At 49.5% G+C, this 569707-nt stretch overlaps 10 protein-coding genes and 2 pseudogenes across 27 annotated transcripts in view; 4 read left to right on the top strand and 8 right to left on the bottom strand.

Moving 5' to 3' along the window:
- The window catches only part of PCGF6 (polycomb group ring finger 6), a 31906-nt gene extending 3187 nt beyond the window's left edge, over positions 1 to 28719 (bottom strand). Inside the window, exons 1-9 of one of the 2 annotated variants that reach the window (XM_087862743.1) lie at positions 28129 to 28719; positions 27288 to 27387; positions 27101 to 27197; positions 26272 to 26327; positions 26112 to 26171; positions 25118 to 25226; positions 20169 to 20196; positions 12339 to 12437; positions 5819 to 5905 (exon numbers count right to left, since the gene is read on the bottom strand). In XM_087862743.1, coding sequence (XP_087718869.1) covers positions 5819 to 5905; positions 12339 to 12437; positions 20169 to 20196; positions 25118 to 25226; positions 26112 to 26171; positions 26272 to 26327; positions 27101 to 27197; positions 27288 to 27387; positions 28129 to 28485 — 993 coding nt within the window. In that variant the 5' untranslated portion in view covers positions 28486 to 28719. The remainder of the gene's footprint in view (positions 1 to 5818; positions 5906 to 12338; positions 12438 to 20168; positions 20197 to 25117; positions 25227 to 26111; positions 26172 to 26271; positions 26328 to 27100; positions 27198 to 27287; positions 27388 to 28128) is intronic. The other variant, XM_045803029.2, reaches the window with a different exon arrangement.
- On the bottom strand, positions 20228 to 24044 carry LOC123795924 (small ribosomal subunit protein eS12 pseudogene; annotated as a pseudogene).
- A 15197-nt stretch (positions 28720 to 43916) lies between the features above and the next one.
- TAF5 (TATA-box binding protein associated factor 5) lies at positions 43917 to 57635 on the top strand. The gene is made up of 11 exons (XM_045803028.2): positions 43917 to 44493; positions 46476 to 46713; positions 50032 to 50347; positions 51077 to 51240; positions 51346 to 51481; positions 52106 to 52226; positions 52969 to 53098; positions 54900 to 55064; positions 55724 to 55901; positions 56087 to 56264; positions 56566 to 57635. Exons 1-11 carry the CDS (start codon positions 43932 to 43934, stop codon positions 56781 to 56783), a joined length of 2406 nt encoding a protein of 801 aa, XP_045658984.1. The 5' UTR covers positions 43917 to 43931; the 3' UTR covers positions 56784 to 57635.
- On the bottom strand, positions 57620 to 63564 carry ATP5MK (ATP synthase membrane subunit k). Its single transcript, XM_045803030.2, has 4 exons — positions 63525 to 63564; positions 59447 to 59542; positions 59266 to 59358; positions 57620 to 57715 (listed from the first exon to the last, which is right to left on the bottom strand). The coding sequence occupies exons 2-3, from the start codon at positions 59531 to 59533 to the stop codon at positions 59269 to 59271; spliced, it is 177 nt and encodes a 58-aa protein (XP_045658986.1). The 5' UTR covers positions 59534 to 59542; positions 63525 to 63564; the 3' UTR covers positions 57620 to 57715; positions 59266 to 59268.
- Positions 63565 to 63736: 172 nt separating this feature from the next.
- Positions 63737 to 104589, top strand: PDCD11 (programmed cell death 11). 4 transcript variants are annotated; one of them, XM_087862742.1, is made up of 37 exons: positions 63763 to 63864; positions 64541 to 64602; positions 65458 to 65570; positions 66624 to 66755; positions 67740 to 67907; positions 69476 to 69637; positions 70972 to 71095; positions 71805 to 71986; positions 74636 to 74743; positions 76294 to 76500; positions 77144 to 77268; positions 77452 to 77512; positions 78166 to 78312; positions 79593 to 79844; positions 80422 to 80556; positions 81089 to 81283; positions 82386 to 82556; positions 83540 to 83759; positions 84729 to 84878; positions 85302 to 85417; positions 86817 to 87358; positions 88236 to 88298; positions 92454 to 92562; positions 93923 to 94012; positions 94213 to 94315; positions 94753 to 94930; positions 97511 to 97567; positions 98088 to 98210; positions 98811 to 98933; positions 99342 to 99654; positions 99860 to 99976; positions 100689 to 100838; positions 101058 to 101305; positions 102023 to 102191; positions 102736 to 102889; positions 103355 to 103520; positions 104243 to 104589. In XM_087862742.1, exons 3-37 carry the CDS (start codon positions 65478 to 65480, stop codon positions 104412 to 104414), a joined length of 5625 nt encoding a protein of 1874 aa, XP_087718868.1. In that variant the 5' UTR covers positions 63763 to 63864; positions 64541 to 64602; positions 65458 to 65477; the 3' UTR covers positions 104415 to 104589. The 4 variants fall into 4 exon arrangements, with proteins under 4 accessions (XP_045658991.2, XP_045658989.2, XP_087718868.1 ...); XM_045803035.2 differs by lacking the exon at positions 64541 to 64602 and having other exon boundaries at positions 63737 to 63864; positions 101061 to 101305; XM_045803033.2 differs by lacking the exon at positions 64541 to 64602 and having other exon boundaries at positions 63737 to 63864.
- A 1620-nt stretch (positions 104590 to 106209) lies between these two features.
- Positions 106210 to 111043, bottom strand: CALHM2 (calcium homeostasis modulator family member 2). The gene is made up of 3 exons (XM_045803036.2): positions 110606 to 111043; positions 107952 to 108650; positions 106210 to 107156 (listed from the first exon to the last, which is right to left on the bottom strand). The coding sequence occupies exons 2-3, from the start codon at positions 108504 to 108506 to the stop codon at positions 106740 to 106742; spliced, it is 972 nt and encodes a 323-aa protein (XP_045658992.2). The 5' UTR covers positions 108507 to 108650; positions 110606 to 111043; the 3' UTR covers positions 106210 to 106739.
- A 2685-nt stretch (positions 111044 to 113728) lies between these two features.
- On the bottom strand, positions 113729 to 116811 carry CALHM1 (calcium homeostasis modulator 1). Its single transcript, XM_045802833.2, has 2 exons — positions 116260 to 116811; positions 113729 to 114211 (listed from the first exon to the last, which is right to left on the bottom strand). Exons 1-2 carry the CDS (start codon positions 116809 to 116811, stop codon positions 113729 to 113731), a joined length of 1035 nt encoding a protein of 344 aa, XP_045658789.1.
- Positions 116812 to 127324: 10513 nt separating this feature from the next.
- Positions 127325 to 133216, bottom strand: CALHM3 (calcium homeostasis modulator 3). The gene is made up of 3 exons (XM_045802851.2): positions 132930 to 133216; positions 130547 to 130802; positions 127325 to 127810 (listed from the first exon to the last, which is right to left on the bottom strand). The coding sequence occupies exons 1-3, from the start codon at positions 133214 to 133216 to the stop codon at positions 127325 to 127327; spliced, it is 1029 nt and encodes a 342-aa protein (XP_045658807.1).
- Positions 133217 to 149365: 16149 nt separating this feature from the next.
- On the top strand, positions 149366 to 226353 carry NEURL1 (neuralized E3 ubiquitin protein ligase 1). 8 transcript variants are annotated; one of them, XM_087862737.1, is made up of 8 exons: positions 193116 to 193423; positions 199059 to 199112; positions 200589 to 200681; positions 206307 to 206548; positions 206972 to 207293; positions 219150 to 219839; positions 223287 to 223433; positions 223886 to 226353. In XM_087862737.1, the coding sequence occupies exons 1-8, from the start codon at positions 193390 to 193392 to the stop codon at positions 224122 to 224124; spliced, it is 1821 nt and encodes a 606-aa protein (XP_087718863.1). In that variant the 5' UTR covers positions 193116 to 193389; the 3' UTR covers positions 224125 to 226353. The 8 variants fall into 8 exon arrangements, with proteins under 8 accessions (XP_045658993.1, XP_087718863.1, XP_087718864.1 ...); XM_087862738.1 differs by lacking the exon at positions 200589 to 200681; XM_087862741.1 differs by lacking the exons at positions 199059 to 199112; positions 200589 to 200681 and adding an exon at positions 195388 to 195458 and having other exon boundaries at positions 193118 to 193423.
- Positions 226354 to 231145: 4792 nt separating this feature from the next.
- Positions 231146 to 457718, bottom strand: SH3PXD2A (SH3 and PX domains 2A). 3 transcript variants are annotated; one of them, XM_087862734.1, is made up of 16 exons: positions 457582 to 457718; positions 408077 to 408157; positions 373384 to 373459; positions 344260 to 344336; positions 335721 to 335812; positions 310109 to 310137; positions 293509 to 293544; positions 290916 to 290960; positions 284624 to 284755; positions 255876 to 255989; positions 251960 to 252043; positions 246917 to 247034; positions 242695 to 243032; positions 241543 to 241592; positions 238820 to 238939; positions 231146 to 236897 (listed from the first exon to the last, which is right to left on the bottom strand). In XM_087862734.1, exons 1-16 carry the CDS (start codon positions 457651 to 457653, stop codon positions 234930 to 234932), a joined length of 3432 nt encoding a protein of 1143 aa, XP_087718860.1. In that variant the 5' UTR covers positions 457654 to 457718; the 3' UTR covers positions 231146 to 234929. The 3 variants fall into 3 exon arrangements, with proteins under 3 accessions (XP_087718860.1, XP_045658994.2, XP_045658995.2); XM_045803038.2 differs by lacking the exon at positions 293509 to 293544; XM_045803039.2 differs by lacking the exons at positions 290916 to 290960; positions 293509 to 293544.
- A 31438-nt stretch (positions 457719 to 489156) lies between these two features.
- On the bottom strand, positions 489157 to 533507 carry STN1 (STN1 subunit of CST complex). 5 transcript variants are annotated; one of them, XM_045803042.2, is made up of 11 exons: positions 533490 to 533507; positions 533097 to 533251; positions 532599 to 532793; positions 525529 to 525624; positions 519221 to 519289; positions 513428 to 513595; positions 512359 to 512473; positions 508723 to 508897; positions 503656 to 503778; positions 500570 to 500642; positions 489157 to 489930 (listed from the first exon to the last, which is right to left on the bottom strand). In XM_045803042.2, exons 2-11 carry the CDS (start codon positions 533113 to 533115, stop codon positions 489770 to 489772), a joined length of 1194 nt encoding a protein of 397 aa, XP_045658998.2. In that variant the 5' UTR covers positions 533116 to 533251; positions 533490 to 533507; the 3' UTR covers positions 489157 to 489769. The 5 variants fall into 5 exon arrangements, with proteins under 5 accessions (XP_045658998.2, XP_045658999.2, XP_045659000.2 ...); XM_045803043.2 differs by lacking the exon at positions 533490 to 533507 and having other exon boundaries at positions 489157 to 489927; positions 533097 to 533475; XM_045803044.2 differs by lacking the exon at positions 533490 to 533507 and having other exon boundaries at positions 508723 to 508894; positions 533097 to 533474.
- Positions 522857 to 523940, top strand: LOC148109769 (glyceraldehyde-3-phosphate dehydrogenase pseudogene; annotated as a pseudogene).
- Positions 533508 to 569707: the final 36200 nt, after the last annotated feature.

The raw sequence follows: 569707 nt of genomic DNA, 5'->3' as shown, positions 1-569707 counted from the left end.
CTATCATTCTCTCCCTCAAGTCTTGAATCCTAGCTTTCCCACTGAAGGCTAAGATGTCCCGAGACTCCATGAAACTTACACTGCTGTCAATGAGGACGTTAACTGTATCACAGGTTATTTAAGTTCAGGGACTTGCTCATCTCTGAATTTCCCTATGTGTCTAGAATAGTGGTTTGTAAATGTTTTTTGAAGTAATATTTTCTACCCACTCCACTGACTTTGGGATTTTACTCCTAGTTTCTTATATTTTTATTCAAGGAAGCTTAATTTTTAAAAAGACAATCATTTTTATTTCCAAAAAACATGTTAACAATAAATAAAATAATCACCTGAAATGTTAAGAGCCTGACTTTTTTTTTCTAAAGATTTTATTTATTAGAGAGAGAGAAAGAGAGAGAGCATACAAGCAGGGGGGAGGGGGAGAGGGAGAAGCAAGCTCCCAGCTGAGGAAAGAGCCCCATGTGGGGTTCAATCCTAGGACCCTGAGATCATGACCTGAGCTGAAGGTGGATGCTTAACCAACTGAGCCACTCTGGTGTCCTAAGAGCCCGAACTTTAAGTTCAATTTTTTCAAGAGTTGAATCTTGAATCTACCACCAACTAGCCAAGTGACCCTGGACAAGATACTTAACCTCCATATGCCAGTTTTCTAAACTAAGATCCACCACTGGATGTTAGAATAGAGAGCAACGTTTGAGGAGAAACAAACAGGCTATCTGCGCAGTTTCGAAGTATCCCCCCCCAAGATATTACTATTTATAAAGAGAAAGACCTATCAGTATTAAATACCTCCTGATGATACTCTGAGAAGGGCACATCACATGTATGGCATTCTTGCCAAAAATGCATAGTCTCAATCCAGTCATGAGAAAACATCTGACAAGCCCAAACAAAGGACAGTTTATAAATAACTGGCCAATACTCTTCAAAAGTATCAGTCACGAAAACAGGGAAGGACTGGAAAACTGGAAGAAGACAAGGAAACATGACAACTAAATACAATGTGGATCCTAGGACAGAGAAAGGACAATAGCGGGAAAACTAGCAAAACCCAATGTCTGCAGTTTCATTATTAGTATTGTAACAATGTCAGTTTCTTAGTTTTGATGATTGTACCATGGTCATGAAAGATGTTAATACTAAAGGATGCTGGGTGATATCTACATAGGGACTTTCAGTACTATTTTTGCAACTTTCCTCTAAGTCTTAAATTATCTCAAAATAGTATTTTAAAACAGAAAAAAGGAGAGGTGCCTCGGTGGCTCAGCCAGTTGAGTATCTGGTTCTTGGTTTCTGCTTGGTTCATTATCTTGGGGTCATGGGATCAAGCCCTGTGTGAGGCTCCATGCTCAGTAGAGGGTTTGCTTCTCTCCTTCTCCCTCTGCCCCCTGCCTCCCACTTGCATATGCTCAAGCTCTCTCACTCTCTAAAATAAATAAGTAAATCTTAAAAAAATAAATAAAAAGGAAAAAGGAAATAATAATTGTTATCTCTTAAGGTTGTTGTGAGGTTTACACAAGATGGTACGTGTTTTGGGGTGCCTGGCTGGCTCAGCTGGTGGAGACTTGATCTTGGGGTGGTAAGTTTGAGCCCCACATTGGGTATAGAGATTACTTACACAAAATCTTAAAAAAAAAAAAAGATAACACATGTTCTTCTGCACCTAGAATATAGTAGCATTCAGTAAGGGTTCAAGAAATGTTAATTATTAGTAGTACTGTCTTTTTCTGAGATTCCACATCATAAACGTGTTGTTCCTCAATCAGCCTGGCAGGCTGATCAATGGATTTCCCTTTTTCTTTTTGCTTTCGAACCCAAATAACTTCAAGACTTTTTTACACTAAGTCCTAACACCATTTCATTCTATCACCAAGCTGGCTGTACTGCGAAAATAATTACATTTCATACATCGTCATGTTCTTTCCGGAAATAAGAGAACTGTTGCTCAAGGAAAAGCCAGTTACTTTTTCAAAGAAACAGAAAAGTGACTAAGTCCTCTTTCTTCTTTGTAAATCACACATAAAATTCAAGTTAATAATGACAGCCATTTAAAAAACTAATGGTCCCGGGGCGCCTGGGTGGCACAGCGGTTACGCGTCTGCCTTCGGCTCAGGGTGTGATCACGTCGTTATGGGATCGAGCCCCACATCAGGCTCCTCCGCTATGAGCCTGCTTCTTCCTCTCCCAGTCCCCCTGTTTGTGTTCCCTCTCTCGCGGGCTGTCTCTATCTCTGTCGAATAAATAAATAACAAATCTTAAAAAAAAACAAAAAACAAAAACTAGTGGTCCCTAATCATTGTATTGCTAATTACTTTTGCTACTCTGACAAACTGTTACCACAACTACAGTGTACCCATATAACTGAAGTATAATTACAACCCGTAATATCACAGCGATGAACAATCAGCCTTGCAGCATCTTTCCAATACTCAATCACATAAAAGTTTCATTAGCAAAATTACAAAACTTGTGATTTCTTTAAAAAATCCAAATACCATTAAAAAGGTTATGAAAAACTGTGAATGGCTATGAAATGGCTATTAGTATTAATTTGGGGGTTACAATAAAACGTTAATAAGTAAGCAAATCTACAAATACGGAATCCATGAATAATGATTATCAACTGTATTTTCTTTTGCTCACTATTATGTCTGTGTGATTCCATGTTGCTGCATATGGTAGTTGTATTTAATTGTATGTATATGCCAGAACTTTTTACTCATTCTTTGTTGGACATTTGGGTTGCTTCTAGCTTGTGGCGATCATGTATAAAGCTATTATAAACTACCTTGTACATGTCTTGTGGTGGACATAATGTTCATTTCTATTAGGTCTATACTCAGGAATGGAATCGCTGGGGGAGTGGGGTGTACATACATGACTTTAGTAGATACTACCAGCAGAATTCCAGAGTGATCAAATCAGTTCACACTCCCACTACCAATGTATATAAATTTTAGTCATTCCACATCCACACCAACACTTAACTCCGAGTCTTTTTCATTTTAGCCGGTTCTTTTGCATTCTGGTAGGTCAACTTAGCGGAACTGGAACTATATTTCCCAGAATTCCCTTCCCTTTTGAGTTAGCCAATAGAGATTTGTACAAGACTGCACATTGGAAGGAGGCAGAAGCCATTATGCTCAGGTCATTACAGGGCGCCGGATGCCCGACCTGCCTCTATACACATCGCTGCTGGAACGCTGGCTCGCGTTGTAGGTATAGGGCAGCTGCCAGGCCTGCAACTAACTCCTCTTGCTCCCCCAACAGCTCCACCTTCAGCCTCTCTGCATTTTGGCCAAAGACCACCAGCTTTGTCTATAGATCACCCATGTCACTGAAGACGGAAATGATGAGACACACATCCCCGTTTCTCCTTACAGGTTCCAGTTTATTCTCACTATTACCCACTTTATGTCTATCTTTTCTACCAATTGGTGCCCTGTTGATTTACAATGACTACTGGTCCACAGGCAATATCTTTCCACACACTTTATCACCAGCCCCTACAAATGTTTTAAGATATAATCCCTTATTCCCTAACATTCATATTGGTTCTGTTTCCCAAATGGAATCCTAACTGTTAAAACTGGTTAATCCAGGTAAAGCATAGATGGGTGTTCATCGTACTACTCCTATGACTTTTCTGAAGGTTTAAAAAATTTTCAAAGTACAAAGATTAATATAACACCTTTGTAACCAGTACTCAGTTTTATTGAGTATTAACACTTTGCCTTGTTTGTTTCAAATCTCTGTTTAAAATGATAAAAAATTTTGGGATGTCTGGGTGGCTCAGTTGGTTAAGAGTCTGCCCCTTGATTTCAGCTCAGGTTGTGATTTCAGGGTTGTGAGATCGAGCCCTGCATGGGGCTCTGTGCCAGCACACAGTCTGCTTGAGATGTCCCCCTCCCTCCCCCCTTGAACGCACGCTCTCTCTAAATAAGTAAATAAATAAAATAGGGGCACTTGAGTGGCTCAGGTCGTGATCCTGGGGTCCTAGGATCGAGCCCTGTGTCAGGCTCCCCAGGGGAGACTGCTTCTCCCACTGCCACTCCCCCTGCTTGTGCACGTGCTTGCTCTCTCTCTGTCAAATAAATAAATAAAATGTTAAAAAAAACATAAAATAAATAAAATAAAATGATGAAAATTTTACATCTTTCTATCTGAAAGAGTGAAGTGTTAACACTCATTAAGTCCGAGTGGTGGGTTCAAGGAAATCTGTAGCAAATTAGTTAAAAAAAAAAAAAAAAAAAAAAAAAAAAAACCAAGCAAAAAAATTAAATAAAATTCTCCACAATAGACTAATCGTTAAGGCTGCAGAAATTTCAGCAATAGTTCTTTATAGGTTAGTGGTAAAGCACAGTCACAAAAATCATCAAAATATACCAAGTCTGGGGTGCCTGGGTGGCTGAGTCGGTTAAGCAACTGCCTTTGGCTCAGGTCATGATCCTGGAGTCCCAGGAGCAAGTCCAGTGTCGGGCTCTCTGCTCAAAAGGGTGTCTGCTTCTCCCTCTGACCCTCCCCCTTATCATGCTCTGTCTCTCTCTCTCTTTCTCGCTCTCTCAAATAAATAAAATCTTTAAAAAAAATACCGATTCTTTGTTTCCTATCAAACAAAACATACACCTTTCCTATGATCTGGCAATTCCACTCCTACTTATTTATCCAAAATAAGTGAAAGCATAGGTTCTTAAAAAAACTAGTTAAAACAGAAGACAAGGAAGAGGAAGAAAAGAAAAAAATATACTTGTATAAGACTGTTTATAGCTACTTTACTTGTATTAGCCAAAAACTGGAAATAGCTCAGGTGTCCATGAATAGGAAAATGATAAAATATGGCACGTCATACGATGAAATACTATGCAGCAAAAAGGAACAAATTATTGCTACATGCAACCACATGGATAAGTTTCAAAATGTATGCTGAATGAAAGGTACCAGAAAGGTACCAGACACAGAAGAGTACATGATCTATGATTCCACTTATATGACATTCTAGAATAAACAAAATTAATCTACAGTAAACAGATGATCTTATGATCTTATGATCTTGGATTAGGCAATGGTTTCTTAGATATGACACCAAACACAGAGGAACAAAAGGAAAAATAGATTAAAATGGACTTCATTCTAATCAAAAACCTCTGTGTTTCAAGGGTCACCACAAAGGAAATGAAAAGACAACCCACTGAATGAGAAAATTTTTACAAATCATATATCTGATAGTGATGGACTAGTATTTAGGATATATGAAGAACTCTTACGACTCAACATAAAAAGACAAAACCCCCAATTTTTAAAAATGAGCAAAGGATCTAAATAGAAATTTCTTCAAAGAAGGTACACAAATGGCCAATAAACACATGAAAAGATCTTCAACATGATTATTCAACAGGGAAATGAAATCAAAACCACAACGAGACACCACTGCATACCCAAAAGGATGGCTGTAATCAAAAGAATAGACAGTGAGTGTTGGCAAGCATATACATTGCTAGTGGGATTATAAAATGGTGATGTTGCTTTGGAAGCGGTCTGAACAGTTCCTCGAAAGGTTAAACACAGAGTTCCCATATGAGCCAGTGATTGCACCTGTCGGTGTACACTAAAGAGAGATAAAAACCTGTTCACACAAAAAGACAGAAATATGAGGAATAAAAGAGCTAAACCATAGAAACCGTTCAGAAAAGTGCCTGACACACAGTAAGCGTTCGATAAATATGAGCTTTACTAGTTATAGTCCAAGTAATGCTGGTAACATTTCTTTCACGACGTAACTTCCCTGCTGGGCAGAAGCATGACAAAGCCTAAGACCCACCTGCATGGCCGCGTCACCGATCGCCCGGCGAACCTCCCTTAGAGTTTGATACCGCTCCAACAAGTGATCGCCGCAGATGATCTCCACCTACGGGCGAGTAAGAGCATCAGACCGCCTTCCTGCTTCAAACACCATGTGAAAGTATTAAGAAACCCAACGTGATTATTCCCAGACCAGACTTTGCCATTTTATTTTAGACTGATAGAACACTCTCAAGACAGATTTTAGAAACTTGCTACAAAAATAAAGTAAAATGGAAGGAGCATTAGAAGACACTGCAGGACAACAGCACAGTAGAGCAGATACTCAAAATGATTTCCTTCAATCTTTGAGAACAAGCAAAATCACATTCGATATATTCAGCATAAAGGTGGCACAGGAAGGTACATTTTTTTACGTTCCCTGATAAAATGATTAAAAGGGTATATAATACTTAATTAAAAACGCACTCTCTAGTTATTTGAATAATTATCTTATAAGGAATATCTCTCATTTTCCAACAAAGGAGAGTCTAACGCTGACATAAAGTACACACTAAAGGAACTATTTTATGGATGCAACATCTTAAGATCGCTTCAGTTCTTTAGTAATATCAAAGCTCTAAGATAAATCTACTTGTACACTGAATATCTAGAAATAACGATGTTGTATAGTTACATACTATACGGTAGTTAAGATTCTGGTATACTTACTTCCTAAGACAAAAATGCAAATCTTTAATCTTTCTTTGTCTTGCAATGCGTTCTCCTTTCCCACTGCCTTAAAATGGGGTCAGGTCCTTGATGTCTTATTAATACAGATCCCTTCATTGGCTACATCTCCTAATGTCCCTGTTTAGTTTACGGCATGACATTTCTCCTTGTCCTCTAAACCAGAATAGAGTATCACCTCTGACTCTTATTTCTCCATTCCATTTCTTCTCACATGCAGTCAGTTACCAAGTCCTATGGCTTCTTTTGCCACAATACCTCTTAGAGTTCATACCATCCTTTCAGCTGCTGTCCCAAGGCTTAACGCGGAAACCACACCACCTCCTAAGCAGATTTCCTACTTTCAAATTCTGTTTACTCTAAAAATCCCACACATTGCCAACCTGTTAATTTTCCTAAAACCTTAAGCAAGGATGGGGAAGGACAGTGAAAGCAGTTGCATTTCTGAGAAGCTACTATGTACACCATATGTTATACTACATACTTGACGTATGCGATGTTATCTAATCTTCATTCTTGTGAGCTACCTATTGTAATTCCCATTTTACAGAAAGGAATACTAAGAGGTAAAGACATTTAACTTTCCTAAGGCCACAAAGCTAGTAACTAGCAAAGTCCAGATCTAAATCCAGGTCTGTCCCCAGGTCTATCTTTCTCCAAAGCCTAAGTGCGTGTCAGGGGTTGGCAAACTTTTTGTATAAAAGGCTAGATAATAGATATTTTGGCTCTGCAGGCCATAGGATCTCTGTCATATCTACTCGATCTACCAGTAGAGCATGAAAACAGCCTTAGTATGGCTATGGTCAATGAAATTTTATTTATAAAAACAGATGGCAGGCTAGATTTGACCCATGGGTCATAGTTTGTCAATACCCATGCTATATCATAAACTCTGATTAGTACCAACTTTTGTGTTTCACACTTACTAGTTTCAAAATTGGCAGACCAAGACTTGTTTGCAAAATGACTTAAACACAATGACCGCGAATCTTGAGCACAGAACATAAGCCCATGAAAGATTAAAGAATCTGGGAACTAGCACTGCGCTTTGACTTGGTACTCAGCACCCCACGAACATCACTCTTTGTGTCACATGGCACACATTTAGGGTTTGGTTACCAAACTTTCTTTTCTAATTTAATCTTAACACCCAGAAGTTGGCCAGTTACTAACATTTTGATGTGTATGGTCCTAGATGCTATGTGTCCATGCAGGTTTCTTGTTTTGTTTTTTAAAAATGGGATTATACCACATAAACTGTTTTTTAAAAATGGGATTATACCACATAAACTGTTCTACGACTTATTTAAAAAACAAAAAACCTTAATATACCACGGACATCTCTGAAGTACACAGTTCTCTTTAATAGCTACATAGTGGGGGGCACCTGGGTGGCTCAGTCAGTTAAGTGTCTGCCTTCGGCTCAGGTCATGATCCATCCTGGGATCGAGTCCTGCATCAGAATCCCTGCTCAGTGGGGAGTCTGTTTCTCCCTCTGCCTCTCCTCCTGGCTTGTGCTCTCTCTCTCAAATAAATAAAATCTTAAAAAACAAAAACAAAAACAAACAAAACTACAAGGGCGCCTGGGTGGCTCAGTTGGTTAAGTGATTGCCTTCGGCTCAGGTCACAATCCTGGAGTCCCAGGACTGAGTCCCGTATGGGGCTCCCTGCTCAGCGGGGAGTCTGCTTCTCCCTCTGACCCTACCCCTTCTCAGGTACTCTCTCTCTCAAGTAATAAATAAATAAAATCTTTTAAAAAATAGCTACATAGGGCTACATTATATGAATATATCATACTTTATGTACCCATTCCTTTGATAAACATTTAAATTGCTTCCAATTTTACATATTGATTTTTATTTTTTTATTTTTTTATTTTTAAAGATTTTATTTATTTATTTGACAGAGATAGAGACAGCCAGCGAGAGAGGGTATACAAGCAGGGGGAGTGGGAGAGGAAGAAGCAGGCTCATAGCAGAAGAGCCTGATGTGGGGCTCGATCCTATAACGCCAGGATCACGCCCTGAGCCGAAGGCAGACGCTTAACCGCTGTGCCACCCAGGCGCCCCTACATATTGATTTTTAAAAGTCACCTGACTGCAAATATTTCATAAATTACCACACGCAAACAGAGTCAGATCTCTGAAGTTCCCACAAACATGACCCACATTTTGGTAATTTGCCAGATGGACTCACGAAAGACAGCAAAAATACATGGTCAGATCAGTAAGGGAAAAAGATCTAGGTGGAGTCTTGACAAATTCATGCACAGGCTTCCTATGCACACCCTCCCCCACCTCAGTTTAGGAAAAGACACACCCACAGCACTCCTTCTCCTAGCACTGGAAACTCCACCAACTTGTACAATGTTCCTACCCAGGGAAGCCAATTTGAAGCTTGGAGTATAGATTTTTACTGAGGGCTGTTCATGTTGGCATTCTCCGCCTAGCAACTAGTAAATTCCAGACTCCCAGAAAGAAAGCTGGTATTCATTATAGACCCACGGTAGAGTCTAGGCACAATGTAACACTCTTATCAGGGGACTTTCCCTATTATTGTAGGAAACTTTTTGCAGGTCAATTTCCTAGATGCTAGGCAAGGCTAACCTTGTAAGCAGGCCCTTCTAAAGATAGTAGCCTTAAGTCGGCTTTATTAACTCTTTTTCTGTACAACCTTTCTACCCTCTGGAGTATCAAGTGTCAGATAGAAAGGATAAGTGTATTTCTGAATCTCAGAGCAGAAATCAGAATGTGAGGGTAGTCTTAAGGCAAGAAAAACCTGTATCTTTTTATTTATTTATAAAACCTGTATTTTTTTTTTTTTTTACGGGCAAGATCACACTACAGATTCTAAGATAGGATTTTTCAATGAATGAGCTAGTGTCACACTTGTTCTTTTCTTTGACAGAAAGTTCTTTTTTCTTTGGTAAATTCCTATCCACTCTTCAAGTCCATTCTTTGACTCCTCCAGAGTTAAATCACTCACTCTTGTGCTCTTGTTGCACTCACCATATGCTACTGTCATTCAGTTGTTTTATTGTGTATCTTTCCCACACAACCTAGTCCCTGCGTGGCATGAATTTTCTGTCTCATCTTTGTATTCTTATGGCCAAGTATATAGATGCTCAATTTAATTTTCAATAGGTAATAAGTAAATGGTAGGGATACACCATATGATACATTAGAGTCTGTTCAAAAAATGATTTGGAAGCAACTTAATAGTAAGGTTAAAGTCATATACTAAATAAATAATAATAAAAGTAGCCTATCTTTTAAGATAGAATTATGGCAGGATTAACCACAAAATCTAGTATCACTTCTTTTATATAAAGAATTTTTAGTGATCAATGTGATGTGTAATTTCTAAGTCTCATTTCATAAAAGCAAAGTAAGATCTAAGACCAAACAACATACAAAGGAACACAACACAAGAATAACTAAAAACAAAATAAAACTAAGACATACATGAATTCAAAACACCACTGACTCAACCGTGGTAATCCAGAGGCACTGAGGTCTCTAGGTGATGTAATCTATTCAGACAATTATTGATTTATAATTTTGAATTTTAACTTAAATCTCTTAAGAATACATGATTTGTATTTTATTATCTTTCAGAATTGTCTTCCTTTTTTATTTTGATCTGCCACAAATAACTTTAAAGGTAGTTAGCATTTAACAGTCCTGTAGTCATCATCCATTCCTGCTAGTAAATAACCATAAATGAAGGTCACATATCTGTAAACAAAGCACACATTTCCTACTCAGGAATAACTGGTTTAAAGAAGGTGAGCATTGCAGGCTCAAGTGACTGGGTCGGCCAAGCATTTTATTTTGATTAATGGTTAACTAGTTCAATGTTCCACTCATATTAGAAGTAACTCTTGCTTATTATCTCCTGAATTTAGAAAGTCTAAACAATTTTAGTCACAATATCTGCACATTTGATAATTCTGTTCCATTATTTCAACATTTTGGTGAAATAGTAATTTATGAGTGTTACCAGCTATATATTACCTGAATATGAAAGAAATATCTATCTAGAGAGCCAAGAGATGACAGAGAAAATTAAATGTTGAAACAGATTTTATATGATTTTATTTCAAAATGCTAAAAGCCTTGAATTCTATGATATGAAAAAAAACCCCACATTTTTACACAGTAGTGTCAATTTGGCAACCACATTTCTTTTTCTTTTTTTTTAGAGAGGGGTGGAGGGGAGGAGCAGGAGGAGAGAGAATCTTTTTCTTTTTTAAAGATTTTTATTTATTTGATGGAGAGAGAGAGCACAAGCAGGGGGAGTGGCAGGCAGAAGGAAATGGAGAGGGAGAAGCATGCTCCCCACTTAGCAGAGAGCCTGATGTAGGGCTCAATCCCAGGACCCTGGGATCATGACCTGAGCTGAAGACAGATGCTTAACCAACTGAGCCACCCAGGCACCCTAAGGGAGAGAGAATCTTAAGCAGGCTCCACGCCCAGCACAGAGCCCAATGAGGGACTCCATCTCATAACCTTGAGATCGTGACCTGAGCCGAAATCAAGAGTCAGACACTCAACTGACTGAGCCACCCAGGTGCCCTGCAACCACATTTCTTAAAACACCAATGTAAAACTTATAAACGCTAATTGTGTTCTGATTAGTTTCTAGACACAGAAGAAATAATCTACATCCTAAGAAAGCCCTCTTGGGTGGCACTTCTTAAGTCATTCTATATAATCAGGTGCAAGTCTTCTGTTTTTAGAAATAATAGACTGTTGGGGTGCCTGAGTGGCTCAGTTGGTTAAACGTCTACCTTTGGCTCAGGTCATGATTCCAGGGTCCTGGGATTGAGCCCCACATTGGGCTCTCTGCTCAGCAGGGAGCCTGTTTCTCCCTCTCCCTCTGCCTGCACTCTGCCTACTTGTGCTCTCTCTCTCTCTGTCAAATGAATAAATGAAATCTTAAAAAAAAAAAAAAAAAAGAAATAGACTGTTAAGGGGATCACTCACAAGTCTTTGTTCAGGGGTCTCTAAACAGCTACCTATTTCTAACCAAAAGACAAGGAATAACCTCAAGTAAGCTACAGCTACAAAGTTTCAGATAAGTCATTCCAGTTTCTAGTTGCCATGAGATACAGCCAGCATTATGTCAAACTCAGTAAGAGAAGTCACATTTCTCTGGATTAGACATTTATTTAGTACCTATAAATACCAGTACTAAAAACACTACTAAACTTTCAGCCAGCTTTTAAATACCATTTTACACATGATGGAGAATAACAAAAACCCCTTTAAAATTTAAGTAATAAAAAAGGAAAACTATATAGATGTGAATTGTTATTGGCCCACATTCTATATTATGTTCAACAATATGAGGTTCGAGTTTCCACCTTACAACAAGAACAAATTACATAGCTAGTAGGGAAATCTTTTCTAATGCTCAAAAACCAAATAGGGCTCATATTAGATAGCTATTTCACTTTTCTAGGTATCTTGGAGCCAGCCTGTTATAAATGTAAAGATGTCCTCTGAAGAGAAGTGCATGGATAAGAGATAATCTGTTACACTACTACCAAAGAGGGGAACTGAGGTTCATATCCTCAGCTCTTCTCTGACACTTACAGGTGGTCATCAGTAGCAGGGAGAAGCAGAAACATAAATGTGATTCAAGTGGTGCTGGAATCACTGTGTACCAATATTTAATGAACATTTACAATATCTATGTATCATAAAACAAAAGCCACAGCATGAAATCCTAGAGACAGTTTTTTCTTCAATATGCTAAAGGTGATCTCACAACTTCATCTGTCCTTTTACACACATGTACTCTACCTGACAAGCTGGATCAAGACCCATTTTTCTTCTGAGGAATTTTTCTACATGCCCAATAGTTGCTTCTCCTGAAACTCGGACAAACTTCTTCTCCAACGGCTACATAAATAAACATAAATATTTTCAGAATAAATATACATAAAATGTATAAATCATAAAGCAAATTTTAAAAGCAAAGATGTTCAACAGATTTATGAGAAAAGCTACTATGAAATTTAAGCTAATTTACCTAGCAAAGAAAAAAAAAGAATTTTTGCTTAGCCTCCCCTCTCTGAAAAACATAGCAATAATTTTTTTAATAGAAAGACTTACAGGTTTATTTTAATACCTCATCAAAAATAAAACTCAGAGCAAAATTTATTGACAGAGAAAGAATACCTAAGACTAAATTAATGTCTACAACAATCTAGTTTCTTCAGCAAAAAAACTGTAAGAAGAAAAAAAAAAGAACAAGATGCAGGATGAACTTCTAGACTAAAACAGATGTAAGGAATATAAATAAGAGATATGCCAACCAATTACAATGTATGGATCTTATTTGGGTCCTGATTTAAACAAACCTATAGAATAATTTTCATGAGCTAACCTAGGAAATTCAAATAGCATGTGCATATTTGATTAAGGAATTGCTGTTTGTTTTTAAAACTGTAGTATCGTTATTATGTTTGTAAAAAGTCCTTATTTTTTAGAAATAAATCTAATTATTTACTGATAAAAATGATATATAATCTGGGATTTGTTTTGATATTATAAGTGGTGAAGATATAGAGGAAGTGAGATTGGCCATCAGTTTATAATTACTGAAGCTGAGTTGTATACATGGGCATTCATTTTACAATTCTGTCTACTTTTGTATGAGTGCAAAATTTTCCATAATACAGGATTTTCTTTTTTAAGGGGAAAATAAAAAGATTAACATCTAGACATGTGGCTGGAATCGGATCCAATGGTCTAAGGTGACAGGTGGAGAGGCCTCAGGGTTTTAAAGCAGAAACTAACGCTTAACCAGCTACTCTGTCTCTGAGGCAATTTTAAGGATGCTACTATCTAATACAAATGAAAAGCTGAGGTAATGAGAACTAAAAGGGTACCTTTCAGGAAAACATGAGCAGTGTTTTCAACACTGAAAGACAGGGAGCCCAAAATGGCTACCAGAGGACTTAGGTCAGGCAACACTTGTTTCATATGTAACAGTGTCCAGCTTTCCTTCCTGTAATGTGGTTTCTTAAGATCCTTCCTTACCATAAAGCTATCTCTTATTACCACAGTGTAGCAGGTAGCCTAAGTGTTTAGTGCAGGTATTCCAGAAACAGCCCACTTGGCTACAGAGCTTGGGGTTCTGCCATTTCCTAGCTCTAAGTCTTTAGGCAAGTTGCTGAACCTTTCTGTTCCCATTTGTAAAAGAGATAATAGCACCTACTACACCTCATAAATTTATCAAGAGGAAAGTGATTTGATGTATGTAGATACCTATTAATTCCTGGCACATAGTTACTACTGGCATATTGTGACCATTTTACTCTTAATGTAAAAGAATTAGACTCTTATAGAGGGCCTAATAGTCACCATGGGATACTGATATAACCTAGACAAAAATGGCAAAGCTTCATGTTCTTTTAATGGAGGTACAGGAATCATCTCACGACGCTAAGGCAGCCGCCCTGAGGAGGAGGTACGGCCATCCCACAGGTGCGGTACCCAAGAAAATACCTCACTGTAGGTGGCAATGCCTGATGAGCATGAGAATCCCATCAACGACCTTAAGAAGCTGCTATTGTGAATTATCTAGCTATGCCTGTCTGGCAACCAGTGCATTTCTGAAGGTTAATTTCCTGGGCTTACCTCAGGTATACCAGCAGAGGACAGTCCAATTTCCCTTATTTCTTAAATTCTTGGTGAGCACCTTATCCCAGGTGTTTGTTAAAATTAATCCAACTTAGCTCAAGTTATAAATACTGTACTGTTTAGATTATCCAGAACACAATTATGACATGTGCCAATACCTGAAAGAAAACAACTAGTCTTGGCTTTCAAAGCTAGGGTGGCTAACCTTAGTCCTCATGCCCCAGGTTCACAAGTTAACTGGATATTTCCCTCCATATAATTCACATCCAGTTTTTAAGAAAACAATTTGGTTTTGGGTTGTTTTTGTTTTTTTCATTTAAAGCTCTAAAACCAGCTCTTACCTAGTGAACTCATTTTTTTTCTGCTACACCTAATAGCCTCCTACCATCTGCAAATAAATTGGAAAGAAGAAATCCACAGAATTACACTTCTTTGAAATTAAACACAGCAATCTTCCCTGCCGTCTCTAACACAAAAGGTCAATTCAATAAGAAAGTTGAATAAGCTAGTTTAAGATCTCTAGGAAGATTTAAGAGACATTTGGTTATTTTCTTGCTTTAGACAATGCATACCACTAAAAAGAACTTTTAAAAAGATGGTATCAACTCATAATTATATTTTACCTTGGAAAAATTCCTATCTCTGTCAACTGAAGAGGCCTAGAAACAGTTATGAACCCAGTAGCTATATGAACCCTTGGTAGCCAGATTCCGATTTTTAAAAACCACCAAAAGGAACTAGGACACCTTGGAGAAAGGACTAATTCCATGTCTGGGGGACAACAGATGTACAAGTAACATCTTATCATATCAGATAGCAAGAAAATATCACAGACTATGATATCTATGAAGGACAATTTGAACATCGGTAAATAAAATAACTGAAATGGGCTCATTTATTTTAGAAATAAATTTTTTTAAAAGATTTTTTTAATTTATTTGACAGAGAGAGAGCCAGAGATAGTGACAGAGAGCACAAGCCAGGAGGAGAGGGAGAAGCAGACTCCCCGCTGAGCAGGGTGCCTGATGGTGGGCTCGATGAAATGGGTTTAAATCACAAATATGTTTAAATTCATGAGTTCAGATTAAAGTAAAAACAAAAACAACAGAACCTATTTGGTCATAACTGGAGTATGCTAATGAACCAACTCATTACTCTGAACTCAGCAAGTAAAGGGAAAGAATCAAGCATTTATCCTGCTTTTTCTGTATAAACTATACCACTGGCTAACCAAACAAAGGGAAGTTTCTCTTTATAGAAGTGTTTCAAATAATAAAAGAAAGAATGATAGGGGCACCTGGCTGGCTCCGTTTGGTGGAGCATGTGACTCTTGATATTGGGATTGTAAGTTCAAGCACCACATTGGGTTAGAGGTTACTTAAAAATAAAATCTCAAAAAAAAAAAAAAAAAAAAGGAAGGAATGATAGCATCATTTTCCAAACCCTATTAAGTTAATGGGCTTAGCCACTGAGCACCAATGGCTGCTAACATTATAAAGAGGCCCAGACAACAGACATTATGTACCTCTAGATGGAAAGAACCACCACCACCTATGAAGTAGTGTTGCTCCCCTCAAATCAAACCTGTGTGATCAACACTCAGACTTAACTAACAGTTTTTGGGAAATACAGAGGACAGAAATACATGCTAAATTATACCATGGCAATGCAACATCAAAACCCAATCTGTAGAAAACTATAGGACAAATGACTCAGTTTCATCAACAATGAATTGGAAGAAAAAAGAAATGGAAAACCTACAGATTTGAAGACATATCAACCAATCACAATGTGTGAACTTTATCTGGATCTTGTTTTAAAGTGTTAAAGAAAAAAGAGAGAGAGAGAGAAAACACCCACTATGATTGAGACAATTAAAAATCTGAACACTGAGTAGATATTTGACAGTAAGAAATCGTTAATTTCTTTTTCATTCACCATCCCCAACCTTTTGAAAAATGACTAACTTACAAAGTTGTAAGATAGTACCAGGAAGACCCAGATAGCTTTCACCTAGTTTACGAACTGTTAATATATTGCTATATTCACTTTATCTCTTCTAATTTATATGTATATGTGTATATGTGCATGTCAATGTTCTGCTGGACCACATGAGAATTATTTGCAGACAGATATTTTACCCCTAAACATATTAGCAGTTATCTTCTCAGAATAAAGGGATTCTCCTATATAACCACAATATAATTAACAGAAACTATATATTCAGGCAATTGAACATTAAAACACCACAATTATCTAAATAGTCCAAATTCTTTTATAAACTGTCTTACTAATATCCTTTAAAAACTGTTCTTATGTCATGAAGGCTCAAACACTGCATTTTGTTGTCATGTTTCTATAATCTCCTTTAACCTAGAATAGCTCTGCCACTTTATTATCTTTCATGACACTGACACTTTTTAACTTTTTTTTTTTTTTTTTTTTGGTATGATACATGGTCATTAAAAAAAGAGACTCATCTTTTAAGAATACTGAAATATGCTGGGGATTTGTTTCAGAATAATACTAGAAGGGAAGTGGACAGAGGTACAGAAGAAATTAAATTGGCCATTAGTTAATTGGTAAAGCTGGGTGATGGACACAGGGAGGTCCTACTTTTCACTATGTTTAAAAATTTTCATAATTAATGGGGCGCCTGAGTGGCTCAGTTGGTTTAAGCATCCAACTCTTGATTTTGGCTCAGATCATGATCTCAGGGTCATGACATCTAGCTCATGTGGGGCTTGCTTAGGATTCTCTCTCCCTCTATCCTTCCCCCCTTGCCCACATGTGCTCTTTCTCTCTCTCAAAAAAAAAAATTTGGTTTTTTTTGTAATTAAAAGTTAAAAAAAAATGACGAGAAAAATTATCTGGACTTTATTACTGCCTAGTGAAACACTATGAAATTGAATGTGGCAAACAGGATTTATGACTTTCATGCTACAGGTCTACATGGTAAAAAGTTTAACAACTAGGCAACACCTAGACAGACATACTTAAACTCAAAGATAAGATATAAAAACAGCTTTTTAAGTAGTAGAGAATACTAAGCTATAATATCAAAAGCTATAACTAGAACTCTGTTAAAATGACAGAATAAAAAGAAAAACAGTAAGATTGCTAATCTATTAACTAAGAAAGTATAAGACTGTTTTGGAAAGTACAAATCGTCACAAAATGCAGAATTAATAAGATCATTTGTTTCTGAAAGAGGTTCATCATCTCTCACAGGTATAAGGCCTTCAAATTACGTCTGTATCATCAATTAAAACTGAAAACTTAATGTCTTAAAACTATGGGAGAACAGTGTAATCAAACTTCTATATGCCTATCACCTAGCTTTATCAACTCAAGGCCAATCTTGTTTTAATATACCACACCCATTTCCCACTGTAACTACTTCTTGGCCCCCATTCCCCAGATTTGTTTTGGAGCAAACCCCAGACATATTTCATTTGTAAACACCTCAGTATGTATCCCTAAAAGATAAGAGATCTTTTTAAAAACATGATACCATTACCATACTTTAAAATTCCTTGATATCAGAAAATATCTAGTAAATGTTCAAATTTCACCAATTGTCTCAAATTTCTTACCCAGCAGGAAATGATTTTATTGCTTTTAGGGCTGTCATTAAAGAAAGAATAAAAATAAAACAAAGATTTTGTGAAAAAATATAATAACCAAATATGAACTCAAACTATGAATTCTAATTTTTGCATGTAATATTTTTACCAGATATATTTTTGTACTTTCAAAATGTATACACTAAATATATTACAAACAATACTTTCATTCTAAGTTCCCACTGGATCTTGCTTAGCTACTTTTTAAAAATTTAACAGCTTTATTGGGATATAATTCATGTATCATTAAATTCACCATTTTAAAGTATACAATTCAATGGTTTTTAGTTTATTTAAACAGGGTTGTGCAACTCATCACCACTATCTAATTTCAGAATATCTTCATCACCCAAAAAGAAACCCCAAACCAATTAGCAGTCACTCCCAATTTCCCGCTCTCCCCCGAGACTCTGGCAACCACCAATCTATAGAATTTTCTGCTTCTATGAATTTCTCTGTTCGACATTTCACATAAATGGAATCATGCATTATGTGGTCTTTTTGTGCCTGATTTCTTTCATTTAACATAATATTTTCAAAATTCATCCATGTTGTAGCATTTATCAGTACTCCACTCCTTTTAATTGCCAAATAATACTCCACTGTGTGGACATATCATATTGTGTTTATCCATTTACCAGTGGATGGATTTTTGGGTTGTTTCCAATTTGGGGTTATTCTCTCATAAGTACTTAAGTTTATTTTTCAAATCAAATCCAAATAAACTCCATACATTGTAATTAGTTATATCTCTTAAGTCTCTTTTAATTAATATGTTCTTTTTTAAAAAGATTTTATTTATTTATTTGACAGAGAGAGACAGCCAGCGAGAGAGGGAACACAAGCAGGGGGAGTGGGAGAGGAAGAAGCAGGCTTCCCAGTGGAGGAGCCCAATGCGGGGCTCGATCCCAGGACCCCGGGGTCATGCCCTGAGCCAAAGGCAGATGCTTAACGACTGAGCCACCCAGGCGCCCCATAATATGTTCTATCTATATGTTTCCTCTTCACCTCTCTCTTTTATTCTGAAGAAACTAAATGTGCTGTAGCTTTCCACTGTCTAGATGTGGCTTATTATATTCCTACAGTGTCATTTAACATGTTCCTTTGTCCCCTGAATTTCTTGTAAATTAGTAATTAAATCTAGGAGTGTGATTAGCTTCACATTTGTTTTGGCATGAATACTTCACAGGTGGTATTGCCATCATATTTTTCTAATGTGTGACGATTGGAACTACATTAATATGCTAGGTCCACATGTGCTTCTGTGGAAGAAACAGGCTAATATTTCAACTTAATGTCTAGTTTTTTCTTCATGAAGTTTTTATACTCTGTTGGTTTGTGTGGCTACTACAAGTCATTGGACAAACATCTTCGGCAAACTCTAGGAGCATATGACACTGTACTTGTCCCATACAGAAACTTATATGCCACTTTCCCACCCACTATACTACTAGGAAAGAACTTCCTAATCATCATAAATCTGATATTTTACAACTTAGAATAAATTCAAAGTTACCAAACTTAACACTGTATTCCTTCCATCACACTGATCTCTGGGAAACATCTATAATATACTTCATCCACAGAAGTACCCATCTATTCCTATGCTTTAATTCATGTCTCTAAGCCAATACCATATTCACAAAACAGTATACCCGACCAGGTATAATTCACCCAAGTATTAGTACAGACTTTGAAAAAGTCACTAAAAATCTAAACAGATCAAAGTCAGCTATTTCCTATATATTTACAAGGAACTATAAGGCCTGATTTAGACCTTTTTAAAAAGTTACCTTTAAAAAATAAAAAAAAAGGAGAAGTTACCTCTTCCTGAATGACTTATACTATAGGACTATAGGAGCAACACCGTATACAATGGGACCTGTGACAATAGAGCCTTTAAGACAACTCTGAACTTAGGTACATTAACAAAGGACTTCATTCTTACCTCTACAATTTCAGTAAATGATTGAAACAAGTCAGGGCAGGTTTACCTTGAGCCCAAAATGTTACATGCAAATAAAAATTTAAGCTCATATTTAACTCTGAATGCCAACTATGCAAAAAATACTTTGAAATATTTTTAAAAGTCACCAAGTTATCACAGTATTTGGTTTTAGAGTTTTAAAAATTTCTCACTTGTTTTCTTAGACCACTGTCCTGAATTAAAAACAAATCCCTACTTAATAACTCTTCTCATAAACTTATTATGAGAGCATTACTGAATGTACTTCATATTTCTACAACTTTTATTTATAAAACACTCCTGTAATGGAAAACAATCTCCACATGACTGCTAATCTGACTCTTTAATTGTGTACTATAGGGTCCTCCTGTGAAGTAAATAAAAATGAAATACCTTAAAATGTCCCGTGCCTTCATTAGCACTGAAAAAACGAAAGCAAAATTAATCAACATTTTAAATTATACGTTAAATCATACAACACAGAAAAATAACATCAATATAAATATTTGAAGAATATCAATTTAATTTTAAAACACCATCACCTAACCCTTTACAAAATAAATAAATGTAGTTGTCATTTCTGCCACCTAGTGGTAAGGCAAAGGCAATGTTAGCCACTATTTTACACCACTTTGTGCCCTTCCAGGAGTTAAAAGTATATCCTTAATATTTAGATTTCCCCGCATGTAGCATTCTAACATTTTCCAGTTTAAAGTAAAAACTTCTTTCTATCATAATTAATGTGTTTTTTTCCTTATAGTAACCCTTACAAGATACATTTCTTACAAGAAGGCTGCTAGATTTCCTGTTGTTTTACTTATAGCAATAATGGGCATGATTTACTCAGTTTGCTCTTCACCCTGAAGTACAAAGAGATTTCTTGATTAAATCGATTATGGCATGAGGAGACAAGGGGCACTAATTTTTTTGGGCATCTATTATGTACCAGGCATTATATTAGGTCTTCATATAGGATGCATGTTTTTCATTTGGTCCTCATAATAGCCCTGCATATCAGGTATTAGCATTCCCCTTCTATAGATGAGAAAAATTAACCTCAGAGAGGTTTAAAAACTTGTGTAAGGTCACAGAGCTATTAAATGATAAAGCTTCAAACTCAGGTGTACCTAGCATCAAAATCCACATTTTCTCTTCCCTATCATGTTGTGAAGAGTAGGCCAGATCACAACTGCATCATCTATGGAATATTCTTAAAATACAAATAGAGAAATATATTAAAATACAACATATAAGCTATATTATAAATAATATTACAATATAAATATTATATATATGGATATAATAGAAACCTAAGATATATAATATAAGCTTAGAGTTGTAAAATAAAATACCCTATTTGTTACAAGACTTAATTTCTATAGAATCCATGATGTATGGTCATCTGGCTTCTGCTTAGGAACCTAAAGAGATAAGAGAGCTTCTTATCTGACAAGTCAGTTCATTCCATTTGTGGGCAACTTCATTAGAAATTGCTTGCTTGCACTGAAGCAGTAAGTTTTTCCCTGTAACTTACACCCACTAGTCCTAGTTTTGCCTTTTGGTAGTCTTGTGAACTAGACCCGATCTTCCCTTTATATGATAATCCTCTAAAGATCTGAAATGAACTTAAGGGGCTTATGATTGTTTTTTATTTTCAGATTATTTTTGTTCCTTCCCTTACCTCATATGACATGGTTTTCAAACCTTTTACTATTCTGGTTACACCTTGGCTTACCAACATCTCTCTTAAAATGTACTGCTCAGAGTTGAACATAGTACTCTAGTTGGAGTAATACAGCGTACAGTTGGATATCATCTCCCTGGTTCACTACATGCTACTGAGTTTAAGATTGCATGAAATTTTTACTGTATCACACTTATGTCATGTGAGTCCATTTTCTTTACTAGGCACATGTACAAATTACAGCACCACAGATTACTTTAACTTTTACTTTTGAATACCCTGCATTACTTCAATATTCATATATTGGTAATAGTTAGACATGGCAGGAATACCATAAGTTGATACTTAGGACAATCCTGTTAGTTGCTATTATAATCCCCAATTCAGAAATACAGAAACTGATGATGAGAGAAGTTCAGCTACATCCCAAGGGTTCTACACCTTGAGTTACTGAGACTCTTCAAAGGGTATGCTTTCTATACACACCACACTGCCTGTCTGAAGTTATTTCTTTTTATCATCTTCTACTTTACACACGGAAACTGAAGAACAAAAAAGGAGAAGTAGAAGACTATCTAAAGATCACGAAACACGCGTACCTAATTTAGGGGGGAAATCTAACTTCATATTCCAGTGGTTGAAAAATCACTGTTCACAGGCTGAACCTACCTCAGTGTTTTTTCTCCTCCAACTTAAGTGGGGTCAAAAGCTGGACCAAATTTGCTTTTGTACTTGCATCAGGTTAAAACTCCTCTGCCACTTGTCCTGCCATGAAAGAGCTGCCTATGGGCTACCCTCAGGAGCCTGACTTTTGTGGTAACATAAAAGCTCTCCCATGTAGTGAACTCTGGGGACTGGTGACTTCAAACGGATTCTTTGCCTCTGGAAGCTTTCTTTCAAAAGGACTCCTTGCCACACGGGAAGCTTTCTTCCCCTCAACCAGTTGAAAATAGATAAAGAGCTATATTATGAGTTAGACTACTCATCATAATCATCAACATAAAAGGCTCAATTCTTTCTTTTTACAGATAGGGAAGCTGAAGCTCGGAGAAGTTAAAACTAAAAGTTCCATGAAGGCAAAGGCCATGGCTAACTTATTCAAACTGTATTCTCAACAACTAGCAGAATGCTGTGCTGGTACGTATAGCAGGACCTTAATAAACATCTTGTGAATAAACGAAAAGCAATTTGTTAATGTTTACAAAGCTAGATAATACAAAAGCTAGGATTTAAATCTAGATCCCTTATTCCAAGTGAGGGCTTTTTTTTTTTTTTTTTCTGTTTTTGGAACAAGAACCAAGTTTTTTATTTGTTCATTTCTTGCATTTGAAGTATTCCCCAATGTCATCCTTGGCCTGAGACTCTTTGCCATAGTTCTTAACCACCACACAATTGCAACCAACCACTTATGGGGTTTTCCCTCTCTGATAATTTTATAGAGGCTCACCCATTCTCCTAGTTTCTTGTTGTCATCAACCTTAATTAGGTTGATTTGGTGTTCAGCATAAAGGGCCTCCATCAACTTGACATACATAGGCTTATCACAGTTAGATGCAAGCACACAAAGATAGGCTTGGTGCTTGTCAAAGGTTTCGGCGGCTTCGCAAATTCCACAAGCTAGGCCAGCATGGATGAGCGCGGTCTTCACCGCCTCTTGTAAAGCAGCATTAATGTCCATTACACCTCCACCAGCAATGCCTTCCTCGGCCATAGTGGTGGGTTTTGCGTGGAACCGAACTGAGTCCACCTGAGCCTCAGCCTCCTGGCGACTGGCAGCAGGGAAAGAGCATGAAGGCTCTTTTTTCTATAGCAGGGAATGTATTAATAATATAATAAGTTTGGTAAGTGGTAATGACTGCCTTGAGTACTGTGGTCAAGTTTTACCCATTAGGAAAGCCTGCCATGATTAATTATTGATTTCTGCAGTGGGCAAAGGAAGAGGTAATGGTGGCATACTCGTCACATATTTGCTATCTTTGCAACCCTGCCACTTTTAAAAAAATGTATAAAAAAAGCTGATCAGTTCTTACCGTGCATTGTAGGAAATGTTACCTTTCCCCAAAATATTTTTTAGAAATATAAATTCCTTTCGGTTTTTAAATTTTAATTAAATAGACTTATTAAAAATCAAGTTACATGGTAAAAATTCAAATACAATGAAAAGTAAGACTTTCCCTTCGTTGCCCTTTTCCAGAGGTAACTAGCTGCCATTTTCTTATATGTCCTTTCAGGAATGGTCTGTGCATGTAAAATATATGTCTATGTACATATTTTCCACCACTGTCTTTAAAATAAATAAATAGGAACACACTATGTATTCTCTTATTTTGGAGATTGTTCCATATTAGCACATACGCTGTCACATTAACACATAGTCATGTGCTATATACCATTATTTAACCAGGTCCCTTTTGGACATTTAGATTGGAACACATTCCTTATTACCAGAAATTGCTGGTTTAAAGTTTGGTATTACAGTTTCTGTTCATTCCTCCAAAGGGATTTTTATTTCATTATCAACCACTACTACATGGGATTTGTGCAGGCATGAGAAACGTTTCTGGCCTTAAGAGGTCCTTAATATCAGCTGAGAACATAGGGTGACTACATAAAGAGATAAATACAACATAGCACAAACTAGATACAAGTAAGTGATACAGGCAACCTAAAATTAAAAGGAGGAAATAACTAAAAAGTAAAGTAGTCATCAGTGACATAAAATGGAAAGTTTTTTTTTCCAAAAAAGGCATTTTAGTTTATTCTGCAAACTATTTAAGTATTTTGAAAACTGCAGTTTGATACATGCCAACTCTGTGATTATGATAGTGTTTAACAATGTTGCAATATAATGGAGTACACCATATGCTACATAAAATGTTTGAAAGAAGCTATTTATATGAATTAGAAAGATACACAACTACTTTAGAAAACAAATTGGCAAAACCAAGTAAAGTTAAAAACAAACATATGCTAAGATGCGGCAAATCTACACTCTTACAGAGAGCTATCTTGTATATGTATGTATACACACACACACACAAGGACATATGTATGTACACAAATATTTAAAGCAACATTATTTATAATAGTAAAAAAAATGGAAACAAGCTAAATGTTCAATAGTACAAGAAAAGAAATTATGGTATGTTGATTTTGAGGGACTACCAGGCAACGATGAAAATGAACGAACTAGAGCTACACATTTCCACATGGATGAATCACAGAATGCCAAGTGAAAAAAGCAAGTTGTAAAACACAGTGATACCATATAAAGTTTTTAATGGACAAAAGCAATTCTACATATTACTTATGGATTAATACATGATATAAACATTTTTTAAAAATCATGGGAATGGAGATCATTACTTTTAGGAGAGTGGTTATTAACCTCTAAGAAAAGGGAGGAGTGACAGGAAGAGGTAGCCAAAGGCTTCTGCCATACTAGCATGGGTTATTTCTTAAGCCAGATGATGGTGATACAAGTGGTTGTAGTACTATTCTTTAGATCTTTTTCTAAGTCTTAAACATTTCATGATTAATTTTTTAAGAGGATATCAGAAAAACTTGATTTTACCTGACTTCAGGATCATTTTGTAACTGTTGGCACTTACCAAATTCTTTATTTTGAGGTTAAGAGGTAGAGGTTTAGGGTACTCACCCAATGAACTCTAGTAATAAAGACATATCAAGTTCAGGTGGAATACGAAACACTGATTCTAGGACTTTCTTAGATCTTCCTTTGCTCGAAGGGACTGGCTGTGGAACAGCTATTTAACAGCCAAAGAAAAAAGTTGAGTTAGAATAAAAATTTCATGAATTGAGATCTTTGAAAAATAATCACATATTATAAGTATGTTGACTATTTAAAAGATCATAAAGCACTCAATCTCCCTTTCTTTAATAACATTAACTAATCTGTCAAAGCCAGTGAAATTGCACCTGGAGACCACTCCACAATGGAAGACAGACATATGTGGCTGACTTTTCAGGGCCACAGAGAGAGATAATCATAACACAACAGATATGTTTAATCTTTAACAAGCACTACTGTGTGCCAGGGCTCAAGGCTCGTACTCAGCACTGTACATGCACATTCTTGTTTAATCCTTATTATAATTTCATAAGTATATAGCTACTCTTTTTTTTTAACAGTTAAAACTGTAAAGAAACTGAGATTACTGTTAAAGTGAGATTAGGCAATATGTAGTAAATAGAAGAACCAGGATTTAAACAGAAATTTATCTAACTTTTATACTGTGACATTACCAACATCACAAAAACTATTTGAACAGTTACTATGTTCCAGGCACTGTTTTAAGTGCTTTGTATTACTCAATGTATCCTTACAACGATTTTATGAAATGTTACCATTTTCCCTACTTTCTAGATGAGGAAACTGAAACATTGAAGTAATGTGCCAAAATCACACAGAAAGTGTCAGAGCTAGGATCAAACTCAGTCTAGCTCCAGAGCCTATACTCTTTAATTTTTATAATAATTAAATTGGATTATACTATATCTTTACCTTCATAATCTTTCTCTTTGATCATAAAATAACTGGCTATCACCAAAAAGAACCTCAAAGGGAGTAAATTTTATTAAGTTAGTATTCTTTAATCTATAAATACGTTATGATATACACCCAAACTTACCAGGTTTAGGTACTTCTAGACCTCTTTCTTTATAGAAATCATGCATTTGCTTTTTTTCTCCTAAAAAATGATAAAACACAGACTAAATTACACTTAAAATGTAACTAGTAGAGTCAGCAGAGATTCTGGGATTCACAACTATGTAATAAAACAAACTTACTTTCCTCTAGATTGATCACTAATTTGTACACTATGTCTTGTAATTGTCGGTCCAACCTAATAAAAGGAAAGGATGGAGAATACCTCAGAATTCAGCAAAATGCATTTTGGTACAGAGTGAGAGTGAATGATGCTCTTTGCAACTGTTTTCTCTTGGGAGTGGATATCTCTTTTTTCAGAAGTGAATTACTTTTAGGTAGCACTGGCTCTCACCTGAGATAACCTCAAGTAAATGAATCACATGTAATCATAAGTAATCACAGACTCTTGCATGGTTTGCTCAATTGTTCCATGTGTACTGGTCTTATTCCCTTGCAGAGACTGTATTTTCAACTTCTGTGTGTCATCTACAAAGCAATCTTCTATAAAGGAGTAAAAATGTAATAGTATTTGCTGAACAAATGAAAGCAATCCACTTTTAGTATTTTTCTTCCCTTAGGAAATGGAGTATGAACTGAAAATTTGGAAAAAAAACAAACAAACCACAATGACCTATGACACACAGGTTTTTCTAAAGAGGCCAGTTGTTTCAGGCATTACTTTTAAAAAGCAGAATTCTAAATATCCCCAAAATGATAAGCCCTAAATTAGTCTCATTAACTCGAGTGATGGAATTAAAATCCTCAAAAAGAGAGGCCTGTGCTTTTTAATTTTTTTGTCCCCAGCAGATATCACAGTGCCTGGTACACAGTAAGTGTTCCTATATGTATTTTAGAGAATATGTACTTCCCTTTTTGAAACAGGTCAAGAGTTTATTCCCAACTGCACAACTAGAAGCTTCCAGAAAAAGTGTATTTAAAATACAAATTTTACTTATATATTTCACTCACCTTATGTTATAAAGAGGTTGTGTCTGATGTACCACTATGTTGCATTTTGGACATCTGTTGCTATAGTAAAAATGTCTTACAATGCAGCTTTTACAAACTATTGAAAAAGAAAATGTTTAAATTAGAATGCTTTAGAGACACTTCAAAAATTGAATGTATTAGTTCAAAATGTGAACTATATGCTTACACGTATGAAGACATTCTGTAATGGTAGTTGCATCTATTAAGTAACCTTTGCATATGGAACACAAGATGTATGGTGTCAGCTCAGAGAGATTAATGAGGCGCTGGAAATGCAATGGAAATAGTTTTAAATTAGAAGTCCTTGCCTTCTCATATTCTTAAACAATAATCCCCACATTTCATTACGAACAATGTGAACTTACTTTGCAACACGGAAACATGCTACAGTACCTCCAACCCTTCAAAATCCTGCTCAAAGTTACTATAACACAATATAAACCAATGTTTCAAAAAGCTCTCATTCTTTTGGATATATTGTATATTGCCAGACGAGGGGCATCTTACTTTATGAATTACTTACAAAATGGGCAAACTTTCCAGATACTAGTGTTTACGTTTAATATATCAATTCTGACTGTTTGGTGTTACCAACTTGATAATGTATGCGCTACCGCATTAAGAAACCGAACAAAAAACCTTCCCAATTAGAGACTGATGAGATAGGGAAGGGTTTACCATCCTCTGAACACCCTGTAGAAATGGACTGTTTCCCTGCCCGACTGTAAGCTCTTAGAAGGCAGGAGCACTGTACCCTTGGCGCCTACCCGCCTGGCATAATTTAATAATTATTTACAAAATAATCGCAGAAAGAGTCGGCAGGGAATCGGGCGCGTACCAGTCCGCGCCACATGCCTAGGCAGGTTGAGAGGGAGGGGTGGAGGTGGACGCGAGTGCCAAAGGCTGCAGCGACGAGCTGGGGACGCGGCCCGGCCCTTACTGGGGAGGGTTGGCTTCGTCCCTCAGGCCCCTCGGGCCCGGCGTGGTCGGGCACGGGCTATAAATACCTCCTCCTCGTCCTCTGAGTCCGGCCGACCCCCCTCCAGCCTCAGCGAGAAGTGGCTCATCTCTTCCTCCTCCTCCTCCTCTTCCTCCTCCAGCTCCTCATCCTCTTCCAACTCGTCGTCCTCGTCCTCGAAACGGCCCCTCATGCGGCCCAGGCTGCGCTCGGGCTCCAACTCAGGGGGCCGGGAGCCGGAGCAGCCTGGAGCCCCCGCCTCGGGCAAAGGCGGCGGGCCCTCCTCACCCGTTGCGGGTGCCGGGGTGAGAGCGGGGGGGGAGACCGCAGGCGGGGGCGGCATGGCTGCAGCTCCCTCGGCCTTGGCGGCGCCCGCACTCCCCGCGACCACCGAGACCCTCTCCATGCCGGGGGTAGAGACCGGGGGAGACGAAGCCCGGCGGCTGGATAGCGCGGGAGTTCTGCCTACCTGCCTACGCTGCCAGTGCGCAGGCGCGGCAGACCTGCAGGGCCCGCTGGGAAATGTGGTTCATTGCCCCTCACCTAAACCTGGGCGGGCGTGCACGGAGCCGCTGTGGATATGGGGCAGGGCTTGCGGGTCGTGTTTAGAAGAAGCTCACCCAATTTTCCCTTTGGAAGGCTGACGCTCTCTTGACTCCCTTTTGTTTTACTTTTTTTTTTTTTTTTTTAAGATTTTATATTTTAAAGTAATCTCTGTATCGAACGTGGGGCTCGATCGTACAAACCTGAGATAAAGAGTCGCAGGCTCTACCCACTGAGCCAACCCGGCATCCCTCTTCACTCCCTTTTAAAAATGACAAAATTGGTACCGTTCCAGACAGCAGTATTCTGTCTGCATCAGTTGATGCGCAGAGCACTGAAATAGGTGTTAAAATGATGTTGTATTATGAACAATAATGATTTAAATTTGAGTAGTGATTGTGCGTTTCTTTCATTGAAGATTATTTCCATTAGGAAATATGACGTCTCTATTTTGAAATATGTAAGTTTATTTATTTGGAAGAATTAAATCTTGTATTGCCACAGGATGGAAATTTAAACTCCATTCGAAGACCATCCATGAGTCCCCATCACATAGAGGAAAGTCCATTATATTTAATTCAACAAACATTTACTGGAGGGCTACTGTAGCAGTAACTGAGACCTATTCACACACTTCGTCTCCCTCCCCCAGTTTTTTTTAGGAAAGATATTTGCAGTTGGCGTACTTTATTCTTGCTGACTAACATAGTGCCAGCTAATGTCATGATGCTTGCAAGCTGGATTCAGAAAGGAGTCAAAAGCTCCCTAATGAAATAATGCTGGGGGAAAAAATCATATCTGAGAGAGACTGCGTTGTCACTGAGTAAAATTAATGCTAATTTGGGAGTGGTGTACATATTTCTTAGGGAATGGTGAGGAAATCAAGTCACTATGCTTGTTTGGGGAAAACTGAACCAGACTTAATGTGCCCCCGTTGCTTCTGGACTAGACTCTACCTTTCCCCCTGCAGTCCCCAAAGTCTGGTGAAGCCTAAGATACTGAAGTTTGCAAGATCCGAAAAGTGGAAGGAAGGAAATGTTTCCTCCTACATGGAGGAGTATAGAGCCTCGAGGGAGGGGAATGGGAACTAGACCAGGATATTGAAAGAGGACATTGAAGAGAGAGAGATTGAAAGAGACAGACATACACAGACACCTGAGATACTCTCCCTATTGGGCTCTAAAACTGTAAGAGCTTCCACATGATTACATTAGATAAAAGCATAGCTTCTAACCTTTCAGCATTGTATGAGCTACCTGACAAAAAAGAATTACTTGTACCATGAGCTTTAATTATAAAATTTTGATGTAGTATGATATGAAAATATTATTAATACTAATAAAGTTTTACTTTATATATAGTGTGACAATGTGAAATATTGAGAATCCCCAAATTTTAAAAAATACAATCAAGAATTGCATATTTTCAAAGCTGGCAAGCTGAATGAATTATGAATTTGTATTATTGCCACTGGGTAGTGTCAGGTTAGTTGGTAAACACAAATATCTGCAGGCTTTGTCAGTCCTACGGTGTGAAAGGTCGTTTTATGTTTCATTTTGGCTAAGCTACGATGCCCAGTGATTCAAACACTTACTTACTTAGGTATTGCTGTGAAGGTATTTGTAGATGTGATTAACATCTGCTGTCAGTTGATTTTAAGTAAAAAATAATATCCTATATAATCTGAACAGACCTCATCCAATCAGTTGAAGGGCCTTAGAAGTAAAACTGAGATTCCCCTGGAAGAGAAATTCTTCCTGAGGACTGCAGCATTAATCCTTCCCAGGAGTTTAAAGCATGTTGGCCTGCCCTACAGATTTCAGACCTGCTTAAGAAGCCCCCACAATTGTGTAAAGCAATTCCTTGTAATAAATCTCTTAATAAATATATATATGTCTTACTGGTCATGTTTCTATGGTAGACCAACTAATCCATATGGTTAAATGGCCTAATTGTGATATTTATGATATGCAAGGACTTCCAGAATATATTTATTTCACAAAATGAGAATTTCTTGTATCTCCATTGTGATCCAAGTGTGTTTCCACATCGAAGTTATATTTTGGCACTTATCAGGGACCTTTACATTTTGAAAAGGATCAGAATTGAATCATGTTCTAGATTGAGCTAGAACTTCCCTCTTACCCTGGATGCTAACTTGTTAAAATGGTGTAAATGTAAAATAGCAAAAGTGGATCTAACACAAACAGTAACTGTACTCCCGGTATGATGATTAGACTAAGAGAGATGCTATAGAGTTGTGTTTTTTTGGGGGGGGAAGAGGTGTTGCTTTGACATTTCAAACAGAAAATCATATCTAGGGGGTGCCTTGCTGGTTCAGTTGGTGGAGTATGTGACTCTTATTCTCAGAGTTGTAAATTTGAGCCCCATGTTGGGTGTGGTCCCTACTTAGGAAAAAAAAGAAAATCATATCTCAAAACTATTATGAAAGTTTCACACATTAATTCACCAGGAGATGGCAGAGGTTGGTTGATTGTGAAGGATAGTATGCCTCCAGGTACGAAATTTTTAAAGCAGATCCATGACCAATATTGTGGGACTGGGGAATCAAGAAATCCATAAGTGTTCCTTGGGACTTGGAGTGATTTCCTGGTACTCTTTCTTCGTAAGTAAATAATTCACCAAATACTTTAATTTTTAAAAGCAGATTAAAAACCAAAGGGCTGAGGCACCTGGCTGGCTCATTCAAAAAAGCATGTGACTCTTGATCTCAGCGTTATGAGTTCAAGCCCCATGTTGGGTGAAGAGATTACTTAAATAAAAAAACTAACAACAACAACAACAACAACAACAAACAAAGGACTTTATGGTATCAATATTCATTTCAAAAAGTATTATTAAAACATTACAAATCACCAAATGCATGTGTTATATAAATAATTACTGATATAATTCTGACCCAAAATACAGACTCCAGTCAAGGTCAGGACTTGAGTTGAAGATATTATTTACACCTATTTCTTGTGCTGATTTGCTAACATAATGAGCGTTTCTAAAACTCACAGCTTTGTCTTGATTTCAAGGATCACATGGCTAATGATCTAAAATTCTGTTCTGTTGCTCAAGTCCTACAAATCATGCGTTCTGATGTTATACAACAAATTGTATTTGTGAAAGTAAATCAAACCTTAGATTTCTCTGAAACAAGTCAGATTCCAGAGGTTTTAAGCATCATGGTACCTTTCCCAAATTAAAACGTGTTTTCCCAAATACCCCATCCCCAAACAGCCTCCTTAGAATTCCATTATAGAGTTTTGTAAGAATAATATTAAATCTGATTAAAGGCAATGGATGAATATACTCATTTTTTGTTGTTGTTGCTACAAAAAATTGACCAAGGTTAGCCAAAACCATCTTGAAAGAGAACAAAGTTGGAGGACCCACACATCCCAATTTTGGAACTTACTACAAAGCTACGGTAATCAAAACACTGTGGTACTAGCATAATGATAGACATACAGATCAAACAGAATAGAACTGAGAGTGCAGACATGAAAAAATGTTCAAAATCATTAGCCATCAGGGAAATTCAAATCAAAACCACACTGAGATACCACCTTACGCCAGTTAGAAAGGCAAAAATAGACAAGGCAAGAAACAACAATTGTTGGAGAGGATGTGGAGAAAGGGGATCCCTCCTACATTGTTGGTGGGAATGCAAGTTGGTACAGCCACTCTGGAAAACAGTGTGGAGGTCCCTTAAAAAGTTAAAAATTGAGCTACCCTATGATCCAGCCATTGCACTACTGGGTATTTACCCCAAAGATACAGACGTAGTGAAGAGAAGGGCCATATGCACCCCAATGTTCATAGCAGCAATGTCCACAATAGCTAAATCGTGGAAGGAGCCGAGATGCCCTTCAACAGATGACTGGATTAAGAAGTTGTGGTCCATATATACAATGGAATATTACTCAGCTATCAGAAAGAACGAGTTCTCAACATTTGCTGCAACATGGACGGCACTGGAGGAGATAATGCTAAGTGAAATAAGTCAAGCAGAGAAAGACAACTATCATATGATTTCTCTCATCTATGGAACATAAGAACTAGGATGATCGGTAGGGGAAGAAAGGGATAAAGAAAGGGGGGGTAATCAGAAGGGGGAATGAAACATGAGAGACTATGGACTATGAGAAACAAACTGAGGACTTCAGAGGGGAGGGGGGTGGGGGAATGGGATAGACCGGTGATGGGTAGTAAGGAGGGCACGTATTGCATGGTGCACTGGGTGTTATACACAACTAATGAATCATCGAGCCTTACATCAGAAACCAGGGATGTACTGTATGGTGACTAACATAATATAATAAAAAATCATTAAAAAAAAAAAAAAAGAACTGAGAGTGCAGAAATAAACCCTCACATTTGTAATCAATTGGTTTCTCGCAAAGTTCCCCAAACATCTAAGAGAGCAAGAATTTCAACACATCGTGCTGGCATAACTGGATATCCACATGCAGAAGAATGAAGTTGGACTCTACCTCTGACCATCTACAAAAATTAGCTTAAATGAATCACAGACTTAAATGTAATAGCTTAAAAAAGTGAGTACACTAGCAAACATGACAATAGTACATTATGGTTAGGGAAAATGATTCCATTATTTTTTCTTTTCAAAATTATGTTCAAAGACTTGGAAGTTAAAAAAAGAGGTCATAAAAATTGTGTAATAGAAATAATTCCTGAATAATAATAATAATAATAAGCCTTAATGTAAAATGACACTGGACCCAAGAAAGAGAGACTAAAGATTAAGCACAGTTTTTCTGATATGCTTTCATGGACACACAGATACGTGTCTGGTGCACATCATCATCATGTGTAAGGAATGTTAGATAGCCCCTTCCTGTCCTTAAAAAATAAAAAAAAAAATAAAGAGTTTATGTGTGTGTGCTGACATGTCTCCATTGATAGTTCTGAGATTCAAATCTTTTTTTTTTAAGATTTTATTTATTCATCTGAGACAGACAGATACAGAGAAAGAGCATAAACAGGGGGAGAGGCAGAGGGAGAGGGAGAAGTAGACTCCCTGCCAGGGAGCCCCATGTGGGGCTCGATCCCAGGACTCAGAAATCATGACCCAAGCTGAAGGCAGATGCTTAACCATCTGACCCACCCAGGTGCCCCGAAATCTTTTGTTTTTTTATTTTTTTTAATGATTTTATTTATTTATTTGACAGAGATAGAGACAGCCAGCGAGAGAAGGAACACAAGCAGGGGGAGTGGGAGAGGGAGAAGCAGGCTCATAGCGGAGGAGCCTGATGTGGGGCTCGATCCCAGAACGCCGGGATCACGCCCTGAGCCGAAGGCAGACGCTTAACCGCTGTGCCACCCAGGCGCCCCTCTTTTGTTTTTTTAAAGAGGGAGTAGGGGGACAGAGGGGGAGGGAGAGGGAGAGAAAGAATATTAAGCAGGCTCCCCAGGGCTTGATCTCATAACCTTGAGATCATGACCTGAGCCAAAACTGAGGGTCTGGTGCTTAACTGACTTGAGCCACCCAGGCACTCTGAAATCTTTTAAAGTATATAAAGCAAAATTTTGTCACTGGGGGTGGGGGTATGGATAGCTCAGTAGGCCCTAAATGTTGGTTTAGCTTAATTAAGACCAGATATTCTGCACAATGAGGCAACCCCTGTCTTCTCGGTTGAGACCCCTATCAGGAGTGCCCACAGAGGAAAGAAAAGGAACCAACCCGTGGCAAACCGCTGGAAGATATTGAAACGGACCAACAATCTCCTTAAGATCAGTTTGGGTCCACAGAGGTAGAGAACCATTTAGCCAATAGTTGAAAGATGAAAACTTTTGCATATCCTGTATCAGCCCTTCAAGCAACAATTTCTCAGGTCTGAGAGTTTGCTGTTTTTGTTTCACTTTTCCCCTGTGAGAAATATGATGCTCTTCCACTTGAAGTACTGTAATTCTGAGGCAAACTCTCTAGCTGGCGGGAGTCAGAAAAGGTCAAAGCCATGTCTGAAAGGAGGCTATGAGCTTTTCAACTCAAGTCCTACAAATGCTCACACGTGGCAGAAGGGCTTTGCAGTGTGGAGTATAGTGGTCATGTCCTACAGGCTATTCACACGGGAGGGAATAAAGCATCAGCCAACCACACACCCCAGGAAGCAGAGGCTCCCACAGAAGAGATGGGTCAGGGGTCCAGTGTTGTAAAAATGGATCATACTCATCTTGCTCCATGAAGAACAGCATATTTGGACAGGGAGAGAGGGGGAGGGCAGAGAAGAGAAAGAGAGAGAGAGAGGCTGATGTAAGTATCCAGTCTGCAATCATCACTGGGCATAGGCACCTGCTGAGTATCATGAACAAGAAGATTCATGTTCATGGGTCAAGGCCTGTCACTGACCCAGACACAGGAGCTGGAGGAGCGGGGAAATAAATATTCATAAAATAAAAATGTGATAGTCATTTAAATTCCCTCAAAATGGGTGAGATTACCCCTTCTCTTCATAAGGATGGGCTCATTTGGCATGACTGAAGACCAGTGGCTGCCTGATGTCTGCTGCCTGTTCCACGAGTCACACCATGTCCTATTACACTTAATAGACCAAACAACCACAGGTTATTGAAAATTTAAAGAATTTACTAGAGGAGGCAGCAACAGCACCTGGAAGAAAGTTGGCTATCTGGAGAAAAGAGGAAACCAAATAGTGGATCTGAGAGCACTCAACAGGAAACCAATAGCCTAGAACTGAGATCGGCAAATTTTTTTCTGGAAAGTTCCATATAGTAAATATGTTTGGCTTTGTGGGCCATTTACCCTCTGCTGCAGCCACTCAACTCTGCTGCTATAGCACAGAAACAGCCATAGATAATATATAGACAAATAACTCTGACTTTGTGCTAATCAAAGTTCATTTATAAAGAAGGGCAGTGGGCCAAGTTTGGCCCACTGACTATAGTTTGCTGATCCCAGCCATAGAACAACTAATATGCTAGCATTAAAGGTGAACTACCACACCAGTTGGTAGTCAAACTTGTGGAGAGAGAAGGTATAATGGAAATTAACCGTAAGAAGATGGAGGTGGAGGGGAACAGCTGCCTAGGCAAAGTGTGAACAGATGAATGGGAGCTGAGGTAGAAGAGATAGGCTTCCAGTTAGGGAGCAGATTTGAACCAAGGGAAAGAATTTACATATTATGATAACTCAGGGGGGAAGGCACTGAGAGGTTATAGGCATGTAAAATTTTAAAGATTTTATTTTTTAATTTCTTTAATGTAATCTCCACCCCCAATGTAGGGCTTGAACTCAGGACCCCAAGATCAAGAGTCGCATGTTCTACAGACTGATCCAGCCAGGTGCCCCAGGCATGTAAAATTTTAAATAAATTTATATTTCAAAAGGTCACTGTGGCTACTAGGGTGAAAAAAGGGAATGTGGTAGGCTGAAAAAGGCACCCCCAAAGGATAGCCACATCAAATCTGCATTCTGTGAATGCTCTTATTTAGAAAAAGGACTTTTGCAGATGCAACTAAAATAAGGATTTTTTTTTTTTTTTAGTTAATTAATTGAGAGAGTGAAAGAGAGAGAAAGAGAGAGCACAAGCCAGGGGAGGGGCAGAGAAGCAGATTCCCTGCTGAGCAGGGGGCCCAATGTGGAACTTGATCCCTGGACTCTGGGATCATGACCTGAGCCAAAGGCAGATACTTAACCTACTAAGCCACCCAGGCATCCTTAAAATAAGGATCTTGAGGGGCGCCTGGGTGGCGCAGTCGTTAAGCATCTGCCTTCGGCTCAGGGCGTGATCCCAGCGTTCTGGGATTGAGCCCCACATCAGGCTCCCCCACTGGGAGCCTGCTTCTTCCTCTCCCACTCCCCCTGCTTGTGTTCCCTCTCTCTCTGGCTGTCTCTCTGTCAAGTAAATAAATAAAATCTTAAAAAAAAAAAAAAAGAAAAGAAGTAAGGAGACCTCTTAGGAGCCTGCTACAATAATCCAGATGATTGAATGCTCATAGTTTGGTCCAGGATGATGGCAGTGAAGAGGGAGACAGGTTGTCAGAATAAAGGGCTATTTCAAAGTAGGACTTGGAGCAGACTGAATATGAGCTAATGAGGCCTGGGTTTCTGGCTTAAGAAACCGGGATGATGGCCTTGCTAATTACTGAAACAGGGAAGGAACCAATGTGGAGTTCACTTTTGGATGTATTGTGTTTAAGATGCTGGAGAATCATCAAGAGGAAATGTAGAGATGAGAGCCGGGGTGGCTCAGTCAGTTGAGTGTCCGACTCTTGAATTTGGCTCAGGTCATGATCTCAGGGTCTTGGGATGGAGCCCCACATCAGGCTCCACACTCAGCATGGAGTCTGCTTGAGATTCTCTCTCTCCCTCTCCCTCTACCCCTCCCTCCCCCTGTGCATCCTCTCTCTCTCTCTTTCCCTCTCTCAAATAAATAAATAAATCTTAAAAAAAAAAAGATGTCTGGTATCACACTGCCATATTCTATAGTGGACATCCTTACACACACACACACCAGATGATTCTTTCCATAATTCTAGCAGTGGAGTTGGTGGGTCAGAAGGTATAAGCATTTCTTTTTTTTTTTTTTTAAAAGATTTTATTTATTTATTTGACAGAGATAGAGACAGCCAGCGAGAGAGGGAACACAAGCAGGAGGAGTGGGAGAGGAAGAAGCAGGCTCATAGCAGAGGAGCCTGATGTGGGGCTCGATCCCATAATGCCAGGATCACGCCCTGAGCCGAAGGCAGACGCTTAACCGCTGTGCCACCCAGGCGCCCCAGGTATAAGCATTTCTATTTTGGTCACGCTTGTGGTAATTATTTTATTTTAAGCCATGGTAAACAATGAAACATAAGGATGCTGTGAAAACAGGTCCTCTTACTCCTGGTGACAGTTTAATTAGTACAACTTTAAACAAAGCAACTTATTAAGACATATCAAGAGATTGAAAAATGTTTACACCTTTTACCTTTTAGCAATCCTACTCGGGGAGTCTCTACTTAAGGAAATAAATAGATGAAAAAGTAGTATTTAGCATTATTTATGGCATGATTGGGACATAAGTTAAATATTCTTCATTAAATAAGTCATGAAAAAAATTAGTCTCCATTAGAATACTATACAGTTATTAAAATGATGGTTATGAAGATCGTATTAACATGATAGAAATATACATTTCTATATATAATTACAATTGTATAGAAAGAAACAGAAACACAATGATATCCATGTTATGTTAGAGTATTGGGATTAAAGTAGCTTTTGTTTGTCATCCTTTCTGTAATGTGGTCTATTTTTGTAGAAAAAATGATATTTGTTAAAGGTTGGAATACAGACATTATCAAAGGAAGAAAAGTCGGGTAGAAACAAGCTTTCATGGAGATAGACATGTTGATGCTAAACTTCATATGGAAAAATAAACATGCAGGAATAGTCAGGAAAAAACTAGAAAAGCTACAAGGATGGACAAGTTCTACAGTATCAAGCACAATATAAACCCTTTCTAATGAAAACATTGCATTACTAACTACTACATGAATAAATAAACCAGAAATGGAAAAGAAAACCCAGAAATAGATGCAAGTCCATGTAGAACCTCAGTATATGATAAAAAGGGCATCTCAAATCACTGCGGCAAAGTTAGATTTTTTCATGAAGGTGCTTAGGAAAATTGGTTAGTCATTTTGTGAGGAAAGAGTTAAAATAGCAGGTCTGGGTGCTTACTGTCTCCTGTCTTCATGGAAACCTAGAACCATGATTGGCCCTTGGTCAACCTCTGGGAATATGGCCTTCAGAGTATTCTTGTGTACGTGTGTGTGTGTCAGTGATTGATGATTTTGCTGTGTACACCTGAAGCAATGGACCACGCTGTCCCAGCTTGTCAGATTGCTTTACACAAACATCAAGACTGATGATTTGCATGCATCTGATTTCACTGTTGGGGTCCTGAACGTGGGTTGCCAGGGCTGGCTCTGTAACAGGATAGGCCTCTCATATGATTAGCCCTCCCACAACTGACTCAGATCCCAAAACTCAAACATGATTCCTTGGGCAGAAGCATATCACATTTGTCTCCGATGGTAGAAAGAAAGCATATCTGTATGGGCTTGGATGGGAAAGATGCAAAAGCCTTGTTTGGCCTCTCTGGACTCTGCCAATATACAACTTCCCACTGCCTTGGCTCTGCATCCTTTTTTTTTTTTTTTTTAAGAATATTTATTTATTTATTTGACAGAGATGGAGACAGCCAGCGAGAGAGGGAACAGAAGCAGGGGGAGTGGGAGAGGAAAAGGCAGGCTCCCAGCGGAGGAGCCCGATGCAGGGCTCGATCCCAGGACTCTGGGATCATGCCCTGAGCTGAAGGCAGACTTAACGACTTAGTGACTTAGCTTAACGACTGAGCCACCCAGGCGCCCCTTGGCTCTGCATCCTTTGCTGCAATAAACTTTAGCCTTGAGTATAACCTGCAATTGAGTTATGTGAATGGTTTTCGTGAATTGCCAAACTTGAGAAGGTGAGATCAAGAGTCACATGCTTTACCAACTGAGCCAGCGACGAGGCACTCTAGTTGTTTGTTCACTTGTTCGTTCCTTCCCTCCTTCCTCCCTCCCTCTCTCTCTCTTTCTTTTTAAAGATTTTATTTATTTATTTGTCAGGCAGAGAAAGAGAGAGAGCACAAGCAGGGGGAGTGGCAGGCAGAGGGAGAGGGAGAAGCTGGTTCCCTGCTAAGCAGGGAGCCCGATGCAGGACTAGATCCAGGCACCCTGGGATCATGACCTGAGCCCAAGGCAGATGCTCGACTGATTGAGCCACCCAGGTGTCCCCCCCCCCTTTTTTTCCCCTTAAAGATTTTATTTATTTAGTTGTGGGATTTCTGAAACACTTATGAAAAAAATAGATTCATACCTCACCTCATATACAAGATGCAGTTCCAAATCAATTGGAGAGCTCATTGCAAACTATACAGGCTCTAGAGGAAAACATGGGTGAATTTCTCTTTAGGTGAAAGGAAAATCTTTCTATGGTTCCAAATCCAGATGCAATAAAATAAAAGTTGGTAACTTTGACTTCATAAAAAACACTTCTGGGGGCACCTGGGTGGCACAGTTGGTTAAGCGTCCAATTCTTGGTTTTAGCTCTTGGTTGTGATCTCAGGGTCATGAGATGGAGCCCCATGTTGGGCTCTGTGCTGAGCATGGAATCTGCTTCAGATTCTCTCTTCCTCTCCCTCTGCCCCTCCTGCTCATGCTTTCTCTCTCATTCAAATATATAAATAAATCTTAAAAAAAAAAAACCACTTTGGAACACATATCTCAGATAAAGAACTAATATGCTAAACAGATTTAAAAAAACTTAAAAAATTAGAGGAAAAAGATAAAACTTAATCTCCCACAGTAACATCAAAACAGCTCCAAGATATGAAAAGATGTACAAACTCTCTAATGTAAGACAAAATATAAACTAAAATACATATAGACTAAGGTGGCTGAAATTATTGGGTTCTGGTCAAGATAATTAGTGCTTCACTCTGTATTTCCCACTCAATACAGGTAAAAACTCTGGACAGAATGCATGGAACAGCTATCTATAGACTCTAGAATGCAAATGGTAAGAAGCATGTTGGGGAAGGCAAACGGAACTCAAACTACAACTGACCCATCACTGCATTTCCCATTTTATTTTCCTCTGGTATCTCCTGGCCTGGACTCAAACACAAGCGTGTACCAGGTGTGGTCAGAGAGAACTCCAAGAAAAATCCTCTATCACGGTTTGAGGTGCAGGAAAGGGGGCCTCTGTAAGTCATAAACTGTGATGGAAGTCCAAAGTTTGTTTTTATTTTTCCATTCTCTCCCACACCAGTCCATAGGCACATGCATAGTGGCAAAGGAGGGGGGATGGCAGTGGAGGCCAGGTAGGCACCTAAAACTCTGAGGGGAGAACACTGATCCCAAGAGCAAGGGGGGAATCCCCACTACAGTTTTCACTGTATATCCTCTTGCTTGTTGGTTCCACAGCAGTTGCATTTTCAGGGAGTACACAACAGAGTGAGAAAACTAAAGCCCACTCCTTTTCTATCTAGAGGACCAAAAAGGGAAGTGTTGGGGAGATTAAGGAGATCAATAAAATGGTCCCATACAGTTGGGTTTATCCTCAAGCTGAATATGCATGATCTGAGCCTAATCAATGTTACACAGGTTTTAAGAACTGAGATACAAGGTATGCCACTGCCCAGAAATCTCCTTAATTTGATAAAGGGCATATATAAAAATCCCAAGCCTCTCCCCTGGGTATACATATTAGCCAAGGAGCTGATACCTTCAGTGAAATAGAAATTCATAGAGAAAAGTAACGAGATATAGGAGGGATAACAGATTAAAAGCATCAGATGAAAAGATAATTTAAATAAATACACATCCCCAAAAAGAAAAGAGTTCATATTGATTATATCATGGGTTCTTGATTTGGGCACTGTTGACATTTTGGGCCAGATAGTTCTTGTGGTGGAATGGGGCTGTCCTGTGCATTGTGGGAAGTTTAGTAGCATTCCTGGCTTCTACCAGTTAGATGTCAGAAGCACCACCCTGAGATGTAACAACCAAAAGTGTCTCCAGATATTGCCAGATGTCCCCAGAGGGGGACAAAATCTCCCAACTGGGTTAAAGCGGGATAATCAATCATGAAGAACCAATTCAAAATACTATGGAAAATATAATGGTTGAAGTAAATGACTTAATAACGGGTTATGTAGCAATATGGATCCAGGCTGAGAATGAATGATTTCACTGAAAAATCAGGTAGAGGAACCCTTCTAGAAGGTTTTAGGATGGGGTAAACATGAAAATATGAAAGCAGACCTAGAACACAGAAGTGTAAGTATCAATATCTGTGTTATAAGAATACAAAAAGAGGGGTGCCTGGGTGGCTCAGTCTGTTAAGCATCTGCCTTCAGCTCAGGTCATGATCCCAGGGTCCTGGGATTGAGTCCCGCATTGGACTCCCTGCTCGGCGGAGAGTCTGCTTCTCCCTCTCCCTCTCTCCATCCCCGTGCTTGTGCGTGCTCTCTCTCTCTCAATGAATAAATAAAAATCTTAAAAAAAAAAACCCAAGAATATAAGAAGGGGAAAAATAGAAGGGAGAAAATATTTGTAGATATAATGCTTCTAAATTCCCAGAATTAAAAAAAAAAACAACAACTCAGATTGAATGGGTGCATAAAGGGCCAATCAGGATAGACATGAAAAATCTAATCCTAGATACATTAAAGTAAAATGAAAGGACATTGAAAAGAAAGAGAAACATCCAGAGAGAAAGAGCAGCTCTCCTGTAAAGGAAAATGATACAGATTGATACTAGACTCCTTGGAACATCCTAAGAAGAGAGCAGAAAGAAAATGGGAGTAGGGATTAGAAAAGAAGGGGACAAGAGAAACAACAATTAAAAGCGGGCCTTGCAGTTATTCAGTATACTCATCTCTACTGTGGTATAACAGGAAAACAATTGCACTTGGAATAAGTAACCTTGTCTGACGTACCAACCCAGACTTTTTGTAACTTAAGAAACAAAGGAAGGTGAAAGAGGGAAAGGGCGTGGCTGTTCTTTTGTGAGTCCCAGTATCTGGGCTTCAGGTGTAGAGGCGGATCCAGTTCCCAGGATCTGATTCTTAAGAATAATATGTGCATCAGAATGTTAATTTGCTATTTGTAAGGGCATAAAACAACTTTCCAGGGAATAAGAAACATGCCTAAGCTTGTTATTCCTGGCATCTCTCATCTAAGTGCTCAATATTTACCAATTATCAATTTATTTAGTAAATACTGAATCAGAAAAATTAGTTCAATGATCCTAAGGAAAAGGACAAATTCTCCCCACCTCATAAGCGTGCACATGAGATTCAGGTTCTCTATTGATCAGTGTTGGGTAAATGCTAAAAATGCTAAGCAAGTCTTCTTCAAACAAACAAACAAACAAACAAACAAACAAACAAAGGCACCTGGATGGCTTAGTTGATGGAGCGTGCAACTCTTGATCTTGGGGTTGTGAGTTCAAGCCCCACACTGGGTGTAGAGATTACTTAAAAAAATAAAATCTTAAAAAAAAAATGCTAACCAATTCTTAGTCACCTTCCACTCCCCCCCACTTCCACTATGTTCCATTATCTTATTTTAGATATCCAGTTAGATTAGCTTCATATTCCAGTCTTGAGATCACCGTGAACATTGTAACTGGATTTTATCAAACATTTACAGAACAGCTTTTATGGCAAAGGAAAAATAACCAACAGCTATTTATTATGTGTTAGGTATCATATATACATTATCTCATTTAATCCTTACACAACTCTGTGAGGTAGGTACTATTATCATCTCTATTTTAGAAATTGGGCAACTTGAGTTAAGTAAAGTGATCCAGGTCATTCAGCTACTACACAGGGTTGAAAGAAACTAGAAGGACTTAAAAACCATCCACAGGAATAACTATGCTAGATCTTCCCAACTCCCCAGACTCACTTTTCTTGTTTGCACCTATCCCCAGAATTTTGAGATTCAAATGAAATAAAATATGCAGCAGAGTTTTATAACCAATGAAACGTATTCCAAAATGGCACATACTATTTTTAAAAATATACAATTAATACGCAGTTTATCTGTAATAAAGGATAACATAGCACGAATACAGAATGTACGCATTTCACAATGGCAAAATTTAGGTACTTAAAAACTTTTTATTGAATTATACATGCTGTAAAATTCACAAAACTTAAGCGCGTAGCTTGATTTTTATGAAGGTAAAAACTGCAAAAAAAAAAAAAAAGTCACCACCACCCAGATCAAAATATAAAACATTACCAGTATCTCAGAAGCCTCCTTCTGGCTATGGGATATGCTTTTGAGTTAGAGACCTGGATTCGAATTTTTCACTTTCACTTTCTTCTTGCGTGATTTTGGCAAGTTGTTTAACCTCTTTAGGTCTCGGTTGAGCCACCTGTAAAGACAGGATAATACTGTTTTATAAGATTGTTGAATTAAAGGAGGTCATAAAATGTAGAATGTCCCTCACAGTGCCCCAAAATAGCGAGTCTTCAATAAACGGTAATTATTACAGTCAAATGTTACAGGCGGTCGCCACCTCCCACTTCCTGCCTTTCCGTCACTCACTTTTGAAAGTTGCTCTTGCTCCTATTCTTTTTCTCCTTCTCTCTCGCCCCTCCTACTGCCGTATATTGCCTTCCCAAGCTGTCGTAAAAGGCTCCTCCCCGCCCTCCATGTGGCGAAAACGCAATCACGCTTGACGGCGCGAGGTGGCTCAGCCGCAAGATGGCGGCGCTGGCGGAGGAGCAGACGGAGGTGGCGGTCAAGTTAGAGCCGGAGGTACCGCCGACGCTGCTACCTCCGCAGGCGGGGGACGGCGCTGGAGAGGGTGGCGGCGGCACTACCAACAACGGCCCCAACGGCGGCGGCGGGAACGTTGCGGCGGCGGCGTCGTCGGCCGGCGGGGATGGTGGGACCCCCAAACCCTCGGTGGCTGTCTCCGCCGTTGCTCCGGCGGGGGCGGCCCCGGTGCCCGCCGCTGCTGCGGAGGCCGGCGCTCCCCACGACCGACAGACTCTGCTGGCCGTGCTGCAGTTCCTGCGGCAGAGCAACCTCCGCGAGGCCGAAGAGGCGCTGCGCCGTGAGGCCCGGCTGTTGGAGGAGGCAGTGGCGGGCACCGGAGCCCCGGGAGAGGCGGACGGCGCCGGTACAGAGGCGGCTAGCGCGCTTCTCAGCCGGGTCACAGCCTCGGCCCCCGGCCCCGCGGCCCCTGACCCTCCGGGCACCGGCGCTTCGGGGGCCGCCGCCGTCTCGGGCTTAGCGACAGGTCCTGCGGCTCCGGGGAAAGGTGAGCCGCGGAGTCCCGGGGAGGCAGGGCACGAAAGGGAGCAAGCCGGGAAGGCAGAGGCTGGCAGGCCTGCACCTCTGCGGGCTTGTTTTGAATTTCCTGGGCCCGCCTCTAGGGCCACATGCCCGCCCCTTTCTCTAGTGCGCCGGCTGCGCAGTCAAACCCTCTTCCAAGCTGTCAGTTCCAGTGAGAGGCTGAGGAGAGCTGTTGAGCAGAGGGATGTCTGGAGAGGGTGGGCTCGGAGAGGCGGGGACCTTCAGCCTTTTGGTCCCTTTCTTCTTTTTTGGGTTCTTGAGCCTTGGCAGGTCTGCATTAACACTAACAATATTTATACAGTTCTGTTAAAAATACATTTCCTAATTCTCACAATTCCACTGTGAGCTAGACATTACCTCTATTTTAGAGATGAGAAAACGGACTCGGAAAGGTCAAGGGACTTGCTTCGGACCAAACAGCCAGAGAGTGATGGAACATAGTGTAGCCAGTATTTCGCAAAATATAGGTTACCTATCGGTAGTGTTAAACCTTTTGGGGAATGCAGATTTCTGGGCGTCACTTTAGACTTAGAGAATCAGATCATGTAGAGGTGGAGTCTAGGAATCTCCATTTTTGAATATAGGCTTCCAAGGGGTATTGATGTATGGCAAAGGTTGAGAATCATTTCATTTAGGAGTAGGCTTTGGACAGACCTGGGTTCAGACTCTGCGTCTGTTGCTTTTACTTTTGTGATGCTGATTCTTTCTGAGGTTAAGGGTCCCCCCCCCTTAAATAGGTTATTGTGAGGCTCATATATCATATATATAAAATGGCAGGTACTGATAAGTTTATGCCTAGCATCTAACACTTAACACTTGAGACCTCCCTCCCCAGCCTTTTCCTAGCAACTGTAGTTGCAAAATCCATGCAGTAAAATTCATAAACAATATGAGGTCTCAAAGGTGTTCCTGAGCTGATAATAAACGTTTATTGAATTAAGTTATCTAGTGCAGAGCCTCTAGCCAAATTAATCTGTATTTATGAGACCTAATCTTTGCAGCATTGCCAGAAGTGAAGTATCAGTATGTAGCATTATATCCCATAAATAAAAATGTGCAAAAATGTAATTGAGAGGAATCTTTTCTGAATGCTCAACTTTGTGAATGAACTATAAGATGGATGAATTATGTTGGTTATTTTTCTGTAATCTCTCATCTCTTCAGAAACTTGACCTATTGTAATTCAGAAACCAGTAAGAAGGAAAAGAGGCCATCAGAGTAACCAAAAGAACTTGAAACATTTGTGCAGTGAAGAGCATAGCAGTTATAATTGCGACTTAAAATTTTCCAACAATCAAACTCTGATTAGACAGACAGGTGTATCATTGTTTCGTATTGCTGTATTACAAATAAATGCTCATGTTTTCTGCCTTGGAATGATATTTATGAAAATTATTTTAAGCATATAAATTGAGTTATCTTTTGGAAACAAATAAGGATTGTCCTTCCCACCCTTGAAATGCTTGCATTTTATAAGGAGTGATAGATGTACACATATCCTACAGGATAGGATGTGTTACAGGAAAGTTACAAAATACTTAGGTAGCTCAGAGAGCTGGGAATGTTACTTCAGGGCATGTCCTGGTGGTGGTGGGTGCCATTTACACTGAGCCTTGAGAGAAGATTGATGTAGTTGTTTGATTTGCACATATCGTGTTTTATGAAATTTGTCTTTGAGGTAGCTGCAGGAAAAATAGTGAACCTTTTTGTTACTGACCTGAAAATTTTATTTTAAGGTACGGGCAAGCTGAAGGAGTTTTGGATAGGTGACTGAAACAAAGTGAAAATCCCATTGAATGATTGTATGACTGTTTTGGGGAAGAGACTTTGAGAGGAGAGGGACAAACATCAGAGAAACAGTTTACCTCTGGACCTTAGCAAAACAACCTGAGTCGCTTGGTATGTATCAGGTCATTTTTTGAAAGTTGTTCTTCATTTTTTAAACAGTTGGAAGTGTAGCTGTAGAAGACCAGCCGGATGTCAGTGCTGTGCTGTCAGCCTACAACCAACAAGGAGACCCCACAATGTATGAAGAATACTATAGTGGACTGAAACACTTCATTGAATGTTCCTTGGACTGCCATCGGGCAGAGTTATCCCAACTCTTTTATCCTCTGTTTGTACACATGTACTTGGAACTAGTCTACAATCAACATGAGAATGAAGCAAAATCATTTTTTGAGAAGTATGTGAATTTTATATATATTATATATATATAGCACATATATATAATGTATATACCCATCTGTAACCACATAAATGTAAGATTGTAACTCAGAAAGTATTTCATGAAGGAGAGGTACCTGATGCTAGGAGAACCTAAAAAGAGGGAGTTTGATCTAGTTGGAGAAGTCAGGGAAGGTTCCCGGAGGAAGTGATGCTTGAGGTAAGATCTGAAGATTGGGTAGGAGGTAATCAAATGAAGAGAAGAGGAAAAAGCATGTGTGACGCCTCTGGTGGGAGGGATTGTGCTAGGTACAGAGATGAAAGAAGGCCAGTGTGGCTGGAGCAGAGTGTGGGGTCAAAGCTGGGCTGGAGCTGGCAGGTTCTTGGGCCATGTTGAGGGTCTTTGTTTATCCTGAGAGCAGTAGTGTGTTGTATTGGGTAGTATTAGATTTGGCTGAGATTCACTGAAAACTCCAACAATAATGGCATAAATAAAAGTTTAATTTTTGTTTTTATCCTAAGAGCAATAGGGAGTTGTGTTAGGATTAGATTAGACTGAGAGTGACTGAAAACCCAAACAGTAGAGGCTTAAATATGATAAAAGTTTATTTCTCTCTCATAAAGGTTAGGCAGTCCAGGACTAGTATGGAGTCTGATTACCAGGGACCTAGACTCTCTCCATCTTGATGCTCTTCCATCCTTGTCATGCAGCTTCCTCTGGTGGCACAAGATGACTCTTTGGCTCTGAGCAATCACATCAGTGTTAGAGTCAGCTGGGAGGGCACACATCCTTCCTCGAAGTTGCACACACCTCTTCCTTTTTTTTATGTTGTTAGGCAACGGCTACAATTACCTACAGGGGAGGTAGGAAGTGTGGCCTTTGCCTAGGTGTTTATGTGCTCAGTTAATATTCAGGTATTCTGTTGTGGAAGAAGAAAGAAAAAAATGGATGTTTGGGGACAGTGGGGTGTCTGCTACAGAAGTCATTGAAGAATTATGTCATTATTAGATTTGCATTTATTTTATTTTATTTTTTTAAAATCTCTTCACCCAGCGTGGGGCTGGAACTCACAACCCTAAGATCAAGAGTTGTATGCTCTACCATCTGAGGAGCCAGGCACCCCAATTTGCATTTTGAAAGGACCTTTATGCAGTCGGGAAAATAGATGGTGTCGGGGAGAAGCAGAGTGACTTTAGAGTGACTGGTTTGGGAGGTTATGGTAGTGGTTCCTCAGCTGGGGATAATATTATTCCTGCTTCCTCTGGGCCATTTGAAAATGTGTAGAGGTGTTTTGGTTGTCATAATGACTAGGGTGGGGAAGAGGAGGTGGCTTAGGGATGCCAAATGTTCTAATATGTGCTGGTAGTCTCACTTAGCAAAGAATTGTTCTGCCCCAAAGTGTTCTGTTGAGGAACACTGGACTAGGGTGCAGTAGTGTTCGTGAAGGTAAGTAGACATATTGGTGAGGCAGTTGGTGATGGATTGGATGTGGAGGTGAAGGAGATGAAGGTATTATTGGTAACCCCTAGGTTTCTGGCTCCCCCATCTGGATGGGGGAGTGCCCTTCACTAAGATAGAAAACCCTGGAAGAGGACCTGGTTTGTCAGGTTGTGGAGTAATCCTGACTTCAGATTTGAATATGCCTTTGACTCATTTAAGAGATACCAAGTTGATAGGTGAATGATGTATAAGGCTCTGGAGGTCCAAAGAGATGTAGGGACTGGAGCCGTAAATTGGAGTTGTGTGTAGTATTGATGGATATGGATGAGATTGTCTGGGGTGGGGGTGGGGGTTATGAAATAAGTCAATGAGAGGGCTAGACCTGGGTCTTGAGGAACTCCAATATTTGGAGTAGAAGAGATAGAAAAAGAGTAGAAGAGATGGCCAAGTAGAAGAGGTATGCAAGGAGAGGTCAGAGAAGTAGGAAGAAAACCAGGAAGGTATTGAGTTATAGAAGCCAAAGAAAGGAGTGGTTAAAAAGAAAGCAGTACTTAACAGTTTGAATGAGAACCTTTTAGTACAAGCAATAGACCCCAAAGCCAGCATTTGTCAGATAACACACTAGTGGTAATACAGGAATAATAGAACTTGGGACACTTAGCTTCTATGCCATTATGTCCATTCATTATTGTATGATGCCTAATAGAAGGTTTATAAAGCAAATGTTCTGTAGCTCAGCATTTTTGAAAAAATTAGCAAAGGCTGATGACAGAGCTTCTACTCTAACCTAATTTTTCTTCCAGTATTGTCATCAAAAAAACCCCTTTCTCTCCCAGTCTCATGAGATAGCCATCTCCTCACATAGGAAGCTAGAATATCCTGGGGGACTCTGTTATGGACAATCTTGTTATGGACAATCTCAGCCCTTGCCCAGACACCATGCTCAGATGAGGTTATGGGCAGTGACTGATCTGAACACCAAGAGGCTGAGATTTCTAATTTTATTGAAATCTTGGACAGAAACCCTTAGTTCATGTCTTGATGAATCATAAAAGGGTAACATGGGTAAAAGTTTAGGCATCTATTGGCTGTGTATCAGAGCTAGAGCCCTAATATCTTATGTTTAGTCATTGTTTTCTAAATGTTTTTGCATTGTTTGCTGCTCTTAGTGAGTGCCAAATATGTGATCTTTAATTTTACTTTATCAGGAAAATTAAGATTTATAGAAACAAAAGTACATGTAAATTTACAAATTGTCACCAAGGCTGAAAGCTTTACTTAATTACCTTTGGTAATGGTGAGTAAATGGAAGTGTTCATTCTTTGGTATAAATATTTGTTTGTCCTTTAGTCATATTATCATACTGATGTTTAATAAATGTCTGGTATTAAGAGTATAAGAAGTCATTGAAAATGGGGGGTTTTATGAGAATGCCATGTATTGATTATTGTTAAGAGGCTGGGTGATAGGGTCATTGAGTTAATTATACTAGTTTCTACTTTTGTATATGTTTGAAACTTTCCATAATAAAAAGTTTTTAAAAGTGGGTTTTGAGAGAACATAAAATTCAGTAAAGCAGAAATTCTAATTCAAATGTCTACCAGTGGTGGATATCTTTCATTCACTTATGGTATTTACTTCAAATTCTCTTAAATGTTAATGATACATTTCATTAGGGAATTAAATTTTTAAATTTCAGGATGAATTCAGAAACTGAATTGTAATCATTTTGAAATGATTTACTTCTGAAATGAGTTACTTCTGATCCTGTAGCTTAGTCTAGGATTATTCAGACTGCTACGTTGAAAATATTCTGGGATGTTTATAAATATATGGGGGAGAGCAGATCCCTTAATGATTACATTGAAAAATGACTTTTTAAAATCACTGAAACAGGTTCCATGGAGATCAGGAATGTTATTACCAGGATGACCTACGAGTATTATCTAGTCTTACCAAAAAGGAACACATGAAAGGGAATGAGACCATGTTGGATTTTCGAACAAGTAAATTTGTTCTGCGTATTTCCCGTGACTCGTACCAACTCTTGAAGAGGCATCTTCAGGAGAAACAGAACAATCAGATATGGAACATAGTTCAGGAGCACCTCTACATTGACATCTTTGATGGGATGCCGCGTAGTAAGCAACAGATAGATGCGATGGTGGGAAGTTTGGCAGGAGAGGCTAAACGAGAGGCAAACAAATCAAAGGTATGGGAATAAACCTAAGAACTATATAATGCAGATTATGAAAAACTGTAGCATTTCCATCTACATAATTTACACATTTTTCTTATAGCTAGTTTGGGAATAACTGTATCCTGTATACTAAGTTTCATGTTCTAAGGATGATGTGTAAATTAGTGAGAATTTGGGAATGATTGCATTTAACAGAACCCTGACTACAGTGGCTGAAACAAATAAGGGATTTTGCATACATATGATGAATTGCAGAGGAAAGCCCTCTTGCTCTGGCATAAGAGCTCCACAATGCCATCAAGGAGCCTGGCTCCTTCTAGTTTCTCCTCCATCATCTACAGAATGTGGCTTTCTTCCTTGTGCTCACAGGCAGAAGGGGGAGGACAAAAGGCATATGCCTGCTAAATCTCTCTATCAGGAAAACAGTATTTTTTCCCTAAAACCCTACCCAGTATATTTGTGGGTACATCTGCTGGCCAGAATGGCATTATATGGCTATTCCTAGCTGCAAGGGAGTCTGGGAACAGAAGTGATTTAACTGAGCGTATTGCTGCTCCAACAAAATCAGGGTTCTGTTAGTAAGGAAGAAGGGGAGATTGGCTATCGGGTAGACAAGTACAGAATCTGCTTCCCGCTATAAGTTACTGTATTGTAATTGTGATTCATCCTATCAAGATATGAAAATGATGTATCGATGAATGAAATATTAATTTTGAAAATGTTGGCTCTTTTGACTTGTAGGTATTTTTTGGTTTATTAAAAGAGCCAGAAATTGAGGTGCCTTTGGATGATGAAGATGAAGAAGGAGAAAATGAAGAAGGAAAACCTAAAAAGAAGAAGCCTAAAAAAGATAGCATTGGCTCCAAAAGCAAAAAGCAAGATCCCAATGCTCCACCTCAAAACAGGTGAGGAAAAAATAGAGGAACATGTGTGGAGGTTTAAGATGAACTGTTATTATAGAGAATTCAGTTTTTTAATAGAGTGATTTTCAGTCTGTTTTTCTTTCACAGAATCCCTCTTCCAGAGTTGAAAGATTCAGATAAGTTGGATAAGATAATGAATATGAAAGAAACCACCAAACGAGTACGCCTTGGGCCAGACTGTTTACCCTCCATTTGTTTCTATACATTCCTCAATGCTTACCAGGTTGGTAAGATAATTGTGCAATTTCTGCCTGGAGAGTCTCGTAAAATGGTGACTTACCACTAAAAGAAATTTAGATGTGTTAACTGAGATGGAGTTCTCTTTTTTTAAACTCTTGATGTAAATATAGCTTAAAGACAGAAGTTAGGAAAGGATAATTGGACACTGCTTGGAATAGATAGAAGGCAATGTTGAAAAGACCTTTAGCAACTTGCAGGTGCCTGAATGTTGCTTATGTGTGTCCTTTGTTTTACTGATCAGAATTCTGCTAGCCTTTGAGGAGGAGGAAACTGTAGTTTATCTCTATTGAACTTGGCTTAAGTATTTATATAAACTTAATACTTTTTATTAAGGATTCTGTATGTCTTTATGGATTGTAATAAGCTGCTGAGGATATATTTACTAAAGTACAAAAATGATTAACATTTTCTTCATATCATGTACTTTAAATTTGGAGGGCAAAAGGGGTGAATGGTGACATGTTCTCAAATACTTTCCAACAGTGGGTTTCATAGGAGAATGAAACCTTTCCTATGAGAAAAAGTTATCCTTATGTAGTTTCTAAGATGTAATTTTTTTCCCCAAGACCATATTGTACAGTACAAAGTTTTTATTTTTTATTGGCAGGGCCTTACTGCAGTGGATGTCACTGATGATTCTAGTTTGATTGCTGGAGGTTTTGCAGATTCAACTGTTAGAGTGTGGTCTGTGACACCCAAGAAGCTTCGTAGTGTTAAACAAGCAGCAGGTAACTGAAATGACCTGTGAGGGTGTGAGCTTGCCCTTAGTTTACACCAATCTGGGTTCCATGGAGTATACATAAGAGTTTGTGATCTCAGCAGAATTTCACTTGATTTTACTTAACTCAAAATGATGACATTCCCAAGTGAAAAGTGCATTGGAATAGCAATCAGGAGCCTGGGGTGCTAGACTGGTTTAACTTTTCTGGGCCTAAGTTTTCTCATCCGTAGAATGAGGAGATTGGGCTAGAAAACTCCATAAGGTTAAACATGTAATTTTATGACCGTTTGCCTGTGAATTTAAAAAATGCCTTTAAAGTAAATAGTGGGAGAATACTTTGTTTTAGCTCTAAAAATAGCTTAAAAAGAGCTAGTTTTAGGATTTCACTTCAAAGAAAGTTTCTTGCTAAATGTATTTATTAAACAAGGTAATATATTTTCAAAAAAAATTTAAATATTTCCATAGTTTTCATTTGTGTCAAACATTATGATATAGTGGGTTACTTTGAGCTTTAATTGTAGTTCCGACACTGAGCAGCTGTGTGCACTCTGGCAAATTGTTAACTATCCTGAACCTCAGTTTCCTATTCCATACACAGCATCAACACTGTGGGTGGTATGTGGGAGGACTGTTCAAATGTTAGTTGTTCTCTTGAACCATGATGTGATTGCCTTGAAATATTCTAATGAATGTACTTTTTAAAAAAATGAATGTATTTTTAAAAAATCAATATTTTTGGACCATTTTAGATCTTAGCCTCATAGACAAAGAATCAGATGATGTCTTAGAAAGAATAATGGATGAGAAAACAGCAAGCGAGTTGAAGATTTTGTATGGTCACAGCGGGCCTGTCTATGGAGCTAGCTTCAGTCCGGATAGGTAACATACAATGAAAAATTAAATACTTCTGCATTATATTGAGATTATATATAAGTTAACTGCTGGAAACATGTTGGGAAAAATTCTGTTAGAAAAATCTCATGGATGCCTCTTATGCACTATCTTTTAGAATCTTGCCATTTGCTAAATTCATCTTGGGGTACAGGTGTACAAGATAGCAACTTAATATATACCCACATTTATAGAATCAAGATGCACAGCTTCAGGGTTTGTTGGTTTTAAAAATTAGCTTTAGTTTTTGTGTAACCCTGATAGGGGCTGAATTGGTTCTTTGGGTTCCTGCCTTGGGTTTGTGGCTACTGCTATATTCCATCATCTCCAAATTCCGAACAGATTCCTGATATTAAAAGCATGTTAGCTGTCAGTTGAAGATTTTGTATAATCAAAAGAACTAAGAGGATACTGAAAAGGGAATTTGAAACCCACAAATAGGTATTTGCTTATTTTTCATGATCTCTTACATTCTGTAGAAATGGGAGGGAATTTTATATTCATAATAACCATTTGTATCTTATTTGGGTAATAGCTTTCAGTCCATCAACATTTTCATCTTTATGAAGTCTTGAGAGTGAAACTTTGATAGGGTTTAGCCAGATGGTACATATTTACTTGAGGGAACCCTCAAATTTCAGTGAAAACCATGGTAGTTTAAGCGATTCAGCTTTTGTGTTTATCTGTGAAGAAGGTGAAGTATTACTTACATATCTTTAGTGTTTTTTTGTTTTTGTTTTTTTTTGGTCAAAAAGACATTTCCTTTTAAATGCTTATGCAAGTGAGAGAGGAAAAGAACATTTCCATTTTAAAGTAAAAAACTGTTGAGTTTTGAGTGACATATCAGATTTCTTAGCTTTCCTCAATTGACCTTTTTGGCCAACTTTTTGTTGGTACCCTTTGGTATAATTTTTTATAAGAAGTATGATTTTTCCAATGTACTTTATTTTATTTTATTTTTTTTTTTATTTTTATTTTATTTTTTTTAAAGATTTATTTATTTATTTATTCAACAGAGATGGAGACAGCCAGCGAGAGAGGGAACACAAGCAGGGGGAGTGGGAGAGGAAGAAGCAGGCTCATAGCAGAGGAGCCTGATGTGGGGCTTGATCTCGTAACGCCGGGATCACGCCCTGAGCCGAAGGCAGACGCCCAACCGCTGTGCCACCCAGGCGCCCCTATTTTATTTTTTTAAAAAGATTTTATTTATTGATTTGACAGAAAGAGACAGCCAATGAGAGAGGGAACATAAGCAGGGGGAGTGGGAGAGGAAGAAGCAGGCTCCTAGCGGAGGAGCCTGACGTGGGGCTCCATCCCAGAACGCCGGAATCACACCCTGAGCCGAAGGCAGACGCTTAATAACTGCGCCACCCAGGCGCCCCTTTCCAATGTACTTTAAAAAATAATCTGACCTCAGGGCACCTGGATGGCTTAGTCGGTTCAGATCATGATCATAGGGTCCTGGGATCGATCCCATATTGGACTCCTTGCTCACTGGGGAGCCTGCCTCTCCCCCTGCTTGTGTGCTTCCTCTGTCAAGTAAATAGATAAAATCTTAAAAAAAAAAAGAATCTAACCTCAGTAGGTGCTCAGTAGATGTAGAGTGTTAGAGCTAACATTAGTTTGGTTAGTACTTTTCAACTTTTGTTATCTACTGTGAGTTTCATGTATAAAGTAAAAGCTGTAGCATCTCAAGTTAGCTATATTTAACATACTCAAATGTACAGAGAAATTGGACAAGTAACTAAGTTATTCTGGGAATGAAATATATTACCTTCTCTTCTCTCAGGAACTACTTGCTTTCCTCTTCAGAAGATGGAACTGTTAGATTGTGGAGTCTTCAAACTTTTACTTGCTTGGTGGGATATAAAGGACACAACTACCCAGTATGGGACACACAGTTTTCTCCATATGGATATTATTTTGTGTCAGGGGGCCATGATCGAGTAGCTCGGTAAGAACATTGTGATCTTATGACTGGCAGAATGGTTTCTTTTTGGGGAATTACAAGCTCCAAACTCATTTTCACTTCTATTATTTGGGATCAACTTTTTGAGAATGTCGGCATTTATAGCTCCTTGTTTGAAAATGCATTTGGGGAGTATTACTATGTCTGCAATTATGTCCATATCAAGAGTCCTTTTTTTCTCCTCAAGTTATTTAACATGCTCCCAGCCCCTCCCACCAGTTAGAGTTTCACTAACACTATGAGCACTGCTAGTGTGTTCTTGTGATCTCCTTCAAAGTTCAGGATGAGGTAACTAAGGTTAGAAACTAATTTTGGGGTGGCCAAAACTAGCGAAAAATACTTTTCTATGGGTTAGACTAGGAATTGGGGTAGAAAAGGGGGGTGCATACAGAGAACTAGAGAATTAAAATTTTTTTGTACTAGATCAACTTAGTTTTCCTTAAGAATGTTATTTCATCTCAATCATTCCGTTTTCCTTAAGAATGTTATTTCATCTCAATCATTCCATTTTCTTTCCCTCAGGTAGCCGGTGAAGGGGGTACCTATTTGGAGCTAACGTTTCACGTGGGTGTTTCTGTATTTATTTTAGAATTTTGGCAGTTAACTATTACCATTTTTTCCCCTTTCAATGCATTTTTTAAAAGGCTATGGGCTACAGACCACTATCAGCCTTTAAGAATATTTGCCGGGCATCTTGCTGATGTGAATTGTACCAGATTCCATCCAAATTCTAATTATGTTGCTACGGGCTCTGCAGACAGAACTGTGCGGCTCTGGGATGTCCTGAATGGGAACTGTGTAAGAATATTCACTGGACACAAGGTATTTTGTACCTTCATTATCATGGCACACAAGCTTGTTTTTGAGATAAAAATATTATAAAAATTAACCAGGAACACATTTTAAAGAAACTATTCATCCCACTAAGCTTTAAAATCCTAGCTTTCTTTTACTTTCTTAGGTATTTTTAACCCACTTTTGATTCTTTCCCTGGACTTCTTTTCTAGGGACCAATTCATTCCTTGACATTTTCTCCCAATGGGAGATTCCTGGCTACAGGAGCAACGGATGGCAGAGTACTCCTTTGGGATATTGGACATGGTTTGATGGTTGGAGAATTAAAAGGCCACACTGATACAGTCTGTTCACTTAGGTTCAGTAGAGATGGTGAAATTTTGGCATCAGGTAAATGACTAGAAATGGCTTTGTGATAAAGGGTAAATGGTGTTAAAATGAAACACTCAGTGTTGACTGTTGTTAGGTTTTGCTTCTCTTAGCCATGATTCCAGGGTATCCCCTGACATATATGTTGACTTCTCAGGTGAAACTGCTTGAAATGGTCCTTTAGAAGGAAGAGCTTATTCATCAAGTTTCGATTTTTTTTTTCACCAGAAACATACAGTAAATATATGAAGTATACCTGACAAAATGTCAAAATCTAAATATGGTAGATGCTGCTAAATGGTTTCCTTTGACTTCCCCTTAGGTTCAATGGATAATACAGTCCGGTTGTGGGATGCTGTCAAAGCATTTGAGGATTTAGAGACCGATGACTTTACTACAGCCACTGGGCATATAAATTTACCTGAGAATTCACAGGAGTTATTGTTGGGAACATATATGACCAAATCAACGCCAGTTGTGCACCTCCATTTTACTCGAAGAAACTTGGTTCTAGCTGCAGGAGCTTATAGTCCGCAATAAATCATCGGTATTAAAGACCTTTTGGAAGCTACTGTTTGAAAAAGGGAGACTAAAAGCAAATACCTCAGTGATTAATATTTAAGCTACAAAGAATGTTTTGTCTATATGGATCTGGAAGGATGCTGCTTGGAAAATCTGAACAGGACAGTTCCACGTTTCTATAGCAACCACATTTAACTAATTTCCGTTAGTTGAATAAGAGGTATTATGTTCGTGGAGGGGACATTTATGGTGCTTTGGATTGTGTGGAAACTATGCATTTTCTGTTCAAATGCTATTTTAATTTATTATGTTTAGAAAAGAAATCAATTGACTTCAATAATTCATCCTGCTTCAAGATTCAAATTGAGTAATATAATACCATCTTGAATTTTAGCTGAAGAATTCTATGAGCATGTATGTTTCTGCTGTAAAAATGTAGTTACTGTATGGCACTCAAGTACCATGTTAAATGATCCACTAACATTTTTGCTTGGCCCATGATTAGTGGAATGTATATTACTGGGTAGGGTGAACTACAATTTCTTTCTAAGAACTAGATGAAGTACAACCATCCATTGACATCTGATTTTGTACCTGTTGGATTCTGAGTGCACCCAAACACTCTATAAACCAGGTGAAGAAATTTAGCTTCCATGTTCTACTTCAGCTAAAATAGCTATATACAACCTAGTACACTTGAAGTCAGACAGACATTTCAGTTGCTTACCTCCAGTACTGAGCCTTGCTTTGGGAAACTAAAAAAGATTTAGACCAAGTCACTGCCAGTTTTTTGCCTTCGTTGCATTTTGTACAGTTTTTATATTTTTGATATCTTGTAAATAAAGACAACCAGCTTTTCCAGGTTCATAATTTATTGTACAAATTAAGTATCACAACTCATCAGCTTCTCCAGGCATGGGAACTTAACAGATGAGGTACAGGTTAAAATCCTATAAACAAAGCAAAAACAGTTTAGACACAATTGTGTTCAACTCTACTTTTAAGACATTCACTAATTACTAGTATAGGACTATCCACGAACCCCCTGAAATTGAAAGCAAATTCATCAGATTCTCAGAGTCAGTAACGACCCCCAAATGAAGGTGTTTCTCAGATTAATAGAGTTTAACCTAACACTTCACCTTTAACAAAAGAGCTGCCAACAATTCAGTATAATCCTGAATGTATGCTACTGGAAAAGTCTAGTATACAAAGTAACATTTTTTTTTTAAAGATTTTATTTATTTATTTGACAGAGATAGAGACAGCCAGCGAGAGAGGGAACACAAGCAGGTGGAGTGGGAGAGGAAGAAGCAGGCTCATATCAGAGGAGCCTGATGTGGGGCTCGATCCCATAATGCCAGGATCACGCCCTGAGCCGAAGGCAGACGCTTAACCGCTGTGCCACCCAGGCACCCCCAAAGTAACATTTTAAACAGTAAACATAGCAGAGATAAAATTTCTCCATTTTTATAATGGGGATACTACCACTCTCCCCAAAGCTGGGAGGTACCTAATACAGGAAACTGGGCAAAAACTACCTGTTTGTCAGGAATAAGTCATGGACCACTGCATTCTGGGGTATGTAGGCTTAATTAATAGTTTTGAGATTGGAAAAGCTTTTAAGAGCAGAGGAAAAATTTTCTGTGGAGAGCTACAGTAGATAAAGATCTGGGTTTTGGATTTTCTGCACATCATCTACTACCAAAACAAATATTTATTCACTTAAGCATGGGCAAATGGAGACTGTGGTGTGCCATGAGAAGAAAATGAAATCTATGTGAATTTAAGGAAAATATAAAATTGCATATATAAGAATTTGAAACTAGCAAAAAATAAGCTATATTTGCAATGTTTTTAAAAGTTTGGTTAATAATTATTACATAAAGGGCTTATGTAAGAGAAATAAGGTGTTCACAAAGAGAAAGACTCAGTTGTTAAGAGAAAAACATAAAGGGAATGTTAAGAAAAATACAAACGGTAAGCAAATGGGAAAAAATGCATAACTTCATCAAAAAGACATTTTCACTCATCAAATGAGCAAAGATCAGAAACTGATTATTCAACATTGGCTAGGGCAAAAGAGACACCTTCTTAAAACTGGGTGCCCCATAACCCTTGGGGAAAGCACTTAAGCCTAAAACAATCATATAGACAACACATCATGCTCAAAGTGTTCAATGCAATGTTATTTATGTTTAAAAAATCCTAATAGGAAACATAAAAATCATATATCCATAAATACTCATACATTCAAATAATAGAGAAAATATTTGTTATAAGACAGTATTACAGACATGACTCATAGCCACTGGAAACCAAATAAAAAATATAAAAAAAGAGCCATAACAAAATGTTAACAAAAATTGTCAGGGTAACGGGATATGAACAATATTTTCCTCTCATATGTAACTTTGCACAATGACAACTTACTTCTATAGTGAGGGAAAAAGCCCTAACAACAAAATGGCTGTTATAAACTTAAATGTCAATTCCTTACCGTTTATGTTGCTTTCACAGCTGGTGTTTTTTTAGACCTTAACTTGAAGTATAAGATCATCAAAGCAATGCCTCCATATGTGGCCAGTACACACTGAAAAAGAAAGGAGAAAGTAAACAAGAGCTTTTGCCACTTACATTATTCTAAAACGTAACTGCTTAAAGGTATCATTAATACTTACATTCCTTCTACCTGTGAGAGTGTAAGAGTTGAAATATTTTTTTATACCCGTGAACTGGAATTGGGCATCAGTTTCTGGACCTGCCATGATTTCAATCTTTAAAAAAAAAAAAGAAAGCAACAATAAATTGGTTTGGATGCAATTTAAAAGAAAATTAAGTTTTGTTTTGTTTTTGTTTCAAAGATTTTATTTTTTTAAGTAATCTCTACACCCAACATGGGGCTTGAACTCATAACCTGGAGATCAAGAGTCACATGCTCCACCAACTGAGCCAGCCAGACACCCCTTGTTTTGTGTTTTGTTTTTTTCCCCTGAGTTTAAAAACCTGAAAAATCATTGCACGTAAGTATTATGTGTGTATGTGTGTGTTTTTTTTTTTTAACATCTTGCCCAAGAAAGAAGTAGCAGAGATGGTGGAAAAAGCCTTGTTGATAAGAGAAACTTTCAGAAGGAAGACTTTACCTTGGTCACTACTGTATAACATTCCAACATATACATCAAATCACTTAGCACAGTAAGAGAATACAGTAGTCTCTAAGCCCCCCTTTAATCCAATATTGCTTGATATTTTCGATCCTGGCTCTCGCTATTGCATGTTACACTGTGCATGGACTCTATCAGTTTTAAGAGCAGTTGAAAGTTGGTGCTGGTGATATATTTCAAACTTTCTAAGAAGGGTAACCACCAACTAAATAGCTCAACTTGCAACCCCTTTCACAATTTTTCTTATAAAATAACTTAGGACCTCCATGGAAGGAAGAGAAGATATCATTTACTAAATGGAGTTGATACATACTACCATTTAAAAATAATTAGCATTATTTTAACTAAAGGGATGCACATCAGAGTATAAGAACTGGAAGATTATTTCCACAATTTAAAGAATTACTAAGAGCATGCTGGTTCAAGTTCTTAAAGATGGAGAGCCTACCAAAAGCCACTATCAAAGTCTGTCAAGTAGTTACAGAGACAGGATATCCACTGTCTGGGCTGCAGTGTGCTCAGAACCTAACCCCCACCCACAGGATACATACTAGCTATTGGCGGTAGTGAGAAAGCTGGAATCCTCACAGCAAAATAGATAAAAGTTCTAAATATAAATAGTAAAACCAAGAATCCTGGAAGAAAACATGGACCAAAATGTTAATTACCTTAGGAAAGGGAAAATATAAAGGACAAAAACTAAAAGGGAAAACAAAAGTGACCAAAGGAATGTAAAATGAGACCCAAATAGTCAGACTATCAGACTGGGAAAAATAAACACTAAGAATGTGGGGAAATAAGCATTTCCTCTGTTGCCTGAGTATAAACTGGTACAACTTTTCCTAAAGTGCAATTTTGCAATACCTATCAAATTATAAAATTACTATACCCTTTTATGTAGCTGGTTCATTTGTTCCCCAGGAATTTACCCTTATAGAGCTATCACAAACTGCAAACATGTTATATAGCTCAGGAATAGTGACTGAAATACTATTTATGAAATAAACTGGAAAAACTAAAAGTCCATCTACATACAGGAGACTGATAAAATGATGGTTTCCATTTGAGGAAATACAACGTGCATAGATCCTTATGCAATGAGATGGAAAAATGTCCCTATGTGGTGATAAACAGAAAAAAAAATTCTATTTCTGGACCTTATATTACAGAGCACATAAATGGTTCTCAAAGTCTGGTTCCTTTTTTTTTTTTTAAAGATCTTATTTATTTATTTGACAGAGAAAGACAGCCAGCAAGAGAGGGAACACAAGCAGGGGGAGTGGGAGAGGAAGAGGCAGGCTCCCAGCGGAGGAGCCTGATGTGGGGCTCGATCCCAGAACGCCAGGATCACGCTCTGAGCCGAAGGCAGATGCTTTAATGACTGAGCCACCCAGGCACCCCTCAAAGTCTGGTTCCTAGACCAGCAGCAACAGCATCACTGGAAACTTGTTGAAAATGCAAATTCTCAGGCCCAACCTCAGGCCTATTCAATCAAAAGCTCTGGGGCCCAGTAATCTGTTTTAATATGGCCTCTAGGCATTTCTGATGTAAGCTAAAGTTTGAAAGACACTGCAGTAAAAGAAAACCAAATTTTGTTAGTAATTATATAGAAAAGAACTCTGGGAAAATATGCAGCAAGCTTTCTGGAGTTATAAGTACCTATATTTTACACAGGCATAGATTTGTTAAACTAAAAAATAACAAAGGCACATTGAAAGGTCACCATAACAACACTTGAAAATTCGTATGTATGACCGCCTATCTACCACGACCGACGCCACGCCGAGTCGATTGGCAACATAGACGAGCCGGTCGAGGTCCGGTCGAGATTGGTAGGCAGTGGCAGTGACTCAGCTGGCTCTTGATGAAATGGAAGAGGGAGAGATCTGTGAGGAAGTCGTTGCTATGGAAACTGGCACTCCCCTATTTACCATTCAAAGGCATTCACGTGCACAAAATTGGCAATGAAAATTTGGACAAATGACCTTAATTCTGAACAGTTTCAAGGTTCTTGGAACAATGAAGGAAATCCAAACTTCCTTGGGCCTCCTCGGGGCCGTGGCCTTTCCAGCCCAAGTAGGAAAATTTGCATTATCTTTATAATGTAGCTTTTATGTTAACAGTTTCATTTTACTAGACTTACTAAAGGCATACTTTCCCTACCATTCATCTTTATGATACACTTTTGGATTCTTACGGTATTAAGTGGGTTTCTAGGAGAAACCTTACATAAAACAGGAGCTTAACATAGTCAAATTATTAACTGATAACCCCACTACCTTGTATGTAACAAAAATTTTTAGGAGGATGTGGTGTCCATATGAAATAATATTAAAGTGCTTTAAATTTCTCTCTACACAATATGGGAGGAAGGCTGTGATATTCCACAGAGGGCTAATTCTGACTGCAGGGAAAGGCATGGTATAGGAACTGAAATTTAGTCTGGGTCTCCAAGACTCTTGTGAAGGTGAGATGGAGGCAGGAATGGGGAGTAAAATGTTGCTGGTTAAATAAACAATGGGAGAAAAGCCTACAAGTACTGGGGTCTGCACCCTTCAGCAAACTGCAGGTTACTTTTGGACAAAGATCAGAAACCCCTGTGCTAGAGCACCCTCCGTGGAATAACTCAAACTGAAATCTTATTCCCTTTTGAATCATAAAAAACTTAGAAAGCCATAACAAGGAAAAAATTACCTAACACTAGTAATTGCACTAATGGTTAAATGGTAGCCCGTGGGGAAGTCTAAGCACCGGGTCTTGCTCTTGTTTCTAATTAACCGGCCCACTCCTATTAAACATTAATGAAGCCTTCCACGTCTTTCTTCACCTATGAAATGGGCATTTCAGAAAAGGCCCAAAGTGACCAATTGTCCTCGCTACTTTCTCAGTTTCTTGAAACTGCTCTTTTCTGTCTGACTAGACATCTACCTGGAATGGTGAGATCGCGAGGTAAAAGGAGACAAAGTCGAGCGCTACGCGGGTACCAGAAGCAGCTTCTTGCACTTCAAGAAGTATACAGCTCTCTGTTCCGGCTATCTCTTAGGAAAGGCCTTCCCGCTGATCCGACACAGACTGAAAGCTAACCCGCTTACCGCGGGCCTGGCGAACTGCAGGGGCTGGGCCACCCACACTCTCGCTTCGACACAGGCTGCGGCGCAGCTAAAGGAGGCCTTGCTGGCCAGCTCCCTAAGCACAGCGCAGTGGAAATAAACTGCTGTGGGCATACAGAGGAAAAGAGGTTAATTTGGCGAGAAGCCCGAGTTCCATTCAATATTCTGTCGCTAGGTGACCTTGGGAGACTCCCTTCGCGGCGGGCCTCTTTTTTTCTCTATTGTAAAATACGATCTTAGGGCCTTTGGGAACTATGGGAGCCTCTGGGACCTCCTATCCGCCTCGCCCCGAGGCTTCCCAGCCCAGTCCAACCCCTCGCGCCCTGGCTCTCGTTATCTCTAATTCCTTTTCCATTCTCCACTGTCCTCGCACCCCAAAGCGAAGACCTAGCGGTGTTCCTGGACCAGGAACGGTGGGATTTTACTGCCAGCCCTGCAAAGCGGAGGCGCGAGGCCTGAACCCAGGTTCCCGTCCACACACCCACCTTGCAAAACGCACCAATTCCGCTGGTTGTGTCCTTCAACTTACGCAGCTAGCCCGCAGCCGGCCGGAAGAAGCCACCTCCCCCGCACGCGCTCAACGGGCCAGAGCCATTCAGCCTTCAGCGTCGATTGGCTACGGCTCGAAGCCCCGCCCTTCCGCTTCCTGTTTCTAAATCTCTCCCCCCCCCGACCAGTAGGACCCAGCATGGTAACGGAAATAGGGTGTTGGGCCCGCCCACGCTTCCGGAATAGCATCGTTGGTCTCCGGGTGTGCTGGTCTCCTCGTGTGTGACTCTAGTGGTACGGGCTCTGAAGTAGAGAGGTGCTGGCGTCGCGGGCCTGGTGAGTGAGGACAAGGGCGAGAAGGGAAGAAACCTCGTGGCTTCCAGGTCTGTCCCAGGGCTAGGTCCTCTGGGTCCCTGCCATGCATCTGCAGTGCTGGGTGAGTGGCTCGGCCACCCCAGACCAGAACAGAAGCTGGCCCCTGTAACATCAGACTCTGTCCCTGGAAAGTTGCTTATGTCCCTTCTTTGCTTCTGGATCGCCTCTTTGAAGCTTCAGTTTCCCCTTGTCTGAAATGACATTAAGGGTCAAATTTCCTGCAAACTAGACTTCTCTGTTCTTTCCTATTTCTAGGAAGCATGCACCCACTTATTCCTGATTCCAGATCCAAGGCTTCCACTGGTTTTCACCTCTCGTACAGTCTCAGCCCTTTGTAGATCCTTATTCCAAGTGGCTCTCAGAACCAGTCTCTACTATCTACTTCTCATTGGCATGGTTTCTCTGCTGTACTGAATTTGACTTCTCTGTTTACTTTCCTTCAGTTCTATCTGTCCGGTTTATAGCCTGCAGTATATTTTTCTTGATTGCTATTCTATTTTTTCCCCTACTTAAGGCTCTGACTTGTCAAAGTAAACATTAAACTACTCATATCTAGTTCAAAATCTTTCGCAAAAAAGCCCCCCTGTCTTCTGCAATTTAACTCTGATAATTATGTTTTATTCTCCTTGTGTTCTAGTTAAACAGTTCTTCAAAGAGAGGAAACAGCAACTTCTTGGACAGTATTTTGAAAAATTGCTGGTGATTATTGAAATATTTTGCTTTAACTGTTTCTATGCCTTTCCTCACATTCCTTTTGCTTTTCCTTTTCCACCTGTCAAAATCTTTTTCATCTTTTAACAGCTCAAAGACATCTTCTTTAGGAAGCTCGTCTTCTTTACTGAAGGCTCATCACTCCTTATTTCTTTGTTTATAGTTTGGTTTGTATTTTATTTACTTTTTTAAAGTTTATTTTTTTTTAGTAATCTCTACACCCAACATGGGGCTCGAACTTAATGACCCTGAGATCAAGAGCTGCATGCTCTTCCGACTTAGCCAGCTACATGTCCTAATGTGTATTTTAAATTATTTGCATAATTGTTTTATTTTCTTAAAATTGTGCATGTTCTTTTTCTTTTTCTTTTTGTAACTAAAAACATTTTTTTTAAGTATGCTCAATGCCCAGCGTGGAACCCAACATGGGGCTTGAACTCATGACCCTGAGGTCAAGACCTGAGCCAGGAGCAGGAATCAGATGCTTAACTGACTGAACCACCCAGGCGCTTCAAAATTGTGCATGTTCTTTGAAGATAGGGACTTATATATTCATTTATGTATCTTGACTTAACTGTAGTTACTCTATCATATTTACTAAATTGGATCTATAACTTCTTTTCCTGGAGGAAAATGTGTGGACTTGTGGTTTTGAAGCAGAGATCTTTGGAAAGATGAATTATGGGTTATCTGGGGCCTAACATCAAACCATCTATTTCTTAGTCCTGAATGTCGTCTAGCACATTGGTGATAGAAGGCTCTATCTCTTGCCCATCGATTACAGCCTTTAGGAAATCTGATACCAAAACTACAGCTTACTGATACTCTTTGCATTTTTTTTAGGAGACTCAAACACAACAACCATGGAAGAAAGCTTCCCCCGAGGGGGTACGAGAAAGACCCACAAATCAAAGAAAGCTTTGCAGCAGTCAGTTGAACAAGACAACTTATTTGATGTAAGTGGTGTGCTTGTTTGATAAGACTCACAGAACATTTTCTAGTATTCTTGTGAAGAATGAATCTTGTTTGAGAATGTGGTATTTTCCATATTTGTTTCTTTTTAAAGTCTACTTTTGTAAGTTGAACTTGTTAGAGAGTCCATACTACCATGAGGCTATATTTTTCGAAGCATGGCATTTAGTACTTGAGTTTGCAGTGCTGTTATTCCTTATTCTTAGGAACTTTGTGCCATATTGGTTAAGGCTGGAGAGAAAAGTTATGGAATAAGTCATGAAAGGTACAACATGGGAAATACAGGCAGTGGTATCATAATGGTATTGTATGGTGACAGGTAGTAGCTACACCTGTGGTGAGCATAGCATAATGTGTGGAGTTGTCAAATCACTATGTTGTACACCTGAAACTAATGTAACATTGTGTGTTAACCGTACTTCAATTAATTACAAATAAAGGATGGAGAGAAAGCAGTTGGTGATTGATTTTTAAATGGGATCCTTGCCATGTATAATGGTCAGAATTTGCATTGAAATTCACCATCTTCACCTAGAGTAAGCTCCAAATGCTAGAGGGTAGGGAACTAACATTTGATTGTATGACCTTATGTGTATTTCCAACTGCAGTAGAGTAGAGAACGTCATTCCATGATGAGGAACTGAGACTGAGAGAGGTTGCATGTTTTAATTGAAACCACACAGCTTGTTATGGTGGAGTTGGGAGTTTAACTCGGGTCTCCGTGTCTCTACCTTCCATTTTTATACACTGTTCTAAATTGCTTCTCATAGTGGGGACCCCAGAGTCCATCCCAGTTAAGGGAGGAAGAACATAGGAGTAAAGGGGCTTTTGAGAATATGAAGAGGGCTCCCACCTTGGGCAAAGGGAGCATTGGTGACAGAATGGGAAAGATGGGATTGGAGCAGGAATTATAGGAACACTGGGAGTGGGGTGCAGTGGAGAAGTAACAAAGCAAGGTGACAGGTGACCTGAAGTTGAAGGGAAAGCCCAGGATTGTTTCTCTTCAATTTTTTGGATCTTTTATCCCCTCTCTGTAGATTTCTACTGAAGAGGAATCCACCAAAAGGAAAAAGAGCCAGAAAGGGCCAGCAAAAACAAAAAAGTTGAAAATGGAGAAGAGAGACAGCAGCAAGTCTACAAGAGAGAAGTTTGAAATCCTTAGTATTGAGGTTTGTTACAGTTTGATTTTGTTCTAAACAAACTACCTCGGTTGCTTAAGTTTGTATATGTTCTTCTCTCTTTCTTTTTTCCTTCATTCCTTGTGTGTGTGTGTGTGTGTGTGTGTGTGTGTATTTATATTTATATGTGTGTGTGTGTCCCCGTCCTTGTAGAGATTATTGCAGTTTGTGCTCAGATTTGAGCATTCTCACCTTCAATTATTAACCAATGCCTGGGACCATGTGTTGTTTTTCTTTTTAGCTGCTGAGTCCCTCATTGTCTTGTGTCTTCGTGAAACTTGTGTTTTAGTAGATTAATAGGTTAGAACTGGCAATAACTTTAAACCTTTCTGCTTCTATTCTTTCATTTCATAGTTATGGAAATTCTCTTGGAGAAGTGAAGTGGTTTTTTAATGTTCTTTATTTTTTTAGATTATAACTTGGATATTTATTGTAAAGAAGAAAAAGAAAAAAGCCAAAACATTTCATAAGGAAATGATTCAGATTCAGCATGCAGAAGTATTTTGTCTTACATGATACTTAGAAAAATAATTATTTAATTTGGTGCCAACATTAGAAAAAAATTTCACATAAATATGTGATTTCTGGCTTCTTGTAAAAATGACAGTGCTGACAGCACAAACGCATTCCCTGCTGTTCGTAGTCACATGGAGCTGAGTGGTGGTTTTGCCCTTTAGGCCTGGCATGGACACCCCAGACTGCCATTGTCTCCACTGGCCGGCTTCCTTCACTTTGTTGCCTGTTAGGCATTTGAGTTTGGGTTGTGTGGAGTAAAGCGGAAGACTGAAGTGTCCTTCAGTATCGTAGTGCTGTTTTACAGTGCTCGGTTAGCTATTTGATACGTATACGGACATAACACACATGCGTATCTCCTGTAGCTTTTATATGTCAGAGTTGGGACTAGAAGCCAGACCCCCTACCATCCTCGGTCATTGTTCTTTTCCCTATTGTGCACATTTCACTTTTCTCTTCTAGTCCCTGTGTGAGGGGATGCGGATTTTGGGTTGTGTGAAGGAGGTCAATGAACTGGAACTGGTGATTAGTCTCCCCAATGGACTCCGGGGCTTCGTGCAAGTGACTGAAATCTGTGATGCGTATACCAAAAAGCTGAATGAGCAGGTGGCTCAAGAAGAGCCTCTGAAGGTAAGGGAAACCTGAACGTGCTCTGTAACTGGAACTGAGGGGTGTGCAAGTAGATGTAAAATTACAGCTTTGCGAAATGCTAAAAGTCAAGGCACAAGGTGTCATGAGAGTTTATAATTGGGGATTTTTTTTTTTCTTTTTTAAATAAGAGGCTTTTGACTTAGTCAAAGGAGCCTTCAAGACTTCCCTGAGGAAGGGATGCTTGAGCTGAGATTTGAAAGAGGAGTGTGTACCGGGTAAAGAAGGAAGGGAGTTTAGGCAGAAGGAGCACAACATGGAACAGAGAGAAGGCTAGTGTGGCTAGAGCAGAGAGAGCAAGGGAGAGTGGTGTGGGGGGGCAGGAGAGCTGGGTGGAGGCTAGACCATGTTAAAGATTGGTTTTTAATTCTAGAACCAATGGGAAGCCCTTGAAGTGTTCTTATTGGGGTGAGTGACATGTAGACAGCAAAGAGAATAGATGGAAGAGGTGTGTAGTTGCCTAGAGACCAGTTAGGGGGTTACTGTAGTAACCCAGCTCTGAGATTGATGACAGACCGTGTTTAGGGTTTACCTACTGAGGCGGTAAAGTCAATGCCCACTGATGGATTTGGTAGGGGGGATGAGTCCTAACCTTCTGTTGTGTGTGACTTGATGGTCAGCCTTGCCATCCTGAGACAGAAACCCTGAGAGAGGACCTGGATTGGAAGAGATGATCATGATTTTATTTTTTGCTGTGTTGAATTTGAGGAATGGTTGAGACATCCAGTAGACAGGTGATTCCAGAGCTCAGAGTAGTCTGGGCTAGAAATGTACATGTGTGAGAACTGCTTTGCATAGGTGGTAATTGAAGCTAAGAAGAGGGGAAGCTAAGAATGTACCTAGAAGGGGCGAAAAGAGAATAGACTGAAAAATGGACCCTCGAGTATTTTTTTTTAAGATTTTATTTATTTATGTATTTATTTATTTAAGAGAGAGAGCCTGTGTGCGTGCGCATATGTGTGCAGGGTCGGGGGGGGGGAGCAGAGGGAGAGGGAGGGAATCTCAAGCAGACTCCCCGCTGAGCACAGAGCCCATGCAGGGCTCAATCCCACAACCCTGAGATCACGACCAGCACTGAAATCAAGAGTCAGATGCTCAGCCGAGTGAGCCATGCAGGTGCCCCGACCAGTGTTAAATGCTTTCTAGAGGTCACATATAAGAAGGCTGCGAAGCAGATTATTGGATTTAGTGATATGAAGATCACTGGTGATTTTATTGGGAGAGAAGGTGGTGGGCGAAGGGTGGACCACAGTTATAGTGAGATGAAGGGCGAGCAGGAGGTGAATAAATGGAGACAGTGAATACAGACGACTCTTGACAAGTCATTTCCATCTACCTATTCTGTGGAGATATCGGAGGCCTTGTGCTGGAATCAAAGACTGACTTGGCCACAGATCCCTCTTCCTTTGGCAAGGGGTTACTCGCTTCGTCCACTGTTTGGGTTCTTTGGGGTCTGAAGATGAGAAACCACTGAGCGAGGAGGGTTGGGCAGTGGTATGTTGGTTCAGGAGAGGAGTATGTATCAGATCTTTCTTGTCTGTGTTATGCAGGACCTGGTCGGCTTGCCTGAACTCTTCTCACCTGGGATGCTGGTGAGATGTGTGGTGAGCAGTGTGGGCATCACAGAGAGGGGCAAAAAGAGTGTCAAGTTATCTCTGAACCCCAAAAATGTCAATGAAGTGCTAAGTGCTGAGGCCCTGAAGCCTGGCATGGTACGTATGGGGTTAGGGAAGAGGAGCAGGCAATGTGCCTTTTTCCTGCCCTGCCTTCTAGGGAGTATCTAGACCACCTTTTACTTTTAGCCTAACTATTGTACACAGGGGTGGGTCTTTTCCTGGGGGGAAGGTCTCCAGGGTGCTTGGGTACTTAATGGAAATTGAAGGTTTGAGCCTAATCACATTACCTCGGAGGGGTGAAAGGGAAGGTGCACTGGTGGCCAATAAGAAAAAAAAATGCCTCCAAGTAGGCTTAGCCGGGGTGAAGAGTTCCTCAAAGTGCCTTACTTACCAAGACTTGTTCTTTACAGATTAAGTCATTTTCAGAGGCTATCTGGCATCTGTGGGGAATGAGTGAAGGCTGCTCTCTGAGAGCAAGAGACAGGCCGGATAGGGCAATTAGTCTGTCAGCTGTACTGTTGGAGAGGTCACTACTGAGTCTCTCAGTCCTGTGGAGATTCAGGAGAAATTAGTGCTAGTTCCGAGTCTCAACATCCAGTAGGTATAGAACACGCTCATATACGCTACACTCATCTCAGTGCTCTTGTATTTAAGAGGAAGGAGATCAGTATGATCTTTTAACTTTTAGTTAGAAGCAGTCAGTATGGGACAGGCCCTGAAAGCAGGCTAGAAAGGGGAATAAAAGTAAGCCGAGGTGCAGGAAATTGATGTGTCGAGAGCCTGCTGTTGGCAGATGCTGTTTTAGACATTTCATCTGAAGAAATTCTCACAGCAACCCTGGGAGGCAGAAAAGAGATATTGCTCTTATACATTTGGGAAAGTGGACTCAGAAAGCTTTATGACTTGCCAAAGACCAAATGGTAAGAGCCAGATTTGAATTTCACACTGCTTCTAATGAAATGTAAAGGAGGTTGGCAAGATTTTTTTTTTTCCCCTTTTTTTGAAGTCTTTGAGGTGCTCAGAAAAGCCGTGATGACAGCTAGAAGAGTAGTTCTGGATTAGTCATGGCTCTGGGAGTGACCTTGCAGGGCAATCTGGTTTACTCCTCTTTGTGTAACAATAGTCTTTCCCATCTTTTGAAAATTCTCCAGGGGAGAAACCCCTCTTTGTCATTCCATTCAACTATGCATAACACTTCTCACTGACTGGAAACCATAAGATCCCTCAAGCCCTGGGAGAATTAAAGTTGATGTCTTTCCCTTTTTTATCCTCGTGTGGGACTGAAGTTGTTGGGGGAGGGTTTGGGGGAGGATTGTGGGATGATGTGTCAAGATTGATGGTGGGAACATTCATGTTTGGGAGTGGATTTTTGTTGCATATCCCATTACCTTTGACTTTTGAACTCTGGGGAATGCTTTCTCTCCCTTCAGCTGCTCACAGGCACTGTGTCCAGTCTGGAAGACCATGGCTACCTAGTGGACATTGGAGTTAGTGGGGCTAGAGCCTTTCTGCCACTGCAGAAAGCCCAGGAGTATATCCGACAGAAGAACAAAGGTAAGGGGAAGAAGAGGGGCTGGTGTGTGGTGGTGAGGCGGTACATGTGGGGATTATGTGCAATACCACTTAGTGAGTAAAATGATAGTATGGTGACCCCAGAGGCCGTTTGGCTTTGCTAAAATCAGCATTAATCCTAGCTGATAGAAAAGGGAATATGTGTGAAGGGCCAGCAAGTGACAGGGTCTAAGATCCAATGGACCAGTTTCACTTTATCTCAGCTAGAAGATTCCACGGAAATTTGGGCCCCCAGGGCCTCCACAGCTCTCTTCCTGCCTTGTTGGGATCTTCATTTTTTTTTTTTTTTAAGATTTTATTTATTTATTTGACAGAGATAGAGACAGCCAGTGAGAGAGGGAACACAAGCAGGGGGAGCGGGAGAGGAAGAAGCAGGCTCATAGCTGAAGAGCCTGATGTGGGCCTCGATCCCATAACGCCGGGATCACGCCCTGAGCTGAAGGCAGGCGCTTAACCGCTGTGCCGCCCAGGCGCCCCAAGATCTTCATATTTTTAAGCAGTGTTGATTCCAGATCAGTCAGGGTCACTTTATTCCCCTCTTGTAGTTGGTCACTGAAAGATTGAGAACATGGGTATTACATGGTAACTGGGCAGGTGGACCATGGATCTTTTCAGGTTTGTTTGAATCCAAGTTAAGAGCCCTTCTCATGAAGGTATTTTTCCTTTTGGGGGCTGGGGCTGGGGCTTGCAGGTGCTAAACTAAAGGTGGGTCAGTACCTGAACTGCGTCATTGAAGAGGTGAAAGGCAATGGAGGAGTTGTTGGTCTGTCTATTGTTCATTCTGAAGTTTCTACTGCCATTGCTACTGAGGAGCAAAACTGGACCCTTAATAACTTGCTGCCAGGACTGGTGGTCAAAGCCCAGGTACAGAAGGTAAGCCATTCATTGTCATTACTATTTTCTAAAATAGAGATAATTTTTGTTGTTTGTGCATGTGCATAGTTTAAATTGTGCTGCCCAATAGGATAGACATTGGTCGCTTGTGGCTTATTACACACTTGAAATGTAGCCAGTGCCATATGTTGAAATGATAATATTTTGGATGTATTGGGTTAAACTGTTATTAAAATAAATTTCATCTGTTTCTTTATAGTTTTTAAAATGTGACTGCTAGAGAACTTAATTACATAGTTACAAATGGATTATGTTTCTTTTGGATGGTGCTGATTGAAAAGGTCAAATAGTTTTTTCCTTTTTAAAAGATTTTATTTATTTTAGAGAGTAGGGAGGGACAGAGGGAGAAGAGAATCTCAAGCAGACTCCACGCTGAGCGCAGAGCCCGACGCAGGGCTGGATCCTGGCGCTCTGAGATCACAACCTGAGCTGATCAAGAGTTGGATGCGTAACTGACTGTGCCAGCCAGGCGCTCTGAAAAAGTCAAATCGTATTCAAAGACTTTTATAACAAAGAACTATCTCATCTCTTCTAACTCCATCTTTAAGTCTTTCATCTTTGGAAATTTACCTTTGTATTTATAAGTAATAAGGTTCTGCTGCTATTTCTTGGTTTATCGATTTTAGGCATTGAGTTTTAACTTCTTATCATGGTAGGTGAATATTTGGCTCTCTTAACTTTCCCTTTCCTTCCTCCACCCTCTTAACAGAAGTATATTAAATTTTTGGTTAAATTGTTATTCAGAGCTTAAATTATTACGGTTATGTAAATATTATTTACTACTGAGCTAGGTAACATACTATGATTGTTTCTCAAATGGCTTTTTTCCCTGGAGTTGATAATCAGCTTTTCTTTTTTTTAAAGATTTTATTTATTTATTTGAGAGAGAGAGAGACAGAGAGCATTGGCAGGGGGGAGGGAGAGGGACAAGCAGACTCCCCGAGGAGGAGCAGGGAGCCTGATGCCGGTCTCCATCCAGGACCCCAACATCATGACCTGAGCCAAAGGCAGATGCTTAACCGACTGGGCCACCCAGACACCCTTGTTTTTGTCATTTGCCAGATTCTCTTCCTGCGTGTAACTATTTCTTAATGTATCTTTTTTTTTTTTTTTAAGATTTTTATTTATTTGACAGAGAGAGTGCGCACAAGCAGGGGGAGTGGCAGGCAGAGGGAGAGGGAGAAGCAGACTCCCTTCTGAGCAGGGAGCCCAATGTGGGACTTGATCCCAGGGCCCTGGGATTACGACCCGAGCTGAAGGCAGGTGCTTAACTGACTGAACCACCCAGGCACCCCTCTTAGTACATCTTGTAGTTATTCTGCTCATACTGTAATTTTCTATAAAGGTGTTTAAACCTTTAGATGACCTCTTAGTTCCTTTTTTTTTTTAACCACCTAAAGCCCTTTTTCCTGTAAGCCCTCTCCAGTCTAGGCCAGTTGCTCTGGTAGGACTCCTGCAGAGCTGATATCCTAGGACTTCTTTCTCTGTCATCCTGGATCCTTCCCCTCTTTCTCCTGTATTAGAGTCATCTTTGATTCCACATATTCCTCTTTTTTGGTTTACTCGCTCATTTTAGTGTGGCGCATTCTCCAGAAGCATTCTTGGTAAGGTATACAGGAGGTTAATTTCCTGACCTGATGTGTTGGGGATCCCCAAGACCACTCCCAGGTTCGCTGGTGCACTAGAAGCTCTCAGAGGACTCCATGTATAGTGACACTCGTGACTATGGTTTATTACAGTGGAAGGAAGCAAAGCAGAATCAGCAAAGGGGAAAGGCACTTGGAGCACAAACTTCCAGGAGTCTTCTCCCAGCAGAGTCACAAAGAGTATAACTGTCTCTTTGGGAGGCTCATGAGAGACTCAGTGCCCAAGGGTTTTTACTGGGGCCAGTATAAGTCTTCTCTAGAAAGGATCTATTAATCTCTCCTCAGGACGGTATAATCCTGGCTGCCTGAGAGCTAGGTGGGAGAGGGCCTGGATGTCTCCATATCTATATTTATATGATGTTTAGAATTTTTCTTAATGTACATTTTCAGGGTTTGCATTCTGTCTTTTGAGTCTTATACAGGTTTCCTAGAGAATAACTCTCATTTTCTCTGGAGGCAGGAGAGGCATAGACCCAGTAGTTTGAGGAGAGGACCTGGGGATTTAACTGTTTCCCTGAGTTCAGTCATCTGCCTCATTGCTCTCTTTCGAGGTGCTTGTCACCTCTAATTCCTTAGCTTTTGGGGGGCTCTGTAGGGCGAGTCAGCATGGTCAGTATCTCCCTTTTGCCAGCACTGGGCTGTTGCCTTCTTAGTCTGGGCAGACCACCCAGTTAGCAACGGTTTGTCCAGGCTGTTGGGCTGGCAGTCCCCCAAGGATCCTTGTGCAAGGGACCCTCCATCCCATCGGAAAATCTCAAGGGTGTGAGGATTGATGCCTCTCAAGCCAGCAGGGAGGTGAGCTTACTGAATAAAGGAACAGGCAGTGCCAGGAGTTGTCCTGCCACTTAATTTTATAGGAAGAAAGATTGGTAAGGGTTAGCTGGGGGAGGAGAGATACACAGTTGTGGAAAATGTGGCGGTGAGGGTTTTGTATGAACAGTGTCTCACATTCTTAGTTCCTTCTTGTTCCGTTTATTTCTAGGTGACTCCAGTTGGCCTTACACTAAACTTCCTCTCCTTCTTCACTGGCCTGGTTGACTTTATGCACCTGGATCCCAAGAAAGCTGGAACATATTTTTCAAATCAAGCAGTAAGAAATGTTTTCTTGATTCCAGTTGTGTCCCAAACAGCTGTCCACAATTGTGGCTAGCTATGAGCAGATCCTAGGGCTGCATGTGTACAGGTGTTAGAGGCGGGGAGGGGAATGAAATGTGTTTTGGAAGGACCATAGGAAGCCACCGTGGTTATTTCTGTGGACTGAGATTAGAGAAGGAGTCTGTGAAAAAGAAGGCAACTTGTAGTTTGTATTTCTTATTCTTTTATATAGTTTGGTTTTGGGGGGGGGTGGGTAGTGAATCTTTTGCTGTTATGATTTAAGGTGTTTAAGAAGGATATGTAATGTAAAAGAACAAAATATACATTTAATTAGAAAAATGTGGTTTAAAAGTGTTATGCGTAGAGTAGTTCCAACTTTGAAAAAATTTTATTTATCTGTTTTTTAAAAAGATTTTATTTATTTTAGAGAGAGAGAGAGGGAATGTGCATGTGTGAGCATGATCTGGGGGAGGGGCAGAGGCAGAGGGAGAGAGAGAGAATCTCAAGGAGGCTCTGCACTGAGTGTGGAGCTTGATGAAGGGCTCGATCTCACGACCCTGAAATCATGACCTGAGCTGAAATGAAGAGTCGGACATTCAACCAACTGAGCCACCTAGGTGCTCTGAAAAAATTTTTATTTAAAAACAATTTTTTTAAAAGATTTTTTGTATTCATTAGGGAGAGAGAGAGCATGTGTGTGTGCATAAGCCGGGGAGGGGCAGAGGGAGAGGGAGAAGCAGACTCCCTGCTGACCAGGAACCGCATGCAGGGCTCAATCCCAGGACCCTGAGATCATGACCTGAGCCGAAGGCAGATGCTTAACTGATTGAGCCATGAAGGTGCCCCTGAAAAAAAAATTTTAATGGTATACACCTGGTTAAAATATTGGAAGATTATATACAGTCAGGTGTTAATAATGATTAACTTTGGCTGATTTTTCTACACTTATCTAAATATCCAAATTTTCTGCAGTGATCGTGAATATTTGGGAAGAAAGTCCCAATATATGTTATTCGGAGCTTTAAAAAGAGTCCTAAAATGATTTTTTTCTTTTCTTTTTTTGTTTTTAACAGTAATATATGCTATTGAATTCTATAGAGATGTTTTTTAGCTAAACAAGTTTTCCCAGCACTTAGTGATAATATTAACTTTTCGGTGAACTTTTTCTAGTAACTTTTTCTCCTCACAGTTGTATTTGTGTACAAAGTGCAGACGTTTTACGTGCTGTAACCTTGTGATCAGGGCAGGCCATTTCCGGTGTGTTTCAGACATGGCTTCTGTCGCATATGCATTATTAGCCTCCTGGTGTTGAGGGGACCCTGCTATGTTGTTCTGGCCTTGAGTAAGCATTGATTTAGTTGGACACAGTTCCTGTGGGGCATTTTGTTTGGATTTTCCACATGCTGCTCGATTGCACAAGCTGATATTACTACTTACATCCATACCTGGGCTGCACATGTGGAGTCTTAACCCCCGAAAGTCTGCTCTGGGGGCCTTACCTTCTGTGTGCCTCGTCCTGCTCATGATTCTCTTTCCCTTGTCTAGGTAAGGGCCTGTGTTCTCTGTGTCCATCCTCGGACCCGGGCTGTACGGCTGAGCCTGCGTCCCGTCTTCCTGCAGCCCGGGCGCTCACTCACCCGGCTGTCTTGCCAGCACCTGGGAGCTGTGCTGGATGAGGTTCCTGTCCAGAACTTCTTCAGCAAGGCCGGGGCCACCTTCAGGCTGAAGGATGGGGCGCTGGCCTATGCCCGGGTGAGGAGGCTCTTTGTTTCATTGGGATCTTATCACTAGAAGGACTTTGGGGACACATGGGTCCTTTTCTGTTTTTTTCCATCCCTTGTATTAGTTTCCTATTTCTGAATATCCCCAAATGTGGCAGACTCTGCAGAGGGATTAGAAAAATGTCTGTCTGTTCTATTCGAATTCTTTAGGATTAATTTGGCTAACTTTGATACCTGGTCAGTGGTAGGTACAAGAATGAGTTAAGATCTACACCAGAGCTTGGCAAAGTTATTTAAAGGGCCAGATAGTAGATATTTCAGGTTTGTGGGCCATATGATCTCTGTCCTAACTACTCAGCTCTGTTGCTGTAGCCAGAAAACAGCCATAGGCAGTACGTAAATGAAGGAGCATGGCTGTGTTCCAGTAAAACTTATTTGCAAAAATAGGCACTGACTCGTGAGCTATAGTTTGTGGACCCATGATCCAGACTGTTCTCTGACCTTATATTCTGTGACAGTAAAGAGCAGTGTTTTAGAGGAATTATTTTGACAGGCGATCAATAGTGTTTTCATGGTAGGTGATAAATGTGTTGAGTCATGTCAGTGTGCTTTCAAATCTGATTGCCTCCAATCTACTATGGCTGGGTTGTCCTTAATCACTTGGTACTTTGTAGCTCAGCCATCTCTCCGACTCTAAGACTGTCTTCAATGCTGAGGCCTTCAAGCCAGGGAACACTCACAAGTGTAGAGTCATCGATTACAGCCAAATGGATGAACTGGCCTTGCTCTCTCTGAGGACGTAAGTCTGTCATCAACAAGGGTGGGGCTGTAGAAGTGTGTTCCTCTATGGATGCATGGTCACAGTTTCTCCTGGCCTGACTTGGTGAAGGTTTCCTTTCTTGCCAGCATAATTTTGAGAGCCCTGAATTTTAGGTAGCCTCTGCCCTGGCTTATTTAATCTTGTATTTTCATTTCGTTCTAGGTCTATTATTGAAGCTCAGTACCTTAGATACCATGACATCAAGCCTGGGGCATTGGTAGAGGTAAGACACAAGCATATAATTTGAGACTCTTCCACCTTTAGACATTCTTTTGTTTGTGGGTTAACTGGCAGCTCATTAGTTCTCACATGAACACATTTAAAGTCATGTTCCTTACCTCTGCCTGTTAACTGGAATTTCTTTTTCTTCCCTTGGGTAATATGTAATTAATTTCAAGATAAGATCTTAATAGCATCACCCAAATACACAGAGGCAGTAGGTCGTAAATCCTGGGATTTGATGGTGTTTATTAGATTCAGGCAAAAGTTAGTTCTATGATGATTGAACTACTGAGATGTTAGGAAGAGGTCACTTGTAGCTGCCTCTCATGTCCAACCATTTAGCCCCAGCTGAGCAGATCTCCTTTATATGTAGAGTTTGTTCCTTAGCAGACAGAGTCCCCTCCTTCAGAGAATGCTCGTGAAGTGGACAGAAAGAACATACTCCCACGAAAAGATGTGAAGGTTCCTGTAAACAAACCAGACTGCGTTCAAATCAGTGTGGGTGTGTGCTTTACCCTTTGACATCTGGAACAACAGGCACTTAGCCTGGGAAGCTGGGCTTCAAAAGAGAGATATGACCTGCTTTGTTGTAAGAGGTGGAGGAAAAAAAGCCGTTCTTGAGGTCTAATGGCGTCTTTTCTTTGAACTCCCTAGGGCACAGTGCTGACCGTAAAGTCATATGGGATGCTGGTGAAGGTGGGTGAGCAAATCAGGGGCCTGATACCTCCCATGCACCTGGCTGACATCCTGATGAAGAATCCAGAGAAGAAGTACCGCATTGGGGATGAGGTCAAGTGCCGGGTGAGCCTTCTGAAGGGTCTCGTTGGGGTTTAGGCCAGATGGGAAGAGAACAGTGCTTCTCAGCTGAACTTTCTGCCCTTTTCCACAGAATGACTATGTAGCATCTGTGGTGCTGTGTCTGGCATTGAGAAGAGAAAACTGGCTCTGTGCCCTTGAGAGTTGTGTAATGTCATTGAGAGTTAAAATATTTGTCCTTGAAGAGAGCAAGCCACTGTGTGACCTTTTGTCACATGGTTTGGTGCAGGCTCTGTGCTATGGTCGCATCTGAAAGGGGAGGTGAGGGGGCCAGGCCGGCAAGAATTGTTGGTGGTATCAACAGCAAACACCATGTAACAGGTATTTTGTGCCGGTTGCAATCCTAGGCCCGTGACATGCATTCTGTCATTTAATCCTTAAAATGACCCCATAAAGTAAGTACTCTTATCCTCATTTTGCAGGTGGGGAAATTACAGGTTAGGAAAGTGAAGTCACACAGCTTGCCCAAAGTCACACAGCTAATAAATTGCAGAACCAGTTTTCACATTCAGGACTATATGACAATAATGCCTTCTAGATTTCTGGCAGGTGGTACTTGAACTGGAAAGGATTTGAAGAGGAGCACGGGGTGTGTCAGGCACAGAAATATCCAAACTAAGCTGCCAAAACTTGAGTGGTTTGTAACAAAGTCTTGAACCCCAAGTGAAGATTAAATGTGATATACAGTGTTTAACGCAGGGCCTGGTGTGCAGGCACTCACGATGTTAGACTTTCTTCTTTTCATTTTATTTCATCAAGTCAAGAAAGATACTGATCACCCGTTGGTGCAAAATTTTATAGTAGTGGAGTCGGGAAGTTAGGAATAAAGGAATTTCTCTGCCCTCAAGGAGATGACCTGCAGGATGAGAGATGGTTGGATCTCTCAGTCTTAGTTTATAGCTAATATGCAGGTGGTAAATTACCGAGGTGGTAAATCGGCCCAGTTGTTCATTGTGTTACACGAGGCACACATGGCCTGGGAGGGGCTGAGGCAGCGGTGCAGTAGCTGTGACACAGGGCTGTGTGGAGGCGCAGTGGGACGATGAGTGTCGATGCAGGCCCGGGAGGGAGCGTACGGGGAAGTACATTTGAATTAGGGGAGTACTCCCCAGATTGTCATCCAGCAGGAAGCAGGGAGGATCTACGGCTGAGATGACTCTCACTGGGGAAGAGATAGCAGGTTCTTCGGGATGGACCCTGGCCTTTGGGTCCTGTGGCTCTCTTGATAACGGGTAACTTGATGACAACCAGTACCCTTCCCCTAGGTTTTGCTTTGTGATCCTGAAGCCAAGAAGCTAATGATGACCCTGAAGAAAACTCTAATTGAGTCTAAACTGCCTGCCATTACCTGCTATGCCGATGCCAGGCCTGGTCTGCAGACACACGGCTTCATCCTCAGGGTTAAGGACTGCGGCTGCATTGTGAAGTTCTACAACGATGTGCAGGGACTGGTGCCCAAGCATGAGCTCAGTGCCGAGTATGTCCCTGACCCAGAGAGGGTCTTTTACGCTGGCCAGGTAACCCTTTCCTTGGACAGGCTCATGTCCTTGGTGACCCCATGAACACAGATTTGACGGAGTAGTGGGAGGACTACCTTTTAAGGGATAAGGAAGGCGCATAGAGGGCAGTAGGTTGGAGCCAGCTAGCTGGAGGAGATGTGAAACAGAACCAGGAGAAACCCTCAGGGGTTCAGCAGAAGCTGGCAAACTGAGGGGACCTCAGCCCCACAACCCGGAAGAAATAAATTAGTCTTTACCTACAGCAAACATACTAGTGTCCCTCACGTCAGAAGTTGTACTCAGGTCACTGTCACCACAAGGTGGCAGTGCCACAAAACTAGCGAGTGGGTCTCTCTAGGAAAAATAAGTTTTGACAGCTTGGGATTATACCAAAAACTTACTCATGTTTTCCTTTCACACAAAAGACTGACTTGGGGGGATTCTGTGTCTCTGTCAGTACATTGCTTTCCACTGTCTTCTGATCTGATCCGAGGTCTGGGTGTACCTCCTTCTGCAGTGCTCGTGGGGGGCAGCTCTCTCCAGGGCCTGGCTGGCCTGCGGGGAAGAGTTAGCCAGGAATTGTGTTTCTCACTAGGTGGTGAAGGTTGTGGTGCTGAACTGCGAGCCATCCAAAGAGAGGATGCTTTTGTCCTTCAAGCTGTTGGGTGATCCAAAGAAAGAGCATCCAGGCCAGAATCAGAAGAAAAGAAGAACTGTTAGTCTCGGACAGGTACCTGGACCAGACAAGCTATTTTAGTTGACAGTGGCAGAAAGTGGGGTGCCACTGACACGTGGGGCACTGGGACCCATGGAGGGAAAGATCAAGGTAGTTAGATAAGGTTCTGGGGCTAAAGAGAATTGAGGGTCTTGAAAGAGGGCTCTTTCTGTGTGTCAGAGCAAATGGAAGTTGTCCCAGAAAGGAAAGCACCATTTTCGTATGGCTGTTCAGCAGTGTACGGCTGTCCTCTTTCCTCTCTGGTCTCTAGGACCAGCCCGCAAGACTGTCTTTCCCCTGTGACTCCGTGGAGGGACTTGGGAGAGGAGTGCTGTGAGCACACAAATGGGTCCTGGTGTGTGCGTGCGTGCCTGCCGAGTCTTTGGGGGCCATGGTGTGGGGTGTGGAAGAAAGCTCCTTCTCTGATCTCGGCCTCTCAATGATCCCAGATGCTGGGACTTGATGGTTCTGATCTCCGCCTGGGCCAGATGTGGTTGCTGTCTGCTCAAGACAAGTACAGTTTTTTGTCTTTTCTCTCCCTGAGTAGTTGGTGGATGTGAAGGTTTTAGAGAAGACCAAAGATGGGCTGGAGGTGGCCGTCCTGCCCCACAACATCCCTGCTTTCCTCCCCACTCCTCATCTGTCGGACCATGTCGCCAATGGCCCTCTATTGTATCACTGGCTCCAGGCTGGTGACACCCTTCACAGGGTACTTTGTCTGAGCCAGAGTGAGGGACGTGTGGTATCCTTTACTGGTATCTGGTGAGCCGTGGGCCCTTGGGGGAAGTCTCTGGGTCAGGCTCTGTTCTTAATTGGGAACTCCATGGGAAAAAGTCATTTGACTTCAGAAACACCTCCAGAAAACCAAACCAGTGACCAGACTGTACTTTTCCCTGTCTTCCCCTGGTGGAAAGTAAGAGCATTGAAGTCCTACCAGCAGATGCTGGTCAGGGCAGAGTGGGAATCCAGGGTGTTGGAGAGGAGGCAGTGTGGCCTGCCAGGTCCAGCGGGATATTTCTTGCCTTCTCAGACAGTGCTTGCCCCTTGAGCTGGAACAATTAATAAGGCAGCTGCCGTCCTCCTTCCCAACCGTCCCCCTACCCCCATTGGGCTCCGAGTATTCCCTTTGGTCTTGATGTGCGCACCTCGAAGGAGAACGCTGCCTCTTTCTCATAGAATGTAAAGTAAAATCTCCGTAGAGTGAAGATAGAGGAGGTGGGATAGAGTTGCTTAGCATGAAGATTGTGGAGGATCCTGTCCTGGTTGTCCAGCTGCCAAACCACAGGGATGAGCCAGTCCCTTTTTAGTCCCCTCAGTAATCTGGGGATGAATTAATAAGGATAAGAAGAACACTGGTTCTTTTTTTTTTTTTTTTTTTTTAAAGATTTTATTTATTTATTCGACAGAGATAGAGACAGCCAGCAAGAGAGGGAACACAAGCAGGGGGAGTGGGAGAGGAAGAAGCAGGCTCATAGCGGAAGAGCCTGATGTGGGGCTCGATCCCATAACGCCAGAATCAGGCCCTGAGCCGAAGGCAGGCGCTTAACCGCTGTGCCACCCAGGCGCCCCAGAAGAACACTGGTTCTTAAACTTGAGTGTGTGTCAGAATCACCTGGAGGCCTTGTTCACACAGCTTGCTGGGCCCCACCCCGGAGCTGGTAATTCGGTGGGTCTGGGACAGTGCTTAGGAGTGTGCATTTCTGACAAATTCCGGGTGATGCTGATGCTGCTGGTCTGCATGCTTGGAGAGTGTAGCAGCAGAGCGCGTAGAGTGCAAGAAGGAGGTGGAGAGAGGACTCTTTGATCTGCCCTTCCTGGAATGTTCCTTGATGAAGTGCCATTAGCTCCTTTGTAGGAAGCCAGCTTTGGTCTCCACTGTGGAGGGTGGCCAGGATCCTAAGAGCTTCGCAGAAATCCATCCTGGAATGCTGCTCATCGGTTTTGTGAAGAGCATCAAGGACTACGGGGTGTTCGTTCAGTTCCCGTCCGGTCTTAGCGGACTGGCCCCCAAAGCTGTAAGTTCAGCTCCATGCACAAGAGAGGAGAGGAGGAGAGAGATTCGGGTCAGTCATGGAACCTGAGGGCGGGAAGGAGCAGGATACCTTAATCCCTTGCAGGATTTTCCAGGGCCAGGCAGAAAGGCCCCCGGCTGAGGGGAATGGGGCTGAGATGGTTGCACGGCCTGTGTCCTGGCGCAGGGCTGTCCTGGAAGAAGGGGCGTCTTTACTTCGCAGTATAGCGTTGGGTAGGTGCACAGAGGCTGTGAAGACTTGAGTCTGCAGTGTGGGGCTAGTGGAGTTAGGCTCTCAGCATGCATAGACGTGGAAGTTCATTTTCCGGAGCCGCTGAATACGGGTTTTGCAGCCTCCGGAGGTTTTTGAGGCATCACGGTACCAGAATACCCTTGGAAGGATCCCCTTCACCACAGCAGCACTGAAGTCATAAACTTTTCAGACTGCAAAAAATCGTAGTGACTCCATAGTTTGAACCCTTCATGCCTGCTGACTAAACTGAGACCCAGAGTCGGGAGGAGTCTTAGTGAAGTCAGTGTAAAATGGTGGGAGAGCAAGTGGCCTATAGTTTATTCATAAATACTACTTCTCTTCCATTGGTTTGTCCCCCTGACGTTTTCCCTGGCTGGCTCTCATTTGTACCCCCTGCCAGCGCAATTTTTAAAATGGGAGAAGAGGGGAAGCCGCAGAAACACGCATAGTGCGGGGCGCAGAGCGTTACCATCGGGTGTTAGAGACATGGACAGCTTGGTGTCCCTCTGGCTTGCCAGTGATGTGCCTCCTTGGTTGGGTGCCCTCTCGAAGGCTGGGTTGAACAGCCAGGGCCTCGTATGGTTTTCTGGAAGAGGAGTAGAGCAGTGTTCAAGGGAGGGCTGGGGGGTCTTCCTGGCTTCCCTCTCTTCTTCCTCCACACATCCTTTTCTGGGGGCATGAAGTGCGTTGTCTTGATAGAGACTTCCTGTCTTTACTTTCTGCCCACTGTTTAGATCATGAGCGACAAGTTTGTGACTTCCACAAGTGACCACTTTGTCGAGGGGCAGACGGTGGTTGCAAAGGTGACCAACGTGGATGAGGAGAAGCAGCGCATGCTGCTGTCGCTGCGGCTGTCGGACTGTGGTCTGGGAGACCTGGCTACCACCAGCCTCCTCCTCCTGAGCCAGTGCCTGGAAGAGCGGCAGGGTGTGCGCAGCCTCATGAGCAACCGAGGTGGGGGCCACAGCGGGGGGGGGGGGAGAATGTCTGTCGTAAGTTGTGCCTGTTTGTTCCGATGGATTGTTGGGCTCAAACAATTTTGATAAATTTTCTTTTTTTTTTAAGATTGATTGATTTATTTGAGAGAGAGCGAGAGAATGCACACACGAGTGGGAGGGGCAGAAGGAGAGCGAATCTCAAGCAGGCTGTGTGCTCAGCTCCATCCCACAACCCTGAGATCACAACCTGCGTGGAAATTGAGAGTCAAATGCTTAACTTATCGAGCCACCCAGGCACCCCCACCCCCCTTTTTTTTTAATAGGAGTACAACCTGTGTAAACTGCGTTAATCATTTAAGGTACAATTCAGTAAATGTTTATAAAATGAACATCCTTGTTTAGCTACTGCCCAGATTCAGATAAAGATCATTACCAGCATCCCAGAGGTCCCCCTTGTGTTCCCTCCTGGACCGAAATAAAAATTTCCCTTAGTTCTATGTCCTCAGGTTTGCATTTGTTGTGAATCCATTCACCTCCTCACTTGTTCTCTTGTTCAACAAATATCCTGTGAATGATAGAATGGAGCAGGGACCTGCTGGAAGGCTGAGGGGTTATTATGTTGATCTTCCAAAGTTTTGAACCATCAGGTAGGATTTTGGAACCCTGAGGGGATTTGGGAATAAGTTTGAGAGGGTAGATTCCAAACAGAAACAATGACAATTCAGAAAGTGAAGGAAAGTGTGTGTTTGTGGTATTTGTTGGCTACTTTCCTGAACTATGGCCAGGGAGGATGAGCAAGAGGTGCCGGTCTCTCTCACCGCGATAGGAGTGTTCACGGGTGTCGCGTATTTCTACCAAAAGTGATCTTACCTTCACAGCGCTCCAGTGCTCTGCTGTCCTCCGTGGGGCAGCATGTTGCCAGAGGAAAAGAACGGTGAGTATTGTTTCTGCTTGTTAATCCCCGTTTCCTTCGGGTTTCTGGCAGACTCTGTGTTGATCCAGACGTTGGCTGAGATGACCCCCGGGATGGTCCTTGACCTAGAAGTGCAGGACGTGTTGGAGGATGGCTCTGTGGCGTTCAGTGAGGGCCCCGTGCCCGGCCTGGTCCTGAGGGCCAGCAGATATCATCGGGCAGGTGAGCACTTCTGTCTCGCGCCTCATGGTTCACAGGGGAGATTCTTGGCCCATTCTTCCTTCTCTTGGATACAGAATTCCCTAATACATAGTGTAGAGGAGCTGATTCAGTAGAAAATTTTGGCATCCCTGTCTTGTATCTATGTAAATCGAGACAACTGACAGCGTGCTAAAGAAGGTTTAAGTGTGAATCCTTCTATTGTTATAATCGGGTAAATCTAGATTTTTATATATCAGGTGCATAAATTAAGGCACACCTGAACTTGAACTATGGGAGCTAGATTTTTGGTTTTCCTCGCCCATATCAACCTAGGACGGATGTCCCCTTTTCTTTTTTGTGCCCAAGGGCTTGCAGGCCCTTGGAGAGATGCTTCCATCCCTGCTCCGTGAGGGCGATCATGCTGTGTTTGGTTCTGCACCGCAGGGCAAGAGGTGGAACCTGGGCAGAAAAAGAAGGTTGTCATCTTAAATGTTGATATGTTGAAGTTGGAGGTTCATGTTTCCCTTTGCCACGATTTGGTGAATAGAAAAGCTAAAAAGGTAAGCTGGTAATGACTTCCATTCCCATGGCTTCAAGGGCATTACCCACCTCTTCAGCCCCACCCACTTTGCTCAGGGTTCTAATGCAAATGCCTGTGGAGGAGGTGATCGTCTGCCTGGACTGGTGTGGGTGGTTCCTGCACCTCTGGTCTTGGTGTGGTTGTTAATAGCACTGACTGGCACTCTGGTGCCAGTGATCAATTACGTGGTCACCTTGCCTTCAGGGCCAGGTCGATAATGTAAATGAGGGAAGCGGGCATGGCCAGCTCACAAAGGGCCAGAGACGATCCAGTTCCATCTCCTTGTTGCCAGCTGGGAACATCAGCGTCTGGTGTTGCTGAATCTGATTTTTAAGCAAAGCGGAATGTGAATTTTATTTGAAATAAATGTGGGAGATGTTGGAAACTGTGTTAAGACCTATAGCCCAAAGAAAACATATCTGTGCATACTTTTGACCTCCAGGCTGCTCATCCACACCCCCTCCTATACACTTTTGTGTGAGAGAGGAATGGGTGCGAGGGGAGTCTCAACACTTGTAGTATTTTTCTCTGGGTGATGTATATATTTGGTCTGCATTTCAAGTACTTATTAAGGGGGCACCTGGGTGGCTCATTCACTTAAGCATCCCAACTCTTGATCCCAGCTCAGGTCTCCATCTCAGGGTCATGAGTTCAAGCCCCACACTAGGCCCCACTTAAAAATAAATAAATAAGCGAATGAATTAATAAAGTACTTATTAAGCATATTGTATAGGGTGTTGGTGGAGAGAATGACCTAGGTATAATTCCTCAGGTCTGATTGCCTATAATTTTAAGACTTGGGGGAACAAAGAGAAATAGAAACAGTGTTAATCCCCCACTGAGTTTTCTAGCAGGTCCCTGTTCCATATATCCAAGTGAAGCTGGTGTGTATAAGGGTGTGAGCACAGGTTGGATTTGAGGAAAGGTGAGCTAAATGCCTCGCACACACACAACGAGCTCTCAGTAATGACTCTGGTGAGCAGTTGAACGGGTGAAGAAATCAGGCGGGGCGCTGCAGAACTACAGGAGTCAGGGACACAGTGTCTTTGACCGTTAGGGGACACCCAGCTACGCTCAGAATCACCTCAGTAACTTTAAAATTCTGATTTCACTAGTTCTAGGATAGGACCTAGGAACCTGAATTCATAACAAAAATGAAGTCCCAGGGCTTCTGATATGGTGCCTTGAGTTTAGTCAGTTCACCTCAGTAACAGGAGGGGAAGCTGGGTGGAGGGAGTTGAAGGCGAGTTTGTTACCACTCATACTAGCCTTGGGTCCCCTGGCCTCATGGGGCTTTCCCAGCCCGTCCTGCCCGGTGGGCGATAACCGAGCACTTGCGCCCTGTAAGAAGTGGGAATGATGGGTTTTCTGTTTTCCAGCTGAGGAAAGGCAGCGAGTACCAGGCGATTGTGCAGCACTTGGAGGAGTCCTTTGCTGTCGCCTCCTTGGTGGAGACTGGCCACCTGGCAGCTTTCTCCCTGACCTCTCACCTCAATGACACCTTCCGCTTTGACTCAGAGAAGTTGCAGGTGGGACAGGGTGTCTCCCTAACCCTCAAGACCACAGAACCAGGAGTGACTGGTTTTCTTTTGGCTGTTGAGGGACCAGCCGCTAAGAGGACTGTGAGACAGACCCGGAAGGACTCTGAGACAGTCGATGAGGACGAGGAAGCAGACCCAGCTCTGGTTGTGGGGGCCGTAAAGAAGCACACCCTGTCCATTGGGGACATGGTCAGAGGCACTGTCAAGTCCATTAAGCCCACCCATGTGGTTGTGACCCTGGAAGACGGCATCATCGGCTGTATTCACGCCTCCCACATTCTAGATGATGTTCCAGTGGGCACATCTCCTACTGCCAAGCTGAAAGTTGGGAAGACAGTCACTGCCCGAGTGATTGGTGGACGAGACATGAAGACGTTCAAGTATGGAGGCTTCGGGAGATGGGCTGGTTTTGAGGGGAGATTGTTGTAATTGTGGGAGAAGGTATATGCACTGAGGCAGGCTTGAAAAAGTTGTGCACGAATCAGATTTTTTTCTAGTTAACAGAGATGTTCGCCAAAAGAATCCTTTTGTCTTTTTCCCTTTAAAAAAAAAATGGCGTATGGTATAGTGGTTAAGGGCATTAAGTTTAAAGTGAGAGAGACCTGGGTTTGCAGTCCAGATTTGCCACTTAAAATTGTGTGACCATGACTTAAATAGTTACTTATCTCTGAGTTTTATTTTCCTATTTTGTAAAATGGAAGTACGGTGGTTAGTACCTTTTTTGCAGAGCTTGAGAGAACATCCGGTACCCAATGTGCCTAGAAGGTTGCCTGACACAGTTATTGCTCTGTGTACATCGGAGGTTATTATAATTAATTTTCCACTACATGCCATAGTCATCCTCCTTTTCTTTAATCTACTTGGGATATTATTATTGTAGCAGAAATCTTTGCTGTAATAAGAAAAGCAAAATAATTCATAGTCTATAATTGCACATTAATTTCAGTAACTGCTCTCTCTAGACCTCAGTTTCCTTTCTTTTGGAGTAAAAGAGTTGGAGAATGTAATCTGTTAGGAAAATTCTGCTCAGGGTTTAATAAGACAATACTAAAAGATCAGATGAGTCAGCTCCTCAACATTTACTGCAGAGAAGGAGAGAGGAAGCCCTCAGGCCTGGCACATCACCAGTGGGCCGGATGGCAGTGGAGCAGGTGGCTTTTAAGCTTGGTTTTCCTGGGAGTAGAGAGAAAGTCTGATGTCCAGATAATGGTGGTACACAGAATAAGAGAAATGATTTGACCTTATTTCTTTCTCCAGGTTTCTCCCAATAAGTCATCCCAGATTTATTCGAACCATTCCAGAGCTGAGTATCCGGCCAAGGTGAGGGGAACCCCAGCAGCATGGTCTCACGGAGAGAGTGTGGGGCTTTGGAGTCAGGAACCTGAGTTCCTGCCTAGATTCTGCCAGTGTTGTGACTTACTTTGCCTCTGTCTGTCCAGGTTATCTTATTTCTCTAGTAAGGACATTTGGCTCTGATAAGGCTAGTTAGAGGGATTATAGGAAACTTAATGTTAAAGATGTATTTAGGGTCTAAAAGGCTGGTTGCTGTTCTGTTTGTCAGCATTTAACAAAAAGGCACATTTTTGCATTCAACCCAATTTTCTAGAACTCAGTAATTCCAAAAATAAACAACAGGTAGCCAAGAATACCCATTCTTTGGGTGTAGATTACTGCTTGGTGACTAGAATTTTAGGTCATGTTCTAGTGGATTTTATTGAGGGGTGTTCTGTGAGGGATTCCGTGTGGAGGAAAACTAGTTCCATTTGTGTTGGATCCAGTTTGTCTGGGATCATTTTTCTCAGAGGATCTTAAGCATTTTGATCCATGGGCCTGTTTCTGCTTCCTCCTTTAAAAACCCGGCCTCTTAAAGTTAATAGGTCATCAATGAATGAAGCTGGATACACATGACTGAGAGAATGGCTCTTCAGAGTCAGCCGTGGGATCCATCCAGGGTCTAAGTCTTAAGTGCCAAGGGATATAATGAAAGGGCCTCTTAAGTAACTTTAAGGGGGTAAGATTTTTGTTTGTTTGTTTTTAATTATAGTTGACACAATGTTACATTAATTTCAGGTGTACAGCATAGTGATTGGACAAATCTATACTTTACGCTGTGCTCACCACAGTTTGGCGACCATCTGTCACGTAAATGCTCTTGTCATACCACTGACTATATCCCCTGTGCTGTACCTCTCATCCCTGTGACTTACTAATTCCTGACCTGGAAGGTTGTATCTTCCAGTCCCCTTCACCCATTTTGCCCATCTTGCCTCCAACTTTCTCTCTGGCAACCATCAGTTCTCTGCATTTATGGGTCTGTTTCTGCATTTTTGTTTGTTCATTTGTTTTGTTTTTTAGATTCCACATATAAGTGAAATCATGTGGTATTCATCTTTCTCTTATTTAGTGTAATACTCTCTAGGTCTTTCCATGTCGTCACAAATGGCAAGATCTCATTCCTTTTTACAGCTGAGTAGTATTCCATCAGGGGGTAAGGTTTGGTCAGTGTCCTGAAGGTGCCAGAATAGAAGAGGAATATTTCTGGGAAGGCTTGAGTCTGAGATAGGCAATATTCCTGGAACATTGAGTTGGAGATGCTAACAACATTCTTGGAACTTCCGAGTAAGCCCTTTAGTTCCGGAATAGTGAGATTTGGTGGATGTTTACTGTGTGGTTTCCTTAGTTTTGTAGATTTTGGTCATGTCCCCCCCCCCCCCCAGTCCAGTCTTTATTATGAAAACAGCGAGAGCACCGTATTAGTCACTCGAGTCCTCCAGATCATCACCGAGGTGTGAGGCCTTGTTTAATTAAGAGTTGGAGTCAAGTAGTTTATTCAAGCTAAGAGTAATTAATGTTCAATTAATGAACATTCCTTCTGAGTCCTCCCTTCTTGGCTTGCAGATCGCTGTCTTCTCTGGTTGTCCTCATGTGGTGTTCTCTTTGTGTATATCTGTGTTCTAATCTCTTCCCCTTTTTTGCTTTTTTGTTTTATTGTGGTAAAAGCACAAACATAAATTTACCCTCTTAACACTTTTTAAGTGTGCATCACAATGTTGTTAATGGTGCACATTATCGTAGAGCAGATCCTCAGAACTTCTTCATCGTGCATGGCTGAAACTCTTTACCCACAGAACAACTCTCCATTTCTTCCTGCCCCCCACCTCTGGCAACCACCCTTCTACTTTCTGTGTCTTTGAGTTTGATTACTTTAGATAACTCGTGTAATTGGAGCCATGGACAGTCGTTCTGGCTGGCTAGCTTCACTCAGCACAGCATTCTGAAGCTTCATGCGCATAGTAGCATGTAGTAGGGTTTGCCTTCTTTCAAAAGGCTGAGTCATATTCCACGTATGTATGCACCACATTGTCTTCATCCATCCGTGAACAGATACTTAGATTGCTTCCAGATCTTGGCTATTGCGAATAACACTGCAGTCAACATGGGTGTGCAAATATCTTTGAGATCCTGTTTTCAGTTCTTTTGGATATATACCCAGAGATGGGAATGTTGAATGATAACGGTGGTTTTTAATTTTTGGAGGAACTTCTTAACTATTTTCCGTAGTGGCTGTGCCATCCTGTAGTTCTGCCAGCAGTGTGCAAGGAAGGGTCTCCTTTTTCCCACATCCCCGCCAGCGCTTGTATTCTGTGTGTTCGATAATGGCCATCCTTACAGATGTGAGGTGAGATCTCTCACTGTGGTGTTGATGCGTATTTTCCTGACGGTTAGTGATGTGAAGCACCTTTTCCTATGCCTGTTGGTCATTTTTTTTAAAGAGGGAGAAGGGGGAGGGGTAGAGGGAGAGGGGGAGAGAAAATCTTAAGCAGCCTCTATGCTCAGCGCCGGAGCCCGACTTGGGGCTCGATCTCACAACCTTGAGATCATGACCTGAGCCGAAATCAAGAGTCGGACACTTAACCGGCTGAGCCACGCAGGCTCTCTGCTTGTTGGTCATTTTTCTGTGTTCTTTGGAGAAATGTCTGTTCAAGTCCTGGTTTTTAAGTGGGTTTTGTTGTGTCATAGGCTATAATAATCCATAACTGGATTATGACCCACCCTGACATTCTCATTTTAAGTTAATTACCCGTTTAAATTTCCAATCTCCAAATGCAGTCACATTCTGAGATACTGAGGGTTAGCGTGTCCCCATATAAATTTGGAGGTAGAGGCGACACACTTTAGCCTATAGCAGAGGCATTCCAGTGTCAGTTATTGAGTGAATAAGCTTTTTCATCCTACTGTATAAGCATTATAGTTACTGTATATAAGTTATCTATTTCAGTGCCAGACACGTAGACGTTCTGTGTATGTTTTAAGAAATAACGTTTTACAGATGTTCCCTTCCCTAGGCTTCTCTCTCCACCCTCCGAGGATGAATTACCCATTATTCATTTGATACATATCCAACTTTTTCATATTTCACTTGTATGTACATATATATATATATATATATTTATATACACACACTTGTATGTCTACAAAATTATCTTGTGTGGTTTTCAAACTTTACTTAAATGGCACGCTGTACTTAATATTTTGCAACTTGTTTTTTTCACTCAAAATTTTGTTTTTGAGATCTGCTTTTGTGCCTGTAGTTAAAATAGTAATCCATCTTATGAATGTGCCCAACTATATATATTCTCCAACTGATGGAGGACGTTTAAGCTTGTTTCCAGTTTTTCTTTTATAAGTAACGCCACGGTGAACATCTTTGAACTTGCTCCACTGTGCATCTGTGCAAGGGTTTCTGTAGGGTGGAATTACCAGGTTGTAAGCTATATGCATTTTTAACTTTACTCGTACATGAAGGGTTCTAGTTTCTATATTCACCAGTGCTTGCTATTATATGTGACAGTTTACCAGCATTCCTTGTACCATTTTATTGTTGAGTTTGGTTTTGTTTTAGAAATTACTCTAATTGGTAAGCTGGGCTGGGAGTTCTGTGATTTCTTTGGAGTGCTTTGTGGACTGATAACCACATCCCCTTGTTGCTTTTCTGAGCAGAAAAAGAAAGTGATAATGGCAAAGTAGCATAGGGGACAGAGCCCTGGATTTTTGAGTCAGAGCCCCGACTTCGACGCTGGTTCATAAAATGAGTTTATTAATATCTACCCTGCCTCATTCACACAGAAAGATTGTTGTCGCATTCATTGAGAGACTATTTGGGAAAGTTCTGCAAACTGTAAAGCAATAGCTAAAGTATTACGAAAGAAGTAAAACAGTTTTGTTTCCTAAATTTGTAAAGATTGTAGGCTACCTACTTTATAGCTTGTTCATACCCAGGTGAATGAAATGGAAGAGATTAGCTCTCGTGCAGGTATTATGAACATTCCCCTTGGAGTAGGGAAATGGGCATATGGGAGGTGTGCATGAACGAGGGGGGTACAGTCAATCCATGGCCACATGGGGGAGATGATTTCAAGCTAGAAGCCTTATCCAGGGGTTGGCATACTCTTTCCATTGCTTTTCTGCAAACAGTGAGCTGGAGAAGGATGGCTGCACTGCTCTCAACACTCACTCTGTTAGGCCCTTGGAGAAGATTAAACAGTACCAGGCTGGGCAGACTTTGATTTGCTTCTTGAAGAAGGTGAGTAGTGCACACCCTGCAGTGTGATGCCATCCTTCTTTTAGAACAAAAGGGGGGAGGCTGGAGACAAAGGCCATTAGCACCAGGCATTTGAGTCTGTTTGCTACCCTGCTGGTCTGTGGGAGACCAGAAGCCTAATTGAGGAGCTAAAATTATGGCTCACAAAACAATTAGCAAGCAACTCACAGTTGAACATGTTTATAGATTAATTATATGAAAGGGAAAGAAAAAATATAGAGCAAGATTTAAAGTAAATGTGCTGTTGGAGTCTAGATTCTTGTCTTTCATAACATTCAGGTGCAATGCAGAGTAATACGTACCTGGGTGCCAGATTATGTGTTCTTGCCCCAAGTGGAACAGGCATTCAAGAAAGGGAAGAGATTAGTGAAAATCCTACTGGTTGGAATATATCAGAGAGGAAGGTGGATTGGGCTTGACCTTGAGGGGTAGCTCCTCTTCTTTGCTGCCAGATTGTTCTTCCATAAGCATCTGGCTGAGCATGTCACTGATGCCCTTTAGTTACCTGTTGTCTCTTGGTGGGGTTCATAAACCCCTGTGCCTTAGAGTGGTATTTAAGGCTCTTCATAATCTGACCTCATACACCATGTGAGCCTGAAAACCTCTGTTTCCCTTCTTGTCTTTATTTCTGTAGTCAGAGTACCATCTATTCTTACAACCCTTTAAGGCCCAGCACAGATATCCTTCCCCACCCCCCAGCCCCGCCCCATATTCCTGGTTCTCCTATATATTCCCGTAGCATATTGCATTTCCACTGCTCTGGTTATTTGCGTACTTGTGTGACTTTCTCTTTGTAGACTAATTTTGAAGGTAGGGTTTGGCTTTAATTTATCACTATGATGCCACGTACATAGTGGCTGCTTGATAAATGTTTTGTTGAATTCACTTTGAAAACTGGGGCTGTGTATTTAGGGCAGGACACTGTAAACAGTGAAGGAACAAAATCTAAATTGATTTAGAAATCATGTTGAGCCCTGGAGATGATTAACCATCATCGGGCAGAGCTGAGCTTGGAGGAGTCTGCAGACGTCAGTGGGATTGTTCCTGCTCCTTGAGGACACCTCTGAAGTCATTTTTGCCTCCTGATCAGCTGAGGCACCAGGAGGGATGCATGGTCGGCTAGCCTAGCAAAGGCTCTAGGCTCGACTCTGAGTGAGCTCTGTGAGAAGTAGAGATCCGGCAGGGGCAGTGCGTGTAGGGGGTGGATTCCTATCCCTTGGAACAATGTAGGATCAAGGCCCCTTCAACCCTGTGATTTTTAGGAGAGTCTTCGGTTTTAATGAGGAGAAAAGGAGATGCTTATATCCATCCCATTCCCTTTCTCCTCCATTTTTTTCTCCAGTACAACGTGGTCAAGAAATGGCTTGAGGTGGAGATTGCTCCAGACATCCGGGGCAGGATTCCTTTGTTGCTCACGTCTCTCAGCTTCAAGGTCAGTGTGTGTGAGATCCTGGAGAGGAAACCCAGGCTCCCTAAGCTGGACTTAGCATCTGGTGTGTTTACAAGTGGGTACAAGAAACCATGTACTTATCCAGGGGTTGGTTTGGGCCATACTTGGTATAGAGACTTAAATGCTTGTTTTGGGTAAATGACCTTTCTTCAAGCGTTAAAAGAATTTTCTTGTCCTTCCAGGTTCTGAAACATCCAGATAAGAAGTTCCGGATTGGTCAGGCCCTGAAGGCTACTGTGGTTGGCCCAGATTCTTCCAAGGCCTTCTTGTGTCTCTCACTTATAGGTGAAGAAATGCTGCTTGGTCAGGGAAGGGAGGGGCGTAGAAGGGAGTGGGAAAGAGTCATCAGGTAGTGGCCAGGTTCAAGGATGCCTCAGGTATTGGAGTCCTCAGAAAGCCTAGTGTGGCTTGTGCCTTCTGGGAACACATTTTCTTTTGGGGCTTTGTTCTCTGGCCTGTGTCACTCTGCTACTGTCTGAGTCACCTTTTCTGACACAGTTGGTTTTCTCAAGTCTCTCAGAAGGGGTTGTCTACCACATGGCCCTGAGATTTCGTGACTACATGGCATGGTAACGTGGGCGTTCTTGATCATTCTAGTCCGCTCAGCCTAGACATCCCCCAATCTGGGAAGCTTCCGACTTCTCCGCCCGTGCTTGGCCAGCATTCCAGCTTTTTTCTTCATTTGCCCTTCCCTGAATCAGGTTCATTCTCCTACTTGCCAGGTCCTCACAAGCTTGAGAAAGGGGAAGTGGCCATGGGCCGAGTGGTGAAGGTGACCCCTAAGGAGGGGCTGACTGTCTCCTTCCCCTTTGGGAAGATCGGAAGAGTCAGTATATTTCACGTGAGTGACTCCTACTCAGAGACGCCCCTGGAAGACTTCGTCCCCCAGAAGGTTGTCAGGTAGGTCTAGTTGGTTTGTTTTTTTTTCCTCTTCAGCTCTGTGTGGGACTGTAGATTTCTTTTTTAAAAAAATAGAGATGTGATTTGTGATTTTTGTACCAGAAAGAAAATCGTGTGAAAGTTCTGTTGCTCCTCTCTTTGTCTACCACTTTTCACTATTATATGCCTTGGTTTCTATCTTTCAAGACTTTCACACACATGGAGGTACAATTTTTTTAATGTAATAATAGAATTTAATTTTATATATTTTGCAGCTTGCTTTTTTTTTTTTTTGAAGATTTTATCTATTTATTTATTTATTTGATGGTAGGGGAGAGAGGGAGGGAGAGAGCACAAGCAGGGGGGCAGCAGGCAGGAGAGGGAGAAGCAGGCTCCCAGATGAGCAGGGAGCCCGATATGGGGCTCGATGCAGGACCCTGGGATCATGACCTGAGCCAAAGGCAGATGCTTAGCCGACTGAGCCACCCAGGCGCCCCTGCAGCTTGCTTTTTTCCTCATAGCAGTTTATCATGGACTTTTTCTTTTCCTGTGCTAGTATATCTAAATCTACCTTGTTCTTTTACCTTATTTTTAACTTTTTTTTTGGTGTTCCCATTATTAATTTTTTTGTCATTATCTGAAACCTCTGTTGAGGGACAATAATAATGAAGTGAATATCTTTGTGCATGTATTTGGCCACGAGTGCAATGTATCCATGAAATATATTCCCAGAACTAAAATTGATGGGCCAAACAACATTACACATATTGCCAAAGTGCCCTCCAAAAAGACTGTGCCCCTATATGTTCTGTCATAAATACGACTGTTTCTCACACCCCTGCCAACAGTGGTTATTCTTAATTTTTAACCTAAGCTATTAAATAGGCAAAAATTGATCTCTCATTTTAATTTGCATTTCTCTTACTGGTCATTTTCCCTCTTTATTGGCTATTTACATTTGTCCTGTGCTTTGCTTGTCTTGTTCTTTGTTTTTGCTTGCTCATTTTTCTACTGAACCATTTATCTTTTTATTTTAAGAAAATTGATCTATAGGTGATTTCTGCAAAAAGAGACCTTTTGCAGTTGGCCGGGTGCTTATTAACTATTCTGTATGCACTAAAATGAGCCTGGTTCAGAGTTTTGTTTTTGTTTTTGATTCTGTAAGATTATTTATTTTAGAGAGAGAGCACGAGTGGGGGGAGGGGCAGAGGGAGAAGGAGAGAAGCAGACTCCACGCAGAGTGCGGAGCCTGACATCACGACCTGAGCCGAAAACCAAGAGTCAGATGCTCAACCGACTGAACCACCCAGGTGCCCCCGGTTCAGAGTTTTAAAGGCAGTTTCTAAGGTGAATAAATTAGCATTGAAGAGGCAGGCTTCAGCCTGATACCGTACAGACTTCCGAGAATCCAGGTTGGCTAACAGTAGAGTGGGAAGCCTTGACGAGAGGGGCAGGAAAGTTGTAATGCTCTTTCCCACCTCAGGGTGTCCCAGCCACCAGCCCCGGCCTAATAAATTCACAACCACTTATCAGAGCTAAACCACACAGAGCTAACCGGGGCCTGGGAGAAGAAAAGGAACACGTCTGAGAAATCCAAGATTATCTCTAGTTTGTCTCTTGAGGCTTAAAAATGTGGTTGTGGCTTTTAGCAAAATTTTTATTTATTTTACTTTTTAAAGATTTTATTTCACAGAGTGAGAGAGAGCACGCACACGTGCACAAGCAGGGGGAGTGACAGGCAGAGGGAGAAACAGGCTCCCCACTGAGCAGGGAGCCTGATGTGAGGTTCAATCCCAGGATGCTGGGATCACGACCTGAGCTGAAGGCAGATACTTAACCAGCTGAGCCACCCAGGCATCCCAGAATATTTAAATATATTTTATTGTAGCCAAATCTGTGAGTTGTATTCAATTGTGCTGTCTAATGTGGATAATAAATTAATTGCCTAAAGGTAGGTAATCCCTAAGGTCCTTCCTGCTTTAGGGGTTTGGAGGCAGGTGCCTGTCGGAAAAATCTGGACTATTGCTGAGTTCCTTTTCACTGCTAAGATGCTATACTTTGAAATTGTGAGTTTGGGTTGCTTAAGTGCTGTTTTCAATGAAAAAAGTTTGGAAACCTAACCAAAGAGTAAACCTTGCTTTCCCTCCTGGAAGCCTCCCCTGCTCCGTCCTCACTGATTTGTTTCCTATGATCTGTTGCCGTGAGCCTGCCCGAGGACCTAGGTCACCCCCTGGTCATCCCCTGGTGGTTTGTGGCTGAGATTGTACACTGCTGGGATCCGACATCAGGCTGGTGTCCCCTCCTCTGAGTACTCACGTGGCTCTGCGTGTCTTCCTGAGGGATCCATGCTTCCTTTCATTTTCTTCTCCCAGCACCTTTCTTGGGTAAGAAGAATAGGTAGTGACAGGCTAGTAAACTGAGGCCCAGAGAGGTGACTTGCCCAGAGTCCCTCAGCACATTCTCAACAGAGTGAAGAACAGAGCCCAGGTGTCCTGTCCCCTCGCTCTTGCCTGTGGGTCAGCCTTGTGGAGAGGAAGCTTGGACCCTCTGCTGCCTCCTGGGTTGTTGAAAAGTCAACATCTTTTCTTGCTCTCGTTCCAGGTGTTACGTCCTGTCTGCTACAGGCCACGTATTGACTCTGTCTCTGCGATCGTCCAGGTGAGTGTCTGTGGTGGGGACAAGAAGGGCAGGAGGAGAGGCTGCGTGGACCTGATGCAGAACTTTGGGCTTCCCACCTTTCTTCTCCACTTGTGCACTTTCTACCCTGCCCCGTCTTTATCCAGAAAAGCTGTGGGCATTCACAGTGCTAGAAGAACCTGTCTGCTCAGACTCTTGTTGCCCACGGCAAGGTTTGGACATCTGAATGTGGTGTTCAGGGTGGCCATGCAGTGACCCCGGTGAGGGGAGATGGTCCAGCCCCCAGGCTCCTGTAGTTCGTGGCATGTGTCGTGAAGTGATTGCCCTGAAGTCAGCCTATTCCGTGGTTGGAAATGGTTGTTTTTGAGGCCAAGTCCTGACAGCTTCAGGAGAGAGTAGGGCTGGGCTCTGAAGGTTGTATCCTACGGACGGGTCCAGAGTTGTATTCCTAAACATAGAGTTTGATGATCACAAATGAGTCGGGGGTGAGAGTGGGAAAGGAGGGTCGGGGTACATGTACACAAGCCTTTTATTCCTTTAGGACAAACCCGGAGACGAAGAGCAAAATAACCGATCCTGAGATTAACTCCATCCAGGACGTTCAGGAAGGGCAGCTCCTGCGGGGCTATGTGAAGTGTGTCCAGCCGCATGGTGTGCGCTTTGGGTGAGCGAGGTGGCGCTTGTGGGCCAGCTCGAGTGGGCCTCCCCCCCCGCCCGGCACCGGGCCTGTGCCGGTCCACAGTCTGTGGCATTCCTCAGTCGCCTTCTCTGAAGAGGATATGAAGGAAAGGGAGTCTGAGTTCCCACCAGTTTTTTTAAAATTCTGAGATGTTTTATACTTTAAAAAAAGTTTTGAATTATTTGTGTTTTGGACAAAGAGCATGGCATATCCGATTTCAGTTTTAAATACGTTTGGGTTTTCTTTGATTTCGTGTTTGATCGTGATTCATAAATGTTCTGTGGAATCACGTAGCAGTCACAGCCAGCAGGGAGCCTTCTCTGCCACAGCTTCATCGTTTTCATCTTCTCCGGCCGTTTGTGATTCAAGCGTTGCGGTGCTCTGTGTGGGGTGGGAGATGCCTCAGTCCGATCTTCATTATGCCTCATCGTTTCTGGCTCTCTTTATCCTTTTGAGTGCCGGGAACTTCTGTCTGTCCTAAATCCTTGTCACAACTTGGGTCCCTGGGAAAGTGGAGGCGCTAGGCTAGGCTGGGACTCTGTTGTTGTACTTATGACCACAGGACCCTTGTCTTTCTCCTGTCAGCCTTGGCCCCTCTGTTGTGGGTTTGGCCCGATATCCGCATGTCTCCCAGTACAGTCCATCCAAGAAAGCCCTTTTTAACAGATACCTCCCGGAAGGGAAGCTGCTCACAGCCAAGGTCCTGAGGTAGGTGTCTCCCCTGCCACTTCCCGCCCCCCTGTACTCCCTGTTTTCCCTGGGGGCACTGGGAGGAGATTCAGAGGTAAACTAGACATAACAGCTTGGGTGGTGTTGGTGCAGGGTTCAGATGAACAAAGCCCCTTTGTTTGGAGTCTTCTGCCTCAGCCCCAGCCTCAGCTCCTAAAAGCTGATGTGGAGACTTTTCCGTGCATAGGCACTTGTTGGGGACAGAGTAGGGGGACATTGCAGCTGGCCCCTATATTTTACTATTCAACATGGTCATTCTGAAGAATACTGAATGGATTCCGAGGCAGGTGGTGCCGGGCCCAGAAAACTGGGCTGATCAGGAAAGGAAGGCCCGGGCTGTCTGCTGCGCTTGTCCTCACTGCCTCCCTCCCGTCCTGCCTGTTGTAGGCTGAACCGCCAGAAGAACCTGGTAGAGCTGTCGTTCCTCCCCAGTGACACTGGGAAGCCGGACGTGTTTCCTGCCTCCCTAGGACTGCCACTTCTAAAGCAAGAGGAGAGGGAAATGGAGGCAGAAGAGAAAGAGCACAAAGAGGAAGAGCAGAAAGAAGAGAAGGAGAAGAAGAATCAGAAAAGGAAAGGGAAGAGGAAGCAGCAGGGGCAGGAGGAGGTGCAGCTGCCCGGCAAGGAGAAAACTGAGCCCCAGAAACCACAAGCAGAGAAGCAGGGCAAGCGGCGGCGCCCGGAGTCTGCGAGCGAACAGGTACGCCCCTCGGGGAGGATGGCCTCCCTCGCGTGAAAAGGAGCGTGCTTCAAAGCCAGCCAGCCACCCAACTAGCCTTCTCCTGGACCGAGAGTGGTGTGAGGTTGGAGCCGGGAGGGGCAGAGGGAGGGCATTGCCCTGGGCGGCCAGTGGGTTCTCCGGGGCAGGAAGGGCGGCTTGCCATCTTTCCCCCTTGTCACCTCAGGACAGAGTGAACAAGAAGCAGAAGGAGGCTGCTCCGTCAGAGGAGGACGACAGTGGTGTTGAAGTGTATTATCGGGAAGGAGAAGAGGAGGGAGAAGAGATGAGTGTGCTGCCCAAGGTGAGGGACAGCCTTCACGGGGGGAGGAGAGGCTGCTCTGGGGCCGCAAGTCCTTGGTCTCCTGCCTGAGACTGGGCAGCCTTCGGCTCCATCCTCCTCTCTCTTTGCCTAAGGCGGGGCTGCTGGGTCCTCACTTGGTCATCAGCATCCCGAGGACAGACCCTGCTTTACCCGAGGAGTGGGCTGTATAAAATAAACTCTCATGCATGTTTATTGAGTGGAGCTGAATTAAATCACGGGATAGGCAAGTAAAGGCTTAACCTTTTTGGGCCTGCATCTCCCTCTGAAAGATGAGGACGGTACCATTCGGACTGAGGACTGACTGGGGAGGGGCTGCCCAGACATTAGGTACTCACATCCCTACAGCCTCAGAACGCCTGTCATGTCTCTGTCCCAGCTCCGCTATTACATTATACGCATGCGGTACTTTATACGTGAACGGACATATGAATACACATACTTACGGGATTTTTGTTTGTTTTTGCATACGTATGTTTTAAAAGCTTGTTGCCTAAATGGATTTATTTACAAGGAAAGCTTTTGTGTCACTACTATGTAGTTTCTCCAGCAGAGTGGGCCTAGCCTGGCCCTGGTGGAAAGGAAGGGTCTCTGGGCATGGTGGGGGCCCCGGCTCCTCAGGGGGGATTGGGGCTGGGGAACAGGGTGCAGCCTGAGCTGAGTGCTTTCCTCACACACCTCTGTGATCTTTCAGGAGAAGCCGACCAGGCCAGCAGAAGTGCCTCGGCTACAGCTGTCCTCCGGTTTCGTCTGGGACGTGGGGCTAGACTCTCTGACCCCGGCCTTACCACCTCGAGGAGAGAGCTCAGACAGCGAGGACGAGGACAAGCCACAGCACTCCACGGTGTCGTATTTTGCAGGGCTTTGTCCTTTTGCAGGGACCCCTTGGTGCCAGTCTCCTTTGCTCTGTCCTGGCCTGTGTCCCTTCTGACAGGTGGGACAGCCTCAGGCCCGCGAGTATTCCTAGGGCTCATGGACTGCCCTGCCAGCTCTTGGCTTCCACCGCAGACCTCCGTAGTGGTCTGAGGAGCAGATTACTCACTAATTTTTGTGCCTTCCGTAGCAGAAGAAAAGCAAGAAGGAAAGGATGTTGGAGAAGCAGAAGGCAGAGAAAGAGCTGTCCCGCATTGAGGAGGCGCTGATGGATCCTGGGCGACAGCCAGAGTCGGCAGATGATTTTGACCGACTCCTGCTGAGCTCCCCCAACAGCTCCATCCTGTGGCTGCAGTACATGGCCTTCCACCTACAGGCCACGGAAATCGAGAAGGCCCGGGCTGTGGCCGAGAGGGCTCTCAAGACCATTTCCTTCAGGTCTTGGCTTTGCCCCCTGCTTTGGTTGGGGGTAGCTCTCGACAGAGGGGTGTCTCCCTGGGCTGCACGGCTTGTCAACTGTGGGTCATTTCCTCCTCAGGAGGCCGACGGCAGTTTGGGTGGCTACCACCAGTACCCGTGGGTTTTCAGGCTTTGGCTCCTAGCTGTGCCATCTGCGAAACAGATCTGCTCATTTATATTTTATAGTCCCCTTCACCGAAGTAGCTAAGGGTGACATTTACCAGAGTCCCTGTGCTTAAATAAGGTGCCAAACCTGGAACAGAAGTAGAACAGGGACAACGACTGCATGTAGCTGGGTGCAAACACTCTCGCGGCCACTTGCCAGGCACAGGGTGGAGTGAGTTTCCTGACCGCTAAGAGGAGGGATGGCGGTCCTTTGCTTCATTCTCTTAGTTTGGAGACAGCATCAGACCGGAGATTCTGCTCCTTTCTGCCCAAACCTTGGGCTAGGTTAGGATTTTGTGGGCTTCCTTTTGCGGAATGGAGGCAGACACCAGGGGAAGCCCAGCAGTCGGGCATCCCCGCAGGTGTGAGCTGCAGTGGGGCCAGGCCGCTGTGTGGCTCGCTTGAGGGTGGGAATAGAGGATGTGGATAGAGCCTGGGAAGGAAGAGGTGATTCCAGCCAGCATCCCTGGGTGGTAGCGGGGGCTTCCTTGGGCCGAGGTGATGGAGCTCACGTGCCGACTCTCCCTCCAGAGAGGAGCAAGAGAAGCTGAACGTGTGGGTGGCCCTGCTGAATCTGGAGAACATGTACGGCTCTCAGGAGTCCCTGACCAAGGTCTTTGAGCGGGCCGTGCAGTACAATGAGCCTCTCAAGGTCTTTCTCCATCTGGCTGACATCTACACCAAGTCAGAGAAATTCCAGGTAGGAGTCTGGGCCAGGTGGCCTGCTGCCAGAGGGTCCTCAGCAGCTCGGAAACTAATTCCTGGGAAGCCCAGGAAAGAATCCCCCTCTTCTGGATCTGGTCCTGCTGCAGGCTTGCCCTAATTTGTTCATCTTCGGAGTGGGAGGAGTCCCCCTCTGCTTTAGGAATGCGGGGTGAAGATGAGGGAAGTAAAGGGACAGTGGACCCCTGGTGTGTATCTCTTGCGTACAGCCACAAGGCAGCAGCTCAGCCGAATGTCCCTTTTCTGTCTCTCTGTTCCCCCTTGTCATTCTCATGTTCTTCTACTCTTAGGACCTCCATACAGCACAGGATTAGTATGGAGACTCCCCACGGTGTTAGGCCCCCTCGTGCGCTCTCCCCATCTCTGGGAACCTGCCCGCTTTCCTTAGGCATCTAGAATTGCGCCTACGTAGTGACTGGAGTCTGAGGCCACGTCTAGCTTCTCATGAGCATAGCTGTCTGTCTCTGTTGTTGCCCCCTCTGTCATAGCACACTCCATAGCTTACCTTGTCTTTCCCACAGGAAGCTGGTGAACTCTACAACCGGATGCTGAAGAGATTCAGGCAGGAGAAAGCTGTCTGGATCAAATATGGCACCTTTCTTCTGCGGAGGGGCCAGGCTGGGGCCAGTCACCGTGTGATGCAGCGAGCTCTCGAGTGTCTGCCCAATAAAGAGCGTGAGTGCTCATCCCCACCCTCCGTCCCAATTCCTGATCACATTAAGCTCTCTGATATCTGGGCGCAGGGATTGGAGGTTTTCTTAGCTGAGGGTGGTGTGGTGTTAGGAAAGCCTAGTGGAGAGCAGGGAACTCCCTCTCTGTTGATTATATGCTCAAGAACATAACATGTGTTGCATTCCAGATGCTAAACTTCAAAGACGGAGAAACAAAAAAATTAGCACTGATTTTGTTGCCCCAGCCCACTCTCCTTTCTGAGCTCAGAGAGTGAGGGGTCTGCAGTGGGAATCATAGATCAGTGCCCGTCTGTGTATTTGGCCCCGAACCCTCCTAGTGTTCACTTGTCATCACCCCGGTCTTGGAACCTATGAGTAGGGAGTCAGGAGTCAGACTGTCCGAGCAGCACGTTATGCTGTGATGAGGGGTCTGTCTGCTTTGTGCATCTGAGCTGTCCTCTCCCTGCAGATGTGGATGTGATTGCCAAGTTTGCCCAGCTGGAGTTCCAGCTGGGGGATGCGGAACGGGCCAAAGCCATTTTTGAGAACACACTGAGCACCTACCCAAAGCGCACTGATGTCTGGTCGGTTTACATCGACATGACCATTAAGCACGGCAGCCAGAAGGAAGTCCGGTGAGTGGGCAAGACAGGCCAGGGCTGAACTAACTGTGGGAGGTTGGGGATGTTGGCCAAGTGGACGAGTTTTAGCCCCACAGCATCTTCCAGCATCCCCAGTTCTCTTACTCTAGCCGGAAGAACAGCTTTGACATGACATACCAGGTCCTGTGGTATTCACTTTCAGACTTGTTTTGCTGCCTCGGGCCAGCCTCTGGTCGTGTCTGGAGTCTTGGGTGGGTGGGTAGGCTGGCCCTGGCATGGGGGTCAGGAGACTTGCGTTTCCCACAGAATTCATTGAGCTTGGCTCTTGCGGTAGAGAATGGTCACAGGCTTGCCATTGTCGCCTACATCCCCACCAGGCAGGGAGGATTAGACATGGGTGGACTAGGTCCAGAAAGAACTAGCGCCTTGCCCAAGCCCACAGGACTTTTCTTACAGATCCCTAGTTCATGTGAGTCCCCATCCCAGTAACTTTGTCCTGACTCACTGTGTGACTTCAGGCCAGTAAGTCCTTTTAACACCTGTGGGTGTCTGTCTGCTCTGGAAAGTGAGGGTGGCAGTCTCTCTCCCCATGGACCCCTTAGGAGTTTAAAATGATAATAAACGTAAAGGTAGAAGCGAGAATGCTGGAGAAGAGAGGGCCTGGCTGCAGAGCCAGAGGGCAAGTAGATGAAGGCGAGTCAGCAGTTGAGTGGCCAGGGGCCAAGAGGTAAATGCTGCCTTGCTCTTCCTCACAGGGACATCTTTGAACGGGTCATTCATCTCAGCCTGGCCCCCAAGCGAATGAAGTTCTTCTTCAAGCGCTACCTGGACTATGAGAAACAACATGGCACTGAGAAGGACGTGCAGGCAGTGAAGGCGAAGGCCCTGGAATACGTGGAAGCTAAGAGCTCCCTGTTGGAGGACTAGTGGCCAGCTGGCCTCCGATGACCACTGTCAGCAGCGGGCCAGCCCAGCTGAATCTCAGGCGCCTGGGCAGCTGGAAAACTGTGTTGCCTGAGGACTCTTATTTAAGTGTTGCTTTTTCTTCAGCACCTTTATGGTAATCCTGTCAGGATGAAAAAGATTTTGAGTTTTCCTATAATTCCTTTTTGCGTGTTTTATTTTAGTACTACTTTATTTCACCCCCCCTTTTCTTAGAACGAGAGAGAGAAAGCACGCGTGAGGGGGGACGGGCAGAGGGAGAGAGAGAATCTCAAGCAGACTCACCACTGAGCTTGGAACCCGACACAGGGCTCGATATCACAGCCCTGAGATCATGACCTGAGCCAACATCAAGAGTCAGACGCTTAACTGAGCCACCCAGGTTCCCATTTCCTCTTTTTCTGAGGCTGCTGTAGATAGCAGGCTGTAGACAGCAGGCTCTTGGGCCCCTAGAAAAGCAAAGACTCTTTCCCTCTTGGGAGTTTCCTGGGGAGCAGGAATGGAGGGGCTGACTCCTGACGATCTTGTGGTCAGGATCCCACTTTGGCCCTGGCAGGCTCTTGGTCCAGCCAAAGGGAGTCAGCAGGGCCCAGGGAGCAGGCCTCCTCCCCTGGGTCTCAGAGGCTCTGGGCATTCCCTCAACCTGAGCTCAGCTGGTACTTGTGCTCTTTTGTGGAGTACGTGAGGCTGGGACAGGAGGACAAAGGCAGACCCCTTTGCCTGGGGGAAAGGACAGTTGGGGAACCCAGGCATCTGAGAGGAAAGCCGCAGGTATTGGCATAAACCACCTGGTGGTGTTTCCTCCCAGGCCTACCAGGCCCAGATTATCCAAGCTCTCCAAGCTGGGTGTCTCATTTGTGAAATGGGGTTGTTGAACAGTTGTTTTGTGGATGAAATGAACGTGTGTATGTTGTGTGCTGCCACCGGGCCTGGCGGCTAGGAGGCTCAGGGAGGACGTGGGCTGCCGTGCTGTGTGAGCTGGGGAGAGCTGCGCAGTTTCTCCTTGTAGCTCCTCTGGGGAGAGGTTGCTGGGTGGAGGGCACTGATCGGCTTGATGGTTTTCTTTGGGGAAGGGGACATGATGGGTCCACCATACCCACACCTCTCTGTGATCCTTGTAAACTTCCCAGAAAGATGGTCTCCACCTCCTCTGATAAGTAATAAGCCCAGTCCCGTTTGTTGCAGAATTCTTGGACACCAGCGCAGAGCCCGCTAGTTGAAGCCAGTTCTTGTTTGGCTTGGTCTTAAGGGGATTAAATGTTTTCTTTGGCAGAGAGCTTTCAATGGCCTGAAAGCTGGAGAGCTTTTCCATGGGAAGTGACTGGGAGGAATGCTGGGAAGCAGGACAGGGACAGGGAGAGCGTCAAAGGTTTTAGAGGTGGCAGAGGTGATCAGGCAAGGGCAGGCACGTGCAGGTCAGCGGAGAGGCATAGCTGGGGCTGCCCTGGTTTTGGGGCATTAGGACTAGGTTATAGGAGCTAGTCTGCCCTATTGAGTGCGGGGTCATGAAATTTAAGCCAGTCTTCCCTCTGAGAAAGGCCAGGCTTCACCTGTTCCCCAGATCAAATCAGATACCTGAATCTAATTGTCAAGACATCATCAGCTGTAGGGCCTTCCCAACACCTGGCTTTCCCTGTACTCCTGCCCTCCCTCCCATCCATTTTAATCTTGCCCAGGGTCTCTCTGTCCCCCCCCCCCTCAGGGGATGGGATTTGGGCTCTCTCCGTGACCACCAGCCTACTCTGGCATGGCCCACCCAATCATGCAGACACCAAGCTAGCCCTTTATACTAAGAAAAACTTTATCAAAAATTTGAGTATTTAAAATAAAGCCAGAGGCATATGTTGGAGGCATCTTCCCGGCTGAGCGCTGCTGAGCCAGGTACCATATGCAATCACGCATACGTTAACTGCACGATATCCTGTACCAGGCGTGTGCTGGTGGGTTTCACTGTCACCTGGCTCTGTGGCCAGGGCTGCCCAGCCTTGGAGTCCCACCAGGAAAAGGTCGTCCACATCATAGGTAATGAGGGACCAGTTCTGCGCAAGGGTCTTTTCTCCAAAGCTGTTGACCGAGTGGTCGGTGGCAGCGGGAGAGGGCATTTCTTCGGGTCTGAGAGCCTTCCCGTCGGAGTGGACCCCATTGTCTGCTAGCTCTCTCCACACCCCAGGCTACTTTGTGCTTCTGGCTCCTGGCCCGTTTCCCCAAAAAGTGAAAAAATCATCCCCTCCTGAAGCCGCTGTGAGCAGGCAGTGGAGTTCAGTTCGAGGCCAGGTACCGCCCCTTGCGGAGAGTGTGGGAGCAGGAGCCCTAGGAGGCGAGCGGGGCCATCTCCATGGTTTCTGGTGCCATCCCGTTGCCCGCCAGACCCTGGGCCCACTTGTGCAGGCGGCTGTAGAGCGGGAGGCCCTGGTTCTCGCGGTACAAATAGACGCCGGTGATGGCGTTCCACTGCGGCCGAGGCTGTGTGCCCTCGATCGGGAACCTGGCGACCAGCTCCTCGTCGTCCTTGTTGAGCGCCACGAAGCCGAAGAAGCGGCGCACGTTGCTGGCGGCCAGCACGCGCGAGTGCACCTCGGCCGTGCGCCGGAACAGCTGCTCCTCGTTGGTGCGGTACTGCGCCCAGTAGGCCTCCTGGCGGTAGCCGAGCGGCGAGCAGTAGTGCTTGAGGTACTTGGTCAGGAACACCAGGACGGCCACCACGCCGATGAGCAGCCACCCGAAGAGCTGGCCAGAGAAGGGGCAGGTTTGAGGAGGGGCGAGGAGCGGCCCGGACCCTCGGCCGCCCAGGAGCACGTCGGCCGGGCTGGTCGGGGCCTTGGGCTGGGCTGGAGCTGGGCCACCCCCCGGAGAGCGGGTTCTCCTGCGCTGAGGGGAGCCGGCCCTTCCGGCTGTGATTCCCCTTCGTGCTCGCTCCCCGGAACTCACGTGCTCTGCTTTTTGTTTTTGTGTTCTAGAAAACCTTGTGCTCCTTCCCGTCTCCCGCTTGCCCGGCTGCCCTAAGTGAACGCTCCCAGCTGCGTGTTCTGCCCAGGCCTCCGCCCTTGCCGTCCGTCCCCGACTGACCTCTGCTCCCTCAGAAGTGAGCCCCAGCGGCCGCTAGGATCAGGGCAGCAGAGCAGCCGCCGCTTCCTAACTGCACACCCCTTCCTCGCTCGGGGGCTCCCTGGTGGCAGCAGCACCTGGGGCTGACTCGGAGCTGGGCTGGGGTCCTTCTGGGGATGGGAACACGTCTACTAGCTGACGGGCAGATGTTTCATGAGCTTACAGGGGCTCGTGCTCCATCTGGGAGACGTAGGGGCTTAATCCGTGGGGGGATCAAGGCTCAGTCTGAGCCAGAAGAACATTCCTTCCCTTAATGTTTAAAACTTGCCTCACCAAGTCCTAACCCACAGGTTACCCAGCTCAGATGCCTGATGCTGATGATCTAGTGCTTTCCTGGAGACACCCCCCGCCCCCCGCCCCCGCCACGCGCCATTGCCTGGGGAAGAGGAAGAGGAGCTTCCCTTTGCACAGCCTTACCTGGGACTCGTACTTGAGCCTGCGGGTGACTTCCTCCCGGAAGCCCGACAGGTCGGCAGGGCCCTCCCCGCAGGGGAACCTGGCCAGGATTTCTGCCGCATGGGCTGGTGGGAAGCCCTTCTCCCCGGCTGTGAGGGAGGAGGGGTCCACGAACTCGCTGAGGGCGCAGACGTAGGCCTCGCCGCGCAGCAGGGAGATGACAGACCAGGTGACTGGGGCCACCGCCGCACGGCCCAGGATGGAGCTGAGGAGGAGGAAGTTGGGGGCAGCCGAGCAGTTCTTGGTCCTCCGGTACTGGCACTCGGCCACTAGGTTCCAGGTATGGTTGTTGAGGATGACCCCGATGAGGAAGAGTGCCAGGGCGGGCACACCGATGGCTGTCAGCCCGTACAGGTAGTTCCGGGCAGGCGAGCAAGGGCAGTGGAAAGCCACCACGGAGAACAGCTCCTGACTGCCCACTGTGCCCAGGGCCACCAGCCCGTTAAAAATCATCACGTCCTTGCTCTTGAAGAAGAGCGATAGGAAGCGGAAGTTCTCCGCAATCAGGGCTGCCATGGTGACAGGTCAGAGAGGAGGGGACCCACGGCAAGGGTGGGGGCGGGGGAGACGGGGGTCAGCAGTTCCTGACGGGACTAGGAGGGAGTGCAGGCTGGTGGGCATCCGAAGGCAGGGCAGGGTCTTGCCATTTTATGGTGCTTCCTGTGGAATAAATAGTAGACGCCTGATAAATGTTGGCCTTTGAAAACTGAAAGGAGTCGAAGGGATCCTGTATGGCCAGGCTAGTGAGAAAGGAGGAGACCTGGGGAGCCCTGGGGCCTAGGGGACGTGGTGGCCACTGCTCACTGAGCTCCCACTAGGTGTCAGGGGCATTCCATCCCTCATTGCCCATCGTCATGAGCCCACGTGGGGCTGTCATATCCCCAGTGTGTGTAGACGAGGTGGAGGCCTCCTGGAGCTGAGGGGCTTGCCAGGGTCACATATAAGCGGCGGCGCTGAGACTCAGGCTCAGGTCTGTCTGCCTCAGGCACTTGGGTTCTCATGACTCCCACAAGGTTCCCTTGAAGTCAGAATTAAGGATGGCCCTGTGGCACGGGAATTGGGGTTCTGGGTTGTGCTAGTGTGCTGAGGGACCTAGGACTATTTGGGGGGGTGTTGTCCTCCAGGCTTCTAGCCCATGGGCATCACAGCTGGAGTGGGTGTCCCGGGAGATAAGGGTCTTGGGTTTGACTCAGTGATGTGGGGTGGGGGGGGGGGAAGGAGCCTCTGGTCAGTGCTGAGCGAGGCACAGTGTCCCTGGAGTTCATGGGAACTTTTCATTTTGGAGACCTCAGAGTCTAGACTGGTTTAGGAGATCCTCGCTCTCAACATACTTCATGACTTTTCTCTGGGTCTGTGTCCTTATCTGTGAAGAGAGGATAAATAGTTCGGGCCCTTGGTCTCTCCGTAGGGATGCTAGAGGGGAAAGAAAGGGAATAAATGCCTGAGATCCTCCATCTCACCCTGTCAAGGCTTTAGGGTGGCTCCCAGAGGTGAGGCAGTGGGGGCGATTCTCCTTCCTGCCAACATCAGGAAACTAAGGCCCGAAGAGGAGAAAGTGCCTCGCCTGAGGCCATGTTAGTACGGAGGTGTCTGGGCAGGACTTTTGAGCCTGACCTAAGGAGGCTTGGGAAGTGGACGAGGGTGGGTCGAACCAAGTGAGTCCTCTGTTTTCTTGGTCTCCTGCCCTTGCTCTGTGCTCATCCATGAGAGCCCCGGCCAACTTTCCCTTCCCCACCCATTACCCTTTCCCTATCTAGCAGCCTCCCAGGGGGCTGCCCAGCCTGCCAGTGACAGGGAATGGAGGCTAAGGCTCGACCATCCCCACCAGCCCATCCACAGCATGCTCGGCCATGCTCTGGGCTGCAGCCGTGCCAGGAAGTGGCCGCGGCCTTGGGCTCCCTTTCTAGGCCCCACCCACACCAGCAGAGAGACAGGCCAGGGTGTGGCCCGCGTCCTCCCCATCTGGGGGATGAAAACAAAAGTCTACAGCCAGAAGAAGCCAGGAATGGAGGGATAGGGTAGGCAGCAAACAGAGGTGGGGAGACCTGCCATATTTCCTTCTGTCTCTGCCAGTGCTGCCAGATGGGCTGGGCAGAGCTTGGTGACCACGTGGGGAGCCAGGGGGAGGAGGGATCTGACTCTTCCTCTCACTCCCAGGTCAGGGGCTCCATCCCATTCCCTAGGAAAGAGTTAGTCATGTTGCCAAGGCTTAGTGGGTTAAAGGCAGGCTTCTCTCTTCCTCTTCCCCTCTTGGCTTCAGGGCTTCTCATGAGATTTCGTGGGGCCCTGGGTTCATAAACTGCCCAAAGTGGGGTACAAGATATCTGAGCACAGAGGGTGGTGAGCTGAGGAAGAACCAGGCCGTCATCCGAGACTACTGGGCCTGTCCCGTAGGCCAGGGAGGGGTCGCAACTGGGCTTGGGTGGGACCTCCAGCAACAGCAGTCAGGAGAGAAGACAGGACAGGCTGGGAGAGGGGGGCACCACTGTCCTTGCCCAGAGTGAGGAGCCTCAGTGAGGGGCCTTTCTCCCCAGGACAATGCCTCTGTGCAGCCTTGAGCAGTCCTGCCATGCTCCCCATCGCCTGGCGTGGCCCAGGGAGGGGCCCTTCCTTACCTGGGACCAGCTGCGGCGCCAACCAGCGGCTCCAGCCTTGGCGGGGCGGCCCCCCAAGTGCTGCCGGTGGTGCGCTCCTCGGACTCCCTTGTGCTTTCTTCTGTACCGGAGCAGGGAGCCTGAGACCAGCGGGGCCTGGGGCTGGTGATGTTTTCAACCCCGGTGCTTTTCTTCTGCACTGGAGCAGGGAGCCTGAGACCAGCAGAGCCTGGGGTCGGTGGTGTTTTCAAAGTTTTAAACTCCAGAGAAGAGGAGGAAACAAGCAGGATGGAACTCATGCAGCGGCAGTGGAAAAACAGCCTCCCTCCGGCGCCAGGCAGGGGAGGGCGGGCAGAGAGGGCGGTGCAAGAGGAGAGGAAGTTGGGCTGCCTGTTCGGCGGCAGCAGCGCTGGCCCGTGCCTGGCCTTGCCTGCCCTCCCGAGCCAGCTGCGCACCAGTGGGACCAGTTCAGGGGCCAGGCAGGGGGGCCTTCTAGGACATCCTGCCTGGGCCTGCCCTCCCTGCCAGTTTCAGGAGCACTCCCCATGCTTGACTCCTGCTGGACCCCAGCAGGGTTGGAGGGGAGGGTCATGCCGTCAGACTGATGCTGAGCCCTAGCAGGATCCACAGGACAGGGCCTCCCTGCCTTGTTCTGGCTCTTCTCCCTCAGAGCCATCCTGCCCCTGCCAGTCCTCCTCTCCACCGCTGACTCTTCTGTCCATGCTCCAGCTGACTCCCCAGGTACTGCTTCAAATCTCAGGAGGGCTGGCAAGTGATTCTCTGAGGCCCTGTGGGCAGAGCTCTGGGTGGTGGGTGGAAATGACAAGGAGGCAGGTTGCTGAAAGAACCCCTTTGTTACCATCAGAGCTGCCCAGCCTGTCCCAGAAAGTGGTCATGAGCTCCCCATCTGTGGGAGTGTGCAAGCTGAGGCTGAAAAGTCATGGGTCAAGAATGCTAAAGGGGAGAGCCCTGTCCAAGGACAGGTTAGATGACCCTATGATTAAGGGAGAGACCCCCCCCCCCCAGCCTCTGTCAGCTTTGTAATGCTTGTGGTTCTAGGACCATGGAACTGCTGAGTGCCATGCTGGCCTCCCTGAGCTGTGCTTGTCCATGGGCAGGAATGAAGGGAAAGGACCCGTGTTTATTATTCAGATCCTACCATGTGCCAAACACCACTCCACATTCTTCCTCCAAAGTTACCCTCCTTTATTCTCACCACAATTCTGAAATGTAGGTCTTTTTAAGATCTATTTTACAGCTGGACACACTGAGGTTTGGAGGGATTTGGTGAGGTCTTATAGCTCTAGTTCTTGAACCCCAATCTGCCTGACTCAAAGCTTTGCTCTTTGCTTGACATTGGACCTCCCGATATCGTGGGCTGGCTTGTCCCACTGGAAGCCCCTCCCCACCCACCAACACAGACCTGGTCTCTCCTCCTTTGAACTCTCTGCATTCAAGGCCTAGATGAAGTCCCACCCCCAGAGGAGCCCCCCAGCATCCTCCAGCCTCCTCGGCCTGCAGGGCTCATCCTCCTCCCCAGTAATGGAAGGAATGCAGACCAGGTCTCAGGAGTGGGATTCAGGGAAGAAGAGATGGGACGAAGGGAAATCATTAAAGCAACGTTGCAGGGATCAAGATCAGAATCAGTTAGGTGAGTGGGGCTTACATCTTCCTGGCCCTCAAGTCCCTCCTTGACAAGGTGGCTTCAGGTCCTCATGTCGCCCTCCCCTCATGTGTAGGGAAGGAGGATAAGCCCTCGGGTTCAGGAATCTACAAACACATTAGCCACCGTGTACCTGGTGCCTGTTCTGGCCACGAGCTTTACACACTTCACCTGTTTCCTGATTTCAACAACCGCATCAGGTAGGTGCCCTCATTCCTGACGTAGATAAGGAAACTGAGGCACAGAAAAGGAAACAATTGGCCTGAGGGACACTGTAAGTGGTAGAGCCAGCATTTGACCCGGTTCTCTCTCACTCTGGAGTCTGAGCTGTTTCTACTCTAGGCAGCTCCCCCACCCCCAACTCCTCCACACTCATCCCCACCTTAGGCTGAAGCCTCTTAGCACTCTGGAGCTCCCTCCCCAGGGCCAGGGGTTTTGAGAAAATGGGAGGATATCAGCTTCTCTTCTAAATGCCTGAGCTTTGGGGAGGTCTGATCTCCCCCTGAGACTTGGATGTGAAGGAGGTGTTCAGGTTGTCTCCAAGGAGCCCTCCAAGGGAGGGTTATGGTCTGAATGTGTCCCCCGAGATTCATGTGCTGAATCTTAACTCCCCAGGGGGATGGGATGAGGGGGTGGGGCCTTTGGGAGGAGCTTAAGTCAGGAGGGCAGAGCTTCATGAATGGGATCAGTGCCTGGAAAAGAGGCTCCAGAGAGTTCCCCTGTCCCTTCTACCTGTAAGGACACAGCGAGAAGGCCCCGGCTTTGAACAAGGGAGAGGGCCTCCATCAGACCGTGACCATGCCAGCGCCATGATCTTGGACCTCCAGCCTCCAGAACTATGAGAAGTAAAGTTCTGTTGTTGCTAACGGACTCAGTCTGTGGTATTTCGCTGTAGCAGCTCACATGGCTAAGACAGGAAGACTTCCGTGTTCCGGACTAAGTAAGTGCACGGTCCACTTGACAAGTGTTTGAGTGGCCTCCATGGTGACCAGGCATTCGGGCTTCTCTCTGCTCCTCACATTCCATCATGTGAGGCTGTGGGCCGTGTCTTCATGGCCCACTAGCAGCCTCATCTGGGAGATGGACCAAACACAGAGGATTCCTGCTTTGTGAGACAGCCTGACGCCCTCCCACTCCCTGAGTCTCGAGCATAAGGGAACGGAGATCGTAAAAATTCACAGGAAGGGTGGCTGTAGGACCTGAGAAGAGATAGTGAAGCAGGGATGAAGGGGCTGGGGAGGGGCTGGGCAGGTGGGATCTTGTCCAGCCCAACTCCCACCTTCCAGTAATGAACCCTTCTGACTAATACTGCTATGTCACAGCTGGCGGATTGATGTCCCCTTCCGGCTCCAAATTTCCTGCCTCAATGGGCAGGTGAATGCCTGGGCATGTGGGTCTGTCCCTTCCTTCCACCCAGCACCGGCAGGATTCATTTTTCTGTCTGGTTTGGGGGGTCTGAGGCCTCTTCACTTGCCCACAGCTCATACTCTGCTGATGTAGGTGGCCACCTCCTTGCGTGGAGGCCGGGGCCCTCCCCCCGCCCAGCCATTGCCCATCAGGGGCTCCTCCTGGCCCAGCCGCAAGGGCGGCTTGCACATGTGCCAGCTCGCCAGCAGCCTGTTCATGGTGCCTTGATCTGTGATGCCGCGCAGCTTCTCCCTCTCCTCTTCAGCCCCATCCGCGGTCCCTGGGGCAGCCGAGCCAGCAGGGGCCGTGGCCAGCGCCCCGTGGGCATGACCCAACTCCAGGTCATGGTTCATGGCCTCGAAGAACTGCTGGATGCAGACCTTGGCGAAGGCCTTGGCGTGCTCCGTGCATGTCTCATCGAAGAGCTTGCGCTCGATGTCGATATAGTGGGACCAGTACTTGCTTTTGAGGAAGGCGGCCTGTGTGAAGCAGGGCCGCACGGAGCGCACGACGAATGCCAGCAGTGTGGTCAGCAGCACGAAGGACCAGCCCAGGGCCTGCAGGGGAGAGGGGAGGGAGTTGGCTGGCATGGCTCTCCAGCCTCCCAAGCCTGTCTACAACCCCCCCGCAAAGCGCTCTCTCTCACAGCCTTTAGGGAAAAGAGCGCTGACTGCACAAATGACTTCCCTCTTGGCCTCCATTTCTTTTTCTGTCCAATGGGCATAGATACACCATCTCACAGAAATGAGATCCTGTGTGGAAAATGCCCCACGTGTAGGCCTGGCACTAATACACAGGAGTTAACTGGGCAGACCTTGGAATTAGGCTGCCTGGCTTTGGACCCTGTCTCCAGTCCTTCCTAGTTGACCAGGAGCAAGGTATCCGACTTCTCTGTGCCTCAGTTTCCCCACCTAGAAAATGGGGTTGTTGATAGTATGTATCTCATACGGTTTTTGTGAGGACTAAGTGTAATCACAACCAGCACAGTGCCTGGTACATACTTAGTGCTCAGTAACTGTCAACTGCTGTTATTACGTCAATAGGCCCTCACTAACCATGCCTCTTCCTTGACCTCCCAGGACCATAGTGACCCTCCTCTGGCCTCCTCTGTGTGGGCTCTGAGCTGGGCCCTCAAGGGTCACAGAGACAAACCAGACACTTGTGCAAACTCCGTGCTGAAGAGCACTAGACGCTTGGGTGCTAGACCCGTTCTGTAATAATTCACTGTCAGGCATGGGGCAGGAGGCTCTCCTAACCGGGGCTTCCGGATCAGCCCCCAGCTGCACAGAGAAGCCTTTGGCCACATCAGGATGAGAGAGGTAGGTAAATGCCTATAATCGGGGTCCGGGGTTTGTGGCCGAGCAGACATGGGCTGGGAGGCCACAGGGCATGTGCTTGGTCTGGGGGAGAGTAGGCATCCCCTGTGCTGGTCGGAGAGGAAACGTGGACCCCGTGGGGCTGTCCTCATGTTTCAGGTAAAGCCGGAAATCTGAGTTTTGTGTGAAAATGTCTGGTTTTCCAAAATTGCTACATTGAATTTTAAATTCACTCAGAAGACAAAATATGTCTATAGGCCAGGCAGCCTGTCCTCTGGGGGCCCTTCAGTTCATGATGTGGTGGTTTAAAGGTCAGGCGGAGGGACAGCTGTCCTAGGCCCTGAGGCCTGGCACGATGGCACAAGTGCTCACTGGGAGGAAGTGGTTTGGGAGGGAAGCAGAGCTTGTACATTCAGCGTGACATTCACGTGGGGCGTCTGGTGGTGACATGGGCCCCACAGGAGGGCTGGAGCCAGGGAGCCAGGGGTCTGCACTTGCCAGAGCAGAGTGTTCCTCTAGCATTGCAGGCCTGGCCCCTGCCCCTCCCCTGACAGCCCCTGGTTCATCTGCTGCAAGGACCGTACTGCTGCTTCCTCCCCCTGCTGGCTGCTGTGACTGCAAGGGAGGCCTGGGGGCTTAGATGGGGGAGGGTCCAGAGGGGCAGAAAACAAGGGAGCGGGGCTGGGGAGGACCAAGCTCTGGATTTCCCTGTCAGTGGGCCCTCCAGCCCTGTCTTTAGGGCACATCCCAACAATGCATCCCCCCCACCCAAGCCCTCCCTTCCAGGGGCACCAGGACCCTCGGGTCCCACTCCCTGAACAGGGAGGCACCTGCTGGGGGCATTTGCCAGGGAAATGTACCCAAATGGCCCAGCCACCCACCTGCCTCACCACTGCCCCAGCCTGGAAGAAGAAAAGGATGCAAATACACCAGGCTTCGCTCAGGATGGAGAATGTGGGGCTGGCTGAGTTGTTGGGTCCACTCTAGGGACCTCGAAACAAGACACAGGCCTCTGGACTGAGGTCGCCACAGCACTTTTTTCAGGTGGCACAGAGCCAGGGAAGACACACCGCTCTGCCTTCAGAAGCGCTGGCCTCAGTTAGGAAAACATGCCCCTGCCCCAAAGAGCTCCGTCTGAGGGGGAGCCCCAGCCTGGTCTGGGGAGCTCCCATCTATGGGGAAACTCGGCTGTGCCCCGAGGCAGCCTCATTTCAAGAGGTGGGGGATGGGACCTTGCCGGAGGGGCCGGTCTGGGAGGGGAGACCGGCGAGGCCGCGCCGCCCCCTCACCTGGGAGATGCAACGCAGGTAGCGCACAGCCACGTCGCGGGCCAGCAGCCAGTCGCCGTCATAGATGTCAGGGCAGGGCACCCGGGCCAGCAGGCGGGCGAGCTCGGGTGGAGACAGGCCAGGTGCCAGGCTGCCATTGCCCAGCACGCTCACGGGCACAGCCGTGCAGAAGGCACAGAGGAAGCACTTGCCGTCCAGCAGGGTGACGGCCACCCAGACGACGGGCGCGATGAGGGCGCGCTGGGCCATGGAGCAGAACATGTAGCGTAGCACGGCGGGGTCCTTGGCCCGGCGGCCCGGGGGCCGCTTCCACTCTTCGGCCAGCATGGACACGTTGTTGTTCAGGACCAGGCCGAGCAGGAAGAGCACGAGGGGCGGCGCCAGCAGGATGCCGGCGCTGTAGGCCGCGTTGTAGCCCGGCAGGCAGGGGCAGTTGAAATCGAAGGCAGAGTACATCTGGGCGCTGGCCAGGGCCATGATGCCGCAGATGCCGTTCATGAAGGACTCCTGGTTGGACTGCAGGAACTGGAAGATCATCCGGAACTTGTCCATGGTGCCCCTGCGGGGCCCGGTGGCCTCCTCCCACCTCGCCCCTGCTTCAGGATGGCCCCCGGGGCCCGCTCTGCCCACGGGGTGCCCGCCGCATGGCTGAGATGGGCCGAGCTCAGGGCAGCGGCTGAGGTCACTGTCTCTTTGAGAAACCTTCTAGTCAGCGGCTGGCTGTGCGGACACAAGTCAGCCAATCCTGTGGGTGCAGCCAGGGTTCTGCCCCTCCCCGCCCCTCCCCTCCTGGGCTTCTCTCTCCACGGCTGCCTCTGGCACCGGGAAACCACGAGGGCCCCACCTGATGGAGACCCGTTCTCTGTGGGTGCAGTAGGACGGAGGGGAAGGAGGCTCAGACGCAGGCTGGGAGACACTGTCTCCAGCAGGGTTGGCGTTTGGGAGCATGCAGGACTGTGGCAGGGCCTGCGCTTCTTGACCTTTTCCCCTGCATTCCTAGAAAGCAGGGGAGCCCTCCTCCTCCTGCCCTTCCCAATGGGTCTTTCCTCCATGCTGTATGAGGGCTCTTCCATCAGTTCAGTGATGGTATGATAAAGCAGCCATGACGCTGATGGTGGCGGCTGTAACGGGGGCAGTAACGGTGGTGGGGATGGTGAAAGTGATCGTGGTCCTGACGGCAGGGGTGGAGGTGAAGGTGCTGTTGATGCTGCTCCTGGTGGTGGTGGTGCTGGTGCTGGTGGTGGGGATGGCAATAGCGGTTATGTGGTAGTGTTGGTGGTGGTGGTGATGGTGGTGATGGTGGTGGGGATGGCAATGATGGTGGTGGTGATGGTGGTGGTGGTGGTGATGGGATAGTGTTGGTGATGGTGGTGGTGGAGATGGCAGTTAGGGTGGTGGTGATGGTGGTGGTGGTGGTTATGGGATAGTGTTGGTGATGGTGGTGATGGTGGTTATGGGATAATGTTGGTGAAGGTGGTGGTGGAGATGGCAGTTAGGGTGGTGGTGATGGTGGTGATGGTGGTCATGGGGTAGTGTTGGTCATGGTGGTGGGGATGGTGGTGGTGGTAGGGATGGTGGTGGTTATGGGATAATGTTGGTATTGGTGGTGGTGGGAATGGCAGTTAGGGTGGTGGTGGTGATGATGGTGGGGGCATGGCAATGCTGGTGGTGATGCCAGTCACAGTAGGGAGGGCAGTGGTAGTGGTGGTGGTAGTGGAGATAGTGCTAATGCAGGCTGGCATGGTATGAAAAGCCCTGAATTTGGAGTCAGAGGATTGGGATCTGCAAGATTGCCAGATCCCCTCCTGGCTGGCCAGGGAGCTATGCCTGTGAGCATAGTGCAGGTGCTTTTCTCTCCTGTCTGCTGTGTCTCTGTGGGTGTGTCTGTGTTTATGGACTGTGGATGACAAATCCTTTCCTGGCTGCACCTCCTACTTCTACTCCCCCAGATCCAAAATTAAAGGGGTGGTGCTGTGGGGTTCATGCCTGGAGCTGTGGCCTCCAGAGTGTCTGGGGAACCAGGCCAGGACCCCTCCCTCAGCATATCAAAGTGGGGTAGAGCTTAAAGGGCTCCCTTTGATGTTGTCAGCCCTCCCAGAAAAACAGGTCAGATCCAGCTCCAACCAAATGGGGCCAAAGTAAAGCAAGAGCCTGGATGGGGAGGCTCCATGGGGCCCCCAGATCTGTGTGTCCCTGTGTGTGTCCACGTGTGAGCTTCCAGTGACTTTGGGCCTTTCTCTATCTGCGTGTGGGCGAGTGGCCATAGGAGTAAGGCCTTTATGCTTGTGTGCCTCTGTATGACCGACAAGAATGAGCACTGCCTGGGGCTTCCCCTGGATTGGGCCCGATGCCAGCCCTCCACATGCATCATCACCTTGTGTAATGCTCATACAATCCTATGGGGTAGGTGTTATTGTCCCCATTTTACAGAACTGGGGACTGAGGCTCAAGTTAAGTTACTAGCTAAAGGTTACATGGCTTGTAGGTGGAGGAGTGGGATTTGAATTCAGACTAGGTGGGAGTTAGGGGATGAAAGGGGGGGCAGGGAAGTGTGTTTTCGGCTTTTCTCTTCCAACTGAATCAGGTTCTCCTACTAGTTTGGATGGAAATGCTAGTGTTTCACAAGTAGGATTTGGTGGGTAAGGATATTGCTCTCCTCAGTCCTCAAGCTTGAGCACCTAGGCTGGTGGCCCCGGAGGAGCCTTTCTGGGCGCTCTTCAGAGTATGCACCCACAGGTGGAGAGCAGGACGAGGGAGATCCAGCCAAGGAGGGGTCTGCCCCTAGACATCTACTGCAGCATCAATGTACGTGGTAGACAAGGGCTCTGAGCTGCTGGCAGAGCCTAGTGCATGGCCCCAGGTGTGGAGTGGTGGGGTGGGGTGTGCACGAGCCCAGGGGCTTGGGAGGAGTGTGGCTCCAGGGACTGCCTGGAATCTCTGTTTTCTGTAGTGGACGTGGCACCCGAGCTGGCTACCAGCTTAAACCTCTTTTTACTCTATTCCGTGCTGCATATAGTCTCTGCCAATTCTAAATTCAACATTATTTTAAAATACTTGATATAAAACAGTTTGATTGGGGAGCACCTGGATGGCTCAGCTGGTTAAGTGTCTGTCTTTAGCTTAGGTCATGATCTCAGGGTCCTGGGATCAAGCCCTGTGTTGGGCTCCCTGCTCAGCAAGGTGTCTGCTTCTCCCTCTACCCCCCCCCGCTCTCTCTCACATGCTCTCTCTCATAAATAGATAAAAATCTTTAAACCCCCCCCCACCCTCCAAGAAACCCAGTTTGATTGGATTCTAAACCTACTATTCTCAACATCACAAGAATTTTATTTACAGTTATTGCAAGTAAATGAGTGTTAGATTCTTTACACACCATTCGAACTCTCGTAAATTTTTGAAAAGATCATCATTAAAGAGCTTTGAGGTAGGAGTTGGGATAAATGGGTGAAGGAGGTCAAAACAAACTTCCAGTTATAAAATAAGTCATGGGGATGTGATGTACAGCATGGCGACTATAGTTAACAATACTGTATCATATATTTGAAAGTTGCTAGGAAAGTAGATCTTAAAAGTTCTCCGCACAAGAAAAAAAATGTTGTAACTATGTATGGTGATGGATGTTAACCAGACTTACCATGGTGACCATTTCGCAAAATATACAGGAATCTAATCATTATGTTGTGCACCTGACACCAACATAACGTTATATATCACTTATATCTCAATTTAAAAAAAGAGCCTTGAATGGGAACTGCCTGTGGTCATTTCAAGCAAAAAATATGATGTTAAAAAGTTGTGCTCACCGAAGCCAGCTCAAATTTCTCATTTTAAGAGGTCTGGGAGATTTCATTAGGATGTTTTACACTCATTCAGTATTTAATAGCTTCCCTAGTACTTTGTACCACAGCTTTCTTACCATAATTATAGAAGATAAGGAAGGTGTAATTTTTTTCCCCCACCAGGCTCTATATAGATGCCTCCAAATCCCCTCAGTTTGCCCCAGTGTCTTGTACGAATATTATCAGTGCGTTGACCCACTGGGATGGGAAGAAGGTTAGTAACTTCTGCCTCCAAAGGGGGTGGGGCAGGGGCAGGGGCAGGGGCAGGTGCTCTACGGGGGAGAAAGTGGAGGTGTTCTCTTGAGTACCAGCCAAGGCCAGAACTGTGTCAGCAACCACAGGAGGGACACAAGGATGCTTGGGGCTAACTCCTTAGCCATCACCCCTTAACTTGTGTGGTCTCCCTCTGGGGTACCAGCTGCCCTCACTCTGCCCACCCAAATCCATCTCAAGGCTCCGCCCGTTTTCTCTTTGTTTCTTTCACTGAACAGTCAAGAAACCATGTCACAGAGTGGTTAAGAGCAACCTAGCCGATGACTTGGGTTCAAGTCTCAGCCCCACCACATAGCAACCACGGACCTTGGGCAGGTAATTTCACCTCTGGGTGCCAAAGTCTTCTCATCTGTGGAATGGGGAGAATTAAAGAGCTTACCTCTCAGGCTGTTGTGAGGATTCCAGGGGATGCTGCGGGTCGGAGTTGAACACAGCGCCAGGCCCCCTGTGAGCTCTCAGGAAATGACCCTTATAATCTTGGAATGGGAATAATTATCATCTGTGCACTCGAGCTTCAGTAGTGTATTAAAAAAATCTATGTTAGTTTCCCATTAGTATAGAAAATCACCCCAAGTTTATTGGCTTAAAACCACACAAGTATATTCTCTCATAGTTAGGGGAGGGGGGAGTCAGGAGTCTGAAAGGGTCACAATGGGTTAAGAATCAAGAGGTTGGCAGACTGTGTTCCAGGGGAGAATCCATTTCCCCGCCTTCTCTGGTTTGGAGAAGAAATACCCACATTACCCATCGCTGTTGTCACGTCTCTGCCTCTGACCCTCCCGCCACCCTCTTATTATTATTATTATTTTTTAGATTTTATTTATTTGACAGAGACCGCGAACACAAGCAAAGGGAGCAGCAGGCAGAGGGAGGGGGAGAAGCGGGCTCCCCATGGAGCAGGGAGGCCGATGCAGGGCTCGATCCCAGGACCCCGGGATCATGACCTGAGCTGAAGGCAGACGGTTAACTGACTGAGCCACCCAAGTGCCCCTGGCCACCCTCTTCTAAGGACACTGATCACATGGGTAGTCCTGGCTAATCCAGGAGAGTCTCCCCATCGCAAGATATTTACCACAATCACACCTGCAGAGTCCCTTTTGCAGGTAACACACTCACAGGTTCCAGAGACCAGGAGGTGGACTTGGGGGCCCATTACTCTTATCTATAGCGGCAGGGGTCTTCGGTAGAGCAGCTCCGTGTCTTCTGCATCTCTGCCCTGTAGCTCCCAGAGCGTGATGGGGCTGGGGCATAGACAGAAAACAGGACGTCACGACCCTGCTCAAACATTTGGGTGCTTTGGGCGGCAAACTCACCCACAGCTACCACTGTGGGATGAGCACCAGTCCCTTCCCCTCCTGCCTCCGGGAGCTGTCCCCGCACCCATGCCAGTGCTGGTGAGCCCCTCTGGCTTGGAGGAGTTAAGAGTGTCATGAAAAGTAGCACGCAAAGGGGGCCTCTGGAGAGTGGGTGCTGTACCCCTAGGAAAATGCCCGATTTGCGTAGGAGAGCGCGTGTGCGGTGCTGCCGTGGGTAGTGCCCTCGACCCGCAGCTGGGGAAACATCTAGAGAACAGGGCCGTGGAGGAGGCAGGGGCCATCAGTGAGATGTGCTTGTGAAGCAACTCAAGGGCGGTCAGGCTGTGTTATCGGAGGTATGAAGTCTTTACCCAGGAAGGATAAGTGCCACTAGCTTCTGCACCAGCCAAACTGTATTGGAGGTTGTATATTGTGGCAAAAACAAATAGTGCTCATCAAATATTCTATGTGCTACCCTACAATTCCCAGCCCATGTTCGAGGGAGCTTGGGGCCATGTGGGAGAGTTCTGGCATGGCACCCCCAAACTCTTACCACCGTTCCTGCTCTTTTCCTTTCTGTCTCTTGGACCCTGGACACCAAGGTAACAGGTGACTTTGGGCCCCACCCATCCTCGCCCCACCCACCTCTATGTTCCAATGGCTGCTCACAGCACACCCGAGACATTTGGCCCCAGGCAAGCTGGAGGTACCTCAGTTAGTGTCCCAGCGAATGACAGTCGGAAATCGGTAATAAACACTCCGCTTTCCTCCCTCCTGGGTTAGGATGACTCCTGCACATGACTCCCAGAGCTGCTCACAGCTGCGGCTGCCTGGCTCCCCACCTTTTGCTGGCTTTCTTCCCTTTCCTACATTAGCCGCCCTCTTCCTTTTTGATGTTTCCTGGGAGAACTTCCGCATAAACTACTTGCACTCACTTCCTTGTCTCAGGATCTGGGGAATAAGATGTGTCTTGACGGTGACATCCCAGGATGGAGGGAGTCTCCATCACTTGGGTCCCCAGGTGACCAGAGGAGCCTCCGTCTCTCTCCCTTCCCTGGTTACCTCCTCAGGCTTGGCCTGGGTGAGAAGTACATCTTTGTTGTGTTAGGGCACTGACATTTTGGTTTGAGGTTGACTGCATTTTATTTTTACATCCTGGTCTAACATTGCATTTTAAGCAGGACACTGACAAACAAGAATACCCAGAATTCTAGATACTTCTAATCTGCTATTTCTGCCCATCTCCACCCTAATCCAGGTTCCACCAGCTCTTGCCTCCTCCTGCAGTGCACACTGGCCCCTATCAAGCTGCTCCCAGGCTGCAGACGGTAGGATCCTTTAATAGAGTACATCTGGTTATATGACCACGTTCTTAATTCTCTTCAGTGGTTGAAGTAAAAAAAATCCTTAACAGGCTCTGTATGCACATGTGAGAGCCGGCTCCTGGGGCCACTCTGCTCCCACTGTCTACTCTCCTGCTCAGTTGCCCAAACAGGATAAACCCCTCCCCATCTCAGAACCTTTGCATGTGCTGTGAGCCTTCCTGTATCCTTAAGACCTCAGCATAATGGTCCGTCTGTAGAGAAGTTCCTGAACCCTTAGCTTGGACTGTTCTGCTGACACAGGCTTCCATAGCCCCCTGGATGTACTTCCCCTTCCCAGCACTGATGACAATTTGAATTCCTTGTTTTGGAGGGGTGTTTACTATCTCGGGCTCCCATTGGGCCATGAATGTCGAAGGCCCACAACTCTTTGGTTCACTGCCGTGTTCCCAAGGCTAGGCCCGGTGTGGCTGGTTTAGTGGGCGCTCCGTTAATAAGTGCGGAGTGAAGAAACACGTGAGTAAGTGAATAAGGGGAAAAGTGAGCCTTGGATCAAGATAACTTTGAAAGGAGGCAGGAATTCAGACGCAAAGAGGAGATAGTCCCGCCACGCTGGCTCTGGGCTTGCCGACAGGGTTTGAGTCCGTGAGCGGAGTGGGGAGGGCCGAAGAGCACGTTCCTTCTTTATGTGAAGGGCACCTGGGTGGGAGAGGTGGGCAGGTGGGGCTGGTGCCCATTCAAAGCTCATTACCATGGTAACAACCAAGGTCACCTCTGCTCTGCTACCCAGACCATCTCCCATTGCTCTTCTCTAGACCTCCAGGGATACTCTCCCCATCCTACAGGCCTCTCTGCCCTTCCTCTGCAGAGCAGATCAAGCAGAGACAAGGGGAGATCATTTCATTTGGCCTCAAAGAGCTGGGCAGAGCCGGGCTCTCAGCAGAGAACTCCTCTACATTCTATGAGGCCCTGGAAGTGGAAGTGTGTTAGTGTGGACATGATTCCTCTATTCTCATCGTACTTTTTGGGTCCTGGTGCCTTTCTCTAAACAGGGGTGCTGAAGGTCCCTCCCATATCAGTATCCTAAAACAGGGCAGGCTCCAAACCTCCCACCTGTGTTTTATAACCCTGGGTGTGTGTGTGGTGGGGGGATTTATAGGAATCCTACCGAAACCCACCCATCTGCTTCACCAGAACACCTCTCTGGGTGAGCAGTCCCCTGCCCGGGACAGTTACCAAAAACCAATGATTTCCCCTCAGTCTTCCCACTCCTGGGTCTCCCTGAACTCTGGATTTATTACTCATCCTTCCCCCATCTTGAAATTCACTCGTCCTGGCATTTTTCTGGACTCTTCCTCTGTGATTTTTCCTCTTTCTCTCATATACCTCCCTCTCTTGCTTCTCCAAAGCTCTAAAGGTCTTGGTCCTTCCTCTTCTCACTCAAGCCTCTCTCTCTCTTTCTGGCCCTGCCCGTTTCTGCAGCTTCAAACATCACCGCCATGTCCTTCCTCCTGACCTTGCTCACATGTGCTTGCCTTTCATGTCTAGTTGCCTGCAGGATCAAGCCAAAGTCCTGACCTAAACCCCCAAGACTCCCGCCATCTTCCCCTTCTTGTGCAGAGCGGCCGCTGTCCAGGCAGCTTCTAGTACATTTCTGCCTTGCCCTGTGTCTCCCAGAAGAGAGGCCCTATGTACAGGGCGTGGTCAGGAGGGCTATCACCAAGAGTTGGCTGGGGCTGGGCCATGAGCTTGGGCACCCATCATGGCTGCTCTCCTGGGAGGCGGGGGTCTTTGGGAGCAGGTGGAAGCCTTCCAGCCATGTCCCTCACTCCCTGGTGGGGTGGCAGGCACTGCTCCAGGACTCTCCCTCTCATGGGACGTGAACAAATGGTGGATGGACAATGGCAAAGAGGGTTGGGTTTGAATCCACATCATTTGGAGACTGAAGAGGATAGGGACACATTTGAGGGCTGTCAAGGGCTGAGGATCCAGAAGATGTGTCACTGGATGCAGGGCTCAGGGAGCAACTCTTGGTGGGGCTCACTGGGAGTGGCCTCCTCAGCCCCCAGCCAAGGCCCTTGGCTTTTGCCAGGCTGAACGGCACACCCTTCCATCTGGTTGTGTGCTCACTAGCTCATGTCATATCTCCCAGACTAGACGTGCCATTAAGATAGAACTCTTGTCTGTCTGTCCTACTCTCTGGCACTCTAGGCATTCCATCAATATCTGCTGAATGAATAAATGACACATACGCTGCCCCTTTCCCAAGTCTCTGCCTTTGTTCTTGCTGTTTCCTCCCTGTAGGTGCCCTGCAGCCCCACCCCCATCTCTCTGTCCACTAGTCAAAACCCTCCCCTTCTTTCCAGACCCATTCAAAGGAAGCCTTCCCTGATCCCCCAGCTTGCAGCCATTCTTCTCTATGCTAAATCTCCGTGGCACATGGCTTGCCTCTATCACCTCGCTTATACCTTTTTCTTTGAATTATAATGGTTTCTGTACCCGTCTCTGTCCCTGTATCAGACAGTGAGCTCCGTGAGGGCGGGCATATCATCTGTGTATTCTCTCTTCCCTGTTTCCTGGCACGATGCTTTCTGTGCACTAAGTGCTTTATAAGTGCTCAGTGCAAGAAGGCAGGGGTATTGACTGCAGTTGGTGGCTTTTTCCTGGGCCAAATGCTGCTTCCTTGCAGCCCAAAGTGGGGTCCCTGAGCCCCCTTCCCCTGAGCTGAGAGCTCCCCTGTGCTGACTGGGCCATCCCTAGGATCTCTCTCCTTCCTCCCTACCCAATCTCTGCTAACACTTTGGTTAAATCCTGCTCCATTCCAAACATTTGCATGGCCTGACCACAGCACGGTAGGTGGGGGGAGGCTAAGTGGCAAGGATTGTCTGGTCATCTGAGTCTCTTGGCAAGAGCCCAGGAGAGCAGAGATTGTCTGATAGGGAGGGGCTGGGCTCCAGGGGAGCATCCAGGGGCCCCTGCACTGCCCCCCAGGCCTTCAGGACCAGAAAAGCCTGGGGTGAACTCAGGTTTGCCTGTTTGTGGTCACCCTCTGTGCTGATGGAGGCAACGGCAGGATGTGTATGGATGTGTGAGTGAGTGAGTGTGCGTGTGTATGGTGAATGAGTCACCGGGGAGGGGCGGAAGCCCACAGCAGCTCCGAGGCTAGATCTTCCCAACCTTTCCTGTTTGGCTTTGCCAGAGTGGCACTTCTTCCAGCAAGACTTAACCCTGGTGTTTCAAGGGGTTCCCTTCCTAGCCAGACTCCACACTCACACTCGGCAGAGAGGTTCTTAAACACTGGAACTTAGCAGAGGCGCCTGGGTGGTGCAGTCAGTTAAGCGTTGGTCTCTTGGTTTCAGCTCAGGTTGTGATCTCAGGGTCTGGGATGGAGCCCTGTGTCGGGCTCTGTGCTTAGCACAGAGTCTGCTCGAAGATTCTCTATCTCCCTCTGCCCCTCCCCCTGCTCTCTCCCTCTCTCTCTCTGAAACAAATAAATCAATCTTAAAAAAAAAAAAAGCAACAAAAAAACTATTGGAACTTATCGAATCACCTGGGGTGCTAGTTCAGTGTGGGGGTTGCCTGCCTCGATTTTCAGATCTGGTCCACGCACCACACACCTGGAGCTTGTTAGCGCTTACTCAGAGAAACTTCGTGGAAGCTGCAGGAAATCCAACCAAAGCCCTGAAAACAAATACGCAAACTCTCTAGAGGGCCTACGAGTATAGGAGCTTAGACTTACGTAGCAGCCAGACCTCCTGGGATCAAATTCCAGCTGCTACATGGGTGACCTCGGGCGACTTAACCTCTTTTGGCCTCAGTTGTCTCCTCTAAAATGGGGCTAATAATCATCCTATTTCGTTATATTATCATGAGGATTAAGTGAGTTATATATGTAGAGACCTTAGAGCAATGCCTGGCAGTAGTAAGCACCATTTAAGCATGTTAGGTGTTATTATATTATTATTATTTTAAATTTACAATCTGTACATGTAGGATCCAGAATCCACGGCAGATCTGCTTAGACTCCTGCTGGTTCACAAGTTTGATATCACCTAGGAACCTGACAGAAATGCCATCCTGGACCCAATCCTAGATGCACGGAATCAGAATCCGCATTGAACAAGAGCTCGGGTGAACAGCAAGCACCCTAAAGTTTGCAAAGCACTGCTTTAGAGCACGCCGGAGGCCACACCCTGAAAGTGGGCCAGAGACTGGGCTATTTTGAGGAAGAAGGCCAGCAAGAGTGAGGTTGCCCTGCCTCGGGATCCCCACAGCCTGGAAAGCCCCTAGGCCGTTGTCAGCGCGGACATTTCATGTGGGGACACCGCTGGGGTCCCTACACGTCAGTGTGCTGGGACAGCCTGGCGCCTGGGGCCACCGTGGGAGCGCGGTGGTTGAGACCACCCTCCCGGAGCCCCGGCGAGGCCACGAGGTCGAGTGGTGGTTTGCTGGAGTACCATGTGCTCAGGAGCCGGTCCACCTGCTCCCGGCTGGAAACGGCCCGCAGGTGGGCCTTCCTGCTTCCGTCCCCGTCCAGGCCGTCGGGCCCCTCGAGTGGCTCGGGGCTCCCGCCCGCGGTGTCCCGGCGCAGCCCCCGCGCCCGCATCTCGCTCTGCATGCTGGCGAAGAAGTGCAGCACGCAGCGGTGCGCGAAGTCCCGCGCATGCTCACAGCACGTCTCGTCGAAGAGCTTCTGCTCCAGGTCCACGTAGTTGCTCCAGTATCTGCGCTGCAGGAAGACTGTTTGGTCGAAGCAAGGCCTCAGGCAGCGGGCCAGGAAGGCCACGACGATCAGTAGCAGGGCGATGCTCCAGCCGATGGCCTGGAGGGGGGCACCAGGTTGGGTGTGGGTAAGGTCAGCGGCTACACAGGATGGCAAGGGTGTCCCAAAGTCTCTCCCTTTACTTATCCCTCCCCCCTCTCCCCAAATCCATGTTCCCATTTAGTCATCCATCCTACCAACCACCTCCACCCATCCTCGCTTGCATTCAGTCTCATCCTTGCACCCATCCATCTGTCCAACTATTTCTCCACCCATCCATCCAGCCATCTGTCCTCTCACCTGACTACGTATCTATCAGCATCCCATCCAGCCATCCTCGTGGCGGACCTGCCGACCGTCCACCATACATCCTCCTACCCGTCCATTCCTGTTCCCATACTCTCATCCTTTCTTCCATTTATCTGTCCACCCACCCGCCCACTGTTCATCCTCCCAACCTTCCTCTTGAAGGAAACCAGAGTATGTCACCCTGAAATAGGCCTCTTTGACATCAAAATCACCTTGAATGGAAGACAAGAAGCAGCAATCATAGGAATAGCTCTCTTTACCCTCCCCCTTTGTGCCTAAAGGCAGGAAATACATTCTCCTTTTACTGGGAGACAACTCTTATGAGCCCAGAGATAGCACCAGAGGAATCTGCTAAAAAACCTGACTCCATAAGTGTCCGGTCATTTATTGACCTCCCACAGTTCCCGCCCTTGGAGACTAACACTGCTCTCCTTTGTCCTGCCATTGCTCTACGAAGGTATTGTTCTTTTTGAAGTTGGCAGATAAGCTGCAGTTCTAAGTCGCCACTTTGAATTACTCTTTCTTTGTTTTAGGTTTCTCCCACACAGTGTGTACTATGCACAGTAAGAAGCTGTTTTTCTCCTGTTAATCTTTTTGTTTGAGTCTCAGCTGAAAACCTAACATGGGTGGAGGCAAAGTTTTGCCTCACTTACACTCCACCCACCCATCATCCATCCATCCATCCATCCATCCATCCACCCATCCACCCATCATTCAACCACCTACCCACCCATCATCCATCCGTCCATCCATCCACCCATCCACCCATCATTCAACCACCTACCCACCCATCATCCATCCGTCCATCCATCCACCCATCCATCATGCATCATCCTGTCACTTTTTCTATCTTCACATGTGCTCATGCATCCCATCTATGAAGCCACCCACCTATATTTTGGGAGAGGCACTGGGGACTCATAGAAGTCACACTTCAGTGGAGGAAACAATGAAATTGGTGATAGACTGGCTGAATGCCATGTTGGAGGATATATACGGGATCATGGGAATACAGAGGAGGACACCCAACCTGAATTTGAGGGCTCAGGGAACAGTGAGGTGGATGCCGAGCCCTGAAGGATGGGTAATAGTTATATAGGATATAAACAGGGAACAGTGTTCCAGGCCAAGCGTAGGGAAAGACTTGAAGAGTTCCCTGAGTCTGGAGCCCACACCTGCCCGCACCTCTCCCTCCTCTCTGCCCACCCAAAGCTTTAGTCTCTCCAAGGCCGTGCTTGAGACCAGAGCAACTGTGTGCTCCTAGGGCAAAGAAATCACTCCTCTAAGCCCCAAAGACATATTCAAACCTTATCATTTGTAGATGTGGTTTACAAAGCTCTCTCATTTGGCCTCTCTCAGGATCCCCCCTTCCCCCTACCAATTGAAAATCGTTGTGTGAGTGTTTTACACATGTGATTGATAACCTCCATCTGAGTCAGGACTCAAACCGTGGTGTGACTGAAGATTCTACACTCCTTCCAGTGACTGAGCGAGAGCCCAGAGAGTTTAAGCCTGCAGGGCCCATCCACATGGAGGAGACCAAACCTCCCTTGATTTTGTAGGAGAGGCCGAGACCCAGAGGGGGAGTAACGTAGTCAAGGCAGAGTCTGACCCAGAATCAAACTTGTCCTGAACACTGGTCCTCTCTCCATCATGCACGGGCCTGCATTTGCCACGAGTTTGTCTTGGCTCCCACAAAAGGCTGAATTGCGTTTTTATTCCCTGTCGTCCCAGCAATGCTCTTCATGTGGTAGGTTGGTATAAATACTTTTGGGGGGACTCAACCCCAACTGGGGCTCTGGGAGGAATCTGGAGTCTGGCCTGGGGGTGGGGCTGCAGTGTGCCCCCAGGGTGATGGAGGGGTGCCGGTGTGGGGAGGGAGCCAGGGACCTGGGGAGGACCTGCATTGCAGGGAGATGGTTCAGAGGGCTTGGAGTGATGACACTTCAGATCCCTGCCCTGCCTCTTAGGAGCTGTGCAACTTGGGCCTGTGAACTAAACTCTCAGAACCTCAGTTTCCTTATCTGCAAAATGGGATGATAATGATTGCACCCACCTCATAGGGTTGTTCTGAGAATAAATGAAGTAATGCATATGAAATACTTAACACAGTGCCTGACACATAAGTGCTCAATAAATGGTAATGAGTATTATTTCTGAGAGGTGGGGGGGGCAGGGCAGAGCCGTATATCTCCAGTGCTTTTGTCATCTAGCTTCTGGGGATGGAACTAGCTGAGTGCTGGAGGATATGGGCACCTGGTCTCTGCCCTGGGGTGAGTTAGTGTTGAAGGCAAAGTGTCCACTTCTCAAGGCCCACCAGTGTCCCGTATGTGGAGCATGCGCCGAGCCTTCCAGGGACCACCTGCTCCTTGCTTGTGTTTCCAGCAGTGGGGAGGGGCCCCAGGAAACCATTTGTACCTCCTTCCCCACGCCCCTCAGAACCAGTGCAGGAGATTTTCCAGGGCTGAGAGAGAACCACCGAATTACCTGTGACAGGCACCGTAGGTAGCGGGACACTGCCTTTCTAGCGGGGCTGTCCCTCACCAGCTCATCCTCCTTGCAGGGCACCTTGGCCAGGAAGAGCTGCACCTGGCTGGGGGTCATGTTGGCAAAGTCCAGAAACTTTTCGGGGTCCACGGAGCTGCTGAAGGCACACACGAAGCACTTGCCGTCAAGGAGGGCCAGGAGGATCCAGACGAGGGGGGCGGCCAGTGCTCTCTGCAGCACAGAGGAGCACATATACCTAGGGACAGAGGAAGGGCGGGGTCACGAAGGGCAGCTGGGACTCAGCTGCAGCAGGAAGGCTACAGGAGAGATGCCAGGACGGACTTCCCAGGAAGGCTAGGAGATATGCGGTGCAGCTCCCTCTGCAGAGGTCCCAGCGGCAGAGGGCAGGGAGGCCGGAGGGCTTGGGCCCCAGGAGGTCAGGAAAGTCCTGACTGGCATCCCAGGACCGGAACACTGGGGGGGCGGGTATGCCTCCCACTCGAGGCCTTGGCGCAGATTCTGCTGGTGTCCTGCCCGTGCCACAGGCCCTCAGATCTTGGGTGACTGGTTCCATTCATGCGGCGCACTGAGGGCCTCTGACCTCAACAGCCTGCGTGGCTCTGCCTGAGGGCTTTGGAGGAGTCTCTGCTCCCGGAGGGCGACACTAGAAACCAGGAGAGCTAACGACCCCGATCAGCCTTCCACCCACAGGGACCCCAGCTTCCTAGACTCTCAGTGGGACAATTCTGAGGTGTGTTCTACCCAGAGCCGCTTAGGGGAAGCCTGAACTAAGATAGCCCTGCCCCGTAACCTTTCCAGACGCGGTGCCTCAAACACCTCCCTCCAGGTCCGGAAGCCCAGCCTCTCACCGTCCCCAGGGGCCTCTCCTGCCCTCTGGCCTTCTGGAGGTTGGGTGCTGGTCACAGGACAGGAGCCCCGTGGAGCTGTACTCACTGGGCCCCAGAGGAAAAGGCCAAGGGTCCAGCCAGTGCGTGTGACCCTCGCTGCGAGGCCGAATCACAGGGAGCACGGCAGGAAGTGGAGGCGGCCGAGCACCGCACACAGATGGTGTTTCTGACTTGGACTGCGTGCGAAACGTAACGTGGTGTGCGCCGGGGTGTGTGTATGGGGTCATGGCCCACCCAGCCGTGAGTTACAAACACGTCGTGGATTGGGGTGGCTCGGTGTTCTCTAGGGGCGTTGTGGTTAGAAGGTGGGACCGAGGACTTGCTGTGAGCTTACATTACGTGCCCTTGAGAACACCGTGATTGTCCACACCGAGGAACAGGGGAGAGGGGGGATCGTAAGCAGGCTGAAATCCAGCAAGCCCCTGCTGCCACTGCCCACAGATCTGGGACACTTAGACCTTTCGTCTAAACACGAAGGGCAGGGGCGCCTGGGTGGCACAGCGGTTAAACGTCTGCCTTCGGCTCAGGGCATGATCCCGGCGTTACGGGATCGAGCCCCACATCAGGCTCTTCCACTATGGGCCTGCTTCTTACTCTCCCACTCCCCCTGCTTGTGTTCCCTCTCTCGCTGGCTGTCTCTCTCTGTCGAATAAATAAATAAAATCTTTAAAAAAATAAAAAAAATAAACACGAAGGGCAGCGGTGCCCGCTCGGACTGGAAGTCCACCTGTGCTTGAATCTGAGCCATGCCTCTTCCTCGCTGTGGGAGCTCAGTCGGGTTGCTTACGCTCTCTGCCTCAGGTGCCTCGACCTTAAAAATGGGTCCACTGCTGGAGCAGACCCAGGCCGAGGTAAGAATTGAGAGGCCGTGCACACAGAGCACTCGGTACAGAGCTTGGCTCCGAGCTGGTGCTCGGCGTTGGCCAGGGAGCATCACGAATGCTAAACTCCGTACGCTGATTCTGCTACAGCGCACCAGGCGGTGAGAGGCTCTGAGGACCCATCGGTACAGCAGGTGAGGTCCCTGGCCCCCGGGGAGCGTACGGGACAGGGAACGCAGCCTGGAGGCCCGTTGTGCCTCCTACTGCCTGTGCGAGCCACCTGTGCTTGTCGTGGGATCACTCTGCACGTACGTGCTGAGTTCTAATTCCTGGCCAGCCATCAGACGTGACCTGGGCAAAACTTGGGAATCCTATATTATCCACGGGTCTCCAGCACTGGCCACCAAAGGGTGACAGATGACAGGAACAGAAATGTCTGTTTCCAGAGTGGAAAGTGGCCAAGGAGTTTGTGAGCTGATGTTGCCCCAGTTGGGGAAAGGAAGGGGCACATGTGATAGTGCCCAAGGGGGTTGGGGGGGAATCCCTGCCGATACCCATGAGGATCACCGGGCTTGGGGAGTCACCTGGCAGTGTCTGCGGGGGGGGGGGGGGCCTGACCGTGCCCACTGGTAGCTGGGTGGTGTGGGACCGCACCTGATGACGCCAGGGTCCTTCCTCCGCTGCCCCGCGGGCCGGCGCCACTCCTCCACCATGACCACGGACTGCCGGTTGGCAAGGAGGCCACAGAGGAAGAGGGCGAGTGGGGGCGTGAGCAGCAGGCCCAGGCCGTAGAGGGCATTGTAGCGCGCCAGGCAGGGGCAATTGAAGTCGAAGGAGGAGTACAGCTTGACCGTGACTGCGGCCAGGAGCAAGCAGATGCCGTTCATCACCGACTCCGAGCTGGACTGGAAGTGCTGGAAGAGCGTGCGGAACTTTTCCATGGCCCCGGCCTGGCGGGGGTGGGCAGCCGTGTGTCCGGGGGAGCACAGAGGCTTTGGCCACCTTCCCGGCCAAATCCAGATCACTCGGGGGCAAGCCTGGGGTGCACGGGAGGGTCTTGTCTTCCAAGGGCCTGAGGGGACAAGGGAGGGGCGATGGTCAGCCCCCAGCCCAGCCTTCTGGGGCCCAGCCAAGGACGTAGAGCAGAGGCAGACTCCTTTGCAAAGGCTCCCCTGCTCAGCCTTGACTGTCCGCCAGTGCCACTCACCTCCTTTCTGGAAGAAAGAGTCACTGCTCTGTGACCCGCCAGCCCATAGCAGCTCTAGGCAAATGTCCCCTGCCCTGTCACTCCACCCTCCCCAGCCCATTCCTTCCTCTCTTCAGGGGTTGGATACTGAGGCCTGACAGCTGCTGGCACTTCTTGTGGGGGATAGGCAAATTTTGGGTGTGGTAAGGCAATGATGCTGATGGGGCCAATGGTATTTTCTGGTCTTGGTCAAAAACACGATTTGACCGAGCTGAGCTCAGGGAGATTTCGTGTCAACTTTCATGCTGGGAGGACCCAGGGGGCACCTCCCCCTGCCTGAAGGCTGCCTGGAAGAGAAGACCCTTGAGAAGAGTCTAAATGATGTTTCGGTGTTTGCTGGGTGAGGGGTTGTGGAAGGGGAAGGCCTTCCCTGCAGAGGGCACTGCAGGGGCAAAGGCAAGGAGGTGAGAAGCAGCCTGGGGTGGGCCAGGAGTTCTGGGTTGCTGGAATGTAGTATCAGACAGGGAGTGTCGTGAGAGGGGGCTGGAGGGGTCAGTGGGTGCCTGCAACCTTCCTCTCCGTTTTATTCCCCTGTCCCCAGGTCTGGCCACTGACTAGGCCAGGTCTCTCTAAAGTACGGCTTCCCTCACGTCACTTGTCTGCCTGGGCGTGACCAGGGGTCCCTCAGCTTCCTTAGCTTGGCACTCAAGGCCCTCCTAAATGTACCCAGACACGCCCTGCTACCTCCACACCTTGGCTGACACCACCCTCCCCCCCGGACAGCCTTGCCCCTTCCTCCCTCCTGCACTGCACTTCACGAGGCAGCTCAAATGCAGGCCTGTCACCAAGGCCCCCTGGTGACCTCAGCTCCGGTGGAGCCTCTACCTCCCCCTTTGGCCCCTGAAAGGCTGCGTCAGCCTGTTATTCATCCTCCTCGGGGCGGGGGGTGGATCTTCCAATGAGGGCAGGGATCTGGCCTGCGACTCTGCTCTCTGTAGCGCCTAGCATGGCGCTGAGTGCACAGCAAGTGACAACAAACGTTTGTTCTCTGGGATGTTGAAGCCCAGACCCCTTTATTTCGTCTCTAGCTCGGTCCTCTCTGCAGACCACTTGGCCTGCACCTGCCTCCCTGTTTGCTTCTAGAAAGCCAATGAGTGGAATATAGGTCTTGCCCTAATTTCTATCTGTCTCTCTCCCTTTCTCTCTCTGTCTCTCATTCTGTCTCTGTCTCTCCGACTACGTGTGTGTGTGTGTGTGTGTGTGTGTGTGTGTGTGATTGTATCCCTCTGTGTGTGTTCCTGGGTCTTTCTGGGGGTCTTTCTGTCTCCACCCCTGTCTCTTTATTTGCTGTTGTGTTGCTGTCTCTTTATTTCTATCTTTCCCCTCTCCTCGCCTGCTGTCCACCCTTAGCACCCCTGTCTTACGGGCCCCCACTTCTGACATTGGCTGCCTGGCTTGGGGAGAGGAGTGAGGCTGCCACAGAAGCCCAGGGGTCTGTCCCTGGGAATCATGGGTCAGTGGGTCTTGGGCCTGGAGCTTGGGCTGGGGGTGGGTGAGGTGGCCAGACCCCAGCTACTCACCATCTCTCTGGCTCCCTCGCTCGGCCCAGGATAGGTAAAACCTCAGGGACTGCGACGGCCCTGATCCCACTGACCCCTGCTCTGTCCAGCCTGGAGCAGTGGTCACTCTGGGCTCCGAGTGATGGCCTCAGTCAAGTTCGTGCATCAGCCCTGGTGTCCTTTCCTCAGACCCGGGGTCCTCGCGGCCATGAATGCCACTTCACACCGACCCTGTAGGGCGCACGAGGTGAGCATTCTCCCGTATCCTCCCCATCCTCAGAGATCCAGTCCAACTCTCCCATGCCCATGGAGCGCGCCCGGACTCCTGCGGCTGCACTGACCGGCCTCGTTTCTCTATTCCCAAGTAACTTTGAGAAAAATCTCCAGTTTTTCTGACTAATCACAGCAGTATGAAACCTTTAAAAATAGAGAACACGAAGGTGTCCCCATCACTGCAACCCCAGGGGGTCTCCCTGCCCCTGCCTCGGTGGGCGTCCCTCCAGACCCTCGCGGACCCAAGCCCGCCCGCCGGCCTGCCCGGTACTCCCTGGGAGAACCGTCACCCACGGTGAATTCGCCACTGGGGGCGCTAGTCACACGGCCGCTGCGGGCTGGCCCGGAGGGGCCGCTCAGGACGCAGCTGTGAGGCGTGTCTGTTGCTTCTCTTGACATTTGTCACCGGGGTCTGCCGTTTGTCTTGGTTTCAGCTTTCTGAAGGACAACAGCCCAGCTGTTTGAGGGACCCCTGGGCCTGCAGAATTAATTCTGTGTGGGTCACTTAGCCTGTATTTTAAGTCACACCATCCCAACGATGTCCTGCAAATTTCAAAACTATTTGTGCCGTCTACACCTATAATGAGGTAGGCAGGCAGACAGACAGACAGACAGACAGAAACCGGGGTCTTATTTATTATTTGTATTTTACATGCATGTAAAATACGGGAGGGCCGTCCCGGGCATGCAAGTGTGACCCTGAGTGAGAAACTCTTCTAGCCTGATTCAGTCTCCTAATGTCGCTGAGAACCACCACCACCACCACGTTCTTCAGATGGGTGTGGGTCTCAGAGAGGGTGGACGTCTGTCGGAGGTCGCACAGCCTGGTGAGCCAGGAAGACGGGAATCTTCCTTCTGTGCCAGGAAGACGGGAATCTTCCTTCTGTGCCTTCCAGGCCCTACTCACCTGCTGGGTGGCTGACCCTAAGAGCTCCTAGTCCCTGATAACCTAGAACAATCTATCTGGGAGAATACTGCGGGAAACTGGGACAAGTTCTCTCCCAGGTTATCGTGTTCACAGCCCCAACCTGAGAGGTGAGACCAAGCTCCCCGGTCAGCCCACCACAACTTGTGGGTGTAGCTTTACGTTTAAAAAATCCTGTATTTTCTTTTTTTTTTAATCTTTTTTTTTTTTTAAGATTTTATTTATTCGTCAGAGAGAGAGAGCACAAGCAGGGGGAGTGGCTGGCAGAGGGAGAAGTGGGCTCCCCACTGAGCAGGGAGCCCCATTCGGGACTCCATCCCAGCACTGTGGGATCATGACCTGAGCCGCAGGCAGACACTTAGCCGACTGAGCCACCCAGGCTTCCCCCCAAATTCTGTATTTTCTAAATATCGACTTTTATACTAATGATTTTAGAAATTTCCCAATAAAATCATCAACTATTTCTATTGGAAAAACTCTCAGGGGTTATGGAACAAGGTAAAAGGGGAGGAGGATGACATTTTGTTGCCAGGAGCCCGGGCCTGCTGAACCAGGAGGGGCAGCAACAGAGCACAGAATCGGAGAGGGATTGACTTTACTCCCGTGCGTGGGAGGGTATTAAACAGCACACCTGCTGCATGATAATACCTTAATGCAGCCTTTCTTAATTAAACCCCTACCCCACTCCAGGGGTCTGTGGCCATGTTCTTCTGGGTCTTTTCATTCCGGGGAAGTTTTTTTTCAATTCCCATTTTCGTTTTAAATGGTGACTTAAATCTTTTTAGCGGTTTGTAACATGGGTTAACGGTTAACCTGTAATCCGAAGATCTGTATAGAACAAATCTTTGGCTTCCCTTTTTTTCTCCCCCTTAGGGTCTTGCAGATATATCTTGTGTGTCTTCCAGATTTTTTTTTCCTTTAACAGGAATCTGGGTATTATTTGAGAAAGCTTGGCTTTACCACTCTTGGAGTTCCTGTGATTGAGGGGTTCTTTAGGTCCTGGTGCTCCTACTGGAGAAACTCAGCGTATCTGGGGTGTTGAGTGTGAGTGTGTGTGAGCGTGTGCGTGCCCGTGTGTCAGGCTGTATATGTACTTGCAGGTGCATGTGTGTATACACAACGTGTGTGTGGTATGGATGTGCAGAGTGTGTGTATAAGTGTGTGTGTGTGTCTTCAGAAATACAAGCATGGCTCTGCTTCTTCTTTGTGCAGTGAGTACACTCTCCCCTGAGGTTTCTCTTTCTCTTTCTCCTTCAAAAGGAAGACATTGGAAGCGTGTCCCCTTGTCGCTCAGGACAGGAAGACTATTGTTCCGTCGTGTCTAGCAGAGCAGTGGTGCCCTTTCCGGGGCACTTTCTGAGAGTTCACCTGCTCTTCCGTTCTGATGACAGAGAGCCCTGCTCTCATCACCAATCCTGGTGATGACCTTCTGGTTGGTCTCTGGCACACCTGGGGGAAGTCAACGTGGTACTTACGTGGGCTCTGCTCCGGTGACTCCATGGAGCCACATGGCCCTTCAAGGACTGGAAAGAGGATGAAAATGAAGGGGAGGGGGTGAGTCTGACAAATGGCACAGGAACAACTAGCTAACCATCTGAGAAAATCTTCAACCGGATTCCTATCTCATTCTTCGTTCCCAAAAATCCATTCCAAATGGCTCCAAGACTTCAACGTAGAAACTATAATCCCAACAATTGTACAAGAAAAGATAGTGGGTGTATTCATGATCAGGGGCTAGGCAAGGCCTTGGTGAACACAGCACAGACGGCAGCCGCTCTGAAGGAGAAGACAGTTAACGGAGGCTCCAGCTCCTGTGGGCAAAATACCGATAAACAGAGTAAAAATATCAAACTGAGAAAAGGCATTTGACACACAAAAGCCTATGTTCCTTAATTTGCAGAGGGATCCCATAAATCAATAAAAGAGGTGAACAATCCTATGGGAAAATTGGCAAAGGACATTGATGGGCTATTCACAGAAAAACAAGGGGCCAAAAACCCTGCAAAGATTCTAATTCTTACCTATAATTAAATACACTCTAAACAACCAGGTGCCTCTTTAAACTTACCACATTGTTGGAAACTAAAGGGTTGTTAATATCCGATGTCGATGAGGACTTCGGGAAACAGCTGCTTTCATAAACTGATGGTTATAATACAAATTTGTAGGGATTTTCTAGGACAATTTGGCAATATAGCTAAAGCAAAAATTTAAATACACATGCCCTTTGACGTGACAAGGACACAGGTCTGAATTTGCCCTGTGCATAGATTTGCCTGGAAGCAGCCAAGATAAAGGAACATGATACTCCTCATAGCTTTGTTTGAATGGTGATAAAACTGAAAACAACCAAAATTTCATTAAATAAATTATGTCACAGCTATAAAATGAGATTTACAGAACTATTAAAAGAACAAAGCAAATCTATGTGTGCTCCTATGAAAAGATCTTTAATAGATCTTTGGGTAGGTTAAAAAAAAGCGCAGGTTAGTGTATTGTGCATAGTATCATCCCTTCTAAGTAAAAATGATATAAATATGTAAAAATTTTGGTATTGTGTACACTTTTTGCTGGGAGGATACACAAGAGATATGGACAGTTATTGGGTGGTTGGGGAGAGGGGACTTTTATTTTCTTTCCATTTTATACCTTTCTGTGTTGTTGACTTTTTTTTTTTTTTTAGAGGTGGGAGGACAGAGGGAGAGGGATAGAATCTTAAGCAGGCTCCACGCCCAGCACAGAGCCCGACACACGGCATTATCTCAGGACCCCAAGATCATGACCTGAGCCAAAATCAAGAGTCATACGCTTAAACGACTGAGCCACCCAGGGGCCTCTATTGTTGACTTTTCAAACAGTGTGTACATAAGAATTTTATTTTTAAAAGATCAATAAGAGCCTGTTTTGTGTCCACAGGGTGGGCTTACCTCTCATATTTATAATCTTAATTTATATAGCGCCTGCCATGGAAACAAATGCCTCCTGTATTGCTATGCAAATATGCACTTGTGGGGTTATAAATAAGTTGTTCTGCGTATAAAAGAACAAGCCTGTTTTTGGTCTTCCAAAAAAAAAAAAAAAAGGCTATCTGGGCAGTGGATTTATGGAATTAAAAAACATGTTTCCGGGGCGCCTGGGTGGCTCAGTCGTTAAGCGTCTGCCTTCGGCTCAGGGCGTGATCCTGGCGTTCTGGGATCGAGCCCACCATCAGGCTTCTCCGCTGGGAGCCTGCTTCTTCCTCTCCCGCTCCCCCTGCTGTGTTCCCTCTCTCGCTGGCTGTCTTCTCCCTCTGTCGAATGAATAAATAAAATCTTTAAAAAAAATACGTTTCCATATACAAATTGAGAAATGCTATTAAAAATAGGATTAAAATATATGACATTCACAAAATAACAGATCCCAATTCAAACGTTACTATCCTTCTACACTTAAATTTTTGACCTTCACCCCATAGGTTATGGAATGTGGAGTAATTTCCTTGGTTCACAATACATTTTTCACTCCTTTTCTCAGAATAAGAAAGAGGTAAGTCTGGTTTTGTGATATTATTTTCACCTCTCTTTTTTTTTTTCACATGACTAACAGGATGTGATCATGGATTTTCTAACCAAACTGACATGAAGCTGTTTCTAGCGCCTGCTGAGGAGGGCTGGTTTTCTGGCGTGGAGATCTTGCCGGGGTGGCATCCGACCCTAGACGGATGGGCCAAAATGCAGAGACTTGGGGACAAACACAGGTGGGTTGATCTGGGGGGAGGGGAACCCATCCAGCTGGATTTTCTGGATTCCACTTCTACTCAATAAATACCAACACCAGAGTGGCTCTGGTGCCCCCCCCCCCCCCCCCCGTCACCTGCCCATATCAACTCCCGAGACTTCTGAGATCGCCCCTGTGGTTGAGTTGATGTAGAGGCGCTTGTGGGAAGACAGCTGGGCTGGGAGCGGCAAGTCCCGGCTCTGAGCTTGACCATCAGATGCTCAGAGGGCTGGGCTAGGCTAGGAAGAGCCCCCATTATTGGCCACACACCCTCAAGGTCTAGCCACACGGCAACAGCTGTTCACTGGGCATCGGCCCAGCGCCAGGTGCTGCGCTGGTGCTGGGCACGCACAGGTGCCCACGTCAGGCACCGCAGTGTGAACTGGAGCTCTCTGGAGAGGACCTCCATTCCGCTTAAGTGTGGGGACATTCTCCCTCAGTCCTGGAAGACAGGCTTTGTTGGTAGGTTTGACCTTTGCGGCAGCCACCAGGGTGGGGAGGACTCCTCGGGAGGTCCAGTCTCAGAATGAAGGATGAGAAAGTGGCCTTAGTGGAGTAAACAGTACCTAGAGGGCGATCTTTCAGGGGCTCAAGAGTAGGGCTGATTTTCTCGCTGACGCTTGTTCTTCACAATGGAGTAGCTAACGGAAGTTGTAGGATATGTATTCCCCCACCCGCACCCCCAAAAAAAGCTCTCTTTGTTTTGAGAGAGAAAAAGGGCAACCCGTAAACATTTTAAAGGTGTTTTGATTGACTTGAGGGCTCCCCCCAAATGTTTGCCAGCGACTAAGGGGATTCTAATGGAGTTCTAGCACTCCCTAGTGGTGACCGCAGGGAGCTTGAGAGGCAGGGAAGGGGTGAGGGGAGCCGGGGACGTAGGGTCAGTGCTCACTCTTGTGAAGAGAAAGCTTCCCACCCGCTACCCTCGGTGGGCGGAGACGCTCCCCTGAGGGGTCTCTGGGTGAAGGCTGGAACAAGCGGGCGCCTCTGGCACCTTTGTTGGAAAAGGTGGGTAGGAGGGAGATGTCACACCGCTGGCCAGGGTGGAGAGATGCCTGCTGCCGTTCCTGGTCTAGGCGGAAGGGCATTTGAAGTGACTCAAGGCTATTGGCTTAGGGGGCACGTGCCTCCTGATTCCTGTTTGTCTTTCAACTTTTGCCAGGAAGGAATTTTAAATTTTTATGTCGTCACATTTATCATATTCTTCCTTTATGATTCTCTAGTCTTTGTAACATTCTTAGAAAGGCTTTTCTGCCAAGTAAAGGTCATATATATATATATATAAAGTAGGCTCCGCACTGGCAGTGCAGAGCACAGTGAGGGGTTTGAACTCATGACTCTGAGATCAAGACCTGAGCTGAGCTCCAGAGTCAGATGCTTAACCGACCAAGCCACCCAGACCTCATAGATGTTTTAAGTGATCTTTTTTTTTTTTTTAAGATTTTATTTATTTATCTGACAGAGATAGAGACAGCCAGCGAGAGAGGGAACACAAGCAGGGGGAGTGGGAGAGGAAGAAGCAGGCTCATAGCAGAGAAGCCTGATGTGGGGCTCGATCCCATAACGCCGGGATCACGCCCTGAGCCGAAGGCAGACTCTTTCGATCCCATAACGCCGGGATCACGCCCTGAGCCGAAGGCAGACTCTTAACCGCTGTGCCACCCAGGCGCCCCTTAAGTGATCTTTACTTGTTTTTTTTTCCCCGAGAGAGAGAGAGAGAGAGAGAGAGAGAGAGAGCGCGCACAGAAGGGGAGGGAGAAGCAGACTCCCCGCTGAGCAGAGAGCCCTATGCAGAGCTTGATCCCAGGACCCTGAAATGATGACCTGAGCCAAAGGCAGAAGCTTAACCGACTGAGCCACCCAGGCGCCCCTCCACTGTCCTTTTAGGATGCAACCTTGGGCGTGCTTGGCCTCAGCCCTGGATTTTATCCATGGGCATGCTAGGCTCAGCACTTAGGCCTATGGGCTTTCTAAGGGTCTGCTTAAGACTGGGGGAAAAAATGACTGGCTCCAAATTATGATGGAAAAATTTCAAAATCAAAATTAATATTTACTTACTTGCCTACAAAATGTAGTGTGGTGTCAACTTCATTAATCGTTACATGAGTACTCGTATAGATTTCATTTTGTTTAAAGACAATTGTAGGTTTTTCTCACTTGGCAAGAAATCCAACATATGCACAATGGCTTAGAAATAAAACCAATTGTAACTGTAAATTCAGTGAGTTCCTGGTAGTCCAATGATTCCTAAAGCCAAATTTATAAAAATCCTTTCAAAATGTTTAAGGCAGGAAAATTATGTTTAATGTGGGATGTAGTATATTTTAGTGTGTTTGACCTGATACAGTTGCGCTCCAAGGATGAGAGTTTGGGGGTTTATGAAAATCCTACAATTGGTCATGGACCTAGGGGCTACCTCCCAGGGGACAAGTCTGTCTGTGGAGCAGAGGAAGGGGTGGGGTTCCCCCTCCTTTCAGAGCCACCTCCTGCCCCGTCTTCTAATGTGACAAGCCTCACTTGGGTGGCAGTCCGCGTGCTTGGGTAGCCAGCTTTCCCTGGGAAAGCCAGCAGGCATTCTTGAAACATCATTCTCTCAACTAGAACACATATCTGTATGGAACAGTTTCCCGAAGTGGGGTCACTTAATGATCTGCATCAGATTTTACTAAGCCATAATCTCTTGGGGTGAGGTCTGGGAATCTGCATTTTATCAACCATGTCCCCCTTCTCCACCCCCACCCCCTGTCTGTATACGATTCTGACGTATGCTAAATTTGAGAATCATTAGTCTAGTGTGTGGGAGCCACAGGAGGAGGGGGAGATGATCCTTTTAAAAAACAGACTTTATTTTTTAGAGCGGTGTTAGGCTCATAGCAAAATTGAGTGCAAAATACAAAGATTTCCCATCTACCCACACACATGCATAGCCTCTCTCATTATCAATATCCCCCACCCATGTGGTACACTTGTTATAATCAACGAACCTACATGGACATAATATCACCCAGAGCCCATAGCTTACATTAAGGTTCACTAAGGTGAACCATTCTACGGGGTTGGGACAAACGTGCAATGGCATGTGTCCACCATTATGTTATCATCCAGAGTATTTCATCGCTCCAAGAATCTTTCCCTCCCGACAATCTTTGGCAACCACTGATATTTTGACGGTCTTCATAGTTTTGCCTTTTCCAGAATTTCACATAGTTAGAATCATAAAGTAGGTAGCCTTTCATATATTTTTTCATTTAGTAAAATATATTTAAGTTTCCTCCATGTCTTTTCATGGCTTGATAGCTCATTTATTTTTAGCACCAAGTAATATTCCAGTGTCTGAATGTATCACCGTTTAGCCATTCACCTGCCCCAGGACATCTTGGGTGCTTCCAAGTTTGGGCATGATGAATAAAGCTGCTATAAACATCCTTGTGCAGGTTTTGTGTGGACATAAATTTTCCACTCCTTTGGGTGAATATCAAGGAGAGCAATTGCTGGATTGTATGGTAAGAGAATGTGTTCTCATAAAAATCACCAAATTGTCTTACAAAGTGTCCGTACCATTTTGTACCCCCACCAGCAATGAATGAGCATTCCTATTGCTCCATAGCCTCAGTGTTCTGGATTTTGACCATTCTAACAAGTGTGTGCGGTGGCTCTTTGTTGTTTATATTTGCGTTTCCTTGATGACTAAGACGTGGGGCATCTTTTCACGTATTTATCTGCCATCTGTAGATCTTCTTTGGTGAGGGGTCTGTTAAGGTCTTTGGCTCATTTTTAAAACCACATTGTTTTCTTATTGTTCAGATTTAAGAGTTCTTTACATATTTCAGGTAATAGTCTTTTTTTTTTTTTTAAAGATTTTATTTATTTATGTGACAGAGAGAGAGCCAGCAAGAGAGGGAACACAGCAGGGGAGTGGGAGAGGAAGAAGCAGGCTCCCAGCGGAGGAGCCCGATGTGGGACTCGATCCCAGAACGCCAGGATCACACCCTGAGCCGAAGGCAGACGCTTTAACGACTGCACTACCCAGGTGCCCCACGGGTAATAGTCTTTTGTCAGATACATCTGTTGCAAATATTTTCTCCCAGTGTCTTTGGTTTGTCTTTTATTCTCTTGACAGTGTCTTTTGCAGAACAGAACAATCCAATTTTAATGAAGTCTAGCTTCTGAATTCTCCCTTTCATGGCTCATGCCCTTGACATTGTATCTGACAAATCATCACCAAACCCAAGGCCATCTCGATCTTCTCCTATATTATCTTCTAGGAGTTTTGTAGTTTTGCATTTTCCATTTAGGTCTGTGATCCATTTTGAGTTAATTTTTGTGAAGGGGGTCAAGTCTGGATTCTTTTTTTTTTTCCTGCTTGTGGCTGTCCAGTTGTTCATGTGCCATTTGTTGAGAAGACTATCTCTGCTCCGTCATATTGCCTTTGCTCCTTGTCAAAGGCCAACTGACTGTATCTATGTGAGTTTATTTCTGGGCTCTCTATTCCGTTGCATTGCTCCGTTTGTTTCTTCTTTCACCACCACCACACTGTCGTGATGACTGTAGCTTTAGAGTAAATCTTGAACTTGGTGGCATCAGTCCTTCAACTCTGTTCTTCTTCAATGTTGTGGTGGTTACTCCAGGTCTTTTGCCTCTCCATACGCACTTTAGAATCAGTTTGTTGACACCCACAAAATAACTTGCTGGAATTTTTGGGGGGATGCGTTGAATCTGTAGATCAAGAAGTGGTATCTTGATGAGATTGAGACCTACTGTGTGTTCGGCCCCTGGGAGGTAGGAAATGGGAATACACAAAAGCCCAGGAGAGGCTCCCCCATGGGGCTGGCAAGGAAACTGCACCTCACACAGTGCCAGGCACACAGGTGGTGCTTAATAAATGGTCACTGGGGCAATAAGAGATGCTGAATTCCAAAGTGCTTGGGTCCTATGGTGCCCATTCTATGCTAAGATGGGTAGCACAGACTCCCATTCCTCCGAGAGAAGGCCTGGCCTCAGGGAAAACTTTGTGAGAAAGGTACTATTGAGAAGGGAACAGGCCAGGTGGTCCGAGCAGGTCTCTCTGGCTGACAGGGCGGCTGTACTGATAGGCGAATTCACTGATTTATTTATTCATTGATGTATTGAACAACTATTTGTTGGGTATCTATTATGTCTCAGGCACTCAGAGATCTCCCCCTCTAACACGCTGGCCAACCCTGCATAGATTTTCCGATGTCCTGATAACTATGGACTGGGCCTGGGGGGGTCGCGGGGGGGTCCTGTCTCCCAGCCTCGGGATAGTTGTGGCTTTTTCCTATTTTAAGGTTAGTTTCTTGACAGCGAGGAAGGTATCATCGACTAGGGTGGTCTCAAGTTTCAGGGAGCCCAGCTTGGCCTAGATGAACCCCACTCTTGCCTGCTTGGTGGGGCCCCTCCCTGGGGCTGGTTCTGGGCTCAGCATCCAGGTGCTCAGGGAAGGAATTCGTTATTCTCAGTCAAATATTTTTGTTATTTATCAATGTGGAGACTCTTCTAGACTTGAACTGATCTGGGAGCTATGGAGAGTGAGCAAGAAGTGGAAGAGGGAGGGGAACCAGCAGGAGGAGACAGGCAAGGAACAAAAAGAGAAAAGAAACCGCCAGGAGAGGAAGTGACAAGAAGCAGAGAAGGGCAGGGAGAAGGAGACAAAGACAAAGGGAGGGAGGGAAAGGGGAAGAGACAGAGACCAAGGGACAAAGGAGTCAGCCTTAAGGAAGCGATACAAGACAGAGGGAAGGGGAAAGTGGGGCTAGAGCTGCTGTTGAAGGACCCCAGGTCTGCGGGACATCCCTGCTTGGGCTCCTCCCTCTCTTGCATGCTGGTGTGAGCACTCACAGCACCCACATGTGCACACACAAACACACACGCGTGCATACATGCGGACACGGATGCGCCAACACCCATCCCCTTGGGCACCGCCTTCAGAATCTACACCACTGGGGAGGCGGGGTTGCCACGGTGACAGGTACTGGAACCCCACCTCACGGGTATTAATAGCTTCCGCTGAAGTCACCAAAACAGTGATTTCATCCAGCCTTGTCTCCCTGGCAGCTTCCTTCTCCCTCCTTCCTTTCAGGATGGGGCTAGACAGGACCCTCGGGGCCACACAGGCCATTTCTTGCCTCCTGGCAGCTGCCTTGGTAAAGAATGGCCTGGAAGCCTCGGGGATTCTGCCCCAATGTCCAGTGGGAAGGGGACTGCTGGAGTTCTTTGATTCTTTGAGCTGAGTCTAACCATCGCCCCTGCCAGAAAAGGGTTTCTGAGACATGGGACCCCTCTGAGGGCTCACTCTCAGCTTCTCTGGGTCCCATGCGGTCACGCCTGCTCTCTCTAGGTCCCTGCCTGGCCGGACACTTGCACCCAGTTGACACTTGACAGTGGCGTCCCTTCCCACAGTGCAGAGTTCCCTGGAAGGGCTAGGGCCAGGCCAAGGAGCTGGCTTGGGGTGCAGTATTTCAGAGGCGCTCACTCATGACCCCGAGAGCCAGCACCTCCTCCTGTTTTACACCAGGGATGCCTTGCTTGCCTCATCCTCTCCTGGCTCTGCTGATGCTCCCATTACCTCCTCAACCCTCTTGGGGCAGGGGAGGTTTCGTTCCTGCCCTCAGTCCCCTCCCTTGGTCCCCAATTCCTCTCACCTTCCTCTCACCCCTGGATCGGGCTGCAGAGCCTGTTGGCTGCCTCTGGACTCCTCTGACAGGCCCTAGTCTCTGGCCCTCACCTCTTCTTCCCTTTGACTTTCTCTATCTCTCCCCTGCTTTGCCCACAGTCCCAGCTTTAGACTATGTGGGGCCTGTGACATTCCTGCTGTCCTCTCCCTTTGGGGCCTCCCCCTCCCCCACCCCCATCCCCTGGCCCATGCACCAGCTCCTCCTCCCCCCAGGGAAGGGAGGGGTGGGCCTCCCCCCAGCCACCCTCTGCAAATCCTACCAAGAGTCCTGCACTTCACTCACACTCCAGGGGAATTAGTCTGGTCTACACAGAGCCTTCGGATTTAGTCTGAGGCTAGCAGCAGCTCGCAGTGACCTCACTGCGGTAGACTTCAGGGGAATATGTGTGAGAGTGTGTGTACGCTTGTGTGGAAATGAGTGCGCGAGAGAGTGCAGAGGTGTGTGTGCAAACGTGTGAACGTGCTGCCATTCAGGGCCCATGGATTTCCGACGCATGAGTCATTGGTTGGGAGCGAGCCTCGAGAAGATATGCCCATAAATAAGACAGCACCCCTGACCTCCATGTCCATTCCGCAGCTGGCTGGGCACGTGATCGTGGGCATCTAGGAGGCGGGAGGCGTGGGCGGGGGCTGTCTTTCCCTCCGGACCCCACAGAGCAGCTGTCATGGATATTTCTAGCTTGCCTGGAGTCCCAGACATTTATGGGTGTGATGCCTGCAATGGGTGGGGGGCAGGGGAGAGACGTAAGAGCTTCTCCCCCAGGGATCTTAGTGGAGTTCTGCGGGCAGGCGGGCAGATTGATCCATTCCACAAGTAGTTTCTGATAGCCTGTCATGTGCCAGACACTCTCCTAGGGGCTGGGGACCTCACAGTGGTAAATAGAGCTGACCTGCCCTCTCACCTCACAGAGCTTATGTTCTAGTGGGGGAGGCAGAACGTAAACAAGGGGGAAAGACTACTTTCACCCTAATCCTCCCTTCCCCCCCAAACCCAATAATGGTATGGAAAGTGGCCGAGGTGGTGGGGGTTCTTTGGTTGGGGTGGACAGGGAAGGTCAGGAGGTGACACGTGAACTGTGCCTGAATAATGAGGAGCCATCACATGGAGACCTGAGGGAAGAACCTTCCGGAAGAAGATGGATGAGATGCTTGTTGTCAGCTCACTCCCTCACTGCATTCTGGATCAAATTTGTTGAAGCCAGTCAGAGAGCTAGAGGTGACCTAGAAGGGCAGGAAGGCAGATTCTCTGTCTGGAGGAACCATGGCTCATCTTCTACCCCAAGAGACAGGGAGAAGGAGATACCCTATGTCCAGGTAGAAGGAGAATGGCTCCCCTACCCCTTCCTGCAGGCTTCCTGGTAGCAGTACTGAGCTGGAGGATAAAACAGTCATGTGAACCGGCAACTTGCTAAAGCCCCTTCCTCTAGGAAGCCTTCTTTGATTGCTAAGGGTCACAGAGGCTCTGCTCCCCCTACCACTTAACAGCTGACAGAACCACTCGGTTCAGAGTTGGTGGTTCTCTCATGGTTTGTCCCTGAGATCTGATCCCCCACCTTGGCCAGCAACCCAATCTCCTAGGTCCACTCTGGATTCATTCAAAGGCCCCCAATGCTATGTGTGCGGTAACCCGATAGCCGGGGCTTCTAGTCCTGAGCCCTTGCCCCAGCGCACCTTCAGATGTAACTGAGGGCCAAGGGTCAAGCGCAGGGGTTTCTAAACTCACCTCACTCATTGAATCAACCATTCACTCATCAAAAAATTTTTTCTCGAGCTTTTACTGTGTGCCAGGCCCTGTACCTGGCGCTCGGGAGCCTGTAAAGCAAAGCTGACTCGCCCTGCGCCCCGCACCCGCACCCGCACCCGGGGAGCTCAACGTTCTTGCTCTACCGTTTGTTTTCAACACCAAGTTCCACCATCCGTGAGAGGAATGAGCCCAGCTCCCGGACCCCAGGATCTGCCTGGCCTCTTACCCCGACCTGGGCCGGGCCCCCAGCGCCGCGGAGAACTTGTGGCAGCGGGAACGCGGCGCGCCCCGGGGCCACATCTGGCTGAGCGGGCGCGCGCGTGTCACTAAGACGCTCATTCACCGGCGCAGCTGTCACCATAACAACCGGAGCGAGGGAATCCTGGCGACGGCGGCGGGCGGGGGGCGGAGGCGGCGGTCGCTGGAGGAAGCCGGCGGGGGCGGGAGCGCCCAGCACGCCCCGCGCTCCACAGAGCCCCGCTCCATGAGGACCCGCCGGCGGGAGGGCGCCACGCACGTCGCCGCAGCGGCCGTCCCCGCGGGCGGGGACCGAGCCTGCCGCCGAGCCGCCGAGCGCTCGCGCCGGGAGCCCTGACTCTATGGCCCGGGGGGAGCGCGCCGGAGCCTCTGCGCCGCCCGCCGCCAGCTGGAACCCGAGCGCCGGCCTGAGGACAAGGGGAGCCCCGGGCGCCGCCGGCCCCGGCTCAGGGGCCAGCCCGCGCCCCCCGCCCCCGCCGCGGGGAATGGCAGGCAGGTAGCCGGCTCGCGCGAAGACCCCCGCGGCGGGCAGGACCGGCCGAGGACGGCGCGGCCCCGAGAGAGGGAGGAGAGCGGCGGCCCGCCCGCCCCCGGCCGCAGCCCCGGCAGGGCCCTCCCCCGGCGGCGCGCGGCCGCGCGCGCACACATTCGCACACAGTACCTCGGCTCCTGCCCGGCCTCTCCTGCCCCCCGCGAGTGCCGAACCCCCTAGGGCCGGATGCCATGGGTAACAACTTCTCCAGTATCCCCTCTCTGCCCCGAGGAAACCCGAGCCGGGCGCCGCGGGGCCACCCCCAAACCCTCAAAGGTAAGGAAGGCTCTGCCGGGCCGGGCGCAGCCGGAGGACTGGGGCGCAGGTGGAGGGGCAGGGAGATGTGGAGAGGTGTAGTTGGGGAGCACGGGCAGGTGCCACCTGTTGTGCGTATTTGGAGACTCGAGGTGCGCATCAGCCCCTGGAGGTGGGCTAGGGGAGGGGGGCTGCTGGTGGTGATGTTGAAAACCGGGAGGATGGCGTTCCGTGGGGTCTGCGCAGTTTTCCCTGCCAGCACTGGGAACGTCACTGGAGTTAACTCAGGCCATGATGCTAGGCTAGCGTGCAGGGGTTGGGAAGGGTATTTGCCCAGTGGGTAGGGGAGCGTGGCAGGATGGTCAAGCCGGCCAGCTGTGCTTCTCAAGGGAGGCATCTCAGTCTCCTTTTTCATCTGTCCAGGGCTGGAGAGGTCACGCTGGAAGCACTAGTTGCATTTCCAATTGGAGGGTCTTAAAGATCCAGGACTGACTTACAGCAGCCTGGAAGAAGGGGCCAAAGCTGATGGCCTCTGGAGTCCTCTGCAGCTGTCGACTTTTTGCATTCACTGACTCAGCTTGGTTTCTGGTTCCTCCAAAGGCCAGATGTCCAGTTGGAACCAGTCGGAAAGGTTGGGAGCCTTGAAAGAGAGGAACATCTACCAGGAGTGCCTTTGCTGTCTAAATCCCCAGGCCCACCCAGCACCCCCAGGGAGGCCCTAGGCCCAGACTTCAGCCCTATGTCTTTCAGTGCTGTCTCTGACCTTCGTAAGACACAACTGGGTCCTCCCAGGCCCTCAGACCCCACTGATTCCCTTCAGGAAACTGCTCTTCTGTCACACTTAGAACCAGTTAGCACAAGTCCTGGGTATTCTGATGAGTAAGAGCCAGGAAGGGAAGACCTTGGTCTTCCACAAAGAACCACCCATTTCTTCAGCCCCTTGGGTCCTGAGAAGGATAATAGTCATACCCATTGACAAAGAGTTAAAGTTTACAAAGAACTTTCACAAACACCTGTTCATATGAGCAAGGAAATTGCTCTGGGTTGTCAGCAAAACTAATCATACCCATTTTACAGTTGAGAACCAATGCTCATTTTAGGTTCCCAAAGCCAGCGAGAGGCAGAGCTAGGCTGCAGAGCTCTATCTTCTAACTTGAAATTCTGTCCTCTCTTTTGCTGGACGGTTAACTTCCCAGACTAGGAGAGAGGAGGAGAGATAGGACCACCGTTCTGCGTTCTAACTCCAAACCTTTCTGAACTTCTGTTTGGGGAAATCAGTGGGTTTGTTGTGTCTCTGGAAATTAATATGGTGGTACATGTCAGTCTTTTTGAAATAACACACTCATTGGCCTTGTGATTCTCCCCAGAGGAACTGATCCTAGCAAAATGGAGATCCAGGCAAATACTTATGCATCAGGTGAAGATGTTCACAGCAGTGTTATTTATACTAAGAAAACAACCTAAATGCCCTGTAATCATGGTATATCCTCTTGGTGGAGTATTATGCAATCTTTAAAATTGTATTTTTGAAGAATATTTGATGACTTGGGAAAATGCTCAGTGCAGCATAATGACAGTTGAAAAAAGCAGGACACAAAGTCGTATAGGCTGTGAGATCCCAATTTTGTTAAAAAAATATGAATAAAAAAAAAAATCCACGTTGGAAAGAGAGTTTCCAAAAGAGTAATAGTGGTTTTCCTCTGGGTAATGGGATCATGTAAGATTTTTTCTTCTCTTTTTTATACTTCACTCTTTTTAAAAATTTCTACAATAAGGAAGTATTATTTTTTTATCATCAGAAATAAGCTGTAAGTATTAACATGTATAAAGGCTATTTCTGAGTATTGGAAACAGATTCGTAATGATGGAGGAACCTGTGGACATCCTCTCGTTCAGTGTCCTCCCTCACAAGTGAGAAGAATGGAGGAAAGGGAGAGTGATTTCCCCACTTACTCAGTGCATCAGATAGCAAAGTCAGGCTGAACCCTTCAAGGATAGGGTAGCTGGGACAGTGAGTTGACTTGGGGTTTAATTGCTCACACACTGCCCCAAGAAGGCCAGCCTGCTCCATCCTTGACCCTAGGGAAGCCCAGACAAGGCTTTGGTAGTTGCACCCCTTTTTACCAAAAGTGTGGGATTGTGGGGATGTGAGGTCTCCGTGGCTGGGGTCTTCAGCAAGGGAGGGAAGGGGCGAAGGGGTGGGAGAGGGTCTGGGATACTCCCACCTCCCTGCCCCTACCCAACTTCCTTCTCTGCCTGTTTCCCCACCTGTGTGGCCTGGGAAACCCCCTCTTATGCTGCCTGCCTGGTTTACAGGGATCAATTTCTTCTTCTAGGGGACTAAATGGTGGTGAAATATTCCCCCTAGCTGTCTCCCTCCCTCTACCCTTCAGGCTTGATTTACCAGAATCTACTTTCTTCTCCCTTCCCGCATACCTATGGGAGGTGGCCATGAGAATTTTGATTCTGTTCCTTCCAAGCCTAAGATGGAGGATTAGAGTGTACCCTTGACAGCCACCTATGGGTGCCCTCTGTCCTTTGCCCAGGTTCCACTGATCCTGACTTCTCTCCACCCTAATAAAGCCATTACCTTCATTCTGTGATTGTTGTAGTGTCCATTCCAAATTCCCTTCGACTGTATCAGCATTGACTTAGTAGTCTTCTCTGATATATCAGTGGTCATCCAGAATTCCATTCCAATTGTATTGGTGTTGACCTCAATACTGGCTATGATTCTAAGCCTGTCCACTCAGACTTCTGCTCAGATTGCTTCTGTACTCACCCTGAATCCAGCTCTAATTCATATCAGTGTCTGTCTTAGAAATTTGCTAGGGATGGGGAACTCTTGATTTTTTCTCTCCTTCCATAATTGCAATCTCTATTGATTTCTCACCATTTTAATTAAAACAACTGGAAGGGGTCTGGCATAATTGGGACCCTGGGACACACTGGAGATCTGAGATTGGTCTGGCTGCCAGGCCGAGATGAAACGAGGCTCGTTTATCACCTGTCAGATGGTAGACTTTGGTATTCTCCTTGGAAACACACTGACTTCCCTGCTGGTGATTCCCACTGGGGTCTGAACAATGTTGGTCTGGGAGTGTCCAGGGGAGAGATCCAAGGCATAGCTCTAGGCTTAGGACCAACAGACAGTTACGAGGAGTTGCTATGGGCCTGGCCTAGAGGTGAGGGCTTCTGACATCCCTGTACATTCACAGGTGAAGATCTATTTGAAACGGCAAGGTGGATTTGAGCTGGACATGGAGGGAACTGCAGAAATTGTATAGATGACCAAGGGTACGGCCCGCATGCTGGGTATGGAGAGGAGGGTTGGGAAATGGACATACAGCAGAGGCTTGGAGGTGGTAATCAGTAACCGTGTGTATATATTGTCAGTGAGGGGCACAGGGTAACTGGGGCAAGAGGCTCGTGCTTCATGGAGACAAGTAGAGAGAATAAAGAACTTCTCCTTTCCCAGCTCTTTCTGAGTGCCTGCCTGCTTGGTGCTAAGTGTTGGGGGAAAGGTAACCAGGAAAACCTTGCAGAGGGCTATCCAGCCCCAGTGGTCACCCATAGATGAGGATTGGATGGGCTACCTCCCATATTTTTTGAAATTGTAGTGAGATTTACAAGAAATCCACCATTTTAACATTTTACTTATTTATTTTTTATTTTATTTATTTGAGAGAGAGAGAGCGTGGGGGAAGAGGCAGAGGGGGAGAATCTTCAAGCAGACTCCCTGCTGAGCATGGAGCCCAGGGCAGGGCTCAGTCCCACGACCCAGGAAATCATGACCTGAGCCAAAACCAAGAATCAGACAGTTAACCAACGAAGCCACCTAGGAGCCCTCGTTTGTAAGGTGTACAGTCCAGTGACGTTTAGTACATTCAGAGTGTTGTGCAACCACCACCTCTATCTAGTTCCAGAACTTTTTCATCACCTCAAAAGGAAAGCCTGTACCCATAAACAGTCACTCTCCATTACCCCCTCCCCTGAATCCTTGGCTAAGAATGCCCAGAAACACTGACCTAGGAAGTGGTGGAACTGGGATTTCTACCCAGAACACAAAAGCCCATGGGGGAGAAAATTGGTCTTGGGGGAATTTTGGCATATTGGGGCTTTCTTTTTCCTGACCCTCTGGGATGGCATGTGCTCATTCCCAAGATATGCACATTGAGGATCAGGCATTGGCTCTAAATCACAAAGGCCAAGATGGAGGCTGAATAGGCAAGAGCAAGAGGGAGGAAGAGGAGGGAGGAAGAGGGGGGAGGAAGGAGGGCAGGAGCTGGGCACTGCCCAGGGGATGCCAGGGATGCCTCTATCCTGGTGTGCCAGATGCCTGGGCCTATTTCTTGTTGGTCTGTGACTCTCCCAAGGGCTAGAGGTTTAGGGGCTGCTTCTCACTGAACTGGTTGCTTTGGCAACACTGGGCAGGATGCAAGTGGTCTCCTTGGTAACGCCTGGGAAACCTGCCTATGGGGATGGAGGGAGGTGGACTGGCCAGCGGTCAGGCAGGGTGGCACAGGCAGAGCTGGGCTAGGCTGCTGAGATCAAAGGCCTTTGGGGAGGGTCAAGCTTATGGAATAGCCTGGGCTGCCTGTTGGCCATTCCCCAGCAAGACAGAGTCCAGAGGCCCAGGGAAACTGGGTGCCTGCCTGGAGACACCAAAAACACCAATGGGTTAGCCCAGGAAGTGGGAGGAGTTGGGGGTGAGAGTGGGAAGGGGGGAAGAATATAGCTTCTGGATGACAGATTCAGCTGCAGGGTTTATTAAAAGATGCTTATCAGAGGTCATTACCCAGGTCCTGCTGTTCTGGAAAATGAGCAGGTGCTGACGCCTGTGGGGGACCGGGTGGAGAGAAAAGAAGGTCTAGGAGAGGAGGAGAAGGAAATAGAGTCACTGGCAGGCAGGTGGGAAGCCTTGGCTTTCTCTCTGTGCTAGCTGCAATTGGGGGGTGGGCTGGGCTCTGCACTGGGCTCTGGAACTGAGGTTCTTGTAGGGTGAGAGTTGGGGTTCCAGGGATGCTCTGATAGGAAGGGCTCATTCTGTTGTTCAACAAATGCATGCTAAGCATCGACAATGGGCCGGACACTCTCGTAGGCATGAGAATACAGTGGTGTACAGAATAGATGAGGGTTTGCTGCCATGGCTGCCGTGAGGCTTCCCCTCCAGTGGAGAGGCGAATGGGAAGAAAAATGACAAATGAATAAAAATGAATTGGAATATGATAATAAATACTAACATGCTATGTGCTGGAGCCTGTGCTAAGCTCTTTAAACCTATTATCTCATTTATTTTTTTAAGATTTTATTTATTATTTTAAAGAGAGAGACAGAGTGTGCACACGTGATTTGGGGGAGGGGCAGAGGCAGAGGGAGAGAGAGAATCCCAAGTAGACTCTGCGCCGAGCACAGAGCTGGAAACAGGGCCCGATTCTACGACCCTGAGATCATGACCTGAGCTGAAATCAAGAGTTGGAAGCTCAACCGACTGAGCCACCCTGGGGCCCCTTATCTCATGTAATTTTTAAAACAATCTTGTGAAGTAGGTATGATTATTAACCCCATTTATGGATGGGTAAACTGAAGCTTCAAGGTCAAATGGCTGATACGAGGTGGAGCTGGGATTCTGGTTTCTTAAAATAAGACAATAGTGAAGTTTGCTGTGTCAATTGACTCTTCCTTTCGCGAATGATTTCTCTGTAACATGTGGTGCATTTGATAGCATTTTACCCACAGAACATTTTTCAAAATTGGAGTCAATCCTCTTGAACCCTGCTGCTTTTTTATCCACTAAGTTTTGTAATATTCTAAATCCTTTGTTGTCCTTTCAACAATCTCCACAGCATCTCAAGAAACCACTTTGTTCATCTGTCAGAAGGAGCTCCTCATCCGTTAAAGTTTTATCACAAGATCGCAGCAATTCAGTCCCATCTTCAGGCTCCACTTCTAATTCTAGTTTTCTTGCTATTTCCACCCCATCTGCAGTTACGTCCTCCACTGAAGTCTTGAACTTCTCAGAGGCATCCATGATGGTTGGCATCAGCTTGTTCCAAACTCCTGTTAATGCCGACGTTTTGACCTCTTTCCATGAATCACAAATGTTCTTAATGGCATCTAGAATGGTGAATCCTTTCCAGAAGGTTTTCTGTGGACTTTGCCCAGATCCATCAGAGGAATCACCATCCATGGCAGCTCTAGCCTTATGAAATGCATTTCTTTTCTTTTTTTTTTTTTTTAAGATTTTTAAAATTTATTTGAGAGAGAGAGAGAGAGCCAGTGAGAGAGGGAACACAGGCAGGGGGAGTGGGAGAGGAAGAAGCAGGCTCCCAGTGGAGGGGCCCAATGTGGGGCTCCATCCCAGGACTCTGGGATCACGCCCTGAGCCGAAGGCAGATGCTTAACGACTAAGCCACCCAGGCGCCCCATGAAATGCATTTCTTAAATAATAAGACTTGAAAGTCAAAATGACTCTGATGCATGGGCTGCAGAATGGAGGTTGTGTTGGCAGGCATGAAAGCAACATTAATATCATGGTCCATCTCCATCAGAGCGCTACAGTGACCAGGTGCATTGTCAACAAACAGTAATATTTTGAAAGGAATCTTTTTTTCTGAGCAGTAATTCTCAGCAATGGACTTAAACTATTCAGTAAACCGTGTGGTAAACAGATGTGCTGTCATCCAGGCTTTGTTGTTCCGTTTCTAGCGCACGGGCAGAATAGATTGAGCGTAATTGTTAAGGGCCCTAGGATTTTCAGAATGGTCAGTGAGCATTGGCTTCAGCTTAAAGCTTCTAGTTGCTTTAGTCCCTAACAAGAGAGTCAGCCTGTCCTTTGGAGCTTTGAAACCAGGCACTGACTTCTCTCCAGCTATGAAAGTCCTAGATGGCATCTTCTCTAATAGAAGGCTGTTTGGTCTACATGGAAAATCTGCTGTTGAGTGTAGCCCCCTTCGAGAACGATCTTAGCTGGATCTTCTGGATGCCTTCCTGCGGCATCTCCAGCAGCACCTGCTCCTTCACCGTGCACGTTTATGTTGTGGCGAGGCCTTCTCTCCTCAAGCCTCATGAGCCCACCTCTGCTGGCTTCAAGCTCTTCTTCTCCAGCTTCCTCACCTCTCTCGGCCTTCACAGAATTGAAGAGAGTCAGGGCCTTGCTCTGCATGAGGCTTTGGTTTAAGGGAATGTTGTGGCTGGTTTGATCATCTATCCAGACCAGCCAAACTGTCTCCATATCAGCAATAAGACTGTTCCGCTTTCTTATCATTTGTGTGTTCACTGGGGTGGCACTTGTCATTTCCTTCAAGACCTTTTCTGTGCACTCACAGCTTGGCTAACTTGCTTTCCCTATCTCCTGTCTTCCTCACTAAGCTTAATCATTGCTAGCTTTAGAATTAAAGTGAGAGATGCAAGACTCTTCCTTGCACTTGACCACTTAGAGGCTAAGGCAGGGTTGTCAATTGGCCTAATTTCCATATTGCTGTTGGAGCAGTCAGAACACACACACCATTTACTGGTTAAGTTTGCTGTCTTATAGAGGCATGGTTTGTAGCTCCCCAAAACAATCACTCATCACAGATCACCATAATAAATATAATAATCGTGCAAAAGTTTGAAATATTGCAAGAATTACCAAAATATGGCACAGAGACACGAAGTGAGAAAATACTGTTGGAAAATGACACCAGTGCACTTGCTGGATGCAGGGTGGCCACACATCTTTAATTTGTAAAAAAAACTCAGTATCTGCAAAGTGCAATGAAGTGAAGCACCATCAAACGAGGTATGCCTGTAACCTCTTTATTTAGAACAGTTTTAGATTTACAGGATTATTACAAAAGTGTATGGAGTTTCCAGATACCCCATATCCAGTTTCCCCATTATTAACATTATAGTATGGAAAATCTGTGACAAATAATGAACCTATCTCCATACACTGTTATTAACTAATGTCTATATTTTATTCAGATTTCCTTCATTTTCCCAATGTTCTTTTTCTGTACTGGGATCCCATCCAGGATATCACATTATATTTTTAGGTATCATCTTATATATTTAGTTGTCATGTTTTCTTAGGTTCCTTTTGGTTTTGACAATTTCTCATACTTTCTTTGTTTTTGGTGACCTTGACAGTTTTGAGGGTTACTGGTTAAGTACCTTGTAGACTGCGCCTCTCTTGGGATTTCTCTGATGTTCTTTTCGTGATTAGATTGCTGTGTGGGTTTTGGAGAGCTAGACCGTAGAGGTGAAGTGCCGTTTTCGTCACATATCAGCAATGCATGCAATCAACGTGATTTGTCCCTGGTGATGTTGACCTTGATCACCTGGCAGAGGTGGTGCTTGTCTGATTTCTTCATTGTAAAGTTAAAGTTATACTTTTCTCCCCTTTCCATATTCACTCTTTGGAAGAAAGTCCCCATGCACAGCCCTCACTTAAGGGGTGGGAGTTACGCTCCACTTCCCTGAGGCCTGAGCACTATTTTCCTTTATTTTAATTTTTTAAAAAGATTTTATTTATTTATTTGAAAGAGAGAGAATGAGAGCGAGCGAGCGCATGAGCAGGGGAGAGAGAGAAGCAGACTCCCCTGCTGAGCAGGGAGCCTGACGGGGGCTCGATCCCAGGACCCTGGGATCTAGTTACCCGGTCGGCTAGATCAGTTACATAAGGGCTGTGAAGGAGACTGTGGAGCTGCTGGGGGAACTTGACCTGGTGCTGGGGTCTGGGAAGGTTTCTCTAGGGAAGTGATCTGAGGATGTGTAGGGCTTGGCTTTATGTTCCTAGAGGGGTGCTCCTGACCTATTGGGTTTAGAACTATTCATTTAGCACCCCGACCCCTGCCTGTTCAATGCCACTGGCCACCTTAAATGTCATTGTGACATTACAAAAAAAAAAAAAAGAAAGGAGGCTCTCCCAAGGTTTTCTTTTTTTTCTTTTAATTCCAGTATAGTTAACATACAGTGTTACATTAGTTTCAGGTGTACAATATAACAATTCAACAATTCTGTAATTACTCAGTGCTCACCACAATAAGCGTCCTCTTAATCCCCTTCACCTCTTCCACCCACCTCTCCACCCACCTCCCCTCTGGTAACCATCTGTTTGTTCTCTCAAGTTAAGATCTCCCATATTTTTAAAAGCACCCCAAAGGGGGCAGTGCCACCCTTAATTGAGAGCATTGAGCTGGGTGTGGAGAGCAGCAGTGACGGCTGTTCCTGGCAGGGGGCCTAGCATAAGCTCCTGTGCTTAAGGACAGAGTTTAGAGTTGGCTTCAGCTAACTTGCAGGGCGGGGGGTGGGGGGGCGATGATCCCAGGCCAATGTCATCCTGACCCTCGGGGCTAAGAAACTTTCAGCAGGAAATCATGAAGAGACCACTGCCTTGTCTCTCTTCCGTGATCACAGAGGCTGTCTGAGCAGGGCTGGGGCAGGAGGAGAGAGGATCTTTCCTGGGATGAAGGAGAGGGCGAGAGAAGTATGTCTGCTGGCTTCTCTGTGCAGCCTTCTTTGCCTCCATTGCCCCGGAATGCCAGCCTGGCTGCTCCAGGGGCTGAGGAGGGGACAACGATAAGGGAGAACTTTGCCCGGAGGAGGCGTTGTCTTATGATAGGGATGGGGACAGTTCCACATGCTCCTGGCTTTCACCTTCGTCTTCCCCCCCGTGGCTCGCCCTGGCTTCTACCCAGCATCCACTGAAAGGTGGGTCTGCTGCTGTGGATGGGTCAGTCTAGAGTGTGTGTCTGTCCCAGTGAGGCTGTCCATCCAGGTGCCTCTGAGAGTGAGGGGAGGAGGCACTGGCCTTGACCAGAGTAAGTAAAACTGCAGGGATGCTCCAGCTGATTTACTTCGTGTGATGGTGCCCTCTTGGTACCCAACATGGCGCTGGGTATGGAGAACTGGGATGTGAATTGGGTCTGCCCTTCAGGTGCTCACAGCCCAGCCTTATTTAATTCAGACATCCGTCCATATAGACAGAAGGGTCCCGGAGCCCTTTTTCTGCTCTATGTCTGCTTGCTTTTCCTTTCCTTTTCTTTCCCTCATCTTCCTGGCAAATACTCCTTTGAACGCATTCTCCTTGAGAAGACTGGCAGGTGGTCAGGTGGAAGGGCCGGTGGCCCCTGAGTTTGAACATCAGAACCCAAATATACCATAGAGACTGTTTTGTTCCTGCCTCCTTTCTCAGCCCTGGTCTGGGGTTCTCAGTCCCAGAGGGGAGAGTGACTTGCCCAAGGTCATACAGCTGAATTGGACCAGGCGGTATTGTGGTCTCAAGGCTCGGACCTTGCAGGATGCTAATGCTTTCCAGAGTTGGCAGAAGAAAACTCCGGAGGGACAGCCTGAACGCTTGCCCCAGCTGTGCTGTGTGCTGTCCATAGGGGAGCTATTGAAGGGCTTTAAATGGAGCAGTGACAAAATCACTTCGATGTCTTAGAAAGTTCTGGGGCAAGGGAGCAGCAGGGCAGGGCCAGGCTAGAGGCTCCTGCAGACCACCGGGGGGTGGTGGGGAGACAGGTGTGGCTTCTGCCAGGGCAGGGCAGTGAGCAGTGAGGCAAGTGGATTGATTTCACCTTGAAGTTTTGGAGGCGGTGCGGGAGAGAGAGAGGAGCTGCCTGTGTGGACACATCTCTGGGGATTCTGACTTCTGAGGCAGTGGTCCGGGAAGCACCCAGGTGGCCTGGCTTGGAAGAGCTTGGATGCACAGGGAGGGAGGCCCTCTTGGGAGGTCAGAGATGTGTGTGCAGTGTGTGGGTGTTCCCTTGAGTGCTGTGTCCCACCCAAGCTTTGAGGTCTTAGAGCCGGGAGCAGAGACAGGTGAGCAAGGCATGGCTGGCCCTGGGCCCTTAACTCCAGCTCCACCACCTGGGAAACCATCAATAATTAATATTCGCTCTGCCTGTCACAGGTGGCTCCCACAGGGTGGGCAGAGGCAGGGCGCTGGCACCTGTGCGGTGATGATGTGCACCTGGCTTCTGCCGGCGCCTGAGCCAGGGGCCTTCGGTCCTGATCTAGCCAGTCTTTCTCAGGTGGCTCCTTGCTCCCAGCACACACACACACCCCCCATGAAAGGTGGCCATAAATCAGCCGGGACAGGCCAAGGCTGCTCTGGTTTTCCCAGAGTGAGATCAAAGCCCCGGACCCTCACCCTGGGGCTCAGTACTTATTAAATTATTAAACTGTCAAGGGAGGGGAAAGAGGGAGAGACTGGGTGGATGGCCATATAGTAAAATAGAATGCGGAAGAATGGGCTGAGAAATGAAGCAGCAGGTGGTGCAGATCTCTCTTCAAGACAGAGATTTCATTTCCTTTGGATATATCCCCAGGAGCAGGAATCATTTGGTAGTTCTACTTTTAATTTTTTGAGGCACCAACATACTGTTTTCCAAAATTGCTGTACCAATTTACATTCTCACCAGCAGTGTATAAGAGTTCCCTTTTCTTCCTGTCCTCATCAATAGTCGTTACCTGTCTTTTTGATAAGAAACATCCTAGCAGGTGTGAGGTGATAGCTCACTGTGGTTTCGATTTGCATTTCCCTGATGATTAGTGATGTTGAGCACCTTTTCGTGTACCTGTTGGCCATCTGTATGCCTTCTTTGGAAAAACGACTCTTCAGATCGTGTGTCCATTTTTAAATTGAGTTACTATTATTATTTTCTTGCTTTTGAGTTGTAACAGTTCATTGTATATTTTGGAGGTTAACCCCTTATCAGACATATGGTTTGCAGATATTTCCTTCCATTCCTTAGGTTGCCTTTTTATTTTGTTGATTGTTTCCTTTGCTGTGCAGAAACTCTTTTGTTTGATATGGTCTTACTTGTTTATTTTTTTTTCTTTTATTGCCCGTGCTTTTGGGACTGTATCCAAAAAATCATTGTCAAGACCAATGTCAAGCTTTTTCCCATGTTTTCTTCCAGGAGTTTATAGTTTCAGATCTATGTTTAAGTCTTTAACCATTTTAGGTTGATTTTTGTATATGATGTGAGATAAAGGTCCAGTTTAATTCTTTTGTTTGTGGATACCCAAATAAACACCATTTATCCGTTCCCCATTGTGTATTCGTGGCGTCTTTGTTGAAAATTAGTTAACCATATATGTGTAGGTTTGTTTCTGCATTATTTTATTCTATTGATCTATGTATCTTCCAATTAGTATTTATGTCAATATTGTATTGACTACTATAGCTTGTAATATAGTTGGAAATCAGAAAATGCTATGCTTCCAGCTTTGCTCTTCTCGCTCACGATTTAGCTGTTCAGTGTTTTTTGTGGTTCTATACAAATTTTGAAATTGTACTTTCCATTTTTATGAAAAAATGCCATTGGAATTTTGATATGGATTGCCTTGAATCTATAGAGTTCTTTGTGTAGTATGGACATTTTAATGATATTAATTATTTCAATCCATGAATATGGGATATCTTTGTACTTATTTGTATCTTCTTCAATTTCTTTCATCAGTGTTTTTATTTTTCAGGATATAGTTCTTTCACCTCCTTGGTTGAATTTATCCCTAAGTATTTTATTCTTTTTGATGTTATTGTGAAATGTTTGTTTTCTTCCTTTTTGGGTAGTTTGTTCTTAGTGTATAGAAACACGATGGACTTTTGTATGCTGATTTTGTATCCTGCAACTTTACTGAATTTATCAACCTAACAGTTTTTTGGTGGAGTCTTGAGATTCTTCAATATATAAGATTGTATCATCTGCAAATAGAGAGAATTCTACTTCTTCCTTACTGATTTGGATGCCTTTTATTTCTTTTTCTTGCCTAAGTGCCCTGGCTAGGACTTATGGCATTGTTTAACTTTTTTCTTTTTTTTTTTTTTAAGTACAAGCCCAGCATGTAGCCCAAGGTGGGGTTTGAACTCATGATCCTGAAATCAAGACCTGAGCTGAGGTCAAGAGTCAGGCACTCAACTGACTGAGCCACCCAGCTGCCCCTCTGGCACTGTTTAAATACAAGTGGCAGGAGTGAGCACGCTTGCCTTGTTCTTGACCTTAAAGGAAAAGCTTTCTCAGCTTTTCACCATTGAGTATGAGGTTAGCTGTGAACTTGTCGTGTGTGGCCTTTATTATGCTGAGGTACATTGCATATATTCTTAATTTGTTGAGTATTTATGATGAAAAGATGTCGATTTTGTCAAATGCTTTTTTATGCATCTGTTGAGATGATCCTATGATTTTTTTATCTTTTATTTTGTTAATATGGTATATGATATTTATTGATTTACATATATTGTACCATTCTTGCATCCCAGGGGTAAATCCCACTTGATCATGTTGTAAGATCCCTTCAGTGTGCTGTTGAATTCAGTTTGCTAATATTTTGTTGAGGATTTTTACATCTATGTTCATCAGAGATATGGGCCTGCAGTTCTCTTTTCTTGTAGTGTTCTTCTTTTTTTTTTTAATGCTTTTTTTTTTTAAGATTTTATTTATTTGTTTGACAGAGATAGAGACAGCCAGTGAGAGAGGGAACACAAGCAGGGGGAGTGGGAGAGAAAGAAACAGGCTCATAGTGGAAGAGCCTGATGTGGGGCTCGATCCCATAATGCCGGGATCACGCCTTGAGCCAAAGGCAGATGCTTAACCGCTGTGCCACCTAGGCGCCCCTTCTTGTAGTGTTCTTAACTGGTCTTGGTATTAGGGTAATGCTGGCCTCATAAAATGACTTTGGAACGGTTCCTTCCTCTTCATTTTTTTTTTGGAGAGAGTTTGAGAAAGATTGGTACTAATTCTTGTGTAAATGTTCAGCAGAATTCACCAGTGAAGCATTCTGGTCCTGGACTTTTCTTTGTTGGGAGATTTAAGAATACTTTACCCAGCAAAGCTATCCTTCAGAATTGAATGAGAGATACAGACATTCCCAGACAAAAAAAAGCAGAAGTAGTTAACAGTCACTAAACCTGCCTTACAAGAAATGCTAAAGGAGTTCTTCAAGCTGAAAAGAAAGGACAGTAACTAGTAACATAAAAACATACGAAAGTATAAAATTCCCTGGTAAATGTAAATGTATGGTCAGATTCAGGATACTCCAATATTCTAATGGTGGTGTATAATTCACTTATAACTCTAGTATAGAGGTTAAAAGACAAAATAATTTTCAAAAGCTATAATTACAACAAATGGTTAGTGGATAGACAATATAAAAAGATGTAAATTGTGACATCAAAAATATAAAATGATTGGGAAGCAGTGAAAGTGTTGAGCTTTTGTATGTGAACAACGTTGAGTTGCTATCAGCTTAACATAGACCGTGATAAGATGTTGGCTTTTTGTTTTGTTTTGAGAGAGAGAGTGTGTGTGCGTGCATTAAGAGTGGGGAGGGGCAGATGGAGAGGGAGAGAGAGATTCCCAAATAGGCTCCATGCTGAGGCTCCACTCGGGGCTTGATCTCACGACCCTGAGATCATGATCTGAGCCGAAATCAAGAGTCAGACTGAGCCACCCATGTGTCCCTAGACTATGATAAGATGTTTTATGTGAACCTCATGGTAGCTTCAGTGCAAAAACCAATGGTAGGTTCAAAAAAAGGTAAAGAGAAAAGAATGAAAACATACCACCATAGAAAATCATCTAAACACAAAGAAAGATAGTGAGAGAGGCAGAAAGGAACAAAGGATCTATAAAATACCCAGAAAACAATGAACCAAGTGGCAATAGTAAATTCTTCTCTATCGGTAATTATTTAAGTATAAATAGTCTAAATTCTCCAATCAAAAGACACAGAGTGGTTGAATAGATAGAAAGACAAGACCCAATGAACTACCCAACCATGAGAGACTCACTTTAGCTTCAAGGATACCCCTAAGCTGAAAATGAAGGGATGGAAAAAGATATTCCAGGCAAATGGAAACTGAAGAAAGCAGGGGTAGTTCTACTTACAGAAGACAAAATAGACTTTAAGTAAAAGACTGTAGTAAGAGACAAGGTCATTATATAATGAAAAAGGGATTGACTCATCAAGAGGAAATAACTATAGTAAATATATATGCACCTCACATCAGAGCACATAAGTATATAAAGCAAATATTAACAGATCTGAAGGGAGAAATAGACAGCAATACCATACTAATAGGGGACTTCAGTTCTCCCCTTTCAACCATAGATAGATCATCCGGACAGAAAATCAATAAGAAAACATTGGACTTCAACTACACTTTAGACCAAATGGACCTAACAGACATATACAGAACATTCCATCAAACAGCAGCAAAATGCACATTCTTCTCAAGTGCACACAGAACACTCTTCAGGACAGATCATATGTTATCCACAAAACGAGTCTTAACATACTGAAGAAGATTTAAATATCATGTATCTTTTCCAACCACAATGGTATGAAACTAGAAATCAATTTTATGAGGAAAACTGGAAAGTTTACAAATACATGTAGATTGAACAACATAGTCCTGAATAACAAATTGGTTAAGGAAGAAATCCAAAGGGAAATAAAAAAAATCTTGAGACAAACAAAAATGGAAACACAACATACCAACATTTACAGGATGCAACAAAAGCAGTTCTAAGAGGGACGTTTATAATGATAAATGCTTATATTAAGAAAAAAGAAAGATGTCAAATAAAAAGCCTAATTTACACCTCAAGGACCTAGAAAAGGAACAAACTAAAGCCAAAGTTAGTAGAAGGAAGGAAATAACAAAGATCAGAGTAGAAATAAATGACATGAAGACTAGAATGATAATAGAAAAGACCAACAAAAAAGTTGGTTTTTTGAAAGGATACATAAAATTAACAAACTTTTAGCTAGACCAAGAAAAAGAGAGAAGACTCAAATACCACAGAAATACAAAGGATCACAAGAGACTACTGTGAACAATGATATGCCAACAAGTTGGGCAACCTAGAAGAAATGGATGAATTCATAGAAACGTACAACCTACCAAGACTGAATCATGAAGAAATAGAAAATCTGAACACCCCGATGTTTATAGCAGCAATGTCCACAATAGCCAAACTATGGAAAGGGCCCAGATGTCCATCGACAGATGAATGGATAAAGATGTGATATATATATACAATGGAATATTACTCAGCCATCAAAAAATAAATAAAATCTTGCTATTTGCAACAACGTGGATGGAGCTAGAGGGTATTATGCTAAGTGAAATAAGTCAGTCGGAGAAAGACGATTATATGTTCTCACTCATATGTGGAGTTTAAGAAACAAAACAGAGGATCATAGGGGAAGGGAGGAAAAAAATAAAACAAGACGAAATCAGAGATGGAGACAAACCATGAGAAACTCTTAATCATAGGAAACAAACTAAGGGTTGCAGGAGGGGAGAGGGGTGGGAGGATGGGGTAACTGGCTGAGGGACATTAAGGAGGGCACGTGATGTAATGAGCACTGGGTATTACATAAGACTGATGAATCACTGACCTCTACCTCTGAAACCAATAATACATTATATGTTAAATAATTGAATTTAAATTAAAAAAATAAAGAAAAATTAAAAAAAAAAGAAAATCTGAAAAGACCAATAATGAGTGAGGAAATCTCTTTTCAGGGCAGAGAGAACCTTGCTAGGCCTGAGAGGTGCAGAGGAGGGTTTCTATCTCCTGGGCCAGGCTGGCAGATCCTTTGGGGTTGAGGAAACCAGCCAGGTACCTAGACCCTGGTGTGGAGCCAAGACCATGGAGGAAGCAGTGGGATGAGGTTGCGAGTGATGAGAATGCCACTCACGTGGAAGTTTCTATATCAGAGTGCAGCCCTCCTAGAAACGGGGGCTCTGATTGCATGAAATTCTTCTGGTTCCTTCACTGTAAAATGTGAAGGAAACTGTTTTAAAGAGTTTGGGTTTCCTTGTCTGGTCCCCAAGTTGAGGGTGTGTTAAAGAAACAAAATATAAGAAGAGCCTAGATCAGTTGTTGAGAAGAAAGTTTCCCAAGATTCAGGGCTTGTTCTGAAAGTGAGCGTTTACTGTCTAGTTCTAAGTTTCAGATCCTAGGGCACAAGGTTCTATTTGGGGGTGAAGGTGCCATTTCTGTAGGCAAGATTCTTTCTTGGTATTGAGGTGCCTGTTTTGGGGGGTCTGATTTCCATGCTGGGATGAGAGTTCCAGTCCTGGAGGGGAGTTTTCACTTCAGGGTCCTGGATTCGTATTTGCAGTTGAGCTTTGAGTCTTGGGGCCAAGAATCCCCTTTGGCGCTCCATATTCTAGAGTCGGGTTAAGGTTCCCTTCTTGGGCTTGGGTTTTGATTTTCAGGCTGGAGGTCTTGTGCCCTGGGAGGAAGGGAAGAACTAGAACCCCTTTCCCCCTTCTGGAGAAGACTTTCTGGGGCCAGCAGCAGGGGAATGGGCCAGTAGACTCTTGAGCTGATGGTCAGGAGGCCTGGGTTCCAGCCCCTTGCCCGGATGTGAGACTGAAGACAAATCACTTGCAAGCTTTAGGTCTCCGCTGGAAGCGTGGCCAGGCAGTGGTGTTGACTCACAAAGCGCCATCCAAGTTCGCTTGATCCTCCCAAAATGACACTAATGGTGGCTCCATAGGCAGCGATGGCCATGGCTCGGTGAGTCAAATCCATGATGACAGCGCTCAAACCGCCTTGGGCACTGTCAGCTTGGTCCAGTTAGTGCCAGTCGGATCTTAACTTGTGCTGAGGGGCCCTGGGGAGAGGGAGCACACACTGAGTGGGAAGTGTTAAGTCCGGGGCCCTGGGGCTCGGTGTGTGGCTCTGGCGGGCGGGAGCTGGGCTGGGTTGGGCCCACAGCTTCCCTCCTAGTGGGCCAGTTCTCACATAGCCCGGGCGGTGTGTACAGACATACCATAAACTGTGATCTGAGGGGGCCTGCTTTTCTCCCTGGTGCTCTGTGGAGGAGAGCGACGGGGATGCAGGGGGCATGGCTGTGTCCTCTGTCCCCAGCCTGGCTAGCGCCCAGCTGAGAAACATCTGCTTCTGTATAGGGCCACCGCCTTAAGTCCCCTCTCTCATTTCTTTTTCCTCTTACTCCAATGCGGATCCTCTCAGAGAGCTTGATATTGCTGGGAAGAAAAGCCCATTATGTTTGTCTGGGACTTTCAGCTTCATGAAGCCCTCCTGTCTCTTCCCTCCTGGATTATGCTCCAGATCTCCTAGAGATTGCTGAGACAGGTGGTCTTGGCCCTACTTCCTGGAGGAACAAACAGAGGTCCGGTTGGGTGGCCATTTCCAGGGTACCCTCAATGATGCCTGTACCCACTTGCCCAGGGTCCCAGAGCAGGTCAGTGGGCCTTGAATGGGGGTGCCTTCCTTGTGGCCTCCTCGCCCCCAGACAGACACCCCTCTGGCCTGTGGGCCTTCCTGTCTCAGAGGTCCTCCTCTGTTCTACCCGAATGGGAGACCGCAGTGAGGAATGCAGAGCTGTCAGGGAGAGGCCATGCAGGGAGTTTCCAGCTCAGGGGCAATTTCTCTAACTGCCAGAAGAACTTTTCCTTTAGGACAGAGCCCTTCCCTATGGCGCAGGAAACTCAGGCACCTGAGAAGATGGGGGAGTTTTCTCCACCACCAGGTCTGTCCCAGGGATGTAGGGCGTTCTCTGTCTGGGTCTGCAGGGACCCTCCAAACCCCACTGTCTGGGCCTGGCCAGGGTGCATGGAAGGTTGAGAAGCCTGGGGATCCCACTGGGCTAGACTCTGATGTGGTCCTGCCGGCCTCTGGAGGTCCCCTGAGGGCATGGAAGGGAAGCCAGTGGGTGAGGAGGGAGCAGGAAAGGCAGGCAGGGTAGAGGCCCTGTGGTTGAGGAACCGACTCTGGAGTCAGATTTTGTCTTTGCTGCCTGTGCCACCTGGAGCCAGAGGCTTAACTTCTCCAAACCCTCATTCCTTATCGGAGATAATGCTTGACGAGTCGTGAATGCATAATAAGTACTAGTTATTGTCATCATAAGACTCAACCTGCAGGTCCCCGCTTAGACATCACTTCCACCGGGAAGCCTTCCCTGACCCCCCACCCTGCCCCGGCTGGGTTAGATGGCTTCTGTGTCCTCCTCACGGCAGCCCTGTGCTCCCCTCGCAGCCTGGATCAAAGCAGGCTTGAGGGCCTGTTTGGCTGTCAGTGTCCCACGCGGGCTGTGGGCTCACCGCTGTGTTGCCACCTCCAGGGCCCGGCATACACCGTAGGCGCTCAACAAATATTTTGAAATGAATGCAAGAGTGGGCTGATGCTGGAGAAGTCAAACTTTCCTTTCCCGGCCCCTCAGCGCTGCAACAGCCCACTTTCTTCTCTCGGTTGAACTGACATTTCCTGAATACCAGGCTCTGGGGCCAAGACAAGAGAAGGGAAGAGTGATGTAGGACTGTTGGTTCATTCATTCATTCTCTGATGGCACAGATGTTTTCGGGGTGCCGGGCCTTGTGCCAGCCTCCGGGGACGGACGTGCCCCTGTCCTTACAGCACTCGTGGTACTGATCCCTGGGGCCGAGAAAGGTCAGAGGAGAGGACGGTGATCAGCTAGGCTGAGTAGAGTCGGGGAAGGCTTCCAGGAGGAGAGGTTTGTTTTGCAGAATGATGGGGAAGTTTGGGTAGATAATGGGTGGGCCTTCTCTTGGGGGTGGGCAGAGAACAGAGAGAGAAGATGGAGCTGCGTGCGTATGGCAATAAGGCAAAGCTGGCCAATGACGTTGTGGCCCGAGGGTGTGGGCCTTGACTGTCTTGCTAAAGATGGGTTCACCAGCTGTGGGTACCACTGATCCTCGCTCTGCCGTCCACAGACGAGTGACCCTGGGCAGGTCATGGCATGCCCGTCCTCTAGGATGGGAGCTGTGATGCCTGCCACTCAGGGTGGTCAGACCACTGTGGCCAACCACCTGGTGAAAGGAGATGGCCCGGGGAATAGAGGGATGGAGGGGCAGGCCCCGCAGGGGGCAGGCTAGGAGGCAGGTATGGGGGTGGGGGCTACGTGGGAAAACAGGAAGGCAGTCCTGCTTCAGGCTTCTGTTTTGTAAATAATTAAATTCTTATCTCGGGTTTGTGGTGCCCACGCTGCAGGAGGCAGGTGGGGCAGCTGGGAACAAGGTGCTGTATTGTCTAGGAAGTCGTGGAGTCCCTTCCCTCCCCTTTTCCCTTCCTCTCAGCCCCATGGTCATGGCAGGTGGGTGAGGTACTAGTAGGGAGTCTCCTAGGGTCTTCTGGCCTTGTCACTCCTTCCGTGCATTTCGCTTTCTCTCTCCCTGTCTCCACCTTGTCATTTTCTGGTTCCCTTCACATTCTCACCTCTGCAGACACAAAGCATCACTTGCCCCCTCCACCCCCAGGCCCCAGGCCCCTTGACGCCATTACCCCATACCTACCCCACACTGCTTTCTACTGAAACCCTTCTCCCTCCCCAGTGGCCCTTCCCAAACACCCCCACCTCCTTGAGTCCAGCACTACCCACAGGTCTGCTCAGGGGGCCTCAGGGGAGCACTGACCTCTCCCTCGCCTCGTGCTCCAGAGACAAACAGTCGTTTTTTCATTTTTAGTGCTTAATACTGAGAATGTGAAGGTCTGTTTAGTCTTGTCCAGCTAACATAAACCAGCCAGAACTGGGCCATGGCAGGGACTTTGCTGTAAGTTCCCTTATTTGGAAAGAAATTCATTGTTTTTCACTGGGAAGCAGTGGGGGCTTTGGGGAGGCCCCTCTGGGCCCCCTCCTCAGGATGTGGCCTGCAGGGCCCCTCCAAAGGTCACCAAGGTGTCTGTGACATAGTGCCTTGCCCTAGGACACCAGTTACCCCCAGTACCTTAGGGATGGAGAGGGCCTAGGGTCATGTTGTCTAGCACTGACCTTTTCCAAGGGAGAAACTGAGGCTCAGAGAGGAGAAGAGACCTGCCCGAGTCCCAGAGCAAGCTGGAGCAGACGAAGGTCTAGAAGGCTCCTGATTCTCTGGCTCTCAGATCTCTGTGCTGTGCCAGGATGCCTCTGGCCTAGGAGCTGTGCAGGGTGGGGCTGTGGGGTGGGGGGTGGGGGTGCTGATGAATCTGGCTGAAAGTGGCCGTTCAGTTTGGGGATCTTCCAGGGCTTCTGGCCTAGCGGCTAAACACAGAGGCCTGGGGCAGTGAGCTGGGGGCCTGGAAAGGGCAAGAGAAAGAAGGGCAAGGAAGGCGGAGGGTGGTGCGAGGGAAGGGAGAGGTGGCTGAGGGTCCAGGAGAACTGGTTCTGGTCCTGACCCTGCTGCTGTTGCTGTGACTTCGGGCTCTCAGACGCCTTCTTTGACCTTGGTCTTCCCTACTTGTCCTAGAAGCTCAGCCTTTTTTGTGTCTCCCCCAGGGTGTGCCTTGGATGAACCCAGGCCAGGGAGTGACGGGCTGTGTGAACCCGCTCACCCGGCCTGTTACCCCTCTCTGGGTCCAGGTTTCCCTTCCTTGCAAAGACAGGTGTGGACCCTTCATGAGTCCTCTGCAAGAGCATGAGATTTAGGGGCAGAACTTGGGTTTTGGTCTTGACTCTGATACTTTCTTAGCTGGGCTGCTCATGAAAGACACAGGCTTCAAAACAACTCACATACCCCAAGTGTCTACCCCTGTGCCCAATAAATAGAGTGGGGAGTGGGGCAGGAGGCAGGCCAGGATGGTGGCCGCTTACCCCGGCCCGCCTTGGGGCTCCCTGTGGCCTCGCTTCCTTTGCTGTATCCTGAGCCCCTACTGGAAAAACAGCAAGCACATGTCTAGATATTCTTTCTAGAGGGAGTTCCCCATTTAACATCCTTTAAAAAGAACTTCTCATTTATTCACTGAGTCTTTTCACAGAGATCACACAGCTGGGACGTAGGAAGCTGTAACTGACCAGTGTAGGAATCCCTGGGTCTGAAAAAGGAAAGAAGGATGTTAGAAAGCGCAGGCCTGAGAAATCGTAACTAGAAGGCCCTGGTGCTGGAGAAATCAGGGCAGGAGACACCGCGTTGTTTACTATGAACATTCCATTCACTGCTCTTTTAGCAGTAACGCTAGTACTAGTATCCAAGGCTGTGTGTAAAGGTACGTTAAACGTCTGCCTCTAGATGGTTGGTGAGGCGCTCATTTACAAAAGATCATCTCACTGCCAAGAGCAAACCACACCCTAGCCAAACATTAAACTCAGCCTTGAAGTGAATGGAGACGATGTAAAGACCGATATCCACACTGGCCCTGGGCATCTCTGGGCGGTGGGAAGCCATTGAAGGTTTTAGATTTGGTTTTTAGGTAGATCAGTCTAGCTGCCTTGTGGAGGATGGATTTAAGAGGGACAAGATGGGGGCAGGGAGAGTAGTTATGATGGGAGCATAGCTGTCTCGGGGAAAGATGTCTAGGCCTGAACTGCAGTTTTGGTGAAGGAGAGGATTTTTAGACACGTTGAGCAGGGGTGCTTGGCAGCACTAATAAACAGATGGTGGGGGTCGTAAAGGAGAGGGAAGAATCCAAGATGGTGCCCAGGTTTTCAGGAGGCTGGGAGGTTGGTAATTCCAGCGAGACCCTAGACAGGAGGGGAGGATCGGAGGGGAACCTGGTGGGTTGAGTTTTGGGATGCCAGAGGAGCGCTGAGGCATTCTGGGGGAGACTCTTGGGTCAGCAGCTCCATGTGTGAGCTCAGAGCTCATGGGGGAGCCTGTTGTCAGCAGGGGGTGCCACTTAAGCCTTGAAGGTGAATGAAGGATCCCGGGATGGACAGAACAAAACTGTGAAGGAGTCGGGCCAGGAGTTAGGGGAAACCAAGAAAAGGCAGCAGGCCAGAGAAGCTGATGGAGGGCGTGGGAGTTGAGTTTAGAGACTGTGATATGGCTATGAAGCGGTCCTTCATGATCCTATGGATTGCTTGTAGATTATAAACGTGCAGGTTCCTGGAGCCTACCTCTAGATGATCTGGGTTAGTCAGTCTGGGGCTGGGCTTCTGGGATCTGCTTTTTAGAACAAGAATCTCAGGTGATACCGATGCCAGAGATCTATGGACCCCCCATTGTGAAACACTTCCCTGGGCGTTGGTCAGATCCAGGCTCAAATCTTGGCTCATAGGTCTTGACCTTGGGCAAGTCCCTTGATCTTCCAAACCTTCGGTTTCTTTATTGGTAAGCAGGCATACTAGTTCCCACTTCAGAAGGTCATTGTGGGTGGGGTGGCTTAGGACCTGGTCCGTAGTAAAATGTCAGTAAACAGGAGGCACTTCTTAACCAGAAAGTTTGAAGACAGTGAGCGATGGGACAGGGTTCAGCCTCATGGGAGTCCTCCCCTGCTTAGCGTCTGGCCCTCAGCTGAGCTGGCCCCAGATTCCAATCCAAGGTGTCTTATCTGAGTTGATAGGATTGAGGGGCTCCTGGCTCATCTAATCAAGCCCACAAAAACTCATGAATCAAATCAGAAGTCAACTTACCACTTGGCAGTGAGAAATTTACTGTCAGATGGACCAGACAGTGTGTCAGCTGCTTGCCATTTTCTCCCCCTGCAGGAAGCTCCTTGAGTGCTGGGTGAACCTGGCATCTGGCCAAGGATTTGAGGCCACGATCTGAGGATTTAATGCCCGTGGGCCCTGAACTCCACCCAGACCACTTCACCAACAGGGAGATGCCTGCCGGGTGGACCCAACACCTGGGCCAGCCTAAGGCATCAGCTCCCTGGCCGTGCTCCCATGCGCCCCACTACAGTTTGCTTCAGGGACACCCCCTTTCCCCTGCTTCCTTGGCATCCAACAAACACCTCTTTTCTTTAGGTTTGTTCATACCTCCAGTTCAGGTCTCTTTTACTGGGGCTGATTCGTCTCTTGAGGGTAATTTTGCACGCTCTGATTCATGACCAGTCGATTTCATAGACTGAAAATCAGGCAAAGCTTATTGTCAAGGGCCTTGGGGAGGTACCTCATTGCGGCCCTCTGCCCACTTACTGTCCTTACAGGCTTTCAAGAAGGAGGGAGTGTGGTAAGTCCACGATGGCACCTCTATACACAGGATGACTTTGCAACTTTTAGTATTCGGAGGTCCTGTGTTTAAAAATGTCCGCCACATTGTTCAGAGCAAAAAGCAAATTGCATGGTATGCCTAGTGTGCTTTGTATGACCCTATTTGTGTTTAGAGTATTATACTTTTCCTTTCTCTCCCCTGCTTTCCCACCCTCCTCCTATCCTTTCCTTCCTTCCTTCCAACTAATATTTATTTAGTGCCTACTATGTGCCAGTCCCTGTTCGAGGCTTTTAGATATAGGATAGAGCAGTGAACAAATTTGCTGTCTCATGGAGTTACATTCTCATGAGCATGAGGAGACACACACACACACACACACACACACACACACACACACGCACACACACACACAAAGAAAGAAAGAAAAAAAAAGATGACATATGGGATGTCAGATGGTGATAAGTGCTCTGGAGAGAAATAAATCATGGGGTGTGGCAGGGACAGGGATTACGGGTGGGGAGTCTGGCGGCGTTTACACTTTAAATAAATTGGCCTGAGAAAGCCTGATGGCATTTGAAAATGACCAGAAGGAGGTGATGGAGTGAGCAATGCAGATATCTAGAGGAACAGCTCTCTGTTCTGCGGTTTGATGTCTTGCTCGCCAACCATATTTTCTTTGTACAAACACAGACCAAGGCTGAATGGATGCCCACCCACTGTTACCAGTGGCTACCTCTGGAGAATAGGCTGGGGGTGGAGTGGTATGGGAGAATGGGATGCTTTTATTTTTACTCCACACTAATTGGTACGGTTTTATTTGTTTTTAAATAATAAGCATGTAAGTGCTTTTATACTTAAAACTTTTTTTAAAATGAACTTTTATATCCCTGCCCCATCCCCAACGAGAGGGTGGTCAACAGAGTCAACTCCCTGCTTTGTCAAGCTGTATTGAGGAATGAATGAGATTCTTGATATATAATGGCCAGTGGTTGTGCCTGGTGCTTAATAAAGGTTAAATTTCTTTTCCTTCTCTTAATTTTTCCCCTCAGTGCCCAGGACAAGGATGGGTGTCCGAAAGTGCATAATGACAATGGGTGGGATTCGAACAAATCCTGAACTCACTGCCCTTACCGGGACCCCTCTGGGAGTCCGTGCCACGGCTCTAACTCTCATGCCTCTGGAGGCTGGGTAGGTCTGGTTCCCTCCGTAGAGATCAGAGAACCCTGTAAGGGCTCATCTAGAGGACCTTAAACCCTCCTTGAGTATGCCTGCGGTTTTGGACCCCCTCTCTGAGACGTCACACTGCATCCTTCTCATTCTTCTGGTCACCGTTTTATTTTTTATTTATTTGGGGCTCGACGCGGGGTTCAAACTCATGACCCTGAGATCACGATCTGAGCTGAGATCAAGAGTCAGACACTTAACCGACTGAGTCACCCAGGTGCCCCTTGGTCACCATTTTAAATTTTACTACCACTACCAGCAACAGATGCTTTAAAAATAGTTTATTGCTTAAATTATTGTGAGTAATATACCCTTTGACTGACATCTCTTCATTTCCCCCACTCCCCAGCCCCTAACAACTACCATTCTGCTCTCTGCTTTTATGAATTTGACTTTTTTAGATTTTCTATGTAAGATCATGCAGGACTTATCTTTCTCTGACTTATTTTACGTGGCATAATGTCCTCTAGGGTCATCGATGTTGTCCCAAATGGCAGAGTTTCCTTCCTTCTTAAGGCCGAGTAATATTTCATTTTGTATATGTACCACATTTTCTTTATTCATTCATCTGTAGATGGGCACTCAGGTTCTTTCCATATCGTGGCTATTGTGAATAGCGCTACAATGAATATGGGAGTGCAGATATCTCTTCGAGATAGTGATTTTATTTCCCTTGGATATATACTCAGAAGTGGGGCTGATGGATCATGTGGTAGTTCTATTTTTAATTTTTTGAGGAACTTCCATACTTTTTTTTTTTTTTTTAATAATAGAGGTACGGTCCCTCCAGTATTGTTCAATGGTTCCTTTTTTTGCCATGTTCTTGCTGGCACTTGTTATCTCTTGCCTTTTTGATAATAGCCATCGAGCAGGTGTGAGGTGATATCTCATTTTGGTTTTGACTTGCATTTCCCTGATGATTAGCGACGTTGAGCACCTTTTCATATTCTTGTTGGCCATTTGCATGTCTTCTTTGGAAAAATGATAATTCAGGTCCTTTGCTCATTTTTTAAAAATCCAGTTATTTGGGTTTTTTCATTTGTTTGCTTTGTTTTTTTGCTATGAGTTGTTTGAGTCTCTTGTATATTTTGGATGTTAACCCCTTATCAGATGTATGGTTTGCTAATATTTTCTCCCATTCTGTAGGTTCTCTCTTCACTCTGTTGATTGCTTCCTTTCCTGGGCAGAAGTTTTTTAGTTTGATGCAGTCCCACTTGTCTATTTTTGTTTTTGTTGCCTGTGCTTTTGGAATCCTATCCAAAAAATCATCGTCAAGACCAATGTCAAGCTTTCTTCCTATGTTTTCTTGCAGCACTTCTACAGTTCCAGGTTTACGTTTAAGTCTTTAATTTTTGTATCCGGTGTGGTATAGTGGTCCAACTTCATAATTCTGCATGTAGGCATCGAGTTTTCTCAGTACCGTTTACTGAAGAAGCTCTTCTTTCCCCATTGTGTGTTCTTGGCACCCTGACAAAGATCGGGTGATCATAAATGCTTGGATTCATTTGTGGGCTCTATTTTCTATTCCATTGGTCTATTTGTCTGTTTTTTTTTTTAAAGATTTTATTTATTTATTCGACAGAGATAGAGACAGCCAGTGAGAGAGGGAACACAAGCAGGGGGAGTGGGAGAGGAAGAAGCAGGCTCCTAGCAGAAGAGCCTGATGTGGGGCTCGATCCCATAACGTCGGGATCACGCCCTGAGCCGAAGGCAGACGCCTAACGACTGTGCCACCCAGGCGCCCCTGTTTGTCTGTTTTTATGCCAGTACTAGAGCATTTTGATTACTATAGCTTTATTGTAATTTGAAATCAGTAAGGGTGACGCCTCCAGCTTTGTTCTTCTTGCTCAAGATTGCTTTGATTTTTCGGGGTCTCTTATGGTTCCATATGAATTTGAGGATTGTTTCTCTATTTCTGTGAAAAGTAACATTGGAAATTTGATAGGAATTGCCTTGAATCTGTAGACTGCTTTGGGTAGTATGAACATTATGACAATATTAATTCTTCCAATCCATGAACATGAGATATCTTTTCATTTATTTGTGTCGTCTTTAATTTCTTTCACCAGTGTGTTACAGTTTTCAGTGTATCGATCTTTCACCTACTTGGTTAAATTTATCCTGAAGTATTTTGTTCTTTTTGATGCCACTGTAAATGGGATTTTTTTCTTTTTCTTTCTTTCTTTTTTTTTTTTTTTTGTATAGTATTTTGCACTTGTCTTTTCTGCATATAATGTGACAGCATTTTGGGGGGGGACTAGCTTCTAGTGCATGCTTTCAAAGCATTCAGCCTTGTTTTTGTTTTGTTAACATTTCTAGATGTACAGGATGCTGGCATTACTTTCACATTGTTTTGCGGCCATTACCACCGTCCATCTCCAGAACTTTTTTCATTTTCCCAAAGTGAAACTCTATACCCATTAAACAATAACTCTTCATCCCCCACCCCCCGCCTCCAGCCCCTGGCAACCACCATTTTATTTCCTGTCTCTATGCATTGGACTACTCTAGGTACCTCGTATAAGTGGAATTATATGCTATTTATCCCTTCATGACTGGCTTATTTCACTCGGCATTATTGTCCTCAAGGTTCATCCATGTTGTAGCATGAAACAGAACTTCCTTATTTAAGGCTGAATAATACTCCGTTATGTGTGTATCTGTCTATCTATCTATCACATTTTGTCTATCCATTCACCTGTCAGTGGACACTTAACGTTGTTTCTATCTTTTGGCTGTTGTAGATAATGCAGCTGTGAACACAGGCGCACAAATATCTGTTTCGAGACTTTGCTTTCACTTCTTTCGGGTGTGTACCCAGAAGTGGGGTTGTTGGCTCATATGGTAATTCTGTTCTTAATTTTTTGAGGAATTGATTCAACTTAGTTTTTACCAAAAAACCTATACTTTTCTTTCCTCATCCCCTCCTCTCACGGCCATATTTAATGGATTTTTTGAAAATAGCTTTATTGAAATAAAACTGACATGTAATACACTGCGCATATTTATAATGTATCATTTGATGTGTTTTGACCGACATGTGTATCTGAGACCATCAGCACCATCCCATTAATGAACGTTTCCATCACCCTCAAAACTTCCCTTGTGCCTTTTGTAACCTGCTGTCTTACTCCTCCCTGTCCCCTACCCATACTGAGGTAACCGCTGATTTGCTCTCTGTCACTGTAGATTAAGTGGCCTTTTTATTTTTATTTTATCTATTTTTTTTAAAGATTTATTTATTTATTTGACAGAGAGACAGCCAGCGAGAGAGGGAACACAAGCAGGGGGAGTGGGAGAGGAAGAAGCAGGCTCATAGTGGAGGAGCCTGATGTGGGGCTCGATCCCAGAACGCCAGGATCACGCCCTGAGCCGAAGGCAGACGCTTAACGACTGCGCTACCCAGGCGCCCCTAAGTGGCCTTTTTAAAGAGTTCTGTATAAATGGAATCATAGAGCATGTACCTCTTGTCCTCTGGCTTCTTCCACTCACTTATTTTAAGATTCGTTCATATCGTGCAGTGTATTAATAATTCATTGTTTAATTACTGCTTAGTGGTATTCCATGTGTGTATGTACAATTTGTTTATCTCTTCACCTGTGGATGGACATTTGGGTTGTTTTCAATTTTATGCTATTACAGATAAAGTCGCTAAGAACTTTTTTGTAAAGTTTGTGTATGGACATGCATTTCCTCTTCTTTTGGGTGAATACCTAGAAATGGAATGGCCGGATCATATGGTGGGCGTGTGTTTATAGCATAAAAGAAACTGACAAAAATAGTAGTTGTACCATTTATATTCTCACCAGAAGAGTATGAGCGTTCTAATTTCTCCACCTTCTCACCGCCACTTGCTATGGTCAGTCATTTTAAATGTGGCCATTCTAATAGATGCGTATGTAGTAGCATCTCACCGGGGCTTTAATTGGCGTTTGCCTAAAGATGAATGATTTTGAACATTTTTTTCATGTGCTTATTTGCCACCTGTATATCTACTTTGGTGAAGAGCCTGCTGAATTTTCCCCCCGTTTTATTGCGATATAATTGACGCATAACATTGTGTAAGTTTAAGGTATACACTGTGTTGATTTGATACATTTTTATATTATAAAATGTTGCCACCCTAGCATTAGCGACCACCACCATCCCATCACATAGTTACCATTTCTTTTTTGTGGACATTTAATATTTACTCTCTTAGCAACATTCAGGTACATAATACAGTATTATTAGCTATAAATAGCACCATGCTGCACATTAGAGCCCCAAACTTGTTAATCTTATAAAAGGAAGCTTGTATTCTTTGACCAATAGCTCCTCATTTCCCCACCCCTGGTAATCACCACTCTACTCCAGTTTCTTTTGAGTTTGACTATTTTAGATTCTACAAATAAGTAATACACAGTACTGTGAGGTTTTTTTTCCCCTTCGGTCTGATTTATTTCACTTAGCATAATGCTCTCAAGGTTCATCCAGCTTATCACAAAAAGCAGGGGTTCCTTCTTTCTCATTGGCCCATTACTTCTTATTGGGTTGATTGTTTCCTTACTTTTGAGTTTGGAGACTTCTCTGTGTATTTTGGAGTCGCTATTAAATATGTACTTTGCAGTCATTTTCTCCCAGTCTGTGACTTGTCTTTTCATTCTCTTTAAAGAGACTCTTGAGACTTTTTATGTAGTATTTAAGAACATTACATAGTTTCCTGGCATACCAACCTGTCCCAAAGTTCAGGGACAACACAGCTGCTTATATTGAGCATATGTTCAGCTGGGGGGGGGGTGCAGAAGGATGTGCAGGGACACCAGGAAAGACCCCCACCTGTGTTGAAGAGTCTGTGTGGTGTGGGCATCACTCATAATGTTTTTCCAGAGGGAATGGAGCTCAGCATAATGGCTGAGGACCCTGTTTTAATTTGAGGTGGTGATGTGTCCAATGAAAAGACTACATCTCCCAGCTTCCCTTGCAGCATGGGGTAACCATGTGACTACATTCTGGTCAATGAGTGTTAAATTTGAATTGTTGGGCAGGCTTCCAATAAGGTTCCTTGAAAGAGGGGCAGATAGCTAGCTGGTGTAGGTCTTTTGATTTTGATTTTCCATGCTCTTTCTCCTTCCTGCTTGGAATGTGGACAAGGTGGCTGGAGCTTCAGCAGCTATCCTGGATCATGAAGCAAACTTGAAGTGTCATGTGGAATGGTGAGGTAGAAGGATAAAAGAAGCCTAGGTCCCTGATGACTACAGAACTGACACACTAGCCTCGGACTATGTCCTTACAGACTTCTTCTGTGTGAGAGAAAATATCTTCAGTGTTTAAAAATCCATGTTATTTCTGGGTTTTGTAACTAACAACAAAATGCAATTTCTAAAAGAATTTGGTTAATATGGCAGTGGGTCAAGGGGAAGTCAGTTCTTCTGTATATGTATTTATGTCATTGAGATCATATGGTAACAGTATTTTTTATTCCTGCTTTTCTACTCTTCATACTTACCTTTATCAGTACTACTGTTTCCTTCATCTTTATAATCATCCTCACCTCTATCACCCTCCTCTTCATATTGTTGCATGAATAAGAATAATTTTCATTATTATCACAGTCTTTGAGAGAATTCACTTCTTGTTGATGGAAGGTTGTTTGTATGTGAAATGTATTTCTCTTTGTATGAATTCCATTGAGGGGTAAAGGAAGGGGAGACTGAGGGAAGCTTTGACATTGAGGAGCATCTGTAGAAATGGGTGGAGTTAGTAATCAGATTTAGGGCAGCTTCAGTGTTAATTGGTCATGGGCCATGCCAATCATTTCTTCCCTGCAGCTAGCCCGTATTTTCCCCCATGGGCAAACTCTCCAGGGATGTAAGTGGAACAACAGAGATGAATTTCAGTCTTCTGCCGGGGTTGGCTTGTGGGGCAGATCAAAGCCAGCAGTGCCTGTAAATAATGGCTGGGTAAATTAAACTTGATGGTGCAAGAAATAACAAACAAGTGAAGGTTCTCGAGTAGGGAAGTAGCATTGTTTGTATAGGAAGGATTATGGATGGGATGGAGGGAAGTCAAAGGTGGATGGGCCACTTAGGAGGCTTTCATGGTGGTCCAGGCATGAAGTGGTCAAGGTCAAGTGTTAGACCGGTCATGTATTAAACAGATAAGCAGACATCAGGAAAGGATTAAACATGCAAAAATTATTTAAAAAATTACCAGAGGAAATACCTGTGTGAGGAAAAATAGGGAAGAAGTGGGGAGAGTCTGGGTGAGTCATCAAACCTCAATGCAAATGTGTGACCCTCAGTGAAGGAGAGGGGTGGAAGAAAGTTTGGTGGAAGTATTTTGAACTGCCATTAGTTCTCAGGAAAGTTCTGCAAACCGCTGGGGAGTCCTCAAGCCCAAGCCACAGTTGCTGGTCAGAGGAGTGCCATATCTCCCAGGAATGAGCCTGCCTTAATATCCCTGCCCCGCTCTGTCATTGGCTGGGAGCACTGGTGGGAAGCCTGGCCATGGAGCAATGGCTGGGATGGACTTCAGAGCTCCAGAGCTGGAGCCCTCAGTCATCTGTGCTTCCTGTGGTGGAAGATCTAAGAGGGGATGACTTGGCGGGGGGGCGGTAAGGAAGGTGAGTGCTGTGTCTTAGGGCTGTCATTGCAAGTAGCCATGGTGAACTGGACTGGCTTAAAAAATGAGGAGCCATATTATCTCAGATCACAGGACGTCGGGGGTTGGCGGATTTCAGGGTTGGTGGTCAAGGACGTAGTCAGGGATGAGGTAGTTGCCATCTCTGCTCTGCCATCCATGGGTTGGCTTCCTTTTGGACTGATAGTGACATGACCATGGCAGTCCCAGGAATCACAACTAGACACGACAATATTTAGAGGAAGAAGAACAACCTCTCTCTTATGCTTCTTTTTGAGAAGCAAGGAAATCTTTCTCAGAGGGGTTTGGCAGATTTTCCACTAAGCTTCATTGGCCCAAAGTGGGCCACATGGCCATTCTTGACCCACTCGCTGGCAAATGGAATGGAACCATTGTAATTGGTTTATACCAGTGGATCGCCACCGTGGCTGCATGTCAGAACCGCCTGGAGAGCTTTCAGAAACACCCTCGCCTGGGCCTGTCTGCAGAGTTTCTGTATTACTTGGTCCGGAGTGGCACTGCGCATTCGATACCTCCCTTAGGTGATGCCGATGTGCAGGCAGGGTGGAGTAGAAGAGAGGCTGGGGCGGCAGCCACCATGTTCCTTACAGTCACTTCCTACTTTCATGTGGCACATGCAAGTCACAACCGCTTTGGGCCTCAGGTTCCCCATTTGTAAAAGCCACCTCCCAGCTCTACTGGGAGACTGAGTGAGCTCACGGATGCTCATAGACTCTGCAGACTCTGCCACTGACGCCTGAGGACGGCTGCTCACCACCCTCCTTCAGTTTGGAGGGAAATGTAGCTTCTGTGCTGCCAGGAACAGGGTAGCGACTTCTCCTCAGCACAGCTTCCTGCCATTAAAATAAAAAACAAAAAAGAGAAGGAAAAACGACAGACCAGGAAGCCAGAGGCAGTGGCAGTGGGCTTTTTTTCTTCTTGGAAGGCGTGGGTTTGAACGTGCTGCTATAAATGGTTTATGCAAACGAGTTGGAGGGGCTCGTCCCCCCCACCGCCTGAATCCGGAGCGGGCGGCTGGGAGACAGCCAGGCCCATGGCTTCTAGCATCTGCTGTAGTCCTGGCCTGGGTGGCTGGGGGCTGACAGATACTCCCCCGCTGCCTCCCTCCCAGGAAGATGGTCCGATAAGGCTCTGGTGCCTTAGTGTTCCAGGACACACCTGGCTGCTCAGCTTCAGGGCTGTTTCTGTCTGACTGAGCCCTGGCTGGTGCTGCCCGTAGTACTGAGGGAGCCTGGAGCTCCCCCCATCCCCCGAGGGCTATGAGGTCATGGGCCAGGCAGTCTCTTACCTTCAGCTGCCACTGTGTCTACAGGGACGTGGGGCATTATGGCTGGGAGGGTGACCTTACGGTTGCTTTCTGGAGCCTGGATAAGGGGCAGATGGGGCCCAGTAAAGACCACCCACCAACAGCCCTGGCCTGTCTTCCTCCCTCTTCCTCTTCCTCTCCTTCTTTTCGTTCTTCCTTCATAAAATATACGTGGAGTGCTATATGTATAAAATATATGTGAGGTGCTGGGGCTCTAGAGCTAAAAAGTCTGCCCTTGGGCTGCTCCTAATAGGGGAAGGGGACCTCTGCCATTCTTGCAGGGCTGGGCTGCCCACTGCGCTGGGCATGCCTTGGAGGAGGAAGGGCCCATTTGCCCTGGGGTTAGGATGATCTCAGGGGAAAGGGCCCTCTGAGCTGAGAGATGAAGGTGAGGAAGGAGTTTCTGAGTGCCTCGCGTGGTGAGGGGCATTCCAGGTAGGGGAACAGGCTTCAAAGAGCCATGGGCATGTGCGGTGCAGCCACGTTCTAGTCATACTTGTGGTTCCTTTTTTTTTTTTTTTAAGATTTTATTTATTTATTTGAGAGGGAGCGAGAGAGCAAGAGTGAGAGAGAGAGAGAGTGGAAACAGGGGAGGGAGGGGCAGAGGGTGAAGCAGTCTCCCCGCTGAGCAAGGAGCATGATGCGGGACTTGATCCCAGGACCCTGGGATCATGACCTGAGCCCAAGGCAGACGCTTCACTGATAGAGCCACCCAGTCATCCCTCCATGTGGTTCTCGTGCATGGAGTGTAGGTAACTGGTCTGCGGGGATGTCACAGGAGGTGAGGCCGGACACATGAGCTGGGGCCAGTTCACAGAGGACCTTGAATGCTCCCAAAGGAGGGTCAAGTTTATCTACTGTGGGCTCTCAGCTAGACAGTGACCCAGCTAGATTAGTCAGGCGGAAAGGTCAGCCTGGCAGCCCTGAGGAAGAGGAACAGAAGGCCAAAGGCTGTGAGAAGAATTGTCCAGATCAGGATGATGTGGCAGCCTGAACTTTGGGAGTAGCCAGAGGATGGATTTTAGAAGGACACAGTGACTGCTCAGATGGAGGAGTCCAGGATGACACCAGATTCTGGCCTGGCTAGCAGAGCTCAAGGGGGATGTACCCATGTCTGGTGGGGTCAGGAAGAGGACTGAGAAACAGTGACAGCCAGCTGAGAGCATCTTGGCCCGTCCTTGGCTCTCCACTAGACTTTGGTGGAAAGTGGCGGAGGGGGAGGGGCTGCTGCAGACAGTACAGGAATTCCTAATTGCCTTCCCCCAAGTGATGCCCCTCCCATAGCTCTGATTCAGGAGAATCCTGGTTCAGAGCGGAAGATGCATGTGTCCAGCGCCTCCGTTTTACAGATGTGAAAACTGTGGCCCGGAGAGGGGATTGATTTACCCAAGGTCATAGGGTAAATTGTGGAGGTGGCATCAGGACTCGTAAAAATAGACCTCCCAACAAAGGCGAAGGTAGTCACCTCCCTTCATTGGCCCTGTGAACAAAGAGCTCCCCTCTGGGCAGGAGCAGTGGGTTTGGCTAAGCAGGGTAGAAGGCGTGAGGGGCGGGGCATTGCTTTAGAGAAGGGAGGGGTGCCGATGGGGAGGAGGAGATCCCTGTTCCCATTTGCCTGGCAGTGGGGCCCAACACAGGAGCTGCATTAACCCACACACAGGACCTGCCTGGAACCCAGGAGCCCTGACTCCCAGGGGGGGCTTTTTTCTTTAAACTTTGATGCAGGAGAGGCCATCCCGTACATTGCTGGGGTCTCTGGTGGCCTGCCTGACCCTGGGCTCCAGCAGCTGGAGGGAGGGAGGGAGGGAGAAAGTAACCCCGAAGCCTGTGGCATCTGGGGGGAGGAGCCTGAGATTTGTTCCTAGAGAAAGAGGAAAGGAAGGTGGGAGCAAAGGATGGGCGTGCAAATTGAGAGATGGGGCCGCTGCAGGGCGGAAAATGGGATTTCTGTCATTGCCTTCACCCTGTGGTCATTTCTGCCCCTCTTGGGCTGTTCTTTAGGCAGTAAGACCACAGTCCCCACAGCTGCCTTTGGTCCAATCACACCTGGGCTCTGGCTCCAGAGGGAGGGGCTGCCAGCACTGAGCTGGCCACATTCTCATGGTCCCCAGGCCTTTAGGGACTAAGAGCCCGTTTGTGGGCTTGAGGATGCCACGTGAGGCTGTCTGGGGCTGGGATCAGGGACTCCATCTGGGCCTAGGGCTGCAGGTGCAGTCTCGGGGAATAGAAAGCCTTCATGGGCTCAGTGGGCTTGAAAGCCACCAGCCTCTCTTGGAGGCCCTGAATAGACTTCAGCGCTCACAGGTTCCTCTAGGCCTGGGGGTGTCGCCCTCCACTCTGCAGCTGGCGTGCAGTGTCTGCTGTGCTCTGGGGCAGCGCCCCTGGGGGGTGGGCACAGGGCTGGCCTAGTTCAGTGGCTGGACCTCAGCTTAGTCCCTCACTTCTGCTCCTGTTTCAGAGCCAAGCTGAGCCCCTCTACTGCTGAAAAGCACCTGCCATTTCCTTTGTCTTTTCAGAGCATTTGTGTCTCAGAGCCTGAGAGACCTGATGCCTCCTTGCATTCATCCACACTTCCCCTTGGGACGTGTGGGGTGGGTCCAGACCCTGGTGGGGGCGCGTGCTTCCATGTACAGCAGGGACACCTGCTGAAGTCCAGAGGCAGCTGACATTGAGATCAGCAATTTTTACATCCGTGCCTGCACTCACCCTGGGCCCCTCCGACGGACACCGTGTTTATTTAATCGAAGGGGACTTTTCTCAGGGCAGCACTGTGTCGTAGACAAAGCCCCAGAGCCCGGACTCCTGAGTCTGAGATCTAGGTTCTGGGCCAGCTGTGGCACTTTCTGGCTTTGGCAGTTCATTTCCATCTCCTTGAGTCTGTTTTTCTATCTCTTAAACGGATGAGTGTCTGCCCTTTGGTACCAAATTTTTTGCAAATCTAGTAAGATTTCGGTGAAAACCATGAGCTGGGTCATATTCCAAGAGGCCACATGGCGGAGAGGCCTGCGCTTGGACTCTGGTGTCTGGTGACTGTGCACGGAAATCCCAGCCTCTCTGCATGTTAGCTGTGTGACTGGGCCAGCCTCTCTGAGCGTCCATTTCCCCATGTAGGGTACTGAGTTCCGGTGCTTGCCTTTGCCTGCCCAGAGCAGGTGTTTCAGGTTGCTGGCACCAGATGTGATTTTCTTAATTGACTTGGGTACTTGTTTGTCTTAATTCCTGCCTAGTTTGTATAGGAGGGAGAGGTGCTGGGACCCCTGCTGAAGGGATAAAGGCTCTTTAGGGGAGCCAGGTCGGAGATCACGGTGGGCGGTGGGAGGCAGCTAGGCCTGCTGGGACGAAGGAGCTCTGAGGGGCAGAGGCCTCCCGGGCAGCTGGAAAAGCACCTCTGATAGAGGCCTCTCTCTTGGGCTGGGATTCTGAGGCCGTGGGCCTCACCTGCTCACGATAGCCCCTGGGACTCAGCTCATTCTCTCCGCTCTGCTGAGTGGCTTCCTAGATACTAGCCTCACTCCTGCACCCTGATCTGGCCTGTGTGGTCACCAGGCGGGTCCTCACTGAGACCAGACCCGTTATTGTTTGCTTGGATCCTCGGCCCACCCTCCCGGGAGGTGCGCCCTGCAGTGCTTGTGAGCCTTGGCTCTGGAGGCCCCTGACCTGAGGGCAGATGCCACTCCACCCTTTCCCACCCTGTGCCCCAGTTTCTCATCTGTAAGGTGTGTGCTGCTCTGCCTCCCACGCTGTTCTGTGCACACTACGTGTGTGAACTCCCGACCCGCCTCCCCCCGACCCCCACGCCCGCCCGGCCGCAGCCCTACTGAGGCAGGCACTATTATCATCAACCCCATTTTCAGAAGAGGAAATAGATCCCCAGTCGGTGTGAGAACCAGGATTTGAATCCAGGCGGCCTGCTCCAGAGCCTGCTCTCAACCACCACCTGTGAAGCCGCCTAGTGTAGATGCATGCTCTGAAGTGTGGCAGTGAGCAGCATTTAGTGCTGTCAGATCACTGGGATCTGGTGGCCGGCGGCTGGAGTGCCCCAGCCGCAGGGCCTGGCCCCCGGGGGTCCTGCACCGGCATACTCACCTACCGGCTAGCGCCCAGTGCCGAACCGACTGTTGGAGTGGGTGGTCCCGGCACTGGGCAGGGCCAGGGCACAGAAGCAGAGGGGGGCGCTGAGCCAGCTGTCTGGGTGCTGCCATTCCTCCGAGAGCTGGACCTGGGAGGGGCAGGAAGCAGAAGAGAGGCTGAGAGCAGACTCCTCAGAGGCAGGAGGGTGGGCCAAAGGGGGCCCAGGGGGGCCTCCCAGACTGGGCGTGGCTTCAGCTGGCTGGGGGGCTGGGTACCAGGAGGGGTGGGCGCAGTGAGTTCTGGCTGAGTCATGGGGTCTAAAGGGGTGTGTGTGTGTGTGTGTGTGTGTGTGTGTGAGGGGGAGGGTGGGGGAGGGTGGTCTCTGCCTGCAGAGGAAGGATTTAACCTGCAATCAGCTGCCGGCTTTTCGCATAATCCGGACAGGCCGGGCAGGATCAGTCGGGTGTGTGTCTGGGACCCGTGAGGCTCCTGTCTTGCTCCAGCGCATGTGGCCTGTCTCCTGTGTCACCTCGGGTCTCATCTCTCTGCTTCACCTCCCCCCTAAATGTCTCATTGTCTGCGCTTCCTCACCCTCCTCAGCCGAGTTATAATTGGGGGAGCACCTTACGAATTCAGGCCCCGGTCATTTATCACGTGTGATCACTGGGACAAGAAGCGGCTTCAAGTTTAAAATCGTTGCACGCCTGAACAGAAACAGCACTGCCTAGGGCACGATGTTGGCCCCGCTTCCCAGTACCCTACCGGCGCGCAGCACTCTGAGGTGGCATTTGCATTCCGGGCACGTGTGTGACCAGGTGTGTAAAGCCCCCGCCAGGGCCGCGTGCAGGGGAGCGGCGCCGAGGTAGTGGTGCCAACTCGAGGGGAGGGTGGTCCTGTCCTTCTTTTCCTTGGCGTAACGTTTATACTTCGTGCTGTACTCATACCCTGCATCCTGCGTGTCTCCTCTGTGAGGCTGGGGCAGCGACCTTAGCCCCTCCAGGTACTACCTGGATCCCTGAGCTCTCTGGGTCTCTGAATAACAACATCGACAGCAATAGTTACTATTACTGGTTGAGCCAAGCGCGGGGCCTTGGAGAAGCTCAGTAGCTCACCCAGTCATGTGGTGGTAGAGCCTGCCTGTCTCAGCTCCCAGCCTGCACAGGGGTGGGGTGGGCCCATCCATCCACCCTCCGTGGCCGGTGACAGAAGTCTTATCACAGGCAAATGTTTGCTTCCCGGTAGGGGCTCTGTGGGTGTGGGCTCCGTCTGGCACACTCTGTCCTGGGATTTGAAACCCGGTTTCTTCCTTGTCCAGTCCTTTCTGCCTGCCCTGGACGGTGACCCCTCCGTCTGGTCCAGGCTGGCCGGGCGGGCCCGGGGAAGCAGGCGGAGGTGTGTTTGTGCCTTGCAGGGTCTGAGAAAGGGCTGCTTGGCGCTGGGCCCAGGGTCTGGGAGGGGCGGCCAACTCCAGGCTGTTTTCTCAGATTCCCTTTCAGTTTCCACCCCCGCCTCTGCACCTGTTGTGTTCCCATCATCCTGGGCGGCTGGCAGCTGTCACTGCTGGGGCACCTGTCCCAGCCCCAGAGGACGTCCTATAGACTCCCTGGCTCTGGTTTCTCGGCAGCCCAAGGCTCATGCTCTCTGTCTGTGTCCCTGTGTGTTCTTATCCTCTTCTCCATGCACATTGGTCTCTCTCGCACTCTTGTCCTGATTTCGGGCATGGGAAGAAGCTTTAGGGTGGGGCTCCCTGCTCCCCGTTCTCCAGCGCCAGGCCTAGTCTAATAGGGTCGGGAGGAAGGCCTTGGTAGGTTGGCCTTACGCGTCAAATGCCAGGTGACTCATCAGCTCAATCAAATTATCCCTTGTTCTTGACGAAAAAGATACTATAGCAACCAGGAACTGCCTCCCAGTTCCTCCCCAGCAGGGCCGCCTCCCCTTTCTCACCTCTCTTTATGGACCTCTCCAGACCTGAGGCCCCTGTGCCTCCGCCTCTTAAAGAGAAGTTACCCCTCTCCTTGTCCACTCTTGTCTTCCATGCCTTTGGATGCCCTGACGCATATGTTAAGTAACAGAAGACATTAAACCTGAGTTTAAGTCCTCCTTATTCTCTACCCACTGTGTGCCCATTGGAAAGTCAACAACTTATGCGGCCTCATTTGCTACACCTGTAAAATGGACACATTACTTCTTGGCCTTCCTGAAGCCAGTGGCTGGACCCGGAGCTTTCTTGAGGCTCCTTCCCTTCAGGGATCTTGCAGTCTATGATTGTGATGGTTTCTACTGTCCAGTGAATTTGTTCCATGTTTGGTTCTGCATTTGCTAGGTCTGCCCTCCACTTTAAGTTCTGAGAGGTCAGGCAGGTTCACCTGGGGATGTGGGTGCTGGGCCTTGGGGGACATGAATGAGGAAGGACTTGGTGAGGCCAAGAGGAAAGAGGAGCAGGCAGAAAGAAATCAGAAGACAGAGAGATGGCAGGGAGAGGAGGGTCTCAGGAGCTGAGTGGGTTCAGAGAGCCGGGGGGGTGGTGGTTCCCTGCAGCAGAGAGCGGATGCAGCAGGGGGCTAGTGGAAAGGGAGGGGGTTCTTTCTGAAGATTGGCAGGGTTTCTGCCACACCAAATTGCTCCCCCCGGGTACATCCAGCCCTGCCTTCTGCCTGTGGGCTCTAAAGCATTGCAGCCCCCATGCAGGTCATGGACATGTCTATTTTCTGCAAGATTTCTAGGATGGTCTCTCCTGCTAGCAGACAAGAAGTCCAGTCTTATGCCAGTCCACAGTCTCCCCACCTTCATTTAAGCTCCACGCTGGGTTGTCTCCCCTTTGTTCATTGGAAATCTCCTAGGCCCTGCCTCCCAATAGAATTCCTTAAGGAGAAGGTCTGTTGTTTCCTTGTCTTCTCTTTCCCAGGTAAGAGGAGCACCTGCCCTTTGACCTTTTCTGGGTGAAGCATGAGTTTTGACGCAGGCCCGTCTGGGTTTGAGCCCCAGCTTTTCTTGCCTTCCACGTAGCCTCTCTGAGCTCAGTTTTATAGCCTGCAAGATGGGCATGACTCTAATCCCACAGGGATGTTGTGGGGAATAGGTAATTTGTGTGTGTGAGATAACGTATCATGGTGCCTGGCACACAGTAAGTGTTCAAAACACGGTAGCATTTATAGCCTCTGCTGTAGATTTGCTTATAGCTTCTCCATTCCTGTTCACATCCTTTCCACCCCTTCACGTCCCCTTTCACGTCCTTTGTGGCCAGAGAACAGAACACTGAAATAATTCAGTCAGAGCCAAAGGAACTGCATTCCTTGATCCCAGCATGGCTTCTGCTTGGCTTCTGAAGGGAGCCAGTTGGGTCTTGCTCACCAGTGGGTCCATCATGGGCACTCTGCGGATGCTTGATGAGTGAATGAATGATGTAGGCCAGTGGTTCTCTCACCCATTTAGAAACAGAAGCCTTTGGCCAAATGAAATTTTATGTGATGCCCAATGAATGAAACTGAGAAGGGCTTAGAGCTGGCTGCTGCTTCATTTGCGGAGGCCTGGCCCCCCGCTCTGGGGTGGCGGTAGGGGCCCCCTCAGACCCAGGACGCTGCCACTTCCTATTTAAATTGGGGAAGTGGATCGTAGGAAGCAGGACCCAGGTCTGCCAGGAAACCCCCTCAGACAATGGTGCTGTAAAGGCCGGGGGCCACCCAGGCACCTCCCAGTCCACTGGGAGTGGCCAGAGGGAGGGCCACCACCCACCTGAAGGACTTCACTCGGTCCCCATTCCTGCCTGTTACTGACCCCCAGTCCTGCTTCCAGAAAATGACATGAACTCAGTTCCGTTTCCGGAGATCTTCCCTGAGCGCTTGCTCCATGCCGGCACGATGCTAGGCCGGAGAGGAATGAGGGCAAGTCGGGTCCGGCCTGCCCGTGCTCACCCTGCTGCTCTCTCCCCCTGCACCCTTTCTTCCTCCATGCATTCTCCACACCAGATGGCAGAATGACCTTTTAGAAATGCAGGTCTGGTCTTGCTGCCTCTCTGCTGAACTCTATTAGAGGTCCCTTGCTGCTCTCAGAAAAAGGGCCAGAGTCTTCACCCTGCTCTTCAAGGCCCTCCTGGAGTGTCCTTTGACCATCTCTGCCTGCCACTGGAAGATTTCCCCTGGCTCCTGCTGCTGTCCCTGCTCCAGGCGTGCCAACCCTGCTTCTTGAATGTGTGGGCGTCCTCCAGCCACAGGGCCTTTGGACATGTTGTGCTCACTCTGGAGCTCGCTCTCTTCAAAGCCACCTCCACAGCACATGGACATACCTACTTACCCTTCACCTTTGCTTTTCAGGAAAGCCTGCCTGGAGCCTCCCCGAGAACCCTGCTCCTTCCTTTCAGCACAGTTCTCTAGGATTGTGATGATAGGTTCCTTAGTGAGACTACTTGATCAATACGTTTCCCTCTGGCCTGCAAGTTCTCGAGGGCCAGGGCCTGTCTGCTGTTATTATCCCTTGCATCCCCAGCCTCGTGGCTGACACACAGTAGGTGCTCATAAATGTTGGGGAGGTTGTAGTGCTGAGTCGCACCGCAGCTAGGCACGGCCGTCTCTGGTAGGGCGGAGTGAGGTGAGGGTTGGGAGAGGCATGCCTTGGGCTCCTGGAAAGATAAGCTCCAAGAAGGGGGACTCGGCCTGCCCCCAGGGTCCCAGGAAGGCTTCCCAGAAGACGTGTTCCCAGTGCTCAGGGAGTGGGAAGACTGGGGGGGGGGGCGCCATGTGAAAGGGGTTAGTTGGGAAGGGCCCAGGCAGGTGCCTTAGGAGGCAGGCAGGATGAGGGGGGTGGACTCTGCTGCTGCAAGAACAGCCTCTGGAGCAGCCTCTTTTTGCTTTCGTTTCCTCATCTGTAAAATGGGCATAAGAATGCAACTTATCCCTTAGAATTGTCATGGGGATTGAACAAGTTAGTGTATGTAACGTGCTTAGAACTGCCTGGCGCACAGTCAGTCCTGTGTTTGCTGTTATTATGATTATTTGTCCCACAAAAGGAGTTTAGGTTATCTCCTCTCTGTGAGACTTTGACTTAGCTTCCTTCCCCAGAGGAACTGGGTGCGTGCGCCCCGGAGCGTGTGGGTCCGAGCACCCGGGACCACGCACCGCCACGAGCACAATGTGCCGGTAGGAAGGGGCAGCCTTGTGTGGATTGGGGGTCATTGCTTATCTCAGGGAGAAGGCTCAGCCATGCCTCTGCTCTGGTAGGAGGATTAGCATGCTGGGTCTGTGGACACTGATCCAGGGCCTGCCTGGCCCTCTGGCTGATGACCCCAGGTCAGGCCTGAAAGCCCCTCCCCCAGACCTCCTCAGGGGTGGCAACAGCAGGGTGTCAAGGTGAAGGCTCAGAGCCCAGCACAGCCCTTTGTAGTGTGGAGGCCTCTGAGTCCCATCTGATACGGGGCAGCCCCTGCCTTTGCCATAGCTCCTTCCCCAGCCCTCAAGCCTCCGCCCACTGGCCTTCCCTCCCCACCCAGATCTTTCCCTGGGAACCCAGATCCTTGAGCCTGAGGACTGGGTCCTGGGCCAGGGCCTGCGAGAGGCCCCTGTCCTGTAGAGAGCCTGCAAAGGGTGATGAACTGGGAGATTATCTCACAGACCCAGGCTCGAGTCCTGGCTCTGCCTCTGACCTGGTGGGTCACGCACGTCATGCAATTTCCGGAGCCTTTCAGAGCCTCAACTTACTTTTCTGTAAAACGGACCTACCAGTAGCCTCTGCCATCTGGAGTAGAAACGAGAGTGCATGCAGTGCCTGACTTCCCTGAGTCTGGTGGGCAGTAGGCGGCTCAGTGTGCATAACGGTGATGCTTCTGAGAGCCCGCGTTGGGCTTGTACGTGTGACATGGCACAGACAGGTGGTGCCGTCTCTGTGTGTCGGGGTGAGCTTGTATATGTTACGATTAAAGGGGTGGTGTTTCGGGGGATCCCTGGATCCCCTGGGTTTACTTCCCAGCCCTGCCACTTTCTAGGTTGGTAACCTCTCTCAGTCTCACTTTCCTCATCTGTGAGATAATAAAAATCATGGTACTTATTGATAATAACAATAATACTGACCTCTTCATTCAGCCAGTGAGGACAGAAGGGGTTAATTCTCCCGAAGCATTTGCCGTAGAGCCTGGAAGAAGATCGAAGCCATGTTAGCTGTTTGTTAGTAAGCTCCGCTAGCTGGAGTATAAGCCCCTTGAGGATCAGACAGTGTGTGTTTTGCTCACCATGGTCCCCTCATTGTCTTTGTCCAAGGTCTGCATGTAGTAGGTGCCTAATGGCACGTGGATGGCTGCAAGCCCGGGTGGCTGGTGAGGCTGTGTGCGCGCCGGTATCTGTGATGAAGTGTGTGATGGGGAATGAGCATGTGTGTGTGCGCATGTGTGTGCATGCGTGTGTGTGTGTGTGTGTGTGTGTGTGTGTGTGTCTGCTCTGGCTGGGGCATCTCCAGTGCTTTCTGGAGCTCGGCTATTTCAGGAAGCCTCCAGTCTCCTCCTCCTTATGTAAATAAACATGACAGATCCCATTGCCTGTACCAGTGCGGGGCGGTGGGGGAGGCTCTGGGAGTGGGTGGGAGCCGGAGGCGGCGAGCAGGGCCGGAGGGGTGTGCTTGCGTGTGCGTGAGTGCGTGCGCGTGTGTGCGTGTGTGTGTGTGTGGGGGCTGGCCTCGCGGGCAGGCAGCCGTGTGCAGGAGGGAGTTCGTGGGGACGCGGGAGGGGCGGGCTCGCCCTGCCATGCCGGCTGCCGGCCGCGGGGGAGGAGGAGGGGCAGGAGGAGGGGAGCTGGCGGCCAGGGTGGCTTGGTGAGGAGGCCAGCTGGCCAAACGAAGGTGGCCGTGCTGCCCGCTGACCGCGATGGGGGGACAGATCACCCGGAGCACCCTCCACGGTAAGGCCCCAGCTGATGCCAGGGGGTCTGCCCGTTCCCAGCCTGGGGACCACCTGGGAGGCTGGGGCCCAGGGGCCCTTGGGCGAGGGCAGGATCATCCCCCTGCCTCTTTACTCCTTGGTGGGCTGTGGAGCCATGGGAGGGGGTGCCTCTGGGTGGTTGGCACTGGGGTGGGGGAGAGCAAGGGGGGCTGGGGAAAGCGGGAAGCAGTGGGCTTTCCCTGGTAGCCAGCAGAGGTCAGGCAGCTGAGTCTCCCCGCAAAGTCTTGTTGTCCTCTTACCTTCCCGGGTGCTGACCAGCCCCCACACGGGATGTGAGGTCCTGGGTGTCCATATCCCCCTCCCCTAGAACTGAGGCAAACCATCGGTTGACAGCTGGGGGGGCCTGTTTGTAGGTCCTGGGATGCAGGCCACAGAGGTCAGCGCCGTGTTCCATGATGGGCACATGGAGAGATGTATGGGCACACGTGTGTGTGCATGAGTGCGTGTGTGGGTGTCTGTGCTCACAAGGGTGCATTCGAGGTGTCTGTGGGTGTGTACCTGTGTCTGCTTATGCCTCAACATCCAGATGTGCAAGTGATAGCCCCCCAAGTTGCCTGACTTCAGTTCTCAAAGTGTGTGTTCTGTGGGGGAGGCCAGTGAACTCCTGACCCCTGGGTTCACATCCACGGTCAGACAGACGGCCGCAGGCAGGTGAAGGGGTGGAAGGGAGGAGCACGGCACTGGCTCCCTACTTGCAGAGCTGCTGCTCGCCCGGGCTCCTGGCCCCTCCATGTGCCTGGCTCAGGCGCCGTGGTCTTGGGAGTAACGTGGCCGATGTGGTACCAGACCCAGAAGGGAAAGACTTCCCAGGGACTTGTTTTGTCATCGCTGGGCCCCAGGAGCTGGGCTTTCTGTACAAACCGGCTGGGGCCAGAGCAGTGTGGGCTGACCTTGGGCAGTCCCTGCCACACTTCCCTGTGTCCCCTGCTCCCCCCTCAGACAGGGCAATAGGAGATGGGCAGCCTCCATCTGCTGAGTCCAGTGGGCACTAAAGAACTGGGCGAGGCCCAGGAGGGAGGGAGGGTGGTGGCAGAAGTGATTGGGAAGCTGTGGCTGGGACTGGTGACCAGGTGGCTTCTCCCTTCCAGGCTCTGGACTTTGAGAGAGTAATTTCTAATTAAAAAAGAAAAAGGCAGGAAAGGAGACATGGGAAAAGCAAATCATTGGCTCTCTTAAAAGGAAATAAATTTTGTCCTAGGCCTGGAGGGCTAAGTGACAGATGGAAGGTCCTGGAAGACACATAATCCGGAGCCGGCCAGTGGCCTGGGCCTTGGCCCGAGACTCGGACTGGGCTGACCTGGGCCTGGCCCTGCGTGTCCATGGGGCGGGGGCTCCTCTCAGGGCTCATTGGCCCCAGCAGGGCCTGTTGGCAGAGGGGTGGAGCAGACTGGCATTTTCCACTGGAAGCAGACTTGGTCAAGCCTGTGGCCTGGGAAGGACAGAGAGGCCCTCAGAGCAGGCCCAGGACGTAGCACACTGTCCTCCAGCTGGCCTGGAGCGGAGGCTTCAGAGGGGAGTGAGGACCGTGAGACCACCCCAGACAGCACAGGGCCTTCAAGAGTACCTGCTCCAGGGCCCTCAAGAGTACCTGCTCCAGGGCCCGTAGATACGTGTTATAGTGAGGGCAAGTGTCTTCCTGAGCCTTGGTTTTCTCGTCTGTTAATGGGGCTGATGGTAGTGCCCTCCTCATAGGACTATTGTGAGGATTGCTTAAGAGGGTGTGAGAAATGAACACGGAGAACCACAAGGGCTTGGAAAAGCATTCTGAGGCCAGAGTCATAGTCCCTCCCTCTGCCCCCGGGACAGGAGGATACTTGGGTGGGCCGAGGACTCTAGGAGCTGGGCATCCAGGCTGGGTGGACCTTCGCGAACGCTAATCAAATGCCTCATCTGCTTTGCCCTCCTTCCCTCCCCTGCCTTCAGCCGGGACCCCACTCCTTAGGCTGGGCCTCCCGCCAAGCTGGCCCTAGCCCCTGCCTCAACCTACCATCAACGTGAGTAGGAGAGGGGAGTTGGGGGTTGTGGAGAAGGCGTCTTTGCCTGTGTCACGTGGGCCTTTAGCTGGAACCTGTGTGTGCCCGTCCTCACACGTCCTGCCCACATCCACAGCTGCTCATGCCCGCACCCATGCACTGGCTGCCTCGGTGGCTCTGGTTTTGCCTCTTTCCGGGGGGGGGTGGGTTTGGGGGAGAAGTGGGAGATACAAGGGTATGGCTCCTTCCCAGGGGCGCTCTCAGCCCACAGCCTGACTCCCTGGGAATACTTACATAGTTCTCAATTGTATTTTCACTGTGGGCCTTGGGATTTGGGTTTGGTGCGCACTGAAGATTTTGGATGGCTAGGTGACAGAGATGAGGGGGCTGTGACAGAGAGTGACCCCAGACTGTGTGTGTGTGTATGGGGGTGGTTTCTAGCAGTGTGTTTGTGGACATGTTTTGGCTGCCGGTGTTTCTGGTGTCTGCAGATGGTGTATCTGTGTTTGGGCCTCTGTGTGTGTGTGTACCGTGTGACGTGTACCGTGTGATGTGTACCTATCTACTATTTAAGGGATTTCGTGTCGTGTCTGCGTTTCCGTATGTGGGCAGCCACGTTTGTGTTACTTTGTGCGTGGCGCATGTCCTTGTTATTCTGTGATAGATGTCAGTGTTTGCATGAGAGGGGCGTGTGCGTGAGTGAGTGTGTGAGTGTGTGTGAGTGTGTGTGAGTGTGTGTGTGTGTGTGTCTGTGTGTGTCTGTGTGTGAGGGCTGGTGGTGAGGAGTCAGGCTCCTCTGGGACCAGCCTGGCAGGAGACCCATGGGAGAAATTAATCCCCATTTGGAAAATGGTTTCGGCAGTTACATGCTTGATGTCTTTCATCGGGCAGATTTCCAGAGCTGCTCCCAGTCTTGAGGGCAGGATGGGGGGGGGGTGGAGTGCACAGAAGGAGGCAGCAGCCATACTGAGAGGCCTCCCCTCCCCGGACCTCCCCTGCCCTCCCCTCTTCTTTCTTTGCCTTCCCCCTTTACCTCCGTCAGTGCTCCCCCACCGGCAAGGGTAGGCCCGGGGCTGAGGGGTTGATGTGCGGATGGCACACACATATTCCCTCAGACATATGTGGCACCCCCAGCTTGGTCTCTGGACCAGCAAATCCTAGATGCTGGGGTGCACAGACTTGCGAGTTGGTCCCCAATTCTGTCCGTTCACAGAGAGGGAAGCTGTGGCCCAGAAGGGGAAATGGTGGGCTGAGGTCATGGAGCTGGTGCTCAGGGGGAAAGTCAGGCCTTGCCCCTTCTGCAGCTGGCTCCCCACTTCTCCTTCTCAGGTTCCTTAACAGGCAGCAGGGGAAAGGGCGTCCCATGGCCTTATGAGACCTGGGATTAGCGCAGAGGGAGCTGTGGGTCTCCTGGCCGCAGCTCTGGAGGCTTAGGCCAAGGTGAGCGTGCAGGTGTGGTGGCTTAGCTCGAGATCCTCTTGTTCTCTTAACCCAGCTCTGTGCCTGGCCCCCAGTGGGCACCCAGCGGATTCTTGGTCATTGAGTAAGAGGGAAGAGTGAGGGGTAGAGGCTCTTTGTGGCTGGGCCATGTGGCAGTTGGAGCTGCAGGTGGCCTGGGGGACAGGTGGGATGGAGCCGTCAAGGACAGCTTTGGAGGATGTGAGACCTGAGCTGGACGGTGAAGCCAGGCAAGGCTAGAAAGGAAGGGGACGGTGGGGCAGGTGTTCTTGGTGAGAGTTTGAATCTGGATCCCCCGGCTGTGTGACTTTGGGTCAGTTCCTTCATCCGTACATTGTCCTCTTCTGTACATTGGGGATGGTAAGGTTTACCCTGAAGGGTGGTAGAAAGGATTAAGTGAGCTCACGGGCATTAAGTAAACCTGTGCGTAGCAAACACCCTGTGAATGGCTGTGCTTCTATGAAGGTTTCCGTGGAGGCTCCTCCTGGCCTCGGTATGTTCGTATGCACACGCACATGCACCTGGCCGCCTCCAGGGACCAAGAGTTTCTCTGCGTCCTCCAGCCCTGATGGGTCTTGTGTCCACCATCAGGCACACCCTCTGGTTGTGTGTGTGCACACATGTACACGTGCATGAGTGTGGATCTGTGTAAGGGAAGCTAAGTGTGATGGTCTGTGTGGCGTATGGATTTATGTGACCGAGCCATGCTCCCCACCACCCTTCAGTCTCTCGGCCTGGCCTGGGGGCTTTGGGGAGGTGCTGGGAAGGCAGGGGCCCAGAGCTGAACCCGGAATAGTTATCATCTGGAATCCCCTTATGGAATCTTGGGGTAGGATCAGGGAGGGGGAAGAGGAGGGCTGGTCCCCTCCCAGCAATGAGGCTATGGGGAGGCACAACTGTATGCACATGTGGCTGTTGGAAATGTCAGATTGGGAGGTCACAGGGTGAGTGGGAGCTGGAGGCTCAGTGTGTGCAGATTAACTTGGTGATGAAGGTGCTGACCTTGCCCACTCCCTGCTGTCCTCCTTCACCCAGCTCGTCATCATGGATTCGTGCAGTCTTCCAGGGAGCAGCAGGGCCTGCTGTATGCATAGCTGGGGCCCCAGGGGAGATGAGAGGCCTAACATGGCCCCTGACCCTGAATCACAAAGGTGGATATACGTGGTGACTGCGGTGGGCGTGGAGAAACCAACTAGAGGGGATCAGAGGATTCATGTAGCAGAGAGGGGACTAGCATGCTGGCCAGTGAGGTGGGGCTCCCTGAGGGCGGCTGCAGTGTGTTCCCTGAATTCAGAACCCAGAGCTGCCACTTGCCAGCTATGTGACCTTGGGCAAGTTATTACCTCTCAGAGCCTCTGTTTCCTCATCTATGAAGTGGGACTAACTGATACTGTATTGTTGCAGAGCACGTCTGTTGTACAGCAAATCACCCCAAAACTTAGTGGTTTAAACAACAAACATTTCATTATCTCAGTTTCTGTGGGTCAGGAATCTTGACACAGTTTAGCTAGGTACCTCCTGCTTAATGTCTCTTGGGAGGTTACAGTCAAGTTGTTGGCTGGGGCTGTGGTCTCATCTGAGAGCTCGTCTGGAGGGGGATCCATATCTGAGCTTACTCATGTGGTTATCGGCCGTCCTTGATCCCTCGCCACACTGGCTTCTGCACAGGGTTACCTCACCACATGGCAGCTGGCTTCCTCTGAGACAGAAACCCAAAAGAGACAAGAGAAAGTAACCAAGATGGAGGCTGAAGGCTTTTGATACCGAGTCTTGGGCATGACATCCCATTACTTCAGCTGTATTCCATTCATTAGAAGCTAGCTGCTAGGTCTACTCCACACGCAAAGGGACAGAATTGCCACAGGGGATGACTGCCAGGAGGGGGAAGTGGGGATCACTGGGGCCATCTTGGAGCCTGCTTCCTCCAGACACCCGCTTTGCAGGGACTAGGAGGGTGAGGTGAGGTCGCATGTGAAGGGCATCTGATGCAGTATTTGACACCAAAGAAAGAATTAACTCTCATGACCGTCCTTTTCGCCTTTTCCTGCAGGCAAGTGGGGAGCTGTTGCAGGTTCTTAGGCATGCGGTGTGGGTGGGATCCTGGTGCTGGGCAGTGAAGGAAGCTGTCCTTTTTAGTCCTCTCTTTCTCTGGTTTCTCCACAGGACACCAGAAAGGGCAAGGCACAGAGTGGGTACTCGCTGGACACTTGCCAGTTGGTCAGTGGATTGAAGACTTGAACAGTGGCAGTTCATTCAACAACTCGTACTGAGCACCCGCTCTGTGCTCTGAGCAAGGCACTGGGGAAAGAGAAGTAAAAAAGACAAGAGTTTCTGCCCCCGGGAGGCTCAGGGTCCATCAGGGAGACAAACACAAATAACCCTGCAGCCTTTCATTGCCAGAAAGCTACACCACAGAGCACAGAATATGATCCGAGTGGCTCTCTTCTCAACCATTCTGGGTGTGGAGAAGACGGATCAGTGTCCTGCATACAGTGGGCACCTCAGGGCCTTTGCGCTGAATTCTGCGGAGGAAGCAGAGTTGAGAGAGGCTGCTTGGGTGCTGGAGGCTCTAATTAGGGGTGTGTGGGTGGAGTCCCTGGGAGTCTATAGCAGGGCCCTGAACCTGGTCCGGGGCCAGAGAGACTTCTGGGAGAAAGTGGGCTTTAAAATCAAGGTCTGAAGGATGAGTGAGAGAAATGCAGGTATATAGGTGGGAAGGACAGAAAGATTCCCAGCAGAGAAGTGGGCTTGGACCAAGCCTGGAGGGAAGAGGCACATGAGGGAAGTGGGCCCCTTTAAGGACCCCGAGAAGGTCACATCTGCCCTATTTTACAATCATCTCTCTCACTGAGGCCCCCTCCCCACCTGCTTTCCCACCCTTCAAACTGGCTCCCACCGTCTTTACCCCAGAGAGAGAGCCCTGTTCAGTGCATGCATATAAGCTAGTCTAAATGAGGACTACCCTGGCAATCCAGGATTAGAGTGTTTGGGATAAGATAAAACCAGAGTGTCTGGCCTCCCACTGGGCTGAAAAGAGCTGGTCATCTCCTACAGTAGTGTTTATGGCTTTTATAAGAGAAAATAAGACCGTATGTTGGGATCAGGTGTTCAAGTTTGCAAAATTCTTTCACATCTATAAACTCCCTGGGTCCTCACAACAACCTGGAGAGGTGGGCGGGGCAGCTAAGATGACCCTATTTTGCAGAGAAAAAAATCAAGGTCCAGAGAGGTGAAGTGACTTGCCCAGAGTCACACAGCAAGTCTGTGGAATGGCCAGGGTTTGAACCCACGGCCTCCTGACTCCAGGGCTCATGTTCTTTGCCCCCTGACCCCCATCGTCCAGGAAGTGAGACAGGCCTCCTTCATAGGAGATACAGATAAGCATGCCAGCACTGGGGGTCAGGGTCACAGACTCAGAACAAGGCAGTCCTGAACACGGCGAGAGTCCATGTTGAAAGATGGATGGGATTTGGAGGGGTGGAGGTGGGAGGGGGGGGCAGGGAAAGAAGTTATGTGGCGGGGAGGGGGGAATAGCTTGAGCAAAGGTGTGGAGGTACAAGAACACGGATCGATGTCAGCAGCATTAATAATTATTATTGTAATATAATAAGTATTAATAAGCTAATCGTCTTAATTATTAATATAATTATTAGCTGTTATATAGCATAATAATTATAATAATCATCATTATAGCAACCACATACTGGGTTAGTTTTACATACATCATCTCGTTTAATCCTGACAAGAATCACATGAAGAAGGTCTACCATGACCCCCATTTTACAGGTGAGAAAAGCGAGGCTCCAGAGGTCTCACAGTTAGTGACAGAGTTCAGATTGGGGCTCTCTGGCTGGGTAACTTCACTTCTGAGGACCCGTGTCATCGTGGCACTGGGGGCAGCTGTCAAGTCGCATAGAGTTTGGTCATTGTTGTTAGTATTGCTCTCTCCCTGTCTCTCCTTGGCAGCCCAGCTCTCAGCCCAGCCTGGGCATCCGGGGTTCTGCCAGGATGGTTCTGGGGCAGAGCTGGGCGGGGGCAGTGAGGAGGTCACTCTGGAGGCTGCATTGTGTCCTGGCATCTCCCCCTGGGACCCCCCCAAGAGGCAGGAATGTGGTCCGAGCTGGCTGAGGGTCACCTGGAGGGCTGGCCAGGCTTGTGTCTGGCACCTCATAAATGCCCAGGAGGAATGGGCTCTGGGGGGGAGTTTCCATTGTGTCAGCAGCAGCCTCGCCTGGGGGGGGGTGCCCCCACTGTGCCTCCCGAGAAGCTTGTAAACCTGTCACTAAAGGGGGCCTCCCTGAGAGCTCTGGTGGGAGCCAGATGGTGAGACTGGGGCTCCCCCCAGGACCCCTGGCTGTTGGGGGAGTAGTGTCCCAGCATCTGAGGCCCTTTGCTATGGCTGTTCCCTCAGCTGTGACTGGCCAGAGCCTCCTCCACGCAGCCTTTCCCCACTACAGTTGCCATCTTGGACTCGTGGGGAAAATGGGCTCTAGTATTAGATGCTGAGTAGGGTAAAGGACCCCTACAAGCAGCACTGGAAGATCAAGGTTCACGTCCCCTCTCTGCCACTTAATTGCTGTGTGAGCTCAAGCAAGTTGGTTAACCAGTCTGAATCGTAACTTGTCCATAGAATGGAGACCTTAAAGGTCATAGTGTCTGTTGAAGTGCAGAGAGGGAGCCCTTTTGGATGGTGTAGGGAAGAAGCCTTGCCCCCAGCTGCCCCTCTGGCCCTTGATACCAGAACTGTGCTCAGGGTTGATTCTCATTCTGCTTTCTCTCCTTCCTTTCCCCAGACAATAATGCCAGCTGAGGCGGAGCAGGAATGTGGCGGGCAAGGACAGCAGGGGTTGGGGAGGTAGCAAACACCCTGGCAAGGACCACCATGTTGGATGCCTGAGGGGGCACTCTTCCTCTTGTAGTCTGTGTGAATGGCGCCCCCTGGAGGCATGCAGGGAGGGCCTTCGTGGCTGTTACTGGTGGCCCTGGCCCTTGTTTACAGAGAAGTGATGAGGCCGGGCCAGGGCCTTGAGGGCAGGGAGGACGGGAGCGGGCAGAGCCCAGGGATGTCTAGTTCTCAGGTGGGATTGGCTGGTTGAATGTGGGGTGCTCCAAGATTCCACTGGGGTCCGGGAACATGGAGAGTTGGTGGGCTAGGGTCAGGAGTTCAGCTGGGGGCCTGCCAAGTGGCAGGAGACCATGGTCACTTCGAGATACCCAGCAGGCCAGAGAGGGTTTTCACATCATCTCCACAGAGGTGGCTCGGTGGGCGTTGATTACTCAGAGCTGAGTGCAGAGAGAAGGGGCTGAGGACGGCTCTGGGGACAGCCTCGGGAGCCACACGTGGGCAGGAAGAGGCAGGCGCGGGATTTTGAGTCCAGGAGTCAGTGAAGGTACTTTGTAGCGGCCAAAATGCTCCTCTCATATCCATTTCAGAGGCTTGAGGCTGAGAGTGGCAGGCCCAGCCAGGCTTCGGGGTCCACATCCTCGGCACTGCCTGCCGTGGGTTGATGGGGGCTGTGGTGGTCAGAGCTTCCAGCCTCCCTTTCCTCCATCTCAGGGGAGACCTGATTTGTTAGTTGTTGTTGCTTTTGAGGTATTATTTGTAGACCGTAAAACTCATCCTTTTAAAGTGTATAGTTTGGGGAGTTCTGACAAATGTGCAAGTTGTGTGAGCACTGCCACAGTTAAGATATAGAACATTTCCAGCACCATAAAAACTCCCTTTGTGCCCCTGTGTCTTTCTCTTCCCCAAACTCCGGTACCCACAGATCTTCTGAGCTCTGTAGTTTTGCCTGTTCCAGAATGTCCTACAAACGGCATCCGAGCGTAGGTAGCCTTTGAGGCTGGCTTCTTTCACTCGGCGTGGTTTCGAGGTTCCCCATAGCTCGTTCATGGTGATCGCAGAGTGGGGTGCCTTGTGTGCACGTGGCACGTTTTATAGCCGGCCGTGTAGGAGGGCAACGTAGGCAACATGGTCTGTGTTTCTGTGTGTTGGTGGCCTACACACGTGTATCCTGAAAGCAGTGTTAGCAGAATGCCGCGTCTCCCCCCGTGTGCTACTCGGAATGGTTTTACGTGGCACATGGAGGAACGTGCTCCCCCGTATATTACCAGTCGTGAGTATATTTTAATGTGCATTTGAAAGAATGTGTCCAGCACACCAGACCCATGCTGTCTTGGCGATTAACGCTTCATGGCTAAGCCACAGGCCTTGCCACTGGACTGCCTGCGTTCGACTGCTGGAGCCTCTCGGTGCCAGCTGGGTGACTGTGGGCAAGCCACTCCATGTCTCTGACGCTCAGATCCTTCATCAGTCATATGGGCTAGTGATGTCCGTCCTCCCTATTAGAGTTTGCTGTGAGGCTGAAACCGGTAAGTGTATGTCAACTCCCCGCTCAGGGCCGGGCATCCAGAAATGGCTGCCGTTATTATTAGATGTGGATGGCCCATGTGTGCTGGGCGTGTGTCTTATGCTGCTGTTTCGTTCATCCCTGTGGACATGAATATGTGTGTGTGCATGGTACGTGTGTAAATGTGTGATGCCTGGCCCAAGGGGTAGGGAAGGGGTAAGTCTAGGTTTCCTCAGGTCTGGAGTCCCTGCATGTGCCCACAAGTGTATGTGTGTGTCGATGAATGTGCCTTTTTGAGGCCACATGTCTGGGTGCTCATTGTGTCCCCAGGGTCCAGGGTTTCCATAACCTTCCTTCTCCATCTGTTCTGCTGTCAGCCAGGGCGGCTGGGCCTGTGTTACCCTTGCCCACCCCAAACCCTGCCTCATGGAAGGGAGGCCTGGGGGAATGGTTCTCCCAGGACCTGGGTCTCTGGCCTCTGGGAATCTCCACCATATTTGCCCAGAGCCAGCATTTTCTGGGTCTTTATGCAGGAGCCTAGGACCCCAGCCAGGATGGGTGGGAAGGAGAAGAAGCATTTCGAAGGAAGCTGAGGTCCTGCCGTTGGCCCATGGATTCCGAAGGAGGTTGGGGAGGAGTCCCATGGGAGAGGCTGTAATCAGCTGCTGGACTCAGCAGGTTTAAAGAGCTGCTTTATGGAGGTGTATCGACATACGCTCCGCACACGTGTTTAGAGTGTAGAGCTGGGTGGCCTTTTACATGTGTATACACCCGTGAAATCCTCACCACGATTCCAATGGTGAACATACCCATCTTCCCAAGCATTCCCTTGTGCCCCTTGGCAATCCCTCCCTCTCCCCCACCACCCCAGGTGACCTCCAGTCTACTTGTTATCACTAGCCCTTAGCGTGCATTTCCTAGATGGGGACAAATGGGACAGGGTGTAGGCCGGGGGGGTGGGTGTTAAATGGAACAGAGGCCCTGCAGTTACTCCATGGATTGTGTTTGCTTATTTTTTAAAAACTGGCTTATTTCACTCAGCATAATTATTTTGAAATTCATCCATGTTGCCACTCACATCGGTAGTTCGTCCCTTGTTTACTGACGAGTGATATTCCATTGTATAGCTGTACCACAACCTCTAATCCATTTACCCAGCCGATATTTTTTGAGACCAGCAGTCAACCTGTGCCTGAGGCTGGTTTGATCCCAAAGGGCACCTCTCCCAGGCAGGCCACCTGTAGGTTACTTGTGGCCACGCTTTGCCCTTCATCCCAACCGTCCCCTTCCCTGGAATGATCTCCCCTGCTCTGCACCATCCAGGGGCCACCAGCCTCTTCTGGTGTCCTTCCCAGACTGACTGGGTCTCCTCTGAGCAGTCCCAGCCTTCATTTCTTGGTGGCTTTAAAGGCCTTGAGCACTGTTCTGTGATTCCAGTCTGTTCTCTTTAGTGAGAGCAAGGGGAGCTGCTCCTGTTCCAACCCCGCCTCCCACGCACAGGCTGTCTGGCTGGCCATGGACCATGGACACTGCTGTCGGGGGCCCTTTGGGAAGAAGGAAGCAAAGATGCAAAGTGATGCAAACATGGCCTGGGCCAAAGTCTGGGTCTTTGCAGCTCAGGACACTCCTCTCTCCATCTCTCCTCCCTTCCTGTCTTCCTCTCCTTTCTGGAAAGCTCTCCTCGTCTTTAGGGAGTAGAAGACTTCTGAGCAGGCCTGGTGCTGACTGAGCTTTCTGCATTATTAAATCACTGCCTTGGAGGAACCAAACTTTGACACATCCTAGAAGGCCTCTGTCACATTCTGTGGTTTTCTACTTCCCTACCGCCATCTTCCCCAGCCTCCATGTCTCTCTTTCCTCAAGTTGATGGCATAGGGCAGGGGCTGCCCTTCCTGATGGACAGGACACAGATCTTGGGGAAGAAATGAACATCTCTCCTTGTTCCCAGCTGCCAAGACTACATTAACACCACCAGTGCTGCGGATACATGGCTTAGAGCTCCAGCTACCCGTTGTGCCGGGGCAGGGAAATGACTTCCCTAAGGTCACACAGCCATTAGTGACAGACACAAACCACCTGACACCTCGGCCGTCTTCTTTCCTCTCTCTGCCCTTGCTCCTGGACACCAACCTCACATGCTTGTAACGTGCCTTCCCCTGGACCACGCCCTGTGCTGTACTCTGTCCCATTTTGGGGTATGGTAGAGCTCTCTGCAGAAGAAAGCAGCTTGCCTCCCTGGCCAGAGGTTCCTGAGGCGACCCGAGTTCCGTTAGGAAGCCTGGGTGCAGAGGCCCACCTGTGTGCAAGATGTTGTGGGCATGGGCGGTGCGAAGCAGGGAGGCGGCCTGGGGTGGAGGGGGATGGCCCAGAAGGAGGGAAGCGGCCAGGTCCTGGGGCCCACCCACCCTGCGGGTCTCCAGGGCGGCTCCAAGGTCACGTGTTCACTGCGGCTCAGCCTTGTCACCAGCTCCCCTGCCCTCTCCTCCTTCTCCGCTCTTCCAGGAGGCCTTCCTGAGAAGTGAGCTGCCGTTCTGTCCTTTCGGCACTAATCACTGCCTGCCATTCTTATCGTGATTCCTGTGTATATCCTATTTCCTTTCCTGGACTGTTGTGAGAAAGGATCCATGTATGTTTCATGCCTGTATGTCCAGTGCCTAGGACGGGGCTTGGTATTCAGTAGATGCATAATGAATATTTATTGAATAAAATAAATGAGTGGCAGGGCATGGTGGTGGATATTGGTAGTAAATGCTGATTTATCACAAAGGTGGGAGGTGGGAGGTAGATGGTGGGAAATACTGGTGAGTAGCGGTAGCTGGTAGTTGGTGGTGGGAGGTGATGGGTAGAGGACCAGGGCCGAAGGTGATGGATGCCACACGGTGGTAGGTGGTGAAGGCGGCAATAGCAAGAGATGGTAGCAGGAAGATGGTGCCAAAAGGTGCCAGTGGGTGCGTTGCGATGATGGGGGACGTCCTGGGCCGTGGGCAACTTCTGTGCCCCCCCCACCGCCGCTCTGGGGGTCTCTGTCGCACTCTCGACATGGAGGTTTGTTCCTTTGCAGACTCCATCGGGGGCCCCTTCCCTGTCACCTCTCACCGATGCCACCACAAGCAGAAGCACTGCCCTCCGGCGCTGCCCGGCGGGGGACTCCCGGCCACACCACTCCTCTTCCACCCGCACACCAAGGGCTCCCAGATCCTCATGGACCTCAGCCACAAGGCCGTCAAGAGGCAGGCCAGCTTCTGCAATGCCATCACCTTCAGCAACCGCCCGGTGCTCATCTATGAGCAAGTCAGGCTGAAGGTGGGCCCCCCTCCCTGCTCTCTGCGCCTCTCCTGGGCCCCTGAGCCCTCTCGCCCAGCACTGCCTTCTGTTCCGGCCCTTGTAGCACCCAGCCCTTCTCTTCCTCTGTGCTGCCACTTCTGCTCTTCCTCACCCCTCCTCGTGCTCTTCCCTCTTCCTTCTCCTTCCTCAACCTTCCCCGTGGGGCACAGAAGGACTGGGGGAGGGGTGTGGCCAGGGGGACCACAAAGGGTCAGCAGACAGTGGGAAGGCTCCCAGAGGAGAGAGAGAGGAGGCCGGCTGGGCGGTGTGACTCCCCGGGGGAAGTCTGCCGGGGGCGGTCTACTGGGAAGGACGCACCCCCTCCCTGTCGGGCCCCGGCGGGGGAGAGGAGAGGCCGGGCGGGGCAGGGGGTTCCTTCTGAGGCCCTCTTTTCCCATCCAGATCACCAAGAAGCAGTGCTGCTGGAGCGGGGCGCTGCGGCTGGGCTTCACGAGCAAGGACCCGTCCCGCATCCACCCCGACTCGCTGCCCAAGTACGCCTGCCCTGACCTGGTGGCCCAGAGCGGCTTCTGGGCCAAGGCGCTGCCCGAGGAGTTTGCCAACGAGGGCAACATCATCGCTTTCTGGGTGGACAAGAAGGGCCGTGTGTTCTACCGCATCAACGACTCAGCTGCCATGCTGTTCTTCAACGGGGTCCGCACGGCCGACCCGCTCTGGGCCCTGGTGGACGTCTACGGCCTCACGCGGGCCGTCCAGCTGCTGGGTGAGTGCGCGCTCCCTGCGCCCCTGAGGTGCAGACACGCCTCCGGGATCCCCGGGGTCTGGCTGCTCCATCTCATCAGGCATGGGGACCCCTTCCCCAGTGGCAGGGCCCCCGGGCCAAGGGAACGCGGGGACAGCTCGGGGGAGCCTTCGCATGCCCTGCAGAGCGCCCTCGTCCTTCACGCCCACAGCTGGGGCGAGGGGCTCCTGGGTGAGATTCCTGCCGTCCAAGGGCCCTCGGGTTGTGCCTCTGAGCAGCGCGTAATCGTCATCCTAAACGGCAGCCTCACAGACCCTCCACCTCCAGGAAGTAATGAATGTTAATCATCAAAACCTACAGCGTAGTGAGGACTTAGCACGGGCCGGGCACTTCGTTCTTGCTGCTCTCATAGCCACCCGGGAGGCAGACTCCGTTAGTGGGTCCGTGGAGGCGAGACTGAAGCTCAGGGAGGTTGAGTCATTGGCCCGAGGTGCAGCAGGTGAGTGGGGGAGCCATCACACAGTCCCAATGAACCCCTGACCCCTGGGCTCTGCAGCCCCCCAGGAGGCCCATCCCCATCCTAATACTTCCTGCAGGATGTGAGTGAAAGGGTAAGAGGGAGAGCCGAAGGCTCTAGGGTGGCTAAGACTTTTCTGGCTGCCTCTGGGTGCCCAGTGTGAGTAGGGCGGCTTCAGGGGAATGAGAGGGCATTCATCCTGGAGGAGGTAAGGAGGAGCATCAGAAGGCAGCCTGGGGTGCTTAGGTGCCAGGCTTCCTGGTGAGGGCACATGTGACTCTAAAGTGCCAGGGCTGGAAGGGGCCTTGGAGGGTCTCGGGCTTCCTAGGGTCACACACTGAGTTGGTGGCTGAGGTGGGACTAGAATCCAGGTCACCTAAGTCCCACTCTGGGATCGTTCTCAGCTTGCTCGCTTGTGCATGTGTTGGCAAGTGTGTGTGTGTGCGCGCCTACAGAGACTCTGGGTACACATCGGCTCATGGGCGAAGTGGCTGTGTCTCCAGGCAGAGCTGGCAGAAGCCTCAGCTTTCCCATCTATGAAATGGGTTGGTGGGAAGATGAAGGGAAATTCAAGAGGCTGTAAGTAAAGCGCCCCGCTCAGTCAGCGCTCAGCCTGTGCTTGCCGTTCCCAGCTCCCATCCCTGCCCCCCTCCCTGCGGAGAAAACCACCATGGGCGCAGTGGAAAACCTTTTTTTTTTTTCTTTTTTCTTTTTTCTTTTTTTTCGTTCCTTTCTGGCTTCAGAGCCAAGAAACAGTGAAGCTCTTTTCAAAACACCTTCATTTGAGTAAAAAAGACAGTGAAAGTAAAAACAAATGAGTAATTGTCAGAAGCCTTTCTGTTGACTTCCAAACATCAGGAGGCTGTTTTTATTAATTAATAGTTTGGGAACTTTCTGTTTTTCAACTCAGTAACAGTGTTTCTACATTCACGTGGGTAAGTTAAGAGCCTGAAAGCAAGCAGGCTCTTCCAAGTCTTAGTAAGTGAGGAAGGGAGCCCAGGCTGCCCGAGAAGGATCTGCTTTCCTTTCACTCTGTGAAATGGGTACTTATGCGGGGCCTTACCTGCTGGAGGCAGAAAGGGCGGTGGTTATGCCTCTGGGCTATAGAGTCAGACTGACCCAGGTGGCTCCTGGCCCCCCCTGCACTAGCTGCAGGGCCTCAGTTTCCTTATCTGTGAAGCAGGGGTAGGTAATAGTAACTGGTCTCAGGGTTCTTCTGAAGGCTTTAGGAGCCGGGTTACGCGAGGCAGCTGGCATCTAGTAGGTACTCAACAACCGTCGGTCGTCCCCACCCACCCCGGAGAGGGAGAAGCTTAACCCAAGATTCGAGTGAGCACCTTCCGGCTGCGCTGATATCCTAGGGCCTCGCTCTTCCAGGCCCTGGAGTTCCAAAGCCTGCGTTTGTGAAGAGGTCGTGAATACTATGACTTAGCCCAGGGCTGGGCCCCGTGGTGGGAGACAGAAGTGTCCCAGCTCTTAAAAAAAAGGTGTAGTCTTGTTGGGAGGGGGGTAAGGAAATAGGGGCAGCATTCCTTCTTTCCCCTTTCCTAGCAAAGAATGCCTTTTCCTACAGTCCCCAAAGGTCAAAAATCCCACTCTGGCATTAAGGCCCAGCTCAAAAGCCACCTCCTCCCTGAAGCCTTCCGGAGCTGAGTTCTCTTCTCTGTTTCTTGTGTCCCACCGCATGATGCCTGTGTTTTTCTCAGCGCTGAGGCACTGGCTGAGTTTTGGTCCATCCATAGGCCTTGCACAAATCGGGGAAGGCTTTGAGGGTGAATCCATGTCTTTCCCTGCTGGATTTCTCTCCAGAGGAGAACCTTGTGTTTATGGGGGCTCGGCAGGGAAGAGTGGAGGGAAGGGTGGAACTTGTTAGATGAAGGAAAGCGGTGGGGAGTGGGGTAGACCCAGCCTTGCTCGCAGACAGCACAGCCTCACTGCGAGATTAGGGAGACAAAGCCAGCACTCCAGACTCAATCGGGGCATAACCCAGGAGAAGACAGTAAATTGTTTAGTGCTGTGGTCATAGATCCTTTCCATCTGCTGAGATGGTTTCCATCCAGCTATCTCATTTAACCCCACAGCTGGCTCTGGACAGAGTGTTTGTCATCCCCATTTGTCAGGGAGAAAATTGAGACCATGGAAAGCTTGGCTTGCCCATGTGGGGATGTGGCAGGGCTGGGATTTGACCTGGGTGTTCTGATGCCAGAAGCGGTCCCTTCCCCAATAAAGCTCCAGTGCGTTTAAGTATGGAAGGAGGCAGTCGGTCAGAGGAGGTGGAGGTCAGTGAGGGAGGATGGAGTCCAGGAAGGTGTCTTGGAGAAGGGGGCTGAGGCTGGGCCTAGAAGTTCCAGGAAGGGCTGGAGAGGGGGTGGTGAAGGGGACATGGCAGGTGAGATGGGGCTTCCAAACCTCAGGGGCCTAGAGAGTGGCCTGGAGAGTGATCTGCTGGGGCACAGCCCAGGAGGTCTCACCAGGCCCGGCCCTGTTACCCCTCTTGGACTATAAATGGGTTTTCACCCAGTATTTTCAGTTGCGTGTGGCTCTTTCAGCAGGCTCCTCTCTGTACCTCGGGTAAGGCCGAGGCCCCAGCAGATCCCTGTCTGAGCTGTAAATCACCGTAATCCCTGGGTGTTTTCAAACACTGATGATGGCCCCTGAATTCAATTAGCAGATTAAACTATCTCTTTGTTTTGTTCTTCCTAAAATGATTTCTTTTTTGTGTAAAAACAAGAGATATTCATCCAAGATATTTTCAGAGGTAGGCACACTGCTCTATGCCCTCATTCGGTGGCCTCCCCTCTGGGATGCACTTACTGCCCTATATAGTCCCAGGGTCAGTCTCCGTCCCTGTCCTCCTCACTGCCAACCCCCCAGCCTCCCACCACCGTGGCTCGGACCCCCCCAGTGCCTTTGGCTTTCCCTGCGCTCCCTCCTCAGCCAGCTTTGACTTTCTCCATCCCCTGAGAGGTCGCTCTTTGCCTTGGCAACACTGAAGATGGGCTTTCTTTCCTGAGGCGATTGCCCCCCAAACCAGTGTCTCATCTTTAGGGACTTCCTGCTAGGCCTGACCCCTCCCTTCCTTCTTGTCTCTGGGACCCATGGCCCAAACTCTCCAAACCTGTTCTTCAGATCAGAGATATCCTGAGGTACCTGCACCTAGCAGATGTGCAAGTCAGGCCATGGACTGTTTGGCTGTCTCTCCTGAGAGAGTGCAGGCAGGGGCTGGGGTCTGTCCCTGAGTGACAGCTCCAGGGGGGTGCCCCATCCCACCCCCCACTGCCCTTACATAAGCCAGGCCCACTGGCGCCCACACCGTGGCCCCTGCAGGCCTGCCTTGTGCCTTCCAGGGTCCCTGATCTGCTGGAGTTCAGGAGGTCACCTCTTGCCTCGGGGTGCCCTGGCCCAAGCCTGGGCTGGTATTTCCAAGAATAACAGCTTCCTACCTCCAGGAAGAGGGACATGCCAGCAACCAAATAAACACAAGTTTTATGGGGTGATTAATACTTGGAGAGATAAGCTCCTCTCCCAGTTCTTCAAGGTCTCCGTGCTCCTTTCAGAAACGTTGGCTCGGGAAGAGCAGCTCTGTGGGTCCCGGAAGAAAGCTGGTGAGCCAAGGCTTCACCTATAGGGTCTCTTGATACCCCTGTGTGCCCAGCACAGCCTAGGTACTGTGCGGGGGCGGGGGGGACACAAGAATGGAAAACCCAGCCCCCTCCTTGAAGAATGTTTATTTTGGGGGACACACCATCTAACTGCTCGGAGGAGACCTAAATCCAATTCTACAGGAAATGTGGCTGAAGAGTAAGACCGTGTGTCGGGGGTGGTACAGCTGGGGAGCAATCCAGGACTTTCTGTAGGAGATGAGTTTCGAGTCAGGAGCCAAACAAGGTGAAACGAAGGGACTGACTGGGGAGGAACAGTTCGGGCCGGACACGAAGGGTGTGCATAGGCACGAAAGTGGGAAATCAGCCGTCAGGGAACAGAACTTTCAAGGGAGGGAGCAAAGTGAAGAGGTGGTAGGTGACTTGGGGAGAAGGAGGTGTGTACAGGTGGGGGTGTGTGCAGGCACCACAGGGGAGAGAGCCATGAAAGCAGAAAGTTTCTGGTGGCTTCTGTGCTGTCAAGTCTTTCCAAAGGAGAAGATGTGGCCCAGAGATGGGAGAGGGCCTGCCCAAATTCTCGCAGCTAGTCAGAAGCCAGGCTGGGCCTGGGATTCCCATCTCCCAGGCTGAACTGGGCGTCAGGTCAGTGTGAGAAGACATCACCACATCAGAATGGCTGTGGCTGAGCTCAGGAGGGCATTAGGGGGCCACTGAGGGTGGGCTCCCAAGGGCTCATGGCATTCTGCTTCATCCCAACCTGGGCAGAGGTTCCCCAGCCCTGATAATAGCCTTGCCTCCTGAGGAGGGAGACGTATGGAGACCCTCGGGGAGGGCGGCTTTCGGAGAGGCAGGCTGCTGCTTAGCGGGTGTGGGCTGGTGGGCCAGCCTGGCTTCCCTGCAGTGAGGAGCCTGGGTCCACTCTGGAGATAAGGCCCTGGGTCAGGTCTCCCGTTCAGGGTGTGGCTCGGCCCGGCGGCACGAGGAGTGTGAACCGTGCTGGCCGGCAGAGGACCGCACTGCCATCTGGGGTTTCCGCTTCCCAGGCTAAACCAATATTTACCTTCAGCTGTGGCTGCCAGGGGCTGAGAGGCAAATATTAGTTTAAGGAGGCCGAGCGATGCTCTGGGGCTGGGGGAAAGGGCTGAGGATGCTGATGACGATTTCTTCCTTTTCGATAGTTTTCATTTCTTCTTCATTAAAATAAAATTTTGTTGTTCCTCCTGCCTCAGAGACACCAATTCTGCTAATGATATCAGAGTTCAACACCAAGCCCTCCCCTCCACCAGGAAGCCTTCCCTGACCCCTCCTGTTCCCATGACCTTCCTTGCTCCTGATCACCTGAGGCACGTGGAGGTCTAGGTGGCACCAGTGGTTCCGCGTCACGTACTGTCCTGCTCCTTAAGAAGATAGCTTAAATCCTTTATATATATCATAAAGAAAGTTATTATTGTACCCATTTCGCAGATAAGGAAACAGGTTCAGAGAGGTCTGATAACTTGCCCAAGGTCACACAGCTTGGGAGAACTGGGCCTTGGGCCCAGGAGCGTGGGCTATATTACTTCCTAGATTTTCTAAATAGGAGTCTACCTGGTCCTCCTGCTAAGTCTGGGTACCTCCCCAGGGTGGGGAGTTGGCCGTCCTACATCTTCCAGGGTGGAGCTCGTGAGAGCTCAGGGCGTCAGGGATCAGCTGCACATGCTGGGCACAGATAGGTCACCAGAGCCCCAGCAGTGCTGGCCGGGGAAGTGGGGGGTGCCCAGCAATCTGCTTCAGCGGTGAGTCGGCCTGCTTCATGGTTCTCTGAAGGCGCCTGAGGGCTTCGTCTGGTTCTTTTGTTCATAGTGCACTCTGGTTTTTTGGTTTTGTTTTGTTTTAACCAGAATGAATATATGAAAAGTGCAATCATATATGATTAGCAATATTAGACTGTTTCTAATATCCAGAAATGGCAGTTTCAGATTTTCCACCTAGTATCTCTTTGGCTCAAGACACAGTTTTGAGGAGCTTAGAGAGAGCTGGGGGGCCCAGGGCAGGGCGTGTATAGCAGAGGAGCTGGGGCCTTGTGGTATTGGGGACAAAGCCCTCATTTCAGAAGCAGGAGACTTGATTGAATCAAGACTTGACATGACTCAGTAGCTGTGAGCAAGCCTTCCAGCCTCTCTGTGCCCCAACTGCCCCATCTGTCATTTGGACATAATTATACATGTGCCATTTACCTCTCAGAGTCTGTGAGGCTCATGGATGTGTAAAAGTGTTTACACAAATGGCAAGGGCTGCTGTTCGTAGGTTAAAAGGGAATACTTAATTTAAAAATCCCACCAAATAGACAACTCCCAAGCCAGTCCTCTCCTTAGAAGAGGAAGCCTTGAAACCAAGTCCCTGTATCTGGGTGAAATTGAAACCATGCTGTCTAAATTGTTTCTTGGAACAAGATCTATGGTTCTCCGGCTGGGTTCCTTGGAACACTGGGGTTCCAGAGGCATCTTTGAGGCAGCTGAGTTGGCAGCTCTGTGGCCTCCTCTTGGACTTCAACCAGAGCTTTTGGTTCTGTTGGACAAAAGGATTTAACAGCTTAAAAAAAAAAGTTTGAGAACCACAAGACCAGATGAGTCTAAGAATCTATATGTCTAAGATTCTCTGTCTTGAAGATTCCAAAAATCTTGGAGTCTGTGACTCCAAGTATTTCTGGGACATTCTACCCTTCCCTCCATGAGCCTCACAAAGTATTTGTTTCTCCTAGCTTTCCTGTGGTTGGGTTTATATGGAGAGGGTGGAGGTGGGTGTGGGTTTCCAGGGTGCTGCCCAGAGGGGTGGAGAAATCCCTTACCCGTCCAAGCCATGTCCCCACCCTTGGGGCTCCTTCCCCTGCCCCATGCCAGGTGCTGACCAACAGGAGGATGTTTATGGAGACAGTAAATGGGCCAGCAACGCCTTCCAAACAGCGGCCGGCAGGTGCTCGCTAGCCGGCCTGCTGCCGCGGGCCAACCCATGGCTAAAGATTAGCCAGCGTTCCGGATGTAAGAATCTAAACCAACAAGACTCGGGCTGATGGCAAGCTCTGCTTCAAAGGAGCCCCTTGCTTGCCCCCGAGGGCCTCGGCACCAGTGCCCAGGCCCTGCCTTGGTTGCCCTGCACTGGCTGGCAACATGTGGAAGGGCCCAGTGGGTCCCTGGCCAGAGCTGGCCCCGTTGCCCTCAGTCTGGACCCTCCTCTCCTCCCATCCCTTCCTTTCCTTTCTCCCCCTGGCCTTGCTCAGATTGTTCTCCGGGAATTTGCTAGTGCAGTTTTCCCACTGAGTGCCTCTCACTTCTGTCTGTCAGTCCAAACTCTCTTGTCCTTCAGGGCCCAGGTCAAATCTTGTTTCTTCCAAGAGGCTGTCTCTGACTCACTGTGAAACAGGACGGGGACCTCAGCCTCTGTCGGAGAGCATGATCCCAAAAGGGACATTTACCCTAAAGAAGAGAAGGCTCAGAGGGGGCGTCAAGGGGTGGATGTGGGTCCCCTCTGGATCCGTGCAAGGACAGCTTTTCTAACAGTTATAGTTGTTCAGAGATAGCAGACAGATAGCTTTGGAATGTGGTGAGCTCCTTGTCCCCAGGGGCATTCTAGGCAAGGCTGGGTGAGAACTTGGCAGAGAGATGGATTTCCTCTAGAGGCATTAAGAATTTTGTAAGGAAATTACATTCAAATATTTTCATGCCTCCAAGCTTTGACCCCCCCACAGCCTACTGGCTTCTTGGGGCCCAGGTGCTGGCTTCTCCTCTCTAGCCACTGCCGAGGCCTGGGCACACAGCGGGTCAGTGAGTGGGTGACCCGAGTACTACCTTGATGGGAGGAAACCCGTGCCCTGGCCTCGCTGCCCTTGTGGGGCCTGGTTTCTGCCCTGGCGCAAAGGATCTGTTCCGCGGGTGTGCCCCCCCACCCCCGCCCCGGGCCAGGAGCTGAAGACTGACAAATTCCTTCCCGAAAGAGGGGACACTGAGAGGGGAGCCAGCTGAGCAGCGTCTCCTGTGGCCTTGTGCCACTCCCCACTCCGGGTCCCAGCATGAACACCTCCAAAGTGGCAGCCGTGTGTCCCAGGCCCGGATGGTAGAGCTTGTTGCTTCCGATTGGGCCGCCCCATTGCTTGGGGTTACAGGTTGCCCTCTGCCCTTTCTCCAAGCTGTGACGCTGGGCTGGGGTTGGTCCCAGGGCACTCTCCCGTGGCTTTGGGGGCCTGGATCCTTCCTGGCTTTCGGTCAGCTCTGACCTCTGCTGCCCCTTCTGCACAGGGCACCCTGCCCGGCCCCTCCGTCTCCAGTGTCGTCTATTTCCGGGGACACCGAGGGGATGGTTATTTTGGAGCTTGCTGGCGGCCTGCGGCTGCTGCTGACCCTGAGGGGCGGCCTGGCTGGGAGAGGACATACTTGGGCTGGGCACTGGCCCCGGGGATTCCATTTTTAGCTGTTTCCCAGCATCTCCTGTACCTTTTCTCCCAACTCCTTCAAGATTTCAAGCAAGGCCAAAGGGGTCATTTTTCTGCCCCTCCTCCTCTCTCCCTACCCCCTGCTGTTTCTCCTTCCTTCTCTTCTTTCTCCTCTAATCTCCACGTTGTAGCTTCTCCTGATGTCATTCATGACGGGTGTGAAGTCCTACAATCAGGTGCAGAATGTTCGTTGCCTGGTGCAGGGGACCTGTTGTTGACAAACAACCTGAGTAGGCACCGGTGTCTGAAGTTATCAAGTACCTAGGTCCCAGGGGCTCCCTACCCTGCCTCCGACCCCCACGTCATCATCACAATACAGTTGTGATTACCCCCATTCTCTAGCTGAGTGACCTGAGGCTGGGAGGAAAGTTGATTCAAGTGCTGGCTTGGGCATTTAAACCCAGGCCTGTATCCCCCCAGAGCCCATGCACTTTCTTCTGAGCCCTGGGGCGTGTAAACAATAACAGAGGCTCATATTAACCTCGTGATTATTACTCTCCTAGGTGCCCTCTGTAGCTTACCGCATTTGGACTTCACAGCCTCCCTTCTGAGCGGAGTATTAGAACGCAGATTTTATTCATCTTAGTAAATGCTGATTTCACGGCTGAAGAAGAGAGGCCCAGGGAGGTTAAGCTATTTATCTAAGGTGACATGACCAGGAAATGGTGCAACCAGGATTTGAACCCAGGCTGAGGACTTCAAAATCCTTATACTTAACTGTGCTTGTATTCTGCCTACCAGTATATGGATTTGGGTTACTAAAAACTCCCAAATGCTCTTAGGTTACATTATGAGAAGTACAGTGTAAATGTCAAGGGAGGTGGTGGCCACACTGTGCCTTGAGCTAGTCAGGGCACATCTGGAGTACTGAGTCTGGTTCTGTTCATTGTCTAAGAGATGGGAAGGTGTGTGGTGAGTCTGAGTATTCCCTAAGGGAAGTTGTTTTTTCCACGGGGCTGCCCCAGAAGGTAGTATTGGCACAGAAGGGCATTGAAGCTGAGAACTAAATCTATCCAAGATATCCTTGGATACAGGGAGGTAGATTTCAGTCTAAGAGAAGGAGTCGCTTTCTTAGAGGAGCTTAGCAGTGGCTCGGGTCTGGGAGGCCCAGTAGCAGGCATATTCAGGTACAGAAGGACCACTGAACGGGCAGAGCTCAGGGGAGCACACATCCAACCCCATTCAGAAATCTGTGTTCACGGTCTGGCCAGCTCCATGGGCCCTGGGCTGATTGTCCTGAGTGTGTGTGGGGTGGGGTGGGGAGAGGAGTGTGGGGGTGCACATGTGTGCGAGCCCTGTGACAGACTTCTTCCTATAGGCTCTGACTGGGCATCTCTGAACCTTTTTTGTTTTCTAGTCACCCTGCTGTCCCTGTCCCTTCCTCTCCATCTCCAACCCTGGAGTCCTCTAGGGCTAGTGCCTGCAATTCCTGAAGGGTGGGGAGCAGGGGCTGTTTCCTGGGCCCCCCAGTCAGCCCACAGCCTGTCCCAGGTCCCCACGACTGTCTCTCAGGCCTCCTCCTCCTGTTCGGGCCTCCTTGCCTCTGCCTCTCTGCAGCCCCCAGCCTCCCTGCACCATCACTGTCACAGAGTCAATTCCCTGGAATAATCGCATTTTCCAGTTGGCTCCCTCCTTCTTGCCAAGCATGATGCTGGGAAATCCCAACCAGCCAGGCCCCAAGAGGCTTCTCCAGAGAGGCAGGGGGTTTGGGGGAAGGGCCCAGCACCCTCTCCTTGCCGGGGCCCTAACAGCACTGTTCCTAGAAGGGGCAGGGGGAGAACAAAAACAAGGAGCCTTTAGAGACTGTCTCTAGATTCAGCTGGAGCTGAATTCTGGCCTCAGCTGCCCATAGCAGTCCAGTCCTCCAAGCTTTGCTTTCACACTGAACACCCCAGCTATCCTTACCCAGGTCTTGGAGAGAAAGCACAGATTCTCCCTTGGGGAGGCTCGGAGAAAAGGCTCCCAGGGAAGGATTGGCCCATGATGTGGTCTACAGTGGCACTAGCCAAATCTGGGGACTATGAGAGCTTGAAAGCGAAGAATGTGATGTCGGGAGTTGGACAGACCTTGCTTCAGTCTTGGATCTGCCACTTGGTGGCTGTCACACCACATCTCTGAGCTTTATCTCCATAATGGGAACACTTCCATGGATGTTTTAAGGATGAAATGCAGGGGTAATTCATCATGCATAACTTTTATTATAAATGATAGGACTCCATAAAGTAGGACATAGCACAGCCATTAAAAAAATATGGTGTTGGAAACATGGTTATTGGCATGGAAGGGTGTTCGGGACATAGTAAGTGGAAAAGCTAGTCTTGAGAAGGAAATCTGTATAGCAGTGTTCTTAGCCTGGAGTCCATGCCCATGGATGGCTTTATGGGATTCACAGATGTCCTGAAATTATCCACAGAATTTAGGAAGAATATGTGTTTTTCTGAGGACATAGGTCAAAGTTACCACATTTTCAAAGAGATTTGTTACCCATAAAAGGTTAAAAAGTTTATATAGCATGATTTGGTTTTCGTATTAGAAAAAGTAACAGAAGAATATATTGGGGGGGAAAAGCTCAAGGTCCTCACCCAAGTATTAAGAGTATTTTTCCCCGGATGGTGGGTTGAGAGGTGATTCTTTTTTCTTTTTGCTGAACTGTCTTTTCTACAAAATAGTCTTACTTGTATGATTAAAAAGAGAAAAGGGTTGATTTCCAGTGAAGTAACTTTCAAAAGGAAATCCTGGATAAATTTACTTAAGTTCTCTCAGCCTCCGTGTCCTTCTGCTCCAGAGGATCTATTGTTAGGATAAGATGAGACAACTTATGCCAAGAGTTCTTCTGGGGAAGTGGGTTCCCTCTGACCTTCCAGAGGGGTAGGATGTCCGCAGTGCATTCAACAAATATTTACTGCTGTTGACTCAAGTGCTCAGCGCTGTTTTAGCTGCTGGGGATCAAAACGGAGGGCCCAGGAGTTAAGTTAATAATTAATAATAATAATAATAACAACAACAACAACTTTCATAAGTGTGCCATGTAGAAGGAATGTTTTTAATTTCTGTGTCCCTCCTTCCAGCGCTGATCCTTTGCTTAAACAAATAGATGTCCAGCGTAACTTTGTTTCTAACCCTAAGTTTGTTTTCCCGACCCTGCGCCTGCCTCTTCCGTGCCGTTCACGAAGCCGTCGGTATTTCACGGCGCAGCCGGAACGGCTGGCGGGAGGAAGCGCGCAGGTTCCGGGCCGGTGCCCCGGCGTGGCCCGCGTAACGGTCGCCCTGTCTCTCCCCCTCCCTGGCCGCAGACAGCGAGCTGGTGCTTCCGGACTGCCTGCGACCGCGCTCCTTCACCGCCTTGCGGCGGCCGTCCCTGCGACACGACGCCGACGAGGCGCGCCTCTCCGTGAGCCTGTGCGACCTCAACGTGCCGGGCGCCGACGGCGACGAGGCCGCGCCAGCCGCCGGCTGCCCTATCCCGCAGAACTCGCTCAACTCGCAGCACAGCCGCGCGCTGCCCGCGCAACTTGACGGCGACCTGCGTTTCCACGCGCTGCGTGCCGGGGCGCACGTGCGCATCCTGGACGAGCAGACGGTGGCGCGCCTGGAGCACGGGCGCGACGAGCGCGCGCTCGTCTTCACCAGCCGGCCCGTGCGCGTGGCCGAGACCATCTTCGTCAAGGTCACGCGCTCCGGCGCCGCGCGGCCCGGCGCGCTCTCCTTCGGCGTCACCACGTGTGACCCCGGCACGCTGCGGCCCGCGGATCTGCCCTTCAGCCCCGAGGCCCTGGTGGACCGCAAGGAGTTCTGGGCCGTGTGCCGCGTGCCCGGGCCTCTGCACAGCGGCGACATCCTGGGCCTGGTGGTCAACGCCGACGGCGAGCTGCACCTCAGCCACAACGGCGCCGCGGCCGGCATGCAGCTGTGCGTGGACGCCTCGCAGCCGCTCTGGATGCTCTTCGGCCTGCACGGAGCCGTCACGCAGATCCGCATCCTCGGTGAGTGCCTCCCCCGACGGCCCCTCCGGCAGACCCAGCACCGTGCCTTTCCTGGAGGCCCGGCCCATCCGGGAAATCGGGGAAAGAAAAGAGGGCCAGTGCGCCCGCCCCACTGCCTCGTGCGGTCTTGCCACCGAGTCCCGGGCACCGAAATGAGTCCTGGGCCGGACTCCATCGGCTAGGCCTTGGCCTCCAGTCTCACCAGACGCATCCTGGGGGCGGGCAGAAAAGTGTGGATCACTGACTTTCACTCCCAGACTCTGATTAACCCGTGTCCCCACAGATGCATAAACAGACCAGTGACCACTTAAAAATGAGAAAAAAGGTTTTCACCAGCAATTAACTTTCTGAGGCTCAGTTTCCGTTTCTCCGAAATGGGAATTAAAGTGTCTGCCTCTTAAGGATGGCTGTGGGTCTGGATAAGAAAGTTTGGTATATCGGTAGCCAAGGTGTTTGTGCAGCGTGGTGCCTGGGTTGGGAGCCGATGGGGAATCTCTTGAGCAGAGGGCCTTGGAGACGATGGGGTTGCAGAGGTCTGGGCCTTTCTTTCCTGGGTTTGAATGGACAGAGTTTGAATGGACTGGTGTGTGGCCTTGTGAAAGTTACGTTTCTCAGAGTGTTCTGTGAGAAAAAGTGGGGGATTCTTTACTGCAGAACTTCTCAGAGCCTTTAATATGCAGTGTGAATCTTTAAGGAGGGGGGGTGGTGGTGGTTATGGTGTACAGCTTTTTCTAAACTAATTTGACCAGAAATCTTTTTTTCACAAAGCATCTCCAGGGACCTCTGTTTCCCCAGAGTGCACAGGTATTCATACTTTGCAAGAGCTGGCCTTCTAATCAGCTGCAGTAGACTGGGCTAGTTCCATTAGATTCTCTAGGAGGACCTAGTACAGATTTTTGAATCCCACCTGCAGAGATTTTGATTCTGTAGATGTTGGATAAGTCCTGGGCATCTGAATTTTTTTTTAAGATTTTATTTTTAGAGAGAGAGGGAGAGAATTCCAAGCAGGCTCCTGATTCGGGGCTTGATCTCATGACCCTGAGATCATGACCTGAGCTGAAATCAAGAGTCGGAGGCTTAACTGACTTGAGCTAGCCAGGCACCCCTCTGAATTCTTTCTTTCTTTCTTTCTTTCTTTCTTTCTTTCTTTCTTTCTTTCTTTCTTTCTTTCTTTCTTTCTTTCTTTCTTTCTTTCTTTCTTTCTTTCTTTCTTTCTTTCTTTCTTTCTTAAAAAAAAAATTTTTTTTAAAGATTTTATTTATTTGACAGAGAGCCAGTGAGAGAGGGAACACAAGCAGGGGGAGTGGGAGAGGAAGAAGCAGGCTCCCAGCAGAGGAGCCTGACGTGGGGCTCGATCCCAGGAACCTGGGATCACGCCCTGAGCCGAAGGCAGACGCCCAACGACTGAGCCACCCAGGCGCCCCTGAATTCTTTATTTAAGCAGGTTTGCTTGGGCAGGTTTGGAGACCTCTGGGCTTCATAGCCCCGTCCTAGGCCTCACACCCAGGAGGGTGATGTGTGTATGTGAGTGTGTGGTACGCTCTAAGATTGGTATGTCTGTGTATAGGCACACGCGAGTGAGTAAATTGTGCGTATTTGTGTGTATAATGCTGTTGGTGATTGTGTGTTAAGAGTTTGTGAAATCAGATAAAATAAGTGGGGACTTCCTACTCTGGAAAGAGACCAAATGAGGATGGAGTGAAAAAAAATTTGAAAAGGAATGAAAAGAAATAAGGCAAGATGTTAAGAAGTTATGATTGAGGAAAGATAAATCAGGAAGGAATGAAATCAGGAAAGAAGTTGGGGTAAAAATTCAGGATGGGATAAAAAGAAATCAGACTGGGTGCAGAAAAAAAATCAGGCTGAGGTAAAAAACAAACAAACAAACAAACAAACTTGGCTACATTCACTGGGAGCCACTGCTCCTCAGATGAAGGGGCCTGCATGAGGGGCGGTACCATCCTGCCCCAGCACCACCTAATAATAGATGAGTAGATGAGTAGAGTCACCCAGATATATGCTAAACAATGTGTGCCAAGCAGAGTGCACCTGCGCTGTAGGAGAACTGGGCTTCTCAGGCACCACGCTGGTGTTTGGGGATCCTGATGGACTGCAAAGGAAAAACAAACCAGTGACGGTGCGTGAAGGGTAATTATTTACCTTACAGAGGAGTGCTGTGCTTCGTGGAAGGCCTAAATGAACTAAGAATGGAAGGATATTTCCTTTACTCCAAAACTATCGCTAGTTTCATACTTAATAACAAAACACGAGAAGCATTCTCATTTAAGTCAGGAATATGATAGGGGATGCCTGACCGTATTGTTCTGGAAACGCTAGCCAGTGCAGTAAGGCAAGAAAGGTAAATAGGTGTGAATTTCTGAAAGAAGATGCTAATTTACTTGAAAACTATTAACATCAGAGAAACCCTGTGGACATCTAATGCATATTCTTAGAGACAGTGACTATTAACTGAATTAGAACATCTAATGATAGAAGGATCTCATGGAGCACTGATGTGTAGGGCAGTATGTTTGAGCCTGTGGGAGAGTCACAGGTGAACACGATTTCCTGCTCTCCGGAAGCTCATAGTTCACCTGGGAAAACAAAGCTGCGTACCTGGGAAAAGAACAAGTAAGAGCCCAGCTCGGTGGTGGTTTAGTCCCATGTACGTGGTGTGTGTGGCTGGTCAGTGCAAAATAAAGTAATGTGGTTTGTGGGGGTGGTCAAAGCTCCCCAGAGGAGGGGGTTTGAGGACAGCCCCAAGGGGCTCCCTGGACAGTTAGGTCTTTGGGGGCTCTGTGGGTCTCGTTCTCAGTGTTGTGTTTACACAATGGATGGTACCTGGTTGGTGCCTAGTATCTTGTTGAAGGGAGGAGTGAGGGGGGCGGAGGAAGAAAAGAAGAAGGTGAGGAGAAGAGTGGAAGAGAAGGGAGCGAGGGAAGGAAGGAGGGAGAGAATGTAGCACAGAACGAGCTTGGGAGATGCTGAAGGGCATCTGAAAGGTGCCAATGCAGGGGAGACAGTAGGTGATATCTGGGGGCGGTGACGGAGAGAGCACAGGGCTTGGAACAGGAGGGTCAGGCTAGGGCTGGAAGGGCCATGCTAGGCAGGAGGAGGGGGACTGTTCTCTGACATGGGAAACCTTGAAGGTGAGGATGCATAGGAAGGGTGGAGGTGGGATTCCAGGCAGAGGGCTTGTTTGGAGACCGCTGGTGCAGTAACACCAGAGCCTGTAGTGGCTCTCCAGTTTGTAGGTGGAGACGGAGAGCTGGGGCAGGGCGCTGGGCCGCCTTATGGAATCCTGCCCTGAGCCCGCCCAGTGGCTGGGCTGTATGATCCTGCGTGTTGGCACTGTCTCTCCTGGGAACCTCTAGGAGGGGCGGAGACCTGAGCTTTCTCCCAGTAGGCCTCTCCGTGGCTAGCGCGTCCCTCCCTCCCCTTCCGCAGGCTCCACCATCCTGGCAGAGCGGGGCATCCCATCGCTCTCCTGCTCCCCTGCCTCCACGCCCACCTCACCCAGCGCCCTGGGCAGCCGCCTCTCCGACCCCTTGCTCAGCACGTGCAGCTCCGGACCTCTGGGTGGCTCTGCTGGCGGTAAGTAGGCTGGCTGCTCCCGTTCCGCGGTGTCCGTGGCAGACTCCCCACCCACAGACCCCCTGGCTGAGGTGGCCGTTGAGCCTCTGTGTCAGAGTTGGGCCCTGGAGGAGCTGCAGATTGGCTCAGTGAACCTTTGTTGGGTGGTGATTTCTGGAGTGAATCCCACCCTGTCCCCCAGCTGGGCACCTTTCTTCAGAGCACTTGTTAGCACACGGGGAAGACCAGAGGATACCTCAGAACGGGCCTTCCTTAAAAGACTCTGGGCCCCCTCCCTTCCTCTACCCCTCTTCTCTTTTCACTCCTCATGGGCACCCTGGCCCCTCATCGAGGCCTCCTTGCGCCAGAAAGTGGGTTGTCAAGGGAAACAGATCCCAATCAGTGGGGTGAGAGACAAGGGACCAGGGGGTTCTCTTCTCGTGAACTGCTGACTGGTATCCCCTTGTCCCCAGGGACGGCCCCCAACTCCCCAGTGAGCCTGCCGGAGTCGCCAGTGACCCCAGGCACAGGACAGTGGAGCGATGAGTGCACCATTTGCTATGAGCATGCAGTGGACACGGTCATCTACACGTGCGGCCACATGTGCCTCTGCTATGCCTGTGGCCTGCGTCTCAAGAAGGCTCTGCACGCCTGCTGCCCCATCTGCCGCCGCCCCATCAAGGACATTATCAAGACCTACCGCAGCTCCTAGCCCGTCGTGGCGCTCCACCCTGCACGCCTGCCTCCTCAGGCTTTGGCCCCACTCCAGCCGAGGGGCAAGCCCACAGGGCCCCTTCTTTTCTTCCTCATTTTGGAAACTCTTTCCCTTCTTCATTAAACATGGGAAACTGAGGCCCTCGAAGGTTTGGGAAGAAAGGGGCTATAAGGCAGGGAGGTGAGGGGCAGAAACAAATTGCCCAGCAGAGGGGAGGGGAAGAGTCCATTCTCTTCCTGTCTTTCCCTTCTCTGCACCCACTGTACCCTGCATGCCGAGGGGCTAAATGGGGGTCTCAGCCTATCCTAATTCTTCCCCATCTGGGGCAGATTGGTAGGAAGTCCTCTAGTCCACGTGGGAATTAGGAAACATGTCCCTTCCTCTGGGCAGATGTGTCCCTGAGTTAGGGCCTTCGGAGTATGGCCTGGACTCTCCATTTGTTCTCTCAGCCAGCTGTCCTTGAGCAGTGTACAACCTGCTCGACAGTAGCCCTAGGCAGGTAGCCCCTGAGCTGCTGCCTTACTCTCTGACCTGTACCCGCCTTCTCCTTCCTCTCTTCCCTGCACCTCGGGCCTGGCAGCCAGGGTTAAGGCCAGTGGATACCTCTCACCCTGGGCAGGCAGCAGCCCCCATGTGATGTCCCTCTCCCACTCACCCAGGGTGGATGGACAGGCCGCAGAAGGCTGCAGGTTCTGGGTCTCTGACCCTGTGCCCTGGATGAGATGCAGAGGGCCCCCTCCTGGCCATAGCCTTTCTGCCGCCGTCATCTCGCCAAATGCAGCCGCCCAGGGACAGCCTCAGTGTGGGCTGGAGAGCAGCGTCCGTTTCCTGGCAGGGTCTCTAAGAGCAGTTTGCATCTGTGTTCTGAGACCCATCCTCCTGGATCTCAGTGCTGTCCTGGGCCTGGCTGATACTCTATAGTACCCCTGGGCAAGGCCAGGGCCCTAGAGTGGGGATGGGGGTGGGGTGCCCTGGGGTAAAACCAGCCTTTTTTCTTATTTTAATTTATTTATTTATTTGGTTTGTGGATTGGTTTTTTTCGGGGTGGGAGGATTGAGTTGCCATCCCCCAGACCCCTAGAAATGCTGCCCTGGTGTGCGGAGTGCCTGGCGAGAGAGGGCTGCAGAGGTCGTTATCACTCAAAATCTTCCCCAGGCTCCAGTCTAAAGTCCATAGCCATCTCTGCTTACCATGAATTAGAATTCCATAAAAGGGAAGCCTCCTGTCAAACTGTTCATTTTACGGATAGACACACTGAGCCTCCTTGGTACCCTGGGCTGGTGGGTCACCCAGAGCCACGAAGTGCCCTTCCTCTCCGGGCTCCAACATGTCAGGAGCTCCCCCTTCCATGAGGACATACAAAGTTGTGGGAAGGCTGAACGAAGGGAGCCCAGCTTGGGCCACGAACAGGGTAGGCCTACTCAGAGTAGGGGCGGGGAGGCTGTTCTTAGTAAGGCTTTTTACCCTCAGGAAAGATGAGGAGGGAAGGGGCCGGGTCCCGGCCCTTTTGGGTTATTTCTGGTTCCGGGGTGGCGTGCCCCCTGCCCCTGCTCTTAGGCTATAGTTGTCCTAGTCTTGCTGCCCTCCCCTGATAGGCCATGGGCTAGCACCCGCTCTCAAGAGTCTTGGCGTGGTCTCCTCCCAGCCTCCCAGCCCTCTGCCCTCTCTGATGGCTTTTCACGACCATCAAAGACTGCTGCTCCCTGTGGTTGGCGGACTATGGGATGCTAGACCTGGTCACTGGGCAGCTGGGTGGCCCTGGCCGGGTCAGAGTCCTTCGCAGCCTCAGCTGCCACGTCTGTAAAATGATTGGGGAGGAGAGCAGACTTTGTGTGTCTCTTGGGAGTTCTTAGGTGAGGGGCTGCTATGGGGTGTTGGGTGGGACAGCAGTGGGAGGTCAGAATGCCAGGCTGGGCCTTTGTCTGCCCTTGCCTTGCAGTAGGCCTCCAGGACGTCATGGTTCCACTGTGGGTCTCCACTCCCTAGTCACTGACCCTGGAGACCCCTTCCGCGGGAGTGGGGTGGGGCGAGCCAGGTGGTGGCCCCATCCCATTAGGAGTCTTATCTCAGAGGCAAGGGAAGGTCTTCAGTGCAGGGGCTGCGTGGCCTGAGGTTTGGGGAGAGGAAGCCATCTGCATCACTGTCTCTGTTAGTGCTGGGATAGTTGCTGCCTCCTTTGTGAACTTGGGTCGCTGTGATTGTGAATAAAGGTGATTTCGTACCAGCCTGAGGGCTGTGCTGTGCTGTGCTGTGTGGAGGGCTGGGGAGGGAGGGCCAGGGTGGGGGTGAAGGTGAAGGGTCAGGTATCAATAATAGGGGAGACTCCCTAGAGTGGGGGACTGGAGCATGACAGTCTAGACAGACTAGGGCTTGGACAGCAGGGGCCAGAATGCCAGGTGAGCCTTGTAAGTTGAAAGGGAGAAGCCAGTGCCGTTTGGTGTCCTCAAATCCCTGGATCCATGAGGAGCAGTGTTTATTGGGGCTGAGGTGGGCCCAAACCTGGCCCCAAACCCTTGTGGGGTGGCACTGCCACCTAGGGGCTAATGGGAGGATAACAAATCCGTCACACAGGTCAGGAGGGGCCAATACTGAATGGGTGAAGGCAGCATAGAAAAGGGAGGCCTCTGGCCAGAGACCTTTAGAGAAACTTTCTAGATGTGCTGAGTATATCCGGTTGGCTGTAGAAGCTGGGAGTGGTGGAGCGGGTCCAGGCACAGTTTGGGAATCCTGCTCATTTGGTGGGGGGAGCATGCGTGCCTTCCTGCCCGCTCTCCTGGGACGATGCTCTGGTCCCTACACCAGGACGGCCCAGCCGTGTTTACTGGAGTCTGGCAAGAGCAGGGGAGAATCCGGGGCTCCAAGCCGAGGGGCCAGCTAGGCCTGCTGGATGTGGGTCTTTTGCCCCAAGATCTGCATCTCTCTCGCTCTCAAAGCCTCAGCCACTGCCCGGAAAGCTTCCTGTCAGTGGGGAAGGGGGGATATGGGGGAAGGGGGGAGAAACTTGAGCATGGCTCTCACCAACAAAAGTGGCAACTTACCTGTTCCCTCACCCCCCGCCCCTCCAGTGTCCTCAGAGGGGCCCCGGATCCTGCAGCTCGCGCTGTGTTCTGGACACGGTGCCTTATGCCATTCAGCTGGGTGGCTTTTCTGACGGCAGGGAGAATTAAGAGGTGATTCTGTTTAGTTAAAAAGGCCAAAAACTTTATTTAGTTTTCAGGAAAATACAAGATGTAAACATAAAATACAAAACAAAACAACCCAAATCTTACAGTCTAGAAGCATGCCAAGACAGAATATTTTCTGCAGACCAAAGAGTCCCGTCAACATGATAAAGGACACCTGGAAAGTGGCAGGCCAAGGGGTTGGGTCCCTTCCCCAAGGACACTGTATTTTTGTGATGAGAACAATTAAAAAAAAAAAACCACTATTAAAAATATTAGAAATATGGAGATAGTTTAGCACCACCATTGATCCTGGAAATATTTTAGCACTCAAGTTGCGCTGAATTCACTGTCCTTTTCTTCACTTGCTCTGCTAAGGGCAGAAGAGGGCATAACCTCCTCCTGACCCCAGAGCCCGCTAGGAGCTGGGAGGTCACTGTGAAGAATCCCCCAAAGCTCTGGAGACCCAGAGACATCCGGCAGTTCACAGGCAACCTTGCGGCCCACAAACCACACTTCAGGGACCTACCACTCACATCTTCACTCAGAAGTCACCTTCCTGCAGACCTCTCAGGGACTGTCGGTGAAACCCTTTCCCATCCTATGTCCTGGATTTAAAGAAAACCTGTTGCAGAGAACAAGTTGCAGATCCAAGAACAGGGGCTCTGTTTACCCTTCTCTCTCTGAAGTAGGTGCTTATGGAAAGGTGCCCTGGTGACAGGCCACCAAAAATGTAAGGGCATGTCCGTGGATGAGTGTGCGTGGCCCGTCTTCTGAGTCATACCTGTGTGGCTGGCTCAGCCGACTGAGTCACCACAGGTATCTGTAGAGATACTCAGGAATAACTGGTGTCAACTGAAGAAGAAATGAGGCTGCTTCCCTCCCAGACATGCCTGGTGGTATCTGGACCCCGAGGTTCCAGTTTGGGGGTCGTGGGTCATTACCATACAGCCCATTATAGTCACTGGTCTTTGACCAATTCGAACAATTTGAGAGGCTAGCTGTGGATTGGACAAAGGGATGTGGGCAAAACCTGCTGGGAACCTGGGAGATGGAGGAATGTTCTGGAGCCAGAGCCTCCAGACTCAAAGATTGGTTCTCCCTCTCCAGTAAGTCAATCAGTGACTATTCATTAACAGCATACTGGGGACCCAGGTTGTGGCCCAGCAAGTAGCTGTTTCCTCGGGTCAGCTGCTTCTGTGGCCAAATATCAGGGCTTTTCCAACCTACCCTGACTGGACCGTTGGGTGTTGAATCAGTAAATTCCCTCTGTACCTGTTCTCTTCCTCCTAAAACACTCGGAATTGACTTCTTCCTTCTTTTGAATTAAGACTATACTCCAGACTCCAAATCCTCCCTCAGCCTTCTCACTTTTCCCTTTCTGCCTAGAAGACATCCTCTTCTGGAAGCCGCCTTCCCAGGGAAGGGACATAAGCCCCAGCCACTCCAAACATGCACACACTCCTCACGCCAACGTGCCTCTCGCTTGCCTCCAACGTGCTCGAGCCAGCCTTCTGCTTTAAAACAATTCTCTCACATGCTCTCTCTCTCCTCCTCTCGCCTCCTGAGGTCCAGCCCTTAGCCAGGGTAGAACTGGGACAAAGGAGGGACCTTCACCTCAGAAACCCATTCTCTAAGGCCACTAAGTTCTAGGACTGGGATGGGAGAGGGGGCTGATTGTCAAAGTCAAGTGCAAACCCAAGATTAAAAAGATAGGACTGGGGAAAGGAGATCGCACGGTAACGCCAACCTTCCAGGCAGGTTGGGATCAAGGCCTTAGAAGGCAGAGCCCTCTACTCGGTCTGTAAGCAGCCACGAGCCCAACTTCTGTCCGCACGTCTAGGTGCACAGGACAAAACAAGAGGGAAGCGAAGATCAATGAGGCTGCTCTTCCTGAAACAAGGCTGTAGGTCAGTAACCCCATCCTGCCACTGTCTCTGGTCACAGAACTTGAGAACCACTGAGGCTGCCTCAAATAGGGATCATGATTTAGGCAAAAAGCTCAGTTAGGTCAAGGGAAAGCGCCCCACACTGCTCCTGGGACACGCTCAGTTGGGGCCTGCAGCCCGGTGTACTGACCTCACCATCCACACGTTCTCGCCCCCAGCAGCCTCACCACCCTCAGAAACAGGAACCGCGGGCCACTGGCTCTTACGCTCTGGGACCTTCCGCAGCAATGACATGCATGGCAACGGGCGGGCTCAGCCTCCTGGCTAGCATGTCTGTAGGTGGTGACCCGGTTCAACCATCTCAGCGCTTCCACACCCAGTGACTTCTCTCTTCCACAGCTTCATTTTGGAGCCCGGGATGATGGCCTAGGCTGCTTCTGCTAGATCTGTTAATGCCAGTGTGAAGTTTTCAACAAAATAATAAAATAATTACAAAAAAAAAAAAAGACACATTGCACTCTCCAGCCAGAATTCCGTGTGAATAACACACTTGCTGCCAGAAACTGCGAGTCCCATGGGGCCGGCCCAATGCCAAGGACTTGTAAAATGGAGACAGCTTGCCCGTATTTGTTCTCTAACCCCGCGTTATTTAGTTCAAGTGGGAAATTACCAACACACACACACACGCACGCACGCACACACACACTCACTCTCTCAACACACAGCCCTCAAAAAAATGAGGGAATCTTAATTCTTTAGCAATGTGGATGATTCTCTTTCCAGAGAGCTCTGCATCGAGATTCTCAAAGACTGGACATAGAGATGTATATACTCCAAGGAAAGAGACCCACCATGCACAGGGGCACGGTCCCACTCTGGGCACGCAGATCCACGTTTGTACAGAAACTCACCAAACGGAGGGTTGGAGCAGCAAGCGTACAGTACTGGGGATGGAGGGGACAAGCCAGTGAGGACGTCCCTGGAGCCCTGAAGGGCAGAGCTCCAAGGGCTTGGACCCAGAGACTTCCCATCCTGCTGCTTTCTCGACCTGAGCCAAGTAAGGAGGCGGCCGGCTTGGTACCTGTTGTGGGAAGCTGTCTACAGACAGCTTCTCTAAGCCTCAGATGCTTCTCTAAGGCCCTCTGGGAACTGTCAGGGTGTTAAGCAAGAGGCAGGGCTCACTCCTCAGGCTGAAGTCATTGAGATGAATGGGTGGCCCAAGCTTAGCACCAGGCCTAGCTGCAGGCTTGTGGGAATTGGTGTCTCACTGGGGTATGTAGGGCTCAAGGCACCCACATCCCCGACAAAGGATTTGGTTACATCTAGGGTTCCTGCCCATAAACCGAACTGAGGTTACATAGTTTTAAAAAGACTCAAACATACATCAAAAGGATCACGGCCCACACATCAGGAGACTGGGGTGAGACAGGGCTGCTGGGAGTGATTTTTAAGACAGGTCTTTCTCAGCAGCTGGCTGAAAAGCAGTGGAAATGAAAACAAGGAACCGTTCCTGGATGTCCTTGCTCCGCTCTGAGGGCCGGGGCCCTGGGATGTCAAGAGCCCCATGCCGCCCCCCTGAATCCCTCCTGGGTGAACACCCCACAGAAAAAGGGGTTGCCCTCTGGTTGGGACCCCTGCCACGTTGCCGGGGGAGGAGGGGTCAAGATCAATGCCCAGAAGGTCCCCAGTCTACTACACAGCTGCACCTCCTTCCAGCAGCCCCCCCCCTCCGGACGCGCCGGGCCACGGGGTCTCCCACCGCTGTCCCAACAAGCCCTGGCAGTCCTCGATAATATTGCACTTTTCCTGTCTCTCAGATTGTTTTCATTTTCGACTGAGAATGCAAAGTATTCGGAGGGGTAGGGGAAGTGAGTAACCTTAAAGAAATATTAGTTAAATACAAAAAAAAAAAAAAAACCACAACAGGAAAAGTAGGGGCTACTTTATCTTTTTTTTTTTCCTTAAAACAAAACAAACTACCAAACCAAGGTCTAAACTTAAATAGTTCTACGCCTACTCTGCAAATACTAGTAATATGAAAATAATGCTTGACCAAAATTCCCTTGTCTTTCTTCCTTAGACGATAATAGTAGTAACATGCCTTGCTGAGGAAAGCGATGGATATAAATACCAGTAAAATATGTCGCTCTAACATCTGAAAGTGATTAAAACGGTCCTATATAATGCCTTCGTCAAGATGGAGAATCGAGAGTAAGAAAGAGAAGCCTCGGAGGCCAGGCTAGGGGTGGAGGGCCGAGGCCGGCCAGGCAGGGCCCGGCCACAGCCAGGGGCAGATGGCACGCTCGCCGTCCAGGGTTGCCCCTTCCAGCTCCCTCCTGCTGCCCCTGGGGTCCCCTGGCCTGGTGGGAACAGCGAGGCAGGGCCAGGGACCCCAGCCAGGCCCGCTGTTTCAAAGTGGGAGAGAGAGGACATTTTTTCCCCCTTGTAATGAAAGAAAAAGGTCTTTAAACTGAAAGAAAAAGCACCAAATGATGCATCTTCGGGCATTATATAAAGCTCAATAATGACCTCAGAAGGGCTCATTATGATTAAAGTTGCAGTATACAGCAATACAATGCCATTTCACATTTTCAATCGCAACTAATGGGAAACTGGGTTTGGACACTGCTGAGATTCCATTTTTCTTTTTCCTTTTTTAGTCCAATCTGGTTTTCCTCCAGATAGGTCAGAGCCGCAGGCCCCTCCCTCCTCCACCTGCTGCCGGCGGTACCCTCCAACATCACAAAGCAGCTCAGTAGCTCTAGGGAAAGGCCCTCTTGCCCTGGGTGGGGCTAGGAGTCCAGGGGCACAAGGCCTGGCATCCCCTGGCCGTGTCTGAGAGGGACTGGCATGCACCCTTCTTGCTTCAAGTATTCATATTCTCTTTGGGTTTGCAGGGTTTGTGCTGTGTTGTGAGTCAGGGGGTGATGGTGAGGGGTGAGGTGTGAAGATGAGGCATAGCAATCCCTGTTTGCTGCCCAAATCTACATACTGTCACCAGGTGGCAGCATTCCCCACTTTTCCTAGATGCCTGAGCAACTCCCAGCCATACTTAGGGGGCTGGATGTCACAATGTAAACATGATGACCACACAATAAACTACAATGGGGTTGGGAAGGAGCTCAAGGATTGATGCAGTGGGGTGCTCTGCCATTAACTAGCTCCATGATTTCGGGAAAGTAATTTCCTGTCCTTGGGCTGCAGTAACAGGAGGGGATGGGATGGAGTGACTTTGAAGGTCACTTTTAATGACCATCACTTAGAGCACTGGGGATCAAGGAGAGAGGGTCCTTGGAGAGTGCGGAGCATGTGGGCCTCGTGGGTGCTGGAGAGCCCCACGGGGCAGCGCCGACAGCGAGGAGGGGCAGGGAGAGTCAGGCTCTGGGGAACACTGCGGTCCAGTCCCAGCTGAGATGCTCTGTGCTTGGCAGATGCGTCCTGCACCCCCCCCCCCCCGGGCCTGGCTGGCACGTTACTGACTGAACTGGCTCAGTGCGGACAGTGGAGGAGCGAGGCCGCTGGGGCCCTCCCCCCGGAAGGCAGCTACATGGAAGGTCCTTTCACCCAATAGTCACTCTACTTTTAAATTTTATTTTAAATAATCATAAATTACTTCTTTTTCTTTTAATAAATATGTGCTGCTTAAAAATGAGAAAAGTATATACTGCATCTTTAAGTAATGCACTTTGCTCTCTGGCTTTCTTCCCATTCCACCTTATTAAAGTGCATTAATTAAAAAATAATGAACCACTTCTTTATCATTATTGTTCAAATAAGTCCAAATAATATTAATATGAAGACACTAAACCACTACCATTAGTACTGCAACCTAGCAGATTAACTCAATATCCTGCTCTATTTAATACTGTCCAGCAGAAGAAAATAACTACTTTCAATTTTAAACAAACTCACAAACAAAACAAAAGGAAACAACATCTCACCACGGCCCTTCAACAAAGAACAGGAGCGGTTTGCTGTAGCTGCCAGGCGTCAGTGTGCCGCGAGGGAGGAGGGCTGGGGAGGTCCCCAGGCGAGGCCTCAGGGGTCTGGGGGTGGGTAGGGGTCCCGTGCTCAGCTTCGGGCAACATACACTGCCTGGGTGGGGAGCAGGGGGAGAGGGAGGGCCTTTCCTCCTTTGTAGAAAACACCAACCCTTCATCCGGGCCTCTGGCAGCTGAGCTGGTGGCCGGAAAGCCCGATCAGTCCACAATCAAAGGCACGTGTGGAATTGCACTCCCAGCAAAGGGGGAGTCCTTGGGGAAGCCAGGGCTTCCAGAGGGTCCCCTCTGAAACGTCAACGATTGAAAGACACAACCCAAAGTTGACAGGGACTTTATTCTCTCCTCTCTTCACGGGGGCACTGCCCCTTGGGAAGACCGGGTTGGCTCCCGGCCTGGGGGTTCTCCATCTTTTCGGGTACCTGTGGCATCGTGTGTAGGTGGGGGGGGTGGCTGGTGATGGCTGCCCAGCTGGGGTCCCCTGAGCCCTCAGTGGGGGCGCTGGGTGCTTCTCCACAGTTCACACGTAAGGGGTTTGGTCCTGCCCAGGCAGGAGAACGGACGCAGAAGGGTGGTCACCCAGCAGCTTGAGAGCTGCCTTCTCTCCTGGACAAGCCCCTCCTCCCTCCTGGGGAGGGTTCTGCCCCCACTGGGGCGTCTCTGCTCTGCCACGTCTGGGGCCTGGGCCTTCTGCCCCCGGTCCCTCCGGCAAGCACCATGCTAGGGTACTGTCCACAACAGTGGAAACCAAATGAAAGGACTTTGGCTTGTGGAGGGAAAGAAAGTGAAACGCAAACAAAACCAACAACCTCCCCGCAACAGCACGACAGAAAAGCCCCACCTGTTCCTCGTCCTGTCCCCCATGAGGCTGACCGCCCTTGGGCCCCCGAACAACCCCTAAAATAAGACCAAAACCCAAGGGCTGACATAGAAGCCCCAAATCAATAAACCTCTCCCAAAACATGCAAAAGAACTACCCATCCAGAAACACCCAAAATAAAGTCTGTGCAGACGGTGAAGAGACTGACGGCGTCGCCCACCCTATCTGTAAACTCTGGGGCCACTGGTCCAACATGGACGGGGTGCCCCAGGCAGGGCGGACTCTCTTCTCAAGGCCAGGGACAGTGACGGGTAAGCAAGGTGGTCCTTGCTGGCACCTGCGGAACTGCTTTCTCTTCAACCAACAGACCCTGACAGTGGCCTGGCCTGGGGACAGGCCGAGCTCTCAGGAGACGCCTTCAAGCCCCAGCGCCACCCACAGTGGGTAGTGGCAGTCCTGGGGAGTCCAGCACAATTCACTAATCCAGGTTTAGGACGCTACAAGGACTATTCCGGTGGCAAGGTGCCGCAACAGAAACAGCCAGGCAGGGGCAGGGCGTGGGAGGCCCCGGCCGTCACATCTTTTCCGGATCTGCAGCCAAGGCACAATCGGAGTTTTCCACCTGGCCTGTCCCGAAGGGTGCCAGGTCCATCAGCCAAGTCACTGAGGTGCCCACATGGGGCTCCGCTTTCTCACCTCTGGTCTCAGGCCTGGTGCTCCCCTGCCTGTTCGCTTCCCTGCTCAGTGTGCGCCCCCGCCAGACCTTACCTGCCAGCCGGGGGACAGCCTGGAGGGGAGCGCGGCTGCACTCATGCATTCTGCAGGGTTTAACGTCCTCCCCCCACCCCCTCCCTCATTCCCTTTCCCCTTTGTCTTCATCTCACCACTCATCCATACCCAGGATGGAAGGATCCATGTCCCCCCCGCCCCCCCCTTAGTTCTTTTTCTCCAGGTAGTTGGAGGGCACCCAGCCTTTGAAGGGCTTCGCCCCATCCAGGATCTGGCAGTACCACCAGCCGTTGGGGTTCCTCTCCAGGACCTCCATGGACACACCCTCCTGGAAGCCCGCCGTCTCCTCATCCCCCTCATAGTCCGCGATGGAGACATACACATCTTTGAGGTTGTTGTGGATGAACTGGGACTTCTCAATGGGCTTGGGGCGCACGGGGGACACGGGGATGCCGTTGCGCTGGGCGGCCAGCAGAGGTGTGTCCGAGCCCTGGCTGGCAGCCCGTTCGGCCAGGCGGCCCTTGGCCTCTGCGGCAGCCGAGCGCGCAGTGCTGAAGGAGGAGTTCCGGCGGACACCTCGGAGGCCGTCGGTGGCCGTGAGCGACTCGTTCCTCCGCAGGGCACAGGACAGGTTGTTGTCCTTGGGTGGCGGGGACACGAACACTGACTGAGGCCTCACCGCTACCTGCCGCACACCGTTCCTCATCTTCACCGCACCGGCAGCCGAGGTCTTGCTGAAGCCCCCGGGGGGCTTGGAGGGGATGGGCGGCGTGGCCCTCTTGCTCTGGTTGACGGTGTTCAACGCTTGGACCCGCTTCTCGATCTTCTCCAGGCTGTCGGACTTGCCCTCGTTCTGCTTGCTTTTGGGGCTTACTGTGTCTGGCTCTTTGCCAGAGGAGTCGGGTTGCTCATTCTCGCCAAGCACCAGGTAGTGGGAAGGGGCCCAGCCCTCTAGCTCCCCAAACCTCACGTACCACCAGCCGCTTTCCAGCTTCTCGAGCACCTGGACCTCCACGCCTGCGGGGAAGCTGATCTCCGAGTCCTGGACCTTCTGGTAGGCACTGCATGTCGTGTAGGAGGTGGCCTGCCCTTCTCGTCCCTTCTTGGTGGGACATGGGGGCGTGGCGGCTGGGGGGGTAATGAGGTCAGCAGAGCCTCTTCTGGGCCCCTCACTGGGACCTTCGAAGGCCGTCTGGGGGGGCAGCTCTGAATCCTCGCTCTTTGAGCCCTGGAGACCGCCCCGGAGCTGGCCCGTGGGTCTCAGCTGGCGCCGTAAAGTGCTGATGTCCATCTTCTCTTGACTCTGGGACTCTGCTCGGTTCAGGAACGGCTTGGGCCGGACAGACGGCTTGGCCCGGGCACACGAGGTCGGCCCAGCCTTTGGGTCGGCATCCCTCTTCGGCCCGACTGTGGGGGTGCCACGGATGCCTGCGTCCGAGGCAGAACGGGGCTTCAGGTCGCCGCTGTTCTTGGACAAGGAGGAGGAAGAGGAGGAGGAAGAACAGGTGGTATTGATGGTGATGGATGAGGAGAAGGAGGCCGAGGAGTGGTTCTTCCCCAGTTCCGCCTGGGCGTTCTTCTCCGCCTTGAGCTTCAGGAGGGATGACGATTTGGGGGAGCCTGATTTGGGGGAGTTTTTCCTGGCCAGGGATAGAGGGGAGCCCCCTGGGGAGTTGCTGTCCCGGGAGGAGCGTCGGGCTGACAGAGCATCCTCTGCGCATGGCCGGAAGCCCTCGTTCTCGTAGATGGTCTCCTCTTCTGGGGCCACGTCCTCTGAAGAGCCACCCACCCGAAAGCGGGCCCGCTGCAGCGAGGCGGCGGGTGAGGGCCTGTGGGCCTGGGTGGGCCGCCTGTCTCCTGAGCCGCTGTCCTCTGTGGGCTCCTCGCTCAGCTCCGGCTCGGAGTCGAAGCCAAAGGCAGGGACGTCATACTCCGGCTCCTCGTACTTGAGCTTCGGCGGGGAGTCCTGGCTCTCCGCAGAGCCCACTGGACCGTCCTCGGCCTCCTTGGGCTTGCTGGGAGGTGCTGGCGGGGGTACCTTGGGCCGGGTCAGCGTGCTCGTCCGGCGGCTCAGGTTGGGCTTCTTGCGCTTATCGATGTACGACGCAGGGGCCCAGCCCTCCTTCTCACCGATCTGCACGTACCACCAACCGCCCGAGTTCTTATCGATGACCTAGGGGAGAGAGGGCGGCAGGCCGGTGAGTTGGCAGGCTCGAGCTCCACCCTTCACACGATGTGCCAGGCTAGGACACAGGGTCTCCATTTCACAGATGAGCCAAGTGAACTGCTAAGTGGCCCAGGGTAATACGTGCCAGGCTGGAATTCAAACCTGGGTCCCTATCACCTCCCACTCCCCAAGACCCTCTCCCCTGGTCCTCCAAGTCTCCATCAGCACCCTGGCCAAGCCAGCCTTGTCCGCAGACCCCTCCTCTCCTCCTAGGCTATGCACTTAGAAGACCTATCGCTTCTAGTCCCTATAGAACCCAACTCGCCAAGGATCCATAGGTATAAAAAAATGCCGTTCCACTGCTCCTCATCCTACCCCCGGTATTGCTAGGTCCTCTGTTCGTGACCCTGGAAAGGGTGTCTGAGGTCAGAAGAGGATGGGAGGACGCAAGTGAGCTGAACTGGGAGGTATGGCCTGAGCCCAGAGCCTTCCTGCAGAGCACCTCCCTGGTGTCCCCACTGCCCGTGGTCATTTCACTGCATGCGGGATTCCAGTGAAATCCCACTGGCTGAAAGGATTTCTTTGGGTTAAACAGTTTCCGGTGGGAAGGATGAGGGTCTTGCAGTCATTTCCATGTGAGTATAAACTAGTTCAGGGAGCTTCTTTCTTAACTGCAGTTTAAGACCAGGTAAAGGCCAGGAGTGTGGTGCTGGTTGTGCTGCTGTATTTGGGCTGGGGAACGTAAAGGGAAGATAATTTTGGATTGTGGGACTCTCCTGGAGAAAGAGGTACTAGGGAAGGGGTGGGGAAGCATGAAAAAAACTGGCACCAGGGTTAGAGGGGCAGGGAAGGAAGAGAGAGACTGCTGAAGGCAAGCTCTGCTTGAGACCCACAGCCCCCACCAAAAAGGAAAGCCCTTTCTCTTTCCTTTGGTTCTATAGTCCTTCTTTCACCCTGCCCACCCCATACTTAAAATTTCAGCTTGGGTAGATCTTAAGTATGACAGTTTGGTTAGATGGCGAGCTTTGGAGGCTCTTCTGGAAACCTCCGCACCACTGACAGAATGATTTGTCTTGGAAATTTAGTTCCAAATCCAAGACATGTGATTGAAAACATTCACGCTGGGGACATCATCTCCACAGGCGGAGGCTGCCTGAGGGCTCTTCCGACAGTTGTACGGGTGTTAACTGGATTTAACCCCATTACTACACAGAGCCACTGCAGAGAACTGACCCGCATCACAGAGCTCTGTCCCCTGCAACAGCCACAAAGTAGAGTCTCATAAATGCTAGGCCACGGGGGAGCACCACAGGGTCTGTTACCCCACTTGGCAGAGACAAATAATCAAAGCCGGGGGAGAGAAGTGACTGTATCAACGGCCAGAGGCACCTGCGGTGTGGACGTGGCCAGAACCCAGGTCCTTAGTACTTCGGCTGCATGGACCACACTCTCTCAACAGCAGCACTCGCTAATGGGAGTTCTTCAGAATCTCGGCCCCGAAGGTGCTCCTAGGAGACAAAGTGTGCTGGGGCCAAAGGGGTCTGGGCAACGCTGATATTCTAGTCCCGTCTTAGAGATGCACAGTGACATCCTTATAACATAGACTCTGACAAGTTCTGCGATGAACCACACAACTTCAAACCTACTCAACCACAGAAGCCCCTTGTGTCCAGGCGCCTCCATTACCGGTGCCGCCATATGCTTTGGGAAATGCTGCCGTGAGGGAAGTGCTGGGTGGAGACAGGAGTCCTGGATTCTGGTCCTGCAGCACTTACTGGCTTAAGGCAAACTTTTATCCCCGGGGGGCTTGCTTTCGTATCTTTCCTGCCCACCCCCCTGCCACGTAGCCAGCAAGGTGTAAATGGGAAACGTGGCAGGTCTTCGAGCAGCATGACGTAAAAGCCTCAACTTCATGGCCTGAGACTCACCTCCGCCTTCTGTCCGCCCCGAAAGCTGATGCCGTCAGAGATGCACGACTGGAATTCGGCAATGGTGTAATACTCCACCTCGACAGAAGGGGGCTCTGGCGGCTTCGGCAGCTGGAACCCCTGAGGCAGAGAAGGGCTCAGTGAGCAAAACCCACGGATCAGAAGGGCGAGAGTGTGGCGTTTACACCGGCTGGTCTTACAGCCAGCCTGAGGAAGGATCTATCACCTGAGGCTCAGGCTGTCTCCCGCACGAGACTGTTCTCCTGAGCAGGCTTTCCACTACTACCTATGATTCCCTCGAAACTCCTCTGAGCTACCGAAATGTCAGTTAGTAACAGTAATTTCCACCCCGACATCGCTGGAGGTCCATAGATGCTTCAACGGCTAGGTCCCCAGATGAAAATGAAAAAGCAGAGAGGTCACTGTAACAAAGCCTGTGCCAGCTGCCCTGTGGCAGGAGAGCCACGTCCTTAAGTCGAGGTGAAGGGCCACAGGGATGACGTCTGGCATCTCTTTGGGGAGGGGGGCAGGGGTGTAAGGGGGCGTGGAGATGGGTGGGGAGAGCCCCTGGTGGGTCACTGCACTGATGCCAAATGGTCAGGCAAGCGCTGAACAAAACTCGAGACCCTTTGTTCTGTGGGCAGGGTGGAACGTGCCAGACGAGGACATTTAGAATCGGCTGCAGCCATGACTTCTGAGCCTTGTTCAGTTACTTTATAAACATTTATTGTGCATCTTCTGGGTGCCAGACCTTGGTCTAAGGCACTGGGTGTTTAACAGTGAACCAAGAGGACAGCCCCCCTGCCCCCATGAAGTGGACATCCTAGTTTCATCTGGTCTCTACTCTGGTTCAAATGGATTTCGTGCTGCCCCTTTACTTTCAGTATGTCCCAGTATCATACAAAGGGGTTAAAGCAAAACAAAAAGTGTGTGGGGGGGGAGGGGGAGCGGGTAGGGAAAGGGAAGCAGCTGTGGTGTAACAGGAAGACCTCAAAAGACCTCTGCCTTGCAGCTGGACACACGTGGGCTCCAATCCCAGCTCGGCAATGCACCAGCTGTGTGGCCTTGGGCAAGGCCTGTGACCTCTCTGAGTCTCAATTTCCTCATCTGTAAAATGGGTCATGAAGAGGATTACTGAGATATATACATAACTTCTGGTCCAGCCAGGGACACAGGAAGAGCTCCACAATAGAAGCCAGAGCTGACCATTCCTTCGTTTTAGAAGCACCCTATTCCTTGGAACTTTCTGCATCCCTCACGGCTTGGCCTGTCTTAATCCTGCCAGTCGCAGCCCAGCTGCCTTGGGTCGCAGTGGGTGAAGGGCAGGAGGAAGCTGGTTTTGAGGGACGGGGTACAATTCAGTGCACTTGCGCTGCCCTGGGGCCTGGCCCTTGCAGGCGTGTGTGAGCAGATGTGGCCCAGGCCCCAGCCCTGCCCACCCCCCCCCCCGCCCCCGCCCTGGCCAGGCGGGATTCAGCCGCGTCTAGCTGGAAACAGCAGCCCCGCGCCGCAAGCCCCACATTTGGTCTGTGTGGAAGGAACGACCCCATTCTTGCCAAAATGGAGTCTGCCTGAAAATAATCCGGTGGGGCTGAGAGAGGAGGACAGGAGAACTCACCATTTAGTCACGGAAAACTCGAGGGGACAATGACATAGGAGCTCCCCTGGGGCTTCTGACCGGGGGCAGGAGTGGTCTCATCCCCACAGGCCTAAGCTTCAAAACCCGTTTACTAAAGGCCCCCTCTTCCAGGGACGCTGCTCCCCCCTCTCCAGGGCAGAGGTCACAGATCACAGCGACCCTTGCCACTAAGCCCAGTGGGACTTCAGAGACCTTTCTCCACATGGAGTGGCAGGCAGTCCCTAACTCAGGAAATAGAAACCCTCACAGCCCATCCCATTTCCTTCTTCCCGCAGCTCTAGGCGATGGCTGCCACTGTTCCCATCTTAGAGATGAGGCAATTAAGGCTCGAGGAAGGTAATGGTCTTGCCCGGGGTCTCGCTATTCCCAAGTGTCAGAAGTGGACTATGAATCCATGCCCGGCAGGCTCAAAGCCCCCTTCTTTCCATTGCACCCCACTGCCCCTGAGGGGAGTTCTCTGTACCAGGGCTTCCGGCCTGCCACCAGCATCACCGCCACCCTAAGCCCAGTACCCTGAGAGCATATCTGCTTCCCTGATGGTCTGCACATGACCCCCACCTCTGGAGCCAGGGACCCCAGCAAGTTGAGCCTCTAGCTTTCCGCACATGCCAGTCCAGGCTACTGACCCCTCCGTGGAGGGTGCTCGCCGGGCTGCCCTCTGCCCTCCTGGGCTCTGGCAGCCACCACAGCCGTTGGATACTCCTGGGCCAGGAAGGCAGAGCTGAAAGGCTTCCAGGCGCACATGGACAGCCGCCCCGTTTCCAGCCCCTGGCAGTGCCCTGGCCGGACGCTTGTGCTGGCCAGTCTAAATGTTTATGTCTGCCAGTGTAGTGGCTGGGAGGGATTGCTGTAGCTTTGGAGCGCAGTGCGTTTCTGAATATAAACTGTCCCAGCGAGCCTCCGGGATGGCTGGGATCCCCAGGCTTTCCTCTCTGCCCCTGGCCCCACAAAGCTGGCAGCTCAGCAGGGCCTTGGAAAACCCCTGGACGGACAGGCACTGAAATGAGACCACCAATGAACTGCAGCCATTATGGTGCACCCCCAGGGACAGGAGGAGAACGGAGGAGAAATTCAGTGCACATACCAGGCTGGATTCTCTGCGAGGTGGAGGCCTTGTCCTTAGGTTTGGGGAGCCTAGAACAAGAAACATGGCTTCAGAAAGCCCAGCCAGACAACAGGCAACAGTGCTGGAACCTGCCTTCCCCAGGTATGGCCACCTCCTGATCCTGGGAAGTTTCTGGTTTTGTCCCACATTCTGGAAGGACCCAGGCTCTCAGGCACTATATTTTCTTCCCTGGGAAACCACAGACCTTTATGTTGCCTTGGCTGTGTTTCAGGGTATCATGAACCCTCTAAAATGACGTGCACATTTCAAAATGTACAGACATAGAGGCATTTTTCAGGAGAAAGGGTAAGTAGCTCTATCAGATTTTCAAAGTTAGGAGCAGAGACAGTGTCTATTTTTCGCTTACCACCAAATCCTTAGAAGCTAGCACGATGCCAGGCAAGAGTGGGCGCCCAAGAAACACGTCCTGACTGCCCAAAAGGTTTTAAGCATAAGAGCTAACTTAAAACCAAGTTTAGAACTAAATTAAAAAACAGCTTTCCGCCAGTTTTTAAGTATGGCTGGATATAAACAGAAGCTGGTCTCTTGTAACACAGGACAGTTTAACCTTGACCTGAAGATGCTGTTGAGCCAGAGAAGGACAGAGATTTGGAGGGGGCCAGGTAGCTGGTCTCTCCTGTATGGATGGAGGATATTCTTAAAGAATGCCCGCTAAAACTGCTTGGGAAGAGGTAAAGCCATTCCTTCCAAGCCTTTTAGGCTTCCAGTAACTGGCGGGAGGCGGAAGGGAAGGAGGGGAGGAAGGGTAAAGGCCGCGAAAGATGTTCTATTGGCTGTCGGTCTAGAAAGCAGCCTTGTGCAAGGGGCCCCGTTTCCCTGCGGCTGGGGAGGGGGGCGGATACACTGATCTGCAAAGTGACCATTCCTGGCTCTGTCCTAGGGAGGGAGGGAATGCCACCAGCTTCTGTATTCTTGTAATTGACTTCAGTGCAAGAGTCGTGAGGCATTGCTCTGTCTACTCACGATTAGCATGAAACAAGTTCACGGAGTGAGGCTAGGGTCGGGGTCAGTCTATAGCTCAGGAAGAAAATGATACGGGGGTCCCTGCACCCTGTGACCGCTTTCTGAAGAGCGGCGCAGGGAGGACGCGGGGGTCGGGGAGGCTCTTACTGATCTGGGCCCTCTGCGGGGCGATCCTGGCCACAGCTGGCGAGCCCTGAGCCAGCCGAGACACGCTCCTCTCAGGGACGCCCAGGGCGCTGCCATTGGACGCATTGCAGAGGACGGGCAGGCTGATCTCCTTCTTGGTGACAGGGGCCCCAGGGCCCTCGCCTTCGGCCGGCGGAGTCTCCTTATCCCCCGACGCCTTCTTGTTCAGTAGGTTGCTGATCTCCATGATGTTCCCGATGATCTCCACCGGGCCTGCCAGATTCTTCTTGCGCGCTGGCAGGTCGTCCTTGGCTTTCTTCAGGTAAGAGGCTGGCGCCCAGCCCTCTTTGCCCAGGTACCTGTGGGGAGGGGCGGGACATGGCATCACCCAAGCACTGCTGCCTGACCTCACACCGCAGGCTCCATCTGGCTTGGCCCAGCTGAGCCTTTTCTACTGTGTTCTCCGAGACACCAGGCATTCCACTACTCTGCAGAGGAGTGGAACTGAGGGCAGGTGCAAAAGACATCTAGGACACCAATTCTTCCTCTCTGTCTCCTTGTTCTCTGCCTGATCCCTCTTGGTGTGGGCTCTTGTGCTCTGCAAAGTCAGGCAAATGTGGGACATCAGGATTAGAAGATTCCTCAGATTCTGAGGTGCCCGAAAGGTGGGCTTCACAGTAGCCTGCTACATCACAACAGAGAGGGCAAGTCTAGAGAGAAGACAGGAGCAGGTGGGAATATGGTGCATTAGTTGGATGCCCCCTGGCAAAGGGAAGCCTTATTGGAGAGGCGAAGAGGTAGCACGAGAAGGTAGGAGCCCCAGGGGCGCCTGGGTGGCTCAGTCATTACGCGTCTGCCTTCGGCTCAGGGCGTGATCCCGGCGTTCTGGGATCGAGCCCCACGTCAGGCTCCTCCGCTGCGAGCCTGCTTCTTCCTCTCCTACTCCCCCTGCTTGTGTTCCCTCTCTCGCTGGCTGTCTCTATCTCTGTCAAATAAATAAACAAAATCTTAAAAAACAACAACAACAACAAAAAAGAAGGTAGGAGCCCCAAGTTCTGGTCCCTTCCCAGTCTCTACCCTGGAGCTCAATTTTTTTTTCTCCTGCAAACTATAGGGATAGAGTAGCTGCAAAAATTTTTCCGGAAAGATAGACATATCAAGACCAAATAGGAAGAGGCCCATAAAGAGTGATCCAGTGGGTAAGGTATCGGTGCTACTGTGGGGGTGACGGATGGATCAAGTTCACAGAACAAGTCCATAAACAGACTGACGTGAAAGGTAACATTTTGGGGCACAAGGGTGGCTCAGTGGGTCAAGCGTCTGCCTTGGGCTCAGGTCATGATCTCCTGGGATCGAGCCCCGCATCAGGCTCGCTGCTCAGCTTCTCCCTCTCCCTCTGCCCTTCCGCCTGCTGTGCGTGCACGTGCGTTTGCTCTCTCTCTCAAATAAATAAATAAATCTAAAAAAAATAAAAAGGTAACATTTCAAATAAGTCAGGTAGGGATGAGGTATCAATAACCCACTTGGAGATGACCGATTACCCAATTAGGAAAAGTACGTGCGATCCTGGCCTCACACCATAGAGCAAAATAAAAAATGTGAGTTGTGAACGTTTGCTTAATTTTGGGGGTTGAGAAAATCTTTCTAAATAGGACTCCAAAAGCCAAAACCATAAATGGAAAGACTAAAAGCACACGACTGGATAAAAAGAAAGCCTTTGGTACGGAAAAACAAAACCAAAATGAAACAAAACAAAATGAAAACAAAACCCATGAACAAGAGCAAAAGGCAAATGATAGGGCTGACTTAATTTGAGGTGATTTGATGACTTCTGAAGAGAAGCTTTTTCCTTCCCCCCCCCATGGTGTTGAGAGCTTCTCCCTAAGCCCATGAAGAGCTTACTTCCTGGTCCAGCAGTTGCTGGCCAATGCCCCTGAGTCTGGGTTGCAATGTCCCTGTCTGCTCCCTGAGATACATCTGGCTCTTTGGAATGGCTCCTCCATGCCAGATGTCTGACAATCCCCCCTCCCCTGCCTCCCTGATCTGACCTTGTTCTTGGGTGTTCGTTAGGTGAGAGAAAAAGGAATGTGAAAGCTAAAGTTTCTATCAGCATGTCTGAGCTTTGCTGGAAAGGTTGGGTAGGAGGTGGCTTCTCATGTTCACACCACTAGAACGTACAGGCAGCCTGTCCCAAGCTCACCTGTCTGGCCCCCGCTCCTGTTTGGGGCTTGGAAGGCAGACATCAGTTAACAAATGGATGGAAGTCAAGAGAGCCTGGCTTCCCAAGGTAATGGGTGCAGAGAGAAGCACAGAAATTTCAGGGGTAGATGGAAACAAAAGTTGTAAAGCTGCCTCATCTTACAGATGAGCCAAGAACCAAGGCTCAGAAAAGCAAAGCAAGCAGCAGAGGGCCATAGGCTAGCTGTTGGCAGCATCTGGCCCAGAACCTGGTGCTCCTACATCTCAGAGCAAGGATGAAGAAGAACTGCCGGCTGTTGCAGGTGTTTTTCCATGAGAACACTGGGGAGATGGGGAGTGGGGTCTCGGGGGAGTGATGGTCAGGCCTGCTCACTGCCCCGAGTGCTCCCATTTCGAGCCCTGTTGTGTTCCTCTGCTGTTACATGGATAAAATTAGATTCCGGGCAGAGAGATGCAGGGGAATCAGGAGCGGCTGTGTGTGTCTGGGTCCAACTCTGCTCACATCTGCTTTCCAGCTCTGGAGCACAGAATGACTCCAGAGGGAAGCAGACTGGAAAAGGAGGGATGGAGAGAGAGGGAGGGTATGTGTGTGTGAGAGGAGAGGGGAGAAGAAAGACAGGAAATGAGGATCAACATGGAGCCTGGAATGGTGGGAAATGGCATATTTCAGGGGGTGTCTGGCAGCCTTCTTACGGTGGAATCTTTTCAGGAGGGTTTTCTCAGTTGAAGCTCCCACTAGCTAAAGGGTCAGGCCACGGGGACTAGAGCTGACTAGAAGAGACAGCTCGGAGGGATCTTGTTAGTTATTTGGGGTTGGGTCCAGTTTCTTAGAGAATGTGAAAGTCTAGGGGCAGTGGCTTTGGGCAACATATGTCCAGGCACCTGGTCCTGTCTCACCCAACAGAGCAGAAAGGGACCCCTCAGCCCTCCTGACGGGTGTGCATGGGGCCAAGGGCAGGGGTGGTTACATCTTGTCACGTCACATTAAGGCTGAATCCCATGTGGCCAATGACCTTCACCCTACCTGTCAGCACAGCCCAATCTTGACACCACGACGGATTGACGTCGGTCTCCTGAGTGCCCACGTCCCTTGGGTCAGTCCTGTTCCCACTATGGGAGACAGCTCAGAGCACACATCCTGCCCGGAGTGGGTCTGGGGTTCCCAGGTGTGACAGGCTGAGGAAGTGGTCCCCAGAGCCCACGGATACGGGACTATCAGAAACTGGGCGAAATCACCACAGCTGAGCCGCTTCCAAAGCACCCAAAAACATTTCCTGCAAACAAGGCCCCCCTGGGAGGGTGCTGGCTGGCCTCAGAGCCCCAGGGCAGAGGAGACTAGAGGGCAGGACTTGGCAGGGGAGAGGGGAGTGAAGCCCACAGGCTTGAGTTTGCTTCCAGGACTGCCAAGAAAGCTTCCCACTCCCCTCCCCACACTCCCAAATGGTTTCTTGGCTGGGAAATGCGATTAGGCCTTGCAGGAGGGAGGGGCAGGAGGAGGAGGCCTCTGAACTCGCTTCTGCTCTGGCTCTGCAACCCCATGAGCCAGCCCTGCAGAGGGGAACGGCCTGGGCCAAGCTGGCATCTGGGGCCCCCGGTGTTGAGCTGTGGGCAGTGGGGGCTGCCCGCCGGGACCTCAACAAGGCCTGTGCATGCCAGCGCTTCGGGCGGCCTGAGCGACAGGGCACACGGGGCAGCCAAGGCCGGGCACAGAAAACCAAATTCAGATGTGCAGGACCCTCTCGGCAGATGAGCGGGCTGGGGATTGCACCACCGCCTGCAAGCCGAGCCAGGGCCCCTGTGCCCTGCTGGCCGCAACGCTGGCTCTGCTTTACGTGTCCCGGGAGAGAAGCGGCAAGATGAGCGCTCTGGTCGAGCCATTCAGCCATGCGGTTGAAGCAGCCGAGGCCGGGCTGCGGGAGCACAGCTGCCGTCTGCGTCTACCTGCTGCTGGCGCCCATGGCCGCTCTGCAGTCTGCAGTCGGCTCTGCCGCTCGGGGCCGGGGCGGGGGGCAGAGGTAGCTCCTTGTTCTGCTAAGCCTCCTACCTGATGTACCACCAGCCCTCCAGATTCTTCCGGATCACTTCCACAGTGACGCCCTTCTCAAAGCCAATCTCGTCCTTGCTTTGGCTGGTGTAAGGCTGCACAGTGACATACTTCTCCTCTGCAGGGAGCGAAGCAAGGAGGCATGGTTATTTGGGCTGGAGTGCGGGGCCTCCTTCCTGTTTTCTCCTTCCCTGGCCTGGCCCTGCTCAGCCCGCTGCCTCAATGCCGCCCCCAGCATGTGCAGAAGCTAGCCAGGGCCCCAGGCGGCCTGGATCAGCCCTGGCAGTCTAGTGCTGGCTCTCCCAGCCTCCTAAAAGCAGCCAGGGTGCTGGGGCCCGGGGTCCTCAGGGTCCCCAAAGCTCTCTGGGCAGACGGCACAGCTAGAGGAACCTGCCCCTCATGGGGCGTGAGTCAGGAAGTCCCTGGGACATCTGGCGCTCCCACCCCCCCCATGTCCTCCCCTTCCCTGCACATGCCATGCTTCCATCCGTGCCCCAGAGTGGTTCTCTGAGTCCCTCCCCCACCTCTACCCCTGAAGTCCTGCCCTGACCTTCCAGCAGCTCCAGGGGCACCTCGTTGCTGAAGCCTCCCTCTGACCACTAATCTGATCACCTCATCAGGTCATTCCCCCCGGGGATTGTGGGGAACACGTGTTCTGTGGGAACGGTTACATGTGCTTTCAGACAAGGGTCTGGCGGCCAAAGGATGGATGGCAGCGCCGAGTGCAGCCACCAGGTAGGGCCTCCCGGAGGGCCAAGCGGGCCGGCACGCTGAGCCGACGGCACGGCCTGGTGGCGCCCGCTTGGGGAGCTGCTTGCTGCAGGGTCCCTTCTGCCCACGAGCCTTGCTCAGGGTCTCCCCAGATACCGGGAAGGAGGTGCTCTACGGGAACTCAGGAAAAGCCTGGGAGGACAGGTGTGGGGACAGCTCTGGCTTCCTGGATCTCTCCGGCTTCTCTCCTGCAGCGCCCCTGCTGCCTCCACCTGGGCCCCAGCTCAGGCTTCCAGGGAGGTGCTTCTCCTGTGTCCCACAGCCGGCTGCCACGGACACCCCGCCTCCTGGGCGGAGAGCCTCCCCAGGGGAACACCCAGGTCTCAGGAATGAGCCCACATCCCCACCCCCACCGTGTGGGAGAATGAGGAGCTGAGCTAGACGGAACTGGCCCCCTGGCCACACCTTTTGAGCGGGTCACCCCAAACTCATGCTGTCCCCTCCAGCCCATGCCTGGCACACAGTCGGGACTCCAAAGGGACTAGGCAGTGCGTCGTTGAAGGGCAAGGCTGTTTGAACAGGGGCACTAAGTGGGAGGCTTTCTAGGAGCTCAAAATAGCAGCAGGCCGGGTTCTCAGATGCCCGCCCCACTCCTCCCAGCTCCCCACTGTGATGGCAGCTCCTGGACTCCTCAGCGGGACTCTGACGGGCAGCCTGGTCTGAGCCTCTGGCAGGAGTGGGGACGGGGGCAGCTGCCACCCCAACCCCCCGCGGCAGGAGGGCCATCTGTTCACTCTGGATTACGGGGGTCCCATCTGTAGCCCTGCGCTGGGCCGAGGCAGCAGCTCCCTCCGGGATGGAGGCGGCTTCCCTGCTGGGCTGCAGGGGCAGCACTGACGGGCCTGGCCGAGTCCAAAAGGCCACTAAAGGCAGAAGTAGGTGACAACCCACCGGCGCCTCACCATTCTTCCGCGTGCTCTTCTCGACGGCGAGCTCTTCTCAGAGGCAGGCCTTTCTCACCATCGACTAAGTCCTGGAAGCTTTCAGATTCCCCTGCCACCATGCTGAGGAGAGCTGCCAAGACTGCCTGAGAACCTTGTCCAGCCAGATTCTGACTTGGGCCTTTGAGAAGTGCAGTGTTCTGCAGGCCAGCCCTCCGCGCTCCTGCCTGCTGCTGGTCCCACTCCATTTTCCAGTGGGGCACGGTCAATCCTGGCCCAGGCCGTGGCCAGAAGGGCAGCGCCAGGCCCTGGGGATCTAGAGTTCTGAGGTTAGGGTGAGGCGAGGCCTGGGCTCCACATTTTGCCTTTGTTCAGCTGGGCTATTTTTAAAAGCCTGTGGTTCCAGCAGGAAGCCATCATTAAAGTTTTCCTAGGCAAAGTTGCTTTTGTAGGGAAAAATTACAGTCCTTCTCTCAGGAAGATCAGAGGGGCCCTGCCCTGCTGCATGGCAGTGAGCAGGGCCTCAACCAGGACGTGCGGGCTCGAGCTCCGGAGCCACCAGGCCCGAGCAGCAGCCTCTGCAGCCCCCGGTGTGTGCGCTGAGCACAGAGCACCAAGGGCCACGTAAGAGTCCTGCTCTCCCTTGACTCTCTCAGGGATGGCAGAACCAAGCACCTCCGTCTTACCCAGGGAAGCCGAGCTGCTCTGCAAAAGGCCCTGGGCTTGGTGGCCCTCAGGCTGCCCTGAACGCAGATGTCTGGGAGTTTGCGGCCAGCGTGGAGGCTTGTCCTGCCCTGGCACCGTACAGCTTCCAACCGATGGGCATTCAGAAGGCAACTCTCCAATCGGTCTCGGTGGGGGCTTACTTTTCTGTCAGGGGTGGCTTAGGTGGTGGAGGCGTGGCTTACCTCCAAGTGGACATGTGCCATGTGGGTCTCAGGTTCCTAGCTCCCAGGTTTCCCGGGGGGAGCAGCAGAGCTGGCCCCTCTACTGGACCAGGGCCACAACCTCACCTGGGGGCAGGGGTGGGGGGAGACCAGGAGGGAGGATGCCCGGACAGACTGAAATGGTCTCGGGGTGAGGGCTGAGTTATTCGGGTTGCTTCGGGTCTCCAGAAGAGACCCTGAGGCATCAAAGTGGAGGAGAGAGGCTCCGTAAGCTCTGGGGGGCACCTCAGGGTTTCTGGGAAGCACGGAGGCCGTGGTCACTCTGACATGCCATCAAAGGTTGGTGGCAACTTCGCCCTAGGGAGGGCTGACCAGGCCGCCCACGGGGTGGGTGGGTGGGTGGGTGGCTGGCTGGCTGGGGGAGGTGGACAGGCCTGTTTTGGTTTTGGAGATGGGGGCCGGAGAGCCCTGCAGTTTCCAAACCACAGACGCCTCCTCTTTCAAATGCTTTCCCCTCCGTCAGCAGTCTCCCTGGCTCCCCTCCCGGCCCCCACAACCTACCCAACCCCACTGCAAGAGGCCTTTCCCTTCCAAAGGCCTGGTTGGCGGAGGGGCTGGGGAGTTGAGGCCCTGGGGAAGCACGGCTTCTCTCTCGTCTAGTTATATATGACCCACTGCCTGTTTCCCCCCTCAGCTCTGCTGGTAGCAGTGGAGTTTCTCCCAGCCAACTTTCTGCAAGTTTGTCTTGGCTGCCTGATTTAACTTAGCCCTGATTTAACTCAGGGCTAAGACTGGGAAATAATGCTGTTTAGGTCTCTTGTTGGAGAGACAGAGAGGGCGAGAAGTTGTGGGCTTGTGTTCACTTACGTATTTGCCTATGTATGGCTGTCTCTAGAACTACGCGTTTCGCGGGGCACGTGTGTCCATGTATACACTGCGTGTGTGCTAGGGGGGCTGCCATGAGGCTGCGTACGAAGCGTACGTGTACTCGGGCGTCACTGCAGAGGGATACATGCGTCATGGCCGTGAGCAGCCTGCTGGGGCACTTGTGACTGTGCGCGTGTGTGGAACGGTCTACATGTGCTTGCACAAGTGGAATCGTGTGTGTGTGTGAGCGGCTGCGTGCGGGCTGGAGGGGCCGTCGGGCCGTGCACGGGCGGGAGCGTTCGTCACTTGTGAGTGGCCGTGAGCCTGTGGAGACAGTTGTGTGTGGGGCTCGGTGTATGATGGTGTTTGGAGCAGATGCTGGAGGGGATGGGGGAGGGCCAAACCTTTGTCTCTGCTGTTTTTCCAGGCCAGCGTCCCACTCTTCTCTGCTGCCAAGGCTCGGGGCTTGGCCCTGCTCAGCCCGGCCCCCCAGCAACGCTGCCCCACCGCTCCTAGGTCTAGGGTGCCTCTGCTTGACGTTCAAGCTTGCTCTTGCTGTTTCTATGACTTGGCCTCCTGCCCTGCACCAGCCCTCAGGGTCCAACCCTTGCTCCACCCTCAGGATAAGCTGGGCTCCCACCGCCAGGGCTCTGAGTGTGTCGCCGAGCCAGCCCCAGGCGGGGGCCGCCTCAGTGTCCAGGCCTGCGCTGCCCGGGGCTTGGGGCAGATACCAAGACATGGTGTCAGAGGTGTTCAGGAACAAGCTTTGGGAGTGGGGGTGAGAGTCACGGGGCATCCCTGCTATTCTGGAACACGCCCTTCCAGCTGTGTTCTCTGCGAGATAGGACGTGGGCCGCTGCTGGCCTGCAGGCTCTGGAGACGTTGAGGGGTCTGGAGGCCCACCCCTAATCTCCCTGCTTCCCAAGCTCCTAGATGTTGGAAAGGCCCTAATCCTACAAATGCCTTGGTTCCCCATCAGCCTGGACGGCAGGCCAGGGGCCTCCCTGGAACCTTCTTGATCAGGCCCCTCACAAAGTGCCAAAACCTAGTGCTGAAGACGCTGGAGGCTCCTGGCTGAACCAAATGCCGCCCTCCGAGCTGGTTGGGGCCGTGCCCCGGGACCGAGCTGGGACTGGCTTTCACTCTCTTTCTCGTTTCCCTGGAGCTGGCTGAAGGAGGAGGGCTGTGGGCTGATCCTTCTTCCTACTCTGTCCCTAAGTAATTGCTAGTCCAGCTCCGGCCAAGGAAACACCTCCTCAGAGGAAGCGGGCAATGAAGGGTGGGGGCGAGCGGGACAGTGCTGCAGAGACGTACGCACCCCCAGTTCTCCATCTGCAGCTTCCAGGGCAAAGGGAGCCTTTCTAAGTCCAGCTGCCCCTACAGTCACGTCGTGAGTCCCATGACCCCCACCCACAGGATGTCGGCAAAGCCACCCCAACTTCCAGGCAGCCCCCTGTGCCCTCCTCCCCGATGCCCCCCAGCTGCAGAAGGTGAGAGAAAGCCTGGCTGCTGAATCTGGGTGAGAAGGCCAGAGGGCGCAGAGGAGCAGAGCTCAGAGGGGAGGCAGGCGTTAGCGAGCGAGCGAGAGGGAGAGAGGCAGCAGCTGCGGGTCAAGAGAAGCCGGCTCCCACCGTCACCTCGGCTTTGCTGCCTGTTGACCATCCCGCCCAGGGTCCACCGGCGATCCAGACGCCGCAGATGGGCCTTGCGTCTCTTGGACACTGGTGTGGGAGATGGCAATGGAACACGCAGCCGACGGAACCGGCGGAGAGAATGGAAATGAGGATGAGATGGGATGGGGCAGGGGAGGGATGGTGGGAAGGAAGGTTCATGATCGCAGGTCCTCATCGCCAGGACCAAGCCCTGGAACCGCGTGCCCCTGCTGGACGGGGGCAGATCTGCCCGCTGACAGCACTGGCCCCCTGGGGAGAGGCCACGGTTCATACCCGTGAGCCTGGGACGGGCTGAGAACTTTGAATCCTAGCACCTGCAAGGTGAAAAGGGTCCTTGGCCCCAGCCTGACACAGGGATGGCCCTCCAGGCATTCCTGGGGGCCAGCACAGGGCCTGGCACATGGCCGGTAGCTAGGAAATGTTGCAGAGTGAAATGCACACAGGGATGGGTGCCTCGGGCCTTGGTTCTGCTCCTTCACTGCCCACTGCCCACTGGATCTGCAAGGACAGGGAACCCACCTCTCAGCTTCTCAGTGCTGCAGACCCCTTTTGCCTGGTCCCCCCTCTCTGCGGTGGCATCTTGTGCTGCTGTTCTGGTGGCCGTGGCCCAGCTCCACAAGCCCTCTGGCTTCTTCCGGGATGCCCAGGTGGGTTGGACCCCAGACTGGGACAGCACCCCGGGGAGGCCAGCAGTCAGTCAAAGGAAAGCTGTCCAGACACACCTGAGGCAAGCCCCACCAAAGCCTCCTGGGAAGTATTTGCTTTCCTTGGCGGGGAGGGCTGTCTTGTTTGACCTGCTTCTTGTAAGCAGGAGGCCTGGACAAAAGGCTGGAGGTGTGGACTCAGGTGAGGCTTCACTGCCAGGTTACTGTGTCACCTGGGACAGGCTTCTGTCCTTCTCTAAACCTGTTCCTTCAGCTGTTGTTGGGGTTGACACCACCTGCCCTGGCACGGGAGGGGACAAGGCACTCAATAGGCTCTGTGGAAAAGAAACAAGGTCCTGTCTGAGGCCAGACTGGGAAGGACTCTGACAGCTGACCTCCCGGGCGGGGGTGTTCTGTGGTTTCCCTGTGGGCCGAGGAGCTTCGGCTGACGCCCAGGCTGGGGCCCCCTTAACAGTAACAGTGGTATTTCTCCAGTTTCGACCATGTACAAGGACCATCTTGCTGAAGCTTCACAAAGCCCTGCGCTGTCGGCACCATCCCCATGTTAGAAACATGAAGCCAGAGGCACAGGCATGTTAAGAAACCCTCTGAGTAACAGATCTAAGTGTTGGGGAGCCCACGGCTCTGGAGCCCAGACTCTTGGCCCGATGATGTTCTCCCCCCTTGACCCTGCGCCCCTTTGCCCACCAACAAGGGAAAAGGCCCCAACAAGAGGCTCATGCCGATGCAAACCCACCAGAAAGGAAGGCTCCAGGGCACGGGCGCACTGGCAGAGACCCGGGGGCTCCCTGGAGGTGACACCTCTCTGGACCTCTGAGAGGCAATGGATTGAGTGTTTCACGAAAGTATCTCACCAGTGTTGGGCTGGGCCCTCCTCTTCATCAGTGGGTAAGAGGGTCTTCAACCTCCACCCCGGTCCTCCTACATCCTACTGCTAACCTTTCAGAGGAATACGACCACATGCCAGAATGTCTGATAACAGAAATAAACCAAAACAGCCAATTGTCTCTTCTTCCCAGAGCAATAAAAAATAAGTATTAGGGGAGATCTGATGGGATGAAGCCTTCCAGTTTCTATCCACAGGGCTCAGGGACCTACGATGGGATGGCAACAGGCCTGGAGTAGAGATCGCCAGACAGGGGACCAGGGTGGGCTAATCTTTTAGCCACATGGAGGTGGGTACCGAGGGACCGGAGGACACACCACAATGTTGGGGCCTTGGGCTGGGAGACTGAGCCCCGAGCCCTCCTGTCCAGCGGGGTGGAGATGCCCAAGATATAGTGACAAAATTCCCAGCTGCCCGAACGCCGCTGGGGGGACGGGTGCACAGGTCCTCCCAGAAGCATGCCGCACAACCTGTTTGAAAGAGGGTCCTGCTGGGCGCACAGGCCCGCACACACAAACCTGCACTGGCCGCCTGAATCTTCCTGCGGCAAGGTCAAAGTCCTCCACAAAGCTGTCTCTTCAAACCAGACAGGCTTCTGTGCACACACACCTCTCCTGCTCCTTCCCGCCTCCTTGGTGTCCCGTCCTCCATCTCCTGACATCTCTGCCCTGACATTCGTGGCATAGCCTTTTCAGGTGGGGCTGCGATTCCACACACACACACACACACACACACACACACACACACCCTCTCAGAGTTGCTTACAAGCAAAACGTTTCATGGACAGGCATAGGGCACAGCGGTGGAGAGCACCGGGCCAAGGAAGCTGACCGAGGCTCGAGCCTTACGAGGACAAGCATGTGGCTAACGGTCTGGAAGCCTCAGTTCCTGCATCTGGAAAAAGGGGATTATAACAATGCCTCCTAGGATGGTGGGGAAGGCTTTTCAAGAACCAGGCCACACACTATTCTACACCCTGGGGATTGTTATTTCTGAGAAACCCCAGGGTGACCCCAGCATGTGGAAGTGGGTAGGAGGAGCTCAGGGGCTACAATCCTCCATCACTGCAGAGACCCGGAGATGAGACCGGGTGCAGGCTCGGCCCCAGGGCTCCAGAGCTGCCAGGAAGGGCCGCACACCCAGCTGGAACATGCCCGCCCTTCCCGACGGAGCCTAATCCCTGGAGGCCTGTCAGGTACTGCAGGGGCTGCAGCACCGGTCAAGGGACTGAAATAAAGCACTGACACGGGAGGAAGGGTGGGGCTCCAACCGCCCGCAGTAACGGACATTTGGGGGAAGGATGAATAGGGAGCTGGTGCTTGCTTGGCCGGCTGCTTATTTTGGCCTGGGCAGCATGGAATGGAGGGGGGGTGTGTATGGGGGGGCAGGCCTGGAGGTAGCCTGAGTGCCAGGTGACAGGCCTCCAATGCCCTGGCTCTCAGATGTGCCCGTTTGGACCATCCCTACAGACCGTTAGGGCAAGCATTCCTGCCAGGACATGGGGGAGGGGTGGTTGGGAGATATCAGGAGCAGGCAGCTAGGACCTGGAGGTGGCTCAGACTCACTGGGCTCAGGTAGCCTGCTTTGGCGGATTCCTGAGTCCACACATAGGCTGACCAGGCCAGCGCTGGCCTGGAGGGGCGGGGAGAGGGGAAGGCTCTTTGGAACGCAATGAGAAAACACCAGAAAAAAACCCACCAGGCCAGAGCTAATCAGAGGGGCTAGTGGTGCAAGGGCCACCTTGTGGTTCCTGCTATGCTGAGAAATGACTCAGCCCTGCTCTCTGTGTCTGCACTGTTGCCCAGGATAACAGACACCCAGAGCACAGAAGCTGTGTGCACACGGCCCTTGGGGTCATCCCTGTGGCAGAGAGCATGGTGTGGGGTCAGGAAGGCAAAGGTGGGAGTCTCTGTGGGGTCCCCCAGAGGAACTGAGGGCTTCTACGGGGAAAGGGAGCTTTAGGGTCTAGTCCTAAGACTGTTCTCTCCGGTCTCTGCCCCAAAGTTGCCCAAGCCTGAGATTCACACTCCAGGGAAATTTCCCCTCTAATTTGTGCCCCATGCAGGGCAAGCAGACCTGGGAAGGGAGGTGAGCTTGTGGGCTGGCCTCAGTGAGATGGCGTCCCAAGGGAAGGGGCTGGGACATGGCCCAGCTCCCTTCAGGGATTCTGATGGTTTTAGGGAGAAGAGTGGGAAAGCTACCTCCAGAAGAACTGGGTTCACTCCTAGGGACAGAAATGGGGTGGGCACCAATCCAGGAAGACCTCGAGGCAGCCCGCTTCCCACATGTGCCTCAGTACTCCCCTCCCCTTGAACCTGCAGGCCCTTACCTTCCCCAGTCTTGGAGGTGTTGATGTCTGAGTCATCCCGAGTACCATTCTGGGCCTCCAGGTAGGTGGCAGGGACCCAGCCCTGCTCCTCAGAGGTGCTCACGAACCACCAGCCTGCGGAGGAGACAAGAGAGAACGCAGTCATGAGCACCTAGCAGGATGGGAGGGGGAGGAGACAGGGCACAGAGCCAGACAGCCTGGGCACCTGGCAAATGCCCGGCTCACGTCTGGCCTCGAGAAGCCTGCACCACACTAAGGAGAAGCCAACATGCTCCCCGAGAGGAGGGCCTGACAGACAGTGACCCACACTTACACAGATGTTTGACGGAAAAATTTAACAATGAGAAACGAAACAAGGATATACAAGCGTGTGAAAATCACCCTGCAGAAAAGGCCAAGGAAGCCCCGGCTGAGCACAGACACCGTCTAGGGTCTCCGAAATCCAGCAGGACTACTGGCGTGGCTGGGGGTCTGGCATTCTCCGCTTTCAGAGGGATCCTGAGATACACGCGTCACGGTGACCTGCGGATGGCCGCTGCGCCCCTTTCCCCGTCACGGGTCAGTGGCGTTTGCACGTCGGTGCTACTCATGGCTGCCCTTAACCGTGCTGACATGTCAGTCACACTAAGTGGGCACCACACCCTTGAGTGACCCTCGACAGTCACGGCCAAATGATAAAAAGCTCACTCGTTTTCTTTCTCGTTTGTTGGTTCGTTCACTTATCATTTAAACGAGTGTTGAGGGAGCACAGCCCTCGGAGCACCCAGGGCCTGGGCCTCCACTCCCTGCCTTCAGTCTCTTCTCAGAACGTACACTTCACAGGATCTTGTCTCCGTCCCCATCCCACGCCCAGCCTCCTCCACCCCCAAAGCGATCTGACACTGATTCTCTTTTCTGCCCATGACCGAGCTGTTTCCAAATATGGACGGTTCCCTGACAAGAGCTCCTGGGCGTCTCCCTGGGCAGCACGGAGACCCCATCGCTGCCCACAGGGAGTGGCTGCCCCGGAAGGGGGGACACTGGAAGGTGGCGGCGGCCTGAGGGACAGAGGAGAACAGTGCCACCCCTGCGCAGGCCCCCAGCACCCTGAGCCACCTCCTAGGTCTTCTGCTAGGTCCCCGCTGCCCCCTGGGACAGGCCTGGGGTAGCAAACAGCCTGTGATCTCTTCTCGAACGCCCTGCCCTCCCAGGAGCTCCACGACGGTGAGGAGAGCCCAGGAGACACGGTAACATCTGCACGATACTGTGCTGACGGATATGTGTCACTACACGCTTGTCCACAGCGCCGAGAGGGAACCCTACTGTAAACCGCAGGTCTGAGTGACCAGGCCGTGTCAACACAGGCTCCTATACAACATGGGCCACTCTGAAGGGGGTCTGTGCGCGTGTGGGGGCAGGACATGTGCAGGAAAACTCTGTGCTGCAGCCGGTTTTGCTCTGGACCTAAAACAGCTCCAGAACATGCCAGTCTTAACCAACGAACGGGAAAAGCCTGGGATGAGTGGTCTGGGATCTCAAGGCCCGGGCCTCTTTGGCTCAGGGGGCTTAGGTGGGTCACTGTCCTCTCCGGAACCCAGGGTGGAGGCCTTAACCCCATTCTTTCCTTCCCCGGCCAGAGTATGTCTTTCCCCAGAGTGGGGCTGGAGGGGGAGCACGTGCACATCCCGGACCACTGAGGGGGCTCCCTGGAGCAGCACTGCTGTTCTCCCAGAAGCCCAGGCCACAACGGTGTGGCTGCTTCCGAGGCAGTGGCTGATGGAGGCCCCAAAGAAACCCTAGAAGGCAGGACTCGCAGGGGTCTTTTCCCTTCTCTTGGCTTCTGGGGGAGCACTCTCCGGAATCCCAGCCGTCTCCGCCAGGAAGCCCAGCCCCAGGGAACAGGGTTCCCATCTCACAGAGCTTTTCCACCACGAAGGTGGCCCTGCCTCCTTGACTGCAGGAGTGGACATATCTGGTCAGTCATCTTCTGACCGATCTGTCCTCTCCCTGGACACTGTAACGGTTCCAGGGCTTTCTCAAGAACAGACACGAGTGCTTTGGCGATCTGAAGGCTAAGACCCCGTAAACCAGGAATTGCAGGGCTATGTGGGAAGAGGTGGCCTGAGAGTAAAGTCAGTAAAGCAGCAGCATGGTCCAGAGATAGTCAGTCCTGATTAACATCGTTCAGGCTCTGGCTTCCAGGTGGGCTAAGGCTAGACCACCCCGTTGGACTCCCTAACTCCAGTGGCCTGTGACCTTCCGTGTTATTTAACTAAGCTGCAGCAGGTTTCAGCCACCGGAACCGAGCGTCCTCACCAACGCCATCTCTATCCAGCAAACACCAAGGCTCGTGACTGAAGGTCCACCATCGTGAGCCAAATCTGGAGACAAAATTCAAGTCCACTGGGCATCTGCCACCACAGACCTCAGCAGGTGAGGACAGAGCCTTCTGAGCCACTCTCAGTAACTGGTACCTCCCTAAATTCCCACTCACCAGGATAACCTCCAAGAGCCCCAAAGAACAGTCACCATAATTCCCAACTTGGAGTCACTTTTGAGAGGGTCTTGAAGGCTGAGGCTCTCACATGATCCCCAGGTCCAGGCCCTAACGCCAAAAGCACACAGGTTTTGGCTCCCATACCTCCAGGCCCTCACCAGCCTGACCGCCCCAGTTCTGCCCCCCAAAGCCAAGCCAAATCCCAGTGGGCTAAGGAAGTACCATGAGGGCCTGCCCTCCAAGGGGCGCTCTGCTTCCCAGGAGAGGGCTTCCCCAGGATGGGCCTGGGCTGGAGCCCGGGATCTTACGGTCATGGGAAAAAACGGGGATGTGCCCGAGAAACAGCGGAACTTGGAAGCATGTGTCCTGGTGAGGATTTGCCAACATCCCTTCATGCGCAGCCCCTCCCAGCCTCTTCTTCTGTACCAAGGTGTGCCACTGCCAGCTCCACCCTCCGAAACAATCCCTTTCTGTCCCCACTGGAGGAATAGTCCCTCCTTTCTTCATATGAGCCCAGGGCTTCCCAGGAAAGCAGGTAACTTGGTGGTCTCCTGGATGGCTGCAGTCAATGTCTTCTAAGCTTTCTCTTTCTGGACTTTGCACTCCAAGTCATCCTTAATAGAGGCAAAGGAGGCAAGTCCCTCTGTGGGCACCAGGAGGGCTGGGGTGGGGGGAGGAAGGGTGGGAGGCAGAGATTTTCTCCATCAGTCCCATCCGAGCTTGTCTGTATCCTCATTTGGTATGAAGTGAGTCCATCAGCCTAATGACCTCCTGTTTTCGCCCTCTCCCCCCGGGGCCATATTGGGGACCAGCCTCTGTATGGGCCTTTCCCCTTGGATCCAAGGGCCTCATAATCCCAGGGTTCGGGTCTCTTTTCTGCTGGCATTGTCTCCCCATCTCCTTATTTCACCCTCTGAGAATCCTTCCTTGTACATCCTGCTGCCTCCTCTCCCCCAAGAGCCAGGGACCCTGACAGTTTTGCTGAGAACAGTGGACTGCACTTCCACTCCAGCCCTGAAATGTGCAGAGCTAGGCTGAGTGGCTCCGAGTCTCAGATCCCTCCTGCCTCAGGCCTTACAGAGACGAGCCTGTTGCTGACCTGGCTGCGGGCACCTCCACCGAGCAAAGAAGGACAGGCTCAAACACCGCCCAGGTGGGCATGGGGGAATGTGGGCGAGGTGCCCACCCCAGCTCCATGCAGACCTCCCAAGCGCCCTGGCATGAGTCACACCATTGGGCCTCTGGGGGAGGCTCTCTGGGCCCGCGCCCACCCACAGCTGCTGACAAGCCTCTCCCAGATGCCAGCATTCAGACATCAGTTGCTGTAACCAGGGCTCCTGACCAAAGTCCCTCCTGTTCCTCCAAGGAGCAACTGGAGCCTGAACCCCTGGGGGTGGGGGCAGCTGGCCGCGAGGGCTCAGGTATCAGCCAGTCCTATTGGACTCCCAGGCTCACCTCCAGCGCTCATGGCATCCTCTTTTCCAGAGGCAGGGAGTGTGCCGGCTGCATGTGGGGGTGGGTGTGGGTGGACGAGGCTATCTCTGAGTACACGGGAGGTATGTTATGCCCATGTACATTTCTATGCAGGCGTGTGCATTTGTTCGACGTGATGATGACTACGGTCAGGTGCTAACTTTATATACCTTATTTAACCTTCGAGAATCCTGTGGAGTGTTACTGTTATCATCAACCCCACTTTACAGATGAGGAACTTGAGGCAAAGATCATGATTAGGAAGAGGCAGAGCTGGACCTCAATGAACCCAGGCAGTCAGGCTCCAGGAGCCATATTCTTACCCACCACGGAAGTGGATAAGGAGTTTCTCGGGTGTGTGCACAAGGGCAGATGGAACTCCCTGCACGTGTGCCCCTGGACGCTGGTACGGGATACACGTCGCTGTGTGATTCCCGGGTGTATCCGACGAGCAAAGATGCAGGGCTGTGTGTACTTGAGAGTCTGTGTACAGGGAAGGGTCCTCTGGAAGCAGAGGGTAATAATTAGGGATCTAGGGTCAGAAAGACACAAATTCAGGTCCTGGCTTGCTACTTCCTGTGTGATCCTGGGCAAATCAGTAAACCTCTCTGAGCCTCAGTCTCCCCTCCCTGATATGGGGATAATTAACGGCGCTTACCTCTTAAGGCTGTTGAGGTGGATAAATGAGAAAGAAGTAGCTTAGCTTGGGGCCTAGCACAGAGCTGGAGGTCAAAAACCTTGAGCTCTTATCAACATGGTGGTGGCTGTTTGGTATTGCCCTAGACTAACAGTCAGCACCCATGGGTGGCCAGGTGGTGTCTCTGCCTGCAGAGTAGATCAGGACACACTCAATACATTGTGGTGAATGGACTTGGATGTGTGCACCTATGCCTGTGTAGTTAATCTGTCGAGTTCGGGGACTGCCTCCAGGGGTTCCAGAAGAATGGGAGGAGCTATCTCTTGCTCTTTCCTTAGCTAATGCAGTTCGTGATAGCAAGTGGGAAGTGGGGCCAGAGGGGAGAGGTCTCTGGGGTTTCCCTCCTTGCTCCACACGTGTCAGGGTTATCCTCAGCCTGGCTCCCGTCCTTCAGCTCACACAGTCCCCCAGGACAGAGGTCCTACAGCTTCCACTCTCCTGTCCTACCGCCTCGGCAAGCCTTCCCTAACTGATCTCCAAATCCCAATAGTGTCCCAAGCGTCAAGCCCACAGTTCACAGCGGCTCATGCACTTGGAGAATTAGTCTTGCTGAGACTGTAAGTACCATGTTTGCTTTGTCTCCAGGGCAGAACTGAGCTTGCAGCAACCCATCAGGCAGATGAGGAAACTGAGGCACAGAGCCTAAGTGCTGGAGCCAAAGATCTGAGTCTGAATCCCAGCTCTGCCACTTCCATGCTCTGTGGCCTCAGGAAAGGGACAGAGCCTGTAAAATGACTTCATCTGCAAGAGGGTGAGACTACCATCTGCCTTGCAGGCTAGCGGGAGGATGGAGAAGACCAAGAACTACGCGGAGGGTCTGGCACACTAAACAGAAGCTAGGAGCTTTACTGGGGGCACCGAAGCCACAGGTTGTGGAAGGCGAGGTGGCCAGCACTCACGGATGCCCAGGGACCCATCTGAGCCACCTCTGCGTTTTTCATGTCCCCAGGAAGATGGGTCCACACTCCGAGCTGGCCTGTTCGCCTTCCTCTCCCATCCTCTCAGCCTTTGTTCGTGGGAGAGGAAATTCAGTGAGGTTTCATGAAAGGACTTATCATTGGACTGATGAAGTGGCCAGAGCTGGGCTCAGATGGGGACGGCTGTTCCGCTTGGCTGCCAAATCTGGCCTTGCCCCGAGAAGTCAACCCTTGTTTCCAGGCAGAAGGGGAGGAAGCTCTTTTTTGGGAGGAGGTGGGGGACAGAGAACGTGGTGGAACAGGAGAGGGTAGAGACCCCCAAAGGGCCTGGGCTGGCTTGGAGACCCCTCAGCAGAGCCCTGCACTCCAGGCCCAGCAGCCGGCCTCTGGCAGGTGTTCCTACCCAGGGCGCCCTTATGCTGACGTGTTCCCCCACCCCTGGCAGGGGGCAGGAGACGGGCTACCACGTCCGTTGCTTTGAGTGGGAAACTGCAAACTGTTGCAGAGGGGCCCTGAGAAGGGAGCCCCCCCCCCCCACTGGATGTGCAGGAGAAGCCTTCATTCTGGGGGCTCTAGGTGTGATCTTTGGAGCTAAGTCCAAAGGGAGAATTCCCAGCTGGCCAGTCCCCTGCATGCTGCCTGAGCCTGGCTGCCTCTTCTCTGAGGGCCATGTCTCCACAGTGCCAGAACAGTGTAATTCAGCCAGACAGGCCGGGGCCCAGCCCTCTCCAGAGGGCAAAGGCCTAGAAAGAACAGCAATGTCACTTGTCATAGCAGCCAACCCTGCTTGTGGGCCTCAGTAAGAACCCACTTCACAATGGCCCAGGGGCTGAGCGGGGAGAAGGTCACACCGGGGCAGCCTGGCCAGCACCTCCAGCTCAGGGAGGGGAGGGGGAGCACCCAACTTAGGCAGGGAAGGGGATCCCCAGTCCCAAGAGGAAAAGCTCAGGCCCAGAAGCCAGAGTCTCCCTCCTTCCAGGCTGAGCATGATCCTCAGCTGTTGCGCCAGTTTAAAATGGACTCTAACTGGGGCTTGGCAATGCTGGCACTGGGGGAGGGATGGAAAGAGTGGAGAGGAAATGGAGAGAAAGAGAGAGTCAGAGGTGGGGACAGACAGAAGGTGGGGATGGGAGGATCTGGACCAGGGGCTGGGGGCCTTAACCTCTCCAAGAGGGGGCAGAGCCTGGCCAAAGCCAGCAGGAAGTGACGGGCACTCCCAGGCCACTGCTGTCCCTGGGCTGACCAGGCCACAATGGCCTCCTTAATGAGAGAGGATAATGAGCTCATTAGGGCCAGAGGAGGCCAGCTGCACACAATTAGGACGTTAATAAAGTCTTCGGAGGTCACAGCTCAGCCTAGGACAAAACAGCTGGTGGGGGAGGGGGACCCTGCTCCTTCCTCTCCCTCTGAAGTTCCCCCTGTTCTTCAGGGTGTTGTCCTCCAGGAGGCCTTCCCTGACGCCCCCCTCCCCAGCCCTGCCCACCCCAGGATTCAGCCCATGGGCACTTCTTAGCCCCTCTTCCAAGACCTCGGTTTGGATCCTTCACCATGTCTAGCTTGTGACCTGGAACAGGTCACTGGCCTCCCCAGGGTCTCATCATACCAGGACGCTATGATCTGCCTATAGGGCTGCCTGCTATCGGGGACGTGCGGTGTACTCGATAACCAAGTGCCTACCAAGCCCTTGGTCTGTGCCGGGCATTCCAGGCCTCAGGCGCTCTCCCCACTTCCCCCTGCACTGCACACAGGATGGGCCCAAGTACAGCCAGTGTATGGGCGCTGAGGCCAGCAGGAGAGGGCTGGGTTCCCACCCAGCAGGGTAACAGGCAGGGTGAGATTCTGAGTTTGGGAGAGCCCAGCAGACTTTAGGTTACTTCTGGGCCTTGGCTCTTTCTTTCCCTTTCCTCCAGGACCTTCGCAGGGTCTGACGCCGGTTAATGCAGAGCGGAGCGTCGGTGGAGCGCTACTGCAAGGCCAGGCCTCGCGAAGGGAAGGGTGTGCCGGCAGGGTGGGGTGGGGGACAGAGCTAGGGACAGCAGAGGCATGGTCCCCAGGCCTCCAACAACGGCCTCCAGTCACGATGCCCATCAGTCAGACTCCAGCTCCTCTGAGGGGTGCTCTGCCCAGGCACTCCCCTGTTCTTCCCTTGCAGTGGTCTGGAGAAGAGGGGGCAGTGAGGATTTGTAAGCCCTGAATGGGGGCAGGGGTGTTGCCCAGAAGGGGAAGAGTGCTGAAGGGGGCCAGGCACCTGGGACCGTGCTGCCCACCTGGCCACACCACACCTGGCCCCAAGCTGGGCCCTAAGGGACTGTTGCTTCTGCCCTGGACCTGCCCTGACCCCTTTCGCATGACCTTGGGGCAGATCTGAGGTTTCTACCTGAGAGGGACCAGAGACACTGGAAAGGCTGGCCACCCATAATCATGCTGTGCCTTTAAGAACAACGAAAGGCAGCCCACCCTCGGCCAGGCCTCCCCTGGCCAGAAGGCTCTGTCACTGAGGCCTCTTGCCAAGACACACTCCAGCTCACAGCACGCGGCCGCCTCGGTCCAAAGCAAACAGGAGTGGGTAAGGGCTCCCCCAGTGTCTCCCAGTGCACCCCCACAGCCCTGCCTTCCTGCCTGATCCATTCTTCTCGTTTCACCTCTGAGACCTACCCTTGCTCTGCTGCCCATGGCCTTCCCTTCCCCCAGATGGGGCTCTCAGGCTACGGGGGCCCCAGAACCTTCCCTGGGCGCCTGAGGCCTGGATTCCAAGACCATTAGCACAAGCTGCTACGTCAGTTTGGAAGGCTCCGTGGAGTCCACAGCGAGAAGACAGCAAGCAGTGGGCCGCTGCCACCCCTCCCCCAACTCGGATCCAGCCCGCCCCCCTCACTGGACGGGCCCAGAAGGCTGAGGTTATGGGGAGGCACACAGGAGGCAGAGATGGGGCACACGATAAAAATGACAGGTAGAAGAGAACCATGGTTTTAGGCAAGGACTCTAGAGCCAGGTTGCCTGGGTTTCAATCCCAGCCCTGCTACTAACTGGCTGTTCGAATTTGGGCAACTGCCTCCATCTCCTCATCTGTGAAATGGACCTATAGTAGTACTTCTATCTCCCAGCGTCGTAAGGGGTACAGGAGTTAACCTACAGAAGTGTTCAGAATCCGGCCTGGTTCCTAGCAAGGCTCACCAAAGAGCTATTATTGAAGTTGAAGTGTAAGCTGCAGGGGTTTTTAAGGAAGGAACCATGACCTTGATGCCCCTCAGTGACTTGTGCTAGGGCTGGGCAGGGAGGCAGGTGGGTCTTGGGTGTCTGGAGTCTCAAGGGAGTGTGTCTCTTGGTGTCCCTGTCATTGGCCCTTGACTTTGGCAGGTCGCTACTGAAAGCTGGGTCTGGTTCTGTGCCTGACACGGGTGGGGGTGGGGGCCGGGTGAAGCAGAGAATACAAGACGGCACAAGGCCCTTCCAGGAACAGTTAGGCAGTGTGACCCACGCATGGCAGTTGTTGCTACAATGTTTGCTGAAGGAACTATAGACATCAGTGATGAAACTGAGTAGCCAGGGAAGAATTCTCAGAGTCCTGAACTGAACCTCAGATCCAAACTGAGGAGAGGAGGGGAGGGAAGGGGCAGCCTGGTGGGGGGAATAGGACAGGCAGAGTGATGGGAGCACATGTGGCCCAGCCCTGTAATGCACATGATGCTTCTAGGTGGGGATCTTGCCAGAAACTTGAGAGGGGTGCTCACCTTCGACGTCACAGGAGAGGGGTGAGCTTCTGAGAATCCCGTCAGGAAGGTTAGAGCCTCACAAGCAAACGCCTGAAATAATGCTCAGGGTAATACAAGTGGGTTTTCCTGATGGCCCAGGCAAGAGCAAGAGCAGGAGGTAAGAGGAAACAGACTGAGAGGGCACAGCATGGCGAGGCCAGCTCAAGACGGGAAGGGGGTCTGCTGCACTCCTGTCCACGGCCCCGCATTTTCTCTCAGGCAGCAGGGCACCCATGCTGGAAAGTGCTGACTGGGAGGGGGGTGGGCCAACGGACCCTGGGCGGGGATGAAGGCCACACTGAGAGGCTGCCCTCCACAGCTCTCACTAGCTGGTGCTGAGACCAGGTCTGGAGAACTTGACAGAGAGCTTGCCAGGCCACCACCAGGGGTCCTGGAAGACACGGACACGGGAGCAAGGCCAGAGGACACAGCACGGGCAAGAGTGCCAACTTCCAAAGAAGAAGGTGAATTCCACAGTAGAGATGGGCAACCCCAAAGCTGGTTCTGATGGAGTGAAACATGGATGCCCCGAGGGATGGCTGGAGAGCCTGCAAGGGGGTTGTGAGCATTCCCAAGCCAGTGAGGAGCAGAAAGACACAACAGGAAGGAAGGGGGCCAGACCACGCTGGCTTCTGATAACGAGGGAACCGCTGGCCCGGCGGGTCTGGGATGTGTCATAGCTGAGCCATCCAGGCCTTGGAGCTCTCACGACCCCCCTGGGGGCGGCAGGGCTTCGCCGAGAGATTCGCAGCTGAGAGTGGACTACTTCCAAAGAGCGTGTGATGGTTCGCTGGTTATAACCCATGGGGGTTCTGTTGGGAGCCGGTCCTGCTGGATGTTTTAATCGGTCGGAGATGAGGACAGAGCGGCTGAGCTGCAGGCGCCGTTGCATTTACTGAAAGCTGTGCCAGGAACACCCCCTTCTGTCCCCTGCTGCAAAGGTCTGAACAGATGGTAATGACGGGTCAACTGTGACAAGACGGAAAGGGGTAGATAGACCAGAGGACATGTGATCTTATCATCTTATAATTTACTGCGCAGACGTTCTGGTGTGGAAGGAGGGTGCTCTTCACAGCTCTGCCAAAATATCAGGTGCCAACCAGGAGTGTCCCAGGCAGTCGGGTAGCACAGGCGTCCCTACTTGACGGCGAGGATGAGAAAGGTCCTGGGGCTCTGGCGGACTGCAAGTTCAGTATGTCCTCTGTCTGTGAAATCTTAGGTCTGTGAAATCTTAGGCTGCGTGAGGAGCCCCCTGGACTGGGTGACTTACCCAAGGGGCCAGGCTTAGAAGGGACAGCAGCAGGATCAGCACCTGGGTCTGACTCCCAGGGCAGAAACCACACAGCTCCCTTTAAGGACTCCAGCTGCCACTTCCTTTGCAGAAGACGGCCAACACCAGCTGCTCCATTAGTTCCCCAAATTTCCACCTGACAGATGAGCCAGGGATGAGCCAGGAAACCATTCTCCTCCTCTGCTTCTCCACTCCATCAGTGTCTACAAATCAGACTCAGCTCTCAGCAGTCATGGGCGTGGCTCACGCCACCCCCTTCTTGCCCTGCCACCCCCCCCCACCTAGGAGGGGGGCTAACAGGTGGTTTCAGGCCCCATCCCCAGGTTGCCTCTCTCTCTCACCCTCTCTGAGCCCACATGGCAGAGCAAGGCAGGGCACTCAGGCTGATCGTTTTCTGGCTCGAGATTTTACCAAAGGCTTTGCCAGGAGAGAGTGACTTTGGATCAGCATTTCTCAACCTCAGAGGTCTCCACACTATGTGGGGCTTTTGCCATATCCTTGTGCTATGTATGCTGTGGTTCACAGAGTAAATATATATTTAAAGCAACGGACTTTTTTTTTTTTTTTAACTTCAAGAAGATAATTTGTTTAGGAAACTTCAGATCACCACCATGAATAAACAGGACCACCAGCCCAACCATAAAATTACAGAGAACAAAGCAATGTAGGGAATTTGAGCATGCTGGGTCTGAAGGGGCTGCACCTATAGCCTGTTCCCCCCTTTGTTACACAGAGAGATTTCCTGGAGAGGGGTCCAAGACAGTGGGCCATCAAGCCGAGGTAAGTCAGAAGGCTTGGAAGAGAACGGGAACAGGACAAACCCCGGTTCACTGTGTGTTGCGGAAGTATTTAACACTCTCTCTCTGTACCGTCGGAAGTCATGCCATGTACCATGTGTCGCGTGGTCAACATTTTTAGGAAGCCCACTTTGGGCTACAGTGATAGTTGGTCATTCCAAATGACTGAAGAAAGAGGCTGAAGTGTCCCCGTTGGTGAGGCGAGGCTATTACATAGCATGTGCGGACGAGGGTTGTGGCGAGAAATCAAAGAGAATGGAAAGCACCTAGCAGTGTGTCTGGTACTTTATATGTGTGTTTCCAGCCTGGAGAGAAGAGCGGAGGGACCCCTCTGTGGCTGGTGCCCGTCACTGGAAATAAGAGGAGTCATCTGTATTTTTAAACCAGCTTGCTTAGTGCCTGAGAAGTATAGATGTAGGAGTTTGTGTATTTTTTCCCTTTTCTCTGTTTGCCAACAATGGAGGCTTCTTGGCCACAGAACTGAGCTGGCTTTAACTAAAAGCCTTAGGCTGACAACCATCCCCTCACTTCCAGCTGAGTTCAGGCCCTCCTCAGTTGGGGCAAAAATAAAACGGGGGCAATTTCAACTTTACAGACCATCTCCATAAACAAAACAAACCCACTCCACAATTTGTCTAGGGCATTCCTCCCTCCAAACCCTCCTTATTTAATTTCTGGGGAATTTTAAATAGAGGCCTTGCAAAATTCTGTACCGCCTGACGTCAACAGCTCTCTGACAACGTGGATTCCTCGTCGCTGTGTGGGGAACAGCCACCACCAATACTGATGCTTTTCCAGGCCCCTTTCCCAGTTGGAATTTGGGAGCCACTGGTGTCACTCTAGGAGACTGTGGGAGAAGGAGGGTACCCAGGAGCGTCCCACTTGAGGTCCTCTAACTGCGTTTCCTGAACCTCGGGCATTACTGAGCGCCAGACATCAGTGGAGCTGTCCAAGTGGTACCCGTACTAGTGTCTGCTTTAAGAGAAAAATGGAAATACTTTTGTGTTTCAAAAAGGCAGTTTCCTATGCTACATGGCATGGAAAGCCAATATTCCTTGGTGTAAACAGAGGATAACTGGAAAAATGCATACACTGAAATGACAATGCTATAGGCTTCTAGTAAGAGCTATAGGCTTCTAGTAAGATATTAAGACAAGCTCTAGGAAGACACCAAGGCTAAGACCAGGTTTTCTAACTAACAATGGAACAAGCAGGCAACATCCACAAATGTTAACACCACAGAGGTCCCAAACAGACACTTAGCCCTTCACCCAATGCGGAGTGAAAGAGAAGTCAAGGTTAATAACCTTCTCGTGACGGGATTCCATGTCATTTAATGCTGTGTCCACCATATGCTTCTAGGACCCCCTCCCTGGGAAATATCGAGCTCGCAGAAGGAGGCTTGGGTTAAGAATACGCAGCCCCTTGATTCAAATCCAGGCCTGGCCACTAGCAAGCTCTGAGGTGCCAACCATTTACCCTTCTGAAACTCAGTTTCTTCTTCTGAAAAATGGAAACAAAGCCGCCCGGCCTACTTAGCCCTAGAGAGCCACTCTGAAATAACAGATGGGAAAACGCTTCAAAGAGTCTGTGGGCTGCAGGGAGAGGGGGGTGGGTGAGTTATTATTCCACGGGATCTCAGGGGCCTGATGGACTTCTATCCCTGCTCCCCCAATACAACTCACTGTCTGGACTGGATGGTGGCCCGCCCCTGTCTACCAGGGAAGAGAAAATGAACACACCACTTTACAGTTTTTTTTTCAACCTTCCCAAGATGGGTTTCAAAATATTACCCCCATTTTATAGATATGGAAACTGAGGATCAAAATGGCCACACACTGTCTCCCCAATGGCAGAACAGAATTTGAACATAAGCCTTCCATGCAGCCTGGGACGAAATGCCCTCTATCTAGCTTTTTTTGTGTGCACACCCAGCAGACCCCAAAAGTGTGGGTCTCCCGGATCCACCAACTGCTGAGCCCAGGCCTTGTCTTTCAAAGTCACCGCCTTTGCCATGTTCCCGTGAATCCCTGCCAGCTGCGATTCTGCTCTCCTGCCCTTGTGCTCCCCCGGCCCCCCGATCTTAGGTTTGTGCTGGCTGCCTCCCCCTGCTAGACCAAGAGCTCTCTGGGGACAAAGGCCAAGGCTCGCTCATCCTGGCACCCTCTCAAGCCCCGGTCTGGCTCCATGTTTCAGACAAAGAAGGGGCTCAATAAACAGTTGTTGAAAATGAAGTGCCATGACACGTGGGCCTAAGACTTCCTCCCCCTCCCTGGCTTCTCCACCCACACACCGCGGGCTCTCCTGCTTCCTTATCCTCAAGTATCTCTCGAGTCCAGCTCTTGGGGTCAGTGCAGGGTCGGCGGTGGGCTTCTTTCCAACACTCCTCCCTCTGATCCGGGGCCTTCTGCCCTGCTCGAGTCCAGTGTAGCTATGTGGCCCTGAGATGGCATTTCCTCCTCCAGCCCCCCAAATTCATGGCTCACCTAGGAGGATTTGCCCACAGGGACCTGAGACCAGGAGATGTTTGTTGCTTGTTGCCCGTCTTGCCCGAGACTAGCCAGTAAGCTAACGCTCCCACCCGGAAGCTCTCTCTCGTAGGCTGCTTGGATACCTGATCCGGCCATTTTCATTTGGGCCTCTCCCCTCACAGGAATGGAAGAGCAAAGCTCAGGGAGGTCCCAGCCAGGCACCAGGGACAACCCACACCCTGGGTGAGGCTCTTGGAGGAATGCAGAGGGCCGGGCTGCCACCAGCAGCCCCACAGGCTGGTGCAGGCCTCCGCTGGGACTCTGGGAGTCCTGGCTTCTCCTACAGAAAACACAAAGCCCTCTTCCTTGGTGGGCACAACATGGAGCTCTGGAAGGGGCAGCTCCGGAGATCTGCTGCCTCCAACCCCCAGAGGGTGGGTGGGGAGAAGGCTATGCCAAACACAGCTTCCCTGGCCATGGCACCCTACTCCGAGCCTGAGGAGCTGCAGAGAACTCACTAGCAGGCTGCAGAGTCCACAGGGAAGAAGCCGGCAAATTTCCTGAACTCTCTGGGCCTCAGATTTCTCATAAATGGAAGTCATCATACCTGTGCTTTATAGGTCAGTGGTGCTGACTACAGGGAGAAAGGGGTTCGGCTCGCCGCCTGACACACAGGAGATGCTTTAGCGATCCCTCACTCTTTGTACAGCTTCCAACATTAAGAGTCTCTAGAAAGCAGCAAATAGGTTAACTTGAGCCCCAACTACTCTGATCCTGGGATAACCATCCTGGAGCCCCAGCCAGGTTTGTGATTTAGGGACAGGTTCTCTCCCTGAGCTTTTCCGGTCCCGTTTCCCTTTCAGTCTCTCTCCTGTTTCTGGGTACCATCTTGTCTTGCTAGTTCCTAAGAGCTGGTCTAATACAGATCCTACTCAAATCCAAGGAGAAAAGGCCACACTCAAAACAGATAGACCTTAGCCCAGATGCCCCAGAGGTCACCCAGGTCAAGGTGCATCATTCTAGACTTGCACCGTTAGTGACTGGCCAGGCAGTGTGACTGGCACCCACGGGCGCCAATCAGTGATGGAGCTCTATCCTACCTTTACCCTGTCAGTTTCTGGTGCCGCCTGCCCCAATACCCAAAGACAGTCACCACCATGCCCCACGACACAGCAATGACCCTCAGCCCCTCAGCTGGGTCAGAAGTGGGGAACTGTCTGCTTCCCCATTAGACCATCAGTTCCATGACCAGGTCTTCCTTGTTCAGCTCTGCTTGTTTTCTTGCTTTGGTTTTCCCAATCTGCATGAGGGCCAGTCTTTGATCAATGTGCCACATGGTAGCTGATGGCAGAGAGATGGAGAGGAAGCTGGGCAATCACTGGCCTAGCCTGCCCTCCAACCTGTCTTCTCCCAGCCTCCATGGGGTCACTCTACTGACTTCAGGGCCCTTGGAGGACAGACTCCATCCTACAAGTAGTTCCCAGGTGGGGAGGCCTACATGGAGTAAGATAACAGAAATCTGGGGGTCAAGGTGGGCCATGAAGATCTCTGTCCTTTAACAGAGTAAGTCCCAGCAGTGACAGGCCCAAGACATCTCAGCAGAGACTCAACCCTCAGCCATGGCAGGCTAGAACTGCACTCCCCAGTTAGTGAGTAATATCATCATCGTTTTCAGCCCCCTGGCTCCGGCCTATCCCTTAGCCTAGAACGTGAATGTCCCACCCAACCAGGCTCTCACTCCGTTCAGGCTCCCCAACCCTGAAACCACCTCTCGAATGAAGTTTCTCATCCAAGGGCCTTGAGGTGGTGGGATGGCCCCATGGAGGCTGAGAGATGGGTGTATGGAAGGCAGGCTAGGCCCCTGGGGTACAGAATCCGCCTGTCAGCTGCCACAACAGTGCCAACAAGATGCTCTGGCCCCACCAATAGTGGAGGCCTTTGAAGTCCAAGGAGGGGAGTCTGTGTCTGGCTGCACAGTGAGGCAGAAAAATGGGGTTAAACACTTGTAAGGGAGGCACTGGGGCAGGAGCCCTGGATGCTCATTCCCCTTGTGCAAAGCCCCAAGGATGAGGTCAACTTCCTTCCTCTCCTCCAAGGAGCAGTCAGTTAAAATCCTGTCCTGTTGGCAAGGAGGTCTAGGTGTTGGCCAACCCTGGTTCTGCTCCCGTTACCAATGACGGGGAAGCACGCCCCTGACGGTTTCTGTACTCCAGGGAGCAGTAGTATTTACCCCCAAGCGTGAAGGAGCAGAACTGACGCTCACCTAGGAGGTGCTGGTTGAGGGAGGGGAGGGGGTTGAGACGCGGGCCCCCCAGGGTTGGGTTGGGGCTAGAAGTGGTGAGAGCTCCATTCATTTCTTTTCGTTCTTTTTTAAAGCTATTTTCATTACATTTCCACCTGCCCCCTCCTCCTCACAGTGCTAGATACACCGCAAACACACAGAAAATGCCAGCTTACCTACGCAGAAGGGTCAAGGACACTTGGTTGGTGGGCAAAACGGAGGTGAGGATGCCCTACGCACACAAGAAAGACTCTGGGCTTCTCCAGTTCACCCAAGAAGAAATGGGCCAGACAAACCCTTGCTCCAGTATCAGCAGAGCTGGGGGTGCCCTCCAGAGCCTTTGAGACCCCTCACTGCCTTGAATTTTGGCCTCTCTTTACATCCCAGAGCTATTGCTTTCACAGATCTTGTTAAACTTGAGAAGGACAGGGGAGGAGGGGCAAGGAAAACTGCATTCTTCCCCATCAAAGCCAAGAGTCTAAAGTAATACTTCTGGTTGTAACTGATCCCGGCCTGTTTGTGATTACGGTCCCTTGCTCGCTTTCTGGCAGGATGGCCCTGGAACCCAGCAGCAGGCTGAAGGGGAGAGACACCCTTGCTCACTTGGATAATCTTGTCCTCGCCTGACATGACCAAAAACGTCCATCAGCCGCTGCTTTCAGCAGTTCTCCAGGGCAACTCTTCAAAACATTTATTTAAAAAAGGGGGGAAGAAGCCACCCCCAACCCCAACCATGAAATTCCATAACACTAATCATATTCCTTCTGTTACCAGCACCAGCCTAGAAAACACAGCAGCACCCGCAGTCCCATTGGCTGATGCAAATTGAAGGGGAGAGGGAGGATCGGGATTGGAGGAATCGGACCATCTTCTTCTTTTGCCTACCCCCTCCTTTTTATTAGGGGAGAAAACACACACACACACACACACACACACACACACACACACACACACACACACACCCTCCTGCGGCCACAGCACAGAAACGGCTCTGCAAAGCTCAAGACTTTCTCAGCTGTTCTTTCTCCGGAAATTTAATCTGCAAAGCATTTGGCCTCACAAAGCCCATTCCAAAGGTGTCCAGGAGCCCATGAGCCCTGTGATCATCGTTACAAACCCAACGATGTTTGCAGCCAGTGACCCATTTGGCTGCTTAGGAGAGCTGGCTGAAGGCTTGCCAACATGGTCAAATTCCCCTCACCTGCTCCCTCTAAGCTCAAATTGGCTTTTTCTCGGAGCCCCAGGGGTTAGAAGGGACCTTAGGAGCTCTGGAACTACGGAGATGAAAGGCCGGCTTCTTGCCTGGCTTGGGTAAAAGCATGATGGTCATGGGAATGGGGTGCTTGGTATCTGGAACACAACTGTGGCCACTATCTTCACTCTCAATCCCATTTCCATCTGTAAGTGAGGAAAGAGGATGCTCACAGAGGTAAAGTGACTTGCCTGAGGTCACGTGGTTAGTGGGTAACTGAGCTTGGAACCTAGATGCACCGGAGATCCTCTTCTATGAAGCCTGGCACTCCTTCCATGAGGGCACACCACCGCCCGGCCCATTCCTACTGTGCCAAGTGGCAATCCCTTGACCCAGTGGCTCCAGCAAGACGTGGGTGGCTGCAACTGGTGGAAAGCCCCCCAGAGCAGAGCCCGGGCCAGGCCTTGGACAGGCCTGTAGCCAACACTACAGGTGCCAGTGGGGGTCCCAAGACCCCAGGCCTTGCCTCAGGAAACCCTGATCACAGCAGCTCAAAAGATGAGGAGTACACTGAGCAGAGAAGGCTGGGGCCTTACAAGGGCGCCGGTTAGAAGTACAGAAAACAAACAAGAAGAGAGTATCCAGAAACCCCAGGACCGGAGGCCTGGCCAACCTCAACAGCAGCTTCACCACCTTCCTGGGGAGAAAGAAGGGCCGAGGAGGTATAGCCTCTGGTCTGGGGGGAGACCCACAGCCAGCCGGGGGCACAGCCCAGAGAAGCGGTGTTGCTAAACAGCGGGGAGTCCGTATTCTCAAGTAGGGGATCTGAAGATGACCTTGCAGGAGGGAAGTCACAATGTTTGAAAAATCAGACTGTTTGAATGTGTGGGGGTACAGAGAATGTAGCAAGGACCTCTGAGTTTGGGCCTCCAGGTTCTAGCTTTAGCAGCAGGCTGAGGGACCAGGGTCGGGGAGCCTCAGTCAGTAGGGGTTCAAGTTGGGGTACGCCCAGGCCTGAGAGGGCGTCAAGGCCTCAGTGAGGCCGGGAGATGCCAGCAGGCCTCAGAGACAGCTACCTCTATAGCAATGGTCCACAGCTGTGCCGCAGCCTGGCCCTGTACTTGCCATGGGACACTGGGTGGGTGGCTTCCCTTTTCCAGGCTCTGTTCCTCCTCTGACAAAGGAGAGGTTTAGGCAGATGGTCAGAAATGTCTCCATCAGCTTGGTGGGAAAGGAAGGGGGAAAGCTCTCCTTCACCTGACGTGTGGGGCCCTTGAAGGCCCTCGACACACTTCCTTATTAGCCTGCTCATTGCTGGATGAACACCTTCCCGTAGGCCGCCACAGACGCTGTGGTCCAATAGCGCTTGTCAGGCCTCTCTCTGTGTCCTGGCAGGTGTCACCCTGGTTCACCCAGCTTGGAGCCCCTGCCTCCTTCCTGCTCAAGGCCCATCTTCCCCGGGAGACTTTCCTGACCACGGAACACAGGCACTGCCCCATCTCTGAACCCAACACTATTACACGAAAACCCACAGCCTTCTGGTCCTGCCCTCTGGTCCCGCCTGAACCCCAGCAACACCGTGCTGTCTGCCCTGCACTTGGCAGGTATGCTTTCAAAATGCTGGTCACATCGCGTCTGGGCCTTTACCCAGCAGGTAAGAGGGAGCCCCGGAATGCCATCCCCCCAGGAACAGGAAGACAGGGACGGCCGCTGCCTGTCCAGTGCTGCACTCTGATGCTGGGCACACCAGAGGGCACGCGCAAGGGGCTCCACGTGTGTCGACTGACTAGGCAAACCACATCGTCTGGAAGCATTCCCCCCTGGAGGAGGTCACTCATACAGGGCTGAAACTGAAGATGTCATGCGGGAGGGGGGAAGGAGGCAGGATGGCAGCTCTACCTTGGGTCTGGAGAGGCGAGGGGCCGGGACAGGTCTATTTATTTGGACAAAGGGGAAAGCGGAGTAGGCTAGGGCCCTGCCCAGCATGGCCCAGCCTCTGTCCTCATACCCACAGGGCCCGGGTGAGCAGGTCTCACAGATGCCCCCAACCCATCTACCCGTCCAGTCCAGCCCCGGCCATGGGCCTGGCTGAGCCGAACGCTGGAACACGCACACAACTCTTCTGCAGGAAACTTGCCTTTTGACCACTTCTCTCCTATCCCCGCCAGGGCTTTAGCAAGACTGACCTCTGTTCTCCTGCTCTCTGTGGCCTGAGGAACTCACACAGCAGAGCCCTCTGGGGCTTGGCTCTCTAAAGAAGTAAAATCCACAAGCACGAGATACACAAACATCCAGATTTCCAAACACTGGATAAACAGCACGTGTTGGAAGTCCACGCCCTACCTCCCAGCTGTGCAGCCTCAGGGCAAGTCACTTAACCTCTCTGGGCTTCAATTTCCACCTCTGAGAGACAATGCCAAGTTTTGCCCTTCGTCTTCCCAATATGTTTTACAAACTTCATGGTTCTATATCTTGTAAAACATAAAATATTCTGATTCGGAAAGAAGTCACATTGAAAAATGTCCCAAATCCCCTATGGGCAGGTGTGAGCAGGCCGTCCCCAGGTGCCTTTAACCTCTTCAAGGACACCCCCTGCTCACCCGGCCCCAGCAGGGAACAAAGAGAACAAACTCACAGGCTTCAGGCCACTGTGTTTAGAATGTCCCTTAAAACACAAGGTTCTGGGACATGGTGATCCAAGGGCCACTCAGGGCAGTGCTGATGGGCCAGATGTAACAGGAAAAAGGGATTTGCACACCAATTTCAAAAACCTACTCGTGGCTTGCTCGCTTTATGGCCAGTCCTTGGCAGACTCTTTCCCTTAGTTTGGCTTTCTCTCACCTCCCGTGGAGCCTGGGCCACTTCCCCACAATTTAGTCCAATAAAAGCTTAGGGGAGGCAAATGTATTTTAGCATGAGACTAAAAAGTGCCTGCTTCAGAAGGGAAATGTGGAGGTGGGGCCGAAACAATTAAACGAAACAAAAAGCCCCCAAGAATTCCATATAGCACATTTTCAGCGTAGGTAGAAATGACACTGGGGGTTACATGAGCCGCAAGCTGCTCTCCACGTAGTCCCAGTGAACACTGGCTCCCACCAAGCTTCCCAGGGTGACTGGTTTAACTGGGTCACCCTGGCTTTTCCCCGGGATGAGAGCAGGAGTGCAGGTCAGCACGGGGAGCCCGGGGGATGAGGTTATGGAATCGGAAAAGATGCTGATAGCGAGGAGGGCAGTCAAGGCCGCTACCACGAGTGATTCCGGGAAACCCAAGTGCCGAGAATGTAGTATCACACGGCCGCGGGATCGTCTGGGGAAAAACCAAGGGGCGATTTCTCAACCCAAATTCCCTGAGGTCCTGACAAATTATACTCCCCAGAAAGTGCCACAATCGCAGGGTGGAAATCTGTTATGTAAGGGTGGAGGGACCGCTGTGCGGGGAGCTCTTTCCTGGCACTTCAGCCCTGCGGGGAGACCCGTCACTTCTACCGGCGACAAAGGCCCAGGGCGTGCATGCGTGTTGGAACAGCCAGGGGTACCTGGTGGTGCCTGCTCCCTGGGCCCCTGGGCCGGGGTATGTCCAGGGAGGGTAGTGAGGTCACCTGTTGGCTATACTGCAAGACTCCTACCTAGGATATGGTGGCCGTTACACCTGGGGCCACATGCCTAGGCCTGGTACCACCCAGCCTCTCCCACTTCTCTGCCCTCACTCACCACCAGCCTCCCCAAACCAACTGGGGCCTTTGGGTCTTCTTCTGTTCACTGAGCTCCATGCATCCTCAGTAGGAAGGCCTTCAGAAAGCCCCTCCCTGGCCACGCCCTATGCCCCCCCCCCCCACCCCGGCTTATTCATGGTCATAGGGCCCTGATTCTTGTTCTGCACTTTTCAAAATCTCAAATTATTTTCCTGGTTTTCTTGTGACTGTCTCACCACTCCACGGGAGCCCCAGGGGGTGGGACTTTGTTGGCCTCATCACCTCTGACCCCAGCCTGGCACTTAGTAAACTAATACGGATTTAGGGACAACAGATCACGTGAAGAGTAGTCTTGCTAGGGTCTGGGCAGCGTGTGGTTTAAGTGTTCCTTTGGTGTTCAAACCCAGAAAAGCAGCATTTTGGAGATGCCCGTGAACAGACTCAGTGTAAACCTATCTGCCCCCCAAAACAGAAGGCAGCGGGTGTTGCCCTGGTGCGGAGAGAAGCTGGCATCACTCGGGTACTCACTAGAGCTGGATTTCCAAGGTCACTGCTAAAACACACCTTTTACTCAGAAATGACTGTTCAAGGGTAATGGCTTTAAGACACGCTAGGTCCACGGAGCCACCATGAGGTCAGAGTGACCAGCCACCCCGTGTGCCCAACCTGAGCCAGTGGGGGCGAGACACGGCAGCGCCCTGATGGCCACGGTTCCCCCCAGCCGTCTGGCCTCTGGCTCCAGGCAGGTGGCTGGCCCTGGCCATGCTCAGTGCTGACAAGCCCTTGGCCGCCTCCCTGACAACAGCCTGTGCAGATCTAGCTCGACGAGAGAGCAAGGGCCAGTTCTGCGAGGCACCTGCCCCTGCCGCCTTCCTCCCCACAGCTGGACCGCGGCTTCAAGCGCCACCGTCCTCACGTCCCTCTCCGGCTCATCAGCTTCCCGTGGCCCCATCCTTCCTCCCCCTCCACTGAGGCCCAATGTCCACTTTCTTCGTCAGGACACACCTGCTAGAGGCAGCCAGACACTTGCCTTGCTGTCTCAGCCCCAGCAGGCCCAGCCCTCCACCTGGGATTCCCTCATGTGGACCTGGAATTCCTTCACCTCTCTGCCTATCTAACCCCTTCTCTCGCCAAGGCCCGGCTCGATGCCTCTAGGCAGCCCTCCCTGACTCTGTGAGTCCCCCGTAGTTCAGCTCCGTGCCACACAACAGAGCCACAGAGTGATGTCAAGCCAGCGTGAGGGGTCACGGGTGAGCCGGTCCTCTTCCCTCAGCCTTGCACGAAGCTTGTGACCTCGTGAGGATCCCGCCTCTGGGTCACCAATAGGAGCTTGACTTTTGTCTCCAGCTCTTCCTGTCACAGGTTAGGGTATGGACAGCTACCCAAGCAAGGGCTCTGAAGGTGCAACTCTGGTCTCCAACATGGTTTTGGGGCTTCCCTGACCTGCAGGAAGCACCCTGTTTGCCCTACCCACCTTGCAAACCAGCAGGGCTGAGAGACTCCTCAGACACTACTGAGTGCAATCCATTCTCTGGCCAGGCAGGGAAACTGAGGCCATAAGAGGAAAACAGGCGTGCCGTGGGCCCCGAGATCAATCTGTGGCAGGACTGCCCTCGTCCAGCAGTCTTCCTGGTGACCACCATGTCCTGAGCACTTACTGTGTGCCAGGCCCTGCACCAAGCACTGAATTCCTCCCGAACTGGCATATATCAACCCTCTGGCTGTGGGTACAATTATCCCCACTTTACAGGTAAGGAAACAGACGCTCAGAAGACCCAACTAACTTTCCCAGGCTCACCACTAGCGAGTGCCAAGTCAAGATGAAAACCAGTCTTATCTAAGTTGAAGTCCCTGTTTTTCATCGCTAGGCTATCCTGCCATCTCAAAACAATCTCCAGCCTGCAGTGAATAAAGTGGGCTAAGGGGCCCCAGGTGGACTTAGGATGCCAGCTTCTGCTCCTGGATTTATGCTCTGCGGCCCTTTCCCTTTGCAGCCAGCTTTGTGAAGCAGAGAACTGCACGCCAGAGACAGTCTTAGACCAGAATGGACTTTGGAAATTGCTGATTTGGCTGATGTAGCAGGAACGTGCACGCACTATACTTAGGAAGAGAAGAGAGGTCAGAGGACCAAGGCTGTCTGACAGCTGAGACAGGACCTCATGGGGACCAGTTACCACACGCAGCTGGCAGCTGGCTCATTGGAACCAAACTCTTAAAAGGCTATGGCAGAGCTTAGAGTGTTAGTTTACTTATCTGCAATGCAGGCTACAATAAACCTGCGTTTCTAGAAACAGCCTATCCTGTCTTTATCAGGATAGCTCTTTTCTAGGGTAGCTTGGCAGTCTGAACGAGCGATCGGATGGTTCCTCAGTAAGCACATGGTCTAAGCCGATGACACAGAAGCTACATCAGAGAAGTCCACCAAAGACGTCGCCGATCTGCAAGGTTGCCCCAGCCTCACCATACAGTCCACCCCTTAAGTGTCTGGAACGCTCTCACTGAGTGGAGTCTAAACTTCATAAGGGCAGGAACCTCATGGCTATGCACCCAACCAGCACGGGGCCTGGGACGAAGGAGGTATTCAAGAACTGTGAGATGAATGAATGCGCGGATAAATGAACACTACGTAAGTACTTTTCTCCCTTATAAAAAGCCCTTGTAGAACCAATTATAACAACGTTCATCAGGAAATCTCAAAGTAACAGAAGAGATACATCCGTCAATGTTGAAAAGACTCCAACTCAAAACACACACGGCTGGAGAATGCATTATCTTTGACAGGACAAAACCATCACGACCCACAAATCTGAGAGGAAAGCTTCTTAGCTTGTCTTCTCTGTCAAACAATGAACGGTTACATCCGATGCCCCGTCCCGAAAAGCCCACGCAGTGTGCATCACTGCCCCCGCTGCCCCCTTACACTGGTGAGGAAACCAAGGGATTCCTACGCGCATCACGAAGTCAGGGTAGCATGAGACCTTAAACCTAGTACTCAGAGTCCAGATTCTTTGTTTCTCCACTACACACACAGCCGCTAAACAAGTGACAGGGTTTGCAGCCCAACACCTTTTTGGGTACCTGGCCCCTCTATCTGTCCTTTAAAACCTGCTCTCCAACAGCCACTGCTGAGGAGCTTGGCCGGGCAGCCATGCTTACACCCCGCAGGGCTTCTCCCAGACACAGCTGAGTGGCCCAGGGCGGGACACCTGATCTAAGGTCTGCCGGTTCACTGGCTGGCCAGGAACCAATCGGATTCAGAGTCGAACTTCAAATTTTGAACTCAGAGAATGGGACATCACAGTCAGGGGGTGGCAGTGACTGCCACTGAAAAGTCTTGCAGTCTGGTCCCTACAGACCAACAGCAGATGTTAAGTGGACGGGAGCAGGAGGCAGGCCGCTCTGCAGGGAGAAGACCCCTGGGTTTGATGTCTACAGGGTATACCCAAGAGCGAGGCAGAGACAAGCATGGCTGCTCTGGCTCGGGCCAACTCTCTGGTTCCCATGAGGCTGGGATGTACTTCACACCGTCTGGTTCAGTGAGATTTTTCTGCAGCCTTTCAGGAGTCTCTCGAGCAAGTCTGAGTGGATTTCTGTCCTCTGTTCAGTACTCAGTTGGGACTAAAGCGGTGATTTTTGGAGGGGATGGAGATGTGCAAACTGCCCAAGGCTGAGTGTTCTCACCTGTACAGTTTCTCACCTGGATGGACCAGGGGAGCTCAAAATTCCTTGCCAGCACAATGCTTTGGTCTCAGTCCTCTAGCTCTGTGCTTCCGAGGAAGTTTAAGAACTCCCACTGTTATCACGCTGGGGCCAGGAAAGAAACAAAGACCCAGAGAAGGAAAGCAGAGGCAGGAAAAGAATGAGCATCTGGTGACTTGTAACCCCCCGCGTTGGCCCGGGCCTCTAGTCCTAAGAAGAAGGAAGCAATCCTGGAAGATTGGAGACAAGCTTTGCTCAACACAGAGACCAGAGCAACTGGCACACTGCCAGAAGTCAGACCAGATTATACCTGCTTGAAGGTGAAGCCAATGTGGTCTTTGAGGCATAAGAATGTCCCACAAAGGAGGTGTCTCAGGTACCGCTCTCTGGGGGAAGCGTGGTGGGGTTCCCAAGGACAAGATAACAGTGGCTTGTCAAAGCAAGCAAAGCTGTTTAATCTTTCTGCTGGATTTGTCCCTGTTCGTGAATAGAGAAAAAGAGTGCTTTCTGGCTCGGCCCCAGGACCATTCCTTGATCAAAAAGGCTCTCCCTGAAGCCACTCAGGTCCCACTTTGGGGGTCCTTGACTTCTGTCCATCTACATTCCCGGGAATAGGCCTGTCCTCGGTGCTGGGTACACATCAGATCCTCTTGGCTATTGCTTGGCCCAAGTTCCAAGGAACAATTAACAACTGGAATTCCCACAACCTATGCCCACCACGCTGGAAGGTGGACACAGAGTCATCCTTCTGCAACGATGTTCCCGGGAGACCTGTGGTCGTCTCACCCAGCCCGTGTCTCTCCCCAACCTGCAGCGTCTCCAGCTTGTGGCGGTCCTACCTGGGATGAGCCCGTTCTCACCTTCCCCCCCCACGTCCTCGTCGAGGGCAGAGATCTCAGCTGTTGGACTCTAAGAAAACGACTTAACCTCTCAGCCTGTTACCGCAGCCACAAAATTGTTAAAGAGCCTTCTACTGCAAGGGGTCATGTCCTGATTCCAGTAAAATGATACCTATCACATGGTACCAGGTGTTTACTCTGAATTGCCTTCCAGACACATCTCTCTTTAGACCAATGAGATTACAGAGCCCTGGCACAACCACACCTCCAAATCGCTGGGTGGCTGCGGTCCCAGCCAGAGGGCTTGGATGAGCAGCCAGAGGTTGGTGGACCCCTCTGTAGACACTCTACTTGAGGGACGTCTAGCCAAGAGAGAAGGGGACACAGGCAGAGTCCCCACTTTCAGTGAGCAAGGCAAGGCCCCTGGGGGGTGGGGATGGTGCTAAATGGGGCTACTGCCCCAACAATTGGAGTGGAAATGCCTGAACACGCCCACCATGTCCCAAGGTCAGAGGCATAACAATTGCGTCTTTGTTACAGAGTTCCAAAGCCTCGCTTACCACTGCTTCCAAAGCCCACTTACAGGGTGCACAACACAGCTCCCCTCCCCCACCTCGGCCTTCCAGCATCCTTCAACGGGGAAACCACTGTCCCAACGATCTGCAGTTTGGTCCTCCTGCTCTCTCCCCTCCACCCACTTAGTTTCTCTGGTTAAACGGGTTGTATACTCCAGGCCCCCTGGTTTCTGCCAGCAACAGATAGTGTGGGTTTGCATGGGGAACATAGCGCTCCAGGGTCCAGGTGCAAACGCCCGCTGCTGAGCAGCTCTCTCCACCGACAGTAAAGACACAAAAGTCCTGGAGAAGGAGAAGAGCCATGTTCAGGGAGGCTCTATCTGACTAGGCCCTAAAGAGGCTCCCAGCCATGGAGTTCAGACCTGAGAAGAGGGCTTAGGGGGATCATTACTCCAGTTCCTGCTTCTAAGCAGCCACCAAATTATCTCCATTTTACAGAAGGGTTAACTGAGGCCCAGAGGGATTAAGGGACTTGCAGCCACCCAGCCAGTAGGTGGTGGGCAGAATCCTGCTTCCAGGGACAGTGGCTCCCTCTGAGGGTCTGTGAGTCAGACTGGGGAGTGAGGCTGCTTGAGCCCCCTCACACAGCCATCAGGGACTCCTCTCAGGAGCAGAGGTGTCTCTATGCTTTTTCTAGGCCCCCCACTCTGTCAAGGCCTCCCCACCCCCCGACTAGGCAGGACTTCCAAGTATTCCTAGAATCCTGGGTATGGGATGGGAAGGTAGAGGAAAGACATCCCTGGGAATCAGAGTCCCCGAGCATGCTGACTTACTTTGGTATGGGTTCTTCCCCATCCTGGCCAGTGGCGGGTACCCAGAACCATGGGGGTTATATAGTTGTGCTGGTGACACAAGGCAGGGGAGGTGGCAGGAGGGTCTCTAAGCCAGAACTCTACTTCTGAACAGCCCTGACCTTATACAGAGAAGTGGGCACATCTCTCCCCCCGGAGCAAGCTCCAAAACGTATCTCTCAGCTGGCGCCTCCAATTCCACCATCAGAGATCCCTTCCTTTGGGTCCGGAGGTGCTCAGGGTTTCTAGAGCCAGGCCCTTGTGACAATGCCAGCTTCCCGGGGGGCAGCGGTGAGGGGTAGGCAGGGTGAGGGGTGGGGACGGGTAAGTAGGGCTGGTACTAGGACAGAGGCTGAAGGCAAAGGTGTGCAGGCAGGAGACCAGTGCGGGCACCTGGGTGAAGGGCTCAGGCCTTAGGCTAGGGGTGTGGCTCCGTCGGGTAGGGACGGCCTCTGCCAACCACCTTGCCAATGACTCCAAGCACAAGGACAAAGCCTGACCTCTCTGAAAGGTCTGTGAAGACCCCAGACCCAGGAGGGCCAGGAGTCTGACCTGTGCTGGCATCACAGCTCTGTTCTCAGGGAGCACTGATCCTGGGCCTCCTGCAGCAGGAGCCTCAGCTCACCTCCCCCAGGAGGTCTGCTGGGATTTCCTCAGCATCTCTACAGCTACTTGCTGCTCAAAGGCATAGGAACCAGGGGCCCGGGAATGTCCCTGTTCTGCTTTCGCCCTCAGAGGACTCATTTCCCCTCAGTCTGTCTGTGCCTTGGTTACTCTATCTATAGAATGGGTACAGTCAGCCCTTGGTCTGCCCTCCTTTCAGAGCTCAAAATATTGGAAGGGAAAGGAACTGAGTAGGACAGGAAAAGGAAAACAGGCCCCTCCCCTCTGGGAGTGTCCAAATACTGCCCAAAGAGGATCCCGTGCAAGGGACCCTCCCCTGCAGCTAACTGAAACCAAAACAAAACACCCCAGGAACTAATTCAAGCCCCAGCAGGATATGGGCAAACTGCTGAGGGATGTCTTGGCCTTGCACCTCAGACTGACCCATTCAGACCCTCCTTTCTCCACCTACAGAGACGCCTGCCACACTTGTGGCCCGGGTGAGGACCGTGGAACCAGCAGCCCCTGGAGAGCCATGGGCAGGGCCCCAGACGAGACAAAAGCCTCAGCTCCCAATGACAGGGCGCTGCCATCGGGCCCTCCCTGGCCTCCTTATCCCCCTGTCTGGGCCCTCTTCCTAGGTCCTGGCGGCCTTCAGCTCTGCAGGAGGCATTCAGCTCACCACCCAGACACTAGCCAAACCCCACAGGCCTAGCCTTTCCTGAGACAGCCGGCCAGGGGTCCAAGAACCCTGGCCCCACAGTGACGTCATGGCCGGCCTTCCCCACCAGCCAGTCGGCTTCTTCGCCCCTGTCTGGACCCTGGCTTGGCAGATGGCGCCGACAGGGTAAGCTGCCCTAAGGTGCCCCTGAGCCGGGAGCCACCTTCCCTGGAGCCTCAGTGGGCACGGGGACCCCGAACAGGGCTGGGCCATTGAACTGGCTTCTGCCACCCTGGCCTCGCACGCACACAAGCCGGTTCATTTCCCTGGGCTGGGGAGACATTCCTCCACCACCAGGCAAAGTGCTGGCCTGCAGCCCAAACCAACAGGGGAAACTTCGGCCTCCTCAGCCCTCTCCCCCACCAGATGGAAATAACGTACAGCTGCAGAGGTGGGGGAGGAGGTAGGGAACAAAACCAGCCAGACATCCGTCTGTCTGCCCGTCCATCCCGGGAGCCAGGCCGGCCATCTGGGCACTCACCGCTCTCGTTCTTCTCGATGACATCCACCACCTCCCCGGCCTGGAGGCTCAGCTCCGAGTTCTCCTGCTTCTTATAGTTGGACACCACCACGTACTGTTCCAGGATCATGGGCTCGGCGTTGGTGTCGGCACCTGGCGAGGGCAGAAAGCACGCGGTGAGCCAGCGGCCGGCCATGGCCCCGCGGCCGGGGCGCCCCCTGTCCATCGGGGGAGGCTGCTCCGTCGCCAGCGCCGCTGCCGCTCCGAGGGGCCGCCCGCAGCCAGGGCTCGCAGCTCGCCGGGCCCCAAGGCCAGGCCATATAGCAAGGCCCCACACCGGCCCGCTGCGCCGCGGGGACCGGGGGACATGGGGAGCCGGGCCGGGGGAGGGGGGACAGCCGGGGCCGAGCGGCGGCCCGGGAAGCGGAGAGGAAGAGCCCGCCGCTGCGATGAGTCAGTCACAGCCCAGGACGAGCGAGCGGGAGGAGAGGCCTGGTGCGGACGTGGTCTCCCCAGACCCCTCGGCTGGCAGGGGCGGGTCGGGAGGGCCGCCCATGAGGGCTGAGGCCGAGCAGAGGAGAGAGAGAAAGGCAAGGCAAGGAGGAGGGCTCGTGCCTCTCCCCCAGCCCCTGTGAACCCGGGGAAAAGAGGCAGTGGTCCTCCCCTCGGGAGGGAGAAGGAGCGAGTAGGAGAGAAGTCTCCACAGCCCGGGCCCAGGCGAGAAGTCAAGAGGGTTTGAGGCCGCCAATCACTGGGGTTTACTCTCAACCCTTAAATAGAAACACATGAGACCCATCGAATGAGGAGCCAGGGGTGGAGGCAGGGGAGGGGGAGGAGGGCCGAGACTGTTTACTTGAAACCCAAGAAGAAAGTCCCAGCGCCAGCAGCCAGGCGAGCCCAGCCTGCCCCCTCCAACCCCCCCCCCCCCAACTTTTCCTCAAGTTCAGCTCACCAAGGCGCTGCCACTGAGCCCAGGGCCTGGTGCAGGCAGACCAGCCTTAGGCCGGCTTCACTCCAGTCTGGTTGCTGCCTTTTGGCCACATGGAGACTGATTCAGTCTCCCTCTACCTTCTAGTGCTGGGCCTTGTAGTCAGGCTCTGGCAAGTGTCCAGTCACCCTCTGGCAATTGAGGGGTCAAAAGATGGAGCTCTGCAGAAGGAGGGCAGATGGGCTAGAGTCTCCCAGAGGTGGGGACAAAACACCTAAGACAGGGCATGCCCTGCTAGGAGCTGAAAGGAACCACAAACCAGAGACCTATTGGTCACCTCCTACAGGAAGCCTTCCCAGACCACCTGCAGCCCAAAGGGAATTCCTAGCACACTTTATGTGTCTACCACCCCATACATATCTGTCAATCTCCTGGAAGGCTAGGGGATTCACACCACCTGCATGGCTATAGTAATGGCTGAGAGGGTCCCGAGGCTTCCTATGGCTCCCATGGTGCTTTAGTCTACAGCCACATTCCTTACACGCCTAAGTCTAACTCGGCACATGTTCTGTGTCAGGCATGTACCCTGTCCCATTTTATCCTCACCACGACCTTTCTACCTTCTCATTTCACAAAAGACAACTCAGAGGCCCAGAGAGGGCAAGAGGCTTGCCTCAGCTCACACAGCTGCTATGGAGAGAACCAAACTCACTGTTTTAGGTTCAAGCCCATCCCTCTTTCCATTAAAGAACTGCCTCTCTGATTTCTATTTCTAGACACTCATTCTTCTAGCACAATGATCTTCAACTTGGCTCCACAGAATTGGCTGGGGGGCTTTTAAAGAATACCAAAGACTGGGTCCCACCCGCAGAGGTCCAGATTTAACTGGTCAGTATTTTTTGGACACTCCCTCCTCCCCTGTGGTTCCCAGGTGCAGCAGGGCAAGGGGAGAGAGGCACTGCTTAGAGCTCTGGGTCTTTCCATGAGGAAGGCCCCATCCCACCCAGGGCAGGGAGCAATGGAAGGAAAGAAACTCACTGCCCCTGACGGTTTTCTCCCATGAGGTGTGGGGCCTGCAGCCCCGGCTCAGCCCTCTGGAGCCCCAGAAGGGACCCTGTCCCTGCTGAGCCCTGCCACATGGATATGCGCACGCACAACCCCAGGCAGCTCCACCAAAGCCAGGATCGGATTTCAGGCAGAAATGCAACCAACAGCTGGGCAGTAGGGCCAGCCCACTCTGCACTCACATGGGGCCAGCTTTTGCGCCTGCCCCTGCCAGCCGGACAGAGGCAGTGCCGGGCATGGTGCTGACAGAGACTACCTCCCACCGTGCCCCTGGGGGGACGGCAGTGTCTCTGTGGCCAAGAGCACCTCTGCAGTGAACCTAACACAAAAAGGTCCAGCCCTTGCCCTTTTACAGGCACTCCCTTTCCAGTTTGTAGGGAAGGAAAACTCAGGCTTCAAACAGAAAAGAGGAGTTCCCGTGGGTTAGAGAGCTTCCAAATCCCAAGAGCCCAGATTATACGGACAATTAACAGCAGACCCTCAGGGGCTCACTCACGGTCAACACGATGCCAAGCACCCAACTGCATCATTTTGCTGTCTTGCTGGATCCTCACAACTACCCTATGTGGTAGGTTCTGTTACAGACCCATTTTATACATAGGCAGACTGAGGCTCATGAGGGTGAGCAATTTTCCTAAGGTCACACAGCTGGGACTTGAATCCACACCCACCAGACAGGGGGTCGCTGGTGTTCTGAACTTCTCTACTATATGCCGCCTGCAGAGAGCCATTGATCCCTGGTTCCCAGAGGGAGCCTCTTCACCCTATCTTCCCACACCCAGCACACAGGTGGTGTTTGATAAAGACTGGAGTGTGGGTTCTTTGTTGGCTGTTGCTACATCTGTTGAGCAGACCACAGGGCCCAGTAGGTAGCAGGCATTCAGTTAGTGTTTGCAAAATGAATGAAGGAAATGAACAAACGGGCAGACAGATGATCGGAGTGACTTCGTGGCTCGTTTTGAGCCATTAGAGCTAAAGCAGGCAGGGCCTCACCTCTGACATTCAGGAAAACTGGACAACTGTGGAAGGGGGAAAGGGGAGATGGGGAAACAGAGGCACAGAAGAGCAAGGAGCGATGAGTTTGTGGCCAGAAGCTGCTAGAGAGGACAAGCTGGGGTGCTGGGCAGTGGAGAGATCTCAGCTTACTTTAATGCAAGCCAAAGAAATCTGAGGCAAGATTTCAAAGAGGGGAAAAAATCCCACCTCCACCGTCCTGGCCCCCCAGCCCCTTGGAAATTTGGCCTAAGCTTTCTGAAGACTGACATTTTGGGACACAGGAAGGAAAGAGAATGTTCTCCAGGGATTCCAGAGCACAGAAGACAGGAGGTGGCACCTCTTGGAGGCTGCTCCAAAGGCTGTGGGATGGACAGATGGACACACAGACACTCCGCCCTCCTGGCTGCTCTCCCCTCCCCCAGCACATGCAGACTCCCAGCTCCCTCTCTCTGGCACGTGCCTCTCAGGATGTCGCCTGCCCAGGGCTGCCCAGGCAGGCATGTGCGGCGAGCAGGTATCCAGATGAGAGTGGATTACTCGGCAGGCGGGCCGGTGGGTGATGTCATCCCACAGAGGCTGCTCTGGATCCCCTCCCAGCCAAGGCCTGGAAAATTGGGGGCTGGCGGAGTCAGCCCAAAGGAGGAGGAGGGGCAGGGGCAGTGGATGAAGCCTCTCATCTTTAGATAGGAAGGGTCTGACAGAGGCACGGAGAAGGGGTGTACCCCTTCTAGAGAGGAGAGCCCCTCTGGGGTTGGAAGGGGGACTTTGTAACAGTCTTGTCCAGGCATGGGCCCCTTGTTACTCAGAGCCCCTGGCGGGGGTCTGGAGGTCTCTGGAGCCCTTCCCCACACCTGCATTCCTCCAACTACCACCTGGATGGACGCCTGGCTCCGACCTGATGCTGCCTGCCAACTTAAACTTCGAAATGAGGCTTCTGCCAAGTCAGTCCCCTGCTCCAAAACCTTCAATGGGACCCTGTTGCCTACAGAATAAAGGCCAAATTCAAGCTCAGTCTTTCTGACCATCTGAGTTCCCCAAGCTCCCTGACACATAACCACCCTGTTCCAGGCCACATTCCTGAGTCAACATATGTACTGAGGGCACCATGTGCCCACCACACTTACCTCCGAGCCTTTGCCTCACCTGTTCCCCCATGCCTGGAATGCCTTCCTGTCTTCCACCAACCCCAATTCTACCCAACTGTCTCTGGCCCTCTAGGAGCTGTCTGATTTTACTCCAGCCATGGTGTTCACTCCTGGCCTCCGCTGGATTTGTTGGTGGGGCACTGAGCCCCAGTCAGCTGTGTGCTTTAGACAAGAGTCTCCCTGGTGAGAGTACTTGCCCCAGGACTGATGCCACAGGGCACTGGCCTCAGCTGCCTGTGATTCATGATGCAAAAGCAGAAGATTCAAGTCTGACAGTCTGAGGTCCAGTCCTGCTTTGCCCTTACTGGCTCTGTGACCCTTAACCTCTGTGACCCTGTGACACTTAATCTCTCTGAGCTTCAAGTTTCCTCATTTTAAACAGGTACAGTACCAGTACCTACCCTCAATGGGTTGTTCTGTGCATGGAACTAGGTGACAGGGTTAATGCCCTATGTAAACTGTAGACACTGTTTATAAAGCAAACAGGAAATGGGAGATTTGGGGAGGAACAGGAGGGCTTCAGCTTCCCCTGCAGCCTCAGAACCAGCAGGCAGCTCAAGGCAAGGGCCACAGGCGCCAGGAAAAGTGTGGCTGCGGCTGTGTCCCTGAAACATTCTCTCAAACCACATCTCCTGGCAGGCAGTGGATCCTTGCCAGCTGGAGAGCCCGATCAGAGCCCCCTGGGCCCACTCAGGGGAGGATGCCAGGCTAAGCAGCCCCAGGCCTCTTATCTACAAGAATCCCCCACATCAGCCCCTTACCTCTGAGTTTCCTGTCTCATGCACTCTTTGACATTCCAGATGGGGAAACTAAGGCCCAGAGAGAGCTGGCGGCTTGCCTAAGACTCCAGCCCTGAACTCCTAGTCTGGCTGGTTTTCCCCAGCCCACACTGCTTCCCCTCAACCTCTCACTCCAAACAGCTGGGCTTATCCTGAGAAGCCAAGCCCTGTGGTGGCCCCCGCCCCAGGCTTCCCATGTTCTCAGTGACCCCCCCAAACCTTGGCATCCCACCAAAGGTCCTCCGAGCCCCTCACAACTGGTTCCTCCCAGGCTGGACTTGGCCTGCCGGTTTCTCTATAGGCCCCTGGGCGGCCAGGCTATACGTTTCGTGAATAAAATGTATTGTTGTAGGCCAAGTGGGCTCTGGCTCACTGGCTCATGGAGAGGGGAAAAAGGGACAGGAGCCCAGTGATTAGTCAGGCCCAGGCCCTCGTCACAGACAACACCAGAAGGATGACTGCAAGGAGCTTGGGACAGGCAAAGGGTCCTCCTGCCTGCTGCCTTTCTCCTCTGGCCCCCTCCCAGGATATCCACCTCCCATTCCCTGTGCACAGCTGTGGTGGGGAAGGGCTGAGCCTTGGCTGACTGCAGGGGCTGGCCCAGCCTATGTGACCTCTGACCCTTCTGCCTTGTCCCCCAACTCCTGAGCCTGAATCTCTGCTCTCAGGTTTGGGCAAAATGGGTGGTGGTGGTGGTGGTGGTGGGGTGTGTGTGTGTGTTTGTGTTTTAGCACTCTCAGAAATGGAGAGGCCCCTAGAAGCCCCTTCTGGAAATCCCACCCCTCTGCATGCCACCATCTCCCCGTAGCAGCGGAGAACCCTGGTCCCGTAAGACCAGAGGCTAAAGGAAAGCCCCTGACCCCTGGCCTAGCTCTGCCCAGACACAGGGCACAGGCCCGAGTCCCTGAGGCCCATCGCGGACCAGGCAGCCCAAAGCCCGGCAAGGCCACTGGGGCAGAGGCAGCTCCGGGGCACGGAGGCAGCGACATCGGTCACAGGATTCCCCGCCCTGCTGCAAGCAGCTCCCCAGTGAGGACCACGGGAAACTAGGCCGGGGGGGTGTGAGACTTCAGCTCTCTGCCTCAGTGAGACTGACTGTCTTTGGCCGGCCCACCTCACAGGGATGGCCAGCTGAGCCATCATACAAGACGATGGTCGCCTCGCCATCACCCGAGGGCTTTCCGCGTGCCGGGCTCCCCGGGAGGTGGCAGCACACCGCTCAGGGAGGTTAAGTTCACACAGCCAGGACAGGGCAGGGCAGGGCAGGGCAGGAGGGGGCCCAGAGGACAGCCGGCGTGCCGACAGAGGGCGGCCACCCATCCCAGGGAAGCATGCGGCCGGCGGCTCCCACACGCGCATGCCCGGGACACGCGCCCACACACATGCACTCAGGGCAGTACCTGTCACGTCCTTCTTGGGAGACTCAGCCCAGCTGGAGAGCCACACTTCCGAGTCCCCCCGAGAGCAAGCAGCAGCAGGAGAGAGAGGAGAATCAGAGGAGGAGAGAGAACCGTTAGGCAGGCAGGAGGTCCACCAGGCGAGTGGCTGCAGGCACCGCTTTGGGCTGGCGGCGGAAGGCGGGGGAGGGGAGGGGAGTGATTTCCTGGCCCTGGGCTGGCTGCTGGGCGTGGGCCGGAGTGATTACAGAGGCTCTGGGACACGGCCGGCGGGGATGGGGATAATGAGGTGTCTGCCGAAATACAGGAATCCTCTGGAGCACAGAGAATCCTACACAATCCCTGCCTGGAATGGGGCCCATGGGTTATCACTGCCTGGAGAAAGCAGCCTGGACCTTTCTCTCTGGCCATGTGGGTGGGTGGCTGGCCCCACAGGGCCTGGTGGCTCTGAGGATCCTCACCAGGCCAGCAGGCTCAGCAGCACGGACTCGGAACCTCAAACACCAGGGCTGGCGACCCCAAGGCCAGTCTCCAGTCGTGGGGCACTGCACCACTGGGCTCTGCTGTTTTGCCCACCCCTAGCCCCAGCCCTACCCAGTGAGGAAGGCAGGTTGGGGCAGAATGGAGGGAAGTGTCAGTCTGGACTCTCTAAAACACTCCAACTCCAACGCAGAAGGACGGGGACCTTCAGTGACCATCAGAGATGAGGGCTCTGGCCCAGGCTCAGACATTCATGTCTGATCTGGGCCTCAGTTTCCTCATCTGTGAAATGAGGTTAGAAGTTGACCTCCTGCCAAGAGGGAGGAGCGAAGTCAAAGAACGTAAAAGAACATATGATGGTGCCATGTGATATAATAATGTGATGAGGCAGAAAGCTCTCAGCTTAATCAGTGGGGCGAACAATTCTAGAATATCAGAGGGTCAACATATAATAAGCACTGACAGTCTACCTACAGTATACAGAGACTCGTTTACTTCCTATGACAATCCCTTGAGGGGGGGTCTGCATTCTTCACCCCATTTTACAGGGGAGGAAACCAAGTTCCCATAAGCACAGACTAGCAGAGCCAGAAACGGAACTGGGTCTGGGATCAGCCCTGGCGGGTGCTTTCTCTGATGCATTTCTCATTGCCTCCAAAGGAGCACAGTGTGGGCTGCAGTGGGGACAAGGAGAAGGAAACGCTGAGATGCAAGTCTGAGGGGCACCCAGTGCTGGCCAGGAAAGCTGTCTGACCCAATGACAGATAGTAAAGATAACGTAAAGCAGAAAAAGCTTACGTAGCATTTACTCTACACCAAACATCACGCTGAACACGTACATGTGGTAATTCATTTGCTTTTCAGAATAACCCTACATAAGGTACTTCCTCCACTTTGTAGAGGGGAAAATGAACCAGCGAGGTTAAGTAACTTGCCCAAGGTCACACAGCTAGTACCGTGCCCATCTTGTGTGGGGCCACAGACTCCGGGTGACCAGTGGACGCCACCCATCATTTAAAGCACCTGATTCTCCCTTGCTCAGCAAGTCACCTACCAGTTGCTGGCTGGCTCCCCATGCAGAACTGGGAAGCCTGGCCCTTCCAGCTCTCACTGTAACCAGCAGAAGGGATCTGGCAAGGCCAGATCTAGCAAGGCCCCTGAAGTCTGTGGATGCTGCCTTATGAGGGACTCACTGAACCTTCCTGAACCCTTCCCTCACTTGTAAAAATGGAGATGAGATGAAATACCTACTTTCTAGGTAGCTACGAGGATTAATGAGGTAATATGCAGTAAGTGCTCAGCATAGTGCCTGGTATACAGTCAGTGCTCAATGATGGTTAGCCACCATCAGCAACATCTCCCATGAGCTCGGTTCAAACCAACCCTGGGCTACCAGGAAAATCATCCTCCTGGAGCTGCAAGGTTGAGAACCTGGCAGCGTTTGATACTGGATGTGCCAAGAAAACGCTGGCAGCCAGAGATGCCTTCCTGTAGACACCCCCCAAACACCAGGTCAGCTGGAGCTGGTGGTAGAGAGACCCTGGAGACTGCACCCAGAAACAAACATCCTACGGCCGGAGCCTCTCACCAGGACCCGCAGCCAGAAGCCTCCCTGGGCAGCAGGAGCTGTGCTGGCCCAGCTCTCACGCCCTGGTAGGGCTGAGACAAGGTAGACACACTTAGGCCCTCTGAGGCTTGAAGCTGGGGCTCTAACTCCCTGCTGTTGTACCCCAAATGTGGCCAAGTAGGCCATCACCCAGCAAGACCATCCTAAGCACCCTGGACAGGCCTAGTGCCAGGCCCACCCCAGCTCTCCCATCTGGCCCCACTCAGCCTGATGCCGACACACCTAAGAGGGTCCACATCTCTATCCATCCCTGCTGGCTTTGTTACTTTGTACATCTTCCATTTTGGTTTCTCTTGGGTTCTTCAGAAGGAAAACTTTTGGGAAATGCTAACCTCTTTCAGTAAGCCAAGAGAAATTATTTGGCTCAGGCCTGGAGAACCGAGGAAGACTTGTTCTGCTGAAATAGGGGTTAACAAACTTTTCCTGTAAAGGGCCAGAGTTGCTATTTTAGGCTTTGGAGGCCATGTGGTCTCTGTCAAGACTACTTACCTTTGCTGTTACAGTGCAAAAGCAGCCCCTGATAATCTGTAAAAGAGTGAGTGGGCTGTGTGCCAATAAAACTTTATTTACAAAACTACATGGTGGGCTGGGCTTGGCCCATGGGCAGTAGTTTGCCAACACCCATGCTAGAAGATGAGGGCTGTCAGAGAGGGGGAGCTGCTGTCTTCCTCAATGGGGGGATACCCGAAAATCCTAGGAGAGCAAAGTGGGGACCCTTGGCCCAACCTAGACTAAATGTTCACAAGGTCTATGCTGCTCGGATGATTTTCTCAATAGTCACCTTGAAGGGTCTGATGGCCTTCCAGGCCCTTGGGGTTTAGGCATTTGGGCAGGCAGGGGGGAGCAGGACAGGAAAAAAATCCCTCAGCCTCTGGAAACTGAGCCCCACTGCTAAGTGTGGAACAACCCAAGCTCATGCCCACCCCTGCACCCCCCATAAGCAGGCCTTCCCTTCGCTCTCCAAAGGAAAATGGGAAGTGGACCAGAAACGAGCCTGTCTTTTTAAAAACATGATTTATTTCCCAGTCTCCTGGATCTGCAGAATTAATCCAGTTCCGCTGCTCCCACCCCAAATCTCTCTTCACTTTGGAGTGCCTTGTCTCCAGCCCACCCGAGCAAGCCCTCTCCTAGGGTGGGAAGGCCACCCCCCCCCCCAGCATCCTTACAATGAACAGAGGAGAGACCCTGGCTCACAAACCCTGGCCCTCCAGCCAGGAGGCAGACAAGACTGCTGGCTGCGGGCTGGGAAAGCAGAGACAGAGGGACGGGATGAGGGAGCAAGGAGCAGGCACAGCCAAGTGAGCAGCTGTGACCGACTGCTTCCTGCCCTCCCATTGTCGTCACCCCCCCCCCCCCCGTGACATAACCAAGGGCCCTACAGAGCAGGGTCGGGGCAGTGGAAAGTGAGGGGTGCCAGACTGGGAATCTGCACAACTGGTTTGGCTGAAAACCAGCTCTGTGACCTGGGGCAAGTGGCTCAACTTCTCTGAGCCTCCATGCTCACATCCCTAAAATCCAGCATTTGCACCTAGCAACAGCCAAGGCCCTGTGTGATGTTCTAACTCTCCCAGCAGAAACCTGCTAGTCTCCATAACGCAAGTGCTCCACAGCTGAAATGAATCTTTCTAGAGAAATAGACCACCTTTCTTTCCAGGGAAAACCACTTAAACACATGCTCAATATATGGAAACTCAAGTGAAAAAAAAAAAGCAATTAATTCAAGAGGCACAGAGGGCAGAGAACTGAGGCAAGAATTCTTTTAAAATCTCGTTTCTTTTGCTTACCCTGCCACTCAGCTGCCTGATCCTGGGGCATTTAGCCCTTTCTCTGGGCCTCTTTCCTTCTGTACAATGGGGATAAAAATACTTACCTCCTCTTCTTTGTAGGAGTGCAATGGCCTAATGCCTGTGGAAGGTTTTGGAGGGGGAGGAACGAGGCCCCTGGGACAGAGAGAGGGAGTGGGTGATGGGGACAAGCTGGTGACTGCAGCAGTGTGTGCTGGGAGGCAGGAGGCGTGGAGAGGCCCCTCCCTTGGCCTTCCCACAGCACGCCCATCCCCCCTGCACAGAGAGATGAGCCAGAATCCAGGCTCTGAGAAAACCAGGTGCCTGCAGCTCCTGGCCAAATACGGTGACCGAGGATACTTCTGAGATGCTAAACCTGCTTCTTGTCAGGTCCAGGTGATTATGAGAAATCACATAACAGTCGCACAGGTGCCCCTGACTTGAAGGAACCCCCAAACAAGAGACACCCAAATACTACGTAAAAACACACCTGGACAGAGCGAAGTTCGCAAAGGGACTGGCTCCTAATATGGTTTCTTTTAACCTTGAGTAACTCCAGAGCAGTGAAAAGTGGGTTCGATTTGCCCAAATCTAGTCTCAAACCATGCTTCCAGGAATCCTTCCCTGGTGTAAAGCAGGTCCCACCCATTCAAGCTAATAAATCCAGAGTGGGCTGCGAGCCCAGGTGGGAGAGACAGGAGAACAGCCAGCAGCACAAACTCCTCGGAGAATGAAAGCCAAGCAAGAGCTCAGGAGACCAAGGGCAGGGTCACTCACCTCACCGGCCTCCACAGCTCAAGCCCGGGGCGGGGAAGGGGAGGGGGCCTGGGAGGGGAGGAGAAGCAGGGACCCTGCCAGGGGCCCCGAATGGAATGAACACCCCCGTCTTTTCCGCGTCCTTCCATTTTTCCAGATCTCAGTGTCCTTGAGCCCTCAAGACCTCCCCCTCCTTGGGAATTCTATTGTTCTTCCTTCACTGCAGCGTGGAACGGGGTTCTGGAGAGCTGCTGGAGCCTAGTCTTTCCTCCCCTTTGATACAACTAAACTTTGCCCAGGGCTAGATTTCTTGGGTTTCCTATAGGTTCCGCGTTTCTTTTCCTTTTTTCACTAAGCCACGGGGAAACGCAGCCTCTGCTTTCAGGCCATTGGTGAACTACGGGCTGCGAGCTGCGCACTGATCGCTCTGCCAGTTACCGGCTGTAGCAGGAGGGGCTGGCTTGGCCAGAGTGGAGCGCGGCCCCTGTCACCGGTGTGAAGGAGCTCCGATCTTTAGAGCAGCCCTCCAGGGCTAACAGTCCTTCGCAAAGAATAGCTCCTTTACAAAGAAGTCAGAGTTCGGTCTACGTGATATATTCACTTGAGGGGGCCGCAAATAGGTCCAGAAAAAGCATGGCACGAATTAAGATGGCTAAGAATGAAAACAAGCAATAATTCAAACATGGATTCCAATCCGAAGCCACACGGGTGCGAGCTGGGTAGCGTGAACGACGGTGAGGCGTGCGCGCTCCCAGCTCCCACTCACAGTCAACTCCATGCATCTGATCCAGGGTGAGCGGCAGCCTCCAGCTCATCAGAAATACTGAGGGCATGAAAAAAAAAATCATACTCCTGGATCGCAGCAGTGAGGGGTTAATGTGGCAGCTCAGACCCCTGGCCCTGCCTCCTACTCTCACAGCCTCCAAAGCGGGGCTTGCTTCAGGTGCATGTGACCCAGGCTGTCCCCACAGGGCCCCACGCTGAGAAGGGCCCTGTGCTCAGTTTAATGCTCTTCTGTCCCTCATCTGAAATCTTGAATCATTTATGAACAAGAGGCCCCATAATTATGTAGCTGGTCCTGCCTAGGGCCTGAGGTTTCAGGGCCACAGAACTCTGAGCTGAATAAACAGAAGTACTCAAGAATAAATTGAGTAGGGCTGGATTTCTGATGCGTATCATCTTGAAGACAGAAGGCAAATCCTAAGTGGGAAGACCGGCCATTTTCTGTCTCCAGGTCCCGTCCCCACCAAAATCTCTGGCTTCTTGGGGGTATCCCAAAGGCTAGAAGGAGCATGCGGGGACTCAGGACCAGAGAGGGCAAGAAATTTGCCTAAGATCACACAGCAAGGGAGTGGCAGGGCTGGGGCTAGAAAAATTATACCAGTTCCCACTTCCTAACACTCATGCTAGGCGCTGCGCTCAACATTTTCTGAGCGCTAGTTTAATGCTTATAACAAGCTGTATTTTACAGATGCACAAAGTGAGGCTCTTCCCAAGGCCCAACAGTAAGACTCGAGCCAGACTTGAGCCCAGGCAGGCCGGCTGGCTGGGAATTGGGAACAAAGGGGCCTAAAATAGGGGACTTCATTCTCTGGATTCTCCCCTGCCATTGCCCAAGGGAGGCTCATTATTTCTGTTGGGCTTCCCTTTGTACATGCAGCCACGTTCCTACTCATTTTGCTCTCAATAAGAAGGGGTCTGCCTCCTTCCCCAGGAGCTGCCTTTCCCGGAATCCAGAGTCTGCGTGGGGGCAGCCCAACCCCGGGCAGGAATGTACTACTGACCCTCGGGCCACCGAGCTGTGCAGTCAGAGAACAGTCAGTTTCCCTGCTCAGGTGGGGAATGGGGTGGGGTGGGGGCTGGGGCTGTGCCTGGAGCCCTTCCATAGTCCCTCAGGGACTGGGTCCGAGGGCGCCCATCTAGGCCAGGGCCAGGGCGGCCAAGATAGCCCAGCACCAATGGGTGTGGGCAGAGGGGCCATGGATGCCTCCGGGAGCTTTGCGGCTGCCCAGAAGGGGCTGCCCTGCCAGAGGGTGGCAGGCAGATCTGCTGTTGAAAAGACCCAACGCATCCCGGTTAAAGACAGGTGCTGTGGTTAGTCAGAAGAGCCATGGGTGGGCAGAGGACAGAGGGGTGCCGGGTGGGGAGGCCAGCGGGGTTCCGAGCCCCACTCCCAGCAGCTGCTGCCTGACCCCACCGCAGCCCCTTGAGCTGGGTCTCCCTCTCAGTTCTCAGGTTCTCACCTCGCCCCACGCTGGGGCGGTGGTGTGCGGAAAAGAGACAAACTTAACACTGTTCCGAGTTCCAGGATCCCAGCCACCTCCCCACTCCCTGGGGTGGTCTGCCTTGGTGGTCCTCTCCCACTTACTGGGATATCCCCCTCCCATTCCCCCACCCACCAGCTCCCCCAGCCGAAGCCAGGATCTGTGAGGATGAGGCAGCAGCAGAAACAGGGGCCAGCGAAGCAGGATGAGGTGAGGAGCTGCTGGGTCCCCAGATCCCCAGCCCCCCAGGCCCCCATCCTATGGTCCGTCTGTCTCCCTGGCTCAGTCTCCACGATCGAGTGAGTGATGGAGATCAAGAGCAATGGACCCAGGACCAACATTCCCATCCCAGGGCTACAAACAGTGCAGCGTCTTGTTTTCTCCAGACTGGACTCTTGCGATCCGATTATCAGGGAATCAACTACCAGTAACTGAATGAGCATCTACGGCGTGCACAGCAGGGCGCCCCTGGCTATGACAAACTGACTCTCTACCATCTGTCTCCAAGCTTGGGGCCCAGGCGCTCCTGTCTGTGTCAGGGGTCACGGGGGTCTGGGAGGGAGGCAGTGTGGCTCCCTTACCCACTTGCCTGGCACCTCAAGTGCATCCTCACTTCCCCAGGGCTGTCCAGACCCAACCAGAGGGCAGGCGGAGGCCAGCACAGCAGGCTGCCTCAGGTGGGGCCTGGGGGGGGGGGCGACGAAGCAGGGACAAGTCCCAAAGGCCTCATGTCTGTGATGAGACCCTCCCCTGGGGCAGGACTCACAACGCCTCGGCTGGTATCTGGGGGGACACTGCTATCAACTGGAACAGGACGCGGGTGGGGCTGAGGGGGCAGGGGCTAGGGGCAGAGTTCACTCCTGAACTGAGGCTGAGGCTGACCTGCTTTCCAAGGTCTACCGGCCTCGCTCATCTTGCCCTGTGCAGGATCTCTGTATTGTTCAGTGACCGTGCCAGCTGGCTCCAGTGCTGGCTAGCTCTGGAGTCCTAGCAAGTCAATGGCACACAGTAGGTGCTTAATCAAAATTTGTTGAGTCTCTCCAATCAGATCTGAAGTTCCTTCAGACTCTTAACCCTGCCAGCATCCTCACAGCACCCGAACATAGGAGGTGGTGTGCAATAAATCTTCAGTGGCTGATGGAAGGATGCATACTCATTACACTCTGTCCCAAGGGCCTTGTGGGGAAACTGAGGCCCGGCTTTCCCCACTGCCCTGGGATTCCTCTTGGCACCCCGGGCCCTGCATATTCTCTAGTCCAAGTTTTGCCCCTTGAGCCACATACAGGCCTTCTCAGGCCAGGATAAGACCCTGAGCCTCGCTTGTGCTGGGCAGACAGGCTCACGGAAAGGCCCCCCCAGGCCGAGCAGAACATCCCTGGAAGGCTCTGGTCCAGAATCTGCTGTAAAGCCCTTCAAAGAGATTATTTAAAAAATGTATCCATAACCAATATGGTCTACGGCAAGACGGATGCTGCAAGAAATGGGAGACTGAGCAAGAACAGGCTTATCTATGATGTCCCCTGGGAGCAAGGCTCAGCACGGCTGGGAGCAGCCCCCCATGGTGTGTGCCCACAACCCCTGGGCCTCTCCGCACCCCCATCCCTCTCTTGCTCTCCATGGGTCTGGACCAATCCCCTGAGCCCTCAGATGCCACGTAAACCGAGCAGTGTGAGTGTGCGTATGCGTGTGCGTGTCTGTGTGTGTCTGTGTGCCTGCCTGCGCACATCACTGCTTGGGAAATCCCCACATCTGGTTCACACGTGACCGAGCTATTCCCAGAAGGCACAACTGGGAGGGCCTGGAGGACAGCGGAGGGTCAGGAGTGTGTGAGCTCTCTGGGGAGCACAGAGTTAACCCTTTGGCACCAGAGCTCGGGATCTCTGGCTAATGCTGGGCTTCTCTCCCCACCAGGAGAAGCCAGGAGGGAGACTGGTGCCCTGAGGGCCCTGTCCTGGCTCATCACAGAAGGGTGGGAAAATGGTCTTCACCTGCAATATGAAAGTCCTGCTTCTTCCTCTGTCCTGTCAATGATGGTCAATCATCAACCACTGCAGAGACTCCCTGGCTGGAGAGTCCTTCTCCAACAGAGATCAGTCTGTTAATCAGACAATGAGCACCTCTGGGTGCTGGGCACCTGGCTAGGGCGAGCATGGCCCTGGAATTGTATGCTCCGCTCACAGGCAAGGACAGGGGTCCCCAGGAGACAGCTGGAAGCCAGAGGCCTCCTGATGGTAAGGAAAGGGTCAGAGGTGGCCCGTGGGACGAGTTCTCTCCAGCCCAGGAACACGGATTAATTTTATAATTAGAACTTTTTAAGCTTCAACGGTATGAGCGAGCGAGTGGCCATCCGTGACAGGGTCTCTGACTTAGCGCCACCCACTAGCTACTGCGGGGATATGGAGGACGAGCCTCAGCCCAGTGTAGAAGACGTGGCACCGCGAATGCTGAGACTGGCCAGATGTCCTCTGTACGGCCGCTCTCCCTCTTTTCCAGGCTGACTCATTTAAAAACCTCAGTGAACCGGGGTAGAAAGCCTTGCTCGGCACCCCCAGGCAGGGCTGTGTGCCTCCCACGTGCAGGCTCCTTTGCGCTCGGCCCCACCCCCACCACCGCACTTGGACGTTGTATTGTAACTGCTGTTGACTTTCCTATCTCCTCCACCCAACTGACAGTTCTGAGGACAGGGACCTCATCCTACCCATCTTGGTACCCCACTGCTTCCACGGCAAGGCCTGGCGGAGCGGGTGTGCGGATGTTCGCTGGAGAACTCCACGAGGCGGGCATGGCAGAGCCAGTGAGGTCAGCTACAGGTCTGGCAGGCACCAGCTGCTCCCAGAAGGGGAGTCTAGGACCAGCATCCCTTCCGAAACCGGCTTCCTATTGATTTGGCCTATAAGGGCAACCCCCCCCACTCTGCTGCCCTTGCCTGCCCCGGGGGAGAGCTGCCACAGTGTCCACGAAGCTTATACTTAGAGCAGAGAGAGCAACCAAGGTCATCAGTGAAGCTGAGGAAAAGGCCCTCTTCAGCACAACCCCGTGGTCAAATGCGAGTGAGAGGTGGCGGAGGGTTCTTAGCACCACGGGGCTCTAGGGAGGGACGGTGCAGGGCAGGGAGCTGACAGACCACAAGAACTTGTCCTGTCCTGAAGGATCTGCCTCGAGGGTGTCCCGTCGGCATGTTTGCTCCCTTTCCCCCAGGGGGCCACTGCCAACGTACAAAGAGAGTCTTTGTTTGGCCTCTAGTCCCAAGTCCATCATCACAGCTTTATAAGGACCTCACCCTCCTGGCGGGGTCACTTACGCACCCAACCCTGACCCGGATCCAACACAAGGGGAAAGGCAGCCCCCACATTCCTGCGGGGTTTCCTCCAACACTGCACCCGTTAACCAAAAGCAGCGTTGGGGGAAGCATCGCGCAGAGGTGACGGCTCTTCCTTTTGAACACGGGGACGTGAAGGGACCTTGACATGGTCCAGTTTCCCGTACAAGACTCCAGTTCTAACCTTAACAAAAACATCTTCGTCCCAGCTGCCTGGGTCACGTGTGGCAATGACAAGATCCAGGGGGCAAAGCAGAAAGAGTCAGGGAAAAACGCTTTTTTTTTCCCCCTGCAAATGTCTAATTTTTACTGAAACTTTGGAAAATTTTTCTTTGCCTTCACATTTCAGAACTGACCAATTATATAAAAAGGCCGTGAGCCAACTAAGTTACACATGCCACATTTCTGTTTCTAAACAAAGTAACCCAAGATCAGAAAAAGGCGCTAAAACAATAAGTAATGCACATTTCCCCCAAATCTTTGTTTTTCCACTGGCTTCATCATTACTGGAAATGCTGCCTCTTCTGTCACATGCCTATAAACCAAAAAGCTGAAGTGAGGAACACATTATTTTCTGGCCGAGGGCTGCGGTGGGAAGCATTTCTTTGCTGGACCACAATGTGGGTGATTCCCACCCCCAAGAAGACAACCTTGTGGAAAGAAAAGGCAGACGGAGTCTCGTCACTGCCTCCTATGAGGCCAGGAGGGAGGCCAGTGCTGGGGCAGGCTCCTGGGCTGTTGTCCAAGCCCAGACTGCTGGGCCAGTGCTCTGTCCTCCCACAGGTCCCCCTTCCCCTTGGTTGCCCATCCTCTCCCCCACTTGGGAGACAGCTGAGTGACCCTCAGGGCCAGCCCCGCCAATCCCCGCACTTCACGAGGGTGCCAGTCCTCGGGCAGCCTCACTGCCTGTCTGCCCCGAATACCACCATCAACCCACAAGGATGACCCATCTCAGATTCAACCCTGGCTTGATCTCAGAATCCCTGGAGAGCCCATCAGCACGAATTTCCAGGCCCCAGCCGCAGAAAGGCTGATTCAGCAGGTCTGGGCAGGGCCTGGGAACTTATACTTCAGTGAGCAGGCTGAGAGCACCTCCAGCCTTTTACCTGCTGTTCAATTCAGGACCATCTTCCTACTTTCCCAGCAGAGGAAGCTGGGAGACAGCAGCGAGGAGCGGAGAGAGGCTAAGCACACAGGGCCAAGGGCGGCCAGGCTAGCTGGGGGTGGGGCAGGGGATGCCAGGAGCCCTTGGCCTGCCTGCCTACCTGGGCTCCGTGTCCAGGCCAGTAGGGCACTGGGTCCATGCGGCCTTCGGCGGGGGGGAGGGGAGGCGGAGACACACACGTGAGCAGCGTGCTCCCTCTCTCCATCCTATCACTGCCACATGGGCTGCCTGCGGAGCTGCCAGATCAATCAGCCTCCTTTCATTTCCAATTAGTTGACTTTGAACTTCGGGGGTGACATCAGGCTGAGGACCCAAAGCCACGAAAATAAGAATTGTTTAAACGCCAGCCCCGGTGAGATGTGCCAGAAGGCAATGCCTTCACGAGACACGTTCACTCTTGGAACGGGCCGTTGGAGGGGCCAGGAATGTCTTGGCCGTGTTCGCCAAGCAGCCGGGGCCTTTCTCACTGAGGATGGGTGGCTCGGGTAGACAAGAAAGCCTTGGAAATTGCTTTGAAAAGTCTTGCTGATCGATCGTCTCCAAAGCTCCCTTTCCAGACTCACCCCTTGTCATCCCCTCTCCCAGACCTCCCTCCACTCCCACTGGGCTGAACACCTCTCCTTACTTCAAATTCCTCACCCTGATTTCAGCCTCTGAGTCCTCGCTCACGCCTGGGCCTCCCACCGGGCAGCTGCCCACCCCTCTGCTCATCCCCAGCCTCCCCCATCTTGCCTAGCCCTGTCCCCTTCTGGTTGACTCCCACAGCTTGGAGATCGCAACCTATCCTGTCTTGCATTCGTTAATGAGTCCCTGACAATATCCTGCTTTCTTCAGTTGAACCGGGAGCTCTATGGGGCCAGGGATAGCAATCACTTAAGAGAAATGAGAGCCTCAAGGAGAGCTGCCCTTTGGAGGGGAGTGAAAGTGGCTGCTGTCTGCTGTGTCTCTGTCCCCCTCCTCCTGTGGCTGGTGAACAGGTCAGGCCTGGGGCCAGGATAGGGCCTGGCTCTGCTCTTTGCCCTACGGGGGGCTTCATCTTGGGGGAGGACAGCCCCAGAGGCCTTAAAGACCCACTTTCTCTGCATTGTAATGGCCCCACTCACACCTCTGCCTAGCTCCATGGCCTGGTGGCAGTGTGACCAGCAGGAGACCAGCTCTGCCCACTCCCACCTGGGATAGGTGGAGCCCCTCTCTTAAGGGCTTCCCCTACAGGAGGAGGGTAGACAAACTTTTTATAGTAGCCAGTCCTTATGGGCTTTAAGCAAATCCACACTCTACCTTCTCCTGTCTGATTGAGAGGGCTTGCTTCTTGGAGGAGGGCAAATAGCAAAGCCAGGATCTCTCCTGCTTGAGAGCTGGATACCTATGGGACTGCCTCCTATTCATAATAAAAATGGCTTAACCCTTAGCGAGCATTTACTGTGCCAGGCAGGGTCCTGGAGTTAACATTTCATAGGTAGTAACTCGTATTCAAGCCTCAAACAACCTGATGAATCATCATTCCCATTTCACAGACAAGGAAACTGAGGCAAGGAAGTTAAGGACTCGCCTAAGACCACACAGCTGGCAAGGCTGGGACATGAAACCAAGCACTCTGGCTCCAGAATCTGGGTCCTTAACTCTACGAACGACTCCGCAATGGCTGGGTCTAGTTTCTATCTCCTCTGAGACAGGCCTTGGGCTTGGAAAATGAAAATAAATGCTTCAAGCAGGTCTTTAAACTCATGGACCAAAGGTAAGACTAACTTCTCCCCTCCTTCCAGAATCTATCAATACTGAAACTGTAACAGTGGCAGCGGCTATCATTGGGAGCTCGCTCTGTGCCAGATCCTTACATTTAATGAGACAGATACTATTTTTACCCCCATTTTCCATAAGGGGGCATGAGGGTCAGAGGTTAGGCAACCTGCCAGTCACAGAGCAAACACACAGTAGAGCTGGGCTTCCAACCCTGTCTGTCTGATGCCAAAACCTGAACTCTTATCTTCAAGCAACATGCTTCTGTGCCCACCACAGAACACAGATCTCATTAACTCCGTCCAGTAATGCAGATTTTATGATCAGTAAAATGGAAGTCGGACTGAACTCACCAATTTTCCAAGGAAAAGTATAAAGTAAACAGGATTTCAGGAGGAACATCAACACTTGCCCCAAAGAACAAACTTGCAACACTCTTGAGTAACCTCATTTGCGTTTAAACGAACCGCAGCTCCTCACAGGACTGCTGGATGGGATGGGGCATTGGGCCCTCTGCCTGGCAACAAGCCAGGGCCAAAAGGAAACCGCAGGATCCGTGGCCGCCTGCCCCCCCTGGCGGCGAAACTCGGAACTCCACAGCCGGACTGGGGAGTAGCGCAGCTTCCCGAAATGAGAGTGCGGCCTTGGGTCTTCAGGTCTGAAGAGCGCCCTCCGCTCTGGGGAGCCTGCTTCAGCCCCCTCTCAGCTCGTCGAGGAAGCAGCACCACTGGCAACAGGGCCTCCCTTCCACCAGTTTCGAAGCCCCCTCACTGCCTCACCTCCTGGGACCCTCTGCACTTGGCAGCAGGCGGCTGCTCTGACAGCTCCATTTTACAGGTGTTTCAGGTGTCAGCCTGGCTAGGCTACAGTTCCCAGTTACCGCACCACTCACTACTCTAGGTGTTGCTGTGGAAGGTATTCTGCAAATGTGACAAAGTCCATAATTAGTTTATTTTGAGTAAGATTATTCTAGCTACTTTGCAGGGGGTGGGTGCTGAGTCGATCAGCTGGAAGGACTGGAGGGCAGAGCCGAGGCTTCATGGGGTAGGAAATTTCACCTGCAGACTATGCAGCTGGCCTCCCCTTGGACCTCGGACTTGCAAAGCCAGTCCTCACCATCGCCAATTCCTTGTAAGAAATCTCTTGATGCATAGCTCCCCCTGGTTCTGTTTCTCTAGTTGAGCCCCGACCAATACAACAGAACAGTGAGGCAGCTGAGTTCAGCTGGAGGGGTCTGCCCAAGGTCACATGATTGGCAAGCGGGGCTGAATGCCGCTCCCCAGCACCCACAGGAACCGCTCTCAGCTTGCACCCAATCATTGAAACCCAGCAATGCTGATGGCAGCTCGCCCTCCATTGCTGCTGGAATTCTAATGACCTCTCACCTATCTCCTCTCCTGGTCCACCTCCACTCACCAGTCAGAAGAATCTGAGATCTAAGTCAGATCATGCCCCCGACCCCGACCCCCGAATCCCTTAGTGGCTCTTCATCTCACTCACAGCGAAAGTCAAAACCCTTGAAATGGCCTGCAAAGCCCTACATGGTAGAGCTGGGGTTCTGTGCAGCTTCCCCCACCCCTAGCTACCTCTCTGCTCTCACTTCCTACTACCTTTCCCTCCACTGTTCTCCACCGCAGTCACAAACCTCCCTGCCATGCCTTGAGCAGGCCAGCATGCTCCCACCCCAGGGCCTTTGCACTGTTTATGCCTTTGGCCCGGACAACTCTTCCTCAGGTACCCATGTCACTTCCTTGCTTCCCCCTAACAGGACATTCTTACATATATACAGTTCATCACCCTAGCAGACTGCAAACTCCTTGAGGACAGAAAGACCCATCCCTGTAACCACAACACCCAACACAGTACCTGGCCTACAGCCGCTGGTGCTCAGTAAGGTCAGCTGAAGTCTCTGGTCTCCAAACAAGCCATGCTCGGTCCTGCTGTCCCACCTTTGCCCAAGTGCTGCCCCTTGATCACCAAAGTCGCCTGTTCTCTGCCCCCAACCAGCAAAATTGCTCCTCTTCCCAGAGAATGTCCCCTGATTTGAGGCTGCAGGGAGCTCTCTGTCCTGACCTGCAGTCTCATCCATGCACGTGCGAGCTCCTTGACCCACTTGCTCATGCAGCCAGCACGAGGGGACCCCTGCAGCAAGGTCTTCCCTCTCAAGGTGGTGGGGGACGGATCATACCCAAGAACACCCACAAGACAGAGTGTGGTCAGTGATGCGCACAGTGAGGGGAGGAGGCAGCTACACACTGGAGAAACGGGGCTTCTCCGAGGTGACAATTAAGCTTCCATGTAAGAGGGGGCAGCTGTGTGAAAAGATCACAGAACGAGCTTGTTGTGTTTCAGGAACGGAAGGTGAGTGGTACGACAGAGTGGGGGGGCGGGGGGGCATGTTGGGGGGTGGGCAGGCAGAAGAGGGTAGAGCCTGGGGCGGGACAGCAGGCGAGGGGCTAAACCACACAGGGCTCTGTAAACCGGATTAAAGAGCTTATTCTGGGTGGGATGGGGCAATTTAAGCAGAAAAGCATGTGATTTGATACTTGCTTTGAAGAGCTCACCCTAGCTGTGGTGTGGAGAACAATGTGGAGGGGCAAGGGTGGGAGCAGACAGACCCAGAAGGAGACAGGTCTTCCTGAAGAGAAGGGAGCTTCCAACGCGTCGTGATGGCGGAGGTCGGGTCGGCAGGGGACAGAAAGGGAGGGGTCAAGGGCTACTTCTTAATGCAGGGCCGGAGCCACAGCACGGATGGTGGGTGGGATGGGGAAAATGCGGGGAGGAGCAAGTTCAGCGGAGGGAAGGAAGGAGCAGAGAGAAGTCTGAGGCTACACTGCCTGCCAGTTTCAAGGTCACTGGTCCTGCCTCTTCCAAGAGGCTGTAAGCTGCCTGAGAACTTTCTTGCTGTTGACTCCACCTTCCCCAGGCCTGGCTTCAAGTCTTGGATCTGCACTCAATAAGAGGCCACTCCGAGGAGGAGGAACTGGGGCTTTGGGGACTGCTATGTGGAAAGTGATGACCAGGGAACCGCAACCATGTTCTCCGTGCGCACTGCTGGCTGCAGGGACTCTGGGAAGCTCCGTGAACGTCATTACCGAGCAGGCTGGAGCCCTGATCATGGACTCCGATCCTCACTTTGCCATGGACTGGGGACGGCCACCCTCTCAGAGCCTCAGTGTCTCATCAGTAAAATGGGAATCCCACCACCCATATGCAATGAGCCTCTGGGCAGCAAATGAGAAAACATGTCAATTTGCCAACCCCTAGGGGATGCTCGATAAATAATAGGAGCTAGCACTTTGGGAGAACTTTCTAGGTTGTAGGCAGTGTTCTAAGCATGCTTACATATATTAGTTTGTACAATCTTCATTATAACCATATGAGGTGTGTATTAGTCAGTGTTCTCCAGAGAAACAGAACAGGATGTGTATATATATAGAGAGAAAGAGATTTATTTTAAGGAATTGGCACACGTGATTATGAGGGCTTGGTGAGCCTAAATCTGATGGGATAGGATGGTAGGCTGGAGACTCGGGGAAGAGTTGCAGTTCAAGTCCAAAGGCAGTCTGGTAGCAGGATTCCTTCTTTTGCGGGGAGGTGGGGGGGAGGTCAGCCTTTGTTCTATTAAACTCTTCAACTGATTGGATGAGGCCAACCCATATTATGGAGGGTAATCTGCTTGACTCGAAGTCCTGTGATTTACATGTTCATCTCATCCAAAAACTGCCTTGACAGAAACATCCAGAACAACGCTTCACCAAGTATCTAAATACCGTGTCCCACCACTGATGCATAAAATTAACCACTACAAGGTGGGTGTGAATATCACCCCAATTTACAGAAGAGCGGACAGACACGAAGAGGGCAAGAAATCTGCCCAAGGTCTCCGAGGAGAAAAGCAAGACTCGACATTGCTGCTGTCTGGCTCCAGAGCTTGCACTTTTAACCATGACACTAAGTGGCCATTATCATAGGCCAACGTAAATTAAATTTCTCTCTCCATCCTTTTCCTGGCCTGAGAGTGGAAGGCAGAGAAACCGGGGGCGGCTTTCCCTGGGGGAAGCAGCCTGGGTGGGGCCCTGCCTAATTTAGGAAGCAGGACAGAACCTGAGCCTTGAAGATGGGGGGTAGGGGGACCTGAGAGGTTATCTGGTCCAGCCCTTGACTTTCTAGAGGGGAAACTAAGGCCCAGAGTAGAGAAGATACTCACCCAAGATCCCAGGGCTTCAGAAAATACTGATGATGACAAACTTATACTTGTATAGTAGTTATTCTGTCCTAGGGGCTATTCCACATGAACTTATTTATACTGCTACTTGTGAGGCAGATACTATTGTCACCTTTGTAGAAAATGAGGAAACTGAGGCAGAGTTTAGAAACTTGCCTAAGGCACAGCCAGTACACTCTACCTCTGAGGCCTAGGCAAGGTTCTTGGGTGGGGGTGGAGGGGTGCTGTGACAGAACACAATCCCAAGTGTGCCCCTCCTTCCCAGTTCTCCCTCTTGGGGCTCTGACTGCAAGTGACAGCTGGGGCCCATATGCAATATACAATTCCTCAGGTTCCTAATGCAGCCTCCCTGTCCTGTTCACACAGGAAATACCCTTCTGCACCAGTGGGTGGGCAGGCCTCAGACACCCCCTGCCCAGCTGCCAGGCACGTGCACACACACACGTCTCCTCCCACACTAGACACCTCCCAAACAGGGAGGCAAACACACATGAACACAGACTCTAACCGGATACATCCCAACACTGGCACACACACTCAACACCTGTCTGCCCTCAACGGCATACAACCACAAAGACCCACACAGGTCCACACACAACCCCACCCACACACACGCCCCCCAGTACATAAACCAAGGCACAACTTTCCTGGTCCCAATAAACATGTAAGCAAGCACCTGTACACACAAAACATACCAACCCGTAAAAGAAACACACACGACATACCATTACACCTGTCCCAATTCACATTCCATCCCTCATACATGGGCACACACACCTCTACTGATCCACAGATCAGTGCACTTCAACAGATTTCTCCCCACGGGAGCCAGTAACGTGAGCCGCGTGTTTATACATACTCCCACATCCCTGGAGGGCCAGAACTCCCAGATGGCTGCTGGTCCCATAACTCACCACCCCCATAAATATGGCCAACACAGATCGCTCCAGTCTGCCGCCCTCCCCCCTGCCCCCAGCCGCCAGACACACAGCCCTAACTCCTAGGGACCATCCTCCCCATGAACTATGCGTCACCCACACCCAGGCACCCAGGCGTGTGCAGAACCCCGCCTCCCCCACCCGGAGAGAATCCTTCTCTGACCCCAGCCGACATCGCCCAGCACACAGCGTCTGAAGACTTGCCCCGCCTCTCTCCCTGTCCCCACCCCCTTCGCAAACTCCGGGTGGACCCCTGCACCTGTCAGGCCAATGCCAGGGCGATCGGCCCCCTCGCATCCCGGCCCCTGCTGCCACCACGTAGAGCCCCCATCCCCGTACCAATGAGAAAGCGCTCAGAGCTAGGGAAAAAGAAGGTTTGCGTTGCAGGCTTTAAAAACTCACAGCCACTCAAGTAGGACCCCCTTTTCAATCCAGGATCTCACCTTCTCACCGGGAAAACCCTGCGTCTCTGTTAACCCTCTCATCACCGCCGCACCACCGGAAGGACCCAAGGAGAAGTCACAGCAGTGCCCAGCCATAGGCACCGCAGCCCGCGGTTGGCGGAGGGGGGGGGGCGGGGGGGGCGGGAGGGGGGAGTAGGATCCGCTGCCAGCGTTGCGGGGGCCCTTCACGAGACACCCCCACACCCTCCCATGCACCCACCCGCATTCCCACGGGGAGAGCCCGGGGAGAGGGGCTCGGTGGGAGAAGAAGGTGTGAGTATCAGAGAGCTTAGGGGCCATGGGCTGGGGAGGGGACACCTGAAGGGAGCACCGCCCCTCGGGACCACGGGCGGCCGGCAAGGACAAGTCCCCAGAAAGTCCTCTGAGGATCGGGGAGGCGTGAGAGCGAAGCGAGAGGGGAGGTTGGAGGAAAAAACGCCCAGAGGCTCCCTTACCTGATTTCCTCTTGGAACTGCCATAGTCCCTGAAAAAGAAGCAACAACAGACAGACATGGTTAGGGCCAGGCAGGGCGCGGGGCTGCTTGGCTGCGGCTGCGGGGCGCCCACCGGCCGGCTGCGGTCGGTCCCCGGCACCACTGCTCATGTGATCCTAGCGGCCCGCGAGCCGCGCGCTCCGCAGCCGCACGCACTGCGCGCCGCGCCCGCCCGCGGGTCCCCCCGCCAGCCCGGCCCCGGGCGCGAGCCGCCGGCCCCGCCCCGCCCCGCCCGCTGCCCGCACCCCTGACCCCGCCCCGGCCGGCCCGACGGGAAGGAGGGGCTCGGTGGGCACCTTCCAGGTCCTCAGCCGGTGGGGGAGGGCGGGGCAGGTCTCACACACTTCGTGAATAGGGAAACTGAGGCCCCGGGCGCCCACTCCCCTCCCCTGCAGCGCTTCCCTTCCCAATTCTTTGCTTGCTCATGCCCACTCAGACTTCCAGTCACGACTGAAATGTCACCTCCTCAGCGCGTCTTCCCCAACATCCTCCCCATCTCCTCCACTCCTCTGCATAATTGCAGATTTGTGTGATCCTTTGATTAAAGTCTGCCCCTGCCCTAGACCCCAGGCTCCCTGAGGTCACACTGTGGCTTGACTCCTCCCATTACTTCCCCTGGGCCTGGTGTAGGTGTGGATACATATTGACTGTAGGCTGAATATTGAACAGATATGTCTTTCACCTAAAGGCTCAGGCTGGGAAACGGGATTCAGCAGCGGTGAGGGAGGGCACAGCACAACGCAAGGGTAACTGCGAGGCTAGGAATAGTAAGAACGGAGGTTGAGCTTCTGAGTGAGTACTGGCTTCAAATGTCGTTAATGGCAATAACTCAACACCTCCCAGCCTCCCTTAAGCTGCCCTGGACTACCCCAGGCTGGGGCCTGCCCGGCCCTGAAGCAAGGAATTAACCCAGGCTCAGATCAGGCTATTGCCCAAACACTGCCCTGGTTCCTGCCTTTGGCCCCTCCCACCACGCTTCCATTCACCAGTCCTCCGGAGTCACAGGCCTCTGAAATGCTGAAGGTTCCTTGAGTGCTTAGGAGAGGCTGGCTGGGGATCTAGAGGAAATGCCTTTATTTTCCCTGGGGGATCAAAGAAAATGCCAATTGCTGGACTTCGGTCTAAGTGAACTGGCCAGCTAGGTCAGCCAGTGGAGGAAGGAACAGCAGGTTAATAAGAAAGGGAGTCAACCTCATGGAAACTCCCCGAGATTCTGATTCTGGAGGTCTAGGGGGGTAGCCTGAGCTTCTGGGGAGTTAAGCACCAAAGTGATTTGCTTGCACAGCCAAGGGTGAGGGGTTCCGACTCTCCTAGGCTCCTAAGTTTTCTTAAGTTTGGGCTCAGACTCCAGTGATTCAGAAAGCTGGGGCTGAGGCCCAGGAACCTGCATTTCTGATACCTTCCCCCTACCTGCCCATCCTAGTTTGAGAACTCCCTTAGTGTTCCATGCTTCTTTCAGTCTTCACATCACACTAAGAGGAAGGTCCTATCACCCCCACTTTACATATGAAGAGAGAGGGTCAGCTGCTGCCCAAGGCCATCCAACCCAGGAAAGAGCAGCGGTACCTACACCCACCTGCAAGAACAGCAGCGGCAGACTGGATGGGGTGGGGGGGTGGGGGACCTGCTAAATCTGTTGCTTCCAAAAGGAGTTAGGAAGGTGGGGAATTCCCATTCGCCCCCCCAACCCCAACCTGGCAATCCAGGCATGCTCATGTCCCTAGGACGGAAGGGAAGACCAGGAGAGACTGTGTCGCGGAGTGCCTGGCTGGGCTCCTTGAAGCTCAGCTGTGGGGAGAATTCTCAGTGAGGAGAGGAGAGCATTAGACGGTGGCTATGTCCTGCCCAGCCGACTTGCCACTCCCGGGGAGGAACTCATTTCTCAGGTTTTTTTGCCAAGTGAGGGAGGCCTGGGAAAGGAGCTGTCTCTCCCCGTCCCGCTATGTTCCTGCTGGCCCTGCAGGAGAAGTCCTCAGGACCAGTGACGACCCCAGCCTGCTGGCTGCCAGTGGTCCAGGAAGGGGTGGCCTCCTCATAGTGCCAGAGCCACCTTCCTCCTCTCTCATTTGTGCAGCTGCCCGCTGCCCAGGATTCGCTTTGAGCTTGTCAACAGCACCATGAAGAGAGGCAGGCAGGTCATTATCGGGTGACAGCGGAGCACACTGAGGCTTGGGAGTGGGAGAGGGGCATAATTCCCAGGGGCTGAGTGCCTCCTCTGTGCCGTGCCCAGGTCAGCAATCCTCAGCTTGGTTATTCAACAGGATCATCTGGGGAGCTGGTTACAAATTCAGACGTAGAGCCCCACCAGCCAACCACACTGTCTGCATCTCTGCCAAGTGCTGGCAGAGAACTCCACCCCTTCACTACAACCCTGACAGGTAGGCAGGAGTGGTACGAGGGGGCGCTGCAGTCCCTGTACCATCGTCTCCATCAGGACCCCGGCCGACCCTAAGAAACATTTCTGCTTCGTAAGAACGATGTGCTTGCAGTGCCAAAGATGTTTCCAGACAGATATCATCCCCCTCCCCCCACCCCTGCCGGCCTGTCCTTTAACCGAAGTTATTATAAGCCCCTCCCATCTGGACCCCCTGCCGGAGGTGTGGCTTCCACGGTTTACAGGTGAGGAGGGCAAAGCTTAGAAAAGCTGACAACTTGTTCAAGGTCACACGATGAGTAAGGGCGAGACTGGGATTGGGCACCGAGAACCCAGGCCTTGCCCTGGTGCTCAAATCCTCACATGCCGGTGCAAGGGAGGGGAGTCCGACCCCGAGAAGCACCCAGGTCAATGGAATGGAGGCTCCCTGGCAGTGGGGGTGGCCAGGCTGTCACGGAATAGCGGGAGTGGCCGGCACAGGAATCCTTCACAGGGCACCTGGCCTCCAGCCCAAGCAGACATGGCCCTAATAGGAAACCTCTTGCAGGTTTCTGGTGGGGCACCTTTGAGCAAAGCCGTTCTGTATTTTCAGCCGCTGAGCATGCTGAGAAGCAGCTGAGGTATCCAGTGGCTGGGACTCCCCCATCCCTCACGTATCAGGGCATGGGGGGTGGCGAGGCAGGGCCTGCCCACCTCCAGCTGCCCTGCAGTCAGTCCTGGCCTGGGCAGGACTGCAGGCCCTTCTGCTGGGGTTCAGCTCCCTAACAACTCAAGATCCCCTCCCACACTTCTCCTCCTTGCTCCAGTTCTTGCCCCCAGTGGGTGCTGATAGCCCCCACCCTGCCGGTGATTCCACTCGGGTAGGTCACAGTCTAGCCTCCTTCCAACTTGCTGCTGAATCACTATATTGCAGGGAGCCACAGGAAGCAGAAGGGGAGGGGAAGGCCACTCTCCCTCTAGTGCCGCCAGAAGCTAATGTAATTGCAAAGGCTCCCGGGTGGTATCCCGACCGGCTTCCATCAGGCCACTCAGCCTTCTCTGCAACTGGTACTGAGGATGACTAAGAGCCCAGGTACAGTGACCCGGCCCTTCCAGGCAGACTGGGACAGTAGGCCAGCCTCTGGTCCACAGGTCTGGCCCGGCTGGGGAGAGAGGGGTGGAGTTCCTCCAGCACAGCACCGTACCCCTCCCTTATCTCCACAGGGACTCCTGAGGCCTCTCCCATCCCCTCCCCCACAATCTCGGGATAGAAACAGTTCATCTCCTGGCCCTGCCTCAAGGATGAAGGGGACGGGTTCCTGAAGCAGACAGAGGCCAGTTCAGCCCTCTGCTACTTGCTAGCTGGGTGGCCATCTTGAGCCTCCGTTTCCCTTTCTGCAGAATGGGGATAATAACAATACCTTAAGATTTAGGCAAGATGAAATGTACAGTATGGGTAAAAGGGCTTGCGTAGTGCCAGGCCCAGAAAATGCCATAAAAATTGTCTTTGTTATTTGTCTTTCACATCTGGAACTGACCCCACCTCAGTTGCTACCCAAACGACAAAGGCCTGTTTAAACTTGGACCTCACCATGATGCTGGCAGCACAGTACCAAGCTGGGGCAAGTCCAGCCCCATTTGTAGAGTTCTGCGTTTTTACAGACACAAAACAGGCCCTGCTCTCTGCCAAGCATGGTCCACCCAGGAAGAGCCCATTTCTACACACTGAATGTCCAAACAGGGCCCATCTGGCCACAACCACATTTTCAGGGAGACAATGACCCCTTGGAATTGGCATGCCTGGCTCACTTATCGGGTGCCTTTAACCTTCCAGAGTGGCCTACTCTCTGAGCCCCAAGCCACAAGACGGCACCCAGGTGGGTCAGCTGATTTTCTTCCCCCTTTTTTTCACTTTAATTCCCTTGGTGAGACATGCTGCTCTCCTTCTGCGAGCATTCTAGTGAAGGGGCTGGGTACTGGAAACAGCGAAGAGCACAAGGTCGGAGGCAGGGGGCAGGAAAGTCAATAATTCCTACCTGCTGGTCACCTATCTTTGCACACGCCTTCTGCTCTCGGCCCTCTCCTGAGAGTTCCTGGCACGCATGTGACCTTCAGTGCTCTGAAACAGGCAGGGGTGGTGGTGACCCCTTTTATGAATGGGAAGACTGAGCTCCCGACAGCTTCCCTGGTCTGCCCGGCCTCCCGAAGCTGAAGGGACATTCCTGAGGGGGAACTTTCCACCCTGAAGCCCACCGGGGAGCGGGCTGCGAAAAGGGCGTTCTCCAGCAGCAGGGACAGGCTCTTGCTGGGGAAAGGAGGTGGCTGTCCTGCCAGTCAGGGATCCCGGGGTGGGAGAGCCGCAGAGGGTGTGGCCAGGCCAGCTCTGTGGAAGGATGCTGAGTCCCTGCCAGGTGGAACTCTGAGTCCTCTGCTGCCACCCCCCGCCCCCCATCAGAGAGTGCCCTGGCAGAGGACAACACACATGCGGGCAACTTCCAGCCTGATGTTCTCACCCTCCTGTCTGCTGGCTGACATTGGCCACTCGGCCCAGGACGCCCATCTGCAGGGCCGGCTGATGCTTGAAACTGCTCAAGAGGCCTGCTGGCTGGCCAGACGGCTGGCTGTGGGTGACCTTGAGAGCCCAGTGGTCCCTCAGGGGACCTGGGTGGGGCCTGGACTACGGGGGCTGGAGTGAGGGTATGCAGCCTCGGCCAGGGCAGGGACACGGAGCCCTTGAGATGTGGAACAATGATCTTGACTGCCATTATCCGCCACTAAGCATGTTTTCAGCTCCTGCCGCAGGCTGCTCGTGAAGGCCTGTGCAGGGGCAGGAGAAATAGGACCTGCTCTGGCCTGTGAGTTTAGGGCGAAGTTGGGGGAATAGAACTAACCAGCACAGTGAGAAACCTAACATTCTGAGACATTCCAGGAGGCACAGGAGTGGTTACATTCCAAGTGCAGAAAAAAGAGAGATTCCGGGGCCGCAAAATATCTTAAGACAGGCTTCCAGGAGCAGTAGTCAAGCTTTGAGCTGAACCTTGAAGGATCAGGGGTATTTAGATCCATGGAGAGTAGAGGGTGGAAGGTTCTAGAACAGGAACAAGCAGCTCCGAACAGAAGGCGTTGAACCTGGGAGGGCGGGTAAGCAGATGATGGACAGGCAGGGAAAAGCCAGGCTGGCGGAGGTGAGGGAGAAGGTGTGGGGGGTGGTTGATGTCCCTCCGTGAAATCCAGAAGATTTCCGAGTCAGGGAGGGACGTGGTCAGAGTGTGACTGGAGGAAGAGTTTTGTTAGGAGGTGAGGCAGATGGTGAGGGGGCGGGACGGGAGAGAGCTAATGCCAAGTCTGGCACTGACATCTACAGACCCCCGGTTCTGGGCCCAGCTCTGCCCCAGAGGCTGGTGCACCTGGGCAAGCCGCTTCAAACTAACCCCTTTCAAATGACAAGCTGTGACCCCTTGGTGAGTTCTGAAACCAACTTAGCATGTCCCAATAAGCATTTTAAAAAGATAGACGAGACAGTGGCGTCCGTCATGGTGAGGTCAGTATTGCCTTGTGAAACATGTTTCAGATGTCCACCTATTTACTTATCTGTCTGTACTGGGTTGTGATGAGAAATTTGTTACTGTGGCAGAAAAATTTTTAAAAACACCGACCAGTGAACGCTCAGGGCCTGTCTCCCCAGCTCTCACGTGAGGGTATCCCAGGTGCCCTCTCAGCCTGTTAATTCTCTGTGGAACCGGTCCAGTGGGGCAGAGCATGCTGGTCCAGAAGCTGAGGGAGGGGGTCTGAGCAAAGGGGCTTCAGGTCAGGAGAGGTCGGGAGAAGGCTGGGGGATTTTCCCACCCCGCTTAGCCCCTTGCTGGCTCTCTGTTCTGGCTTTTCAGAGCCTTTGCACGGAATGGTCCTGTGGGGCAGCGACCTCCAGGGAAGACAGACAGAGGGGCCATGAATGCTGTTCTTTGCCCCCATTTGTGCCCTGATGTAAACTGTGGCACTGAGGGCCCTTGTGTCCAACAAGAATCTGTCCTTTCTCCACAGGATGTGTTTTCCAGGGTCCTGAGAATGGGCCCCATTGTGGCCATGTGGACAGTCCAGAGAGGCCGGAATTCCTACCCTGGGCGAGAAAGCTGAATTCCTGGGGAGGGAAAGGGTCTCAGGCCCCCCCAGGCTGAGTCCCAGAGAGGCCCATGCCAGGGCTATGGCACACACCCCAGAAACCTCCCAGGCCTTGTGCTTATCTGCCGAACATCCCAGAGCGTCTCTGCCGCTGCTCCATCCACAGCAAAAAGACAAAGCCCTGTCTGTCTGTCTCCTCTGACTGGACTCACCAGTCTGGGCAAAGGCCCTGCGCGTGCTGCCAGCCCGGGGACGGCTCCACTGTGCCCAGGCCTCAGAGCAGAGGGTTAAGAGTGTGTGTGGGGTGGAGCCTGGTTCAGCCACTTGCCACTTTGTGACACAGGCAAGTTACTTAACCTGTCTGGACTTTCAGTTGTCAGAGGGAGATAGAACTATCCTGCCTTTGTGGTGGGGATGACCTGAGATCATGTGCAAAGCTCACATGTGTCAAGAACCCTGGCCAAGAGCCTGGCTTCACAGCAGCGGCTCTACTGAGTGCGGATGGCGGCCAGGATATAGGAATTGCTAGCTGGCCCATTCTCGCGGGTATGGACTTCATAAGGATCTGGCCCCATCGCCCAGGGGGCCAGCTCGGGACCCTAAAAACAACGGGCCTGGGTTTCTACTTGTGTGCATGCCAAGAAGTCCCACCTTGACGGTGACTGACCAGCAGTCTGTGGGGGAGGGGGAGGCTGGGGTGCAGGCACAGAGCTGGTCTCCTAGAGGGAGACGAGGCTGCTTAGCCCTCTGGCCGCAGAGGCTGCCTGAGCTCCTGCCCTCTATGCTGCCTGGCCTTGGGTCTCCCTGGACTTCTGGAAGGGGCAGTGACAAAATGCTGTGCTGGGGTTCAGTTGCAAAGTTCCTGGAGAGAAGGGCGGAGAGGGTCTTCCATGTGTGTAGGCCTTCCCGGTCTCTCTCCAAGTACATTTGTCTGTCTGTCTGTCCACCGACCCACCCATGTCTTAACTGAGGGGCTGCTGAGACCCAACTCAGTCTTGTGTCTGAGCAGAAGGGTGGTGGGGAAGACAGTTCTGCCCTCACAGAGCACACTGTCTAGTTGGGAGTGACAAGACAAACACACAGGAAGAGAAAACATACAGTCACTTTGTGATCTGATATCCCAGTCAAAAGGATTTGTTGTATAGGAATTTCCTGGGAAGGGGAGGTCAGAGCGGTCCAGGGCAGTTGGAAGGGCCGTCTAGAAGAGGGGGCTCTAGGGCTACCCTTGAAAGATGAATACTAGAAAGAGTAGAGGCAGGAAGGAGGTTTGGGGTGGAAGGGGTGAGATGAGCAAAGGGGCAGGGGCAGGAACAGATACGGGATCTTGTGTGTGCGTGTGTGCGTGTGCGTGCATGTGCATGCATTGGCGTGTGCTCATGTGTGCTAGGAGCAGAGGGTGAGGAGACCTCAGGGAGGCTGTCTGCCTCAGGCGGGGGCAGGTAGGACCTGCAGCTGGGGCCGGACTCCAGTGAAGACACGTGGCTGAGACTTTAGAAGACACTTGGTGGGAGAAACCCAGGGGTGATGTGTGTAACAAAAGGTTTTCCCCAGGAAGGCGGCAGCGCCAGCCCCGTGACCTAGAGTCTGGTTTCCACCTGGTTCTGCTTTTCCCTGGGTAGCCCGTGGCATGGGCACTTGTTTCAGGGGACAGAGAAGACCGCTTCGCTCCCCCCATCACAGAGGCCCCTTTTGCGGAAGTGTGCCTGGTGTGTGTGTGTGTGTGTGTGTGTGTGTGTGGTACACACTGGGGCCTCAATGCTAGCAGACCTCCGGGTTGGCCCTTGGTTGCAGGCCGCTTGCTCCCCAGCCCTGGCCTAACTTCAGGCTGGGCCAAGGGCTCTCTGCTTCCCATGGACACCCAGGAGCCTGTCCAAGGCCCATCCGCGCTTACTCCCACCTTAGCGTCCGTGGGAAAGAACGCCTGCAGCAGGGCCCCAGGCTTCTCCCGGCACTAGCTCCCAGCACCACCCAGGAGGGCCTCGGCTCTTGGGGCTCCCACGGTGGCCTCTTACAGCGAGAGAACCGTGCATCTCCCAGCCTTTCTCGAACTCCACATCACAAATACGCAAGCACTGGGCACCTAGACAGGCCAGGCCCCTTGACACCTCCTTGCTGTTGTTTCTGAGGCAGGTGCTTTAGGCCCATTTTACAGGGGAGGCTCAGACAGGTTAAGTAACTGCCCGGAGCCACACAGCGAGCAGTGGGGAAGCAGGGCTGTTTGGGCTTGTGGCCTCCTCACGTGCCCTCCCACCCTTTCCAGTGTTTCACGTCATTCCAGCTCAAAAAGCTCATTCTGATTCTGACCCCCCCATGGCACTGAGTGTCCCAGTTCTGTCCCCGACACCTAGTGCTGCCCCACCTCGAGCTGCCCAATAGAATGGTGATCACCGACAGACATGGCCTCCACCTACACTGGCCAATCTGGCAGCCACTGCCATTGTGTCTGTCCAGCACTTGAGACGTGGCTAGTATGACCCAAGAACTGAATTCTTAATCTGACTTAATAAAAATTATAATTTAGATAGCCACAGTGCATTGCCTGGTGCATTGGACGGTGCGGCCTAGACCACTGAGCCGAACGTGTCTAGTGCGGGAGATGTACGTGTGCGGCGGCCTGGCTTCAAATCCCAGTGCTGCCAGATCATTCGAGGGTCTCTGTCTTCGTGTCCACTCTGTGAAGTGAAGAGAGTAGCACCTGCCTAACTGGATTGCTGGGGGACGAAAGAAGCCGGTGCCTGTGCAGCAGCCGGTGTGGGGCAGGCCGCACGAAGGCAAGAATGCCCGAGCCCCCCGCACCCCGGTCACAGGAGCCTGCACCCCGGTCACGGGGCCCTGCACAGGCGCCGTGGCTCGGGGTGGGGAAGGAGCAGCTTGGGAAGGATGTGGCCTGGCTGCTCCTAGGGGGGTGGGCCAAAGCTTGGGGTGTCGTTGAGAGACGAAGAGACCCAGGCTCGGGGAGGGGGGGGGTAAAGCCACTTCGCCAAGACCACGTGGCTGGCGGGTGGCAGAGCTGAGTGGTTCGAGCCCCCTCTATGTGACTATTAGGTTTTCCTATTCCCCAGGCAGCCCGGCCGCTGCCAGGCGTGGGCCCCCCTCACAGCTAGACTGCGCGGTGCTGGTCCATGAAGGGCAGGCGGCTGCCACACTCCGAGCCGCAGGCGCCGGGAATGCAGGACGAAGGGCTCTGGGCCCGGGGAACTTGGATGCTCCGGGCCAACCTGGGCCCACGGTAGGCTGGGCGCTTCCCAAGGGCACTGCCTCCACTACCGCCTCCCTGAGCAGCACGTGAGACAGGGGGTCGACCCAGGAGTCTCGAAAGATACCAAACAGGCCGCCCAGCGTGGGGGGTGGGCACAAGACCGGGGTTCCAGGTTCAACTCTATCTGAACCACAGCGTGACCTGGGGGATGGCACTCTCTCTGTGCCTTGGTCTCCTTTTTCTTTCTTTCTTTCTTTCTTTCTTTCTTTCTTTCTTTCTTTCTTTCTTTCTTTCTTTCTTCTTTCCTTTCTCTTTCTTTCTTTCTTTCTTTCTTTCTTTCTTTCTTTCTTTCTTTCTTTCTTCTTAAAGATTTTATTTATTTGAGACAGAGAGAGAGAATGAGCAATGCGGAGGGGCAGAGGGAGAGAGAGAGAGAGAGAAGCAGACTCTCTGCTGAGCAGGAAGCCTGATGTGGGGCTTGATCCCAGGACCTGGAGATCATGACCTGAGCCGAAGGCAGACGCTTAGTTTAACCGACTGAGCCACCCAGGCGCCCCTGTGCCTTGGTCTCCTTGACTGAAAGACTCAAGGACTGGGCCCCTCTTAACTAGCTCCAGGCCCCAGAGAGGCCCACACACCACGTGCCACAGGAGGGGCCAGCCGGGAGCCCCAGATACCAGCGTCCTGCTCCAGCCCTCCTACCAGCACAACCTGTGCTCTCTCCTCTGGGTCAGCCCTGGGCCACCACCTTCATCCTCTGCTGTGTTTCAGGCCAAGAAGTCCTCTGTGGCCTGGAGCAGGCCTAAGCCCTTGGCCCCCAAGGCATGGAGGGAAATGGGGAGGGGAGGGGGGGTGAGTGAGGCCTTGACAGGCATCACCACTGAGCAACCCTCCCACACTGAGTGCACCCTTCTGTCCCAAAGATCTGTATGTGCTGGGGTGGGGGTGCTATTACTGCTATTGTTATTATATTGCAATTGACAAGAATAGTACTTTTTCAAGTATTTACATTAGACCAGCTACCAAACTAAGCCCTTGACACATACCATCAGCTCATTTTATCCTCACAACACTCCTATGTAGTAGATTCTCTTATTTCTTCCATGTTACGGAAGAGAAATGGAGGATCAGAGAGGGCATGTAACTTGCCCAAAGTAACACAGCTAGTGACCCCAAGCTGTCTTAGTCTAGTGCTCCAATCATTTACCACCTTGTGGCTGATAAGGACACCTGTAAAATCCAGATATGCTAAATTAGGAGTAAGTGGGAAAAAGGTAAGATGGAGGCAAGGACTCAGGGCCAGAAATATCAAACATCATCATCGAGCTGTAGACACTTTCTTGGGGAGGTTACAACTTCAGCTCTCATGTGAGGAAGGGGACCCCGGCTGTGACACGTGGTGCAGTGTCCCTGACCACCCACTCAGGGAGGGAGTGGTTTCTGACTCTAACGGCCTATCCAGAGCGCCCTGGCTGAGAGTTTCCCCGGGCACCTTCTTGGAGGCTCTCACGGAACAGAGCCTCCAGCAGGCCCAAGGACAGCCCGGCCTCACCCAAGGGCAGGTCTGACCGTCGCCAGAGGGGCTGTTTCTGTCAGCAGAGTTGTCAGGAATTCTGGGAACAGTGACACTGGCTTGATGCTGTCCCAGGCTCTGCCTGCCTCTGACTTTCTCTCCTCCCCGTCCTCACCTCCTAATGTCACTTCTGACACCCCAGAATTCGGCCTGGCATGGCACCCTCTTTTCCTTTGCAGCTCTTACGTTACTACGATGTCTCTGCTGTCTCCTCACCCAGGGTGAGGCATGGCAGGTGTTTGCTGAAGGCACCAATGCCCTGACTACGGGCACCTGGCTCGGGGCTCCCGGGGGTTCTGAGGGGCTGGCAAGAGCTCTGGCGTTATCCTGAGCTGGCCTCCGGGTAGACCCTGGGTCTCTGCCCTCCACTCTGTTTCCCTGGGTAAAGCCCAGTGGAAGTGCTGCTTCCTCCAGGGGGTCCTCCTTGAGGATTACAGGTGGGTCAGCACATGTGGATGTTAGTGTGTATAAAATGCCCAAGTACTTGGACAGTCTCCACGTGCAGAGTTCACCCTGATGGCTCAGTGCGTTTCCCCTCCATTGGGAGGATGGCCTTGGCATCCTGGGCTCCGTCCCCTGGCTGTGACGTCACGCAGGGTTGCCTTGGAAACTACTGGGCCAGCACAGCGAGGCTGCAGGCTCTCCCTGACAGGCTGCATTCTGCTGCAGGTGCGTTGCCGCCTCACATGTGTCTTGCCCTCCCCGCCCGGACCACAGCGCCACACCGCCTCCTTCGCCTGGCTCCCCTGTGGGCCCAAGTCTGAGAACAAGGGCACGCGTGTGCTTAGGAAGGGCCACCGATAAGATGCTAGCTCAGTAGGGAGCTGAGATCTGAACCCAGTGCCGGCTGACTCCTAAGCTGGTACTTGGAACCGTCAGGATACTGATCTTTCTACCCTTCCTGTCTGTCAGCCTTCCCAGTCTTCTCACCCTCCTGCTCAGAAGCCTTCAAGCCAGCACTCCCAGGCCTCCATCAGCACAGGCTCTCTCCCTCCCCATCTGTCTCTGAGGCCTCCCCCAGGTGGAGGTCAGGCTTCCCCCGCTTCCCTGCACACTCCCACCCTCAAAGGTCTCACTCCTTCTCCAAGCTCCTCCTGCACTCTAGGCCGGTGCGTCTCCATTGGGCCTGCTTGACCACTCACGCTCACTGACCATCAGGCGCACTGGTCAGCCCTGCCCTCCTGGGGAGAGGACCACGGGGGGCTGACCCCTCCACGCAGGACTTCCTGAGAGCCTCGGCCAGTACAACGTTGGGCCAGTCCAGTCTCCACACTCTTATGATGTAACTCAGGGCCTGGTGACAAAGGGCCTCAGCCCCAGACCCCCAGGCTGGGGTGGGTCAGTCAACGAGCATTTGCAAGCACCCACTGCATGCCAGCCAGGCCCTGGGGTCTCAGCGTTGACTGAAACAGACTCATCCCCTGCCCTAGGGAGGGCAGTAAACAACCGAATAAGACAAACTGGGTTAAGAGTCATGAAGAAAAGGCAAAGGTTGCAGAGAGGGAGAGAAAGGGCGGTCTCTCTGAGGAGGTGAGGATTCTAGGAGAATGTGAGGACCAGATGGAATGGAGGGCGGGCTTCAGGCTGGGGACAGGGAGGGACCCAGGCCTCCCAGGCCACCGAAAACCTGCTTGGAAGTCATCCTAAGCACCACAGAAAGCCATGGCAGTGTTAGCTTACTCGAGCCCCTTGGAAAGCCCTCTCTGGCTGCTCTCTGGAGGTGGATAGGGGAGGGGGGAGCAGGAGAGCTAGAGGAAGAAGCCTCAGTGGGTGCTTAAAAGCCCAGCACCCCTGCCCTTGGGTGGGACCACCAGTCGCTGTCAGCTCCCAGAGCTGCCTATGGGATGAGGCCCCAGTGGCCCACAGGGCATCTGGTTGATCAGACACTACTCATGGCTGCCTTCCCTGCCCTGCCTAACTTCACTCCCTTACTGGCATCTCCCCGTATCACCTCCCAAATAAACTCTGTCTGGCCTCAGATCACCCCCAGACCTCCTTCTGCAGTTTTCTACACTGACACCTGTCTCTCCCTGTCTCCAGCATAAAGTATCCGCACCCCCCCAACTTCCCCACCAAGATCCTCATAGCCTGCTGGACCTGGCACATGACCAACACATAGTGGGGGCTTTATCCAAACCTGCCAACATGGGGATAACCCACGTCCTCTGTCCTCCGGCTTGCAAGGGGGCTGCCTGCGGTGCCACAGGTCTCCACGAGGCTCTGACCAGTAAGACAGCCTCACAGGTGCCCTCTCTTGCACAGGGTGGGGGCAGAGCACTCCCTGTCATTAACCGTAATTCTCTGGCTTGCAGGCATAGCCTTCTCTGACCAGGAGCCTGCTTCTGCGTAATTAGACCCGACCTGACCAGTCCAGCGCCCACTTCCCTGGCCATTCAGGGCCGCCAGCCCCTCCTCGCAGCCCAACAGACAGGCTTGGATTCAGGTCTCCGCAAAGGTTCAGGTCAGGCCTCCAGGTGCCCTTCCGTGCACCGGCATGCGGGATGCTCTGGCAATCAGCTGCGGAAGTTTCCGAGAGCCAGAAGGAACACTGGACTCTGAGTCGAACAACGCGGTGCTAGCCCAGTTTCTCCGGGTGACCTCGGGCAAACCATAACCTCCCCCCCAACCCTGCAGAACCTGCCAGGGCAACATGAGGGCAGGGCGGGAGGGTGTGTGAAGGCTGGAGCTAGGGGCAACCCTCCCCTCCTGCCTCTTGGTGGGATGCAACCCGATGGCAGAGGCTAGTCAGAGGGCTCCAGAAACTGCCAACTCACGCGGCTGTGCGCTGAGCGGTGAGCCTTGTGCGGCCACTGGCTAGCCAGGCCTCCGGCTCCTCCCTCAGCACGTAGCAGCCCCTCAGCAATGGCCATGGTAGTAACAGGTCCCATGGATTCTGAGCACGTGCCAGGCAGTGTGCTGAACACTTGGCGAGCTTTACTGAGGGTGCGAGCCAGGCTCTCCCCCCGCCTGCTGGGTTCTCACCGTCTCCGCCACGCATCGGCTTTGCAAGTCACATGACCTCCCTTTGCCTTAGTGGGTTTAACCGGAAATTGGGGGAAATACCGGTGCCCACCTCATGGACAGATGGGAAAATTAAATGAGCTAAAACATGTACATGGCTTTCTGCTAAACACCTGGGCTGCCTGCAGGTCCCCCCGGTGGAGAGTCGCGCATCTCTGGCTTAGCCCCTAGGTCTGTTGCCTGGGCCCACCGGCCTTCCCAGATGCCCTGTGGGGCCAGACTGTGTGTGGACTTCCTGGGGATGGGGGTGAAGTGCACCCTCAGCCCTCCACCCCAGGCCCCCATTCAACGGCCAGTGCAACTCAGGGCAGCCGCGAGAAGGTGAAGCAGGCCTTGCCCATGGGCTACCGAGCGATTGGTGCAAAGGCCAAAGCAGTTGGAACCACCAGAAGGTCTAGGAATCAGAGCAGCACACGGCTGAGGAAAGAACCCAGTCTCCAGGGACACACATCTCCTCTTCCCAGACAGGAGCAGAGGGAAGGGATGATAATGGGGCTCCTTTTCGGGAAGAACTAAAAACCTCCCTCTGGGCTCTTTTAAGGGTTATGTAAAAGTTCTAAAACTGGACTGCACAACTCTGGAAGCTTACGAATCGTCATCGGATTAATGGTACACTTGGAACGAGTGATTTTTGTTTTATGTCAGTTATATCTCAATAAGGCTGTTTGAAAATAAATTCTCCCACCTAGCCTCAGGTAGCGAGCGCCTTGGGCTGTGGGTCCTGGGGTGGGGCAAGGGGAAGGGGGCGCCCATGAACTCAGGGTTCCTCATGTGATAAATGGGCCACATGATAGAGAGAGGGCGAGAAGAGCTTAAGGGCTTGGGTTGATGCTGGGGTCACAGCTGGGCCCAAGGAAGGCCAAAATCAGGTATCAGTCTAAGCAGCACCTGGCTTCCCCTTCAGGAAGACAGAGTGAGCTGGTTTTGGAAGCAAGCCAGAGATCCGAGCCACAGCAGGAAGGCCCTCCTGGGAGCTCTGGAGGCTGGTGGTGGGATCTCCGGGAGGGCACCCTGGACCGGCCCTGGGCTCCTGACCCTTGTATCTTCTCAAGGATGTGGGCTGACAAGAAGCCTGGGTTCCCCTTGTAGAGTCCCCACATATGGAAAGTGCCCTCAGCTGTACCTTCAACTGCCCCCATCTGTGACCACAGCAACCATGGGGTCTTGAGTCAACTTTTCTGCCCTCTGGTCAGATAAAGGGTCCCATCTGGCAGTTTGGGACTAGTCACCCTGGCCATGGCCCACGTGCTTCTCTCCATTACACACCCCTGTGTGGTAAGCTGGGCGCATATCTGAAGTTGGAAGGGCTTGAATCCAGCCTCTGACACTTACTAGCTGAGAGGTAACTTAACCAACATGAGCCTAGGCTTCCTCATCTACAAAAAGGAGGCATAAATCTCACAGAATTATACTGATGGTTAAACAAGATCATGCTCAAGGACCCAGCACAGTTTTTGGCATTATCAGCCAAATCTACGGGCATCTGCCCCGATACTGGCAACTGTAATGCCCAATGTTTCCACAAGGTGGAGCCATATACACACAGATCCCAAGTACTAAGTCACCCAAAGTTAAGCGGTGCCTAAACTCCAACCTACAGGGTTTGTGAAAGGGAAGAGTCAGTCACATGACCTACAGAATGCTTGTCTCTTCCACATGGGACCGTGTCTATGCGTGTCTTTCCTTCCCACAGCCATCAGCTACCCCTGCAGATTCCGGTTGCTACATGCTTGAACTCTTGCAATAGCCAGCAGGTCCTGATAAGATCACAGAATGTCAGAGCTGGGGGGGACCCTAGAAAACCCCAAATTTTGCTCCATCACCTCATGCTGAAATATAGAAAGGGTTAATCACTGTCTAAGGTCACCCACTGGACACTGGATGCCTCAGGCCCAATTCCTTTGGCCCAGCACTAGCCAAGGCTCTCAGTCTCCAGGAAGACAGAATTTCTTTCGATTCCTGCAAACTGCCCCAGTCTCAGGGACTCTCTCTGACCTGAATGTCCTTGTCTCCCACTCCCCTAGTGGGTGTCTCTGGCCTCACTCTCAGCTTGAATGCCACTTCTCCAAGGAGGCTTGCCTGACCACCTCACCAGGCTAGCCCGTTGCTGTGGGCGGCCCAGCACCTATATAATCACTTGGCTGATTTCTGCCATCTCCACTGGATTGGAAGCTGTAATAAGCCCCATTTTACAGGTGAAGAAACTGAGGTCTTGGCATTTAAGTACTTCCCTGTACTTAAGGCCACAGAGTAGGTGGGGAAGGAGCCAGGGTGCGAGACAGAGCCCTCTCATGTTCGCTGCCTCCCACAGAGGCAGGCCAGGCCCTGCCCGTGCTGTCTCTCCACTCGGGCCAAAAGCTCCCCTCCGGGAGGGCTGAGGGTTGTCCATTTCCATGGCCCTGTGCCTCACACCAAGAAGATAATCAAGTTTGACTGAGCGAATGCCTCCTGCCTGGATGCCAACCGAGGCCAAACACCTGGGTTTGAGGGTCAGATCTGCCGTGGGTTCCCAGTGGAGGGGAAGCTAACCAGAGGACTGGTTACAACGGAGGGGTAATAATTACAAGCGAGGGGGAACCGAGACACCCTTGAACATGACGTAACTATAAAGCAGGCCTCCAGGGCTCTGTGGGGGAGCTCGTCCTGACTTGGGAGCAAGGGAAGAGGCCCGTGGGGGCCTCGGGCACCTGCATACCAGGACCATCCTCCTGGGGCTAAGGTTTCAGGGAAACACACATGCCCCTGGGCCCCTCTACCTTTCCTGTCCTGCCACCTCCTTCCCATTCCTGCTGGAGAGAGCTGAACCCTTGCTCCAGGCCTGAAAACGGAATAACCTTCTCTCTGTAGACTCGGCCTGCATAGGCCTTTGCTCTGAGCTGGACTGTTGAGTTGACCTCCCTGCACTTCCCACCCAGCACGACAGCCGGGCCCTCAGAAACCCTTGTTCCCCAGGGCCGAGGCCGCTTTCAAGTGGGTTGGAATCAGCCTCCTGTGGGCACCTTCGTCCTACCTGCCCACCCAGGTTAAAGGTGGCCATGGCAGGGGGTGGGCACAGTCTGCTTGCATGAAGCTCTGTGCTGGTCCAGCCCCCCAGCTCCCGGTGGACCCACGGTGCCTCCATCCAGCTGGCTCTCTCACCTCAGCACAAAGAGACTATCTGTGCAGCTGCCAGTGGCAGGGGGGCTGGAAAGACAGTGTGGGCCATGTCCCTGGCCAGATGGGTGGTGGCAGAGCCTGCTGGCAAGGGTCTAAGCGGGACTCAGCAAAGCATAGGGCGGGTGAGTGGGCTCTCCACTCCAGTTCCCAGGCCACCCGCCCCCCGGGGAAGGCCAGGTACAGGGATGCCTGGGAGTTCTCGAGAGCCAGCAGGGTGCCTGGGGGCCAAGGGGGGCAGCCGCACCCCACCATCAGCACCAACCCTGGCAAGCACTGGCAGAGCTAACCATTTCCATTCCCCCAGCCCTTCCAGAGTGGCCCTTCTGCACCCAGGCCTGGGCTCATGGAAGAAAGGGAAGGAGAATAGAAGTTCCTGTGAATGAGCCGTGTGGGGTCAGGCACGGTCGAGGCACTTAGGGGCATGAGCACCCTTGAACCTTCCCATTGTCCCCACGTGGGTATTGTTGGTCACTTTCACAGATGCCGAGGTCTGCACAGATCTGGAGAGGGAGTGATGCATTCAAGGCCAAAGCAGAGCCAGGTGTTCTGACTGTTGTCTCTGCAGTTAATTTAAGTCTATTCAAAATATCGACCTAGTGGCAGCCTTGAGCCTTAAGTCCATCAGCCCGTGAGTTCCTGGCACATAGTAGGTGCTCAGTGGACACGTGCTGAGGAGGGAACGCACAGCAGAGACTCTCCCTCCAGGGCTCTTGTCATAACCTTCCTTTCGCCTCAGGGAAGAAGAGAGAGGTAAGCAGCTAGTGTGTGCTCCACACACATCATCTCATTTAATTCTCCGCTCCTGGGCAGAGAGGAGGCTCCGCCATCAACCCCGCGGTCACCCTGCCATCGGCAGCGGAGCCTGGATTCTAACTCAAGACATCAGGAGTCAGACATGAGCAAAGCAGGCAGCCTACCTCCTGAGCAGGCCTGACCTGGAATTCAACTGGGACGGAGGACGGGGGTGCCCCCTGGAGGAGCCTCCCTAAATTCTCAGGGTCATTCTGTCAGCACCACCCCCACACTCTCTGTCTTCTTCCTGGGTCCTCCAGGCAGGGCTCGTAAAGTCTCTTCTGTCCTCCTGGCCTCTGTTTTCCCCGGGGGAGGGCAGCCCCAGCCTCCATCCCTTTCAAGATATAAATGGGAAGGGAGGCCGGGAGACCCTCCAGAGGAGTGCGTTTTCTCAGGTTGGCCCTCTCGGCCACCCCAGCCCCAGAGCCTCTGTCTGCTTCTGCTGTGCCCTGTCCTCCATTCCTGGAACCGTTGCTCAGCCCCCTCTGGGGCAGCCCTCACTCCGGACCCAAACCCTGGACTCTGCCCAGAACAGGCCTCCTGGTGGGACAGCCTCCCTTTCTCGCGGGTCTGCCCAGCCCCATGGCGGGCAGCAGGGAGGCTCGGGTGGAAGCCCAGCCAGACGCCGGTGCTCCGGGCAGGCTGGGGCAAGGACAGTTCTGACCCGATCTGGCCATGGGCCCACAACCTTGTACCCCAGGTCCCTCCAAACATTGGGCCATTGTTCCGGGCCATAACAGAGGGTGGCTCTGTGGCCTTGGGGCTGAACAAAAACCCGTTTAGCAAGGCTCTGCTCCTCCCATGCAAGTTCAAGAATTCGACCAGGATCCTGGCTGGCTTCATGGGAAGAAGTAAGCTGAGGAGACAGGCCTGAGCCTGGAGCTGAGAGGGGGCAGCAGGGAGCAGGGGACCCTCAGCCTGCCTCGTGGGCCTGCCACACGCCACTGGTGCTATTGTGTATGCGGTGAGCCCCTTGGGCCACAGGCTGCGGGGCTGGCAGCAGAGGGACACGTGGGACGCTAACTGTGTGACAAGAGAGAAGCCCAGCCACCCAGCCTGGCCTCTGTTTTCCCCTCTGTGACACGGGGGGGCCAAATGTGCATATGCTCACCCCGCCCGTGGACTTGGGTGGAGAGCAGAGGGTCAACCGTAGCTGGGCGGCACAAGGAGGCTGCAACACAGCCCTGGGGCCCCAAGTGACACACCGGCGTCTCGCGGCCGGGCCCTCCCTGCCTGGGTGAGGATGACGCAGGCCCCGGCTGACCGCACTGTGTGCCAGACTGTCACCCTCCCACGACCTGTGGGCGCAGGCACCATTGTGACTCCCACTCTACAGATAAGGAAACTGAGGCACAGAAAAGCAAGAGGCAGAGCTGGCTTCTGAACCCAGGCCAGTGACTCCAGAGGGATCAAGAACACTCTTCACTTTGCTCCTATGACCGTGGGCAGTTCTAGTGACCAGTCTGTTAAATGGCCTACACTTTGTTGTGGCTCCGTCAACTCTTAGAGGTACCAGGCCACAGAGACGTGAGCTCCCGTAGTGGGAGAGACCCGGGAACAGACCCATGTGGCAGCCAGGGGGTGGGCTTTCTGGAAAGTCTGAGTGGGACTTAGTCCTGTGGCAGGTGGGGAGGGGGGCGGACATTTTTCAGGGAGAGGGGACAGCAGGGCATGGGTTTGGAGGCTGGCGGTAGCTGGCTGCACTCTGGTGACAGTCTAAGAATAGGGGCAGGGCTGCTGGGCCGGAGGCGGGAGAGATGCAAAGGCAGGTCATAGGCCTTTGGGCGGGGTGGGGGGGTTCCTCACGGGGCTGGACCTCTTCCTGCAGGTCCAACCCTTTCCAACAGGAATGTGCATCAACCCAGGGGCCTGAAGACCGGCCTCATGGAGGTCCCTTTGAGAACCTTTGGGTTCACTCTTTCAATTGGATGAGAATTAAAACTTGTAAAAAGAGGCATTCGCCGGGTCACGTGGCTATCTCCCTCGGAAGTCCTGCCAAGCCAGCCGGGGCCTGCCTTAGCTCCCCTTCGCCATCACAGACACCACACGCCTCCTGTGCCCGTGGGAGCCAGGCCAGCTGATCCCTGGCCCCCCGGCCCAGCAGGGGGTTGGTCCTCTGGGAGCTCTGGCACAGCAAAGCCCCCGGAGGGTGGAAATGGCAGGTGTGGCCCCAGAACCCTGCTGGGTGGGCCACATGCCCCACCAGGGGTCACCCTGGGCACTGTGGGGGTGCCAGCTCTAGCTGCCAGGAGACCAGACTTGGCTGGTTGTCGGAGTTAACCCAGGATTTGTGTGGCACTGAATTCCCTCGAGCTCCAGGGCTGCTTCTTTCTCTGCTTTCTCCAGATTTGGTGACTAAGGCTGTCCCTACCCTAGCCGGCCACATGGCTGCCCCAGAGTCCCCGGAGAGGAGGCTAAGAGATATCACCACTAGCTTCTCTTGCCCACCCCTGCCCACCAACCCCTCATTACCCAGGGTCACCTACAGGTCTGGGCCACGTGCTGGGAGCTGGAGGGAGAGATGCTCAGTTCCCTTCCAGGGTGTGTGTGTGTGTGTGTGTGTGTGTGTGTGGCAGGGGGTGGCTGACAGGACAGTGCACCCCGTTCCCCAGGCCTGTTCAAGGCCTACCTCCCCTGCTTCTCAGCTGTGTGGCCTGGAGCAAGCCCTGTACCGCTAGGGCCTCTGTTTTCCCATCTGCTAAAGAGGGATAATAGGACCAACTTCAGGGGTGGTCTGAGATTTAAATGAGATGATGCATAGAGTACAGAGGAAGTAACCAGTAAAGCTAGCGTCTTTCTTTTCCTTTCTGCCCGCATGAAGGCACTCACACATGCATACACACGCATATGTGCAATTGTACACACACACACACACACATGCATGTACACATTCCTATTCAACCACTGGGCTTCCCAAGAACACATCATCCTCAAGAAGAAAATAATTGTCAAAGGGGCCGAGGCTGGTCTCCATGTGCCCTGGCTGGGTGGGGCCCAGGAGGGGGCGCTGTGAGGAGGCGGCCGACCTAGGAAGCAGGAGCCGAGCGATGGGTGAGGGCCGCGGTTAGACGCGGCAGCCTGGAGCCAGCCTGCCCGGGGTTTGGATCCTGGCCCTGCTGTCTGCCAGCTGGCTGACTAGGTAAGCTGCGTCGGCTCTCTGGGCCTTGATCTCCTCCGTGGAATCACGTCACGGTCTGTCTCCCGTGTAAGACTATCACGAAGGCTGAACGATCAGTCTTTCCTGGGGCAGATGTTTTCTGAGCACCTGCTCTGGGCGCCGGGGGTGTAGCACGAAGAGTACAGGTACAAGCTCTGATTCCCCCAGACCCGACGTCCCGGTGAGAGGGACCGACGGTCACTGCCGTGGTGAACAGGCCACATGTGGGTGGTGACACGTTCTCCACGAGGAAGGATGAAGCCAGGAAGGGGAGGGCAAAGCGCTGGGGGATTTTAACAGAAGGCCAGGGCCCGCCCTGCTGAGCAGTTGTTTGAGGAAAGACTGGAAGGAGGTGTGGGAACAGGCCAAGGGGCTCACCTGGAGAGGGGCCAAGTGGCCCCGGCCGAGGGAAGAACCAGTGCAAAGGCCCCAAGGCCGAACCCGGCTGGCAGGTGCAGGCAGCAGCCAGCAGGCCAGGGTGGCAGGAGAGGAGCCAGGTCAGGGAGCAGCAGAGGGCGCCGTCAGAGGGAAGGGAGGGCCAGGCCCAGGGGGCCTGACTCTGAGGGCCATGGGAGGCACAGAGGATTCTGAGTAGAGGAGGGACATGATCTGATGTGTCTTTTTAAATGATCCTTCCTTGCACTATGTCGAAACGGACCATAGAGAGCAAGGGCAGCGGCAGGGAGGCCAGAATCGAGGGGAGGACCAGTGATCGGGCGGCTCGGGGTGGGGGTGGGGGCAGCAGGGGAGATGGTGAGAGGCAGTCATGGTCTGGAAATACCCTGAAGGTAGTACCCACAGGATGTGCTGAGTGGATGGCGGGGTGTGAAGGGAAGGGACGACTCTGCTGGGGTTGGGGCTGGCACAGCAGCAGTCCACGTCAGTGTTAGTCATGGAGGGGGGGGCAGGAGCTGTCCTCCTGGTGTGGCTGCACGAAGATGGGGCGCCACCATGGCTGCTCTGGGTCAGGCTCCCCTGAAGTGTCCATCTACAGGAATGTGCTTTCTGTGTGGGGCCAGTGGTGCACAGCAGGGCTAGCAGTTCAGAAGACCCTGCTCTCCCACAGAAGCCAGTGAGCGGCCTGGGATCAAAGCCCAGGGGCTCGGGCCTGCTCCACCTCCCCCATCAAGGCTGGGCTGCCACAGCCTTGCCTTCCCAGCAGGATGCAAAAGGGACCCACGCCACCCCCCCAGGCCCCGTGAACCCCTGCAGGGCCCCTCAGCAGCACACTTGAAAGAGGCAGGGGGTTATCTGCAAAATTCCAATTAAATCCACAGGCTTTGATAATTTGATAAGCCGCTCTACAGTCGCCTCTGAGTCAAAGTACACTGTTACTTGATCCTGTGTTTATGTTTCAGGATGAAGGGGGAGGTGCACTGGGCCGGGAAGGTGCCGGCAGCTCTGAGAGAGGGGGGTGCAGGCCCTTCGGGATAAATCGTCAGCCTGTCAGGCCAGGGTCACCTACGGGTCTGGGCTCTTACGGCAAGCACGCCGTGGTCTGGAACACGAGTCTCTCTCAGCTGCTCCTGGGAGCTGAGCGGGGCCAGGGAGGAGAAGCCCTTCAGAACCGTCTGTCCACAGCTAACCCGACTTCCTCAGGTCTGTCTTGTGCTGGAGGGCTTCCTGGTCGCAGGCCACCCCTTGCCAGACCAGCTGTGAACCAGCCCAGGTGGCTGGTAGCACCTCGAGAAAGAGGTAGATGACCCCGCTGCCATGGTGACTTGGGGGCAAATGCTTTATGAGCCCCCCCCCCGCAAAAGCCAGACTGTGATCGTCAGGGGAGAGTGTGCACTAAGCCACGTTCCATTCTGTTCTAAAACCTTCCATGAACAAAACTACTGAGCACTTCCTATGGCCAACAGCATTGACTAGGTTGTCTTCATCCACTTATTATCTCTGTCAGCCCTCTTGACCCTTCCGTGAGTCCCACGTTATCATGTGTTAGGGATGGGAAAACAGAAACACAGAGTAGTTGAGCCAATGGCCAGAGATCACAGCCTTGAGTGGCAGGCCCTGACCCCAGAGCCTGGCTCTGCAAAGCCATGCCCACTGCCTCACCAACGCACCACTGTCTCCCCACGCTTGGTTAGCCTCACTCCGAGGGCCTTCCAGAGATGGGCAAAAGGCTAACCTATCGCCATGAGTGCACAGCCAGAGAGGTGAAACTGGACCAGTTTATTTCGCTGATGGGCAGAGAACAGAGCTAGGGGCACGACCCAAAGGCAGGGTCAGTGACTTCGCGGCGAGGCACCTGCTACTTCACCCGACAGCAGTGACCCCTCTCCCCTCCAGGGGGCACGTGATCACATGGGACTTCAGTGACGATCGCCTGGGGAAGGACATCTCTTCTCTCCCCATGGAAGGAAGCAGACCAGAAAAGGAAGGGGAGGCTGTGAGAGACCATCACAGACAGATGGACCAGGGACACTGCTGGGGTCTCAGGAGCCTTCCCCTGTCCTGGGAGAAGGAGCACAGGGGGGAGGACGAAGAGGGACACAGACAGGCGTCAGGACCACAGTCCCGTTGACCCCTTCCAAACCAGGGAGGCAGGTGAGAGCAGTGGAAAGAGTACACGCCTCTGTATGAACCTGAAGAATCTGGGTGCAAGTCCGGGCTCCTGCAGTGAGCCCCTGTTTCCTTATCTGTGATGTGGGGATAAGAATATATAACTCTTCTCTCATGAGCCTGACCACAGTAGGTACAGTGAGAGCAACGCTTCTCCCTCTGGGGAGAACACACATTTCTATCTCGTTTTGTTGTTTACGGAGCTCTTGCCAGCCCTCATGCCCTCTGAGTTTCACAGATAATCCCTGGAGGTAGCAAGAACACGGATTCATCACTATTCTCTTTTTTACAGATGAGGGAAATGAAGCTGCGGGAAGCCACGGGAGTGATCTGCTCAAGGCTGTGTGGCCAGTAAGGAGCAGAGCTGGGGTGTGAACTTAGCCATTCTCTGTAGCTTTCAACGAGTCTACCTTGTGGACCAGTCACTGATGAGTTTCTGATGGTTTGCAGCATTGCTCGTTTCTTAAGCCCATGGCAGCCATCAGAGAGATGGTGAGCCTCTGGGCTGGGTAGGTTTTTCTCCCCCAAAGGGTCCAGGCCATTTTAGGCCCTTGATCTTCTAGTATGAGTGAAAAGAGCAGGGCCCCTTTCGGCAGGGCTGCCAAGTATGGGTGTGCAGACCGTGCACTTTACAATCCCCATGGGCACGGTTCACAGGGCAGTGAATGGTGCCCTTAGAGCCACGCAGTGCACACCCTTGTCTTCAGGCTTCTCCTCCCCATCATCAGATGGCCTCTGGCCTCTTCCCACGTGTCCCAGACTGCTCCTCTGTACTATTCTTTCCCTTCCCTCTGGAGTACCCGCCCCGTTTGCCTCTCTGCCACCCATCCTGGTACTTTAAGATTTTAGGGGAAAAGAGATATTGAGTGAGGTGATCCAGGAGCACCCCCCTCAGTCCTCCTCCCACCCTCTCCCCCAGCCAACACTCTTCCCTGCCTGCCCTCTTCTGCTCATCAGCTCCTGGTGGGAACCAGAGTTTTGTGTCCACTGAGAACCTAGTCTAGTGAGGGAACTGTTCTGAGCAAGAGAGGGTGGCCCTCACCATGGAGTTTGGTCACGTGTGTGAGAAACCAGCATGACCGGGTACACCATCTTGACCACCAGACCCAGGGCGTCGTGATTCCAGAGAGTAGAGACACCTGCTTGGTTGCTCATTTCTCCCCAAACAGGGAAATACTAGCCAGCACTGGGCCTCTAGGAATCAAAGATTTGGGTTCGAGCCTCCTGCCTGTCCCATATCCAACCAGCTGTGTGACTTTGGGAAGATCACCTCACCTCACTGGGCCTCAGTTTCCTCCTCTGTAAACACAGCTACTAATGACTGTTGACCCTGGACATTTGAACAGAGGCACCATCATACTTTCTCTTACCTCATCTGCTCCTTACAGACACCTGTGAGCTAGAGAGAGTATGCAGGAAAACCTGCTTCCCAAATGCAGAGACACCCTTCCTTGCCAGCCCTGGGGTCAAGGGGAAATGAGGAGCAAGCTTTGGCAATAAGAGCCTGGGGAACAACGGCCCATACAGCTTTCGCCCATCCCTCCCTTTCCTTGTGTCTCCACATCCTAGCCTCTCCAGGCTGCCCTCTGCTTCAGCCACACCTCAAAGCACACAGAAGAGGCCTGAGCTGCCACTTACTCTTTCGGAGGGTTGACATCCTCTGGTCGGGCCTCAAAGAACCGAAAGACTTCATCACACTGTGAAATGTGGGGAGGCAGCCGGACAAGTGCCTGTGGAAAGACAGGAAGAAAGGGCATTAGGTCTGAGGAAAACCCAAAGCAGGGTCACCTTGGGCTGACAGTGATGGCAGAGGCTCAAAGACAATGCCATGGACGACACAGTCAACCAGCCAGCCGCCCACCCAACCAGACAACTCATCAACAAATCAACTAATCAGCTGGCTCACAAAACAGCTCTCCCTCCATCCCATCCACTAGCCAACCAGCCAATTAATCCACTAACCAACTCGTCAACAAATAAAAAGAACTCACTGGTCAGCCCCAATGAATCTATCAACCACCAGCCAACAACTCAACCAACCAACCATTCAACAAGCCAGTTCGCCAACCAAACAACCAGCCACCCAAGCAAAAAACAATGCCCATCGATCCCTAGGTCTCAGGGCCCTCTGGAGCTGGTCATTCTGTGTGAACCCTGAAAGAATTCTCTCCTGGCCACAGAGGAAGTCCAAGATCCTTAGCCTGACAACCCAAGGTCTTATTCTACCAGCCTCATCTCCCACTAGTCACATTCCAGACATGCCAGAGTCACCGTCCCTAAATACTGACTGCACAATTAATTATTTAATGCCAAGCAGATAATTCTAGTAAGGACAACAGGGGACTGTGGCAGAATCCGATGGGACCTAAGATGATTGGTGAGGGAGGGGGTTGGTTTGGAAAGACTCTTTGATGCTGAGACGAAAAGATGGTCACCGTGTGGGGATAACTGTCCAGGTAGGAGCATGGGCCAGCTGTGAGCTTGTCATCCAGGGAGGCCTGAGAGTCTGCTGCTGGAAAGTGAGGAGTGACAGCTAGAGGTGGTCAGAGCTCTCGCTGCACACCAGCACATACTCTATACCTCAGAGCCTGGGGCACCCGGGACCCCTGACCCGCCCAACATGGAGGGAGGCGGAGCGTGAGACCAGGTGAAGCCCTGCTCCTGGCTGCTCCATTCCGTATACAGAGAAGATACTGGAATGATTCTTTAGTACAAACAGACAGGAGAGGTTGCTGCCAAAGCAGGGCTGAGGGCCAGGACCAAGGGAACTCTGGGATAGAGCCAGGAGATGGCAGAGGAAAACTTGGGACTGTGGGGATTGCGAAGGACTGCTGATGAGGAGGCCAGTGGTCAGCAGAACAGGAGACGGTCACGTGCCTGTGCCTCTCCAGCCCCCTTCGTCAGGGCTGCTTCAGGTGCCATGACGCGATCTGGCAGCTCCCCTGTACCGAGCGCGCTGGGGCCTCCATGTGCGGAGTCACTGGGAACCTCATGATGGTCCTCTTGAGGGCAGATCTCATCCTTATGTTACGGATAAGGAGGTGGAGGCTCAGGGAGGCCACGTGGCCTCTGTCAAGGGTGGGAAAGAACTTGCTAGAAGGTAAGCTCCATGCTGTCGGGAGTCTGTTCTGTTGACTATGTGTCCCCAGATCCTAGAAGAGTGCCTGGCACTGAGCAGGCAGGCAACAAGCATTTGCTCAAACAAATGAATGAAGAAGGGTTTTTCTGGGCAAGAGCCCAATATACAATACCAGTGGGACGTGATAATGGGGCAAAAGAAAAAAAAATGCACACATGGTCTTTGGCTGCAAGGAGAGAAGTCTAGTGTCAAGGAAGAGGGAAGCAATTGTTCAGTTCTTCTCTGAGCTGGTCAGGTAACCATGCAGGTGTGGCACTGAACACCAGAAATCCCACCATGGTCCTTTCTGATGTCATACCCGCACCTGGGCAAGATGAGACAAGATCGAACTGGAGCCGGTAAGACGACACTATGCTACTCACAGCTGTTCTTTCTAGAGCCCATGGCTTTCCAAGGGTCTCTAACACATCCCATCCCCATGAACGGCCAGGAAACAGAAAAGGGAAATGAACATTTAATGGGCAACTACTGTGTTTCAGACACCATCCTGGCCCCCTTGACCCCAATCATCTGACAAACAGTGAGGGCTTTTCAGTGTGTGTCTGACATGGGGCTCTGCCGGGGGTCACGGGGATGAGTCAGACGCAGCCTCTGCCCTGCAAAGGCACGTCTGAGGACGTGTTGCTGGACGTAGACATTCTGTCCTGGAGGCAGACATCCTTGCCTTTGTTTATGACGGGGACGCTGGGTTATTGTGCTAACGTGCAGAACGGAAGCCTGGGCTCAGCCAGTAGAATGGGTACAAACTGCCCCCAAAGCGTCCCAGTTTTCACGTAACCTACATGGCATGTGCTGTTTTCACCCCCAGGAAGGGTAGAGGGAAAAGGAAAAGAAACATTGAGGAAGGAGAGAGAAAGAAAGATGGAGACAGAAGAGAGAGGGAGAGAGGTAAAGAGACAGAGACAGGTAGAGAGACAGATGGAGAGACAGACAGACAGGGACAGAGGGGAAATCAGGCCTGCGCGCAGCAAGGGCCCCTGGGAGAACCTAAAGGCTGGGCTGGGCAGGCAGGCAGGCAGGCCGGCCGCAGGAGGGAAACCGTGACCAGGGACCCAGGCTGCGTGCAGACTCGCTGCCAGGCTGACCGCCCTGAAAGGAAGAGGGAAGGGAGCCAGGGCAGGCTCGCCCCCCCGCCTGAGCGCACTGCCACCCACCCGCGGCGCGGGCCCTGGCCGGCTAAGGGCTCGCGCAGCCCCAGCAGTGAACACAGGGGCTCTTCATGCCGACAGAGACCGGCATTCCGGGGGCAGAGGACGTGTGGGCCGTGAGGGCCTCACACAAAGAGGCCTTTCGGTCGAACCGCCGTGGCATCTTTATTTAACAGAGAGCCCCGAAGGCAGCCGCATTGAGGGCTCATCCCGATTTCAGGCTGACGAGAGGCTCTCGGCTCACGGCGGCTTCCATCAGCGCCGCCGCCAAGCCCAGCTCTGGCCAAAATCGTTTGGCAGGAGAGCTCGATGCCGAGCAGTCAGTCCCTGGGGCCTGGGCCGGTGATGCCTGCCAGAGCTGGGGAGCCCCCCAGTCCAGCTGTTCTGAGAGGAGCAGGTGGGGGCCATACATGGGTATTTCCAAGGACACCACCCAGGCCTAAAGGTCTGCCATCGGACATTCAGGATTTCTGCCGTGGGGTGGTTAAGTCAGGGCCTCAGGGCCAGCCAAACACGGGTTTGAGTCCTGGGTCTACCATTCGTGGGCTGTGTGGTGCTGAACGTGCTTGCCCTCTCTGAGCTCAGCACAATGCGTTCGGTATGGCATCTGTCTGTTAGGAGGCTAAGTGAGGTCATGACGAGGAGGAGCCCAGCACAGTGCCTGGCGTTGAGTAAACACTCTGGAAATTTTAGTTGTTGTACTACTGTCTTTGTTGTCATTATTTTCTAGGTGAGTGCAGTGATACATACTGGAAAGAACACTGGAATGGGAGTCAGGAGACCTCAATTCTATGGGGCGCCTGGGTGGCTCAGTCATTAAGCGTCTGCCTTTGGCTCAGGTCGTGATCCCAAGGTCCTGGGATCGAGCCCCACGTCGGGCTCCCTGCTCAGCGGGAAGCCTGCTTCTCCCTCTCCTTCTCCCCCTGCTCGTGTTCCCTCTCTTGCTGTGTCTCTCTGTCAAATAAATAAATAAAAATCTCAAAAAAAAAAAAGAAAAGAAAAGGAGACCTCAGTTCTAGTTCCGGTCCTCGCCTCACCTCTCTGGTTGTCATTTCTTACAGGATAAAGTTGACTAGCTCTGGAACCTCACGCTATTTCACGGAACGCCTGTTTGATGAGGTAAAATGAGTTCTGTGGGCACATGTGAAATGATGCCTTGTAAGATGCCCACCTTGGTCTTGGCGCTCACCATGTTCATTAGTATAGCAAAGGCTCTGAGAAGCCCTGCAGGGAAGAAACCTATAGAGCTTTGTTTAGGTCAGCATTTATTAATAACCATGACATGCTGGGGGACTGGCCCATTTAATCATCGCATTAACATCACATACCCATCTCACAGGGTATGACAATGATTCCAATTTTACAGAAGAAGCAAAGAAAGCACAGAGAGGTTAAGTAATTTCTCAAGGCCACACAGCCAGTAAGGAAGATTTTCAATTAGGCCATCTGAGTCCAGAGCCTGTGCCCCGTCTCATCTACTGGTCTGTACTGCCTCCAGCACTACCCACAGGTCTCTGATTGTGGAGCAGGTCCTCCAACAGTTCCTACTGACAGCCCATTGCACACAGCTGGGACAAATCCAGGCTACAGACATTCTGAAATTTCTTCCAGCTCTAACAGTCCCTGACTCCAGCATTGCAAACAGCACCACTATGAGTGAATTCAGTGTCTGACCTATCAGTCTGACTGAGCCTTTCAATTCAGGTTAGGTGGGAAGAGCTGGAACGAGCATGACCTCCTAGCTCTCAGCATCTAGGGAGGGGGCATTGCCCCATGGGGCTGCTTAGAGTACACAGGCCCTGTCCCATGACAGTTGAGCTGACTTCAGTCCCTTTCTGACCTTGCCATTCTGTGGTCCAGGGGGTCCATGAGCTGGCTAAGAGCAGATCTGGAGAAACAAGGCAAGGGAAGGAGCCAAGGGCAGTGGGTACCTAGGGCTGGGCTCCCCCAGCCAGGTGAAGAGGTGCTGACAAGCCACCCAGGTTTGCCATCAGCCAGTCCTTCCAGTGCCCCCCTTCCCCAGGCCTAACCTGCCCTGAGGTCTCTAGCTCCTGGCCTGCCCCACACCATTTTCTGGGAGCCAGTGACATGGGCCACCATTTGCACAGTGTCATTCTAGAAGACGCAGATTCAGATTAAGAGAGAGGGTGGCTGCATTGTGTGCCTCTGAGACCTCCACCCAGATGCGGCTGGCACAACCTGGTTTCTCAAGTGCAGTGGCATGGGAGGGGGCCCAGGCAGACTGTCCTCAGCCCTTCCTCAAAATGACCCCCCTCCATGAAGCCCACCCCTCTGGGTAGGTCTGTCCAAGGACAAAAAAGTTTTACATCTGGCAAAACAACTATGGATCAGTATTTGCTCTCTGCCTCAGTCTCCCCATCAGCAACACTCCTGGCCCAGGTCAGCCTTTAGCATGAGGGCCACAAGAACAGTCGGTCACCCTGTATCTAGGACTGAGTATAACAGGAAGCCGTGCTGCTTCTTCAAGGAGTGTGTTTCGGTTGGGACATGAACCTTTCTCTTTATTTAGGCGAGAGCCAACGATGGGTCATGCATGGTGGGAGGAAAATGCCTGGGACTAAGTACCACCACCCCGAAATAGTCTCAGTTTTCAAGTCTGGGAAGTGGGGATAAAGAATGAGTCTGGGAGACGTGGAGGGTGGGCAGAGTTCCTTACCCCTTCAGGGCTGACTCCCCCTCCCAGTCTGACTACAACCAGCCCCTCCTCCCTCCCACAAAGAAAGCCATTGATCCTGAAAGCAAGTCTATCTTGGACAGCAGAATAATAGAAGCAATCTCAGCTTTTTTGGGGGGAAAAGTCTAGCTGCATGCACCAGGAAATGGAGACTTGTATAAACGTCATTACCATGGCAAAGAGCGAGTTGATCATTCTCAAACACTCTCTCTCACTGCCCCCCACCCACCCCCTGCCCCGGGATATTTATTTTATCCCACAGACAAACACTGCAAACATGGATTTCACACGCAGGAACGGGGTAAATGGAGTCACTTATAAAACTGTTAGTCCGAGCCCCTAAAGTATAGCTCACGCTTGTTAGTGAGATGAAAGTCTTCGACTTTTTGAGGCCACAGAACCATTAAATATTAACCACATAACCATGTTGCCCATTAAATTAATTTATGGAGTTAAAGAAATGCCTTTGGAACCCCTCTTGATAGACACCCAGCCCTCAAGTGCCACATAAAACAATCAGCCGGCTGGTGCTCGGTAAATGTTCCGTGACGCTCATCCAATCTGCTCCATCTATGTTTAAAATTAACACTGAGATTTGGGCTGTGAAACCACCTTTGGGCAGAGGGACTGGCTGGCCAGCGAGGGCAGGGAGCCGAAGTCTGGGGAGGTCTACCGCACGGTCAGACTTTCCACGTCTGAGTCCTGGCAGAGGAGCAGGCCGCTCTGGGTGCAGAGCCAGCATCACAATCTTGGGTGCATTTGAATCCCCAGCAAACCCCGGGCTGGGAGTCCACACTGTCTAGCAGTCCGAGGAAGATGCTGGCCAGCCAAGCAGGGCTGCAGATACAGGGTATTGGAAATAAAAACCCCAGAGGTTCTTGGCAGTGCGTCCAAGGACAGACACGGACAAGGGAAGGGCTGGCCATGGAGCAGACAGCACATGGCTCTGACCATGGAATTCACAGAGGGGGCCAGTGACATTGAGTGAAAACTTGGATCCTGAGTGGCCATAGATGGGACCATCGGGAGGCAGAGCTGTGACGTGTGATGCTGGGGTGGCGGTGGCTAAGGACTGTTTCTGGCTTAGCCCTAATGACCATTCCAAGGTCATTCCAAGGTCTCTGACAATCAGACCAGAGATCCCAGCTTTCTAGTTCAGCAGAATTAAAGGTCACTTCTGCGCTGACCTGACCCCCTGCCATTCGCAGAGTAAATTATAGCCTGTGAGACGGCTGGCTGCTTGCTGAACCCCTGCCGTTGCTCCTTGTGGCTGGCTCTGAGCAGCTCTTGTCTGTGCTAATCAGGTTAGGAGGCCCGCCTCTTGCAGACCCCACTTAAAGGGTGCCCCCAGCCACCAGCAGCACCACTGGGGCCCCAGAGCCCCCCTGAATCTCATCCTGATTCAGGAGTCCTGTTCAAAGCCTGATCCCCAGAGATAAGATGTTATCGGTTTCCTTCTCCGGATGGCCCAGGACACACGACTGCAGATGCCTGGGCTCACCAGCCTCGAGGCTGATGTGAGCCATAAATCCCCAGCTGGGAGAGGCCTCCCCCGCCCTTCGCCCCCTCCTCCAGGGGCTGTGCCCATTTACTTAACTCCTTGGGAAAGGAATAAAGAGAAATAAAAGCTGGAGCGGCAGCCACCAATTGAACTGGAAATGGCAAATGCCTTTTAAAGAGAAAAATGAATGTTGATCCGAAGAAGAGGAGCTTCTCGCGTAAGGGAGTTCATCACTGGGAATTCTTCTTAGGTTAAGGCAGAAAATGTGACCAAGTATAATCGGCACGGTCACGAAATTGAAACTTGGGTAAATGGAGATTCTATGGGTGCGCTCGTCTTCCTATTGGCTTGGGAACATCAGTTAATATAGTTAGCAACTTGCTTCTTATTTACACATTTTTATTGTTTTTGAATCATAAAGTATTAGTGCATAAAGGGACCCTGCAGCCACAACTCTGTGTAGGGACAGAGCATTTGAGAAGCAACAAACACTGTGATACACAGTCTCCCATCCGGCCCCCTTCAGGAGCCCTGTGAGGGAGTTGTCTTTACCCTGTTTTACAGACGAAGGAACCTGGGGCTCAGAGAGGGAGACTAGCTTGCCCAGAGTCACAGAGCCAGTGGGGGGCAGTGGGATTCGATCCCAGCTCTTCCCACTCTAACACCAGCTCTTGCAACCAAAGACGATCCCACACTTGCCTCTCCTCAAGACTCTTGAGTCAGACTCCACAGCGGGTTTCATTTAACTAAGAAATCCTATCTCCATGAAAGCCAGTGGTAACGTTAACTTGTTTACGCCTTGTAGTAATAATAATCAAAAGCTGGTGTCGACTGAATGCCTTCCCTGTGCTGGACGCTTGCTGGCACCTGGCCTGTGTCCATTCCTTTCCTCCCCACGACTCCCTTCTGTGGAACTCCTGTTCTCCTCCCTCTCACACAGATGTGGAAACTGAGGCTCTGGGAAGGTAAGTAACTTGCCCAAGTTCTCAGTGCTAATGAGGCAGCCTCGCCATCCAGAGGCCACGTGCCAAGGCCACTGGAGTGGGAGCCTGTCATTTGCACTGCGGGGGTCCCGGGCTCTAGTCAAAGTGGAAGGACAAATGGGCTCTTCTTCGTGACATTGCTGTCACTCTGCCATCTCTTCTTCGGCATTGGCTGTTCTCATGCCCCTGTGCACATGCACCTGGGTGTGTGTGTGTGAGCACTTGAACGGGTAAAAATGTGTACACAAACAGCTATAACCATCAGGACTTCGGTGAATAAACAAATATGCATTGCAGAGGTTTCAGATGCTATTGAACTCAGAACTGATTCTGACAATTCGGGTCCCAAAAGGAATTCAAAGCAACAGCTCTCCTGTGTCCAGCAAAATGTCACATACAGAACATCCCGTCAGCGGAAGACCCCTTAACCGAGCTCCCAAGCCGGTGGAAGTGATTTAAAATAGCGTTTTGTAAACATGGGCACGTCCCGAAAGAAGTCTAGTCTCAGCTGTGATCCCAAGGCCCTTGGGCCCCAGAAGGAGGCCCAATCAGGAGAGACCCCTCCCCGAGGGACACTCAGACCCACCACCCTGGCCCAGAAATGCCAGGCGTCAGGATGCACCTGCCAGACCACAGCAGAAGGTTTTGTACAGACAGACAGACTCTCTGGCGGAGGACCGGCCCCTCCCCCACCACCAGGCACACCCTTACCCGGCAGTACTCATCGATGGGCTTCAGCCTCTTCACGGCTACATCCCGGATGTGGCTTCTCCGGAAGAGGATTTTGCCTGGAAGAGAGACGCTTGTGAGCCGGGTGATTCTGGGGAAAGCTGCCACGGGACCCCAGCCTCCTGCCCTCTCATTCCCCTCTCCCTCGGCTTCTCAGCCTGGCAGCTGGCCCCCGAGTGCCACCACCTCTGCCCCGTCAAGAAAACAAGAGAGGAGCAGTCACCTCTCCTAGGGGGCAGGAGGCGCCCGAGGCTGAGGGCCCAGGACCTCTGGGGCACAGGCGCAGCCTCAGAGGCTGCCATCTTGGCCAAATCACCTTGTCTGGGTCTGATGGCAGGATCGATGGCCTGGCGCGGGCGCGGCTCCCGAGTGACCTCACAAATAAATACAAAGGACGGCCCAACCCACACGCTGTGTTTTGTTCTCAGGCCCTTCCCTCCTTGAGAAATCGGCATTCATTCCTGCCAGCCAGGCAGGAATTCCTATTCTTAGTTTAGGTGGGTGGCTATTTCCAGGGCGGGCACGGGCCAACGCCAAGGGAGCACGGCTGCCCCAGCCTGCCTTCCCTCCAGCCTCTCTGCACACACGGCCTCCAAGCAGTCCGGGCTGTGGTGCAGACAGGCTGGTACACCCCTCTGCAGGTGTGGGGGGGCTTACAGGACATGCCAGCCCCTCAAACCTTCCCAGAAGGCTCTTCTGAGCTAGCCGAATTAAATTTCAACAACTAGATCAACGCATAGTCCTTTTCAGCCGGTTCCATTTAGAATGTGAAGTCCTTGGTCTGACTCTCAAGTCCTAACACAGCTGACACGTCTGTGCCCCGTGGCCATCAACGTCTAGGTCAATGCCTCCCTTTTAGAAGGCCTTCCTTGATTGGCCAAGCTGGCAGTAATCTCCCTCTTTCCAGAACATCCACACATGTTGTCCATTCCTAAGGTATGGGCACACATTCTGCCGTGTGTGACAGATATATGAGAGCCTCCTTCCATCCGGGGCCTGGCTAACACATCTTAGAACCCACGTAGCTTGACAAGCGGTAAAGTGCTGGCCCTGTAGTGGTAATAAGCATCTGTTGTCCCTGTCTGTCCGATTTCCCTCTGGAGAGCCTCCCTCCTCCATTCCCAGTCCTTGTGGTTCAACGGGGCTAACCACACTCCCTGGCAACAAGGGCGGGCATGTGACCCAGCCCAGCCAACCAGAGTCGGTGATTGGCTCAGAGATGGGCAGGGGACCCAAACTAGGCCAGGAAGGGTCAGCCCTGAGACTTCTGCTGGAGCCCTTTCTCTCCCACAGTTGCTGAGGTGGCAGGATGAAAGCCTGGAGCTTCTCGTGGCCATCTTTATTATTTCCTGAGAAGGAAACCTACTGAGAGAAAGGAGCCATGTCTGGAACAAAGTAGGTGCTCAATTAATGTTTCCTGAATGGTTGAAAGCAGACCAAAGAGATGACGAAGGGCAGATTCCTTTGACAACATTTGAGCAGCGGGACATAGCTGTTCTGAACCCAAGGTCTACTGGTACTTGTCACATGTATAAAACAAAAAAATTACCTTTTATTGAAACTAATTGGAGATGGATTTTTATCACTTGCATTAAAGGAGTTCTAATTAAGATCACTGCCATTGCATGTGAACACATGTGTAGACTGCACGTCAGTTCACTAGAGCCCCTTCTATCGAGGCCCAGGGGAGGTACTAAGCATTGTCTTGGTTTAGGTTGTTTCCCAGACGCAGACCCAACGACGAGGCGCGTCAGTGGCTTATTTGGAAGCCGTTCCAGAAGATCCGAGGAGGAGAGGAGAGGAAGGCAGGGAAGGGAAGGAAGTACTCCCAAGCCAGTTAATCAGCATGGGGAGCCGCAGCTCAGGTCCACTGGGGAACTCCAGGGGACAGAGCAGACGATAGCTCAGGGGTACCCCGACTGAGGGCGACGAGCATTTATCATCAGCTCCCAGCTCATGAACGTCGGAGAGCATCACATCCCCGGCACTTCGGCCAAGTAGGTTTGCGAGGCTAGAACAAAGCCCCCGGCTGTTCCCATGAGCAGCCTTTGGAGACAGAGGTGAAGGGGAGGGGACCAGGGGGCGGGCGCTGAAAGCAGCTGCTGTAGCCTGAGCCCCCTGTCACCTGAGTACTGGCCACCAGCCCTGCTCCAGTCAGACAGCAGAGCGGCTACCTTGTAAACACCCACCTCTCGTGGGTGACCTGTTTCCCACTGATGTCTCTCGTCCCTCCGCATCGGGTGTCACCAGCTCCGTCCTCCCCTTGGCACCACACACTCCACTCAGCACAGGCTTTGCCTACAGCAGGCGCCCCCCAGGTACCTGCTGGCCCATTCACTTTCCTCTCGTGGACTGTCCCTCCCTTGCTCTCTGAGGCCAGGCCGACGGGTCATCTCCCCATCAGAGGCACGATACTCTGCAGACTGGACAATGTCACCGAGATAAATTGGCTCTGCCACGTGTGTTCCTTTTGAGAGGAGATAAAACATGATTCATCAAGACACTGGAGACGGCCTCTCTTCCTTGGGGGAAGATGTCACAGATTTGGTATTCCTGGCCTCTTTGCCTCCTACCCTTTTTTGGTTGCCTGTCGCCTTACTGCCCCAGGCCGCGGGAGCCTATGCGCATGGCCGTGGGGACAGCGGCATGTGAAACAGCGTGCAGCGGGAGGAGACCCGCTCTCCAGCCTGACCAGAGTACAGGCAGCCCTGGGCGGGCTTTCTGAGCCCTCGGCCTGAGCCTCCTTCGACGAGAGCTGGAGGCTCCCCCGGCCCAGGGACGCCCGTGGCCACACGGCATCTCACAGGAACCAGAAGAGTTCATCTGAGCAGCGAGGAAAGCAAAGGACAGACTGAGGCCCACAGACCTGGCTCTGCCCTGTGCTCCTCCTGAGATGAAACATGCCTTATCCATTCTCCAAAAATAGCACTTCTGTCCTTCCCCATGCTGGCGGGGGACAGAAAGGAAAGGAGGTAGATGGACTCCTGTCTTTCCCATGCTGGCGGGGGACAGAAAGGAAAGGAGGCACATGGAGATCAACTGCCTCCCTTTCCAATGCCCCATCTCAAGGCTGACCCAACCTCTGAGTTTGGTGTCCCCAAGATGTGGGGCTAGATACACAGATCACAGAAGACCCGATCCTGTTGCAGCAGACCCAGCAGAAAACTAACAATTATGGGATGATTAAGGCCTCCATAAGGTGCAGAAGGCTGGGAGAAGGGAGGGATGGGGGTGGGAGAGGTGGGGAGATAGGTGCGAAGGCTCCCCGCCCACACTGGTACGGCGCACCCCTCCCGCCCCTCGCACCCACCCCCTGCAAGGGAGGCCGCCCTGCCTCTGCGCCGGACACCTTGCACCCCCTCCACAAGGCCCGCGGGTCTGGTGCTCAGGTGCAAAGTCAGAGAAGTTCTGTACAAGCCATTTCCCAGCTGCTTTTTTGGAATCCCAACAGGGCTTCTCTCCTCCCCACTGAAATCCTGACAGGAGCAACGTTTTCTTTTCTTGGGGCTTTGGCACAGGCAGCAGAGGGCAGGAAGGGGGAAGAGGGAGGGAAGATCTGGAAGGGATTCTACGGTCTTGACTTCTCTGTTAGGAATCCAAACCGCGCTCAGAAAGTCACACCGGGGACTATTAAAAGGTAGAGAGAAAAAGAGGAGGAGGAGGAAAATCCCCATTAAGGAAGCTGAGACCACAGGGCTTTAAAGGCCTCTTGTAAATGTAAGTCAGCCCGTTCACAGGTCCTGCCAGAGTCTTCAAAGCCACGCAGATGGTGCCCTAGAAATACGATAAAGCATCATAAGGAAGATTACACACGGGCATGAAACAGACCTCAGCACATAACTCATTCCTGAAAGTGGAGAAGAAAGCTGTCAAGCCTGACGGGGTCCAAGCACATAAGTGTAGGTCCCTCCTGCTGCCGCTCTAGGCTGGGCTGAGAAGGGGACAAGCAGAAGAAGCAGGGGCCTCAGCAGGAGTCCTGGGTTCAGTCCTGCCTGGGCCACAGGCTGGCTGTGTGACCCTGAAGTGGGTTCCTCCTCCGCTCTGGCCTCTGCATTCTCATCTGGAGATGCAAGGGCTGCTCCCTCCAGAGGTCCTACAATGTATACAGCAGGGATGGTGGAATTGAGAGGGGCAGTGGAAGAGGGAGACAAGTGGTAATAGAAGCCAAGTGCTTTCTATGTGCCCAGCATGTGCTAAGAGCTTTCCATTAGATTCTCTTGCTTAATCCTTATGGCTTTGAAGCAAGCACTTTTTTAAAAGATTTTATTTATTTATTTGACAGAGAGAGTGAGCGAGAGAGCACGAGTAGGGGGAGTGGCAGAGGGAGAGGGAGAAGCAGACTCCTATGGAGCAGGGATCCTGACACAGGGCTCGATCCCAGGACCCTGGGGTCATGACCTCAGCTGACGGCAGGCACTTAACCGACTGAGCTACTCAGGCACCCCACAAGTATTTTTATTATCCCTCCTTTGCACAGGAGATGGTGGCTCAGAGAGGACTTGTCCGAAGTCACACAGCTATTAAGTGGCTGAGATTTCAACCTGGGATCTTGGAGCTCACATAGTAAGGGGGAGAGAAGGCAATGTACCCAGAGTTCTTTGGGGTCCGATCAAGTAGGTCCTTGAGAGCCATGGTGAGGACTTGGGATTTTATTCTGTGTGATGGGAGCATTATCAACATCTCCCCCCTGCTAGGGGCTATGCTGTGGTCTGGGGAACAGCTGCCTTGGGGGCTGAGAACTGTGTAAGCAATAACCATGGATGGTGGGAAATGCCATGGCGTACCACGTACAGACAGTCCTCCTGAGGTCTCTGCCTATCCCAGACAAGTGAAGCACTGAACAGATCAACAGAGTGGGAAGGAGAAGGGACCCAGCATCTAGTGGACTCTGGAAAGAAAGAGCTCCCTGACACAGCACACCTCCCTGTCCTTCCTGTCCCCCGCCCCTGCTCTGGTTGGGCAGGTGTCAGCCACAAGTCAGTGGGCATTGCCTGGCAGAGGCCGATCTCTGTCCCAGTCCCCAGTGTGGCCACTCTGGGCCAGGACACACAGATGGGGCCTTGACTCAGGAAGGTCCCCATGCTTGGGGGGGCAGAGGTATTTCTTCCTCCCGCCCAGGATACCAGGCACATAATGAGGTATCTCCGTGGTACCTGATGGGTCTTAGTAATTGGCATTTGCTTCTAGAGAATGAATTGTTCCATTAGCCAGGGCACTGGCTAGAAGGAAAGGACTCGCCTCGGGGCCTCTTTTGGTCTGTGCAAGCTGATCTATTCTTGGCAGCCTCTCATCCCAAGTTCACAGTGTGTACGTGTGCGTGTATACTTCCTCAAACAAGCTCCTCTTCCTTGCTTTCCCTGCCATCCGGAATGCCATCTATCCACCCATCAAGAACAAGACAGATGCAGACCCTGCTCTCAAGGGTTTACATTTGAACTGGGGAGGGGATATGCATGGAAGGGATAGAGAATACAATTTTCCTATCTAGTAAGTAGCATGTTACACATATGCGTCTCTCCTACCTCTAAAAGAGAATAAAACAGGGTAATGGGGAGGGGCATCCCTGGGGTGGCAGGGGGAGAATTCGGCTAGTGGTCAGGGAAGTGTCGTGGAGACTGTGAGGAGGAGAGGGAGCTGGTCATGCAAAGCTCCGGGGTGCTCAGCCAGAGGCAACCACACAGCGAAGCTGAAAGACAGAAAAGAAGCCATGTAGTGGTTGTGTAAGCCACAGAAAGGAGTTTGGGTTTTTTTGAAGCACCTTAGGCCTCCTTCCCCATCCCAAGTTCTCCTCCGTGAAGCCTTCCTTGATTGCCTGCCTTTGCCCTCCTTTGCCAGCCTCCAGGACCCTCTGGCAGTCACCTCACTCTCGCCTCCCATCTCCTGCTGTCCCAGAGAATTTGTCAGGGAGTCACCATCCCAGGGTCCCCTCTTACCTTCCCAGGGGGCTCCCTGGTACAGAAGCCACCCCGGCCCCTCAGGGCACAGATGCTCCCAACCCTCTCCCTTCAGTGCAGCTCAAAGAGCCTGGAGCATCACAGGGGATTGGCCTAAGAAGCAGGGGAGGCCCGGAGGCCCCAGACCACATGGCGCAGAGACCTCGTTCTGCACAAGCAACACTCCTACTCATCTAATTGGATCTGAGGACAGAAAGGGAAGGGGTGCATTAGCCTCCCCGGGCAGCTAGAACAAATTACCATACGGTGGGTGGCTGAAAACAACAGGAATTTACTCTCCCCCAGTTCTGAGGCCTGAAGTCTGCAAGCGTGGGCAAGGCACCCCCGGAGATGCTAGGGGACAATCCACCCTCCACTCTTGCAGCTTTGGTGGCTGCACTGCTCCTCGGCTTGTGGCAGCATCACTCTCATCTCTGCCTCTGTCTTCACGTGGCCTCCCCCTCCGTCCGTGTCTCAAACCTCCCTCTGCCTTTCTCCCATAAGGACACCTGTCTTTGGGTTCATGCCTGCCCTCAATTCAGGATAATCTCATCTCTAGATCGTTAACTTAATTACATCCGCAAAGACCCTTTTTCCATGAGGTCATATTCACAGGTTCGGGGATTTGGATGTGGACATATCTTCTGGGGGGCCACAGAGCTGGCCTGACATGTGACAGTCTTGTATCCCTGGATTGCAGTTGCCCAGAGGGCAGGGATGACTTTCTATCCTCCCTTTGTCCCTGGGCAATCCCTGGCACAGAGCTGGGTGCCATGAATGTGGGTGCTGCCTGATGCCCTCAGGAGGGTCAGAGGATTGTCTGCAGAGAGTGCGTCAAGGGTCTCTGGAGCCCAAAAGGGGACAGGCAAGCTGTGTGGATCAGAGAGCAAGTAAGTGGGGGCGGCGGGGGGGGGGGGGGGAGTCCTCTCTGGCTCTGCTGGCTGATGTGGCATCCAGGAGAGCCTCTTCTTTACCAAACCAACTTGGGGAGAGAAGGTGTGAAGGTCACTAGAGGAACTCTCCCACCCTTGCAAAAAATGACATGTATGTATGCTCATAGCGTGTGCTACGGTCTAAATGTCTGAGCCCCTCAAAATTCATGTTGAAATCCTAATGCTCACTGTGATGGTATTGGGGTAGAGCCTTGGTGGGGGTGGTGAGGTGAGATGGGAGGCAGAGCCCTCACAAATGGGATTAGTGCTGTCATGAAAGACACCCCACAGAGGATACAGTCAGAAATCGGCAATCAGAAAGAGAACCCTCACCCGACCATGCTGGCACCCTGATCTCGGACTTCCAGCTTCCAGAACCGACAGAAATAAATTTCCATTGTTTATCAGTCACCCAGTGTGTGCGTTTTTGTTACAGCAGCCCGGCCAGACTAAGATAGCACTGCCTGTGGAGGGCGAAGGAATAATTAGCTTCCACCCCCACAGCTCTGGCTCCCAGTCGACTGGGGCAGGCGGGGGGTGGGGGTTGCCCATCAGCATCTCTAGTGCAGTGCCCTGAGCTTCTTTTGAGGGACAATCCCTCCTTCCCTCTCAGTCTGTCTGATTTCAGTGAGTCTCATCTCACCCCAAACTCCTGGCATTACCCATCAGGGCAGTCCAGCCATGGGCATGTGACCCAAGCTGGTCCGAGGAGAATCAGCCCAGGACTTTTGCTGGAACCACCAGAAAGAGAAGTACTCTTTCTCCAGGGGCTGCTAACTCAGACACTGCAGACCCCAAGTTTCCAGAAAGTATCTTTGCAAATCTCTGTCACCATTTGGGGAAAGCTTGTCTGAGTGGCCAGAGAAGAAAGCAAAGCTAGGAACTAGAGAGACACACTATTTGGTCACCTGTATCCAGCCATGCCTGAAACCATTACCCCTGAAGTTTTCAGTTATCTGAGCCAATACATTGCCCCGATTTTTCTTAAACCAGATTGAGATGGGTCTAGTCCTTGTCATGTATAGGTTCCTAACTAGTACATCTGGCCCTGCCATATACTGTTATGTGATGTGGGACCAGTCACAAGCTATTGGAATCTGTTTCCTCAAACAGCAAAATGGGCGTCGTAATGCCTAACTCAGGATTATTGCGAGGCATCAATGAACCCATGTACAAAATCACTGAACACAGAGCCCAGCCCATAATAACCATTGAGCAAATGGGATTTCTTACGAGCGGACGGTTCCAGGTCAAGTAGGTGGGGTAGCGTGGGGGTGGGGGTACAACCTGGCCCCGCCCACCCGCTCACCGGCCTGTGGGATGTGAGCACCACAGCGTTTCCCCAGCACCCTCCATCACCCGTCTTCCCCACCCAAGGCCAAACACTAGCTCCCTTCAGCCTGCAGCCACCTTTCCTGATTCAAACCCGCCCCCTAAAAACACTGTCTCCCACGCAGCTCCCATTTCTCTCCTCTGGGACGCTCTTCCGTCAGCCCAATTCAAAGAGCCCAGCACAGAACACAGAGGAGAGGCAGCGATTACTCACGCCACCCGCCCACCTGGGGGCGCTAGGGTGACTCAGCAGGTGAGCCTCCCCTGGGGCACCTCCGCCCCTCCCCCACACACTCGGGGAAAACAGACTCGCAAAAATCTACCCGGGTTTGCCACGGATGGAAACCTTTACTCTCTTGCAGCCCCAGCATGCTTACGGTAAGACCCCTCACGTCCAGGAGAGGAAAATGATCTTCCAAATTCTGGTCTGGAGGTTCCCATCCCCAGGGCAGAGCCAGGCATAAGGCAACACAGTCTTTCATTCCCGCGTCCTCAGGGGGCCAGGTGGGATTTATGGGTATCTGCTAGAAGAAAGCACCGAGTCCTGGCATAGCCGAGGTTTTAATTCATCTCTACTGAATCAAACGGAATGGAAGTCTTTTTGAGCAGCCTCATAGAGCAATCCACGATCAGAACAATTTTTTCCTTTCTTTAAAAAAAAGCCACACTTTTTTTGGAAGTATAATATACATACAGAAAAGTGCACTCGCATATGTATAGCTCAATGAATTTCGCGAATAGAACCCACCCTCGGTAACCAGCGCCCACGCCAACAAAGAGAGAATCGGGTGAACCCCAGAAGACCTTGATTGCACCGGAGCAGATTTTAGGTGGGGTTTGTTAGCACTTCTGTCCTGGCACGGATGTTAGACGCTGGAGTGCATGATATACGTTGCAGGGAAGGGCCACTAACACATTTATTGTTTTAGTAATATTTACTTTCACTTTCTCCAGGCTTATTTAAAAATACATGCTTTATTATTTGATTCAAGTTGCAGCAAATTTAAGTTCAGAGTGAGTCTGGATCCTTGGAATGAAGTCCCTTTTCTATGAAATGCGAACACATTTTATTAATTGTTGTGAATAGGGGTAGATGCTTACCTACAGTGTAAGCTTTAGGAAGAGCTGTGTTCACAGAAACAAAACCCCTGCATTTGTCAACTTGTTCTGCCTCATTTGGGAGAATGCCCAGGCTTGGTCTTTAGCCCTCATATGGACTGGAGATCCTTCATTAGCTATACGATCTTACTTTGGGCCACATGCTGCCAGACAAGAGCAGCTCAGGTCCTGTGAATCCCCTGTAAGGTAGGGATTCCCAGTAAATATCAGATCAAGGAAGGATGTTGGCCCTGACAGCACCATGGGTAGGCGCGGCAGGCAGGCTGGCCCAGCCCAGCCCTGGGAGGTAGAGCATTGTGGTTGACCTCCCATGTGCCCCTTAGCCCCAGGGAAGGGAGAGGCTTTGGGATTCAATACGACAGTACTTCAGGTGGGCACACTGAGGACAAATGCCACTTGGGTGCCATTGGGGTTCCTTAAGGCACAGGCTGTGGTCTCACAGCTCAGCTTGGACGGGGCTGAGCACGGCCTGGGGGGTGCTTGGTAAACCCGCGTAACACCTACACTAATGGCGGGCCAGGTGGCAAAGGCCAAGAGCACTGACCTTCTCGGCCATGGTCACGCTAGTCTGATTTCACCTTCCAGATTTCACCTTTCCATTCTTGGTCCAGTGTGAAGGTTTTAAAAAATAAAAATAAAAATAAACATCTAGTGCCATTCAGTTGCCAGCATGGGATGAGAGGGTGAGTTGCAGAGTTGAGAGGCCCGGGCCTTTCAAACCCCCGTGTCCTGCGTACATCAACCGGCCTGGGCATCAGCCTTCTCGTGGGTCGGGTGGGATTACAGAGCTGAGACGGGGACTGGAGGCACACAGCTGGGCACGCAGGAGGGGTCTGACGCCAAGTGCCTGTTGTCACAGAGAAGGGTGAGGCCCCATCACTCCGTGTTTGGCCAACAGCCCATGGTGACCTTTTGCCTCGCTGACTCCCAGTCCATTTTCTACCCAGTAGCCCAAATAACATTCTTAAAATGAAACCTTTGCTTAAACCTTTCAGTGCCTTCCCAGGGCACTGAGCGCAAAATCAGAACTTCCTGTAGCTGGAACGGCCCTGCAGGGTCTGACTGACACCTCCCTCTGCCATCTGGTCTTATCCTGCCCGCCACGCTGGGCTTCAGTGAGGGCCACAGACCTGCCACCTCGGGGCCTGTGTGCATGCTGTCCCCTCTCCTGGGACACAGTCTCCCCAGCTCTTGGCACAGATAAGGCCTTCCATACTTCAGATCGTCGCTTGGGGAGGCCTCGGCAGGCCCCTCCCAGTGAGGGGGGTGCTCTCTGTCTTTCTCCCAGCCCTGGACTGTCTCCTTCCCAGAATTCACTGCGATTGTAATGCTCGTTTACTAGCACCCTCAGGGCCCCTCACAAGGACTGGTGCGCAGAGGCCCCAGTGGATGTTTACTGAATGGATAAGTTTGAGTGTGTTGACACCCTCTCGCTCTTGACTGTCTCTCTCATTTACACACACACACACACACACACACACACACAAGAGGGGACTAGTAAATGTAGCTCACTCTGCACGTGCTGGGGCTGCTGGCCCAGACCCGGGCTGCAGCGGGAATGGGCTCGCCCTCTAGCACCCAGACAGAGCGGGGCCAGAGAGTGTGGTTACTCGGAGCCCAGCATCAGGGCCAGGCTGTCCCCACCGTGTGGATGTGGGTGTGGCGGGCGTGGTGGGCAGTGGCTCACAGCCTCCCTGTGAGAGCCGCAGAATAAAAGGCCCCATTCAGCCCCTGCAGCCTCAGCTCCTCCCCGCCAGGGGAGGCTGCCCTCAGGAAAGGGGATGGTGGGACGCTGAGCAGAGCTTTCCGGCGGCCTCTCCCTGTGGCCTGGCCCACAGCAGGGGCCAGTGGTGGGGGGCAGGCCAGGGATACAGGGCCTCCGGGGCACAGAGACACAACAGAAAAGGCCCAGCCAGCTGAGGAGGCTGTGGGCAGGCAGGGGCAGTTCTGGTTCCAAGGGTGATGCTGAAAGACACCGTTGACTTCTGATGGTCTGAAGCAGAGGAAAATCCCCAGGATGTGGAGGCCCATCGGAAAGCGGCCCCTCAACCACAGGCCTGGCCGTGCCAGCTGGAGGGAAGTTTGCCTGACTCCCTCTGGGTGGACGCAGTCCCCCAAAGCCTGCTTTTCTTGAGCTTTGGCTCTGTTGGCAGAACTGAGCCCAGACAGTCAACCCTCTTCGGCAACCTCCCAGCAACACTTTCTGTGGTTCCCCCCGCTCCCGCGAGGGTGGTGAGGATAATACGAGTCATCGGTAACATTGCTGAGTACTTGGTGTGTGCCAAGCACTGTGCTGGGTATTTTATATTCATTCTTTTATTTGATCTTCACCACCACCTATGATCTAGGTACTGGGATCCGTTGTCATTCTCATTTTATGGCTGGGGAAACCAAGTGACCTGCCCAAGGTCACAAAGCTAGTAAGTGGCAGGGCTGGAATTTAATGTGCCGTGGCCTTTCTCTAGGCTGCCCGGAAGTGCCTAGGCCCTTAATGGTTTTGCTCTATTCCTTCTTTTCTCTGTACCTTTTCTCTGTGTATCCGGTTGGCCTGCCTCCCCCCAGAGCTACGTCTCATGTAGTCACCCACACCCCAACCCCATGAGCATGGTCAGCGGGCACCACTCACTCCCTCCCTCACTTGCTAGTAAACCAGCCTTCCCAAATGCAGGTGCTGGGCCTGGGGGCTGGGCTGTGATGACACCCACTGCGGACACGGCCCAGGCCTCGCAGAGCACGCCGTCTGTGTGACCCGTTACATCGGGGACACACAGGAGAGAGGACAGGCCTAAAAAGTGGTAGGAATAAGCCAGGGCAAGGGAAGTGGAGAGAATGTCCCAGAAGGAGGGAAGAGCCTGAGCAAAGGTCCAGAGATAATAGAACCCAGCTAAAGTAAAATGAATGGGTTGGGAGGTTATGGGGTGTGGGTGACGAATACTAGAAGATATCGAATGGGTGACAGGGGTTTGACAATGCAGAGCCATTCAAGTTGTATTATTTCAGAAATACCCCAAGTTCCTGAACCATCAAGGCCAAGGACCACAGTTTTTACCTGGGGGGACACAGGTACCATCAGCTCCTTCTGAAGTACTTCTCCCTCAAGTCTTAGCCCTGAGGGTCAGAGGATGGGGGACACACTTGGGCCTGGTCCCTGGTTGGGCACACACAGCATGAGCTCAAGCCTGTGTTCTCACCAGTGTCGACGCCCACCACAGTCCACATGGATACTGGGGTTAAAACAAGGAGATCCTGGAGGTCATCATGTCCAGCCCCCTCACTCTCTGAGGTCAAGACTGAGCTCACCCAACTTCACACAGCCAGTTAGCAGCCAGGCTGGCACTCGGCAGGGCACTGGGCCTGGCGGCCTGGTTCTGGTAGATTTTGCGGCTTTTGCACCTACAAGTTACGTTCCCCAGGGCCCCCAACCCAGCTGTCTTTCCTAATTTCTACCCCAATCCTAACCCCACAACAAGAGCTGCCACCATCGGCACCATTTCAGAGGAGCCTGTGGGAGTCGGCCTCCGAGGCAGCCCCTGGTGACACATACCTCAGAGTCCCTTGTCTCACGCACTCCCCTCCCATGCCCTACAGGGCTGATCCGTGGAGCAGCAGGACACTGGAGAAATGACAGGGTGACTCTAAGACTAGGTTATAAGAGATATCACAGCCCCCTTCCTGTCTTGCTCTGAGATCACTCATGTTACAGGAAGCTGGCCGCCATGGTGCGAGGATACCCAAGCACCTTATGGAGAGGTCCACATGGCAAGGACCGGAGGCCTCCTGCCAGCAGCCAGCACCCATCTGCCAGCCACCTGAGCGAGCCGTCTTGCCCAGTGAGTCCCCAGTTATGCCTTGTGTGAACATTTGGACTGTTCCTTCATAGGAGATCCTGAATTAAAGCCGTGCAGTTAAGCTGCTCCTGAATTCCTGGCCTACAGAAACACTGAGATAATAAATGTCCGCTGTTGTTTTAAGCTGCTAAATTTGGGGGGTAATTTGTTACACAGCAGTAGGTAACTGACACGCCCCGCTCCCCCTGCCCTGCTCATGAGAGAGCCCCTGGGTTACCTGAGTCAGAGATATTCGGGGTGTCGGTTACAAACGCAGATTCCTGGGATTTACCCCGATCCCCTGAGTTAGAATGGAACGGAATGGTGGGGGGCAGGGTGAGAACCTGCATTTTTCATAAAGCCCCTCTCATGATTCCCATGCACCTCTGAAGCTGAGAAGTACTGAATCACTTTAACTCCCCTCAGGATCTGAAGAGGCTCAGAGAGCTGCTGGGATGGTCCTTGCCACACCCCTAAGCCAAGGCAGGCCTGGTCCTAGAATCAGCACTAGACTCCCGGCTCAGTGCTCTTTCTACTTATTTCCTCCTTTGTCCATTTCAGATTGCTTTCGGAGAGGAGTGAGCTTCCTTTTCTTTTTCTCTTATTTATATTCACAGTGCACACATAGCGAAATGCTACACAATTATCTGTCTATGTAAGAGCTAGCCTGGCTTGCAAAGAGCTCTGCTGGCACTAAGCAAATTGTGGATGTAAAGGTAAAAAGGATATGGGGGATGAGGCTCTGCAGAAGGGCTGGCGCCGCTGCAGAGCCCTGCATCAGAATGAGCCACTTTCTACCCGCCAAGATGCATCAGCTCCAGGCATTCCTCCCGGGCAAACAAAATGCGGTGTGTCTAAGGCAGAAACCACGGATGATGACAAGGAGGGAGTGTACTGAGCTCCTGTCACCCCCGTAGGTAAGAATAAAAACCCCACTTTAATTTACAGCATTTGGGGCTTAGAAAGAACTCCTACCCAATCTTACTACGTTACCCTGACGCATTCAGGCTTTCACTCGACACATGTGTGAGCAGCTACTATGTGCCAGGTAACACTCCAGGCGCAGGGGATCTATGGATTTGTTTCTTTATTTCATAAACATTTATATATGTTTACTATGTGTCAGGCACTGGCCGAAGCCCTTTGAAAATATTAACTCCCTTAATCCTTACAACAGCTCCACAAAGTAGATGCCATTATTGTCCCCATTTTACAAGGAAATTGACGTACACAGAGGTTGTCACTTTCCCAAGGTCAAACAGTTAGTAGGGGGCAAAATAAGGATTGGAACCCAGGAAGTCTGGCACAGACTCCACCCTCTTAACTAAGATAAAATAAGGCCTGGTTCCTGTTCTTCAAAACTCCGGTGTTTAGGGCGCCTGGGTGGCACAGCGGTTAAGCGTCTGCCTTCGGCTCAGGGCGTGATCCCGGCGTTCTGGGATCAAGCCCCACATCAGGCTCCTCTGCTGGGAGCCTGCTTCTTTCTCTCCCACTCCCCCTGACTGTGTTCCCTCTCTCGCTGGCTGTCTCTATCTCTGTCGAATAAATAAATAAAAATCTTAAAAAAAAAAAAAAACAACTCCGGTGTTTGGGCGCCTGGGTGGTTCAGTTGGATAAGCACCTGACTCTTGATTTTGGCTCAGGTCGCGATCTCAGGGTCGTGAGATAGAGTCCTATGTTGGGCTCCATGCTGGGCGTGGAGTCTGCTTAAGATTCTCTCCCTCTCCCTTTGCCCCTATGCACACCTCTCTCTCTTTCTCTAAAACAAAAACAAAAACAAGGCCAAAACTCCAGTTTTTAAATCCCCATGACCACAGAGGAAAAGGTGAAGCCCAGAGATAGCTTCTGAATTTTCCCAAGTCACACAGGCGGAGACTACAAGCTAGGTCTGATTCCAGGCAGCATGATTTTGCCCCGCTGTTTGTGTCTGTTCACAAAGCAGGTCTAGCAGAAGATGGGTGACAGGGCAGCGAACAAGGAAGGCGTTTCTAGAGCCCAGAAAGAGAGATGGTTTCTCTAGGGCCCCACAGGCAAATCTAAAGTATCCCGAGAGACCCCAGAGCAAATGAACAAGGCTCACTCACTGTCTAGGCCATCATGATTTGTGACTGTCTGCTGCCTGCCGGTATTCATGCCTCCAGATATTTTCGGGGCAGTGTTATTTATAGACCACATTTCTATTTATATTTTCATTGAGTTCCTGCTAACCCTAGCTAGATTCCCCCCAACCCCCCAAAACCTAGAGAGAGGAGGATAAGAACTCTTTCTCACCAAGTAAGTCAGGGGCAAAGGTGAAGGTCAAAGTCTTGGCTGTGTGTGCAGTCTTTCAGCAGGAGCCCTTTGCAGGGAAGCATTCAAGACAAGGGGGCTTTTTGCGCTTTCCAAAGGAAATGGGGGGTGGGGGGAAGGGCACAAAGCTGGCCTTATACAGAGGCAGCCATATTCTGCCCATGCAGTGGGATTTGAGGTGGGCCTACAAGACCTCTGTTTCCCTAAAATGTTTTCTCTTTTGTATGATATTTCATCATTAGGCATTTATTCCTTTGGTCTATTAGATCACAAAATATTGGGACTGTGAGAAAACCTAGTCAGCATCAAGTCCAATCCTAGTATTTCTCAGATGGGGCAACTTAGCCTCAGAGAGAGCTAGGACTTGTTCTCATGGGAGAATCTGAATAAATACACTGAATTCTGCTACAGTGCACAGGTGTTGGAGGAAGAACTGTCAGGCACAGCGAAAGAAACTGGGGACAGCAAAGTGGGCTCAGAATTCCTCTAACATCAAGTTTTAGGAATGAACAAGTAAAACCATGTGATGTTTCCTAAGGTTCTCTTTGGTGCCCCAAATGAAAATTTTCTGGTTTTAGGGCCATATAGAAAATCAAAGGTAAAGTGGGATTTCTTTCTTCCTTTTAGTCCCTTGTTGAGCTGTGGTTTAGGAAATTGTGATGATTGTTGCTATGTGGTTACTTTATAGGTGTGTGTTTACAAAGCCTGCCTTCTGGAAGTCAGTTATTCCCTTCTGGCCACTATGCCTGCAATTCCAGCCTTGGCCACTAGGTGGCTGGCTCAACTTGGGTAGGTCAAGTGAAAGGTAACAGAAAATAGCGTCATCTAGACAAGACCTTAACTGTAAGAATGTGACACTTGGTTAAGTATCCAAAAAAAGGGCAATGCTGATCAAACTCTAACTGATGTAATTAAAAAAAACATACAAAACTTGAAATGAAGTTTAAAGAAATGCAAACACTCTGGTAGACCCACCATTTCACACACCAGAAACCTCACCTATGAATTTCCAGGCAGTACATCTTTGGTCAGTCTCACTCTGCAGAAAGCACAGCCAGGACAAAAGAACAGGGGTCAAGAGCTTGGGCTTAGAAGTAGAAGGACCTGGGTTTGAATCCCAGCTCTGCCGCTTGCTAGCTGAGTGGCCTTGGGCAAGTCATGTACCCCTCTGGCTCATGACTCTTCATTTGTAAAGTGGGTCTACTGTTAGCAAATGAGGCGATCTAAACACACAAGACCCTTTGCACAGTATCTGGTAAGAGTATGTACTTAAATGATAGCTATAATGCTTAGGGAGGAGTCTTTCATTTATAATTGTTTAATCTGCTGAAAGTTCCAAGCCTCACACACAGTTTCCCAGGAAGCTGTTTGCAACTTTCCCCCTATAGCCAATTCACAAAAAGTTGGCTATTGGGCCACTTGCTAGTAAGAACAGCTTTGCCGACCCCATAGGCCTTACTTAAGCCGTCTGCACTGATTACCAACTATTAAAGGTGTAAATTCATCTTTGAGGTCAGAAAGAAGCTGAGAGTAAACCCCATGCCAAGCAGAGAAGGCACCAAGTTCCCCGTCACCGGTTCATCTCAACCCTCCTCCCTTGGCTCCCTTATTTTGAAGCTTAGGTTTGCAATCGTTTTATACAGAAGAGAAAAGATGCTCCTTTTAAAAATCAGGGGGTTTTTTTGGTCTTAACCCTTTTGCCAGACACTTCTTAGAAGAGACCTAAGCATTTCCCCCTCCTAACTGTGCAATGCAACTGGGCACGTAGACTTTAGACAGACTCGTGCTATGCTGACTTCAAAACCACAGAGGATTCATAGGCCAGGCTCTCCCACCTCCGATTCAGAGAGACTTCTGAAATAAAAACCTTCGCAATCTCCCTGGCCCCAAACGTCACCCCATCTTGGAAGAGCAGGGAGAAAGAATGTCCTGGCTTACAGCTGATGAGGGAGTGCGGCTGGAACCCGAGCATCCTCCTGGTTAGGCTCAGACTTATGCCCCTGTCCCACAGGGTGCCGGAAGCAGGTGGGCAACTCAGGTCTGCGTAGGGATGCGAAGCCAATGAACCAGCTCTTACCAAGTTACCTGCGTGAAGCCTGGGTCAGAAACGGATTCAGCAAGGCAGGTTCCGTGGTTTATATTACGTGGATGGACTGAACATAACCCAACACCAAGGAAGTCCTGAAGACAGAGTCAGACAGGCTATGGAAGGCCTCACCGGACCTTCAAACAGTGCTTCTCAAACTTTCCTGTGCATGTAAGTAAACTGCAGACCATGATTTAGGGGCTCTGGGGTGGGGCCAAGACTCTGCCTTCCCAGCCGGCTCTCAGATGGTGTTTGTGCCATTCATCTGCAAACCAAATTCTGAGCAGCAGACCTTGAAACGCACAAGACTGCATGCAAGACCTCACTCCTGGCAAGGCTCCCAGAGAGAGAGTTGCCCCTTTTGTGTCGAGCCCCGTACCAAAGCCACCGAATCACCAGCATGTATTAAGTGCTTACTGTGTGCTTAACAGATAACATTTCATTGGACGCTCACAGCAGCCCTGGGGGACTGCCGCAGATGAGGACGACGACGAGGTGCGGAGACGCTGAGTGAAGCTGGCGCAGGGTCAGGGCTACTGGGAGGATGAGCGCGGGTCTGACTCAGGTTCTCTGGCTCTAAGGCCTCCAGGGCTGAAAGGTGATGCTTACCGGCCTCTGCCGTGAAAAAAGCACCGTTTCAAGTTCAGACAACTAGCACCAAGTAGAAAGCCCCGGTGTGAACCCAGACCTGTTTGAGGCCAAAGCCGGGTTCAGGTCTGTTGGTAACACCGGGCGGCCGGAGGGCTGGCAGAGCCGTGGAGACACCCGGCTTCCTCTGGGATCGGCCCCGTTTCGTTCTCCCTGAGATGAAGTGTGGCCCTTCTGCTCTGGCCTGGGGAGAAGCAGAAGGCCAGCCCCTCTCCTCAGCCCCTGCCCCTGGAGGGTAGAAAAGAGCCAGTGTGCCAGCTGAGCCCTCCTTGCCCCACGCACTTCCTCTCCTGCCTTTTCTAAAGGTGCATTCAGGGGAACAGACTCCATCTTCAGGCCATGCCAGGCCCTCAGGCCCACTGTGGTCTGGAGGCCAGGCGGCCTGGCACCTGGGGGCCCCTCACTGGACATCAGTCCTTGGGACTGTGGAGGTGGAGGAGAGGAGGTGTTTTCAGGGCCCAGAGGGACCGTACAGCTCAAAGCCAGGCAGCCTCTGGATGAATGGTGGGTCAGTTCATAAGGGCCTGGGGAGTCTCCAAGGGTCAGCTCAGTTCCTGCCAGGGAAGAGCTCTGGCTTGGGGCTCCATCCCTGGGCCTGGGTCCAGTTGGGGTGACCTTAAACAGTGGAAGGGTCAGGCCAGGGACACTGTGGAGATCTGCCACCAGTGCCCCTCACCCCTGAAGGAGGGGGCTGAGCTCCCTGTCAATGGACCTCAGTGTTCTCCCTCCTCCACCACCACCCGCTGACCCCCTTCCTCCCCCCCCACCCCCGCCCCGAGTCCAAGACCCAGAAACCAGAGTGTCTAGTGCCTGGAGGCTCCTGGGGAGGGAGGCTGGTGGCAGGCCCTCCCCACCGCAAACCATCTTTCACTGTGCCGAAGGCTTCAGCTCTCTCAGGAAGGGAGGACATATTTCCCTTTCACTCCCCGGGGTGAAGTCCAAGGTGGGGGTTTGGGGCGGGTGCTGGGAAATGCTGGGTCTGCCGTCTCGGCCAGGGCTGCCCTCAGCAGAACTGTAGGCATCCTTATTCTCCACCTCTCCCTCACCCCCGTCCTTCAGCAAGTCCTCTCGGCTGTTCCTCCAAAACAGGTCTCAGACCGACTCCTCTCCACGCCAGTGTCCAGCCGAGGCCAAGCCACCCGTCTCTCACTGTGCGTCGTCCCCCTCCAGCTGGGCCTCCCACTCTATGCTTGCTCCCTGGGGGCCCTTCCAGCCTCTGACACATCAGCTCAGGGATCCTTTCAAAACAGAAATCCGATCCTGCGGCCCCTCAGCCTAAAACCTTTCAGAGGCTTCTCACTGCACACAGGACAAATCCTCACCCCTCAGTGTGGCCCCGCAGCCATGCCAAAAACTCGCACAGCCTCATCGACCAGGCTTCTCACGGCACCCCAGAAGCCCTGAACCTTCTTCCTTCTCCTGCCTCAGTGTCCCTCCTGCTGTCACCTGTCACACCTGGGATCAGGGCACTGGCCTGTCAGTCACCCACAGCTGAATGGGTATTTAGTGACGGTGCCACTCCCGGGGCATAGCAGTCCCCTCGCAGCATGGAATGAAAGGATCTGATCCTTGTGAAAGAACATTTAGGTATCAGCTAAGGAAACGGTTTATTTTTAGGGGGAGAGACCAGGAATGTCACAGTGACCCGAAATCATGGGCGTCTGGTGATTCTGGCAACATGGAAGGAGATACCTGGTCACTCTGGTTTAACTTACTCAATTGTGTGCCTCAGTGATTAGCAAGAGCTACGCCTGAACCCAGCTTCTGGACGCCCGAGTCCGGGCACATTCTCCTGCACGTGAAATTCAACGGAATGACTAGACCGTGAAAAGACACACATTTCTGCTTAGATCAGAAATCTCCTGTGAGAGGTGACACTCCATTCAGGGCTGAGGGTTTGGGGTGGGTATTTAGAAGTTTGATTCCCTTCTAGAATTACCTCTGGATGAGGAAGATGAGTTGTAATGAAGTGACCTGACCCTCTCCCTGGTCTCGAAATGTGGGGATGACACAGGGGAACGGCTAGGGGACCTGACCCACATTTCCTTATGCAAGTCAAAGGGGCCTTGAGTGGCAGCCTCCCCTGCAAAGCCCCTTATTCCCAGCGAGAACCGGCAGCTCCGGAGCTGAGAGCCTGCAAGCCGGCGGCTCTGCTGTGTTATCATGGTGACAGGGCCAGGGCTGCTCAGGCCCCTCCCCGCCTCTCAGCCCGGATCAGCCCTCTGGGTGGGTCATCCACTCCTCAGCAACCGGCTCCTTACGGCTCCTTACGGCTTCAAGTTAGCACAGGCAAGAAGGAGCAGACGTGCCCCCGGGGCTGAGAGGCAAGGCGCAGGGCTGAACCAGCACAGGGCAGGAGGGCGGGCAGAGGGCAGAGAGAGGAGACCCCACGGCCGAGGCCCCAAAGCCGCCTGATGAGAGGCCGGTGCGCGGCCCCAGCACATCTCCCTTTGTGGCCCACCCAGTGCTTGCTCTGGACTGACTGCTTGGAACGTCATCCCAAACCCTCATTAACCCATTTGACAGATGAGGAAACTGACCCTGGAGGCCGCGTACCTGAGCCCGAGCCCCACAGCTTAAGCAAGCTTGGGGAGCCCTCTCCTTCCCCGGGCGGCTTTGCCACAGAAGAAGTGCTCGGGAGCTTCTCCGTTCCACAGCTCCTGTCTGCCCAACTCTCTGCGGTGACTCCGTCCCCCCCACCCCCCACGCCTCCCACACGCGTCATCCTCTTGCTGTTCTTCAAACTCATGCCTTCGGTTGCACTCCGGTCACTGACCTTGCTGTCCCCTCAGCCCGGCACCCCAAGCCCTGATCTGCCCCTGCCTGGCTCGGTGTCACCTCAGCAAAGAGGCTTTTTTTGACCACTAATCTCATGCCTCAAACCACAACACCTGGTTATTTGTCTTTCCGGCCCTTATCACTATTGGAAATCGCTCATTTCTTTGCTTTCTGACTCCCCCACTGGAAGATGAACTTCCTGAGAGCAGAGGTCTGGTCTACCTTGCCCTCCGTGGCATCACCAGTGCCTACAGCTAGGCCTGGAGCACAGTAGGTGCTCAATAAATCCCAACGGCAGGAATGGACGAACGCAGCTCTTTCACGTAGCGATCAGGACTAGCGGCCGACAGCAGGCCCCAGAACACCGCCCCAGATTACAGAGTGAGAGAATGACTTCTGGGCCGGGGGCGGTAATTACAGCGAGAGAGGACCCAGCACTCTTCCAGGGGAGGTTAGAGGAAAGCCACTTTTAAAACAGTACACATCGTCTCTTAGGCCTATCATCTTGTCGATCTTCTTAAAACCCTGGCATTACGAGCAGACCCTACTTTTCCTTCTCCATCACGGAGAAAGTTTGTCTTTCCCTGCCACCCAGGCCATCAGTGAGGCTCAGAAACCTCTCGGGCACTCTCCCTCGGGGGCTGTGGTGTCTGCCAGCGTCTGCGAGCCGCTGCCTCCCTCCTGGCTTCCGAGGCCCTGTGGGGAGGGCTTTCCCGGGCTGGCGCCTGGTGCAGACACACAGAAATGCCTCCAGCCCAGGGAGAGAGCGCCAGCTCTCCCCCACGCCACAGCCACGGACCGGCTCTAGCCAAAGACATCCCTTCCCCCTGCTTCCTTCTGTGCTTGAACAAACACCGGATCTGCCGCACAGGGCCCTGGGGGGCAGGGAGAGGAAGGCCCTGGAGACCGGAGACCGTGCTCGCAATTCACCCAGCACCCTCCTGCCCTGTGGCTCCAGACTGCTTCTTCGTGAAGGGGCCGGTATGTAAACTGGGGAGCCAGTACAAAGGAACCGAGAGCGCCTGCCATCTAAAAATACACACCTCCGGGCTCACAAGGTCACAAGGCGGGCAGCACCGACTTCGATTATGGTTCACTTTTCTTCCTAAGCTATCCAGCCTCTCCAGGATCCATCAACCCAGGAGCCCCGATGCCAATGGGTGGGACTGACTCAGCTATTAGGATGGAGGGGCTTTCTGGGAGCTCGGAGGCCCAGTCCCAGGCAGCACGGAGACACCGATGGCCTGTGAGTGGGAGGGAACCTCGCAGCACCTTTGCAGAGTGAATTCCTCTTTCTGCTCTGCCACTTGGCTTCTGAGCTCCCTCGGTCCCTGGTCGCGGTTGTTTGCTTTTTACATCAGCAGCTAGCTACACAGTCTACTTCACTCTGTAATGGCCATTTCCTCCCAGGGAGCCTCCTCGGACTGACAAACTCAGGATACACAGGAAATCTACTCCAATCCCAGGATGGGCAACAGGAGATGGATTTTCCACAACAGTCTCTTAAAACAAGGCAGAAGTTCCATGTAAACAGTAGGCTGCCCTGAGAGGCGGCAGAGCCCGCTGTCCTAAAGAACATCACTTCTGCCCACCCCTCCAAAAAGCAGGAGACCCCAGAAAGCAAAAGATACACTGGTGAGATAATCTCCCTGGCTCTCCTGCATTTCTGTACATCTTGTCAACAAGGCACTAACTGCCTTTTGTTCTGAATTATCTTTTCAAACGTGTTTGTAAAGAAACAGCTTAGAGGACAGAGGTAGTGTCCTGCTCTGGAGTAAACAGCAGGTCTACATGTGGCCTTGGGGCACAGAGACAGTATGTCTCTTCAAAGCAAACCGCCTAGGTTTGCTTACTGCACGCTATAAGAGGTGTGGTCTCCCTAAGGTCTGGGTTCCTCTCCTATAATGTAACCCGCAGGCATTCATCTGGACCCATGGGTCACCCCCATGGGACTTGGAGGCAATGGGAACTGAAGCAAATGGGCCCTAGGACAATCCTGTGTCTGACTCAGAAGTCTCCTATTTTCTGCTGGCATTCACAGAAGCAGGGTAAGCTAACTAGCTGGCTTGCAAATAAAGCCTCGGATCTTTGGTTGTTCTTGACCATTGTTCTTCTGCTCCTCCTGGGGTCAATGCTGCTGTCCAGTCCCCACGCTCCAGGTCTGTCCTGTGTCTAGCAAGCTCAGAAGAAGTCCCAAATTATCAAAATATATGAAAATCACAGAAAGAAGATTTTTTTTTCCAAAAAAGGAGCACTCTGCTTTGCAAAAGGATGGATCCCATGACTCTTACATAGAATTGTATTTAGGACACCTAACGGATGACGTGATTTGTCCCACAGGACTGGATTTGCGGGGGTTCTCACGAATATGCCTTCATGTAAGACAAGATTCACCTCTGCTTTTCTCTTGGAGGGGGGAATGCCAAGAGGTCAGGCCTGGGAGTGGAGCTTCTCAGAGACCAGTGCCAGCCAATGCCTCCTTCTGAAGGACCAGCTGGCAAGCCTGTCCGCTAACACTCACTAACCCCTTACAATAAAAATCAATTGCTCGGGTCTGCAGCCTAGGTAACTGACTCTTGCCAATATCAGTTTCCTGGCTTTGATAATGACCTGTAGTTACCCAAGACATTACCACTGGGAGAAGCTAGCCAACGGGAGCCCCACTCAGGGGCTGTGCGATGGCAGAGAGTGATCTGACTTCTCCCTGAGCCGGGAACGTTGCCACCTACCCTGCAGTGCGGTGGTGGAGCTGGAAGGGAGGAATGCAGAGTGCCTAGTCGTTGTGCAACAGCTTGGGAGTCTGTTTCAAAATAAAAAGTTAAAAAAAAAAAAATGCCGTGACTTAGGAAACCAAACAGGCAATCTCATTAGACTCATAATTAAATGAAGACAGTGCTCTGAAGGCCTTGGGGCTAACCTGTTTGTAATCATATTAAAATAATAATAAACTAAACAGTTAAAGTGAAAAAAAAAATCAATTCCTCAACTTCAGTGACCTCAGGCACTCAATAGAATGAGAGCCCTTACAGGTCACCTGAGTCCCCATGACGCTCAGAGCACCTCCCAGCCCCACACAGTGTTTTCCCGAAGCACGAGACAACAATGGCAGCCGGAGGGACTGCTGGGGTGCTGGGTCCTCGGGCAGAAACTCCCAGGTCCCTAGCCTGGGGGATGCGGAGGCAATAACGTAGGTGGAGGAAAGCTTCTAGCGTAGGCTGGCAGGCTAATTCCCCCCGCCCGGGGAAAGGTACAGGCCACAGAGGCAGGATGCCAGCCCCACGACTTGCCGGTTAAGGGGTGGGGGAAAGTGACTTGACTTCTCTCTAAAATAATGGCAGTGGCAGGGTAATGCCACCCACCCTGCAGTGAGGACCAGGGAAAAGGTTTGTAGAGTGCTCAGCACAAGGCTGGACACACAGCAGAAGCCCAAGGAAAGGGAGCTCATTCCTGAGGGAAAATGCCCAACTCGTGATCAACCAAGGGGTCTTAATAAAGCAGCCACTATGTGGCCAGAGATGTGGGAGTAGATAGGGCCCTTGTCTCCAAGGAAGGCCACAAAGGTCAGCGAAAACAGCCGGGGGTATCTGCCTCACTCTCACATAATGTGAGACTGGAGGGAGTACTTCCCCTTCTCCCCTTCCCCCCACTTGCAGGGCAGGAGGCCCTGGCCTAATTCTCTGCCTCTTCCTGCCTGAAAAACCACTTGGGTTTTCTTTCCCGAGCTGCCTTGCTGGGGAGCAGCACCTGACCCACACGAAGGTCGGAAGTCCCCCGAGTCCCTCCTGTGGGCTCTGCAGGCCTCGCAAACACACGCATGGGCCTGGGCATAGTGGATCTTCACCCCTAGGCCCAGAAAGCAGGTTCAGACCGGGGGAAGCAACTGGGTTCGGGGGTGGGGGGAGCCCTCACGGAGGACAGTTCCCCTACACACCTTCATCCAGGATTTGATTGATATGCAAATGTCAGACCACTGGCTCTCCGTCCTCACCTTGTTGACTCTGCTCCCCGCCGCCCTTGCCCCAACCCCCACTCCAGCCATACTGCAGGGCACTCAGTCTTCTGGGACGGGGCCTCTGCCTTTGGCCACAGAAGCCCCAGACCCTCACCACGCTTCCAACCCGCAGGCTGACCCTGAACTCAGGCCAGACACCACCCAGACACACCACAGGCCTGTGTCCTAGAGTCTAAGATTTATGGCTCACGTGTGGGAATTTTTTTTTCTTCTTCTGGGCCAGGATTTGACTGGCAGAGCTTGTAGCCATATGAAGCTTTTCTCTCAATTTCCTTGCTTTCTCTGTCACTTCCACCAGCCAGTCAAACTTCTGTGAGCGTCCTGCCCAAGCCTGTGGCCAGGCAGGCCAAAGCAAAGCAGCCAGCTAATGCTCCGAACACATCCCCAGACACCAGGCCCAGAAATGCCCATCACATCCTGGCACCTCGAAGCTGACACGGAGACCCTGGAGATAATCGGGGCTCTCTGCTTTCTCCCCTTGGGTGTTCCTTGCTCTGAAATGCCAGGCGAGGCCAAGGCCTGGCGGAGCCCCTCCTGAGGCTGGTTGCTAGCCCTCCCGAGGCTCGTGAGAGTGAAGGCAGCGCGTGTGTCTGCTGCCCGAGCTGCTGAGTCACGCTGCCAGGGCTGAGCCTCAGGGAATCCGCAGGTGACCTCAGCCACCCTTCCCAAAGGCAGGGAGGTAGAAACAGAGACTTGGCTCGTGTTAGATCATGGAGTAGACGTTGGCTGCTGCCCAGAACCCCCACACCAGCATGTGCTCCCTCCCCTCACGGCTGTGGGTGTTCGGGGCCGGGGGCTCACAGCCGCCCCTTCTCCAAAGGCATGCCCTCAGCTCAGCCCTCAGTCCTCAGAGCTCAGGAGACGCCTTGCCCACACTCCATGCCCTCTGGGGGAGAGGCAGCCTCCAGACAAAGGATGACCTACGGGGAGTACTGAAGTTGTCTCCCGCAACGGGACACACGGCTGCCACCCACCCCGGGCTTCCTCCCTGCCCTGTCCTGCTTCCTCCCTGCCTTAGGATGTTCACCTGAGAGCAGCCCCCCCAGGTCACTTGTCTAAGAATCCTCATCTCAGGCTCCGCTTTTAGGGAACCTGACCTAAGACAGGAAACATTCATCATTGCCCTTCTCCCTTCCACTCTCCTCCTGGGGGACCCCCCTTGATGCCGGGCTTAGGGCAGGTTGGAAACCCTCATGCCCATGCGGCTCTCCCTAACTTGGTTCCGATCATGTTGGCTCCTATTTTCCTTCCATTCAAGCGAGGGAGTGAGTAGAGTACGAAAGGGTTAGGAAGTTTCTAGTGGGCCTGGGGAAGCCAGGAACAGGCCTGGGAGCCCCCAGGATGGGATTCCACATGGCCAGCAATACCCACTCTGAAGTCCTGGAAAGTGAGTGAGCAAGAGAGAAGCATCAGAGAGGAAACCCCACCGCGGGCAGAGGAGAAGAGCAGCAAAACAGGGCAAAGGAAACTTCCTTTGGATGGGATGGGGGCCAGTCAACTTCCTCCCTCTCTATAATGTCACGCACTGTGCAAAGGTCCCATCACGTCGGGGCTGGAAGGGGTCCTGGGCTGGCCTTTCCCAGGAGTTGGGGCGGCATGGGGGCAGGTGACTTTATTAAATACAGCTGCCATTATGAGCACTTACTATGGGACAGGCACTGTGCAAAGTGCTTCCCATGAATTCTTCTCCTTCTCACCGCTGGCCTATAAGAGAAAACTGAAGTTCGGAGAGGGCCCCAGTCCTGCAGCAGCTGTTGGGTATCCTCCCCTGAGGTGGCTGATGGGGCAGGGAGCCTTAGCCAGAGGTTCTGGTGCTGGTTACACCTCCTGGATGTGTGGCCCGTTCAAGTCTATTAGCCTCCCTTGGCCTCAGTTTCCTAGTCAGTAAAATGGGGATAATAACCTCACTGGGAGGAGCAAATGAGGGTACACACGTGAGTGTGCTGTGGAAACACTAGGCACGTGCCAGGAACTGGTCATCTTAAGGGCTAACATTATTTAAGTCCTGCTAGAGGCCAGCCACAGTTCTAAGCCCCTGTAATGTATTAATTTGTTTTATCCTGACAATAGCCCCATGAAGTAGATACTATTATCATCCCAATTTTCCAGATGAGAATACTGAGGCATAAAGAAGGTAACGCACTTGATAACTGACAGAGCCAGATTTTGCAGGGGGAAGCCTGTCCACAGACGTTGGACACTGGTAGCAGCAGGACAGAAGCTTTGTGATTCCCCTAGCCTCCAAGCCCACCCGTCCTTGGGGGTCAGCTCCAGGCCCCCCTCCTTCAGGAGGCCTTTGCTGCCTTCCTCAGCTCACAATGACACACTCCAAACACACTCAGAACTGCACCGTGGTAGAAAGGATCACATCCTGCCACTGGTTCCCTGATTAGGGGTAGGTCTTGCCTCTCTCATCTCTCCTAGTAGCTTGAGGATTCCTTAGATGAGGGAAACAAATCTACATCCCTCCTTGGCTCACCAGGCCATCACAGCCCCCAGCCCTAGGTACGGATTCCAGGGCCTAGCACAGGCTGAGCCCTGCATAAATACCCCCCTACTGTATGATGACGAGGGGGAATTTCCCTGGAGCACTGACCACCAGTGGGAGAAAAAGCCCATCATTCTCGAGGAACTAGGCAGCCTTCATACCCTCAAGGCCAAGTCCACTCCTGATACCAGGGCACCATGCTGGCTTCATGGTGGCTCTGGGACGCTTGTGTCCATAGCACCCCAGCTGGGCTCCCAAGCCCTTACTGGGCAGAGCATCTGGACCATACTGGAGCAACATCGGAGGTCATACAAACCTGGGTGTTGGACATTCCAAACGCCCTCCGGACTCAGTACAAAGCCAGGCAGGGCATGAAAGTCCCCCCACATTAACTCCTAGGCCAGGGACGGAGATTCAGTCCTCCGCCACGGAAGAAGCACAGGGGTGAGATTCTCTCTACCCTCACTGACTGGTTCCAATCTTGCCCAAACTGTGGGCAAGTCTTTCCTCGTAGCTGAATTAATTCTCTCTAATTTTAGCGTAAGACTCATAGGACAGGCAGCAATGCCTGCTCTTGTCTTTCCCCGCTTTGCAGGTGGGGGTGTGTGAGGAGCACCGTTCAGACAGGACCCACTCTCTGAGGGCAGTGCCCCTATGTGTGTTTGCAAGTCACCGAGCAGGTGCTGGCCATGGGGTGAAAGTGTGCCGGAGAGGTCATGAGACAAGGACCCTGCTTCTTGCAAAGGTCCTACTGATTGCCATTGCCAGGGCCCAGCAGGAGTGGGGGTGAGGCCCACTGGGACCCAGCCCAGCTCCACCGCCTGGCGAAGGGCAGAGGACCCAGAGCCAGGAAGCAGCATCGCCCACAGGTTCCGGGCAAAGACGCCAGACTGGAGCAGACACTCAGCTCTGCCACTTTTATGAGTAGCGACCTAACATCTCTGAACCCCAACATCGTCATCCCTCAAGCAGAAATGAGAACACACACCTCAGCTGGAGATTTGTGTATGATAACAGAAGAGTATCCGTAAGCTATAAACCGCACACCAACGTAAAACATCAGAGCAATAGAGGATGAGGACACATCTGGGCGGTTTTTCTCTAAATTACACAGAACCAATTGCCGTAAACATGTTCCCAAATGGTGTCGTGGTTCATGGCCCCTATAGCCAGACACACCCGGGTTCAAATCCTAACTCTGCCAACTCACAGGCCATGTCACGTAAGCTCTCGGAGCCTCGGCGGGGTAATGCGCCAGGAGGACCCAAGCTCGGACATGGGGAGGGTGCTCAATTTAAGGGTCTCTGTGATTACAATGGGATTAGTGGGAAGAGTTCAGCCTGGAGCTCTTCATCCTTCCACAGAAGAACTTGATTTCTCTGTGCTTTCCATAAAGAGGAAAACCAAAGTCCCACCGCCTAAGAAATTCCTTAGAAGTTACATGGCCAATAGAGGTGGCCTGGGAAGGATGGGAGAGGACCCTGTGGGAACAGTGGCCTTCACAGTCAGGGGCTTCCCATTCTCTGGGGAGTTGCTGGGACGTAGATTCGTAGGCCCACCCTGCCCAGAATTTCCAGTGTAGTAGCCAGCATTTTCTTGGCCTAAAAAACACTTCTCCCCAGGTCACCTCCCATCCCCACAGTGGGGCCATCCAAAGCTTACCTGGAAGGAAGGGGATGATTCTCTGCTTGGGGTCCTTCTGGCCACCTTCAATGGGAAACTTATCCAAAAGCTGCATCTGAGAAGCCAGACAGACAGAGGGACAGGATTCAGAAGACTGGAACAGCCCTCAGAGTCCCTTCCCCACTCCACTCCGTTGCTTCAGGGCCCCACTGCCCTCATACGGATGAGTGACACCTCAACCCCTCATTTCACAGACGATTAATAAACCACATGGGGCATGAGAGAGAGGAGGCCAGAGCTCTCTACACATCAAAGAGGTGTCTGAACAATCTCAAGGAGGCATGGAGGCATGAGGGGAGGTTCTGAAGATGCCCCCTCACGAGGCCTCGGGAGAGACCAGCAGGCTTTCAGGGCAGGCCACAGGTGGGGTTTCCAGAGCCTTCTTTGGGCCCACCTTCCTACATACGTCATCTGCTGGGTGAGCCCTTTAGCCACCGGCCATTCCCCTGGGCCAGGACAGGGGAAGGCCCCACCTGATACTTCAGACAGACCACCCACCTTCCAGAACCGCTCTGCGGAAACAGACCCAGATGTTATTTTAATTGTAAAACCAAACCCAGCCCACTGCCCCCACTGCTGTAAGACCCCTCCTCCGTTTCCTACCTTCCCACCGTGAGATTGCTGCTGTTTTTCCAGGGACAGACCCACCGGAAGAGTTTCCAGGGTTCTGGAGGAACAACTATTTTTTTCTTCTGCTATTCTGGGCTGAAATTCTGTATAAGCTGGAAAAACACACAGGAGACAGGATGGACGAGGCCACGGCCCCTGTGTGTTTGGTTCATCCCCCTTCCAAGGCACAGGCGGAAGCAGGAGCAGAAGGGACAGGGCAGGATCTAGCCCTGCTGCCCCAGCTGTGGGACCCGGGCAAGGCGGGCAAGCTTTCTTTATAGGGCTTCGGGCACCTCCTTGGTCAAATGAGGAAGATCAGTCACATGGTATCTGAAGTCTATTCCTTCCTTCAAATATTTATTGAGCACCTACTTGGAGCACTGAACACCAAGAAAACGGCGGTAAAGAAAAGCAACAGGGGTGCCTGGGTGGCTCAGTCAGTTAGGCGTCTGCCTTCAGCTCAGGTCATGATCCCGGGGTCCTGAGATCAAGCCCCTTACCGGGCTCCCTGCTCTGCAGGGAGTCTGCTTCTCCCTCTCCCACTCCCCGGGCTTGTGTTCCCTCTTTTGCTGTCTCTCTCTGTGCCAAATAAATAAATAAAATCTGAAAGAAAGAAAGAAAGAAAGAAAGAAAGAAAGAAAGAAAGAAAGAAAGAAAGAAAGAAAGAAAGAAAGAAAGAAGAAAGAAAGAAAGAAAGAAAGAAAGAAAGAAAGAAAGAAAGAAAGAAAAAGAAAGAAAAGCAACAAAGTCCCTGCTATTGAGGAGTTTACATTCTAGTGGAGGGGGACAAACAGTAAACAAATAAATATGTATTGATAAAACCTGTGAAGAAGAATGAAGTCGGGGAAGGTGTTGGAGCAGAAGAGAGGTTGTTTCTTTGTATAGAGTGCTGAGAAAGGACTTAGGAATCAGATGGCAATTCAGCAGAGACCACAGGAGATGGGGAAGCGAGCCCCAAGGAAGGCAGAGAATGTTCCAGCAGGGGAAATGGGAAGTGCAAAAAGAGCCTGAAAAAGGCCAGTGTGGCTGCTGTGGAGTAAAGCGAGCAGGGGCTGAGGTGCAGGCAGTGAGATCCAAGACGGGGGCCAAATCACAGGGAGGACGGCTTAGCTCCAGGGTCGTGCACGGGCCCTAGGCTGGAAGCAGGGAGACCGAGTAGGAGTCTACTGATGGAGGCTGGGACCAAAGTGCTCGCTAGCACTGAGATGGTGAAAAGCAGTCCTGCGCTAGATCTCAGGTGTGTGTGCACCTGCACGTATTCCCGTCCACGAATCCACCCTCCCAGCTCTAACACATGATTTCAGGGTTCTCTCTTGCACAATCATTATCCAACACGCACAGGCTATTTAGAGCCCACGTGTGAAGGGCGGGGGTCATTGTCAGATCCGATTCAAAACAAGACAGAGACTGCTCCATTATTAACTTTCACTTCCTGAGTGCAGACTGAAATTTAACAAGAGCTGGCTCATGAGTTTTCAAACCCTAATGTTATATATAAGTCCATCTTCCAAACATTTAATAACTGCCTGCTTCATGTAAATATACCCACTGCGCCCTAACGCTATGAACTTGCACTTAGGATATTTTTTTTTAAGATTTTATTTATTCATTTGACACAGAGAGAGGCAGCCAGTGAGAGAGGGAACACAAGCAGGAGGAGTGGGAGAGAAAGAAGCAGGCTCCCAGCGGAAGAGCCTGACGTGGGGCTTGATCCCATAACGCCGGGATCACGCCCTGAGCCGAAGGCAGACGCTTAATGACTGAGCCACCCAGGCGCCCCAGGATATTTTTTTTAATTAATATATTTTCAAACAAATTCAGTACAGAATAGCACTCCCATTTTCACCTTTTCCCATTTTCCTCACCCATATTCTGTTTTGTACATTTCATTTCTGTATCAACTAAGAATTCATGTTCACTGAGGGGAAAACCAGAAATTATAGAAGCAGTGGATGAACAAAAAGAGTAAGAATCACTCATAATTCCTCCCCTGGAAAAAGTGACATGACTGTTTTCGGGGTCTATATCCTTTCCAGACCTTCTTCCACGCATGTAAATAAAATGAGCTCATCAACACTCTTACACTAGGTCATGAACAATTTTCCACGCCGATGAATACTTCCGCATTAGCACCCCTAATTGTGACGTGGGGTGTCAGTGTTGGGCTGGGCCATAGTTTATTTCTCTACTGTCCTACTGTTGGGTAGTTAGGTTGTTTCTGGCTTTATATAACAGTGCTAGAGTGAACATCTCTGTCCAAGCATCTATGCACACATCCTTAATACGATTTCTATTTTTGTTTCATTCTGTCGGAATGTACGCATATTTAGAGCTGCCTTCAATCTTCTCTGGAAGAAGACTGAGAATAAATCAATGGCTAACTAACATGCATAGGCCAGGCCTAGGGCCTCTGAGCAATGGCTCCATAGAATTTCTGAGGAAGAGTACAGAGATGTCTGAGAAGGAGGCCAGGCCCAGCAACGTGCCCTGCGGGGGAGTGGTCTGCCCTCATCAAACCGCCCTTGTCCCGGGGCACCTGGGTGGCTAAGTTGGTTAAGCGCCTCACTTTGGCTCAGGCCATGATCTTGGGGTCCTGAGAACGAGCCCCTCATCCAGCTCCTTGTTTAGCAGAGAGTCTGCTTCTCTCTCTCCCTCTGCCCCTCCCCACTCATGTGTGCACGCTCTCTCCCTATCTCAAATGAATTTTAAAAATCTTAAAAAACGCAAAACAAAACAACTATTCTTGTCCTGAAAGAGGGTGACCAGCTGTGACCTACAAGCTGTGGGACTTAGACAAGTTGGGGCTCGAAGGAATTACGTTCTGCCTCCTACACCGCTCTTCAGACCCAAGATGCTGAGATTCTCACGAACAGTGGACAGGGAATGAGGGGCCAACAGGAGTGAGTAGGGGGCAGCAGGGGTTCACACGTTCATCCCTTTCCTCTAAAAACATTTGCTGTGTGCCTTCTAGATGCCAGGCCCTCCGTGAGATGCTAGAAGTAAGTTAAACCGCAGTCTTTACAGCAAGGAGCTCACGATCTCACCGGAGAGCAGGGCTTCACACCTTCGACGTGCCAACAGTGAAAATGCAGGCAGGGGCCTGAGAACCTGCATCTCCACCAAACTTCCAGGCAATGCTGGAACTGCTGGCCCGTGGACCACACACGCCACACGGCCCCAGAGCTGTTCCATCTGTGTGACAGTCACTGGCAACACGTGGCCGTCAAGCACGTGAAATGCAGTCCGTCCGAACTGAGATGTGCTGGAAGTGTAAAGGTCTCAAAGACTCGGTACAAAAAAGATGTGAAACATCTCATCAACAAATTTTGTACTGATTGTATATTGAAATGGTAACATTTTGGATCAGGTTACATAAAAATTCTTTTAAAAATAATTTCACCTGTTTTCTCTGACGTTTTTAAGTGGCTACTAAAAAATTTAAAATGACCTATGTGGTTCACATTATATTTTTGTTGGGGAGGCTGTTCTAGGACAAGATGGTTCTCGAAGTGTAGTCTTAAGTCTGCACGTGCCAGAATCGTCTTGGCGGGGGGTGTTAGTTAAAAATGCGCTTTCCTGGGCCCCATGTGAAAGTTCGTGAAGTTTTGCTGTGGTGCTAGAGACAGACAAGCAAGTTCTGGAGTGACAGGGAACGGTGAGGACATAGGAACAGGACCCAGAAACTGCTGAAGGAGGAGGTCAGGGAAGGCTTCCTGTAGGAGCTGAAGCCAGCACTGTCCTGGCAGAGTGACGGTCACATTCCCTGGGCCTTCCCTGCCAAAGAGCGGTCAGAATTGCCTCCATGGGTTCACGTGTCTCCTGGAAGTCAGGGGTCATCTGATAGCCCTGCAGATTTGAATTTTCCCCGAAAGGCCTGATGGAGGATACTTTGCAGCTGGTCTCCCTCCCACCTCCTCCTTCTGTAGCAGATTTTCTTCTTCCCCCACTCTGGCTTCCTCTGGGCCCTCTTGAGGCCAAGACAAGCCCATCCGCTGAGAGTACTGGGACAAAGGGTCCTCTCCAGAGCCATGAGTACCCAGCTGGCCTACACGGCTCCTCTCCCCTATCCACCTCCCCACCCCCACCCTCACCCCCTGCCCTTGGGGGCTGAGTCCAGCCACACCTGTCACCTAATCCTGCCAGCAGGGCCGAGCCCTTAAGGCCTCAGCATCTGCCCTCCCTGACATCCCCAAGGCCCACCCACCATGGGAGAAGGGAGTGCCACTAACCAGCCGCTGGTGACATTTTCTCTGCCCACAGGTCACCCTTCAAAGAAACCAAATCCCCTGGCTCAGACTCCAGAGCACCAAGCAAAGGCAGCCCAACTGAGCTGACTCGTGTGCGGGCTCACTAAGCTGCGTGGTTCAGCGTCTCGGGGCAGGCACAGGATGGCAGAGTGGCGGGCGATGGGATAAACGTCCGGGGCCATGTGTGAGACACAGTCCAAATGCCCCCCGACCCGGGAAGCCAGGCGGGCTACAAAGTGGTTCTGTGGCCTGGGTGGTGCTCAGTTTGCGGGGCTGGGTTTGAGCGATAAAACCCTCACACAGTCGAGGGGGCTGCCTCGTGCAGAGGCCTGTCGAGGCCCGGGGGCGTGGGTGGGGAGGCAGGAAGGCCCCGCCCGGCCCGGTCTTCTGCTGTGGCCACCTTTTCAGGCAGGAAGTGGATTCCCCTGTCACTCCAGCAAGGGCCTGACTCAGCTGGAAGACAAGCAGGGCCCATTGCCAGGGTCCTTCTTAGAGAGAGAGGCGTCTGGCTAACGGAGTCCTTCGCAGCCACATCGGAACTCCACAGAGTGTGGAGGACGTGGGCTGTTTATCTAAGGGGTGGATGGTGTGAGAGATACAGAGCCTCTCAGCTCCAAGAGCCGGCCCAGCCAGAGAAAGCTGAGTCGGCAGCTGTGCTTGGGCAGGGCTCAGCAGCAATAAACACCGAGGAGAGAGAAGGGTGGGCCCGAGCCCAGCTGGGGCACATGTGTAACCCAAGAGGCCGACTCCTCACCCTTCCGAGAGGGTGGAGTTCCCAGCCACTCTCGCCTTGGGGCTGCAACCCTCAAGCCTTAATCCTCGTCACCATTTCCAGCTCAGGAACGAAGGGAACATTACTACAAGAGCTGGGTTCGCTAACCCGGCCATTCCCCTCAAAAAGAGGCAAGGCTACCCAGTATGCCTGGGGACCAGGAGGAATCAAGGGAAACCTCAGAACTGGTTTGTCCATTCTACTGACTGAGGGCATACCAGTCCCTGGCTTAGAGGCTGGTGACACAGCACGAGATCCCGGAGAGAGAGAGGGACAATAAATAACAATACATGTGGCTTTTCTTAAATTTCCCATCCTTTGTGGCCTGAAATGGACTTTCCCCTTCCCTTCCCCCACCAATGGCCTTATCGGGTGCCATCTGCCCAGGGCGCACGTCTCTAACCATCCCAGCCAAAGCTCGCTACCACCTTACTGGAATTCTAACAGCACTCCTGGTTTGTAGTCCCCATTACAATACTTCACACAGTCTTCTGTGATTTTGGGGTCCAAGTTTGTCTCATTGCCCAAGAGGAAGCACACTTCCCCTTGAACGGTTCTGGTGCCCCTTGTAGAAAAGCAGTTCACAATAAACATTCAGCTTTATCCCTGGCCTCTCAATTCTATGCCTATCCTTCCAGCTGTACCACACCGTCCCGATTTCTGTAGCTTTGTCCTAAGTTGTTTTCTCTTTAATAGACGTCATTCTTTAGAAGAATTTTAGGTTTACAGCAAAACTGAGCAGAAAGTAAAGACAGCTCTCATATGCCCCTTGACCCCACACCCCCCTGGTCCCCTCACCATCACAATCCCAGACCAGAGCGGTGTATTGTTACAACTGACGAAACTGCATGGATGTTATTCTCCCCCAGAGTCCACAGTGCACGTCAGGCTTCACTCTTGGTGCACATTCTACGGGTTTGGACAAATGCATAACGGCATGTGTCCATTAGTATCCATCGTATAGAATAGCTCCACTGCCCTAAAAATCCTCTGTGCTCTGCCTATTCATCCCCTTCCCCCCAGCCCCTGGAAACCACTCATCTTTTTACTGTCGCCATAGTTTCCCTCTTCCCAGAATGTCATACAGTTGGGATCACACAGTGGGTAGCTCTTTCAGGGTGGCTTCTTGCACTTCTCTCACATGCACGTCAGCTCCCTCCAAGTCTTTTCACGGCTTGATGGTTTGTTTTGGGCTTTAGTGCTGAGTAATATCCACTGCTGGACTACACAGTTTATTTATCTATTAACCTACTGAAGGACATCTTGGTTGCTTCCAAGTTTTGTGATTATGAATAATGTTGCCACAAACATCCCTGTGCAGGCTTTTGTGTGGACTAAGTTTTCTTTCTTTCTTTCTTTCTTTCTTTCTTTCTTTCTTTCTTTCTTTCTTTCTTTCTTTTTAAGATTTATTTATTTATTTGAAAGAGAGAGGTAAGGGGAGGGGCGGAGGGAGAGAATCTCAAGCAGACTCCCTGCTGAGTGCAGTGCAAAGTCCAACACAGGGCTCCATCCTAAGACCTATGAGATCATGACCTGAGCCAAAACCAACAGTCATTCACTCAAGGGACTGAGCCAGCAGCCACCTTGTGTGGGACATAAGTTTTCAACTTATTTGGGTAAACACCAAGGAGGGTGACTGCTAAATTGTAGAGTGAGAGTATGTTTAGTTTTGTAAAAAATTGCCAGCTGTCTTCAAAGTGGCTGTACCATTTTGCATTTCCACCAGCAATGAATGAGAGTTTCCGTCGTTGCGCAACCTCACAAGCACTGGGTGTCTGTGTTTGGGTTCTCACCATTCTAAGAGGTAATGTAGTGGTATCTCATTGCTCTTTTAATGCGCAATGCCCCAATGACGTACAATGTTGAGCACCTTTCCATATGCTTACGTCATCTAGGTATCTTCTTTGGTGAGGTGCCTGTTCAGATCTCTGCCTATTCATCAACCCAGTTGTTCATTCTTATTGCTTGTTGAGTCTTAAGAATTCTTTGTATATTTTGCGTAACAGTCATTTATCAAATTTTTGCAAAAATCTTTTCCCAGTCTGTGGCTTGTCTTGTTATTCTCTTGATGTATTAAGTTCTGAAATCAGGAAATATGAGTCCTCTAGCTTTGTTTTTCTTTTTCAGAAGTATTTTGGCTATTTTCAGTCCCTTGAATTTTCATATGAGTTTTGGGATCAGCTTGTCAATTAAAGAAGCCAGTTGGGATGTGGTAGGAACGCATGGGCAGAATCTGAAAATGGATTTGCAGAGTGCTGCTATCTTAGCAATATTAAGTCTTCTAGTCCATGGACATGGGATGTCTCTCCATTTATTTTTGTCTTAAAGTCCATTTTGTCTGATGTCAATATAGCCATTACAGCTCTTTTGTTTTGTGTAATATCTTAATTCCTTTAATGATTTTTTTCACTACACTTTTTAGTTATTTCTTCACAGTTCCCTAGGGCTTGCAGTATATATATCGTACCTTATCAGAATCTACTTTAGGTTTATACTAACTTAATTCCATTTATCAAATTTTTGAGATAGAGAAATATTAATCCTATATAACTGTAATCTCTTTTCCTCTTTTTTTGGTATTATTATTGTTATACATATTACATTAATATATGTCATAAATCCAATAATTGTTATGATTACTACAGTAGCCCTAGACCGGGAGCTGGGGGGAAAGGGAACCCTGTGTTGTGGGCTGCATACAGCAGAAGTAGAACTTCTCCATTGGCCATTTCGGTTGTCCATTTAGGACAATTTCCAGAGACTTCAATTTTTTAAAGAACGATTTTCACCATTTTTGGTTGTTTCACTGGGGACAGAGTTCACAGAGCTCATTGTACAGCCATTCTAAAAGTAATCTCCCTTCATGTTTCCTTTCTGTTCCCCCACCCCAAAGCACCGGGCCCGGTGCTGGCTACCCATCTGGGTATTACTAGACACTCTTGGTGTCTAGTGATTCTCAAAATTGGGCACAAATCTGAACTTCCACATGAAGATATAAAAACAATAGACTTGGAACTGGACAGCACCTCTAAAACAATTATTAGCAAATCCTTTTTTGGGGAAGGTTCAGCAGGGTTCTCTGTTCAAATGAAATCTAATATCAAACTTCATACATTATAATTCTTGGAGTACAGAGAGCCTATCATTCCAGAAAAACCTGTTGAAAAGACTATCTTTTTCCTATTGAATTACATTAACTCCTTTGTCAAAAATCAATTAACTATATATGTGTGGGTCCACTACTTCTGGATTCTCTATGCTATTCTGTTGACAGATTTATATATCCTGACACCAACACCATCCTTTCTTGACTACTATACATTTTTAGTTAAGTATTAAAATCAAACTTCTTCTTTTCAAAATTGTTTTGGTCATTCTAGATTCTCTGCATTTTCAAACACACTTTAGAGTAAATTGATTAATTTCTACAAAATAAAATAAATAAATCCCTCCTGGAATTTTTAAAATTGAATTGCATGGACTCTATAGATCAACTTAAGGGGAGAATGGCTACTTAACGATATTGACACTTCTAATCCATGAATATGGTAAATCTTCCCATGTATTTAGATCTTTCAGTTCATTCAGTGATGTAGTATAGTTTTCAATGCAGAGGTCTTGCACATCTTTCATTAAATTCATTCCTAAATTTTAAAATTTCCTTTGTGATTTCTTTTTTGGACTCATAAACCCAATCAACTTCAAACACAAGAAACATAAAGAAACTACACCAATTCACATCATAAGCAGATGACTGAAAATCAGTAATAAAGAGGAAATCTCAAAAACAGCCATAGGAAAAAAATATACATTACATTCGGAGAAATAAAGGTAATGATGGCAGCAGATTTCTTATTGGCAAAAACACAAAGAAGAAAACAGGAAAGGCTTGTGACAGCTACAGGGCCCCGAAGAACGTCTACCGTGACTACAGTCATAATTCTGCTCCGTGTTCGGGAAGCTCAGTTGCGGATGACCCAGCAGGTCCTCCACACCCACATTACATAAATCTCTTCATCTATAAGTTGGTGACCAAATAATTTATCATCCAAATTGAGAAATTTTGAGAGCCAAAGGGAGTGCTAGTAACAAGTATGTCAGGATAACAAATGTAAAACAGGACTTCCTGGGCTGTGCTGGTTAATGGGGTCATGTGATTACCCTGAGTTCCCAGCACCCAGCATAGGTCCTGGTATAAAGCAAGTGCTCAATAAATGCTTGACAGTAAAAATAATGTTTATTGAGAACTCTGTTAGGCACTGGGGGCTAAGATTTTGCACATGGCCCATCTCATTTAAATCCCATATCAACTCTCTGAAGTACGTAGTATTATTTTCCAGACAAAGAAACCAACACAGAGAGAGACTGAATAATTTGCCCAAACTAGCAAGGTGTGGAACTGGGATTCAAACCCAGGTATTCTGGCTTCAAACCATGGTCTCTCAACTACCACCATCTGGATGAATAAATTCAGTGAAAGAAAGAAAGAATGCAGAAATTCTACCAATTAGGGTTACATTCTTATTAAAATTCATCCAGATGTAAGAACAACACATAATCAGAAGATCTATTAACATAATTTACCACATCATCAAATAAAGAATAAAAACTAAATGATCACTTTATAGGTAGATGAAGTATTTGATAAAACTCAACATCCATTTATGATTTTTTTTAATTTAGCAAATAAGAAATAGGACTACACTTTCTTAATCTGAAAATGTTTATCTACCCAAAATAATCCCCAGGGAAGAAACTCTGGGACAAAACAAGGATGTTGCCCACTATGACTACGTCTATCCGTTATTGTACTAATGATAACTTGCCAAAGTCCTTGCCAAGGCGTTAACACAAGAAAAAGAAATGAGAGACTCAGAAGGAAAAAATAAAACCATCAGTATTTACAACCACTATGACACTATATACAAAATCAAAGAGAACCTTCAGGAGATTCACACCTCTGGACTTTGGAAATTTCTAACACCGTTATTAAAAAGAAATTAATGGGGGACCTGGGTGGCTCAGTCAATTAAGAATCTGAATCTTGGTTTTGGCTCAGGTCATGATCTCAGGGTCATGAGACCGATCCCCACGTCCGGCTCCGCACTGAGCATGGAGTCTGCTCAAGATTCTCTCTGTCCCTCTCCCTCTGCCCCTCCCCCATCTCACACTCTCTAAATAAATAAATAAAATCTTAAAAAAAAAAAAAAAGAAATCAACCCCCACTAGGCCTTAAAGGAAAAAAAAGGATGAAAGAGCTCTGAAGAAGGGCGGTGGCGAGGGTTGCGCACCGGTGTGGATGTTGTTAATGCCGATACACTGTACATTTAGAAGGGTTAAAATGGTAAATTTCATGTTGTGCATATTTTATCACAATTTAAAAAATGGTAAGTTGTATGTTATGTATATTTCACCATAATAAAAAAAGAGAGACAATAAGATCTCATGGCTTGATGGTATAGACAACCGGCGGAGCGTGGACATGACCTAGAGATGAATCATTGAAGTTCTCTCCTTGTCAGCCCAGGAGCGGCCGCGCAAAGAGCACTGAGCGGAGCCCTTGAATGGGAGCCTGGGCTCCAAACTGCACCAGCTGACCGAGTGACCCCTGCAAGGCACTTATCCTTATCTATGCAATGGGCAAGATGATGCAACTCAGGGGCAGATACGGGAGCCCAGACGAGATGCTGCTGCCGACGTGTTCTATAAACAGAAAGGCGCAGCGCAGGCGTGAGGCGGCATGGCAGCTGCTCTGAATGTTCCCAGGATGAGGTCAGGTTGAGGGTGGGTAGGCAGGAGGCACAGAGGCTCTCTTATCAAAACCACCGCAGCCTTCAGGGAACAGACACCTCACAGATCCCTGAAGCAGCCGCCAGGGAGAGAGAGACAGGAGGCAGCACGGACCCATCCACCCCGGCAAGCAAGGAGCATTCCATGCATTGGATGCATTCGTTTGCTAAGGATGGGCCCACGCCATGCTGAAGCCAAGACACAGGGCACTGCGGCACGCCCCAACTTCAAGAGGGGACCCAACCCAGCTTCGAAAGCCCTTAACAAGTCAAAGAAGTCTTCCTTGACCATTTACTCGAAAATATGCAAGCCTTTACTACCTCAAATCCCTTCCCAGTCTAGCCTTTATCTGTGATGTCCCACGCACTGCATAAGTGCAGCTCACCAAGAGTCTAAGGCACGGTCCCTGATCTGTTGGACGCTGAGAGAGCCGCACGGGCACAAGGGATTTACCTCGTAGATGAGTGTCCACCTGAGAGGTGTATAGAGCCGCAAAATGGGAGTTCAGGGCAGGACGAGATCAGTGCGGCTGCGGTGACACAGCAGACTTCTCAGAGGAGGACATGGCAGAGAGAGGCCTTGCAGAAAGGAGAGGGAGGAAAGCAAACACAAAGGCTTGGCAGTGGGAGGGTCAGGGTTTCTAGATGAGGCAGTCAGACTGGAGTGAATGGACTTGTTCGTGAATCCCAGGAAATGCTGCCACATGTCAGAGAAAGTGGTGGGATGCAGGGTGGAGGCCTCTGATCATTTATTCCAGTGACTCGGGGATGACCACACAGTTGGCACAGAGTAGGGTAACGGCTGATGCCTGGTGTGCCACTCCACGGGGCACTGGGCATCCACAAGCATCACTGGAAATGTGATGTGATGGAGAGAATGTCATTTCCAGAGCTCGAGGATCGTGCCACAGGTAGTTGGAGACTCTGGGGTCGAGGTGGCAGGTGAGACGCGCCTGCTTGGGAAATAACACTCACCAAACCGCTGCCTACAGCGGCCGGGTCTGGTGACTTCTTGGCTTTGCGGTGAGTCTGAGACAAACAACCCAGGACAACAGAGGAGGCTCGGCGTGCCACCGGAGTCCTTCACTCTCCCCAGCCAGCTTCCCACAGATGCTGAAGACATTCTAAACACGTATTTAAAGCCCACCACTCTGCAGGGAGCACCAAATCATCAGCCTCTCCGGGGAGCCCACACAAGTCAGTTTCTAAGGTAAGCTCGCAAGAGGGCGCCGGCTTGGCATCCTGTGTACAAAGGCCATCGGAGCACACTCTCGAGCAAACGTTCCTTGACTTGGAGTCTGACTCTGCAAACCCTGCACTGGGATCACTCCTGTCCTCCCAGAGCTGAAAAAATCTCAAGACTAAGGAAACCCGGGGGTTTCATGAGTGCCCCGGCCTCTACCCCCACCATGACCAGCACACAGGGCCAAGGGACTAGCAGGAACTGTGTGCTCAAAAAAATCCACTGAACTGATGGTCCCCTGCCCGCCTCTCCAGGCTGTCGTGAGAGTCAACAAGAATTCAACTATGGAGCAATTACCATGGGCCACCCACAAGGTAGGTAGGATTAGCCCTACGTTTTATAGATGAGGAGACAGGTACACAGAGAAGTTAGGTAACTTGCTCGACAAGACACAGCAAGGGAGTGACTGAGGCAAGAGTGAAGCCCCGCTCACCGGGCTTCCCAAAGCTATGCACTTCTCCCTTGGAGGCGGGACAGCACAGACAGGGTCTCCCCCAGCATGTGCACAAGCCCCTTGCCCACAGGGGACCCACACCACCACTACTATGATTTATCTATTGTTTCCCTTTGGGTTTCTTTCTGGGAAAGTTTGAATGCTTATGTAAGTTGGATGTTAGTTTCCTATTCCTTCTGTAAGAAATGACCACAACTTAGTGGCTTGAAACAACATGAACTTCTATTCTTAGAGTTCTAGAGGTCGGAAGGTCCAAAAGGGTCTTCAAGGGCTAAAATCAAGGTGTCAGCAGCACAGTTTCCTTCCGAGGATCCCAGAGGGGACTCCGTTTCCTTGCCATCTATAGCGCCTAGAGGTCACCTGTATCCTTTGGCTTGTGGCCCCTTCTTTCATCTTCAAAGCACATCACTCCACACTCCGCTTCTGTTGTCACAGCTCCTTCTCTGGTTCTCCTGCCTCCCTCTGATAAGGACTCCTGTGATTATACTGGGCCCACCTGGATGATCTAGAATATTCTCCCCCCCCTTTTTTAAGATTTTATTTAGTTGAGAGGAAGAGAGCGAGTGGGGTGAAGGGCAAAGGGAGAGAATCTCAAGCAGACTTCCGACTGAGCTCGGAGCTCGACATGGGGCTTGATCCCATGACCCTGAGATCATGACCTGAGCTGAAACCAACAGTTGGACGCTCAACTGACTGAGCCGCCCAGGCGCCCCACGTTCTCCCCTTCTTAAGATCCTTAATCCCATCTGCAGAGTCCCTCTCACCATTGAAGGTAACTGTCACAGGTTCTGCGGATTAGGATATGGATATCTTTGGGGGCCATTATTCATCCTATCGTAAGCCACATCCAGAGCAATAATATCTGTAAAGTCACAAGGGTTTGGTGCGTGTGCTGCGTGTGTTCTAACTGCATCAGCTGAGGGCCGCTGGACCCAAAGTACCCCAGACGGAGTGGCTGAAACAGCAAACGCGGACTGTCTCAGCTCCAGAGGCTAGAAGTCTGAGATCAAGGTGCTGGCAGGGTTGTCTCCGTCCGAAGGCTGTGTTCCTGCTTCTCCCCTCATTTCTGATGGTTTGCTGGCAATGCCGATCCTCGGTTTGTAAAAGTATCAGCTCAGTCTCTGCCTTCATCTTCCCACAGTATCCTCCTTGTGTGCGTGTCTAGGTCCAAATTTCTTCTTTTTACGAGGACGCCAGTCACTGGATGTAGGGGCCCACCCTACCGCAGCATGACCTCGTCTCAACCAGTTACATTTGCAACAACCCTATTTCCAAATAAGGCCACATTTAAGGTACTGGGGATTATGACTATAACATATGAATTTGGGGGGACACATAACACTTCGACCCCTAACACCAACACACACTGAAACAATAATAATAACTGAAAAGATAAAAGCATTTGCTCACACCCCCCACACCCCCAAATCTCCTCCTGAATTCACAGCGGTACCTATACGACATTTCGGAAAATGTGAATACTAGTAACAAATGATGCATAGCCAGTCCGATCCCGATGCAAATCAGTTCATCCCCCTTCCCCCCGGAAAATGACGACAGTGACAGAGCCTGCCTGACCCAACGGGCAAGAGGAGTCAAGGTATGTAAAGCACTGGGCAGAGTCTGGTACAGACTCAGGGCCCCAAACACCTTAGCTAGTATTATCACTCTCGTCGTGACACCGGTCTGGGTTCCCAGTGCCAGGGAAAGCTACAGCCCTGGGAGTCGGGGAGGCAGCAGGGAGAGCATGGGGACAGACTGGCCTGGCTCTGAGCATCTCGGGGCCCCAGGGGAGCTGTCCAGCTGGTGTGCGTGGGCTGGGTTCGGGGAGGAGGCCTCCGGCTCTTCCAGCAGCTCGCCAGGTGCGTGGGCGCTGCCTGGGCCACATCGGCCATTCATGCGGTGGGGTCTGGGCCAACAGCCAACCCCTGACGCAGAACACGCACAGAGGGAAGAAAGCAAGGATGTGCAGGACGGCACTAGCCTGGGGAAACCTCCTCGAGTCTAGAAGGTGTCCAAACTGGTGGCTACTCTGTCTCCCCCTGAAACTTCCCAGTGCGCTCATCCCACGTACCCTCCTCCCCCCCCCCCACAGTGCTGACCCACAGCCTTGTGAGAAAGAGCACTGGATGGGAGTCAGGAGAGGAGGGTTCCGGTTCCAGCCTGCCGAGGCTTGTGGGCGACTCGGGCAGTTAAGTAGAGGTAACCGTCCTGTCCCCGTAGGTGTTGTGAAGATCCAAAGACGAGACACACGAGAAAGTGCTGCCAAATGCCAAACACAATTATTCCTACTTAACTTCTCGGAGCCTCAGTCTACTCATCTATGAAATAGGGTCAAGTCCACTTTTCTCCTCCTCATGGGCCGAAGCGAAGTTACACAGGGAAAATACACCTGCAAAACGCTGTAACACAAGCCAGGCACAGAGGGGGACCATCAGAAGCAGTCGCCTCTCCCAGTACCGCTTTACCATTATGAATACTCTAGCTGGCGATGGAATGCTTGAGCTCCGAAGTCAAAATTCCAAATCATTTCTTCCTAGCTAAGTGACCTTGGTCAAGTCACTTAACCCCTCTGGGACCCAATTTTCTCGTCTGTAAAGTGTGGATGAGTAAGAACAGCCAACCCATGGTGGTGTGTGGACTCAATGAGATAACACAGGTGAGCATGGCACTCGGCTCACTGCAGGCGCTCAATGAATGGGGTCACCTTTTTCAAGGTGAAGAGACTCCGTTGCTCCCTTCCTATCTCTCCCGCAGCCCTTTCTGCTTCCAGGAGGCGGCTCAGGGTGATCAACTAGACTATTCCGCCCTGTCAACGGCTGAAAGAACTTCACAGGCTTCAATTAAGGCTCTTGCACATTGTCCCAACATGAGATCGCTCAGGCTCCCCTTGGTGAAGGGGAGTGACGGTAGGGCAGCTGAGCACCTGGAAAGCTGGGGGCTGCCAGGGTGGGGTCAGAGGGGTGGGATTCAGTCAGCTCTGACTCTGGCTTCAGGATGGAGGGGTAGAGCTTCCCCTGGACTTGAGCCTGAGGCATGCTTTCCTACTGTGGAGCTGGAGGTTACCCCGCGCCCCCCCAGACCCCAGTGTGTCAGCCCCTGGCTGCTTGTCACCCCGCCTTTCCTCTGGTCCCCAGGAAAATGCGGGGCTGGAGGAGCCAGGTGCTAGGGCCGGGACAGGGAGTACGGGGCAGCGGGAGGGGCAGGGCTGAGGGGTCTTCTGAGACCCAGAGGAAGAGCTTGGACTCCGTCCCCCAGGCAGCAGGGAGCCCTGAAGATGCTGAGCAGGAGCAACCCTGGGGAAGTAGATTCTAGAAAGATAAATCTGGCCAGTGCATGGGATGGAGCAGTGGTAAAGAGACATCTGTATGTGGGACAGACTGCCAAAGAAATCTGCCTCCCCACAGAGGACGAGGCCAGCCTAAGAGGAGCCTGCCCCCACTGGGGTGTGTGTATGCGTGTGTGTATGTGTGTGTATTTTCCAGCAGGGTCCTGGCTGAGGTCACCCTGTTCCCGCCTGCGGTGGGGGAGGGGTCTCTATCTATCCCTTGGCCTCACCAGAGACCCTCCTGAAGTTTCTTATCCCCTCCCCCGCTCCCAAGCTGTCCAACACTCCCTTCCCCCCACACCCACCGCCAAGGGCCATGACAAAGCAAGAGGCCCTAAAGAAGGTGAAGAAGGAGAAAGAACATACTTCCACCTTCTGACTGATCTTCTTTCTGGCTGAACCACACGCCCAACCTCGGTGTTTGTCAATTCTTTTTATTCTGATCATCCCTCTAAGTGACCCAGAATGGTGGTCCCCAAAGTATCCTCCTGGCCACCATGGGATCAAATTCTGGCCAAAGTTTGGGACGAAGACAACATGTTCTTGGCAGAGATGAGACCAAGGCAGACCTTTGGTGGTCCCAGACCCAGGCCACTGTTCTAGGCAGTGAGATTCCAGAGTTAGTCCCCAACACGCTCCCTTGACACAGTACTCTCTTGGAGATACGCCAAGTGGGATGCTTCTCATTGACAACCCAATGTCCTTTCCCTTCCTCCATCCCCTTCCCCCATTTTGTTGGAATACAACAAAATGGTACTTTCAGACCCACCCTCATCTTTCCCCACACCCATAAAGTCTTGTTCAAAAGAGAAAAACAAAAGAATAGGCTAAAGAGGAAGGCTGGGGTCGCTGGGCAGAGTCCAGCCCTTTGCCAAGGCCTTGCCCTGGTCAATATGGAACCCTGGCTTCCCAAGAGCTTGCCTCTCCTGTGCTTGGGAGTGCTCTTGGTCACCACCAACATTGGGTGGGCCATCCTAAAACTCAGGAAGGATGCTAAAAGCTTCTTTAAAGGTACTGGAAGCCCCAGCAAGACCCTGGGCTGTCAAGTGGAGCCAGCAAAAGCCAGGCAGGCCCAAAGAGTCCTGGCCAGGCGCACTCTACACCCGGTGACTTGGGAGGTCACCTACCCACACCCTCAACTTCCTCCTCCATTAGAAACTTCACAGCCTAAGCAAGAGAAACATGTGAAACTCTTCTGACCGTTCCAGTGGAAGAAGTGCTAAGTTGCACCATCTCCAACACTGCTGCTATCTGCTTCCCTCCAATGGTTTTATCTCTGGCTTCTTGACCTTTGTGGGCCCTCTGTCTCCCAGGAACACAAGCCTATTCATGACCTCTGCTCCACTGACCTCTCCCCTCACATGTCCTGCTACCTCTGCACATCCCCACACACTGCACGGCCTGCCTGCAATCATCCCTGGACGTTAGAGGCCAGTCCCCATTCATGCTGTTCTGTGCCTTTGCATAGAATGCTGCACCCACGTGTGATCTCTTGCTGTCAACATCTCTGAGGCCTTTGTACAGGTTTATCCCTCATTTACTCCCTCCTCTACATTGCTTCTGTAGTTTGGTCATATTTCTAGAACTGTACTTACCACTATATTATGATTATTTGTTTATATACCTGCCTCCTTTCAAAAGTTGTACAATTCTTGTAAACAACATCTGTGCCTTGATATGCTCACTTTCCACCATAGCATCTGACTCATAGCTGGGCACACAACTAGACTACATTTCCCAGCCTCCCTTGCTGGGAGATATAGTCATGTGACTGAATTCTGACCAATGGAATAGAAGCAGGGATGATGTACGCCTCCTCCAGACGACCTATAAAATCTCTCTACAATCTTCCACATTCTCTCCTCCCTCTCCTGCTGACTGGATACAGAGATCCATGGTGGGTGGAGTCCCCAGATGGAAAAATCTGGGTCCCTGAATGACAACCTGGAGCACAGCCCTCCAGGAACCAGTTTGGGTCTATGATGTGAGCAGGAAAAAAATCTCTTATTATAATGAGTCATTGAGAGTTTGTTACACGGTATTAACCTGTCCTGACTAATACAAAGGAGCTCAGTCATAGTCTGGTGAACCAAACTGAAAGAGGGAAGACTTCATATAAAATGCCCCCCCGCCCCGGCCCACCACCAATCCAATCAAGTCAAGCATCACATGCCCTACATGACTGAACTATTCCCGAAGCCAAGCCATCACCCCGTTCCCTCTACCCTACCCACCGAATCACACATACAGCATTTAGAATGCCAAGCACCAAGGAAGGGTGGCCCAACAAGGGTGGGGATTGGGGACTTGACAGCTGACCTGTAAAAGTCACCACAGGTGAATGAGCCCCAACTTGAGACCCTGGTTCCACAAGTTTGTAGAAGGCACACAAGACAAAGCTGACCTGCGGGGAAGGGCCTCCTTCTACCCCCACGGTCGTCTACACCGCTGACACACGACCATTCAAGCTCACAGGAACACTTCCAATGACAGGAACACCCCCCACCTCTGAGGCAGCCTTCACCACCCCTGGCAGCTTCTGGGAAGTGCTGGAACAGCATTCTCCAGACTGAGCCCCAGTTCGCCAAGCCAAATTCCCACGTGGTCACAAAGCCTGAGACCAAATGGGAGAAAGATCACATTTGGACAGAAGGAAGAAAAAGAAAGAGAAGGACTTCCAATGTATCCTTCCAGCACCCTATGCCCTCACTACTCAAGGTGTGATCTGAGACTAATCCTATCATCACCGAGAGCTTGGTGGAAATGCAAAATCCCCAGCCCCAGGCAGACCTACAGAATCAGTCTGCATTTTAACCACATCTAAGTTCTCAGGCACATTAGAACTGGAAAGCCTGGCTGTCCTTTGCTCTAAGGATCCCAGCTAATCTTTAGCAGTGTTCCTGGAGCAAGTCCTGCCTATCCGCAAAGAGGGACACACAGGAGGAGGACAAACAGCAGCTAAACTGTAGAACTTGCCTTTAAAGGGGGGGTGCAGGTGTGGCAACCCATTCCCTACACTCAGCACCGGCTGGCCATGCATTCCCATATTTATTCAACAACCATTTCCTGAGCACCTGCTATGTGTCAGGCACTGTTCTGGGTCCTGGGAAAACAAGCTAAGGAGCAGGCAAGGTGGGTCCTGGGAAAACACAGCACACACTGTATTGTAGTGTGAGATAGTAAACGAGTAGACAATGAGTCAAACAGGGTAATGACAGATTGTGGTGTCTTGAAGACAATAAAACGTGACAATGTGACAGGGCTGGCTCTCTGAGGAAGTGGTGAAGGAAGGCCGTTCTAGATGTCATGTGAGTTGAGGCCGGAGCGCCCAGGAGTCAGCTGCTTGCAAATCTGGGGGAAGAGTCTCTGGGCAGAGGGAACAGCAATGGCAAAGGCCCGGAGGCAGCACTGTGGTTGGTAGCCCAGGAGCAAGCGGTTGAGCAGTGCGTTAGAGCCAGCAAAGGAGGATGCAGGGGATAAGTCTGGAAGCACAGATGGGGGCAGGGGCCCACCCCCCCAGGGCCTGGGGCAGGGTAAGAATTTGGGTGTTCATTCCCAAAAGAAAGGGGGACTTCCAGAAGGTTCTAAACAGGGGCGTGATGTGATCTGATTTATGATTTTAAAGGATCACTCTGCTTAGTGGGAAGACAGGAGCAAGAGTAGGGAGACGCTGAGGAGGCCAGCTCAGTTGCCCAGGTGTCCTGCGCAGAGGTGACAGGACTGGACCAGCGTGGGGACACAACAGACAGAGAGGAAGGGGGGCAGAGCCCAGCTGCATTTTGAGGGAGGTCATACGGGACGTACTGACTTGCTGTTAGGTTGGAAATGGGCCATGACTGGCCAGGTTTGGGGTGATCCCAGCTGGGTTTGAATCCCTTTGGCACTTCGGGCACTCCGAATAGCTGGGCCAGGCAGTCCGAGTACCCTGACCTGGCCTCAGGGGCTGACGCTGCATCCTCTGTCCTGACAGCTTCCTCCCCGGTCACCGGGGTTGCCCACTCAGCCCACAGGAGTCTTTTCTTGGCACTTCTCCTTAGGTCAAGGGCTTCCTAGTGTCCCTTCACATTTGCGGAAGGGAAGGACAAGGTGGAGTGCAGATGGAAAAAGAAAAACCCCCAAAGCAAAAATGACAACTCAGGCAGAGCTGCCAGGGGGGGCCTGGTAAAGCAGCCCACGCAGCGAGGCAAGCCGCCCGGACCGGCCTTGGGCTTCCCCAGCTCCGCGGCCGGATCCGTGTAACCAGGCTTCCCTGGGGGGAGAGGGAAACGCAAGAGGAAAACGTCCCCGCAGAGCGCGGGGTCCCCCAGCGGTCGGCTGCTCGTCCAGGTGATGCCTTCCTCCCGCACACCTCATACACGTGGCCGCTGCCCACCCAGCGCAGGTGCAGAAGGAGGGCAAGGGCCAGGAGAGAAGGGGCCGGCGGCTGGAGCACTGCCGGGCGCCTGTGCGCGGGCCCACCTCCCTCTCGGGCTCCCCCTCCAAGAAGCAGGACTCTCCCTGACCTTCACCCATGCCCGAGGCAGCCCTGCCTCCACGCCTTCGTTCCTGCTGAGCTCCCCCTGCCTGCACCCCCTTCTCAGTCTACCTAAAGCCAGCCTTTCTGCTGGACCCACCTCAGTAGACAGAACCCAGACAGGAGGAAGGGAATCTAGCATTCACCAGCACCTCCTCTCTCTGCACCACCGTCTGTGTCTCTTTTAGAAAGTATCTGAGGTCAATTATACCTCAATGTAAAAAAAGTTTCGGGCAAATGCAGTAACACTTGAGTGTGTGTTAAATCTGGGAGGTAGGTCCACTGAGAGGTTATATTATTTTCTGTAGGATTAAACCATGTCATAACGAAAAATAAACAACGGGACAGAAAAGCTGAATGGCTGCAATGCAGAGAAGCAGCTGGAAGGGCCAGGCGGGAGCCCGGAGTCCATGGTAAGAGCGCCATGGATGCAGATGAGGAATCAGGAGGGCTTGGCTGGGGGGCTGAGAGACAGTGCAGGGGGGAAGGTGGGGCAGAGAAAGAGAGGAGGAAGAAGGAAGGAGAGGGGTGTGGGGGGGAGAATGCGGGGAGGGGTCTAGATAGGCACTGGGGTTCACATGTGCGGAGGGGCTAGCATACGTGTGGCTTGTAAGTGGAGATGCTTCACAGGGCAGCCAGTGGGCCAGCTCATGGACAGCCCCACCCTGAACCCAGTGACTTGCCCATGACAGGTGCTTACCCCTCACCCACCCCTAGGTGATGACAGAGACTTGGACCAGAGGGCAGCCCCGAAGAGGTCCAAGGGAGAGCAGAGCCCTGCCCCAAGCCGAGGCCAATGCTCTACCTTACCCAGATCGCTGACAGCTGGTGAGGTATTTTGGGGACCAGCCTGACCCTACAAGGGTGGCTCCCTATCCTGCCCAGCTATTTCTAGCGGGGATAGCATTGGGGCAGGTGCGGCCTTAGAGGAACAGCTAGCATGGGGTGGGGAGGGATTCGGTGATGGAACAGACCGATGAGACCCGGGGGACCCTCTGTCTAGCCAGAGAAGGGGAAGAGCCAGCCTGAGGCTCCTGCCTGCCATGTCCCCAGCCCTACCCACAGGAACCCCGGACTCTACTCTCTAGGGCAGCCGGGGTGAGGGCTGAGAGTACTGCCAGCCCCCTGCAGCCATGGGACCTGGGCACAGCCGGCCCAGGGAAGGGAGACTGCAGTCATGTCTCTTCTGGGAGGGAGAAGAGCCAAAGGCTGGCCATCAGGGGTGCCCTTTGGAGGTAGGGCAGCCTCCCACCAGGCGCCCAGACTGTCACCTGATACCAAAAGGAATGCCTTTGAAAAGGTTAATTATGGGGCCGATGCCTGATGCCACATACTCCTTCAAGAAGGAGAGCAGCCTCCCTCCCCCCCCAGACTTTTACCTTCAAGGTTGCAGACTTGTCACGCCCCTGGCTCATTGCAGACCAGAGTCAGGTCCCGCCCTGCCCTTCTCCCAGAATCCTGCCCACGATGTGACAGCAACATGGAGGGGGAGATAGGAACAAGAGAGACCCCGGTTGACAAAGATCTACCAGAGCGAGAGAAAATGCCTCCAGAAAAGAGTCCTGGGAAAGGCTACAGGGATGAACAGAGCCATGCCAAGAGACAGGCTCAGACTCAGAGACCCTTGGAGAGATAGAGAGAGATAAATAGAGAAACTGGGAAGAGAGAGAGATGGAGAGAGAATACCACAGCAAGAATCCAAGACTCAAGAGCAGAGAAGAAAATGAGCATATGCACAGAAACTGACACTTTTTCTCTCTCTGCTCAGCCCAAAGCCTTCCTCCCCAGCCTGGGCAGAGGGTCAGGGCAGCACCCCTCCAGCAGGCAGCCCAGCCCCACCTGCTCTGTAGCTGAAGCCTTCCTGGCAAGGGTGGGCAAGGAGCCGCCTCTCTCCAAGGCGCCATGCCTCCTTGGTGGGCTCTGCAGTGCCCTGGCCCACGTGGGGCCACATCCTAGTGACAAGCGGCAATGGACAGAAGGGGTTCAGCATGTGGACTCCAGAGCCGGACTGCCCAGTCCGAGTCCTGCCTCCCCCACCTGCAGAGAGGGTGGTTCTGCAGCTCTGCCCTCCCCCCTTGGTCCTCGACTACGTAACCAAGAAAGCCAGGCGTTCCAAACTAGCCCAAAGTGTCCCAACTGCACAAAAAATACACACGCTGATGGACAGACTCTCAGTTTCGAGTCCCCCTACGTGTGGTAGATCTCTCGGCCTTGTCTGCCCGGTCTCGGTCCCTGCCCCACTGCACCGTAGCATGGACGGAGGAGCAGGCATGGCCCAGCACCCCAAGGGGCACACATAGAGGGTTTCCCTCCACCTTCCCACCAGGGGCTCCTCCTCACAAGTTCCAAGAAGAAGAGTGGAGCCCATCTCCTTGAGGAGCCAGACGGGCTGGCCTTCACCACAGATGCCCTCCAGAGACCAGCCAGCACTGTTCCAGTGGGAAGAATGGTCGCTTGTCACATGCCAGAACCAGGCTTCTCAACTCCAGCCCATACAGCAGCCTCCTGCTTCCTGTTTGGTTTGTTGTTCTTGTTTTTTTTTTTTTTTCCCTTACGGGGTATATCTGAATGTGGTCTATTTAGCCCTAGGGACACCCCTGGGCGCGCCCATTCCTAGCCTCCGCCCCAGCCCGCTGCCAGCACGGAGTTCAGACTCTGGCGTGGCTGAACTGGCCACTGTGTTCTACTGGGCACCAGATAAATGCTCCCTCATTAGCAGATGGAGCCCAACCCTGGCTGGCACTTGGGGCCATCGACTGGCCAGTCTGGCAGCATTCATTTACCACAGCTTCGGGGTGCCCAAGACCCTTTCATGGCTGGGAAAATGTTCCCCCTAGTCCAGGTTGGACAGACATGGTGTCCACAGAGCCCCCGCCCTCCTCCGGGGGGACCAGACGCAACATCAAGAATGACCACCATCCTGACAGTTCTCCGTAGCTGCTCAAGGCTCAGTGGGGAAGGCCTTCCGGGCCTTATCTCCTGGAAATCTCACAGCTCTGAGGCTGCTTCTGTACTGAGAGCCATTCCATAGCTGAGAAGGCTGAGTCTCGGAGGCCAGGTAACTGTTCGGGGTCACCTGGCTGGTAAGAGGTGGGGCCCATGCACACACCTTCGTAAGTCTATCTGATAAAAAACCTGAGCTTTCCTTCACCGCGGGAAACTGCCCCACTTGGAGAGCCGGGAATTTGGCATCAAGAATCCCACAACCTCTTTTGGAGAGATCAATGTCACCCAGCCGTGGAGGTTTCTGAGGAATCTGAAACCCTTTTCCCTTAGCCCCAGCTAAATCGCGGATATACAGGAAACAGTCTCAATCCTCCAACAACTCTTACAATGGCCTGGTCTGAGGGGACGTCCTTGAGATGCCGGAATCACAGCCCCTAAAATCACATGAGGACCAGCCAGGTGGCAGGGAGCTGATGCGGGGGGTCCCTGCAGCTGGCACCTCTGGGTCACCCAGCTAGTGGCAGTTCACCTGCTGGGGTGGGGGGTGGAGAACAAACGGTCTTCCCTCAAGCCCATAACTCAGGCTCCCGCCGCTCAGCCTGGCTGTCCCACATGCCTACCTAGTTCCACGTGAGTCAAAACCAAAACCACCCGTTGCCATGGGGTGAGGGGGTGTAAATATGCCAAGACCTCCAGGCCCGGATCCGGGAGCTGCCTTGACAGGCATGCAGGCCTGATGGCAGGGGTCTACACTTTGGGTTGCTCACTCACGCTGTGCCTTCTGCCCGGCCCTGACTCTTCCACCAGCTGGTGGCTCCCGCCAAGCCCAAGGCCGTGGACCTGGCTTTTCTGCCCAGGACGACTCTGACTTTTCCCTGCGGGGTCCCCAGTACCAAGCTCAGTGCCAGGCATGGAGCTGGCACTCCTCCAAAGTTGCCCTGATTGCCTTGAAATTCTCTCCCGGGGGAAGGGAGTGACTTGGTCCTAGCTGAAGGCTTCAGAGAGCACATACACACACATACACACTCACACCACACTCACCTGGCCACCACCAAAGATCTTCCTCCCCTTCATTTTCCAGTTTGGAAGGGGACACTGTCCCCCACCCACCTTCCAGCCAACTTTCCTGATGCTTATCCAAAGGGGGGTATCTGGGGGCCCGGTGGGGGCAGAGCTGAGTTTTCCAGGTCAGACCTTTGGGCCTGAGGCCAGAGGAGGAAGGAGGTGACAGGCAGCAGCTGCACTCCAGGGCCTCCCCCACCCAAACACACCCTGACATGACACCTGATGCTGGGAAAACAGGGCACACAGCTCCAAGCAGTCATGCAGGTGGTGTGGCCTGACTCAGACGCTGCCCTGGCAGAGCTGGGGTTTATTATCCGAGAGAAGTGGGTGGAGGTGGGCAGGACATGGGGGCTGAGCTCCAGGAAGCAGCCGATTCTGTGAAGGACCTGCTGTCTGACCTTTCGGGAGCTCGAGAGAAGTCTTCTGCTCTCTGTGGGGGCGTCTTCTCCTGGGGAGGGTGAATGACTCCTCTCCCACCAGGAGATTTCTCGGTGATGCAACAAGGCATTTCTGCCCTCCTCGGCCAAAAACCAGAAGAGGCCTTCTGGATGGGAGGCCAGAATTCCAGACTCGTATGAACCAGAGGCTAGGGTGCCTGAGTTCTAGTCCTGCTGTCACTTAATGGCCTTGTAATTTGGACAAGTCACTTCCCCTGCTGAGGCCTCACTTCCTCATCTGTCAAATAAAGGAAAAGGACTATAGCAGAGGGTAGCCAAGAGTTTTCACTCATGTGCCTTTGCCAAATGACAGACAGTCTCTCCCTGAAGGTACTCGGTTTTGTTTTTTTAGCAGGATTCTGGGATGATCAATGAGTGATGTGGGCCTGGGTGTAGGATGGGAACATGCCACGATCAATTAATGATGTCTGCTGTGGGCACAAGGCTGGAAAGCGGCAGCATGAGCACCAGATAGGTATCATTCTGGTCGGTGATCTCTAAGGGCTTTCTGGTTATAAAACTCACAATTCCACTCTTGATTCCCCAGCAGACATGGCTAACACTGGCTGGCAAGCATGTACCTCTCGTATTGTGGTATTTGCACCCAGCTGATTTCTCTCCTTGAAAGAGACGTTTTCTTCAGCCCTACAGGACCGTTACTGGGGGAGCAGGCAGCCTCCTGAATGTTCTCCATCCATCCATACTCGCAAGACTTCACCCCAAAAGTCACAGACAAGGAAACAATGCCAAGATTTAATACCCAGAGGACATTCCAGCTTTTCTTACAATTCTCCTCATGTCTACAAAGGAGCTTCCCCACTGTGTGAAAATCCCACCCTGGCACAGGGAGAGGACGAACAGTCAGCAACAGGCAGAAATGGCTCCTGGCTTCGTGGCACAGTCACAAGTGAGGGCCTCATCCAAGAGGGCCAGTGTCCATGAGATCCCCGGGGGCCGTGTGCCTGGGTCACCTATAGACCACGTGCTAAGAACACCCCTTACAAATGCATGCGGGTAGAGAAAAGGTGTTCACAGACGGACTACTCATCTGCACAGGGAAAGATCAGTTTTCCAGGCGCACCTGCAGCAGGGGAGTATCCCCAAGTCTGGGCTGCCTCAGAGTCAGAGAAGCTCCTTTCCTCTCTTTGTATCTTTAGGCTTTGCCTGGCTGGAAAGTTCTCCTGATGGCAGGCTCCACCAGAGCCCAAGCTCCCTCCTCTCACTTCCCTTTATACACACATGTGTGAGGCTGTCCCCCTCTGTACTCTGCCCCAAGTCCACCAGCTCTCCCCATCCACCTCTCTCCATCTATTCGGGACCTGCAAGGCCCCTGTGTACAGGGTTATTCCTAAAACCACAGGGGTGGGGAAACTGCACAAGAAGGGGTTACTAGTGGGGCACTAAGGAACCCCAGGATTCCATCCTGAGGTGGCCTCGAAGTAACATTTCACGAGGTCCTCCCCTCCCAACCTTCCCAGGAGAACAGATACCCTCAGCACCCCCACCCCCCCTAAACCCCACCAACAGCAGGGCCTGGCAGAGGAGAAATCGGGAGAGAGAGGAAGCTGGAGTTCACCCTCCGGCCACAGGGGCTAGATGAAAGGCAGTAGTTAAAGTGGGAGCCAGCTCCCGGGTGGGGGGGGGTGGTGGTGGGTAGGAGGGAAGCCAGCTATGGAATTCCCAAGAGCTACTGGAATCCCCACAGGGCTCCCCTGGAATCCCCCTGTGTTCCACCAAGAATCTGAAAGATGCCTCCTTCCAAGAGCAAGGGAAAACAGCAGCCAATAATTACTTGTTTTCCTAACAGTGCTGCTGGGAGGACGGTGCGTTGGTAAGGTTGGCAATCACTCTTTGGAGGTGGAGAGCTTTATCTAGGAAACCCTTGACACTGCCACCTGCCTCTCCTGCCTGGAGTCAGGCTGAGCTATGGGATAAAGGTGAAGCCCATATCAGCGGGGCACAGCAAGAAACCTCCACCCGCAGACGGAGTGGGCATCTCCAGCTACTTCCTCTCACGGTGATGTTCCTGCGGGCCTATCTGCTAAGCTGTCAGCTTCCCTGTCCAGAGTCTCCAGGCTGGTCACGACTCCGTGGGCTTTCTTTACATGACTAATTTCATTCTTAGCATTAGCCCACGAGGCAGGTATTTTCGCTACCCCCATTATACGGATGAGAAAACCAAGGACAGAGAGGTTAAAGAACTCCCCAAAGGTGATATACAGTTAGTAAGGGCCAGAGCTGGTCTTGCCACTCATCCTGGCCGTGGAGTCCCTGCCCGTAGCCCCTGCACCCACGACCATGCAGCTCTTCGTGTGTTTTGTCGTGACACAAGGCCCACCACCCAAGTGCTTCTTGCCCCAATGAACACGTGTTCATGTGTTTAGAGCAATATTTGAATACAAGATTCCAGTTTGACAAGATAATTTGGACAGGTCCCTGGGGTTGGTTGAAATGGGTTCTAACCAGTTACATTCCATAGGAATGATTTAGAGTGATGGCTGAGGAAGTATGAGGTAATGTGATTTTAACAATTATTTGTCATTTTCTTTCTTTTGTTAGATATGCTCTTCGTGTCCATTTTTTTTTTAACCAGTGTGTTTTCTGTCCCAGTATACTATAATGAGCAGGAGAGACATATTAAATGCAGACCTCCTACTTTTCCCACCCCCTCCCACAGGTATCTTTTTAAATTAAATATTAACATTGTAAATAATACATGAATACATTCTTTTTTAAAAAAGTAAAACATTACAAATAAGGCTACGTTTCCCCTTTACCCAAGATCCTCTTCTCACTGATGTCCCCCACCCTCTTCCAGAGATAACTTTATTAGCAACTGGAAGCGCATCCTCCTGGATCTTTAAAAAATATTTAATGCGGGGCGCCTGTGTGGCTCATTCGTTAAGCGTCTGCCTTTGGCTCAGGGCGTGATCCTGGCGTCTGGTATCCAGCCCCACATCAGGCTCCTGCACTGGGAGCCTGCTTCTTCTTCTCCCACTCCCCCTGCTTGTGTTCCCTCTCTCACTGGCTGTCTCTCTCTCTCTGTCAAATAAATAAATAAAATCTTTTAAAAGAATATTTAATGCTTCTGCTGTATATGTACTTGCAACAAATATGTCTTGCTGGTTTTCTTGCATAAATACTATATGGTCTGAAATCTGCAGTGGTCATTCATTAACCTTTCTTGGAGATCCATCCATGGACTTGAGATCAATCTCATTTGTTTTGACTGTTGTCCAAAGTGCAATGAGAATACCACCATTTACTTAGCGACCCTCTGTCACGGTGTTTCCCACTGTTGCCATGGCAAACAACATGAGGTTCTCCATGCCTTTCTGGGACTGGGGACTAAATCATTACCTCAGTCAAGGCCAATGTTGTCCTCTGTCCAGGGTGTGTGAACAATCACAATGATCCACAGCTCACCACGCTGAGGGAGCCTGCCCTGCCATGCCAGGCTCTGGAACTCTCTACAGTCCTTGGAACGCAACTGTTCTTAGAACTTGGCAAGTTCCCTCCCCAGGCTTTGGGCACCACCCCCCTTGCCTTTACTCTGGGGTCAACGACTTCAAACAACACAGAGCTTCCCTTAATGATTAAAAGACAGAGCCTGCAGGAAAGACACTTCTCCCCTCCCCTTTTCTGCTCTCAGGTTGGTCCCTGGCGCACATCAGGACCCCCTAGTTTGACCTCAGCTGAGGTGTGCTCTGAACATCAAACCAAATGAAAGCAAAGCTATGAACCACGCTAAATGAAGCTGAACGAAACAAAAGCTAAACCAAATTCTAAATCTAATAAGTAGAAAGATGAACACAGATGTTGACCTACAAAGTGAGGGGCCCGGAATAGAATTCTCCTCCTAAAAACACAGTGATCCCATAATGTACTAGAAATGACTTCAGAACACGCCCCCCCCCCCCCCCCCCCCCGTCCCAAGACCAGTCACGAATGATTCGGGGATTACAGGCTTGTTCATCCATGTTAGGCCGGCTATTTGAGAGCTAGAAAGTGAGTGTGACCCTGGGTGGGGTAGGTGGGTGGAAAGTCTGGAGAGATGAATAAGGAAGAGAGATTAAAGCTCTCCAAAACAAGTGAAATCCTTTAGAGCCCATGAGCAGTCCTGAACAACCTCCTTAACTCCATCTTGCAAGCAGCGTGGGGGATGCCGAAGGGCCTCTCCTGGCTCTCATCAAATATTGACCCTCTGCACTCCCTGGTCGGAGTTCAGACCAAAGGGCCAGCAGCAGCACGGAGCCAGTGTTTGCAGAGCAATTACCGCAGCCCACCGCCTTGTAGGTCGGATTGTGACATGAGGTTCGGTGGAGCCGGGGCTTCAGAGAGCCTTCCGGTCCTGCCCCAGGGCGGGGGGGCTCCCTAACAGTGAAGGAGTTGTGCAAGGACATTTACAGAGGCTGGAAAGGTGGGCCAGTGCCAGTGAGAAGGCAACATAAGAGCATCTGTGGCCCTTTACCGTCCTCCTTCTCCCCTTAACTGCACCCCCAAGTAATCCAAGCCCTTTACGGCCACACGGGCCTCCCCATCAGGCCTTGTCTCAGACAGCCCCTCTGGGACACGTCCCTTTCCTGGTCAGATAGGCGGAGTGGTGGATTATTTTTAGAAGAAATCAATTTCCACTTGGTGACCAAGAGCCTCTCTTCTCCCTGTTCCCAACTTAACATCCGAAATGCCCTTAGAAGCCCTCTCTAGCAACTGACCTGGTTTCCAGAAGTGTTTGGAATAGCTGTTGAATTGAATTGCTCTATTGATCGGGCAGATCATGGTGGAACATAGTCTCCTTCCTCCTGCGGGGGCCCTAAAGATTTTAGAGGGCAATGGGGGAGGGCCTGGGAGGGTGGCAGGGCCCTCTGGGGCGGGCATAATGCCAGATCGAGCCTGATACGTGTCCCAGACGGCCTAAAGCAGCACAGTCATGATGCAGACGTTCTGTTTCTGCTCAGGGTGCAGCCACCAGACACCGCAGACACGGAGCCCCCACCGTGGAGCAAGTATGGCCATGAGAGTCAATTAATTTCATTCTTAAAATTAATTTAACTTCATTTAGTAAATTAATTAGTAAATTAATTTTTAATTAATTTAAATGTAATGTAAAAAGCCGCATGTGGCTAGTGGCGAGCACAGGTGTGAAGCCTCCTTCCCATGCTTCCCAGTGGGTAGAAAGAGGGGCCATGTTCATGTTCAGTGCACAACCCCTCACGTGTGGAGGACGCTGGGGCCAAAGGCTGAAGATACAGGGAGAGAAGAAGGTCTGGAGCAGAGTAGACGGTCTTATCTTGGTGCCCTTGGAAGGATTTCGGGGGGGGGGTATGAATGACCAAAACAGTTATTAAAATTATATATGTACATTCATGCCTTTGTCTGGGGAGAGAGTCTTTTGCTTTCATTAGAAGCACAAAAGAATCCCTGATCTCAAGAAAATGAGAGAAAATAACTCCTTGATCTGTCAGATACCGCTGACTTCTTCAGGGAAGCCTGCTTTGATTCCAGAGTATAAGGTTTCTCTGCAGTATCTCTCTGGTACTTTTCTCTGTAGCACTTGAAATAGTATAAAATTATATATACATAATTTTTTAAAGATTTTATATATTTGTCAGAAAGAGAGGGAGGGAGGGAGGGAGGCAGGGAGGGAAGGAGGGCACACGCAGGGGGAGGGGCAGAGGGAGAGGGAGAAACAGGCTCCCCCCTGTGCAAGGACCTGATTCGGAGCTCAATCCCAGGATCCTGAGATCCTGACTTGAGCCGAAGGCAGACGCCTGACTGAGCCACCTAGGCGTCCCATATATATATAATTTTTTAAACTAAAACCCATCTTATTTCACTAAAGGATAAGTCCCATTAAATTAAGCAGTAACCAGATCTGCTTCTGCTCATCAATAAATCCCCACAGACTGACATGCTGCCTGGTACGTGGAGGATAAGCACTTGGACTGGATAGACTGAGGGGTGGGTACGTGGGTCGATGGATGGACGGACAGACGATGACCGATGGAGAGAAGGAGGAAGGCATGCAAGCATAAATGAATAAACAAATTAACAAACAAATTAGGGACATCCTTTACCCCAATAACTGTAATTCTCAAAAAACAACCAAAGACCCCCAAACTGGCGTGGGGGTGTGGGGCTGTATCACTCCAGGCTGCTGCCCCAATCAGAACCGTACAGGCATCTTTTCTGTTCCCCCCTCCCAAGAGGAATGCTCTTCCTTCCTCTCCAGCCATAGCATGTTGCTTGTCCCTCAATCTAGTGTCTATTTCATCTCCAGTGGACTTCATTGCTTCAAAGTCTACTTCCCCCACCAGACTTCTAGAAGGAAGGGACCTTGTCCTTCTCAACTTAGCATTCCTCAGGCTGGAGAAGCGTAAATGTGTTGGAGGCCAGTCCACTCTTACCCTGAGCCAGCATGGCCTGTTCATCTTTATATGTCCACCCGCACACTCACAGCCAGGGTAAGGCTGCCAGATTCAGCAAGTGAAAGTACAGGACACACCATAAAATATGAATTTCAGATAAACAATGAGTCACATTTTTAGCATAAGTATATCCCATGCAATATTTGGGACACATTAATAGTAAAAAATAATACTAATCATTATTATTTATCTGAAATTCAAAATTAATTGGACATCTCCTATTTTATCTGGTGGCCCTACTCCAGGGCCTCAAAGGGAGCAGGTGGCCAGTAAGTAAGGAGTGTGGGTGGCACAGGGGAAAGGTGGGGATAGGGAGATAAATGACCAGCTCTGTCAAGTCCTAAGGCTTCAGATAAGCGTAGAGCGTGCAGTTACCAGCTTATCTGAGGATTCTCTTCCCCAACGCCATGAATAAGCTCCCCCATGCTTCACCAGAGGACTCATTCATGCCACGGGTCACATCAAAGAGACACTATCTCTCCTCCAAGCACCAGTCCTTCCGCTCCTGCCTCCCCCCCACTTGCCACCCCCTTAGGGCCGGTTGCCTTGGTGTGTGCATGAGATGGTCCGTTCCCAAGGATCTCGCATAGATTTGCTCATGTAAACCTCACAACAACCCTCCTGGGTGGGTACCATTCAGATCTTCATTCCACAGATGGGAAAACAGAACCTAAGAAGTTAAGGCCCGTTTCCAGAGTTACGCAGTGGGACAGAGCCAGTAACCGGTCCTACCAATGCGTCCCCAGTGCCTAAGCTCTAAGCCACTCTCTCACCCCGCCATTCAGAAAGGCCAGTTGCGAGGGCCCCAGGGACCAGAGGCAGTTAGCAATGCCACTCATTCTTCCTCTGTAGGAGCCGCCATATTAAAATCAGTGACGCCGGTAAATAAGAAAGGCTTTCCAAAGTGAATGCCACTGAAAGTCATCATGTCACGAGTTCTGTAAAATGGGTTCACAAAGATGCTATGCTTGGCCCAAAGGTTAAATTCCGAAGAACCATCCCAACCCCTTTCCAGACTGCATCTACAGGGTGGCGATGACCCATGCGGACAGGCCTGGCCATGCTCACGGTGAGAGCCAGCACATCGCACAAGATGCTCCATGCCGTGTGTCCCAACACACAGGAAATAAGCCCTCCAGGCAAGGAAGAAGTGGGGGGAGCAGCATTCCTTTCTTGTGAGGTTCTGTAACCAGGGAGGGGGTGAGGGAACAGAACAGAAGCGGGGGAAGAAAAGCTCTGATTTGAGAGTTTCCGCTGGCTCGCAGACCCTCTCTGGCTCATCAATGAGTCCTTTCAGGGTTCCCTCTCCCCAACTAACTTATCATTTCCTGTCCAGCACACTACACCCATTGATGGGGTATCAGCAAATCCCACCAGTTTATACCAGAAAGGACCCAAGGAGACTGGACAGGAATGGGGGAGGTGAGGAGAAGAAGAGGCAGGAAGGTAAGGAATGGCTTTCCACCCCATATTGTTGGATTAAGACAGGATTTACTGGAATACAGGAAGCTGGCTCATCTTTGGCTCATCTCATAAGTAGAGTGATAAGGACAATGGGATAAAGTCAGGTACTTAGGGGCAACCATGCGGGCCTGGCCTCTCCAAGATGACTCACCACCAAAAGCCTGCAAATGAAGGAGTGGACCTTGGTTGTGAGGGCCAGGAGTGTGTGTCTCTTCTTTGTGTTTTTACTGGTCAACACCAGGAAAATCTAAGGAAACTAAGGAAAAATCTAGAACCTCTCAGTTTTCCCTTTCTGGTATTGGAAGGGTTTCTGTCCAACTCACGGTGATTCCGCCTCATCTGGTACCTGACTCTGATACGGAGGCCTAGGCCCCATGCTGATCATGTCTGTGACCCTCTACCCTGGGCCACACTGATTGGTCCAGAGAGAGCACCTGACCCAAATCAGGCCAATCCAAGTCTTCCCTGGGATTTTTCATATTGAAACTAGGACAGTCAATCTCTCCGGTGTGGGGAACCAATAGATATGAAATTCAGGAGCTGTTGACAGCCAAGCTCCTCAGAAATCTGAGGACATTGCCCAGGGAGAAGCAGAGAGCAGAAACACACACAGAGCAGCTGTATTTTCGGGTGCTCCTGGAGCCCACTGTCTCACTCTCTTCTTCACCTGATCTGGCCAATTGCATGACCATCGCTGGTATCTCCTTCCAACCAAGTCTCCTATTTGTCTGAGCCAGTAGGACTGGAAAACTATCCCTTGTAACCCAAAGAGGTCTAACCAAGTTAGCTGGCGTCAAGGGACGTGTCTGCAGGAGGAGCTGTGTGAACATGCCTGTGTATATTAGAGAGTTGCACACACCCCACGCGTGCAGACACAGGGCGGCGAGAGCCTGACTCGGCCAGACAGACACAGTGGTATGCCCAGTTTGTGTCTGTAGTTCAAGAAACTGCTTATTTTCTGTTTCTGTCTCTCCCGTGTGTTTGCTTTTCTTTGCTTGCAATGACGTGGTGGCTTGTGTCTCACCCTGGATGTTTACAGATACATGTCTGCTCATGCACACAGCACCCACGGCCATCTTCCCACCTCTCCACCCCGGTTTCCTACCCCAGGCAAAGGAGGGCGACAAAGCTTGACTGTTAAGACCATGGGAGGAAGCCACCAAAGCCCGGCTTCTGCTTGCAATATTCAAGACTGAGCCAAGCCCAGCCAGACAAGTGAGGGTTCCTCGTTGGTCCCTCTGCTCTGACCAAGACACTGATTCTGAGAGCTCTGACAGGGGATCTCCAGATGAGTGAGGACATGAGAGAGGCCAGCCCACCAGAGACTCGGGCCGCCGCAGGTGAAACTGGGTACCATCTGAACTCAGACCAACTCACCTGCAGGTCAAAGAACTTGCTGTACCTCCGGTAGATGGTCTGGGACGTGGAGTCGGACCAGGTCACGTTGATGATGTACACCTGTGGGAAAAGGTAAGCGCAAATGAGTAGGTGACGAAGGCCGAGCTTCAAGCTGCGCCATTTACCATAACTGGGGGTGCCCCGTGGCCAGGACCATTCCTACCTCCGTCCTCAGGACCCAGCACAGTGTCAAGTACCACACAGATGCTACACGCATTTATTTAAATACACATACACACACACGTGTACAAGCACACACGGGTACAAACATCTAGAAGGATATTCAATAAATTGCTAAAGATGATTATTTTAGATTAGGATTACAAGTGGTTTTCATTTCCTTCTTTTCATTTATTTGTATTTTATACAATGAACATACATTGGGGTTGTTAAAATTTTCCACTGGTTCTCAAACTTGTAAGTGACTGAGATTCTGTAAAAGGTCTTCCCAAATTGCAGATGCTGGGCCCCACTCCTGAAATTCTCCACAAGTAGATCTGGGGTTTCAGGGCTCAAACATCTACATTTTATTTTATTTTGGTTTTTAAGGGTTTTTAAAAAAGATTTTATTTATTTATTTGAGAGAGAGAGAGCACAAGCAGGGGAGAGGGGAAGAGGGATAAGCAGACTCCCCACCGAGCAGGGAGCTTGACATGGGGCTCGATCCCAGGATCCTGGGATCATGACCTGAGCCGAAGGCAGATGTTTAACTGACTGGGCCACTCAGGCACCCCTTAAAGCCTTTATTTTCATACAGCCATTTTAGGTTCATAGCAAGACTGAGCAGAAAGTACAGAGAGTTCCCGTCCGCCCCCTCCCCGCCCTCTCCCACCACTTGAGTGGTACAACTGCTGAAATCGGGCAACTCTCCTTTTTAACAAACCACTTCTGCTGCAGCTCGTCCTCGGAGCCCACTCTGAAAAGCACTTCAGGCGGCCATAGGCATTTCAGAGATGTGCGATTCATCCCAGTATCCCCACGTCTTAGCTCAGGGCCGGGCCCAGAGCCAAGCGGGCGTTCAGAAAACATTTTGCTGCACTGAACAACCAAACGGAGCCTCTGGATGAAAGGCAGATTTGCAGGACAGATGTCCGTCCATGTAAGAGTTGTAAACTTATCTGGAATGAAGGCATTTCCAGAACCCCATTCCCAATGTCACCCCACTTTCCGGGGCTCAGGCTCTCCGTGGCTGCTGCCTCAAGCCAGTCTGGAAGATTCCCTGGCCCAGGAGGTGGGCAGGCCTGCTGGCTGGAGAAGGAGAAAGTCCCCAGCCACACAATCCGGCCTACTCCCCCCACCATTTCTGTCCCTTTCACCAGAACACACACCAAAGGCACACCCGCCTGAGGGAGGGCTCAGTGAGAGGGAGGGGTCCCCTCCACCTCCTCAGGGCTATTCTGCTGAACTTCCCCTGGGTGCCTGCTGTGATTCTCTGGGGTTAAGGGACAGCACTGAGACACAGTGAGACCCCTGCCTTGCTTCCTCCCTCCTGAGAGACCGAGCGGCTGCATCCACAGCTGTGGCTCCCTTGCCAGGGCGCCCATGAGAATCCCCGGCAGGCTTCATAAAAACTCAGATTCCAGGCGTCTGCCTAGTGACTCGGATTCAGTAGGTCTGGGGGACTCCAGCTGTGAGAAGAAAATGGCCAGCGAAGCCAAGGGACTCAGCCACTGTGAGAAGGAAGGATCGCGAGCAAAGAGGAGGAACATTTAGATCCCTGGGCCTCGCGGTAGCTGAACTCACCAGACGCCCGGAGCAGGGCTGTCTTAGTCTGTTCGAGCTGCTGTAACAAAATACCACTGACTTGGGGCTTAAACAACAGACAGTTACTTCTCACTTTACGGAGGCCGGAAGTCCAAGATCAAGGTTTCCAGCGAGACCCACTTCCCGACTGGCAGGCGGTCGCCCTGTCGCTGTATCCTGATGTGGTGAAGAGAGGGGGCTCTAGTCTCCTCCTCGGCTTCTAAGCGCACTCATCCCACACTGGGGCTCCATCCTCGTGGCCTCGTCTAACCCTAATCACCTCCCAAAGGCCCTGCCTCAGATATCACGCTGGGGATTCGGGCTCCGACCTCCGAATGTGGGGGGACACACACGTTCAGTCCACAGCAAGGGTTCTGCACACAGAGCTATGGGGCTTTACGTCTGGCTACTCAGTTAACCTCCACGCAAACGAGTCCTCCACCCCTTCTCCCCCACCCGAGCGCCTCACCGAGTCACCTGGCTCAGGGCAGTGCTCGCTGTGAACTGAAGTCGAGGAGAGGGCCGTAAAGCAAAGCGAACAGCGAGAGCTGCACCCTGACCTGGGGTATTGATGACATGTTTTATGTGACCTTGATAAGAAAGAACCTAAAGTGAAAGGCCATCCCTATCCTCACAAACCCCAGATAAACCAGTGACTATGATTATAATAGAGAGGGGTGTGCTTTGCTTTAGAGCATACGTAAACATATATCTCATACAATCAACGGCAGAAGCCGTTTAGGGCAGCACAGCGTGAAGCTCTCACAGGCATTAGCTCCTTCAATCTGTGACAGAGCTACCGTTGTCTCCGTTCTGTACAGGAAAGCCGAGGTGCGGAGAAGCTAGATCCCTTGTCTAAGGTCACACGGCTAGTAAAATACAGAGCAAAGGACTTGAACCCAGGTCTAGCCAAGTCCAATCACCATGCTCTTAACCACACTGGACTATCTTCCTATATGTAGATGTAAGAGTGTGGATCTTTAAATCAAACTACTTAATCAGGACTGAAAGCCATCTTTCTTAATAAATCTCTGGGTGGCCTGAAATGTCTGTGTACCTCTTGCATAGGGGATGGACATAGAGGAACATGGGGGAGTCATGTCAATTCGGAGCGCGGAAGAGGCAGAACTTGGGGCCCAGACAGCAGTCCGTGGTTAGGAATGCTACAAAACCAGAGAGATGCAGAGGAAACCCTCACACACAGCTGGCTTCATGGACTGTGGCCGGACGCTCTGGGGTTTTCACCGGGGTTATAACCCATCCCATCCCCCCTGCTGCCTCCCGGCTCCTTGACCCCCAAATCCTGCCAGCTACATCTCCCCTCCCACCTGTATCTCCCCTTCCTGCAGGTCCCGGGCAGGGAGCAGATGCTGTCCATGGCCAGGCGCTGCCTTTCTGACCTCCGCCTGGGCAGACGTACTATAAAGGGGCCCCAAGCGGTAGCGCCCTCCCAGCAGAGAGCATGCAGGCCATCAGACAGCAGCCTTTCTCCCCGGCCAACCAAGCGGAGCCCGGAGGAAGGGCTTAACTGGGGCTTAACATGACCCATGCTCCATCCTCTTCAGTAATTAGGGGCTTCCCTTCACCTCCCAGGGAGAATTAATTATAGGCTCACAGCCTCCGGCGGCTGGGAGCCTCCCCATCTGCAGAGGCGGAAACTCAGACCCAGGAGGGTGATTTACCAAGAGGAGGCACACACCCTGGAGTCAGTGACACCTGGGTTTCACTCTTAGGACCGTCTCAATTGGCTGTGAGACCTCGGCCCAGTCTCTCAGACCCTCAGACTCCTCCTCTATTCAATAGGCACAAGCTTGGGGTCCCCACTTTGCTGGTTACCATGGCAGGTGTGCTCACCTCATTAGTGCCAGAGCTGAGACAGGAGCCCAGACCTCCCAATTCCCAGGCTAGGGCTAACCAGCACACAGCCAGAGCACCCCCCGACCCCTGCAAAAGTCCTTTCCCTTCACAGAACCATCTCTGTCTAACGCTTGATCTGAACCCACACCAAAGACAAGCCTCTGGAGAAAAGCCAGAGGGCAGGGCGGCAGAAGTTGCCCTGTGATCCCTGCAGGCCACAGCCATCCGGCTGCAACATGGCCGTGGCTTCCCCTCAAAATACATTTCTTTCCTTTTTGGGCAAAGGCTTGCACCCCGCTTCCCATGCTCTGAGTGAGCATGAGATGACTCAGGTGCAACGGTGTGGAAATGAATTCTCACCCCAGGTTCTCCCAAACCTTTAGGATTTACCAGAGGGCCCCCAGTCTCCCTCCTGGACAAATGGTCTAAATCCTGAATTAAGGAAATGATCAGAGACCTCCCTGGAAACAGAAGCCAAGAGGTCTGAGGACAGTCTCCAGATCTTTTCTTTCATCTGGGCAGCCTCTTTCAAGTGCTGGTCTGCTTTCCTCCAAACCTTGAACATCCTAGATTATCGTTCCAGATGAGCAATGGATATGCCAAATTCCAGCCAACCCATACAACCCCCCACCCACATAAGATTCTCAAGCATCTGGGAGCCGGTCCTGCCAGCATTGGAAACCCTAGTGATAAACCCCCCAAGAAAGAGCAGGTGGAGGGGAAGGGGGCCAGGGCAGAGGTCATCTGAGAAAGCCAGCTCTGTTTACTGGGCCCGCGTCAGGGGCCCAGATAAATTCTCCGCTGGCTGCAGGAGCAGCCGAGATAACATTACCGCACAGCTGGTTCTCAAGAAAGGTTTGCAATTAAACATCCTGCTTCCATACACTTTACTTGGGGTTATGTTTCCCGGGTGGAGTTTCCCTTACTCTGGATTTTAAAAACCCATGGATTCTATTTCCCCCATTTCTGGCCATCTCAGGCAGATGGCAGGCATCTAGGAGGCCTTGCTGTTGACCAGCAACTGTGTCCAGTTTCTGTCGGAGAGGCAGCTCCAGAGTCTCATGTTCACCTGCCCCACTTACCCTCTACTTAGGAGGGTCCCCACCACAGACACAACTGTGGAAACTCTCAGCAGACACCCAGCACAATGCCTTGTCTGACCAGCCCCCCCACTCTAGACCACCTTCCAGCCACACAGCTCATCAGGCCCAGAAATGTCTGAGATTCCAACACTTCCACAGTTTCCAAGTCTTGCTCCTTTCAACAAGAAAACAGCCATGATGCAAATCAGACCCACGGCTTACCTCTAGAGCACTGAGAATGAAGCCCAGCCCAGTTCCTATGGAAGGACGTCCACAATCGGACCTGGGCTACAACCAAAGAATGACCCAAAGATATGGCCCAACCATTCTTAGAAGGCCTAGGACCTGGGGTGCCTGGGTGGCGCAGTCGTTAAGCATCTGCCTTTGGCTCAGGGCGTGATCCCGGCGTTACGGGATCGAGCCCTGCATCAGGCTCCTCTGCGGGAACCCTGCTTCTTCCTCTCCCACTCCCCCTGTTTGTGTTCCCTCTCTCGCTGGCTGTCTCTCTCTCTGTCAAATAAATAAATAAAATTTTTTTAAAAAAAAAAAGGCCTAGGACCTGCCCCATGTTTAATTAGAAAGGGCCAGCAAGTACCTATTGCTCCCTGTGCTGACGAGAAGTACGGTTAGAGGCAAGGAGTTAGGAACTGTGGAAGAAACCGTGTATCTTCATGGCACTGTGGCTCCCTTTACTAAGGAAAGTCTTATTTTCTCTGGATCCCTGCCAGCTGCCCCTGGCCCCAGGCCAAATGGAAACTCAATGACAATCTTCCTTCACCTGCTCATACCATAGTCCATCAGGTGTCTAGGACTAGGGCCATTGCATACAGTTGTACAAGTTGTTCACTGCCCAAAAACTGCCCAGCCAAGGATCAAGTAGGCACTGAAATCTCACCTATACGCTGCACCTGAAACTGTGCACTTTGGCTGGAAGCTGTAGACACATAGAAAAAGGGGTGCCTTATTCTAATGCATATACAGTGCTTCTGGCCAGGATACAGCACACTGTTCCCCGGGGCGGGGGGGAGGGGCCGTCACTGCTTTTTAGGGCCCTTGAGGTCACAATATCTCCTCAGGACCCAGCTCTTCAACTCCCCCAAATCTTCTAGATTGAGTGATGTTTAACATTTGGGACCAAAGAAGTCCAAATGAACACAGCCAGTAAAGGGGAATTTCCACCTGGGAACACAATCATTGCCCCGCCTTCCAGCGGGAGCAGGTCATCATGCCACGTTCTCCGAGAAGATGATGCCGGCCCGTCTAAGGTACCAATCAGCTCTAACCTCCTACTCAAAGGGTTCCATGTACTATGTCTTACCCCGGGGAGGGGAGGAGTAGAACATGAGTTCCAAATCAGGCCAGACTGATCCTTGAGGTCCAAACTACCTGGCAAGGCAGAGGACCCCAGGGCTGCTGCCCCCGGAGCAAGTGGTGACACTAAAGGCTGGGCCAATAGCCCCTTTCCTCCCTGCTGGGCCCACTGAGTCCCACAGTAAGCAGTGAAGGCCATGGTGTCAAAAACTCATCTTGACTGTACCCAGATAAAAAGCCCCAGAATCCAACATCTGACCTGGGTCCACTAGCCTGGCAGGCCTAGTCTGATTTTGCCCCTAGTCTGATTTCCACAATTAGCCAGTGATCATATCTGCTTTTATTTGCTAATTGTTGGCTCAGAACAACCCAGCACTGAACACACGCTGTGTCCCTGCTGATTTAACACGGCTGAGTATGTCCCTCCCAGCAGTAAGGGCAGCAAACGTCTTCCCAGCAGCCCTGTCCTCCGGGCCAGTCGCCAGTGCCAGTCCGCAGGGCACGGTGAAATGATGACTGACTGGTGGGTCTACCGAGTGAAAAATCCATGGGGTTTGAAGCACCAAAGAGGTCACAAACAGCTACACTTGGGGACTGTCCCCCCAATCCCCAGAAGCAAATCCCTAGTGGCCAAGGGTAGATACAAATACGTCTGGCTCAGTGCAAGGGTCTTTGCCAACCTAAAACCCGTCAGCAAATCAAGTTTAATAGTCTGTGGCTATCTGGCTAAAGTTTCTGCTCACTCCCGAGGTATATGGCGTCATTAAAACTCCAGCCCCTTCTCTAGGGAGGGTGCTTGTTCTTGGGGTGGGGAGCATGGTGATGCTGCCGATTTGGGGAACAAGCACCACCCAGAAGCTTGGACGTGGAGGGTGCCCCCAGCCCAGCAGGCACACGCACACGTTGACCACAGGGTTAATGACCAGGTGGTGGAACTTTTCCCTTGTTCAGACCACCCTACTCCAGGCTCGCTCCGGACCTCTTGTTTATGCAGCCGTCACAGTAAGTGCAGCTGAAGCAACCCCAAGAAGGCTCTGGGTTGGCTCTGGGAGGGACGGGATGTATGCTGGCAGAATGTTCCTCTGAGAATTACCTGTCCACCAGTCACCAAAACATCGCTGCCACCACTGCAGGCCTGTACCAAATGGCCCTCATCTGGGATAAAGGGCTTTTGAAAGGGGTTTGGAGAGGAGGTAGTCAGCAGGCTCCTGTACCTTATCAAACACCTTCGAGAGGGTGGGTGCCTGCTATTGTTTGAATGGATCACGGGCCTTGACTGTGTATTTACCTTGAAAGGCAGTGGGTAGGCCAGAGGGTCTGGAAAAGCCTCCATATTACTCGTATCTCCGCTTACTGGTGGGGTAACAGTAGCTACCTCACTTTCGGGGTGTTGTGAGGATTCGGCGAGCTAAGCCTGTCTCTCCCCACCAGCACGGAAGCCCTGAAGGCAGATTATGGCGTCCTAAAGCTCAGCATGACACTGTAGGCCTAAGAGGTGCTCACCCAATGTCCTTAAGCAAGTGAAGGAACAGAACAACCAACAGACATTGAGTGAGTGCCTACCTAGTGCCTGGTTTTGTGCCAAGCTCACAACGAGGCAAAGTCCCCGACCTCCAGGCTCTTACAGCTCAGCCTGACAATTCAAAGTAGGGAAACAGGGCAAGATGGAGTCATGGGGTGCCAAAAAGTTGGGCTCAGAAAAGACCAAAGGCAGTGTTGGCACCATGGAGGGGGAAGACAGCTTCGAAAGCATCTGATGGGTTTAAATTTTAGCTCTAACATTTCTCTGCTGTGTGGCCTTGGGCAAGTGTCTTAGCTTCTCTGAGTCAGGGTCTCCTTAACTGCAACGTGAGATTTATAATGGGAGCTTCTCATTAAATATGATGATGGACATGGGGCGCTCAGCACAGGACCTGGCACATGGCAAGCACCCAATGAACATTAGCTATTTAGACATCCAGGAAGAGAAAGAGCGAGAATCATCTTCTTTCCCTTTGCCATGAGACATGGAGCATGACACCAGGAATTGGAGTGGGAGGGGAGTGGGAAGTAGGAAACAGGGACACAGATGGATGAGGGCGAACACACACGCGCACACACATGCACACACGCGGGCATGCCAGTAGCAGAACGAGCACTGGCCTGGGAGAGCAGAAGGGCAAACACTAACTGCGGCCTGGGGCTAGGAAAACAATGGCCGTCCTCGGGAGCCCCCCTGCTGAAAGGATGGGCAAGCTGTGGCAGGCCCCTCTGGGACGGAGGCTTTTTTTCTTCTTTATTTCACGTTTCCTGGAGGGGAAATGAGTGTCTAAAGTAGGAGCTCCCAGGATTAAAAAACCCTCCACAGACCTTAAAAGAAGGTTCAGCTGTCAAAGCTCAATGTACACAATCACCAGAACTAGGAGAGAAACAGCAAGAAGAGTCCGTTCTTAGAAACCTTTTTCTTACATACACAAACTATTGGTTTCATCAGGAAGAACAATAATAGCCACGCCCACTTCATGGAGCACTTACTGTATTCCAGGCATTGCTAAGCACTTTATTCACGTCATCTCATTTAATCCTTGTTACCATCTCTAGTCCACAAACAAAGACACCTAGAGAGGTAACTGGTCTACCTAGGTCATACTGGTGGCACGTCATGGAGCTCAGCTTCAAACGTGGCGTTGACCGCATAGCCAGACCACCTCAGCCTCTTCAATAACTACACCAGACTGCCTGGAACAAGGCAGAGTCCCTGCCCCAAGGCTCTGCCCTCATGCTTCAATCTGCTGCTCTGTCGAGAGGTGCCTTCACGTGTGGGTGATCCATTTGTCAGTCCTGAGGTCCCCCATGTGGCAGGCGGGTAAGAAGGTCCACATGGGGACGAGCACTATTTTACATGATCTGAGTTCATCACATCAGCTCCATGAAAAGTTGTTACGCACTCTGAGCCCCACTCCCCATCCACAAAATAGGGGTGCTAATGATTGCCTCACTGTGAGTATTAATGAGAACACAAAAACCACCACCAGTGCCTGGGACACTGTAGCTGCTCGATAATGTGACCTCCCTTTTCTATACCCCCCCCCAACCGCCTTCAAAGTGCGTGGCATGGTCTTTGGCACTTAGAATTTGAGCCTCTTCCCTAGAAGTTTCTGGAGCTACCAATTAGCACTGGGTCTTGAAAGGAACCCACTTTGGGTTTCTACAGCTCTGGATGTGGTCCCTCCTCCACGCTTTCCAGAGTCCCTGAGGGCACATGGTTGAACCTTTGTACCTTTGTCCCTCCAACTGTGCCACCACCCTCTGGTCCCAAGCCAGCTTATCAGAGCAGACAGGTCTGACCACCTTGCACCAGCAGGTGCTCCAATGGAGAGGCAGCAATAGGCAGTGGACATCTTGGCTGATGCCCAGGACCCCGGGGAGTGTGGCAGTGTGCCCAGAGTAGGGGAAGGAGGCTCACCCTACTATGAAAATCGAGATAAACTCTAGATGCACATTGACATTCAGGAGCTAGAGTCCTAGAAACCTTAAACAAACGTATCCTCTCCTGAACCATAAAGAGGGTCATGCTCCTGAGCTTCCATGGGGCTTGGATGCAGCCCAGTGGGTGTAGGAAAGGGTTAGAAATGAGGATTCTCACTCCACACACTCTCAAATCAATGACTGACCTGGGCCCGCTGACCTGGACACACACATCCTGTGAACGGGCCCCACTCCCTCGTCACACCCTAGAGAGCAAGGCAAAGGTTAACACACACAGCTTGGCTTCCTCTTCCTGGGAAACAGAGCAGCCGGGCAAGGCCAGAGGCCAGCGGTCTCCTCCACACACAGCGTGCAGGGGAAATGACCCCAGTGTTTCCTCCCCACCATCTGACACACTCACACCTTCCTCTCTGCTGTGCTCAGCAAAGCTTCATTTTTGACACAGGGCAAATAGCTATCGTTAGGAATTTTGTTGCAAGGGACAGACTGGACAATCGTTCTGGAAAGCATTTTGGCAATCTCTATCCCAAACTTACATTGCCTTTGACTTAGCAATTTCACCTCTAAGAATTTATCCACACAAGTGTGAGTATGTGTAGGTGTGCATATGTGTTTATGTATGTAAAGACGTTTGTGGCAGCCCTGTTTGTAAAAATAAGGAAAAAGTAAGGAATACCGAATGTCTGGTGATTTAAAAAATGGTCAAATAAATTATGATTCATACACCTGTTAAAGAGAAGGTGGCTCTGTGTCATTTTGGTAAAATGTCTACACCACACTGAGAAAAGAAAAAAAAACAGATTACGAAACAGTATGTAGCTGGGGAGAGGTGTGTGTATGGGGGGTTTGTGAATGTGAATGTGCCTGTGCATTTGAAAAGTCTGGGAAAAAATGCAACAAATTGTTAAGGGGTTATTTAGGTTGAGAGGAGAAACAATAATTTCACCTTACACTTTATACATTTTTATTTTATTTCTTTTGAGCATGGATGGCTTTCATGATTTAAAGCAAAATTTCCACCTTATAAAATAATTGTGTCCTCTTAGCTAATGTCAGCTTCTACATATTCTGCTAAAATCCACTGTTTGCTCATTCTCGGGGAGTCTTAGGGGATTTCAAGTTCAACGCCGAGCCCTTGAAATCAAGGTCTGCAACCCTGAGTACACATACAATCACCTGGAGTGCTTTAAAAACACCGCCTCCCCAGGCCTCACCCCCCACCCCCCCACACACACCATTTAAATCAGAATCTTGAAAGATGGGGTGACACTGGTAGTTTGCAGGGCTCCCCAGGTGAGTCTACTGGTTGTTACAGGTCGAGAAGCACTAAGGTGAAACGATACTGAAAACAGCACTGGACTAGCTGAAAAGAATACTCATTAAACAGAAAGCAACATGATAGCAGAATCTGCACTATTATCAGCTCTGCCTTCAAGAGGGCTAGTGAGAGAGCTTGTATTCGGTGATTTTTCAGAAAGTTCTGCCTCCAATTTTGGAATTCACCGGCTCGAACGGGAAAAGAAAACAAGGGGCTCATTTGTTCTGAGCCACGGCTGTGTTCCGCTTTCTTTGGCAGCCTGTGACCACCCTCACCTCCCCGGAACCTACATCACTGACTGAGGGGTCAGAGTCCAGCCCTTTTTGGCTCCAGGAAGAACAGCTGAAAGAATTAGAGGTGCTGAACCCAGAAAAGGCATTTAAGAGACACACGACAGCTGGTTTCATATATTTAAAGGGCTACAAATATGGGAGGTTCAGCTCCAGTTGTGCCCAAAGAAAGGTGGTGGATAATGAGCACACATTATAGGAAAGCGGGTCTTTGCCTAATGTCAGGAGGAACCTTCCAGCCAGAGTGGCCGAAGGATGGCAAGGGCTGTCTTGCGAAGTGACAGGATGGTCAGGGCAGGAGATGAGGGGCCTCCTACCTGTGATGTTGCTGGAAAATTCCTTCCCACTCAGCCCTCCAACTTCCAACCGTCTGAGGCCAGAAGCACAAAGTTTTAGCAAAATCCACTGGGAATGCAACTCCTTTAACAAACAGTTTTCCGCTCTCAACACACAGAGCCTGAGCACCAGCTGAGGGCCAGGCTCGGCACGAGGTGCTGGACAGACGGACAGTGAGCCGGACAGACGGACAGTGAGCCAGACAGCCTATCCTCATGGAGTTGGCATGGGGAGCGTCAGGTGCACACATGATCATTTCTGACGGTCCGATAAACCCGAGCACAGTGACAGAAACTGGTGGCAGGGGAGGTGGCTACTTTAGACACATGGTCAGGGAAGGCCTCTCTCAAGAGTGCATATTTGAGTTGAGACCTAAACGCAGACAGCAAAGCACTGCTCACCCACTGGGGAGGTGGGTGGGACCTCAGTTTGACTCAATCCAAACCTGGAAGGGAACTCACCCTCACATCATCTACAAAAGTTAACTCAAAATGAATCAAACACCTCCATGTGAGTGGTCTTAGAAGAAAAGAGAGGTGCAAATCTTCATGGCCTTGGACTAGTCAATGGTTTCTAGCATATGACACCAAAACCAGCAATCAAATAAATTGGACTTCATCCAGATCGAAAACTTTTGTGCTTCAAAGAACAACAGCAAGAAAGTGAAAATACAATCTAGAGGACACGAGAAAATATTTGCGAATCACACATCTGATAAGGTTGTATCCAGAACACATAAAGAACTCTGACAACTCAATAAGACAAATAACCCAACTTAAAAATGGGCAAAGGGGGGCGCCTGGGTGGCACAGCGGTTAAGCGTCTGCCTTTGGCTCAAGGCGTGATCCCGGCATTCTGGGATCGAGCCCCACATCAGGCTCCTCCGCTATGAGCCTGCTTCTTCCTCTCCTACTCCCCCTGCTTGTGTTCCCTCTCTCGCTGGCTGTCTCTATCTCTGTCAAATAAATAAATAAAATCTTTAAAAAAAAAATGGGCAAAGGATCTGAATAGACTTTTCTCCAAAAAAGATACACGAAGGGCCAATAAGCGTTAAGAAGAGATGTGTAACATAATTAGCCATGAGGAAGATGCAAATCGAAACCACAGTGAAATACCAATTCATGTCTACTTAGGATGGCTACAATCAAACAGAGACTAGTAAGTGCTGGCAAGGATGTAGGGAAATTCTAACACACCACACACAGAGTCACCATATGACCCAGTGATTCTATGCCAAAGTATCTGCCCAGGGGAAATGAAAACTCACATCCACACAAAAACTTGGATGCAAATGTTCACAGTGGCATTGCACTATAAAATATCACGTATAATAACCAAAAAGTGAAAACAGTCTAATGTCCACCAACGGATGACTAGAGAAATAAAATGATGTATTACAGGCGCCTGGGTGGCTCAGTTGGCCGAGCGTTCGACTCTTGATTTCAGCTCAGGTTATGATCTTGGGGTCGTGAGAGCAAGCCCTACCTCGGGCTCCGTGCTCAGCTGGGGAGTCTGCTCGAGATTCTCTCTCTACCCCTCCTCCTGCTCACTCTCTCTCTCTCTAAAATAAATAAATCAATCTTTTTTTAAAAATGATATGTGTTACAGCCATACGATGGAACATTATTTAGTAACAAAAAGGAATGAGGTACTGACATGTGCTACAACCTGGATGAACGTTGAAAACATTATTCTAAGTGCAAGAAGCCAGACACAAATGGCCACATTTTATACGATCCCCTTTACAAGAGATGCCCAGAGCAGGCAAATCTGGAGAGACGTAATAGATTAGTGGTTGCCTAATGCCATGGGTGGTGGCATTAGGGGAAATAGGAAGTGACTGCTAGTGGGGTTACCCCAAAAGGGAATGATGAAAATGCTCTAAAATTGACAGTGGTGATGACTGCACGTTATCTGTGAACATACTAAAAACCATCGAACTTTATGCTTTAAATTGGTAAATTGTACGGTATGGGAATTATATCTCAATAAAGCTGTTTTGAAAAATACTGGAAAGGAAAAGATGTCATTCTTAGTTAAGGGGTTCTTGCCAGACGGGCTCCATTTCTCCATCCTCTCAGCGTGTCTAATTCCTTCAAGGCCCAATCAGGACCCACTGCCTCCTAGAAGCCTCCCTGGACTGCCTCAGCCCTGGCACCCCCTCTGCCCCTTCATCTGGTACATAGCAAGCTTGTGCAGGTAAGGGTCAGGTCACGGCCATTAGCCTCAGAGACCAGTCCTGGGCCTCTGATCCCCGTGTCGCAGATTCCCAACACTGGCACGTAGTAGGTGTGCCTGGCTTAAAATGCACCTGGCTTCCCAGGCCCGGTAAAAAGAATCCAGGTTCTCTTCCACAGATGACTGGAACAAACTGATGCCAGAAACATCCTGCTCTCTTTGCCTAGAGAGTTCGCTGGCCCCAGCAGAGCCTGGCGCGCAGTAAAACTTTCCCAATCAAGCAGCAAAACTGGGAATACCATCAGCTCCTGTTTGGCTTCCAGGACAGAGGAACTGCATTAAAACCTGCTAACTCTGCTCTGATGTTGGAAGCGTCCACAGGAGGGTAATCGTGGAACTAGGTGGAATCTGCTTACCTTCTCTAGAAACATATTTCTCTGTCTGTTCACGATCCTGACCCTGGAGTTTGGCCCTGCTTCCTTTCATCTGGACCCACCTATCCCTTGCCCCCCACACCAGACCTATTAGCCTTTCAGCCCAGGGTCTTTTCCCCCCTCTCCCCAAATCCTTAGGGGCTCATACAGCTCCGGCACCCACTTCAGCACCAAAGACCCAGATTGCCAATTTCATGTCTACGCATTCCTCCAATCCATTCCCAGAACTGCCCTCAACTGAGTCACAAACCCCTTGCAAGCAAGTATTTTATCCTGACTTGCCTTGTTTTCCCTACAATATCTAAGGACACTGGGCACATGGTAGAGCCTCAATAAAGACTTGTCACTGTCGTCTGATAAAATTCAGTTTCATCCAGTAAAGAAATATTGAGGGCTTACCATGTGCTGGGCTCTGTATTGGACATTGGTGACCCGAAGTCAAATAAAAAACACTCCTGACCCCAGGGGAGCTCCCAGACTGGTGAGAAAGAGCAGCACTGGTGGATAATTTGCTGTGGAAGCTAGATTGAGAGATATGCATGATCGTGGGGGATCCCAGATTGCGGAGGCAGGGGAGAGCAGAAGGGGAGGAAGGCAGAGAAGCAGAGGTCAGAGTCGGAGTGTTGCTCAGGTGGGCAACCTGGAGCGGTTTGGGATTGGAGAGGGAGGGAAGAAGGGGCTTGGGGGAGATCTAAGTTCCGAAGGAGGAAGACATGAGGATAAAGGAGACTGGAAGGCGCGGAGGGGCCCTGGGTGAAGAGAGGCGCCAAGGTCAGGTCCGGCTGGTCATGAGAGAATGAAGGTATGGAAATGCACGGGGTCTGGTAAGGGGGGAGGGGACACTTGGGAGACCACAGTCAGGATGCAGTGGAATGAGTGGAACAGATCTCCGGGTTGGGAGTAGGGGGACCTCAGTTCCTGGCAGCGCATGGGGTGCTTGGCTGCTCGCTGCTGGGCGGTGCAAAGAGTGGCTGACACCGAGGGACATTCGATGCAGGCGAGGTGTGAGCAACTTTTGGGAAAGGGAGGCACCAAGCACTAGAAGTCTGAGGCTTTGTTTTATGCTCAATTCACTCCCCGGGTCCAGCTCTGAGAGCAAACCTTATAAACCTCCCCTCCCTCCCCCAAACTTGACTCAGAATCCAGAGCCATTTGAAATGAGGGAAGGGAGTACCAGGTCACGTCTTCTGGGCCCCCCAACCCGCTTCTCCCTGCCCTTTCCTGCTGCGAGGCCAGAGGAGACCCTCTTCTCTGCCACAGCCAACTCCAGAATGTCATTTGCTCCCGGGTCCCCTCAGGGAGGAGGAGGAAGGACCTGCCAAGTCGGCTGGAGAAGAGCCACCACAGCGCCCGGGGAAGCCTGCCAGCGGCCGCATCTGGCGCGGCTTCCCGCACTGACTCCCCATCTGGCCCGGGCTTGGAGGTGAGATGAGAAACACACAGCCGGCCTCCTCCCCCAGTGCCCCCCAAAGTCACGTCATCCAGGCATTCCCTGGGGGAGGGTGGCCCCCTCCCTCTGACCTCAGCCTGTTTCACTTGGCCAGAGCCCCCCTCCAGGGAGCAGGCCCCCTCCCCACATCTTCACTCACACCCAGGCCCATGCAGGGAAAGGCGTGAGCTATAGATTCCAGCCCTCCCAGGCCGCACACCAGAGCCCCACATTGGGGCCCGCCCCTCTTAGCCCTGTCTTCTGAGATGCCAGCTGGGCTGCAGAGGGGGGCTGGGGGTTGGGGTGCTCAGCCAGACACAGCAGCCCCCATCTTCCACCCTATGTGTGGACTCACCCTCCAGCTTCAGCCAAGGAGTCAGGGCTGGGGAGAAGAGACACAGAAGCCCCATGTGTGGGGTCCAGCAGCTGCCGGAATGAAATGTCAGCTTTGCCTCATATTTGGTCTAAGATTTTGCACGAATTATCTAATTTCTCTGAGCCTCCATTTCCTTGCCTATAAACTGAGGAAACTGCTTTGGATAGTCTGAGCGAGGATTAAATGGGAAAACGCATGCAAAGCGCTTAGCACATGCCTGGCCTGCAGCAAACACCCAATGTGTGGCGGTTCATCCCTTTTATTCCTGGCTTCCCCCGGGGGCGGGGCCAGAGGAGACAGCCCCACACCCGCACCTGCCATCACCTGCCATCGGCTGGCTCCAGGTGCAAGGGGTAAATCTACGATTACTTTATTATTGATTTCGTCCTTCTTTTTTATTTTTCCACTTATTTATTCCGGGAAGTAGACAACTGAACTTTTCTGTTTATTATATCTACTATACACAAAAGCAACATTGGTGAATTTGTTATTTCGAATACACTCCCTAACGGGGTGTTTCCCATGCCGATGTAACCCCCAGTGCCCCAAGACCCCACAGAAATTCTGGAGCTCTCATACATCCGCACACACACACACGGGTTCCTCCCTGGTGTCCTGCCATGCACCCCACCCCCCTAAATACCGAAGCAGTGGGTCCAGCAGAAAGCCCCCTGCCCAGCCATACGATCACATGCTCTCTGCCCAGACGCAGTGCCCAGGATTGGGGTGGAGGTGAGAGCCGCACGGTCACACCTGTTAAGAGTGGAGAACCCCAGGAAGCTCAGAGCACACCCAGGACAGCACCTCGGAGGAGGGACAAAGAAGCTTGCTTCCAACTCACGAGCTCAGAGGAAACTGATCTAAATGCCTCCGAGCTTCCGTAGAGCCCGTCCCAGCACCCTAGGAAACAGCCCTCTCAATCCAGAGTAATGAGTTGAGCCACCGACAGAAAAATTTTAAATGGGCCAAGAACGTAAAAAGGCATTTACCAAAAAAGAAATCCACATGGCCAATCCATCCATGAAAAGAGACTCAACCTCATGTGTGAATGAAAAAAGAATTCAGAGCTACAAGACATTATTTTTCTTTTGCTGACTGGCAAAACATTCACATTTGTTAAGTCCTGGTGCTGATAAAGGTAGGAGGAAACAGATATGTCTCCTACGCTGTAGGAGGGATGCGAATTCTTTCAGGAGGGCCCTTTGCCAACATACATTAAAATGAGAAATGTAAACTCTTTGACCCACCAATTCCCCAGCTAGAAATTTATCCTGGGGATAAACTCACAAAAGTGTGTCAAGTTGTACGTTCAGGGACATTGTTGGCAGCATCCATCAAGTTGTTCCAGGATATCCTTGGAATTAAATTCTTTGCAACTGTCCCAAGAGCGAGAGCATCTAAGTTTGCCCATAGGAACGTCAGGCCAAGGGAGAAGGAGAAGAACAAGGTGCAGGAGAATCAATCCTTTTTGCATAAATACTCTTAGGGCAGAGCTGGCTTAGGGAGGGGCCATTCCTTACCCTGGCCTTTATCCACCTGGCTTTAACCCTTCCCTTCAAGGGCTGGGATCCTGGTGCTGGTGGGCCAAGCCACAGAGTACCACAAGTTTCACGGTTTCATGGCACCTGAGGAAGGGACGGAAACCATCCTAGCAAGTTGCAAGCAGGCCTGATGCTGGAGGCAGCCACACACACACACACACACACACACACACACACACACACACACACATGAGCTCCAGGCATGAGCAGCGCCTCCATTTCATAGAAGAGGATGCTGAGAGCCTGAGAGGGTACGTGACTCGCCCAAGGTCACACAGCCAGGATGTAGTAGGCTTGGATTCCAACCCCTGGGTTCTTTACGGCTTATGGCATCATCTCAGGCCTCATATTATGCCTCACCAACTCCCAGAAAGCTGAGGGAGCCTAGGGATCCCAGGGAAAGGTAGGCAGGGAGGAGCCCACAGAGAACGCTGAACTGAGGGAAGGAGGGTAAGCAGGAAGGAGGGCAGGCCTCAGTTGGACCAGCCCAGCCAGGCCAGTCTGCTCACCAAGGCCTCACTCACTACTGCAGGGATGAGAAAAGACATGTCAGCACTCACACCCTGACATCCCCGCCCGGGAGTGCTCCCTCCTACCATCCTCGGCCAGCTGTTGGCCACTCCCCAGCCCCTAGGAAGAAACTCACAGGCTTGCCAGGTTATTCTGAAAGTTTGAAGCCTTGTGGAATGTGCCCGATACAGCACTCTCCAGGGCAACCTCTCCCCCATGGACCCTCCAGGACCACATGCCCTCCTCCCTCTGCAGAAACGTGCAGAGGATGGAGGAAACATCCAGTGGGGCCTGAGAGGAGAGAGGGCAGAGATGGAGTTTGGCTCTGTCAGTGGCTTTGGCCATCTTCTCTCACTCTGCTTCGGGCCTCAGTTTCTTTGTCTTTAAAATGGGAAGACGAGGGAAAGGGAGGAGTTGGGATATGGCCGCGGTGTCTCCCTCCACTTCTAACATTCTCTGTGCTCTGGGCTTTTCCATGGCTGGGGGAGGTTTAACCGAGGAATGCTGCGGCAGGCCAGAGCTCGGCCCCTGCTGCCCACAACTCTAGCTTCCAGCACAGAGGCTGGGTCTGATGGGAGGGGAAGGTGATTTGAGGTCAGAGGCCGGGCTTTGTGTCCAGCTCCGTCACCACAGGCTCTGTGACCTTGGGCCTACGCGTGCTTAGGCTCTAGAGGAGGTCGGGGGTGGCAAGCAAACATTCAGCAAGGCTGAGAACAGGCTGCTAGTCTGAGGGACCACCAGCCACCCCGTCGCCACCCCCAGGTCCTGATGCTATCCCCTTGACACGAATGGGAGTCTCAAAAGAGGAGCTGAGTCCCCTGATTGTCAACCACAACTGGAGAGGGCCAGTACTGCCCAATCAGAGAACAAGAGAATGGAACTCTCGGGACCAGAAAGGAACCCAAAAGGTCACTGAGCCCTGCCCTGGGCTTGCACATCTCCAGCGGTGATGGGAAGGTCACAAGCAAGGCAATCAATCCATTCACTCTCTGGGCATCGGACCATCAGGACGTTCTCCCTTACATTGCTCTGGATCTGCTTCACGCTCGTGCCTGCCCAGGCCTACTAGCTCTGCCCCTGGGCCACAGGGAACAGACCAAACTCTCCTGGAGGAGGTCACTGCACACCCCCTCTCTCCCAGTGCCTCCTCTGCTCAAGGCTAACCTCCCCCTTTCCTCTGGTTGATCCCCGTGACCAGTCCTGGGTCTTCCACCGTCCAGGCTGCCCTTCCTGTGCCCTGCTCTCCCACAGGGCGCACTGGAGCCCCGCCCGCCCTTCCAGGTGCACACACACTGAGAGCACAGAAGGGAAGCAGGCTCTGCCTGCCTCCCTCCCTCTGCACTTCCTAAACCCTGACCTTGGGGGAGTGCATCCTAAGATAGGCGAATGCTGTGGAAGCAGGCCCAGGCTGTGTGCAGTCGCTCGCTCGTGCCGCTGACTTCCGCCGAGCTTCAGGGAGCCCAAGGCCTGACACCTCACCCTCCCGCTCCCCTGCAAACCAAGCCCCTGCTGCCTGCACGTGGCCCACCGATGTCTTGGACCAAAAAACCCTACATATGTATGCCTATTCAAGTGCAATCTTCTTCAAGGTAGTTTTGGAAGCTGGCTTGTGGTCTGAAGCACTCTCTCTCCTTCCTCCCTGTGCCCCCTGTAAATGTGAGCAGGATGACGTCACAATCCCAAGTCGTGGACACTTTTGGTCAGAGACAGAGAACAGAGCCCTGTGGCACACCCCTAGAGACACTCCTTCAGGTCAACACGGACACACCTAGTTGACTTCTGCATGAAGTGGAGAACAGGAGTGCTCCGGGGGAAATCATAGTTGTATATAACAAATTGTTTTATTTTTCAAACCGTAAGAGGAGCTCTCCATACAAAAGAATCGTCAGCGAGTTTTTTCACAAAACAAGAAATCCTCTTGGAAATTAAATAAATCATCAGTTGACCTGCTTTGTACATCTAGAGTTTCATGAAATCTAGCTAATAAAGAGGCCTGCATGTGCTCACGCCTCACCGCGTGCTGGACTTCTGACAGCATTTCCGGCATAAAGGCACATCCGTGATACTGTCCTTCCCACTTTGCAAGCAAGGGCTCCTGGGGTCTAAGCGGTCGCGTGACTTGCCTAAGGTCACGTGGATGGAAACCCAGAGGCACGGCCAGGTCTGTTGGACTCCGAAACTTTTGTTCTTTCTACTGCGCGAGGCTGCCTCTCTGCTTTTCTTAAAGAAGGCTCCACTTGGTGATGTACGTTCTGCAGACTGAGCCCAGCGCCCAATCCCAGGCCCCCCGTGTGCTCCCCAGCTCCTTCCTGCAATGAGACAGCTCCAGACCTACTGGGAACACTGAGAAACAGAGAAGAGCCCTGAGAAGAGCACTGAGAAACAGAGAAGAGCCAGGATTTCGGTGGAATCGGCTCCCAATGCTAGGCTCTTTTCCCCTGGTGAGCCCAATTCCTTCTGGTGCCCCCTCGCCCAACACGCTTCAGAACACAGACCCACTTCTGTTCAGGGTCTACCAACAAAGCAGGCCCTGCCCTAAATTCAGGAGAAAGGGGCATTCCTGGGCCTCCCCCTACCTACCTATAAAATGGGTATCACAATAACAATGGGGAACTGCCTGCACAGGGCTGTGGTGAAGGCCCTGAAACACCTCGCTCCCTCCCACCACTGAGCCTTTGCCAAGTGTTGCTCCTTCTGCCTGGAACGCCCTTCTCGTTCCTTCCAAATTTGCTGAGCTGCCTCCTGTTCGTGCTTCAGAGCGTCCTGTTCCTTTCCAGGCTGTTCCTGATCTCAGACGATGGCCGCACGTCACCCTCATGAACACCGGTCGTCCCAGCCAGTCTGCGAGCACCTCGCACCTCCTCTCCTGTATGGAATCATTCTGATGCACCCACAAATCTTCTGCCCCTGACATGGAGCCTGGCACACAGTGGGTCCTTAATGGTGTTTGTTGGATGAATGAAAGGAGATCACATGAGACAGTGGACATCAGCAGGCTTTTCACAAAGCCAACTTGGCTGAGCCGATGCAGGGGGCTTATATGGGAGCATTAGGTAATGAGGAGATGCTTCAAGGAGGAGCCCGGGGCACCAACAGAATGGGAACATTTCAGACTGGGCAGGGGGAAGGGAGAAACAGAGGGCAGGGAAGTGACCAGGGGATGAATCCCGTTCCTTCCAAACAAGGATATCCCATGGTTAATATGTCATCCTGACAGGTCCACACCCATTGCGGATGACCACATCTAATGAATTACCCAGGGAGTGTGGGGTAGAGGAGGGGCAGGAGGGGGACGTCGCCTCCCTCGGAGCAAGGAAACTTGGCCCTCAGCAGCCACTGGACGTCATCAGCTATGATATGGAGACAATGGATTTGGGATGGTGGCAAACAAAGCCTGGGCTCCTCGCTCACTCATGGGATGGGCTGGTGGCATGCCTGCAATTCCTCAGGACCTCCTCGTCTTCTGATCCTCCAGGCGCAGAATGCTCACTCCTTCCTATCTCCCTTCTCACCTCTTACCCCCCTTCGAGGCCTTTCCTCCCTGACTACTCTACTTAAACAGAGCCTCTGTCATGGTATCAGGCCAAGAGAATGCACTTTGGAATCAGACGTGTGAGTTCAAGCCCAGCTCCACCACCTATACGTAAGCTGTGTGGTGTTGGGCAAGCAACATAACCTCTCTGAGCCTCAGTCCTGTATTTGTAAAATGACCTTCACAGGGTTGCTGTGAAAATTAAAAGAAATCATGGATACGAAGCCTATAGTATAGAGCCTGGCCCATGGTATCCTCTGGCATCATGAGCTCCTTCCAGCCTCCCCAGAACTCCATAGACTTTCTGGTACCCAATTCTGCAGGGCCTGAGAATTATCTTTCCACACGAGGAAGTGTTCTCTTTGCTCCTAAACTGTGACGTTTTTGAGGGCAGAGCTGTGTCCCGGCCTCCTCTGCCTAGGCCTTGGAGAGAGAGGGCGGTGTTGGAAAGCGTGGGCCTATGTTTGCATGCCAGGTCTGTTGTCCGTGTGACCGTGGGCAAATATTCCTGTGCCTGCCGGAGCCTCTGTTTCCTGATCTATATAACGTGGATAATATCCTGCCTCAGAGAGGGCTGGTGTGGGGTTTCAATGAAAGCCTATGTGTACAGAGTTTTGCACAGTGCCTGGCACAGAATCCAACAAATGTTAGTGACCGTGGCCACCGCCCTGGCAGGGCCCGGCAGAGGGCACAAGGGTCCTGGCACAGCTTTGGGGAGTGAGGGAAGGCAGTCCTCCTAACAAGATGCTGTGGTCCTCTGTTTCTCCATTTTGAGCAGAGCTGGGCAGCCAGGCTGATACGTCTTCATCTGGGTAGTCAGAGCTGGCGGGGACGGGAGGCTCATGCTAGAGACAGAGCTAGCAGGGCAGGGAGAGTGCCAGGGCCGCAGTCAGCTGAAGGAACCGGAGGCCATTCTCCACACCGGGTTGTTCTTCCTGATGATTCACGGACAATATTCTCAGGTGTAAGAACAACATTCTCACGTTGCCAGGCCGGTGAGCGATTTGACTGCCACTCCTCAAATGAGCTTCCCCTCGCTCATTAAAGGGGGCAGGCCAGCCGCTCAGAACTCGGTCAGCTTTGAAGCATCGCCCTCCCTGGGGGCGGCTCTGAGATAACCCAGCCTAACATTTTAATAAAAGCAAGATGATTCCTGGTCTCCTTCCAACTGAAGTCAGGCCGCCGGGCCTTGCAGCTTTCCCAGCTTCCAGAGCTCGACCTGGTGAAGAGCGGCAGGCTCGAGAAGCCAGAACGAATCTCATCGGTCAGCTATTCCATGTCAGGGGCAGGGGGCCCTCCCCGCCCGAGACGCTGACCACAGCCCAAGGCAGGGCCTCTGCGGAAGCCACGGGGCCGTTGGCCGCGAGTGTCTATCTTCATCGAAGACTGAGGATGAAGAGTCTCTTCCTGCAGATCTGCCCGTCGGGTCTTGTGAGAACAAAGGGGGTTTCTGTCCCGCCCTCCCTGGCCCGTGCCTACCTCGGCCCCAGCGCGCATGCGTCCAAGTGGGGCCAGTGCTCGGGGGAGCCACGATCCACGCATGGGGGCATGCAGCGACTCCCCGGGTGAAAGGCGCTGTACGACGTCTGCAGCCGCATGTGGAATACACGCTCGCTTTCTTGCTTCAGTGTGCACTCACCCGTTGCAGCTCACGCTGTCTACATCGTTCTTCCTCCTTTTGAAGTCTCCACCGCGTCTTGGGCCCACTGAGTGGGAAGTTCCATGCGGCCGGGTTCTTATTTTCTTAGCACAATGGAAATATTTGGCCTTTTCCATAATATTTAGCTCTCCTGATACAATACATAGACAGTACTTTTTAAAAAATGTTGTGTTTTCAAGGGACTGTTTATTTAATGGCGATCTGTAGGATACCACACACGGCTCTGGAAGGCGAGCCCTGCAGGCGGGGGTAGGGGGAGAGCAGAGGAACCATCTAGAATGTTGTGCTCCCAACCCACTTCTGGGACACACACAGGCATCCAGGCTTCTCTAAAGAGCATAATTTATTATGTCTCTTTTAAGTTAAAGAGGCTCTCCGAGCCACTCCCCCAAGAACCCCTATCCCAAAAAGCAATAAATGAGAGTAAAATGAACACATGTGAGGGTAAGAAGGCAATGCCACTTTTAAAAGGAAGGACTGTTTGTTTTTTTTTTAATAGGTCTGGTTCTAGCCTTTGAAGATGATGGATTAACATGTAATCCTGTGTCAACCACCCAACAAGTATTTACTGAGCACCTGCTAAGTGCAAAGCTCTGTGGAGCAAAACAGGGGAGGCTGGGGAGAGGGGCCAGGCTCCACCAAGAAGAAAGAAAAGGAAGGCCCTCGTCGCTGCCCTCCCAGAGCTCACGGTGGAACTGGAGAAGTCAGGCAGACACATAACATGTAGCCAACATAGGGCCTCAAGCCGTGTTTATGCCTTGCCGGAACGAGGCAAGGTGTAAGACTCTAGCATCAGTTCACACCAGCAACATAAGGTGTCACAGAACAGTTTGATTCATTATCAACTGAACACGTCAAGCCAAAATGTGGATAGTATTAGGTAAGATGCTTTTCCCTACAATAATCCCCAGCAAAGGAGCCCAACTTATTTCCATTTGCAAACAAGGCTACAGGCCATCACTGAAACAGAGCTAAATCCCAAAGCTGGCTTTTGTGATGGGCGTAACATCCGGGGAAGGTCTGCAGCCCCAGGCCCAACTGCAGATGCAGGTGAAGCCATGCCTTTCAGGGGCCGTTCCTGGAGTAAAACCCAAGAATGGCCAGTGAGGGTTTGAGGCCTGAGCAAAGGGGGGAAACAAGATAAGAGGGGGCTTATTTCAGATTAAGTTGAAAAACAAAGGAGGTTTAGTTTTGAAAAGCCAGCTGAGTTCTTAAGATAATGAAGGAAGGTTTTAGGTTTCTGGTCCCATTGGTGAGAACTGGGTGTGGAATTATAAAAGGAACTTTCATTACAAGCAAGGGAGACAGGCCAGGAAGGAATGATAAGAAGATATGAAAATTCATTGTGTCTTCCTACTTAGGTTGGATTGGTCCTTGGAGAGAAGCGTCAACAGCCTAGAAGGTCCACTCTGGAAGGGAGAGAGGGAGCTGAGTTAGTCTTCTGGACAATACCAAGTGTTGGTGAGGGTGGGAGGGAGATGAGAACCCTGGCTCATTGCTGGTAGGTGTGTAAACAGGACAACCGTTCTGGAAGCAGTACGGTAGCATTTACTTAAACTCAGTCTGTGGACGCCCCCCCTGCGCTCTAGCGACACCACTCCTGGGTGTACATCCTGGGGCGGTCTCTGCAGTTGTAAGGGCTGCAGCGTACGGGGATGTTTGCTGCGGCAATGTCCGCAGTGGCGAGTGTTGGAGGCAAGCTCGGTGTCCATTACGAGGGGAAGCAAGTAAGGACCGTGTGGTCGATGCCAGCATGAAGCTCACCCCGGCAGTCAGAAGCAATAAAGCAGGTGCGCACAACAACGTCAGTCGATCTTATAAACATAGTATTGAGTCTAAAGGGGACTCACCAAATAAAATCTACAGCGCAATACATGCCGATTACAAACCACGAACACAAACAACACAGCCTGTTTTCTGAGGATCCGTGGGTTTATATTCAACAGGCTGGATGGGCGTGTATGGGGAAAAGGGAGAGGAGTGAGGATTAGGGATGAAGGAGAAAAATGAAAATAAAACAGGAGGGACTTGCAATAGGGATAATACGCAATGGGTTGAAAAATATGATGAACTTAAGTTGCTACACCTGAGGCCAGAAAAACCAGCATAGCATGTACTCTTTGGGCCAGGGAGGGACACAGGACAGGGCAGAGCAGCAGATCCTTATGGAGTGCGACACTAACGTCCACCAGAGCCCTTGTCTTCAGGGGTTGGGTCTGGTAAGTAGCCTGGAGCTTAAGGAGAGGACCCTGTCTCCTCTCTTCATCCTGAGCATCTGGGACAGTGCCTCCCACAGGCTCGTTCAATTAACCTTGCCCAGGAAACAAACACATACCCCAATAATTCTTACAAGCTAGGAGTGGAGGAAGCCCATCTGCCTTGGATGAATCTGGAAGGCTCTTTATAAGACACATTGAGATGAGCCGTGAGGGGTTTTAACAGGTGAAAGGCACGTGCCAGGCAGTGAAAACTGCTAGGGCAAAGGTACAGAGAGGGATGCTGGGTGACCCAAAGGTGATCGCTCTGGTCCAGCCTGTCTGCAGGGCCCTGCAGAAGCCTGTTTAGGCTGCCACATGGCCTGGGATTGTTGTGATGGGGAGAAGGGTCCAAGGTGGAGGCAAAAGCCTGCTGGACCCAGGAGACTGGGCAAAAGCAGGCCCTGGGAACACACTTCAGCACCAGGCTCATCATTAGAAACTCCTGGAAATCTTTGAAAAAGACATGAACTTTGGGTCCCATCCCCATACCAGGCTCCCTGAATCAGCCTCCAGGCTTCAGGCAGGTGAACCCTAAGGAAGGGTTCTGTCACCAGCTTCCCAGCAGCTCTGGGAACCTCTCATCAATAGAACACACAATACCAATGAACGTCAGGGGAGAAGTCAAAAGTCGCTCCTGAATTTTGACTCTAGGGACTGGAAAAATGGTAGTGCCATCAATTTAAACACCAGGGAATCAGGCAATAGAGTAAGGTGGGTGGGGAGAGAGGGACTGCCCTTAGTGAGAAGGTCTGGCTGGCTGGGAACAGAAGTTCCTGCTAGAGACACATGTCTGCCCAGTGGTCACAGATTGAGTGGAAAACAAGGTCCAGAACCAGAGTTCAGAGAAAAGAAACAGAAGCACAAAGATCCATTATTGAACAGAACTTGGGAAAATATCTTTGTTTAGGAAATGGAAAGGGTTATCAAAGGAGGTAAGGGTGATGATGAGAAGTGGGGAAAACCAGCGCAGAGAAACGTCATGAAGCCAAATTCCCCTGCAGCGGCAGCAGTTCGCATCCCTCCAGGGCTAACTTCACCCTCTGGCCCATCCTGACTATGGATCCCCTAAAGAGGCTGCAGGCTATGGAATCTTCATCTCGAAGCAGAATGGAGTCAGCCTTGCCGGAAGCTGCAGCCACTGGCACCCCAGCACCCCCCGCCCCGTTCCCTCGCAGGCGGACTGGTCTGGACGCCTGCACCCACTACTGACTGGCCTTCTGTTTCTTTCAGGCCAGTTCAGTGGTTCTCACGCTGCACAGAATCCCAGACAGAGTGCCCTCTACACTGAACTGGATGGGCAATTGAAGGGCCGGCCAGGTAGTTTTGACCCTCCTTGCTGCCTTGAGAACCCGAGCCACACATCAGATGAGCTGCACCACGCACCATCACCTCCCAACTGGTCCTCCAGGTTCCTCCCCTCTCTGGAGTCCCATCGATCCTTCTCACCTCGTGCGGGGCTGCATCTCTAAACGTACACTGGGTCATGTCAAGCAACACCTACAGGGCCTCCACGTGCTCACAGGGAAGTCTGAAATCCCAGCATGACATTCCAGCCCTGGACCCCAGTGCAGCTCGACTCCTACCCCAATCTCTCCCCACGTCCCAAGTTCCCACCCTGGGGCTCCTCTCTGCTCCCCATCATCTGTCACCTGCTCTATCGCTACCTCCCCAGGGAGAACCTGTCTCTCCTTCCTTCCTCCTTCAGTAACCCAAGGATTAAGAGCACAAGCCCCGGAGACCAGGGTGCCTGGCTCTGACTCCCAGCTCCGCCAATCACTGGCTCCAACACCCTGGCTAAGTCCCTTCCTTCTTTGGTAAGACAGGAATGAGTTAATACCTACTTCACACAGTTGTGAGGATTAAATGAAGTAATACTCAGAAAGCACTCGACAGTGCCAGACACCTAGTAAACCACCCATTAGAACAGAGAAACACATGCTCATGGGTGCACACACGCGCACACTCACTCGTGTGCACACCCGCTTTTGTATCCCCAAAGAGCATTCATTTCATCCTACTTAGCCACCCACGTGGGGGCCTCTCTCTCACACTGTAATTCTGCAAGGGCAAGGACTGAGTCTTGATGCCATTACCCCCACCCCCATCCAGTTCTTCCATCCTATTAAAGCCTCAGTTTCCTGCAGTGATTAATTTGTCAAGCAACAGGGAGCCACTGAGGGTTTTTGAGTAAGAAAGTGATGAAACAGAGCAGTGCCAAGAGAAGTTAACTTTGGTGTGGCTCTGCCAGGACAATCAGGCATTAGACTATTAGCTGTTTGGGAGCTCCCAGGGCCCAAGACCGAAGGCCTGAGCTGGAATGGTAATAAAAAATTTTTTATTTTTATTTTCTTAAAGATTTATTTATTTATTTTGGAGAGAGAGAGAGTGCAGGGTGGGTGGGGAGGGTCAGAGGGAGAGAGAGAGAGACAGAACCCTAAGCAGACTCCCCACTGAGCCTGGAGCCAGACGCCGGGCCCCATCTCGCAACCCTGAGATCGTGACCTGAGCCAAAAAATCAAGAGTCGGATGTTCAACTGACCAAGCCACCCAGGCACCTCAGCAATAAAGTATTTTTAAGTTAAGGTATATACACTGTTTTTTTAGACATAATGCTATCGCACACTTAATAGACCACAGCACAGTGTAAATGTAACTTTTATATGCACTGGGAAACCCACAATTCATTTGACTCACTTTATTGAGATATTTGCTTTACTGCAGTGGTCTGGAACCAAACCTGCAATCTCCAAGATTTGCCTATAAACGTTACGTGAATGTGGTCTCTCTCTCTCTCTCTCTCAAAATACCTTACTGCACTATACTCACCCTTCTTCTAGTGAGGGTGTGCGACGATCACATGCCTACGTGATGAGATGAAGTGGGGTGAGCTGAATGAGGTACTCATCGTGACGCAGTGTTAAGGTACGTACTGACCTTCTTATCTTATGTCAGAAGGAGGATCACCTCCTTCGTCTTTTACGGTTAACCTCGGGTAACTGAACCCACAGAAGCGACCCTGCGGGTGAGGAAAGACTACTGTATACCATACTTACTTATTCATCCTTCTCCTGGGTGTTTGTACTACTCCAAGTGGTAGCCAAAGTTCACAGAACATTCCTGTTCTTTTCCCTCCCAGGCACATGATGGGATTGGGCTTCCTCAACAACTTGAGGCTGGCTGTGGCCAGGTGACTTCTTTGGCCAGTAAAATGTGTTGCTTGCAGATGGATGTATTTTTTTTTAACTGACGTATATATTCATGGTGCTAAAAGGAAAAAAATCTACAACCAAGAATACTCTTGCCAGCAAGGCTTTCATTCCAAATAGAAAGAGAGATAGAGTTTCCCAGAAAAACCAAAGTTACAGGACTTCATGACCAGGAGCAAAACCAGCCACATCCGTATCACACACAATGCCATCGGCCTGTGGGTCCCAAACCCAAGGTCCAGCCGCCCTCCTGCCCGAGTCAGCGTGCACGGCCTGCCACCGGCTCAATGCCAAGTCGGCGTGCCTTCTCTCAGATCGACAAGGACTCAAACTGACACTCTTCCCCTCAAATTCCAGCCCCTGTGCTCAGGTGTGTGCACAAAGGTGGGCCTAATTATAACAGCAGAACGAAGCAACCCAAACAGTGACACTAATTCTGTGGGATAGATAACGGATAAAAGCAGTGTGCTAGGCTGAGCACATCTCCAACAAGCACAGCAAAGAACAATGCATACGGCATGATAAGAAACAAACCCGGGAAAAATAAAACAAGACGAAATCAGAGAGGGAGACAAACCACAAGAGACTCTTCATCATAGGAAACAAACTGAGGGTGGCTGGAGGGGAAGGGGGTGGGGGGACGGGGTAACTGGGTGATGGACATTAAGGAGGGCATGGGATGTAATGAGCACTGGGTGTTATATGCAACTGATGAATCACTGACCTCTACCTCTGAAACTAATAATATACTATATATTAATTAATTAAATTTAAATTAAAAAAAGAACCCCCCCAAAAAAACCCTGAGGTATATAACTCATACACCATTAGTTCACCATTTGAAAGTGTATAATTGGTATTTTTAGTATATTGAGACTTAGGCAAGCACTACCACTAGCTAATTGCAGAACATTTTCATCACCCCCAAAAAGAAACTGAATAACCATTAGCAGTCACTCCTCCTTTCCCAACCCCTAAAAACTACTGATCTACTTTCTGTTTCTATGGGTTTGCCCATTCTGGGCAAAATGTGGTCTTTTGTGTCTGGCTTCTTTCAACAGGCATACTGTTTTCAAGGTTCATCCACGCTGACGTATGAATTAGCACTTCATCCCTTTTTATGGCTTAATAATATTCCATGGAGAAGTATTTCATTGCCACAGCCAGACACCGCTGCACTCACTTCCCCTGCCCGAGGGACAGTGGGAACAGCCTTTGCCAAACTCAGACACCGAATGCCTACAATGAGCAGAGGCCCCATTCATTCCAACATACAGGGCGTATAAGTAAGAAATAAAACTTTGGGGCTGTTTGTTCCCGTAACATAACCCATCCCATCCTGACTGATATGCCAATTTTTCACTCTTATAAATACACAACAATAAAAAGCCTGTATGTGTGTTTCCGTGTGCATTCGGGAGAGTTTCTCTAGACTCTTGAGTCTGGGGTAGCCACCTACAAGTGGGACTACTAGGTCATAGCATATGCACACTTCCAAATTTACTAGATAGTTCCCAATTATTTTCCCAAGTGGTTGAAACACATCAGCCTCCACCAGCAGCACAAGAGTGTTTCCACTTCCCCATAGTCTAACCAATACCTGGTATTGGTAAGACTTTTCATCCTGTGCTTTCCAACAGGAATCACATAATTTCTTGAACAAAACTGCTAATTGCGCTCAAGGGTATAGAATATACCAAATATTCGAGTTAGAAAGCCCCTTATGTTGCATCTTTTACTTTTTTTTAACATCTTTTGCTTTTAAACATTACTTTAGCCCGATACCTGATGAAAGGCTGAAAAAAAATTGCAAGGTAATACAATGTTCTTGAATTAATTCCACAAACACCAGGAACCCACAAAGGCCTTCATTGTAAATATCAGTTCTCATTGTATGGATTTAGATACAGATGGAATAGGAGAATAGATTAAATGTGCACAGGCCTACCAGACATAAATCCTAGATTCTCCTACCTATTAATGTCTCTTCAATAATGTATCCTATAAAAATAGTAGCCCAAATTCCCGAAGATATATATGCATGTTTAGGGTAGCACTGTTTACAATAACAAAACAAAACAAAAAGAACGAACGAACGAAAAAAAGAAGGAAAGAAAGAAAGAAACAAAGAAAGAAAGAAAGAAAGAAACAAAGAAACAAAGAAAGAAACAAAGAAAAAGAAAAGAAAAAAGAAAAAAAAGTTGGAAACAATCCAAATGTTCATTAATGAAGGATAGTTTTTAAAAATTACAACTTCAGGGCGCCTGGGTGGCTCAGTCGGTTAAGCATCCGCCTTCAGCTCAGAACATGATCCCAGGGTCCTGGGATGGAGTCCCACACTGGGCTCTCTGCTCAACGGGGAGTTGGCTTCTCCCTCTCCCTCTGCTCCTCCCCCTGTTCATGCTCTATCATATAAATAAATAAACAAATAAATAAAATAATTTCTTGCTATCTGCTTCTGAACTGCACTGAAAGTAAGATAAATTTCCGTATAGTTTAAGACAGTTTCAGCTGGGATTTTGTTACTTGCAGCCCAACATCCCCTCCCAGACCCACCAGTTTTGCAGTGGACTAGCTCTAGCCAGAGGAGACAAATGCAGTCTGACTCCACACATAGAGTACTCCAGAGCAATTGGCAACTTCCCCGTCAGCTGCCCCCAAGAGAGAAGTCCCATGACCCTGCGTCTCGCAGGAAGAGGCTGACCAAGAACCCAGCAACTTTCACCAGAACTTGGTAAGGGGGCTGGGGAGTTAGTCAACATTCAAAACAAATAGAGATGCTTTTATCCTCTCTCCCCATTCCTCCCGGAAAGAGAGTCCCTGGGGGACAGATCAGTAAAGGCTTTGCACGGTTTCCACCCTTCCCCCAAGTTGCTGACCAGGCCGGAGGAAGTTATGGGAATAAACCACAGTCAAGTTCAACATTTTCCTACAAGACCCAGCCTCAGCCTGCTTCAAGGTGCTGAGATAGGGGAGAACGTCCACATGCCCCACGGGGCAGGGAGAAGAAATGCTCCAGTGCAACCTGCATCTGGGACCATGGGCCAGCCCTGCCAAGGCCACGGTGAGGGTCTGTGCCCAGAGCTCCTCAGCCACCACAAGGAATGAACCCAGCTCACCCTACAAGCCATCGAAAGGGCTGACGGTGGATGAACCTTGAAACTGTTAGGCTAGTGAAAGAAGCCAATCACTAAAAACCACACGGAACAGACAAATCCACAGGGTTAGAAAAGAAATTCGCGGTTTCCAAGGGCTGGGGACCAAATGGAGGACGGGGTTTGTAAGTGATGGCTAAAGCATTCTTGCTTTTGGGGGTAATGAAAATGTTCTGAAACTGACCGTGGCAGTGGCTGCACAATCCTGTGAATCTGCTAGAAGCCACTAAATCATACACTTTAAATGGGTCAATTGTATGGTCTGAGAATTACATCGCAATGAAGCTGTTCCCAAAAGGGAGGGGGTCTAACAGCACCCACGTGAGCTGTCTGCCACCATCATCCAAGGAGCTCAGCCAGGATGCCAAGCTCCCACTGCTGCCTGAGATATGATACTACTTCTGTGACTGCCACCAACTCCAGGAGTTTGTGCTACTTGTATTATCCCCATGTTACAGATGAGGAAACTGAGGCTCAGGGAGATTAAATAATTTCCCCAAAGTCACATGGCTTGTAGGGGGCTCCGAGCCTCCTGTAACTACTGCACTGTACCACACCCGCATCCAAGCCAGCAGAGAGCCAGACAAATCCACAAGGGTGACACTGTATTAGGTAACGCCTAACATCCCCAGCACTAGCGCTGGGAAGTCATCAGATGATTATGGAAAATCTGTGCTGCTCAGGCTACCTTGCGTGAGTCTGCCTGCTTCCCAGGGTCCACCTTGGCTGATGATGGGGACACGTGGGTGGGGCAGAGATGGCCCTTTAAGATTCTCAAGGACACGGGCCAGAACCGTCTGCTCCCAAAGAGCTGGTTGGAGTCATCGAGCTGGCTGGGTACCAGGGGGCCCTCTCCCAGCAGCTCGGGGAACCAAAGAGTATTGAGCCTTGTGAGTAAATCCCAAATGCCCCACACGACTCACATCTGGGACTGCAGATTCCGTGGGATTTCCCACTGTCCTGACGTGAGCTCTCGTGGACGGGAGCAGCCAGGCAGTCCCAGTGGCCCCACTGCCTCTGTCTGCCAAGAACTCGCACTGACGAAACATCCACCCTCTTTTCCTTCCAGGAATCTAGACCCTGCCCATCCCCGTTAGCGGGTCAGTCATGGAACAGATAACACTGACAGATCTGCTTGCCCCACGTCTGCACATCTGGACACGTGACCTCACTGCCAACAACCAGGACGGAGATGGGCTCTTGGGGGATTAAAGGTAGGTGTCAGTTTCCTAACTGGACTAAAACGTCTATAGCACCCCCTCAGTGAGGCCCAGGGAGGGGACCTCAAGGACTTCTCCCACTTCCTCCGTGCCCCTTCTCCGTTCTTCCCTGGCTTTTTGCAGTCTCTCCTCCATCTTCACCCTGCTAAAGATCACGACACCTCGGCGCTGGAACTGGGTCCTCCGGCACGTCTACACCAGCCCCACCAGCCCCGCCGCCAGCCGTCCTGCTCCGGACCTTCTTCCTGCACAGCCTCTGCTGAAGCTGGCAGCAAGGCTTCCAGACCATATTTCCCAGGGGACAGGAAGGCCCTTCCTGCGGAGCCAGAGCCACCACCGAATCCCACCTCCCAGCCCGCGTTTCTCAGATCAGGGAGGCACGAGAAGGTGGGACTTAAGAGACTGGTCAAATCCCAGCTCTGCCACTTCCTAGTCGTGTCACCTTGGAGTAAGTGACTTCCCCTTCCCGGTCCCCAGAGTCCTTACCTATAAAATGGGAGGAACATGAGGTTTCTTTTGCAAGAGTGAGGTGAGGTCTGTGGGAACCTGCCTGACAGAAGAGCCACTGGGAAAAGGAGGAAAGTTACTGTTACTGTTAGTATTTGTGGGGATCCAGGAGACGATTTTACACCGTCTGAGTATTCTCGGACTCCCTAGCCTGGTTGTGAGGAGCTCGCAAGGATAGAAGACGGCCCAGGAACGTGCGTGATGGACAATGACCCAACAGCCAGTACCGCATACAAACCACGCCATACCCAAACATGCACACGTCAACACACACACACCACGTACACCAACACCAACACCTGCCAACACACACACACTACACATCCCCAAATACACATGCACTACACACACACACACACACACACACACACACACACACACTCCTTTTCTCCCTTATAAGGACACCCAGTCTTGTCATAACATTGGCACACGAAGCTTTAATGTTCATAATGTCCAAACCCCCGCCAGCTAGCCAGATTACAGCAGATACAACTAGCCAGATACAGACGGGAACCCGACAACAAACGCCAGAGTGTCTTGCTCACATTTGTCCCCTTGCACCTGTGGCACAAAGGCTAGCAGCCCCCCACCTGGTTTCCTCAGGCACTTACACCGCCCCTCCCAGCCTGACCTGTATGGATAAAGACCCTTGATTTCTATTTATCCCTAAGTCCCTTGTTTGTTTCTTTCTTTCCTGGGGCAGGTCCATATAAGGTCAGATTCCCATGTCTCCAAGGCCAAACTTCTCTCCATAGTGTTTGCATTGACGGAGCTCCCTCTCTGATGAGCCCCTCTAGAAGCTGTTGTGTTTATAAGTATAAGGAAAGATAAGGAAACTGAGCTGGGGGGCGAAGCTACTCGTTTGCAGACACCCAGCCAGGAAATGCTGGGTCAGCCTTCAAGCACCTGCTGATCTGAATATTTACTCTCCTCTTTCTCTGGAACGTGCCACTCACTCCCTCCAAGACGCCTCTGTCACAAACACCGTGGGCCTCTCGTGCCTTCTAATTACACCCGCAGCGGCCCCAGAGGTCCCAGGCTGATGGGAAGCAGACTCCGCCTGCTGGGCCGGCTCAGACAACCGCACGGAGGCTTCGCGAGCACTAACTCTCTCCAAGGCTTGGGTAGAAGTGCTCTGTCATCACGGCCTCGTGTAATCTCCCCAGCAGTGAGGACGGCACTGGTACTAGCCCCGTATCACAGAACAGGTGACGGAAGCAGAGAAGTTAAGCAACTGGCCCGAGGCCTCACAGACGTCAACGGCAGAGCTAAAATGTGAATTTAGGCAACCTGGTTCTGAGGCTGCTGCTCGAAGCGACTTTGCTACTTTCCTCTCAATGGTACAGACGCATTCTCTTCACTGCCTGTCAGAAGGTGACATCCCCAGACGCTGGGGATGAAACTGCAGTTGACCTCTCTCCTTGGACAAGGACTGACAAAGGCAGCATGGAGAAGACAGGACACCTCTCTTAAAGGACCAGCTCCTGGGAGACAGTGCAAATGCTCCATCCTGAGTGGGGGTCTCTTCCCTGGGGGGTTGGTGCGCCCCCCCCCCCGTGGCACCAGGCACTGCAACCCAACACAATTGGGATCAAGTGCCTTTTTTTTTCTTTTGGAGAATGATGACTTTCCGGTCTAGATGCGCTAATGGGGGTTCCTAGTACAATCTTTCCAAAAGGGAGGATACATTCAAGAGAAAGCCAAAGATAACAAGAGTTTCCCAGAGCATGGAGCCAGGCAAAGCCAGAGCAAGCGGGTCCCGGGGGAGGTTGCAGAGATCATAGGGAAGAACATCTTGGGGAGATAAGGAGTCACACATGAGCAGAGATAAGGAGTCAACCCCGGGGGTATCTGCCCGCGGCTAGAGGAGGTCCTTGGCCACAGACACGGTCTTCTTTCCATTTCTTACATTACATCGTTAGAACCACTGCCAAGTAGAATAGAAATCCCAGCTCTCTGTTTTCATGCCTCCATCCTGCTTTGTAACCCGTTCTACCCCCACCCCCAGCCCGTCATGCGTAAGTGCTGAATGCAGGCTAGAAACAATTAGCACAGCCGCACGGAAGTCAGGTTGGAAGGAGGGTAGTTCTGTCAGCTCTCGGATCTGCACACATGACCCATCCTTTCAGGGGATGTCCTGCCTTACCTGCCAGGGAGGGCACACACTGTTCCATTCACCAAGCTCTAACTCTGTGCCTGGCACCATTTTGAGGGCTTTACATGCATTAACCCATCTACTCCTCACTACCAGCCTAAGGGATGCTTTTATTATCCCCATTGTACAGATGAGAAAACTGAGGTGTGAAGAGCTTCAACACCTCCCCCCAAGGTCACGAAGCTCCTGAGTGGCAAAGGTGGGATTCGAACCAGGCAGTGTGGCCTCAGTGATTCCACCCCAGCTGCCTCCCTAGCACTGGTCACACCCCTCTGCTGTGATGACATACCATCACCTGCTTTACAGAGAAGGAAACAGAGGCTCGGAGTTACCCAAGGTCACCCGCTGAGTGGCAGAGCCAGGAGCCGAACTGACGTCAGACCTGAGCTTGAGTCTGTGGCCACGATGAGGACCTGCCTCACTGCGGGGCAGGAAGGGACAGTGCCAGTGGGTGGCCAATGGGCCAGCGATGTGTGGGAAGAGGGCACGCCAGGGCACACCAGATGGCTAGCAAGGCAGGCTCCGTGGGGCAAAGCCAACAGACCCCCAACACCCCACACCATTATACCCAGAAGGGGCAGGGCCAAGCGAGAGCCAGGCGCTGCTGACAGACTGGCAGCCAAGAGAGGTGATGCAGCTAACAGCTGCTGTTTATTTTGGGGCCCTGGAGGAGGGAACAGACTGGTTAGGGCCCACCTCATTCCAACAATACACTCAACTAGGCAGGGAGGGGAGGGTGCCCCCCCTCCTAGCTAAAGCAACAGCCCAGCCACCTGCTGGGCTTTGCAGAGAGCTGAATGGTCTAGGTGTCAGAAACATCTTGCCAGACACTCTAATCTGGCCTCCACCAACACAGGCAGTGTTCCCCACCACCCCTCCCTCCCCAGCCCCATGTGCCGGACTTGTAAATGGCCCAGGAAGATAACCCACACACAGCAAACCCACCCCCTGCAGTGTCGGGTTCCAGGGACAAATGGTTTTTCCTGTCTCGGAACAAAGCAGGGCCACTCCTGCTGGCCACCCATGGCTTTGGTTCCCTGATTCTGACACTTGTTAACTCCATTCTTGCCAGTGAGGACACCTGATGACCAAGGTCCTGCAGTAAGATCTTCTCCAGATGGCCAACCTGGGCTGTGGCAAGGCTGGCCAGCAGGATTCCCTGAAGGGCCAGGAAGGGAAAGGTTTCCCGAGGGACTCTGGAGCCCTACCCTGCCTCTGCCTCAGCCTCTGATCTCTGGCCCCCATTTTCTCACCAATAACGTAAGAAACACAGTGGTGCTTTTCTCCTCAGGTTGTCGTAAAGATTAAATGAGTAAAGTGCCTACAAGAACGGCTGGCACATGGGGCGCCTGGGGGTCTCAGTCGGTTAAGCGTCCGACTCTTGGTTTCGGCTCGGGTCAGGATCTCAGGGTTGTGAGATGGAGCCCCACGTCGGGCTCGAGCTCAGCTCGGAGATTCTCTGCTGGAGATTCTCTGTCTCTCCTCTCCCTCTGTGCCTCTGCCCCCTGCTCACATCCCCCCCACACAAAATAAAATAAGTAAATACGATCTTTAAAAAAAAAAAAGAATGGCTGGCACATAGTGCTGCCGTCATCGTCATCGTCATCGTCATCATCGTCATCATCGTCATCATCCCCATTTAGCCCGTGAACTGTGAGCACTGGAAGACAGTTTTCCTGGATAGTCCACACAGAGTTTAGGTTTCCAGGCTAGCCCATATATAGGTGAACTGGAGACATCTGGTTCTTGATGCTAGAATTCCATCTACTTCACGGAGGAGAAAGGTTTTGGTGGACTACCCTGAGAATGTTAACACCGTTTATAATATTGTATCAATAGAAATACATATTTTTTGAATTTCAAACAAGCAATTTCTACAGTTGTAAGTTAAAAGCTGTGGCTTTTTAAAAAAACAGGAGTGGGGTAGGAGGAAGGGGCTTTAACAGAATGAAGCCTTTGTCCACACATTTGTGCCAATGATCAAAGACCTACTGTGATCCAGACCTTCTGCCAGCACAGGGAGGAGGGGTTCAAAATGAAAGGGTGTGGTGCCTGCTGCCTCAGCAGGAGCACCCCCACCCCCACCCCCCAGCGGGAGGACCTGCTTTCAGCCGGTGCCTCGTGCATGGTAGGTACAAATCCAAGTTCACTGAAACGCCCTAACATGGGCACTGCCTTTGGGGGCTTGGAGTTCCTGTCCATGACACTGCTGAGTTTCCCCAGAGAGGAAAACCCCAAACACAGTCCCCAGAGCAACCTCTCTGTAGTTTTTTGGCCAGTGTCAGTCTTCAGCAAGTCCTGAGTGGGAACTGTGCTCAGTGCCACGAGAATACAGGCCCAGCTGGACCTCTTCACCTGTCTGACCTCACTGCCCAGTGCTCCCCCCTCGCTTCTTCCACTTGGTCATGCCAGTCTGTTCTCTGGAAAGGCCAGGTAGAGTCCCACCTCAGGGCCTTAGCAGTGGCTATCGCGTCTCCCTCAACAACTTTCCCCCCAATATCTGCATGCCTGACCCCCTCCCCTCCCTCAGACCTTACTCAAAAGTCACCGGACAGTGGAGACGTCCTGGCCGCCCTCAATGAAATAGCACGGCAACTCCCACCACCGCCATCTCCTGCCCCCTCACCCTGCTTAGCTTCTGGCCAACATTTATCCCCCAGCTAACACATTCTATATTTGATCTAAGACACATTTACTTATTGTTTTCCTTCCCCTATCGGAACGTAAGCTTCCAAAGGGCAGGGATTTTTATCTGCCCTGCTGTGCTCCCAGTGGTTGGGACACAGTCAACACTGAAATGTTGACTGGATGACTGAAGACCACATCAAGGTCCGTCCCTCGAGGAGCTTTTCCATCAGGCACACAAGACAGGCGCCTGCCACAAGCTGGCCAACCGAGGCCATTCTTGGTAAGTGTTACATGAGTAGTAAACATGATAAACATCATAAAAATTCACAGACAGGAAATATTTTAAGAGGACACATCAGGGAAGCTTCGGGAAGGTGGCAGAAACTGAGAAAAACCATGAAGGAAGACCATGCTGATAACGGTAACATAACTGCCATTTACTGAACAGCTGTCTTGCGCCAGGCATGGCATAGAGTAACAATCAGATGGGCAAGGTAGTATTGTTATCCCCATCTTACGGATCAGAAAACTGAGGCCCACAGAGGTGCCTTGGCGAAGTAAGAAAAGCTTGTAAGAGGCTTCCAAGCCGGGGCCCATGTACCCGAGGCCATCACTGCCCTGCCCCCAGCTTCTTGCTCTCAAATTCCCTTTGCTGGCACCTGAGGTCCTCTCTGGCTGCCAGCCCAGTCTAGCCTGAGCAAGCAGCAGGCCGCAAGTGCCCAGAATTGAACTCCCCCCTACTCCCAACCACAGCACCGTGGCGACCAAGCCATCATCCCCAAGGACAGGATGTAGAGTCCCCATCAGCTGGAGCGTCTGAAGGGCCAGGCCTTCAAAAGTGGCTCTGGACAGGAGTTCAAGGGGAATAAAAAACTGAATCCCAAAATAGAAGCCAGACCTTGCCAGGGGCTCAATCTGAGCAGCGAGAGGTTTGTTATCTTATCCCAACCATATCACGTGTTGATGGAGGGGCTCGGGAGGGAGGTCGGAGGGGGAGGAGGACCCAAGGGTTTAATCCTGACCCTTTACGTCGCATCTGGGGACCCACGTGTTGCGCTCCCTCGCCCCCCCAGCCTCGAAGTCCTAGGAGACAAAGCCATGTATGAAGCCACAGGTCCTCAGCCTCCCCAGGGAGCGCACGGGGCCCACGCTGCCTCTGGGGCCACTCCCTTCTTAAGCCTCAGGGCCAGGCTCTCAGCCTTCCACACCCCGGCAGGGCCACAGGTCACGGCCATGACCCCCGCGGGCGCGTGCAGCGGAGGGCAAAGTACAGACGCCAAGAGGGCAGAGGGGGTTCGGCTAGTTTTCACACATACGGATGCTTCTGGCTGGGGGCAGGAATAAAAGAGAACTCCCAACTAGTTAGCCGACCACTGGAGGCAATCCGTCAAATCTCCAGGGAGCTCGGGGGCCCCCATCCCAGGCTTTGCTGCTACAGAGATCTGGGTTCAAACCCAGAGCTCTTGCCATTTAATGCTGTGTGAGAGAGGGCAAGACGCAGCACCTCTCGGAACCTTGCTGTCCTCGTCTTCAAAACAGGGCCAGGGCTCACGGTGGGTGTGGATGAAAGGACACAGTGGGCCAGAAGCCCTAGCCCAGTGCCTGAGCCTAGAAAGGGCTCCACTCACACACACTCTGACTCAACTTCCCTACCTCCCCTGCCTGGGAGCCGTGACATCCAGGAATCTTGGGGAAATGAGGCTGCCCTTTTCCGGCTGCCAAGGAGTGATGACTGAGGTAAATGATTAATCCTGGCTTGAACCAAAGTTCACACATTGTTCTATGACAGACCTTAACTCTGACAGAAGGATCTGTTTGCCAGTCCGCCAGGGCTCAGGGCAGCAGAAATCCCTGGGCGGTCACCTCTGGAACCCCTGCCCTCCCTGCCAAGTGACCGTGGCCCTTCCAGGTGCCAGGCACCGTGCTGAGAGCTCCCTGAATCGATTCCAGCCCAGGAGACAGAATTCAGGAAAGAGCTTCGGTCTCTCAGAGCCCCGCTGCCAGCACGGTGCCAGGCCAGCGAGGCTGCCTTCTCTGTTGTTACAAAGAGAAATTCTCCCACACAGGCAAGGCCCTTAAAATAGCCCTTTGGGTCTGGGCCATCAGGAAACAGAATAAAGCTGGGTCGGAATGGGGCCTACCATGAAAGACTTTACAAAGCAGCCGCTTCAAACACCAGGGACAACCCCTTCGCGCTCAGAGCCCTTAGGTGGGCAAAAGCAGCAAGGCCGGCTTTCTCAACAAAGAATGCTTCTGCACAGGAGGACAACATGTTCGGGCTGCAGAAGTCCCCGCTACCCCTGGGGCAGCCCTGGAGAGGGACCAAGTGTGTAAAGCACAGTGACAGGATGAATCAGGCCCAGGCCGAGGGCAGGGGGTCCAACACACCTGGCTTTGTGCGCGACAAACAGCGCCACCTAAACTTCCGGCACCTTGGTTTCCATAGGAGTCATACGGGGTTAAAAATGCATGCCTTCAGGGCTGGTATGGGGCCCAGAGATTATAAGTAAAATGCCCGCAGTGCCTGGCATAAGACAGGAATTCAGTGTGTGGTAGCTGTAGGATGATGATGTCCACGAATTAGAGGCCAAGGTCTCCTTTATTACCGAGTGCGAATATTCCCGGAAAAAGGGAACGGTGAGGGCTCTCTACCACGGACCACCAGGGACAGGCAAAAGTACAGACTGGCCTACACCCACTCGATCCTTTACCCCACCTGGTACACCCTGCGAGTTCACTATACCACACCCCTCTCTCTCCAGAGTTAAGAGTGACCGATTTCTGCCGGGTTCCAGGGCTCCCAGAGACAGACTGGAGGGCCCCACATGCCCCACTGCATAATTTATGCTGCATTGACACAGAGGAAGGGACTTTGTCCCCACCCCACCACATCCCTCCACCCGAGCTTGGGGAGGGTGGCTTCCTCACCAGCCAAAGGGAAATGACAGCAAAGGGCCAAAGAAAGAGCCAAGTGGAGGGGCAGAAGGCCCAGCTGTTTCCCCTTTGCTAACTCAGCGCCTGATGTCACTTCCTCCCCTCAGGTAACAGCAGGGGGAGATGTGACTGGAAACAGCTCTGTCTCTTCCCATTCACAAAAATGACAGGCGTGGAAAGAAGCAAAGTGTAGCTCCTAGAGGTGGTTTTCTAGAAGATGTCTTCAGAGAGGACCTAGGTCAACCTAGTCCACTCTGGCTACGAGGCTTCTCAGGGGAGGTAGCATGGCCAGGAAACCGTGTATGAAAATTCCCTGAGGTCAGAATCGGCTCCCTTTGTAAAGCATCCCTAGCCCCACACGAGTAAGAAGCCCGGCTGAGGATGAGGGATCTTAGGGGACCCTTCCCACAGCTTTTTTTTTCTGGGCCCAGCCCTTCCCCAAGCAGCTTTCACACCCACCCTCCCCTCTGCAAGGTGGGCCAGAAAGGAAGCAATCACCCCGTTTTCCAGATGGGCAAGTGGAGATCTAGAAGAGGGAGGTGACATGTGGAAGTTCTCACATCTGGAGAAGTCAGCCAGCCAGGCCTCAGGTGGGATCTCCTTGGGGCCCGGTCCCAGGTATAACATGTGATTAAGGGGCTGTGAGGGCTGTGGGGACAGGGCAGCTTTTGGAGCCAGCGGGCCCCTCTCCATATGCAGCTTATTAGCTGCATGGTGTTTGGCAATTTATTTAAGCTCTCTGGGCCTCCGCGTCCTCGCCAGTACGATGTGGATGCCAGCAGTAACGACACGTTTTGGGGGGCTGTTTTGAGAGCTTCTACATAAAACTCTGAGCATGTAGAAAGCATTCAGAAATGTTAGCTGTTATATTTATTATTACGTGCCCCCTAAAGACTCAGGCTTACTGGAATACCTGGCGGTGCGGCGGGGGTTCAAACGAAGGGGCAGTTTGAAGCATCGTGTTTAAAACTGAAACCAGTTCAGAGAGATGTTGAAGTCGAAAGCAACATGAGTGTGAGTGTTTGCAGTGACAACCTAGGCTCCCAGCAAGCTGTTTAGGACTAGCCCCCCAGCCCTACAAGGATAGGGGTTTCCTGGGGCAGCCGGCCGGCTAAGTCGGTGAAGTGAGACACTCTTGATCTCGGGGTTGTGAGTTCGAGCCCCACGTTGGGGTTAGAGTTTAACTGAAAAAAGAATAAATAAATAAAAAGGAAAGAAAAGCCTAAATGTTATTTAAAAACAAAAAGGTTGGGGGTTTCCTCTCTCTTGTCCCTGGGGTGCTTCCGTGGCAATGCTGGGGATATGGATGGAAATTACCCCACGTGGCACACGCCTGCCGCACCAGGCCCCACTGGCCAGGGCTCTCCACAGCTGACGCCCAAAGCCGCCATGCACCGCGCTCCATGCTGCTCCCTCGTCTCCTCCTCCTCCTCCTCCTCCTTCTCCACCCTCCAAGATGTCTGGGGGGCAATCAACTTTTATGAGGTGGCCTGACCCCTCCGAGTAAGAGCTATAAACAGAGAGGCTGGGCTCTGGCCTGCCCACTGAAGAGTCCCCAGTGCAGAGCTAGAAAAGGGCTCCAGGGCTTCCCTCTGTTCCAGCCATGGCTGCAAGAGCAACCCCAGCTCTGGGACCCCTCAGAAGGACCCCACGGGGACAGTCAGCTCCCCCTCCCCCACAATCCTTGGGAGAAGAGGATTCTCCCGAGGATTACTGTGTAGAGGTGTCTACACAATAAACTGGATTCCCCCCACTGGCATTTGAGGCTCTCAGAAGCTGGCCCCGACCTCCCTCCTCATCCTTCTCTCCCACGGGGGTTCTGCCCACATTTTCCTTGCATGGCCCAGCTTCAGCACCTTTGCTTTTTCCTTTCTTGGAATGCCCTTCCTTCCCCTCTTTTCCCACCTAAATCCTACTCCTTCCCAGCCAAATCTTAATTACACCTCAAAGCCCATTGTGAGCCGGCCTTCCCTGAAAACTCCAGTTCACAGAAAGCACTCCCTCTCCTGAAAAGCTTTAGGACTTAATCATTATTAAAGCAAATACCTATGTTGTGCTCACACACACCGGGTACTGTTCTAAGCTCTTCACGTTTATTTCACTTAATCATCACCACAACCCTGTGAGCTAGGTCCTAGTTTCCCCACATTTTCTGTTTGAGGAGCCTGAGCTGCGGAGAAAGGGGTAGCTTGCGCTGGGCCCCATGGCAGCCAGTGGTGGGGACAGGCTTCCAGCCCAGGGACAGCAGAGCCCACATGCTCTCCGGCAACGCAACGCGACCTTCCTGTGCATGTCACCCTCTCAGGAGGAACTGCCCGCACTTGGTTATTGTCGTCCCCCTGTCTCACGGACCCAGCCCCAAGCTCACAGACTTCCGTGTCAGAGACCAGGGTAAGAACCCCAGCCTTGCCAATTACTGAGAGTCACGAAAACACTCTAAGCCTCAATCTTTACATCTGCAGAATGGAGATGAAAACACCTCCCTCCCTCACACGGTTATTATGTACCTCAAATAAAAGGCTGTCCGAAAGGGACCTTCTGCACTTGATTCTTCCCCTTCTCTCCTCACTGTGCAGCTTGACACCGTCACTGGACTCTGCTCAGCACTTCCCAAAGTGTGCCTCGCCTAGCGGTCCCTTGGGGGGGGGCAAAAGGGGCCTTCCTGAGGTTTGCCCTCCACTCTCCTGTGCACGCGTCCAGGCCCTTGACCTCTCCGTTCACCTGCTTTCCTGTGACAGACCCCACCACGGCGGCCGCAGCCTGGCCCCCGCGAGAAGTCACATGCAGCTCTGGGAATCACCTCTTGAAACGCTGATCACCCTACTGGACGCTTCCATTATTTTTGGCAATTGCCATGGCAGAGAACACCTCTGGCCCTGGCTCAGAACCTATTTCCAAAGCCAGAGCTCCACCTCATTTCCCACACACAACCCTTGTCCTTCCTGTTCCCTGGATCCCTGTCCTAAACCATTATCCTTTTCCCGGATTCTCAGAACTCAAGAGGAGTAAGTGTGACTACCGTATATATAACTCTATTATTTGTTTGATTTTGTTTAATTAAGAGGCAAAAGGGAACAGAGTTGCCTCTTTGACTTTTTCTGGCCAAGAACTGGTCTGGTCAATGACTCAGGCTGAGGAAATTAGAAGGCAATTTCCAGGGGACTGCTGTGCAATCCCCAAGTCCTAACCCTCCTCTAATTCACGGCCTCCACTGGCCATTAACTCATGCTGGCCCCGGAATATCTCTTTGGAAAATGCAGCAGCTGGAATACTCATATTTCTGGAGCTGGAATCAGTCTCCTGTGACATCAAATAGGTTTATTTTTCCCTTCCCTTCACCTCCCCTCTGCCTGCCACCACACATGGTGATTGCAATTCTGATTTGACCCCCCCCAACCCTCACTCAGCTCCCACAAGGGTCATGATACATGGCTGGTTGTGGTCCGTGTTCCAACGGCCAGTAGGATGTGGTTGGTTGTTCCATGAGCAGGAAGCTTTGTCAGACCTGTGAATCACCCCTGGATCACTTGCCTCCTTGGAAGGAGAAGAAACTGTTCCTGTGTGTGCGTGTGTAAGAGGGAGAGACAGAGACAAAGAAAAAGAGAGCAGGCAGGAGCGCTAACCCATGTGTGGCACTGACCTTGGGGCTAGCGTGCTATTGTGACCTTGCCCTTACTGGACCACCTCTTTAATCCTCTCCCTCAACCCATGTCCCTTCCCTTCTCCTGCCCAGCTTACCAGGCAGCCACCACTAGATCGGCTCCAGGAAGCCCTCCAGGTCTGAACAGCTGTTCCTTGTTTATCTGTTTCTCTTGTGTGTTGGGTGTTTTCCACGGGGCATGTCGCCCAATTTCCCATCCCACTATGAGCAGCTGGTCCTTCCTTTTCGCCTCAGCCTTTCCTTTTCTCTCAGCTTCACCTACTAGGTCCCAGGCGAACTCTAGCATTCTGGCGATCACCAGAAGGAAGGGACAGCCGATGGAAACTAGTGTATGCTGAACACGCATGATAGGGGCCAGGTATTAAGAAGAATGCTTTACATAGGAGACTGATCGCAGCTCCAGAAATTTGAGAAATTATCTCAAATCAATTTTCCAAAAGTCCTGTGACGTTGCGAGTGAGGAAACTGAGGCCCAAGGTGGCTGGCCCCAGGGCGGCACAGCCAGGAAGAGCCAGAGGTGGAATTCGACCCCTGATCTGCCCCACAATACTCGTTCGGGAAGGGAACCGGCGCGACAAGGCCCTTTCTGCAGCTGCGTGTCCTTCCTCCCGTAAGGCTGGATCCACGCTCTAAGGGCTTAGAGAAAAACTGAAGGGCAGAGAAGTGAATGGGTCTGGAGCCAATTCCTAAAAATGTACTCCCAGGACCAAGACCAAATTCTGTGATGATCTAAACACATGGGAGAATGTAGTATTTCCACAGTGTTGATCCTAAATTTATCACCTCCTGCATCAGCGGCGACCAACTATCATCCTGGCTCTGCTCCGTTCTCCCTGCCTCGCCGTGCTCGCCCTCCACTGCCTTCACAAACTCGCCTCCGTAGTGTGCCCGAGCCTGGTCTCCCCACCCTGAGTCAAGTTGATGAAAGGGCCCCATTTTAGGCTCATGTCCCTCTTGGGAGGCAAGCGAACCTGAGTTTACCCAGATCTGCCTTGCCTTAACTGGGAGACCCTGGGCAATCTCCAACCTCTGCAAGTTCACCCATCTGTCTAAAGAAATCAAAGAACCTACCCCAGGTTAGGGTGCATTCGGGCACATTCGATGAACTGCAGGAGCCGCAGGAAATCACGCACGTGAAGCGCTTGGCACCACAATGGTGACTACTAACACTGGCTATTTTTTGCATTCCCTAAAGAGTCCTGTAAAGGATCAAAACATCCATGACTGATACTTGTCTGAAATAAACAATCAGGAAAGGAAACCACTGTAAAAGCACAATGCCTCCCAAATCCAAACAAATAATCTGTTTGTTCTAGAGAAACGAACTTCTCTCCACCAGCGGACGACTTGACATATGCCTACACACTCAGGTGAGTGCCAAGAATTATGGTAAACCTGTACTACTAGCCTTATGGAAGAATTTCAGATGAAGTTATCTGCAGGTTGCATCCAGCGTATCAGGACTATTTGAAAGAGAAGTAACCTGAGGCCAAAGCCACTTTACCTAAGGTCTTCACAGGGGCAGCTCATACGAGTTAAGAGAGGAATCCAACTCCGTGCCAGGGAGCCTGACCTAAGCAGCAGGTGCCCACTCACCCCAAACCCCACCCAAGCTGGGGCTTGGCAGAGAGGAAGGAAGCAAGGGCTGACAGCACCATCCGAATGATAGAAGCCATTTGCCCGTCTTTCGTAAACAGACCCTCGGTGTTCAGGCAGCTCCCCCTCGTCCTGGAGACAAGCACACCCTTTGCTGGATGTCCTGAGAAAAACTTTGCAGTGTGTTCCCAGTGTTCTGGAGCCAGCAGAACCCCGCCTGCTTGGGCCCCAGGCCTCTCATCAGCCAGCTCCAGCTAACGTGCACATCCCATAAAACCTCTCTGCTCTGCAATGTGCCAAACCACAGAGTAAGAATTCACCGTCAGTGGAGGAGAGGCGGGAAGGGGGCATGCTTCTCCAGTGCAGAGTGCTTCCAGAACATCTGGGACTTGGGCGCAGTGCATCCTGCCAGCCACCCACACCAGGGTACCTTACCCAGAACACCTGACCTTCTGGGGTGTGATGCCCACCATGCAAGGGCCGAGACAGGTGGGGATCCTAAACTTCAGAGGCACAGGCTCCCCCAACCTGCTCCTCCTGCTCCTATGAGCCCTGCTGACACTTTCTATTATGGGGCCACCTCTCCTTACATTATGGCCCAATGATGCCCCCAAATATGTAGGAACCTCTGACGACCACCAGATATCCACCAGATCGCCTAGTCACCTCTAACCAGACTTAAGGTACTCTGATGAGCAAAACCCACCCCACGGGCGAAATGCCAGGTAAGCCCAGGTGCTGTGAAGAGCTGGGTTGCAAGTGACCTTACCCCTTCTGGTTTTCAGCTTCCCCATCTGTAAAATGAGGGGGTCGAGCCTGAGGAGCCCTGCCAGCTCCACAATTCCACAGCATATAACACTTTCTCCTTTAATTGTTTTCCACAGCCTTAGTTGAGAGCTCTGTATGGCCCCAGCTGTTCAGTGACATCACTCCCTGCCCCAAACATAATGTCGATTCTTACATGGGAAGCGGAGATGTCCTGGGAAACACTGTCCGTAAAAAGGGAGGAAATGATCATTTCAAGGGAATTAGACAGGACTTCTCTTGTGTTTTTCACATAGAACAAGTTATTATCAATCTTAAAACCCGAAATTGTTCTCTTTTTTTTGCCAGACCATTACTAGCTGCTTTTCAAAAGTGCTTTCTCAGTCAGAATCTCACCAATAATAAGCTACCATTTAGTGAGTGCTTGTTACATGCCAGGAACTGTGCTAAGTGCTTTTCATGGATGATCTCATTTAATTCTCCAGACAACCCTATGAAATAGGTACTATTATCATCCTCACTTTAAAAATGAGGAACCCTGAATCCCACAGAGGTTAAATAACCTGCCCCGAGTCACAAAGCTAGTTAGTGGCTGACCCAGGCTTTGAATAAGACCCTCTACCTCAGAGCCCCAGGGCTAACCACCTTTCAATACTGTCTGCAGTGGGTCCCCAGCTGCTTTCACAACACTTCTGGCTTGTTGCCAGTACACCCTACCTTGTAATCTTGGACATCACTGGTCGGGGCTAAGATTTGAAGTTTCAGCTAAACTCAAGAGCGGAGAGAAAGCACCTGCCTGGGTCTCAGAGCAGAGAGTGCCATCTGTTGAAAGTAGGGCCAGGCTTCACTGAGGCTAGAAAAGAGAACCCCTAAAACTTAGCCTGTGACATCTGAGAAAAACGGCTGACTTGATACTAAGAGCTGGGGTGTGCAAACGGACATCTGTACCCGGAGGAGGGTGACCACACAGTGCCCCAAGTCCTCCAAAAGGAGCTTTCTTGAAATGAAGATGCTTGCTTGCTGAGCCAGATAACACAAAAGGAACAACTCTCCCTCCGGCACCCACCTCTCTGTCCCATCAGGAACCCTACTCCTTAGTTTATCTCCTCTCCAATCTGAGCCCAGGCCCATTTACTCCACTTCAAAAATCAAAACAAAACAAAACAAAAAACAAACCCAAAGTGCAGAGCTATTGGTGATAAAGACAGAAAGAGTGGCCTGAGGCTGACACTGGCACAGACCCCAGTCCTCTTCCAACAGGGAAATGAAGGGCATTTCTCGGAGATCAATGCTCAGTCTAGGGGCAGCAACCTACAACCCGCTTTGTTTACATTAATGCTTTGAGCATTCCAAATACTCCGTTAAGTGCCTAATTTGCAAATAAGATGCAGTCCTGCTTCGGATGCCTGGCTGTCTCTGCTGTCTCAAGTACAGGAGCAAAGCGGTTCAGACAGGCGTCCTCCGGCATCAAGGACACCATGTTTACTTCCTAAGGTGCGAAGGATGGGAAGACAGGACGGCTGAGATGAAAAGGGGTCGCAGTCACACAGACCCCGGAGCTCAGCTCAATCAACCGTAGCCCCTTCTCATTAATGGTGGGGAAGGAAGGGGGAGGGGCAGCCGGCCGTTCCTTGGAGACCACAGCAAACATTTGCCTCCTCGTGTCTGGAGACAGAGCATCACTTAAGAGGAAATGAACCCGGTTAAGGGTCACGTCCAGAGAAGGATAAAAGGAAAAGCCACAATTCTCCTCACACCGACGGACACAATGACTTTAAGAAGGAAACCGAAGCTCAGGGCTGAGGGTGGAGGTGGGGCAGGGGGGCGCAGCGGCTTCCCTGGGCCCCCAGACCCAGGCCTAGGGAGGCAGAGCCCAGGGCAAACGTGGGAGGGCCGCGCGAGGCTTCCTTCCCCTGGGCGAGCCTCGGAAAGCATCACGGTGCGTGTAAGCGTGAGCGACCCAGGCCCCCAGGGAGCCCCAGCGAGATGCTCTTTCCCAACGGAGCTTCTCAGCGACGGTTTGACGAAAGCTCCCCCCACCATCCATCAAAGCTCAGGCGGACAGATGACTTCACCGTTGTAACAGACAAGGGCAGCCACTTGCCAATTCCAATGCCAAAAAAAGAAAACGGGGGGGGCGGGGGAGTGGAGAAAGGACAGAGAAGGCTTCCCTGGAGATCACAGCCCTGCGAAGAAACTCCATAGCCGAGGGCTGCCCTGTGGGTACTCAGCTCCGGGACTTAGAGGGTGGGGCGAGGGACCCCCCCGGGGGGGGGGTCCTGCCGGGGGGTCTCTGGCCAACCCCACGCAGGGGTCGGTAGGGGCAGTACTCACATAGTGCTTGGAGGGGTTCCTCCGCTTCTCCACGTCCACCACCGTGGCATCTTGCACGCAGTAGGCCAGCATCTTCCCCCCCAACAAAGCGAGTGGCGCCCTCCGGCGGCGTCACCTCCTCATCACGGTCCGGCTCCCGCTTCTCCCTCTTCCCGGGTCCCGGGTCCCCCGGCCACTCCGGCCCGGCGCGCCGCTGCCCCGGCTCCTGGCGCCCACAGGTACGGCCCCGGGGCGGGGACGGTCCGGGAGGGCACGCGGGCTCCGTGCGCCCCGGGCGGTTCCCCGTGGGCCTGCCGCGCGCCCCTTGCCTCCCGCGCCGCCGCCGCCGCCGCAGCTCTCCGCCTCGCCCGCCCGCTCTCTCCGCCGTCCGCCGCCCGGTGGGTCCGGCGGGAACTGGCGGAGCGGAGGAGGGGCGGGGGTGTGTCCCGCCGGCGAGGGGACGGGGCGGGGGCCCCGGAGCCTGCTGTCAGCGCGCTGGGGAGGGGCTGGCGGCGCCCCTTCGCCGCGCTCCGGCTCCGGGGGGCTCGGCGCTGGCTGAGGCTGTGGGCGCAGGAGGAGAAGGCAGGGCCGGGCCGGCAGGGAAGGGAAGGGAGGGGAGGGGTAGAGAGGGGAAGAGCGCGGGGAGGGGCTCCAGGCCCGGGGGAGGGGCTCGGGGCGACCGGGAGGGGGCTGCAGCCAGGCCCGGAGGCCAGGGCGCGCCGGCGCGCCCCGACCCAGCCCAGAGCGCAGCCAGAGGCCTGGCACGCCACTGGGCTACTTCGCCGGGCACAGAAACTCGAGGTGGCTTCGGAGGGAGGAGGGGCGGGGTGGGGGGGAATGAAAGAGCGCGCCCCCGTCCTGGCTTTCCGTCTTGGAGCGTATTTGTGCCTTTTTGTCCCCACCTTTACGTCCCCCTCCCACTCATATCCCCAGATCCTTGTAATGAAAAGTAGTTTATTACCCCGCTGTTACTGCCCAGGCTCCCCGAGGAGGAGACGAGAATGCAGAAAGGGCCGGCATTAAACCCTTCAAACCAGAGCCTCTTTTGATAAGCCACCTGCCCCCCTGCGGGTCAGAAAGGGTGAATTCTCCCCGGAAACGAGATCGATCCACTGCCTGAGTCGTCCATCCATCTGGGCCCGTGTAACTAACCTGTGACATCATTTACCAGTGAGGTTACAAGACTGCATAACACCGCTGCCTTAAGCCCGGGGTCCCCTGGGACCCTCCCCAGGCGGGCGAGGAGGGAAGGGACCACACAATGGTGGGAAAACCAACTAGGTTGGCCCCCCACCCTACACTCCTGTTCATCATTGGCCCCAGGCTCTGGATTTCTCACCACTTCTCCCTCTGATCTGGAAAACTGACTTGTGGCCACTTGTCCATGCCCGGACCTGGGGCACAATTACTATTTAATTGAATTTTCATTCTAGTTTCAAATATTTAAGGAGGTAGTATTTACACAATTAATTCTATTGTTTCACAAACACAATGAAGCTTTGTGACCATGGACCAATGTGAAACATCTGAAATGGGGACAAAGAGTTTTATGACCTTAGTGTATTAACAGTTTCTTCCCTGCACTGTCAGAACCCATGTACCAATCTGATTATTCACAAATTTGCTTGGTACAGAGTACCGCACTATTCCTCCATCCTTCTTGATAAAGGATGCTAGAACACCAAGGGGCGCTGCTAATCTAAATATTTGACCTTGAACAAATCATTTAACTTAATGCCGCAGGTATTAAAGTCACCTTAAGGTTCTCATTTGTCAAATGTGGGTGCTGAACTAAATGGTCTTTTAAGACTCCTTCCTGCATATACTCCAAACTCGGAGCAGTAGTTACTCCTGTGGGCATAGTTTTGAGTTCTTTGTTTTTCATAATTAGCTGGTATGGATTTTGACATTTCAAAAATAAATAATGCATCGACTAAGCACCGCTTCTGTGCTAGTTTATAAAACATTAAGAGACAGAAGAGTGAGAGAATTCAATTAAAGTTTGTGGAACTGAAAACTGAATCCAATGGACAAATGCCTATCCCTTCCCTCGAAGAGTAGGGAATCGGAAAACAGGGATATCATTAAGTCTGTATCTAATAAAATGTGCACTTGGACTCCAGAAAATGGAGGCTCAGAGCAGTCAAGGAGAGCGTCATGGAGGAGGCTGTCCCTGCGCTGGGCCCTGGAGGATGTGCAGCGTGTGGAACACCTCGGAATACTCTGCCTCCTCTGGACTCTTCTAGGCCAGCGGCACTTGCCCTGAGCTGTCTTGACACGTGTGTATTTGTCCATAACAGACTTCATTTCCTCTGAAAGCACCTCATGACCAGGGACTAGCCACAAGCTCTCTTATCCTCCTTGGCGCTCCTCGGACAGCCAAGCACGGCGGCTTGCATGCAGTGGTAGTCACTGTATGAGAATCTGTTGAGCGAACGATCAGGGGGAGAAGAAAAGATGGAGTGGGGAGCAATAACATGGGTAACCTGAAGCCCAGACCAGCAGGAGGCCAGCAGAGGACGAGAGGACAGTGTCCACCACATGGAAGGGGAAGGAAGGGGGCAAGGCACAGGAGAAGGAAATCGAGAGAAGAATGAGTGTGGGACGTCCGGGCAGTGAGTATCTTGACATTGGGCACAGGGCTCCTCTATCAGAGATACCGGAAACCCTGGTGAGTGCTGGGCGGGCATCCTGGGCGAAGGTGATCTGGCAGTGATGCTCGGTGATGGGAAGGAGAGGAGACAAGGTGTCACTGCTCTGAGCCAGGCCTATTCCCATGGGGGTGAGAGGTACACCGGGAATAGGCCCTTAGCGCTGAGCTCCCCTCAGGGAAAGGGCTGGATCTAGGAATCGGGGAGGGCCTCTGATGATGAATCAAGACAGCCTGTGGGTTCACTGTAAAAGGATTCATAATGGCAACCGGCCACTCTTCCTCTGTGGACCTCAAGGCATTCTGGAAGTGCTAATAAGCCTGAGAAGCCCCTGGCGAGGAGAGCTGGTGTTCAGCTGTTGGGGGGAAAGGCGAGGAGGGGGATTGGCTTGCCCTGGGTCCCCTTTTGAGTCAGTGTAGTGGACTCACCGAAGAGGTACCAGTGGCTTCCCACTTGTCTTCTTTCTTCTAGACTAGGATCCACACTGCACGTGACTATAAGCACAAGGAGGACAGACCGAAGGCTCCATCCTCCTCCACTGTTCTAGTGGCTTAGTGGTGCCCTACAAGGCGCCGGTCTTCACCCAGCCTGAGAGACCCCGGACAACCTGACATCTCTTAAATTCAGGGTCTTTTTTTTTTTGGTTGGCAGCAAAGTTTATTGAGTGACAGTAAAGTTTATTGAGCAAGAGTACAAAGCTCCCAAAGAGGGAGGGGACCAAGAGGATTGCCTGAAATTCAGGGTCTTGATATACAACTTGACTGCTCCCAACTTCCCCCTGTGCTCCCGAATTACCTCAGTTAAAGGGAGCAACTAAGTGGCAGCGCCCCCCCCAACCCCACGGGGCCGAAGTCTCTGGGCATTATTCGTTAGGCAGAAGTAATTTAGACCCGTGGCGGGGGGGGGATCTCTTTCCTCCTGGAGCCGTATGTTCAAGAGGCTGTGAGTGTAAAATGGTACACCTCTCCCTTCTTGCTAGGGTCATTTCAACCTCACACAGATCTCCTTCCCAAGAGCGCTTTAGGAATTTCCTTCTGTTCAGCACACTTTTACGGTGTCTGGCACTCCCCGGAAATGACTGAGACTGGCCAAAGGCCCCCTGGAGTGGGGACTGTGTCTCCCCTGTTCAATACCCCGCATGCCTGGCACATAGTAGGTCCACGGGCTGGTCTGTGTTGAAAACATCTGCTCAAGGAGCTGGTGCTGGAGAAGAGCAGGTAAACCCCTGTCTTGCCCCTCCCGTCTGTGAACTAGGGATGACTTCAGTCCAAGGACACTGTGTGCGTTCAAATGATACACTATAATGATAAGCGTGCCGAATAAAAGTTTAGGATAAATAAGGGAAAAAGGACTCAAAAGAAAGATGCAACCTGACGGATACCTGAAAATCTGATTTTTCAAAGACAGATCATTGTAAGCTACGCAGAACAAAGAATCTTCCAGCTATGAGGGATCCAAGAAGTTATTTATTCCTCTCAGTTTACAGAGGTGCAAGCTGAGGCAGAGAGAAGCTGAGCAAGTCACCAGATGCCACAGAGCCAGTCGTCTTTCTCTCCCCAGCCCACCCGCCACGCTTAGGAGCCTATTCGTGGGCAAGAAGAGCTCATTGAAAGAGCACACTCAGTGCACTGACAAACATCGGAAGATCCAGACTGTTGCTCCCCCTTGAACCCCAAGTTCCTCATTCCAATTCTCCATTCACACGAGCATCACATGGCTGTCTGGACCTCTCATCAAGGCAGGATGTCTGTCAAGGGCAGGGACCCTGTGTGTGTCTCCCTGGAAATCCCATCAGCTCCGCGTACATAGAGCCCACCCTGCTTCCTCTCCCATGTAGTCTTCATGACCACCCCAAAGAAGCCAAACACGGGAAAGCACTGGAAACAGTTAAATGCTAAACAAAGGCACAGTACCACTCTCTCTCCTTTTCGGAAAGTTTGCGGCAATTGCTAACCACTCATTTGGTTACTAAGCATACGTTGCCCTGTGTCAGCTCCACCGCGACTGTCTCAACGTCTTTCATTGCGCTTTGCCTTAGTGGTGCTTAGGTGATGCCTTCTAAACCGGACAGAAGCCTGGGAAGGTCTGGAGGACTGCGAACAGAGACTGGCACCACCCTTTCCCTCCCTGTCCCCACCACAGCACCTGGCCACCTGCCCCCCCCCATCCAACACAAGGCTCTATACATTCCAGGCACTCAAGAAACAGTTGTCTTTTAAATTTCTGGGCTTTCTATAGATATCTGTAGGTGCTGATGATAAGTGATGTGTAAGAAGAGCTGAACAGAGCTCTGGAGCAGGACTCACACAATCTGGTTTCTAGTCCTGATCAACCACAACCCAGCCTTGTGACACTGACATCACTTCCCTTCTCTGGGTCTCTGATGATCTTCCTGGTCCCTTCTGTGCCATAGGATGGTGGAAAACTACTATGTAAAGTGAGGTATAGGTGGACTCTTGCCCAGAGATGTGTACATTCGAGTGAAATTTGGGGCCCCCTCCTGGCCAAAGTGGTTTTAGCATCTTTAACTCTGGCAGCCGGCCCCAAGGTATCCCTATCAGTCCTCAGCTGACCTCTGGCCAGGCATGAATGACCTGCCCATTTATAGACTATGAGCATCCAGGGCATTCGTGCTTCTCGCTCTCTTTCTTTTCTTCCTTCTTTTTCTTTCTCTCCCTCTCTTTCAGTTCAGCCCTAGTAGTCATACGTTTGGGGAGTGTATTAAGGATAGCCCCTCCCAGGGCACCTGGGTGGTGCAGTCGTTAAGCCCCACATCAGGCTCCTCCACTAGGAGCCTGCTTCTTCCTCTCCCACTCCCCCTGCTTGTGTTCCCTCTCTCGCTGGCTGTCTCTATCTCTGTCAAATAAATAAATAAATAAAATCTTAAAAAAAAAAAAAAAGGATAGCCCCTCCTGAATTTGGAATAGACAGTGAGGCCAACTTCCATTGTCTCCAGAGAAAGGTAAATTGCTGGCCAGACTGCCTCTCTTTGCCTGCCGTGGAGCGGGATCAGAGTGAGGTGCTGGAACTGCCCTCTCGTTCAGCCCCACTGGACAGTGATTGCAGCCATAAAAACAGGTCCCTCCAGCTTGCCAAACTGTCAGGTGGGGGAAGCCACCTCTCTCTGTCTCCCAACACAGTAAGAATATCAACACAATCTCAACAGGCTTCTTTACATGGTGTCATTGAGAGTCTCAGCCTCTCACCTGAGCCTTGACTCTGGTAAGCAGGATTCTTTGACAGAACTACTTTAAGGTTCCAGGCTTATCAATTGACCAAGCCCCTGGAATATCAAAGGGAAATCCAATAACTTGCATGGCCAAGGACGACAAGGACACAATTAGAGTCACAGAGAGAAAAAAGCATTATTCTATAACTCCAGACATCTGCTCTCCAAACCAGTGCATTGTGTTTTAAGACCCTCAGGACAGGAGTGTGGACGGTTTCATACATCTATCTCAGTTATTGAACATGCCTTCAAGTGTATTCCTGCCTGGTAGGGGGTTACCAGCATCGTCTTGTATAAAAGATCTGTCTGCATAGTTCCGTTTAACCATAAGCCACCAAAGATTTTCTTTTTCAAAATCCCCTGGATTTTCCAGAAGCCAGCAAACCCTAAGTTGGCCACTGGATGACAAAAAGAACAGAAAAAAGAAAGAAAATCCCTTGGGGAATTCAAAGGCAGTTTCTTTAAATAGCCTGAAGCCACAAGTAACCAAAAATATGAGTCTGGTTTTGGTTTGACCCTCTTTTTTTTCTTTTTTCAGTTCTATATTCAAACATGTCATAGAAATTACTGTTCTTCATCCTGTTTGAACCCATATGTCTATTTCAGGTGAAAGATTCAAGCCTCTGAAAGTCAGGTCTGACTCCAGCTTATGTCCTGCCTTCTCTGTCTGAAGCAGAAGATATCTCCATAGTGGATTCACTGCTCACCCCACAGGCCAGAGCAGGCAGAGGAGGGTGTCCTGGGTTTTCCCACGTAGGTGAATCTGGCGGGGGTTTGGACTCCCAACAAGGTGTTGCCCTAGGCACGTTACTACTATCACTTTGATCGCTCTTACTGCTTACCGTATGAGTAGTGCGTACCTTAGTTAAGACTGGTTTACAAGTACTAAAAATTGAGCTAGGCCAGCTGAAAAAAAGAAGGGGCTTTATTTCCAATATGCAGTGGGGTCTCCTTATCTGCAGACATTGGGCGTCTCAGGATAACCAAGAAGTAGCAAATCTTTGTGAACGTGCTCATTTCCCCCATCCCTCATCTCTGCTTAGCACTGTGTGCTCTGTTCTATTCTTCTCTATCTGCAGGCTGTTTTTTTCTGCTTCTTCGCCCACAAAGCAAGAGTCCCCCGAGCAAGTACCTACCTGTGCCTCAATTCCAGACACACCTGAGACCCACTGGAGCCCTCCTTGGTCCAGATCCCGGTTCCCAGGAAATGCAATCTCATTGGCCCAGCTCCGGTCACGTGCCCTCCCTGACCCAATCAATCATCATGGGGTGGAGTCACATTTTATAAACATTTCTCCTGAGAGCCAACCCACCTTCTAAGAAAAAAAGCTGATGTGAGTGACCCACACACCCCAGAATACACCTACTAAATTATTGTTTACTTTTTCAAGGACTTCATTTGTTTATTTATTCACTCAATGAATATTTATCAACATGTTCACCCACCCTGCCAGGAACTGGGGCTACATGGTGGGGCAAACCAGACCAAAGTCCTTATCCTCAGAGAATTGTAGCACCTTTAGGGACAATATAAATCATACAAATAAGTGTAAAATTATAATTGTGACAAATGTTATCCAGAGGAGGCAAACATATACTAAAGTATGAATGGTGGTCATCTCTGGGGGTGGGAATGTAAAGCCTTAAATTTTAAAAATTAACTTATTTACTTTTTTAAAAATTTAAAAAGTCTATAGTACACATGTCCTTGTGTCATAATATTTTTTTAATTTGCATTTTGGAAGGATCACTATGGTCCCCTGGTCAAGGGCCCAGTGGATGAGGAGGACAGCTAGAAATTCTGCAGTGCAGTACAAGAGGGGACAATAGCTTGGAGCAGGATGATGATGTTGGGGTGAAGTGAAGGGAACTGTTGGAGGTAGAGTGTCCTGTTTGGTGACGTTGGTCAGGGATGAAGGGGACAGAGGTGCTAAGGAGAGTTGTAGATTCTTGGACTGCACAACTGGGGGGCTGGTGGTGCTATTCAGTTTTCTAACTTTTTTTAGTCTATAATAAGCCCCTGCTGAGCAGGAAGTCCAACATGGGGCTCAATCCCAGGACTCTGGGATCATGACCTGAGCTGAAGGCAGATGCTTAACCGACAGCCACCCAGGTGCCCCATGGTAATTTTTTTTTAAAGATTTTATTTATTTGAGGGGCGCCTGGGTGGCTCAGTCATTAAGCGTCTGCCTTCGGCTCAGGGCGTGATCCCGGAGTCCTGGGATCGAGCCCCACATCAGGCTCCTCTGCTGGGAGCCTGCTTCTTCCTCTCCCACTCCCCCTGCCTGTGTTCCCTCTCTCGCTGGCTGTCTCTCTCTGTCAAATAAATAAATAAAAATCTTTTTTTAGAAAAAGATTTTGTTTGGGAGAGAGAGCCTGCGTGAGTGGGGAGAGGGGCAAAGGGAGCGAGACTCTCAAGCAGACTGTGCTGAGCTTGGAACCCAGCGCGGGGCTCGAGCTCACAGCCTGAGATCACAGCCTGAGATCATGACCTGAGCTGACGTTAAGAGTCGGTGGCTTAACCAACTGAGCCACCCAGACACCCCTCTCAGCAATTATTTAGTAAGCTCCTACTGTGTGCTGTGCCAGGAATTGTGCTGACTGAGCACCATGCTCGCGTATTTATTCCACAAATGGGAATTTTGTTCTGAAGATTTTTTCCATCCATTGGACAGAGAGAGAGAGTCAGAGAGCACAAGCGGGGGGAATGGCAGATGGAAAGGGAAAAGCAGGCTTCCCACTGAGCAGGGAGCCTGACACGGGGCTCCATCCCAGGACCCCGGGATAATGACCCTAGCTGAAGGCAGACGCTGAACCCACTGAGCCACCCAGGCGCCCCCACAAACGGGAATTTAGTGAAAACAAGAATGTCCTCCTTTGTGGAGTTCACAGTCTAGGTGGAGGAAACGATGAATTAGGCAAGGGAAAACCAAGACTTTGGGGTCCCTTCCTATTTCTATTTTTTAAATATTTGTTCAGCATTTATTTAACGATAGCTGGGAGAAATAAATTTTCTATTACATGTGCACTTCTTTCTCTACACTCAAAGTAACGCACTATTACATGGATTGAAAGCAATGTTTTCGGAATCATCTTTCATTTCGTGGTTTTCCATACTTGGATAATGTCACTCATACACTTCCTATGAATAAAAGTAACTTACATGGATATAGCTTCAAACTCTTAAAAGATATTTTAAGAGTTTCTTTTTTTTTTATTTTTTTAACTTTCCTGGAGGTCAGATGTTTCCTATTTCTTGAAGTTCTCTCTCTTTTTTTTAATTTTGGGGGAGGGGAGAGGAGGAAGTTTTCTGAATAGTTAACTTCTTGGGAGGCATATTAAAAGTTTGAACTTACTTAAAACCAATCATTCCTTCCAAGGAAATAGCTCTAGGCCATGGATTACTGCACATTGACCTTGCAGCTGGGGGTGACCACTGCTGACTTACAGGGCTGTCTGCGGCCGGGGTCAGAACCGGCCCAGCCCAGTCTACAAGTGCAAAGCATCCTGTGCAGGCCCACTGCAAGAATATTCCAGGACATGGGAGGTGCTCATGAGGAGGGATTTGTAATTTCCACTTGGAGGATGCTGTTTAATGTGGCAGGAACTGGACCTTTTGTGCCAGTAGATCCTTGGAAAATCCCACCCTTTCAGGCCAAAACTTAGCTATTTGTCTACCCTGCTTCACACATGATGGATTGCCTCTGTTCAGATTTTTAGAAACAAACTAGAAAACTCTCACCAATGGAGAGCCAAGAAACCATACAGATGACATCTGATCATTAAGTCATGATATTATTAAAACATAAGAATGCCGGCTCTATGAGCACAGGGGTGTTGGTCTGTTTTCTCATCATGACCCACCCCTGAGCTGAGAACAATGTCTGACACATGACAAGTGTTCATTAACTAAACAGTAGTGAATTTTTTTTTTTTTACTTCTGGGACCATGTGAACTGTTGCAACTACTCAACTCTGTATAGTAGGCACCTACTATGACCCTATAATTTCACTCCTTGTATAGATCCAAGAGAAACCAGTACGTATGTCCACCAAAACAATGTACGTAAGTATTTAAGCAGCATTATTCGTAACAACTCAAAACTGAAAGCCACTCTGATGTCCACCAAAGCTGTGGGTATCAGTACATGGTGCTACAGTCATACAATCAGATACAATAAACCTGTGACAAAGAACAGACAACTGTCGTGGACAACATGCTGGATGACTGCAGACACAATGCTGAGCAAGAAAAGACAGACTCGGGGCGCCTGGGTGGCTCCGCCAGTTAAACGTCTACCTTTGGCTCAGGTCGTTATTGGGATCGAGTCCCCAGTCGGGCTCCCCGCTCAGTGGGGAGTCTGCTTCTCCCTTCGCCCCTCCCCCTGGCTTGCGTGCTCTCTCTCTTGCTTACTCTCTCTCTCTCTCTCTCAAATAAACAAAATCTTAAAAAAAAAAAAAAAGAGACTCAAAGGGCACCTACTGAACGAGTTCATTTATATAAAGTTCAAAACAGCCGAAATTGATTTATGGTACTAGAGATCATACTAGCGGTGTCCTCTAAGAGGGGCCACAAAGAGCTGTGGGTGCTGGAAATGGTCTTCCTCTTGATCTGGGTGGAAGTGTTAAGTCATGCACTAGAGTTGAGTACCTCAGTGTTGCTTATATTATACCTTGCTATGGACTGAATGTTTGTGTACCCCACCTCTACCCCCCCCCAAAAGTTCTTATGTTGAAACCTGAATCCCCAGTGTGATGGTATTTGGAGACGGGGACTTTGGGAGGTAATTAGGTCAGAGGGTGGGGCCCTCATGATGGGAGTAGTGCCCTTATAAAAAGACACACAAGACAGCTTGTTTCTTCTCTCTCCTCCCTTCCCCGACCTCCCACCTGTGTAGAGAAACCAGGAGGGTCCCATCCGCGCTGGCACTCTGATCTCAGACTTGCCAGAATCCAGAACTATGAGAAATAAGCGTCACTTGCCTATGAAATTCTGGTTATAGTAGCCAGAACTGACTAAGACAGACCTCAATTTTCTTAAAAATGAATGAGATAAAACTAAACCAGTCTGCCTGGATAAATCTGCACAAGAATCTGGCAAGTGAAAATAATGCATGTGGCAGAAGGACATGTACAGTATACCATTTATGTAAATGTTAAAAATAAAAAACAGGGGCGCCTGGGGGCCTCAGTTATTAAGCATCTGCCTTCGGCCCAGGGTGTGATCCCAGAGTCCTGGTATCGAGCCCCACATCGGGCTCCTCCGCTGGGAGCCTGCCTCTTCCTCTCCCACTCCCCCTGCTTGTGTTCCCTCTCTCGCTGGCTGCCTCTCTCTCTGTCAAATAAATAAATAAAATATTTTTAAAAATACAATATACACACGTTTAGGGATATATACATCTGTGGTTAAAATATTAAAATGGACAGGAAGAACATATACCAACTGCAGGATAGTGATGAGAGAAGGGTACGAGAAGATTCTGTAATTGTAGTAATACATGTCTTTAAAAAAAGAATTGAATGTGGTAAAATGCTCACATTTGTTAAACCTGGGTGGTGAGAGCTTATTTTTCATATTGCTCTGTACTGTGATATTCTTTGAAATATTCATAATTTTTAAATTATTTAAAATGGAAATAAAAAATCCATCAGTAGGGACAATGAATGTGCTTTGATAGGCATAGAAAGGCATCTATTTCTGTATTTTGTTATGGTTGCCCAGCATCGTGTGGTTCTTGATTCACACAGAGGCAGTCCTTGCAAATAGTAACAGTCTTTAAGCAACTTGTCTGGCAATCGTCTGACACTTCAATGACACTATTCCAGAAGCTTGCAAGAAGAATAACAAGAATTTTCTGTTTCAGTTACATTACTAATAATAACTAACAACTGCTCACATTCTTAAATTGATTCCATTTCTAGGAAGTCAATGAAGGCTTCCTCTACTAGATTTTGCCTTCATTACTCAGCAAAAAGTATTTTTCATATATACTTTTTAACTTTATAAAATGTTCAATGGGGCCACTTAAAAAATCTGGTATCTTGGCTGCCTGGGTGGCTTAGTCGGTTAAGTGTCTGCCTTCGGCTCAGTTCATGATCCCGGGGTCCTGGGATGGAGCCCACATTGGTCTCCCTGCTCAGCTCTCTCTCTCTCTCTCTCTCAAATAAATAAATAAAATCTTTAAAAAAATAAAAAACTGATATCTTAAAGTCTTAATGCATCACATATCTTACAAAATTTCAAGTATTTCTTTTTAATATAGAGCTGTGAATTAAGTTTTGATGTCATTGCTAATACTTTATCTTTTTTTTTTTGGCTAACACTTTATCTTAAGATAAAGCACTCAATGCTTTAAATTCTCACTATAAAATAAAATCCCAATATTGCAATGCAGCTTCAGCCTGCTCAGATTTGTAAAAGTACCAGCTGAAGCACGAAATTTAAATTTAATTCATTTAATAAAGGAAGTTTACCTAATAACAGGTTTTTTTTAACCAGGTAGAGAGTCATTTATTTCCTCACTTGAAATGGTCACATCAGCATCTTGTTCTGGCCTGAAAAGTAAAAAAGTAAATTCTAGATCTCACTGTCCATATTATTACAATAACCCAAAAAAGTCTGAGTCTTCAGTGTGAAGACTGCACCTCAGCGTCATTGAGCTGACATATACCATGCATTTTAAGATGCTGTGTTCTTGATAATAGCTAATGATTAATGTGTGCATTATATTGTAACCAAGCTGCATTTGCTCCTGGGTGATTCACAGATGAAACTACACAGGTGGAATCGTCACACAAAAGAAACTTTATTTGCAGCAAATAAGGAGAACACAGGGAGTGACTTCCAAAGCGGTGACTCCCCGGGCAAGAGTGAATAGGTTCCTTTTATTCCAGGTTAGGATGAATATTTAGAAAGGGGAGCCTTGTCATCATGTATAAAGGCGGGCGGAAGGTTGCTCATGTGCCTTAAGGAAACAGGCCTATACGTACATTGTACGTGATGGAAACGAGCCTTGTGATCTTGGGTGGAGGTTTTAGTATTTCTTTTTTCTTTTTTTTTGTAATTTTTATTTTGTTGTATTAGTCACCATACAGTACATCCCCAGTTTTTGATGCAATGTTCCATGATTCATTATTTGCAGATTTTAGTATTTCAATGATGTCAAGGTAACTGTCAGTCTCTCGGACTCCATGGGTCACTTCATGGTCCACCTGCGCGGGTGTGAGTTGGGGGTTAAGTTCAAATTCGTCTGGGTCTGTGGGAGCTCTTCATCTGGGCAGTTGTTACTGCTTGAGGGGGAGTTTCCGTTTCCGTTTCCGCCAGGGGATGCTATGCCTGTGGGGTCTTTTGCCTGAATTCAGACTGCAAAGAAGAGCTTAAGGGAAAATGGTCGGTGGGTGGGTCAAGCAAGTGAGCAGTAAAAGTCAGGTCTTGACAGAAGCCACTACTTCCTCACTCCCCCACCCCAATCATTATTTTCTCACCCTCTGAATGCCGCTACTATATTTTTGCCAGTATTTTAGGGGTACGCAGTGTTTTTTAAATCTTCCTTGTAATAGCTATTCTGAACTGCGCATGTGTGCGGGGGAGTGTGGTGCAGAAAGGGTGTGGGTCTGGGTTTGGATTTCTGCTCTAGCATTATTCTTTGTGCAACCTTTTAACCTTTTTAAGTTTTGTGCGAGTCATTAACCTTTCTAAGCTCGGTTTCTTGCCTATAAAATGGAGACAATGAAAACTTAATTTGGTGGGGTCATTGTCCGGTGAACATGAAACAGTTCTTGGAAAATGGTCAGCAGGGTGTGGGCACGTGGCGAATCTTCAGTAACCGCTAGCAGCTGCCACCACCACCACCACCACCACCACCACCACCACCATCGTTATTACTCAAAGGAGCACATTTGTCCTCTGGTCCTGCTGGTTTGTGAAGACTGTATAACCTTCATCTTCAAACGTGAAGCAACTTGGGTTCATTGATTCATTCGATAACAATTGAGTGCTTACTCTGGGAGCAAGCTAGACCAGAGCTCTGCCCTTAAGGAACTTGCATTTCTAGTGCGATTGGTGCATTTGCACACTTCTCTCTGGGTGGAGTGATCAGGCGGTGGTGCTTGCTCTTCCACGGAGACCTGCTCGTTCAAAGTGCTCACTGCTCCTTGCTCGATTCCTGATAGGTCTGATTAATAACGGCTTGAGGTTTTCTAAGCTTCTCCACAATAGTACGCTCTTCTCCTCCGTGCACAGCGTGTTATTTATGTCAGGCGCTGGAAGTCCATGTTCATCATCAGACTTCTTTGCATATGTTTTTACAAAAGCATTAAGCTGTTCATCTTCCGTGGAATGAAACGGAAAGCCTTGTTTTCATGCTCCGCTGTGTTTAGTCTCGAAATGGCATCTTGGCAGCGTCTAAACACTAATTTGCAAAATTTACTACACAAAACACATTTAGGACTGGGGTAATTTTTATTGCCATAAAAGGTGACTTCCCCAAACAACTAAACATCATCGTTCTCTCTTGCCTCGGAGCGGGCTTGGCAGAACATCTCCAGGACGTTGCTTTCATCAGTTATCGTCAGTGAGGCTGATGCTCTGAAGAATTGGTCTGGGGTGGGATATTTGATATCTTGTCCTGATCAAACGCCTCGTTACTCAAATTTCCTTCTTAAATATCCTGTTTTTCACCAGTGAAATCCATTTTTAGTTTTAAGGGTAATTTTTTTTAAAGATTTTATTTATTTATTTGACAGAGACAGCCAGCGAGAGAGGGAACACAAGCAGGGGGAGTGGGAGAGGAAGAAGCAGGCTCATAGCGGAGGAGCCTGAGGTGGGGCTCGATCCCATAATGCCGGGATCACGCCCTGAGCCGAAGGCAGACGCTCAACCGCTGTGCCACCCAGGCGCCCCTGAGGGTAATTTTTAGAGCCTCCTTGAAGAAGACATCACATGAATATACAGGAGCTATTCAGGCACTCGTGTCTACTGGCTATGGTAGGATAGTGGCTCGGTGAGAAGTCGGACACGGAAACAGTTACTGCAGGACTGACGAGTGAATGCAAATGAGTGCAGTGGCCCTGTGGTCACCAATGTGTTCCCATTTGGAATTATAACACATTTGGATGTGGATATTCTTACCTGAGTTTTAAACACAGTCAAAACATAGTTTTTGAAATTTTAATTTTTACAGAATAATGTGCAGCAGAACTGTGTTTATGGAGAGACTTAGTGATGGCCCTCAGCCCAGTCCAGAGATCTGCAGCTTCCGAGAACTTTCCAGACAGCCTCTCCCTCGAGCACTTGTGTTTCTCTGTTTGAGAACTTTCTCTGGCTGTCCTCTCCAGAAGCTATATAGCCTCTCTGAGCAACACAACCAGTAAGGAACTAGCGTTGGTGAATCGACACCCCAACTCATTCCTTGGACAATCGTAAGGTGTGTCCACAGAGTCTCTCGAGGGGCACAGTGGGATTGATCACCAATTGCCCAAAGTGCTAACCTGCGCATTAACATACCTTCATTGGCTTTCTCCCTTTCCAGCCTCACTTCCCCCACGTCCTCACCATGCTTCTCCGGATTATGTCCCTCCAAAATGACTTGCATCCAAATCATTGCCAAGGGACCGCTTTGAGGGGAGCCCACACTTAGCCGCTGTTCACATTAAATGAGGCGGAAGGATTCCCACCTGACGATGACCACGGTGTGCTAGGCACAAACTGCAGAAGCTGTCCGGTGCGAAGCAGTTCTCCCACTTAGCACACCTGGGCTTCCTCTTGCCTTTTGAAGAACTGTTCTCCCCCCCGAACTGCCTCCCTGGCCATTGGTTGAGACTGGGGGCCTGATCTAAGCCGTGAACAACACCCCACACCACTGCAGTCGTGACTGTCCGTGGAGAGAATGTAACCCACGTTGGAAGAACCAGAAAACTTCCCGGGATTTTTCTTACTGGTGCTAAGGGAAGAGATTCTCTTTCCTCTCAGAGCTATGAAGTTAGGACCCCAAAGCCAACCTCGGCCATCTCTCTCAGCACACAGAGAGGCCTCTCAGAGTGCGAGAGGACCCCGCGAATTCTCGGAGAGAAGCAAGAGACAAGCATCAGGAGCGTCTCTGTGGCTTTCGAATCCCTAGGACAGTTGACCCTCCACCAGCTCCACCCTGCCCCTCCTCCCAGGTCGGTTTGCGGACTTCTCTACACATCACCACGTTGGCATAAGCTAGCTAGTGACTTTATCATTTTTTTAAAGATTTATTTATCAGAAAGAGAGAGAGCACAAGCAGGGGGAGCAGCAGGCAGAGGGAGAAGCAGGCTCCCCGCTGAGCAAGGAGCCCGATGTGGAACTTGATCCCAGTACCCTGGGATCATGACCTGAGCTGAAGGCAGATGCTTAACCGACTGAGCCACCCGGGCAACCTGAGACTGTATCCTTTACAACCAAAGAACCTTACTACAGATGTTTAACTCTGGGGCAGAAAGTTGGATTGGCTGTGAGAATATGGAGCAGGAGAATTTGGATACTGTGTTTTTCAATCCTACAAATTCCATTTGACTCTTTTTTAGTTTCCAGATTTCTCCTATATTGCTCATCTCTTCATCCAGTATAAGCATCTTTTACTGTGGACTCCTTAAACTTGTTTTAAAGTCCTTGTCTGACTTTCAAATCATTAATGGCTATTTCCATTTTGAATTTAGAGCTATCAGTTTAAGAACTGATATTTAGATTAATAATGGAAAGACATAAGTCATGTTTATACATGCTTATCTGTTCTCTGCTTATTAAAGTATGTTCGTTAAGAATTTATCTTGTTTTGGGGCGCCTGGGCAGCTCAGTCAGTTAGGCTGCCGGCTCTTGGCTGCAGCTCAGGTCATGATCTCAGGGTTGCGGGAGAGCCCGGCGGCAGGCTCTGTGCTCAGCAGGGAGTCCGCTTGAAGATTCTCTCCCTCTGCCCCTTCCCCTGCTCTCTCTCTCTCTCAAAATAAATAAATGAATCTTTAAAATAAAGTAAAATAAAATAAAGTCCATGTCTGCAAAGTCTAACATCTGGGTTGTTTGAGTCTGTTTCCATCGACTGATTCATGTCTTAATTACGGGTCACGTTTTTCCTTTTCTTCCCATATCTAGTAATTTTTTTATACTGAGCACTGTGAATATATTCTAGAGACCGGACCCTGTTATCTTCCTCTGATGAACACTTCCTTGCAATAGGCAGAGAAATTATTGGTTGGATTACATCTCTTAAAACTTGCTTTTAGGTTTGGTTGGGGGGATCTATTTAGGCTTTCGCCTTACTGCGAGGGTGAATGGCTTGGTCAGAGATACAGTCTGTACTCTGTGGCCCTTCCACGGTTTCAGTTGAAAGCTTGGGCTGTTTCCCAAACTGCTATAGCTTGGTAAGACTGTCAGCTCCAAACTGTCTTCCCTGTGATGGGCAACAGCAGAAATCTCTGCTCAAGCTCTGTCAGCTATCAGCTGTTGTTCTCCCCTTGGATCCTCGGAGTCTCACCTGGACGTGTACAGTTCAAGGGTCAGCCAAGGATTGGAGAATAATTTCTACACATATTTCGGGGCTTCCCACTCTGTGACTCTCTCCTTGCCAGAATTTTCTCCTCACTTTTCGGTCACTTGTTGCAAACTCCTTCCCAGCGTCATTAGTCCCTTGATGACCCAGCTGCCTGTGCGAGCTGACTGAGGCTCTCCAAGCGTGGTCCTCAGACCAGCAGCATTCACCTCATGTGGAAACTGGTTAGAAATGCAAAATTTGGGGCCCCACCCCAGGCCTAGTGAATTAGAAACTCTGGGGTTGGAGCCCAGCAATCTATATTCTAACAAGCTCCGCAGAGATAATAATACACACTAAAGTTTGAGAATGATTGCCTTAGGGAAAAGCTATACGAATGTGGATCTCACCCGGAGTTTCCCTTCCTTTAAGGTCTGGGTGCTCTCCAGTGCCATCAAGTAGGTGGGTGGGGTTTTTGGGGTTGTCCAGAATTCATCATCATTATTTGTAGAAGGGATTAGCTCTAAGCAAGCTACTCTGTCAGATGGGAATTTGGACATTCACTTTTCAGCATATATTCCATACTGTTTGATTTTTCTCCTAAGAATCTACATTCTTGGGGCGCCTGGGTGGCTCAGTCGTTAAGCGTCTGCCTTTGGCTTAGGGCGTGATCCCAGCGTTCTGGGATCAAGCCCCACATCAGGCTCCTCCGCTGGAAGCCTTCTTCTTCCTCTCCCACTCCCCTGCTGTGTTCCCTCTCTCGCTGGCTGTCTCTCTCTCTCTGTCAAATAAATAAAAATCTTAAAAAAAAAAAAAAAGAATCTACATTCTTTGTAATTTAAAAAACAAAGGTAAAATACATTTAATTGAGATTTGAATGTCTGTAAAACCCTAGAAACACCTATAGTTTTATGGAACACAGCTTGGAAAATCTCTAGTTTAAACCGTACGACTGACAGTATGGTGGGGATTAGCTTCAACCATGCAGAGGAGTATCTCCATGGCAACTGTCACCATGGTATCAGGCCTAGGACAGAGGTGGTAAATGAGCTTGTACAGAGCGGGGAGGAATGCAGTGTGGTATCTTCCTGGTCCCCATCCCAGGAAATCCCAGAGACCTGCCTCGCACCTTGAGAGAGGAAGCCTGCAGTTAGTGGCCAGATGAAAACGCCCTCTTTGCTGAGAACTGGCTGCTCATTGCCCAGCATTCCAACCTGTTTTCAGGAGGAGGCTCGTCTCTCCCGTGGGTCATATTCATATCAGCTTTGGTTCACCAGGCCTCACATGTTAACCTCACCTGCTCACATTCTCCTCCGTGAGAAGAGGGACACCCCCTCAAGAAGGAACTGACCTGAAGTATCTCAGGATTCCCACCCCCTACCGGACCTATGGAACAGAGAGAAAGTTCATCTAAGACCTGCCTTCTCCTCCTTTCCTCTGCCTGTACCCCCAGACAGACCCACTGGGGTTTTGTCCGCCAGGGAGCAGGCACTGGGCAGTGCTTCCTCAACTTTAATGTCTATGTGAGTTCCCTGCGGATCTTGCTAAAATGTAAATCTTGATTTAGTGGGTGTTATGGGCTGAAAAGTGTTCCCTCAAAACTCTTATGCTGAAGTCCTAACTGCTACTACCTTAGAACGTGACTGCATTTGGAGATAGGGTCTTTAAAGGGGTCATTAGGTTAAATTAGGTCATTGAGGCGGGCTCTAATCCACCTAAGATAACTGGTGTCCTTATAAGAAGAGGGGAATACACACAGACACAGAGGGAAGACCATGTGAAGACATGGGGAGAAGGCGGCTATCTACGAGCCAAGCAGAGAGGCTCCAGAGGAAACCAACCCTCCATACACCTTGACCTTGGGCTTTAAGCCTCCAGAACTGCAAGAAAATAAATTTCTGTTGTTTAAGCCACCAGTCTGTGGAACTTTGTCATAGCAGCCCTAGCTGACTAATACAGGAGGTCTGGGGAGGGAACTGAGAGTTTGCATTTCTAACAAGCTCCTGGATGATGCTGACACTGCCCGTCCGAGGACCGCACTTTGAGCAGTAAAGACCTGGAGAATCTGGTCCCTTTTTGTTTGATGGCGATGTCAGCAGCTTCCCCAGTCACTGAGCGGGTGGGGAAGAAGAGAGCTTTTTTCCTCAAACTCTGCCTTCCTTAAGATGGCTAAGCAATTGTTCTCAGCCTTTTTGATTTGCACTACTTTTGAGATGTTATAAACATGAGGCACCTTTCAGGGGATGAAGTTAGATGACACAAGCAAATAAGGTGCACTGGATAATAACAGTGATACACTGGGGCCCTCCCGCCCCATCTAATGTGGGCAGCCGCCACTCCGTCTCTGAGCCGGAATGTGAGCTTCGGGTGCGTCTATTTTCCAAAGTTTCAAGAGAAGCTAGAAATTTGGAGTTTTACATTAAATCCCTAAATTTTTAGACTTTTAAATGTTGGCAACTCCATCAATTTATTTTTGAAATGTGAGGCCAACGAGCCCCCTCAGGTCCTGGACATGTTCTCGATCTATATCTTGTTTGGGAAATACACACAGGTAAAATTCATCAAACTGTATGACTAAGATTTGTATAATTTACTCCTTGTAATTTATGCCGCAATAACAAATGTGCGTGGCAATGATGCGTATCAACCCCAAGGTCATGTGTGGGGGTGGAGGCAGGGGAGGAATGGGGCGGTTTCTACCTGTATCTCTCACATCGGGTTTCCTTAGGGATAGAACTGAAGCATGTACAGGAAATAATGCACAGCTGCTCCGTGGTGTCTAGGTTTTCTGCCCTATTTTGTTCTGTATGTTTAAAATATTTCATTATTAAAGATTTTTAATATTAAAAAAAATAACACCTGAGAATACCAAGATTGTATGGGCCAAACCAAACCCTCTGGAGGTTTCCGAACCATTCTTTTGGTCTCGCTCTGGGGCTGTATTGCTGTTTAGATAAGAACGTTTTTGGGCCCGACCCTGCTGTCCTACATGTGTCAGTAAATACGTGATGTCATCCCACCCGCTCAGCCCGGCATCCTCTGTGACTTTATCAGGAGAAGCGGGGTTCTCGCGCAGCCTTAGACGTACTGAAAACACAGTTGACGCATCAACCCAAATGTAAAGACGCAGTGCTGTGTTCACCCGTGAGAGTCACCAGAGAACAGGCTTCTCCGATCTTGAACGCAATACAGCCCGGTGGGGAATCGCGCTGGGTACAAAACTGGCTCTGCCACTTACTTGCTGTGTGCTCTGAGGCAAGTTAGGCTTGGCCTCAATTTCCTCACACATAGCATGGGAATGATAACGGTAGCTCCCTGCCCGGGTACATGTGAAGATTTAGGTTTGCTGAGTGACGGGTGCATGACTTTCAATAATCACGAGCTATTATTAAGCACGTCACGTTAGCGTGATCTTACTTCGAATATCTTTGCTACATCACAGATTAAAGCTGAGGTCACAGCATTAAGAAATTGATATGTGACCACCAAGCCTCAAAGGGAAAGTATTTTCAACTCCGATTCATGGAGCAAATGTGATCAAACACTGTCACGGATGCCCTTGCAGACGCAGGGGCCGGGAACGCTCACTTCCTGCCTTCAAGGAACTGCTGTTTGCATCCTCTGTGAAAGACCCCAGACTGCTAAATCAAAACTCAAGGGAAAAGAGGATGGTGGAAGCTCCAGGCTGGTTCCTTACTGGCTGCCTGAGCCCTCGGGGCTGGGGTACCTGCCCTCCTTGTGGCCGGTGGCGTTGCTGGGCAGCCTGGCTTGTTGACATGCAGGGTTGCTGTTTGGGGCTTGTTGCTCAAGGTAATTATATTCCTCCCAGGAACGGCACCCTGCTGGCAGCTTTGTGACCCAAAAAGGGCCTTAGCAGTGACTAATAAAGCTGTAAAGGATACGCACCCAGATCCAAGAAAATCCATTCCCTGCAGGAACATGATTTCAATGACTTCTCAGTTGGTGCTTCTTTGCCTTTTAAGCCACAAGCATTAAGATTGTCTGAAATTCCAGTTATCCCATGCTGCATTCTCCAGAGAGGCTGTAAACCACTGCATAAATCACGGAGACAATCGCTGAGACACTACTGGTGCCTGGAATGGAGGAGAGGAGCTAATTACCCCCGAGAGTGCATTTCCTACGTGGGCCTCTCTGTGCATCTCAGGAGATACATTCTTCGAGCATTTCTGCTGTCTCCAGTTCCGAAGGCCCGCAGATGTGCTGGGCTGTCTTTCCCGTCCATCAGACTAAAACTCCTGTGGCACGTACTATGGTCTGTCTGGCAGAACCTGGGAGTCGCCCTGGCCATTTCCACTCTCTTTCACCCCTAAATCGGTTACCCAACTACTTCATTAATGTCTCCATTAATGAATCCATCCACCTGCCACTGTCCCAGTTGAGGCCCTCCCTACCCTTCCCGCGTCCTGCTGTGCCCACGGCTCTCTGGCCTACCCGCCCTTGAGCTTGCCCTCATGCAGTGCTCCTCCGCTCTGCTGCCCAACGAGTCTTTCCAAAATGTAAATCGGATGCCAGCTCTCAGCCCGAAGTCCTTTAATGCGGCCCCTCCCCCACCCACCCACTGTTTTCAGACTAAATGTTCCCAGTATTGCCAGAATTCTGAGTTGTCAAGAAAAGCCAGAAATCTGGATTTTTATGTGAATTCCCCCTTCCATTTTGTTTTGTTTTAGAGTTATTACATTTTCACATTAAAAAAATTATAAAACATTGCAGTAAGTCTCTCAGCCACTCCTGGCCCCAATTCCCTAACTGAAGAGGCCACCTCTGTTACCAGTTGCTTCTGAAGCCTTTCAGACACACACACAAACATACACACACACATTCACACCACACACACAACCTTTTTCTCTTCCTATACAGATGGTAGCTCATTTTTTTTATGTTGATAGAAAATTTTCAAACTCTGAGGGTCAAACAAGACACATTTGCATCCATGGGTTATAAATTGTGTAGGCATGTGCTTATGACCCACATGATCGAAAGCTCCCTGAAGACAGGGGTGGAGATTTGTCTTGGCATCCCCTTCTATACCTGGCGTGACGCCTTGCACACAGCTGGCGCTCAATTAGTGCCCATCCATTTACACATTTATTAAGCATCGCTCTGTGCCTATTGCTGGGTCTGTCACAGATCTCTAGGTGAACTGTGATGTGGGCTCCCTCTGAGGAAACATGACAGCAGTTAGTTAAATCTAGATAAGTCTCCAGCCCCGGGGAAACAACCAAACTCAGCTGGCTGTAGGTTCACAGCTGCCTACCCCCCATTTTCCCTGGTGACCTGGGCCTACAACAAATGCGCAGAGACAGCAGATCACATGCCGCTCTCAGGCTTGCCCTGACGGAGTTTCTGCTTGTGCTGACACCAGCGTTCCCAAGCCAGCTGTCATTCCCAGGAGTGGTGATTCCATTTTTTGCCCTGCACCAGGTCAAGGCAAGCCGGGACGGGACAGAAACCACAGGCCCAGGCACTTTGCTGACTCCTCCTGGGGCGCTGGGCTGGGCTGGGCTGGGAGGGTTGCTAGAGTGAGTAAGACCTTTTCAAGTTTCTTCATGTTGGGAGAAGACTCGCTGCTCATGTGGTTTGGGGCCTTCCTCCTTAGTCAGGTCCTATTTGCTCACCTGCCTGTGGGCCAGGTCATCCCTGGCCGGCCTGCGCGCACGATGGCTGCAGGACAAGGTAATAGTCTCAGTTCAGGCTAAGGCGAACCCCGCTGAGGAAATGTAACAAACTCTTACCACAATTTCTCTCCCCCATCCTCAGAGGTGCTTTCTGATTGCTTCTGCCATGACGCAGGACAGGCGGTTTTCACTGGCAGCAACCTCCTGTGGAGGGGTCATGAGCAATCCCCCGGAGCCGTACTGTGGCGCCCTCGTTTTCTCTCCCACTCACAAGGCCATTCTGGAATGTAAGTGGGTGGGAGCATACATTTGTTCTAAGGCTCACCTTGAATATATTCTAATTGTAGTGCTATCTGACTCTTACTCCCAAAACTCACATGAGACTTGTCATATTCCTTTATTTCAAGTTACCTTGAGCTTGGAGACCTCACCCTCGGGGGCAGGCAGGAAAATAATATTGGTGGTAGCAGGTGGGGCAGGCTCTCCCTTGCCCTGGGGACGCATGAAAATCCAGGAGGTTACATAGGCCTGGAAGATGGAGGTAAGTCCACTCTTCGCCTGAGACCGAGTCTTCTGCTGATGTCCCCAGGCTGTCTCTGCAAAGGAGAAGGCTTACACGGCTTCCGTTCCAAGCTTGGGAATCTTGGCGAAAGCTGGGAATCCTAGGCCAAGGCTCTAAGCTTCGAAGAGACACCACAAAGCCTCTCCGTAGAAGTCCTGCCATCCTGCCCGCCTGCCTAGGGCACCGTAGGGAGCATGTTCCGCTCTGCAATGCCTAGAATCCACTAATCTCCAATCCCTGCCAGGCTCCAGGCTTCCAGGTTGTCTGCACAAACAGCTTCAGCATTTGGCCCCCAAACCAACCTCCCCGAGGCAAGGCTGGTTTCCTGCTCAGAAAGAAGAAATAAAATACAGGAAAAACAAACCCCGGCGCTAAGAGCTCAATATATTACCCTGCCACCTAATTTATATTGGAATAAACTGATCATTCACAGATTTCTGTCCAGGACAAAATTCAGCACTCATCATGAGTCAGCTTCGCCCCAACCACAGCTTCTGTGGTGCCACCATTGCTCTGTTCTATAGGGGCACAAAAAATGGAAGGATTTTCTGTCCTCACGCCTGCTTTATCTCCCCCAATCACTGATTGTCCTCAGAACAAAGACATAAAAACCCTTCTCTCCGAGGAAGCAATTTCTAGGCAAGAAGATTATCAAAAGGGTTGCTGTCCAGTGTCCCGATTAATTGTACCAAATCCAGTCAATGATGAAAATGCAAGCATCACCTTATTCCGATAATTATGCAATGCTGTTTAAAGTGGAGGTGGCATTGAAACCATTTCCATTCCTAAAACTATCTTCTCTACTTAACTAGCACTTTCTTAAAAATGATCTTAGTTTTCAAATTAATCTAGCTGAGGACAGTGTCCGTGAACCAGAGCTGAAGAGCTTCTGGTCTATGAGAGTTTTGCATCGATAACATGGTGATTGGTTTCAAAACTATTGCTGCCCTCATGTATTAGCATATGTTATATTCGGGCAGGCATGGGACCCAAGCACTTGAAGTAGCAAAATGGGAACCTTGAGGTTTGAGTTCTTCCGGATGTTTATTCCAGCTGTGCATTAACTGGGAGCTCAGCAGCAGGCCTCCGGGCTGGTTCTATAGCTGATACCACTGCAGAACATAGGACCAGGACCATTCTTAGCCTCTTCTGGAATCAATGGTTACTGCCCAGGGCAAAACTGCATCTGTCTCGAGGTTGCGCATAATGACAAATGCTCAACACCACTCACATGTGAAAAAAAATAAATGCAAATGAAACCCAGATATAATTTTTACCTCTCAGATGGCTGGTGATTAAAACCACAGATAGTACAAATTAGAGATGAGCTTGTAGGCAAACAGGAGACTCATACATCATTGATAGGAGTATAAATGGATCAGTGTTTTCAGTGAGTAATGTGTCAGTGTCTATTCAAATTCTTAAATGCTCATGCCCTCTTTCCTGGCAGTTGCACTGCTAAAAATTTACCATACAAATATACCTGCAAATGTATGGCAAGAAAGGAAACATGTAGAAGGATGTTTCCTGCAGCACTGGTGGCAATAGACACAAACTGGAAACCAGTTAAATGTTTCTCAATAGGAATATGGTTAAATACATTAAGGGACAGCCACACAAGGGAATTTTGTGACCATTTAAAAGGATGTGGTCAGGGGCTCCTGGGGTGGCTTAGTTGGTGAAGCATGCGACTCTTGATTTCGGCTCAGTGTCGTGAGATAGAGCCCTGCTTTCGGCTCTGTGCTCAGCAGGGAGTCTGCTTGAGGTTCTCTCTTTCTCTGTCCCTCCCCCTGCTCACATGCTTCCTCTCTTTCAAAAATAAATAAAATCTTTTTTAAAAAAGGGATGTGGTCAAACACTGTTTTGATGACTGTAAGTGTAATATACAGTTGGCCCATGAACAACAGGGGTCTGAACTGTACGAGTCCACTTATACACTGAATTTTTTTTATAAATACAGTACTATAAATTTATGTTCTCATCCTTATGATTTTTAATAAAAATTTTTCTCTAGCTTATTTTATTAAGAATGCCATATATAATATATATAACATACAGCATGTGTGTTAATTGACTGTTTATGTTATTGGTAAGGCTTCCAGTCAATAGTAGGCTATTAGTAGTAACTACCTTTTTGGGGAGCCCAAACTTATACCTGAATTTTGACTGCATGGGGGATCAGCACCTCTAATTTCCGTGTTGTTCAAGGGCCAACCGCAGGTTAAAATCAGAAATGTGATGCTTGTGACTTTGTTCTTCTCTTTCAAGACTGCGTTGTCTATCTGGGGTCTTTTGTGGTCCCAAACAAATTTCGTGATTGGTTTTTCTATTTCTGTGAAATAGGCCATTGGAATTTTGATAGAGATCGTTTTGAATCTATAGATTGCTTTGGGTGGTGGAGACGTTTTAACAATATTAATGCTTCTAATCCCTGAACATGGAATATCTTTCCATTTCTTTGTGCCCACTTGAATTTCTTTGATCCATGTCTTATACCTTTCAGTGTACAGACCTTTTACCTTCCTGTTTAAATTTATTCCCAAGTATTTCATTGTTTCTGATGCTATTTTTTTTAAGATTTTATTTATTTATTTGTCAGAGAGAGAGAAAGAGAGCACAGGGGGAGCGGCAGGCAGAGGGAAAAGCAGGCTCCCCCCTGAGCAGAGAGCCTGGTGCGGGGCCTGGAATCATGACCCAAGCCAAACACAGACGGCCTACTGGCTGAGCCACCCAGGTGCCCTCTGATGCTATTTTAAATGAGATTGTTTTCTTAACTGCATTTTAAAACAGCTTGTTAGTATACAGAAATACAACTGATTTTTTTTTTTTAACAACTGAAAAAAAAAAAGGATGTGGTCAATCTTGCATGCTAAAGTAGAAAGAAACCTCTACTATACAGAAATAAATAAAAACCAGGATACATATAAAATGCTGACATATTTTTTCTGGAAGGATAGGCAAAATATTAACATGGTTATTTTTCTAAAAATATACATATAATCTAAAAAAGAAAATACAGAGTACCTGGGAAGTGGTAGACCATTTCCCCATTCTTTGTATTTATGGACAGCCCCCCAAAAAAGGTTTTTTGCTTGCTTGCTTTCTTTCTTTCTTTTTTTTTTTAAAGAATGAGGCTGTATGTGTATAAAAGTTGAAATGTGTCTGTGAGAGATTTTGCTCTCCAAAAACGGCCAGGACAATATTCCTGGTTCTACATGCCCTTCTAGAATCTTGTTACTCCCCATCAACAGGTGGTTTATTCAATCCTCTGGAAACTGGGTGGGACTTTGACAGCTTTGGCAATAAGAACACCATGGGAGTGACTGTGTGTGGCTTCTGGGGCTACGTCCGGAATGGCCATACAGCTGGAGGGTTGTGCTCTCTCTTGGGGTGCCTGCCCTTGGAACTCAATCACCATGCTGTGAGGAATCCCAACCCAGCCCACAGTTCAGGGGTTTGGAGTATATTCGCAGTTGTGCAAACATCACCACTAATTCCAGAACATTTCCATCACCCCAAAAGGACACCTTGTACTAGCAAATCCCCTCCTTCCCCCAGGCCCTGGCAACCACTGTCTATTTTTTTTCTCTATGGACTGGCCTATTCTACACACTTCATAGAAATGGAATCACACACTATGTGGCCTCTTGTATCTGGCATCTTTCACTTAGCATGTTTTCAAGGTGCGTCAGTGGGGTATGCATCAGCACTCCATTCCTTCGTCTGGCTGAACAACAGTCCATCGTATAGATACACTTGTTTATCCATTCATCACTCCATGGACATTTGGGTTGTTTTCACTTTTTGGTTATTAGGAATGACAGTGTTGTCAACACTGACATAGAATTTTTTGTGTGGACATGTTCTCAAATCTCTTAAGTTCAAGTACTTTAAAATCACCGATTAGTATTGAATAGTATATAACACATGATTAAATGATATATAATTAAAATAATTCTTATCCATTAAAACAGGTTTTCTAAAAGCAGCCAACCTGTTCCCTCATGGTAATTCAGATGTCACATGGAACACTGCATAAACTTAAAGTAATAAAGTAGCACTGTTTCTAGATTTTTCACTAATTTAAATAAACCTTTCACCAAATCAGTCTGAGTTAATGGCATGCCACTTTACCATCTAAAAAAATGATTATGTGGTCTTTGAAATTCCTCTTTACGTTCCAAGATGAAAACCTAGCACTTTAATTTAACACACACAGAAAGACTTCCGTCTCTTCAGGAATTTGGGGTCTGATGTAGAATTCTTGTGAACACAGCCTTGTGCTGTGCTGTGACTTACCTGTTTGGGTTTATTTAATAAAAGTTCAATTAAAATGGGCTGTATTTAAAAACAAATTCTGTACTATATAAAAACTCACTTGTGCGGGAGTTTGGGCTTACATTTAGAGTAGACTCTCACGCAGATACGCTATTGCAAGGTCCTTCATCCACGGGCGCCATTTCCCTTTGGGACGGTCCCCCTCTCCTCCCAGCACCTGTGGCTGGCTTCCCCAGAGAGCCCCTTCACGGTCATTCGGAGTCTGCCCGTATTCTTCACATTAATCTAGTAAGGAAACAATGAGATGCTTCTTGGGGGAGCTGCTGTAGAGGCCACTTGTAGAGGAGAAACCACACTAGGAAGAAAGTGCGCATGCTCTCCCCAACGGAAAATTACAAGTTTGCTTGGTCTCAATCGTTGGCACCACATCTCGGGTTCCTCATCACTGAACAGACTTCTTTCCGCTTGGCTTTCTCTCGGCCAGTGTCCTGGCACACTATCAGAGGGGAAAATAATTAGAAAGAAGTGTCTTTTAGGGATGAGAAGCACTGGTAGCTTACCAGATGGAGAAGATCACAGAGCTTCAAACAAACCCCTGACCAGACAGTAGCACCATTTGTCTTCTTTCTTCCATAAACTACACGCAGTGTTCATGCCTCCTAAAATGTGCACACTGAGAGCCAGGATGTTGGCTCAGTTTCCCTCTTCTTCAGAGGAAGTCTTTGGTGGCTCTTTGGTGCATGAGCAGTGACCCGACTGTAGTTAGCCCCAGAGCATTTTCCAAGGGCTCCCCTCATCTTCTCAGAGTTCTTATGCTGCTACAGGATATAAGGTCCATCTTATTTTTGGTTCACTCATCATTCGGGTTGTGTGAGTGGAGGATGGGGAGTGAGAAACAGCTTTATTATTTTCATAGAAATGACACTTGGTAATTGTAAAAACAGCAAATAGAGATACGTAGCTAAAAAGCACCTGATAGCTCATCTTTCCGGAGTAACAAGTGGGTCACTTTGGTTTTTCCAGTAATCTTTGCTTGACACATGCAATTATTCATACAGCATTTCTCAAATATACTTGTGATTGTGGTGTTATTTGTGTTCAACCAAAAGCTGACCGTGAGACAACAACTGGAAAGGAAGCAGTTCATTTGGGAGGTGTGGCAAACAGTGATGGGGAGTGGGGAAGACGGGGCGGGGCAAGGCAGCCAATTAAGGGTGGCTGTCAAGTCAGCTGCTACTGTGGGGGCATGGAGATTAATCCCACAGAGAAACTCTGGGAAATGGTGTAGAACACGAGCCTCCGAGATCTCATTTGAAGGGCAAGGGAGCTGGGTCCCACAGGATGAGGCTGTTCCCAGTGGGTTTAATTCTGAGCACTTCCAGCCTGAACAGCCTTCCAAGACATTGGAGAAAGCCCCCCAGGAAAGAAAGGAAGATACCTGCAGGTAGAGGGCAGCCAGATACGTACACAGGCGTGGCATGGCTGGAAAGACATGCCAGGCACTGCTCTAGGTGCAGGGGACACGCAGGAAATGGAACAGAGAAGGACTCCTGCCCTCACGGAGCATTTCTTCTGTTGCGGAGACAGATAAACAAATCAAGTAAGAAATATATGGAATGTGTTACATGGTGACAAGTACTGTGGAGAAAAGTAAGTACTGAAGAGTCCTGGGAAGGAGGGAGAAGGGGATCAGGACAGGCCTTAGCAAGATGGTGACACTCAAGTAAAGACCCAAAGGAGGGGAGGGGGAAGGCCATCACGCGGTTACCTGGCTGAGGAACACTCCAGGCAGGGGAAACAAGCACAAAGGCCCCAAGGCAGGAATGTTCCTGGTGTGTGAGGGACAGCAAGGCCTGCATGAAGCTAAGCGGGGTGGGAACCGGGGCATGGTGCAGAGAGGAGGCCCGGCAGAGCAGCTCCTTGTTGGCACTGGGATGCGCTGGGGCCCTACCTGGAGTGAGACAGAGTCACGGGAGAGCTGGAGCAGAGGACGACAGAATCTGGCTTCCGTTTGAGCAGATGGCTCTGGCTGCTGTGTGGAGAACGAAGTGACGAGGGGCTGGGGCGGAAGCAGGGAGTTGAGTCAGGAGGCAACTGCAAGATTCCAGGTGGTAGCAGAGCAGCAGTGAGAAGCGGTTAGATTCTAGAAGTATCTAGAAGGTAGAGCCAGGGTGACTGGTGGACAGGTGGGATGTGGAATGTTTGGCCTGAACAACTGGAAAGATGGGGCTGCCTTCTTCTGAATCAGGAAAAACCTCAGAAGGAGCACGTCTTGGGTCGGGGTGATCAGGTGCCTGGCTGTGGGCATGTGCATGGGGTCTTTCAGACACTGAAGTGGAGATGTCAGTAGGAAGCTGCACACAGGAGTCTGGAGTTCAGAAGAGGTCCTAGCTGGATAAGATGCAGCGAATCTGTCAGCGTACGTATCGTCTGAGACACACGACTGCTTAAGATCTCCAAGGGAGCCAGCTGCACAGGAATGAGCCTAAGACCCAACCCCGAGCCCTCAGCGAGATGGAAGACCAGGGAAAGGAGATGGAGAAAGAGAGAAAGAGCACCCAGAGTGTGGTGTCCTGAATGCCAAGTGCAGAAAGTACTTCCAGGAGGGGGGAGTGGTCAACTGTATGTAAGTGTATACACGAGCCACGTTTATACCGAGGTACACGTGCAGAAGTACACACTCTCGCTCTAGATACACACATACAAGTCGCTTCAGATCAACAGTATACTATGTAAACAGATCTGTAACTGTTTTCTTGGGAAGAGTGTTCCGGGCCTTAGTATCTGTCTACTCCATCATTCAATAGTTGCACAGTATTTTACTGTGTATATGTATCATCATTAATTTTTCCCTATGGATAACTACTTTTCCCAATTACAGAACTCTGAATTACGCAGCAATGGGAATCTTGTGTTTTCATCCTTTCACACCTGTGTGATCATCTCTTTGGGATAAACCCTGGAAGTGGGGTTGCTGATTCAAGACTCCTTCCTCGGCAGCCCTGATAACTCAAGATGTATTCAATAAGGAACATCCACTGCTATCAAGGAAGATAGCTGGGGTGTTATCCCAGGTAGACCCCATGCCATGGGGAAGCTTCCAAATGCACGGAGGGCATGGGGCAGGCACCTGGGTAAATAGCTGTTAGAAAGAGGACAGATGTTTGGACCAAGTCAGAAAAGTCCACAACAGGAAGCAATCTGTTGGTACTAGCCCTCAGCCTGACATATGAAACTGCAGTCAACTTCTAAGTATAAAAACCACTCCATTTCCACAGAGAGCAGAACAACTCGAGGCCTGCAGGCTCTCCAGCAGAGCCGCTAAGAGCTTATTACGTCAAGAGCAAATGGAGCAGACGAAGGCAGATGTGCCTTTTTGAAATGACTGTAATTAACTCCAATTCTGTCCCCACACTTTATTTTTGCTGGCTGGGTTTGTCATTTAGCTGTTAGAACAAGCCTACTACATACCTCGGATTTTTTCCCTTTACCTTGCCATTCCTAGCAACAGCATGACTCCATCACCTGTCCGGGCAAATACAGAGTCTTTGTCTGGATGGTGTCAGAACACCCTGCACATTCATGGTAACCTTGAAAATAACGTCTGCAAGCCAGCCAACTGGCTGAGAGCCTCCAAGGACTGCAGGGCATTAAAGGACAATGTCTTTAGTCACGTATGTCCTCAAGTGTAGGGAAATGTACCAAGACACCTCTTAATTTATGAGGAAAATAAGGAAAATGACCAACACAGAGCCATGCCTCGGATCCATTTATTCCCATCTCTGGGTGGGTCCGTAAACAACAATCGTCCCAGGACTCAGGACCCACCTCTGGTACTTGATCCATGGAAATCGTAGGTGAGTGATACTCACCCAAGAAGGAGTTCCCTACACTAGGTTCTTAACCACTGAAACAGGCCTACAAGAACGTACTCAATAGGCTGAAGTTTTAAAATGTTTTAGGTCTGTGTGAATCTGGCAAGATGCTCTTCACTTCACTTTACCATGTGACACCCCTTTACTGTGACAGAGCCTCAAGCCACATACACACCAATTCAGCCACCAATTTCCTCCCTAATGCTCTAAGAGCAATGCCCGGTCCAGGCGAGAGGTCAATGGGGAGGGTTTTCTATGTCATGGCTGAGATAAGTTACTTTATCCCACGGATACAGCAGCCAGAGGGCAGCCTACAGAATTTAAGCCCAGTTCCATTCCTTAAATGACCATACTTCACAGTTTATTATGAGATCACTGCCACCAGGCCTATAAGCCTCGGCGTGAGGTTTAAAATCGGAGCCTGGGAGTGACCACCACCTGCTGGTCCTCTTCCTTGGCCCGGCCCCGCGCACGCCATCTGCCGGCCTGGCCTCAGAACGCCGTGTAGTAGTGCTCCGTTGTGCTGACGATGTCGCTCTGGTCCTCCAGGAGCTCCAGCACCTGCTGCAGCACACCTTCGCTCAGGTCTGGGTTGACGCTCAGGCGAGCACAGGCCAAGATGTGCTGGAAGTGGCAGCCCTTCTCTGCGTCTGCTGGAAAGAGGCAGTGGGCTAAGCTTGGCACACCTGTCAGACCCTCCTCCCCACTCAGTGCAAATCCTTCTCCATAGCTCCCGGGTCAGAACCTGGTGATTCGTAGGCACAGCGGAGTTGGAGATGCACTGGTTTAGATTACCAGCGGAAGCAAAACAAAAGCCCTGTTCTCAGGCCCCTTACTTTGCCACATGACATGGACCCACTGCTCAGGAACTCAGGCCTTCAACCTTTAAGGATGGCTCATCGATAACTGATTATCTGTAACTGAATGGATTTTTAGTGCTTGACCATCTTTTTTCTTTCTTTCTTTCTTTTTTTTTTTTTTTAAAGATTTTATTTATTCGACAGAGATAGAGACAGCCAGCGAGAGAGGGAACACAAGCAGGGGGAGTGGGAGAGGAAGAAGCAGGCTCATAGCGGAAGAGCCTGATGTGGGGCTCGATCCCATAACGCCGGGATCACGTCCTGAGCCGAAGGCAGACGCTTAACCGCTGTGCCACCCAGGCGCCCCTGACCATCTTTTTTCTTTAGTGCAGTTATATGTATAAGTGCACCTGTTCGGGGCCGAACCCACAGCTTCCCAGGCGGGAGCCCTCTTGAGACTGACAGTAGAGCTGGTTTACGGCAGCCTGCATATTCTTTCCCGTAAGTCCTGACTGATGTAACAGCCTGGGGAAGAAGGGATTCCCACCACTGGTCTGCTCTCATTCTTCTCTGCCTAGGCTTCCAAGCAGTCCCGTCTATGATGGTTGTGTTCTAGTCATCTCTTACCCTCCACCCCAAAAAACCCAAGACCATTTGGTATACATGATAGAAGTTCAGGGTTAGCAACCTCCTTCCTAGTTCAGACCGATGATTTAGAGTAGTGGAATGCAGAGTGAAGACCACAGATAGTGAAGACCCTAGATTCACTTCAAGCCCCATGCAGGGCCAGGCTTGGCCTCTCTGTTGTCTCCCCAGCAGCTGGCGCACCTGCTGCTCCACACGGTCACCGAATGTTGTTCTCAGAGAACAAAATGCTTTAGGCTCCAGGAAGGTGATTAAAGAGGTATCGTGGTATTGTGCAAAGCACGGTTTTGGGCAACTCATAGCATCTCTGAGCCCCAGTTTTCTCACCAATGAGGAGGGGGAGGGACTATGAAGGGGGTAAGGGCACCTCTGGGGTCCTTTCCAGCTCTCAGGGTCAGAGACTATCCCAAGCTGTGCTCCCGAGCTAACAAAGACTTGCTAAATTCTGACCTCTAGTGGCTCTGTCCACTCATTAACCTTCCCAGTTGGGGTTACTGTTGAAAAACTTGTCACCTGCACTGGTTTCCAGGCTGTCCCTTCAACATTCATTCAATAAAGACTTCCCGAACACCTACTATGCATGTAGTGCTGAGCAAGGATGAGCAAGTGACAGATGGAGAACGGACTCCAGAGTCCAACAGATCCGAATTCAAGTACTGGCTCCGACAGGGGCAGTGTGGTTCACGTCTCTGGGTCTGATTCCTCATCTGTAAGATGGGGAGAAAATCACCTACTTCACCGGTGGTTGTGGGGATCAAAGGAGCCGGGCGGCAGGTGCTTCCTACACGGGAATGACTAGGATTCCGTCATCCTCTCCATAACCTAAGATGATACACATAACCTAGTGCCTGCTCTAAAGCAGTTTAGCTCTTCCTGAGAAGGGTGATGCTGGATGGTGGAAAGGCGTTCCAACCAACCTGGGCCTGCACACGGCAGAGATGGAGCACTAGGACTGTCACCACCGTCCGGCTTTTACGCTGTCTTTGCAGGGCCCGCATGCCCAAGCTCAGGGCTCAAGAGGGCTTACGGACCTATGTGGGGCCCTGAGCAGCAATGCTGACTGCCCCGAAGGCCTTAAACTATTTCTTCAGAAAGGCCAGGCTGCTGTCTGGAAAGGATGCTCACAAAGTGACCTTCCAGTCACATGGGGAGAAGGACTGGATTCAGTTTTTCTAAGTGTTTGGCAGAATTCACCAGTGAAGCCATCAGGTCCAGAGCTTTTCTTTGTTGGTAGAGTTTTAGCTACTGGTTCAATCTCCTTACTAGTTATAGCGCTACTCGTATTTCCTTTTGCTATGCTTGATTCAGTCTGGGTAGGTTCTGTGTTTCTAGGAACCTGTCCATTTCATCTGGTTGTCCAGTTTGTTAGCATGCAATTGTTCACAGGACTCTTTCACAGTCTTTTTTTATTTCTGTAGAACCAGTACTAATGTCCTCATGTTCGTTTCTTAGTAATTTGAGTCTTTTCTCTTTCTTCTTAGTCCCTCTAGCTAAAGGTTTGGCAATTTTGTTGCCTTTTTCAAAGAACCAACTTCTGGTTTCATTTTCTCTACTGTTTTCTATTCTCTATTTCATTTATCTTTGCTCTAATTGTTATTATTGCCCTTCTTCTGCTAGCTTTGGCTTTAATTTGTTCTTCTTTTTCTAGTTCCTTAAATTGTTAGAAGTTAGGTTTTGATTTGAGATCCCTCTTGTTTTTTAATGTGTTTGTAGCTATAACGTTCCCTCGAGTGCTGCATCTCCTATGTTTTGATATGTTGTATTCTCATTTTCATTCATCCCTAGCTATTTTCCAATTTCCTTTGTGACTTCGTCTTTGATCTACTAGTTAAGAGTGTTGTTTAATTTCTACAAATTTGTTAAATTCTCCAGTTTTGTCACTGACTTCTAACTTCATCCGATTGTGGTCAGAGAAGATTCTTCATATGGTATCTTTTAAAAATCTACTGAGACTTAATCAGTGGCCTAACATGTGGTCTATCCTGGAAAATGCCCCATGTACACTTGAGAAGAATGTGTTTTCTACTATTGGAGAGAGTGTTTTCTGTAGTGTTAGATCTAGTTGATTTCTTGTGGTGTTCAAGTTCTCTATGTCCTTACTTATCTTCTGTCTGCTTGTTCTACCCATTATTGAGAGTACAGTACTGACATCCCCAACTATGATTGTAGAATTATTTATTTCTCCTTCAATTTTGTCAATTTTTACTCCATCTATTTTGATGGTCTGTCATGAGGTACATAAATGTTTGTAATCGCTATATCTTCTTGCTGTATTGAAACTTTTAATAGTATATAATGCCCTTCCTACTCTCTTGTAAACTTTTTGGTTTTAAAGTTGGAATTGTCTGATATTAGTATAGCTACTCCTACTCTGTTGGTTACTTTTATTTGTGTCTTTGGATCTAAAGTGAGGCTTCTGTAGACAGCATATAGATGGATCATGTTTTTTTAATCCATTCTGCCAATCTGTCTTTTGAGTGGAGAGTTGAATCCATTTAGGTTTAAACTCATTATTGTTGGTGGGGGAAGGACTTACTTTTTTCAATTTTACTATTTTTTTTCTATATGCCTTCCAAATTTTTGTCCTTTGTTTCCTGCATTACTGAATTCTTTTGTGTTTAGCTGATTTTTTTTTTTGTAGTGAAATGTTTAAATTCCTTTCTTATTTCCTTTTGTGCATATTCTATAGCTGTTTTCTTTGTGGTTACCATGGGGATTACTCAGCATCCTTATTTGAATGTATTCTAATTTAACTTCAACACAGAAAAACTCTACTCCTTTATGGCTCTATTCCCGCATCTTTCAGTTGTTGCTGTCACAAAATTACATCTTTACACATTGTGTTGCCCAAGAACATAAACTAAGTATTCTTTTAAATTCATTAGTCTCTTAAATTATACAGAAAACAAAATGTGGAATTAAAAACCAAAGTTACAATAATGTAAGTAGATTAATAATTATTTTTAATAATGTATTAGCCTCTTAAATCATACAGAAATCAAAAAGTGAAGTTACAAATTTAGTAATATTAGCTTTTGTAACTGTCCACCTATTTACCATTATTGAGATCTCTATTTCTTCACATGGCTTTGAGTTACTGTCTAGCATCCTTTCATGAACGCCCTTGAGCATTTCTTGCAGGGTAGGTCTAGTGGTAACAAACTCCCTCAGCCTTTGTTTATCTTAGAATGTCTTAATTTCTCCCTCACTTTTGATGAACAGTTTTGCCAAATATGGGACTCTTGGTTGGCAGGTTTCTTTTCCTTTTACCACTTTGAATGTATCAGCCCACAGCCTTTGGCCTCCAAAGTTTCTGATGAGAAACAGGCTAATCTTATTGATGAGCCTTTGTATGTGACAAATTGCTTCTCTCTTGCTGCTTTCAAGATTCTTTGTCTTCGCCTTTCAAAAGTTTGATTATGATGTGTTGAGGTGTGGGTCTCTCTGAGTTCATCTTACTTGAGAGTTCACAGGGCATCTTAGATGTTTGTATTCATGTTTTCCATCAAATGAAGGAAGTTTTCAGCCACTATTTCTTCAAATATTCTCTCTTCGCCTTCTGGGACTCCCATAATACATATGTTGGCTCACTTGATGGTGTCCCACAGGTCCCTTAAGCTCTGTTCACTTTTCTTTAACTGCAAGTTTTTTTATTTTTTCTTCTGCCTTTGAATCTCTACAGTGAAATTTTCATTTCAGTTATATTTTCCAGCTCCAGAATTTCTGGTTTCTTCTGAGGTTTTCAATTTCCTTACTTGTATTTCCATTTTGTTCATCCATCATTTTCTTGACCTTCTCCACATCTCCCTTTACCTCCTTGAGCAACCTTAAGACAGCTGTTTTAAATTCTAACAGATCTGCCATTAAGGCTTTCTCAGGGACAGTTTCTGTTGATTATTTTTTCTTTTGAATGGGCCATATTTTCCTACTTTTTTGTGTGCCTTGTGATTTCTAGTTGAAAACTGGACATTTGAATTTAATAATACAGTAACTCTGGAGAGCAGATTTTCCCCCTTCAGGATTTGCTGGGTTTTTCTTGTTTTGTTTTTATTTTATTTTTTTTTAATTATTTACAGCCTCTGTGTCAAGGATCAGCCTGAGGTATAAACTTAAGTTCTTCTCAAGTCTCTTTCTGAGCCCATGTTTCTCCCTGGGCATGCATAATCACTTTCTGATTTTTCCCATATATGCAATTGCTTTTTAATGCCTTGGTCTTTCTTTTCTGGCTCCCAAAAGGGGAAAAAAGAAAAGTGAAGGGGAGGGGAAAAGACACCAGTCCTTTAAATCCACTGCAAGTCCCCAGCTTTTGGGGGAGGGGCTTGCAACAATGGGAGGAGGTGCAACAATGGCCACCCACCTCTTTGTCTGGAACTCTGTGATTCGGCTGGGGCACCTGGTAGCTCAGTTGGTTAAGTGTCTGCCTTTAGCTCAGGTCATGATCCCAGGGTCCTGGGATCAAGCCCTGAGTTGGGTTCCCTGCTCAGCAGGGACTCTGTTTCTCCCATTCCCCTCTGCCTCTCCGCACCTCTCATGTGGTGCTCTCTCTGCTCTTTCTCTCTCAAATAAATAAATAAAATCTTTAAAAAAAAAAGCAGCAATAGGTAAACAGAGCACTGATCCCTGATATCTGGAGGACCTGTTCCTTTTTGCCTACCTAGGTTCTTGCAAACTCTGTGTAAACTACTCCAAGAACATGTGCACAGGTGCTGCCATGTGGCTGGAGGTGAGGAAATGGTACCTGCTACTAAGAGCTGAAAATTGAAATTATCCCCAATTTACTCTCCAAGCCTTCCCCTGGAAGTTGCAAGCCTTCGATAGACTCCAGAGTTCTAATATAGTTACGTTAGGCAGATGCAATTGTTGTCTAAGTGGAGAGACAGATTGCTAGTACTTCCTATTCCACCAATGTATTTAATTCTCAAAACAACCCATCATGTGGGTACTATTATTATTCCCATTTTGCATATAAAGACAATGAGGCAAACTATTGTCAACATAGTACCAGAAGTCCTAGCCATAGCAATCAGAAAAGAAAATGAAATAAAAGGCATTGAAATTGGTAAAAAAGAAGTGAAACTGTCACCTTTTGCAGATGATGTGATACTATATATAGGAAACCCAAAAGACTCCACCAAAAAAACATTAAAACTAATAAACAAATTCAGTAAAGTTGCAGAATACAAAATTAATATACAGAAATTGATTGCATTTCTATACACTAAAAACTATCAGAAAGAGAAATTAAGATAATAATCCCACTTATAATTGCATCAAAAAGAACTAAATATCTAAGAATAAACTTAACCGAAGAGATGAAAGATCTGTACTCTAAGAACTATAAGACACTGATGAAAGAAACTGAGACGATACAAATAAATGGAAAGACATTCTATGTTCATGGATTGGAAGAATTAATACTGTTAAAATGTCCATACTACCCAAAGCAAAATATAATTCAATGCATTCCCTGTCAAAATACCAATAGCATTTTTTGAAGAACCAGAACAAATAATACTAAAATTTGTACAGAACCACAAAATACCCCAAACAGCCAAATCAATCTTGAAAAAGAATAAAGCTGGAGGCATCACGCCCTCAGATTTCAAACTATTCTACAAGGCTGTAGTAATCAAAACAGTATGGGACCGGTACAAAAACAAACATATCAACGGAACAGAATAGACTGCCCAGAAATAAACCCGTGTATAGACAGTCACTTAACCTATGACAAAGGAGACAAGAATATACAATGGGGAAAGACAGTCTCTTCAATAAACAGTGCTGGGAAAACTGGACAGCTACATGCAAAAGAATGAAACTAGGCTACTTCCTTATACCATACATAAAAATAAACCCAAAATGGAATAAAGGCCTAAATGTAAGACCTGAAACCATAAAACTTCTGAAAGAAAACAGAGGCAGCAAACTCTTGGACATCAGCCTTAGCAATATTTTTTTGATCTGTCTCCTCAGGCAAGGGAAACAAAAGCAAAAATAAACAACTGGGACTACACTTAACTAAAAAGCTTTTGCACAGAGAGGGAACCATCAAAAAAACATAAAGGCACCTGCTGAATAGGAAATCTTTGTGAATGATAGATCTATAAGGGGTTAGTATTCAAAATATATAAAAATTCATATAACTCAACACCATAAAAGCAAACAATCCAATTTTTTTCCCAAAGAATTTATTTATTTATTTGACAGAGAGAGAGAGCAAGAGAGCACAAGCAGTGGGGAGAGGCAGAGGGAGAGGGAGAAGCAGGCTCCCTGCTGATCAGGGAGCCCGACGTGGGGCTCCATCCCAGGACCCTGAGGTTATGACCTGAGCCAAAGGCCGACACCCAACCACTGAGCCAACCAAGCACCCCAAACAATCCAATTAAAAAAGAAGACCTAAATAGACATTTTTAGAAAGAAGACACACAGATGGCCAACAGACACATGAAAAGATGCTCAACATCCCTCATCATCAGGGAAATGCAAATCAAACCCACAATGAGACACCACCTTACATCTGTCAGGATGGCCAGAATCAAAAAGTCAAGAAATAACAAGTGTTGTGAGGATGTGGAGAAAGAGAACCCTCATGCACTGTTGGTGGGAATGCAAACTGGTGCAGCCACTGTGGAAAACAGTATGGGGCTTCCTCAACAAATTAGAAATACCATGTGATCCAGCAATTCCATTTCTGGGTATTTATCTGAGGAAAATGAAAACACTAATTTAAAAGATATATGCACCCCTATGTTTATTGCAGCATTATTTGCAATAGCCAGGATATGGAAGCAACCCAAGTGTCCACCGATACGTGAATGGATAAGGAAGAAACGGTGTGTATATACAATGGAACATTACTCAGCTGTAAAAAAGAATGAGATCTTGCCATTTGCGACAACATGGATAGACTCGGGGGTATTATGCTAAGGAAATAAGTCAGACAGAGAAAGACAAATATCAGATGTCACTTGTATGTGGAATCTAAAAACAGATAAATACAGAGAACAAACTGGTGGTTGCCAGGGAGGAGGGGAGTGAGGGGATGGATGAAACAGGTAAAGGGGATTAAGAGGTACAAACTTCAAGTTATAAAATAGTCCCACGGATGTAAATAGGGACTACAGTCGTTAATATCTTAATAATTTTGTATGGTGACAGATGGTAATCTAGACACCATGGTGATCACTTTGTAATGTATATAAATGTCACCTGAAACTAATAAAATATTGTAGATCAATTATACTTAACTAAAAAAAAAGGGGGGCACCTAGGTGGCTCAGTCGGTTGAGCATCTGACTCTTGATTTCGGCTCAGGTCATGATCTCAGGGTCATGAGATCGAGCCCTGTGTCAGGCTCTGCATTAAGCAGGGAGGCTGCTTGAGACTCTCTCTCCCTCTGCCCCTCCTCCCACTCACATGCTCTCTCTCTAAAATAAATAAATAAATCTTAAAAAAGAAAGAAAGAAAGAAAGAAAAGAAAAAAGAAAAGAAAAGAAAAGAAAAGAAAAAAGAAAAGAAACAGAGGCACAGACTTATCCAAGATCACACAGTTTCAAAGTGGTAGAGCCTGGATTCAAACCCAGGCAAGGCGGCTCCGGAGCCCCGCTCTTCACAACTCTGCCATGCTGCCAGTCTTTGGACAAGCCCAGGGTCAGTGCTTTAGGGACTGAAAACAGGCTTCATGTTTATAGCCCTTTCCTTATTCTAAGTTTATACGTTACTGAAATACTCCTCGACGATTAAAGATTTTACATCCTACCGATCATCCTGACAAGAAACACTCAATGCTGTATTTTGTACAAAAGGTCAGAAACACACTAATGACCCAGTAGGAATGATCAAGAGGTTGAAGGCCTATCCGTACGTATAATAGAATCCTGTGTATTCAAAAGACTGAGGCAGTGTTGGATGTGCTGTTGCCGAATGACTTCTAGAAGCCAATGTCAGATTTAAGACACAAGGTGTGGAACACTGAGCATCGTATGATAACCTTTACTTGTGGGGCTTTAAAAAAAAAAAAACTACACAAATGTGCCTGGAAGTGTATACAACCTCTCTAGAACGGTATGCAGGAAACTAGTAACAACCACTGCCTGTGGACGTGGGAACATAGAGCCTGGGGTTCTGGTTCGGAGGGATTCTGATTTTCTGTGTGCACTCTGCACTGTCTGACTTTTTACCATGTCCATACATGATTACTCAGAATATATATATATTTAATGTCACAGATATTTTCTAGGACAAGGAGTGGTCACAACAGATGCCCAGACAGTCCCTACGAGGTATTTTTCCTGGCCTTCTCAGTTCCTCATGCCCCAGAGTTCAGCTCCTGGGAGTTTCCTAGTTCTGGAGCCTGGCTTACAGCTGCCAGAGGCTCCCCACATACAGACTGAGGGGCACAGTGTGGGGGTTAGGAGAGGATGGAAAACCTGCCACTTTTGCAGACTCTCGGGCCACCAGGCGGTTTGGTTCCCCTGAGAAATGCAGTGTGAGTTCCTTTCATTCGCTTCACCAGGCACCGGGATTATTTCAATCCATCCTGTTCCTAGTACAGACCAAAGTAAGGATTTGGCCAGGTGGCCGACAGGAGGATGAGCGCAGGAAGGCTATTTGGGGAGCAGCCTCTCATCTCTTCTTGGTTGAGGAACTCCACATTTCACTGCTCTTTACAGCTCCCTAAATTGTGGATAGACAGGTCTTCCCCCAACTGAAGGATACTCGTCCTTGCTGTTCTGAATGATGTGAACAAAAGCCAGAAACTTTGCATTAAAATAATAGATTGCTTTCAGTTTATTTTAAGATCTGTTGTCACACCATTCTAGGATCTGACCTCATCGGTTCTTAAAGGCTAAGTAGGGCTGCATACCATAAACACCAGGGCTGGAGACCTGGTCCAGCTCCACCCGCTGACTCAGCCTGGAGCAAGGCCAGGCCCTGGGGACGGAGGGGCTGAAAGGGCTGGGGGTGGGTTTCTCTGGAGAAAGAGCAAGCAGGTTGAGAAGACCTGCAGTCATTAACAAGTCTTTCCCTTTTTCTTCCAGCCTCGTTTGTTGACAAATGCCAACATTCATTATCAGCATATGTTTGCAAAAGACAGACTCTGAAAAGTCACCTTGAAGTATGCTCAGTTTACACAGGATTTAAAGATAGGGCTAGTGCTTTCTTCTCTAACTCGTGTGAAAATGGTAATGTCTATTGTCAGACTAACTACAGTTTGAGTTTCTAACCACTAGGGGTTGACCTAACTCCACTAAAACCAACTGTATTTTAAACCATTTCTTCTACAAATTATGGGGTTCCAAGATGACTGAATTACACTCACCATAAACTGTAATGTCTAGAACCATTTCTCCTAACACTGAAAGGCTTGATGTTAGAAGGGAGGAAACCGTCTCGTCTGCGTTCAAAGACAAGGGACAAGAGTAGAATAAGAAATAAGACAAATCAGAGAGAACTTGAGAGCCAGAAGGTCAAGAAGTCCCAGGCTGGTGGCTTACCTCACTGTACCGCAAACACCTGAGACGCTGGCCCGTCTAGCTCCTGCCCCAGCCCCAGCCCCTAACGAATCAGCATCCCCAGGGCTGGGACCTGAATGCTGCATGTTTAAAACAGCTCTATGGACGAGTCGTATGTGAAGCTAAGGTCAGAACAATTTTGACAGTCTAATGCTCACTGTACAGAAGAAGAGACTGAGGCTCAGAGAGGGCAGGTGCCTTGACCAGTCATATTTCCAAGTCATTACTGGGGAAGGCCACAGGTCTCCTGACTCTCCATCCTGTGCTCTCTGGGAGGGAAGACCCCCTCCAGTGCACCAGTGCACCACATACATGCGCATTCTAGCACTCACGATTTGGTTTCTGGCAGTCCTCTTGAATGATATGGTGGATCTTTCTGTGCAGTTCTTTGTCTTCTCTGGTTACCTAAATGGGAAAAACAGGGGAGAGAGCATTCTTAAGTAATGAAGTGGTTGTGTCATCCAGACTCCCAGACTAGTATTTAGGATAGTTTCTAAAGATTTCACAGTGATCACCATCCCTACACCAACAAGAGGGTTTCTGGTACTTGGCCTATTGTCAAACCAGCTCTGTCCCTAAGCAGCTCACTGCTTTGTAGTTGGCCCAGAGGCACTCCCTTGGAAGGTGCTTTACCGGGGCCATGATGTCAAGAAAACCTGAAATTAACTTTCTTCTCAAATATTCGTGACACGTTCATAGTGTCTCTTACTCGTCTTTATATTCAAAGGGAGACCCAAGTGATCAAAGTCTCGATCTCCAACCAGGACTCCTTCCTCTGGGCCCTGATACTTGTCTCACATCTCATTAGTTTTCTTCTTTCTCCCAACTCCAAAGAAAAACAAATGAAATAAAAACTGTCCGGAAAAGCAAGCAAGAGAGTATATCAAGATCATCCGCGGAAACACTTTCTGTCTCAAAGGCAAACATAACGAAGCTCCTTTCTCAACCTGCTCCAGTGAGAGGGAAGCCAAGTAACCAGCTGGGTTTTACCTTCATGTTCCATAGTAAATCAAAAAACAAAGAAAGAAAAAGGGGGGGAGGGGAAACAAAGCCAGCAAAGAAATACATGTATCAGGAATTGTGTGACCAGACTTTAGAACGAGTCGGGATCTTGACTCACAAGGTTATTGTGAAGATTAACTAAGGTGATGGGGGTGAGAGCAGCTGAAAGCAGGAAAGCCCTACACAAACAGAAGTATTCACATCACTGTGATAACTACTTCCCTGAGCCAAGGCCCTCCGGAAAACAGAAACCGACCCAGGGGAGGAGGTGGAAGGGGAGGAGAGAAGGGGGATGGTTCTGTGGAGGAAAAAGAGCTATTATTGCTTGCTCACCCCATTCCAGCTCACACTGATTCACAGGAGGAAGTGCCCTAGCCCTGCCGCACCTCAGCCCTGGCCTGCTGCCCGGGAAGAGAAGAGCCGCCTTCCACAGACACACGGGGCCAAGCCGGGGCCCCCCAGGAGGAATGGGAGGGGTGGGGGAGACACGTGAAGGTGAGCTGCCCAGCACGGGCTTCTCCAACCTTAGCAGGCCTTTCCAGCCAGGAGGAGGTGGTCTGTACCCACCCGTACACAGATTAGAATACCCTTTTCAAAAGTTACTCAGGGGCCCCTAGCTGGATCAGTGCGGTAGAACGTGCAACTCTTGATCTCAGGGTAGTGAGTTTAAGCCCCACGCTGGGTGTAGTACTTAAGAAAAAACAAAAACAAAACTGGGGTGCCTGGCTGGCTCAGCTGGTGAAGCATGCGACTCTTGATGTCAGGGTTGTGAGTTCAAGCCCCACGTTGGGTGTAGAGGTTTTTTTTTTAAAGATTTTATTTATTTGTCAGAGAGAGAGCACAATCGGGGGGGGTGTGGAGCAGCAGGCAGAGGGACAAGCAGACTCCCTGCTGAGCAAGAAACCTGACGTAAGACTCGATCCCAGGACTCTGGGATCATGACCTGTGCTGAAGGCAGACGCTTAACCGACTAAGCCACCCAGGCGTCCCTTGGGTGTAAAGATTACTTAACAATAAAATTTTTTAAAAAACCTTAAAAGTTACTCAAATAGTATTTAAAACATATCTTAATTTTTAAAAACTCTCTAAAATGGGGAGTCACTAGAGTAAATCAACAACAAGGAAATGTCCAATTAAGGAATCCTGGTAAGGATTCCCCTCAAGAATCATGTTGTTAATAGTGAGACTTCCGGGATTCCTAAGAATTTTGATCTGCCTCTAGGAGAATCACTCATGACCGAAGCCACATCTACACTGCTAATATCAGTGGTCACGAGGAAGCCCACGTTCACTGAAAGCATGGCTCCTCCAGTTATTAAAGGTAGGCAGCAAGAGGTGAACCTTCAACTCCGAAAGTATGAGGCAAGCAGGCACTTGTACCCCTGGTGAGAATGTCGGTATCGCCTTCTGGGAGGTCAATCAGCCTGTGCTGACCAAATCCTTAAAAATACATGCCCTCTGCTCTGGCAATTCCTCTTTTAAGAGCTAATCTTACAGAAACCCTTATGTGAATTCACAAAGATAGCCACAGCAATACTATCTGTGAGAGCAAAACTCCAAATCAACTTCGATGTCCACCAGAAAGAAGTGGTTAAAAGTGTAGGGCAGGAACCCATCATAGGGAGGACCATGCGAGGTCAAAAAGACTGAGGAAGATTTAGAAGTACTCACATGGAAAGATGCCTGTGATGTGCTTTTTTGGTACCCCACCCCCCAAAACGCCAGGCATTATTTAGAGCAGTGGTTCTCAACTGTCCCAGGGGACACCTGGCGATAAGCCGAGACACTTCTGGTTGTCACAAGTGGGGGGCTGCTACTGCTATCTAGTGAATGAAGGCTAGGGATGCTGTGAGACACCCTACAATGCCAAGGAAAGCCACCCACAGCAAAGAACCACCTGGCCCAGGGTTAAGGTTGAGAAGCCCTGATTCGCAGGATAACCACATTTTGGGGGGAAAACAAAAAAACCACAGAAGCATCTATGCGTACATTTTGTAAATGCACAGATAAGTGCCTAGAAGGACATAATGTTAAAAATCGCACCTTGGCGGTGGAGGGGAGTGTGGGGGGGGCGCCTGGGTGGCTCAGGGGGTTAAGTGTCTGACTTTTGGATTTGGCTCAGGTTGTGATCTCCTGGGCGTGGGATCGAACCCCACGTTGGGCTCTGTGCCCAGTGCAAAGTCTGCTTTAGATTCTGTCTCCCTCTCCCTCTGCCCCTCCCTGCTTACGTTCTCTAAAATACATAAATAAAATCTTTAAAAAGAAATGGCACCTTGGGGAAAGAGAAGGGCCGACTTTCACTTATTTCATGAACCTCCTTAATGATTTTTAAAAACAGTAAATAGGTATTCCTAACGAATGAATGTAGTTGTGATCAAAGCTATGAAAGAAAAAAATAACGTTGCAGGTCTCTTACATAGTATAGCTTATCAAAACCATCATCTTTCTGGAAAACAAATCCTTTTTCCTGTAGCAGCTGTATCGCATTCTTAAATATACTATGAATTGCCTTGGAAGTGGTGTCATTCTTAGAATCCCCCTGTAGGAAGAGGAAAAAGAAAAAGAAGAAAAGAAGTTAAGTTCCGTCGTGCAGCATCTAAGAGTAACTCCCTGGACCAACTGGTTTATGAATTCACCCAACAGGCTTTTTATCTGCTGAGTCAAAATGATCCAGGTGTGTGGCCTAGCAGGATGGTATTTAAGCAGGACTGGGCAGTTTGCTTGGGTAGGATTGTGCTTGATAACTGTTCCGTACCTTAGTTGTGACTTTGTTCAATTTCACAGTATGAAATGGAAAATCAAGAAAATAATCTTTGAATTAAAGTATATAGTTTATACATCTTGAACATTTAAAATTACTTCTATTCCCATGTTGTTTTGGTAGAATTGTTTCCTAAACAAAAAGATAATCTTTGATTTTTTTTTTTTAATTTGGAGCCAAAACACTGTACATGTATATTAGCTCAGTTTTTTCATTTAAAGGTGTGGCTTTTTACACATACTGAATTGAGAATTTTACACATATTGAAATAAGTTGGGGATTCTAGGATGAAGAAAGTATGGAGTAGTCTCCTTATTTTAAATGGAGGCAAATGGAGGCAAACAGCCATGTGGAGACCTGTCTGTCCAAGACGCGTCCACGGGGCTGAAGGCGGAAGGGTCCCAGACCACACGGAAGAAACCTCTGCTGCTATGAGTTTTCTATCTCCTCAATTTCAGTATTTCTCCTCTAAGACACAGGTTTACCGAGAGTTACCAGTTCATCCTATTTCTTGATCCTGAGGAAGCTAGGCCTTCAGCTATGTCCCACCATAGTTAACTAAACTAAGCTTTCTGAGTTGGGGACTTTATTTCAACCTGGCCACCTCCTCCCTGGCACATAGCACACAGTGTAATGAATGGGAAGTAAATACCCCATTATAGAGGAGGTATCCTTTTTATTATTCCATTGGGGTTTTTCAGTCCATTCCTGAAACAAAGTGGTGAACAATTATCCTTCAAGGTACAGACCCATTTTTAATGTGACAGAAATTGTCACGATACTTAAAAGATGAGAGCATCAAAGAAACAAGGCAAAGCTTCTAAAAGAGCATTTGAAGGCAAAGTCCTACCCCTAATGAAGAATGCTGATGAAGGTGCACCTGGGTGGCTCAGTCAGTTAAGCATCTGCCTTCAGCTCAGGTCATGATCCCAGGGTCCCGGGATTGAGTCCCATGTCAGGCTCCCGGCTCCTCAGGGAGTCTGCTTCTCCCTCTGCCTCTGCCTCTGCCCCTTCCCCCACTCATTCTCTGTCTCTTTCATAAATAAATAAAATCTTAAAAAAAAAAAAAAAAGAATGCTGATGAAGGCTATCTGGGGCAGTACCACAGACGCTGAAAGAGAAAGTTTGCTTGTGATTCGCTGATGACATTTCCTGCAAGTGACAGGGGCAGGAAAGAAACCCCCAAATGGCCTCAAGCGTTGACCACTGCATCCCTAAAGAAACCCTCTCTTTCTAGAAGATGCCTTCCAAAGAGGATTGTTTTAATCTAATGGATCCTAATGATGTTTCACAAACACACTCCCCACCCTGGGCTGAGGAGGCCAGTCTAACACTCTTAATGAAATTAATAGTCAACAAGCTGGAGCACCTGGTTATTAGAACATTACGGCCTAAAAGTTGACAAACATTCCAAGTTATGACAGCATCCGTTCTCTGAAGGCAGAATAAGGCCAAGAACTATGTGATGACTCCCACGGGCAGAAAATCTATGTGAGTGTGTTTAGAATAAACAACTCACCTAGCAATTCTCAGTCACAAATCCTTTTATTCTGGGGGCTCTAGGAAAAGCTGTGTTTATTAGGGGAAGCACAATCAACCCCAAATAGACTTTCCCATGAAAACTGTTACAGCCACTTAATCTTCATAATTCTAAGGAAATTCATCTTTTTAGTCAATTTAATATCAGGATCCTACGGGTCGAGTTTATTACAGCTCTTACCAAGATAGAAATAAACTGGAGACTAAAAATGAGTGTTGCATGATTACTGCCATCATTAGAAATCACTCCTGATTATCCCCAGACCACACAAAAAGCTCAGTTCCTCCTCCCAGATTTCTGTAAGCTCAGGCAGCAGAAAGACAGTGTGCTAGGTCTGTGAGCTTAAAAGCAGTTTCAGCTGTGAACAAGAAGGACCCAACAGAAAAGGCTCTGCGAATATAAACAGTATGTGAAACTTCCTTTCCAAAAACATTTGCCTCAGCTGACCTCAGAACATATCTCCCTACTGGTTATAACCATACAGTCTCAGGGGGGAGGGCTCCAATCATCTCTGCTAGCCAGCAGCTTGGCTTGGCCTGCGATTTGTGTCCTTCTTGTCTTTTTCTAAAGCCAAGGCTCATCCGACTCAGGAAGCCGAAACTGCACAGAGACAGAAAGTGACTTGAATGCGCTGAGCCCGAGCAGGCCTCTCCCAGCCACAGGTCAGGAACTGGGTGGGTCTCTGAAATATATATATAGTCTTCATTCTCGAGCACACTACATTTATCCAGCTGTCAAAGAAACAATGGTTTTGCAAGGTCTGCTTATCATGTTTCTGGATTTGCTAAGAAGGGCCACTACGGAAAAAGAAAAAGGCGGGGGACATTCAAGCCCTGTCTCCCCTGGCCTCTAAACTATATAACACCATCACAATGATTTTTTGTGAAGCTTTCATCTGTATGACAACAGAAAGTACCAAAGGATCTAGGGTTTCACCATCACTGTAAAGCATCCTTAGTCTCCTAGGCTCTATTAAGCAGAATTCAACTTAATGACGCTGACCTCCCCAACCAGAGTCACGTGAGGGAATAATTCATAATTGATGAAAAAAGTTTCCAAAGACAAAACAAAGTGCCACGTTCGTTTCTCTTTAAACATACATGACCGGGCAGACACCAGTGTCTGCTCGGAGCATTTTCAAAAAGACATCACGCCAAAAGTTCCCCACTTTTGTTTTGAATGGAGGAGACTTCAGAGAATCCTCAAGTCTCTCTACTTAACTGTGGCTCCTACAGAGGAGTGGGTTCACGGGAAGAATGTGGTCTTTGCTAAGCTTCAGTTTCCTTCCAAACATGCTGACAGAGTGGTTGAAAGTGCCAGGAGGCTAACTTGGCCGTGAGCCGCCTCCAAACGACCAAATGGGAGGAAGGCTCATCTTGCGGCCGGCGGCCAGTCGGGGCCCCCTCCACCTGCGCGTCCCCTGACACGCTATCCCTGTCTCTGTGAATGACATCGCGGGTCACTGCGCACACAGCCTGCAGCCAGGAGGAGATAATTAGGTTCGTGAACGAACCTGAGAAGCAGCGGCTGTAGCCTAGGAGGTCAGGACAAGGACCTGGTCTCTGTTCGGCCAGAATCACAAGGAGTAACTTATGTTACCAACCAGGGTACTCACGGCAGCCCTGCTGGTGATGACAATAGATCGGAAAGCTTCTAAACCGTCCAGATATGGAAAGACCGGTTAAATAAATTACAGTACATGTAACAAAAGATTATAGTGCCAAATCTCTGTGTATGGCTAGGAAAGGCTAAGACATGCTGTTCAGTGAAAAGCTGGGTACAGATTAGATTTTAGCATGCTATCAACTGTGTAATAAAAAGGGAGGGGGGACAAAACTACTCCTAGTTTATAAATGCACAGAGTCTCTCTGGAAGGATATTCATGAGACTAGCAATGGTGCTTGTCTCTGGAGAAAGGGGGTAGGAGGGAGGATGGGAAGGAAACTTACTTTTAAGTAGGTACTTTTGGAGACTATTTAAATTTTTAAAAACTACTCATTCCTTCAACCAACAAATAATCATCAAGAACTTAGTTTCTGGCAGCCCTGTTCTAGGCCATGGTTCTAGGGAGCGAAGAACAAGACAGAGAAGACCTGTGCCCTTGTAAAATTTAAATTCTGGCAGGGGAATAGAAGGCAAACAAGTAAACACCAGTGATATCCTAAGATATGAAAACAGGGTGATAACACAGTGAGGAAGCAGGTGGCTATCAGAGCAAATAGGGGGAGGGCAAGAAGGTGACATTTCAGCAGAGATCATTCCCTGGTAGAATAAATGAAATAAATAAAAATAAATGGTGTCATAACAACAAAAAAACCTGAGAATTGCAATGAAAGGGAAAGCCTAAAACCAAAGTTTCAAATAACTCTTAATTCCAGGGGAATAAGTAAAAACCAAACACTTAAGTTCACCTTTAACATGGGGGGTGGGGGTGGGGGGGAAGGGATAGCTCTTTCCCAGAGGAGTAAGAAATTACTTGATCGTTCCTAGAAATTTTTACTTATAAACCAGACTGAATACAACTCGGTCTTTATACAAATCCTAATAAAGTAACCTTATTTTGATGAAGAGAGACCAAGTCATTAAACTTTGGTACAAGAATCATCTTGCTGGGGGCACCTGGGAGGCTCAGTCAGTTAAGCAGCTGCCTTCGGCTCAGGTCATGATCTCAGGATCCTGGGATCAAGCCCCACATTGGGCTCCCAGCTCAGCAGGGAGCCTGCTTCTCCCTCCACCTGCTTGTGCTTACTCTCCGTGTCAAATAAATAAATAAAATCTTAAAAAAAAAAAGACTCATCTTGCTGAACAATAACTAATCTTGGAAAGATAATTACCTCTTCTCATTTATCTCCCCCTCATTTGGCTCCTGCTTAGATGAAATACCCATCTCAGCGAATACTAAGAAGTAGGGAGTATGAACCCTAAACTACTTATTTTTTCCCCAACCCAAAGATTAAGTGTACTGAGATTAAGTGAGGAGGGCAAAAGGGCAGCTGCATTCTCATTTCAAATTCTTAGTGGTCAGTGACCTTTCCAGGAGAGAAACATGGAATAGAACCAGAACCTCTATTCCCTGGGTCTGCCCTCTCAGTGTTCTTGCCACAGTCGTGTTCACCCATACCCTTGAGCTGCAGATAAGGGACAGGGGCCCTGAACTTCTCACATGGGCACGCTGCACTTACCTGCTCAGGGCCGGCACTGTGAATCACAGGCTGATTGGCAAGGGACAGCAGAGATTCCACAATTTCCAATTCCTGCTGGTAAAACGTTTGCACTTTGTTCTCCACGAGGAATTCTTTGGCTCTTTCACTCAGCAAACACGTGAGATTGGCAAGGTCCAGGGCACTTGGATCGCTGCTGGGGGAAAGTTTTTAAAAGCTCTGCAGAAAACTATCACTTTTTGTTTCTTTTTGGGGGACATATAACAAAAATTCAGCTGGGAAATGTGACACTATATTGATGTTTGTTTGATTGACTGAAGTATAGCTGATACCCAATTTTAATTTAAAGTATACAACATAGCAACTGACGTCTATACTGTGCTACATTCACCCCAAGTGTGGCTACCACCTGTCACCATACAACGTTATTACAATACCATTGATTATATTCCCTGTGCTATATGTTTTATCCCTATGACTTATTCATTCTATAACTGGAAGCCTGTATCTCCTACTTCCCTTCACCCATTCTGTCCATCCCCCACCACTCACACTCCTCCCCTTTGATGGACCTTTGTTTGCATATCTTGGCTACTGTATATAATGCTGCAATAAACACATGGTTTTTTAAAAATTAGTGGTTTTGTTTTCTTTGGGTAAATACCCAGTAGTGGAATTACTGGATCATACGGTATTTCTGTTTTTAATTTTTTGATTTTTTAAGAAAGATTTTTGAACTTTCCCCCATTGTATATTTTTGCCTCCTTTGCTATTGATTGAGCACATAAATGTGGATTCATTTCTGGGCTCTCTATTCTGTTCCACTGAACTATGTGTCTATTTTATTTCAGTACCATACTGTTTTGATTACTACGGCTTTGTAGTATATCTTAAAATCTGGGACTGTGATACCTTAAGCTTTGTTCTTTCTCAAGTTTGCTTTGGCTATTTGGGTCTTTTGTGGTTCAGTACAAATTCTAAGATTATTTGTTCTAGTTTTTTGAAAAATGTTGTTGGTATGTTGATAAGGATTGTATTGAATCCATAGATTGCTTTGGGTAGTATGGACATTTAACAATATTATTTTTTCCAATCCACGAGCATGGAATATCTTGCCATTTGTGTCACCTTCAATTTTTTTCATCAATGTTTTATTGTTTTCAGAGTACAGGTCTTTCACCTCCTTGGCTAAGTTTTTTCCTAGGTATTTTATTCTTTTTGGTGTAACTGTAAATGAAATTGTTTTCTTAATTTTTGTTTCTGCTATTTTGTTATCAGTATATAGAAATGCAACCAACTTCTGTGTATTAACTCTATACCCTGCAACTCTACTGAATTCATTTGTGGTTTTAATTTGTTTTGGTGGAGGGGTGCCTGGGTGGCACAACGGTTAAGCGTCTGCCTTCGGCTCAGGGCGTGATCCCGGCGTTCTGGGATCGAGCCCCACATCAGGCTCCTCCGCTATGAGCCTGCTTCTTCCTCTCCCACTCCCCCTGCTTGTGTTCCCTCTCTCGCTGGCTGTCTCTCTGTCAAATAAATAAATAAAATCTTTAAAAAAATAATAATAATAATAATTTGTTTTGGTGGAGTCTTTAGGATTTTCTATGTTTACTATCATGTTATCTGCAAATAGTGACAGTTTAACTTTTTCCTTACCAATTTGGATGCCTTTTATTTCTTTTTCTTGTCTGATTGCTGTGGCTAGGACTTCTAGTAGTATGTTGAATAAAAGTGGCAACAGTGGATTTCTTTGTCTTGTTCCCGATCTTAGAGGAAAAGCTCTGTTTTCCACCAGTGAGTATGATGTTAGCTGTGGGTTTTTCATATGTGGTCTTTATTATGCTATGTTCCCTCTAAGCCCACTTTGTTGAGAGTTTTTGTCATGAATGGCTGTTGAATTTTGTCAAATGCCTTTTCTGTGTCGTTTGAGATGATCATGTGACTCTCATCCTTTGTTTTATTAATGTGGTGTCTCATGTTGATTGATTTATGAATATTAAACAATCCCTGAATTCCCAGAATAAATCCCATGTGATCATGGTGAATGATCCTTTTAATGTATTGTTGAATGTAGTTTGCTAGTTATTTTGTTGAGGATTTTTGCATCCATGTTCATCAGGGATATGGGCCTGTTGTTGTCTTTTTTGTAGTGTGTCTATCTGGTTTTGGTGTCAGGGTAATGCCTGCTGCATAGAATGTATTTGGAAGCTTTCCTTCCCCTTCTATTTTCTGGAATCATTTGAGGAGAATAGTTTTAACTCTTTTTTAAATGTTTGATAGAATTCACTTGTGAAGCCACCTGGTCCTAGACTTTTATTTGTTGGGAGTGTTTGAGTGTTGAGTGTTGGGAGTAATCAGTGATTACTGATTCAAATTTGTTACTGGGAATGGATCTATTGAGTAATAATGCCTGTTTTTGACATAAAGGGCAATTCATACAGTGAGCATTGTGCGGTCATTTGAAAGAATGAGGCAGGACTATAGGGGCTATAATATTCATAAGATATTTTGAAAACAAAAAGTCAAGCTGCAGAATAGTGTATAAGGTATGTTCCCATTTTTATTAAAAAGCAAATGACAACCCATAAAATATATGGGTGAATATTTATGTACACAGAAGAAAAATGTCTAAAAGGATACACATCAACCTATGAAAGGTGATAACCTCTGGGGAATGGAATGAGGCAGGAAAATGGGGAACTTCCACTTTGTTACTTTCTACAGGTCTATAGTTTGGGTTTTTTTTTAACATACAATTTTTTGAATATGTAATATATAGGTTAAAAAAAATTAAAGCGGGGGGGGCTGCCTGGGTGGCTCAGTTGGTTAAGCAGCCGACTCTTGCTTTTGACTCCAGTCACGATCTCGAGGTCGTGAGAGGCAGAGTCCAGCTTTGTGCTCAGTGCAGAGTCTGCTTAAGGGTCTCTCTTCCTCTCTCACTTCCTCAGCCCCTCCCCAACCCATCCCCAACTCTCATGCATTCTTTCTCAAATAAAATAGTCTTTAAAAAAAAAATTAAAGGGTATGCAGTAAAGTCTCCTTTCTACCCTCTTTTCAGTCCCACCCGTAGGCAGAGGCCATCATTGGTCTTCTGGCCCCTCTCAGAGGCCTGTGATGCAGACACTAATGAGAACGCATATATTCTTAGTTCCCCTGTTCCCCACCACACCCATACAAGAAAGTAAAATCATCCCAGTTGGGAATGATGGGTATCATTTTTTAGAGTTTTTTGTTATAATGTGTCATCACGTAGTATTTTGATTATGAGGTTTCATGGCAGCTTTCTTTCGGTTTCTTGCCTTGGGGCTCATTGAGCTTCCTGGATCTGTGCATTTATAGTTTTCAGTAAACTTGAAAAAATTTCACCCATTATTTCTTCAAATATATTTTCTCCACTCCCTGCACTCCTTCAAGGACTGCCAATTACACACACATTTTCCTCTCAAGAACCTTAGAACACCTGTACTATTATTATCTTCACCTTGCAGGTAAGAAAATGAAGGCATATGGGAAGTAAGTAAGTGGACTTGCCCCAGAGCACCCCTGTGAGTGTGGACAGTTCAGGATTGGAACCCCGGTCCACCCCAGCATCTGGGCTCTCGCTGCTTGGCCTTACTGCCATCATCACATCTTCAGCAGTGAGAGGCCACAGCTTACCTTTCTTGCTCTAGGGCTGGGCTGCAGAAAGGCTGGTCATAAACTTTCCTGTAGATACTGGGCAGCTCAAGCATCCTCGCAATTTGAATGTTGCACACGGGATCATCCACTTTATCTACCAAGCCAAGGGGGAAAATACGCCATAGAAATTACAATGAGATCAGCTCTCTTCTATGTCCAAATTGCTGCTAGGCACCCAGTGGGTCTCCTTCCCTATGGGTGCCCAAGGATCATACATCCTAGATGCACGAAATGCTTCCCAGCCATCCTTTGAGAGGGAATGCAATGCCCTCAGGATCACAGGCTAGTCCAGCAACAGTTTGGAACCAGGGGAAGCACATTTGTTTATTCACTCATCTGTTACAATGGCAAACAACAGGAGCCATCCGTGGGATTTCCAAATAAAATCAGCCAGAGTCCTTCAAAACGTATCACTCAGAGGATGTGGGACTATCGCATTTCCGATAAGCTGTTTTCCTTCAAAGTTAACGGAGTCAGTGGTGTTCAAGAAATCTCCATCATTTTAAAGAATATGAACACTGAGCCCTAAATGGAGTGACGCTTAGAACTTCAAAGTACTTTAAACTCTGATGTGGCCCAAATAAATCTGCCAGATATATATAAGAAATCATTTGTTTTCTTCCCCAATTTCTAGTTACTGCTCTTCAAAATAAAGAAATGCTGCTTTTCTGGGGCGCCTGGGTGGCGTAGTCGTTAAAGCGTCTGCCTTCGGCTCAGGGCGTGATCCCGGCGTACCGGGATCGAGTCCCACATCAGGCTCCTCCGCTATGAGCCTGCTTCTTCCTCTCCCACTCCCCCTGCTGTGTTCCCTCTCTCGCTGGCTGTCTCTCTGTCACATAAATAAATAAAAAAAATCTTAAAAAAAAAAAAAAAAAAAAAAGAAATGCTGCTTTTCTAAAAAAAGCCTGTTATGAAATAAAATTTCACCCAGTAAAGAGTTACATCTTCTTATCTGAACTTTTTCGCCGTCTGACTTTTAGCTAACCCAGAGTTTACTGGACACACACCCAGAATAACCACCAATTTGGCAGAGATAACTTATGCTTACAATAAGTAGTGACACGAATCTCCCGTTCTTCTCTGTATGTGTGGACATAACCTCTGATCTGGACAATGTCCCCGATTTCTATCTTCGTCTTCTGCTCGATGGTCTCTTGCAGCTTCTTAAGCTGTGAGGTTAAGTTCAGCTCCCCTAGAACTGGAGCAGCTGTAGTTGCTAGGGCCAGGAGAGAAGAGACAAAGGCGTAACAGTCACTGCACCACATGCGTGAGACAGTTCTGGGGTGAGACCAACATAAGACATCGATTCGTTCTACTTCTGATCAGCTGCTCCACTGCACGAAGCCTGACACCCATCTGAAATCCTCTGCTGAATAGAAGCCATTAGCTGTAATTATTCAAAAGTAGGTTGAAGGGAATGGAGTCTAGGAGGCCTGATAACCCAAGTGAGAAAGTTCTGGCAGGGCTCCAACATGTTCTCCCCTGCCCCTGCATTGCCAGTGCATTCAAAGGGTTCTACGTGGTCCCGAGCCGAATTCTGTAGTTCAACTGGGTTTCCTGGCAAAGGCTCTCAACAGCCCTTTGAAGTGTCCTTGCAGGAAGACAGGTCTGGCATAGGACAAAAGGGGACCTAGATCTCCATATGCAGTTCTGTTTATGAGGAAGGTGAATGTGCCTCGGGCTGATTTCCCACCTAGGTACTCAACACCCTAATCTCTCACCTCTCTCTTTGCTGGGTAACTGGGGTAATCTCTCTCTCTCTCTCTCACATACACATACACACACACACACACACACACACACACACTCTCATACCACTTAAAACTATAAGCTTAAGAAACTTTATGGTGAAAATAACCCAATGCACATTCAATTCTAAATAATTTCAAATTGTATTAGTTAAATAGTAAGAAGCACAGCCGTGAATATTCAGGTGCTATACGTGCTATGCTAAGAACTCAAATGCATTAGCCTGTCTAATCCTCACAACTACACCTACGTATCATTAGCCCCATTTTATACAGGAGGACATTGAGTCACAGAGAGGTCAAGCAACTTGCACAGAGTAAAACAACCAGCTAGCAACAAAGCTGGAGTTTGAACCCAGCGCCCTCCTACTGACTCTTCATTCTCTGCTGCCTGCCCCATGAGCAGACTCGTATTTTCCAGTTAACAGCTAGTGTGTGTAAACTACGAAATGTTCTGATTGTCTGCCTGGCCCAAGTTCAGATACACACCAGTCTCCACAGAATCTATACAATGCGAGCATTTTAAATAATCGTGGGGCGCTGCCATGTTAATACGCCAGTTTGTCGAGCTGGTCTCATTACATATCCCGCTCTCCCCCCTTTTTGCAATTTTTTATTTTGGCTTTAATCACCTGCACTGGATGGGGCTTAGAGGTCAGCGCTTGGGTAATGGAGTCAGACAGACCGGGCTGAAATCTCCACTCACCTCCTACCAGCTCTGCAACCATGGGCAGGCTGTTCACCTCACTGCGCCAGGATCTCCTCAACTACGAAATGGGGGGAACAAGAGAGTCCGCCTCACACACAGAGTTAAGTTAACCCTCACATCAGAGGATGTGGAGAAAGGGGATCCCTCCTACATTGTTGGTGGGAATGCAAGTTGGTACAGCCACTCTGGAAAACAGTGTGGAGGTCCCTTAAAAAGTTAAAAATTGAGCTACCCTATGACCTAGCCATTGCACTACTGGGTGTTTACCCCAAAGATACTGACGTAGTGAAGAGAAGGGCCATATGCACCCCAATGTTCATAGCAGCATTGTCCACAATAGCTAAATCGTGGAAGGAGCCGAGATGCCCTTCAACAGATGACTGGATTAAGAAGTTGTGGTCCATATATACAATGGAATATTACTCAGCTATCAGAAAGAACGAATTCTCAACATTTGCTGCAACATGGACAGCACTGGAGGAGATAATGCTAAAGTGAAATAAGTCAAGCAGAGAAAGACAATTATCATATGATTTCTCTCATCTATGGAACATAAGAACTAGGATGATCGGTAGGGGAAGAAAGGGATAAAGAAAGGGGGGGTAATCAGAAGGGGGAATGAAACATGAGAGACTATGGACTCTGGGAAACAAACTGAGGGCCTCAGAGGGGAGGGGGGTGGGGGAATGGGATAGACCGGTGATGGGTAGTAAGGAGGGCACGTATTGCATGGTGCACTGGGTGTTATACACAACTAATGAATCATCGAGCCTTACATCGGAAACCGGGGATGTACTGTATGTATGGTGACTAACATAATATAAAAAATCATTTAAAAAGAAAAAAAAAAAGTTAACCGTCACATCATGAGCTCGGCACCGTGTCAGAGCCACAGCAAATGTTCCGTAAATGTCAGCTATTTCTAAAAGTGAATAATGAAGCCCTCTAGACAAAATTATTGTGCTTTCCTTGGGGGTCTTTTGTTGGGAATTACTGGACAGAAGAGTAGAAACCAGTTTATAGTTCATTACACATTGTCAGAATGTTTGCCAGAAAGAAACAATCAAGCTGTCCTCCTTTTACAAGGCGTCAGCCGCGAGGAGCGCACGCCTGGAGCTCCCACGCCGGCCTCGGCCCCTTGGATGTTTAGCACCTTCAGAAATACGTAATGATTCCGCGTCCTGTTATATTTGCTTTTAAACTGCCAGGCACGCTCTGTGTTTTTATATAAGAAGATCTGCTCTCTGTATTTCTTTATGTATGAGAAATCATCCTATGCATTTTCTGTATCCTTCATGTCTTTTGCATACTTTATGTTAACTTCTAAAAAATTTTTAGGGAAGCTTTATCAGTTCTGCTAATTACACGCCCCCCCCATCCCACTGCTTTTCTGATTATTGGATTTCATTTTACCACATGAAAGTGTGAAAAAATGTTTCGTCTCTCCCATTGTCACTGAGGATAGTTTTTGGAGCTTTCACAGCGAGGGACTCGTCAGAGTGTAACACATACGGCCCCATATGCTGCGATAAAGACAAAACTGCACGTTCCTTGGGTTGTGCCATGTAAGCTGGAGGATCCGGTCACGGTCATCTCTCTCACAAAGACTGTTATCTACCTGAGCCAACAACGTTTGGTAAATGCTGATGTATTTCCGCTCTTGTTTTATTTCTGGTTTGTCATACACTTAGTGTTCCTATAATGAGGGAACAAATCTCTCTATTAGCCTATGGACCACACTGTCTTTTAATCTAATACAACCTGGATGACTGTGGCTTTGTAACGTGCGGAGGCACTGCTTCCCTTTTCCCACATCCACTCTATCTACCAAGGGAAACTGCAACCCAGGGAGCGCAGAGCAGTCTGTGTGTCCTGTAACCAACACGAGGGAATCTAGATACCATCGGCACTCACGGGACTCCGCTTACCGGCCTTCTTCAGAAAATACCCAAGTATTACTTTTAAAAGGTTATTCCACCTGTGTTGCTGTCCCCTCAAGCCATCTTGTACTTAGGCTGAATTTAAAACACGTCCAAACACGTGCTTCCTACAGCACTGCTGAAAGGCTCGGGCTGGTGGCCGGCCTGAGAATGAGGCTCAGCTTGCACGGAAAGGGTGAGCCATGCTGCCCAAAGAACAGCTCAGGCTCTGTAATTTAGTGAATCTAATGAGATGGCTGGAGCCTGACAGAATTTCATTTTAAGTAGCCTATTCCACGCTGGAAGATAAACTCCCACTACAGTTCTAGTATCAAGGGCCAAGCTTTCTTAACTTTTATCATAAGCTAGTCCAAATGGTACACTCAACAGGACATTTATAGGAGTTAATAGCATATTCTTCTATACCTTAACGGACTGGAACATGATTTTGACTCAGACTAAATTTTGTTTAAAAAAAATTAGTCTTCGTTGGCCACGTTCCAGTAATAATGAAGGCAATTAAATGAAAAGGAGAGAATGGGATAGTCGGGACTAATTTAAAAATATCACTTCATATGTAACACGATTAGAATAATTTTCGGGCTTTTTCCTTGTATTCTTACCCTCTCTTTTTATTCTCAAAGCAATTTCCAATGAAGGCTACCCACTGTGACTGCTCATCTATTCATCTACTTACAAATATTTTAAAAATCTCACTCTCAGTATTAGTAGCTATTTTATCTAAAAAATTACTAAATATAAGAGTTATACAATATTCCTGATGTCATTCTTTAAAAAAAATTGATTTTGAAAATTGAAACAATGTCTGAAACAGGAGTCTGCAAGCTACAGCCCACGGGCCAAATCCACCCACAACCTGTTTTGTCAATAAAGTTTTACTTCACTGTATGTACAGTGTGTGGCTGCTTCTGTTAGTTAAGGTACAGACCGTAGAGCCCACAAAGCAGAAAACATTTACTATCCGACCCTGTACAGAAAAAGTCCACTGCTCCGGGGCCTGAAACAAGTACATATATTCAAACGACACCCTCTGATTGAAGGTTTTGATGACACAGAAACCATAAATCTGCAAACTGATTTTAATACCCTGGACACAAATATATGAAAATTCAAGTATCTGATTGTCTTACAGGTTTATTTCTTGCTTCTGAAACAGCTGCATAAAAACCTGCTGTCTCTCTTAATTTTTTTTTAATCTACAAAGCATCCTAGGCAAAGCAGTGCCAATGATTAAGATGCTCCCAAATTAGGAAATGGAATACTGAAGATATAGGAAACTGACAGCTAAGTTCTACATGTAAATAGGTCCGAAAATTAAGCCAAGGAGCATTCCACTGGTCAGGACAGTTAAAGTCAGAAGCTGAGCTTCTGGCAGGCAGTGGCAAAGAGGAAAGACACCGTGTACCACCCAAGGAGACAGATACCAGATGTTAGCTATAACAGCAGGCAGTATTTCATGAACGACCCCAGGGTGTACAGCACTGTGCTGTGTATGCCATAAAACAGAAACTCAAGGTCCCAGTTGCTGTAGCTTCTCTAGAACCAAAAATGATCACCGGTACTACCCAATATATGTATATTTTTTACTATGAACTTAACTTAAAAAACTGCCTAAGAACTATTAAAATATACTCAAGGAATTCCAAATGCTGTTTCAGTTATAATCAATGTGTTCAATATACAATTTTAAAGTTTCTTTTCAGGGCACCTGAGTGGCTCAGTCGGTTACACATCTGCCTTCGGCTCAGGTCATGATCCCAGGGTCCTGGGATCGAGTCCCGCATCAGGCTCCCTGCTCAGAGGGGAGTCTGCTTCTCCCTCTGCCCCTCCCCCTGCTCATGCGCTCTCTCACTCTCTCGCTCACACTCTCTCTTTCTCGAATAAACAAATAAAATCTTTAAAAAAAAATGAAGTTTCTTTTCAGTTTATATTAATCAATGGTTAACTTCAAAGGAATCCTATTTTACCTTCTCATCAATCTTAGAATTTCTGGTATTTTTGAGATTTCAGAAAATCTGGATCGTGGCAGCACAGAAGTTAGTGGCACCCACCTAAAAGGAAAAATCTCCAGAACCTTCTTTGGTCGGGGATATGCCTGAGCAAGGGGATTCTGACCTCACCGGCAATTAGGCTAAAACATCCCGACTTCTGTAACAACCGCCACGGTAAAAACGAAATGCTCTAACTCCCAGCCACCTAGTCACGCTCCTGCAGGCTTAGGAGGAAGTGAGCCGTAGAAAGATGGGAGAAAGAAACACAACTAGGTCTCCCACGACATCAGTCTGCGGAAGAGCCAGAGCTCTGGCTATGGTGCCTCAGGTAGATGAACAGAATTTACCAGCGCATGAATATGAAAATTCAGCCCTACAGCTGTTCTGACAATCCTCCTTGAGTGAAAACCATCGGTGAGCTGAAAAGTAAAGGAGTGTGTCCAATGAAAGTACCTGATGAAGACTCGGCATCGTTCGACTTTTTCCAGCAGATGCAGTTTATGACTCCGGTGCCGTCATCCACTGCAAGAGAAGCATAAAAGGGCAGAGGAGAGATTTGGGCATGGCTAGTGAATTAGCAGGTCGTCACTGCATTCAGCCATACCCCAAAATGACATTTTTCAAGAGCCTGGTTGGGCAAATCCCTCAGAAAACTCTCCTCCTGGGGCGCCTGGGTGGCACAGTGGTTAAGCGTCTGCCTTCGGCTCAGGGCGTGATCCCGGCGTTATGGGATCGAGCCCCACATCAGGCTCCTCTGCTGTGAGCCTGCTTCTTCCTCTCCCACTCCCCCTGCTTGTGTTCCCTCTCTCGCTGGCTGTCTCTATCTCTGTTGAATAAATAAATAAAATCTTAAAAAAAAAAAAAAAAGAAAACTCTCCTCCTATTTTTAGAAGTATCCTCTCCCGGTACACAGACGGGGACTGCTTGTCTGCACAGGTCGCTGTAAAATGCTGAGCCTCACGGAAAGGTAGCCAACATCTCACTTGCCTTGCCTCGAGGGTACTGATGATTCTTGCCCACGCCTCACCTAAAAATGGTGTCCTCGGGAAGTGAAGTACAAAAATCTCAATGAATGCTAACATACAAAATCGGCCTTGCTCTCCCACCCTGAAGCAAGTGCGCGCTGACACAGCCCGTGGTGAGAGGACTCGGAGGGCCACCTTCTCTCACCATCTGCTCTCTCACTAGTTCGATGACTCCCCAAGACAAAGCACCCCGAATTTCCTGACCCGCACGTCTCTTTGTGAATGAGCTTCTGCCCAGTCCTTAACACTGCAGGGGACGTAAGGAAAGCCAAATATACTGCAGAAGAGCAGTTTTATTTTCATAATGGAAAATAATTATATCTTGATCACTAAATCAATTGGCTTATTTTATCCCTAGTGCCACACACACACACACACACACACACACACACACAGAACTCCCATTGCACTTGGATTTATAACTGCAGAGGCATTGGAGATGTTTGCTATGAGAGGTGTTTTCTCTTTGTCTAATTTCTGAAAAACTCAAAAAAGAGATCAGTGGGCTTAATGATTTTTTTAAAAAATCATCAGCGAGACTGTTGCAAATGTACACATGATATAGAACGTAAGGCAAATTTTTTTATTGCTGGTTACTGTGTTGAAAGCAGAAGCCAAGAAGAACATTTCTTATACTAAATAAATTCTGGATGTATTTTATGAAATGTAAAACAGGTAAACTTAAAAAGATGAGAAGAAAATATGGTAAATACTTTTGAACCTTGTGCTTATAGCTGATAGGAAAAGACCTCTTTAAGCAGACCTGAAAATCAGAACTCATTTTTAAAAGTCTGATACAGATGACCAACTAAAAATTAATACCGCATAGCAATTTTCCAAATGATAGGGCTAGTGTCTTAATATATAAGAAGCTCATACAGTTGGTTAAGCGGCCGACTCTTGATTTCAGCTCAGGTCATGATCTCAGGGTCATGAGATGGAGCCCCGTGTCTGCACTCAGCACGGAGTCTTCTTGAGATTCTCTCTCTCCCTCTGCCCCTCCCCCTTTCAAATCAATCAATCAATCAATCAATCAATAAGGAGCTCATACAAATGAATAAAGAAAAGGGAGAAAAAATGGCAAGGAAAAAGAATACATAATTTATGGAAGACATAAAAATGGCCAAATAAACATGTGTCAGCACACTAAATTCACTAGTTACCAGAGAAAGAGCAAACTTAAATAATTCTTCGACTATTAGAATGACAAATTATTAAAAATACTGATACCCTCATATGCTGTTAGTGGGAGTGTAAATTCATGTCAAATTTCTAAATAGCAAGTTTGGAAACATGTGTTGAATTTTAAAATGTATATATCCTTTGACTTAGCGATTACTTCTAGAAATTTATCCTGAAGAGAAAAACAGAATACACACAGAGATTTATCCGTCTTGTATAAGGCTGTTTGTTGCAACACTGTTTATAATACTGTCAGTTGGAGATAATCTAAATGCTTATAAATAAGGAATTGGTTAAATAAATTACAATGGCATACCATATGAGAATAAAAAATTGTAAAGAAGATTTATGTTCTTTGCTGTTAAAAGATATTCATGCCTCATTTTAAAAAAGAAATCTTATATATAATCTAATTTATGTAAAATGTTAAATAGTGTATTTTGACAGAAATGATTTTAAGACATTGAAACGATAATAGCAGGTTTTTTTTGAGTGTTGGAAAGGAACTCCATGCTGAATGTACATGCTGACTGTGAGCTTCATTTCGGAAATATTAAGAGAAAGAAATATGCGTAATAGTATAAGGAAATTAGATCTATCTGTATTTCTTCAATATTAGGAACAAGTGAAAAATATTAGGAGGAATGTTCCCCCAAACACTGACATTGTTTTTAACTTACTTATAGGCTTCACATGACTTTAATGTACTTCAGTAAAATTTTCTCTAGTTTTAAGTTTTATTTTATAAAGAGTGTCATTTTAAAGTAAATCAATAAGGACATTCTCAGTTAAAAAACTGTATGACACTCCAGGCACACCATTTCTCTGGCCAGTGTAAAATCTTGATTTATCCCATAAAGTAAAAAGTACGAGCACATGAACATTTGTTCTAGAAAATGTGAAGACACTGACGGGAGCCTCCCAGGATTCTAGGTCTGAGCTTGAGCTGATGCCAAGTGCTCTGAGTGCTCCGGGCACGGCCGCCAAAGCCTCGGACTTTCTGGTCTGTAACGTCTCCTGGCAGGTGCTGTGTCCCGGCAGCCTGAGGTCTGGCTGCTGGAAAGCCCTGGAAGGGGAGCATCCTTGCAGAGCAGCACAACATACTCCCCAGTTGGGCAGCACTGCCTGGGCCATTGGCCCTTTGTTTCAGCCATGGAATGAGTCAGTGGGAACAGGAAACACCCCCCAGGACAGGACTGTGGTGAGTCAGGTGGAGCAGGACTCAGGACAGCAAGGAGTGGCTGCCTGGCAGGTGGCCCAGGAGCCAAGCTGGCCCTGAAGATGGAAGGGAGGGTGCAGCTCTCCCTTGAACAGGCCTCACAAGAACTGAAGTTCTTTCTACCTTCAATGACTCCAACCTTCAGATGCTTTTTGTTTTCCCACTGCCCACAGATGTGTCCTGTTCTTTTAACATCCACCCTAAAGAGAACATTTACTGGGGAAGAGTCAGACCTATCTCCTTAATCTTTTTAGAATGGGAAAATGGGTTAAGTGAAGCCCCTTTAGGTCACAGGTACAATAACTGGCCTGGTTTTAGGGCCAGGATGAACATCCTCAAACAGCCTCTTTCAGGGGTGCCTGGGTGGCTCAGTCGGTTGGACATCTGCCTTCAACTCAGGTCATGGTCCTGGGATCCTGGGACTGAGCCCCACAATGGGCTCCCTGCTCAGCGGGGAGCCTGCTTCTTCCTCTCCACCCCCATCCCCTGCTCAGGCCCTCTCGCATTCCCTAATAAATAAATAAAATCTTAAAAAAAAAAAAAAAAAAGAACAGCCTCTTTCATGTGACCTAAAAAATCAAAAACCAGATGGGCTCTGGGCTCCTCTGCACCCGACAGACAGCTGCATCTTCCAGTGCAGTGCCGTCGCACCCCTGAGACACAATGGGCAAGGTCAGAGTAAACGGATTTGGCCGTATTGGGTACCTGGTCACCAGGACCGCTTTTAACTCTGGCAAAGTAGATGTTGTCACCATCAACGACCCCTTCGTTGACCTCAACAACATGGTCTATACACTCCAGTATGATTCCACCATGGCAAATTCAATGGCACAGTCAAGGCCGAGAATGGGAAACTTGTCATCAATGGAGAGCCCATCTCCACCTTCCAGGAGTGAGATCTCGCCAACATCAAATGGGGTGATGTGGTGCTGCATCCGTAGTGGAGTCCACTGGGGTCCTCACCACCATGGAGAAGGCTGGGGCTGAGCTGGAGTGTGGGATCAAGAGGCTCATCATCTCTGCCCCTTGTGCTGATGCCCCATGTTAGTGATGGGCGTGAACCATGAGAAGTATGACAATTCCCTCAAGATTGTCACCAATGCCTCATGCACCACCCACGGCTTGGCCCCCCTGGCCAAGGTCATCCAACTCGGGCACTATGGAGGGGCTCATGACCACGGTCCATGCCGTCACTGCCACCCAGAAGACCACAGACAGCCAGTCTGGGAAGCTGTGGTGCGATGGCTGAAGGGCCGCCCAGGACACCATCCCTCCTTCTCCTGGTGCTGCCAAGGCTCTAAGCAAGGTTATCTCCGAGCTGAATAAGAAGCTCACTGGCACGTCCTTCCATGTCCCCACCCCCAACGTGTCAGTCGTGGATCTGACCTGCCGCCTGAAGAAAGCTGCCAAATGTGACGACATCAAGAAGGTAGTGAAGCAGGCATCAGAGGGTCCCCTCAAGGGCACCCTGGGCTACACGGAGGACCAAGTGGTCTCCTGTGACTTTAACAGTGACACCCACCCTCCCGCCTTCAATGATGGGGCTGGCATTGCCCTCAATGACCACTCTGTCAAGCTCATTTCCTGGTACAATAATCAGTTTGGCTACAGCAACCGGGTGGTGAGCCTTATGGTCCACATGGCCTCCAAGGAGTTAAAAGCCCCTGGACCACCAGCGTCAGTGAGAGCAAGAGGAAGAGAGAGGCCCTCAGCTGCTGGGGAGTCCTTGCCCCAACCCATCCCCTAACATACTGAGACTCTCCCGACCTCTACTGAGTTTTCGTCCCAGAACCCCTGAGCAGGGGAGGGGATTGGGGAGTCCTACTTTGTCATGTACCATCAATAAAATCTATTGTCCTCAGCCAAAAAAAAAAAAAAAAAAAAAACCCAAAACAGACAAAGTTGATTTTTGGTGCGGGGGTGCGTGGTGAGGTGACGCGAGAGAGAGAAATCAAACTGAGTTATACAGAGACTACGCAGCACGGTGGACGCGGTAAATGGATTGGGCCTGTCAGCCTCTATCAGTGGAACCTTGAGCAAGTGACTGAGCCTTATTTTCCTCATCTACAAAATGGAAAGAAAATTTGTGCTATTTCAAAACATCGGGGGGAGAACAACACTAAATCACACGTGTAAAAGAGCTGTGTAACCTGCAATTGCTATGTCATCACTGGTATTTGGAGAGAAGTGCCTTGCTATACTACAGAAAACGTACATGCCCGCAGCTGCGTGTGCCGCAAGCAACCGTGAGCACTTCGTGAGCCGTCTGCAGAAAAACGGAACCAATACCTTTGGTAAAATAAAACAGAGAAGAGATCCAGTACGGGGATGCCTGACAAGAGGATCTATTTCAGAGTTTAAAAAAATATATGCTGGGGAAAAGAAGGTGGCATGAGAAACCTCCCCGCTCACACGTTATTTCATAAGCACGAGACGACCGTCTTCGGGAAAGTGAATACGTCTCGAAGAAACGCCAGGACACGGCATCTATGCTACACCTTATCCATCACGCGCAAACTGCCAGTGGAATGTTCTTTGTCCCCTAGCTCAACCGCCTTCTATCTTCCCAAGAGTAGAGCAAGAACACAAATCCAAGGCAACACAACAGAAAGCAACACCGCCAATTACAGCGAAGGTCTGGAATCCAAAGTTAAGCTTCCCAGGAAATATCTAGCTTGACCTCTGAACTGCAGAGACGCTGGGAGCTGCACGAGGCAATAGATTAAAATGCTTACATTAAACTCCATAATGAAAAAATCAAGACCCACCACACTAATTGCTGGCGTCCAAACTACAGAAATCCTGTATTTAGTCTGTATCGTCATGAGGGAAGGGAAATTTTGTGATAATGGACATTCACCCGAGTACCAAAAGGCTTTTTAAAAATACTGTCTGGATTTAAATCTTATCAATTATTTTTCATACCTCCCTGTCTTCTTAAAGAGTCTTATTTAACATTAATCTGGCCTTTTTATTTTTAAAGGTATCAATATAAACATCTGCTACCATCCATTGCTATTTATAGCTACGCCCTCAGGTATCAGGTGACTGTCCCTGATCAACCAGAGATCCTAGACGGTCACATTTTAATTCTTCTACCTCCTAACTCCCCATCAGCGGTCACTGGACAGTATTCTTCAGTGTCATTCCTACCTTTTGCCTCATTTTACACTCAGTCCACGTCGGTGGCTCCAAGGGGCTCCTAATAAAGAACAAGTGCATGGGCTCTGTGAGAGTCCCCCGCGGCTCTGAAAGGCTGGGGTTGCTTCAAATGCAATGTTCAGCTAAGTGAGGTCCTTCCACATAAACTCGATGTCAGGCACAACTGTTCTTACCTCCATAACTGTAGAAAGCATCTTTTTCTCTCCTTCCAATTACAGTTCCCAAGATCTCGACCTGCTTTATTGGATGTCCATTGTAAAAAAATACACCTGAAATTAAAAAGAAAGAAAGAAAGAAAGAAAGAAAGAAAGAAAGAAAGAAAGAAAGAAAGAAAGAAAGAAAGAAAGAAAGAAAGAAAAGAATTAGTCCTTGACAAATGACAAGCCCCAGGAAGTTCAGATATCTTTTCCTTAAGGGTCCGCAGTAGAAAGTTTGGCTTTAAGGAAGCTTGTCCTAATGCAGAAAAGAGAAAACCAAAGTTGCCCAACTAGATTTGGTTAATCTTCTTTCCACTTGTGAAAATGAAATGTGCCTCCTTGTGGACCTCTCACAATGGGCCTGAAAACAGTCATCAGATTATGAGACCAAATCTATCTTGAGGGACTGCAAAAGGAAAGAGAGGAAATCATAAGAAAGGTTCCTTTGCCTTTTTTTTTTTTTTACTAGCGCTTTTCTAGGAAGCCAGTCATCATTTCTATGAATTAGCAGTGATTTTTTTTTTTTAAGGAGAAGATAATTAGGTTACAAAATGCTGCTCTTCAGAGCCAGAGGATTATAACTCAAAAACTTCTCTCTTTTTTTAAAAAAAGATTTATTTATTTACTTATTTATTTGAGAGACAGGGAGAGAGAGCACGTGTGTATGCATGCACAAGTGAATGGGGGGGCAGAGGGAGAGAATCTTCAAGCAGACTCCCCTCAGAGTGTGGAGCCTGATGCCAGGCTCGATCCCACGACCCATGAGATCATGACTTGAGCCGAAACCAAAAGTCAAGTCGGACACTAAACCAACAGAGCCACCCAGGTGCATCTCAAACTTCTTTTTTTTAAAACAATTTTCAAAACCCAGAGGACGGATACCAGCAGGCAGGTTCCTGCCAAAGGAGAAACCTGAGAGGATAGACCTTACATTAACCCAGAGGCCTGTTTTGGACCTGGGAAGGGACACAGACAGAGGGACTCCTGGCTGCAGTCCCTGATTCCAACCAACCCCAGGTCTCAGTGCTGTCCTGGCCCCGTGCAGAGCTTCCCGTCGCGGTCCCCCAACATCCTGACCCTTTTGGCTTAAGATGCTTGCATGTGCATCTAAAAATCTTCTCCAGCCTGTTTTCTTTCCCCCATGATGGCCAAATTCTTTACTTGCATAAAGAGGCTATACCTGTTTAAGTGGCAATTTCCTTTTTAAATAAAGATCTGACCTGTAAACAAACATTCATCAGCACAGACATCTGGCCACCTCCTCCCTCCCCACCAAGCCTGGTCAGAGCCTCTCTTCTCCACATCTGTGGGGTTGGGGGGGGTGGGACAGACCTGTGGCCTGAGCCCTGATGCCCTTCGAAACCCCTAGACTGGCCTCTGCTGATGGCTCTCTTGTATCCCATCTGGATAGAGGGCCTGGGGACGACTCACTCATGGAGAGTCCTAAAGGATGGATAAGGAGGCTCTGAGCCTCAGTCAGCTGGAGATTCTAGGAGAGTGAGATATGGTTGGAAGGAACAAAATGGTGGCAAATTAAGCCTAAAGAAGGGCCCTCTCCCTGGTGGGGCATCCTTCTAAAGATGACTTGGTGGATTAGAGACCACACACAGGGTAACCGTGGGGGCCATGAGCTGAAATGGCAGGGCCACATAAGGGAAGGAGCCGGAGTCACTGTGTTATCCCCGAAGAAGTGTCACCCCCTTCCAGGAACACAGGTTGAGTGGGGACAAACTGGCTCCACAGAAAATCCAGGCAATGTTAAGAGCAGGACAGTTCCAATTGACTTCACCTGAGTTCTTAAGATTGATATCCAGGTCCCTTAGTTACTACCTTTGGTGAAACCCTTGGGGCCTTTGCCCCCACCTGCCTGCACTGACCAAACACAAAGAGAAAAGGGCTACATCGGAGGGAGAGCCCTGCAGGATGGCCGCAGGCAAGCTCAGATTTCCCAGCGGCAGAAAGAAGTCTAAATCGGGAGAATGAGCCTCTCCTAGGGATGTGGGCATGGAGTCCTCTGCCGAAGTGTTCCCCGGCGCCGTGCCCTGACACACTTGTGTGCAGAGAAGAGCTACGGCATGGCACTGTTTTGGGTCAGCTATAGGGTCAGAGAGGCTTGGAGTGGTCTGAGCTCCAGGCTGTTCTCTGGCTGCAGCCAGCCCTTTCTGCTTCCCCAAATGCACTGCACAGGTAATAACACTTTCTTCTTGTGCACTGAGCAAAGTTAGAGAGAACTGTTTTCTAGAACCTGACTGGCCTTTCCCTACCCCATCTCAACGGATAGTTTGTCCTGGTTGCCAGGCATTTGTTGGCATTTGAGACAGAGCACTCCACAAGGTTCCATGTGGTCTGTTGTGGTCCCCCAGGACATTAGTGGTAGGAAGCAGAACTGTGGAGGCCTCCAGGCCCGCTGGAGAGCCCACTGCCTATAGCCCTGAAAAGTCTTCCCAGATGGTCCTGGAGCCACTACGGGGCACTCTGCCGGTGACGTCTGGAAACTCGAGAATCTCGGGACTCCGGGTCTCCATGGGACAGCCTGGTGTGTGCTGCTATGGTGGTTTTTATAGTAAAGAGCCAACACACTTTGAGAAGGGGAAAAGAGCTAGCCAAAAGGTGTTGTGCCTGGGTTGAAGCATACGAAAAAGGTGTTAAGAAGACAGGACTAGGGGCGCCTGGGTGGTTCAGTCGTTAAGCGTCTGCCTTCAGCTCAGGGTGTGACCCCGGCGTTACGGGATCGAGCCCCACGTCAGGCTCCTCCGCTGGGAGCCTGCTTCTTCCTCTCCCACTCCCCCTGCTTGTGCTCCCTCTCTCGCTGGCTGTCTCTCTCTGTCAAATAAATAAATAAGATCTTTAAAAAAAAAAAAAAAGAAGACAGGACTAATGACACAAGCCAGTGAGGTCCTCAAGTCCCCTGCGAAGGAGGCCAATCCTCCAACGCTACAAACCGGTCGGGCCACTCGGTAAAAACCTGAACGGGTCTTCACGTGAGGACACCACAGACTTTCTCAAAAAAAGCACAGAAAAGGGAGCCCCCTAAACTTTTATCTTCTAGACCGACAATGGCTCGCCTTCAAGGACAGACAGAGTCACTCAGAGATGCAAAAAATCCTTCCAATCTCAAGGGGATTGATGCAGAAAACACCTCAAAAGTGTCTCTGAACAATGGAGAACAAATTCAGAAGGGAAGAACACATGGGTTGAATCAAAACATTCAGAGAAAATCAACTGAGGCGAAAACACACTGCTTGGGGATCGAGAAGACACGTGTTCACGTGTAGGGAAACACGAAGGACACAAATCAGAAGTGCAAAAGTCGAGCAGATGCGGAAGGCATGGACAAGAACTGGACAGGACCACTTCTTCCTATCAACACAAGATTCTCCTCTACGACGAAAGAGCTGAAAAAAGTTGGATGGCGGTTCTGTTGACTGCAAGAAAGCTCCGGAAGCAAAGAACAGAAAATAACCCGAACAACAGATACTGGCTGATGGGGAGTTCAAGTTGCACCCTTCCCCACGTGGTCCTTCTGTTCCTGCTGCCTTCATTCCACAGCAGGAATTCCAAAGCAGCCCCCAGAGGCCCAAACATACCAGCGGATCCCTGGACCATCAGGTCCCCAGGAAGGAGGAGGGTCATGCGGGGAGGGTTCAGGGACCCGGGGTCACGAAGGCAGGTTTGACTCAGCTTTCAGGGAAGCCCATCCCCGAACAGCCACCACCATGGCAAGACATTCGCCTGGTTTCTCTCTTTTAAAAGTACTTTTGATTTATCTCTTTTCAGTCTGCCATTATTTAATGGATGTCCAATAGTATTCAGATGCCTAAGACACTATTTTTAATATAATTTTTATGAATACAGTATTTCCACTTCATCAGACCCTTTAGAATTAAAATAAATTATCGTATTTTGATTTAAACAACAGATTCACTATTTATCTCATTATTAAAGTCTGACACGGATATTTAGAATAATAAAGACTATTTCTGTATGCTACAAAAAAAATAAATAAAGCAAAAAAGACCCCCAAACTGGGGCACCTGGGTGGCTCAGTTGGTTAAGCAGCCAACTCTTCATTTCAGCTCAGGTCATGCACTCATGGATGGTAAGATCGTAGGGCTCCGTGCTCAGCCAGGAGTCTACTTGAAGATTTTCTCCCTCAACCCCTCCCTCAAGTCACTCTCTCTCTCAAAAATAAAGAAATCTTAAAAAACAAACAAACAAAACCTATAAACACCACCACCACCACAAACTTCGTAATATTTTTTTCATAATTTTTTTTTATTGGTTTAACACTAAATTTGCAGATTAATTTAGAGAAGTTGACATTTTGCAACCATTTCGCATGGCAATTCTGACGGACGGCGAATACAGAGAGTAAGGACAAATTTCACGTTAAGGGCACAGTCTCCCACAAAATTGCTTTCCTCACTCACCAGCCCTAACTTGGGACATTCTCAGGCCACCCACCCTTCTGACCAACTGGCTACAACTTCAGGGGGTCCTGTAACTCTCTCAGCTTTGGTGATTTGTTAGAATGGGACACAACTCAGGAAGGTACCAGACTTATGACTGTAGTTTTATAATGAAGGGTACAAATCAGGACTCACTAACTAAGAGATGCATCGGACAAGGTCTGGAAGAGTCCAAGCACAAAGCTTCTGTACCCACAGAACACATCACCCTCCTGACAAATCAATGTATGATCACCAACCAGGAAAATTCACCTGAGCCTCGGTGTCCAGTTTTTATTCGGGTTTCATTATGCAGACATGATCGCATTGCTGGCCACATGACAACGCCAGCTCCAGCTCCCCTCCTTTCCCAAGGGGTTGGGCTGATGTCACCTGGCTGGGAATCCTAGTCCTCTAATCACTTGGCTGTTCTTTCAGGCATGGACAACCCCTATCCTCAAACCGAACCAAAAATAACAATGAAAACAACACAGAAATGAAAACCCAGACTAGGGGAATTTCCCACCCACCTACAGAATAATCTCAAGAGGACCACTCTTGTGAAATTATGGTTGGTGTCTGCTTCAAGTATGATGTTTCATTTTAAAAACTATTGGAGTCGGCAGTTAGTTAGGTTTTTAACAGCATGCCTGGGTCATGGCTAGCTATCTGGGGAAGTCAGAGGCCGGTGCTGGCAGCTCTCCAAAAACAAAGCCGTTAAGAAGCTGGATCAAACCAGACAGGCTCAAGACAAAGAAGACCAAACACCTGGGCCAAGTAAGGGAGAAAAGGCACAAAATACCCCGCTCCTCAAAAAAAATCCCTCCCCAAGTAGTAAATATTCCACCCCCTAATTAACAACAAGAGCCCAAAACCCAGGGTGCAGCTCTCCCTGGAGCTCGCCTGCTGTCACATCTCGAGAGTGTACTCTTACTGTATTTTATTTTATTTAAATTCAATTAACATATAGTGTATTGTTAGTTTCAGAGGTTGAGTTCAGTGATCCATCAGCTGTCTATAACACCCAGTGCTCATTACATCACGTGCCCTCCTTAATGCCCATCGCCCACTTACCCCATCCCTCCAAACCACCTTCCCTCCAGCAACCCTCAGTTTGACTCCTAAAGTTAAGAGTATCTTATGGTTTGTCTCTCTGTCAAGAGTGTACTCTCAACTTTAATAAACTTTCCGATTTGCACTGCTCAACCCTTGTGTCTAGTCTCTCCTTGAATTATTTCTTGCAATGAGACTAAGAGCCTCTGGCAACATCCCTGGGAAGGGCTGGGTGGAGGCCTCAGGGTCAGGAGTCTCCCCCAGTCAACCCGGCAACAAAATCACAACTGAGAACAGTATTACCAGTGACATAGCGAAGACCATCAGGATCCATTTTCCTTGGTCTGCTGTTAATACGTCATGAAGTCCTTCACCCACAGGAAGAGTTAAGCCCCTATCATGCCCTGATATTTCCTTGAGCACCTCCATAAGACCTTTCTTTCAAATGCAAGGCTGGCATTTGGTGTGAGTTACTTTCTTCCTGAGATGAGCTATGAAGAATACCAGCCTATTCTGGAAAATGGACAACTGTGGGGGAGGACGGCTGCCTTCCAAGAAAAAACCAAAAAACCAAACAGACCATTTCCAACAATAATTAGGAAACCAAGGTGTGGTATGAAAAATCTACACAAAAGGCTTTAGAATAAGGTCATCCAAATATATTTGTACATAGGACTGGAAACACACAAAGCATCCTCTCATTAATACTGTGCATACTTGAGCTGCTTGACTGACTCACAGCTTGCTATTCATTCAAAAACAGCAGAGTTTAACATAGCACAGTAAACATGTGAAGATCCTACACGGCTCCGTGAATTATTTAAATCTACCCCAAGTTATATTTGTGATGTTTTTAGGTATGAAGAACTTGTCTTTAGTAACCACCACTAAAAAAAAAAAAAAAAAAAAAAAGTGATTTCTTTAACTTTACATTTATAATCCTTTGCTGCTCCAATTACTATTTTTTTGAGGGCCCACCACATGCCAGGCACTGGAATCGTGTAGATGAAAAAGGCGTATAACGTCTTTCCTCCCAGGGAGTTTATATTACTTGGTTCTGATTAACTGAAAACAAAAAAAGACCCCACAAGAAAATGAGGCCTGGTTAATCCCCATTTTTACAAAGAAGACACCCAAGCTTCGCAGGTGAGTCACAGGCCCAGGCCGGTACCAGGCACTGTTAGGAAAGGGAATGATGCCTAGAGATGTCTGGTCCAGTGAGCTTTCCACCAAGAGCTGTCCCAGAGAAAAACAACTGAGCATGTTAAAATATGAAAGACCTCAATAACAGATTTAAAAAAAAGAAAATCCTGGGTACAAAGGTTACTTCCCCAAGCATTTATTTTAAAAAATAAAAATAAGACTTAGACTTTTTAACTTGCACAGAAATGTATTCATTCGCGAGTCCAGGCTGGGTTATTTTCAGAGCCTGCAGCAGGGAAGGCTCTCCTGAGAGCCACTACCCAGCTTCCCGCAGCTTCGGGGAAAGAAGGATGAGGAGCCCGCGCAGCACTGGGCCATCCTCCAGGCCCACCAGCCACATACCTGGTACCTGGCGGGACTCCTTCAAGTCCAGGATATCCCCGATGTAGAGTTTTGCAAAGGCTAGAAACACAGGATCCAAACCCCACAAGAGGGAAGGGGTCTCTTCTTCACACTGGCTGGATTCGGGCTGCATCGGGAGGCTGGGGTTTGGCTTGCAGCCAACCCTCAAAGGTTCTGCGTCACTGAGTCGAGGATCTAGATGTGAGACAAAAAAACAAACGAAACAGAACAAAACCAGGATGCAAGGCTTTAAAGTTGTGAAATCGGCATGGCCCCGAAGCTGCTCCCGGGCGGCTATGGAGAACTCCGGGAGGGGTAAAAGCCGGGGTCCGGGGCCTGGCAAATTCACGCCATGGGGCCTAAAGCAAAAAGGCATCCCTCGGGCGAGGGCCTGTGCGTTCCTTATGGCTCTCCCTCTGGAATCTCCTCTGCCCCACGGGAGTGTTTCTCCTTCCCCCCAAGGACCAACTTCAAAACGGCTAAATGCTAACTTTTCACCTTGGGGAGCTACGTCCATACAGGCGCACCCTGAAACCGCTTTGGTGGGCGGGGTCGGGGGAGGAATGGGCGCCCTCGTGGCCAAACACACGGCGGTCAGAGTGGGTGGGTCTGTGCGTCGCTCGGCCCCGGCACCTTCCGGTCTGGGGATGAGCCTGAGGAAAGGAGGAAAACGGAAACGAAAAGCAGACCCGCTCGAAGCCCCTCCCGCCGCGCTCCCGCCGCGCTCCCGCCGCCAGCCCCCGGCCCCCAGGAGCGCGCAGGCTCGGCCCTTCTGCGCGCTCAAGGGCCGCGGGCGCCACGGCCCCGCCCGGCGCTAGCGCGCGGGGCCCGGGGCCGCCTCCGGAGATGCAGCGGGGGCCAGCCTCCGCTCCTGGCCCGCCACCGACCCACCTCTCCCGGCCCAGGCCTTCTCCCCCCCCGGCGGCCGGCGCCTCGCCACGGCTCCGCCCCGCCGCACCGCCCCAGCCCAGCGAGGCCCCGCCCCGAGCTCTCTGGCAGGTGGCGGCGAGGCCGTCCCGCGTCCGTGTGGCTCCAGCCGGGCTTCGGTCCCTCCAGCCGCCGGGCCTTCGGGGCCTTCCGCTGGAGCACAGAGCCCAACTCTCAGGCCTGGGACCTGACTCGGCAATTGCTGATGCGCAAACCCCATCCTCCAAGTCTCCCTTTTACCCTGTCCCCCGCTAGTGGTAGGATGCTGAGTCAGGACCCCCAAGAGGTTGGGAATGGTTCTTGGGGGGGGGTTGGTTCCTGATATGTTAAATGAACAAATAAAAAACGCAATACCAAGAGCAGGATTACCCTGTGGCATATTTTAAATGTTTATTTACACTTGGTGAGTGATCTGCTTAACACACACACACACACACACACACACACACGCACATTGGGATTCTACAGTCTCACTTGGAGATAATGTCAGTATCTAAATGTGAGCCCTTGAGTGAATGTGAGGACTTGGCTCTGCCCAAGGCTAGCCCTACAAGATTATGACAATAAATTTGGTCTTCTTTCCTCTTATTCCATCTATACTCTGGAATGTTGTACACTTAAGAATTTTGGAAAACTGGCATGCTGGTAAATCATGGCTACCTTGATGGTTCTTTCCCCAGTGGTCCTAATTTAAAGTGAGAAAAGATAGCCACATTCCACTCCCATAAATAAATAAATAAATAAATAAATAAATAAATAAGCTATATCATGACATTACTCAAAGTGGCAAGAGTTCTTTCTAATTCACAGGGACTCTAAAATGGAAGGAGGAGTAGAGGTCATTCTGGAGGCCATTCCCTGGGGGAGGCAGGTAGTGGCCAAAGAGATAATTACTAAACTATTTAGCAGAGAAGAAACTTCAAGCAGCTGGAATGGAAAATGTGTATCATTAGAACAATGACATTTAATTACATCCCTGACCACTGAAGAAGCTGAAAAACAGAATCCTTGGCAAAGTACAGCATTGCCCATATTCTACTGCAATGAACAGTTGTTTCTGTGGAGCTTAAGATTCAATTGAGAGAAGATACGTTTTTAATAGGAGCGAGGCTCTCTTCGAGGAAGCACATCCAGTTGGACACCCAGAAGGATGGGTGCTTCTGGCTGACTTTTCAGATGAGGAGAGACAGGTTGGGTGACATTTTCCTGATTGTGCACATATGCTCCAGGGTGGAACCCAAGAAGAAAATCACTACTGTGTGTACTCAGAGCCTGAGACTTCAGGAGTGACTCCCGTGGTTCACTCAGGGGTAGAGCGCTAGTGATAAGAGCCCTTGGGGACTCCAAGCTTACTAACAGCCTTGGGGAGGGCCATACCCGGTGGGGTAAGCAGAGCAGACTGCCCCTGAAATCATCTTTTACAATGAAGGTTGGACTCCTTGGAGACCAGGGTTGTTTCTTTTGATCTGAGCTCAAAACTTGAACTAGCAGATTGCAACTGAAACCCAAGGTGAGATGTGGGACAGAATTTCCAGATGGCAGAAGAATCTAGAGGAGTTCGGGAGGACTTTCTCCTGCTATTTTCATCAGGATAGACTCCAGATTCTCCAGTCCACTGCCTAGAGATGTGCAAAGGGATTTCTGAGATCATAAACAGTGCAGGGCCCTTCAGCTTGGGACTCCACTACACGGCAAAGCAGATATTTCAAAACCCAATAGTCAATGCTTCGTGCTGGGAACCTTTCTTATGGAACCTGCAGGGGCACTTCTCAGTGTGAAATAATGCTTGGTTTAACAAGCACTTTTGACAGGCTAGACAGTTTTTTTCCTAGAAAGTTAAGATTTTAGCAAATTCTTCTGGAAATTGAGAGAATCGAACAGCATATCTCTTACCTCAAAGTTCAAACTATCTTGCCTTAACCATTTTGACATATTACTGGTAGAATGGAGTCTGTCCACTTGTATATTGGGTTCGGTTTTCTGTCTGAAGTTTATAATAAACAATTTTCAACATTAAAAACATTTTTTTAAAGATTTTATTTATTTATTTGTAAGAGAGAGAGAAAGCGCAAGAAGGGGGAGTGGCAAGCAGAGGGAGAAGAAGTCTCTGCACTGAGCTGGGAGCCTGATGTGGGACTTGATCCCAGGACCTTGGAATCATGACCTGAGCCGAAGGCAGACGCTTCACCAACTGAGCCACCGAGGCGTCCCCCTTATCAACATTTTATTATGTGAATCTTACAACCCTGGGGGGGATATCTTTAGTCACTCAGCATACCTGGAACATTCTGTGTACTGTGGGGGAGGACTAACAATTTTCATTTTACTGGAGCAAAAAGAGTGATGCATGTAATATATCAAATAACAAAGCAAAAGGCTAAATTTCAAGTAAACACAGAGTGTGTGCCCTGGATAATAGCTACTGTATGAGGTACAGGAGGTGAATGGGGGAGGGGGCTCATTAAGTAAGATAACATGTAACCGATGGAACAAAGGAAGCACTCAATACATATAAGTTATTATTTACTATGGAGGTGGGATTTTAGCTGGGGTTTGATACTGTGAAAGAGCAGTTCGTTTATTCGTGAAACATACTCGTAAAGCACTTGTCAAGCACTATACTGGACACTGGGGGTAAGAAGGAGACAGGACAGGCTGGGAGGAGCCCTCATGGGGCTTCCATTCTGTTGGGGGAAGGAGGGAAGGACAATAAACAAATAAGCAGAGATAGTTCTCAGTGCTTTGAAGGAAATAAAAAATGTATTATCATCACCCATAACGGGGTGCGAGATGTACTCTGCATAGACCGACTTTCATCACATGAGATGAAATGACATTCAGGCTGAGAACTGAAGGATGGGAAGGAGCCAGACATGAAAAATGCTAAAGAAAGGGTGTCCCAGGCAGCAGAGTCAGGGCAAATGTCTGGTGGCAGAAAAATAGTTTCCTGCTGGAGGAACAAAGAAGGTGTGGGGGAGAGTGGTTTCAAATGCAATTGCAGAGATAGGCAGATGGCAGATTCCTAAGGGTCCTGCGGGCCAGGATAGGACTGTATTCTCAGTCTCCTGTATGTACAGAGGGGGATAATACTGTGATAGAGGGGGAGCAGGGCAAAGGAAGAGGGCTGAGCCAGGCATATTTGTGGGCAAGCCGACACAGCAGCCTGACCAGAGCGGACAGCCACAGTGGAAACAGGTGCAGGCCAAGATGTTAGCTGGATGCTGAAGGGCTTGAATTGGCTTCTACTTGTATTCCCTGTAAGCAATAGAGTGTTGTTGATTCTGGATCAGGGGAATGATTTAATAAATTTTAAAAATTTATACCTGCCCCATCTAACATACTATGATAGGGAATACAAAAATATGTAAGAAGAGTTCTCTGCCTAATTTACTGAATCTATCCTAAAAGTTCTGTTTTAAGGATATTCACCAAATGATGGTGAAGCCACTAGAGTAAGAAAACATTGCTGGGCCTATTATCATGGGCCTCACCTGTATCACTTCTCCTCCTGCCTCCTCAGCAGCCTTGCTCAATCCCCATGATGACACCCTCCCCCTCTCTCTGGCTTCTCTCCCACACAGAAGCATGCTCTTCCCTCCCTTTAATTGTCACGCAACTTTAAGGCAACAGCCTCTCTGAGGACCCCAGCCCCTCAAGCTACTGCCCTGTAGCTCTCTTGCTCTCATTTCAAAGATAAACTTCTTGGAAGAGTAATAGGTGTCCCCTATCCACACTTGTCTCTCATTCAAATAACCACCATCTGGCTCACCTTAACTATCAGCTAACTCTGCCCCAGTCCACCACTCTTCCCGAAACTTCTCTCCTAAGGTTAGCAACTTCATTCAAATTCTCAAATACAGTGGCTACTTTACTTACCTTCTTCATTTTTTCTGATTTTCTAGAACTTGATGTTGATATGATCATATTTTCTCCCTATCCCACCTTGGCTTCCTGATATTCTTTTTTGGTTTCCTTTCTTTTCTTCTTCTTCTTCTTTTCCTTCTCCTCCTTCTCCTTCTCCTTCAAGTAGGCTCCATGCCCAGCATGGAGCCCAATTCAGGACTTGAACTCAAGATCCTCAGATCAAGACCTGAGCTGAGATCAGGTCAGGCCTTTAACCGACGGAGCCACCCAGGCGCCCCTGGTTTCCCTTCTACTGCTCCATTTCTTCCTTCTCAGTTAATCCTTCCTCTGTTAATCTCTCACGTATTAATTTCCAAGAATCAGTCTCCTGCCCACTTCCTTCTCACCCTGTGTCTCGTTCTCAATCACCTCATCCAAACCTATGGCTTCCACCAAACCAATATTCCCATGACTCTCACCTCTTCATATCCACCGCAGAACTCTCTCTGGAGCTCCACATCTGAATTTTCAACTGAACTCCCCTGAGTCCCTCAAACTAAACTTCTGCCCCCACAGTCCTGCCCCTCTCTGCTCTGTCAAATGAATGTCACCACCACCCACCAATCATCTAAGTCAGAAAACTAGAAGGTTTCATGGACACCTCCCTCTCTGTCACCTTTAGATGAAATTAGTCATGAAGACCTGTCAATTCTGCTTCCTAAATATGTTTTCTCAGTTTCGTCCCTCCTCCCTGCTCCTGTTGCCACAGCCTTAGTCTAGGCTTTCATCATGGACTGCTGCCACCACTTTCCCAACCAGTTCTTCTGCCTCAAGCCTGGCTTCCCTCCAATTCATCATCTATGCTGCTGCCAGAATGATCCTTATGAAATGCAAATTGCACAACGATACTCCCTTGTCTAAATAAAATCATTCAATGACTTTATGTGGTCTGCAAAATAAAGTTCAAATTTCTTAGCATTTTTACCAGATTCCTCATGGCCTGGCTGCTGCCTGCCTCTCTGGGCTCATCTCCCACCAACCCCTCACAGCTAACCTTCTCTCTAGGTTAGTATCTCCCCAATGCTGTTCTGAGGAGCACTTCCTCAAGGTATTAGTAAAAGTCTGGTCAAATCAGTTTGAGAAAGGATGAAAACAAATTTCAACACAGTATTGGGCATTGAGAATATCCAAGAAAGGAACAGAGTGGGTTAAGTTTGACCACTAAACTCTATTAACATCTCAAGGAATTCAGTTTCACAAGTGCTACTGAAGGCATTTGGAACAAGTTAGAGTTCCTAGAATATGCCATGTTCCCTTTTGTTTCTCGCCCTCTGCCTGGAATACCATTCAGATATTGATTAATTTTTAAAATATACTGCATACGCTAAAGATTGCTCTAGACTGCGCATACAAAGGGCAAAGGGGTTCTGAGTGAGCCAAACAAGTAAATGGGTGATTACAACATGTCGAGATATATGCTGTGCAATTTGGCAGGAAGATGGGGGGTCAGAGTTGGGAAGATGGGGAGACAGCAACCTTGTCCCCTCCTCTTTCACCTGGGTTATCTCTGAGATAGGAATCCATTTTTCACTTCATGTATTTTGAGACCTACTTGTTAAATGCAAGTTTATATGTTTATAATTGTTATATCTTTCTCAGGTATTAACTCTTCTATCATTATGAAATGTCCCTGTTTGTCTCTACTAATATGTGTCTTTAAATCTACTTTGTCTGGTATTAATAAAACCACTCCAGTTCTCTGGAGTTCTACTGTTTGAGTGGTATATCTTTTCCATCCTCTCACTTCTGATCTATTTGTGTCTTTGAAACTAAGGTGTCTTGAAGGCGGCGTATGGTTGGACCGTGTGTTTTTATCCAGTCTGACAATCTCTGCACTTTGGGGTGTTTAGACCTTTCACATTTGATGCAGTTGCTGGTTTGGTTGGACTTTCAGTTGCCATTTCTCTCTATTTGTTTCCTATATGTCAACTCTCCTTTTCATTCTTCCACTCCTCCTTGACTGGCTTCTTTTATGTCGAATATTTCAATGCATCCTTTAAATTACTTTGTAAATTTTGAAAAAAAAATTAGTTACTTTTTTAGGGATTGTAATCTGAGAGTTACAATATGCATTTTAATTTATCATAATCTAGTTCACATGAGTATTAATTCTAGAAAAATGTAGAAACTTTGCTTTAATAAACCTCTATTCCCTCTCCCCTTTTGTGCTATTATTGTCATTTTTATTACATTTGTGTATGCTGTAGTCCAACAGTATAATGTTATAATTATAGCTTTATATAACTGTATGTCTTTTAAAGAAGTTAAGACACGAGAAAAGGATAACTATAGCCTTTTATATTAGCGCATATAATTACCATCTCCAGAGCTCTTCACATCTCCCTGTACATAGGGCAGCCCAAACTGAATGAGCCCCTTCGACTATGGCAGCGATACTGCTGGTAGCCATGGCCTGCTCTGCCCCAACAGAACATTAACATTGGCCAGCCTGGGCCTGGGGACAGGGAGAGAAATGGGGACATCCCCAGGACAGAATACCACAGACCCCTACCATTCTTACCTAAAATCCAAATGTAAGTGCTTTTCAGATTGTTGTGTGCTTTTGATCTTTTTCCAGAATAACGAAAGAACTGTTCTGGTCAGTTTTGTCCAGTTTTATGGCTGGAATTTTGAAGAGATTGTTTGAGGACCTTTCAACTAGCTGTGGTTGGAAGTCCTTAATGGTAGGTCTTCTATTAAGAAGGGCCATTGGTAATTGTCTTTCTCTGCTTGACTTATTTCACTTAGCATTATCTCCTCCAGTGCCGTCCATGTTGTAGCAAATGTTGGGAAATCGTTTTTCTGATAGCTGAGTAATATTCCATTGTATATATGGACCGCAACTTCTTTTTTTTTTTTTAAGATTTTATTTATTAATTTGACAGAAACAGCCAGCGAGAGAGGGAACACAAGCAGGGGGAGTGGGAGAGGAAGAAGCAGGCTCATAGCGGAAGAGCCTGATGTGGGGCTCGATCCCAGAACGCTGGGATCATGCCCTGAGCCGAAGGCAGACGTTTAATGACTACGTCACCCAGGCGCCCCTGGACCACAACTTCTTAAGGCAGTCATCTGTTGAAGGGCATCTCGGTTCCTTCCACGATTTAGCTATTGTGGACAATGCTGCTATGAACATTGGGGATAAAGAAAGGGGGGATAATCAGAAGGGGGAATGAAGCATGAGAGACTATGGACTCTGAGAAACAAACTGAGGGCTTCAGAGGGGAGGGGTGTGGGGGAATGGGGTAGACTGGTGATGGGTAGTAAGGAGGGCACGTATTGCATGGTGCACTGGGTGTTATACGCAACTAATGAATCATCTAACTTTACATCAGAAACCAGGGATGTACTGTATGGTGACTAACATAATATAATAAAAAACATTAAAAAAATAAAATAAAACTAATTATTATAGTCTACATTATATCTTATTAAAATGTTAATGATAAAAAAAAAAAGAAGGGCCATTGGGTCAGGCAAAGTGAGGTGGCTCAAGAAATGAGTGAGGGACTGAATCATAGAACAAGGTCAGAAATTACCTAGTGTGAGAAAAGAGTTACTCACAGCCCATCCTGCCTCATGGACTTTGAAGAAGATTCCTAAGTCAGCATGAGGCATGGTGTGAACCAGCTCACATCTCACTGGAACACTTTCTAGAATGAGGAGAACCAGAAACGACATCGAGAAATGGCTGAGGGTGAGACACCCTCTAGGTCCTTACATTTAAAACAAGGAACTCCTCCTTCCCACCCAAGTGGTCTGATACACCAAAGGGAATCCTGAGATTAGGATGACGACCTTTGCAAAGATGAAGAGAGGAGAAGATAATGAGCTGGGGTTCATCCTTGAAAGCAGAGAACGACAAGGAAAACTTGGGTCCCAAGAGTCAGGATTGAGTGCACAAGGAAGAATTTTGTATTTTGTATTTTAAAAGTCTGTATCTCAAAGAAAGTAGAATAGTGATTGCCAGAGGTGGGAAAGAGGGAGAATGGGGAGTTATTATTTAACGCTCCCGAGTTTCAATTTTGCGTGATGAAAAGAGTTCTAGAGATGGATGGTGATGGTTGCACAAAAAGATGAATGAATGCACTTAATACCACTGAACTATACACTTAAAAATGGTTAAGATGCTAAATTTTATGTTATGTGTATTTTACCATTATTTTAAAAACTGAAAAGAAAATACCTCTATCTCAGGGCAATGCTGGACATGATTTATGGTTAATGGTTTGTTAACTTCGGTGACAGTCACCTGTGCACTGCATTATGCCTGATCATTTAAGTCACGAATGCACATAGCGTTTTGCTAAGGGTGGGGGTTCCCTTACTTACCGGGTGGCTTATGAGGTAGGTGGGCTATGTTCAACTGGACTCATGCGCATAATAAGGTGAGTGCAAACAACCAAACCTTCTTCACTGCAAGTCTTGGGCACACGCACACTCTTCTGAGAAAGTCCCAGAGTATTGCTCTGACAGATGACAGATGTCCTTACGGGGCAGAGCTGGCAGCATAACTACTTCCCTAATGGCCACCAGCTACCAGAGAGCACACCAGCTGGAAAATAAACTGCGTCTTATTCCTATATTTCTTCTCTTATTATAATGATGCTGCAAAGATGGTAAGGCACTTGGGGCTGACTAAGGATTAAATTTTGGAGAAATGGGATTAATGGAATATTAGGCTAGGATAAGAGGATTAATAAAAATATCAAAAAAGAAAGAATCTTTCTTTTTACTCAGGACCTTTATAAAAGCTTATCACCTTGATCAAATAAATTGTGTATAGGCACACGTATCATTTTAAAACTAATGAAAAGTAATGATGTGTTTTCCAATTTTTTAATGGGGGGACGTATTATCTATTTCATAGCAAAAGTCATTTTAAAATTAGCATCCCTTGAATTTCACAAATGTAGTGTTGAGTGATTGAGAGAAGCCAGATATAAAAGAGAATTGATACTGTACGATTACATTTATGCAAAGTACAAAACCAGGCAAAACCCTTCTGTGGTGTTAGAAGTATGGATAGTGGCTACCGTTTCGATGGAGATGGTCGCTTTCTAGATGGGAGCATGAAGAGGGCTTCTGGGGATACTGGTTATTTGATGTTCCCTGATCTGTGTCTATATTATATTTCAATAAAATATTTTCTCAAGTTTTCATCCCTAGTACTTGAATTAGTGGCATTTGAAGTTGAGAGGAATTGCAAAGTAAAAACTTACTAAATGAATAAGACCCCAGATTTTGTGCCATTATCAAGTGCATAAGAAAACAGACCATTTTAAATGTTAATGTAATTCAAGATATGAGCTATAGCATGATCCTGAATTTTTCCCAATTATTGAACATGTGCCTATAGGCTCAAGGAGCCAGGACATTTCATAAGCATTAGCATAAAGCTGGCCATCTGAATAGAATTTTGCTTCTCTTATCAATTTATAATTCTCCCCAGGGCTGCTTTTAATCAAGGAAAAATTGAACTCCCCCATGATGTCAAAGACAGCATATTGCAGAAGTTAATTAACAAGTCACCCAGAGAAGATTGAACAGCCATTGTGCTGACACGTTCAAGGGGTAATCGGTTCTGATGATGTAATTTGCAGTAGTGCTTGATGTATATTAGCCCGATGGGTGACAGCTGCTGTGGGCCCGATGATTAAAGTGTGAAGCATGGGGGAGGGGGCTGGGGGTGAGTACTTTCAAATGGAGAGAGACTTTCATGGAGCCAAGTGAATACAATCTGGTCATGCTGGTTTCCTTACCTGGAAAGCCTGCTTATCTCATCTTTATTTATACAGATTTTACCGGGCCTAACACAATCTCAGCTCTGGGCTCGCTTCATCCAAGACCACTCCGGTCAACACTGACATTCCCTTCTCCAGGCTCCTGCGTTCCTTACAGTAAACATTATACACTTTAACACTTATTTCTTTACTAGTTACTTTGGAAATGTTCGTTGTGTTCCCCCCACTTGAAGATAAGCTACTTAAGGACACCCTTTTTTCTGTATCCCCCCCCCCAGCATGGAACATAACGATAGGCACAAAAACTAAATGGAGAAACAACTGGGGCAAAATGTTGACGATTGTCCAGGCAGAGTGATGGTTATACGTGGGTTCGTTCTAGCGTTCATTTTACTTCTGTGTGTTTGAGAATTCCCTTGTTAGCAGTGATGGCAGATTTAGCAAATAAAAATGCAGGATGCCCAGTTACATTTGCATTTCAGATGAACATTGAATAATTTATTATTCATAATTTATATTTTATCATAATATCCTCTAATATCCCATAACATTTAATTTAGTCATATAACTTATGATAATATTATTCATATAGACTATCTATTATAACATTATATTGATATTATATTTTTATATTATTTTATCTGTTACCATGACACCTAGTTACATTAGGAAGTTATTGCTTATCTGAAATGCAAATTTAACTGGGTGTCCTCTATTGTACCTGGCAACCTGACTTGCTAGAAACTTAAAAATGTGATTGGTGATTAATCAATGGGCTGAAAGGGAGTGGATGGTAGGAACAGTGCAGTGTCTCTTAAAGTGTGACCTCGTGTCGCTTGTATTGGAATCCCCCATGAAGCCCATTGAAAAGGCAGCTCCCCATGGTCCCCTGCCCTCACCCTAGAGATGCCAAATCAGCATTTCTGCCGGTAGGATTCTTCATTTGCAATGAGAAGAACCCCAGGTGATTCTGGTGTTATTGCTAGCTGACATCATGTCAAGATGTCTAGGATGTTTGTAGTTTTTCTGATGCGATCTTTTATTTCCTCAGAGTGGCCTTATTTGAGCAACTTCTACTGTTTTTCTATCAGGGACCTAACATAAGAGATGTTAATATTCCTGTTCCATGACTTGCCCTCTGAAGATTATAAGTCAAATACTATCACAAATACTCTAGCACCCTTTTGTAGTTAAGCTACATCTTGAATATTCATCCGATGGCCCAGGATCTTAACTACTGATGTCCATTCTACAGATACATATTTATTGTTAAAGAGAAAATTGAAGTGGGTAAATTTGCAGCTCCTATTAGTATGTTAAGGCCAGGCCTTCTAGGGCAACCAAATGTCCTAGTTTGCTTGGGACTGGTCCAGTTTTAGCACCGATATCCCCATGTTCTGGGCTCTGTCTTACTCCTGGTTGACCCTGGTCATCTTATCTGCAGTTGATGTCATGGCCTACCCCCCAGAACGCCACTTCAGAACCAAGACACTCACTTCACCAGCTGTTGGTAGCATTGGCTCACCCTTGAGACCCTACTCAGGAAGCTGCCTCACTCAAAACATGTCCTGCCCTCGGGAACAGTAACTCCCTGATACAGCCTCAGTCCTCAATTCAGGATGCCTCTGATTGGCCATCCCAGCTCCAGAGCTCCCTGTGGCCCAGAGGCCCAGAGGCCTCCGCTCCAACTGCCCTGCAACTCAACTTCTCCCTCTACCCGTCCTGCTTCCCTCACTCCCTCAGAGAAGCAGCTCCCGAAGCACTCCCTAATACACCCTATAGGCAAAGCTCAGAGTCGAGATCCTGCCCTCCAACAGTTGGTATGGAAGTGGTGGGGTCCTAGGAAGCAGATTCTAAAATAAGATTTTGGAGTTGGGTCACCCACAGACCGGAAGGTAATAAGAAGCCCTCACTGTTGGTAGGCAGGGTCCCAGATAACGCAGTGGTACCACTGTAAACTTTTAGCAGTGGTGAGCTGGGCTGGACTGCCAGCAGAAGGCGATGCCCTGGAGGGCGCTGTGTGGGAGGCATCCAGAGGTTCAGAGAAGGTAGTCATTGCAGGAAGGGGGATGGGATGGCTGTTACTGGCCACTCTCGATGCATTGAAGAGAGACAAGAAAGGCTGGGAGTGATTAATCACCAACCGAAGAGGCCAGACCTTCTGAGGCTGAAGCCCAGAACTTAATGTATAAGGTGGCCGAGCTGCAGTGAAGACAGAATTCTCAATCCTAGCAAATCCGCTCTGCCAAAGTCATGGCCTTAATTGAGAAGGAATGAGATCCTGAGACATGGGATAAGGACATTTGGGTTGACATTCTTGCAAATCTTGACTCCCCAGATTTCCTCTGAATCCTCTGGGCTGCAGAAGGGGCCCACTCTTCGGGTTAAAAGTTAGCACTCCTCACTTTTGAAGTTGGTACAGAGATTTTTGCCTTATGGGAAAACACCTTTTTGCCCGCAGAAGATCTTAACCCACTGCACAACCCCCGTCCCACACCCCCAACCCGACAACAAGGGTTCAGTCACAACATTAACGATGGACCTGCTCAAGGAGAAATGAGACGATGCCCCAGAAGTGGAGGAATGTGTGTAGGTCCTCAGTGTGCACGGTTAAGGAGGGGGCAGGGAAGGTAAAGTAGAATAAGGAAGATTTCATTGCTAAGAGAGCTATGATATGATATATAGTCTATGATTTGGACTCCTATGACATAGGAGTTCACCCTGGCAAGGACCCCAGGAGATGGTGTCACCACACTGCTGGGATGACTCTCAGAAGCCTGAAGAAAACATCACTTCAAATTGCTCTGGGCTGTCCATGACACCATATTAATCACACGAGGTGAGCCAGAAGAGTCAGTACGTCAAAGGCCTCGGTGAGATACTTGTGCCTCAGAGAGGGGAGATCCAGGGCTCTGTTACGGCCGTGAAATGTTTAGGGTCTAGAGGCTGGCCCACACTGAGACGCTCCCCACAAAGTAAAGGACAAATTGTTGCATTTCATCCCTTCCATTACTGAGAAAGCCTAGTAAGCAGTGAGGGTTCTGCGGGCAGCATTTTCCATGCTCCCGAACACTGCTTCAGCCCCTTTGCAGGTGACTGAGAAGACTTCTAGCTTTGAAGCCAGTCCAGGATGTGGTGACAGCGGCCCTGCCACTTGGGCCTTTGTAACCAGCAGATCCGTGCATCTGAAGTTGTTTGCGTTACCAGGTAACAACTGCCCTCTCCCCCATCACTCCTCTGAAGCCTTAAATGAAGACGTGGCCGGGTTTCATGTCCAGGTTCCTGCGTGACAAGATAGAGTTCTAATTATGGAAGTGTAAAGCTCCAGGCCATGGAGAGCCTAAGTACCCTGAACACTTGCAGAAAACTGGGGAAATTGAGCCAAAGATGAAATGGGCAGGGAGGCCCCAGCTGACGACTGGGCTGCACATCTAATTCATCTTTCTACAAGTTGAGACGGTGGAGAGGGGTTGTTGAAAATGAGCCAAATAAGTTATAAAAGGCACCAGAACATTAGCACTTTTCAGGGTTCTCCTCGAACAATTTGCCTAGAAAATATAAAGGTGCTGCTGAAGCTTTAACCCGTGTTTCCTGGCTCACCCAGCAAGGGGATCACGTTGGGATCCCCCTATGAAATCTTGTTTCTCTGGCTCTTCCCCCAGATAGCAGGTGGCGCCACCATTTCCCTCCTTTGGCTCAGGTCCAGCTTCCCGGGATTCTGCCTGTGTCTGAGACAGCCCATGCCTGGGCCAAAAGTGCCCAATTTTTCGTGCAGGTGCCCTTGTTGCCCTAAGGGCAGGGAAGCCACAGAGGAGGTCGCCCCCACAGCTGCTGCCCTGTGGGTTCGCAGCACCCCACACAGGGCCCAGCCAAACCGCCTTCACGGACTTGACCACCTCCCTCACAGACTTTCCCCAGGACAGGCGCTGGGCTGGGGGACAACCTGGAGACGCACACTCACTTGAACTCAGCAATAGCATATCTAGTGATTTCTAGTGGGTATGGACTCAGAGCGGATAATTTCTAAATATCCTTCCATATGACAAAATTATTTTCAATAATAATCATGAAACAGGGGTGCCTGGGTGGCTCAGTCGTTAAGCGTCTGCCTTCGGCTCAGGGCGTGATCCCAGGGTCCTGGGTTCAAGCCCCACATCGGGCTCCCTGCTCCGCTGGGAGCCTGCTTCTTCCTCTCCCACTCCCCCTGCTTGTGTTCCCTCTCTCACTGGCTGTCTCTCTCTCTGTCAAATAAATACATAAAATCTTTAAAAATAATAATAATCATGAAACAAAATGAAAAGTGACAATGGCCAGAAGTGAAAATTTTCTTCTTTTGAATCATGCTGGTAAACAAATAAGAAAGGGGAAAAGGGGGCGCCTGGGTAGCGCAGTCGTTAAAGCGTCTGCCTTCGGCTCAGGGCGTGATCCCGGCGTTTCGGGATCGAGTCCCACATCGGGCTCCTCCGCTGGGAGCCTGCTTCTTCCTCTCTCACTCTCCTGCTGTGTTCCCTCTCTCCCTGGCTGTCTCTCTGTCACATAAATAAATAAAATCTTTAAAAAAAAAAAAAAAAAGAAAAGAAAGGGGAAAAGGACAGATTACAGTACAAAAAGGAAAAAAAATAATAATTGCTTTTAATTACAGGAGCCTGTTTTCCCCAATATTTTATAATGAATTTTTTCTAACATACAGCAACGTCAGTGATTACTTATAAGCCCAGCACCTAGATCTTATTGGTAATATTTTACTGTATTTGCCTCGTCACACAGTTACTGATCTCTATTCCTCTATCAACCAATCTTTTTTTATATTTAAATAAAGTCTTAATTTGAAAAGTGTTTGACTTATAGAAAAGTTGCAAAGGTAATATATAGTGTTCCCGCATACACTGCACCCAGTTTCCTCTGTTATTAACATCTTAGGTTAGTAATTAAATATAAATTTAAAATCCTTAAAGAGTATAAAATAATTGCAGAGACTGGGTGGAAGGTGAAATCCTTGTATCTCTCTGGCATCATCCTAGCCACAGGGGAAAAAAAAGACAAGTGACACTGAGGAAAGCAATATGAAAGGCGGCCAATATCCTGATGACTTCCCTGCCAGGTAGGGAAATCATCTGTGTCTAAGGATCAGATACCGATGGAGGAATGCAATGCATGCTAAATACCGGCATTTTTGTAAAACTAGACTAGAAAGCATTCTAACAGTTTGAGGAAAATATTTATATTGAGGATTGGGCCTGCGAGTCATCTTGGACTTCTGACTCCTTCCATCTACATACCTATGAATCATCAAATCCTAAATTTGTGCACCAAATTTAGCCACTAGAAGATACCACGAATATCTAGACTTCTCTCTCCCATGGCCCTCACGCAAGCCTTCACCATTCATTACCTCAGCGGGTACTCCTTAATCCCTCCAGTCTAAACTAGAATCCCTAGTGGCCTCTATTCCCCTTCACAGTACTCCTTTATTTTCTTCATAACTCTTATCCACATATGAGAATAGTTTTGGGGGTGCTTGGTTTTTTTAATTGTCATATAGCTGACATACAGTGTTACGTTAGCTTCGCACGTACAACACAGTGATTCTACACTTCTATACATTACCCTAAGCTCACCGTGGACAAGTCTACTTACCATCTGTCACCGTACATCGTTATATAATTACAATACTATTGATTCTATTCCCTATACTGTACTGGTGTGTGTGTTTGATTAATGACTACTTCGCCAGTTGGATTATAAGCTCCATGAGGTCAAAGACCATGTCTGTTTTGCTAATCACCGTATCCCCAGCTCAAACATTTGTGTTGAATGAGTGAATGAACTAGATTGTGGAGCTCATTGGAAAGACATAGCTGTATATTTAATGGGAATATTCTTAAAGTACACTGAGGAGAACATAAGGAGGTAAGTTTCCAGAAGCAAGTGCATACTTGGTCATGGGAGGTGTTCTAGAAAACAAGCAAGGTCTCTTTTTTTTTTTAAGTTTTTATTTATTTAAGTAATCTCTACACCCAATGTGGGGCTTGAACTCACAACTACGAGTATGAGTGACTTGTTCCTCCAACTGAGCCAGTCTAGCACCCCATACTTTGACTGCCACAGGTGAGCTAGGCATTGAGAGCTGTCCAAGGAGGCACAGGACTTCAGTATTAGTAAATTAAACAATCCTCCTCTCCATTGGGAATTGTTTCTATTCTGCTTTTGTGTGGAAAATTGAAGAACGTATCTGAAGACACAAGGTCAATGAAGACAGTATACATTGTTCTAGCAGCTTTTCCCTAACAAGTCTCTGCAGGCTGAGTATGAATCGGGTGGAGTCTGTGGTAAAGTTTTACTTCAGGAATTTCCTGAAATAACTCTCCAGAAAAAGTTCAGCTCTCATAACTGAAGATTACGTTGACCTCAGGCACTGCCAGCACACATTTTAAAACATACTGGGAATCAAAACCATCATGAAGTTTCCAGTGATTATGTTACCAATTTATAATGGTCAGGAGCACTTTGTACATATTTTTCTTCATGCCCCATTGTAATAATTGTAATGTATTGCAATAATTTGTTTATTATCTGTTTCCTCTAACTTTGGACTCTGCTCTCCTCAAGGGCAAGAATAAAATAGGAGCTCAATAAATACTTCTTATATGAATCTCAATGCAGTATCTGGATTTGACTCTTGAAAGAAGAGTTTCTTAGAGACTGTTCTGGCCAATTCACAACATATTAGCTGCAACCCCGGACAGATGGTTTCATCCTTCTTCATTTTCCTCCTTCTAAAAAATTTGAAAAATGTAAACATGAAGGATATGAAGAATAATACAATTAACGTCTATCTACCACCAAGTTTCATGAAATTTTAATATTTTGTGAAATCTGAAGGAGAGAATGCCGTGTATTTATCAAATCCTATTGCGTTTTCCTCTTCTCAGGCACACAAGGGGCTGCATCTCCCAGCCCCCTTTGCAGTCAGATTGGTACTGTGAGACTAGATCTGCCAATGGCTATAGGCAGATGTTGTGTGTTACTTCCAAGGTTAGCATACAAGAATGACAATTTTTGTGCTGTCTTCCCCAGCTGCAGCGGCCATGGAAGCCATGTTTTAAAATGGCGGTATCAGAAGACTGGAGTCTCCATCAACCAACCCTCCCTCCCCCAAGTTACTCTATGGATCAGTGTTTGAGAATCTCCCTTGCTCTACAGCCTAATTAACACTGAGTTTTGTCTGCTTTTAAAGCTTTTCTGCCAGTTGGTGTGGAATCACTGTTTTCATTTGTATTTTGCTAATTATGGGTGATACTGAGCATCTTTTCAAATGCTTGTTTGTCATTGGGTTCTTCTTTTGTGACTCCCTGTTCTTATCCTTTGCCCATGGTGGTAGTGGGGCTCGTTATCCTAGTGTGTCGTAGGAATACTTTATACATTTTGGAAACTAATCAGTTACACTCCCTGCAATATTTTCCCCAGACCTGTAGCCTATCCTTTTTCTTTGTTTAAATTATATTTGTTTTAATGGAAGTTTAAATTGATCAGTTTTGTTCTGCTTTGTGTAAGAATTCTTTCCTATCTCAAGGTCATAATAACATTTTTTCTATATTTCCTTTTGAAAGTTTCAAAGACTTGCTTTTTATTTATTTTTTTAAAGTCTCTAATAATATGTGTGTGTGAGTGATGTAATGTAAGAACATTGTTTTTCTCCAACACCATTTATTTCTGTTCTACTGATGGTGTTACAGGTTTGCCATGTATCAAGTGTCCATTTATGCAGGGGTCTGTTTAATAGGCTCTTTAGTCTATTTTCTTGGTTTATTTATCTGTCTCTGGGTCAAGGCCGTGCTGTGTTAATTACTATAATTTTACAAGTCTTGATATCTGATAGTGTGAGTATCCCTCCATGTTGATCTTCATTATTATCTTATCTATTATTGTCCCTTTGTATTTCAGTATGACCTTTAGGTTGATCTTATCAAATTCCACGAATAACAAAACTGGGATTTTGGTTGAAATTACATTTGCTTATTTTTGTTACTGTGGTTGACAATGAGTCTTTTTATTATTACATTTTCTGGTTAGTATCAATGATGCAGAGAAATACTATTGATTTTCTTTTTTTTTTTTTAAGATTATTTACTTAATTTGTCAGAGGGCGAGAGAGAGAAAGAGAGAGAGAGCACAAGCAGGGGGAGCAGCAGGCAGAGGGAGAAGCAGGCTCCCTGCTGAGCAGGGAGCTCGATGCAGAACTCCATCCCAGGACCCTGGAATCATGACCTGAGATGAAGGCAGACACTAAACCGACTGAGCCACCTAGGCGCCCTAGGCATATGATAGTATTGTGAAAGAGAAATTCAGGAATCGAAGGTTTCTCGTTTCCAAAGGTAAATATCCACAGGAGGGCTGCATAACCAACAGCACATGGAAAGGTCATTCTGTCTAATTGGTTTATTCTTTTTGTGCATTTCCACAAAAGTTGAAAATACAATGATAACTGCAAAGTAAAAAGCTACATCAGACTGATACAAATTTTTCTTCCTTATTAGTGGATGCTTTGTTTATAAATTTATCTTTATTATTATAGTGCTAGCTAGAAATGAGAACTGTGAGCATAATTTTTGTAATTGGATTAAAGGACTTAATCTTAAAAAATCCTTCCAACAAAGCATACTGAATCTTTGATTTCTGATGGGTAGAAATTGAGATGACTCATAATCAGTCACCCTTTCACAAACAGGAACAAATGAGCACTAAACTTACAAAGTAATTGTAAAGTACTTAATTTTATTTTGTACATTTATATTGCTTCTCATATTACATTTCCTATGTTCACATCTTCGCCTGTTATTAATCTATGATTTCATGTAAAAAGGGACCTTGCTGAGTTTTTCTTCCCAAACATTTCCGCCTGCCACTTCCTCCCACTTACAAATCCCTGCCAATTTTTGTCCTAGAATATACAAACTTCAGACATTAAAGATGGAAATGTAAGGCACATGTCATTGCACATGTCCATTTACTGAGAACTGGATGATCAACGAAACTTAATACTTTGTTTCAAAACACAAATATCCTACACCCTGGAAAGATTTTGGGTTTTACTGTGGTCCTCGATGATGCCTGTCACTTCCTACTCTTTGACTCTTCAGAGGAATGGACATGCTCCAACTGCATACTCCCACTGCTGGGCTTTTAGGAAATGTGTCATAACATTCGAAAAATTCCGATGCTATTTTCTCCACCAACCAGCTTTGCCAAAATCAAGCCTTGAGGCTCTTATAAAAGATTAAAATTTCACAGCTAGTGCTCTGCAGCGAAGGGCATACATCATTATTTTGCTCTAATCTGCAACCACCTGACAGACTCAAGAAGCAATCATGGCCAGGAAACCAAATCTCAAATATTGTAAAGTCACTGTTGCTTTTCAATGTTGATTTAGCCCATTCCAAAGCTATTAAGTAAGAGCATTCCCATGATATTAAATTTAAAAAGGGAGTTTATAATACTATGATATATGTATATATTCATGTATGTGTATATACAAAATGTGTATATATACAGCATTAGGCAAGTTAGCTAACATCTCTAAACCTCAATTTCCTCTTCTGTAAAATGGAAATAATGATAGTATCTATCTCATACAATTGTGGTGAATGTGAAATGAGGTAATCTATGCAAAGTACATAGCACAGTGCCTGGTAAGAAAGTATACAATTATATACAGTTTATGTAAACTATACATTATTACAAATACTTTGGAACAAAGTCTGGATGGATATATACCTAAATCCTTATTTTGGGGGTGGTGGGATTATGGGTGATTGCTATTTTCTTTCCTTTGCTTTGATAAGATTTCTAAATGTTCTCCCATTGAGCCTGTATCCCTTTTTTCTTTAATAAGAAAAACACAGCAGTTAGTCCTCCTTGACTAAAAATACTCAGGGGGTTCTCACTCCCTAGAATAATGGGGGGGGGTATAAACAGGATGAGCAACATTAATGAAGTGTGTAGAGCTGTCTGAGGGAAGTCATTACAACGGCCCCTCAAGGAATCTCACCTCCCAATGTCCATACCCCGTTGCCATGTGACTTGGCTGTTCTTACCATCAATAAATGGAGTCTAATTTTCCACCACTTGAAACTGGTCTGGCTCTGTGACTTGCTTTGACTAACAGAATGTGACGGAAGCAACGCTGTGTGAATTTCAGAACCTAGACCTTAAGAGACCTTGCAGCTTCTGCCTTTACTCTCTTGAAATCCTGACCCTGTGGCTCAGGGTAAGTTTCACTTTAAAAAAAAAAAAGGAAACTTTTTTTCATGTTAAGTTTTATTTGGAACCACAGTATAAAATACTGATAAAAGTGGAACTATTCTGATTGAAGAGAAGGGTCTAGAAGTCTTACTGGCCTTAACTCTCTCACAGTCCTTTTCCCTGTGGCAGGCCCTGGACGCCTCTTCATTTCCAAGGAACAGTTTCAAAAATAACATCATTGTGTTGGCAGGAGCGAGTCACTGACATTCGTCAGTTAAATCAGGAGAGTCACATAATGTATGTACAACACGCAGTCAACATAGCTCACAATCGTTGAGCGCTTACTGGATAGCGGGTGCCATATTAAGCATTTTTCATATACTAAATCATTTAATCTTTCCCACAACCTCATCAGGGAGGTAGTATTATTGTTAGCCCCATTTTATAGGCAGGGAGACTAAGTTTCTGAGAGGTGAAGTACATTATCCAAGCTGCCCAGTTTGTAAGAGGCAGAGGGCAGAGGCCAGACTAGAGTCAATGAGACCTCAAAATGTGTGCCACAGGTTAGGGACAGCTAGTGAGGGTGTGGGGCCTCCCAGCTATACTGCTTCCTCACCTGCTCACCGTATACTAGGCACTGGATTAATCATATCTGTTATTATGATCATTATGTCTAGTGCCCTTAAAAGAGGGCCAGTAACTAGAAATTACTTCATACACTTGGACGTACAATTTTAGCTGAGGCGGATGAGCTAATGGCCTGGAGTGACGAAAGGTAAACACGACTTGTTTTCATACAGGACGTCAAATACCAAATGATATTACCACTTAGTACTCATCTGTGCCATTGTGGTGTTACACAGATTCATGAAAATATCGCCTTGATGGGTTTTCAACTACTCAGAACAACTCTCCATAAAGAAAAAAATGAAAAACAAATGGCCAATAAAAATACTGAGGGTTGTATGGATTATACTCATGGTTAAAGAAATGCTATTTCAAACAGTATGTTTCCAGGGCTGAATGTATAGTTGCTCAGTTTGAGCACTGTGCAAGGGTGACTGGTCAAGGAGGGGAGTGGGGTGAAAGTGAAGTTCTCGATGCCGCATTCCACGTTCTGGCCTGGCTTCTGTCTACCTAAACTGTCTTGTGTGTTGCTGGGGGTGGGGGGGCGGTGCAAAGAATTTTAAAAACTCATTCACCCAAGAGGACACCTTTTAAAAATTCAAGCAAATGCACCCCATGGGTTTGCAGGGGACCTGTGAAGTAATATTTCCCACCTATTGTTATTGGCAAAGATTAAAATGTTTTGTTATGTCCATAGCTGATGAAGGTGTGAAGAAAGAGGCATTCTCTTGAATTGATTTGGAGAATTTTTGGAATTTAAACTGGGGCTGCTTTTTAGGGAAGCAATGTGGCAATGTCTTAAAATTTTTTTTTAATTCTCACAGCATTGGATCTAGGAATTCTATTTCTAACATTTATGCTGTAGATATAGATATAGATATATTTATATATCTATAGATACAGATATATTTACGCTATAGATATAGAAATGGGGAAAGATAACATTCAAGGATGTTTCTTGCGATATTATTCGTGAAAGAGGAAACCAAAAACTACCTACCTATTTATGCAGGAAAGGTTTAAAAAATTAAGGTTTATCTATATAATGATATAATATGGAACCACTCTGAAGAAATCTGTAATGATATGAAAAGATACACAGAATATATTTAAATGAAGTCAATCAGTCTGCACAACACTGACATAGTATACTCTCATGGGTAAAAAAAGTAACGTGTGTATGTGGTTGTAGACTTAAAGGGCATTTCTGGAAGGATATACAAGCAATAATTAAAAGTGGTTCCTTCTGGGAAACTAGAGAGTAGGGGTGTGGGATTTTAGTCTTCTACTTTATATCACATTTTGTTATTTAACTATATTTTGAAAGTAAGATGAAAACAAAAGAGTTTTTGGCTTCCCTGTTCATTGCAGCATTATTCACAACAGCCAAGACATGGAAACAACCTAAGGGTCTCTCAGTGAATAAATGGATAAAGAAGATGTGGTGTGTGTGTGTGTGTGTGTGTGTGTGTGTGTGTGTGTGTGTGTGATGGAATATTATTCAGCTGTGAGAAAGAAAAACATTCCGCATTTGCAACAACATGTATGGAACTTGAGGACAAAGTGAAATGAGTCAGACAGAAAAGACGAATACTGTAGGATCTCACTTACATGTGGAGTCTAAAAGAGCCGAACCCATAGAAACAGAAACTAGAAGGATGGCTACCAGGGGCTGCAGTGTGGGAGAAAAAGGGACATGTTGGTCAAAGAGTACAAGCTTCCAGATGAGTACGTTCTGGGGATCTAATGTACAGAATCGTGATTATAGTTAATAATACTGCATTATGTACTTGAAAGTTGCTAAGAGGGTAGATCTGAAATGTTCTCACCGCAAAAAAAGAGATGGTAATTACGTGAAGTGATGGAGGTGTTGCTAAAGGCTACGATGGCAGTCGTTTTGCAATATGAAAGTGGATCCAGTCAACATGTTGTACACCTCCAACTTACAAAATATTATATGTCAATTATGTCTCAACAAAGCTGGGGGGGGAGGAGGTTCTGGGGACGCCAGCTCAAAGAGAGGTGTGCTGGAAGTTTATTACTTGGCAAGCACTCTTGGGGTCAACATCCATGGACGAGAAGGGAAGGAAGCAGGATCAGGTGGGAAGAAGGTTCACCATGAAATAGTCTCAACGAAAGCCTCGGCTAACCCCCTTGTGATCTCTGGGGCTGGGATGGCCCTTCAGAGCCGTCCTGCCTGACCGACGCAGGCGGTAACCAGTCAAGGGCTGAGGCGGCTCAGGAAGACCACGTGACCTGGGGAGAGGACGCTTTAGAGCGGAGTCATTTCTGGAGAGAACTGACTCCCATCACCTGAGGAAAGAAGCCCTTCAGTCCTGAAAAGGGAAACGGGTGACACATTCCGCACCATTTCTGTAGCAAAACCCATTTTCTGCAGGTGTGATGGCACCTCGGATTTGTCAGTAAAACCCCGCACAGTCAGCTCTTTCAAACACAGCTGATGCTGCGAAGGACAGCACTGGCTTTGGGCTCTGGGTCCTCAACTCTGGCTTTTTCTTTTTTTTTTTTAAGATTTTATTTATTTATTTGACAGAGAGAGCGACAGCCAGTGAGAGAGGGAACACAAGCAGGGGGAGTGGGAGAGGAAGAAGCAGGCTTCCTGCCTTCCCTGAGCTGAAGGCAGATGCTTAACGGCTGAGACACCCAGGCGCCCCTCAACTCTGGCTTTTCATATTAAAATATCAACCAACATCAGAGTTATATTTATATTTATTTTGCAAGAAAGAGAGATGGGGGAGGGGCGGAGGGCGAGGGAGAGAGAGAATCTCAAGCAGATTCCCTGCTGAGCACGGAGACTGACAAGGGGCTTGATCTCAAGACCCATGAGGTCATGACCTGAGCCGAAAGCACAAGTCAGACACTTAACCCACTGAGCCATCCAGGTGCCCCTCAATTACCATCATTTAATTGCTGGTCTTCTTGAGCTCTTAACTGTCATGTTCAGCAAATTATAAATGATGAAATGTCTTCTCTATCAGAAACCTCACTTTCCTCCCTCCCTCCCTCCCCTCCTCCCTTCCTCCCTTCCTTCCGCCCTCCCTGCCTTCCTTCCTCCTTTCCAAACCCTACCTCCACCCGCTCATTATTCGAGACCGCTACTGTAACAGTTTTAAATCCTCTGATTAATTTGCTACCTGCTCTTTGTTAAGAGAAGATTGAATTTTTCCTTCTGTGTAGCACACAAAAGGTAATATTTTGACTACACAGAAACCCTCGTTCTTTAAAAAAAAATGTTGTTTTACTGAAGCCTTAGTAGTACATCACCTTACAGCGCTTTTACATTAATAATCCAGCTAGTTTGTTTTGCCAGCTCAGTAAAGAGGTGAGTAATTTGAAAATAATTCAGTTGGCCTGGTTTATAGGAGTGTAGCACATTGTAAATGAGTTTATCTGGAGAATCTGGATGCTATCAAAACATAATGGAACATAACCTCCCTTTGGGAAAGTAAATCATGCGACTGGAGAGGAAGACAAGGAAAGCTCTCTGGGAGAGAGCTAAGTGCTTCTGAGTTTGTGGGTTTAGCAAGATCGGTTGGTCTGGGGTTGGATGGCAGTAGTACTTGGCTTCAGAGCAGTCTTTATCCTTTAATAATTTCCTAATCCTCGTTGTTATGTGAACCAGCAAACATCTGAAAGGCAAAGCTGTACAATGGAATTAGAATGGTCTCCTGAGTGAGGCAGGAGGTTTCAATGGGAGCAAAGAGCTTGCAGGGTTCCACTCCACGCCTACGTTTTGAGAAATTGAGTGAATACTGCTTAGAAGCAAAATTTTCCACAAATCTCAGCATAATTATTGGTGCTAATCACAGGTATAAAAACCACCCAAGTGGTTTCCATATTATAGGAAGGGTCACAAAAAGGGGAAGTCTCTCCTATTGGTGACTCAGAATTGTATGTGGGGACAGGAAGCTTATGGGTAGCTTATTGACTTGGAACTGGAAGCCTGAGGACTTACCTCCAAGCTTTATTTACAAAGCATTTTGTGTAATGTTGAGAAAAACTGTGTTGATAATATTTGTCCATTTCAAAGAATGGAGGGCGTGGTTGCCAGGAGGGATAATGAGGCTACCAAAGCCCATGCAGGTCACCCTCCATGCTACTGTCTTCTTTTCTATGAAAATCGATTTTCAATTTTCAATTACCAGTGAAGGATCACTTCCTAATGTTGTGCTTAGGGACCCCGAGTGTCAACATGAGTTAGGTGCACAGCCATAATGTAAACCTGGGTTTATCATTATTATTAAGGCAAACCTATGAGTTGATTTTGAATAAGATACAAGTCCCAATAATTAGGAATCGATTATAATAATTATGCCTTGATTAGGTTATAATTATTATTTGATTAGATAATATGATTAAAATGTGGTTTTCAGTTTCTTTTTCTTTTTAAGATTTTATTTACTTACCTGAGAGAGAGAGAGATTGAGAGAACGAGTGGAAGGAGGGGCAGAAGGAGAAGCAGACTCCGCAGGGAGCCCAAGGAGGTATTCAATCCCAAGACCCCAGGATCATGCCCTGAGCCAAAGGCAGACACTTAAGCAACTGAGCCACCCAGGTGCCCAGGTTTTCAGTTTCATCAGGGTTTTGACATACATATTCACCTGTGAATCCATCACCATAATCAAACTAAGGTATACGCTTACTGCCCCCCCCAAGTTTCCGTGTGCCTCTGGGTAACTGCTCTCCCCCCAACCCCCAGACAACCACTGATGTGCTTTCTATCACTATAGTTGAGTTTGCATTTTCGTTTCCATTTGACTGTATAGATGGAATGTACTCGTTTTTGTCCGGCTTCTTTCGCTCAGTACAATTCTTTATCATTGTATGCATCTAACGGCCCGTTCCTTTCATTGGCAAGTAGTGTTATGTGGTAGGGTGTGATGATTAACTTTTTGTATCAAGTTGACTGGGTTAAGTGATGCCCAGATCGCTGGTAAAGCCTTATTTCTGGGTGTGTCTGTGAGGGTCTTGTGGAAAAGATCAGCATTTGAATTGGCAGAGCGAGTAAAGGAGACCCACCCTCAGCAAGGCAGGGGGACATCGTGTACCTGCTGAGGGCTCCTACACAACAAAAAGGCAGAGGAAGAGCGCTTTAGCTCTCTGAGCTGGGACATCCATCTTCTCTTGTCCTTGGTGAGGTATACGCAACACGTTACAATTATTTTAGCTTTTCTCTGAGAAAAAAAAATGACCTCGTTGAAAAGTGATCATAGTTTGCAACTATTTTAGAAGTTGTAATAGCGGTCAATGGGACTTACCTTTAAATTTTAATTGAGTGTTTGGGCATCTCTCTAAGTGAGGCTACTGTTAAAGGGGATGATGTCCAGGAGGATCAGAAAGAACAAAAGAATCTGTTCTGCTGTGGCAGGGGTAGGCGACAGCCTCTTAGGTAGAGGGATAGGGCACCACATCCATAAGAAGAGGAGAGAGAGCAAGAGCAGAATATAGAATCATAGAACTTGAGGGCATGGACTGTTTTAGAAGTCACTCGGTCAAGCCTCTCATATGTAAAGGACATGTCTGAAATACTATGGAATGGGACAGAGCCTAAGGTAACAGAAAAGATAGGAAAGAGAATATCCTGGATGTTCTAATGATGCCCCAGAGGCCTATGGTAGAACCCCGTGCAAACACTACTTTATAAATCACCTTTGTTAAATCCAGAAAAAGATGTCCCTTTGGGCTAACAGTCTCCCAGGCACTCAGCCTCGTTAATGAAATGTGGCCTGGATTTCAGCCTTCTCCTGCCCTTTTGGTGGTGTGGTTCTGTGAGGTATACAAAAGCCAAACAAATGGTCTTTCCACAAGCCAAAGAGAAATCTAGAAACCAGAATTCCCAATTCAGTTGGTTTGGGAGTGCAGTGATTACTGTCAGCAGAGTTTGAAGAGGAAGGTTCACACAGACAATAACGTTTCCAGCAATCAGGCGTAGATGAGGGTGACTAAGACTTGGTAGTAAGGCTCTGGGATGGAAAGCAAGGCACTGTAAATCTAGAGAGAGCATGGACTAAAGAAGACTGGTTGGAGAACTCTACCTCCAGAGGTCAGCTTCCAGCCGAGGGTCTGAGCGGCTGAAGGGGAATGATGCCAAGGGGCTCCTGGGAAACTGGTCAGTATCCTAGCCTTCATAAGGTTATACTTCAACACCGTATTTTTCTTCCAAAATTTCCTCATGCTGAAATGAAATGTCCGAGCTGAGACATGGGGGAACTGGGGATTGTTGGTCTTTGATAAGAAAACCAAAACAAAACCTCCATTTGATTTTGGATGATGACCATGAAGAACAAACTTGAGTTCCACTAGATGTGAGACAGGAGATACTTTCTCGATTTATCCACTTCAGTCCAATGTTGCTTTTAAGGCCTAGACAAAAAGCCAACTTTGTATCGGGTTGTATAGTTCAACCTAAGATCGAGTGAGAATTTAAGGAAACACGGAAAGCACTTTAAACATTCAACAGCTCAATCAGAGTATACATTGCTACTATTAATCCAAGTAAAACAGAATTCAGTGTTTTTTTTAAATTTATGTAGCCATTGATTATGACCTCAGGGACACTGAAATAACTAGTGGTATGTCATCTAATCTTTTCAACTACCATGAAAACTTTTCAAATAATTTAAAAATTTTTCATTAGACAAATTTAAAGTATTTCACCTTAGTATCAGAATTAACTGTATTACAGATGAATTTTCCAGTTAAAACCATGCTGATATTAACTCTGAATTACTGAAAGGTTAGTGTGGTTTTCTTTCTCTTCCTTCCTTCCTTCCTTCCTTCCTTCCTTCCTTCCTTCCTTCCTTTCTTTAAGATTTTATTGACTTACTTGACAGAGCAAGAGAGAGCACATGGAGGGGGAGGGAGAGGGAGAAGCAGGTTCCCCCTTGGGCAGGGAGCCTGAAGTGGGACTCGATGTGGGATTTGATCCCAGGACCCTGAGATCATGACCTGAGCCAAAGGCAGACGCTTAACCAACTGAGCCACGTAGGCACCCTGAGCGTGGTTTCCTTAATGTCTGGTCCATGGAGCCCCAGTCCTGCAAGATGTGCCTTAAAATACAGATTCTGTGGCAAAAATAGACAAGGCAAGAAACAACAATTGTTGGAGAGGATGTGGAGAAAGGGGATCCCTCCTACATTGTTGGTGGGAATGCAAGTTGGTACAGCCACTCTGGAAAACAGTGTGGAGGTCCCTTAAAAAGTTAAAAATTGAGCTACCCTATGATCCAGCCATTGCACTACTGGGTGTTTACCCCAAAGATACTGACGTAGTGAAGAGAAGGGCCATATGCACCCCAATGTTCATAGCAGCAATGTCCACAATAGCTAAATCGTGGAAGGAGCCGAGATGCCCTTCAACAGATGACTGGATTAAGAAGTTGTGGTCCATATATACAATGGAATATTACTCAGCTATCAGAAAGAACGAGTTCTCAACATTTGCTACAACATGGACGGCACTGGAGGAGATAATGCTAAGTGAACTAAGTCAAGCAGAGAAAGACAACTATCATATGATTTCTCTCATCTATGGAACATAAGAACTAGGATGATCGGTAGGGGAAGAAAGGGATAAAGAAAGGGGGGGTAATCAGAAGGGGGAATGAAACATGAGAGACTATGGACTATGAGAAACAAACTGAGGGCCTCAGAGGGGAGGGGGGGTGGGGGAATGGGATAGACCGGTGATGGGTAGTAAGGAGGGCACGTATTGCATGGTGCACTGGGTGTTATACACAACTAATGAATCATCGAGCCTTACATCGGAAACCGGGGATGTACTGTATGGTGACTAACATAATATAATAAAAAATCATTAAAAAATAAAATAAAATAAAATACAGATTCTGGGGTTAAAAATGTTTGAGAAACACTGGCTACTCTTGTGCAAAAACACAAAGCACATTAGCCCATTAACAGTTCCATAGTAAGAAAACCTTTAAAACTTTATTTAACCAAGAATTTTCCCCAAATTATGTGGCCATAGTCCTACTTTTTAAAGTAAAATTTTGATGTACTTAACGTTATTGCAGTTACAGACTGTTGCTTGACAAACTTCCCTAAAACTTAATGGCTTAAATTAACAACAGTCATGTCGTTAGTTCATGAATCTGCAATCTGGGGAGGGCTCAGTGGCAAAGGCTTGACTTTTCTTCACTTGATGTCAGCTGGGGTAGTTTGATTAGAAGCTGGAAGACCAACTTCGGGGTGGTTTACTCACATTGCTGGTAGGTTGATCCTGGCTGTCAGGGGAGGTCAGTCAGTTGAGGGCCTGGGGCCTGTTCCTCTCCCCCTGTTGTTCGGGCTTATCGGGAGCATGGTGGTTGGGTTCCAAGAGTAGGTGTCCCAAGTGACAGGAAGTGGAAGCCACTGATTTCTTAAGGTCTGGTCTGGAAGCTGACACAGTCTCAGTTCAGCTATATTATTACACTGGTCAAGCGGTCACAGATCCAAGATTCAACGGTAGGAGACATAGACACCTCATGTCCTGATGGAAGAGTTTCAAAGAATGCAGTGACTGTATCTGTTAAATTATACCTGCAGAAAAATACACAAATCACAAGAGCCGAGTTTAGCGGATTTTTGCATAATAAATTCACTTATGTAATCAGCATCCAGAACCCTCCCCCACCTATGCCCTCTTCCAGTTACCACCCCCTCAAGGGTAACCAACATTCTGAGCTCTAACACTAAACATTAGTACAAGGGTTCTCAGTCTCAGCCTGATAGCTTTCAGTTGGGGCTGTTCCTCGAAGCCTGTGTGGGATGTGTAGCAGAATCCTTGGCCTCTACCCTTCAGATGCCAATAGCATCCCCCTCCCCGGGTGTGACAACCAAAACCATCTGCAGAAATCACTTAGTGTCCTGCGGGCCTGGGGGACAGGCAAAATCACCCCTAATTGAGAATCACTGGGCTAGAAGATAATATCTGTCTTTTAGTATTTGTCTAAATCCCACTTACGGGTCTAGAATATAAATCCCAAGAAGTGCAGATTCTTGTTTGTTTTGTTTTGTTTTATTTGGTCTGTTTTGATTCTGATTCCCCAGTCCCTAGGAGACTGCCTGGCATATAGCAGAAATCAACACTATCTGTTGAGTGAGGGAGTGAATAAAATATATATATATATATTATATATATAAATAAAATATAGGCTCCACGCCCAGGCTGGAGCCCAACATGGGGCTTGAACTCATGAGTATGAGATCAAGAGCTAAGCTGAGGGGTGCCTAGGTGGCTCAGTTGGTTAAGCAGCTGCCTTCAGCTCAGGTAATGATCCCAGGGTCCTGGGATCGAGCCCCATGTCAGGTCGGGCTCCCTTGCTCAGCAGGTAGTCTGCTCTTCCCTCTGCCCCTCCCCGAACCCCTCCATCATGTGCGCGTGTGCTCTCTCTCTCAAATAAATAAAAATAAATAAATAAATAAATAAAGACAGACCTAAGCTGAAATCAAGAGTCAGACACTTAACTGACTGAGCCACCTGAGTGTCCCTAATTCTAAATAATTATTTAAAGAGTCAACTTTGGAATACATATTTTGTATTCAGCTGAATACTCAATCACAAATAATCTGTCCATTTTTTGTTAGAAATGAAGTTCACATGGATATATATTGAGAATAAATATACTTCTAATAGGAATCTATATTGGTTAATTTCTTCTTGCAGCAATATGAAAAACAAGCTGTAGAAATAGAGAAGACTGTGATTTTCCCAGACAAATGGGCAGTGTCCCATGATTGTGTTAAAAATTTATTGTAATAAGCCACAAACTGTGGTTTGTAATTGGTGTGATAGCTTTGTGAAACAGGAACTTGCAGTAACAAAATTTTCATTAAAAACCTGGGTGAGGTGCCAGATCTGAACGATTAGAAGAGGAAATGAGGAAGAGTACAAGATGGTAGTAAGGTCCTGGGAAGTTATTTCTTTCGAGCAAAAACCTGAACATTTCTTCTGGATGATAGGCACTGACTTTACTCTGAAAACCTCCCTCCCTCCCTGGACAATGCATATAGTGGGCTTTCCCATCACACTTGGTAAATTTCTTTTTTTTTTTTTTCTCTTTAAAGACTTTATTTATTTATTTATTTGAGAGAGAGAGAGCACATGCGCACATGGCGGGGGGGGGGGCATAGAGGGACAAGCAGACTCCCTGCTGAGCAGGGAGCTGATTCAGGAGTTGATCCCAGGACCCTGGGATCATGACCTGAGCTGAAGGCAGATGCTGAACCGACCAACCGAGCCACCCGGGCATCCCTCACTTGGTAAATTTATTAAGGGTCATCTCAAGAAAAATTTTCAGGGGTGCCTAGGTGGCTCAGTCGGTTAAGCATCTGACTCCTGATTTCAGCTCAGGTCATGATCTCAGGGTCATGAGATTGGGCTCTGTGCTGGGTATGGAGCCTGCTTAAGATTCTCTCCCTCTATGAAACATGAGAGACTATGGACTATGAGAAACAAACTGAGGGCCTCAGAGGGGAGGGGGGTGGGGGAATGGGATAGGCTGGTGATGGGTACTAAGGAGGGCACGTATTGCATGGTGCACTGGGTGTTATACACAACTAATGAATCATCGAGCCTTACATCGGAAACCGGGGATGTACTGTATGGTGACTAATATAATAAAAAATAATAATAATTAAAAAAAAAAAGATTCTCTCCCTCTGCTCCTCCCCCTGACTCTCTCTTTCTCTCAAAAACAACTTTTTTCAGTGTAAACAGTATTCTCAATGATTTTGACAGACATGCCCTCCTTTCTGAAATTCCAGCAGCATTTATTCACTCTTCAGTCACAATTATATCAGAACAACGGACACAGTGCTAATTCATAAGGCAACTAATGTTAGGGGCACAATGAAAACAGAATTTTAGTTGTAAGGGCTCTTAGAGATCATATGATCATTCTGAAGAGGCAAACGACTACAAAAATCTTACTAGCAGTTTTCCTATTTTCTGGGTGATTCTGAATGGTTTCATTTCCCTGAAGCTACCTCTGTTAAAAACTGAAACTCATGTGTAAGACTCCGTGTTCAGTAGTGACTTGCCCACAGAGCCAGTTAATGACGGGACGAATAGTTTTGAGCCAGTGCTCTAAAGTATCACATCCAACAGATATTTTACGAACAAAGGCAGAAGAAATACAATACATAAGAGGATGGAGCGATACAATAGCACAAAGGCTTTTACCAACTCCAGAGGCTTGGAGGCTTGAGTGCAGCAGCTGGTTAATGTCTGAATGAAATAAATTCAATATTGACCTTTCAAGTCCTTACAGGTCAAAAGTTGTTAGTGTCTAGATTTTTAAAACTGGGATTTGAATACCCCTTGTAAAAGAAGTATGTCTGTACAGTTTTCATTTTTTATTTCTCAAGATCTGAACGTGTTAAGGCTTGTCATTACACTGCCAAATGCTTATGATTCATTTCGGCAGAAGTAGCTAGGAATGAGGAGAGGGTGGGAGTGTGAGAGTACCAATTCAGTATGACGCAAAAAGGGAGATGAAGTAGAAAGGAGGATATTTTTAGATTCCCCTTTTGAAACAAAAACAGCTTAAATCAGGTGATTTGTTTACTTTGAAATCGGAAAAAATAACCAAAAGTCGGATTTGGAATTTTTGAATGACACAAAATCCTATTTTAGAATAATTGCCATAATTGCAGGTTACTTTCTTATAATACCTGAAAAAAAATGCTTCCTAAAAATATAACTCCACAAGGACAGAAAAATGTATTTACACCACAGAGCACTTGTATACTAAAGGAATTTGCTACTTTCATGTAACCTACGCAGTAGCATTTAAAGAATGTGCTAGTAAATTTACTGCCTAAATCAGAAATAAGGAAGGGGAAAGAAATGACATGTAATTTACTTTCAGTAGGTATAAAGTTCTTTCAGTTTCATTCATTATTCAACAAAAATTTATGGAATTGGAAGACACTGGGTTTGATGCAGGGGATGTAAGAATGAGCAAGAAGCAGTCCCTGCCCTCAAAGTGCCCCAGCCTAGAGAGAGAAACATACACATATCTTCACAGACATCTCACATATACACATTTTCACACACAAAAGTACCCACACATTCCCATATACACATATATTCACATACATATACACACATTCACACAACATGTGCACATGTTCATACACAAATATTCATACAGGCATACTCACATACGTATTCACATATAAACACATATACGCCCACAAATACACACTCACATACACGTATGTTTGGGAGCTAAAAACGTGGAGACAGTGAGAAAGAAATCTCAGTGCTAACAGTCCTGTGAGATAGCTATTATGGAAGCTCAGTAAGGCTAAGGAAACAGTCTTAGAGGAGTTGCTAAATGCTAGGGAGTATGGTTTACCAAGATCCAGATTTAAGTTCCAATCTGCCATCATTATCTCTGAGGCAATGACCATGTTATTTAACTCTGTCTCAGTTTTCCTTGCTTTTACATCAGGGCTACAATAACACCAGCCTCATTGGGTTGATAGGAGGTTGAAATGAGATGATGGGTAAAAACCACTTAGAACTTAGCTTGTCATGTAGTAACCACTCAATACATATTCAATTTTTCATGATATCCTTATTGCTATCTGTGAAGGTTAGTTATCTCATAAATTGTGAAGACAGGTCTCTCCTCCCCAAGGTGTTAGTGAGAATGTTTTGAACTATTTTTAAGGTGGGTGGAGCCAAAAAATTGTATACTAAATGAGTACATGGCCACTGGTTAAACTTCACTTTTAATGGTTGAAAAATTCAAGGAAGCCGGATTATAATTTACAAATAACACAAACATCTAGATATGATCATTACTGGAAAATCTGAATCTGTCTAAATAACATCGTCCTCTGGTATTACTAATTAATTTCAGTGGCTATAACTTTATGGAAGAAATATATAAGCTATTATTAACTCCATGATCATCTCACCAAAATATGTTAGGCTTCATCACCTCATTGATACAATACTAACATCATTTGATACTATTGATTGATATGATGAGTAAGAAACAAAAGTGGCGAATATACATATGGAAAAGTGTTACACCACTAATAATCAGATAATTGTATGTTAGAGGTTATTTTGGACTATCCGGTTGGCAAAGATGCTATTGGGGCTATTGAGGGTATGGTGAAACTGGTACTCTCATACATGGTTGCTAGGAGTGTACATTAGCACAATATCTCTAGAGGCCAATTTGGGGGAAAAAATGTTCTAATATTAATATAGTCTTTGACCCAGCAATTCCACTTGAATTTTGTCTTAAGGAAACATAATCCAAAGAATACAAAGATGCTTGCATATATGCTCACTGCAGTGTGGTTTATGATGACAAAAAATTGGAAACTACCTATATGCCTAATAGTAAAGAAAAGCTTAAATAAATTATGGTAGAGCTGTACACTGGGACTCTATGCACCCATTAAAAAGGATTAGATAGATCTATTTGTCATGGAAATGTGTCCATGATCCATACTGGATACCATTTTTATATCTAAAAAGTGTATGCATAGAAAAAATATGACTATATATATCTGTATAAGTCTATCTAACTTTTTAAAAGCAGCTTTATCATGGTTTAATTTATACAGCATAAAATTCCCCATTGTAAATGTACAATCCAATGATTTTTAGTAAATGTATACAGCTGTGCAATAATCACCACAATCCAGGGGCACCTGGATGGTGCGGTCAGTTAAGCATCCCACTCCTGGTTTCAGCTCAGGTCATAATCTCATGGTCGTGGGATCTGGTGGCCTGTGGGGCTCCCATCTCCACACTCTGCACTCAGTGGAAAGTCTGCTTGGGATTCTCTTCCTCTCCTTCTGCCCCTCTCCACACTCGTGTGCATGTGCACATGCTGTCTCTCAAATAAATAAATCTTAAAAAAAAACACCACAATCCAGTTTTAGAACTTTTTTGTTACACACCCACCCCCCAAATTCCCTCATGCTCATAGGCTTAATTCTTCACAGTGTCTAGGATGGGGATGAAGTCGGGGGAGGGAAAGCGGGGGGAGAGAATGACAGACGGCTTTGTCGTTTACCATTTCTGTATTCTTTGAATTGATTTACAACAAGGATATGCTTGCTCTCTTTTAATTTGAGAAAACAGTAAAGGTTTTTCTATTTTGAAAGAACGAAAAAAGGGAAACAGATTTATACCCTTTGACCCAAATCTACTTTTGGTAGTTTATTCCAAGGAAATAATCAAATATGTGGAAAAGGTTTTGTGAACAAAAGTATTTATCACTGATTTATCTAAAACAGAGAAAAGTTCTAAGTAGTCTAAATATCTCATGATGGAAGAAAATAATTACTAATAATACTGGAGTATGAAAAGTACAGGATGTAAACCTTTATATGCAGTACAATTTTATCCCTGTAAGAAAAAAAAAGGTAATGCACAGCCAAAAAATTCTGTTTGGAAATACTGTATGTACAATAAAATCTTTGGTTTTCTCTGGATGGTAGAATTACAGTACTTTTTATTCTTTGTACATTTCTTCATTTTCCATAATGAGTATGTTACCTTCACATGTAGTGCCACCTACATAAATGATACTAATTAGAACGGATTATGGTATTGTTTTCACAGGTGTATACATTTTTCAAAACATTGAGTGTTTATTTAAAATATGTGCAACTTATTGCATACCAATTATACCTCAATAAAACTATTTAAAAGACAAGTGGATCTTGAGAAACAAAATCATCATAACCTTCTTACTGGAAGAGGGGTTTGTTATGCCATTGTGGGGCTGGAGGGCAAAATGGTTAGGGAGGGGTTTGTGGGTACTATATAGATAGCAACACAACCTTTGCTCCAGATAGCCAACCCTTGTTCCTCCCTTCCTTCCTTCCTTCCTTCCTTCCTTCCTTCCTTCCTTCCTTCCTTCCTTCCTTCCTTTCCGGGATCTGCCTTCCCATTATATGTCAGGAATGTTGCCAGGTTCTTGGATACCAAGATGAGCAACAAATCACTGCCCTGAAAGAGCTGTCTTCTGCTGGAGGAGGGGAAGGCAGGTCACCAGCGTCAGATTCCAGCCAACGCCCACATCGCCACACTAGGTAGTCTTCCACTACTGCTGCCCAAGGGGGCCGGAGCCAGGTCAAGAAGTGAAGTTCTTAGTAAATGGTTCAGAGGGAGTCACGAAGGGTGGCACCAGGGTTACGACTGGGGAAGTGGGTAGGAGAAGGTAAATGACCCTCAAGAGAGTGTCGCGGTCATCATTTGAGAAGTGGGCTTAAGCAATATTTCTATACCTATGCCTCTCTTACCTGCACACTTGTACCAACAGCAAGAACTAAAATTTAGCGTTTGCCTGCGCAGGCAGCTTATGTTAAGGGCTTACTTACATCTATTGCCTCATTTATTCTTCGCCACAACTCCCCCAGGTCTGCATTTCACCATGAAGAAACTAAAGCTCGGAGAGGTTACCCGTCCAAGGTCACACAGCTGGCAAGCTCTGGCTCCAGAGTTCCCAGCTACAAAACATACTCCCTTCTCACAATACCCTGGGACCTCTTAGAGAGAAAAAAGTTCCACTTTCGGGACCCAAACGTCGGCTTAGCTTTCACTCTTTACAAATTTTCCAGATCCAGAACGGAGGCAACATCGGCTAGCACAACCAACAGGGTCGTGCCC

This window comes from Ursus americanus, chromosome 6 (assembly GCF_024610735.1).
Source record: "Ursus americanus isolate L20-20 chromosome 6, mUrsAme1.1.p, whole genome shotgun sequence".
Lineage (NCBI taxonomy): Eukaryota > Metazoa > Chordata > Mammalia > Carnivora > Ursidae > Ursus > Ursus americanus.
Note: the sequence above shows the minus strand (reverse complement) of the source record. Positions and strands in the feature narration are given on the sequence as shown.

What these genes read in the sequence shown, in the direction of transcription:
- CALHM3 (XM_045802851.2), bottom strand. Translation starts at nt 133,216, where the DNA reads ATGGAAAAGTTCCGCACGCTCTTCCAGCACTTCCAGTCCAGCTCGGAG. An exon ending in AAGGACCCTGGCGTCATCAG is followed by an intron (nt 130,803 to 132,929) that starts GTGCGGTCCCAC and finishes CTCTGTCCCTAG; the next exon opens with GTATATGTGCTCCTCTGTGC. An exon ending in ACCTACGGTGCCTGTCACAG is followed by an intron (nt 127,811 to 130,546) that starts GTAATTCGGTGG and finishes GCCCCCCTCCAG; the next exon opens with GCCATCGGCTGGAGCATCGC.
- CALHM1 (XM_045802833.2), bottom strand. Translation starts at nt 116,811, where the DNA reads ATGGACAAGTTCCGGATGATCTTCCAGTTCCTGCAGTCCAACCAGGAG. An exon ending in ACCTGCGTTGCATCTCCCAG is followed by an intron (nt 114,212 to 116,259) that starts GTGAGGGGGCGG and finishes TCTCCCCTGCAG; the next exon opens with GCCCTGGGCTGGTCCTTCGT.
- NEURL1 (XM_087862735.1), top strand. Translation starts at nt 203,042, where the DNA reads ATGTGTCCAGCACACCAGACCCATGCTGTCTTGGCGATTAACGCTTCA. An exon ending in ATGAGCAAGTCAGGCTGAAG is followed by an intron (nt 206,549 to 206,971) that starts GTGGGCCCCCCT and finishes TTTCCCATCCAG; the next exon opens with ATCACCAAGAAGCAGTGCTG. An exon ending in TCTGGGTGGCTCTGCTGGCG is followed by an intron (nt 223,434 to 223,885) that starts GTAAGTAGGCTG and finishes CCTTGTCCCCAG; the next exon opens with GGACGGCCCCCAACTCCCCA.
- TAF5 (XM_045803028.2), top strand. Translation starts at nt 43,932, where the DNA reads ATGGCGGCGCTGGCGGAGGAGCAGACGGAGGTGGCGGTCAAGTTAGAG. An exon ending in CATTCCTCAATGCTTACCAG is followed by an intron (nt 51,482 to 52,105) that starts GTTGGTAAGATA and finishes TTTTATTGGCAG; the next exon opens with GGCCTTACTGCAGTGGATGT. An exon ending in GAATATTCACTGGACACAAG is followed by an intron (nt 55,902 to 56,086) that starts GTATTTTGTACC and finishes CTTCTTTTCTAG; the next exon opens with GGACCAATTCATTCCTTGAC.
- ATP5MK (XM_045803030.2), bottom strand. Translation starts at nt 59,533, where the DNA reads ATGGCAGGTCCAGAAACTGATGCCCAATTCCAGTTCACGGGTATAAAA. An exon ending in CTCTCACAGGTAGAAGGAAT is followed by an intron (nt 59,359 to 59,446) that starts GTAAGTATTAAT and finishes TTTCTTTTTCAG; the next exon opens with TGTGTACTGGCCACATATGG.
- SH3PXD2A (XM_087862734.1), bottom strand. Translation starts at nt 457,653, where the DNA reads ATGCTGGCCTACTGCGTGCAAGATGCCACGGTGGTGGACGTGGAGAAG. An exon ending in GATGTCAACCCTCCGAAAGA is followed by an intron (nt 310,138 to 335,720) that starts GTAAGTGGCAGC and finishes CTTCTTTTTCAG; the next exon opens with GGACTATGGCAGTTCCAAGA. An exon ending in TTTGCACTGTAACAGCAAAG is followed by an intron (nt 290,961 to 293,508) that starts GTAAGTAGTCTT and finishes GGGACTCGGAAG; the next exon opens with TGTGGCTCTCCAGCTGGGCT.
- STN1 (XM_045803042.2), bottom strand. An exon ending in CGATGCCGAGTCTTCATCAG is followed by an intron (nt 513,596 to 519,220) that starts GTACTTTCATTG and finishes TCCTGGCCCTAG; the next exon opens with CAACTACAGCTGCTCCAGTT. An exon ending in GATTCGTGTCACTACTTATT is followed by an intron (nt 512,474 to 513,427) that starts GTAAGCATAAGT and finishes TTGGCTTGGTAG; the next exon opens with ATAAAGTGGATGATCCCGTG.
- CALHM2 (XM_045803036.2), bottom strand. Translation starts at nt 108,506, where the DNA reads ATGGCAGCCCTGATTGCGGAGAACTTCCGCTTCCTATCGCTCTTCTTC. An exon ending in GGCTCAAGTACGAGTCCCAG is followed by an intron (nt 107,157 to 107,951) that starts GTAAGGCTGTGC and finishes TTCTCTGGCCAG; the next exon opens with CTCTTCGGGTGGCTGCTCAT.
- PDCD11 (XM_045803033.2), top strand. Translation starts at nt 65,478, where the DNA reads ATGGAAGAAAGCTTCCCCCGAGGGGGTACGAGAAAGACCCACAAATCA. An exon ending in TCAAAGCCCAGGTACAGAAG is followed by an intron (nt 71,987 to 74,635) that starts GTAAGCCATTCA and finishes GTTTATTTCTAG; the next exon opens with GTGACTCCAGTTGGCCTTAC. An exon ending in TGAATAGAAAAGCTAAAAAG is followed by an intron (nt 85,418 to 86,816) that starts GTAAGCTGGTAA and finishes TCTGTTTTCCAG; the next exon opens with CTGAGGAAAGGCAGCGAGTA.